General features: G+C 42.0%; 2 protein-coding genes across 4 annotated transcripts; both read left to right on the plus strand.

Moving 5' to 3' along the window:
- The first annotated feature begins 72,778 nt into the window (after positions 1-72,778).
- Abcc4 (ATP binding cassette subfamily C member 4 (PEL blood group)) lies at positions 72,779-302,956 on the plus strand. 2 transcript variants are annotated; one of them, XM_026399756.2, is made up of 31 exons: positions 72,779-72,972; positions 110,619-110,729; positions 111,263-111,383; positions 123,065-123,289; positions 149,360-149,449; positions 150,508-150,671; positions 151,976-152,101; positions 153,340-153,589; positions 156,305-156,406; positions 161,032-161,121; positions 162,338-162,529; positions 169,890-169,984; positions 170,170-170,256; positions 175,150-175,246; positions 178,676-178,885; positions 180,493-180,633; positions 181,024-181,061; positions 181,436-181,530; positions 183,392-183,538; positions 222,942-223,021; positions 249,132-249,282; positions 254,490-254,609; positions 255,670-255,780; positions 256,658-256,758; positions 257,674-257,865; positions 265,133-265,288; positions 274,811-274,900; positions 281,431-281,603; positions 282,388-282,493; positions 292,869-293,003; positions 301,223-302,956. In XM_026399756.2, the coding sequence occupies exons 1-31, from the start codon at positions 72,899-72,901 to the stop codon at positions 301,328-301,330; spliced, it is 3,978 nt and encodes a 1,325-aa protein (XP_026255541.2). In that variant the 5' UTR covers positions 72,779-72,898; the 3' UTR covers positions 301,331-302,956. The 2 variants fall into 2 exon arrangements, with proteins under 2 accessions (XP_026255541.2, XP_026255551.2); XM_026399766.2 differs by lacking the exon at positions 123,065-123,289.
- Positions 302,957-554,183: 251,227 nt separating this feature from the next.
- On the plus strand, positions 554,184-555,014 carry Sox21 (SRY-box transcription factor 21). 2 transcript variants are annotated; one of them, XM_026400414.2, is made up of 2 exons: positions 554,184-554,620; positions 554,687-555,014. In XM_026400414.2, the coding sequence occupies exons 1-2, from the start codon at positions 554,184-554,186 to the stop codon at positions 555,012-555,014; spliced, it is 765 nt and encodes a 254-aa protein (XP_026256199.1). The 2 variants fall into 2 exon arrangements, with proteins under 2 accessions (XP_026256199.1, XP_077648295.1); XM_077792169.1 differs by having other exon boundaries at positions 554,184-555,014.
- The last annotated feature ends 1,530 nt before the right edge of the window (positions 555,015-556,544 follow it).

Below are 556,544 nucleotides of genomic sequence, written 5' to 3' on the forward strand. Positions count from 1 at the left end.
ATCAAAGAGTAGGGACTGGGCAGGAAGAAGCCAGAGACATCCCCACCCAGTCCTTGGGCTCACACAACACACACACACACACACACACACACACACACCAGAGGGGACTAGAAACAGCACATTACTATTGTGCGTGGATAACATGCTTACCAAGATGCCCAGCTGTCCGCATTCAGGGGCTACTTTAACTTCATTACTGGCCTTTCCGTTTGGATTTGTGTGCGTTTCTCTCCCTATTTCATGTCTGTGATCTTTTTGAACCATTTTATTGGATTATGATTTATGTGGAAAAAACTGTATACATTTCAGGTAGACTACTGCATTTGAGGATAAGTATATTCTCATGAAACCATCCCACCGTCACCTCTTCTTATTACTATTATTATTTCTCTCTCTGCGTGAAAACTACACTTAACACCGACCCTAACTTCCCTTGAGAAACGTTCTGTCCTCTTTAGAAGGAATAAATTTCATTCAAAACAAATGTAAATGCTAGTTCAATTATCTGTACCACTTGACAGCGCCTCCCAAAATGATTCCCCAGCTCCAAGATTGCTTATCAAAATCTCAGCCTCTCTCCACTTCTTTCTGATTGAGTATGGATTTCAGTTAGGTCTAGACAGGATTTCAGGTGATGATTTCATATCTATTATTATTCGGTGCGGTGGCCACCTTTTCCTGATCAGTTCACAGCGGTTCCAAGCTCAGCCCCGCATTTGAAAACACAGTTCTACTTTATAAGGAGATGAGTGGCCCTTCGACCCTGGTCCCATGGTCAAGCCACCAACAACCATAGAGGAGTGAGAGGTGCAGGAGCCCTCAGTGTCTCCGTGAAGAGGAGGTGACAGATACAGCCTGTCACCCTCTGCTTCTATTAAGGGGGCCTAAAATGGAAGCGAACTTGAAGGAGCAGGGTGTGGTAGTGATGAGGAAGGGACAAGGACTTTGGGGACAGGTAGGGACTAACCTGCATGTCTGATCCACAGCACGTGTACTTACGTTTAGCATTTAAGAAAATTATAGTGAAATATGCATAATAAAATCTGCCCTGTCAACCCCCTCCTTCCCCTATACAGGAATCAGGAAAGCTCTGCCACTGAGCTATATCCCCAGTCCTTCTTTCTTTTCTTTCTTTCTTTTTTTTTTTTTTTTGTACTAGAGATTGAACTCAGGGACACTCAACCACTGAGCCACATGCCCAGCCCTATTTTGTATTTTATTTAGAAACAGGGTCTCACTGATTTGCTTAGGGCCTCACTTTTGCTGAGGCTGGCTTTGAACTCTTGATCCTCCTGCCTCAGCCTCTTGAGCCACTGAGATTACAGGCATGTGCCACCACGCCCAACTACCAGCCCTTCTTACTTTGAGGCAGGGTCTAGAACTTGCAACCCTCCTGCCCCAGATTCCTGAGTGGCTGGGATTATAGGTATGTGTCACCATGCCCACTTAACCAAGTGCACTATTCTGTGATATTAAGTACATTCACATTACTGTGCAACCAGCTCCACCACCCAACTGCCAGATCTTTTTTATCTTCCCAAACAGACACTCGTTGCCTATTACACAAGAACATCCTGCCTCTCCTCCTGGCCGCCATCATTTCACTGTCTTTATACATTTGACCATTCTTGGCCCCTTATGTAAGTAGAGTCCTGTGTTTTCCCATTAGTGACTCCTCATTTCCTAGCACACAACCCTCACACTTCACCCATGTTGTCGCAGGTCAGAAATCCCTTCCTTTGTAAGGATGAAGAATAATCCATGGTGTAGACACCACACTGTGTTCATCTGCCAAGGGACATTGGGGCCACTTCCACCTCTTGGCTACCGTGAGTAATGCTCCTGTGAACATGAGTGTACAAAATAGCTCTTCATTCTTTGAGATAAACCCAGATGTGGAATTGCTGGACAACAGAAATTCCAGGTTTGATTTTTTGAAAGTATTTTTATCTTTTTACATGAAAGCCTAAGACACCATTAGAAAGTGGAAACAAGCCTGCTGTTGGCTGAGTGTCCACAAACTGAACACACCCTGTAACCAGAACATGACGGGCACATCATAAGCACAGCCACACGCTCTTCTGGTTGCTACCTCACAAGGGAATCAACACTCTTCCAGTTTTCAACAGCATAGATTAGTCAGAGGTGCTACCAGGAAACAGATGAGTGCTGAGCAATCAGCCTCCCACAGAGAAATGTCCAATATCACCTCCGAGCTGGGCCCCCATGAGCAGGCTCCAAGTGCCCTGGTGTGTGCCAGCACTTCTCCTGGGCTTGGAAGGGGTCAGTACTGCTACCTTTGAGTGTTCTCTCTCCATTAAATATAGTAGAACAGCTTTCTAGTGCCTTGGATTTCTCCCAGCTGAAGGCTGATCCCAGGAGCACTGGATTTAAAGCTGGTGTGGATCTGCGTGAATTTGCAGAGAAATCCGGTTCGCCTCTGTGAGTGTAGCACAGTCTGTCCTGGCTGGTTTTGTAGTCCAGGATGAATGCTTTGGACATGACCATTGATGAACTTGGGGAGTGTGATATGCAGCAGGGACACCAGAAGTGATGTCCATGTCTCTTAGGGATGAGAAACATTTCTTGCTAGCCTTGGAGTTCATTGCATTGAGCTCATTCATCAAAAGATAAAAAATCAACAAATAAATTACCTAACGTTATACCTCAAAGCCCTAGAAGAAGAAGAACAAATCAATACCAAAAGCAGTAGAAGACAGGACATAATTAAAATCAGAGCTGAAATCAATGAAATTGAAACAAAAGAAATAATTTTAAAAATTGGAAAAAGTTGGTTCTTTCAAAAAGTAAATAAAATTGATAAACCCCTAGCCATGCTAACAAAGAAAAGGAGAGAGAAAACTCAAGTTACTAAAATTCATGATGAAAAAGCACTATTGAGGGGCTGGGGATGTGGCTCAAGAGGTAGCGCGCTCGCCTGGCATGCGTGCGGCCTGGGTTCGATCCTCAGCACCACATACCAACAAAGATGTTGTGTCCGCCAACTAAAAAATAAATATTAAAAATTCTCTCTCTCTCTCCTCTCTCACTCTCTCTTTAAAAAAAAAAGAAAGAAAGAAAAAGCACTATTGAACTATTTTTTTTTAAAGAAAGAGGGAGAGAGAGAGAGAATTTTAATATTTATTTTTTAGTATTTGGTGGACACAACATCTTTGTTTGTATGTGGTGCTGAGGATCGAACCCGGGCCGCACGCATGCTAGGCGAGCGCGCTACCTCTTGAGCCACATCCCCAGCCCCACTATTGAACTACTGATGAACAACAGACACTATTAAGTACAGAAGATAGCTAGAAATTATTTTTGAAAATTTATACTCCAATAAAAAAAAAGAAAATCTCAATGACATCAACAAATTTCTAGAAACATATGATCTACCCCAACTGAATCAGGAGGACATACAAATTTAAACAGAGCAATTTCAAGCAAGGAAATAGAAGATGCCATCAGAAGCCTACCAATCAAGAATAGCCCAGGACCAGACAGATTCTCAGCAGAATTCTACAAGACCTTTCAAGGAGAACTAATACCAATACTCCTCAAATTATTCCATGAAATAGAAAAGGAGGGAATCCTTCCAAACTCCTTCTATCACCCTGATACCCAAACCCAACAAAGACACATCAAGGAAAGAAAAGGTCAGACTAATATCCCTGATAAACAAAGACACAAAAATTCTCAATAAAATCCTGGCCAATTACATACAAAAACATTAAAAAGATAGTTCACCACAATCAAGTGGTGTTCATCCCAGGGATGCAAGTAAAGTTCAACATACAGAAATCAATCAATGTAATACGTCACATCAATAGACTTAAAGACAAGAATCGTGATTATCTCAATAGATGCTGAAAAAAAGCATTCAATAAAATATACACTTCTTCATGTTCAAAACACTAGAAAAACTAGGAATAGAAAGATCATACCTCAACATTGTAAAAGCTGTCTATGCAAAGCTCGAGGCCAACATCATTCTAAATAGAGAAAAATTGGAAGCATTCCCTCTAAAAACTGGAATAAGACAGGGATGCCCTTCTTCACCACTTCTATTCAACAGAGTCCTTGAAGTTCTAGCCAGAGCAATCAGACAAAAGAAGTTAAAGGGATACGCATAGGAAAAGAAGAACTCAAATTATCTCTATTTGCCTATGACATGATTCTATATTTAGAATATCCAAAATTCCACCAGAAAACTCCTAGAACTAATAAATGAATTCAGCAATGTAGCGGATATAAAATCAATACTGATAAATCAAATGCATTTCTATACATAAGTGATGAATCCACTACAAGACGATTTTTCATGGACTACTACCCCATTCAAAATATCCTCAAAAAATATAAAATACTTGGGAATCAATCTAACAAAAGGGGTAAAAGACCTCTACTATGAAAACTACAGGACACTAAAGAAAGAAATTGCAGAAGACCTTAGAAGATGGAAAGATTTCCCATGCTCTTGGAGAGGCAGAGTTAATATTGTCAAAATGGCCATACTACCAAAACTGTTATACAGACTTAATGCAATTCCTATTAAAATCCTGATGTCAGTCTTCACAGAACTCAAAAAAACAATCTTGAAATTCATCTGGAAAAATAAGAGACCCAGAATAGCTAAAGCAATCCTTAGCGAGAAAAGGGAAGCAGGAGGCATCACAACACCAGGCCTTAAACTATACTACAGAGCAATAGTAACAAAAACAGCATGCTATGGCACCAGAATAAGACATGTAGACCAATGGTACAGAATAAAAGACACAGAGACCTATCCACATCAATACAGTTATCTCATACTAGACAAAGGTGCCAAAAACATACGCTGGAGAAAAGACAGCCTCTTCAACAAATGGTGCTGGGAAAACTGGAAATCCAAATGTAGCAAAATCAAATTAAACCTCCATCTCTCATCATGTACAAAACTCAACTCAAAGTGAATCAAGGACCTAGGAATTAGATCAGAGACCCTGCGCCCAAAAGAGGAAAAAGTAGGCTCAAGTCTTTATCGTATCAGATTAGGCCCTAACCTTAACAAGAGTCCTAAAGCACAAGAAATAAAATCAAGAATTAATAAATGGGATGGATTTGAACTAAAAAGCTTCTTCTCAGCAAAAGAGACAATGATTGAGGTGAAGAGAAAACCTACAGTATGGGAGCAAATTTTTACCATACACACATCAGATAGAGCATTGATCTCCAGGATATATAATAACTCAAAAAAACTTAACACCAAAAAAATAAACAACTCAATCAATAAATGGGCTAAGGAAATGAACAGACACTCTCACAAGAAGATACACAAGCGATCAACAAATATATGAAGAAGTGTTCAACATATTTAGTAATTAGAGAAATGCAAATCAAAACTACTCCAAGATTTTGTCTCACCCCAGTCAGAATGGCAGTTATGAAGACTACAAGCTTGGGCTTCAATAGGGCTGGGGCTGGGGCTCAGTGGCAGAGCGCTTGCCTCAAATGTGTGAGGCACTGGGTTTGATCCTCAGCACCATATAAAAATAAACAAAAAAAATAAAGACTATATATATATATATATATAATGTATATATATACATACATACACACACAAGCAATAATAAGTGTTGGAGAGGATGTGGGGAAAAAGATACACTCATACATGGGACTACAAATTGGTCCAACCACTTTGGAAAGCAAATTGGAAAAGTGGAAAGTGTGGGAAGTCCTCAGAAAACTTGGAATGGAACCACCATTTGACCCAGCTATCCTACTCCTTGGTCTATATCCAAAGGGCTATAGTGTGCTGATCAGCACACTATAGTGACATAGCCACACCAATATTTATAGCAGCTGAATTCAGAATAGCTAAACTGTGAAACCAACCTAGATACCCATCAATGGATGAATGGATAAAGAATTTGTGGTATATATACATAATGGAATATTATTCAGCATTAAAAGAATAAAATCATGGCATTTGCAGGTAAATGGACAGAGTTGGAGAATATTATGCTAAGTGAACTAAGTCAATCCCAAAAAACTAAAGGTCGAATGTTTTCTCAGATTAGTGGATGCTGATCTCTAATGGGGGTGGGGGGCATGGGAAGAATGGAGGAACTTTGGATTGGGCAGAGGGGAGGGTCAGGAGGGGTCATGAGGGTAGGAAAGATGGTGCAATGAGATGGACATCATTACCCTGGGTACATGCATGATGGCACGAATGGTGTGTCTCTACACATGTACAACCAGAGAATTGAAATGGTGCACTCCATTTGTGTATGATGAATTGAAATGCATTCTGTCATGTACTACTAAGTAGAACAAAAAAAAAATTTTTTTAAAAGAATATATTATTGAGTGTATCTCAGGTATATTAAATGCATTCCTTTTTTTTCAATTTGAAAATCTAGCCTAGTTCTTTCCTGCCCCCCACCAATCAATTATACATGAAAAAATGCTGATTTTTAAGCTGCTGGTTGGGAAACCAAGAAATTTATTCTTCTATAAAATTTGCCTGCTACTTAGCAGGACCCACATGAGCCCAGGTGGTGATTTGGGTAGGAGATTCTTTGCCCATTCTCAAACCGACTGTGGCCATGGTTTCCTCAGGCTTCCCTTCCTCTCCAGAGGTTTCCTCCTCCATCATCAGTCTCCTCATTCTGGTCCCCTTTGTCCCCCAACAAGCTGCTCTTAGGAGGGGATCTGCTATCATACATGTGTCCTGCCTCCCAGGGGTGAATGTTTTTAGCTCAGTGAAGGATGTTTAAAGTCGCTCCCTCCTACCTCCTTCTCTCTAAATGAAAAACATGTTTGCTGGGTGGAGTGGACTAAATTGTATCCCCCTAAAAACCACGTGGGAGCCCTAGTCCCCATGCTGGGGTGTTTGGAGGTGGGCCCTTAGAGGTGACTAATTTAGATGAAACACAGGTGGAGCCCGCGGAACGGGATCACTGCCATTTAAGAGACTGAGAACTGCCTCCCTCTTCCTCTCCACCACACACACACACACACACACACACACACACACACACACAGAGGCCATGAGGCACAGGAGATGGTGGCTGGCTGGCTGTAATCTAAGGAAGGGGCCCTCCCCAGAGAGCAACCCTGCCGGTACCTTGATCTTGGACTTCCAGTCTCCAGAACTGAGAAAATAAATTCCTCCAGTATAAGCCCTTGATTTGTGGTATTCTGTTAAGGTAGCCCAAGCTGACTCATACACAAAGCAAATGCACTTCAAAATGGTCCCTTTTTCCAACCAAATCGATGTTCCCAAGCCCCTACAGCCCAGGTGCCCTGCTAGCTTAACCCATGCTCCAAAGGAACTTACCCAGATGCAAGTGTAGCTCTTGAGCACCACTGAGACAGAGAGGCTCACAGTCCTGAAGGCTTTCAAGCCTAGGAGGGGGCAGGGGGACAGAAGGACCACAGTGCCTGAGTCCAAGTGACACAAAACTCCCATGTCCTACCCTCTCTGCTGCCTCATGGCAACTGTAATGCAAGGACCAATGTTGAAGTTCAGGCCAGCGGGCCAGGAGATGGCAGCGCCTGGAGCCAGTACACCAGCTGCTGCCTCAGAGACACAGGCATGCACACCTGGGCACAACTGGAGCTGTGCTTAGACCCACAGAGCAGCTCTGGGTTTGTCTCCTTTTCCTTGGGCTGGGTACACATGGGCCAGAACAGGATACATTGGCTGTCACCAATATAAGACTGACATACGCATGGCATGATGTAGTTGTAGCTCAGGGGGAACATGGAAACTTGATCTTTCCATCTCTTCTCCATGAGGAACGTTGTTGTTGGCTACTTTATTCTATGTATCTTAATATGGTTGACAGATAATATATTAGTAACTATACAAAATATATCCTCTTATTTTTGCTTATATTTCATAATGTGCTTACTTACAGGAAGAAAAAAGTACCTTGATGCTGTCAAGAAATCATCCAGATGGGGAAGCCAACTATAATTTCACAAAGCGAGGCTTGCAAACATACCTGGGTTTGGATATTACTGACTACATTGGACATTTATTGCAATGGGGAATGGGTGCATAGGGAGGTCTGTTTCCAGAATGCTATGCATTTCTGAAAAGAGCTACCTTTCAGGAATAGTGCCTCCTGCATGATTGTTCTGCTGTATCTGACTGATGCCAGAAAGCAAGATGTCAGTCCTTGTATCTCTTGCAACCCATCCTTGCTCCTGCAAGTCCCTGTTTTTCTATTTAAATTGGCATGAGAACTTCCTGTTACTCTCACATGAGTCTGTTAAAAATAAGAACAAGAATTTCTTTTAGCAGTTGTGAATTAATATTGTTTCTCCCACAAACCACCCTTGTGCTGCAGATGTCACCTCCACTTCTGCAGTTACCCGACTTTGCCACAAGGTGGCAGTCACGCACCAGCAAGACACTGGCTGCTGCACAGCAGGCTGCCCTTCTGGGCTGGGCCTGCCTCAGAGGGGTCCGAAGGAGGGGCGGTCACCCTGAGAAGGAAGAGGAACAGAAGGATACACCAGAGGAGGTGAATGAAGGCTGAGAGCATGGAGGCAGTGTAGAGGTTGGAGCTGACTTTGGGATCAAGTAGCTTGCCTTCCAGTACCAGCTCTGACTCCCTAGTCCCCTGGCCTTAGCCACTGTAGTTTTTACTTTCCTCCTGAAAAAGAGTGACCTCCTGGCTCAGGGTGGTCGTATGGTGAGAAATAACTGGAAGGATCCTGGAGAGCAGTAGACTTAGCACCCGCACACTCTAAGCACACAGAGCTTCAGAGGCCTGGAATCAAAGCAACTCAAGAGTAAGACTCTGTCCACACAGATGATCTCTTAGTTCAGTTCTCTGTATTTCTCGTTTTGTAGAAAAGGGACATGAAGCTCTATCAATCCATTTAACTGACTTGTGCACAGCCAGTTCATAAAACCCCTGAAATTTGTCTTTTGCTCTTTCTTTCCTCCTCTTTCCTCCTCCTCCTTCTCTTTTTCTTCTTGCTCTTTCCCTCCCCCACCCTCTCGTCCCCCTCTCTCCTCTTTTCCTCTCCTCCTTCTCTTCCTCCTCTTTCCTCTTCCTCTCCCCTTCTCTGTCAGCAGCTGACCTGCTGCCAGGACAAGGTCAGTTCCACCAGAACAGCCCCTGGCCCCTGCAGGCTGGGCCTCTGCTCCCCTCCCCCAACCAGCGTGTCACTGATGAGAGTTTCATTAAAGGGAACAGGGAGTGGCTGGAGGGCAGATGCCTGATTTGTCTTGGTTCTGGGGCTGGTCATCAGCCTAATAACTAGATGATTGTGAAGAAGAGGGAGGGAAAGGAGGAAAGTTCCGGAGCCCCGCCCAGTCTCACCCCGGGCCTTTGCTTTCTTTCAGATGTGAAGCAGTTGGCGTCACAGCAGGGTCATTTAGAGATCACTTTTTACATCTTAAAATACTTCAGGTTCCTGTTAACAACAGTGGTAACATGATGAGAACAGTTGTCATGTTGTGTTTTAAATGTGCTGTGTCCCCCAAAAGCTCACGTGTGAGACCATGCAAGAAAGCTTAGAGGTGAAGCACAGGGTTAGCAGAGTCTTAACCTACCCTATTAACCCTGGTAGGGACTAACTGGGTGGTAACTGGGCAGGTAGGTTGTGGCGGGAGCAGGTGGGTCACTGGGCGACTGCCTTTGGGGTTATGTATTTTGTCCTTCTCTGCTTCCTGATGGCCCTGTCCTGAGCCTCTTTCTTCCCCATACCCTTCTGCCATCATGTTCTGCCTCACCCCTGGCCCAGAGCCGTGGACTGAGCCCTCTGAATGGACCCGAACCGTGAACACCTAATAAGTTTCTTTTTCCTCTAAAATTGTTCTTGTTGGGTCTTTTGGTCACAGTGAAAAACAAAGTGAAAACAAAGCTGTTTAAAAAAAGTGATAAACAGAGACCCATCAGGAAAACTAAACTCACGATAATCGACTGACATGCTCAGATGCCATTCATTCTGAGTAAAAGCTGGGGTTTAGGAAAGACTTGAACACTCCAAAATCAATAGGTAACCACTCTTGTATTTCCAGATGCTTCGTTACTCAACGGTAGACACTGCAGGGCCTGCTCACACTCTCTTGTCTGTCTGGGGGGTGACAGAAAAGTGGCATTAAATTATAATAACTTGGGAAGGAAAGAAAAGAAAATCCCTCACCCCACACATACCTCAACACCACTGAGGGATCCCTGGGCTTTGCTGGAGATTACTCAGCTGCTGGGGAACAGGTGGATGAGGGGCACTCTGTGCTGTCCTGCCCAGGGCCTGGGGGCTTCCCAAGGTCCCTGCTAGGATGGGGCAGGGCTCCCAAAGAACTGCTTCCTCCTGTGTTCAAACTCCAGCCACCCAGAACTCCCTCAGAAAGACTTGGTTCCAAGGAAAGCAATTCCTGTGGTAGATACATGTATGCAGGTTCAAAATACATTTTTAAAGGCGCTAAAACTTAATTAGCAATTACTGAACAAAGCACAACTTTATTTAACCTTTCCTTTCTTCCTTCGGGATCATATATCCCAAATAGTAATATTGTTATAGGCTCTTCACGTTCTGGCAAAAACAAATCTTTAGGGGTTTTCAAAATCTGCTTTCATGAATGACTAAACAGGTCTTTCCCCCGAGGCTGCGGTGGTTCTGTGGGCAGAAGAAGGTGACAGCCTGGGTTCTGTGGTGACAGGAGAGGGAGACACGGAGTCAGGAAGAGTGTGTGGGTAGAAATTTCTGGACTGGGAAACGGGCAAGAGAGAAGAATGTGTCAGCTTTTGGAACCTCCTGATGTCGGGGCGAGGGTGGGAGGAGACCCAGGATCATATCTGGACTCCAGAGACTGAGGTGCCCGTGGTCCCTCCTAGGGGACATGTCAAATGATCTGCTTCGTGTAAGTGCCCGAGCTCAGGAAAGAGTCCACGACTTCTAAAGAGAGTGACCAGACACACAAGAGAAAACTAGGAGGGGCTTGTCAAGGACGCTGGAGAAGAGAGCTTTTCCTGGGAGACTGTAGGCGAAAGGCATCGCTCAGCCCCAGGGTGCATCTGGGAGAGGCGCTGTTAGGCAACGTCACCATGCAAACAACACAGCATGCACTTACACAGACCAAGGTGGAGCCTGCCACACACCTGAGCTCTAGGGTACCGCCTGCTGCTCCACCCCTGCAAACCGTACAGCACAGGACTGTGCTGAACACCGCAGGAGACTGTAACACAGTTGCAAGTATTTGTGCTTCTAAACATTCCTAAATGTAAAATGGGACAGTAAGAATACTAGGCAAGCTGGACTCAGTGGCCCACACCTGTAATCCCAGCCGCTCAGGAGGCTGAGGCAGAAGGATCGCAAGTTCAAAGCCATCCTTAGCAATTTATCAAGCCCCTGAGCAACTTAGCTAGACCCTGTCTTAAAAAAAAAAAAAATGGGCTGGGGATGTGGCTCAGTGGTTAAGCACCTCTAGGTTCAATCCCCAGTACCCCACCACCCCCCTACAAAAAAAAAAAAAAAAGAGCAAGTGGACATAATTCCTTTGAACAGTCTTTCTGGGAAAAGAAACAGACAAGAGGCAGTGATCCCGGGGATTGTGAACTTAAACGAATTTCTGTCTGTTTTTAATATGAGAAAATCTTCTGGTTGTTTCTGGGCTAATGGGAACCATTCAGAAAAAGGAAGAATTTGATGACGAAGAAGAGAGATTGGGGGAAAAGGAAAAAGTCAAGCTTTGAAAAGACTCAAGAGATGGGGTTCATTGGGGAGCATTTGCACAGGGAACAGGCCTTTCTCTGGGGTCCTGGGCAAGGTTACAGCAAACAGATCTGAGCTGGTTTGATGGCGACAACACAGGGTCAGGGATTCCCACGAGGTCAGGGTCAGCCAGGGGCCCAGCACAGCCTCACTAAAACGTTCGCGTGAGGCCAAGCCTCAGCTCTAGGCATTTATTAGAAACTGAAAGAGGCAAGGCTGCTCCCCTCAGAGGGACTGTGGCCCTGATGACACCTTGATTTCAGACTTCCAGCCACCAGAACCATTAGAGAATGACTTTCTGTTGTGTGAAGCCATCCAAGTCTTTGGTACTGGTTATGGCAGCAGAAGAAATGAGTGCAGCTTTGACTCACCTGCAGAGAGATGGGTCTCTTCCTTCCACAGCTCTCCTAAGCCTTTTTTTAGGGGGACAGGGGTACTGGGGATTTAATTCAGGGGCACTCGGCCACTGAGCCACTTCCCCGGCCCGATTTTTGGATTTCATTTAGAGACTGAGTTGCTTAGCGCCTTGCTTTTGCTGAGGCTGGCTTGGAATTCAGGATCCTCCTGCCTCAGCCCCCCAAGCTGCTGGGATCACAGTGTGCAACACAGCGCCCAGCTCTCCTAAGAGATCAGTAGGAAGGCCATACAGAGGGACACAAGGAGAGAGGGAGGGAGAGAGCCTCAGGAACACCCAGGAATGAAATTTCTCCTGGTCACAGGTGGATCTGTGTGAAGGTAAGAGCTCACATCAGTGAGTTTGTCATGATGACTCCCCCAGGGCTTTGGGGACCCAAGGCTGCCCCAGCTCCCAGCAGACCCTCTGAGTGTGTACCTGTCCCTCTCTCTGCCACACCCACAGGGCTCTTCAGGCACACCACAGGGCTGGGCCCTTGAAACCGTGCATGTGACTAACCAAGCTTGGAATGAAGCTTAAACTCTAGGAAATGCATCAGAACACATGAATGATATGGAAGTTTTAAAAGTGAGGGCGGACGGGGTGGAGGCATGTGTGGAGGCTGGAGGAGAAAGAACAGGCTTGGAGAGTTAGCTTAGTGAGTGGGAGAGTGAACTGAACCACACATGAATGGTACCGTTTCCACATCAAGTTGTGATCATGTCTCTGAATGCGATCAGCCTGCCTGGGGTGGCTGGATTCTTCTGCAAAGCAGAAGACAACTGGTGTGGCTGAGACGGAGGACTGAGTTCCTTCCAGACGACAGAGAGGAAGTGAAGAGTGTTTTCCAGGAGTGATGATGATCCTGGGCTGGGCAATCCCAGCTGGACACTGCAGGCACAGTCTGCTGGGGGTGATGGACAGGGTCTCAGTGAGACCTGAGAGCTGCTCAGAGGGATGAGAGTGAAGGAACAGCATCTGAATTTGAGGTTTTAGAGGTGGCACCTGATGACAAGAAGATCCAGGGTTTGTCCATGGATCGGGTGGCTGAGATGGACAGGAGGGGGCAAGATTACTGAAGAGATGGTTAAGGAGAGGACAGGTCGGAACGTAAGAGCCGTGAACTGGGGTGGGGTCAGGAGAGCACTCTTGAGGGACTGGGGATAGCAAGGACGTTGCTTGCTACAGAAGGCGACAGAGAGAGCGTGGTGTGGTCTGAGGGCCAAGCAGCAGGCAGCTGCCGTCATTTTGCAAGAAGAGGAGGAGAAAGGCCTGGAAGCCAGAACCTCTTGGAACCCTCATGGGGCATCGCTCAGGGAAAGGAGGCGGAGTCTGTGGGAGGAAGGTGGGAGCCTTCCAATTCACCAGAGTCAGCCAGGGCTTCGGGGAACTCCGTGGGGAATGGGATCCTGTCAGAGGATGTCCCGAGCAGTTTGGGGATGGCACCTTCATGACTTGAGAGACCCAGGATGTGAGTCCTGACTTATTTCTAAAATAAGTCAGTTGTTCAAAAGACTTTTTGAGAATTGTGAAAACATCGAGGGGACCAGACTGGGCCACAAAATGAGACTCAGGTGCATACCTGTGATCCCGAGGCTCGGGAGGCTGAGGCAGGAGGATTGAGAGTTCAAACTCAGCCTCAACAACAGCGAGGCACTAAGCAACTTAGAGAGACCCTGTCTCTAAATAAAATACAAAATAGAGCTGGGGATGTGGATGAGTGGCCCAGTGTCTCTGAGTTCAATCCCTGGTAACCACACCCCTCCTCAAGAAAAGAAAAAAAAAAAAGAAAACAGTCAATTTTGGTTTAGTTTCAGAGGTTTTAGTCCAAGGTCGCTTGGCCCTGTTGCTTTGAGGATTCTGCTCTTTAGGATACTCACAAAGGTCGGTGATGAGGAAGACTTCTGCTCAGGATTTTCTGGGGGACATGTGGCAGGGTCCCTTTCTGTCACCCCCAATTCTACTGCTTTGCTGATGGAGAGGGAACTCCATCTCACTTGATACTTTCAAATCTTTCCTATCTGCCTTCTTTTTCCAGCTCCTTTCTCAAATATGACTTTTTATCTTCAATTCTTCCTCTACCGCCCCCGACTGATAAAAACAAGTACATTATTTTTCATTAACAGATTCACCTGTTCTTTGCATGGACGTATGAAAGTGGGGGAAAGTGAGAAGCTCAGAAAAACTCTGAGGGATGACATAAAAACCCTTGGAGGATTGAGAAATGGCCAACAAGCACATGAAGAGATGCTCAACCTCACTAATCACCAGGGAAATGCAAATCAAAACCAGATATCATCTCATACCCATTACAACAGCCACTTCCCAAAGGACAGAAGATGCCAAGTGTCGGCAAGATGTGGAAAAACTGGAACCTGAGCTCACTGTTGGTGGGACTATGAAAAAATGCAGCTGCTTAGAACTGTACGGAGGTTCCTGAGAAATACGCGCCATCACATGATCCAGCCATCCACTCGGGGATATGTACCAAAGACCATTGAAAACAGGATCTCAAAAGACACTGTGTCAGTCAGTTTCTAAAACTCTGACAAACACATTAGGTGATCAGACGTAGTCAGGTGCAGGGATATCAGCTGCAATTCTAGGTTGCTATCAGGAGGCTGAGGTGGAGGATAGCTTGAGCCCAGGAGTTTGAGACCAGCCTGGGTAATGGTGCAAACCCCATTTCAAAACCAGGAGGGGAGGTTTATTTTTTATTTTTTATTTATTTTTAAGAGAGAGGTGTGAGAGAGAGAGAGAGAAAGAGAAAGAGAGAATTTTTGATATTTATTTTTCAGTTTTTGGTGGACACAACATCTTTGTATGTGGTGCTGAGAATCGAACCCGGGCTGCACGCATGCCAGGTGAGCGCGCTACCGCTTGAGCCACATCCCCAGCCCCGGGGAGGTTTATTTTGGCACATGGTTTCAGTCCCTGGTTGCCTGGTCCTGTGCCTGGGGCTGTGGAGAGGCAGAAGATTATGGTGGGGAATGAGTGGTGGAGCCAATGGCTTACCTTGGGGTGGCTCAGAAGAAAAGGGAGAGAAGGGGCTGGGCCCCAATATCCCCTTCAAGAGCACCCCCCACCAATGACCTCCCTCCCTCCCACTAGGTTCCATCTCTTAAAGATTCCACCACCTCCCATGGTGACCAACCCCTCAGAACATGGGCCTTTGGAGACACTCATCCAAACCACAACAACTGTGTCCACAATACCCGGGGGCAAGGGCAACTCAAATATCCATTGACAGATTAGAGGACAAAAAAAAAAGTGTATTTATACCATGGTATCTAATTTAACCTTTTAAATGGAAGGAAATCCTTCCATATGACAACATTGACATGCCTTAAGGACTTTAAATAAAATAAGCCAATCACAAAAAGATAAATGTGGGGCTGGGAGTGGCAGTGCAGGGCTGTTATCCCAGCCACTTGGGAGGTTAAGGCAGGAGGACTGCAAGGACCTGTCTCTAAATAAAAAATAAAAAGGGCTGGGGATGTGGCTCAGTGGTAGAGCAGCTCTGGGTTTAAGTCCCAGTACTGAAAACAAACAAAAACAAAAACAAAAAAAACAACGGTGGGGGAAAAAAAAAAAAAAAACAACAGTGGGGAGAGAAGATAAATGCTACAGGATTCCACCAAATGAGATAATGAGATAGGCAGGAGTCACCCAGAAACAGGAAGTTAGACAGTGGTTCTGGGCCCAGAAAGAGGAGGATATGGGGAAGCTGTTCTGTGGATATAGTTTCAGTCACTCAAGATGAAGATGTTCTAGAGCTCTGTTGAACAACAATGTGCATAAAGTTAACCTACTATATTCTACACTTAGAATTGTGAAAAGGGTAAATTTATATTCTGTCTTTTCATTATAATTTTTAAAATCTGTGGAGGCCACTCTACAACATGGGTAGACCTTAAAGATATTGTTCTAAGTGAAATCAGCAAGGCTCAAGAGAGAGCACATGCTGCATGATCCTACCTAGAGGAGGTGCCTACAGGAAGCAAATTCACAGCCACAGAAAGTGGCGACCAGGGACTTGGGGGAGGCAGAGGGGAAGTTAATGGGCACAGGGCTTGGAAAGATGGATGAGTTCTGGGCATGGATGGAGCTGGTGGCACAGAACTGTCAATGCCCTGCATTCCACCAACACTTGCATTTGACAATGGCTAAAATGGAAGGTTTAGGAAAAGAAAAAAATAAATAAAATCTACAGAAGTTCTCTAGGAAGCTGAGTCAGCTGATTTACACATGGCAGAGAAAATAACAAATGTCAGGAAGAAAATGTTGAGATGTAGGTCCTGCCTTCTGTCCATCTAAATCACATCATCTCCTGGTGCTGAGGATCGAACTCAGTACCTCACATGGGCTAGGTCCATATCTTCAGTTTAGCAGTTCAAAGTTAGGAGATTGGATTCCAGGTCCAAGAAGAAGACCAGCGTTAAAAATCAAAACTATATCAAAGGAACTATTAAGAGCACTAGATTTTTTTTTTTTTCTCTGCAAGCAATGACATCAGTTTTTCTTTTTTTCCTTCAGGGAAGCTTGCCAAGAAATAAAATAAAAAGCAGGTAATTAAGAACTGGTGTTGTTAACAAGCCTTTTCTGTTTTCATTCATAATAACAGAGCACCCAGTTTCCATATGGAAAAAAAAGGCCTTTATTTCAATGATTAGTGCAAAACATGAAGAGGATGGAATTAATTGACGATCCCCTTTGGCCTTTGCCCAAGTTGGCTCCAAGAGAGTTTGGCAGGATATAGGGAACGGTTCTTGGAGAAATCAGATTAGACAAAAAAATTCTCATAGCAGAGCTCTCCAGAGAGGGGGAGCAAAAGGATCAATAATTTGACCTGGGGTGTGGGAAGCCATTTCGGACACGTGATTGGGTGGCTCCCGTTAAGGGTCTGGGGCGCTCTGGCTGTGTCGGAGCTTTCCCGGCCCTTTCCTGATGAGAGAACCCATCTGTGTGGGGGTGTGCCTGACCACTGACCCCGGGGGCCCAATCACTGACCCTGACCTTGGAGTGCAGCCCCCCCTCAACCTTCATTGGATGGAATTCTCCCCTGAATCTCTGGTTCCCTAATAAAAGGCTACACCCCGGCGTGCTCGCTCTCTCTCTCCTGCTAGCCCTGAGTAATCCTTGCTGCCCTGCTGGGCGGTTAGAGGTGGGAACCAGAGAGGGGAGCCATCTCGGACCTGGCAATAGAAATAAGGTAACTGAGTCTGTGTGTTTTATTTCGATCTCTTCTAACTAACTTTTATGCCAAGAACCTCATTAATGAAACCATTTTGCTGGCCGCATGGTGGACTGGGGGTCACAAGGGAACCTGTGAAAGACATTGCTGGTAGGTGCAGTACAATGGCCCCCTGGAGCCAGAATGGAGAAAAGAGGCTCTCCCCACAGCTCGCCCAGGGCCATGCCCACCTTCAGGGATGTGCCTCTATGCAGGCATGTGGACTACCCTTCTTTCAGAGATAACAGCTGTTTCTCAGAACACTCAGCAAGAAAAGGCTCCTGTGCCACCTTGACCAGTCCCCTGATGTTTGTGTGGGTTCATGCCTGAAAGGTGGAGAAGATGATGAACCTTCTGAATAAGAGTTCTTGGGCCTCCCAGCACCATCTGAACCACCGCCCCAGCCCTGCCCACCCTCACCTTAGCCCTCTCTCCCATCTGCCATTAGACTTCCCCTTCACATGCATTCTCCAGAGTTCTACCTCAGGGTCAGAGAACTTACAGGTTGTTCAAAGGCTTGTCCTGTCATATGTGAGCAGCTTACCCATGAGAGCACGTGAAGGAGGGGAGAGGACAGAAATGATGAGGGCCAGGGGGAGGAACTTTCTACTTCTTTCTGCCTTTAAGTTGAGGTACAGGGCACGGAACAGAGACAAACACCATGGTCTTTCCACCTGCACTGCCCCCACCCTGTGACAGGTAGGAAAAGTTGTCTTAGGTGGCCTACCGCCACTTTGGAGCCCATCCTACCGCTGTAGGTGGTCAGTTCTTCAGACTCCCTTTAATCACAAGTCCATTAAAAAAAAAAAAAATCTCTTATTTATTTATTTACTTACTTATTTTTTATGTGGTGCTGAGGATCGAACCCAGTGCCTCACATGTGCTAGGCAAGCGCTCTACCACTGAGCCCCAACCCCAGCCCCAACATATGTCTTATTGCTTGATTTCAAACGTGAGATGGAAGATATTAGGTTAAATTATTGCCTAATAATGACAAAGGAAAAGGAATAAAATCAAGATAAGACTGAGGTTTGTTTATCCAGTGTTTAAAAGAGCAGAAAATAATTTTTCCAGAAAGTCATGTAAAATTCCAAAGCACAGCCAGCACAGTGGCGTCGGTGCGTGATCCCAGGAACTAGGGAGGCTGAGGCAGGAGAAAAGCAAGTTCAAGGCCAGCCTGGGCAACTTAAGGAGACCCTGTCTCAAAAAAAGTAATCAAAAGGAACTGAGGTTGGGCTGGGGATGTGGCTCAAGTGGTAGCGTGCTCGCCTGGCATGTGTGCGGCCCGGGTTCGATCCTCAGCACCACATACAAACAAAGATGCTGTGTCCACCGAAAACTAAAAAATAAATATTAAAATTCTCTCTCTTTCTCTCTCTCTCTTTAAAAAAAAAAAAAAGGAACTGAGGTTGTAGCTTAGTAGTAGAGCACCCCTGAATTCAATCCCCAGCACTGAAGAAAAAAAAAAAAAAAAGAAAAATCCAAAGTGCATTATTGAACTAATGGTGTGGGAAGATTTATAAAAGGAAGCAGAGATCATTGATACAAGATCTTAGGTTCAACGAAAAAATAAATGTGATTCCAAATTAATTGTACTGCTTAAAAAGGTTGATGGGCCATAGTTGTGAAATTCTATATTAAGATTTTAGCAGGTAGCTGACAAAAGTGAGTACTGAATAGAAATAGACATAGTACTGATCTCTTCTGATAGCTTCAGGATGACTGGATGACGTTAAGGTGACTTAAATGCAATGTTATGGCTTGAAAATGAGGTGTCCTCCAGAGCTTCTGTGTTAATGCGGGAACGTTCAGTTCAGAGGTGAAATGGTTGGACTGGGAAAGCTGTAACCTAATCAATTCATCATAGTGTGAATGAACTGACTGGGTGGTGACCATAGGTAGGTGGCATGATTGGAGAGAGAGGTCACTGGGCATGCCCTGGAAGAGTTCATCTTCTCTGTGACCACCTTCCCCTTTCTCTCTGTGCTTCCTGACCTTCATGAATGGACCAGCTTTTGTGTGCCATGATGTTCTGCCTCATTTTGGACCCAGAGCAATGGAGTTGGCCCACCACAGTCTAAACTTCTGACACTATGAGCCCTAAAACAACTTTTCCTCCTATAAGTTATTCCTCTCAGGTATTTTGGTCATAGTGACAAAAATCTAACTAATATATGTTTTGTTCTCAAATTTTATTTCTTAGATATGCACATTGGAGTATCTACAAGTGAAATTATTATATCTATCTATCTATCTGTATAGATAGTTAGATATATAATATGTATGTATCTGGAATTTGTGTTAAAGCACTGGAGTCAATACCAGCAAAAGCAGAATGTCTAATAAAACACATGTTAATGATTGTTGAAGCTTGTACCGTGGAAGATTACTATATTATTATCTCTACTTTTGGTTATGTTTGAAAATTTCCATAATAAATAATTAAAAGGTCCTTCCCAACATTGGACACGAACAAGTATTTGTTGAATAAAAATGAATAACCAAAATAATTTTCCTAAGCTTTAAAATTATATCATGACTTTGTCCCCACCCAAATTTCCAAAATTGCTAATTTTCGAATTGAACACTTTTATTTATCATTGTTGCTTCTAGGATCCTGTTTTCCTTTTAGATCCTTCATTATTTATTTATTTAGATATGTTTTTTTCTTTGATTCCAGCACTGCAAAAAAAAAAAAAAAAAAAGAGAGAAAAGTATATTTGTAAGTATATCCAGGAAATGATAAGCCTTCTCTAAATAAGAATTTAACAAACCTTGTACTGTTCCCAAAAAAGAGAGAAATATTCAATAAGAGTGGGAATTATGGGTATCCTCATCTGGTTCTTGATTTTGATTTCTAATCAGAAAATGTAATGTTTGACGTGATTTTATCACAGGTTCCCTTTAAAAGGTCAAGGGATTTCTCTTCTAATTGTAGTTTCCGTTTTTGGATGGATGAGGAGACCTAAGTATGGATTTTGTACTGAATGTAATCAAATGACTTTACAATCTATTAATGGAACCATGTAGATTTTTCTCTTTATATCTGTTATATGATAAATGACATTATTTTCTGCAGTTGAAGGACAAGATCACAACTATTTACTTTAGTTTGGATCTTAATTGGTCTTATTTTGATTCTAGAACCAGGCAACACTTGATTTCATAAAATAGAGTCAGTATTCAGTGAGCCGAGAAGAGGCCGTGTTAGAGACAGAGAAGGCTAAAGAAAGGAGAAACAAGACATGGGAAGGGGACTGGCCATTCAGGTGCTCTGCCTTAAGGTGAGCTAGGAAGGCAGAACAATGGAAAATCACTGGTTGCTAACTTCAGGTTACCTTTTGGGTGTGTGTAAGGATTGAGGCAGAGGGAATTTTCATTATCTAGCCAATGGAAACTGGCCTGACTGGGGAAATTAGCCTGTTATCTCTCTAATCCTGATTTCTCAGAAGGTCAGAATAAGGAGAGTGACTACATTTTGATCATTTTGATATTTTTTCTTTTTTCTTTTTTTCTTTTTCTTTTTTTTTTTTTTTGTGTGTGTGGCAGGGATTACAAATAAACCTGGTCTGTTGGTACCCAGTGCAGGAGCTGAGTTCAACACAATGGCCTCCTGTGATTTACTTATTTTTGGTGCTGAGGTTTATAACTGGCACATGCTAAGGCAGTTCTCTACCCTCAGTCACAGGATCTTGTCATTTTTATATAACAGTGGTGTTAAGTCATCTTTGAATTGTTGAAGTAAACTCGAATATTATTAAAATATATTGCTGGATTTCATTTGCATTAAATTATTTTATAGTATTCTATTATGACTTTTAAAAATCCCTTTTTAATCTTAAATTTTAAAATTTTGCCCTTTCTCTCTGTTTTCTTTCTTTCTTTTTTTTTAAATTTTAATTAATCTTACCAGAGAGAATCAACTTTCATTTCCCGATATATGTCTTTGGGTTTATTCTTTTGCAACTTATTTATTTATTTATTTGTAAGATGGACAAATAAAAATTGGATATACCCACGATATACATGATGATTTGGTATATGTATACATTTTGATCATTACCACAAATTGATTAGTGTATCCACCACGACACTTGGTGCAGATGATGTTTTATTTTTAAACTTTGCATTATGACCAGTATAAGTTCTCCATAAGACATCAATTCTTTTCATTATTTTGTGCCCTCAGAAATTCATCAAAATGTCTCATCCGCACTTAATAATTCTCCATTTACCAGACACACAATTCTCTGTAGCTATTAGATCAAGATTGCTTAGTTTTATGTCTATATTTTGTATTTGATCTAGAGTTCCTAAGGGGAAAATATGTTAAAAATCTCTTGTTATAATTATAGATTTATCAAAGATTTTCCATACTTTTGACTTGTACTATGCTAAATCATTAGATACATGCAGATTCAATATTGTTTTAACTTTCTGTGATTTAATCCTTCAGGGTTGATCCTCTTTATCCCAAATGCTTACCATTTCTCTCTTCTCTACTCCCTCCTTCCCTTCCTTCCATGTTTGGCCACAAAGTCCCTCTTATTCATTACTGGTGTGTGTGTTAGTTCAGCCTGCCATGACAAAGTACCCCAGACCTGGTGGCTGAAACAACAGGAATCTATTTTCTCACAACTCTGGAGGTGGCTGTTCGGGATCAGTGTGCCAGTGTGGTTGGCTCCTGGTGAGGCATTTCTTCCTGGCACAGCTGTTTCTCACAGTGTCCTCACATGCCCTTTCCTGTGTACTTGGAAAGAAAAAGAGCTCTGATTTCTCTTCTTCTTACAAGTACACAAATCCTCTCCAATCAGGGCCCAACTCTGATGACCTCATTTTAATTTCTTCTATAAGGACATCCTCTCAAATACAATCACACTGGAGATTAGGGCTTTAGTTTAAGAATTTTGGGGGAGGGAAGTGCACCAACATTCAGCCTATAGTGGTTGGAGGGGTTCATTTTGTTGGAGGGGTGGCCGTGCTGGAGATTGAACCCAGGGCCTCATGCCTGCCAGGCAAGTGCCTTACCACCCTCAGTCTATAGTGTTTAATACCGTGAGCCCAACTTTATGTTCAAAAATATTTTCTTGGAATATCAGTTTCCTTCACTTTAAACCACTTCTAATTTTCCTTCACTTTAAACCACTTTTAATATTTTATGTGGGTTTCTTACATATTTAGGTGCTATTTTCATATTCAATTTGAAAATTTCTCTGAAAAACAATGATAAGTGCTGGGGCTGCAGCTCAGTGGCAGAGCGCTTGCCTACCACAGGTGAGGCACTGGGTCAATCCTCAGGACCACATAAATAAATAAATAAATAAATAAATAAATAAATAAATAAAGTAAATGTATTGTGTTCATTTACAACTAAAAAAAATTAAAAAAGAACAATGATAATACATATATAAATATATATGTAGAAAATACCATATGTAGTGTTTCAAATTTATCATATTTAAAAAAAAAACATTAAGCCTATATCTATATAGTATTTGTTTATAGTAAATTATTGTCATTTTGAAATCCTGTTTGAGATGTGGGCATCAGTTCTATAAAAGACTCAATTTCTCTTTACAATTGACCATTCTACCTATTCCCCTTTATTTTTCCTCCAGGTTCATACATTCTGTCCTTCATTTCTTTTAATCAGTCTTTCTTATTTTCCATCTCTCCATTTCTCTGTGCTATAAGCTGACTAGTTTCAGATATCTTTTCTAATTCACAAATTCACTTTTTAGCTATGACTAAACTTCTATTAATCTCATAATTCAGAGTCTAAAAATTGTGGTGGCCTTTCTCTTTGAGAGTCTGTTCAGTATTGGGGATTGTCAAAGGTGACTTATCAAGTTATTTTAAGAAAATCCCCTCAAACTTTCATAACTTAGGTCTGAGGTTGTAGCTCAGGGATAGAGTGCTTGCCTAGCATGGGTAAGGTGCTGGGTTTGATTTTCAGCACCACATAAAAAAACAAATAAATAAAAAATATATAGGTTAAATTCTTAAAAAAAAACTTTATGATTTATAAGTGGTAAAATCTGAATTCAGATCTAGATGGAGTCCTGGTGCCAAGTCCTAGGCTGTCAATCACTATACCATTGCCTTTCAACAAGCCAGCCCTTCCACTCTGTCACTCTTTGATCCTGGCTGACATGAGGTTGAGCAGCTGCCACTACCATGTGATCCAACCAGGATGGGTTGACTTGCCACAGGCCCAAAGTCAATGGGGCCAACAAACCATGCTCTGATTCAAAGTAGCCCTTTCTCCTTGTACGTTGTTTATCTCAGTTTTTTTTTTTTTTTGTTACAGTGACAGAAAATTAACACCATTGTATAACAAGCAAAGTAGAAAACATTCCTAACTGCTAATAGTCCTCATTTCTGTAACTGATGAGCAAGCTGTAGTTGATATTTTAAATGTTTTTTCTACTATCCATTCCATCTCTCCTTGAATCCACAGCCAGGAAACTTAGATGAGTGGGATTGTCTATTTGGTGGTGTGACCTAAATTTTCATTCAAGAAGGATCAGGATAGTGTATATAATGGATAAATGAGTCCTAATTTTGCAACATCTAGTCTCTAGCTGTTAAAGAGGTTGCCAGTGTATGACCAAGTAGTTAGCAAAATTAAAACATTTTTTAATTGAAATTCATAGGAAAGTTTGTCCTCTGTAAATGACTTTTGTTCAACTATCTCTAAGTGTTTCATACATCTGTACTTGTCCTCTTGACTAAAAAGTAGAGAGAAGGAGGTGAGGAGGGAAAGGTTCAAGAACAAAGTGGTCATATTAGAAGATACCTCAGATTATAACCATTGCTACGTGTGCAATTTTATTTACCAGGGCTGGGTGCATCGTGGACAGGTTCTTATGTGGAATATCTAGTCTTTTTATATATTTAGAAGTGCTTGATATATTTAAAAGTAGAAGTAGTAGAATTGAAACTTTTTGTAAATAGCTTTTAAAAACGGATGGGAAATACTGTATTTGGAATTGCTAAACCACCTCTTAACAGAATACTGTCCATACTTGTTCATTGGGTTGAGGGAGGCGGGAGGGAAGAAGTTGCAAAAGGTGTTTTGTTCGAGTATGCTGGAAATTTTCAGCTTACCCGTTGCCCTGTAATGTGTATTTCATTTAACTTTGCTGTACTGTATATATTGTGTGTATATATATATATATATATATATATATATATATATATATATTGGGCAAAGGAGTCCTAATTTTATAATCTAGTCTCTAGATATTAAAGAGGTTGCCAAGGTATACATAAAAAAAATCAGAATCCTCAGTCTCACCCTTAATCGGGTTAACCCAGCCATTCTTTTAACTACTAGTACTGGATTTAGAGGTCTGAAGTGGCATTCTGAAGACTCCAAGTCCTTTCATTTTTTACTCGATCTTCCCTGTCGGAGGGCGTAGTGACAACACTGTATCTTCTTAGAGTTGGAATTGACTACTCCAGTCAGAAACAGGCCTCCTTCTTGCATATCAGTTCCAAGGCATGAGAAGCCCCAAACAGTGAGTTCACTTGGAAGCATTGTTAGGTCCCCCAGTGGGAGCCTTCCTTTCTTGGAAGTAAAGATAGACCTCTAAATTGGTAGACATTAAAAATACAGGATCAGGGGCTGGGGACGTGGCTCAAGCGGTAGCACACTCGCCTGGCATGCGTGCGGCCCAGGTTCGATCCTCAGCACCACATACCAACAAAGATGTTGTGTCCGCCGAGAACTAAAAAATAAATATTAAAAGAAAAGAAAAAAAAATACAGGATCAGGAAGCAAATTTCAGGAAAACAGTATTGTAGTGAGAGGAGTTATTCTCATTTTCAACACTTGGTCTCTGATCTAGTGTTTCTGATGGTGGAGAATATGATTTTGGTTGGGGGACAAAGCAAATACCTCATCCTATGAACATCATTCCAATCTAACAAAGTGTTTTCAACCAGGCAAAAGTGTCTAATCTGCTCAGATATGGGAGAGAGAGTGGTTCTACTCACAATGGGCATTTAGGGGCCTTTGGTGTTTTGAGATTGTTAGATTTGTCTGCGTCTATACAAATAAATGTCCCTTTTTCAACACTCAGGATTCCAGTTCTTCTCAAGTCCTGCCCACACTGAAAAATGGATAAGCTTCTAAATCAGTTTATCTTGTAATTCTGCAACTCAAACCACCAGAATGTGGGTTTCTCTCAGTCCCGTGGCTACAAGAAACCAGAGATTTTTTTTTCAGAGCACCTGGAGAATTTTCAGGTTCTCTGGTTGCCCTGGGTTTATCATTTTCTTACTGTCAGGCTCTTTGGAGCAGTCAGAGGGAGCCATCCAACCTCAGGGTCATTGTACCATTATTCTCCCAAAATATTGAATGAAGCAGCTACTCAGAGTCCCAGAGCTTTCCCTTCAATAAACATTTCTGTTAGGTCTTGGCAGCTACTTGGTGGCGACTTAGTGGCAACTTAGAACAAAGCAGCCCGCGCTGCTTTGAACATCCATCAGATGCCGGCAGAAACGCCTGTCAATCAGCCAGATCTCCTGACTAACACCTGTCAATCAATAGGACCCCCTGGCCAATCCTGGAGTTCAGCCAACTCCCCTGACCAACTCCAAGGGAGCAAGGGACTCTAAGAACACCTTTTCCTGTCCCAAGCCCTTCCCTTCCTGCTGTAAGCCCCATAAAAGTCCAGTCCGGTCAAGCTTCCACGAGGTTTCTCCTCAGACCCTTCTCCTGTCCCCTCTGTGGGGGTCTGATCGAGTTCCCCCGGGAGTGATATCTCAATAAAGCCTGTTCAGCGGCCCTTTTAAATCTGTCTCCTTTGGCTGCTGCCTGCCTTGTCTGATCTGACAGTTTCATCCTAGACAACCAAGGGCATTATTTAAATACAAGTTTTACCACTGCCTTCCACAGACTGCCTGAGCCCTATTTTTCATTAGCTAAGAGGTCATCACTGTATTGCAGCCTAATCAGTTTGATAATCAATTTCAGATTTCCATTTTTTGCTTTTTGGTTTCTTTGAAACCATTCTGGTACTGAATTGCATTGGTTAGTAGCCAGTCCAGGAAATCCTGACTCTCTATTTTGAAATTATTCTTCTAGACACAGTGGTGCACACCAGTAATCCCAGCTACTCTAGAGGCTGAGGCAGGAGGCTCAAAAGTTTGAAGAGTAAGACCATGGGTTTCTTGCACACTGCAGCACAGGGTGGGGAGAGTCTATGTGAAGAAGTTCCAAGGAGAGGGAGTAGATGGGTTCTCAAGTATTTTATTGGAAAAATGAAGGTGGTATGTCTGTGTATGCACTTAGACCTAAGGAAGCTCACATGGCTGGCCTTAAAGGCTCTCTCTACTACACTAGGGGGCACACTGATGAGTCTTTCAGGCAAATGACCCTGCTCTCCTCCAGTCTTTGGCACTTAGGCACATTTGACCTGTGTTGGTTTATCTTTCTGTGAACTTCTCCTGCCCTGCCCCCTGGGAGATTTCAGGCTCTGAAGACAAGAATCATGAATTATTTTCCTATCTGGACTTTTAAATTTAAAGGATTGTGGTGTGAGTAGATAAGGAAAAAAGTGTCTTCATTTACCCCATGAGTTTCCCTTTGAGGTCAGAAAACTGAAATTATAGATTTAAAATAACACAGTTCACATGGTAGTAACCAATGATCAGCAAAGAGCAAGTCTAAAGTGAATTATTATTAAAGTCAAAGTGCCAGGTTTTTGTTTGTTCCGTAGCCCCAGGGGATGACCATCTGGGCTCCAGGGAGAAAGGGCTCAGGGGTGGGGCTTGTTTGGGGTTTTCATAGGACTCACAGCTTACAGAGCCTTGAGCCTCAGAGGACACTTTGGACTTGGACTTTTGAGTGATGCTTGAGATGTTGAAACTTTGGGGACTCTTGACAACTAAACAAATTTTGCATTATGAGATGGATATGAGCCCTGGTTGAATGTTATGGTTTGGGTCCGAAAGATCCCCAAAGCTTGACCTCTGAAATAGCAGCATTCAGAGGTGGGGCCTTTGGAGGTGATTGGATCTCAAGGCTCCACCTCAAAAGTGGATTAATCCACTGATGAACTCGTAGCTTAATGGCCTAAAGGGAAGTAGTGAGAACCTGAGGAGATGGAGCCTGGTTGGAGAATGGGGCCTCGTAGGTCAGTGGGGTTAGAAGGATATATGCATGGACCCTTCCTCTCGGTCTTTCCTATCAGCCATCATTAGGTGAACAGCTTTCTCCATCAAGTGCTCCCCATCCCCACCATGATGTCGTGCCTCACACAGGCCCAGAAATAACAAAGTCAAAGGACTATGGATTGAAACCACTGAAAGTGTAGACAAGATAAACCCTCCCTCTCTTTTAAGTTGTTTCAGTTATTTTGTCATAGCAGTGGAAAACTAACACACTGCCGAAGTTTCTTCTCACCAATAAGAGTTAGTGTGATGTTACCTGGCTTTAACAGAACTTTGACAGATGAATTCAGTCACATACACTTTCTGGGAATGTTGGATGGGAGTGAGTAGAGCTTTCTACTTCTGGAACTCTTGGAGGGAAAGAATGAGCATACAAGAGCAATCACTTTTCTTTTTATATTTTTCATTGCGGGAAGTTGAACATGCTAGGCAAGTGGTCTACCAATGAGCTATATCCCCAGCCTAAACAATCTTATTTCAATAAGGAAAGACTCCCTAAATGATAAATAAATAAAAATATATGTACAGAACATCCTTATATGTCAAGTAGCATATCACTTAAAAGTGTATAGTGATAAGTTAAACATCTATGCCATCAATCCAATAATCCAACAATGCACATAAACGGGAATTATTTTTAAAACACTCAGTACAAAACTAGGGAAGGATGTGGGGTACGGGTCAGGCGTGGAGTGCTCACCAGGCAAGTGTGTGGTCTTGAGTTCAACTCCCAGCACTGCACAAAGGAAAAAAAAAAGGAAACAGAAGAAAAAAATTATAAGATGATAATCTCTTTGGGCTAGTGTGAAGATCAGTGGTAGAATATTCTTAGCACTTGTGAGGCCTTTGGTTCAAATCCAGCAGACAAACACCAAAAAAATAACAACCTCAAATCTAACCAAATCAGTAGCCACATTAAATGTGAATGGTCTAGACATCATTAGTTAAAAGCCAGAGATTAGAGAAAGTTACATGTTACCTATAAGAAAGAAAATGCATTTTAAATATAACGACACAAACAGATTGTTATGGTTTGGGTTTGAAGTAGTCTCCAAAAGCTGCTGCGTTCATGCAGGAATGTTCAGAGGGGAAGTGATTGGATTGCGAGAGCTGTAATCTAATCAGTCCATCCTACTTGGAGTGGACTGGCTGGGTGGTAACTGTAGGCAGGGGGAAGGTGGCTGGAGGAGGTGGGTCACTGGGGTTGTGCCTTTGAAGGCTTTATCTGCTTGAGGACTCTCCCACTCACTTTGCTTCCTGGCTGCTCTATGAGAGCAGTGCTCCTCCACCATGCCCACCATTATGTTCATCTCACCTTGGGCCTAGAGCAATGGACTTGGCTGATCGTCAACTAAACCTCTGGAACCATGAGCCAAAAATAAAAATTTCTTTCTCTAGATTGTTCTTGTAGGTTATTTTGGTCACAGCAATGAAAAGCTGACTAACACACAGGTCAAAAGAAAAAGGATTAAAAAAAAAAGATAAACCATGCTAATACTAGTCAAAGGAAAGCTGGAATGGCGATATTAATGTTAGGTAACTTAGGTTTAAAAGTAAAGACTATTAGCAGGGATGAAGACCAGAGGGACAGCTAATCTAGAGGACATAATAGTCCTTAACATTTTTGTGCCTGATGTTAAAACCAATGTATGCAGCAAGAAATGATAGAACTGCAGAGAGAAACAAATAAATTAACAAAGTTATCAGAGATTTCAAATCTCACTCTCAATAATTCATACAGCAAGTGGAAGGAAGATCAGCAAAGATATGGTAGACTTGAACAATATCAGCCAATTTGACTTAATTGACCTTTGTAGGCTCTCAGAGAATGTTTAACAAGATAAACCATGTTTTACATCATAAAACAAGTCCAGTAAATTCAAAGGGATCTAAGTCATATCAAATATGTTATCTAATTACAATGGAATTAAATTAGATATCAGTAACAGGAAGGTATTTGGAAAACCCTACTATTTGGAAACTAAACAACAAACTTCTAAATGACCCATCAATCAAAAGAAGAAATCAAAAGGAAAACTAGAAATTATTTTGACTAAATGAAAATGAAAACAGGACATAGAATTTATGGGATGACACCAAAACAGTCTTTAGGGAAAAGTTTTTAGCAATAAATATTCATATTGGAAAAGAAAAGAAAAGATCTCAAATCAATGGAAGATCTCAAATCAATGGGCTTCGTTTTTCCCTTAAGGAACTAGAAAAGAGCAGTGGGCTGTAACTTAGTGGTGGAGCACTTGCCTCGCACATGCAAAGCCCTGGGTTTTATCTCTAGTACCACAAACAAAACCTGGAAAAGTTCCAGCAATTGAAGGGGTGAAGGAAAGGTCCCATCTGCCCTCTGAAAGTTCACTGAAATGAACTGAAGTTAAGCACAGACAAAGGCAAAGGTATCTACCTGCGAAGGAAGAAAATCAAGCGCGGGAGTCATATACAGAGTATAACCTCTGAGAAAGGCCAGATGGTTGAGGCTTAAATGGCATTTTGAGTTACTGAAAGAAATAGGGGCTTGGGAATTCTGTGGCAAGTTAGTGATACTGATCAATCAAAATTAGAAACTCCAAAAGTAGGGGCTGGGCTTGTAGCTCCATGGTAGAGCACTTGCCTAGCATGTGTGAGGCACCAGGTTCGATCCTCAGCACCATATATAAATAAGCAAAATAAAGGTCCATTGACAACTAAAAAAATGTCTTTAAAAAATAAACTACAAAAGTAAAAGGGACTTTATCAGGAGATGGGGTCCATCCTCCATTCTTTGCCCTGTGCATTTCTTCCGTCTGATTGTTCCTGAGTCATATCCTTTTATAATAAATTGGTAAGTGTAAGTATCTCCCTGAGTTTTGTGAGTCATTCAAGAAACTTGTCAAACATGGGGAAGGGATCATGGAACCCCAAATTTGCAGACAAATGAAAAGTACCAGAGGCCTGGATTTGTGATTGGCATCTGGAATCGGGTTGGCCTTGTGGGACTGGTTCTTTAGCTTGTGGGGTCTGACTCCAGGTAGGGTGCATCAGAATCGAGTTGCAGGACACCCAGATGGTGTGGAGAGTGGGTTGGTGTGGGAGTAAACCCCCACTTGGTGTTGGTGCTGAGTGAGTATAGAGAAACTGACAGTTTGGGCTTTGTTTTGTTTTCGTTTTGAAATTTGAATCTGAGCCAGTCTCGATGCTAGCCAGAGGAAGGACCTGGTCCTGGAACAAGTTCCCACCACCACCAGCAGGGCCAGCTGAAAAATGTCCACTGGACCAGAGCTAAGAGTGTTTTAATAAACTTTGGGGGAGGAAAGCACTGTCACCTGACTGTCTAGAGATCAGAGGGGTGGGAGTCACGGAGGGGGGCTGCTTTGGGACAGGACTATAGCCATAAGGACAAAACGGCTGGGGTGGAGCTCTGGGTACAGCCCATGCCTAGGACACATGAGGCCCTGGGTTCAGTCGCCTGCCCCCAGATAAATACATAAGAAGTACTTGATGCTTCTGGATTGCTGGGAGGTAATAGCGAAAAGTCTGTTTAGACAGGACAAAGTAAATATACCTTGCCTGGGAAACAAAGATGGTCTTCGTTCCTTGATGCTTTAGGTCTGGGGTCAACGATGGTGTCTCCCATCAGCTGTCTGCCCTCCTTTGAGGCCCTTCAGCCCCTGCCCAGCTTCCTTCCCATCGCCTCAGAGGGGAGGAGAAAATGGCTTCCTTCCATCCTCCTGAGTTCCTGGACTCAGCTACAAATCAAGTTGGCATGTTAGCATGAGAAACCCCATTTAATTACATGCTCACACATGGAAATCCCATAAAAATATGAGACTCAAGAAGAGCCAGATGACTGCAGCCTCCACAGCATTCTGAACTCTGGGAAGGAGGAGCCGAGGCTTCTGGGTTGTGGGAGAAGGGAGAGAAGAACTGTGTGGTTAGTTCATGGTGCTTGTTAAGCAGATCAAAGGCTGTCGGGAGACAATGGTCCAAAGCAGCTTTCTCCTGGCATAGGTACCAGTACTCTTGAAAATGTCCTTTATAGATGGGAATTTTTTTTTTTTTTTTTTTTTTTTTGCAAAAAGGCAGCTTTTCAGAACAACTCTTTGCCCGCAGTTTCTTAAAATAACCAGCTAAGAATCAATCTGCTTGAGAGAAATATTTTGTAGTGACATGTCCTGAGCCCCAGCAACCCCATTCCCCCGCCACCCCGCCAACCACACACACATCTGAATGTCCCAGGATGTGCTCAGCTCTCTCTGGGACCCTTGTTACAACCATTAACTACACAAGCCTTCGAGCATTGCCCAGGTGAGACATGGGCCACCTCCCTCCTCTCTGCATCCTCCCTAAAACGCCTTAGGTAACTTCTTGGCACTTTTAGGCCTGCTCTTGATTTCACCAGAACAAAAACAGGAGTTGTGTGGCACAAAGGCCAACACTTGACGAGACTAGGTGGGCAGGTCTGTGAACCTCCTGAAGGAGGGCCCTGACACTTAGGGCCCCTTCCTATCTACAGGAGGAATCAGGTTCTGCTCACTGGCTCTCAGGAGGGTGTTCAGTCCTCAGCCCAAGGTGAACCACAGCCTCAAGGAACTCTCATTGGCCAATTAAGAAACATGGGTTTTGGTTTTATTTTTAAGTGTCGGCCCAGTTGTATTTAAGGTTTGAAGACTTCACAGTTCATGGAAACTTCAAGACAGTTTCCCTTCACTTTTTTTCCTGTGCTAGGGATCAAATCCAGGGTCTCATGCATGCTAGGCAAGTGCTCTACCACTGAGCTCTATCCCAGACTAGTTCTGTCCACATCTTAGCAAAGAGGTTTCTACATTATATTATTATCTATATTTTTGAAATCAGGCTTCATCTCTGTTTGAAATTGTCTTCTTTGAGTGATGTTAGCTTTCTGATCTGAATCAGTAAATGAACTATAAATCAATAGCTCCTGGTGACTGTTACGGAACCAAAAAAAAGTTTTCTTTCACCAGAATGTTTTTGCTAAGTCATCCTTATCTCAGACTTTTGAAAGGAAAACACAGTGCCAATTTTGCTGGAGTAACCCCCTTTTGAACTTTTGACTCTATTTGGTTTCAAATTCCAAGTGCGGTGAGCTCAGAGCAAATAAGTTATAGAGTCAGAAGTTAGTATAGTCAAGAGTGAGGGCATGGTCCAGGCTATAGCAGGACCTTTTGGATCCCAATATGCAACCCCAGGTCACTCACCATGTCTTTAAACCTGTGCCCCTCCTGGTGGTGCTTTTAGTAATACAGTTTAAAGTCAGGGTCTTTTGTGTGCTCAATTCAATGTGAAATGCAAGATAATGAATGTGTCATGATAAACAAACTCTCTAAGTATGGAATATAGCTGAGTTGTTAGATATTCCAAGATAAGTACTGACTTGAAGGTTCTCTATCACTCTTTTTTTTTTTTTTAAGAGAGAGGAGAGAGAAAGAGAGAGAGAGAGAGAGAGAGAGAGAGAGAGAATTTTTAATATTTATTTTTTTTTAGTTCTCGGCGGACACAACATCTTTGTTGGTATGTGGTGCTGAGGATCGAACCCGGGCCGCACACATGCCAGGCGAGCGCGCTACCGCTTGAGCCACATCCCCAGCCCACTCTTTTTTTTTTTTTTAATGTCCAAATGATCTAGTGAGAAGAGGGCACTCATCTTGGGAAGAGTTCTTGAGACCCCTGCTGAGCTCAGGAGGACTTTAACAGCACCAGCACCTAAAGCCAAGGAGGAGCCCGGAGGCCACATCTGGAGGGACACTAAAGTAAATAGAGCCTGTGGAGGTCCTCTGAGCCACCAGAATGCAGCCTCAGTGACTCGCCAGGCCCTGGCTTTCAATGTTTCCATGATGTTAAAAACTGAACGAGGCAATTTGTTTGTGTATATTAGATTCCTCCTGGTAGATTCTGTAGCTGTCAAAAGTTAAGGGAATCAAGTACTCCCCGACAGTCTTATTACTGGATTATGGGGAGAGCTGATTTCAGTTGGAGTGCTACCACACACAGAGGCTCTTATTAGGAGAGCACTGTGGGTGAGCAGGTATAAAAACAGTTCTCATAACCTGGTCTATAAACTCCAAGAACCCCAGCTGTCTGTACTTGCCGGGGCTTTGACCGCCTCTCAATTGTGAGGTCAACTTGAGGCGAAAGCAGCAATTTAAAGGCAAGATTTAGTCAAAATTCCCTAAAACCATGAATGGGCACACAGGACCATTTCAGAACCATGTCTTGGGGTCCATTCCAAAAAGAGGAGGAAATTCTTTCAAAGTCTTACTTAAACCCTGTTTATATAAGGTGTGGTCCATGTGACTGTAGCTAAAATATTTCAGTCTGTGCATATCTTGAATACTAATAACTCCCCAAAGAGGTCCATTTCTAGCATCCCATGTGCCGACCAGAAGACATTCATATGTACTGTGAAAACACATTAGTTCATACTAGGTTTGTCTGCTTAGGAGCACTATTTAAACTTGGTTTCTGAGCTATAGTAGTACTGTATGGCATGGCTTATCATTTGGGTCTTAGTTTCCCTACTCTCATACCTCCTAGTCCCAATCTGTTGTGGGTTGAATTGCATTCTTAAAGAGAAGTTGAACTTCTAATTCCCTATCCCCAACCCCATACCTATGATTATGATGTTTTTTTTTTTTTTTTTTTTTTTTAAATATTGTCTTTGCAGGTATGATTGAGTTGATTAGGGCGGCCCTAAATCCAAATGCCTGGTTTCCTTATAAGGAGAGATGAAGAGACATAGACTCACAGGTAAGATGAAGGAGGAGATGGACAGGGAAGGAATTCCAATGATTACTGGCAGAAGTTAGGGAGAGGCAAGGAAGAATTCTTGCCTAAAGCCTCGATTTTGGATTTCTAGCCTCCAGAATTGTGAGGGAATGCATTTCTGTTGTTCTAAGCCACCCACTCTGAGCTACTTGGTTATGACAGTGCATTATTTTGTTTGCTATCAATGAATTTCTTGATCAGAATAGATTTTGGAATAGAACGTGTGATCTGGATAGGCATTAGCAAGCACCATAAATGGTGGGGCTGGCAGAAATAAAGGTGCCCAAGGAAGTCAAATCCCAATGCCGAAGGTATTTATTCCACTGAGTGTGAACACCTACCACCAGGTCGCCAGCTGGTGCCCCGAGGTATGGTACCACAGCCAGGTGTCAGGGCTGGTTGTCGCTAGGCAAGATGGACACTCAGTAGAGACAGAAGCCAGGTCGGCTGCTGCGAGGGAGTCTGTGCTACGGACCCCATGTCTGGCTCCCCTCTCCCGCACCCTTGTCCCTTTGCCCATGACCTCACTGTGTGTGCCTGAAAGTGGCTGAGCAGAGTTATGCTGCAGCAGAGAGGGACTTCCACGGGCATTCACAGGGGACAAAAGCAGAATCTCACTGTGTCATCCATCTCTTCTCTGTAATTTGTTATAAATCTTTCGACCATTAGTTTCTACCATCTGGCTCAGATTTTAACCATGACAGACAGGTGAAATGAAAGAAAAAGAGAGAGGGAAAGAAGGAAAAGAGTGAGGGTGGGGAGAAGGCGGTCAGCAGATAGGCTGGCTGTACAGAAGGAAAAGGGAAACCAGGAGAGAAGGCGGAGAGGGAAGGAAGGGGCGAGACCCTGACCTCGGCCTTGCTTTCCAGGCAAAGTGGGTAAGTGACCTGCTCCATCACTCAACGTTTGCCCCCAAAGTAGATTTCCCATCAGTTCATTCAGCTCTTTTCTAAATGTGGCTGTGAATACTGAAGCCACTCACTTCTCCCTGAGAGAAGCTTCACGCACCACCTGTTTCTGCCTCTTCTGCAGCTGCCGCAGGGTGAGGGTCGCATTGTAGTAGTCCAGACTGATGCTTGGATGGTAGTGAGTTGACAAAAGTCCTCTGCAGACGAAATCCTGGCCCAGAACTGGGAAATTTGACTCCCCATATCATGATTACAAAGGGAGGCTGCGTTCTGGTCCGATAGGAGCCTACTGTCTTTCCTGTTCTGTTTATTAGGTGAGAGGAAAGACGCTCCGTAGCCATGTGTGAGGTGCCAGAGGCTGTGCTGGTCTCCGGCAGGAAAGAGTCATATGTCGAACAGCAGCCTTAATTAGAGTGATCATCTGATTAAGCTTACAGTAATCCTCTGTTTGTAGTCTCAGCCCACCTGACTTCTGTACTCACTACACTAGGATGTAAGAAGAATTACCTCTTACAGGACAGTTGGTGGAGTATTTTCCAATGTCTGAGCTTCTCTTTTTCCATAATAATAGAAACTTTGTTTGCAGCTTGGCATGTGGTCACCTTCCCTTTTGGCTAAGAGTACCCATGTGGATTGTGAGTAGAAGACAGGTGTGCTCAAACTGAACAGTGTGTGTGTGTGTGTGGATTGTGAGTAGAAGACAGGTGTGCTCAAACTGAACAGTGTGTGTGTGTGTGTGTGTGTGTGTGTGTGTGTGTGTGTGTGTGTGGTGCTTCCCCTTTTCAATTCCTACTAACTGGAAGGAGAATGTAGATCATTGGCATTCCTGCAGCCAAAAAGCCACACGAGCAGATAAGTTCCTTTAGGGGATTGGTACAGATGATGAAGAGAAAAGTTCTCTTTGGAAAGAAATTAGAGTTTTCTTAGAAAGAAATTAGAACAGTTGCCTGAGAAGAAACATCTCCTAAGGTTGAAGGAGAATGTGCCTGGGAGAACCAGAAAGAACAAGTGAGCTAAGAATAGATGCTTAGCAACACTGCATAATGCTGGCAGGTTGCATGGAACCCAGATGGAGGGTCAACTATTGAACTGGGTGACATGCAAGTCATTAGTGACTGTCTAGCAATTTCCCATGATTCAATTTCAGGTTATGCATTTTGGGCAAGAATGCACTGAAATGATGCTGTGTCCTTATGAGGAGATACATAATATAGATGTGCTTTAATGTGGGTAATATTAACTCCATGAGTTTCTTCACTGGAAACTTAATATTTACCCTTTGAACTTAGCAAGGGTCTTCTGGGATTCACTTTGAGTCTATGATTCTATCGGGTTTGTCATCTTGGTTTTGCCTAATTTTAGCATTTATTCCTGCCTGCAGCTACCGTGACTGTGATGTTTGCTGTTAGTGTTTTTAAGATTTGTTATCATTTAATCACTAATTGGAATTTTCTGTGAAGAAGTTGCCTGTTTACTATGAGTGATAAGGGGCAAGGCCACCCAGGTTGTTTGTGATGTTTCCGGGCTCTGTGGAAAGGCCTTCTGACTTTGAAGAAAAGGATCCGACCTTCAGTTTTTCACATTGTTCTCAAAATCTGATGTGCTTACATTACCATGAACTTAAAGGCAATACTTTTACAGCAAGATAGACCCTAACATGGCCGACCACCTTCTGGGTGACCGTAGCTATGAAGTCAGAAGAAAAAGAGCGAGGGCAGGGTAGAAACGAAAGGACAATTTAGTATTCGATTCCTGTGGCATGTTCGAGGCAGAGAAAGGACACGCTTCTCCAACTGGGCCTGGATGAAATGATAACCTTTATGAACTCTGGTCCCCATGGACAATCAGTCAAAGCCTTTTCATCGGACTTGGCAGGGGACTCAGGAGGTGCTTTTGACTCAAGAACAAAACTTTGATTTGAAAGGGGCTGTGGTTTTTATTTTTCTTCCAAGGAGCAGACAACATAACCTTTCCTTTCTTATAGAAAACTGCACGCTCTAAGTAGAGAAATAAAGGCAGGATCTTTCACAGGATGCATTCCAAGTGTTTTAGGGTTGGGAACTCACGGTCCCTCACAACACTTGCTGGGACAGGAAATTATTATTCTTTGTGTGAAACCCAGAGAGAAGGGGCATTATCAAAATGAGAGAGAATAAGCAGCTTTTGCAGATGGGAGGGCAGCTGGCTAGAACGTCCCAAGAGTGCAGCCCTCTGAGGCACAGTTTGTTGTCAATGATTAAATAACTTCATTCCAGCGCGTTCTCTCTCCAAGGCTATCATTTCTCAAGGTCTGTTCTCCAAATCTCTGGACTTCCCTCATTTAAAGGCTTGGGCACCCACTGCCTGGCTGATCTTCAACCCATTCCTTGGTCAGACTGACCCACAAGTGCTGCATCTGTGAGCTGCAGAGTGTAAATGAACTCTGAATTCCTCGTGCTACCTTTATTTATTTTTTGTTTGGCCTTCTGACGTGAGTATTTCCTAACACAAATAAGACCAGATTCTTTTTTTCCAGAGCAGGTAGAAGGATGCTCTGTGATTACTCTGTCCACATGGATACTGTTCCATTTCTCATTTTCACGAAACTGCTACCTGCTTACACCCACCTCCACTGCAATCACTCAAGTCCAAGTGATCGTTATTTCTCTCCTTAATAGTGACCAGAGAATCCAGCACCCTCTCTAGCCCTGTGGTGCTCAACCAGGGGTGAGGTAACATTTAGCAATGTCTGGACACATTTTTCATTATCACAACCAAAGCGGGTACTGCTGCCATCTAGTGAGTAGAGGCTGGGGAAGCTGCTGGACACCCTGCAATGCACAGGACAGCCCCACACGAAAGACTCATCTGATCCCCAATGTCAGTAGTGCCAAAGTTGAGAAGCCCTGTGTCTGGTTTGCAAAACCATATATACATACTGATGATTGATCTTGAAAGAACAAATGGGATCATGTCACTCTTGCTTAAAGCTTTTCAATTGTTTCTTCTTATTATTTTTCTTATTATTATTGGCACCAAGGATTGAGCCCAGGGGTGCATAATTACTAAACCACAACCCCAGCCCTTTTTGTTTTTGAAACAGGGTCTGGCTAAGTTGCTGAGGCTGATTTTGAACTCGTGATCCTCCTGCCTCAGCCTCCTGTGTCTCAGGGATTCAAGCATGTGCTACCATACCCAGCGGTTTCTCATTATTCTTACAAAGATTTTTTTTTTTAAGTCCATAGCTCCTTGAATATGGAGGATCCCTTTCTTCTTGTATCCTGTGTAGTAGCCAAACTGATTTTATTCTCCCCCCGACCACCTCAGAAACCATCAAGCCTCCTATGTCACAGGGTCTTGCCACGTTACTCCCTCTGGAACATCACTTCCCTCTTTTACCAGACTCCTCCCTTTTGACCTACTCACTACACCTTCCAATCCTTCCAGGACCTCAGCTCAAAGGTGACTGCATCAGGAAGCCTTTCCTGACAGCACTTTGAGACGTAGCCTGAGATAAAATGTGGAGAGAGGTCTTCCATCCACCCTACCCCGTGCCTGATCCTGAGAGTGAGACCGACCAGGACACCCAGCCCCATGAGCCGCCAGCTGTGTGCAGCTGTGGGAGCGAGCTCAGATGAGGCCAGCTCTGTCCCATCAACCTTCACAATTGTGCTAAATAAGCAAATAAATCATTGGTGTTTAGGCCCCCGGTGTCTTGGGGGGGGCTTGCTATGTAGTGACAGACAACTGACTCATTCTCCCTGGGAGGCTTGGACTGTGCTCTTCTGAGAGCTCCTTGATGTTATGTGGAATTTTCCTTTCGCCTCTCTTGGGCTGTTGGCCATGCCCTGAATTCCTGAGTCATAGTTCACTAGAAAGGATCAAGTCATCTTTGCATAAGGCCAGCGAGTTGGTGGGGGCCTTTCCATTCCCTCACTCTGTTCCATCAGCCCCACTAAAGTGGCACCACCAGACTGGGGATCAGCTCACAGGGCACATCACTGCAGGAGGGGGATGGCTACAGTTTTGATGACCTTTCTGTTCCCAAATTCTGAAAGGGGAATCACTTTAAAAAAATGAGCCTTTTGCCAAAAAAAAAAAAAAACCTTTTGTGGGAACTCTCAGGTGCCAACATTCTCCCCTGGCCCTCACCTCCTTACTCAGGGACCCCCTTCCACCCTTCCCGAGAATCCCTGTCCATACCCTTTGGCAATTTGACTCACGAGGGAAGCCTCGTGGGTTGAGTGTGGTCTGTCCCCCCTGAAACTCGCGTTGAACCTTGCCATTGTGGTGGTGATGAGAGGTGGGGCCTGTAAGAGGTCATCGGGTCCTTAAAAGGATCGATGTCTTCTCAAGGGACAGGAGGAGGTAATGAGCGCTGGTTGTTAGGATGAGACTTCCTTGGGTTTTGCTTCTTCTGCTCTCATCTTTCTCTGTTTCCAACTTCTACAGCACAAGGCTTTCCATAGATGCAGCTACCTGGTATTGGGCTTCCCAGCCTCTGGAAACTGTGAGCCAAAATAAACCTCTTTTCTTTATAAATTATTATATATCTCAGATATTCTGTTATAGAAACAGAAAATGGACTAAGACAATCATGTAAGGGAGAAATCTGAAAGAGAAAATGCTCTGGTACTGTTGGATTTTTTGGATGATGGATTTCTTCTAAGAATCCCATGCTAAGAGGTTCATGGGTATCTGATAGAACAAGCAGGCCTACAAATTTCATCTGACTTCTTTCAGCAGGCAAGGTACATGTTCCCAGGGGTAGTCATCACTTTTCCGAGAACAAGGTCTACTCCACCCATATTTAAAGAAGAGATAATGCCCTTCACTAGCCCAGTTCTTCTACCTGGCCAGGGTTTCTAGGAGATATCACACCCCATCATTGGGCACAAAGGGACTTGATTTTTTTCCTGTTCTGTCACATCACTAGCTATTTATTTTACGCACTACTAGCATATTAAAGGGACGCCCTTACCACTAATGACTGTTTCCTTTGTTACTGTTGGAGATAACACTGATAGACAGAAGGAGACCAAGTTATTCCATTTATGCCTGTGAGTCCCAGACTGGAAACATCTTGTTATAATGGACTTTTTTTTTTTTTTTTTTTTTAAGCCTCATAAAGTGACTCCCTTTTGTAAGGGGCTTGATGTTTCTCCTGAAATGGAAAGTAATCCCAGGGTCCTTCACTTGAAGAACAGGATTGGACGTTAGGCACATAGGGAAAGACTAGCCATCAAGGGTCATGGAGAACCAGGTCTGGGCTCCTGCTGATGCACTGAGACAGAATCATGAACATATAGCATCGCATCTCTTTTTGCTGTTGTGGGCCACAGGCTGAAGAATACTGGCTCTAAATCTGACCTGATTATAAATCACATTATCCAGATTTGAGATGAGCTCTCATTTATCTTCCTATTGTTATATCTTTAACTTTAGCAAAATCAGTTTTTGTGGGAAGGTGCATTTTAAAATTTATTTCATGTAGAAAAAATCAACTCTATTATGGGATTTAACAGAAGAACATAACTGGCCCCAACTGGACAGCACATGCCATACCTTCTATGGCATTCCTATTTGGGCTGAGATTCCTATCTGCCTGCTGCTTCCCTCTGAAATTTCCAGAAGCCACATGGGAAACCTGGGCTTTTCCACTCTATTTGGGAGTCTCTCTACAAAGCTTTCAACACACCTGGCCTCCATCAGGAAGGAAGGAGTAGCCATACTTGAAGGGAGTTCAACTGTTTCCACCCCCGGCTGCTCCACCCTCAGCCAGATCTGGGGTGGTGACATTCAGGCAAGGGCTTCCCAGTTGCATTCAGCTCTCTTTCCTTCCCAAATCTGAGCTCTTTTCCAGTTTGGGAAGGTCTTAATCTCTCTGCTATGGAGGAAAGCTTGGTTGACTGCATATTCTTGCAAACTCTGCCTTTCAAAGGAAAACCCCAGCAACTCCATTCTTTTGTTCCTTTTGGCACACTGTGTGGCCTCTTGTGTCTTCCATGCCAAGTGGTAAAGGAGAAAGGGCCACAGGGAAGCCAAGGAATTATAGGGATGGGAAGATGACATCACACTATTCTGTAGGGAAGGAAAGGTCCCAACACCAGAGCAGGGTCACTCTTGTGCAAGCGGACAGGGTATGCAGGGAGCATGTGACACACAGGACCAGAGGGCAGGCCTGAGAACTTCAGAAGCTGCACTAGGAGGCAGAAGATCCCATCAGAAACTGATGATGGGGAAAAAGGATCCGGGAGACTCCCACACCCACTCAACAGGGAGGCCTTCAGAAGCTGCCAAACGGAATTTAACCCACAAAGGCCTCGAGTGGCCACCTGGGTGCTCTGTGAGCATGTCAACACAAGGTGCACATCAGCTGTGTCCTGCCAGGCTAGAAGTGGAGGAACTGAACAGAAACAGAGTCAGCTGCTAAGTTTATTTATTCTGGAGTTTTCCTAGGCTACCTAGCATTGAGTGCCAGAGCTGTCAAATTACCATGGAGACCTGAATCAGCTTTAGAGATGCTGGACACCACCCTGATTTTTGGACATCAAACAAACAGTCTCTCTTTCTTTATCATGGAGCATAAAACCACCATATTACTATGCTAAAAGTGCTATTATTTAGAAAACTGATGACTACATAATAAAATACATAGTACACCATAGTAACAAAATAAGACCTCCCAGTAGCAAAAGGACAGCATTAGGCAGTGCGTGGTGGCAGGCGCCTATAATCCCAGCAGCTTGGGAGGCTAAGACAGGAGGATCCTGAGTTCAAAGCCAGCCTCAGCAATGGCAAGATGCTAGTAACTCAGTGCAACCCTGTCTCTAATAAAATACAAAAATTGGGCTGGAGATGTGGCTCATTGGTTGAGTACCCCTGAGCTCAATCCCTGGTACCAAAAAACAACAACAACAACAAAAACCCCACCATTAATAGCCGCTATTTTAATTTTTTAGAGGGCTTTAAAGAATTTGATTAAAGTAATGATTAAAGGTAGGTAAAATGTCCTTAATGTTTCTTCTGAAATGAAAGGTAATCCCAGTGTTCTTCACTTGAGGAATAGGATTGGATGTTAGGCACATGGGAAAAAGATAGACATTAAGGGGCATGGAAAACCAGGTCTGGGCTCCTGGTGATGAATTGAAAAGGTCTCATGAACATAACAGCATAGCAGCCCCTCTGTGCCACACCAGAATCCCTGGGAGAGTGTAAGAAATGCAAATTCTCAGGGCCCAGCCCGGCCCTACTGAATCACAATCAGCAGTGTGGAAGGTATCCAGGGCATTTGAGTGAGTGTGAGACTGTGAACCACTGATCTATGCAACTTTAATATTATAATAAATAATAAAGACACACATTTATTTGTGGTAGCAGACTAAGGTCTTTGAAACAATACAGTTGATATATTAAGATAATAATTGTTTCATATAAGATACAGATTGCTATTATAATTATTGCAAAATTATTCTCCTTGTTTTTCCAGATAAACATTTACTTTTAGTTAGAATCATTTATGTATCAGTAGCTAATAAACAAATTCAGCAAAGTTATAAAATCAACATACAAAAGTCAATAGCTTTCCAAAAAAAAAAAAATCAATAGCTTTCCTATGTATTAGGAAAATTGGCAAAGGCTAATCACTGTTGATTCTCACATTTTCAATTTGAAGAAAAATTAAAGTGTTGCTTTTTGTGTACTTGACGTTAATATCAGGATTGTAAGGGTCTGGAAAAGCTGTAACTCTAACAGTGACTCAAGGATAAGGGTGGATAAAGGTTGTCAACTAGGCTTTGAGCTTGCGTTTGGTAGAAAAGAATTGTGATATTGTGAAGAAGTTAGGCTTACTCTATCTGAGAGCCATGTATATGGTACATTCCTACAAAACAAGTACCTTCTGGGCTGGGAGGTAGCTCAGTGGTGAAGTGCTCACTTAGCAAAAGGCCCTGGGTTCAATCCCTCTACACCACAAAAAAAAACTATCCCCCCCCGCCGCAATCCAAATGTGGCTTAGTGGTAGGTTGCACCTCTTACTTTAAATGTCATTGTTCATAGGAGGGCTGTGTTTCAGCACATAAGTGGTACCATAAATTGACCAAGTGAGACTGAGTCCAAGCCACTAGGTCCTAGATGGTCCATAGACACTGAGTCATAGATGGTCTGTAGATGCCTCACTGTTATTTTATACAGCTGTCTTATTTTATAAGCTGTCTTAGATGCACAACCAATAGCAGGGGGCAAGACATGGCCAAATGGTACACCCCTGAATGCTTCTAGTAGAAGTTATATCCAGTAGGTGATATAGAAAGCACTGTGACAGCCCTGTCTAAACATTAGGTGTGTGTTAGTCAGATTTTCATCACTGGGACAAAATACCTGAGAAAAATCAACTTAAAGGAGGAAAGACTAGTTTTGTCTCAGTTTCAGAGGTTTTAGCCTATGGCTCCATTGCTGTGGGCCTATGGTGAGCAAAGTATCATGGCATAGAGGACATAGTGGGGCAGAAATGCTCAAACTTGTGGCAGCCAAGAAGGAGAGAGGGAGAAAGAGAGGGAGGGGAGGGAGGGAGGGAGGGAGGGGGAGAGAGAGAGCGAGCTGGGGACCTACTCCCTTCAACTAGGTTCTACCTGCTCTAGTTTTTACCATCTCCCAAAAATACATTCAGCTTTGAATCTCCCAATAGATTTATCTATTGTTGAGTTCAGGGTCCCTGTGATCCAATTACTTCCCTAAATCCCCGCCTCTGATCACTGTTGCACTGGGGACCAAGCCTTCAACACCTGAGTCTTGAGAGGGGCATCTCATATCCAAACCAAAACAAGGTGGAAAATCTATTTTTAGTCTGGACCTAATTCAGGAAACATTTTTCTTATGAATTGATTGGATTCTGAACCCAATTCCATTGTCACAGTGGCGCAGAAAGGCGGAAGGCTGGTGAGCGCAATGGCTCAGGGCCAAGAGCATGTGCTCCCCAGTCATGTATAAGAGCAGACTCTGAGCAGAGTATCGGAGGGAAGCAAACCCTACCTAAATTCCATTGAGGAAATTCTGTTCTTTGTGGGAGCATTGAGGAGTTGCACGTAGAAACCAAGAAATCTTTCTGCTTTCACTAAGAAGACTCTGATAGAAGGAAACAAATGCTCAAAGGAACAGCACATGATCCATAGAGTAGAATCCGCTTTCCTGAATGCAACACCAAACAGAGAAATGTTTTACCAGCCTCTTGGCTCTATCTGCCAAAGGAGGCCCTCGTTGGAGAACAGGAAGTTAATATCAGAGTCTGACCACACATATTATAGTTTGTTATATATAAATAGGTTAAGTAAACTATGAAGCAGCAACTCTCAGGACTCCTCAGGTTCGAGAAACTCTTCAGGGGGTCTGTAAATTTTTCCCTTTCCAACTGCATATCAGCTGAGGCCCAGATTTTCCTCAAATCCTTCAACCAAGACAGCATGTAATGATGGGCAGAATGGAAAAGCAGATGTGAGAATCCAGCTGTTATCTATAAATCTAGTGAGTAAAGAGAGTAAGTAAATATGTAAAATGAAATCACCGTCCTCACTGACATTTTTCTTAGAAAGCATAGTGACTTTTAAATAAAAACATTTATGTCAACCTGAATGGGTTCCTTATTATTTTCAAGGGACTCAATATCTTCAATATTCGTCGGTGTTAATCTCTATTATGGTAAGTATCCATAGACTGAACCATATAAACAAAATCTCTTGGGGAATTCGTAATGATATTTAAGAGAATAAAGGGGCCCCCCAAATCAAAAACTTTGAGAACCACAGTTCTCTAGTTTCTCATTTTATAGTTTGAATCCCTGTTTTCTCAGATTGTATGTTGTTCCCTTGACAGATGTGAAAGTCCACCAGCTGTGGCAAGGTGCTCCCATTGTGACTTGGGTGCCTGCCTTGCCTGGACACATTACAGCCCCCTTCAGTCTTTCTGCCTTCTGCCTTTAAGTCTCCCTGCCACCCAATTCTCCCCATCACATTATGGCAATTAATTGCCAGATAATCCACAGGTGGTAACTACGATGTGTTTGCATCAGTTTTAAGAAGGCCTTTATCTGGGCCTTCTTATGGTTGCCATGAGAGTGGCCTTCAGGGACTTTCAGCCTGTGCTTGCCCTCTAGGTCTTCACCATCGTCACCAAGTCATTACAAGGCATCTTCTCATGGCCAGAACTTTCTTTTGGTTGGTGTCTCCATTGCTTTTATCTCTTTTTTGTTTCATAGCAAGATGTATTACTGGCAATAAAGATGAACCAACACAGAAATATGTGCTGATCTTTGGAGTGTTTTCTTGGTATCCAAGAAATGTTTGGTTTGCTTATTTTAAAAAAGCCAATGAGTGGGGTTTTTTTTTGTGTGTGTGTGTGGTGCTGGGGATTGAACCCATGGCCTTGTGCATGTGAGGCAAGCAAGCACTCTACCAACTGAGCTATATCCCCAGCCCCTAATAGTATAAATCCCCACCTGAGTCCAAAGGCCTGAGAACGAGAGCCAAGGTCTGGAGACCATAGAATATGAACATCCCAGAACAGAGAAAGGGATTCACCTAACTCTGTCTTTTTGTTCTATTTCAGACAACAAAGGATTGATGTTGTGTACCTACATAGATGAAGGCAGATCTTCTTTACTCAATCTGTGATTCAAATGCTAATCTCTTCAGAAAACACCCTCTTCCACACACGCAGAAATAACGTTTTACCAGCTGTCTGGACATCATTTAGTCTGGTTAATTTAACATACAAAATTAACCATCATGGCAAATTACCCCCAAAGGCAATTGTTTGGAATAGCATTTATTATCTCATGGGTTTCGTTTGTTTGTTTGGTGCTGGAGATTGAGATTCAGGGCCTCTTGTGTGCTATGCAGATGCTCTACCACTAAGCTACACCCCCAGCCCAAAACAATTTTTTTTTTCCTTTTCTTCTCTCATAGTTTTTGTGGGCCAGGACAGGCATGGCTTAGCTGGACCTTGTGTTTTGGGGTCTCTTGCGGGACACAGTCACTTGTTTAGCTAGAGCTGCAGTCTTGTCTCCAAGCTCAGTTGGGGAAGGAGCCACTTCCAAGCTAATCCAAGTGTCTGTTGGAAGGATTTGGTTCCTCACGTACTATTGGCTGAAAGCCACCCACAGCCCTTCCAGGTCTACCTCTCCCACACTGGGACCTGCTTCATCTAAATGTAAGACGTGAGAAGACAATAAAAAAGTCATTATAGAAATCATGTTGTTCTGCAACCTAATCATGGAAGTGACATAATATCATTTAAAAAAATTAATTGTCAATGGATCTCTTATTTTTTTGCTTATTTGTTTATTTGTTTATTTATATATGGTGCTGAAGATTGAACCCAGTGCCTCACACATGCCAGGTAAGGACTCTACTACTGAGCCACAACCCCAGCCCTATTTTGTATTTATTAAGAGACAGGGTCTCACTGAGTTGCTTAGCACCTCACTGCTGCTGAGGCTGGCTTTGAACTTGTGATCCTCCTGCCTCAGTCTCTCAAGCTGCCGGGATTACAGGTATGCACCACCATGCCTGGCTGTATCCTATCACTTTTGCCTATTCCCTTTGTCAAAACAAATCACTATCCCAGCCCACTTTCAGTTACCTTCGTGAAGCATTTTCTGTGTATTCATCCTCATGAGATGCATGCTTTTTAAGTGAATAATCTCACTGGCTTTCACAGCAGTCCTCTAAGGTCAATGAGAAGACACTGCTGGATGTTACCTTCCTCCCTGGTGGTCCAGCCCTAATTTTGTTCAGGTGTCAGCCCTTGTTGTAGGAGAGGTGACTCCATCACCTCACAAGGTGAGTCTAAGCCTCTGTTTTATTAAAATCTGATAGTGCAAGGCCCTAGATTCAATCCCCAGACCAAAAACAAACCAAGAAAACCCAGTGGTAGGCAGCACCTGCACCTTCCTCCACATTCAGTGACACATGGGTTCACATTATTTTCGAATGCTTTTCAAATGTTTATCTTGGTCCTCAACCAGAAAACAAGCTCTTTAAAGGCAGATCCAAAGCTCCTTTGACCCATCATAGCGTGGGGTTCACCTTCACTGCCGAATTTAGATAAGAAAAATTGATGTGTGACCAAGTATGGATTGTACTGACGGATTAATCTAATTTTACAGAGATAATATAAGTAATTCAAACTCTCCACAGAGCTTTGTTTCCTCCTTTTATGGGAGGCTGCCACAAAATTCATGTTGGGTGATTAATAATAATAAAAATTTTGACAATAGTAGAAACTTCCATTTTAGTGCTCATGGGCCAAAATTTATGTGCTTTTTGTTTGTTTGTTGTTGTTGTTATTGTTGTTTTTGTGTGGTGTTGGGGATTAAACCCAGGGCCTTGTGCATGTAAGCCAAACATTCTACCAGCTGAGCTATTGCCCCAGCCCCAAACTTTATGTGTTTGTTTGTGTGCATGTATTAATATACACATGTGTGTATATATACTTAATTCTCATAGCAGTTACAAGGTACATATTAATACTTCCATTTTATAAGTAAGGAACATTCTGAGACAGTGACCTGATCATGGCTATCAAATGTGGTGGGCAAGGGCTGGGGATGTGGCTCAAGCGGTAGCAGGCTCGCCTCGAATGCGTGTGGCCCGGGTTCGATCCTTAGCACCACATACAAACAAAGATGTTGTATCCGCCGAAAGCTTAAAAAAATAAATTTAAAAAAATTCTCTTAAAAACAAACAAACAAACAAAAAAACAAATGTAGTGGGCAAGTTCAAATTTAAAAACATTCTCTGGGCTCCAAGGCCAGGCTCTTCCTTCTGCCATATTGTCTCCTTCTCTGGTGCCTCTATCTGTTTAGGAGCCAAAGAAGAGGGTGGTATGTTAGTCAGCTTTCCTTTGCTGTGACAAAATACCTGAGATAGAAAATTGCAATGAAGAAAGATTTATTTTGGCTCATGGTTTCAATCCAATGGCCATTCATTCCTGTTGTTTTGGGATCTCCCATCATGATGGAGGAAACCTTTTTACCTCGTAGCAACCAGGAAACAGAGAGAGAAAAAGGAAGAGGCCAGGGTCCTCATGGCCCACATGAGGGCATGCACCCAATGACTTAAGAGGTCTGCTAGGCCTCATCTCTTAGAGGTTTCACCACCCCCAGAATAGTGCCACAGCTAGCCACCAAGACTTCAGTCTATGTGTGGTGGCACCCCCTTTCTCCACAGAAAAGTCTTACCTGGGCTTCTCCAGAAATCTTCACCATGGCTGATTTTAGGACTGTCAGCAAAAGAGTCTCTACCAAAGAGTCTAACGTAGATCAACTCCCAATTTTCATGTTGCCCTGTTTTACTTGGCCACTGGCCGGGAAGAAATCAGCACTCCAGCTGCGGACACCCCCTTACTAATTTTTCACAAACATGTACCCATGTATCCAGTAGAGTAGTTTGTAGAAATGTGTAAACAAGGCCTCTGGCCTTGAGCTGGGCCTTCACAGAGAAGTCTCCATTTCTAAGATAAGAGAAGTTATCAATTAGGCTCCATGGTAACAGCTGGCAGGGGGAGGAAAGAAAGGAGAGAAGAAGCTCTCCCCTCCCCAGGTATTGTCCTTGAAGGGTTAACTTGCCCAGAACAGCAAAAGAAAAAGCTGCCTTTATGTGAACTTCTGTATGCTGGGTATAAAATTCTGAAATTACCTGTACTCGTGGTTCAGGGAATTGATTGATTATAGCAAAAGCTGTGCCCTCTGAACCTGGCTGCAGCCAAATAAAACTGTTTCCTGCTATCTTCAGTGCCTTGCCTTGTCTGTCCCTCAACATATGAACCTTTCGTGGACTTTCAAGATCCAAACCATAAAAAAGTGGCATTATATGACAAGTCCTTATTTCTCAGACCAGTTCAGGTTGAGATTCTAGCAGAACCAACCTATGAGAAGCAGAACACCACATGAACAAAGCTAAGCTATCCCTGTGTGCCTATGAGGTACTTTAGCACATCTTATTTAAATCCTTTACATTGTAAAATGAGCTGGGCATAGTGGTGCCTCTCTGTAATCCCATCAACTCAGGAAGGTAAGGCAGGAGGATTTCAAGTCCAAGTCAGCCTTAGCATTTTAGTGAGATCCTCAACAACTTATCCAGACCCAATCTCTAAATAAAAATTAGCTCGGTGATAAAATGCCCCCAGACTCAATCCCTAATACTGAAAAAAAAATTATAAAATGATTTCAGTCCTTCCTAACTTCCTACCACAACATAAAGCAAAATTTTCTATACCTAGAGCTTTTCCTAGATACTAAGATACTCAGTCCTGATTTTGGTAACCAAAAGAAACAAGGCCCTAAATCCTTTATGTACCAAACAGAGCTTGGCTGTCTGGTGTGTTGTGTAGATGACATTCATTCTGTGTGGATGTGTAGGGGAGTAGGTATAGATGGGATTGGCCTGCTCTTGGGAGGGGACATACCAGAATGGGAACACCTAGCACTATCTTCAACCCATTAAGTGCTACAGTCATAGTACATGGAGTCTGTGAGTGTTTCATATTTTCTATGAAAATATCTGAGGCAGGGGATGTACAGGTTTAAAGTGCTTACCAGCAAGTACAAGGCCCTGAGTTGGATCCCCAACACCAAAAAAAAAAAAAAAAAAAAAAGTTTTGTTACCTTTGAAAGTGATTTGAAAGTTCTGATTTTCTCACTGCCCAAGAATTCCCAAACATACACAGTAGACTATTTATAGAGCTCCCAGAGCCACTTCACAGAATAAATGAGTCATTTGTGGCCATGTAATTTCAAAATCAAAATCTTTTAAAAAATGATCCCAACAAAAATGTATTTTATGTGGTCTGTAAATGCCTTTTGACATGTGATATAATGTGGGGTTGGACCCACCAAAAGTGTCTGGAGCTGAGGCCAACTTTGTGGACACATGACCTGTGCACTTGATGCAGGCCCAATGTTTAAAAGGTCCTCGAAGCTGGCTTAATGCTCTGCTGCTGACAGCTCAGAGGTCTCAGTGAGTTTTTAGCTATGAGTCCCACATTTTCATTTTGTATTAGACCCTAGAAATTATGTAGCTGGATCTGTCTAAAACCTGTGAAGACTGAAAACAGCCCTGGCTGGTGGCATGTACCATTCTAAAACAGGAAGGCTGTATTACTTCCCTTTGCTCTGGCTTGTTTTTAAGTCCTGTGTACTATTTACCTGAAAAGGTGAGATTTTTTTTTTTTTCCTGTTTCTGGTAAGGTAGCTGCTGTAGTTTGAATGTTTGTCCTCCAGAATTAATGGGTAGAAAACTTAATCCTCAAAGTCATAGGTTGGTAGCATTTGGAGTTGGGACATTGAGCAGGTGACTGAGTGAAGGAAGGCTTTGTATTCGTGCATGGGTTAATCCATCCATGCACTAATGGATTAATGGGTTATGGAGGGATGGAGGGTATTATCGGGAGATTGGGTGTGTTGTAAAAGCCAGTTTGGTTGTCTCTCATGAGACCCAATGCCATGTGATGCCAAGACTCGTCAAAGCGTCTCTCCTAGCAAGGTCCTCATCAGATGTGGCTCCCTTGACCACAGACTTCCCAACCTCCAGAACTGTGAGAAAAAAATTTCTTTTCTTTTTAAATTTCTTACTCTCAGGTAGTCAGTTTTAGCAACAGAAAATGAACTAAGACAGTATCCCAGATATTAAAAATTGGCAAAGTGTTGTGCTAAATATAAGACACATTTCCCATAAACCAAAGACTCAGACCAGCATCAGAAAGTGTTACACAGGGTGCCAAGAATTCATGAAAAATAAAAAACATTCTTCAAAATTAAATCCAGGCTAAGCACTTCAAAAAGAATTGGAGGCCAAATTGTTTGCTAGGAACCAGAAGTCAGCAAACATTACCTCCACAAATTCAATTTTAGGTAGCTGGGGGACATTTTCATCTAGACAAAGTATTAAAATGGTCCTAGCCACAATCCATCAAAGTACTGTCTAGACAAAGGACGGCATTTTCTGTTGTGGGAAACCAGGGGAGGAAAAACACAGGGCCGCATCCTGTTGATATCCTAGGAGGCTCAAAGGCAGGATAAGCCCTGAGTGTTCAGGTCAGGCAGGCCACCAAGCACTTAACCCTCTCCTTCCCTCCCACGCCCGAGTCACCAGGGCCAGGTAAGGACACTGCCATTTGTTGGACCTAAAGGAGAGTTCAGTCTCGGGATTGCTGAGAGTCACACCTCCCCTGGAGGAAGTCCCAGCAGCTCCTGGGACAGCAGGAAAGGAAGGGTGGACAGAGGAAAAGGCACCGGTTCCTCATCATCCTCCTCATCAGTTTTATTACCTGAATGAAGTGTATATTAACCTTCTGCTTCCCCCTTTTTTATTATAACAGTACCTGCTCATCTTGGAAAATCTGTAGCATAGAAAAAAAAAATGGAGAGAAGAAGAAATCATTCATAATTCCACTTTAAAATACTGCTGTATCATTAATACTTGGATGTGTTTCTTTCTGGTCTCTTTTTCACAGTATTGTTTATTTATTTATTTATTTGTTTATGTATTTATTTATAGTTGGACATAAAACCTTTAATTAATTGATTGATTTTTATGTAGTGCTGAGGATGGAACCCAGCACCTTGCACATGCTAGGCGAATGCTCTACCACTCAGCCACAAACCCGGCCCACAATATTGTTTATTTTTATATAAATGTGTGAAATAGAGAGCTCATATTTTATATTTATAATTTTGTTTCATTTTTTTCCTTAAATGGCAGTCCACATGGCTAGGGTGTTTGCAGCATCCCACTCTCAGTGGAGAGAACTATTTGATGTGACAAGCACACCAAAAATTAATTGAAAAAGAGCTTATTGAAGCAATATAATCGGCCAGGTGTGGTGGCACATGCCTGTGATCCCAGCGGCTCTGGAGGTTGAGGCAGGAGGATCACAAATTTAAGGTCAGCCTCAGCAATGTATCCAGGCCCTAAACAACTTAGTGAGATCCTATCTCAAAAAATAAAAAGGGCTGGGAATGTGGCTCAGTGGTAAAGTGCTCCTGGGTTCAATTCTCAGTGAATTCTGCCCTGGAATTAAAAGCTAGAATCTAAGATATTGAGACTGAACAATAACATTGAAAATGAAGATAATACAATAGATGTGATTTTAAAAAAATTATGGAGAGGCTTATTGAGAAACAGAGAGAAAGCCAGATTAAGACCAGGAATTAAAGTGCACATAATTACAGAGAAAGCTATTCACAAAAAAAGACTACCAAGGACTATTTTATGCAAATAAATTTTAAATTTTAGGTGAAACACAGAAGTTTCTACAAAAATGATAACTAGAAAGTCATTTCCCAATTCATTCAATGGAGAGAATATGACTTTGATATAAAAAAAACAAACAAAAACAATATATAAAAGGAAAATAAGAGGCCAGTTTCAGTCATAAACATAGACTTAAAATCATCTCCAAAATGTTGCCAGATTAAATTCACTAATGTTTAAAACAAAATTTTTTTAAAAAATCAGATGTGGGGCTGGGGATGTGGCTCAAGCGGTAGCGCGCTCGCCTGGCATGCTTGCAGCCCCGGGTTCGATCCTCAGCACCACATACAAACAAAGATGTTGTGTCCGCCAAAAACTAAAAAATAAATATTAAAATTCTCTCTCTCTCTCTCTCTCTTTAAAAAAAAAAATTAAAAATCAGATGTGATTTTGCAGATATGTCTGAAAATATATTTGAATTTTATCCTATCTACTAATCAAAGTCCATATGATATGTGATCAAAAAAAGAAATACCCTGTGATCATTTCAATAGACACCAGAAATCACTCGGTAAAATGCAATGCTCATTCAGGCTGGAGTTGTAGCTCAGTGGTAAAGTACTTGCCTTCCATGCATGAGGCCTTGGGTTTGATCTCAGCACCACATAAAAATAAATAAATAAAAATAAAGATATTGTGTCCATCTACAACTAAAAAATATTTATATGTTTTAAAAAATGCAATATTCATTCTAGGTTTTTTAGAGGGGGGGCACCAGGGATTGAACTCAGGGGTACTCAGCCACTGAGCCACATCCCCATCCCTATTTTGTATTTATTTTATTTAGAGAGAGGGTCTCACTGAGTTGCTTAGTGGCCTCGTTTTTGCTGAGGTTGGTTTTGAACTCACAGTCCTCCTGCCTTAGCCTCCTGAGCCAGTGAGATTAGAGGTGTGCACCACCGAGCCTGGGTAGATGTTTTAAAAATGATTAACATGTCAGACATCAAAGACAATTTCTTTAATCTGATTATATATCCGAAATTCTTGGTAAGCATCTTATTTGCTAAGAATCTGAAAAATTCCTTGTAAAATTGGGAATGAAACAATAATGGCAACTAGTTGTTTCCCAAACACTGTACAGACTTAGACTAGTAAGACAAAAAAGAAAAAAATTACAAAGTTTTAAGAACCTTGAAAGGAAGAGAAAAGTCTACTTAATTGTAAGTATCCAAATAGAAAATCCAAAGAAATCTTCCAAACTAACTTTATTAAACTGTACTAACAACAGTTTAATAAAGTTGCTGGATAGAAGAGCAATATATAAAAACTTCATATACAATGCTAACAAACTATTAAAAATCACAAAGTCACAGAAGTATTTTCTTTAGTAATAAAAACTATTATTTCTAGGAATAAATTAAACCAAAGACATGTAAGATCTTCAAAGAGAAAATTATAAAACTATGGAGAAGTTTTATATTGATATTAATATTTTTTTGATATTTTATATTGATATTGACCTAAATTGTTGTTGGAGTGCTAGTAATTTTAATGAATAGAAAATTTAATACTGCAAAATAGTGATTTATCTGTATTTTCATGGTAATTACAACATAAACCTAAAGAAACATAAATGTTTTTGAAAACTGATTTAAAATTCATACAGTGGTGCTAGGGATATAGCTCAGTGGTAGAGCACTTGCCTAGCATGTGGTAGGCCTGGGTTCCACCCCAGTTACCTTGTCCCTTCCCCCACATGAAGAGTTATGAGAGGTAATGTAGATTGAAATAATTTTGTCCTGACTTATCATTTATATTTTGATTTTTCTTTCCCTCCCCCGCCTCTTTCTTTTCAGTACCAGGGGTTGAACCCAGGGGTGCTCTACCACTGAGCTATATCCCCAGATTGATTTTGATTTTTCTTGATGCCAGTTTTGCCCTGAAGCAAAACTTTCTGAGAATCCTTTCTTATGATCCTTGTTCTCCACAGTGTCTGGGACAGTACTTTGTTTGGAGAGTCCTCTCTGGGCTGAGGTGGGGTTGGGTGGTTGAGAGCTTACCTAGGATGTGCTAGGCCCTGGGTCTGACCCCAGCGCTGACACACACACACACACACACACACACACACACACACACACACACACACATTCACAAAATGTCTTCTCTAATCCAATGTTACGAGATAAAAATCAGCGGGGTTTTTTTCTTCCAGGACTTTTATAGATTCATTTTTCAAAACACTTGAATCTTTGATCCACATTTTCTTGGTATAAGGTATCACCTGTTCTATCTTTTCCAAGTGGCTAGCCTGTTACCTTAACACCATTTATTGAATAATGTATCCACTCTTCAATAATTTGAATGAGAAATTCAAATTATTTTTTTTAATTTTTATTTTTTTTGTGATCCAGAAATTAGTATTTTATTTTATTTTATTTTTTTCTTTTTTTAATTTTTATTGGTTGTTCACAACATTATCAAATTATTTTTTATCATACATGAAATTAATTCCTTGAATTGTTGTCTAAAATTAGAGTCCATTGTGTTTCACTGCTCTAGGGTGCCAAACTATTTCAATAATTTTAACTTTAAAATCGGTTTTTGCATTTTTTCTCTAAGTTGTTAACCACTGTTTTTTTTTTTTTTTTTTTGCTGGGGATTGAACCCAGGTCTATAAGCATGCTAGGCACATGCTCTACCACCAAACTATGTCCCCAACCCCAGCTTATTTTTAGTCTCTATTAAGTCTAATTTTTAAACATTTTTATTTTTTAAACTTTGAAACTCTTCAAGCCATACTTGACTTAATAGGGATCAGGATTTATCCCAAGTTTCCCTCTTCTGTGACTGACACAGGGCCTTGGCCCCTCAGTGTGAGTGCATCACCTGGGTGAATTGGCAGGCCCCATCATTTTAGGAGAAAGATTCTTTTTTTATTTTATTTTATTTTATTTTATTTATTCTCTCTCTTTTTTTTCTTTTTCTTTTCTTTTTTTTTTTTTTTTTTTTGAGAGAGAGAGAGAGAGAGAGAATTTATTTATTTAGTTTTTGGCGGACACAACATCTTTGTTTGTATGTGGTGCTGAGGATGGAACCCGGGCCGCACGCATGCCAGGGGAGCGCGCTACCGCTTGAGCCACATCCCCAGCCCGGAGAAAGATTCTTTACATTATAAATTCTCCTTTGTTCAGCAAGCAGCCGTGGACCAGGGTTCAATTATATCAGGACATGGCAGGTATCCCCACTTGTAAAGGGATTTACCTTCAGGGAAGCTTCGTCCTGAGTTTAGCTGGAGCCACAGAAGTAGTTATTTGGGATGACCGGACCCATGTTTCAGGGAGTAACTTTTAACAGGACTGTTGCTCTTTTGAGCGGTTTCTTGTCTCTGTGGAGGAGAAAAGGGGGAAGTTGGGTTGGGTCAGAGAGACAACAGATTCTAGAACATTCCAGATCCAGAGCTTCAGAGGCAGGCCAGTATTATGGAAAGTGGTTGGGTTTGTGAGGTAAAATAGTGGATGCCTGTGGCTTTTCTGCTGAGCTGTGTGTTTGGGCCTATTTGTTGTGAAGCCAACTTGACTTGGAGGAAAGTGTGAATTCAAACTCTGTAATATGGCTCCATGCAGCAGAACACAGCTACGGAGGCAAACCGTTTGGGCTTCCTTTGTTGAGAGCCACAGCCGAGTTGGGATGGCACCTGGCATTTTGCCAGAAGGAATGGTTGAGAGGTGACACCAGCGAGCCCTTAAGATGATGATAATTAAGTTAAACTGTGTATGATTGCTGTAACTGGATGATGCTGGATTGAAACAGGCTGTGTATTCAGTTGTAGATAGACCCCTGCTGTCTGGCAATAGGGCGGCTCCTGATACCTCGGGAGCCCGCTACTTTTGAGGTCTCATGGAGCCCCGTTGAGAGCAGAGAGAGTAACCGGGAGTGCGAGTGGAGTGCTGGTGGAGTTGGGGCAATAAAGTAGTTCCTGTTTGAACCTACAAGTGCCTCGTGGCGGCTCGGTTATTTTGTGCCCAGCCAGACTGCAGCATTCCTTCATCACTCTCAGAGCAGAATCTGTTCCAGGATATTCTGTGGTACTGGATCCATAGAGTCAAATTCTCCAGTATTTTCTACCGTATAGATAGTCTTGTTAGTACCAGCTTTCCCTCAGCAGACAAAGAACCACTTGGCCAAGCTGCCTGGGCCACCCCAGCTGCCAGGAATGGCCCCTTCTCCTGGGGACCTCACACAGATGCTTTACTGGAGAGTCTTGGTAGAAAGGGAGGGGGTGGAGGCAGGGGTGAGCTTGCACTCTCCCCTTGCAGCATCTGGGGATGACTTGGGCACATTATACCCCTACCACCCCATTCACACTGAAGAGCCAGGGCACCTGAGGCTCTGAGAAACAGATGGAGGTATTCTGCATTTCTTCTTGAATTCAGGAGTAACATTTTTAACAACCGCAGTATAATATACCTAGTATTAGCCAGGTGTGGTGGCCCATGGCAGCAACCCCAGTAGCTTGGGAGGCTGAAGCAGGAGGATCACAAGCTCAAAGCCAGTCTCAGCAATTTAGCGTGGCCTTAAACAATTTAGTGAGACCCTAATCAACTTAGCAAGACCATGTCTCAAAATAAACAAACAACAAAACCAAAAAACAAATGGGATGGGGATGTGGCTCAGTAGTTAAGTGTCCTTAGATGGAACACCTGGTACCAAAACCAAAACCAAAACCTAACACCTAACAGGTGTTAGGCATACAGTTCTGTAGTATTAAGGACATTCATATTGTAGGTGACCATCACTGCCATCCTCCTCCAGAACTTTTTCATCTGCTCAAACTGGAACTCTGTCCCAATTAAACACTAATTCCTCAATCCCCTTCCCTGGCCCCAGCCCCGACTCTTCCACTTTCTGTCTATACCAATTTGACTACTCTATGGAGTAGTAGAATTGTTACAGTGTTTGCCCATTTGGTTCAGACTTATTTCACTTCGTATGATGTCCTCAAGTTTTAACCGTGTTTTTCCCTCCTTTTTATGGTTGACAAATATTCCACTGTAGGTGGATACCACATTTTTTTGTATCCACTTCAGAAATAATACTTTTGCATTTCCTTTTCTCTCTTTCTCTCTCTCTCTCTCTCTCTCTCTCTCTTTAGTACTGAAGATTGAAGTGGAGGGGGGGGTGGTTAACTGCCAAATGCCAAGTGCCAATGTCTCGGCTTGGCACAGAATCACGAGCCACCACACAGCTTTGTAGGTTCAAACAGCAATTCTTTATTCCCGATCTCACACCAGCCTCCACACGCGTTCAGGGGCAATTCCAAAAAATCCAATCCCAAATCCTACTCCAGGAGGCTTTTTCCAAATCCCATTTTAATCTCACGAGAACTCAACAAGCCGCAGGAACACCCTAATCCCAGCAGCAATAATCTTCAACCTCAACTTCCCTAAAACCCATATTCTTAAACCGGGAAACGCCTTAAACCCAAGGACCGGGATACTTCCTCAAACCTGCAGGATACTTCCTCAAACCTGGATCCACCCTCAATCACCTTGAGCAGGGTCATCTTTCTCAAACACACAAGCAAGGTCGCAGCAAATTTCCAAGGCAAGTCCATTTAACATCGGGTACACTGGCAAGGATTACGATGCGTCATACCTACTTGGTAATGGCCCTCAGCAGTTAACCACTGAGCCACATCCCCAGCCCTTTTTTACATTGCTTAGGACCTTGCTAAATTGCTGAGGCTGACTTTAAACTTGCAATCCTCTGGCCTCAGCATCCCAAGTCACTGGGATTACAGGTGTGCGCCACTGTGCCCAGCTCCTTCTTTCTTTCTTTTTTTTTTTTTTAATATTTATTTTTTAGTTCTCGGCGGACACAACATCTTTGTTGGTATGTGGTGCTGAGGATCGAACCCGGGCCGCACGCATGCCAGGCGAGCGCGCTACCGCTTGAGCCACATCCCCAGCCCTCCTTCTTTCTTTTTAAAAATAATTTTAATCTCAGATGGACACAATACCTTTATTTATTTATTTTTATTTTTTTGTGATGCTGAGGATTGAACCCATTGTCTCACACATGCTAGGCAAGCGCTCACCACAAAGCCGCAACCCCGGGCCCCTTGTGCATTTCTTTTTCTTTTTTTTTTTTTTTAGTATTTATTTTTTTAGTTTTCAGCAGACACTACATCTTTGTTGGTATGTGGTGCTGAGGATGGAACCCGGGCCGCACGCATGCCAGGCGAGCGCGCTACCGCTTGAGCCACATCCCTAGCCCCTTGTGTATTTATTTTCTTCAAATCTCTACATATACCCAGATGGGTTTCATGTATGGGAAAAAGGTCTGCAGTTATTTATATTCCTGCTGGACTGATATTCTCTCTTTCTCTTTAAGACAATAAATTCAACCAATAGGAGCAAGATTCTTTTCCCTTCATCTCCTGCAGATTCGCTTACATTTCCTATGCAAATTGAGTTGTTGGAAAACAAGCACCTTCTCATGTGAAGTGTGAACAAAGAATCTAATTCTGACCAAAATTTATTCTGCAATAGGTATATAGGTGATCTGTGTCATTTTTGGTCCTTTAAAGGTGAGTTGTAGGACTGGGGTTGTGGCTCAGCGGTAGAGCACTCGCCTAGCACGTGTGCGACCCTGTGTTCAATCCTCAGCACCACATAAAAATAAATAAATAAAATTAAGGCATTGCATCCAACTACAACTAAAAAATAAATACCTAAAAAAAGAAAAAAAAGGTCAGTTGTACTTTAAAATTGCACTTAATGTAGACTGGAAGCTTCTTGTGTGGTATTCCTTACTGGGGCACCCTGGGCCTTGCACATGCTAGGCACACACTCTGCCAATGAACTATGCCCCAGCACAGCCTGGGCAATTGAAAAAAAAATTAATGTGTCTGATTCCTGGGCAGGTTGATTTTTCGGTCCTTGTGATTTCTTTTTTTAATATTTTAAGTTGAAGGTGGGCAGGATACTTTTATTTTATTTATTTATTTTTATGTGGTGCTGAGGATGGAACTCAGGGCCGCACACACGTGTTGGTGAGCACTCTACTGCTGAGCCACAACCCCAGCCCTGTCCTTCTAATTTCACTGTCTAGGTTGGAGGTGGTGAAGGACCACAGGACTCCTGCCAGTCGTTTGACCAACTTGGCTCTGTTGACCCCTTTTCCGCCTGCACTGAGGCAACCATTGGCTGCTGCAATCTGTCTTTATTTGAGTCTAGTGGTGCTCCATTACATCCAGCACATCAGAACAGCTGACTCACTGACTGTGTTCCTTGACTTTCTGGGGGTGAAGCTAGCATAATATTGGAAGAGGAAGAGATTGCCAGCTCAAAGTGAAGTGGCCCAAGGTTCACTGGCTTGGGCAAATCTGGTTTTTTTCCACTGTGGGTTTCACTTTTCTCTAAACTTCTTTAGATATAAAGGATAATGATATAATATCATTATTAATAATACCACTCAGAGTAGTATTACGAGATCTTAGTGAAGTGGAAAAAGGTATAGTTGCCCATTTAATGCAGGATAGCTATTGTTCTTGAATGAGAAAAAAATAATGTTTTGTCCAATGATCACCTTATGTGACTTAATATTTTATCTGAAGCATAATTCTAGACTGATTCTAATTCCCTGGAAAGCTGGATTTTACATGTGAATATTGGAACTGCATTTGCTATGTTGCTAAGAAAGTCAACATTCAGTGACTTTTTTTTAGTAACAACTTTTTTCTTTGTAGATTTCTGAAATTCACAAACCTCTGGTAATCTATGTAATATAATTCAGTGCTTTATTATTTCTTTACTTATTTTTGTGTTGGGGGTTGAATGTAGGGGCACTTTATCATTAAGCTATATCCTTAGTCCTTTTTTTTTTATTTTGAGAAAGTATCTCACTAAATTGCCTTGAACTTGAAATCCTCTTGCCTCAGCCTCCTAGGTCACTTAGATTACAGGTATGTTAGTTCTTCTTTTCCTCCTTCTCCTCCTCTTCCTCTCACTCCCTCTCCTCCTCCTCCTCCTCCCCCCTCCCCACTTTCTTCTTCTTTTTCACACTGGGGATTGAACCAAGGGGCACTCAACCACTGAGCCGCATGCCCAGGCCTTTTCCTTTTTTGAGACAGGGTCTCGCTGAGTTGCTTAGGGCTTCACTAGTTGCTGAGGCTGGCTTTGAACTTGCTATCCTCCTGCCTCAGCCTCAGAGTCTCCAGGATTACAGGTGTTTGCACCACATCTCCCAGCTGTCTCCACATCTTCATGTACCATTCTCTCCTCAACACATTTTATAAAAAATATTGTTTTAGATGTTGATGGACCTTGACTTCATTCATTTACTCCTATGCTGTGCTGAGAATTGAACCCAGTGCCTCACACATGCTAGGCAAGTGCTCTACCACTGAGCCACACCCCCAGCCCCTCAACACATTTTAATAGGGGTTCTGTTTCCTTCTCTTTAAAACACAGCCTTGGTTAACTCAACACAGGTCCTCACCATTTGAATCCAGTGGCTGCTGTTCTGTCCCTCTCCTGAACCCCTCAGAAGCCGAGGCTCCAGTTTCTCTTCTTTAAACATTCGCTGCACTTCTGTTACTCTGTGTCTTCCTACTTCAGTCTCTTTTGATGGACTCTCCAGGTGGAGATGTTGGAGGGGATCAGGGCTCCATCTCAGGACTCCTCTCTTCTTTTAATCGACACTATCTCCCTAAAGTGTCATATCCATGCTCATTTTCTCCCCCAGTTAACCAAAGGGGGCTCTTAATAAATATTGCCAAACTGTTTTCAGAAACGTCTACTTTAATTTACACTTTATGGTTAGTATATTACAGAGCCTACTATGTTACCGCTGTTGACCGGTGACGAGTCCTTGCTTCCCCAATGTTGAAGAATAACACCAGAGAAGCACGCCGGGGCAAGGTCAGGGTAGAAATTAGAAGTTTATTAAAGGACAGCAGAAAAGACTTCTCCCAGAGGAAGAAGGGGACCCAAGAGGTGGAATCCGTGGAAGGGCGAATGTGTTCCCCTTTTTATAGTTTTTGGTGATGGAATGTAGGTGGGAAGGGTTGGGGCACAGGTGGGCCAAGGAAGTAATCTGGGCATTTCCGAGTCAAGTTTGCTGTTCATTAACATTTCTTTGCGATGGGCTATCTCCAAATCGGTTGGGGGCTGTTTCCTGGGCTTCATTAACATTTCTTTGGGATGGGTTGTCTTCAAGTCTGTTGGGGCTGTTTCCTGTGTTTCCAGAATTCATTCTCAGCATGACTTCCATTTTAGATTTCACTGGATATTAGAACCCATTTACCTAACTACACTGACTACCTAATTTTAAATCTGGCTTCACTACCATACTTTGCCTTCATTAGCATTGGATATTCTTTTTCTAAAAAAAGTTATTGATTTGTTCAATTTATACTTGTATATTTGAATTTATTTTATTATTTGTATTATTATGCTGTAATTTCCTTTTTGCTGTTCTTTTATATGTTGTAAGCCTACTGGAAGGAGAGACTTCATTTTTTTTTTTTTAGGTATATCCTTTTCTTTTTCTTTCTTTTTTTTTTAAAGAAAGAGAGAGACAGAGAGAGAGAATTTTTTAAAATATTTATTTTATTTATTTTTTAAAAATTTATTTTTTTTTAGAAAGAGTGAGAGAGAAAGAGAGAGAATTTTTTTAAAAATTTTTTTAAGAGAGAATGAGAGAGGGGAGAGAGAGAGAGAATTTTTAATATTTATTTTTTAGTTTTCGGCGGACACAACATCCTTGTCTGTATGTGGTGCTTAGGATCCAACCTGGGCCGCACGTGTGCCAGGCGAGCGCTCCACCGCCTGAGCCACATTCCCAGCCCAGGTATATCCTTTTCTAAGGATATTTTCATGAACTTTAAGCAGTTTCTAGACAATTCATTCCCATGATGGGCTCATCTCTCAGAAGAACGAAAGCAAAGTATTCCAATATTATTGTCATATTTTAAGGATAACCGAATAAAATTTATTGAACTAAACTAGACATTGTGAGCAGTTTTGCTTAATTTGTTACACCGGTGGATCTGCACAGTAGTGTCATAACACAGATACGACTCTGGTCAAATGGGAAGCGTGACCCAAGCAATTTGTTACTAATAACACGGTTCTGAAATCTGAGGATATTTGTATAATAACATCATTGCCGAAAGCTTAGTCCTCATCCCCAATGCCAATCCAATAATGAGGGTGAGGTTTTGAAAAAAAGGAAAAAAATAAAAAGTTTATTGCTTTGCTAGCAGCAAAGGAGAAATACGAGGGGCTCCTATCCCATAGTCTGTGATTCTGTCCATCAGCAGGAACAGGGGGCTTTCAAACAGGGATTCAAAAGCTACATTCCACGTGTTCTCTGTTGAAGTTGTAATTCACTTGTTAATTTGGGAGATAGCCATTTCTGAGATCTTCTGTGCCTTCTCCAAAGTCTGGATTACTTCATTCCTATGGTGGGTGTGGACTCAGGGACAGATAACTCTGCCTGGGGGATGGGGAAGAAAGTGAAACCCATGTCCCCTGAGATGAGGGAGGGGGAAATTAGGGAGGAGGGAAAGAGGAAGACTTCAGTTGCAATGAAGGCTGGGGAGATAGCTCAGTTGGTAGAGTACTTGTCTCATATGCACAAGGCCCTGGGTTCAAGAGGAAAAATCACTTGCAATGGCAGAACAGTAAGGGTTATATTGAAAGCATAAAATGGACCACTGTTATAGTATGACTTTTATTCACTTTCTGTTTTTTAAATTTTTTTTGTAGTTGTAGAATGCCTTTATTTTATTTTATTTGTTTATTTTTTTTAAGTGGTGCTGAGGATCAAACCCAGTGCCTCACGCATGCTAAGCAGGCGATCTGCCGCTGAGCTACAGCCTCAGCCCTCGCTTGCTTTCTTGAGTGTGTGAAAAATTAATGTTATTAGAACACATCCAGTACTGTCTATAGAAATCAAAATGAATCATATATGTAATTTTAAATTTTAGTATATATATATATATATTTTAAAATTTCAGTTGTAGTTGAACAGATGAACATAATACCTTACTTATTTTATTTATTTATGTGGTGCTGAGGATTGAACCATTGAGTGCCCCAGGCATGCGAGGCAAACGCTGTACCACTGAGCCACAACCCTAGCCCAAATTTTAGTATTTTTGAGCCAATGTATCCAACATTATCATTTTAACATGTAGTCAGTGTGAACAATTATTAATGAAACATTGAATTTTTTTGGCATTGTCTTTAAAATCATTTTATATTTTATTCTTACTGCATATCTCACCTGGGATCAGCTGCTTTTCAAGTCCTCTAAATTCTTATGTGGTTAGTGCTACCATATTGGACAGCCCAGAGTTTATGGTTAGAGTACTTTAATGGGTGCAGGGAAATATACATTTCAGTTACTGGAAAAATATTTTTGGTAGATGTGTTAGTTTGTGCTCCCATAGTAGTAGACCCTGAGACAAGGATTGGACTGCAGGTAGAGGCTATGGACATGGAGTCTAATTGCCAGAAAATGCAGTGAGAGCAATCCTCACCACATTGGGAGCTGTGGATGAAGGATATGGACAATAGGCCCCAAAGAAACTTACATTCCTGTTCCCCTATCTATTCTCCTGACCCGCCCTAAATGATCCCACCACCAAAACTCCTCCTGGCCCTGCCCACAGCCCAAAGGGCCCACCAAAGTCACTAACTCCTCCCAAGACCTGGTTCTGCTATAAAACCCAAATCCTTGTGGTGGCCGGCTGCCATTTTGCCCTCAAAGATGTGCCCCTTCAGTGCTGAATAAAACCTCACTGGTCTGCGAGGTCTGCCTCCATTTTTCCGTTTGTATTCTCTTCCATGTGCTTTCAGTGGATACCCGAGGGAGTTATTCAAATTGTGAATGCCATTTCTCTCATTAATATTATAGGAAAGGCTTGAGAACCTGTGCATCTTAGGTGGCCCGTGTTAGTACTGCATCATTTGCTCTTACACTTAGTACAGAAGTGAAACTTGATGCTTTGACAATTTGAGAGTGACACTGTAGACCATTTAGTGTTAAATAACACAGGAGGTCATCATTTTGGACCAAGCTCCTGCATAGGGTCCCAATGAGCCAGACCAAAAATAAAAATGGAGTCAGCCACACTAGAGCCAAAGCTGCCTTGTTACTAGGACTGGAGAGATGACAGCCAAATTTCCCAGATAGACCAGGCTTAATTGACATGATAATGAAGTTCCCTTGGTCTTAATTCTTACATGAGAAAATGAAGTAACTGAAATTAACTGTAACCCGATGTTAGTTATTTCTCATTGTTCTTCCTATTGTCACCTTAAAAGGACAGCAACGGAGGAGATATGATCCTTTTATGTTCTTTGTTTCTGCCTTTTGCAGTCCTTCTCTGTCTATAAAACTGACTTTTTCTGCTCAGACCATGGGAACACTTACTCTATTTTATGGAAAAATCAAGTCAATTGGGATGTTTAAACTAAGTTGTTGTGATTGTGTCCTTTGACACTAGTAATTTAAAGTTTTCAAAAGTCGGCCTCACCGGCCCCCAGGGTCACCTTGAGAATGAGTCATCAGACAAGGCTGAATTCTTCCTAGACAGTCTCTCTCCTACCCCACTACTTCATGGAGACCTAACAATGTAGTTAGCCAAACTACCTTTTGGGTTTCTGAATGGGGTACTTTGCTAGGGGAACATTCTCAACCCTCCCTCACCCAGGAGTTTAGAAGAAAGAATAGGGATGCCTCATTGTACCTCTTTTTTTTTTTTTTTTTTTGGTACCAGGAATTGAATTCAGGGGCACTTCACCACTGAGCCACATCCCCAGCCCTATTTTGTATTTTATTTAGAGACAGGGTCTCACCGAGTTGCTTAGTGCCTCACTTTTGCTGAGGCTGGCTTTGAACTTGTGATCCTCCTGCGTCAGCCTCCTGAGCTGCAGGGATTACAGGTGTGAGCTGCCATGCTCAGCTCAATGTATCTCTTTTATTCCTCTTTTCAAAATCTACCTGTTTGCAGAGAAGGCACATCTGGATCTGCTCAGCGTGCATCACTTCTGGGGGAGGCCTAAGGTGGTGTGCCTCTGCCATTGACCAGATGGCTGCAGTTGGTAGTGGGATTGAATTCTAACAAGCTCCTTGATCCTCAAAAAACAGTCAGGCTTCAATTTAAGGTTGACATCGTCATTCCTTTGATCCTGTGCTTTCCCCTCCCAACTAATACTGAATTCAGGTAGTGGGGAAAGTTGTCCATTACTGAACAACCTCAAATGTCCCCCCAAAGAAAGTTAACTGTTAATGCTGGCTATGGGGAGTAGAGCTATTTAAACAGAATTCTGGTTGTTGGCCAGAGAGTGGAAAATACGAAGGAGAACTTCTTTCATTTTTTTTATTCTATTATTAACTGTTCTGGGGAAAAAATTACTTTAGAGTGGCATTCATGAGTTTGAGTCTCAAACGTCTCCACACATAATTACAATGCCAGAATATTACAATACAAAAAATTGAATTTTTAAAGAGCCACATTTATTAATTAACATGACTTAATAAGTTGTTTATTTACTCCTTCTTTGTAATGACACTGCTTTTTCCCCCCATTACGTTACTCAAACTAAGAATTCCAGAATTATTATTGATATCTCCATCTTCTCACCTTGACTTTCTTTTCTTTTTTTTTTTTAATTGGATACAATTCCTTTATTTATTTATTTTATGCGGTGCTGAGGATCAAACCCAGCACCTCACATGTGCTAGGTGAGTGCTTTACCACTGAGCCACAACCCCAGCCCCTTGACTTTCAATATTTGTTGAATAAATACTCAATGAGTAACTACTAAGTGCTGGGCTCTGTGGTCCTTATAGCTATGATATAATTCTGTGACTCCTCTTCCAGAAATGTCTTGGGTTGATGTCCTCGACTTTGGGTCCCTCCTACTTGGCTCCAGTCCAGTTCCTTATGGCTCTGTCACTTTACCCCTTCCTCACACCTACATTCTTTCTCCTAAATCTATCTTTCACACTAATGTTAGTTTTCAGAAACAGAGACCTTTCATTGAAAGCACAGTTCCATCTCCCTTGTGTGGCTCACAAAGCCTTTGCTAATCCAACCCATGAGCCATGCTTTTAGGATCAACTCCAATACCTTGCTTTTAAGCATCATATTCTAAATAGACAAGCTAGGGTCCTTATTTAGAGTCTTGTTTGTGTCTTTCCTTTGATATGGAACTATTTCCCTGTCCTTCTTGAACTTTGACTACCTGGTGGTGTTGTGACTCTTGTAGCTCTACGTTAGATGATATTTCACATCCCACAACCTGGACTGCTCATCCCCCCTTTAGGTGGAATGCTTCCTTATTAGTGTTTTTAGCATTTTCTGCATCATCATCATCATCATCATCATCGTATCATTATCATCATCATGTGCAGTGCAGGACTCAAACACAGGGCCCATGCATGCTAGGAAAGTGTTGTACTGAGCTACACTCACAGTCCGGCATTCACTTATTGTATACGTCTCTATGAAGCTCATTGTGCACACATAATCTCTCCATTTCCTTCTCAACCTTGGCTGCTATTTGATATCACTTAAAAGCCTTAATTAAAAAAAAAAAAAATACCCAGGGGCTGGGATGTAGCTTAGAGGCAAAGTCTGCTTTGTATTCACAAAGTCCTGGGTTCAACCCCCAATTCTAAAAAAAGAAAAAAAGACAGAGACATCCCCACCCCCCCCAAAAAAAAAAACCATAAACAACAACAACAACAAAACAAACCAAGGCCCACACCTCACTGCAAACCAAATGAATCAGAATTTCTATACTGGGTGCAACTCACAGTTAGAAATGATGTTTAGTAACCTGTATATTTCAGATGACATATAATAGGTATAATATAAATATCTACAATTTACTGAACCTTGAAAAAATTGTAACAGTTTTAGGGATATAATTCATATGCCATACAAGATGCTTATTTCTTTTTTTGCAGAGACAGAACGGAAGCTAGGGCCTGGTATAGACTAGGCAAGCATTCTCTCAGAGCTCCACCCTTGAGCCCTTCACTTATTCTTAGTTTTTGCAGGATATTCACAGGGTTGTAGAATAACACGACCTAAAATTAGTCATCATAACCCAATATTATAACCTGATTTTAGAACATTTCCATTGTCACCAAGGGAAACCCTGCACTCCCTCGCCATTTTTCTCTATTCACCCCAATTCCTCCACTGGGCGAACAGGAATCTACTTTCTATGTCTGTAGATTTGTCTATTCTGCACATTTCATATAGATGGGATCATATAGCATGTGGTAGTTTGTGACTGGTTTGGATGGTAAATGTCCCCCAGAGTCCCATATGCTAAAGGCTTGGCTGCCAGTCTGTGTGTGATAGTGGGGTGGCAGATCTATAAGAGGTGGGGCTTAGTTAAAGGATGTCAGGTCATTGGGCACACTCTTGAAGGGGAAGAGGAGAACCTGGCCCTTCCTCTGTTTTCTGACCACTAAGAGTAGGACAGTCTTCCCCCACCACTCTCTCCACTGCTGTGCTATACTGGGTCACCACAGGCCCAAGGCAACCAGACCAAGCGAGCATGGCGTGCGACCTCTGTAACTAGCAGAGAAAACCACTCTTCCCATTCAGTTGACTTTCTCAGGTGTTTTGTCAAAGATGGAAAAATGACTAGCACACACTTAGCATATTTCCAATGTTCATCCACATATCATTCCATTGATATGTGATGTTTTATTTATTCCTTCATCAGCTGATCCACACTTATTATTTCTGTTTCCTTTATGACTTTAATGACTAATGCCGTTATGACATTTGTGCCCATGTGGATGTGTTTTCATTTCTTTTCTGTGTATCCAGGAGTGCACATGATAAAAACTCTGCACCTTTAAAAAAAATTGTTCTAATTAATTATACATGGCAGCAGAATGCATTTTGACACATCACACTTAAACAGAGTATAACATCTCATTTGTCTGGTTGTACACGATGTAGAGTTACACAGGTCATGTAATCCTATTTGTATGTAAGGTAATAATGTCCAGTTCATTCTATCCCCGTATCCCCACCCCTCCCATCAGTCTAGTACAAAATACCTCTATTCTCTCCCCCTTATTGTGAATTAGCATCTACATATCAGAGAAAACATTCGGCCTTTGGGTCTTTGGGCTTGGCTTATTTTGCTTAGCATAATATTCTCCACTTCCATCCATTTACTGGCAAATGCTATAATTCCATTCTTTTTAAAGGCTGAGTAATATTCCAGTGTGTGTGTGTGTGTGTGTGTATTTCTTTATCCATTTTTCTGTTGAAGGGCACCTAGTTTGGTTCCATAACAGCTATTGTAAATTAAGCTGCTATAAACATTGATATGGCTGCATCACTGCAGCATGCTAATTTTAAGTTCTTTGGGTATAAACCTAGGAATGGGATGACTGGGTCAAATGATGGTTCCATTCCAAGTTTTCTTAGGAATCTCCATACTGCTTTCCATAGTGGTTGCACCAATTTTCAGTCCCACCAGCAATGTATGAGTATACCTTTTTCACCACAACCTCACCAACATTTATTGTTGCTTGTATTCTTGATGATTGCCATTCTGACTGGGGTGAGCTGGAATCTCAGTATAGGTTTTGATTTGCATTTCTCTAATGCTAGAGATGTTCAACATTTTTTTGTATACTTGTTGATCGATTGCATTTCTTCCTCTGTGAAGAATCTGTTTAGTTTCTTTGCCCATTTGTTGATTGGGTTATTTGTTTTTCTGCTGTTAAGTTCTTTGGATAACTGTAACTTTTTGAAGAACTGGCAGGTTTTGCCCAGTGGCTGTGCGATTTTCCGTCATAATCAATGATGTGTGGGTGCTCCAATTTCCTCTTCTCCAACACTTATTACTGTATTTTTGGTTACATTATTGAGTTATTTAAGGTCTTTAAGCAAGTGCAGATGGAAGTCTTTTTTAAGACATCTCCCATCATTGCCTGGCCCAGCTGTCAAGTACCCCAAAGGCATATAGTGCTGAAGATTAAACCTAGGGCCTTGGACATGCTAAGCAAGTGCTCTACTGAGTTACATCCCAAGCCCCAAAATTTGTAGAAAAAATGGAAAAGTCCCCTTTCATTTGTATATTGTCCTCAGAAGGCATTTTGAAGTGATGAAGTTCACAATAACCCTGTAGAGAGGAGTGGGAATCTGATTCCCATTGCAGACCTGAGGAAAATAAGGTGAGAAAGGTCAGGTGACAATGAAATGTGTAGAGTTCTATGTCTAGTCCTCTCTCTACAATCAGACACCAGTCCTCAGTATTGCTTCTAAATACCACATTAGTTAATGTTCAGAAAAGAATGTCAAGAAGCTTCAAAAGAGCTTGGTATATTAAAAAACAAAACAAAACAAAAACACAAACCAGTAACAGAACAACTCAGCAGAAGCTGAGGAACCTAAGTGCTTTGGCAGTTTGGAGACTGCTAATTATGGTTCTGGCACCATTGTGGGGGATAGAGAGCGCACTTCTAACTTTAGCAGACAAATTCTTCACCTTTCAAGTAGAACTGGTAGCTGAGCATTTCCTGGGCTAGGAAGTTAGGGAGTTTTAAAGAGCACTGTATATCAGGTGAGGAAGACCTATTGTGGTTTACAGACCACGTTAATGGAGAACCAGCTAATCCAGAAAGGAAGGTAATTGATCATAATTTTCTTACCATATTCAAATTAAAACTTTAAAGTGGTGTTACCCTTGCTTCCCCAATGTTGAAGAATAACACCAAAGAAGCACGCCGAGGCGAGGCAAGGTCCGAGTAGAAATTAGAAGTTTATTAAAGGACAGTAGAAAATACTTCTCTCGGAGGAAGAAGGGGACCCAAGAGGTGGAATCCGCCGAAGTGTGGTTGTTTCCCCTTTTTATAGTTTTGGTGATGGAATGTAGGTTGGAAGGATTAGGACACAGGTGGGCCAAATGGGCAGGAAGGACTTTTGGGATGGGCTTATCACTTCTCTGGGATGGGCTATCTCCAAATGCGTTGGGGGCTGTTTCCTGGGCTCCATTAACATTTCTTTGATGTGGACTTTGGCCGAGGGCCTTTTTGGGACTTCATTAACATTCCATGAGTTGTCCTGTGTTTTCCCTGAGTCATTCTCAGCATGGCCTCCATTTTAGATTTCACTCGGTATTAGACCGGATTTACCTAACTTCACTGACTACCTAATTTTAAATCTGGCTTCAGTGGTATGGGCTATTGAACCCAGGGGCATTCTACCACTGACCCACATCCCCAGAGCCCACTTAATTTTTTTTTTTTTTTAAAGAGAGTGAAAGGGGGGGGAGAGAGAGAGAGAGAGAGAGAGAGAGAGAGAGAGAGAGAGAGAGAGAATTTTTTAATATTTAGTTTTTAGTTCTCGGCAGACACAACATCTTTGTTGGTATGTGGTGCTGAGGATCGAACCCGGGCCGCACGCATGCCAGGCGAGCGCGCTACCGCTTGAGCCACATCCCCAGCCCCCCACTTAATTTTTGAGACAGGGTCTCACTAAGTTGCTGAGGCTGGTTTTGAACTTGCAATCCTCCTGCCTCAGTCTTCTGAGTTGCTGGGATTACAGGTGTTCCACCATGTCTGGGTATCCCTAACCCTTTTTAAAAAAATTTTATTTTTGAGACAGGGTCTTCCTAACTAGCCCAGGCTGGTCTGAGACTTGAGATCCTCCTACTTCAGTCTCCCCAATCCCTGGGATTACTTGTACCACCAGGACTGGCTTTTATTTTTTAGAGATGGGGTGTAGCTATGCTTTCCAGGTTGGCCTTGGACTCTGAGCTCAAGGAAATCTTCCTGCCTCAGGCTCCAGAATAGCTGAGAGCCGCTGCCCCTGGCTGCATTGATTTTTAAATAAATGTTTGAATACAGTAATGTTTTCTTTCTTTCTTCTTCCTTTTCTTTTTTAGTACTAGAGATTGAACCCAGGGGCATTTTACCCCTGAGCTACAATGCCAGCCCTTTTTATTTTGAGACAGAGTCTTACTAAATTGCTGAGGCTGGCTTTAAATTAGCAATCCTCCTACTGCAGCCTCCCAAGTTGCTCATCGGATACAGTGAAGCTTTCTTTAAATTAATAATCAGATCATTTTAGTGAATGCATATGAGAAATGATCAGAGTAGGATAAAACGATCTTGTTACTAGCACCATGAACTTGTAACCTTTGATCTTTCTTCATTTAGGTTTGCAGGGATGAGAAGCTGCTGAGTTGGCAACACACGTGATTGAAGGACATAAGAGTGGAAGGTCCAAAAGCTAGGAAAAAGATTTTGTTCATTCATTTCTACATTCATTCATTCAGTCAGAACACCCTGGCACTTTTTAAACACACTATCTCCCAACGAGCCAGACCATGACTACACTCAGACTTGCGCACGAATCAGGTTTCATCATTACTGACCTAAGACCTTGGACCAGCTGCCTTTGAATCTGTTTCTTCTGAAAAATAAAGATAACCTTATTGAACAAGGCACGGTCGAAAGCGAGGTAAGACACCGGAGAAATGTATGTAATCTGTATCCTTTGTCATTTTTGCCACCGTTATTCTGCTAGGCTTTCAGGGCGCCAATAAAAAGATCATACAGCAGGAGTGTCTCTCCGAATATTTCCTTCTTCCAACCTAGGCGGGCAGCGAAAAGCTCAGAGGTTCCAAAGCTCAGGGTGCCAAAAGCCCTCCCAGTGACAGCATTCCTTTATCTTCCCAAACCATTTAAATTCTAATCTCACGTTCCCTGCCCGTCTTTCGGTCTCGCTGCTCTACAAAGATAATCTACGCTAAACCCTGCTGCGGTCCAAGGTCAAATGCTTGGCCCGCAGGTTGGAGAACCTCCCAAGGCGCCCGGTTTGGTCCAGAGGAGGGCAACGCGCCAGGGGGCGGGCTGCCCAAGCCGCCCAGCAGCTTTCTCCAGGTCTTCGGAAACCCTCAGCCGAGGGGGCGGTTCTGAGCAGGAGGGGCGGGCGGATCCAGCACCGCCCTCGCCACCTTCAGGGTGGGTTCCTTGGCGCTGATCTCGAACTTCTGTAAAGTCTGCTGCTGGGTCCTGGTTCCAGCACGTGGGTGCCTCCGCGCCGGGTGCTGTGCTGCGTGGCCCCTGTGTTCAGGCGTCTCCGCGGCCCTCGCCCGGCACCTGTGCACGGCCCTCGGCTCCCTGAGCGGACGGCCTCAGGGCCCTTGCGTGCTCTCGCGCGGGGCTCGCCGCTTCTGGGCTCCCGGCAGCGGCTGCGGCGGCGGCGGCGCGTAGCGGGCTCCCCGAGGCGGCCCGGGAGGCGGGGACGGGGCGTGCCGCCGGCGCCCGGTTCCCGGAAGCGGCTGATTGTCTGGCTCCCGCCGAGCGGACCGGCGCGACTGCCCGAGCTGCAGCATCCCAGGAGCAGGAGCTCGCGAGCCACCGCCGCCCGATCCGCGAGCCCCAGCCCGGAGGCAAGATGCTGCCCGTGCACCCGGAGGTGAAGCCCAACCCGCTGCAGGACGCCAACCTCTGCTCGCGCGTGTTCTTTTGGTGAGTACCTCCCGCCGCCGCCGCCCGGCTCGCGCCCGATGCCGCGTCGCCGTCCCCGGGAGCGGGCGCGTTCCTGTGCGCGGCCGGTGCGCGGCGTGTGCGCTGGGGAGGGGGACTCGGGGACCTGGTGGCGGGCGCAGGTGGAGGCCGCTCCAGCCGACGATGCCCAGCGGGAGGTGCGGAGGCAGTGAAAGAGTCTGCCCCGAGGCGGAATCTTGCCCAGCGGAAGCATCCCCGGGACCCCCGGGACCCCACACGCCCACCTACCGCCCGGGATTCGCAGCTCTTCCGCATTAAAATGCACATTTTTTTTCCAGTTCCAATAAGCAGCTGTAAGAGCTGCCCTTTTCGCAGCCTGATTAACGTCCTGGAACCACTACTGCCATCTCCCAATGGTGTCCCCTACCCCTCTGATTCTCCCTACTGCACGACTCATTCCTGCTGCACCTGCTCCGCCTGTGTGTGCCCGAGTGTCTGTGACTGAGTGTCTGGATCCCTGGTCTCTATGACCCTGGCTTTCTGTCGGTGTGTTGTGTCGTGGTACCTAGTTATGACAGGTTTCATGTAAAATAAGGCTATTACTATTTTAAATGGATGAATGGAGACATTATACTTGAACAGAAACTGCCTCCACGTTTTGCTTTTGGCGGGGACACTCATAGCCACTCTGGAGTATGTCTTTGACCAGACCCTTTCCCTTTTTGGTGGAATCTTCATTTCTGTCTTTCAGGACTACTCTGGGTGTGGGCTGTCTAGTCTTGGGAGAGGTGATCTATGGGCTTGATGCAAACTCTTTTCTTAAAACCCTGGTGGTCCAGAGCTGGGAGGTCCCCAACCTTACCCGGCTTGCTGGAGGAAATAGGTGATAAAGATCTTAGATAAAGGGGCCTATTAACTAAAGATTTGCATCTAGCCGCCTGGTTACTACTGTGGACCCGAGCCTTTGAGATTTAATCACACTTGGTTGATTAGAATAGCTTTTGTTTCTTGACCTCGTTCCTTCTTCTTTCCTACATATTCTGGTATTTCCTTTTTAATGGAAAACCTAGGGAATCCCAAGAAAACTATTCATCTATTCTTGTTTTAATTGTGGTGTATTCAGAGGTTTAAGGACCTGCTCTTGGCAGATTGGAGGCCCTTAGGGAGAAGAGGGGTGTGGTGGAGGAAGGAGTATGGGTGTGGTTAACATAAAACAGAACTCAAAGTAGGCAAACTGTCTCCTTCAGGCAGGTCACAGAACTCTCCATTCACATTCCATTTGTGGGTTTTCAGAATGTAGGCACAGGGAAAGCCAGGCCTGGTGGTGAATCTCTGTAGTCCAGCTACTTGGGACACTGAGGCAGGAGGATAACTTGAACCCAGAAGTTTGAGACCAGTGTGGGCAACAAAGTGACATCCTGTCATTTTAAAATATGAAGATAGTTTCAGGGAAATGGGAAGGTAACGAGTTGATGACTGGGTGGGCACCATTTTTGTTTCCCTGTTGGAGGGGAAGAAACCCTTATCTCTATTTACATTTGAACTCAAGCTGAGATATTTTGGTTAAGTTGCCTAGGATCACACTGCTACTAAGGTTTGGAACACAGTCCCCACCTGGATAGTCCTAACTGCTGTACTGAGTGGCTTCATTGGGGAGTTTGCTCCTGAGTGTACTGAGGGGGCTGGAGTTTCTCAGGGGAAGTTCTTAACATTCCTGTTTCTTTTGGGGTGGGGTGGGGGTACCAGTGATGTAACCCATAAGTCCTTACCCACTGAACCACATTCCTAGCTCTTTTTATTTTTTATTTTGAGACAGGGTTTCCTTCAGTTAGTTAGGGCCTCACTGAGTTGCTGAGGCTGACTTTGAACTTGCAATCTTCCTGCCTCAGTCTTCTGCCTGGCTAACATTCCTATTTTTTGGAGATGATGACCATGAAACATCTTTTGGGGCAGTTCTCAAAGTGGGGCATTCAGATTTTCAGCTACCTTCTGTAGTTTGAGAAATTGTAAAGTCTGAGGCCACTTAGTGCTATCCTTGTGTATCCCACCTTGCAGCCTCCTGGAGACAATGCCCACCTTAGAGAAAAACGGATTCTTTATCTTCTTATTGGGTGTTTGATTTTCTTCTCAAATTTCATCTGCTTTCTGAACTTGTAGCTGCCTACCCAAATGATGCCAGTAACTAGCTTACTGACTTTAATACAAAACGTGCCACTGGAATTTTGGTGGATTCATAACGCAGTTTGGATTTGGGCCATACATTATGGCTATTAATAATGGTTGTGGATTTTTGAAAACAATATTTTGTTTTCTATTTCTGCAAGAAATTTAAAACTTGAAACAGGAAAGGAATAAGGATGATTTCTGTCATCTGGGTACAGTAGCTGTTTCAGTTGGTCTTTGCCCTAAACTTTTTTTTTGCCCCAAACATCTTCACACATCAGCACACATACTCATACACTCGTACTTTTTATAAAACTGTAAATAGTTTTAAATCTTGATTTCTTTTTTTTTTTTTGAGAGGGAGAGAAGTTTTAATAATTATTTTTAGTTTTTAATATTTATTTTAGCAGACACAACATTTTTGTTGAGCCCGGGCCGAACGCATGCCAGGCGAGCGCGCTACCGCTTGAGCCACATCCCCAGCCCTTGATTTCTTCTTAATTTTTGATGGTTATCATTCATAGTACTAAATATTGTACACATGATAATGACTAAAATTTGTTCAGTATTTCATTATTGTTGAACGTCGTTTATTTCTAATGATGACACATGTTTATTTTTGCCCATATTTTGGTGCAATTTTGCCACAGTCTGGCTGGGCACAAAAACCGAGCCGCCACAAAGCTTGTAGTTCAAAAAGCAACTCTTTATTCCCGAACTCACACCGGCACTCTACACACACTTCCTGGGAACATACTCCCTCCACTGGGCTCCAATCGCCAATTCTCCCAGAACCCCATGAGAACTCAACAGGAACTCCAAAGGGAACTCCAGAGTAGCTGGTGCCTGAGGCAGCAGGATCCGCCCTGTTCCCCCCCCAGGATCCGCCCTAATCCCAGTGCCGCCCTAATCCATGAGAAGGGTCACCTTTCAACCATTCCCTCTAGCAAAATGCCAGGCGTCATTCCCACTAAACTGTGGCTCTCAGCACAATTTGTGTGTGTGTGTGTGTGTGTGTATATGCGCGCACGCGCTCACGCATTGGGGCTTTGAGGTGAACGCCTTGGGTGGGCTAAACATGCATCCTACTACTGAGCTACACGCCCAGCCCTATTAATATATCTGATTAAGTTTCCAGGATCACCTGTATCTATGCATTTTCTGTTAGCTATTTTCTTATTGCATTCCTAAAAAAAAATGAAGGCAGTTAGAATTTCTTTTTGTGTTTGATATAAGGTAGGCCCATTTTTTTCTAAAATGGCACATTTTCTCATCACTGTTGAATTTTTTTCTCCTCTGTAACTGAAAACAGGTGGTATGATTTTTGAACCCTGTCCAGCTGAGCATGAGATTGATAGTCCAAGCCCTTGAGACTCCCAGGAATCATTCCACTCCCTGCTGTGCAACAAGCCTCTTGGGTGTGCTCTGCCCTCTCTGCCTGGCCTCTGGTGAGGAGCTCTTGGGTTAGCAGCAGGTGGAAGGTTAACAGTGAAGCTTTTCCCTAAAGGGGGTTATTGAGTGGATCCTGGAGCCAGATGCATTTGGTCTGCAGAGAATGGTTAAGTCCTTGCTCCGAGTTGCTGGCTTTGTCTGAGTTGGTGACATGTCATCTTGCAAAGCCCGAACTGTTGTAGAAACTGCCACTGGTGACAATATAGACTCTCTGGAGACTCATCTTAGAGAAAGCTGATGACATAAGGGTAGAAATGTAAATGGCTTCGAGAGCTTGGCGTCCTGAGGCCCTCAGTTAGTGCATAGAAGTGGAATTTTAATATTTGGTACCATTTTTGGAATATCTCCTACATGCATCTCTTTCTTATTATTCTTCATTAATAGTCAGAAGTCCAAATATTGTAGACGGAGGCTGAGTTAGCTTTCCAGGGCTCTTTGACCTGATTTCATTTCTTCTCCCTTAAGCATGGTTTGACTTTTGGCAATTTTATATAATAATTATAGCTTCAAACAAGACAGGGTACACCCCCAAAGGTGTATTAAAATTTGCTGCTAATTCTTTATAGTGTAACATATTTTAGAATTTGAATCTCCTTTATTTTTCTTTCCTTTTCCTTTGTCCTGGTAGCCCTGCATGAGAGGTGTCAACTAGTGTCCCTTGCAATGTGTCAGGTGGATAGTTTGTTTTTTGAGTCCCCTTGAGGCCCTGATTATGTTGATTGTCCTGCCTCCTTGAGGTGTACTTCCTGGTCCAGTGCTCTGCTGTTGCTGGGTTGTGGAGCCTGGGTACCAGGGACGTGGTGAGCTTCATCCTAAGTCATCCTTACAGCTTTTCCATGGGGCCAAGGAACCCCATCCGTCACCATCACCAGGAGCTGCCTCCTTGCCTGTCCTCTATGAGTTGTGAGCCCCTGCAGGCATTTCTTTGAGTCAGTGTGTGTGACTGGTGAAGAGGTGAAAGCCCAGAGCACTGGGAGGAAGTCTAGGATTTGAAATTGAACTCACTCAGTCCTGACATTGACCTTGACCTTGACAATTCAGGGTGGCTGTGTGTGAGTGAATCTTCTGGGAGAGGATGGTTAATGCCTCTCAACCTGTCAGAGTTAAGGACTCAGGAGAGCCCAGGAAGTTCTGGGGGCTGGTGGATGCCTGAAGCCTGGTTCTAGCCTTGGTCAGCCTTTCATAATTAGCAGTTATTTCCTTATTTATAATAGTCCCAAAGAGGGCCATATTTTTGAGGAGAGAAAAGGTTCCTGCCCTCCAGAAGGAGGAAGATAAGTTTTCCATCCATTAAAGATTAGTCCTTTTGGGGCTGGGGATGTGGCTCAAGCGGTAGCGCGCTTGCCTAGCATGCGTGCAGCCTGGGTTCGATCCTCAGCACCACATACAAACCAAGATGTTGTGTCCACCAAATACTAAAAAATAAATATTAAAAAATTCAACCTCTCTCCCTCTCTAAAAAAAAAATAAAGATTAGTCCTTTTGTTATCTTTTTATTTTGAGTATTCCTAAAGATAACTGAAAATGAAAGTCAGCAGAGGGTTAACATGGGATTTTCTCTAGATGTTAAAGGTTGTACTTATCTGCATCAGCAGTGTTTTCCAGCTGCTGTTAAATATGCAGCTGCAGGGAGCCTGGTGTGGTGATGCACTGGGTATAATCCCAGTGACTCAGGAGGTTGAAGCAGGAGGACCACAAGTTCAAGTTAAACAGCCTCAACAATTTATCAAGGCCCTAAGCAACTTAGCAAGACTATCTCAAAATAAAATATAAAAAAGGTCTGGGAATGTGGCTCAGCAGTAAAGGACCCCTGGGTTCAATCCCTGACACCCCCCCCCCCCAAAAAAGGCAGATGCCAGGCTCTCCTACCCCACCCCCCAGGTAATTATGATTCTGTTAAGTCTGTCCTGGGAATCTGCATTTTAATAGTTAATTCACCTAATATCCTCAGGCCACACATTGAGAGGCATGGATCAGATGGATTCATTTTGCTAATAATACTCTGGATCACGAATGCCTATAGAATGCTGCCTCTGAACTTGACTCAGTTTAGCATATAACTCTCATGCAGTTTAGGTCTCAATATGACAGGATATCATGCTTCTCAGTGAGCATGGGGAGGTCCAGAGAGGTTGGGTACCACAGTCCAATCATTTCACTTCTGCATTAACATAGGAGCTTTTGGGAGACTCCTCATACCCAAACCACGACAGGGTTGTTCGCCTATCAAACTTATGTAAAATTCCAAAATCCAAAGAACTGAAATCTGCAGTAATCTGGCCCCATGCATTTTTGATAAGGGATACTTAACCTGTACTAGATCAAAGGGAGAGCTCTTCTTCCAGGCCACACTCAGTACAGCAATCCTTTGAGGACTGGACAGTGGGGAAATTACTTGTTGGACTCTCAAGGCCCCAGATCAGGATGCCAGGATTAGAGTGTGGGAGCCATGGTTTTCTTTCTGGGTAGTTTCTATGCTGTTTTACTCCTTTGTCTGTTGTCTACACTTAAGTCAATTTGATTTACCTTCCTTCACATGCTGGCCTTTCTGGTATTCTGGCAGCTCTCATGGTCCTCATTAAACCTTGTCTTGAAGAGCAGTGTTTCCAGTTCCCATGCTGCCTTTGGATGCAGGGTTTCCATACCCTCATCCATATGGTTAAACAAAATGATCTGCAGTTTAGCAATGTCTTTATGTTAATGTGACATAATATTCTACCTATGATCTGACCAAGGGTAGTGTTTTACCTAACTTCTTCAATGTTTATACAGTTTTTTTTTTTGGGGGGGGGTTACAGGGGATTGAACCCAGGAGTGCTTTATCACTGAGCTACATCCCCAGCCCTTTTTATTTTTTATTTTAAGAGGGTCTTTCTAAATTGCTGAGGTTGCCCTTGAAGTTACAGTCCTCCTGCCTCAGCCTCCCAAGCTGCTTAGATTACAGGCATGTGTTGCTGCACCTGGCTATCTTGAAGGCTGGCTGTGTTCTAGATAATGTTCTAACCAAAGCTTGGCAGACCAGACCTGCAGTCCAATCCAGCCTACTGCCTGTTTTTATAAATAACATTTCCCGGCCATGCTCTTTTATTTATAGGGTCTGTTATCTGTTTTGCCCACTGCTCTATCAGATGTCCAGAACACAGGTCAGCAAACATTTTCTGGAAAAAGCTAGGTAGTAAATATTCAGGGTTTGCAATCCTCTTGCCTCAGCCTCCTGAGTTGCTGGGGTTACAGGTGTGTGCGCAGTGCCTGGCAGCATCGGTATTTTTAAAAGTTTTCCTTGGAGGTTTTGATGGACACTGATAACCCCGGACCACTGACTTAGCAGCTTCCCAAAGGTCAAAAACATTTCAGTATGTATTTCCATTTTTCTGGATGAGGGTTCCCAACTGCCCTCACCCCTAACTCATTTTAGATTTCTTTCTTGTTGATCTCAAACCATGAAAACCATGATCACAATGGAACATGGTCATCCATGTGGGTGCCCAGCAGGTGGCAGTGGGGCAAGGGGGGTTGGTTGTTTGCCAGGGATCTTAGAGATATTGAATCCTTTGATCTTTATAGTCACCTCTTGTTGAAGTTGACTCTGTCCTCATGTTACAGGTGAAAGAAACTGAGGCTAGAGAGTCAGGTAACGTGCAGAGGGTCAGCCAGGTAGGAAGGAGCTGTGAATAGAGTCAGGTCCATCAAATTCCAGAACACAAGAGTTTGGCTTCCTTATCCCTGTGTTTATTTCTTCACCCTGCACCAGATATTGATTGAGCTCACAAGGTGAATAGAATAGGAATTTCACACTTGTGAGTGTAAGATTACTCCTATAATAAATCAGATTTATCTGCAGATCTTTACTGGTGTATCTTATTTGTCAGGATGTGAATGAGATATGTACTGGACATAATTGATTACTCTGTTCCTGTCACCTGTTGGAATGATCTCTCAACAGCTCGACAGGTGTTTGACCTGTTCTAGAGCATATGGGTGACCACAATGGCTTAACATGGTAGCCTGGGCTTAAAGGGGTCTCTGTATTGCAGAACCCAAAGGTGGCACTTATGTGAATTCTGAGTGTTCATTAAACACCATAGTTTGTTCACTGTAAAGTAGATAAGGCATTCTTTGTGTGTGTGTGTGTGTGTGTGTGTGTGTGTGTGTGTGTGTGTCTGTCCTGTGTAACACTGGGGATCAAGCCCAGGACCTCATGCGTGCAAAAGCTTGTGCTCTATCAGTGATATTCCCAACCCCAGGTAATGTATTCTTTTTTTTTTTTAAAGTATTTTTTTTAGTTGTAGATGGACACAGTACCTTTACTTATTTATCTTTATGTGGTGTTGAGGATCGAACCCAGGGCGCTCTACCACTGAGCTACAGCCTCAGCCCTTTCAAGATTATATTTTAAGGACAATACGATAAAGTTTCTTTACTTATTTTTCTTGCCTCTCTCCAGTCAAGCAGGGCAAGTCGGCAGGGAAATAATATGGAAGTAGTGCAGCGTGTAATATCCATCTGTGGTGAGTAACCCGTTTGTTGACTGCCCACTAGAAATGAAGCTGTCTTTTAAAAAAATGCAGCAGAGGGGACTTTAATTCATGCCCAGACCTGGATCACTCTCTGTGGAAATATATTGAAAATTATAAGTAGGTGTTGCTCCATCCTTAAAGAAAGCTTCTGGAAGCCTGAGGCTGTAGCTCAGTGGCAGAGTGCTTGCCTAGCACACGTGAGGCCCTGGGTTCGATCCTCGGCACCACATAAAGATGAACAAATAAAATAAAGGAATGTTGCCTGTCTAGAGCTATTAAAAAAAAAAAGCTTCTGGAAAGTAGTTCCACAGATGAGCAACATGGTGGAAACGGCCCCACTCAGCTCTGCTGGCTGGCATCCCCTTTTCCAAGAATGGCACTGCCTCACCTGGTTACCAGGTTTGCACTTTGTAGTAGTCTGAATGTGGGGAAGTGTCTGGTCGGGGACAGGGAGTTTGGTCCATGCAGTGTCTTGACTAGAGGCCTCAGGGATTCCTGATTCCAGCCCCACACACTGCGGGCTTCCTCTCTGCAGAGCCCAGCTTTGTGCTCTGGAGCTACCAAGGTGTCTTGTTTGGTGTTTGATGCTCTCTTGGCATGGACCCAGCTAGGCTTTCTTCCTTTGCAATTACCCACATTCCCCGGGCACTCAGTGAGCTGTTCCTTCCCTGCTGCATCCATTGCCTGCTGTTCCCCTGCTTTAGCCCATGCTCCTCCTGTGCAGTACCCTGTTGCTGAACACCTGCCCATCAACCAACTTTTAGTCCATTATTCCAAGAATGTGGACCTGCTGTATGTCAGGTGCTTTTTATTTTTTAAAAGTGTTGAGCAGCACTTACTGTAGGCGGAGAACTATTTCCGGTACCTTACAAAGACTAGTTTATTTAATCTTCATAACAAACCTGCTAGGTTCTGTGATTTCCCAAGGTCACAGCCTGGGAGTGGCAGAGCTGAGCTGCACAGCCAGGTCTGTGGCCTAGCTCAGAGTCCTTGCTCTCTGATGCTACGTGATGCCACCTCTGGGTCCTAGGTGCTGGGGTCAGAGTGGAGAGTGAGCCCAGGCCCCTTCCTGCGGGGGGGGGGGGGGCTCCATAAGTACTTGTGAGCCTCTGCTGGATGCCACACTGGGGGTGTCTGCTGGGAAGGTTGGGTTAGCCAGGGCCTCAGTGACTGCTCCGTGCACCTCAGGTCCTGCCTGTGCGCTAGTCACTGTGTGTCCCCAGTGCCTGTGTGGGCCCTGACACATGGCACTTGGATACCATGCTTGAGCAAACAACTAGGACAACTTTGCTGACACTTGCAACTTATTGTGATCGGACCATCTGCTTTCCCTCTAGTGGAAGAGATGCTAATTACAGGGATAAAAGAAATCCCAGCTTGCTCCCTCCCTTTGCGTAGGTCTAGAGCCGGTTGGTCCATCATTGTAGAAAGTTCTGTTGATCGCACAGCTCTAGTCTGGAGGGTTAGATCCCTAGACAATGAAAATTATTTTAAAAAACTTGGTCAAAGCCAGAGGCACCCGTGGTTAGCAGGGTCCAGGGCTGGAGCTGAGGGTCAGGGATTGGAAGTGTGAGTGGCTGCCCCTTGGCAAAGTGGGACCTGGGACAGCTTCAGCGATGATGGATGGTGTCATCATCAACAGCAAACACCTGTGCAGTTCCTGCTATGTGCTTTATGCATGTTAACTCATTTAATCCTCCCAACAATTCTGAGGTGCCGCTTTATCATGTCCTGTTTAAAAGTGAATAAATTGAGTTATGGAGAGGTTAAGACACTTTTCTGAGGTCACACAGCTAGTGACTGGCAAAACCAGGATTTGAATCCAAGCTGTTCAGATTTAGAGTCTCCAGGCTTCATCTTTTCGGTCTTCTGCCTTTCAGCATGAGATACCCAGCAGAAAAAATGATCATGCTGTCTGTAGCAGAGGAAAGCGAAGAGTCCAGTTTTTAAAAAATGTTTTCATCCTGTTCTACAAATTTATATGATGACCCAAGACACCTGTATTCTTTTTTTCTCACATTTAATGTATGTGTATTTTAACAGAAACAAGTTTCAAAAAACAATTCTTATGAATTAGTCACTATAAGACACTGGTATTCTTTTTTTTTTTTAATTTTTAATATTTATTTCTTAGTTCTCGGCGGACACAACATTTTTGTTGGTATGTGGTGCTGAGGATCGAACCCGGGCCGCACGCATGCCAGACGAGCGCGCTACCGCCTGAGCCACATTCCCAGCCCGACACTGGTATTCTTAAAAAAAATTTTTTTTGTAGTTGTAGATGGACAGCATCTATGAAACCCTTTATTTTTATGTGATGCTAAGGATCAAACCCAGTGCCTTGAACATGCTAGGCAAGTGGTCCGCCACCGAGCCCCAGCCCCAGCCCCAGCCCCAGCCCCAGCCCCAGCCCCAGCCCCAGCCCCAGCCCCAGCCCCAGCCCCAGCCCTAAGGGGATATTTTCTATTTGATTTCATTAAACAAAATAAAGTGCTGATCATGGTCAGAGCCACTGAACTGATTTCGGGACCTATCATAAACCACAGCTGAAGAGCCTCCTCTTGAGCAAACCAAGAAGGCCACTGTGCTTTCAGGATGACCCAAGCCCTCGAGGCCCACCCTGGGTCTTTTCTGTGTCTGTTTCACATGGGCTCCAGGGAGACCCTGGTTCTCCAGCAGAGCTAGACTTGTCTTTTCCAGCACTTGAGTCGTCGTCATGGTGGAATTGTGGCCTTCAAAAATGCGTGTGTTGAAAGCCCCACCTCTAGTATTTTAGAATGGGGTTGTATTTAGGCACAAGCGTCTTTAAGGGGGCAATGGAGAGTAAATTAGAGTGGATCCTGATCCAGTCCGACGGATATTCTTGTAAGAAGAGGAAATTTGGACACCAACGTACAGAGGCAAGAGGATATGAAGATGCAGAGAGAAGACAGCCATCTCTAATCCCAGGGCAGAGGCCTCCGAAGAAAACAACCCCGTTGCCACCTTGACCTTGCACTTCTAGCCATCGGGATTGTGAAAGAGTGTAAGCTGCTCAGGCTGTCTGACTTTTTTACGGCAGCCTGAGAAGACTAATGGAACCCGGTGCCTGCAGAGGCCTTGGCTGCACTGGTCCCACCGGCTGTCAGGAATAAGAGCTTCTTGGTAGAGTGCTGATTTTTCTGAGGAGACTAAGGTCACCAAGGACTCTGACCCTGTGCTCGGCCTGCTCATTTAGGTATGATTCCTAAAACTCTTCAGGTGTGCAGCCTATCCTATAAACCCTTCGCAGTGCTATCTTATGGATCCACACAGAGGAGGAGAGCATGTTCTGAGCCTGGACAAGCAGTTCCCCTGTTCCAAGTCTAATTATTGCACTTGAAGTAAGATCACTGTTTTTGTTGGTGAGTTCCCCAAGGCCAGGTGGGGGAGCGTCCCTGGCAGAAGGCTGTCCAGTGTAAGTGGTTGTGCTCTCTGAGAAGGTGGGATGACTCAGGCTTTTGCTCTGAACTTTGTCCTTTCCAGCTGTATGCAAATTTCCAAACTTTTGCTTTTTGGAAAACCCCATATAGGTCCTTAGGGTGTCCATGGTTAATAATTGAGAAAAGAGAGGTTGTTCTCTTGGGCAAACCCCAAACCCTCTTTCCTTTCCCCCTTTAGAATATCATGTGGTACTGCTGCTGCGGCTGTTTCTTCTTCTTCTTCTTCTTTTCTTAAATTTTTAAACAAAATTAGGCCTGGGGTTGTGGCTCAGTGTTAGAGCGCTTGCCTGGCACGTGCGAGGCCCTGGGTTTGATCCTCAGCACCACATAAAAATAATACCTAAAATAAAAGTATTGTGTCCCTCTACAAATAATAAATAAAAAAAGAAAAAAGAAAATTAGCTCCTTTGAGTAATCCAAAATAGGATCTCTCTTCCTCTCCATCCCCTTGCCTCTCTCAGGGACTTTGGTTCTTTCTGTGAGGGGCTGCCTTGAAGTCTCTTCAAGGAAAATTCCACAAAGCTGCCTCATCTCCACAGATCCCCGAGAGGATCCCTTTCCTGTAAAGAGGAGGAAGTATATGGTGCAACCGGAAGGGATCCCACAGAGCAGCCAGCTCAGGGTCATGGAGAGGGAATTGATTGTCTTTGATTTCCGGGAACTGGCCTTTTTACTGAAGGGCAGAGTGAGGCAGGAGAGTGGTAGCCATGATGGGACGCGTCAGGGGGTGGCACAGGTAGCCCCGAGGGTTTCGTTGGTTAGCTTGAACTCTTGACTGGGACACTTGAGATGATCCCGAAGCCATTTTGATTTCCTGTCTCAGAAGCTGCCACTCTTGGGGGAGTTTTATTTTGAGAAGTTGGTGACAGGTGAAAAGCAGGGGTCCCCGTCAGTGGAAGGAACCCCCTCAGGGTCTCACAGGAAAAGCCCAGGTGCTGTTTCCTTTCTCACCTGTTTAGATCTCAAGGACAGAAGAGGTGAACTTGGCCATGAACGTGTGAGGACCACGGTGGCAGGCGTGTGGAGGTGTCTTCATGAGTGGGACTGGGTGTCCTCAGGGGGGTCGTCCTGGGGATCTGGGCGGGAACAGGCCACTCCCCGCCGTCTGGCCCTGTGGGTCCTCTGGTTCTGGGGAGCTGGTGAGCCAGCGGGGTGGGAAGTCTGAGCAGCACTTCCTCCCTGAGTGCTCACTTCCGGCCTCATCTGCCTCCCTTTGTTCTCCTGATCCTGTGTTTCCTTCCTGGGCTCAGCAGATCACCCCCATTTACCTGTTTCCATGAAAATCCCTGTGTCCCAGAGGGGCTGGGACATTTTCCTCTCCCTGAAGTCAGCCCGGCAGTCCTCACCGCTGCAGGACCCACCCAGAAGTTCCGAAGGTTTCCTGTCTTTCCAGGCAGCTTCCCCTGAGTCAAGAGCGCGGCCCTTGACTGCGTTACCATGGGCGGCCACTTTCTCTGCCTCCAGCTAAGGAAACCGAGGTGCAGAGGGGGTTAATTTTCTTGCCAAAAGCAACAAAGTGAGTAAGAGGAGGGGGCTGGGCTGTCTGATTCAGCATTTTCAGATGCCCAGGGTCACACGCAGAGCAGCCTTGGCAGGTAGAGGACTGGGAGTCACGTTCCCGAGTGTGTTTCCATGAGGAGCCGGTGTGATCCAGGACAGGCTTCATGGAGCACGTGGTGCTTACGATGACACTGTATTTTACTGTGTCCAGAAATGCTCTTTCCGGCCCATAAGTTCCCTAAGAAGTGCCCCTCCCAGAGTACACCACAGACAGAAATGGATTTCCTCTCCTGGGTTTAAGCAATCTGCAGTTGATGTTCAGCCCAAATCTTAATTTCTGAAGTGTCACCCAGGTCCTGCTGGGTCTTGGCATTCTGGGAGATTGTAGAGAAAAGGATTGTGTTCTCTGTATTGGGGTCTTGGTCCAGGCCATGTTCCTGTGTATAAATACCTGTATTATTTTGGAAGGAAGAGATTGCTGTGACAGCCCTTCTTCTCCCAAAAGGCTAAAGAGACTCACCCCTTGGTTTTCTTGGAAAGTAGAGTCATAGAATTTCTAATCACCCGAGGTCCTGGAGCTGTGGTCAGCCTCTCTTTTAAATTCTCCTTTTCACCTGTACCAGGTGGTCCAGGTGGACCTAAAGGGACTCTTGTCACATTATTATTAGTGACTATCCCTTTCTCTCCTAAGGGTATCCCAGGTTGGCTGGTAATTTATGCCTTAACCCAACTGAAGTTTGTACCTGCCTCCTCTCCCTGGAGCATCTGCGCTGAACTGTGGACAGGGTGATGTAAATATTTGCTAAACTTTACCCAGACTAACAATTAGTGGAATCATTTGTTCTCCACACTTGAGTGGGTGCCTGAGAAATGACCTATAACCTTTGCTTTTTCTGAAAGAATAATGGCTAAAGGGGAATGTGAAGTCCATTCTCTGCTCTGTATTGAGGTGACCCTTGGCCTGGCCTTGGAGTGGGTCAGATCCACCTGCTGTGGTGCCTGGCCAGATAGTAGGCATCTGGGTTGCAGTCCTGAGGGTCAGGGGAACTGGGGGGGATGATGACAGGCACCAAGGACAGTGCAGGGTCCAGTTTGTGGGGCCCATAAGAGTGTCCTAGAGTGGGGGTGAGCCAGCCAGTGAAGGTGGTTGTAAATTAGCAGCTGGTTCCCAAGACATGAGGCAGAGTAAGCACACTGGTTAGCTAGAGCCAGGGGGCCTGGTGGGCTGTCCAGCACCCGCAGACATCCTTGGTGAGGGCCTCTGTGGTCACACAGACCTCCACCTCTTTGCCTTAGACTTTCAGCCTGGTTCTGTCTTGGTGGGCTGGGCTGGGAGAAGCACTGGGCCCCACAGCTGGGAGATTCCTCTCTTTGGCATCTCCTGAAGCAGCCTAGGCTGGGGAAGCAGGTTCCTGGACCCTGATGTGGGAGGCACGACCCATGTCGGGGAGGCTGGGGCCCAGGTGGGGCCCACTTCGTGGTGACTGTCCTGGCTGTTGAATAGCATGGCATCTTGGTCCTTGCTCCAGTGTGAGCTAGTTGTTTCATCCGCCCTTGAAGTGTACTGTTAACCCTGCAGTGCAGAGGAAGATAATGGTAGCCCAGCTTGATGCCCCTGGTAGCGCCCAGCTCCCCACTGTCTCCCTTCTGTAGGACTCTCTTCGTGATCCCTGCCCAGTTAGAGGTGGCATACTGTGTGCTTAAGGACTTCTGGAGTGCTTTAGGCCTTAGGCTTTCCTGGGGGCTGTTCTCTGTGCTTGCAACATGCTCACCCTGTGCTTGGTCACTGGGGAGTTCTCTCTCTCTCTCTCTCTCTCTCTCCCCCCCCCTCCACCCCCCACCCTCTAGTGGCTCCCTGTTGAGCTTTCTGTCACTGTTACTCTGAACCTACATCTTTACTGTGGTTGTGTTCCCCTTTTCCCCTTCTCCCCCAACTCTCTCTCTTTTTTTTAAAAAAGAGAGTGAGAGAGGGAGAGAGGGAGAATTTTTTTAATATTTATTTTTTAGTTCTCGGCGGACACAACATCTTTGTTTGTATGTGGTGCTGAGGATCGAACCCGGGCCACACGCATGCCAGGCGAGCGCGCCACCGCTTGAGCCACATCCCCAGCCCCACCCCCAGCTCTCAGTGTGAGCTCCCTAAGACCCTGTCTGTGGTCCAGGACCTAGAAAGTGCCTTTGAGGCAGTGTCTGTCGGAGTCAGTAAGTGAATGAGTGTTACTGTTCCTGTTTCCTGCAGCTGTGTCCTTGTTGTTAGAAAGGTGTCATCCATGTCCCATGCTGTGAGAAGGCCAAGGGCTCCTTGGGGATGAGGGATGAGGGAGAGTCCATCCGGTTCCGACCTCTTTGGAGGTAGGCAGAGGGGTGGCATGGTCTCTGCTCCTGGCTCTGCACCTGGGGGCTGGGCTGCTCTCACTGTTCCTGACCCTGGGGAGTCTGCAGGTGTGCAGTGCTCTGTCCCTCGGACCCCTTTTGATGAGGCACAGGTGGCCTTTGTGGAGGGGTGATGGAGGCAACTGGATGAGCTTGGAAGAGCTGGCATTCAGAAAGCTGGGGTTGGGTATAGGACTTGTGGGGACAGACCAGGCCAGCTCGGGAGCGGCGGGCCATGTGTGAGTGAAGGTTCTCCTTCACCGCATTGCCCCCACTTCTTCAGGTGGAGACCAAGGTTAGCACAAAAGCTGTGCCCTCTTCAGAGCCGCTGTGGAGTTTCCCTCTCCTCATTTATTTCCTACCAAGTAAGCCTTTAATAGACCATGTCAGGAGGCTTTTCAAAGAAACTTTTTGTTCTTTCTGAATATGCAGCTATTCATGCTGAGGGCTGGTAAGTTCATAATTGACCTAATGCTTCAAAGAATGAACTGGTTCAGCTGGAATTTTCCTAAAATCTGTCCCACTGACATAGCATTGCCCAGTTAGAAAAGCACATAATTAGCTTTTCCCCTTAACTCTAAATAGTAGGCAGAAATGTTATTACATTTTAAATCGATGTTACCTTGGACAGGTGTTGTTACCTACCTACTTTCTCTGTAATGTGCATAATATACCTGACCTATATTTTGACAGTTGTTTCTGCTTGTTGGTGCTTGGCTGAGAAATCCATTCGGGGTCTGGAGTCATTGCCAAGAGCTCCGTCCAGTGCCCAGGAGATGGTACGGGCAATCACAGAGAAGCAGGACTGGTTTTCATTGAAAACTGATTCTGTGCTCTAAGCCAATGCCAGCGAGCATTGTGGTTTTGGATGACACCTTAAGTTCTGCCTCAGAGTCATGAGGGTCTTGTGTGTTTCGTTTAGGGAGCTTAAGCAGCCTCAATTACCAGCAGCTCACGGATAAGTACCAGAAAGGTGAGCTTAAATTGGTGCATATTTATTTAACCCTCTAGCCTTTCCTAAAACTACAGGGTGGTGACATTATACAAATTAAATGGAAACCAAGGCTCAGTTACTTGAATAGCAAGTCTTTTTTCCTGATCGTGAAATCACAGTATTCTCCTTCCTCTTCCTCTGTGTGCTTTATATCATTTGCCAAAACATAATTTCAGATTGTAGGGAAGCCAAGGCTGGGGCTGAAGCCTCTATGTCAGAATGTTCCCGTGGGACCTTAAATATTAGAAATTTAAAGGGAAGTCTGGGGGCTGAGGATGTGGCTCGGTTATGAGTGCTCACCCAGCTTGTGCCAGGCCCTGGGCTCCATCCAGAGCTGGGAGGTTGTGTTCTTTCCTGTGCTTGTCATCCAGGTGTAGGCCAGAGACTCAGGAGAGGCTTGGGAAGCAAAGTCGGCCCCCTACAGGTCCAGAGACAGGAGGCACGGCATGTCTTCACTCAGGGCCATCAGGAGACAGAGGGGCAGTAGTGATGGGAGTCTGGGCCACCCAGGGCAGGGCTGTTGAGCAGGTTAGTTAAGTAATTTCTGGCAGGCTCTGAGCTCTCTGTGTGGTCCCTGGACATGGTACTTGGCAGAGGATCATTGCTGCCTGGGCTGGACAGGCCAGAGAGAAGGCCTGGCCCTGCAGGCAGGGGTGACTGATCTCTGTCAGAGGCCTGGCACAGCTGGGTCCTCACTGTCTCTAAGGACTATCTAGCTCCATCGGGGGCAGTCTCTCCCCAGCCAAAAATTTTTCAGATGTCAAAACATTTATTTTTATGTATAAAATAAAAAATATAGACAGTTTGAAGTCCCTGTAGAGGGTTACCTTGCCAAATGCTGATCTAGAGGGCAGTCTGGTGGCCTAGCCAGAGGAGAAATTTGCTTCAGCAGAAAAAGGAGCCCTAACAGCCTCGTTAGGGGTAAGCCTGGGGCCAGCAGGAAGAGGCCGGGAGAGTCCACCATGCTCAGAGTCTTAGCTCAGACTCTGTCCATGCAGCAGAAGGAAATGTACCCAATGTTATCTCAGGGCTCATGCTTCCTTTCTTTTGAACTTTTCTGTATTTATCAATGACCTGCTCCTCCAGGTGATACAACATGAATCTCTCAGGTGGACCTGACGTCCTGGTCAGAAGGGACCAGGAACAGAATAAAGCAAAGACTGAGAGAGTTGCTCAGGGGTCCACCCCTGATCCAAGCTAATCGAGCTCCAGAAGGATGGCAAGATGGACTTGTACTCTGGAGCTCACTCCTGGATTGCCGCAGGCCCCTTGCACAAGCTGAAAGAGACCTCAGGAAAAGAAAATGCCTGAGTTAATTGTAACTCAAGTGCTGTCGGTTTGCAGGCTCAGGGAACATGTTTGGTTTGGGGAAGATTCCAAGTAAATGTGGACCTTGTTCTATATAAATTACTTTTTGAATTAGGAGAAAAAACAAAAATCAGCCTTCTTTTGTGAGAAGGAGCTTCTTGGATGGAGTTCAACCTGTTTTCCAGGCTGTTGGCAAAGCCTCCTGGGAGGCTGTGGGAATCCTGCTCACTTCTTCCACTATGTCACACAGCGTACTCTTTCTATTAGGACCCATGTCTGCTTTGTAAATAGAAAAGGAGCATAAAGTCAAGCAACCAAGAAGGTTCCCCTGCAACCCAGAGCTTCTCACAGTATCCTTGAGATTATGCAAGTTCTCATCTGCTTCCCGATAATTTTGGACAAACAGGGTAACATAGACGCTGGACTGCTAGGATGTTGAGGGCTGAGGTGTTGCAAATATTTCCCCAGGTTTTATAGACTCATAAGCTCTTAATCATAGCTGCGGTCTCCGAGAATAAACAACTTCCGTGTCCGCCTCCGTGTGATCTGCTCGGCTGATGGGGGCCTATGTGACATGAAGGGCTGCCCAGCGTGTGTCTTCTTGTCCTCTGTTCCTAGGCCAATGTTGCCGTGCTGTGGCTGTGATTGCCTCTGGAGATCTGTGTTTACAGCCCTTGCCTGAGTCAGGGTGGTGGATATATTTTTGATAGAAGCCGGCCAACTCCGATCACATTGCACGCGAACGTGATCTGGCTGCAGCTGTCTCCGGATTCATTTGCTTGCTGCACTTTTAACACTGAGGTTAATCATAGGCCCAAGTTAAACTTTGTTATGAGTCAAGAAAGAAAGGCCAGCTGGCCTTTTCTGGTTGGGTCTTTTATTATTATAATTATTATTATTATTTTGGGTGTATTTTCCACTGTCTATCATTTTGCCTCCATCTTTGAGGCAGCAGAAACAGAGAAACCCTGGTGGTGGCTCTGCCTAGAGTCTTGCTACTTAAAGTGTGGACTGCACACCAGCTGCTCAAAGTGTGCTCCATACACCAGCAGCATGGCCGTCACCTGGGGCTTGGGAGAAATACAGTCTCAGGCCCCACCTTAGACACAGTGGGTCAGAATCTGTATTTTAACAAGATCTCCCGGGTATTGATGTGCAGGGACCTAGGCCAGGCCCCCATTGTCTGCTTGGTTGGAGCTTGGTTGCTGCTTTGTGCAGGGTAGGAAGAGGGAAGGGTAGAGGGTTGGTCATGGCTCACCTGTCTTCTCCTTTCCTGCCTCAGCTACAAGGGAGCTGAGGAAATAGAGTCACACTGCAGGGAAGGAGTAAACAGGGCAGGGGCAACTAGGCGGTAAGGTGAGCTCCACCCAGGTATATATGGTTCAGTGGTCAGTGTTATTTCCTTTTTCCTTTCCTAATTTACTTATGTTGAATCACTATATTAAGTAAAAGATGAAAAAAGTACAGTCATTGTTGATTGGACAAAAACATACCGATATCATTTCTAACCACAGACAGCACTAGTATTAATAGTTGGGTGATCTCCTAGAGAAAACTCAATGCTTATCTAATACCCAGAGCAGAAGACCTGTGCTAATGGGGATTTTTCTCCCATTCTCCCTCCTTCCTTTCTCTCTTCCATCAATGATGGAATGTGACCAGCATGTACAAAAGCAGAGGGAACAGTAGATGAACCCTGATTATTTATCTGGGGGTGTCGGCAATGGTCAGCCCCTGGCCAATCTAGTCTTGTCTCTTTCCTGCTCATTTCCTGCCCTGGATGGCAAGTCTGAGGAGTGACATTCATTGCTTTTCATTTTTATCAAGAGGCGAAACAGAACCTCACTTTATTAGTCACCATACATTTGTTTTGTAATTTGCATAAGAAAGCCAGGGAATAGTCACTATATGATTATATATAAACTGTTAAATTATCCATTAAAATCACATTGAGCATCTTCTCATTTTACCTTTTGTTTTTGGTATTGGGGATTGGCATTCTGCCACTGAGCTACATTGCCAGGCTTTATTTTATTTTTTGTTTTGAGACAGGAAGTTGCTTAGGGCCTCACTAAGTTGCTGAGGCTGGCCTTGAACTTGTCATCCTCCTGCATCAGCTTCCCAAGTCACTGGGATTACATGCGTGTGCCATCATGCCGGCGCATTTCACATTTTTTGAACCTTCATGTTAGAGACAGAGTGTGATACAGACAAATGCAACTTGGGGCTGGGGATACAGCTTAGTTGGTAGAGTGCTTGCCTTGCACACACAAGGACCTGGGTTCAATCTCAAGCGTGAGTGCATGCGCGCACACACACACACACACACACACAATTTAAAGAATTATAAGGTTACACACACACACACATACAAAAGCAACTTAAAGAATTATAAGGTTAACACGCTGGTAACCACCACCCAGATAAAGAAAGGATTTTTGTTCTAAATGTCCCCTCTCCCCTGTCCTCAAAAAGAATTAGAAATCCTGGGTTATATCTTTTACTTCTTCATTGATGTACCTGTACTGTTACTCTTTCATCTAAAGTAGTCTCTGTATTCATACTGAGAGGGGTTCATGTTTTGGCCTCTTTTACAATGCAGCATTGCTTCATATGAATGCCACTGTTTGGTATCCTGGGTGCCCCAGAAGTAGGCTGGTGGTTTCCCAGCACAATTTGGGTTTTCTGAGCATATTGACACTCTCTCTCCATCTGCCTCTTAACCAGGGGGGTCCAAGTTCTCCTTCCTGGGTGACCCTCCTTGCATCCTATCTTCTCTGCCCTGTGTGGCCCACTGGGGCTCATGTTCCCTCCGTTATCCTTGACAACCCATTTTGACTTTGTCCCTATTGCCGCCGCCCTCATTTCTCATAGCTGTCTGGAGCCTGAGCCACTTTAGGACTGGTGGACCTGAGGGGACACAGGGCTGGGGTCCCGTGTGTTCCCATTCAGTCTGGGTTGCAAGGTGCTATCCTGAATCCCCACTTCCCAGCCCCTCTCTCTGGCTTCTTCTCCAGGTGGGTGGGGGAGGGAGAGTTCACCTATTCTTTCTGAGTTTCCTTGGGCCGCGCGACCCATCGCCTGGGTTTTTGGGCCTAGTTTAATTGATCATGAGCTTTCAGGCGAGTTTTTCTCTGGGGCTCATGGACCCTCCTGGAGTTTCTGAGGTATGTTCCTGCTCTGACCCATTTTGATTGGGTTGTCATTTACCAGCCAGCCTCAGTGTGAGGCATGGCCCTCCATGTCCTCAGCCTCCACGTTAGGTCTGTGGAGTCAGCCCTCACAGGTGGCATCTGGGTTATGTTTCATGAGCTTCTCCGGTGGTTTCCTTGCAGATTGACATTGGAGAACTTTGTTCCTCAGTTAGAGTAGGGTGAGAGGAGGGAGCTTTCCCAGAATCTTTAGTCTTTGGGTTTCAGTGCCTGCAGTAGAAATACGCATGGGGACAGTGATGGGGAGGTAGGTGCCAGGTAGAGGGCTGCAGTCCTGTGTTAGCTGAGGTGGGGACAAGGAGATACTGGGAAACAGGGTGGTCAGACAGGAAGTTGAAGGAGCTGACCTTTTGGCTAGCAGAAGCTAAGGAAGCGGGTGTCCTGAGATGTGAGCCCCTGCTCGCGGTGACGTCAGATGCCAGCTCCCCCCCCCTAGTGGGTCTGAACTTTGCAGGGAAGGGCTCCGTCTACCTTGTGCCTGCCCTCCCTTCAGACACCTGGTGCAGGCTCAGGGGTCCCCAGGCCATCCTTACTTCTGACCAACTGGTTATAAATTTGGGGCTTCCTGTGACCCCTTAGGTTCAGTAAGAATGACAGGACTCAGGAAAGTGCTGTAGTCAGAATCAAAGTTTTACTCTAGCGGACAAATGCCAGTTTGAACCAGTCAAAGGGAGAGTAACACAGGGCCAGGGCTGGGAGAGTCTTCCTTGTCTCATCCTGTGGTGTCGGGACGTGTCACTTGACTGGCACATCAGTGTGCCACAATAGTCAGAGTATTGTCAACTAAGAAAGCTCATCTGGGGTTACCTTCTGTAGGCATGACTGATGGGCACCTAGTCCATGGACTGAAACTCAGTCTCTAGCACCCTGGAGGTTGGGCCCATAGCACGTGCCCGAATGCCCACGCCTCTCAACACAGGGTTGGTCTTTTTGGGGCAGCCCCCATCCTTAGTCACTGTTAACATTAACTGTGAGTCACCTTGTTAGCATAAACTGTCAGGTCCTATTCCTGTGACTTGGGAAATTCCAAAAACTTAAGAGGAACAAAATCCAGCCAAATTCTTTATTGCACAAGCTCCTTCTCTCCCACTTCCCACCCTGTTTCTCCAGTCCCTTTGCTTTGACCTCCCAACCCCTCTTCACTGACTTGGATGGCTTTGCAGAGAGTAAGGAAGAAAGGACAGAGCCCACGAGGAAATGCCCACTGTGCACCCTGGCCAAAGGGACAGTGCTCCACCTACTAGTGGGGGAAGGGGAAGGCACAAGCTGGTCCCTTGGGGCCTGTACTTGCTGTGTAAGAACCCGATCTGTCACTCTCTAAATTAGAATCTCAGCTGTATCACACCAGAGCGGTATGGCTACTTTATCTGCTCTGGGCCAGTTTCCTCATCCATTGGGAATAGTAGTGATGGGACTGGATCGGTTTCCGAGGCACCTCACTTTGAAACAGCAGAAGTGAATTCTCTTAGAGTCCTGGAGGCCAGGAGCCTAAGCCCCAGCTGCAGGCGGGGCCTTACTCGCTCTGGGGGAGAATATTCCTGGCCACTTCTGGTGCTGGCAGCCCTTAGCTTGTGTGCATCACCTCAGTCTCGTCTGTCTCCACATCTTGTGTGTGACTGGGATCTCCTTCTGCCTCCCTCTGCCTGGGAATTGAACCCAGGGCTCCATGCATGCTAGGCCAGTGCTCTACCACTGCGCTATACCCCCAGCTCTACCTCTTATAAGATCACTTGTCATTGGATTTAGGGCCTGTTTAGATATCCCAGGGTGAATCTTGGCTACTAATGTTCCCCCCATTTTAGTCTTTTCTCCTTCACAGTTAATCTATTTAGGCTTTGGGTAAATACTTTGAGTTTTCATGTTAAGCCATTTCTCCCCATTTGTACAGCAGCTGTGCATGCGCTTCACCTTCAAAGCTGGGGTTTTGTCCCATTTCATGGGCAGCTCCATCTTTTGCATGTATGTGTTGGACTCTTTTTTTGCTGCCTTCTGTGAGGCGTGTGCCCAGGAGCATGCTCTTCTCTGAGGGCCCGGCTCTCTTTTCACTCCGCAGCACTTTGTGATGTTGGCCAATTGCCTCTGACACAGTTGCTAATCTTCTGTTTCCGTATTTTGGCGCTTTGCCTCATTATCTTTTTATTTTTTTCCTTTGCATTTGTTTCTGGATTTCAGTTGCTTGAGTTCCTAGGATAAATTCATAATAGGATGATGAATTTTAAGTTCTGATTTTGGTTCACTTGGTTTGGATTCCAGAGTTAGGACCAAGAAAAGGGAGGTAGGATTTGTGGTGTTCAAGGGGAGGGAGGGTGGATGTGGTGTGCTTGAGTGAGGGCCTGTGGCCATTTGAACTTGTTATACGTTCTTACTGTTTCTTTAAATCCAGTTCCTGATGGGCTTCTTGGCCTCCACCGTTGTCCATCACTTTCAAAGCAACTTAAGAACTTACTGTTTCCCTGGTACCTTCAGGATCAAGTCCACATTCCTGAGTCGGGGAGGCACCCTCCTCTGTGCCCCTGCTGTCTCCAGGCAGGGTCTCCTTGCATGTGTCTGCTCCGTGTTTCTGGAGAGCTTGTTCTCCTTCTCCTCTGTGAGCACCACATTCTTCTCCTGGTTTGCTCAAGTTTCGTGTCTTTTTTAGAAAAGCCCGCTTGCCTCTTCTCTATTTTATACAAATAGTTCCTAGACTTGGTGGATGACCAGGATCTGCTGGGGGTGGGGAGTGGTGGGGATAGAAAGACCAACAGTTGGGGCCCATCTTGTTTTACTCTGATTCAGGCACTTGGGACAAGGCCTTGGAAACCTATGGGTTTCTGTTTTTAAATTGCCCAGGCTGAGGTCGAGATTTTGATAACGAGCTGGGGTTGGACTGTTGGCGTATATGCCCGATGAATGCTCTCCACTTGCCATGTCACAGCACACTGGACAACAGTTTCTCAAACTCCAGTTTGCTTCTGACTCACCTGGAGGACTTGATAGGAAACAGATTGCTGGTCCCCACTTCAGAGTCTCTGATTGAGATCTGAAGTGGGGCCTGAGGATTTGCCTTTCTACAGTAGATTTTGTTTATTTATTTTGCTGTGGTGTTGGGGATCAAACTAGGGCCTCACACCTGTTGGGCAAATGCTCTACTGTTGGGCTCCATACCCCTGCCCAAAGGAATTTGCAATTCTAACATGTTAGGGAATGGTGCTGTGACGACTGTGGGGACCACACTTTGAGATGGGTCTCTGGTGAGCTAGAATGCTGATCCCTTAGCTGTGAGACTTGAACGGAAGCCAAGAGGCAGGTTCTGTACATTGCTCAGGACCACACCTGCCCCATCTTATTGTAATTCTTTGTGGACATGGACAGACTATATTCATGGACGGTGAACTCCTAGAGGAGAACTGAACCAGTGAGTGTGGTGATGGTTTTTTTTTTTTTTTTTGGGTGGCTGAGGGACTTGCTGCCAGAAAGTTCCAGAGAGGCTTCAGAACAGGGGTTCTCACCTACGTGATTTTGTCACCCAAGAAACATCTGGAAATGTTTTTGGTTGTTGCCACTTGGAGTGGGGAGATTCCACTGACTTCCTGAGTGGAGAGGCCTGGGGTGCTGTTAATCATGCTATCAGGCGCAGGACAGCCCTCCACAACAGAGAGTTATCCAGCCTGAAATGTCAGTGGTGCAGAGGCTTAGAGGCCCTGTCTTAGGGGAGGGGGGCCCACTAGCAGGCTGGTTCTCGCTGGGAGAACCAGTTCCTGCCTCCCGCCCCCATGCTCTCACACTGAGTCCCCCCCTTCTGCCCACCCCTGCCTTGATGGAGCCCCAGGCTGGGCCAGAGGAATCTCTAGCAGCCTTCATTGGCACTCTTCAAGAAAAATTCACCAACAGTTAACTATTTGCCACAGTTAAAAGGACTTTAAAATGCATCATTCCTTCAAGAACATTATCTTAGGGTGGATCTGGGGGGGCATCTGTTGAATGATTTACTGACCTTGGCTGACCTGCACATTCCCCTTCTTTTCCAGGAAGTAGTTGCTGCAAGAGACTTGCTGTGGCCCAGGGGTCAGACTGGTCTCACTCCTGCTTCTCAGCTGGGGAGAGTCATTCATGGATTAAGGCTTGCTGTGGTGCATCTGTGCCTGGCTTCTGCCTCAGGGAGATTTTATTGTAGAGGAGAGAGCCACAAATGAATATGGATTATTATTTTTTTCTCATCAAATGGTCTATAGTAAGTGGGTAAAGAAAAGAGGAAGAGAGACCGGGAGGCCCTGTTTGTTTTCTTAGGCACAGCAGTGAGACCTCTCTGGGGAGGTGACGATTAGGTTGAGAGATGGAGGGGACAGGGTCCAGTCCTGGGTCAAGATAGGGAAGAGCAGTTGCTCCCAACCAAGGGGACATGCAGACAGGAGCTTGGGAAGTCTTTAGAACAGCGTCAGGTGAGTGAGGCTGGAAGACAACTTCTTGCATTCCTGTCTCAATGTCTGATATCTGTAACACTCAAGTCACACATCGTGTTTCACACAATGATTGATATATATCACAACAAAACTAAGACAGGGTCAAGACAGTCTCAGGGTTACAGGATGCTCTATGTATGCCAAGGGCACAGGCAGAGAGAGAGAGAGAGAGAGAGAGAGAGAGAGAGAGAGAGAGAGAGATATGAATGCAGAATCAAAGGGTCACTGCAGGCTGCAGGTGGTCAGATAAGGATTTTTTTTTTGTACCAGGGATTGAACTCAGGGGCACTAGACCACTGAGCCACATCCTCAGCCTTATTTTGTACTTTATTTAAGTCAGGGTCTCACTGAGTTGCTTAGGGCTTCACTTTTGCTAAGGCTCACTTTGAACTCTGATCCCCTGCCTCAGCCTCCCGAGCTGCTGGGATTACAGCGCCACCGTGCCTGGTCAGATAAAGATTTTAGTGAACCAGTTCTGCAGTTGTCAAAGCAGAGGGACCTGGTAGACAGACTGCAGTTTCAGTTTCAGGACGTCAGCGCAGGTGTGGTCATCCTGGGTGGGAGAAACTGCACTCTACTGAAGCCTGATGGGACAGGAAATTGGAGGTTTGTCAGGTGGCGATTTCTTGGCCAATGCTCTTGATAGGTGACCAGGTGATGGTGTCGGGGTGCCATCCAGTCTAGTGTCAGAGGGCTCCTTCTTTTATGGGTCTTAGGTGAGGGAGTTCTGTCTGGTGAAGTTGATAAGCTCCCAGGTTTGGTGTCCTGATATGATTTGGGAAATTCCTTGGTTTAGTTTGATAGGTTGGCATGTGTAAGTTTTTTATCAGTTTATATCTGTGGTCGGGCCAGGCAAATGGTGGTTGTTCATTTGTACAAAGTATGGAGCCCATCTACCTTAGCACGTGTACTAAATGGGGCTGTTCATGGCAGAATGGACTGACTCAGGTTTAGGCTATTCCACACACCGTGGAGTAACTCTGATCCACACACCTGTTGACATTTAGGTGGTGTTTCAAGGCAGGGGTGGACAGGGAGGTGGACTCTGGGGAAGGCAGGAGGCTCCGCTCAGCGAGTGGACTGCAGGGACCAGGAAGTCAAGGCAGGAATAGAATGGCGGTGGGGAAGCCCATCTTTCATATACTCACATTCCACGGAAGGCGGAGAGGGGGAAGATTCCAGAAGACATGAGAACAAGAAAGTGGGCAGCTTGGGGTTTTGGGTGCCCTTGGTCCTGGATGTTGGTAGCTGGGGTGAAGGGGAGCCTGTTTCCATAGCTGCAGAGGTGATGGATGCTGAAGCAGAGAGCTTGGGTGACTGGAGGCTCCTAGAGCTGGGAAGTGGAGAGACTGAAGGACAGCCCAGGGGCTAGATGGCAGCGTGAGAGGGAGCCATGTCCCCGGGTAAACAAGGAGCCGAGAGCAGAGGGGCCTTTGCAGATCATGAAGGCAGCTTGAGCATTTCATTCTAGGGTTGGAGCTGGGGTCAAGTGTGGATGGTTATGCAGGGGGGTCATCTGATGGGGAGGAGGGGACATGAGAGACAAGAGGGATGAACTTCATAGAGATGTGGGTGATGCTGCAGTCTTCAAGGTGGCTGGTCTAGTTGCTTCTTGGCAAATGTCCCCTTGGGCTGCAGCATGTGGCTGTATGAGGTGAAGCTTAGAGACGGGGTCCTGATCACCGTGGCCAGGCAGCTAGGCCTGCTGAGTGCGCAGAAAGCCGAAGTGGAGAACGCTACCCCTTCGGTCTGCTCCCAGAGCTCCTGTGGGAAGGTGGTGAAGAGCCCGCACAGTGGGACGTGTTCAGTGAACTGACGTTTCTTTGTGATTTTCTTTTTTCCTGGTTCCTTAGCACTGATTTTTTTCTTTTCTTTTTTTTTTTTTAAATATTTATTTTTCAGTTCTCGGCGGACACAACATCTTTGTTGGTATGTGGTGTTGAGGATCGAGCCCGGGCCGCACGCATGCCAGGCGAGCGCGCCTCCCCAGCCCCCTGATTTTTTTTCCACTTCACAATTTACTGGAACTTTCAGGAAGGCATGCCGAGTGTCTCTGTGCCTTTGTGTACTCCTGGGCAGCTCTGGAACACTGCTTGGGGTATTGGCCCCTGGAACAACGTGGCCCTGGACCTCAAGTGAGGGAGGGAGTTGTCCTGTTGTCCTTTTGCATTCACTTCCTCCTTGCTTTGTGGGAAAGAAGAGGCCACCCAGGAGTGGCCCCAAGTGCGTGCGGCACAGGAGGAAGCTCTGAGTGGAAGGAGCCTCAGTCCCACCTCAGTGTGATCTGTCCACGTGTTCCATGTCCACAGGGCACGTGTGCTCACCTGTCCTGGGATCTGTGCTGGGCACAGAGTGTGGGCAGATGACAGAGAGGCCATTCCTGCCTCCAGGGTCCCTGCACCTGGAGGGGGACCAGAGTGCTAAGGGCAGTGTACACACAGTGGGGAGCATCTGTGCCAGTGTTTTCCCATACGAAGTCTTAACCCCTCAGTGTGTCAGGAGGTCAATTTAGTAGATTTCAGTTGGCACCATTTCTGTGAATTAAAACATGGTAAATACACGTGAGGTGGAATTTACCATTTTATGTGTTTTGTGTTTTAATTACATTCACATTACTGAACGCAGCCATCCCTCCAGCCACCTGGCAGTGAGCCTGGGTGTGCGGCTTCTGGCACTTCTTTGGGAATGAGAGTGGGAGAATAGAAAATTGCCGTGTGGTGTGCGGCAGAGTGGACAGCGTCAGCAGGCCTGGCTTTTAGGAATCTGGATTTTTATAGGAAATTTCCTTCTTTAACTTACATTTAAAAAGCATAATGTGTGCCATACTAACCGTATTGCTGCGGGGATCTCGTCTGTGGGCCTTCAGGGGTGGGCTCTGCTGTGAGGTTTTGTGCCAGGGATTTTTTGTGAGTGCCGGTGGATCTAGGCAGGAAGGTTTGCTGGAGAGAGGTGGGAGGGGCTCCATGGAGGAGCTGGCACCTGAGGCTGGACTTGATTACATCAGATGAAACAGGAGGAGTCCAGGAGTTCTCCTTCATTGCTGGTGGGAATGCAGAATGGCCCGGCTGCTTGGGAAGAGGGTTTAACAGTTAGACTAAGCTTTCTCTCACATGACCAGTGTGTTCCTTGGTCTTTACCTGAGTGCGTTTAAAGTGTATGTCCCGACAAAACCCTGCACACCCTGTTTATAGCAGCTTTCTTTCTTTCTTTCTTTTTTTTTTTTATTGTTGGTTGTTCAAAACATTACATAGTTCTTGATATATCATACTTAACATTTTGATTCAAGCGGGTTATGAACTCCCATTTTACCCCGTATACAGCTTGCAGAATCACATCAGTTACACTTCCATTGATTTACATATTGATATACTCATGTCTGTTGTATTCTGCTGCCTTTCCTATGCTCTACTATCCCCCCTCCCCTCCCCTCCCCTCCCCTCTTCTCTCTCTACCCCCACTACTGTAGTTCATTCCTCCCCCTTGTATTATTTTTCCCTTTCCCCTCACTTCCTCTTGCATGTAATTTTGTATAACCCTGAGGGTCTCCTTCCATTTCCATGCAATTTCCCTTCTCTCTCCCTTTCCCTCCCACCTCTCCTCCTTGTTTAATGTTGGTCTTCTTCTCGTGCTCTTCTTCCCTAGTCTGTTCTTAGTTACTCTCCTTATATCAAAGAAGACATTTGGCATTTGTTTTTTAGGGATTGGCCAGCTTCACTTAGCATAATCTGTTCTAATGCCACCCATTTCCCACCAAATTCTATGATTTTGTCATTTTTAAATGCAGAGTAATACTCCATTGTGTATAAATGCCACATTTTTTTTATCCATTCGTCTACTGAAGGGCATCTAGGTTGCTTCCACAGTCTTGCTATTGTGAATTGTGCTGCTATGAACATCGATGTAGCAGTGTCCCTGTAGCATGCTCTTTTTAGGTCTTTAGGGAATAGACCGAGAAGGGGAATAGCTGGGTCAAATGGTGGTTCCATTCCCAGCTTTCCAAGAAATCTCCATACTGCTTTCCAAATTGGCTGCACCAATTTGCAGTCCCACCAACAATGTACAAGTGTACCCTTTTCTCCACATCCTCGCCAGCACTTGTTGTTGTTTGACTTCCTAATGGCTGCCAATCTTACTGGAGTGAGATGGTATCTTAGGGTGGTTTTGATTTGCATTTCTCTGACTGCTAGAGATGGTGAGCATTTTTTCATGTACTTGTTGATTGATTGTATGTCCTCCTCTGAGAAGTGTCTGTTCAAGTCCTTGGCCCATTTGTTGATTGGGTTATTTGTTATTTTATTGTCTAATTTTCTGAGTTCTTTATATACTCTGGATATTAGGGCTCTATCTGAAGTGTGAGGAGTAAAGATTTGTTCCCATGATGTAGGCTCCCTATTTACCTCTCTTATTGTTTCTTTTGCTGAGAAAAAACTTTTTAGTTTGAGTAAGTCCCATTTGTTGATTCTAGATGTTAACTCTTGTATAGCAGCTTTATTTCTAATGGCCAAATCTGGAAGAATCCAGATGTCATTTAATTGGTGAGCAAGTGAATAAGTTGAACAGTGGGTGAGTAAATAAATTCTGGTGGATCCAGAGAGTGGAACATGACTCAGCGATTAAACAGAAGCAAATCGTCAAACCAGAAGACACGGAGGAATGTTGAACATATATTCCTGAAGGAGGACAGCCAATCTGAAAAGGCTACGTCTTGTATGATTCTGACTCCATGATGTTTTGGAAAAAACTCTGGGGACACTAAGAAGATGAGTGTTTATCAGCACAGAGGAAATTAGGCAGTGAAAGTAACTATGATACCATGACGGTGGGTGCACATTTGTTCAGACCCTTAGACTGGACAACACCAAGAGTGAATCCAGATGTCAGCGGAGGACCTTGAGTGCCTCTGTGTCAAGGTGGGTTGTCAGTCGATGTGTATGTTGGTAGCGGAGGAGACTGTGCCCAGTGTGGTGGCTGGGCAGATGGGAACTGTACTTTCTGCTCAGTTCTGTTGCAGACCTCAGTGCTCTGAAAAGTAAAGCGTGTTAAAACACACACAAAGGAGGAAGGAGGCCTACTGGGTAGGGATGGAGGTAAGGGCATCAGGGTGTGCTCGGGGGCTGAGCAGGCCACCAGCAAGCTGTGAGGAGAGGTTCTTGAGACTGGAAAAGCAGGTTCAGGCCCCAGCAAATATGCAGTCGCCTGTACAGATCCTGTGGACACCAGGCTCGAGTTTGCAATCTGCACGAGATGGTGCGTCTCCTGTATTAACTTAAATGCAATGTTTATTTCCTCTGGGCTGATAAACTTTGAGCAGTGTTTAGCCTGCAGTAAAGATCTTTTTAATTAAAAAACAAAGTGAATTGCATGTTCACAATCATATGATTCAGGTTTTGGAATGACTCTTGAACTCAAACAAAGTATATCCTTTTCTGTGCCTCTTGGTACACAAATCCTAACGCAGTGCTTGCTCTGCTAAGCAGTCTTAACCTTTGGTCTGGCAAGGGGCTCCATAGCCTGGAGGAAGAGTTGTGCCATCCCTGGTGGAGGATGAGGTTTAATCATTTGGAAGAAAGCGTTTGATTTGAACAGGCACTAGTGGCCAGATTTTCACAGTCAGCATAACATGCTCATGAGCTCAGAAGGGATGTTGGTGACAGTTCCTGTACTTGGGTGGCCCTTGGGTGTGCTGATTAGATGAAGCCGTCACCTGCCCATTGTAAGGTCCTTTACCTGACAGTTGCAAGAAGGACAGTGTTTTTACTCCCACATGATGTGGGCAGGCAGCAGAAATGGCATCTTAGGTGTGATTCCTCGTTTTATTCTGTTACGTGTATATTTTTATTTTTTAAATGGAGAGGAGGAGGACGTTTATCCATTCACAGCAGTTGTAGATTCTTGGGGCTGGTCGTAAGTCGTGTGGGGAAAAGAGTGGTAAAGGTGTGATGGTTAGAGGAAGGAGGCTGGGAAGGGCAGGGAGTGGAGCAGCCTTGGGAGCAAAGGAGGACGGGGACGAACCAGAGAAGGCCGCAGCCTGGGCTAGGACCTCTCCAACTTTTGCCCATGGACTTGTCCTTTTCCTTTCTACTTTCTCTCTCCCCAGCATGTTCCCACCATGCTGTGCTGCCTTACCACAGAGCTGAGTAACCATGGCCTGGAACCCCTGAACGGCCTGGAAGGGCCCATGTAGGACCCAGGGCAGAGGGACTGCAGGAGGTGAACAGGGGACTTGATAAGAGGGCAGCTCTGGTGAACCCAGGCAGTCGGTTTGCTCTTCCTTTTGTTCACTGTGAGCAGCGTGGGCCTGAGCTGGATTGCTGGGGTGCTGGGGAGAAGCTGCTGCTGGTGATGGGCTGCCCTGGCCCTGCCCTCCCAGCCCCCCCCCCCTCTGTCACTGACTGATTAGAAAGTCACATCTGCATCCATTTACCTCGCTTCATCATCTCCTGAATCCCATTTGCAGACTCCAGGCTGAGAGCCAGTGCCCTTGGGGAACGTTAGTAATAGATTCAGTTCTTTTTTTTTTTTTAATATTTATTTATTTCAGTTTTCGGCGGCCCACACAGAAGATCCCCGTCCTGTGGAGCTCATGTGCTTTAGGGGAGAACACTTCAAAAAAAAGAGAGAGGTGAACTACAGTAGCCTTTTACCTGGTAACAGGTGCTAAGTGGAAAACTTAAGCATCGATAAAGGCAAAGGGTGATAGGAGGGTAGTGTGGTTGTTCCTGGATTATACCTTGAAGGTCAAAATAATAAAGCTTGCTGATGGTGTTCCTATGTGACGTTGGAGAAAAAGCGGGCATGAGCCGGGGATTTTTAAAGTCAGCAATGGGAAGATGTGATTGCTCTTGTCAGGAGGGAAGAAGAGACTGGGAGGAACAGGAGTTTTGAGGAAGACAAGGTGTTCTGTTTAGTTTAGGTGGCTGTGAGACACCAAGAGGAGATACCGAACAAGCCGTGGATTACACGAGATGGGACACTTTATATAGCCATAGGCACTAGGCGTTGGTTTTTAGCCAAATTATGTCCATTCGAAAAATTACTTTATATAAAGATGTTGAAGCCTGAATAAGGTGATTTAAAATATATAACACTCCTTGAGAAATCCTGTTTGCAGTGCCATGAAGAAAGTAAAGTCTGTTAATTCTGTTTATAAAATCTCATTTCAACCAACATTCACACTCGGGTTTTACCCACCTCTGGAAGGAAACTGGAACCCTCAGTTAGTATATTTATATGGAGACTGGTCTCTGAAGATGCAGAATGGGAACTTCCAGGAGCACTGTTTCTTCCCTGGAGCCCTTTCAGAGAAGGGTGGGGAGAGTGTGTGTGGGGGGCTGTGGCCGACCTTCCTGTCTACGAAGGTGCCGAGGGTGATGAAGGCTTCCACACACTGCTGCTTAGAAGCTCAGGGGTGCTTTGATGAGGATGCAGAGACCACCCCGTTGCAGGAGGACTTAAGGATGCCAAGGTTAGGCATCAGGGTCGGGCGGTGCTGGCTTCCCATTACTGCGACACGCCTGTGGTCATCAGCACATGAAGATGACAGGTGGCTTTGGCTCACAGTTTTGGGGTTTTCATGCCTTGACCCTGTGTCCCCATTGCTTTGGGCCTGTGGTGTCACAGCACAGCTCACCAACAGCAAGCACATGACAAGGGCTTGTTCACCTCATGGTGAGGAGGAGAGGAGGAAGATGAAGGAGTCCTGGTCCTAGTGCCGCCCCCATAAGGGCACGCCCAGTGACTTCACTTCTCCCACTAGGCCCCACCTCTTTCTTTCTTTTTTTTGGGTGCCAGAGATTGAACTCAGGGGCGCTCCACCACTGAGCCACATCCCCAGCCCTATTTTGTATTTTATTTAGAGACAGGTCTCCCTGAGTTTCTTAGTACCTTCCTTTTTCTGAGGCTGGCTTTGAACTTGTGATCCTCCTGCCTCAGCCTCCTGAGCTGCTGGGATTACAGGCGTGTGCCAGCAGAGACCCCACCTCTTCAGGGTGGTAGCATCTCCCATTGGCACCACAGAGTGTGAAGCAGACCTTTAACACATGGGGGCTAAGGGGACATTTAAGATCCAGGCTGTAGCAAGAGAGGTGCGTGAGCCAGTGGAGAGTGTTCAAAGAAACACGGATGACAACTGACCTTTTCTCCTTTGTGACTTCCAAATAGGAAATGTACAAGCATTACCGCATCTACTCCATTTCTGCCCCTGTATCAGGAACTTCTTTATCGTTTTTTAGATGTGTAACCCAGGAAACATGAGCATACTTTTTGTGGGCTGCAGTGGGGGCCTGAGGCCACTGTGCCCCCTGCCCTCTGCTGTCTGCACTCTGACCTTGGCCTGTGGCTTTGTCATCTTTCTGGGTCTGGAGAGCAGAGAAAACTTTTCTTTTCATGTGTTTACTTCCAGTGAAATTGTGGTGTGGTTTTTTTTTTTGGGTAGAATATAATTTTAGGGTCATGTAAGTGAATAAACACTTAAAAGGGTGTATTCGACGACTTCTGGGAGGAACTTGTTCATTACAAAAAAAGAGAACAAGCTTGATTCAATGAATATCAAGAAATGAAATAATATTTTAGTTCCAGCCTGGCCAACGAGGGAGGCAGGGCCTTGCAGCACATGGAGTCTTTGCTTTCATTTCCTCTGTACTTGTATCTGGGGAACACGAAGTTCATGCAAATGGAGAACTTGGGTCAAGATCACAGGGAGCCCGGCCAGGATGGTCCTGCAGGGCACTGGACTCCTGATCTGGTGTCCTTACTTTCCTTTCACATCCAGGAAACATTTTTCAGGACTTATTAAATTCTTGGGACCCCCCCACCCATAACAATAAACAAAACTCCTGCCACCTGGGAATGAGGCTGTGGGCTCTGATGCTAGGGTGCAGGATATCTCCCCTGGGCACCTCCTTATTTCCCTGGAGCTGATGGCTCCCTGTGTTTGGAAAGGTTGAGTTACACTCTGGGTCACTGCTCAAGGTGACCAGCCATCTGTCTTTCATTTTCATTCCGTAGCTGTTCATTGTGCACGCATCCCATGTAAGGCTGTGTTTGGTCATGAGGGTGCCGGGTAGTTAGGGCGCAGTCACTGCTTGGAAGGAGTCACTGTTCATGTCAGTCATGAGAGAAACGGTGCCCTTGTATATTAAGGATTGAGGAGGGTGAAGGGACTAACCCTGGAGAGAAGGACTGGGGCAGGGGGAAGAGGTGGAATTTTAGCGGTGGCCTGGAATCATTACTGAACCCCTCAGGGGCAAATTGAAAGGCAGGTGCCAAGTGACAGGGGACTCCACGTACAGTCGTCCATTGCTTGAATGAGGACGAGTCCTGAGAAATCATGACTAGGCGGTTTTGTCCTCCTGCAAACACAGTAGGGTGCTTACACAAATGAAGACAGTTACAGTGTCACTAGACCATCTAGGCCTGGGGACCCCCATCACATTCATAGTCTGCTGTTGACTGAAATGGCATTATGTGATGCACTACTGTATATAATTCCTTATGCAGATGGTCAAATTCCTTATACAGTTTAATCTTCTGTCACAGTAGCTTGCCATCAAGTGGAAATTAAACCATGTGTCTCAGCCTAGTTTTTTTGTGATTTGGGTGGTGAGAGGAGGGACTGGGAGGTTCGAGTACTAGATGATTTGTGGCCATCTTCTTTTAGAATCTGAGTTTGTGCTCCTTTCAGATACTTTAATTCAATTTTGACACCTTACTTTTTAACTGCTCACTTAGTGGAGCACAGTTATCCCTCTCTCCCTCCCTCCCTCCCTCCCTCCATCCCTCTCTCTCTCCCCCCTCCCTCCTTCCCTTCTTCCCTCTGAAATGTCCTTATCCCTCCCTTTCTTTCTTTTTAAATTTTTTTTTAGTTATTGATGGATCTTTATTCATTTATTTGCTTATATGTGGTGTTGAGAATCCAACCCAGTGCTGCACACATGCTAAGCAAGTGCTCTGCCACTGAACCACGACCCCAGCCCCTCCATCCTTCCTTTCTTTCTTGTGCAGGAGAGGGGACCCAGAGCCTTGTGCCAGCTAAGCATGTGCTTGTACCTCTGAGCTACACCCTCAGTCCCTTCCTTAACTTTTCAACTCTCTTCTCCAAGCCAGTTTTGCACCCTGATTGAAAAAGCTCTTTAGTCTGAGAAGACACCAACGAATTCCAAAATGTAGAAGTACTTGCTGGAAAATCCTGGGTAATGTTCTACTGGAAGGAAAGGTCCCAGGTGTGCAGAAGTCACCTCAGACATGTCTAGGAAACACACCTGGGCAGGTTAGGGTAAAATTTTCTGGAAACTTCTTGGGGAAGGTAGGGAGAAAGAAGTGAGCCAATTGGCTTCCTTTTCCCTCAGGATGGATTGGAGTTACTAGGGTGGGTTGTGAGGGGCTGGATCCTGAGTTATCTTGGATACTCCTGAAATGCCTGCTCCAAACTTGGGAACTGCAACTCCTGGGTCAAACCTTGTGCCTTTAGAAAGCTCTCGAAGTCCCTGATTCTGAGGTGGAGCTGGATGGAAGCTGACTCTGACACCAGCTTGCTTGAAGTGTCTGAATGCTCACCATTCAGCAGAAATCTCTGAGCAGCAGGTTCTCCGTGGGGAGGGCTTCCAAGTAGATAGATGTCACCATGTAAAACATGCCTGCTAAGATGCCATGCAGACAGAGAGCCAAGATGAAAGGAATTTGAGTGATTTCATCTTTCAAATCTACTAGAGGCTTTCTAATGGTTCGGGTCTGTGTCAGGGTGATGGCTGATATTAATCTGCTGGAACTTTGTATTTTTGTTCGAAGCTATTCCAGTTGACCCTCTTACCTCCAGATGTCTTCCTGATAAGCCCAAGGCCCACACTCAGGGAGAATGAGGGCTAGTTACACAGCCTGATTCTTAAAAGTCTAGACTCAACCCCAGAGGATTTCTGAGACACACACAATATAGGAGTTTTAAAGGGGGCTTCTCGGTGTATCATCCATGCCAGTTCCAGTGCCAAGGACCTGAGCTTAGAATAACTATAGGATAAATGGCCCAGCAGGTTTTCAAATCTGTTTGGTGGTAAAGCTCACAGATGTATACACATACACACGTGTGTGTGCGCGGGTGTGTGCATACATTTTTTGGAAGGAAATTGAGACTTCTGGAAGTGGGAGTGGGGAATGACAGGCTGTGGGAACCCTGAGTCTTCAGTACTGGGCTGGTTTGAGAATCCCATCTGCCAGCTCCTGGACCAAGTTCCCAAGGTTAGCAAAGTCTGAATGCGATCCATTTCTGAGATCACATCCCCATTGATTCATACATTCATATTCAACATATGTTTCGGGAGCCCCTCCTTTTGGCCGAGCTGTTTGAGGGATACACCCATCAATGAGACTAGTTATTATCTGGCCTTGGAAATGTCCTCATCCTGGCAAAATTGGTAAATCAGTGTTTATCTTTGGGTTGTACATTTTTATTTAAATATTTCCTAATGAATACTGAATATGTGTGTGTGTGTGTGTGTGTGTGTGTATTTATTATTTATTTTTGGTAAAAAGAATCCCATAATAGTTGAATAGATTTCTTTTTTGGTTCCTATACCAAGTTGCTCTTTTCCTTTCATAACAAGTAATTTGTAGGAAGATAATTGGAGGTTATGTAGATATTCTGCTTCTCATCAAACTTCGACTCTGGTTTCAGCTTTCATAGATGATTTTCTGACTCCGTCATTCCTGCTGTGCAGGACCGTCTGCTTTCTTCCCTGTTAGGCCTCAGCAGGGATGTGGATTCTCTTGTTATTTGGTGGGTTATGATTTGCTGCTATCATTATTAATTTGGTTGCTCAGACTATCCCAAATTTGTCCTCTGGGACCTCTTGAGGTTGGCTCCTCTGTCCTTGGGACCCATTCTCGGGATTCCTTGAATGTTTCCTTATTTCATGGTGCTAGAAGATGTTCCTGGCCCGTCTTGAACCTTCTCTGCCCCAGCTGTGGGATCAGCCATTTCTTCCAGGAGCCCTGCTTCCTTTTAGGGGACAAGGGTAGTAAGAAACCAAGATCTGGGTGCTGGAACGCTCTCTGTTACTGGGGCGTCAATGCCTCTAGAGCCTTTCAGTGGATAGAGCTAGGGTATATGTGTGCGTATGTGTCAGCACACATTTATTTTTTTCCCTATAGCTATGTGTGTTTAAATAGAGTTTTGCAAAACTCACAGGGGTAGGAATCTCCTTAGACACACATGTGCTTTGTGGGGTGTCTATCATTCTCCTTTTTCTTTTTACCAGGTGGCTAAACCCCTTGTTTAAAATTGGTCATAAACGCAGACTAGAGGAAGATGATATGTATTCAGTGCTCCCACAAGATCGCTCCAAGCACCTTGGAGAGGAACTGCAAGGGTAAGCGGGAGGCAGAAAAGAGAAGGGTAAGGAAGACCGAGTGTGTGGCTAATTGGGGTGGGTGTGGCCTTCCACTGGGCTTTTCTGGAGCCTAGTTCCCTGGATACTGCATACCTCCCCTCAGGCTGTTCCTGGTCTTGGCCCACCTTGGTGGTGAGGGAAACCTGTGTTTCCCGCATCTCTGTAGTAGAACAGGGAGCAGTGCCAAAGGCCCTGGTGGAAGCGTGAGGTCTGTCCCCAGAGGTGGGATTACCAAACCTGGTGTCTGACTGTCTGTACTGTCTGTCTTCTCCTGTTTTTGAGGGTTTTGTAAATCCAGCAAAACTTGTTAGTAATCATTGTCCCAAGACTTTTCCCCTCAAGGCTTCTATTTTTGGTGCTCCAGTTTGTGCCACATATCTCAGGACCAGCCTGTGTTTGTTGATAGTTTCAGAAAGCCCTGCAGTCACCGTGTCCCTGTCCCTCTGCCATCTCCCCCATTTTGCCCCATGGCAGTGAGTGCTTTTCTTAACCCAGCTTGTGTTTCTTTGTAGGTACTGGGATAAAGAAGTGTTGAGAGCGGAGAAGGATGCACAGAAGCCTTCTTTAACAAAAGCAATCATAAAGTGTTACTGGAAGTCTTATGTGCTTTTGGGAATTTTTACATTAATTGAGGTAAATTGAATATTTTTATACCCAGCTAAAAGTTATTTTGGTATACACAGAGTGGACATGCTGCAAAGGATCAGTAATGAAAAGAATGGGAACCATGGGAGAGAAGTGGCCAAATGGGTTTTAGAAGTATGTTGACGTCTGAGTATAAAAACCATGTGTAGAAGCATGATGCAGTTGCATTCATCATTGGAAGGGGTAACGACTTAAGCAACTGAAGCTCAAGGGCGTTATTGTATTTTCTTTTAAACCAGTTAAAATCGTGCATCACAGAAGGAAAGCACTGTTTCATACCATGCTGGAATAGTGTTGGTGCTTAGTAAATGTTCTAAATGCTAAGAGTTATCCTTGATCAAAAGAGGATCGATCGTATGGCCTCAAGGAGATGCATCCTGAGGTTTGGAGTGAGTAAATTTGGATTAGAGCCCAGCATAACAGAAGACATTTTACTGGTGTCCAAAAAACAATTGTCAACTCAATCATGCCAAATCTGATAAATGCTTTTCCAGTAAGGTATTGTCACCTCTCTCATCCTAAGTGAACAGAATTTGGGGCCCTGTACCTGGATTGGCTATGGCACTGCAGAGGCCAGAGCTGGCCAGAGCTCCTGACAGCTGACCTGCTCCTAGTGGGCCCTCAGGCTCAGAGCCACACCTTGCCTGTGGAGGAGGTGCAGCTTCTCTTTGAATTCCTGTGAATTCATCAGCTCCCATCCTGGTCTCTTGTTGTTGGATGGATTGCTGGTTGAAGGTGGAGCTTTGGTAGCTGGGCATTGCAGAGAATGTAGAAATAGCTACTTAGTGGAAGACCAAGGACCTGTAAAGTCATGTGGATGGTGACCTTTTGTACCTCATAGGTTTTCCTTTGGGGTTCTCCAGTAAGGCAGTGTGCTTCCTGGGGCTCAGTGGCAGGTAGCCTGCCCGTTTCTGGTCTGTGGTGTGCTGGAGGGGATGCTGAAAGTCTGGCTGGGTGACTCATGCCTATTGTGGCATTTTACTGCTGCCTTAGGGACATTGTAGGTCCTGAATGCATGAGAGTAGCAGGGGTGGAAGTTACAGTTCTAGAGAAGGGTGTTTTTTGATGCAGGAGGGTGGATAGTTGTCACATGTCTATTTGGTGGGGGTAACGTGGGTGGGTCAGTTAATTTGACATGCATAGGGAGGTGTGGTTTCCACTAACATGCTCTGTGGATGTTGAAAGACACTGAGGCAGGAACAGGTGGGTGCTGGGCTCTGCTCTTCACCACTGGAGAAAACTGGGGGATCTGTCAAGTGATGGGTACAGGGATGGGCCTGGGAGATTGAAGTTCTCACTGGCAATAAAAGTGTCTTGGCCAGTGTTCCAGAAGGTGAATGCCACCTTTGAAAGGGCACCTGCCACCGCCTGGAGGCTGTCTTGGCCTCATGGAAGGTGGGGCAGTGGGACTGACATGGGGGTGGGATATGGTGCAGAAGCCCCTCAGGTTTCCCTAGTCCATCTGCGACCTGTTCCAGGCAGCCTGGTGATGGTGCTACTACATGGTCATAAAGAGTCTCAGTTTGAAAAGAGTAACAAGCTGGAGTTGTCGTGGCCTGCATGTGTGGTTTCTTGGCTAAGTGTGGCCATGTAGCCTCAGAGAGTGGTGTCTTTGGGAATCTCAGATCTGGGAGCCCGGGAGCCTTGGTATGTGCCCGAGGCCTACTACAGGTGTCTGGTGAGGTGTGGCAGGAAAGGGTGGCGTCAGAGTGGCTGCACACAGGTGTGAAGTCATCTCTTGGACCAGACCTTGCTCAGCTACCTTGCTCTCTGGTTTTCATTTATTAGCAGATACTTAAGAAATTGAGAACTGGTGATTTTGAAGGGGAGCCCATGGGGCTGGGTTTGAGTCCAGCCTTTGGATGTCCTTTCTATCGCAGGACACCTGTCCTTGGGTGGGGTCTCTAGGTTCCAGATGGTGACCAGGTCTCATTTCAGAATGAGCTTCAGTCTTGCTGGGCAGGCTTTTTGGAGATGTGGGAACAGAGGTCAAGGCTGCAGAAGCTAGGTGAGAGGGATCAGCCTCACTGTGGTCTGGGAGCAGTGATGTCAGACTTGTCAAGCTGCAGGTGTGTGTGGATGCAGGAAGGCTAGGACTGGGTGTAATTGGTAGAATGTTGGGCTCTCCTTTAATAAGAGTTTGATTATTGTACATTCATGGCAGAAAAGTGGGAAACAGAACATGGCACACATGGGGTTCATGCTGAGGGGTACTAGTGCAGGACTCAGCAGCAACAATAGTACTTGAGTACTGTTAGTAGTAGCAGCATATTCAGTAGTAATGCCATAGTAGTACTAGTGGTTTTAGTCATGATAATAGTACTTGAAAAATATTATGTACTGTGAACTGCTGTAGCACTTTATTTATCAAATGACTTTTTATTCCTTTGGCTGACTCAGTGAGATGTGGTATTCTTATTATCTCCACTTTCAAGAGGAGGACTTTGAATGCTAAGTTGTCACCTAGTGTGCCCAGGGCCATAGGAAACATCAATGACAGAGCCAAGCTTGGGCCCCAGCTATTCTGATGTAAGAAGTCTCACCACCTCTGGACGGACTGATAGCCCATCTGGGGTCATGACTTGCAAACTTTACCTGCAGGGTCTCAGTGCCTGTTTCTTGAACCTGAGTTCAAGAGATAAGGAATCTGACTGGAACTGCTGCCTGGAGCAGTGGAGCATGGGGGGAGGAAGTCAGATTAGAGGTTGTCAATTAGGGTAGAGTGCAGGTTACCATGTCCCCTGGGTGCTAGAAAGTGGTGGAGCGTTGGTGGGGTCAGACCGTGACTGTACATTCAGGTGGACCAGCTTTTCCCTTTGGAAAGCTGTCTTCCACCCACCACTGCCCCCCACGGCCGAGGCATGTCAGCCCTCAGTTCTCAAACATCCATGCTGCAGAGACACCATTCTGGCTCAGCAATTTGGGTGGATGGGGTGGGGGGAGAATCTGGTCTTGGATGGCAACTTCACTGGGACTGAAGTCTGAGCGGGGCACAGTTCTCTGTTTTACTGAACCTTCAGTCTGCGTCCTGAAGTGTGTTGTGCATTTGATCAGCAAGGAGGAGGACAAACGGGTGGGTCACTGGTGGGGGCACCTCTTGTGTTCTGCTGTCTGAGATGCTCCGCTGTTCACGTGGTGGACGCCGGTCCTTTCTTGGTGTGGTACAGGGCACTCCCTCTGTCACTGAGCTCCACCTCCTGCCCCCTGCACAGACTAATATCTTGTTGGTTTGTGGTGTAAAATTAGACAGTGGCTGGCTGTTCCCTAGATGGGCACGGTGATTGGCTTTTAATGCTCATTTTAACTTTGTGTATTTAGTATAATAATTGGCAGAACTTTTAGTTCCAATGCAGTGAGGTTCAGGGAACTAAGGGTCATCAGAGCTCAACTAGGTAAACTTTTTTCCTGCTGTCAACCAAAAGAACCCTGAATTCCAGTATAAATACTCTTATTTTGGTTGGCTTGCCTGTTAACACCACTGTTCTGGACAAGTCAGAGAGAAGTAATTTCTTATGGGGAAGCTGGTGAGGATCTTGTTAGCATTTCAAAAATCCTTTCAGGTGCTGTTTTGGTTTTCGGTTGCTACAGCTCCTTACTGAGTCACACAGAGGAGAGGTTGTTGAAGCGGGCATGTCTCCTCGACCTCTTGTGCCTTCTTACTTCCTCTGGTGGGCACAGCATTTATCCAGCATCTCTGTGGCTCCTAAGCTGTATACTGTTACCCAGCCAAATCATGAGCAAATCCTGCCCTAGGTACTGAGGGACCATCAGCAGGAAGAGCCAGGGTCATGGCCAGTCCTTTGAGTCTTTGAGGTTGGGATTTCAAAGCAGTGCGCGTCTGGTCTTGTAAGAATTGAGCAGCAGTCGCAGTGTTCAGATAAGTGGGTGCAGAGGTGATGGTGAGTGTGAGCTCTCGCAGGCCAGGGCCAGCTGGAGCAGAGCAGGCTGAGAGTTCCCAGCAGGACTGTCCCCTGTGTGCACCTCCAGGGGAGTGTATGGGGACCGAAGCAAGTCTTCACCTGCCCAGAGCCCTCCCTGTGAAGAGGAGGAATGTGGGGAGACTGTGCTTCGAGACGTGAGGCGTCTTGCCTGCTGGAGTGTAAAGTTGGGGGACACCGCCCACTCCTACCTCTGAAAGGCAAAGGTGGCAGGGCTGGGGTCTTACTCCCTTGAGCCTTAGCAAGTGGATCTAGCTGGCTGCCGGCTTGGTCCAGGGACTTGGCCTTCCCCTAAGGCTTTGTGATGCTTTGTGGTCTAGGTGGAGGCTGCGGGAGTCCGTGGAGGCTGATGTCGGAGTAAATCCTCACTTTGGAACTCCGCTGATAGGCAGGAAGTCAGCAGTCCTGGAGGTCCACAGTGATCCTGTGTCTTCATTCAGGGTTGGCTTCCTGATAGCCATGTCAGGCCTTTGCATCCCCTGCCCTTTCTTCGCAGTGCCCCTCACCTTCTGCCCAATCCAGGAGGCCAAGGAGTAGTCTCGAAGATACCCTGGGCTCCTGAAGACGACACAGTGAGGGAGAGGTGGGAAGCATTGGGAAGGGCAGATCTGGTACACCCCGCAGGCTCCTGGCACCTTGCACTCACTTAATAGTCATCACAGTGACAACCCTGAGTCATAAAGGGCACGGAATCCATTGTCTAATTCATCTTCTTTTTCTTCTTCTTTTTTTAATACATTACATATGTTACACAAACCAGGACACTAACAATTTTTTTAATCAATTTGTCATCTGATGAAGAGTCCATGAAGCAATCTTAGAAGAAAAAAAGCCATAGGTTTAAATGCCAGGTCTGCCATCAACTAACTCTTTGACTTAAAGCAGATAAAAAAATAAAAAGTCATTAAAGCAGCTGACTCATTTGAAAAAGATTGTATTCATTATGGGAAGAAAAGAAAACAATAGGAACAAAAAAAGACTCAGCTTTTTTGAAAGCTGGCGTCTATTACTGAGCTGTAGCCCCAGCCCTTTTTATTTATAAAATGAGTCTTTTCCTAGGACCTTTTTTCGTTTGGCTTCTTGCAATGCTGAGGGTTAATCCAGGGCCTGCCGCACACTGGGCACTCCCTCTGCCCCTGAGCTCCACCTCCTGCTTCCCAGGACTTTGATATAATAAAAATAACCAACTCAGCGGGATCCTGTCTCTAAATAAGATACAAAATAGGACTGGGGATGTGGCTCAGTGGTCAAGTACCCCTGAGTTCTGTCCCCAGTACCAAAAAAAAAAAGTGACCGAGACCATGCTCATTTCTTCAAGATGCCGCCGGGCACACTTTCAGCTGCCTGGGCTCTTCCGAGGTGGAGAGGGCAGATTCCCATGCCAGAGCCTTCAGGCCTGGGAGGGATGGGGGTGCACTTAGGGTCCTGTGGCCTGCCAGTAGCAGGCTTGACTGCTAAAGCTCAGTGTCCTCATTTTTAGACCCTCACCCCTGCATATCTCCCCTCTGCAAGCTCCTCACAAGGGTCAAGCTCCGTGTGCCGTTATCTTTCCTAGGTTTTAAAGACCATTTCAAAAAACAAAAATAGCATAGGATCATAAGCCCCTCTCTCCTAAGCCCCTCTCTACTCCTAAGCCAGTTTCTGTAGTTATCAAACCATGACCATGTGTGTGAGTCACCTGAAGCCTGCTTACTCTGTTTTGAAGATGTTCCCAGACAGAGCATCATTTTATCTACAAATGTTTTTGGTATTTTTAAAAGATAGTACGTTTCCCCTAGAAAACTACAATGCGGTTGTTTTGCATACCCATTAATACTTTAATATCGATATCTAGCCAGTGTTCATCTCTCTTTCTCTCTCAGCCTACATTTTATTTATTTACCTACTGATCTACCTATTTATTTATTTATTTATTTCTGTGGTGCTGGAGATTGAACCCAGGGCTTTGTGCCTGCGAGGCAAACACTCTACCAACTGAGCTGAATCCCCAGCCCTATTCATTTATTTTTAAGAAATGAGGATTTGCTCTGTTGCCCAGACTGGTCTCAGATTCCTGGGGCTTGAGCAGTTCTTCCTCGGTACCCTGAGTGACTGGAAGAACTACAGTGCTTACCGCTGCACCAGGCATGTCCATGTTCATTCATTCATTAATTCATTTTTTAACTTTTTTAAAGAGAGAGAGTTTTTTTAGTATTTTTCAGTTTTCGGTGGACACAACATTTTTATTTTATTTGTATGTTGTGCTGAGGATCGAACCCAGTGCCCTGCGCATGCCAGGTGAGCACGTTACCGCTTAAGCCATATCCCCAGCCCCATTTTTTAACTTTTAAAAATTTAATTAAAAAATTTTTTTTGGATGGGCTGGGGTTGTGGCTCAGTGGTAGAGTGCTTGCTATCATCTGTGAGGCACTGGGTTTGATTCTCAGCACCACATATAAAAATATAGATAAAGGTCCATCAATAACAAATAAAATATTAAAAAATTGCGGGTACCAGAGATTGAACCCATAGGTGCTCTATTACTGAGCTACATCCTCAGCCCCTTTTATTTATTTATTTTTTTTGTGACAGGGTCTCACTAAGTTGCTTAGAGCCTAGCTAAGTTTCTCAGGCTGGCTTTGAACTTGCAGTTCTCCTGCCTCAGCTTCCCAAGTTGCTGTGATTATAGGCGTGTATACAGATTGAATTGATATTATAATGGGTTTCTGATTGATATAGGTTGTATTGGTTCTCTCTTTCTCCTTCTTTCTTTACTATTTTTTTTCCCCGTTAATTGAAGAAACTGGTTTGTTTGTCTTGCAGAGATTCATTCCTACAGTCTGGGTTAGGTGGATTGCGTCTCCCTTCCCATCATTTGACACGTTCCTTTGGTGCCAGGAGTTGGTAGTTAGATCTAGAAGCTTGCTCTGACTGGCGTTGAGTTTGTTTCTTTGCGTTTGGCAGGTCTGTTACTTCATCGCGGGGCTGTGTGCCACCACTACCAGGTATCTACGGTGTGGTTGTCTTTTTTTGTGTGTGTAGTCAACTGTTTGTGATCATTGGTTAAGACACATCAATTCATTAGGGATTTTAGAATGGTGATATTCCAATTACTTCTTCATTTATTAGCTGGAATATTTCCATAAAGAAAAATTAGATTATTATCAACTTTTTGATTAACTTGAGATACAGTATGTATAGGAAAATCAGGAGGAACTCTTTAATTTTCTTACTTTCTATTTTTTTCCTTTAAAATAACAAGTGGTTCTCTAGCATTCTCCTGGGGCTGATGAGGTTCTGTTGTTTGTTTTGAAGAGCATCCTTATGGGTTTATGGATTGAAACATTTCTGATGTGCTTCAGTCCATTGTAGTTACCATCTGTCTGCTGTACTTTGGTCATTTCTGACCTTTGAGAGCTGGAGGTGAGGTCCAGGGCTTTTTGCACCTACTCCAGCAGACCTTGCTAGTTTCCTCTTTCTGACGAGGTGTTCCAGCACATTCTGAAGAGTTTTTGCCCCAGCTGTGGAAACAGCCATTTCTTCAAACTGTCACAACAGCTTTTAGGGGAAGCAGTATTTGGAGACTGTATTTGGAGACTTAGCACTGCTAGTACTCATCGCTGCTGGGTTGCTTGTTTCTTGTAGAAAAAAATATATATTTAGAGACAGTCATATCATAGGTTTATGTGAGTATTTCTCAATCATTCAGGACACTAGTATTTTTATGTGATCTCTTTATTTTTCATCTATTTCTTTTTTCTCCTCTTCTGTTTTCTCCTATGCCTAATGCAGTTCTCAATATCAATATAATCATTTGTTTTAATCTTATAGTATCAATATTTCAATACTGTCATCTAGTAATAGGATTTCTGAAAGATAGGTATAGACATGTGTCGTTTGTATTGTACTTGGGTAGGTATATTCTGCAGGGAATGTTTTTCATTTTATTTTTTTTTTAAAGAGAGAAAGGGGGGAGGGGGAGGGGGATGGGGAGGGAGGGAGGAAGGGAGAGAATTTTTAAAAAATATTTATTTTTTAGTTATCGGCGGGCACAACATCTTTGTTTGTATGTGGTGCTGAGAATCGAAACCGGGCCGCACACATGCTAGGCGAGCGCGCTACCGCTTGAGCCACATCCCTAGCCCAGGGAATGTATTTTCAAATCATTTTGTTTAAAATCACTATCAATAGTACTTTTTTATTTAACCAACAACTGAATGGGTATACATTTGCTTTATTTTACTCTACAGTTTAAGAAATGGCCTTTTGAAAGTTTATATTTTGTAATTCTGTATAATATTTTCATGGTTCCAAACTCAAGTATACCAAAGAGGTTATTTTTTAAAATATTTTTTTTTTTAGTTGTAGATGGACAGAATATCTTTATTTTTATTTATTTTTATGTGGTGTTGAGGATGGAACCCAGGGCCTCACGCGTCTCAGCACTTCACCACTGAGCTACAACCCCAGTCTCCAAAGGTTGTTTTTAAAGAAGGCTGCTGTCCTTGTCCCTGGTTCCACTCTGTTCCCTCTGTCCTTTTAGACCTAACTTTAGAAGCAAATTATGATTCATTGTTTAATTTTGCAAATACGGTCTTTTTTGAACATTGAATTCTCCCTACTGCGAAAATGAAGGGTCTTTGTTTCAAAGTTGAAACCTCAGGACTATGGGTTCCTGTGGATTTTTGTGAGGGCATGGATGATGTGTGCCAGCAGCCCCGATTAAAACCCTCTGTGGTTTTTAAGTTCTGCGCATCTCTAGACTCAGATGTGGGGATGGGGTGGGACAGGAGGATAGCAGTGCTTATCGGAGGTTGGTTTTTGTACTCCAGAACCTTCCAGGGAGGGGGAACGCAGGTCCTGCTCCATCAGCGGAATCTAAATCTGGGCCTTAGTGGGTTCTGGGCTTCAGTGGGTTCCGCCCGTCTTAAACCTCCCTGGTGATTCTCACTTGTAATCAGGCTCAAGATCCAGATTTAAAGATGACTTCAGCTATCTCTGGGATCTTGGTGTTGTAAGATCCCCAGGTTCACTGTATTCCTTTTTCATTCTGGATCTTTCTCTACTCTTCCTGTTACCTATTCGCTTGTGTCTAAGTTAACAGCCTATTCGTTTTCCCCATAAAGCTCACCCTTTTCTTCTGTTTTTTACTCAAATGTGATTTTCTTTGATAGCTTGTTTCTGTTTTCTGTTTCCTTCTCACGGATCAGGGATGGTGGAATTGGGCAAGGAATGTCTCAAGTCCTTGGGGAACATGGGGGAGCCCCTTATCCACTGGGGATGTGTCCTGTCAAGCCTATGATAAGTGACTCTACAAAGCCAGGCACATGACCCAAAGGACAGAGTTTTAAGGAGACCCAGTGCCAGATATTCCTTTGAGAAATGCCTGCCTTTGAATATGTGGAGAGTGCGCAGAACCTTGAGCGATTGGGGCCTCGAGGGATTGTGTTGGATTCTAAAAGTCTCATGTGAATTTCACATTTGAGAAATTCTTGTGTAGAAATAAAGACTATGTTCTCTGTTGGGTTGTGGGGAGATTCTTCTATAGGGCACAGATTCTTGTCCAAGATAAAGGATTTGTATGAATTTTGATCTGATAGCCAGAAAGTTTCAATTTGCTATATTGCAAGGATGAGAAAGAGTATTTTCCCAGTTGTTTATTTCTTAGCAGTTGAGGGTTAGGATCAGGGATGGACAGGTCCGAGGGAGAGGGGGCAGGTGTGGGCCACAAATAAGACTCACTTATTAATGAGCCTGTTTGTTCAACTTGATGGTTACATGCTCTCTCTCAGTAGGAAAATTTAGATAGATGGGTAATAGTGACCTACTTTCTTTTGTACCCTTTTCTGCTTTATTCATTATTTTGTCTGCTGGGGGACATTGCTCTTATTTTCTGTTTGAATCACACCTGCATCAGAACTGTGCAACAGTGAGTTGTGGATTGCCTGAGAGGTTTCAGGCAAGTTTGGGATGGCAGAAGTTTCTGCTTCTGGTGGATGGCTCAGGTGTAAATGCTGCTGGCCTAGCCTGCCCTCAACCACTCCTGTGTGTGTACAGCTTGGCCTCTTTGCCTCTCTGTGTGTATCTGTGAAGTTTTGTCCCTATACTATGATAGTCTTTGTGCCCCACCATGTGAGGGCTCTCAGTCCCTCTAGAGTTGAAAGATGGGCCTCTGCCATCTGAATATCTGGTCCTCTCACTCCTCATTCTTCAAGGAGCTTTTCCTTACTTGGTGCTTCCTAGACGGAAACCTCTATGACTCATGGAAGACAGCAGGGCTGGTGAAGTCAGCGTTCGTGCGTGCGTGTGTGTACACAGCAGGATGGGAGTGTGGGGTTTAATGTCATGGCCTTTTGGAGGGACAGAGATGTCTTCTGTAAATGTCGTGACCCGGCACTGGTTGGTTGGGAGGAAAATGCGTGTTAGAGTTGTTCCTTTTTGTTTTGATTCTCCCTCCCTTTTCTGCGTGGGTTCTTCACTTCAGATAGACAGAAAAACAGCTGTGAAAAGCAAACCCGACAGTTGTCTGCCATGTCTGTGTTAATAAGGACGGGTTGCATGAAAGGAAGTGCTTGTTTCCTAGTCAAGTTCTTGGAAGATTTCCAAACTTGTGGCATTTTGTCTTTTGAGAAGCCAGGAGGAAATGATGTGGAGGCCTGCGTGTTTACTTTAGGTGACTTGGATTTGCAGAGAGCGTTTGGTTTTTCTATGATGGGGGTCCCTTAAAGGTGTTTGGTGGGGGGGAGTAGATTGTGGGGTGCACTGGCCATCGGGCTGGGAGAGGCGCAATAAGCAGGTCAAGGAAAACTCTTGGGCCTCCGTGCATCGGGCTCAACATGGCTTTGCTGTTTCTCTGCTTTTAGAAATTTATTTCTCTCTCTCTGTCTGGGAGGTGCAGGAGCTCAGTGGGGTAGGATTTTACTTTTTTGCCTTGGAGAGGACATGATAATATTTCTTTAAAACTGGCACCTACAATATAAGGCTGACAGTATCCTTTACCTTGACTTGTGCTGGGTTTAACTGAGTGGAGGTGGCAGTACCTCTGGGCACACTCGGGTTTCCAGTGGGTAGAGCCATATGGAAGCTGCACCCCCTGGGGTCCAAGAGCTGGGAGCCTGGAAAGCCTGGCTCCTTTCTATATTTCCAAGAAAAGTTGGACCCTTTTCTCTTGGATCTCCTGACACATGGCATTTGGGCTGAGCAAGATGGGAGGCTTCATCCGGGTTCGTGCCAGTTTGTGAGTTGATGCAGGCAGGGCAGGAGAGTTGAGCAGGAGATGGCATGGGTGTGTGCCTGGGAATAAGCCACTGGCCTTGCCCATGGGCTGGCTGCTGGGGGTTCAGCAGGAGCGGCAGGCACACCAGGAGCTGGGCTGTCCATTGCTAGGCAGGTCCCTTTCCCTTTTCCTTTTTGGCCACCTTAACCCCCTTTTCATCGTAAGCCAAGACCTTTTTTTTGATACTTTGCCAAATGTGTTTTAAATCACTGGTTATAATATTTATGAGCATCCACAGTGTACTGAGCTTGGTGTACCAGAGCTTGATTGTCTTTGAACTTGTAATTTTGACTTCAGGTTAAACTGTCAGCTGCTGTCTTAGAGAAGAAAGCCGTTCTGTGTTCCTTTTAGGTTAGGGATGAATGTTGCACTTTGTCAAAACACTTTTTTAACATGCTAAGAAAAGTAAAGCTTGTGTGGAGAAAGATTGGTGTGGTTTGTGTTTCTAATGAAGGCTTTTTTTTTTTTTCTTATAGGAAGGCACCAAAGTAATTCAGCCCTTATTTTTGGGGAAAGTTATTAATTATTTTGAAAATTATGATCCCACCGACTCCGTGGCCTTGTACACAGCTTATGGCTACGCCACGGTGCTCACGGTCTGCACGCTCTTTCTGGCCATCTTGCATCACTTGTATTTTTATCATGTCCAGTGCGCCGGCATGAGGTTGAGAGTAGCCATGTGCCACATGATTTATCGGAAGGTAAGTGACATTCAGTGTTGAAACATGTACTTCACCTGAGGCATTGGAAGCATTTTGGGAAGGTTTTATGAAAATTAAAAATTTACATAAGTAGAATCATTTAAGAAAAACGGAAGTTTTCTATTGCTGTTAGGTCATGGCTGCTTGTAATACCAGCTGATACAGAATACAGAACTTATAATGAAATCTAGGCAAAAAGTAAATATCCAATGAACAACTTTGTCTTTTCCTAGCTAAATCTCATAGTTGTATTTATGGAAATCTCATTCAAATTTTCATTCGCCTCAAAATTAATTTTCTTTAAAAGTGAACTTCAGGAAATGTGGATCTCTGATCTTAAATCTAGGAGGAAAGAATGTCTTTGAGAGAGGGAATTATATTTTTTAAAATGAACCATGTGATTACATCCAATATAATTTTGTCAACTAAAGAAAATATAAAAGTGAGAGCTAATTATGGCTGTTTTATGGTATTTAAGGAAACTGGTCGGAAGAGCACTTTCAATATTAAGAGTCTTTTAGTCATTTTGAAGAGAACTTTTATAGTTTTTCCTGTCACTGGCCATTCAGATTGTTTGTTTTCCTTTTACTGCAGTTTTAATGATAAGGCCTTATTTGATGTGCGTGGTGCTTTTTGTATTGAGAAGTCCCATAAAATCCCACAGTTTGCCATGGCCATGGTTGCTTTAAAGATTTCAGGTGTCTTTATAAAGGAGTCACCACTAAGGAGCTGAAGACCTTTATAAACTCCAGCCTGGGTATCTCTTTGCCCTGGTCCATTTGCTTTTGTGTTTTTATTTTTTTTAATCCTCATTTAAAGATGAAAACAGCAATTTAAATTAGAGCTTCTTGTACCTCTGTTTGACTCACCTAGAGCTTCTGGGTGTTGTGAATTTTTTTCTTAGAGGAATGCACAGTCCTCTCCACGTCTGCCCTGGGTAGGAGTCTTTTTAGTCTTGGAGTTGTGTGAGTGCTGGTGGCTGGGCATCTTATGCCTGATGGTGGGATCAAAGAATATACCCAGTATCCATGTTGGTGCCGTGGAAATGGGAACAGCGTGCAGATGCTCCAAACGAGGGGCCTTCATTGTATCTTTTTTTTTTTTTTTGGTATTGGAGATTGAACCCAGGGGTGCTTGACTACTGAGCCACATCCCTAGCCCTTTATTATTTTGAGAGAGATTCTCACTAAGTTACTTAGGGCCTTGCTATGTTGCTAAGGCTGGCCTTGAACTTGATCCTCCTACCTCAGCCTCTTGAGCTGCTGGGATTATAAGTGTTTACCAATGAGCTTGACTTCTTCATTGTCCTGTGGTCTTCACTGTCATTGTCATTGACAGTCTGTTCCACTCCCTCCTGCCATTCAGAATACTCAGTTCTCTCTATCAGCTCATGCTTAGTTCCAGTAAATACTTGGGAATTGAGTGGGCACCTACTGTGGACACTCTAGTCGCTGGAGTCAGGTGTGAGGTACCAGTTTAGCCAAACAGAGCTCTTGCACAGGTGGGTATTACTGTTCACCTGTTTTTCTTCCTCTTTCCACTGAGGCTTTGGAAGTAGCCTTTGGGAAATCTGATCCTGAAGGTAAGCAGCTCCCAGAGGTATTCATTTGCTAGCTAGATTATCCTAGAAGAATAGTCTCTTTACCAAGTCAAGAATTACTCATGGTTAAGCCCTATACTTAACCTGAAATTCTAGAAACGTGAGAAAGGAGGGTTCCCTCTTGCTTGCCTTGGGTCTGGAGACCTGCGGTGCAAGAGGGCTGCTTCCTTGGGCGGGGGTGGTGCTGCAGAGCAGCTGGGAAAGGCCCTTCTGCACTTGCTTGCAGCTTAAGCACAGTCCCCACCCTCTAATCCCTGGTCCTGGGAGAAATCTGGCTGAGTGTTACAGATGGGATGACTGCTGAGATCACTGTCCTGGTTCCTTGTATTGAATGATCTTCTGGGATGTATCACATGAAAAATGACTTGCCATTTATTTACCTTTCCACAGTTTTGGTAAAACTACTTTTGGCATTTGATCCCTTTTTTATTATGGTAAAATATGCATGACATCAGATTTACCATTTTAGTTTTTTAAGTGTACACATAGTTCATTGACGTGAATCATGGTTCTTGCTGTGCAGCCATCGCTACCATCCACCTCCAGAACCTTGTCATCTTCCCAACTGAAACCATACCCAGTAACTGCGCGTCCTCCTCCTCCCCAGCCGTCCCTGTTCTGCTCTGTGCCTGTTGGACTGCTGTAGACTGCTCTTGTTAATGGAGCACTTCAAGTAGTGAGATATCTTCCAGATTTACCCATATTGTAGCATATGTCACAAATTTAATTCCTGGAATTATTATTAGAGAGAGAGAGAGAGAGAGAGAGAGAGAGAGAGAGAGAGAGAGAGAGAGAATTTTTAATATTTATTTTTTAGTTCTCGGCGGATACAACATCTTTGTTTGTATGTGGTCCTGAGGATCGAACCCGGGCCGCACGCATGCCAGGCGAGCGCGCTACTGCTTGAGCCACATCCCCAGCCCTAATTCCTGGAATTATATTGAATACAGTGCAGATGTGCCATGTTGTGTTCATTCATTCATCTGGTGACATTGGGGTTGTTTCCATCTTTGGGCTGTTGTGAACAGTGCTGTTGTGAACATAGGTGTACCCATAGGTCTCTCTTTAAGTTCCTGAATTCGTTTCTTTTGGATCTATACTCAGAAGTGGCATTGCTGGATCATGTGATAGGCCTATTTTTGATTTTTTGAGGAACTGCCCCATCAGCCATACCATTTTATATTCCTGCTTGATCTCTGATTTTTTTTTTTTTTTTCTGTTTAACTTGAGGATTCCATGAAGAGAAGATTTCTTTTATTTGGGTCAGTGGCTCCAGGGGTGGGTTCTTAAAACAGCCCATAGACATCTGTGGAGGGTCCTCAGGTCTCTGGGTTGAGTCTCAGAATTTTTACCAAATAAAGGGAGCATGTAACACAGGCTGTTTTCCAACAGAATGGTGGTAAGGACCCTGGCTTCTCATGGCAGTAGTGTTTTAACATTGTACTCCCTCATTTTAGAAAGTCTCTAATCAGTCACTAGTCACATTTCCAGCAGGTTTGCTGTCCCTTTTACTTGGCGGTGGCCTGCTTCCCAGCTTTACTTCGTCACTGGGACACAGAAGAGGGGGCTTGTCCATCCCCAGGCCTCAAAGGGTTGCTTACCTGGCTCGAGCACAGAAGCGGGCCAGACTGGGTGAGAGGTGGCTGTGATGGAGGAAGAACAGCTGGGGTCTTCTGCCAGCCCCGACCTTGGCTTAGGCTGGGGTAGAACTGAGGCTGAATACTGAAGGTCTGCACACCTGGGAGGCAGGGTGATGTGACGGTCTCAGCACTCAGGATGGTCAGGATGGCACAGAGATCCTCCCACCCCCAAGGCTATTGCTTAATCGGCTGTGAATTCCCTGACTCTGGGTCCAGGTTAGAGAACGATGATGGTTTCTGTGTTGGACCGGCTTCTGAGGAGTGGATTTTGATGATGGTTTGGCTTGTTCTGAACGCCAGGTAAAGCCAAAGTAGTCACGGAGCCTGCTGGCGCTGCTTTCGGATGCTCCTTTAGTGGTGCGGACATCATGCCCAGTGGAGTCAGCTTGGCTAGACTTCTTGTTCTGGATAAAACTGCCAGTCTTCACTTTCTTTAGAGTTAGTCCAAAGGAAGGTTTGTGGGAGAGGATTTGTCTTCCTCTGATTTGACTTCCAAGGTGAGCTGGCTCCCTGCACACATTCTGCCTCCCCTCCGTCACTTATTGTGGATCTCCCCCAGTAACGTGCCCAGTGTTTTGTCATCATAAATATAGGATTTACTCGGTGATTGTGGAAAGGCAGTTGGTAGAAGGTTCTGGCAGTGTCTGGGCCATATGTTATCATGTTTGTAGTTCTTAGAGAGGCTTAGTTTTATTTTTGTTTATAGATTTAGTTCATTATAGATTCTATATTGCTTTTTATTTAGGCAGGACAGTAAGAAATTGCAAATATTCAACTGACTTGGTCTTCCAAAACCAGCAATTATTGCCTATTAGTCTCTGCTTAGATTTCCTTTCTGAAAATGTCTAGGGAGGATCATGAGAGTAGTGTCAAAGTGGAACTCTGTGGTATTTATGAAAATGAGAGTATCTTCTTTGGACTTTCTTTTCTAATGGTGTTTTCTTTTTTTAAAAAAAAATTATCATTTTTTACTTTTAGGTGGACACACTCTCTTTATTTTATATTTATGTGGTGCTGAGGATCGAACCCAGTGCCTCATGCATGCTAGGCGAGTGCTCTACCACTGAGCCACCACCCCAGTCCCTCTAATGGTGTTTTCTAATATTCTGACAAAATTAGAATAACCTAGTAGTGTTTCCTACATTGTTTATAATACTTTATTTTTCTTCTAGAGAGTTTGTTTCTGTTTTGCTTCTGATACCAACATGAATTAGAGCCGGGTTTTGTGAAACGTTAATCTCATCAAAGGGCAATTTGTCAATCTAATTTGCTAGGGAAGATCTAAGAGGAGCTGTTTGGATTTTCCATGGTTAGGAGTTGGAGCTAACAAAGCAAGTGGCTGTTTGGTTGAGCTTTTTCAGAGGAAAGCGTCTGCTGCTGCAGAGTTGGGTCAGTTGCACCCTAAAGTTCCTAAGATAACCTTTTCTGCTCTGTGGGGATGTGGTGCAGACTGTAGGAGCTCAGTGGCTCCCAAACTGTGCTGTATATTGGATTCCCTTGAGGAAATCTTTAAAGCCACACTGATGTCTGGCTTTTAAGCTTAGATATTGCAGTTTAATTGGTGGTGAGTTTTAAAAACTCCCAGGTGATCCTAATAGCCCTCACATATATGCTCATCTTAACTTTATCACATGCCTTGTGACCAAGACTTTCCAGGTCATGGGGGTAGCATGTGGATAGCATGGGGTTATAGGTTTCGCCCTTCTCCAGGTGAATAACTAACGCTGTTGAATTGCAGGGTAAGACTCAGTGATGGTAGTTGTTCCTCAGCCCCCAGGGTCTTAGAGTCTGGACTGAACCTCATCTGGAGGAGTGCCCAGGTGTTGAATCAGGTGCTGGGCACGTCGTGGAAGACACTGGAAGGTTGTTTGGGGATGAGATTGTAAGTGTGGACTCTGAGCAGTCAGACCTGAATTTCAGTTCCAGTTTTGCCCTTTGTCCAACTGTAAAATCTTAGAGAAGCCCATTCATTTTTCAGAGCCTCAGTTTTCTGATCTTTAAAATGGGGATAAAGGTACCCGCTTCATGGGTTGGTTGTGAGCCCCTGAATAAGATAATTTCTCTAAAGCACAAAGCGCAGAAGAAGCCCATCACTTAGGAGGTGGGGCACTGTCAGCGTAGAGCTGAGGCTCTGGAGTGGGGACGTTTTTTACGTGCAGTGCAGTTTTCCTCTTCCTCTTTGCCTCAGGCCGGCTGCTCTGAGCAGCCTTGTTCTCATTTGTGCTGGGAAGGTAACAGTGCTCAAATCACAATTGTGGTGAGGACTCACCGAGTCCCTCTGTACAGAGCAGTTAGCATGATGCCTGGTGTTCAGCGTGTGTTCCAACCTTCCTGTTGTCTTATTATTGTCAGTCAGGGCTCAGCTCCTGCCAATACCCATAACTAGACAGAATGGCAGCCAGGGTGCTGAGCGGTGTATAGTCATGTTGTTTAAGGGTTTAGGGAAGGATTCTGTAAAGGATTCTGTAACCGTGCAGGGGCGGCCTCTTAGGCAGAAGGGGCCTCGAGCGGGGGTGATGGAAAAGAGGAGAGGGTAGCACCACGTGTGTAAGGATTTAGGAGAGCACAGGAGGTCAGTCTAGAAGGGATCACTGGGCCCAGGTGGTGGAGGACCTTGGTCTTGAGCTTATGGCAGTTGGGGTTACTTGGTCCATAGGGGCAGCCACTGGCAGCTTTTGAGTAAGGAAGTCAATGACCACCAGGCTTGTGACTTAGGGAAAGCATCTGCTGGTGCCTTGCTGCCTGTGGCTGCTTCTGAAGGGGTAAGGAGTCCACATGGCCTTAATGACCTTGGGATCAGATCTGGGCGTTACAGTCTGAGGTTCTCATGGTCCAGCCATTCATTGGTTCATATTTACCATCTTGTTCATTTGGTGAAGCTTTACTCTCATGAATTGGCTCTAGACATATAGGAGATTAGAGTTGTGGGGCACGGTAAGGACATATTGTCATTTAGTAATATGCAGAAATAAATGTTTAATGTATTAACCCATAAAGTTAATAAACCTAAATATAGTGCTTGTAAGTTTGGGATATATGAAATACTGCTTATATTGAGAGTTGATTGTTTTCATGTAACTTGAAATTCCTTTGAGTCAACTCTGGAGGGTAGTTTACATACATGTGTTAGTCAGCTTTTTGTGGCTGTGACCCAAATACCTGACAAGAACAACTTAGAGAAGAAAAGTTTATTTTTGGCTTGCTGTTTCGGAGGTTCAGTCCGTCGTGGGCTGACTCCATTGGCCTGGACCTTAGATGAGGTAGAACATCGGGGTGGAAGGACATCGCAGAGGAGCTTTGCTCCATTATCGCAGCCGGGAAACAGAGAGAGGGGAGAGGGAACAGGGAACGGGGCCACAGGGAAGATGCACCCTTCCAGGGCACTTCCCAGTGACCAGCCTCCTCCAGCCCTGGCCCACCTGCCTATAGTCACCACTTAGTCAGCCCATTCCGACCAGGGTGGACTGATTAGGTTCCAGCTCTTATCATCCAGTCACTTCATCCTGAATATTCCTGCATTAATGGGAGTTTTGGGGCACACCTTATATCAAACCATAACTACACAGTAAATGAGCACATGTTCAGTCTTGACCATGCCTGTGCGGTACGCGGATACTGCTCTGCCATCAAGATCTGATCTTTTCTTCAGTCCAGAATGTTCCTTTCTGCCTCTTTCCAGTCTTACCCCCTACCTCAGCTCCAGATGACCATTGATCAGATTTCTGTCATCATAGATTAATTTCTAAAAACTCACAAATGAAAGAGAAGGGCTTTTGAGATTATTTTGATTACTTTTATTATTTTTAGACTGAGGATTGACCCCAGGGGTACTTTACCACTGAGCCACATCCCAAGCCCCCCCCCCAATATATATATTTAAATATTTATTTTTTAGTTGTAGTTGGACACAATACCTTTATTTTATTTATTTTTGTGTGATGCTGAGGATTGAACCCAGGGCCTTGCATGTGCTACCACTGAGCTACAACCCCAGCCCACCCTTTTAATATTTTATTTAGAGACAGGGTCTTGCCAAGTTGCTTAGGGCCCCGCTAAGTTGTTGAGGCTAGCTTTGAACTTGTGATCCTCCTGTCTTAGCCTCCTGAGCTGCTGGGGTCAGAGGTGGCGCAACCATGCTCGGCATATTTGGATTATTTTGAGATTATTTCCTGCTATCACCTATGTCAGTGTTATTTATTTTTTTATTTAGTTTATTTTTTATTGCTGACTCTGGAACACCCTTGCGGATTCAGTCGCATGTTAATGCTCTTCTGGCCTGTTTCTGAGAATTGGCTGTTAGAAGTAAAGCTGCTGTGGACACGGGTTTTTATTTCTTGGAGGTTGATACCTTGGAGTAGAATTGCTGGGTAAAATCCTGTGTCTTTTTGAGCTGCTTTGCTGTTCACATCTCTTCTTTGTGAAGCACAAAAGCCATAGTTTTTCATTTACCCATGAATTATAGTTGTTGGTGCTCTTCATTCCTTTCTGTAGCTCACAGTTTCCATTTGAAATTGTGTCTTTCCAGCCCGAAAGACATCCTTTGCATTTCTTGTCATATGGTCTGCTGGAGAGGAAGTCTTTGTTCTTTGAAGGCTATGTGTGATGGATGTTGAATTCTGGGTCAGTAGTCTCTGGGCCCCCAGCCCACACTTGGAAGATGTGTCCCATTTCCCTGGCTGCCTTGTTTCTGATAAGAAGTCATTCGTAATGTGTATCTTTGTTTTCCTGTATGTAATGTTTCTGTTTTCTCTGGAGAATGTTTTAACATGTTTTCTCTTTTTTTTTACCATTTTTTCAGGAGGATGATAATGATCCTGGGTGTGATTTACTTTGTATTTTTATTTTTGGGGGTTTGATGAGCCTCTTGGATCTTTCATTTGATGATCTTAAGATTTGGGAAATATTGGATCATTCTATCTATTGAAATTTTCTTTTCTGGCTCATTCTTAATGCTTTTCTCTTTCTTGGGCTCCTGTTACATGTGTAAATTCTAGTTCCCCAGCTCTGCTGGACCTTTAGTCTCTCTGTTTCCCTTGTGATCCTCCATAGCCCCAGCTCTCTGTTGAGTCCTGGGTGGGTGGGTGCCTTGGTAGCCCACCCCTTACTGAAGGACTTGTTGCAAATCTCCCCAACCCCGAATCCTGGGACTCTTCCTGTCTGACACCTCTTCACTGTCAGTGAGTGCCCTGCCTACAGATGCCCGCTGCTGCAGCTGACCCCATCTGACCTGTGCTGCTCAGCTCAGCAGGGCTGCCGTGCCCTTGAGTTCTCCCTGCCCTACCTGGAAAGTGGTCCCTTGGCTGAGAGCCAGGGGAGTGGGGCTGTTCACCTCTTGAGTATCTCTTATCTTAGGGATCCGTCTTGTATACTGCCCGTTACCTGGTGCCTGAAAACATCTGCCTCATAATTTTGTCCCCTTCTGGGTGGTTTATGGGAACATGGGAAGTGTGGGCTGGTCCGGTATCAGTTACTCAGCCCTGGTCAGATCAGTCATCCCTCCATTAGTTTAATAGCCTGGATGTGTCCCGGCCACAGAGCTGTGTGTACAGGGCAGGGCGTGGTCCCGGGAGCCCTAGGGCGGGCCCTCTTGACTTCCTTGCTGAGCAGATAAAGGATGAGTGCATATGCCAGGAGAGAGTCCCCTGTCCTATCTCCAGGCCCAGGTGGGATTAGTGAGAGCCCAGGTCCTGGGCCCATGCCAGATCTGCTCCATCAGAATATCCAAGGAAAGGTTCCAGAAACCTGTATGTTTTAATTTGTGTCTCAGGGAAAGTTTGGGGTATGCTGTTGTAGAGGATAGTGACAGGGACAGTGGATTGGAAAGAGGGATGGGGTGGCTGTGGCCCCCTTAGCAAGTGAAAAGGCAACAAGAATCTCTGTTTTCCTTTTTCTGAGATACATGCTGAAGATGACGCCTACGATTGATTGATTGATTGATTGATTTTTAAAATTCTCGGCGGACACAACATCTTTGTTTGTATGTGGTGCTGAGGATCAAACCCGGGCCGCATGCATGCCAGGAGAGCGTGCTACCGCTTGAGCCACATCCCCAGCTCTATGATTTATTTTTTACTTTAATTATTTATTTATTTATTTATTTATATATGACAGTGGAATGTATTACAATTCTTATTACACACATAGAGCACAATTTTTCACATCTCTGGTTGTATACAAAGTAAATTCACACCAATTCGTGTCTTCATACATATACTTTGGATTATAATGACCATCACATTCCACCGTCATTTCTAACCCCATGCCCTCTCCCTTCCCCTCCCATCCCTTTGCCCTATCTAGAGTTGGTCTGTTCCTCCCATGCTCTCCCTCCCTATCCCACTATGAGTCATTCACCTTATATAAGAGAAAATATTCGGCATTTGTTTTTTTGGGATTGGCTAACTTCACATAGCATTATTTTCTCCAACTTCATCCATTTATTTATATATGATAGTGAAATGCATTACACTGCAAATGCCATGATTTTATTCTCTTTTATTGCTGAATAATATTCCATTGTGGATATATGCCACATTTTTTTTAATCTATCTATTGAAGGGATATCTTGGTTGGTTCCACAGTTTAGCTATTGTGACTTGTGCTGCTATAAATATTGATGTGGCTGTGTCCTTGTAGTGTGCTGTCTTTAAGTCCTTTGGGTATAGACTGAGGAGAGGGACAGCTGGGTCAAATGGTGGTTCCATTCCCAATTTTCCAAGGAATCTCCATACTGCTTTTCATATTGGCTGCACCAATTTGCAGTCCCAGCAGCAATGTATGAGTGTGCCTTTTCCCCAACATCCTTGCCAACACTTATTGTTGTTTGTCTTCATAATAGCTGCCATTCTGACTGGAGTGAGATTTTTTTTAGATTTGCATTTCTCTAATTGCTAGAGATGGTGAATTTTTTTTCATATACTTGTTGATTGATTGTATATCATCTTCTGCGTAGTGTCTGTTTAGATCCTTGGCCCATTTATTGATTGGGTTATTTGTTTTTTTGGTGCTTAGCTTTTTGAGTTCTTTATACCTTAGAGATTAGTGCTCTATCTGATGTATGAGAGGTAAACACTGGCCAGAGCAATTGGACAGACGAAAGGAATTAAGGGGATACAAATAGGAAAAGAAGAACTCAAATTGGCACTATTTGCTGTTGATATGATCCTATACCTAGAAGACTTAAAAATTCCACCAGAAAACTTCTAGAACTAGTAAATGAATTTAGCAAAGTAGCAGGATATAAAATCAACACCCATAAATCAAATGCATTTCTGTATATCAGTGACATCTTTAGAAATGGAAACAGGAAAACTACCCTGTTTACAATAGCCTCAAAAAAACAAAAACAAAAACAAAAACAAAACAAAACCCCAAAACCAACAACAACAACAAAAACCTTGGGAATCAACCTAATGAAAGAGGTGAAAGATCTATATTATAAAAAACAGCCTTAGAAGATGGAAAGATCTACCTTGCTCTTGGATTGGCAGAATTAATATGATCAAAATGACTGTACTTCCAAAAGCACTATACAGATTTAATGGAATTCTGATCAAAATCCCAATGACATTCCTCATAGAAATAGGAAAAGCAGTCATGAAATTCATCTGGGAAAATAAAGAGACCCAGAATAGCTATAGCAATCCTTAGCAGGAAGAGTGAAGCAGGTGGCATTACTCTACCAGAGGAATAGTAACAGAAACAGCATGGTATTGGCACCAAAACAGATATAGACCAATGATACAGAATAGAGGACACAGAGACTAACCCACAAAATTGTAATTATCTTATATTAGACACCAAAAACATGCACTGGAGAAAAGATAGCCTCTTCAACAAATGGTGCTGGGAAAACTGGAAATCCATGTGTAACAAAATGAAATTAAACCCCTATCTCTCACCATGCACAAAACTCAACTCAAAATGGATGAAGGACCTAAGAATCAAACCAGAGACACTGCATCTAATAGAAGAAAAAGTAGGCCCTAATCTCCATCATGTGGGATTAGGCCCCAACTTCCTTAATCAGACTCTTATGGTGTAAGAATTAAAATCAAGAATCAATAAATGGGATGATTCAAACTAAAACATTTCTTCTCATCAAAAGAAACAATCTGTGAGGTGAATAGAGAGCCTATGCTTTATTTTCACTTTAACTTGACTTTTATTTTAACTTTAATTTGACTTTTTTTATGACTTTTTTTTGTGTGTGTGTCTTTATTCTGTTAAGATATTTTTCTAGGTTTAGAATTGCTGGTTGATGGCTATTTCCTTTCACTTCAAAGGTAGTTGATTTTGTTTTTAAAATTTTTAAATTTAAAAATTGTGAAAAAATTTAAAATGTGGTAAAAATACATATAGCATTATAATTTATCATTTAAAATAATGTTTTAGTATATTTATTAGCATTAATTACATCCATCTCAAACTCTTTCCTTTTTGAAAACTGGATTTCTGGACCCATCAATCGCTAACTCCCTGCTCCCCCAGCCCCTGGCAACCACTGCTTCTGTTTCCACGAATTTGACTTTGCTTGGTACCTCATTTAAGTGGAATTAGCTTTTGTCCTTTTATAACTGGCTTACCTAACTAAGCATAATGTCCTCAAGGTTAATTTTTAAATAGGTTTAGGTCATACCTTGACCCTGTATCCTGCTCCTCATCTGTAGAGGTGGCCTCAGCTAACTGCAGAGGGAATGGGGGGATTTCAGGTTCTGTGCCTGCCTGCTCCCTGCTCTGAGCCAGCACCTCTGCAGGTCCTGGCTGTTTTGAAGTTCTCCTGCTTCCTATCCCCGGGGAACCCATTAGCTGCATGAACAGGGTCATTTTCCGGCTGCTGCTCTCTGCCAGGTAACAGCTGTTGGCCCACAGCTGCTCTTTGATACGCTTATCTTTCTACACCAATGAGCCGGGAAATGTGGCGCTGAGAAAGGGGTGCCCAGGCAGAGTCTGCCCTGGGTGCTATGCAGCTTCCTCCTTTGTATCTACTGGTGAAAGAAGTTAACGTCATGGCTGCTTATGATCAAGTTTGTAGCATGTCCTTGCCTTGGTCACTGTTTTTCATTTCTGCTGCATAGACCTCCTTATCTTTTTTTCTTTTTTTTTAATTTAATTTTTTTAATTAGCTACACATGACATGACAATGATCTTGGTAATTCATACATTTGAATCATTGGGGTATAGTTTCTCATTTTTCTAATTATTCCCTCCCTTTTAACACTTCAAAGGTGATGTTGGTAAACAAGGGACAGAGCTAATTCTGTGGTATTACAGGTGTGCACTGATGCCTTAGGAGGTCCTAATAGCCAACTGCTCAAGGTCAGTGCTTTGATAAATATACATTAGGAAAAAAGGAAGATTACATTTTCTCATTTCAACTGATTTTTAGGAAAATTACGTACCATGGTGAGTCTGCGTTGGGAGTCTTATTTTCTATGACTACTCTCTTGTACAAGAGTTGGCTGGGTGTGATGGCCACACGTGTCATCCCAGCGGCTCTGGAGTCTAAGGCAGGGGGATTGCAATTTTGAGGCCAGTCTTAGCAACTTGGTGAGACTGTGTTTTAAAATAGAAAACAAAAAGGACCGAGGGTGTAGCTTTGTGGTAAAGTGCCCCTGAGGTCAGTGTCCAATACCATTCCCCCCCAAAAAAGTTGGCATTGGCTCCATATATAAGTTTTTTGGTACTAAACATGCCATTTTTGAGAAAATAGATTTATTAACACCTTTTTGGGGGTTGTATTTTGTACTTTTAGAAACAGAAAGCAGAAAATATCCCAGTAATTTTTAGACGGATGGGAGAGGCTTGCCCTTTGCCCTTCTCGAGGTGTACCCTTCACTCCTGCTCTGAGGTTGCCTTCTCTCGCTTTCTCATGGGCTTCTCAGTTTCCGCTTTCCTCCTGCGGCCCTCACCATGACCATCTCGTCCTGCTCATCTGCTCATCTCCTGTCCCCTCTCTTGCTTGGTTTACCAATCAACTGCAGCTGCTCTTTCCAACACAGAAATTGGTGATGGTCGTGTCGGGGCGTGAGAGGTCTTGCAGAAGGCCTGGGGTGGGACTCCTTCTGAACAGGCCACCATCAGATTGTGCCACCTCTTTTCTCCATGGATGTCAGATGAGCTTATGAATTAAAGTGCAGTTTCTGTGACAATATATGTTGACCACCCTTTACTCCACAAAATACCTATTTTAGTTCTGTAACTAGGATTTCTCAAAGGTTCCCAAGTATGGTGACATTCTGGTCCCCTATGGGGAGTAGTGCTTTCATCTTTACCAGCAAACTGTTGGGGACCCTGTGTAGAAGCTGTCAGTGGGGGCCTGGCCATGCTCTGCTTTCCCCCAATCCTGACAGGGTTGCAGAGCCCCTGGGACCCGAGGGCATTGGAGAGGCCTGGGTCAGGGCCTCATGCAGCCTTGAAGGAGTCCTTTCTCTGGCCTTTCTCTGGCGGGGGATGAGGTGAGGGGAGGTGGAGCAGCTCCTCCTGCTGAATTCATCTCTCCACAGCCCAACCTCAGAACAGGTATCACAGGGCCACTCCATAGGTGGAGTGGCTCTTGGGTCTGGGTTGTGGCCCTCGCGTGTGGAGGCTTACTTATCCAAGGCCAGGTCTGGCTGGTCAGCCCTGTGAGTGGATTTCTGACCTCTTAACTCCAGTAGGTCATAGTGATGTCATGCAAAAAGCTAGCAGCAGGGTGAAACTGGGGGTGCCCCCGGGATGTAAATGTCACATCCTTCAAACCTTGCAGGGGACTTCTCTACAGGTTTGCCGGCTTGTGTGCCAGCCACGAAAACCGGCAAAACCAACACAAACCCCAGCGTCCAGCAGGGCTGTCAGATTATAGGGCACAGCAGGTTGTTGATTTGGTGCAGGCTTTGCTTTTCATTTCCTTGACTCATTTTTTTCTTCTACAGAACCACAGCAGACTAAGTTTGTGGATGGAGGATATTGGGCAGTTCCTGGGTCCGCTCCTCAAAGCAATGAATGTCTTTAGATTGTGCAATCAGGAACAGGTGTGGCGGCATGACCAGGCAGCTCTGGCCGACCATATTGGAAAAATATAGGCAATTTTTCTGTTCAGCGAGCTGAACATACTCTTTTTGGATGCCTGTTGCAGTGATGCCCAGTTTACCTGCATTATCTGACAAATTCAGCTGGGGTAGGGCCATCTACCAGGAATTGAGCCCAAATACAAGAAATTCTTGGGTGCTAACCTATTCTATTTGGAGCCTTCTTATTCTGACTTGACTTAAAATACTCCTGAGCCCTCCAAAAACAGTAGTAAGAAATGGGAAAGAGTCTGACAAGAATTTGAAGGAACAGCACTTTGTAAGGGACAAGGTGTAAAATGACAAACTATGCAGATCCAAAGAGCATGGCCAGTGGAGTGCTTTGGGAGGAGCACCCACAGGCCTGGGTGAGTGACACCTGGCGGGAGTGAGTTGGTAGTGAGGATTCTATACCGCGTAGATGAGCAGTGGAGCCTCTTTTACGAGGACTTTTAGAGAAGCATTTTTAGAAGTTTTCTATTAAGACAAAGATTGAATTTCTAGAGGGAGAATATATTCCATCAGCTTGGGACCCCTCCCCCATTCCTTGGATGGTCATATTTATGTGTGCACACTTGGGTTTTCTGTTTCATATTTACTGATTAAAATAATTAAGAAAGAGGAATCAGGTTTCCCCCCACCCCTAAATGAATGAGATGCTACTTTTTTTTTTTGTGGGGGTGGTCAATACTGGGGATTGAACTCACGGCACTCAACCACTGAGCCACATCCCCTGTCCTATTTTATATTTTATTTAGATACAGGGTCTCACTGAGTTGCTTAGCAACTCACTTTTTGCTGATGCTGGCTTTGAACTCAGGATCTTCCTGCCTCAGCTTCCCAAGCCACTGGGATGACAGGCATGTGCCACTGTGCCCTGCTTGATTTATGTTTTTTAATATTTATTTTTTAGTTGTAGTTGGACCTTTATTTCACTTGTTTATTTTTGTATGTCGTGTTGAGGATAGAACTCAGGGTCTCACACATGCGAGGCGAGCGCTCTACTGCTGAGCCACAACCCCAGCCCTGATTTATGTTTTTAAAAGTTGATAAAATCAATGTTTGATTTAGAAGACAGAGATATCTGATAGCCCCCAGGGTATCGTGAGGCCTGCTCTCAGCAGGAGCCCATGATGGCCATCTCTTCTTTGATAGCAAGTTCATGGCATTGTTCTTCACGGCCTCATGGATTCTAGTATGACCCATAATTAAACATTTAGACTGTTTTCTAGTGTTTTCTGTATTATAAACTGTAGCATAGTGAATGGGATTAAAGCTAAAGCTCTGAACACATCCCTGATTTCTCACGTTGCACACAATTTAAGGCTTTTGACAGACCGGTTTGCTCCCAAAGAGTTTTTAACTATATATATTCTCCCCTGTGGTATGAGATGACCCCATGTCCTTGCTCAGATTGGATGTTAGATTTTGAAAAAAAATCGTTGTGATTTCACCAGTTTCATATTTTTTAAAAAAATACTGCTTAGTTGCTTTATTTATATAGCATTGAATAATAATTTGAGTATTCGCATATATTCATTAGCAATTTGCATTTTTTGTGAAGTTCTTGCAGTATTTTTTCCTCTTTGCTTCCTCCCTTTCTTTACAGTCTGGGAATTGAGCCCAGGGCCTTGTGAGTGCTGGGCAGGCACTCTACCACTGAGCTACACCCTACCTTTGTCAAGTTTTTTAAAATTATTAGATTAATAATTTTTATTTCTATTTAGGTGCTCTTAACTTATTAAAAGATACACACTAACCCTCTTTCTGGCTTTTATAATGCAGGTGTTGATTCCAGTTTGTTTTGTCTGCCTTTTATTGTTCTCATGACAGAACAGTTTTGCTCTCAGAAGAAAAATAAATAAAAAACCTTTTATGCAATTTAAGAAGTGTTGAACCATCATTATTGAATGATTGTGCATTGATTTGCATTTATTTTCTTTACGTTGTTTGGACATGAATTGTCTTGAAATATACCATATACATTTTATTAGCATCAAACTTGAAGTTCCTATATTAATGCGAAACAGTGGTAACTTTACTTTATTAAAAAAAAAGACCATTTTAGTCTTAAAGGGAGAGTGCACCTTTTCATCGGCAGGGAAGGAAGAGGGGAAAAAGGGAATAGAAGCTGAAAATAGTAAAACCCTGGGCTCTTTCACTGCCAAAAGAAAAGAAAAGAAAAAAAAAAAAAGGAAAGAAGGCAAAATTGAGTGCCCTTCCTTTGTCAGGCAGGACTTTCAGAGTGTTTTCTTGTTTGTGAATTAGAAATAGTTCTTACCCTGTGAGGCCGTTTTCCTGTCTGGTTGTCTGGTGTGTCACAGGGGCTCATGGGAAGACCGCTTTTCTCTTTGTCTGTTTATTTCTCTGGTCCTGGTCCTGGTCTTAGGTAGCACCTTAGACCATCAATTTTATGTCTTCATCTTCAATGTAAAATATTTAAAGCCAGAAGTCTCCTCTGAATGACTTGTTTTAATTGTGTCCCACAAATTATAATAAAGTATATTTTCATTATCATTTCTTTAAAAAATTCTTACTTCACTGCTTTAACAAAAATTTTGGTTTCCCTTAAGATGTCTTCTTTGACTCATGGTTATTTAGAAAAATGTTAATTTCCAAATACTTAAGCTTTTAAATATCTTACTGGTTTTTAAAATTTTATCATCAGAGAACATTCTGCATCTCATTTTTGTGTTTAGAAATTTATTGAGATTTATTTTATGCACTAGCAGAATGGAGGAATTTCCCATGTACTTGAAAAAATTGTTGAGTAGTTGTTGGCTGTGGGGTCCATAAATGTCATCTTAAGATGGTCACAGTGTTGTTCAAGTCTTCTGTATCTTTTTCTTTTGTAATTTTTTTTAGTTGTAGATAAACACACTATCTTTTATTTATTTATTTTTTATGTGGTGCTGAGGATTGAACCCAGGGCCTCACATATGCAAGGCAAGTGCTCTACCACTGAGCTACAAGTCCAGCCCAAGTCTTTTTTCCCCCATTTTTATCAATTACTGAGAGATGGATGTTGGAGTCTCTAGCTATTATTGTAGAGTTGTATCATTTTCCCCTTTTGCTCTGCTTTGTTTGTTTGTTTCCTATGTTGAAACTCTTGTAGTTTGGTCCTGGCACACGTAGGAGGGGTTAGCTGCCTCCTTTGTGTTGATGAAGCGTCCTCTTAGTCTGGTAATATTGCTTGGCCTGCAGTTAACACCGCCTATCAATGCAGCCCACCAGGTTTCTTTTCCCATCCCTGTACTGTTAACCCACTATAACAGTTAAACAGTCTCTTGTCTATGGTATATAGTGGATTTTGCTTTTTTGTTAATCCAGTCTGACAGTATCTATCTTTTTAATGGAATGATTGGCGTATTTATATGTAGCGTGACTGTCATCTGGTTAGATTTAAACCTTTGTCTGTCCTTGCTATTTATTTATTTTTAAATATGTTTTCTTGGTCCCCCGCCCCCATACTTGTCTTTTAGGTTACCCAAATAACTTTTAGTATTCCATTTTGATTTGTGAGAAGCATAGAGTGGTAAAATTGTCACTTTTTTTTTTTTGAATAGTTTTGAGACAGGGTCTTGCTCTTTGCAGAAACTGGCCTATTATTCCTGAGCTCAAGTGATCTTCCCGCCTCAGCCTCTGCGACTACAGGCATTGTCACTGCTCCCAACTACCTTGCCCTGCCCTTTGTATTCTTGTTATTATGTGTTTTAAGTCTACATTCACAACGCAGTGTTACCATTTTCGCTTTAAAAAGTCAGTTGTCTTTTAAAAACAATTAAAAGGGAGACGGGGTGGTGGCTCAGCGGTAAAGCGCTTGCCTCCCACCTGTGAGACCCTGGTTCAATCCCCCGCACCACATAAAAATAAAGAAAGAAAATAAAGGTATTGCCTTCATCTACAATTAAGGGAAAAAAAAAACAATTAAAAGGAAAAAAGTCGCTCTTTTATATCTAACCATGTATTGTCCTTTGAGTTTCTCTTTGTGCCCTTCTGGGTGTCCATCTTGTATCTTTTCCTTCTGTTTGGACAACGCTGTTGTGTTGTTTCTGTAGCTCAGTGGGGTTGGTACCGAATTCTCTTCGCCTTTTTAGATCTTCATATTTGGAAGGATGTTGTTGTTGGGTATAGAATTCTAGGTTGGATTCTTGTCTCCAGGGCTAGGGACTGTCTTGTCTCCATTGTATCTGGAAGGCCAGCTGCCACTTGTTCCCTGGGTGCAGCCCATTATTTTTCTCAGGTGGCTTTCAACATTTCTGTTACTTTCTGGTTTCAGTGGTTTGGCCATGAGGTGCCTGGGCAGAGGTCTTTCTGGTGGTTTTATTAGGAGGTGGGTGGGTGGTGGTGCTGGGCATGGAACTCGGGTACTCAACCACCAAGCCCTATTTTGGATGGAACTCAGGCACTCATCATCCCCAGCCCTGTTTTGTATTTTATTTAGAGACAGGGTCTGGCTGAGTTGCTCAGTACCTCAACTTTGCTGTTGCTGGCTTTGAACTTGCAATCCTCCTGCCTCAGTCTTCCAAACCACTGAGATTATAGGTATGCACCACCCTACCCCACGCACCTTCAGTCTTCCTGTTTTTAACCTTCTAGGCATTTGATAGGATTAAGTATGCACTTTAACAAAACTAGGAGGTGGTGGGGGCAGGGGGTACGTTTGCAGCGGGAGGGATCCAACCCAGGGCCTTGCATGTGTCAGGCGAGTGCCTTCCACTGAACCACACACACCCTTAGCCATCCAGCCATGTTTTTGGCAGACATTTTTTCTTTCCCATTTTATCCTCTCCTCCTAGGATTCCAATTACACGCGGATCTCAGTGCTCATATTCTCCCACAGAACTCACCCGCTTTCTTCTTTCCTTCACCCATTTCCCTGAGTTTTCTTCAGATTGTAAATTACAGAGTAAGAGTTGGTGACTCTGGGAAAAGATCAATGAAACTTCATCTTCTATTAATGTTAACTAATCAACTTTTTCACTTCAGATATTTTACTTTTCAGTTCTACAATTTCCATTTGGTTTCTTTTTGATCGTGTCCATCTCTTTCCTGAAATCACCTGTTCACTTGTAACCGTATTTTCTTTAATGCCTTGAAAGCTTTTTAAATGGTGGTTTTCATCGTTCTCATCTGCTAGTTCCCCACCTGGGTCCACCCCAGTGTCTATTTCTGTTGACTTTCCCCCCTCTGTTGTCAGGTACGTCTTTCTGTTTCTTTGCCTGTGCGATAATTCTTTCTCTGTTGGAGCGTCCTGAGTCTGACATTATAGAGAATGTGGATCGCAGGGTATTGGGTTTGTTTTTGGCACGTTGATCCTGTGAGCCTCGCTTCTGTCCGTGTGTCTCATGTGTTACCATTTGAATTCGGTCCAAGGAGGACTCTGACTCTAGAGTGACTTTATTTCTAATGCGTGGCCTCCCTGGCATCCTGAGAAGACCCTCATGAGGAGCTTTTCTCCCTAGTTGGGCAGAACCTGGCACCTCCTACCACTGCATGACCTCCAGAATCTCCCTTTGGTCCTGGGCTGCTTGGGCCTTGCTCTGTCCATGGACAGTCCAGCCCTTGGCAAATTATCTTTGGTAAATCCCCACAGAGACTCCTGGGGCCTCCTCTCTGCAGCTCTGGCCTACAAATCCCAGACGCTTCTGGAACTTGGAACAACCATCTCTTTTTCCTTGACTTGGGGAAACTACAATTCTGTGTGGGCAGAAAATGCTCCAGGCAGAAAGCCAGGCCTGTTTGGGGCCACCTCCCATATTTCCTTCTGCCAGGGCTCAGGCCCCGGGTGCCTGTGGTTCAGTACCTGTTGGGTCCAAGTGTGTGAATTTGCAGTGGAAGGGGAAACCAGACCCGTTGACCAGACGGTCTGGTGGTTGGAAGCCCAGGTGTGGCGTTCTGCGTCTCCTTGGATGTTTTTTTCTTATCCCATCAGGAGTGTGACAGATTGAATTTCTGGGTTGACTGCAGGACCCTCATTACCTTCCTTAACTTCTGTTGCAGCCTGAGTGATGTGCCTGGTGGCAAGCAGCCACCGCCACCCAGAGGAGCTGTGTCTTTGGCACAGATTGTCACCAGTCAGTGCCCTCTTACCCCTAGTAAGCAGCAGCGATAGTGTGTAAACAGCAGTTCAAGTTGGACAGTTGCCTTTGAAGTTTTTTAATATGATCAGTTTAAGATCAAGTTTGGTGGCCATTTGGTCTTATTTTATCGATTACAATTAGCTGTCAAATATCTAGTCCTTTAAAACCTGCGGTGTATTTTCTGCATGCAGCTGACGTGTGTTTGTGTGTGACATTGGTCTCAAAAATATTTTCAGATAGATTTCAGTAATTAAGACACAGTGAGTTTTTCCTGGAATGTCTGTGTATGTATACGCACACGCACACACGGACACATACATGCACACACGTGCACACACAAAGCACAGACACAGATATATTTTGTAGGTGATTCACTTTGTTTGCTTGAAGTGTTTTAAGGGCACCTGGCCCCTCCCTTCCATCCACACAGTGCTGTCCTCTTGCCTGGGCTACTACTGTGGCAGCCCCCCATGCGCCTCCTCTCCAGGCATCCCCTGGTCAGTCACCTCTGCCTGTCACTGTCACGTAAAAACCACACCCTCACCCTTCCTCATTTTCCCAGACTCTGGCTTCCTTTCTCTGTACAGTTTCTTCTCCTTGGCACCCAGGGCCCCTCCTGCTCACAGTGCCCCTCAGTGGGCACCTTCTTCCCAGTTCACTGGGCCAGCGTGCTGACCGTCACCTTCACTCTGAATCACAGGTGTTTGTGTGCATGTCTGGTGCTATCTCTGGAGATTAGAAGACGTGACTCATCAGTTGTCCTGTCTGTGGGGAACCCCTGGTGTCCTCCTCTTAGCAGATAATCAGTAATGACTGGTCATTTCTCTTGTTGGGATTTTGTGATCCAGGCAGGGTGAGGATCTAGAATTTCCATTCACAGGGAAACAAGACTCAGGGTGTTTAAATGACACCACACTGAGAGTTACTGATAGATAGTTACTGACAGATTTTTTGTTTTTGTTTTTTACTTTTGAAAGTTAATTAATTAATTTTTAATTAGTTCTAATTAGTTATACATGACAGCAGAATGCCTTTTGACATTGTACACAAATGGGGCACAACTTCTCGTTCCTCTGGCTGTACATGGTGCAGAGTTACTCCAGTAGTGGAGTCATACATGATGTAGGATAATGATGTCTGTCTCTTTCTACCTTCCTTTCCCATCCCCACCGCCCATCCCTTCCCTCCCCTCCACACAAACCAAAGTTTCTATATTCTTCCCTTACCACTATTCCCCCCTCCCCATAGGTGGTTTTCCTAATTTCTCTTGCAGTGGATTCATCACTTAGGTATAGAAATGCATTTGATTTAATGGTATTGATTTTATATCCTGCTACTTTGCTGAATTCATTTATGAGTTCTAGAAGTTTTCTGGTGGAATTTTTTGGATCCTCTAGGTATAGAATGATGTCATCAGCAAATAGTCATAGTTTGAGTTTTTCTTTTCCTATGTGTATCGCTTTAATTTCTTTCATCTGTTTGATTGCTCTAGCTAGAGTGTCAAGGACTGTGTTGAATAGAAGTGGTGAAAGAGGGCATTCCTGTCTTGTTCCAGAGGGAATGCCTTCAATTTTTCTCCATTTAAATGATGTTGGCCTGGGGCTTAGCATAGATGGCTTTTACAATGTTGAGGTATGTTCCTACTATTTTACAATGTTGAGGTATGTTCCTACTATTCCTAGTGTTTCTAGTGTTGAATATGAAGAGGTGCTGTATTTTGTTAAATGCTTTCTCCGCATAATCATATGATTCTTGTCTTAAGTCTATTCATGGTGATGTATTATGTCGAGCCAACCTTGCATCCCTGGGATGAACCCCATTCCATCATGGTGTGCTGTTTTTTTTTTTTTTTTTAATGTTCTTTGCCAGAATTTCATTGAGAATTTTTGTGTGTATGATCATCAGGGATATTGGTCTAAAGTTTTCTTTCCTTGATATCTTTGTCTGGTTTGGGTATCAGGGTGATACTAGCTTCATAGCATGAGTTTGGAAGGGTCCTCTCCTTTTCTTTTCATGGAATAATTTGAGGAGTATTGGTGTTAGTTTTTCTTGGAACTTCTTGTAGAACTAGAATGAGAACCTCTCTGGTCCTGGGGCTTTTCTTGGTTTGTAGGCTTTTGATGGCGTCTTCTGTTTCCTTGCATGAAATGGATCTGTTTAAATTTTGTATATCCTCCTGCTTCAGTTTGAACAGTTTTTATGCCTCTAGAAATTTGGAGGTGTCTTCGAGAGTTTCCATTTTACTGGAGTATAAATTTTTAAAATAGTTTCTAATTATCTTCTGTATTTCAAGTGTCTGTTATTTCCTTTTTCATCACGGATAATAGTAATTTGAATTTTCTCTCTCCTTTTTGTTAGGGTGTCTAAAGGTTTATCAATTTTATTTATTTTTTTCAAAGAACTAGCTTTTTTTCGATTGTTTCTGTTGTTTCAATTTCATTGATTTCAGTCCTGATTTTAATGATTTCCTATCTTCTACTACTTTTGGTGTTGATTTGCTCTTCTTTTTTAGGGCTTTGCGATGTAATGTCAGTCATTTATTTGTTGACTTCTTATTCTTCTAATGAATGGACTCAATGCAATGAACTTTCCTCTTAGCACTGCTTTCACAGTGTCCCAGGGATTTTGGTAGTGTCGTATCAGAATTCTTATTTACCTCTAAGAATTTTTTTTTTATATCTCCTCCTTGATGTCTTCTGGTATCTATGCATCATCATTCAATAGCATTGTTTAGTCTGCAGGTGTTGGAGTAGCTTCTATTTTTTATTTTATCATTGATTTTTAATTTAATTCCATTATGCTCTGATAGAATGTATCTCTGTTTTTTTTGTGTGTTAAGACTTGCTTTATGGCATAACACATGGTCTGTTTTAGAGAAGGATCCCTGTCCTGCTGAGAAAAAAACTGTATTCACTTGTTGATGCATGAAATATTCTATCTATGTCTGGTAAGTCTAAATTATTGATTGTATTATTGAGTTGTATAGTTTCATTGTTTAGTTTTTTATTTGGAAGATGTATCCAGTGATGAGAGAGTTGTATTGAAGTCACCCAGTTTTATTGTGTTGTGGTCTATTTGATTCTTGAAATTTCAAAGGGTTTATTTGATATACGTAGATGCTTCATTGTTTGGAGCATAGGTATTTATGATTGTTATGTCTTGTTGGTGTAGGATTCCCCTAAGCAGTATAAAATGACCTTCTTTATCCCTTCAGACTGACTTTGGTTTGAAATTCACTTGATCTAATATGAGGGTTTGTTTATGTGATCCATGTTTTTTTCCCATCCTTCCAGCTTCAGTCTGTGGATGTCTTTTCCTCATTTCATGAATCTCTTGAAGGCAGCATATTGTTGGGTTTTTTTAAATCCAATCTGCCAGTCTATGTCTTTTAATTGATGAGTTTAGGCTATTAAAATTCAGGGTTATTATTGAAATATGGTTTGTATTCCCAGTCATTTGGTTTATTTTTGGTTTTTAACTTGACTTGATTTCTCCTTTGATTGGCTTTTCCTTTTCCTCCCTTTGCTATCCTCATTGGATATTTTGCAGAGAATGTTCTTTAGTGCAGACTTTCTCATTGTTAATTCTTTTAAATTTTGTTTGTCATGGAAGGTTTTGAATTTCATCATCAAATCTGAAGCTTAATTTTGCTGGACTCCTGGTTGGCACCCGTTTTCTTCTAGAGCTTGGTGTATGTTGTTCCAGGATCTCGTGGCTTTGAGGCTCTGGGTTGAGAAATCTGCTGAGATACGAGTTGGTCTTCCCCTATATGTGATCTGAAACTTTTCTCTTGCAGTTTTTAAGATTCTATCCTTATTCTGTGTGCTAGGCATTTTCATTATAATGTGCCTTGGTGTGGATCTGTTGTAATTTTGTACATTTGGTGTCCTGTAATTGATTTTCCAATTCATTGTTCGTGGTTGGGAAATTTTGAAGAAATTGTACATTCCTTTGGTTTGTATATCTGTGCCTTCCTCTATCCTGATAATTCTTACTTTTGTTCTTTTCATGTTCTCCTATATTTCTTAGAGGTTTTTAGAGGTTATGTTCGTGGTTTCTTATCATCTTCACTATGTGGTCAACTTTATCTTCAAGATTATATATTTTGTCTTCACTGCCTGAGGTACTGTCTACCATGTGACCTAGTCTGTTGGTGATGCTTTCTACTAATTTTTTATTTCGTTTATTGTTTCCTTCATTTCAAGGATTTCTGTTTTTTTTTTTCCTTTCCCAGAATCTCTTTCTTGAAGTAATCTTTTACCACCTATATCTATCTTATGTCTTTGTTGGAGTGATCAATTGTTGCTTATGTTTGTGTAAGAGCATTTTTGCTTTGCAGATCATTTTAATTATGCACATTCTGAACAACTTCTTTGACATTTCATCTACTGTGCTGTCAATGAATTCTATTAATGTGCATCTTGGTTTGTTTGGGGCACCTTCTTCCCTGGTTTTTTTCATGTTATCTATGTGTCTTCCTCTAGCAATGCAGATCCTCGAGGTGTTACAGTTTCTACCCTATAATCTTATAGTTTCCCTGCAGATTACCAATGCCTCGCCTCTGGGGGAGAGATCAATATTTACAGCACCCAGTGTGAACAACATGCAGCCTTAAACCAAATAGCTCCTGTTTAGACAGTTTCGTCACGATGAAGAGAAATGATGTGTTAGATTAATCCTACAATATAAATAGTAGGTTTGCATAAGGGCCTACAGTTTCTAGTAGTGGACAGTGAGCGAGCAGGGGTGGTGTGGTGTGTCGGATGTGGGGTTTATGAAGTAGGAGGTGAGAATATAGAGGTATTAGATCACAGGAAGAGTGAAAGAGGAATCGAGATGTAGGCTAGCAGGGATACCTCTGCTGGAACCAAGCCTGCGGGGACCTTGGTGATGGTCTTACAGATTCTGGCTGTTGTCTCTAGATGGAAGTAGGCATGTCCCTAGTTGGTGGCGTAGACAGCTTCATATCTGTGGGTACCTTGATGTTAGGCTTCTAGGCCCAACGGGTATCTTAAGATAGAAGTTTTTCTAACAAAAGATGGTGGTGTGGTGGCAGCAGGGGGAACCCACATGGAGGCAATTGCTTTCAGAAATGTGGCTGAGAGGGCAGGCCATGTGGGGGCATTGGGCAGCCTGTTTGGAGACCCAGCACTGTGGTGTGCAGTGCTGTGGTAGGCTGCTGCCTCTGGGCCCTGTCTGTTGTCCCAAGGTGGAGGCTAGCATGTGTGTGTGTATGGGGGTGACTGCAGTGCCCTAGATGAAAGCGGCTGGGAGAGCCACATGTTGGTTGAGGGGACCCACAGTGCAGTGCATGCACATTGCTTTCCTCCTCTGTGGATGCACAGTTACTCATTCCATATATATAATCCAAGTCCTATAATTTGTTTTCTTTGGCTACTTCCCTGCTTCCTGTCTCACTTGGCTCAGAATTATTTGGTAGGTGGTTCAGTGTGAGTGTACGCGCTTTTCTATATTGGATGCAATCACATTCATTAAAAAGCGAGGTGCGATCTTTCCCACTTCCTTCTCCTTTCTTTGATGTCCTTGGAGGCCACAGCTGCTTGGAGCCCTTCTTAAAGCTGCTGTCACGAGTCACCTTGGCCTTTACAATGCACAAGTCCCCAGGAAAATGTGCTGTTTTCTACGTGCCATGCAGCATCACCTAGCAATATGATTCTCCCCCTCCTCTTTTCCTCCAGGCACTTCGTCTTAGTAACATGGCCATGGGGAAGACGACCACAGGCCAGATAGTCAACCTGCTGTCCAATGATGTGAACAAGTTTGACCAGGTAAATCCAGGGGCTCCTTTTTCCATGCGTGCCTCTTTTTTAGTTTAACCTATTGTGATGCCAGGTTTTTGGTGTAGACCAGTATTCTTTTGAGGATGTAAGACAGAGGCTTTTTTTAAATGTACATCTCGATTCTCCTGGTATCATTTAGATGCAGGAATACATTGTTATCCTTTAGATTCAGGTTTGGATTTTTTGCAGGTCCCATACACCATCTTTGAATAATATGTATGCAGACCACAGTGATCCTGCCTAGCTGGCTTGACTACCTAGCTGTCCTCCATTGTCCCTTCTTAACTCTTAGCATGTGACAGTGGGACAGCATGCTGAATTGTCTTTCTTTTTTTCTAGAGGTAAACTCCTGGGGGGCAGGTGGGCTGAATCTTTTCCCCCCGTGGCCTGTTGGAATCCTTTGTTACTTAATGCCAAATGGGTGGTCCCTAGTTAGAATAAGCAACTTTCCTCTATTGAGCCACTTACTTTTTACACTTACCTAATAGTTGTAACACAAAATATGGGACATTTTAGCTTCTGGTCAGATCTGTCTTGCACAGGGGCCATTTCTTTTTCAATTATTCATCAAATATAAACTAAGTTTCCTCCTTCCCTGCTTAATGTCAGGGGTGAAGATTTTAGATTGTGATTAAAGAAGCTTGAAACCTCCTGTCCAGGAGTTATGTATTTATATAGCTCAGCAGTGGCTGGAGAAGGTAGCAGGTACCATGGTATAGCACCCCCTAAAGTAGTAGGGAACCCCAGAGGAGATGGGACCTAATTATGCCACACAGAGAGTTCTGGGATGTTCTGAGGTCCTCTGTGAGTTAGACTAGTTTGGAGTCTTCCTTCTGCTTCCAGTCCTGTGCTCCTGAAGGGCCTGAAGGCCGCTGGGGCCCCACAGGGCTTCACCTGCAAGAGACACTTGAATTTCCACCTCACAGGTTTGAAGTCCGCTATGGTCATTTTTGGAGTAGAGCGTTTCTGTGCCGTGTTCTTACTGGATTTTTTTTTTTTAATCTTTTTAATCTAGTCCCAAGAACATGTTGTCTTTTCCTTTGAAGGTGACAATCTTTTTACACTTTCTGTGGGCGGGGCCGCTGCAGGCCATTGCCGTGACTGCCCTGCTCTGGATGGAAATAGGAATATCGTGTCTTGCGGGGATGGCGGTTCTGGTTATCCTCCTGCCTCTGCAAAGCTGCATTGGGAAGCTGTTTTCCTCCCTGCGGTAAGAGAAGTACTAATTTGGTAACAATGTCACTGTGTGGTAACAGCCATCACCTGCCCGATGCTTCTGTTGAGACACAAAGTAAATGCCTCTGATTAAAAATAAATGCCTCTCTTCTTTGCATGTGTCACAAAATCTTCAGGCTTAGCCGAAGGCCAGTGGGGGAAGGTAAAGGCCCTCACTGCTACCAGCTGCCTTTTCACGCATTGCGGTCTCACCAAGTAGGTGAGCTGAAGTTGGATATGTAGAAGTTATTTAAATGTATCTTAAGGAATAATAAATTAAAATATTTCATAGGCCCACTTCTAATTGCATATATTTTTATCATGTATGTTTTGGCACTATTTTTTTTGTATGCATTATTTTTTATTTTGGGGGGTACCGGGATTGGTCTCAGGGGTACTCAACCACTGAGCCACATCCCCAGCCCTATTTTATATTTTATTTAGAGACAGGGTCTCACCAAGTTGCTTAGTGTCTCTCTTTTGCTGAGGCTGGCTTTGAACTCACGGTCCTCCTGCCTCCGGAGAAACTGGGGTTACAGGCGCGTGCCATGGCTTGTGGGCTGTTTTTAATTTGATGTTTCCATTAAATTAGAAACTCCCCAAGGGCTGGGTCAGTCTTAATGACATAAAGTCTCACAGTCCCAGCAGCATGTATGTTAGAAAAATGGCTGTCAGCAAAGACCTCGATGATGGTAGAAGTGACTTAGACTTGAAGCAGGTGCCAGAGAGTTGGAAGTGGGTCATTGCGAGGGTGGCAGGTGGTGGAGATGCCCTGCTGTTTGATGTACCTGAACACTTTCTTCTGTGTCTTTGCTTGTGGTGTTTGCTCTACCTGAGAATTTCCTCTTCCTTCTTTGCTTTTCCTTGAAGGCCCTGTGCCAGGGTCCCGGTGTGTTGGAGCCTTGTTGTGTTCTCCTTTCCCCGTGGAACAACCAACAGCCCTCTCACCTCCTGCTCTGCAGCGCTTTATTCCTGCTTCATTCCACCCCTGCCAACCATGCCACTGTCAGAGCCGGAGGCCTTGCTGCCTCCCCCACCTGGGTGCCCCTCGAGGGGATGGATTGATTCTATCTGGCCCACTTTCCCCTCTTCCTCAGAGGGTGTTGCAAATGCTCCAAACACTCATGGAGCCTGGTGCGTTGTCAGCTTCCTCACTGTGCCTTTGTCCACTTGTCCTGTGAGAAGGACCTGCTTGTGTCATCAGCAGATCTGGAGGAAAGCTTTTGGTCCCTGGTCTGGGCCTGTGTCCCCTGCTGATAAGGAAAGGTGTGGCTCATCCCTCTTGTTTGTCCCCCTTAGGAGTAAAACTGCAGCCTACACCGATGCGAGGATCAGGACCATGAATGAAGTTATAACTGGAATAAGAATAATAAAGATGTATGCTTGGGAGAAGTCATTTGCAGACCTCATTACCAACTTGAGAAAGTAAGTTTTTGTGTTCATTGTACCATATTTTTGTGCTTTTCTATCTTCTGTTTTTTATTGAAGGAGTTTAGAAGTCATTGTGTGCTTACACATGAGGGTGAACCTAGGTATGACCCGCGCCAGCCGTGCACGTGGCAGAGGGTCAAGCAGAATGGCACCAGACGGCATGCTCACCTGGGCCTCCAGTCTCTGTTCTCCTACAGCAAAAGTCATGAAGCTTCTTTGTGATACAAAACTGAAATTCTACATGTTTCTGAACATTCCAAACCCCCATAAGCAAGGATTTCCAGATGCAAGAGTTTGAGACTTTTGCATTTAAAATAAAACTATGTTTTATGCTAATGTAACCAGAGGGCAGATGATAGAGATTGGGTATATCTGTATTATGCCAAACTATATAAATGGGTGTTATTCATTACAAACAGCTATAGAAATACTGGTGTTTTTTTTTTTTTTCCTTCTTTTTTTGGTTCCAGGGGCATGTAACCACGCAGCCACATTCCCAGCATAATCCTTTTTCTTTTCTTTTCTTTTTTTTTTTTAATTTAGAGACAGAGTCTCACTGAGTTGCCTAGGGCCTCACTAAATAGCTGAGGCTGGCTTTGAACTCCCAATCCTCCTGCCTCAGCCTTCCCAGCTGTGGCGTGTTCTTTATGTGCGCCTACGAGGGACTTACGAGTTTCTGGTAGCCCCTGGCCACCTCTCACTTTTGCACCCTTGTAGGTACTCCCGGTGTTCAGATGTGCTCTTTGCTTCATTCTTCTCTGGCTTCCTCCAGACTTGCAGCCCTCTCTGACTCCACCATAGCTTCTCTTGCCTCTCCTGTGTCTCTGTGAGGTTTCCTGCTAGCTACTCTCTCCAGTGTTTTGGGGTCTCACAGCTTTGGGGTTGCTTATTCTCTTTTTCCATGAGTTCATGAGCTCCTACGGGGGACAGGCCGTGTCTTGCTTATTTTACTGACGTCAGTGGGATGCCTGGCCCAGGACTTATAGCTACGAATACTGATTGAATGAATTTGATAGGGTGATTCTTCAAATGTGATCTCATTGACTCATGGTGACTTCAGCATCATTCAGATGGAAAAGCAGCATGGCCACCTAGTGCTCTGTGTGGTCCAGGGCCTGTGCTGCAGATGTTTCCATAATGTAACAAAGGGGCCACATTCACAGGGCACTCTGTTTCATGACTTTTGATGATGCTTCTTGGAAAAAACAAATGCATTTGACTCTCTTTTCCAGGAAGGAAATTTCCAAGGTCCTGAGAAGCTCCTACCTCAGAGGGATGAATTTGGCCTCATTTTTCGTTGCAAATAAAATCATCCTGTTTGTGACCTTCACCACCTACGTGCTGCTCGGCAACGTGATCACAGCCAGTCGTGTATTTGTGGCAATGACACTGTACGGGGCTGTGCGGTTGACGGTCACCCTGTTCTTCCCCTCAGCCATCGAGAGAGTGTCTGAAGCAGTCGTCAGCATTCGAAGAATCAAGGTGTGGGGACAAATAATGTTAAAGTTGTAGGTGGCTGTTGGGTCCCCAGCGGTGCTTTCTTTTTACTTAGTGTCACTGTTCCAGTTAGGGAAGTTTAACTCTTTCAGCACCAGCACACACAGTCAGTCCAAAATGTGGTATGTTTCTTAGGTAGAGTGTAGCGAACATGGCACAAGAATTGTTGCTCACTTAGGGGCAGCAGCCGAGGGTCCTGGATGTAGGAATGAGGACTGCAGGAGCGAGGAGCGTGTCCAGAAGCAGGAGAAGCAAATACATTTCCTCCCGAGGCCAGCTGGAGTGTGTAGGCAGGGCTGTGTGCAGGGCTGAGTCGAGTGGAAGCTACTTTGGGCTGGAAGGAAAGAACTTGCTAGAAACTCCCTGCAGCATGGACAGGAAGGATGGCCTGCACTTCACAAGGTCATCCCTGCTGAAGGATGGGTTCTCTTCTCCGCAGATGGTTTGCTTGTTGATTTCTGGGTGTACCTTTTGGATCCTGCCCTTTTCCTCCCTGTCCTCTCTTCACTTTTTCTTAATTTCAAGGAGCCCGTCTCTAGAAGGCTTCTTCCTATGCAAGTTAGTGATTTTCACAGTGCTGCTGTTGCTTTTCATAAAGAGCGGTCCCTAAATCGCTAGCGGCGTAGTCACGATAAGGGCCTGTCTCCTCACGGGTCTCAAGTATCTGTGTGTCGATGAGCCTGTCTAAGATGAGGATTAATTGGCTCTGTGAGAGGGCCTGGGAAGGACTTCGGGATCGAAGCTTTAAAATACTTGTTTTGCTCCTGGTTCCCAGTAGTGCTGGATGTCCAATAACAGACCTCCAGTGAACTCACATAACCCTGTGTGGGATTTTTTTGGGGGGCGTTGGGGGATTGGGGATTTTCATAAAAGACAAGATTTTTTTTAAGTGATAAAATTAAAAAAAATTTTTTTTTTTTTATAACTCGGGGCTGGGACTATGACTCAGTGGTACAGCACTTACCTAGCACGTGTGAATAAAGGTCCATCAACATCTAATTTTTTTTAACATGTAATTACTCATAGAGTCCTAAGCTTCTCATTTTTTTTCTGTCATGATCAAGGAACACTTGTAAGGGATGATCCATGCAGCTCAATATTTTTTTTTTCTTCTTGTGATGGTGCACACCTATTGTCCCAGAGACTCAGATGCTGAGGTAGGAGGATCCAAGTTAGAGGCCAGCCTGGACATCTTAGTGGGATCCTTTAAAAAAAAGAAAAGAAAAGAAAAGAAAAGAAAAATTTATATAGCTTTTGCATCTTGAAAGAAAACGCTGAAGAATTCACTTCAGCCACAGCGCACTTCTAAGTATACATACCTTGTAACTTCTCCCGATGCTGCTTCTCATGTGTTGAGCTGTTGTCCTCTTGCTGTTGCTCCTTCTGGCCTTGCTGCCTGGGGCTTGGGTGTCTTATGTGCTGCCCAGTGTTCCATCCTGACAACAGTCCCAGGAGACAAGCATTCAGTGTTCCTGCTGTGCAGAGAAGGAAACAGCTTCCTAATGGCAGCAGAAGCATGCTGTCACATGGGTGCACCTGGCTTCCCAGGAGACTGGGAAGAGTGGACCTTTTTCTTGACAGCCACGTACCAGCTAAACACGAAAAGTCTTGTTACCTCAGAAGATGGAGAACAGATTTTGAGGACAGCCAGCAGTTTCTGCCATATAAGCAAAATTTGGGGAGGGGGAGGAGGTGCTAGGGGACATCCAGGTTTTTTATTTAATTTCTGTGCCACTGTGCCTTTTCTAATTGGATTCTGTCTGGCATGTGAGAAGCAAGAGGGTGTTTGCCGATTATTATTATGTTAGGTTTTAATAATAAGTAGGAATTTATTTAGTTAAATTGCATCAAATAGCTGCTAACTAGTATAGAAAATAGCAGGTAGTGGAAGAGAGGACATTTACCAAGGTGAAGACACAGTGATTATGAAGACAAGCTTATAAAATATATTTTAGGAGGTGGGAACCTAACTGAATAAGAACTTTTTTTTATAAAATGATGAATTATTAGTGATATGTTGTGATATATTGATTTGATATGTATGAGGGAGGAGAAAAACAGAGTGAATTTGAGTCCAGCCAGAAGGTAGTTGGATAGAGCCTGGGCCTGCCTTCCATATCTGCCACTGGTCATGTGTCCCTGCCTTTGCTTCTGTCCTGACTTGACTCCTGAAGGCTTAGGAATGGCCTTCAGGTTTGCACTCCTGGCCTCTAGCATGATGTTTGGCACATTTGAGGATTTAATAAATATCAAATCATTTTCTGCTATCGCAACTCCCCACCCCATGTTTACTGTTAGTAATGTAGAAGTTAAAAAAAAAGTTTAGGTTCTACCTGTGTTCAACTTTGGAGCAGGATTTTTGCTTTAGAAAGGAACCCATGTACTTGTTGAGAATGTTAAACAGACAGTTCATTCATGGCTGTTAATTTGTAAATTTCCTGTGTGTGTGTGTGTGTAAAATCTTTTAATATCTAGCATGTTCTGATGTGAATCAACACTTTATTTATTGCGGTGCTGGGGAAGGAACGCACTAGGCAAGCAGTTCTCCCACTGAGCAACGTTCCCAGCCCTAGAGTCAACACTTAAAATACAACCAATAAAATGCTGTGTAGTCTGTATAGAGTTCTATATTGCAAGTTATACGGAAGCAGTGATTTTTGGTTCTGCATTTCAAACAATCTGTTTTTCCTTCTTTTTTAGAACTTCCTGCTACTTGATGAGATATCACCGCACGACCCCCAACTGCCACAAGAGGGTAAAATGATAGTGCATGTGCAGGATTTTACTGCTTTCTGGGATAAGGTAACACATCCTCTATCAGAAGGTCATGACTTCCAGAAGACAACTAGTGCCTCGGATTTCATAGAAATCTTGAGATTTTATATATTGCATGATATGTATTACGAATGTAATTTTACATATTTGCACAAAATGGTGCAATTTACTGATAGAATGTTATATAAATTCTAAAAATCACGAGGAAGGTTTGTCATCAGTAGGAAGTAAATACCAAATCAGCCTAAATTGTTTGACAAGTTGTTCTTGATCACAATTTCAAGAGAGCTTTCATTGCTGCCTTAGTTTGGACTTGATATACTTGAGTTTAGACACTGATACGGTTAGAATCTATAGAAGAGGGTAGTCTTGGTGTGGCATGGAGTGTGTTAACCACATTTCAGATGGTTTTAGAGACTGGAGGGAGTCAGTTTTTTACCTTCATGTGTTCAGGTCATCTTACTACATTCTGAGAAAGCCCATGAATTGGATTTTTGCTGGCATTGAGGAGGGGTGGGACTCCCTTATTTGTGCCTCTGGAGGGTACTGGCTGTTTTGGTGGCACCCCATGCAGGGAAGAGGCAGCGGGGCAGCATAGTAAACCGGATTCCTAACTGCAGGGTTTTGTCTTATACTAAACAGACAGTGAAACAGGTGAGGCCACCAGGATTTTGCCACATTTGGTTTCCTGAGTTCATTTAGGCAGATGGGAAAAACAACAGGAATACCTTCAAGAAGTGCTCAGACTTGCGGACTCTCCATTGTGCCCCCTTTACCCTCCTCTCCAAGGCCCTCCACCTGGGCTACTGGTCTTCTGTGCAGGACTCCGTCTCTCAGTCTGGGCCAGTCTGGGAAACAGAAGTCACAGCACAGGAGAGGGAATTTCCTTCGGGGAATTTGTTACTTAGGAGATGAAAGCAGAAGAGGTCGTGGGTGGGTAAGGCCAGCAGGTGGGTGGAACTGGAAGGACCAGCCTCAGACCAGGCGCTCTCCACTGCTGAACTTGAGCTGGAGGGAGTCTGGAATCTCAATTTGTAGGAGTGTGGGGACAGACTGGCAGCCAGAGGGGTTGAGCAGCGCTGATTCCCAGCTCCTCTCTGCTCCCCACTTCTGTGGTGCTCTTACCTCTAAGTAATTGCTTTCTTCATCCTTTTCACCTAATTCGGATGTAATGCCCCCATCTCTACCAGTTCAACTGTAATCTGTCCCAGCCACAGCACTACACCTTTTGCACATGGGAGCTTGTACAGGCTGCTCTGACCTGGGGTTTCTCCTCGCCTACTTGGTACATCCTAGCCTAATATGCTCTGTGGGTCAATGAGAAGCACACTAAAATCCCACAATAAAGAAGCTCTCCCGTAAATGCTACTGGATTAGGTAAAGCACCAAGGCTCCCGGTACACATCTTGTAGGACCCATTGCCAAATTGCTTTTGAATCAAACTCTGCAGTGTTGGGAAATGGGCTGTTCTGTTCTCCCGAGAACAACCATGTTCTTAGCCTGTTTTGCAGCTGCCCTTGCAGAGCACTTCATCTGCTCTGGCCTTGTCTGGGGGATCCTGGGTCATGTGAGGTCCTGGGTCAGGGTCCTTGGATGGGGCAGGGACACAGAGATGGGGGTAGTTGGAAACTGAGGTGGAATGAGGAGTGTGCTGGGCTTGGAGTTGAAATATCCGCACTCCATTTGCAGCCCCCTGGGGTCAGACCCTTATTTGGGGGAAGGTCTCACCAAGCTAGCTCTCATTTATAATCTGTATGACTCCTCTGTAGTTTATGGTCCTGTGGGATCTTCAGATCTCCCTGGGGGCTTGTTCTCTGCTATGTTCCCAGGGCTTAGTGTGGCCCAGAGTTGGAGCTCCTCAGTGTGAGGGGAGCCTAGATGACCAGGAGCCCCCTTAGCCAGCAAATGCTGCCCCCTTCTGGTTATAGTAGAGCAGTACACAGCCTGACTCACCTGCAAGGGGCAGAAACCTCCCTGCCCTAACAAGAACCTGAGGGGCATGAAGGGAGATGGGTACGCCCTGTCTGAGGGGGTCCTGCCCTTCAGGGATTTGAGGTTCAATTTTTAAAAAATACCTTCATTTTATTTATTTATAATGTGGCACCAAGGATCAAATCCAGTGCTTCATATGTGTGAGGCGAGCACTCTACCACTGAGCTACAGCCTCAGCCCCCCCAGTTTCAATTTTTTTTTTGGGGGGAGGGGGTACTGGGGATTGAACTCAAAGGTGCTCCACCACTGAGCCACATCCTCAGCCCTATTTTGTAATTTTATTTAGAGCCGGTCCTCACTGATTTGCTTAGCACCTCACTGTTGCTGAGGCTGGCTTTGAACTTGCAATCCTCCTGCCTCAGCCTCCTGAGCCACTGGGATTACAGGCATGAGCCACTGCTAGAGTTGAAAAGGCCACATTGCCTTCGATTCACTCTTGGTTGTTCTTTTATATAATAGAACATATCCCCTCTTAAGAGATCCTCACACAGGGATTGGGGCTCAAAATTTGCTAGATCTTCAGCCATGGGGTGCACATGGTCAAGAGTCTTCAGATCCACCCTGTGGGAAATGCAGATAGGGATCCTAGCTGTGGGATTAAAGCCCCCGGGTGACTCTTCAGAATCAGGTCTTCTTACTCCACTTTTCAATAGTTATGTCAGCTTCTTTCTGATAGTGATGATGTCTGGGATTGGACAAAAGTTCTTCAAGTTGGTGATTCTACTCTTGAGGTTCTGTACTCAATTTAAAACCATTTCTTTCCTCTTTTATACTATCTGACTTTTTCTTGAAGAATAGATAATTCAAAGTACTGATTGTCATTGAATGAGAAAAGGGAGCCTCATTTTGGTTTATTATGCTGTGCTGAACTCCTGTTCCCATCCACACACTTTGATCTGCCAGTTGATTTTGTAATATTTGGAAGTTCTGTGCAGAAGGAATGAATCTGGTGTGGCTTTCTAAAGAATAAATTGAACTGAGAAACTATAAAACAACATTTTAAAAAAAATTTTTTTGGTGGTGCTGGGGATTAGAACCCAGGGCCTTGTGTATGTGAGGCAAGCACTCTATTGACTGAGCTATATCCCCAGCCCAAGATTTTTTTTTTTTAAACTTGAGCGATTATTAAGAATTTTCTTGAAATTTAGTAGAGGTTAAATATTCCTTATCTAAGTGCATGGGACGAGAAGTATTTGAGATTTCAGATATTTTTAGATTTTGGAATATTTACATGTCCATAAAAAGTTATCTTGGAGTTAGGACTGAAGTCTAAGTGTGAAATTCATTTATGTTTCAGATATACATGGCCTAAAGGTAGTTTTATACAAGAAGGTTAGATGTGTAATTTTCTACTTGGGATATCCAGAAGGTTCAGATTTTGGGTTTTGGACTTTTGGGTCAGGGATGTTCAAACTCTACATGATACATATAGTTTTAAGTCTCCTTTTAAATTTTATTAGTCATTTTTAGATACACGTGACAGAGTATTTGCTGACGTATTTATACAAACATGACATATCTTACTCTAATTAGGATTCTAGTTAGATCTTAGAATTTATGCACTGTTCAGGAATGTGATTCTTGGGAGTGTTGAAGTACTTTACTCCTACCCCTGCTGTCCTGGACTGCACATTGTGGGGAGTCTTCCTGATGTTTGTAGTAGAAGCTCCATGTTGATCCTGCCTGGCAGGAAGGTAACAGGCCACAGGTGTAGGAACAGACTTTTCACTTTGATCCACTGCCCTTCATCTATTCCCCAGTTTTGTTGTTAAAGTGGAGCTTTGGTTATAGCCCTGAGCATCATTTGTAAACATTCGCTTGCAGAGAGTGACTGGATGATGTAAGCGAGCATTACTCACACTCTTTCCTTTTCAATTGAAGATGCAGGGATGAGTGGGGATTTTAAATTGTTTCTTAGGGACTGGGAATGCTGTGAACTCGTGCTGCCACCTTGTGGAGGTTGGTGAAACAGAAGATGAAAACCAAGCGAAAACTCAAATCAATGAAAAATTGAATATTAAGGATATTATTTTAGGCCGGGCACGGTACACCCACCTGTAATACCAGCAACTTGGGAGGCTGAGGCAAGAGGATTGCAAGTTTGAGGCCAGCCTCAGCAACTCAGTGAGACCCTGTCTCAAAATAAAAAATAGGCTGGTAAAGTGCCCCTGGGTTGAATCCTTGATACCCCCCCCTCAAAAAAACAAACAAACAAACAAACAAACAAACAAACAAACAAAAAAACCCAAAAGGCAAAGCAACAACAAACACCCCAAAATAAAAAAGAATATTATTTTACTAAAAATGAAAAGGAATATTATTTTAGTAAGTTAGTGTGAAATGAAGAGTTTTCATTTCAGAAGGGTCGCCTTGTCATTTCTGCTACTTTAATGCTATCTATGAATGTCTAGTGCTGAATTCATGTGGAAATGTGGTTCAAGGGCTTTTTCCTTATATCGTAAAGTTGCTGGAACTGCTGTCAACCCCACCAAGAAGTGTGGCTGGAGGAAAAGAAGGCTAGGACATGTCCTATTAAAATAGGAAGAAGAAAGATATGGGGTACATTCGTGTGTGACTCTTGCTGTATTTTCTTCACCTTTTGGAGTGATTTATATTACTTTATTAAAATAGACACATTTTTTGTAAACTTTAATTTGTAGGCATCAGAAACCCCAACCCTACAAGGCCTGTCCTTTACTGTCCGACCTGGTGAACTGCTGGCTGTGGTTGGCCCCGTGGGAGCAGGCAAGGTAAGTTGTGAGGCCTGTGGCAGCTCAGGCACTACTACATTCCCTGTGATGTTCTAGAGTGGAGCCCAGAGCAGTGCACAATGTGATTTTGAATTGACTGTCCCTGGAATGGTCTTTCTCAGCGTATTCTATGGAACGATGGTTTTGCAAGAAGCTTATGTGATCTTCTGAAAAAGTCTGCCTTTTGTGTATTGTATTTGCTTTGGTGCTTCAGGTTTTACAGTTGGGAACTCCTTGTCTAGAAGTTGGACATGTCAGGGAACAAAGTTATTTATGTGGCTGCTGTTCAGGATGCAGTGACTGACAAAGTGGGGGACTTCCTTTGGTCAGAGCACACCCTAGATGCTATGAGACATCTGGAGATTGTCCATCTTTACACATGTCTTCCCATGTCACTCATAATGTCATGTCATTGCACATGTTGTAAAAGTACGTCCACGGCTGGTGCTATGCTTAGAGCAGAAGGTGCACATATAAGTTAGACCCAGTCGCTTGTGCCTTCAACGAGCTCCCAGGTTCTGGGGCCAGACATTGAGAAACAGACGTTTTTAGTTCAGTGCTATAAGCACTCTAACAGTGGCCACCCACAGGCATGTCACATCTCTATGTTGTGAAAGATTAGAAGGAAACCTGCATGCACATTGAGTCTTGTGTGTTCTAAAGCAACAGAGCAATCTAGCATGAACAGGTGGTAGGGTGATCGCTTCCTTTTATGATGGATTTTTGCTCTCTAAAGGTCCTCTAAAAAAAAAAAAATCTTCCCTAGTGCATTAGGTGTATTAGTTCTTGATACCTTCTCCAGAACAAGTATTTGGATAAGTAAAGTATGGGCTATGGGTAACAGCTGCACTCAGTATATGATATATGCAGTATATATCACTGCAAGGCTACAGTGTCACTTCAACTCTCAGCTGCACCCAGCATTTCCTGTAGTATTACTAATGACCTATAGTAATTGTATATAGCATTTCATTGGGAGAAACCGGTTTGGGCAGAGTAGATAGTTATGCTCTATTTTATGAATATTCTTTACAAAATGTTATTTTACTTTGACTCATAGTGGTATTTCTAATATTTCGTTGAAATGCCTAGTGCTGCCTCTGATCTTGTTTTAAATGAAAGCCTGGAGGTCCATCCCCAGGGCTGGGCAGGGCCGGGTGCAGGGTGGTCCTGCTGTCCCCAGTGCTGACTGCCCACGTGTTTTTCACCCTTCCAGTCCTCGCTGTTGAGTGCCGTGCTGGGGGAGCTGCCCCCGAGGCAGGGGCTGGTGAATGTGCATGGAAGGATCGCCTATGTTTCTCAGCAGCCCTGGGTGTTTTCAGGAACCGTGAGGAGTAACATTTTATTTGGGAAGAAATATGAAAAAGAACGATATGAAAAAGTAATAAAGGCTTGTGCTTTAAAAAAGGTGAGTGACGACTTGATCTGCAGCCCTTGAATTACTAGTTCTGTCTCGTTAGTGTGAACTACAAGATTTTCGTGAAGTTTATTTTGACCGACTTTTGGATGTTATCTAACATTTTAAGCTACTCTGCTGGACAAACACATGCCCTCTCTCACAGCTCTACTAGCTTAATCATGGTGTAATAGTGACATTCACAGGCCCCATTTTGGGGGGATTTGGTTTGGTTTCTTGAAGTTCTGACTTTTTTTTTTAAGTTGGAAAATTATAAATGTTGCAAAAGTGAGGAGAACTGCATATTGAGCCTTCCCATGCCTGCCTATTGCCCAGCTTCAAATATGGTCAGCTAGTGGCCAACCTTGTGTCATTTCCACCCCTGCCCCCTGCAGACACATCCCCTCCCCCAGTTATTCTCAAGCAGACCCTAGATTTCACATATGTCATCTGTAAATTTTTTCATTATTTCTCTTTAAAAGGTAAGACTCCTTTGGAAAAAAACCATCAGAACATTATACCTAAAGAATGACAGAATTCCTTGCTATGGTTGACTTTCTAGGTGGCATGTGTAGTTCTTTAATTATCTCATTAAGAAGCCTTGTTTACCTGCTAGTTTGAATCAGACTCCAGTAAGAACTGCACTTCTCACTTGGTGGATGGACCTGTCTGACCGTAGATTCCCTGCTCCACTTTGTTTTCTTTCTTTTCTGGGTACTGGGAACAGAACTGAGGGGTTCAGTACTGAGCTGTACCCTCAACTTTTAAAATTTTTTTTTTCCATTTTAAGATAGGGTCTTACTAAGTTGGTTAGGGCCTAGTTCATTTTTGAGGCTGCCTTTGAACTTGAAATCCTCCGGCCTCAGCCTCCCAAGTTGCTGGGATTATAGGTATGCACCACTACATTCATTCCACTTGGTTTTTTACTTGTACTTTTTTAAAGTAAATAAAATGTTTTAAAATGTATTTTTAATACTGCATCATTTCCCCGTTAGAGATTATTTTCAGGATGACGTTGAGTTTCACAAAAATGGCAAGATGAAAGGTTTTATTGAGCACTGGCAGATGATTGAACATAGTTATCTGAATATAAGTTGGAAAAGGACAAAATGTATATTACTGATAAACACTGTGTACCCTCTCTGGGTTAAAAATTGGCGAATGATGGCTCCAAAGGGCTCTCTGCGGGGTCTGTTCAGTGTGGCCTGCACGTCCAGCTGTTCTTTTGTACTTTGAAGGAAAGGCCCAGGCAGATTTTCACAGGGGTGGTATTGAAGGTGCCCAGCCAGCTTTGTGAGGAAAGCATAATTTCGCTAGAATACTGGCTTGAATATCATAGATTGTGTTGGTAAGCAGCATTTTAGGATGGTGTGGACAGGGAAATAATCGTTTAATGAACTTTCATTGCCTTGTCCTGAGAGACTATGTGTTTTCAAAAATGACAGCAAGCAATGATGAGCTGGATTTTTGTTTTTAATGAAATAATTTGCAATACTAGGGTTGAACCGTGGGCTGTTTTATAGCTGAGCTCCATCCCTAGGCTTTTCCATTTTTCATTTTGAGACAGGGTCTTGCTAAGCTGCCAAGGCTAGCCTCAAACTTTGTGGTCTTCCGGCCTCAGCCTCCTAAGTTGTTGGCATGACAGGCCTTAGAGTTTTAATTCAATAGTATACAGACTGTAGGTGCCAAGGAGGGGGAGCAAACGCAGAAGAGTGAGCATAATAGATCCCATCAACTGAGCGTCCACTCGGTGTCAGTCACCTGGCTCTAGTTCTTTGGATCACATATGTGTGCTCTCTCTGCCTGTCATAGACACGTGTGTGTACACAGGTACCTGAGTTTTCGGTCTTTTTCTTCAATGCTACTCTCCTTATTGGGCCATTGGGGTCTGGAGATACAGAGCGACTCACCTGAATGCTCGCAGATCAGGGTCAGGTGTAGCTGCAGGACTCCAGATTCCAATTCTGCCAGTGCCCTGGCACCTCTCAATTATGCTGTTTCTAGGACAGAACTATTTGAGAGACTGGGTGACTTATGAGGGTGAGCATGGAAAAAAAAGAATCTCAAGCCTTGCCTTCTTCCTTTAATCAGGTTCAACTCCTGATGCCCGTGTGCGGCTTCCCACTCCCTGGTCAAGCCAGCCCTGCCTTCTTCCTCCACATGGTGGAACATCTGTGATGGCAAGTGGGACAAGGGCCCCCACAGGCACGTGGGAGGCCTGGACCAGTCACAGGGGCCGTGTCTGGGGTTTTGGCCTACTTTTGACTTTTCATAAGCTGTTGATGCACATGGATGGTGATCCTGCTCTGCTGAAGGGCACCATTTCCGTCCTCTGCGTGAAGGCAGCCCAGGGTAATGAAATAGAACCGAGCAGGAATCCTGGCCCGGCCTTGTCCTTTGCTTGTTGTTACTTTGAAGACAGCATCCTGTTACCTTGTGGTGGCCTCTGGTGTCAGATGCAAAATGAGAGCACGGGCTGAGATGTTTTGCAGTTACGGAAGTGCCAGCGAGTGACCCTACTTAGCAGGACGTCAGCAAGATCGTTAAGAAACCAGGGAACCACTTAATGCCTTGGGAGAGCCTCAGACATCTCCTTGGTGAATCCTGGGTCAGGGGTGGCTGTGAGGGGGCCACGGATCAGAGTGTCCTGCAGTATGCAGACTGCGATGTAGTGGAAGAGGCTTTGTCATGGGAGGGCCACTGTCCTGGGTAGCTCTGGGCTTTTGCCTCAGTTTTGTTTCTTACTAATTGGGGGAGATATGGGTTGGTCTTACGGTACCTGTGAAGTGCAAACATGTCAGGTTTTGATAAGTGGTAGCTGTTGGCACAATGTAGCCCTTTTATCTAAATCAGTCAGTGATGAGTGAAATAAAGATTTCTTCTCACAGTTTCCTCTTACCCTCTTTCCAAAAAGCCCTGGAGGTGGGGAAAAAAAACCCAGAATGGCCGGATCTCTCATTTGATATATTGATAACAACTAAATGCTTTGTACTAGATCTAATTGAAGTAAATTTGGAAGTTCATGGAGATGAAAACATTTCTTCCGTGATCAAATAGTGAGATGAAGGGATAATTCCCATGTAGGAGCATCCCTCTGGCTGATTATATATTCCAAGGGGCCTTGTGAAGAGTCACTGAACTTGACCCAGGAAGCCACCTCATCATCTTATCACGGTGGTTAAAATCCCAGGCCCTGTGGTCCAACAGCTCTGTGAAGAGTCTCAGTTCTTCTTAACTGGGTGTGTGTTTGGCTGATTGTCTGAACCTTACAAGCCTCATCTTCTCCGTCTGTCAACCTTATAAGGCTTGTGGGGGTGAAATGCGATCATCAGTTTAAAACACCAGATCCCTTAGCACAGGAGAGGCTTTATATTAATGTTAGCCCTTTGTTATATCCCAAATTTTGGGTAAAATCACCTAGAATGTAACATTGGGAATAAAGTATCTGACTGTACAACTTCTATTATTTAATTTGACATTTGTGTAGGGTCTTCATAGTGTACTTAAAAAAAAAACCAGCAATACAAGTATGGTTGCCACAATAATAAATGCAGTATAATTATTAAGTGACATCTGTCTGTACATTATCCTTTTATCCTTGGGTATTTTTTAGAACTTTTAAGTAATATACAAAGGTGTGGGTGATAAATTCAAGTGTGATGTTTTTCCACATAGACCATCCCTCTGGGATACCCACAGGTTTATAATTTTTTTCCTCCTATTTTTCACATTCCTGTTAACTTAGACATTTTCTTTCCAGTTTGACCTGACAATTATGAAATAATTATTATGTCTTTTTTTTCTTAATTCCTTAATTGGGATAAACAGATGGGCTCCTGTGGCTTAGGATAATAAATAAGAAATAAATAAAAAATTAAATTAGAAATTTAATAAAATTTAATAATTAAATAAGAAATAACAAATAATTAAATAAGAAATGCTGAGTCTCAAGAGCTGCAAGAGGGGGATCCAAATATGGAGGCTTGAGTTGATTGTGCAGTGTGCGAATGGGGAGAGAGGTTTTCCGTTGCTTTGGTATTGTTTGTATTTTAAATATATCTTTCAGCAACCACTTGGGGCAATGTGAACTGAAACAGTAAAAATGCTCAGTTCAGAGATGAGCTTGGTTCAGATTCCAGTCTTCTTTGTGATCTCTGAGAGTCCCTGGGCCACTTACGCTTGATCTCCACTTCCTCATCTGTCCACGGGGCCAGTACTTAATGCAGGTTGGAGCGAGGGTTAGATGAGATCATTCCTCCAGACCGGCGCTGGGTGCCTGGTTCCTGCCATCCAGGAGCTGACCAGTGGGGAAATGAGCTGAGTAAAATGTATTCACAGTAAACCGTGAAGCAGAATAAGGCGAGTCCTTCATGAGACAAGTTTTAGGAACCCACCAGAAAGAGAGGTGATCTCTACCTGGGAAAACGGGAACGGTTTCATAGAAGAGATTGGAGCTGGGCCTGGAAGGTGGGGAGGTCACTGACAGGCCACAAGAGGAGTGACAGTTCTATGTGGAAGAAGAACTGAGCAGAGGCAGGAGAGCTCTGCCCTTTGACTTCGCCAAGGCCTCAGGGCCAACAGCCTCAGTGGGGCATCCGCACGTAGTGTGTTTCTGGCCTTTTGGCATTCAACCAGCATAGCCATTCCCTGGTTTTCTTCTGGTTACGTCAAACAGTCGTAAATGGAATAATGGGTTAAGTTTTACAGAGAGACAACGAAGGTGAGTGTGAATGAGCACCTTCCTCTCCTGGGACACTTGAAACATGTGCTCGGGTCATGCTTTCCCTTTGCCCAGACCAGAAAAGCACGATTGGGAAATTGGCCTGGCTTAGACTTCACTTAAGATCATTTTCCCTATCAGAAGCTTGTGGGTAAGTTTGCAGAACCACAGCATTGGTGGTTGTAGTACTCAGTGTTCTTCTGCCAAACTAGAGCCTCTCTTGTTCCCTAATTATGCTAAATGAAGCCACTCCTTTCCCCCTAATTGTGCTAAATGAAAAGAGTGGATTTGAAGTGTCTTCTCTGAAAATGGCTAAGATTGCTGTGTTACCCCCTGGTGCTACATTGAGAGGAAACAACACACAATCAAGGCATAGAAATAATGAGAACACCTTACAGGGATGGTCAGCAATGAACCAGGGGCCACATCAGCAGTGTGTGGGGTGGAGACTGGGGTCCTATATCTTAAACCGGCTCATTGTTTTCCATGAAAATTGAAAGCAAGACATGACGACCACTTCTGAGCGCGGCAAAGAAGCAAAATAAAGTATACCACCTCATACAAGGGTGATTGTTGTTTTTCCCTGGAAAGTAGTCCAGCTCAGCTTTGAGTCCGTTGGGAACTCTGTGTCTAGGTGTCATTTTGGACTCAGGTTGGAGGGGGGTGGGATTAGCTGAAAATAGTGTCTTTCTTTTGGGGATGTGCTGTGCTTAGCACAGTGGCTGGGGTCCCACTGCTGGTTGGCTTAGGAATTACGTCTCCAGGCACCAAGTGCAATTTGCAGTGCATTCTTGTTCTTTACCTCCGTGTCGAGGGTGTTCCTCCTCATATTCCTTTGGGTTCTCACAGCCTCCTGGGAGTTGGGTCATTCCTGTTTCTCCAGGAAGAGGACCCAGGGAGGTCTAAGACTTCACTTTTCATGGGGAGCCCAATGTGCCATTTGCTTTGTCCTCAAATAGAGACCAAGAAATGAGGATTGATCTCTAAAGGGCTGATGCTATAGAGTCTGTGGTTGGTAATTGTGAAAGTTCGTCCGTACCCACATACTTGGCCTAAGCCAGGCCCTGTCTAGTGATGATTATAGTGACGATTAATTAAGTAGAGATTTGTAGATGGAATATTGTTTATTAGACCTGATTGTTATCCTATTTTTTGGAAAATGTTCTTACCTTCTTTCTTTTTTAAGGTTCTGGGCTTTGTCGATTTAAAAATGATCCAATGTAACCGAATAGATCCCTAGATCTTCAAGTGGAACCCCCTTATCTTAGCTCTCCTTTTTCTCCTGGCTTGTGTGGAGCAGCGGTCTCAGTCCACCCCACCTGTCCAGTATCCCTCCAGTTCCATTTCCTTGGGTTTTCCCTGCTGTTGTTTCCTGTGTAGATTTTGAATGTTGCTCTGTCACGATCCTCCAGTGTCACTGTGCAGGCGTGGGAAACCGTGCAGGTGGTGGGAAGTAAGGCAGAGGTGAGCAGATGGCTCGTGAAGGCACCTGTCTGTTGCTGGGGAAAATAAGCCCCATGGCTTTAGAGGCCACCCGCTTGCTGAAGCCTGCACAGTGCTCTTCGGCCTCTGTCTGCAGACTTGTGTGTCCAGCAGCAGTGGGCATCCCAGTCTGGCCATACCTGAACTCTGGCTCTATCCCCTCCACCTGCGTCCCCTGCCTCCCAGCTCTGTCAATGGCGCCCTTGCTGTCCCCTTTCCTATGCTGAAAGCACTGTGGTCTCTCTGCCTTGCAGCCCACTTGCATCCCATCACCACGACTTAAAGGCTCTGCCTTTGAAGTTGCCCAGAGTGTGGCCCCTTCTGACCATTCCCCTTGCTCCCCCTAGGGCCCACCACGGACATTTCTCACCTTGTGGCTGCAGCCCCCAACTTGTGTCATGCGTACGCCCTGCCCTTTCACCGGCTTCCATAAAGAGGCAGCAGTGCTTCCTACAAGCCAGATCATTTTGTTCTTATTTCAGTGACAGTAGAACCACTGAGCCTCTGGTCTCTTCTGCCTCATCTCCCAGTACTGCTCCCTCTGCCCAGAACTGCTGGACAGCAGTTGCTATCCTTTGAATACCTTGCACATGCATCTGCCCCGGGGGCCTTTGCCTTCCTCTTTGTGGTATGCTTTGTGGTATGCCTTGCTCCTTCCTCTTTGTGGTATGCTCTTTGTCCATATCTGTGCTGGCCCATCTTGCCCTCTGTCTCAGCTTTGGTTGGAGCCATTGCTGGCCACCCTGTAGAAGTTGGACTTCTGGAATTCTCTATGCCCCTAAACCAACTTCCTTTGATTTTTTTAAAAATGTATATCACCATGTACATTCATGTTAATTTTTTATGTCAAGTCTTCCAGCAAGGAAACTACAAGGACTTTGCTTCCGTCCCTGCTGAAGTCACTGTCCCCAGAACAATGTCTGGCCTATTGCTGGTGCTCAGTACATACCCAGTAAAATACTTGAGTGCATAAAATACTCTGGAATACTACAGCATTAAAATGCCCCAAAAGTTTTCTTGAAAGGTTCAAGGTTCCAGTCTAGTCCCTGTGAATAGATCCACTGCTGCTGATCAGATATGCTTGTGTTTCTGAGGCACTGCAAAGCTTAGGTTGGTAACAGGAGAGCAGTGTTGAGTCTTTTCAACCTTTTCCTGTATTTCTCCATGCAGGACTTACAGCTTTTGGAGGACGGGGACCTGACTGTGATCGGAGATCGGGGAACCACACTGAGCGGAGGGCAGAAGGCGCGGGTGAACCTTGCAAGGTGAATGTCCTTCTCCATTCTGCAGCTTCCGGTGGGAGGACACACAGAACCTGCTCGCCAAGGCTTGGGTCCGGGGGAAGCACTGATTTGGGGTTATTTCAGTGGCAGTTGGTGGAATGGGATGGTTCCCAGGAGGGAGCTGGTGAGCGGGAGCGGCCTGCCTGACCCCTTTTCCCGTCTTCTAGAGCAGTCTATCAGGACGCCGACATCTACCTCCTGGACGACCCGCTCAGCGCCGTGGATGCAGAAGTCAGCAAGCACCTGTTCCAGCTGTGAGTCTGCTTGGTCTTACCACCTCTGCATCAGGGGCCCTTTCCAGGAGGCCCAGGAGAGGCCTTTAGCTTCAGAAGGCTCAGCTCCTCCGGCTTTGTGCCCCTCTGCCCCTCTCACCTGCCTCCCGGAAGATCCATTTTAGAGAAAAGTTTGCACTTGTATAAAGTCGAGGTAGGAAATTGCAGTAGCTGCCCGCCAGTTGAAGTGTGAGGAGCCGACGTCCCAGGGAGTTACGGAATGGGGGTTTGGGGGGATTCAGACCCCCAGAAGAGGAAGGGTGACGTGCAGGTCTGACATTGAAGGACGCGACTCTGGCAGACTGGTGCCGGCTGTCGGTTCTTTTCCTCCGTCGTCTGTTCCTGGCACATGAGGGAGCAGTTTTCAGTACAGTGCAGGGCTTTTGTGGAAAGACCTTGTTGGTTTATGCTATTTTCATCTGTAGGTTTAGAACGAGTTACTAGTCCAGCATTCAGGAACGGTTTGCTCCATAGCAGCGTATGGCTGCAGGAGTTTGATGCTTCTTCACGGATCCTCAATACAAGGAACACTGCGGACTCTCTGCAGTGAAGGGTCAGCTGACGTGTGCAGCTGGGCCTCTGCAGTCCAGTGTTCCTCCTTGCTTGCGTGTGGTTTTTCTGCAGTTTGTCTTCTTTCGTTCTTGCTTAGCCACTGAGCCAGTGAGGTAGAAGACTGGAGGCTTTTCTCTGCGTGTGTGTGTGTGACCTATGCAGACAGTCACACCCTGTGTATTCTAGACTGGTCTTTTCAAAGCTTGTGGACTTGGTCCTGCTAAAGCAGTATCTGATCACCCCCCACCCTCCTTAACTTTCTGCTTGTCATTCACCTTGCTAAGGGCAGCGAGCCCCTTCACCTATGTAGGTGGGAGGAGCCCTCTGTGTGTGCTGAGATAAATTCTCTGACAGATGTTACAGCATGACATATCTTAGTTTGCCAAGGAGGGGGGACAGTAAGCCACAAAGAAGTTAATGACCCATAGTGGGCAGAGTATGGGAGACACAAGTTTTGATCTCATTCTTGCCCTTAAGGAATTTGTTTCCATATGGAAAAGTTCAGCATACCCAAGGCTGAAAGAGGGTTCAGTGTCTAAGAGCATGTGGTAAGCTGCAGCAGTAGGCAGCCGCGGGCATTCTGCCGAGAGCCAGAAGCTCACCATGGGCTGGCTATCTTGCGAAGTAGCTTGGGGTTTTGCCACTTGGGGGGATTTGGAGAGGCTGAGAATGAGGTATTCAATTCCTTTTGGCAATAGGAAGAGTAAAAACAGAGATGTAGAGATAGGAACAAGCAAGGCACAAGAAGAGGACCCCAAGCAGGCAAATCTCTTGAAACGGCAAGGATGTCGATTATATAGAAAGACATTGGGAAATGCTCACTGTAAGGTCCTGAGTCACTCATCTTGGGCTATTATAACAAAATGCCACAGACTGGGTGGCCTTAAAAGCCAAAATTTGTTCTCTAATGGTTTTGGAGGCAGGAAGTCTGAGATTGGGTTGGAGGCTGGTTTGGCTCCTCCGTTCAGCTTGAGGGTAGCTGCCTGTCCCTGAGTATTTCCCCCTAGGTATCTGTGCCCAGAGCTCCTCTTCTTAGAAGGACACCTGTCAAGCTGGATGAAGGCCCACCCTCACAGCCTCATTTTAACTGATTATCTTAAAGGTTCTTCCTCCAAATTGTCAGGTGCTGGGGTTGGGCTTCCATATACAAGACTGGGAGTGGGGCAAGTTCAGTCCACTGTCAGTCCTAAATATGAGACAGATGCAAGCAGAGTGAGATGATCGCATCACCAGGCTCTGGACGCCACAGAGCCTGGACATGGGGTCCTCCACTCTGCGCGGGACTCTGGAGTGGAGGGAGGTTCACTAACATTTCTCCACCAGAGTGGGGATATAGATGTGTCTGGTGCTGGGGTGACAAAAATAATTTGGGAGTGGATGGTGGTGAAGGTTCCACACCCAGGGCCACTTCACACCACTGCACTGTGCCCTTAAAAGTGGTTACAACACTCCGTTTGGGTGTGTTTATTTAAACCACAATCAAAAAATGTGCCTGGTAGCATTGAGTCTTTTCAGAAAGCAGAAAGTGGACGTGGCTGGCACTTGGCTTTAGCCCCAGCTCTTGGATCTGACCTTCCTCTCCTGCCCACTCCTGACTGTGACTCAATGGCTTTTCCTCTGGGTGGAGAAGAGCCTTTGTCTCTTGTACGATTCTTGTCCACTCAGTTCCTCATCACTTGAAGAGCAACTCCCTGTGGGACCCTGCAGTAGAGTCCCTCGGGAGGAGAGAGGAAGGCATTCTAATTGCTGAGTGTCAGTGTGCATATTGCAAGAGCTCCCCCAAGTTTTCCTGAGAACACGAAGGTGTTTATAAAGTCCTCTCGCACCTTTAGGGTTTAATGACTTTGGATATACACTTGATAGAAGCAAGCTTGTTAAAATTGTTGTTTGCTAATCAGAACCACATTCTTTGGGGAAACTTAGAGCAGGGAGCACGAATGCAATTTAGGAAATCACTCAGCAGCAACTGGAGAATGTTCTCAACGAGTTAGAAAATTGGATTGAACAATATGCTATGAAAGATGGCGGTTGTGTTGAAGCTTAGAAATGTGAAGTGTTTTGTATTAAAAATGAATGAATTACACTTCTGTTTGCCATTAACAGTTTTACTTCAATCATGAATATACATCCAAGGTATTAAGGTTTGTGAGTTTTACAACTATATGTTGTAAATACATTTCACATGCAGAAGGTCAGGGGCCCTTAGGTTAACTGATGCCCATCCGATCTGTTGCTAGGTATAAATCTGGTCTGTGAGTGGGTGAAGGTTCCCTAGAGCCAACCTGCTGACCTTCCCTTCCCCCAGATATTCTTATGGCTTCTGTGTTACTTCCTCATAGACAAGTCTTTCACGACCACTCCCTCTAAAATAGCAACCTTCACCATGCTCACATCATGACCCAATAATGCATATTCTGTTTTGTTTCTCCTCTGTATGGTGCGTGGTGTTGTCTGTTTGACTAGTGGGTGTGTCCACAGCCTGACACTATGTAGCTCCTCAGCCAATGTGTGTTGATGGAAAGAATCAAAGCTGTGACTCTGTCTTTCCTATTTGTGTTGCCTGCATCACAGTATGGGTCAACCCTTAACAGTTCTTTGTATAGAACAACAGTCCTTGTGTAGACTCATTGCTGAACAACAGTCCTTGTGTAGACTCATTGCTGAACATGCCATTGTTTTTATGGCATGGCCAGTCGCAGTGGCACACACCTGCAACTCAGGCTGAGACAGGAGGATCTTGACCCCAGGAGTTCAGAGCCAGCATGGGCAACATAGCAAGATTTTATGTCTTTGAAATTTCAAAGTCCACAAAGTATTTTTCTTGAGGTTTTGAAAAACTCCTAGTTTAGGAAAACAATAATAATATTATTTTGATTATTTACATTAGTTTTTCCGTGATGAAACATGTTAGAAAGAAAGCATTTTAAAACCTTGGACTTGAGACTCTGGGACACAGCAACACATCATATTTGATTGTTAACATCTCCCTACAGATTTATTTATATAAAGGGACGTTTGGCTGGTAGTTTTGCGTTAAGGAGATTTTACAGATTAAACAGTTTTATGGAAAACTTGAATATTATACAGGAAGAAAGGTTTAGTAGGTTGAGAAACTTAGGTATGAAATAAGACAAAGTAGAATGAAGTGATAATTTTTGTGTATAGTTTGAGATCTTGATTCTGATCATGGACCCCAAACCCCAAATCATCTTTTATTTACAGTTTGTCAATCCCGAATTTAAAGCCCAGGGCTGGTTGGTTGGAGAAAGGTTAGCAGATGGAGATAACATTTACTGAGCACAGTTAGGTTCCAGGCCTTTCCCAGGGGTTGGTGTTTTAATTTCTGAGAACATGCCTATGAGTCTTGTTGTGAGATAGGAAGAAACCAAGGTTCTAAGAGGTCTAGTGGCTCACCCAGCTTTGTTAGGCTGGTGAGAGGGAGCAGAGATCCGAGGAGCTCAGATTTGGTGCTCTCCAGCACATGGTGGTGTAGCCCACATTCCTGGCATTTGCTTTGTGCAAGGACCTGGAACCCACAGTGTCTACCAGGAGCCCTGCCTGTGGTCCCGGGTCCCACTCTGCTTACCTGAAGATGGGGACTGTTTTGAGCTTCCAGGGTCTGCAATTAAAATGTGGGGGCACTTTTTAGGGTTATTTGAGTCATTAGATGATCTCTACTGTGATTTAGACCATTCAGATTTTAGATTTTCACTTTCATATTCAGTCCTAATAAAAGAAAATTGGCTTCTGCCACAGGGCTGGGAGTGTTGTGGGGACCGACTGTGGCCTCAGTTCAGTCATTTTTCTATCTAGGGTCTAGAATATGCACTCTGGCAAGGCTTACTGAATATCCAAGACTTCTTGTGTTTTGCTTAGTCTCATACGTCATCACTTAGGAAACAGTCTAAGGAAAAGAGCCACGTATTTATTAAATGACATCAGCCTATTTCTTCCTCATTTCTGCATAGCAATACAATAATAAGTATTTTAGTTAAGTTTTTAGAATCTGGGTATCATTCCATTTTTTTTTTACATGAAATGTTAACTGTTAAACTGAGTTTTAGGGAAAAAAAAAATCTAACAGCTGTTTAGAATTTCCTAGCAGCTTAAGCTCAGATGGGCTGCTAGTGAGTTTGAGTGCCCAGGTGGCTCCCTTGATTTATATTTCCATTTGTATTTAGTTCATATTTACATCTGTACTAAAGCTATGCACCTTTGACTGCACTGTTGTCTTTGTCTCATTTTGGCTTGAAATGATTTTATTTTTTCCATTTGGAGCAACTCCAATGTGTTTTTCATATATTGTACCTTTTACATTTATAGGTGTATTTGTCAAGCCTTGCACGAGAAGATCACAATTTTAGTGACTCATCAGTTGCAGTACCTAAAAGCCGCAAGCCATATTCTGATATTGAAAGACGTAAGTAATTTCTAGAGATCTGGACTTGCAAATACTCTCTTGTGTGCCCAGAGGTGTCTTCAGCAGGTTACCCTCCTTGGGCTTCATTGGAAACTTTTTTCCTCAATTTCAAGTCCTTTTCTTAGAGCTGCATCCGTATCTTTGCAGATAAATTCAAAGGCTTTATAGAAATGTCACTATTACATTTTAAATCAATTTTATCCTAAAGTACATAAAATTGCTACCTTACATTTATCAAATTACAATGGTTCTAGTGAAATTGTTAATGATAATAATGGTGTTGTCTCCTTTTCTGTGACTTAAATAAAGGAGATTATTTGGAAATTACAGATGTTAAGACACCTTTGCACCCATTTGGTTGTCACCCACAGTTTCCATAAAGAGCAGCCTGCATTCATAGCAACTCACAGGCAGAATAGCTTGGCTTCCTACCTGCAGCTCCCACCTTCCTGGCACAGCGCTTGCTAGTCTTAGTGCACAGGTGCTTCCAAGTGCCCAGTTTGTGTGGATCCTGTGTGGTGATGTGTAAGGCAAACCCTTGCCGTGGTGGGACTTCCGTTCTTCCTAGGGAGGATATGGTGGCTGAGATAGAGCACTGGGTATTGCCTACAGACTGGTACAGAAGAAGGAGGTCATCTGGCATGCGTGGAGGAACTTCAGGGAGGCCCCATGCTATAGGACATGGCCCAGAGCGTTGGGCAGTAGCCTGGAATTGGCATGGAGCTATTGTGTGGTCCAGAGCAGGGGAAGGACATGATCTGATTCATGGTTTTTGTTTTTGTTTTTGTAAAAAGAACCCTCTTGGCACTGGAGGGGCTATAGCAGAAGCAGTTAGAAGTCTTTGTAGTTCAGAAGTGTGTCAGTTTGCTAGGGCTGTCAGCACAAGTACCACAAACAGGTGGTTGAAAATAGCAGGAAATTATGGTCTCCATTCTGATCTCAGATCCCGAGAGTCTGAAGTCAAGGTATGAGTGGGAACATTCTCTCTCTGAAGGCTCTACGGGAGAGCCCTTCCTGCCTCTTCTACCTTGGGGTCCTTGGCTGGCAGTCCTTGGCACTCTTGGGTTTGTAGCTGGGGTACTTCAGTCTCTGCCTCTCTTGTTATGTGGCATGCTTTGTGTGTGTCTGGGTTTTTCTGAGGACATCTGTCATCTTGGACTTAGGACACACCCTACTCCAGATGACCTCATTTTAACTTGATTACACCTGCAAAGAAACAGTCCTATCAGAAACGGTTCCCTTCGTACCCTTCAAAAATGTTTTAATACCTTTTGTCTGTATTCACTTTGCATTTCTTTTTTTTTTAAGAGAGAGAGAGAGAGAGAGAGAGGGAGAGAATTTTTAAATATTTATTTTTAGTTTTTGGCGGACACAACATCTTTATTTGTATGTGGTGCTGAGGATCGAACCCAGTGCCATGCACATGCCAGGTGAGCACGCTACCACTTGAGCCACATCCCCAGCCCCTCACTTTGCATTTCTACAACAAAATGCATGAGGAAGCTAATTTGTAAAGAGAAACAAGTTATTTAGTATATAATTTTTAAGGTGAAAGGGCTGGGTGCCTGCATTGGCTCAGTTCTGGCGAAGGCCCTTCTAGTTGTAGTCATGTCATGGAGGAGGTGTGGGTGGGGAAGAGCTTACCTGGCCAAACAGGAAGGCAGAGAGAGACTCGGGTCCCATAGCCCCTCCTGAGGGCTTATCTTCATGACCAAAGGGCCCCCCAAAGGTTTCTTCCCAAGAGTACTATTCTGAGGACCAAGTCTTCAAACACGTGGGGCAGTGGGAAACACTGTTAAACCGTCAGTGAACCATAGCACCCTCCCACAGTTTCTTGGTAAAATTATAGGAATATCACAGTGAATATTAGCCACGGTTCACAAAATCTGTGTGCATCATTCTCAAAAACAGAAAAATTTCACATTATTGCAATAAGCAGGATATATAATGATGGCAGAGTTCTTGCAAAAGTCTTTAAGTGCCTCCTTGATGCTCAATGTGCCTAATAAAGCACAGTGAGGAACCTGTCAGTCAAAGCTCTGTCAAATGAATCCCCCCCACCCCCAGGAGGATTATAAAAATGCAGAGTAGATACCTCGTCAGGAGCAGTTCTGTGTGTCAGTTCTTTCCTCTTCCTCCAGGAATAGGGAGCCTGGATTCCTCAAACTTGAAAACAATTAATTTCATGTGCACAGGGCTGAAACTAGTATGGTAAAATCCAAATGCCAGTAATACGATGAACACAGAGTCAGTGGGGGTTAGATTAGCCTTGTCACCAGTCCTCAGATGGGGACTGCTTCTGGGGTCCTACTTCCTGCTGGTTTTGAGTATACCTCCCAGTTCTAGTCCACTGTAGGGTACCTTGGATGGGCTGGGGTCCATTCCGACTGGCCCCTTTCTAACAGCAGAGGGTATCGCTGCCTACTTTAGCCTCTGAATTCTCAGTACTGGTCTTCTCAGGAGAATTGTCCTCTTTATACCAGTAGTCGTCTCTATGTGTCTCATTGACACTGAGTAAAAAGGGGTAATTTCATTGAAGAAACTTGCGAATTTTACTTCTGAAGTGGGCCAAGACACCTGGGGTGGTACCTAATGACTGAAGTCGCAGGTGGGCTTCTGGCCACATTTCCCCACCTGACCTGTCCTTAAATCCAGGGCTATTCTCCTTTGATTTGTTTTGTATCCCAGGATTTTGTCTAATATTTTATTTGTGGCTCTGAGTAAATCAAATCAGTCTCATTTCATGGGGTGAAAAAATGGTAGAGATGTCTGCACATTATTTTCCTTAAGTCTGTAAGGGGGAGCTGTGAGATGAAGTGTCACATGGTATGTTGATTCTTTAGTTGGAATTTTCTTCAATTTGGGGGGCAGATTTAGAGTTAAGACTATGAGGATGCAGTTCCTGGGGTCAATGTCCAGGGTTAGTTTGTACATCTTGTCTCAGTGGGGACAGGTAGCCAGCTGTCGCTCATTGAGTGATTTCTGCCTGTGTACATATACTTATGTCTGCCTCCCTGTCAATCAAGTGTCTTTCCTAGAATCCCTTTCCCTATTCTCTGTTTGTTCTGCACGAGGCTTATCTCATTTTCCATGTTCTCTTAAAAGACTATACTGACCACCCCCCCCAATATCTATAGTTTTTGCTTATTAAATGCTGGTAGTGTTTATGTCAATGCCCTCCATTCTTAATGTACAGCCACATAATTTTAAAAAAAGATATATATCCATCCCCCAGCACCTAACATAGGATTTAGCAGAAAACAGAATTCTTAGGTATGTGTCAAATTAAATTATACCAGATTTGTCAAGCAGGATTCCAGACCTCAGTACATTCCTAGTTTAAGACCAGTTAATCTTTGATGAGGATTTGATTGGATTAGATTAATATTATCCTATGCAAATGTATTTCTGTGAAATTCTTTATTTTAGGGTGAAATGGTGCAGAAGGGAACTTACACTGAATTTCTGAAATCTGGAGTCGACTTTGCTTCTCTTTTAAAGAAGGAAAATGAGGAAGCCGAACAGTCTCCTGTTCCAGGGACTCCTACACTGAGGAATCGCACCTTCTCTGAGTCCTCGGTTTGGTCTCAACAGTCTTCTAGACCGTCTTTGAAAGACGGTGTTGCAGAGGGCCAAGATGTGAGTTCCTCTCTCGTCACAACATGTCCTGGTTCTGTTGGCTCTTAGGGGCCTCGTAAATTTTTGGTCTACTGTGTGCATAGCATCTTCTTTTGTCCCACAGTAGATTCTGTGGTTCCAAGGTCTTATTCAGCAGAGTTGGTAGAATTAAAACAGACCAAAGGAGAGTAAGCCTGGTTGGGGGCTTTCCTTTGGTTTTGGGCTGGAGAATCTCCTAGGTATCAGTAGGTGGATATGCTGCTAGACATTCCAGAGGGATATGTGGCCGACATTGACCTCAGAATTCTTGACTTTATTATAGGTCACCCCTACTTGCTCTTTTGGTTCCTAGCTCCCCTTTTACATCCACAGGCTTGATTTGAAGAACCCCTTAGGCTGTTTCTGCCTTGGCCTGTGTTAAATCAATTACTTTTTCTAATTGTTGTAAGATTCTGACGTTGTATGTGACCGATGGGGTTCGTTTTCCCATGGTTCGTGTTAGACCAGAAATTGTGTATGCATGTGAGATAGACCCTTTAAAGTTAATTCCTATATTTTCTTTGTATTCTTTAAGCCACATCTTAGTCATCTTTGAATGTCCAGTGGCCAGCATAGAGCCAAGTACATCCTTAGCTCATGTGAATCTATAATGTATTTTTAAGTCCTTCAGGTAGAAATGCACTAAAGCTCCCTTAAAAATAGTTATCCCTTGGTATTGGGAGGAGATCATTTCTGGAACTGCTGAGGATATCAGAACCTGGAGATGTTCAACTCACTTATATAAAATGGCATAGTATTTGCAAATAACTTATGCACATCCTCCTGAATACTTCAAATACGTCTAGATTCCTCATAATATCTAATACAATTCATTGCTCCGTCAGTAGTAGTTATGCTATATTTCTTAGGGAATAACAGCAAGGGAAAGTATGTATATGTTCAGTACAGGTGCAGTATTTTCCCCCCAGGCATTTTTAATTTGTGGTTGTGGAACCCATGGTTGCAGAGGTCCAACTGAATAGTACAGGTATTCTTTTGTTATCCAAACCCTCACTGTCCAAATCTAGGAGCCTGGATGATTCTGACAAGCAGCTTGAGATAACATGCTATTCCTTCTATCCAAACTCTCATTGCCCAAACTCTTTGAACTCAGTTACTGTATTGGGCTAACATTTTGAGCTTCTGCTTTATTTGTGGTTATTGTTGGTGATGGGGATATAGGCTACTATATTTCCATGGTTGATTGACACAAATAATCTAGAGTGGCCATTATTTCCACATTATTAACTTTTGATTTTGGTACAAGTTTTTCAACATTTACACTCGAACTTGGGTATGTCCGGCATGTGCTGAAAATCATGTTACGCTTCAAGCAAAGCCCCGCCATTCTCTTATTTCTGTGAGACTCCTAGAAGTGAGATTAATAGATGGAGGGTGAATGCTTTTATAGATCGCCTAGCTATTTGCACACCCTTCTGCATGGAAGATGTACCATTCTGGACTCCCCCAGCAGCATGTGCCTATTTTCCCACCCCTCTGCCAGCAGGGGGCACTGTCAACTTCTGAACCGTACAGGTGTGCAGGCTTGTGCACTACTTTGTCTCTTAATTGCCCTTTTTCCTTCATAGACAGAGGACGCACAGGCAGTGCAACCAGAGGAAAGCCGTTCTGAGGGAAAGATTGGCTTTAAGGCCTATAAGAATTACTTCACAGCTGGGGCATCCTGGTTCATCATCATCTTCCTCATTCTGCTGAACATGGCATCTCAGGTACTGAACGGCAGTTGTTTTGGCCCTCAGAGTGATCTCGACAATCTCGATGGATCTACGTTTGCACTGGGATTGCTTCTCCTTGTAGTTCCCTTGGGGTTTGCATGGAAGTGCTGCCTTTGGGGACCAAGAGGAGTGGTGCTAACTGGGGTTGTGTGTCCATTACACAGAGCTTCTAGAGGAAAAGAGCATCTTCTAAAGACTCTAAATGACATGTGCATTGGCTTGTCCTGCTGTTGTCTAGGAAGTAGGGCTCGCTCGGCACAGACCTGGGCCAGAAGAACCATTTCTGTCCTCTGGAACCTTCCTTTAGATTATGCTTTGTGGGGATTTAAAGTTTCGAGTTGGTAAGTCATGCCAAAACTGTTTTTTTATTTTTTTCTCCTCCAGGTTTCTTATGTCCTTCAGGACTGGTGGCTTTCCTACTGGTAAGTTATTTCTGGTCTCATGTGAAGGGCTATAAAATCAATACCAAGTCTCACTTCTCCAGAGTTCAGGGAGAGGTGGAGTTTGTAGAGCCTTGTCTCCTAATCCTCGCATAGTTACCTGAAGAAAAATTAAAGTTCTTGCTGGTGGAGTGTGACCCATAATGATCTCTACCCACGTCTGATTCTCAGCAGCATGTTGAGAACTAAAAGTCATGATTCAAATTGAATTTTTATAAGGTGGATATACAAAGCACTGTGTGAGACAGGGAACATTTTCTAGCATAAAACATTCCTTCCAAATTGAAGTCCATTTTTTGATGTTTATCTAATTTCCATCTGTAGCTTAATATTTCCTTTTCTCCCCTGTTCCATAGGGCAAATGAACAAAGTATGCTGAATGTCACTGTCAATGGGGAAGGAAATGTAACCGAGAAGCTAGATCTTGACTGGTACTTAGGAATTTATGCAGGTAAAGTTTAATCATTTGGTCTATTATATGAGAGCCGGAGATGCTTACAATGAGCCAGTGTGGGTAACTAGGGCTTCTAGGAGTAATTCAGTAGTGTCTTAACAGATTAGGAGTCTGAGTCGCATTTACTCTCTGAATTAATTAGAATAATTATTTTTAAAATCTACCAGAAGAAAGAGGCTGAATGAAGACTCTTAATTTGCTCTGTACTGGATTTTGAAAGTTAAACTAGGATTGAGCATTCAGAAAACCAGCCACTGGAAATATGTGGCTATTGTCTATTCTAATAGGTTGCTTTAGCTAAATCTTATATCATTATATGGATGGGCAAGGGGATTAGAAACGGATCCCCACCCTGTGGTTCGGATTGTTCCAATTCTGTCTGAATAAACCCTGGCTTTTATTGAACTTGGATGAAATCCTCTGGCAGCAAGGACCCCCAAATAAAAGCATTATTCCCTCACAGGTATGCAAAGCTTCCTCCACAGTACTGCTCATCTCTCGGGCTTCACTAATTACTTAAGAGGGAAGCTAAGCAGGGAGAGACCCAGTGTCTGGGAATTAGGGATCCTTCTCTTTCTTACCTCGCGATCACAATGTTATCGCGTCCCCGACTGTGTGATTAATTTAACATTTGGCTTGCCAGACTAATATTAACGCCTTGCGCTGTTTTCACAAGAGTGCTTAGAATATATGTAGCCTTGCATGCTTTTTAAAGGAAATCCTCATCTAAAATTTTAAATATTTCTACAGAAAATGCTTGTACAAGCTTTCCTCAGAGTTGAGTTTATCTCTGTAAGAAGCTGCTCCCTGAAATTTGGTACTCCTTTTGTTGATCTCTTGCTAAGAAATCTGAAGCCATTAGCTGTTTACCATCTGGGAGACCTGGAGGAGAAAGGAGACTGGTTCCATTATTTATTCAAGTAGGATGTGTGGCAAAGGCAAATAAATGCCTGGTGGTGAAGTTTGGGCATTGGCGCAGCTTTTGGTTGTTCTATAATGTGAGGTGTCGTTTGAAGGGAAAATATTTATTACAGAAGTTATCTCTCCTGTATGCAGTAGCATTGTACATTAAGCCGGGGAATAGGGCTTGATGCTCAGGCGCCATGTTTACCTAGCATTCCTGAGGCCCTGGGTTCGAAACCCAGCAGGGCAAAGAAAAGCAGGTGGAGGGAGGTATTAGGAAAACTCTATGCGACTACAGGCATACTAGATCTTCATGCATGTCTTATTGTTAATGTTCATTTACACATATTTTGTATTTATATGAAACACTGGGGGATTAGCTGCTTATTTAGATTAATTATCTTTTGCTAAAATATAATTTATATTTTATTGCACTTCAGTTACTTAAGGGTTTTTCCATGTGCAACTTAATGTGCTATTTTCAAACTCTTTAAAGCTACTTGGGCATTTTCTACAAGGAAAAGGTAAATCATTTCTCCTGTTCCCTGTTAATATCATATGTTGGTATCAAAACATACCACAACATTAGACTATGGGATGTGTGGTAGAGAGTACTATTTGGGATAAGGAGAAGGCAAGGTTGCCTACTTTTTAAGATTATTTTTGTTAACTCTCAGTTTCTAACAGAACATGTAATTGAATTAGATAAGCCTAGAGTGAAATTATAGTTTGCACTTCTCTTTTTCTCCATGTAGTTTCCATTCAATAAGAAGAAAATGAACCCCTTCAATTCTTTTTTGTCAGTGCATCTTGTAAATACATTATATTTCTGTAAAGTCCAGATGCTTTTTGGAATGAATTACGTACTATCCTTATAGATCACCCGATCTGGTTTAGCATTATGGAAGAAAATGCAAGGGTCCTGTGTTCTCTGAGTGATGTTTCTTTATTTCAGGTTTAACTGTATCCACCGTCCTTTTTGGCATAGCAAGATCTCTGTTGGTATTCTACGTCCTCGTTAATTCTTCGCAAACTTTGCACAACAAAATGTTTGAGTCAATCCTGAAAGCTCCGGTATTGTTCTTTGATAGAAATCCAATAGGTAAGTCAGACACCACATTGCTCAGTGAATACGTCCTGTTAACACATTGATGATCTGGTGACATTTCAGTCCCTGAAAGTGGAGGCAATCCTGGAAGAAAATCACTGTGCCTGTTGATTCCTTTTCAGCCTCACTGATATTTTTCTCCCACCACAGAAAATAATATCGGGAGCATACAGTCTTATTTTAAGTTGTGTGTGTGTAACAATGAATGAATGTTTACGTTGCAGAATGTTTTAGGAATAAGTTTGTCATGTGGCATACGTGCAATGTGTTTAAATGGAGTTGGACAGTTGCTAAAACTGTGGACACACCTTGGCCTCGCCCCCCCCTTGGGGAGGATTGTCTCTGGAGGAACACTCTGAATGCGAGACTGCGTGCCTCTTCCTCAGGAGGCTTGTCCATTTCTGGAACCCCTGGGCTCTATAGACCCTGAGGATGAGGTTTACCCAAAGTAGTAATGAGTTAACTAAAACCCAAGATTGCTGGGTGTGGTGGTACACTCCTGTCATCCCAGCAGCTAGGGAGGCTGAGGCAGAAGGATCATCAGTTCAAAGCCAGCCTCAGCAAGGTCTTAAGCAACTTAGGGAGACCCTGTCTCAAAATAAAAAATAAAAAAGGCCTTGGGATGTGGCTCAGTACTTAAGTGCCCTTGGGTTTGATTCCCAGTAATAAAAGAAAAACAAAAACACCCCAAGATTGGTAAAATGTAAACAGCCCTCGGTCAAAGCTTTTAATTCTGTATGTTAAAAAAAAAAAAAAAACCCAAAACCTTCCTTTCCTTTGTTAGATGTTGCTGTTGCCGTCACCTGTAACTGTTTGTGGTTTTGAAATCACTTTGGTTGCACAATGGGGATTTGTGGTACCTGCCATGGAGATCCTCAGTAGTTAGTTTTTCCACATTAGTGTACCTGGTAGTTTCCAAGTGGTAAATGTCTCTGCCCTGTGACCCTGTCATGCTCCGACCCGGGGGCCTTGCTTCTGAAGTAGCCTCCTTGACCCAGGTTTCTGGGTTAGTCATGGCCATAGATCCGCACACTGGCTAGTTGGGTGCATTTGTGGTGAGGCCCACAATGGCTTTGTTTATGCAGATGACAGTTGCCAGGGAGTAGGTCTGGAAGGAGCACGGGAGAAGCTTTGGCATGGCCATTGACAGCTGAGTGACTAAGACCAAGTCCCATAGTTCCTGTTGTACAGAAAATCTCAAAGCAGGGTGTAGTGGGTGACAGTGTGGCCCCTGGAGCCAACTGTCTGGGTTCAATCTTGGTACTAGTTTCTAATCCTAATAGCTGGTTATAGTTACATTGACACTCACAAGCTAGTTACTCAGTCTCTCTGCATGTCTTGTGTTCCCATCTGTGAAACTGGGATAGTATGCATACCAACCTTACTGAAGTCCTGTGAGAATTCAGCAGGCTAATCCTTCCCTGGTGCTTGAAGCCAAACTGCACCCCATGGTGGCCAGTGAAGGCTGGCAACAGTGACAGTGTCCTGGACTTCAGGTTCCTTTCCTGTGGGATGGAGATGCCAGTTCCTGCCCTTTCTGTCTTATGCCGTCTTGTAAGAATGAAAAGCATCTTGTGTAGATTTATTCAGAAAATATCGTTTCATCCAGGCACTGTGTGAAGTGCAAAGAATTGTGAACTGCAGAGACCACACAAATAACTTGGTGCAGTTGTGGCTGTAATTAGGAAGTGACTGGCGGCTTCTGTACCGTAGGCCCTTAAGGGTGCTCCCTGTTCCCACTTAACTTGAGAACTGCAGACTTAGCACCTTCAGGGCCACCACCTGTCGTTTTCATGGGCCTCTGAATACACCTGAATGCAGTTAAGGAGGCCCTTCATTTTCAAGACCCACAGACTTCTCCTCGTGATGGTTTCTTCATTAATCAGGGATTTGGGGCCTAGCTGACCAGCTGAGTGACTGAATCTTGGAGGTCACCAATCTTACAATAGCAGCTCATAAGCATTCATCTTCTCCGCCCTCATACCCATGAGCAGGATTTTATCCCTTCAGTGAAATCAGGAGCCCAGATAAATACTCTGAAGACACGCCTGGTTTGCCCAAAATGTTTGGAAGTCATATATTATTTACTTTTCAAGTGGTGGATTTAAAACAAAAATTTAAAGACTTGTTTAGATTTAAATTTTTATTTAGATAATTTTTTGCACTTTTTACAATGGTGAAAGATATACCACAGCTATCCATTATGCCCCATAGTTTATGTTGCCTATTTATGAACTGTAATGGTTATCTAACAATATACTTAAGTAATTGCTCTGTAAGGTAGCAAGGCAAGCATGCCCTCTTCTTCAGTGCTATTCAGTGTATATGCTAAATGTACAGACTCCTTCCCCCAAACCCACCCATAATGTCATTCCTCCTGAATTACAGGAGTGTGTTTTCTGAGAAGGTGAGGAAGGAAGTATACTTTTTTTTGTATGTTTGGTTCTGGGGATGGAACCCAGCACCTTGTGTATGCAAGGCAAGCACTCTACCAACTGAGATATATCCCCAGCCCAGAAGCATACCTTTTTACTTCCTGATGTTTAGTTCTTTAGAGCATGCTCAGTAAGAGTATGAGCTCCGAGCAGCAAGGACTTTTGCCAGCAGGTAATGGCCAGTAAGCTAGACAGAGGAGGAGACTGGGGAAGAAACTCCATCCTGGGGTTGCTCCATCCCAGCGTGCACCTGAGGTCTGGCCAGAGTCTCCTTTCATTTCCATCTGTAGTTCCCACCCAGGGACCCTGCTCTGGCAGGTACAAGTGTCTTCTTCATTGGTTCACGAGTGCTCCAGCCTCGATGTGCTGTTTCTCTTAGCATACTGCCTTCCCAGACCCTCATCCCTGTTGCTAGTCATCAGGGGACTCAAGTCTTTATACTTAATACCCACCTTCACGGAAGCTGCTAGAAATACTGACTGCCAGGCCAACATCCCAAGTCCACTTACTTGGGTTTGTGGAGAAGAGCAAGGCAAACCTGGACGCACATGTTTCTTTTTCATCATGAAGTTCTGACCACACTTCCCCATTCCAGATGGTCGGCTACCAACCAGGGCGCCCGTCTCCAGTCTTCAGACTTTAGGTTACTGCTCTCTGTTTTTAACCCAGGCATGGGTGCATGATGATTTATCAGGTCCTAATTTGTGTAATATGGTTCCTTACTGTCTTACTCATCTTTGATAACCTGATAAATCTTAAGCCCTTGGGGTAAAATTTGAACCAAAGCAGTGTATAACCTTCAAATGGTCAGAGCCAGATTTTTCCCCTCCACTTCTCTTCTGTTTCCTGTCTTCCTTCTCACTCATCTCGATTTTTATCTGCTCTTCCTGGATGTATCTTGGCATTGGTATCATGTCTGTTAAAGACCCTCACATTTTCTGCCTTGCCCAGGCTTCCTCAGCATTTCAGTGGTGACTTGAATTGAATAGTGCATTTGCAGATGTCATCTGCCTCCGCTGCCACTCCCCCCTTGAAATTTGTCTTCAATCCTAGCTCCAGTCTATTTTCATCAGATTGTACTAACCGTTTAATTGGCCAATCCACGCCAATCAAACAGTAAGTCTTTCAGAAATTAAGAGCCCATTTCTCTTTTAAATGTAAATCAGGTTTTCCTTGCTGGGACAGAATCTATGCAGCTTTTGACATCTGGCACAAGAGGGCAGCATGATCTGCAGGATTTCAGATAGAGCATGTAAAAGCAGACATAGCAAAACACGGTTTGATTTTAAAGCTATCTTGGAAATTCCATTTTTGTAGCTTAGGTCTTTGGTACCTTGATATGTATTGACAGGGAATTTTAAAAGTATCTTCAGTGTATATTTGGAACATTAAAGAAATATAAACAACATTGTCCAGAAATACCTACCATTTCAAATGAAAGATGCAGATTTCCTAATTAACCCTCTCTGGACCAGAAATTGGAATAGACAGCCACTGACTTTTCATCTGGATATATTTGAATTCCTAAAGGGTACATACTGGTGCTCACACAACCTGCTTCTTTCTTCTTCTGAAACTTAAGTTTAGGGAGAAAATTAAACAGTTTCTTGAGTTTTCCCTGAGTCACGTGAAACGTTTCCTTCTGATGGGCCCCTCCAATCTCTCCCTTATTTTGGAAACCAGATGAGTGGCTAACTGTCCTCTTGTCCCTTTCCTGATTATGGTGACATAGTGTGTGGCTGAGTGCATTGATTCTAGTAGATTCCAGATAAATATTTATTTGCTTTCAATTTGTTATTTTGGCTTTAGGAAACTGAGCTACTGATGTTGGTAGATGTATTAGTTTATTCTCTCAAGGGAAGTACAAAGTTAATCCTGGATTACAGCCGGTGTGTTCATCACACAGTGGATTTTTCTGCAGTGTTGTGTGTGTGTGTGTGCTCCCTTATGCATTTTACAGGGTTAAAAATATATATATTTTTCTCTTTATGGATGAAGTTAAAACTAAAACCTTAGAAAAAGAAACACGCTGACATCTCTGCTGGTCTTTTATTCTCCTGGTGGAAGGTGCTTGTGGTCATGGAGGTGTGGGGCCTGCATGGTACTCTGGATTTGAAGACCCTCTTCTATCCTCCCTAATCAAAAATCTAGAGTTGCGCCATTGTTTAAGATTTCCAGCTTGATCAGCTGGGAAGTGAGGCTCCGTAGACGACTCCACAAACATATCAGATGTCCTGAATGAGGATGTGTGTTTCAGAGGGGCTGGGGCAGGAGGGTGGAAGCGGTGGGAATGTGGCTGTTTCCCCAACCTGGAAGGGGACCCCTCACTTCCACTGCAGGCTGCTGGATAGCTCTTGGAGAAGTGAAGAGTGAACGAAAGCAACAGGACGAGCTTTTTGTACTCTCAGAAGGGCTGTGTTGCTGTACTGCTTCTAAAATCAATTGTCAACCTAGGGCTTCCTTGCCAGGAGGAAAAAAAGAGTCATCAATAGGGAAGGGACATAATTGCGGGGATGCCTGTCTGTCTGTTTATTCAGTTCAAATGACCACTGGAGTTAGTGCTAAATGCATATTTTAACACGTATAATATTTCAGCACTGTCAAAATTACCCTGACAATAACAGGCCTGTTAAATTATAGCTCTATAAGTTCGGAGGGAAAATGGCAGTGCTTAGCCTGCGTTAATCTGTGCCTGTTCACACAAGCGCGGCTGCGGAGCAGGTAGCGTGTTTAAACAAGAAATACTGGTCTTAAAACCTCTGATTTATGGTAGGTGTTGTTTTGACACAGCATCATCCAGACGATTTACAAGGCAGGGCTTCGTGTTAGAATCTCTCCCGTGTCGTCATTCTTCACGACATAAATATTCAGCAGTGATGCCGTGAAAATTGGTAATATGCCCATTCATGCCAAATCACTCGCCGTGTTTCCTTTCAAGTGAGATCTGTTGTGGATATGGTGAAAAGAAACTATGTTTTTTTTTTTTTTTCCTTTCCCCTTCCTTGAGAGCAGATGAGCTGTAAGAAATTGAGAATAAGAATAACAACTGTCCTGACAGCCTGTGTGTTTTATTCTGGCCCCAGTCCTACTGGCTTCCCCCCCACCCCCCTGGCTTGGTGCTCTTTGTAAAGTGCATATTTATATGTACATTAGTTGGTTTAAGAGGCTCTTTCTGTTCAAAGGAAGAAGTTAGTCATCATCAGAAAAGCTTTGTGGCAGAACAAAAACACACATTTCCCCTTTCATTTTTCCTTGTTAATAATAACAAATGCGAGTCACTATAAAGGGAGCTACACAAAAGATTGCATCAATCATAATGGTTCTCAATAGCCACATAAATATTATTTTTTCAGGTTTGAATGAAACAGCTAATGGTTTGAAGTAGGTGTGGTAATTAAATCCTGTCTAGTTGTCACACATTAAAAATAATGTTTTTTCACATAACAATGGTTATATGTACTTAAACTCTTATCTGGGGTGATATTAAGTGATATTTTATGGGAGTTCCTCATTTACTGCTAATAGTATGATAAAAAGCCTTTGTTACAAGTTTAAATAGTTACATAGTTACATGTATTTGATTGCTATTGTTATTTTGTCAATAATCTCTATAAATGTGATTATTATTGCACTTGTTGGCAGCTGGTGAATACTGCACTGTTTTAGTGTACATTTTAAAGCTTCTAGAATGTTCTGATCTCTCTTTAATCATGTTTCTTCTCTGTAATATATTGTACATGGAAATACTGGCAACTTAGTAACAGGAAGCACTGAGTTTGTGTTTGTCCCATTAAAAATATTAAAATGGTAAGAGTTAGCAAACTGGCATCTCCTTCAAGATGGGGATCATGTAATATTTCATGAAATTTTAAGGTCCACATTTTGCTTTATGGTTTTGCTTTATTTTCTAATAGTTCATAGAATATATTAAATGATTCATCTAAGATTTCATTCCCACACCCTTTATTACAAATATTATTTATTTTGCCATAAGAACCTGGAAAGAAAAACAACATTGAGACAGTGACATTGTATTTCATATTTAGTTTAAAATATTTTATCAAACTTTGATAGTACTTAACAAAATCATAGTAAAATGTTTCTCAAAATTTTGGTTACATTACCATGTTAGGTAGTAGGTGTGTCCTGCCTGAATCTTGTACTAACTGCCCTCTCAATCTAAGTCCTCCACTTCACTCTAACATTGCAGCTGTGACGTTGCCGCTGACTAGATCTGAGGTTCTGTTGGTTGGTGTTGGCTTGTCGTGGATGTTAGCTAAATTAGGCCTTAGAGTCCCTGTGTCTGGCTGAGGACCTGGGTATTAACGCTATGAGATGAGTGATGGATAGCGATTAGGTGTTCTCATTTCGAAGGTTTCCCCCTACCCCTAGTTCATAATTTCTACTCTTGGTGACCCTCAGAAATGCTCTAGGGTAACTTTATGAAATAGTGCTTTTGTGCAATCATTTCAAGAGAAAATGAAGCCTTTTTCTGGACCCCCTTCAACATGTATAAATTTTATTGATAAGTATACCACTGAGAATGTGATAGGACTAAGCATAGTGTTCTCATGGGATGTGGAAGTTGGTGGGGATTTGCTGGATTTAAATTCCATTGTTTTGCTATAAGGGTTAAGTGATTGACCTTGAAGCTCTGACATCATGTGACATCATGGATGGAGCTTTAACTTTCATTTGTAACTGGAGTTTTCATATCCTAATGTTTCATCCTTGTCCCCTTTATTATAAACATTTATTTTGCCGTAAAGACAATGGGGAAAAGAAATCTGAGTATTTATGACTTTGAGTCTGTGACATTTTGTTTCACATAAACTTTACAATTTTTGTTCTGATCCCAGTAGGCTATCAGAATTACAGTTGTACCATGATGCCGGTAAGTATGTATGTGCTGTTGGTGGCTTCACTGGCCTCGTGCCCCCTGCAGTCTTGGAGCTTGTCTGTATTGCTGAGTCTCTGGGACCCAGGATTGGACATATCTTAGCTGATGAGCAAACATTGTTGGTGGAATGGAACTAGGAAGTTTCCAAGGTATATTTGCATCTCTCCCAGCCACACCCACAAAGAACAATAAAACTTTCCAGTCTTTAAATAAAATTCAAGCCTTGTTGTCTTGCAGTTGGTGTTTATGTTAGATCGAATTCTTCTCTATCATTGCTTTTCAAAAGTACGATTTATAATCGAGTATTTCTGGTAGTTTCCAGTATGTGATGGCACAGAACCTATGTGGGTTCTTGGGAAGCTGTACTTCACCAGAGTAGACACCACATGGATGTGGTTTCTCCTGTTCTTTATCAGTCAAGGAGATGAGCCTGACAAATGCCCAATAAATTTCCCTGGGCTTCTGATGTTCACTGGAGAGGACCTTCAGCACTGCTGTGAGTTAACAGATTCGGGTATCATAGTTTCGCCATATAAACGGTGTGTTCCTGAGGAGTAGAGAGGCGCAATTCTCCATTTTGAAGCTGTGATTGGCGGGGAGTTGGAGGCAGGTTGAGCTGTCAAGCTGTTCCAGTTCTCATAGGGACATAGCTCTGTGATTGTTAAGCCAGCTGTTCTGTGGTTTCTCACAGGTGGACTTTTGTGTGTGTGTGTGTGTGTGTGTGTGTGTGTGTGTGTTAGGAGGCATTTGTTGGTCATCCAGTTGTCCTCTGTGATCTGAGACTTGTCACAGAAAGTCCTGTCTGCAAAGGCATTTGCAAACTTAATGCACAGGCAACAGATTATTTCCAACACATTACCCTGTTCCATTGTTCTGTGACTGCATACGGAAAAGGCATTGGTTAAAACTTCAGTGCAGCAGGAGACATCTGTGTACGTGGAACACACACACTTACAAACGCAGTCCAGTGGTATGTGTCCTAATCCATCACATCAGTGATTGACCTTGATTTCATAAAAATTTCCAAAAACCATTCTCCTGGTACTTCAAGGCAAATTTGTTTTCAAACTGAAATCGCACCAGTGGGAGTGCGAGAGGAGTTTAAGGAAAACAGAAGTCAGTGATTCTTCAGACCACAGTCTCTAAGCTTACAGAAAACCCAGCACAGTATTCAACCAGATTCTTCAGTGCATCCAGATGCTTTCATTGGGGAACATCTGGATGCTGCAGCTCACCTCAGGAATCTCGGCAGGAGCTTCCATCTTCACCTTTTCTTTTATTTTTTAATGATTTAAAAATATTTTTCTTTTTGGTTCTAGGGCTTGAACCTAGAGGCACGTTACTACTGAGGTACATCCTCATCCCTTTTTTTTTATTATGAGATAAGTCTTGCGGAGCTGTAGAGGCTGGCCTCAAACTTGGTATCCTCCATCCTCAGCCTCCCAGGTCACTGGGATTACAGTCATGCACCACTACACCCAGCCCAGTGTCACGTTTTCTGAGGACCTACATGCACTTTGGGCTTCTAGAAGTCTTGAATGGCTATAGAACATAAGCAACAATGTTTTCTCTATAAATAATGTTATGGTAACATTGACCAGGTTCCATTGCGTATTCTCATTCTTGGTAACTAGGATTAATTTTGAGAGATTTACTCATCATTTAAGTAAAAGCCCTTCAATATTTGGAATAAGCTTCAAAGTACATTTTGAGTGGAAGTTTATCAAAATATTGTGGTAGTATGTTTTAGGTATCACAAAATCAAGTTCTCTGTTATGAAAATACTTTCCTTTCATTTCTTTTCCCTATTTGCATTCTAATAGATTGTATCACTTGGTGACTGTTTCAACCTCTTGAACACCTGGAAAGTTTGTTTTAAACTTGTTCTGGTGTTTAGAAATCTTTAGCCAGACATTATTCCAAATGCAATCACACTCATCACTGTCGGGAAATCCTGCCTGCTGGTCTGCTATTGGTAAAGTGGTGCCTGGTGTAGCTTGTTGTGAGCACAGCCTTGGAAATCCGTATATCTGCCCTGGTGGATTTGCAGCCCGAGTGCTTGATTTTGGGATGTTAAGTCCATAGTTAGTAAATGACTTCTCTCTGAACTTCAAGTGCAAGCTTATAGAAGAGTTCTTTTGATTCAGTGATTGGTCTCCTTTCCCATGGGGTTTGGTTGAAGCATACAATACAGTATAGATTTTGAGGGTGTGGTAAGAACCACAGTGTACCCAGTTCTTTTTGTTCTACACAAAGATATTTGCAAATATACCACAGTGTAAGCTGATTCGTCCTTAGATCTATTTCTCACACATATATAATTCCACAAACAGGGATTAGGAGCAGTGCTTTATAACATAGTTAGCACCATGGATTAATTTTGTTGTTGTTGCCTTTCAATACTCTAAGAAGGAAATAGTTGCTATCTCATAAGTAGTCATTGTTTTAAAATTAAAAATTTTTTTTTCTCACCTATAGGCATCAGAATGGCCTGGGTTCATAAAATTTATTCCCTTTGAAGGAACTATAAAGTTATCTTCTTTTTCTCTTTGGAGAATCAAATGATAGTGATAGCTTAAAAATTTATCTCATGCTAACATAAATCTTCTCTATGTTCTCTTTATTACTTAGCATAAAAGTGAAAGGTAGAAGTGTTCTTTATTATTGTTGTGAATTTTGGCTTTTTTTGTACTGGAGATTGAACCCAAGGGCGCTTTAGCACTGAGCCACATCCTCATCTCCACCTTTTATATATATATTTAAAGTTTGTCTATGGATCTTTATTTTATTTATTTTTATGTGGTGCTGAGAATCGAACCCAGCGCCTCACACATGCTAGGCAAGTGCTCTACCACTGAGCTACAATCCCAGCCCCCTAGCCCTTTATTGTTCTGAGGCAGGATCTTACTAAGTTGCTGAGGGCCTGGCTAAACTGTCAAGGCTGTCCTGGAACTTGTGATTCTCCTGCCTCAGCCTCCTGAGCTGCTGGGATCACAGGTGTGCCCCACCATGTGCGGCTGGTACCAACTTTTAAAAGTTGGTCTGAACACAGTCCTGTAAATGAAGGGAAAATTCACACATATTTCAGGATGATGAAAATTTACTGGAGAATTGTTCTTCCTTGACTTCGAGATTAGCTAAATAGTTGTTGATGTAAAGAGCCAGAGTAATAAAAGGCAACACCTGTGTGATCCAGTCAGAAGCAGGTTATTTTGCAATCATGAGCTGCTGCTCATTAAGGAATTGTCTTTATACCACGTGAGGGACTTAGCTCATGATCTAGAGAATTTCAAAAATTGTGTGGATACCACATTTTCTAACCATTCCTCCTTCACACACCATGGTAGAGTTTAAAGCTGAACTGACTTTGCCTTTCCCCTCCTCTTTATCATGGTGACTGAGCATTCTAGATGAGATCAGGGTTTGAAATTTTACATTGCAAAAGGAGTACCTTGTAATTTTTGGATTAACTTTGGATTATTTTTTTTCCCTAATGTTTGATTGGATGTTAGATGAGAGAGAGCCTTGGTTGTCATTTGTGATCTTGATTGAAACAATTATCTGAAGAAGTGTTGATGTGTGTGTGTGTGTGTGTGTGTGTGTGTGTGTGTGTGCGCGTGTGTGTATATGAGAGAGAGAGAGAGAGAGAGACAGAGAGAGACAGAGAGAGACAGAGACAGACTGACTGACTTCTTTTTAGAGTGTCAAACCACACAATATGTTTTGTATTATTGCTTTCCATCAAAGAAGTGTGGAATTTAAAGTTTGTAAATTAGCCAGCAATAAGGTGACCTTTGACTTCACCCACCAGCAGATGGGATGGTTTTTCTTTATTTCCTAATGGTGGTTTTGAACCACCCTGTAGTTTGGGATCCTTGGTACTTTGTGGTGAAGAACATGACTTTGGAATTGGCCTGCCTCATTGTGAATCCCTGGCAGCCTGCACAGCCTTGCCAAGTTGCTTTCAACCTTATCTGTGCCATGAGATGAGAATTAAGAGAACTTACATACACACTCGGTTTAAGACAATGCAAGGCACATACTTAACATTGATATCTCATGTTTAACGTGATGAAATTTTAGGTTCATATAAATTTATAAATTCCAAATTAATATGCTAGTTTTGATAAGAGTTGGGGAGGGGTGTGTGTGTGTGTGTGTGTGTGTGTTTTCCTAGTCTTCAGGAAAAATAGAGAAATGACCAAAACTTACAAGCCACCAAATAAAATCTATAGTATATTTTTTTTGTTGTTGTTGTTGTTTGTTTTTCTTTGCTTGTTTTGTTTTTGTTTTCAATGGGGCTTAACTTCATTCCAGAGTTCATTTTAAATTTAATTTGGTTTTACAATGAGAGCTCAATTTTGCATGTAAGTACCAAACATCTGGTTTACTTTTTGTTTGAAAATGATACGGCTGAAGTTCAGTACAGAAGTCTATTGTGTAATTAAGGAAAGACAGTTTGAAATTTTATAAATTAAGTTCTATTTAAACGGAATGTTGGAGTCATTCCAGGGAAACGAACATCCTTCCCGGGAGGAGGAGAAATTTACTATTTTTTAAAGAATCCGACAACGGGTCAGCTGCAGAGACATCACGTGTTCACCTTTTTCAAAAAGCGTGAAAAATGGCAAATTTCACGAGTGAAAGTGAAAGTTGACCTCAGGCAGTATTAGATTGTTGAGCCTTCAAATTTTATTCATGGGATGTTTTTAGAGACATTCTGTGGTGTGTTCACTCCACAATTCTGGGCAGTCCCTCTGCATTTCTCAGATGGCCATCCTGATACTTCATGTGCAAAAATATGGCTCAAGTGGCCAGGGAGGAAGATGAGATTTCTGATTGGTTCTTAGAAACTGTAGATTACCCTTTTCAAACATTTAAAGGAATAATAAATCAAACAGGATGAATGAAACTCTTCCAGGTGTATTATCCTATTAGCCTCAATAAACCAACAATTTAGATGCTGTAAATTACTGACTGGTTATCATAGCCTGGGGATATGTCAAGGACTATAGTTTTGGGTGGAGAGACCTCAGTGAAGAGACTGCTTGCTGATTTACCAGCAGTCTTTACTACGTAGGGAGCCCCTAACTCGTCCTGAATCTTGGGATTCAACTTCGGTAATGTCAGAGGGGCCTTCTACTCGGAAACTTAATGATTCTGTCATTTTGTGGAGCTTATTTAGAAATAGTTTAATAAAAGCCTAAGAAACCCAAAAGTAGGCTGTTTGAAAGAATGTCAGGATGTTGATATTTGTTTCCCCACCCTCTCTAATGTTTTGGGGGTCTGTTCTGTGACAGAGATTTCGTCTCTTGGCAGTTTATAATCTAGTTCTCCATCACATGGAAGCTCAGCCAGAAGCATGATGGATTTGGACGGTTTCCCTGTGTCTTGACACTCTGGAGCAACCACATTAATTTATTTGACAATTTAAACTTACCCGAATTCTGTCAATTCATTGTCTCATTTCATCTGTAGTAGCAACAAAGCAGCAAGCATCCTGCCCTCATCTCTGTGCCTCTGAGCACCGTGGAGCCCTGCTCTTCTCTGTCTTCTTTAGGTCCTCTGGCTGTTGTCCGGGTAGGTTTGAGTGAGATACAATGCCTGTAATTGAAAATTAAAAGAACAAGATTGCTGAAAATCATCAAGTCAGAGTGCAGATTATAACTCAGCATTTATTAAGCATCTCCATATGCCAGTGTGCTGGGAATCTTGCATAAGGCAACCAGATACTGTATTCCGAATTCTCTACGGTCATTTCCTGAAGACATGCCATGCATTCTTACGCTGTTGTGATATTTTGCACTAAATAACACTTCACCTCTTCAGGTAAAGCTTAAATTTGTTTAGTGTAGTGTTTTTTTTTTTTTTTTTTTTAAATGATGGTAGATATCACATTAATCAGAAGTATTTTCAAGAATTTAGAAAACTTCTATGACCTCGACAATTTACACGTTCAAAGGTTTTGTAGTGTGGTCCTAATGGTTGTGTATCTGTGTGTGTGAGAGTGTGTGTGTTTTTTAAAGAGAGAGGGAGAGAGGGGGAGAGAGAGAGAATTTTAATATTTATTTACTTTTTTAGTTCTCGGCGGACACAACATCTTTGTTGGTATGTGGTGCTGAGGATCCAACCCGGGCCACACGCGTGCCAGGCTAGCATGCTACCGCTTGAGCCACATCCCCAGCCCTGTGTGTTTTGAAGTACAAATTCTAACTTGAATTACAATGTGGAAGTGAGGAAAAATGTTTTCATTTTTCTGGTCTACGCTTTCCTCATTCTGTTCATTCAGGTTTTACATGAAATTTCTTGTTTTATCAATTTTCAGAAGGATTCAGTATTTGAAAATGAGTTGGTTCCAAAGTGGGAGAAAAAAACCCACATCTTTGTAGGAAAGCCTTCCGTTTCTGAAAGCCGATGATCACTTGGCCTCTTCTCTTGGCCCTCTGCTGTCTAGAGACTTTTGTGAGCGCATTGTCATGACTTATTAAAGTTTTTGTGATTTTTATGACTGATAATTTATTAGGAAAATGTTGGCTCTGAAATTTATAGTATTTAATATTACTGGAGATGATGTTGAATAGTGAGCTCTAGTCATTCACGTCCTTCCTGGGAGTGAAGATAATGCAGCACTTGGAATGAACTGTGTGTGTGTGTGTGTGTGTGTGTGTGTGTGTGTGTGTGTGTGAGAGTGCAGTGCTGTTAACTCTTCCAAGATGTCTGTTGACATAGTCCTGAACTCTGCATATACCATCCTTTCCTATACACATGCCTATGATAAGTTTAATTTACATATTAGGTACAATAAGAGATTAACAACAACTCATAATGAAATAAGACAATGAAAACATCCTGTAATAAAAAGGTATTTAAATCTTTTTAATTATATTGATTATCCTCAAAAATTTTTTTTATTTAATTATAAATTCATCTAGAACTTATTATGCAGGCTATTTTGGAAAGTCAGTTTTTTTTTCTTTCTTCTTTTTTTTAGTAGGATTCATTGCTGTGAGACTTTGAGAGAATGCTACAGTCAGAGAGCTTAGAAATGGAAGTCATCAGTTTGGAGACCTCAAAAGGATCCTGTTGGCTGAACCACAGCCTGGAGGCTTCTATCATTGTAGGAATCCCATCCAGCTGCTCTCTAGGTCTAAGAAATTCAGAGACTGGTTGAACTTCTCCTGTTAGTCTAGTCGAGAAAATCCTTGTTACGAGTGTTGGTAGTTCAGTGTCAAACGTGCCTGGACCTAGAGCCTATGGATGGCAGCCTAGAGTCACAGTGTAATAATACAGAGAAGTCCCACTGAAAACTCCTCTTCACTGTTTTCTATGTATTTAGTAGGCTTTGGTTCCGTTTCCAGCTGCTTGTCCTCTTCTAGTTACAGGAAAGACAGAGATTCTTTCATCATCTATCTTACTGCTTGTACCTTAATTGTTTTGCAATGCAGTTGCCCGTTTTTAGACCTAGGGCATATGTCTAAGACCTCAGTAAATTCCTGGAACTGCACATACACATACTGTTTTTTTCCTATATATATATATATATCTACAATAATGTTTAGTTTGCATTTTAGGTAGAGTTAGAGATTAACAACAATAACTAAGAAGAAATAGAATAGTGATGACAACATGTTGTAATAAAAACTTTTGAATTCTTTATTTCCAGAGTTTTCCATTCATATTTTGAGTCCCTGATTGACTGTTAGTAATTGAAATTACAGAAATAGGAGATGACCGTAATTCACAGTTTTTCATTCTTATTGGTTTGACCTCTGTAGACGTTAAAGGGTATTTGGAAGTTTGCAGGAAAACAGGAAATCTTCTTCGGTCTGCACAAAGCTCAATATTTTATAATAAGGTACTTTGATTTTGTCATATACATTCATAAGCAGCCTAAGGACGCAATCCTAACTTTAGCCATGTTTTTGTTGTGTTAGAAAACTTAGATATAGAATTTAGCTGTATCATTATTTCCTTTGTTTCCAGTTTCCCTTATGTCTTGATGGTCATTTTAAGAAGTTAGAAGTGTGGAAATAAGTTTGCTGAATTAGCCTGCCATTTGCCATGGCAGAGTGAGTGGCCCTTGAGTAACTGGACCAGCTTCTCTCTTTGGCTGAGGATTTCCACTGCTTCCCTTTGGCCTTACTGCTAGGTTTCTGTTCAGATATGGACTAGAATAAGTTGCCATATTAAATGTCATCGATATCCTCCCTCCCTGTGTAATCTGCAATGCAGTGAGAGATTGTATGTAGAGCTCTAGACTTATGCTATATCTTGTGCACTATTTTTTTCTTAAATTCTGTGTCATGTTTATTTTCTTTGCTAAGTTTGAGGACACATGCTAGACCAAAACAACTGAATGATAATACGTCTGAATGAAACCTTAGAGAAATAAGGTGAGACTCTGATGGAGAGTGAATTGACCTAAAAAGCCCGAGAATACAGAAGAGTGTGTTTTGAATTGAGCACAGAAAAAATATTGTGTTGGACAACTTTCTCCACTAACATCTTGATCACATCTTATGGCACTTAATATCTTGACCCATTCATCCTGAGCTGGCTTGTTGCCTTTGCCTCCAGGTTGTAATACCTTGGTGAATTATAGCTCTTTGACTCTTTTCTGATGAAAATATTAGCAATTTCAGATTTGTGACTAGTGGGTCAATTCAGCTTTAAGAGAACCTTTCAGTGATGAGCAACACGACATTTCATCCAAGGGACACAGAGTCCATGACAGCCTGAGAGATTGGGATCCTGTCGTGATTTTCTTTCATTATGAGCCTACACTGGTATTATTTAATGCAACCAAGTTTTGAATGCTGGTAGAGAACACAGTTAAGGTCATGGTCTGAAAGGACTTTGATGTCCTGCAGAAGCCTGATTTTCCCCTAATATGCATGAAAAGCCTGTGCAGTATGGCTCTTAGGAGATGAATATTTGTTCCTGTGGGTTATAATAGCAGACATAACCTGTGAGTGATGGGAAATGTCGGGCGGAATATGGATTTGGAGGAAAAAGGGGAAGAACTAGTATGAAAAAATTAGCCATGGAAATCCACAAATACGAGGCCAAGAATGTTACTGCAGACGTGTCAGCTGGGTTTACCAGGAATGACGGACACGTTTGCAGAGCCTGCAAGTGGAGATTTGCTGATTTTTTTTTTTTTTTTAAGAGTTCAACCAAATGGCTTTCCTATAGAGTTCAAACCCCCCCCCCTTTTCTTACATAGAAATTTCTTCTCCTTCCTTAGTTCTCATATTTTTGTGTTGAGAATGCACAAATGGCCGTTTTTCTGTGGATGTCTTTTTAGCTCTCCATAAAGAAATGCATACTGATTCTGCTCCTGCCCTGGTGTGGTCTTTGGTAGCTTACATTAATCAGATTATTTGCTGTTGATTTGTTAATTTGTGCAAGGAGAAAACTTTTAATTCCATGTCAGGTTTTAACGCACCTGAAAATTCCTTGGCAGCCTGCATCTGGCTATTGGAATATAGGTTGCCTCCTTGTAAAGGTGGTGGAGGGTCCGTGGACTGCCCTCCTTTTGACGGGAGTACAGAGAGTGGAGTCCCCTCCTGCCCACCATTGAGGGAATGAAGGGCCCCCGGCAGTGTCGGTCATGCCAGATGGTGGTAGCCCACTGGGCTTGGTGGACGCATGGAGTGTCCGTGATTGACATCATGGGTGAGGAGAGCCTCGTAGAGAAGCAGAACCAGAGGCAGGACTGAGGAACTGGAACTGTCCCAAGGGTAGGGAGAGAGGGGCATGGAAACTGTCAAGGCAACCCAGGATCCACCTTAGGTGGTGGATCGTAGAACAGATCAGTGTGAGAGCGGGCGATCAAGAGATCAGCATGGAATCGACCAGAAGTTTCCATCTGTTCTGTTGCCAGCTTCATGCCAAGGGACGCCATGGCAATTGTGCATGTACATATGGGTATAGATGTGATTAACCACCCAGATACTCAGCAATGAATTTTTTTCTCATGGGGCACCTAGCAGTTTAGGGCATCCTCTGGAGAGTGTGAACTGAGTGGGCAAGAGCGATTGGCTCTGACACGAGGGTGGTTTACTATCGTGAAGCTGCAGAGCAGGAACACAGAGGGAAGAGCAAGACGAATTCTTTCATTTGTTCCGTTTTATCCTGCCTTCCTTGAGGTAGAGGCAAACTAGAACCATATAAGTGTGCATGCTGTTTCTGAGCCCTCGCGGCCCCATTGGGCACGGGCTGTGGAGGTGCCGAGGCAGGGGGCTCCTGGGGCTGGGGGTATTTATTTTCACTACCCCCCACACAGCTTGCCCCCATGCTTTTGTAGCAGGGCCAAGTTTCTGGGCTGCAGCTGCCACAGGAACAAGCTGGAACGTTCTTTTTGTTTTGACCCGGACCACTGGTTATTCCCGCACCTTTATTGGCATCAAGCTTTAGTGATTCCTTTATTCCTGCCCTGGGTGGTCAGTGTCCACTAGTCACAGCATTGGTCTCCGTGCTAATCATGAAGTGCCCACAGTGTCTCTTTTCTAAATAGGGCAAATACGGAAAATGCCAGTTTCTAAACACATTCACCCAATTCTGCATTCTTATGGAGTCTGGCATTGAGTTGGTATTGAGTCTTTTTTTTTTAAAGAGAGATGGAGGGGGGCGGAATTTTTTAATATTTATTTTTTTTAGTTCTCGGCAGACACAACATCTTAGTATGTGGTGCTGAGGATTGAACCTGGGCCACACACATGCCAGGCGAGTGCCCTTTCGCTTGAGCCACATCCACAGCCCGGTATTGAGTCTTGACCTAGGCCAAGAAGTCCTGCCCTTGCTGCTCGAGGGCAAGATGGGCATAAGACCATGTGGAGCAAGTACCGTAGAACCGTGATGGGTGCTGTGGGAGTAGGGCTGGGGGGCCCAGGAGGTACGGAGAGTGGCTCACAGGGACTCCAGGACGGGGCATTGAAGGGTCTCCGGCGGATCTGACCTGGGAGTGTGTGCTTGGCCTGACATTGCAAGATTTCAGGGAGGAACAGGACACCCAGGCCAGGTGGGATCACACAGGGGCCAATAAAACCATTTTTACATTATCCCCAGAGCAGCAGGAAGCCTTTCTGTTTATTAAGACTCCTGCTAACTTGACCTTCCTGTGCTCATCAAATCCCCGTCTTATTGGGGAGCCCCATAAAGGGTAGAACAGGGACTCATCTGGGATTCTGTTTTGGTTTGTTTTCAACATGAAGGTATTCTAACATGTCACAAGTTTTGTAACTGTGCGACTCCCTGATTCACACTTAACCATATGGTCTGTAGCTGTCTTCATTCTTTAATTTAATTGCACTGGGAATAATTAGGACAAATTCTACCTTCTCTCTGTTTATGGCTGTTCCAAGCACCTCGCATAGAGGAGCAAACCAACATATTTTATTATATCTGTAGCCCACAGAATTAATGAGTTAAAACCTATACACATGCACACTTAACTTGAAGCCCTAGTAGAAATGAATATATTTCCTGGATTTATTTTTGTTTCAAATAATGACCAATGTTTCATAAATATTCATTTACCTCATGCTATTTAAAAAGTGAATTTTGGTGAGCATCAATTCTAATAAAGTTTAAGTTGCTTGTTTGTGGGGAGGTGGCTAAAAAACATTAGTGCTCCACTTTCCATGTGACTTCCAAACTTGAGCTTTCTAAAGGCTTTATTAGTATCAGAGGGGCTTTATCATAAGGAAAGAATAGGACATTTTTCCATAAAAGTAAAAATGCTGTTCAGTGCTTTTCTCCCAACCCCTTTTACCCCCCCAAATAATAAAACTTTGGTGCTTAATCAGGGTTCCAGATGTTTGTATGTATTTATTTATTCGGATATTTATAGTGTCTCTGTCAAGCAGTTTGCCTCCCTGGGTGCATTCCAGAAATTTTAAAAACATACATGGCAAAGCCACAAAGATCAAAGACCTGTGTCTTATGAACTCTCTGCAGCACGTTGGGCCAGTCCCTAAAATGATTTACATTAAAAGAACAAAATAAAAGCTCTCACAGTCCAAGTCTTTGTTTGAGGAATGTTCCGGATGGGAACCAAAGGATCTCAAGGAACTTTGCCAGAAAAACCCGTTGGTGAGTGAGGGACACTCATCGGAAACCTTCCTGCCACACGGGGCTTCAGTGAACTCACTGGCTCCTCATAAATGTGTTACCACATTTTATTGTTGATGTCTGTGTTAGTTTTTCCTTTAAAATATGGAAATTAATTATTTCTCCATCTTCTTGAATATTCTACCACATATAATTTTAGATTGCTTGTGAAAAGTATGGGTTTCCATTTTCTACATTATTTTAAGAATATGTAATAACCTCCCCTATAAATGGGAAACTTTATGTCGTGACAGTGCTACCGAGAGTCTGATATCCCTGAAGGAGGAAGTGCCCGCTGAGACCTTCCAGAATCAGCCTTCCTTGTTCTGAATCAGAGTCTCAAGTCGAGACGCCTTCTTGGATGAAGTTGTTCATGAATGTTTTAAGGCCGGTTGATTTGGCTTATTACATCATTGGTAATTGTTATGAAAGCCATCAGTGGATATTTTGTTGTTTTCTTACATATTTGGTCTCTTCTCACTGGGAGTCGAGGTGGGGGACAGGCAGGGAGTTGCATGAAGTGACAACCTTGAAGAGAATCTGGCTCATGAAGGAAAACATGGACTGTGCATCTTCTCATTTCTGGCCCAACTCTGGGTCTCAGGGAGTAGGAGGGTCTTCCCGTTGAGCACAGGGACCTCTTGGCCATAGTAACTCATGCTTTTAGTGGTGGACGGAGTTAACAGGGTGTGGTGGTGGCAGGCTGGGTGTGAGACAAGTGTGCTCTTGGGCACTCCCCTGACTCATAATACTGTAAGGGGTTTGCTTCTCCACCCCCTTGCTTTCTCCCCAGCTTGTTCACCAAGTTGGGTGAAATTCACTCCCAGGGCGGTGCACTCTGCCTTCTCCAAGTTAGCCTACCTGCAGAGGAACCTTTCAGTGTCCATGTGAAACCTTGAGTACCAGCTCAGAGGAACCCACACTTGATCATTAGTAGCTTGAGAACATAGCTTGGCCAGGCTCCCTCTGCACGGTCATACTGGGAATATCCTCAGGAATACCCGCAGGAAAGGTACGTCTGCCTATCCCAGAATTAGCATGGTTTTTTTTTTTTTTTTTTTTTTTTTGTGCTGGTGGTTGAACTCAGGGGCACTTAACCACTGAGACACATCCCTAGGGCGCCCCCCCCCCCCTTAATTTTATTTAGAGACAGGGTCTCAGTTGCTTCGTGCCTCACTAAGTTGCTGAGGCTGGTTTGAATTTACAATCCTCCTGTCTCAGCCTCCTGAGCCTCTGAGATTATAGGCTTGCTCCACAGTGCCTGGTGTGCACGCTCTCTCTCTCTCTCTCTTTTGGAAATCTCTAAATAAATAATTTCACTAATTTTTTTACATGAAATTATGTGATCAATAAAATTATTCACTTTTCCACTTACCAAATTTTATATTTTGTATGAAGCATCAAGACCTAATGATATTTAAAACACTGTGTTTTGATTTTACTAAAGGTCTATTATAACACAGACTGAAGTCTAGTCACAGAGAGAAGTTGGGCATTTTTTTTTTTTTAAGAGAGAGTGAGAGAGGAGAGAGAGAGAGAGAAAGAATTTTTAATATTTATTTTTTAGTTCTCGGCGGACACAACATCTTTGTTGGTATGTGGTGCTTAGGATCGAACCCGGGTCGCACGCATACCAGGCGAGTGCGCTACCGCTTGAGCCACATCCCCAGCCCAAGTTGGGCATTCTTTATGATCGAATATTTGGCATTCTTTCAGTTCTGAAGATGAACCGAGATTTTTAAAAATACATTTTCTTTATTTTATATCTATAAGCAGTAGCTTTTTGACTGGTTATTTACAGCATGTTTCCTGCAGTTGCATAAACTATGTATAGTTAGTTTTTATGCCTAATAATTGAAATTATCAAATAAATGAAAAGCCAAAGTGAATGTAATTATCAGAATTTTTTTTCTTTTTAACATGGGTTTTTTTTTTTTAATTTTCATTTTTTTGTAGTGCTGGTGATCAAATCTAAGACCTAATGTGTTCAGGGCAGGCTCTTTACTATGAAGCTGTATCCCCTGCCCTGTTTAGAATACAAGGATATTATGGTATTTTTACCTGATCCTGACATTGTAGGGTTCAGAGAAAGAAACTTGATTTGACTTTGAGAAATTATAATTTTTACATTCTTTGTTAACTTCTGAAAAATTTTAACAACGTTATTACCTTTTTCTCTGGGTCTTTTAGCTAAGTGTCTGCATTAAATATGAGGAAAATCAGTTCAGTAGGGTGGCATGGTCAGGCCCACCCAGGTGTCCAGAGGACAGTGGACTGGTGGGCAGGGGGTGAATCACAAACCTCGCCAGCCTGGTCTCTGCTAACCAACATGGGGTCAACTCATGTTCAAACAGCCTCTGCAGTCAGGAGAGAGAATATTTCGCTAATTACTTTGCTTATTGCCTTTTAAAATTTTTATTTTATTTTTATTTTTTGGTACTAGGGATTTAACCAGAGGTGCTTTGACAGGGCCTGGCTAAGTTGCTGAGACTGGTCTCGAACCTGTGATCCTTCTGCCTCAGCCTTCCAAGGCTCTGGGATTATAGGAACCACCACACCTGGCTATTTATTGCCTTGTAAATATAAAATTTAGGAAAGATGTTTGCTGTTTCCCAGGACGTGATTTCTGCAGGCCAGCGGAGTGCCTGCATTGGTGCTCCCCTTCTCTCCTCACCTCCCTGCCCCACCCTTGTCCAGAGCAGCCTTTCCTTGTCTTGCCCTCATTTTCCTCAGTGCATGATTCTAAGTCCCTTTTCTAGAATAATCTGTCATAGCATTACCTTCTTCAAGCTTCAACCCAGCTCTTGGAAACCTCCCTTGATCCAGTCGTATATTTATCTTTGCTTCCATTGCAAGAAGCACATCCCCTGGAAGTGCAGAGGAGGCTGGGACATCGCTGTCTTGCACCATTTAGACACCGCCCACTTTTTATATTTTAAATTTTGGAATCTCTCCATCTTTTGTTTACTTTTCTGTACTTTTTAAAGAGAGAGTGAGAGAGGAGAGAGAGAGAATTTTAATATTTATTTTTTAGTTCTCGGCGGACACAACATCTTTGTTGGTATGTGGTGCTGAGGATCGAACCCAGGCTGCATGCATGCCAGGCGAGCGCGCTACTGCTTGAGCCACATTCCCAGCCCATTTTTCTGTACTTTTTTACTCACAGATGGTAGGTGCCTCTTAAGAATTTTAATCATGCCTTTGGATGTTGATGACCAATTTAAATACTGGTTTTGGGGTTCTTGATGGGGCGCTTGAGGTTCAAATAGACAGGAAAGGCTTTCAGGACCCCCTGGTTGTGTTGATTTGGCCATGTCACCTAGCAGGGTGGAATTCCATTACGTCTGTTTTTGCCATCTTAACTCAAAAGTGTTTCCAAGGCGTCGGGGAGTGGGCCAGAAGTGGGGGATCGTGGATTATAATGTAAAATATTTGGGGGGAGGTGAATGGCCACGGTGTTTGTTCAGAGGTCAGCTCTGCTTTGCACATTTAAATGTCCAACACCTGTTCCCTCTCCTTTTCTTCCTCTGTGCAGGGGGACGCTGTGTTCCTTCCTTCCACAGCCCTCTTTGCCTGCCCTGAGGCTCCTCTCTCACTTGTCCCTCCCCTTGGATGCTGCCCTCCTTATCTCCCACCCAGGGGGGGACAGAGAGAGAGAGAGAGAGAGAGAGAGAGAGAGAGAGAGAGAGAGAGAGAGAGAGAGAGAAAGCACTCGCGAGCAAGAACTCTTTAGTGGGGTGCTGTCGGGCCTCTGGGACCCCCTTGTCCCACGAGTGCTGTTACTCTCTCCTCTCCTCACCAGGTGGTGACAGAGGGGCTGCCACAGCTCAAGCCTCCTCTTTGGCCCAGGCCCCTTGGTGTCAGGAGTGCCTGTGGAGCTTAATGCTCTAAGCATGGCCAGGAATCGGTCGGTACGAGGGAAATCAGGGTTGCTGGGAGAAGCATAGCTATAAAGTTCGAATACTTTGTTTCCATTTTGTTCAAAAGGGTGGCAAAACAGTAAAGTTTACCATCCTAAGCATTTTTAACTATATAGTTCAATGGCATTGAACAAAGGAGCACTGTGAGCAACCATTGCCTGCAGCCATCTCCAGAACTTTCCCATGGTTCCCAACTGAAAGTCTGTATCCACCATGCTGCTTTTTGTTTCATTCTGTTCAACTACTCTAGGTTCCTCACATGGGTGGAATCATATAACATTCTTCCTTTCGTGACTGGCTTATTTCACCTGGCATGGTGTCTTCACTAGGTATCATGTATTTTGTCCCGGATGTCAGAATTTCCTTTTAAAGGCTGAGTAGTATTCCACTGTATCTTTGCATGCCGCATCTCGTTTTTATCCATTCATTTGTTGTTGGACACTCTATAGTGTTGCTTCTACCTTTTGGCTACTGAAAATACTGCTGCTGTGATCGTGGGTCTACAAATATCTGAGTCTCTGCTTTCAGTTCTTCTGGGTGTATGCCCAGAAGCAGAGTCTTTGCTGGATCATGCAATAATTCTGCATTTCATATTTTGAGGACCTGGCCTGCATTATTTACCATCCCACAGCAGTATACCAGGGTGCCAGTTTCCCCACTGCCCACCAACCCTTGTTATTCTGGTTTTTTTGTTTTTTGTTTTTTGTTTTTTTTTGATAGCAGTCATCCTGCTGGGTCTGAGTGGTCCTTTATTTTCTCAACTTGATAAATCTCTCGAGGCGGCTTTGAGCCTCAGGTCTGGGGAGTGCTGGGTCCCTGGCACAGCTGGGCAGCACTCTCTGTAGCGGGCGGTGGTGCGATCCTGGGCTCCCGGGCTCCCAGGGCAGCCTCCTTTGTGGCTCTTCTCCTGTTGGCACCATCCCTTGGCACGCTTCCTCTTTTTTAATCCTACTCTTGAAAATTAGATCAAATGCGAACCATGTTTAGATTTATTTACAGTTTGACTCCTTTCCTGTCTTCTTCTGACAGGCTTGGCAGAAGAAGTCTTTTTCAAGTAGTAAATTAATTTAGGTGGCAGGCACCCCACCTGAATTTTGTTGCATGCTAGCAGTTTAGATAAATGGATATTATAATCTCAGCACATTTTGGCCCAATACCAATGTGTCGACTTGCAAGCGTCTACAAAAGTGATAATATTCTGTCAGTTTGGGGCCTCGAAGAAGGAAGAGGAGAAAAACCCAGGGCGTATTTTCTTATTTGTATTTATAAGATGCCTGTGGGGAAGCTGGAAATGCCGCGTGGCAGTTTACATGGCTAAATACGCGCCGAGGGAGATAAGGCACCCAGGGATGTTCCTTTGCAGGCACACGGAGGAGCGGCGGCCACTTCGGCTAATTGTCAGCTGTGTCTGGCGACATATCCTCCATCACAACCATCACCCCCCCAAACTCACCATTTCCTTGAAGCGCGCAGTCTATTTTTAATGACTGTATTGATTTGACAATTGGGTTACAACGCACTTTATTGACTGCAGAAACGTTTCTTTCGTGTCAGCACTTTAATGCGAATAAATCTACTTTTTGGCACCATTTTGATAGACTGTAAAACTGCTTATATTTGCAGGAAAATTTGTTTTGCCACGGTATGTTGATGTTAGCCTCAGTGTGGCTTCTCCCCACCCCCTCGAAATCATTTTATGTCATAGTTTAGCTGAGAAGTAGACACACACAGGGCTCTTATCATTGTGGGCTGGGGGAGCACAGTAAAATGGGTTTACAAAATGGGTTTACAACTGAGGCAGCCCCCAGATAGGTTTCATAGTCACACTGTCAGTTCTTCTTGCTTTATTTTTTTGCTATTGTGTTAAGAGTTTGCAGTGTTTGATTCATAGGTTTTTAAATATTTTTGACCTAGTAAATGTTCACTATATCCTACATTTACTTTTATAGGCATACAAATTCCACATTTTATATCCAGAAAGACACTTAAAAGTAGGACTTTCTTTTCTTTCTTTCTTTTTTTTGTTTAAATATTTATTTATTTATTTTTAGTTCTCGGCAGACAGAACATCTTTGTTTGTATGTGGTGCTGAGGATCGAACCCGGGCCGCACCAATGCCAGGCGAGCGCGCTACCGCTTGAGCCACATCCCCATCCCAGGACTTTATTTTCTACTGCCCAATGTGCCAGCAGAGTTAAAATACATTTTACCTATAATAAATTCAATTTTGAGTCATAGGAACACACACTTATAAAATATATAAAATATACACACACACACACACACATATATATAATCATATTTAAAAAACTTTTTATCCCTTCCAAAAATGTTACCTCCTTCATATTTTCTTGGCAATGAAGACAACAATTAATTTTATTTATTTACTTTTCAATTTTTAATTTCAATTTTTAATTTTTATTTTGAAATCCTGGTCTCAAACCTAGGGTCTCATGCATGCTTGGCAAGTGTTCTACCACTGTGCTACCCTCTCAACTAAAATCATATTTTTAAATGCATCAAAAAATGAGTAACAACCCAGCATTTAACTAAAACTGGGTTAGGTAACCCTTCTCTAAAGAGAGGCAAATACCATCCCAAAGCATCTGCAGTGTAACATCATAGAGCTGTTTTTTAGCCACCTCTCTGATCTTGGATTCAGATTCATATCAGCAATGAAGTGCAAAAATCATACTTTTAAGAAAGAGTAACATTAGTGAAACTCTGGAGGTGCTTCTCCTGCTAGGGTAGGCAAACCCCAGCAAATACAGAGGTATGTTGTTTTTCTTCGATTCTTGCTCCATATGAAGAAATGAACTTGCAGAAAGGTGTAGTATCCCAAGAAACCTGATGACAAGCCTTTGGGAATTAATTACCAGCTGAACTTGAAGCGGATCCCTGGGTTTTCATGGGGAGTTGTGTTATAAGGGCCATTTTATTTTAAAGAACCAAAAATGTCACTTGGGTTTTTGGTGGATGGACAAGTTGTGTGGACCCAGGGTTTTTGTGACGGGGGATCTTGTTCTCCTGGGGCTGAAGGTGGTTCAGAGTCCCGGGTGCCTTTCCCTGCTTGAAGTGAATCAACAGTTTAAGTTGGTGTGGTCATGTGTCCAGCTCTTCACTAGTGCAGTTGGGAAGGAAAGAGTCACTTAGCTACAGTGCTCAGCGCCAAGGAGGACTTGCAGACGCCCGTGGGCATAGGAGCAGCTGAACACATGAATCATGCAGCTGAGCAGTCTGCTAAGTGAGAGAGAAAAGAATATCACGCACAGAGGTTTGATGTCTTTTTATGGGAGAACAAAAGAGTTTCGATTCTTTCACGTTGAGTTTAGCCTAGCCATTGTGTGGCAGAGGAGGTTTAATGAATCATTGTTTAACTAAAATCCTGCCAAGTGTTTGACCATTAAATAGTCTCCAGTGTGTATCGAGTTCTTCTCTGACACGCACTTATTTGACTGTGATTAATTGGCATTGGATTGTTATTTAATTACCTCTGTAGAAATCTAAGAACCGTTTGTGTTCTGATTAAGTTATTTGATGTAATAACATGCATCGGGGCTGGGGAGGTCAGCTCAGGCCTTCTGATACCTTGCCACCATCAAGGTCAACTCCTATGGTGGCTCCAAGCTCATGGAAGATCCTAAATATCAAAAGCTCAGAATCTGGATTTATATCTTTTTCTTAATATATGGAAATGTTTGGGCAACTTATACCATAAGTCCATAAAGCTTTTTAAATGTCGAAGTTCATTTGAAGTTAATTATTGGATGGTATCAAATCTCCTAAGTCATCAAGGTTGTCGTCAGTTCAGTTAAAACATCTTATACCTTCACACACGTCTGCAGCTCTCCAGAAGAAGAGAGATTCACCAGCTGGGTGCATTGAAAGTTAAATGCAAGGGAGAAGAAAGTCAGTGGTTTCACATTCTGGTTGGGAGTTGCTGTCCTTGGAGAAGAGCTCACACTCGGGGTGATAAGACTACCATTGGCCAGAGGAATAGAGTTCATGGAGTCAAAAGCCTTGAGATATAAGGGAGGTCCTTGGATTTAAGGGATGGTCAGAGTAGTTTGAATGAAGAGAGACATATGTGAAAAGAAAAAAAAAATAATATCCCCAAAACGAGTGTATGTAAATATTTTAAAAAGAGGGTATTTAATCCAGGCACAGTGGTGTAGGCCTGTAATCTCAGTGGCTCAGGAGGCTGAGGCAGGAGGATCGCAAGTTCAAAGCCAGCCTCAGCAAAAGTGAGATGCTGAGCAACTCTGAGATCCTGTCTCTAAACAAAATACAAGAAAATAGAGAGGGTATTTAGTAGTGTCACATGGTACAGAAAAAGTCAACATGAAAGCAAACCTGCAAATAGTTTCTTCCCTGGGAGAAAAAGACAATCGTTTGATGAAGAGGTAGCATGCATCCTGAGACTTCCATAGCTAACAGGACAAATAGAATTCTAGTACTCACAGCACTATTTTCCAGGTCTTCCAAATTTTATGCTGATTTTTAAAAGAAGTGTTACAGTAGTTGAAATTGGTCTCCCCCCACCACTTCTTAATGCCATACCCCCCCCCCCCCAATCCCACATTTACATTAACACAACCCAGCCAGTTTGGTATAACATCTGTTGGCGGTTCCCAGATATTAAAATGATGCTCTAGAGATAGAACTGACTGATCAGATTTGGGTGTTGGTTGATCCCTTTCCAGCACTCCTCCTTTACATGGGGTGGGGAGTAGGAGGGCCCATTGTCTTCAAGTCTAGTCACGTTCTCACACCAAGTGTTTTGCTGTCCTATTTTTGAGCATTACCTATACTGGTATGTGTACTGGAGAGCGAGAGAGAGAGAGCTGATTCCACATGCCAGATGCCAATTTCCATTCACAGTAACCTCGGGGATTGAGCCTGGCGCTGGCCTTTGTGCAAATGGGGATCCTTCGTTTAGATGAAGGCGCTATGAGTGGGTATTGCTGCCGCCATCCCTTGGGGTACATTCTGGTGGCAGGGGAGGTCATGTCATGGCAGTTTCCTGTTCTCTTAGCATCAGAAAAGTCTTGGCTGGGGCTCTGAGGCCTGGCTGCTTCCTGTGGCCGATGGTGAGGAATGTCCTGGAATCCTACACCCCGTCTGGGCCTTCTGCAGTGGGAAGGCTCAGGAGCTTTCCATCTGGGAAAGTCTTCTAGGCACTGCTCCCCAGAGGCCTGTACTCCCCTGGCCATACCAGGGGTCCAGGCCAGACTCACTCCTGGTGGTATATCCACGAGATCCTGGGTAAAAGAAATGGCCTGGTCTTTCTTCCTCCCTTTTTTTCTCTTTTTAATGCTTAGAAAGTATAAAGTACTGACTATTTGCTGTAGCAAACTATTCATTGGCTGCTGTAGTAGCAAAAATGACGTCCTGAGGCCGTTTTGCCAGGTGTATTCGCCCCTTATAGTATGACCCTGGGCCCACAACCGGGTGAGGCCTGGTATGAGTTGGCCTCCGGGCCCCTGGACTTTGCTAATCTGTTATGCCTTTTGATAGCGCCTCTGCCCTCATTCATTCATTTGTTCCCTTGTTAATAGATGCTTTCAGCCTACAATAATTTATGTAATTTAATTCCGAGGTGGAGTTATTTTAAATATTTTACTTTAATTATGGTTAGCCAAGAGAGGATTCCTGAACCTCCTCTAACCAGGAGTGACAGCCAGAGGGCTTAGCAGCCAGCGCTGCAGGTAGCAGCCACTCAGAAGGGGCCTGGGCCATCCAGTGCTGGGTTGGTCATCACCATTATGCCAGCTCACTGCCAGCCCGGCCTGAAACTTTATGGGTGCATCCTTATTAATAGGTATTTAATAGAGTTTGCAGATGTGTTCAGTAAAGTAGCTTGGTGTCACCAGTATGTTGACACTGACGTGCCTTCCTGAATCTCTGCAGTGCTGGGTATGAATCCCAGCCTGGCTGTTTCACACCTGGGTCTCTGCCAGTTAATTTCTTACTGTCTGGAAGCCTGAGCCGCCTTGTACTTTGAGACAGTAGCTGTGCCCTATTTTGGAGGTGATGTGTACACCGGGCTTTACAGGGCTTCTGACACTTAGTGCTCATCATCTGGTGGTTTTAGAAACTGTGAATGAACCCAAAGACCAGGAGAGTGAGTCGTGGGCACCCTTTGCGGTGGCGAGGACACCATGTGAGTTGGCTCGGGTGGGCCTGTCACACAGAAGCAGGGGTTGGGTTGATCTCCGTGGCCGTCTTCTGTAGAAGCCATCCGGCAGATGTGTAGAATGTCCCCCTGGTCCTCCTTCCACTTGTTCTCACTGCTTTGAAGACAGAAATCAGACCCGTTTCCACCCAGGGGCCTTTCCCAGAGGCCCCTCATTCATGGGTCCTTTTCCTCTCCCACTCTGCACCCGCTTCCTTTCTCGATTCAGCACACCCTAGGTCATGCTCCTCCCGTCCACCAGGTGAATGTTGTTGGCCCTCTTCCCTTTCTGTCTTACTACTGACAGATGTCACTCCTCCCACCTGGACAACCCATTCTCTGCTGCTTTTCCAAATTAGGAGGCCCTCTTCCCATCACCAAGGCATGTTAGGCCAGCCCTGCCCGAGCCCTGGACCCACCCTGCTGGCAGTGGCCCCCTGTTGTTGTGGTCTCCTCCACCTGGTGGGTGGCCCGAGCTTTCTTGTTTCTGCCTCTGGGGTGTGTGCTCATGCCATGTGGTGTCCCTGTGTGTACTGGCTGCACGGATGTCCAACGGCCTCCCCTCACCTGAGGCTTCCCTTCCGCAGTTTCGGTTACCCATGGACCATTGCAGTCTGAAAATACTAACATTCGTCTTGATTCTTGAGAGGGGGAGAGAGACCATGCTCGAGTTTTTTGTTGCATGTTGTTATAATTGTTCTGTTCTATTATTGGTGCTCTTACTGTGCCTAATTTTTAAATTAGATTTTATCATAGTTATGTATGTGTAGGAAAGTACACAGCCTTTGGTACTCTCCATGGTTTCAGTCATCCATGAGGGTTCTTGGAATAGCTCCCCTGCAGAGGGGGAGGGGGCCGCTGTATCCCATTAAACCTACCAAATGCCCAGATGACACCCGACAAGAAGACAGATGTCGTTGTAATTTGAAATAGCAGGTTTTGATGAGAGGCCAAGGTGTGCTCCCTCATTGGTGAGCAGGTGGGAAGAGTGCAAGGTAAGAGAATTTTGTGACTTAGAAAGAGCGGAAGGTGGACGGATAGGGCAGACTCTGAGGCTGCCCTGGGTCTTGAAGAAGCTGGGATTTTTATAGGTCTTCTTGTTTGGACAGTCCCACCTGGGATCTTCCAGGTGGGAGACAAAACGAGAAAGCTCTCATGAGAAAAGGAAAAGAGTACACACACGCTTTTGAAACTCATTGCTCCAATCTGTCATGTCACATAATGGAACCTTGAAATGAATATTTTGAATGTCTTAATTATGTGAAAAGGCAAGAGACTACTAGACTTTAAAACACAGTGCAGTTGTTCTAGAAAGACATTCTTTCACATCACCCTAGGAGGGTCTGAATCCCTGCCATCCCAGTTCTAGCTGAACTCCCAGGAGACACAGACATCCCAGGTGTCCGCCTGTCCCTGTGTCACTGGGACCACTTGCACAGTGTCTGCCTTGGTCTGCCTGTGGCTCCCTCATCCCATGGCTGCCAAAAGGCAAGCAGGAGGCATGTCTGAGACTTGCCACCGGAACCCAGTTTTGGATTTCTCTGGATAAGGAGGTAGGGCAGGAAGAAGGAGGACACACAACTCTTTGCCCATATTTGCTGTGTCAGGAAGATGGGGTCTTAGAAGCGCTATAAGTGGAGGTCAGGAGGCCTTTCCTCAGCACCATCCTGGGCCTGTGTGCCAAATTTAGTACCTTAAGAATGTCGTTTGGGTGAGCATGTGCCCATTTAAGGCTGCTGCTTAAATTAGATGCCGTTTGTTACCTGACTTTATTTTAAATTCAGGGAAAAGTTCCAGGCTTATCTGTAAGGCTTGGTGACACCTCTGATACTCTCCAGATTTGTTGGGCTGGTGAGCTTTGATTCTATTTTGATCTGTGCCTGCCTCTCTCTTGTCTGTCCTTCCATCCTTTGTGTCCACTCATTGGCCCTTGCAGGGTCTGCATCTGGTGCATGCCCCTTCCACCCTCCTTCTCTGACAGCTGCCCCCACCCCACTGCACCTGGAGCCCACTGTCCTTCTCTCTGGATCTTCTATGGCTTTCTAGAGAACTTCTGTGTCATCATGGCAGTATCTTTAGCTGTACCCAAGCTCATTCTGCAGCTGGAAATCTTAAAATCCCTTTGGTGGAGCTCAGACAGATAAAGAGTAGGACAGGGAAAGTGACCAGGATGATAAACCCCACACTTGCTGTGGTACCAGATGTCCCCCAGTCGGAAAACACTGTTGAAGAAGGTGGTGTGAAACAGCATTGGAAGGAGAGACTTGAAATTTGAAAAAAGAAAAACCATTTGCTCTTGATAGCAGAAGGGCTGGCTTCATAAATTTTCCAGATTTTTTCCTGTTACTTATGTTGGAAATGCAGAATCTCAGGCCCTACCCAGAGCTCTGGAGATGACTGTGCAGATTAGAGTCCTTATGATTATTTCTGAGTAAAGCCGCTGTGGATGGATATGGTGGTGCATGCCTATAATCCCAGCAGCTCAGGAAACTGAGGCAGAAGGATCACAAGTTCTAGGCCAGCCTCAGCAACATAGTGAGGCAAGACCCTGTCTTAAAATAAAAAATAAAAGACTGAAGATGTAACTCAGTGGTTAAGCACCTGTGAGTTCAATCCTTGGTACCAAAATAAACAAATAAACAATAAAGCCACTCTGATGCCCATGAACCTTCAATGTCCTGATAAGTTCCCTGATGTGTTTACAGACTGAGGAAGATAAGGGAGCATTGTTTGCAGAATTCATCTTCCCAGTTTTGTTCCCTGAAGGTCATACAGAAAGATGCTCATGGAGCAAGTCTCGGGTCTCATAGTCTCTTTTCAGTCTCTTTTCTTAAGTTTATGGATTTGTTTATGTTTTTGTATAAGAGTGCCTCTACTCAGAAAATTTTCCATATTTTAAAAAGATTTGGAACATTCCTTAAGGGTTTATAGCCTGTTATTATCAATATCTCTCTCTCACACGCATACACACACACACACACACACACTTTGTTATTGATCTCATGTGAAATATAGTCTGTGTTTATAGAGGTGTATAAGTCTAGATGTATATGCAAACAATAACACACTTGAACAGTTAACTCACTGCACAGATTATGCTGTGTGTATTCTGAGAATGTGTCCAGACCTCAGGGATATCAGGAAGCAAGCAAGAACAGTGTCTCACCAAGTACAGTCTCACAGCACTGTGCCTTTATGGGGACACTGCTTCTGTTTCTGAGTTTCAGGCCCTGTTTTCACCACTTATTGTAAGATCTCCTCCATTGTCAACACTAAATCAAAATAGAGGTGACATGCAGGCCCAGGACCATGACAAAATGTGTCTCCTGAGAGCCCAGTAACACAGAGCCAAAGTCCTTGGTGAGGGGCTTCATCCAAGTGATCTAGGTGCTTCCTAGGACATTGCCACCTTTAAAAAACAATTACGCTGTTGAGCCTCTGTGTTGTCCAGAGATGTGTGCATTTAAGTTATCAGAAGTCTGTATTCCACTTGAAAAAGTTTCTGCCAGAGTAATTAAAAATTTTTAAGCTTTATTACTTAAAAGAGTAATTGATAATTTGGAAATTTAAGTCTCACAGGATTCATCATTTCCCCAAGAAATTTTAGTCAGTGAGTTGTCAGGTAAGTGATAATGTCGTGGCCAAGGCTTTTGGGTTGCTAGGGCCAGAATCTCCCTGCGTTAGTCAGATGAGGAGGGGTGGACAGAAAGGAGGCTGGGGCAGCTCAAGCGGCTGGAGCAAGGGTAACCACCCGGGAACTGGGCTGGTCCTTATGGAAGCAAAGGGCCCCTGTCCAGGGCTCAGGGGGCCCTTTGCCTCTCCTCTCTGCTATGAATGGTGCTTCCACTGCTTTTCCCGCTTCTCTCATGGACTCACATTTGCTGAGGGGGCTTCTGAATGATTTGATAGCCAGTTCCTGGATTAGGTCCCCTGTCACCTTGGGTGAGTTAACTGTGGCTAGTGTTTTAGAGGGTTCCTGAGGAGGGCAATGCCATTATCCAGAGCGATCCAATAAAGGGAAAGAAGTTCAAGTTTGTACATGGAGCTGAGTGGGGTTCAGGACCTTCCTGATAGATGAACAGAGAAGCTCCCCAGTGAGAACATGGATACAGTCAGGAGGAATGGAAGGGACTCCTGTCAATCTCGTCTCCTCCCTGTTCCTAAAAACTTGATAGAATTGATCTGATAGATAAAAAGAAATAAAGATGCAAGTGAGGTTTTTTTAAATGGAAAATTAAGACATGCTGGTTATGATGTGAGATAAAGATAAGTCATAAGCGACTTAAGTGTTCTGCTCAGTGTTTGGGCATTGGCCTAAGAGCTTGAGAAGTTGGGCAAGGGTCCTTGTGGATCAGTTTCAAAGGCTTCTGTTTAGTGTAGTCGTGTGGAGCTTAGATGCTTTGTAGGATAGTCAGGTGATTAAGCCCTGGGAGATGGGGAGTGGAGATAAGATTGGGAGTGCATCAGTAAACAGGAAATGACAGTAATAAAAGACAGAAGTTCAGGAAGAGAACCAGGAAAAAAAAATCAGTCCATGGCTCTATCCTCATGAAAATGGAAGAGCCAGCAGAGGACTGTGCTCTGAAGAATGAGGTTTGCCAAGCTTTTCTCCCTGCAGGCTGGAAATCCCCAGCAGGCTGGGCAGACAGCATCCACCCCCTTATGAAACACGAGTCTCCCTGAGCACCTTGGTTGGTCTTTGTCTCCTCAGCTCTAACAGCAAGAGCGAGGTCCACAAAGAGCGGCAGACATTTTTCTTTCCTGCAGAGTCCTTCTTCAGGGGCGAGCTCCTTGTGAACCTGGGGAGGGGACAAGCAGCCATGGGAGAAAGGCGGGTATCTAGAGTTGGGTGAGGCCAGTCTCTACCTCCTGGACATTCTTCAAGGTGGAATCTCAGCATCTTCAGAGGAGAGTTTGGAAATCATTGGCTCTGGAGATCATTCATGCCTCTTCCAAATCTGAAATCTTACAGTAATGACATAAGTTCTGAATTTAGATGAGGCCTTCCCAAGCACCATTTCTTATCCTGCAAATCTTTGACTCTGTGAAGTAGTTGGAGGAAATTTATCATCTCCTCATCCTTAAGATAAGGAATTTGAGTCTCACCAAAATTTGAATAAATTGTCTGACCCACAGACAGGTATAGCTCCTATTTTGTTCTCACGTTGGTCTGGCTGAATGAGTCGAATGAATCTTGTGTAGAATGATGCTGGCACACTCCTTGAATGGCATCCTCATCTTCCAGGCCCACAGCATCATGCACACAGTGACCCTTTCCAGCCTAGAGACTCAGCAGGGTTCCCACTCAGTGCCCTTTACTTTGGACCAGTCTTTGTTCTGCCATCTTGTTCTGCCTGGAGTGTACAAGTCCACTCTCCTTGTCCCATTGGGTAAACTGTATGCTCATTTGTTTAGGCTGCCTGTATTTAGATTCCACTTCTCCCCAGGTTCTTGTGCTTATTGTCCCTGCCCACTTTGTCTACCATTGGCTACAGTGTCCACATGTGCAGTGCCCAACTCAAACTCAGCACCTCTCGCTTCCAGCTCTGCCAGATATCAGCCCAAAGGCCAGTTGCTCTTTTTCTTCCTCCTTCCCGTCTTCCGTTCCTTCAGCTTGAACCCAGGGCCTCAGTCATGCTAGGCAAGCAATTTACCCCTGAGCTACCATCCCAGGGTCCAGTTCTTATCAAAAGAATTAAGTTACAGAACCAGTAATGAGTTCTTGGTATGAATCTTTATGCTTATCTTAATGTGGATACATAGAAGTTTATCATGGCAAAGAGTTCACTGAACACATCCACTTTTACCTCCCCCCTCGTGAGGGCCCGGTTTGCTGGTTCCTAAGACAGTTTCTATGGCAAAGAGTAAGGCTTAAAAGAGGAACTACTTACTGGTCCATGCTGTGTCATGGATGGAATCTCAGGCATATTAGTTTAAGAAGCCAGAAATGAGAAGCTACATAATGATCCCACCCGTATGACAGGTACTGATTAGGCACATCTGTAGAGGTAGAAAGTGGATTTGTGGTTACCTGAACCTGGGCATCAATATAAGTAGCATGAGGGAATTTTTTGTTTTTGTTTGTTTGTTTGCACGCACCAGGGATTGAACCCACTGAACCTCATCCTTAACCCTTTTTAAAATTTTATTTCAAGACAGGGTCTCATTAAGTTGCTGAGGCTGGCTTTGATCTCATGATGCCAGGAGAGATCTTATGGGGGCTGTAAAAATGTCTTCAGCTTATTTTAGGTGATGATTTCTACACAGTAAAATTACTAAAATCCATTGAATTGTGTAACTAAAATGTATAAATTGAAGAGATATGAAATATACCTCAATAAAAATATATCACAATATTTTTATCTATAAATATAAATATAAATTTTCAAAAATGGGGTTCAAACTAGACATGGGAAGTTCCATGTGTTAAGTGAAGTTTTGTTGAGAAAGAAGCTGAGGATCTTGGCTCTGGGTGAGGAGTCAGAATTCTACAGGTGATGCCAACTCCAGGTTAAATTCTAGGATCCGTTCTTCAGATACCTCTCTTATTGATTTGTATTTTGAGAAGAAAGTTCTAGAACTTCTTTCGAAACATTTTTTTTCTCATGGACAAGACAGAAAAATGTGAACCAGACCAGTTAAGTAGACCATGAATGTGATGGATGAAAGTCAGTCTTCCCAACAACCTTCCTTGTCTCTTTTCTTTCTCTTTTCCTCATCCACTTCACACTTTTACACAAATAATACTGAGTCACCAAAAATTAAAAAATAAAACAAAACATAAAAATTAAAATTACCCATAACACATTAGACCATTTTTTGGGACATTTAGATTGATTCCCACTTCTGACTTGCTCAATAATGTCACCTTGAGTATCTTTGCACTGTGGGATATTTCCTAAAAATGGAATTTATAGGTCAGAAGGGATGAACTCTCCAATTTGTTCATGTCACCACTGTTGTTCCGGAAAATCTGCCTGTGTGAGGCAGGATTGCGTTGGTGTGAATTCTCAGTCAGTGGAAGTCCAGGTATGCGCTGGTTGCCAGAATCTACTGTGCCGAGGTGTTTCCTGGCTGGGTATGTCTTGTGCAGAAAGGGGGAAATGGGCTTCCCACTTGAGGTATGCAGACAGTTCCTGGGGTATGGATTTTAATCACGGGCTCCTGGCATGAAGTGAGACTGGCCATGTGAGCATGCAGAGAGGCCACGGCCAGGCCAGGACGCTGTCTTTTGAGCGACAATTGAGGGCAAGTTGCTCTTGAGAAGTCTGGAAAGGCTGTGATTAACTCTCTCCAAGTATATGAAGAGCTGTCATTCATGAGAAGTTTGAGTCACTCCACGTGGCAATGAGGACTGAATAAGTAGCAGTACAAGAAGGAAAGGTTCGCCATCACTCTCTACCAGAACAGGCTAAAAATGGACTGGGTTCCCCTCAGGAAATCGTGGCTCCTCTTCCCTTGCGTCTCCTGGCACCTTTCAGCAAAGGCCAACCAAAGGGATGAATTGGCATGCAGGATTTGGGGACCTCTGAGAAAATGACTTCTGGGCCATGAACTTGACACCACAGCTCCGATTCCAATAGTCTGCCACAAAGCCAGGTGGAAGTATTCTCCGGATACCGTTCCTTTTCTTCATTGTTTCTTAGAGCAAGGAAATCATGGAACCTTATGATGTCACATTTTCTTCATTCAGCTCATTGGTGAATAAGTATATAAGTTTTGGACTATCTTTGGCATTCAGTTATCGTAGTAGCTGTGTGAGGAGATGACTTTTCTCAGTGGTTTGTGTTTCTCTTGTTGAATTCTATGCTGTTTGCAAACCTTGGGTTTCTCAGACCTTAAGATTCTTATTTTTAGTAAAAGGTAAAGGACTGGTTTTCATGTACTGCTCATCTCTATGTAGCCTTTTCATCTTAAAAAATTTTTTAAAAATTTGCTCTTGACATTTTTAAAGCTGAATCATATTTTGTGTGTCTGAAACTTGCCTGTGTTAAAAAGTTGTAGCATTTTCCTTTGAGGAAGCAGCAAGTGTTATAATCATGTCTTTAATATTTTTTAAGGTGTATTTTTCTGTCTTTCATTATTGATACTTTGAAAAGTTAAAAAATAACTAGATAGGGGCTGGGGTTGTGGCTCAGCGGTAGAGCGCTTGCCTAGCACGTGTGAGACATTGGGTTCAATCCTCAGCACCACATAAAAATAAATAAAATAAAGGTATTGTGTCCAACTACAACTAAAGAAAACATTTTAAAAAATAACTAGATAGGCTACAAAATCTAAAAGAATATGTGGCAAAAAAATGAACTGTCTGATTATAGTGTTCTTCAAGCGTGTCCGATTAATACTTTTCCTAACCTCTTGCTCCTCCGAGCTCATCAGGGAGATAGCGGAAGGGGGCATCTGGAGTTCTTTAGACATGGACTCTCAAGCTCCTTCTGAGCTACTGAGTCAGAATCTGCATTTTAGCACAGTAAACTTCCTCCTAGGTGCACACTGCAGAATCTGCTAATACCCAGGGTCCCACCTCTGTGTCTCTTTACTTTGAGCACCTCTAAAAAAGTGCTTGACATTGTGATTAGCTTCTTTCACATGCATGGACCCATTTAATCCTTGGGACAACCCTGTAAAGCTGATGTTATTAAAGGCTAAGGAAAGTTATCACAGGGCCTGCCAAAGATGTCACTAGAAGATATTTTCTGGCGTCTGTCTGTCTTACGGCTGAGACAGGAAAATCAAGGCCCAACTCATATCTGACTTGAACACCCTGTGCTTCCTGGTGGAACACAGGTGTTCTAGGAAGGACCTCGGGGGCTGTGGCAGTCTGACTGCTGATGGTCCTGCTGTTTTGTGGTATGCAGGCTCTGGAGAAAGGAAGGCCCCTGCCAATGCTGGGAAGAGCACAGACGCCACAGGTCTGTAGCTTGGCTTCCCAAAGCAGCAGCTTGGGCCCTGGGGGCACTCTACAAACCTGCAAAACAGTAGACCAGCATGTGTGTACCTTCACACCTCCCATCCCCACTGCCTGCCCCCTCTAGTCATTCAGAAGAATAGATGCTGATTAGTTCAACCTTCCATTTCTGAAGTTTTTATGGTATAGCATTTCCTTGGATTCTACTAATGAATGATAGGAAGGGATCTTTAATCAATCCGCGAGTGTTATTTTCATTTCTTCTTGGATATTCAATTCTTTATTGGTCACACTTGGCACTCGTCTGGAAATAACGATTCCTGCTCCATTAGTACACCCACCACTTGGAAGGATTTCAAGTTTTCCCAAAATGTGAGGGGTCAGGAACCCTCCTGGGGGGGGGTATATGTGTGTGTGTGTGTGTGTGTGTGTGTGTGTGTGTGTGTGTGTGTGTGGTGGGGGGGGGGAATACAAAGGTTACAGTTACATTTATTAAAAAATGTTCCACTTAGCAAAATTAATTCTGATAGGTAACCGGATATTAGTATTACAATTAGGATTGACTGATGTACCTAAGTAGCACTTATTGATGTACCTACGTAGCACTTGAATTCAAGTCCTAGATGGGGGTCTCAAAAATAAGGGGACTTTCTAAAATCCACTAGTCCTTCCTGATACTGTTACAAGACTCCCCTGCCCCACCACCACTTTTTTTTTTTGATTTTTAAAATCAGGGTCACATGGTAATTCCCTGCCCAGTACCATTTAATGGTATTTTTAAATTTCTCTTTAGGTATCATACAGGGACATCGGCTTATTTCATATGAATGCATAATATATTGAATACATATGCATTGAAAATATTGTTTTGATTTGTTTGTGAATTGTTTCTCTTAAAGGGTCTATCTGGGGAAATGAGTAATTTCTCATATCCTGTTTTTGCAGGAAGAATTTTAAATCGTTTCTCCAAAGACATTGGACATATGGATGACTTGCTTCCCCTGACATTTCTAGATTTCATCCAGGTAATGTAACAGGAACGAGAGTTCTCCAATGGAAAGCTGAAATTCCTATTTTCTCAAGGCTTTTCACAGGGGTTGGGGTGGGAGTAGGGCCCTGGGCCTGGCAATGTGCAGTGCTACCTTAATAAAAACCATGTTTGTAGAAGAAAGGTGTGGTTATGATCAGGAGGCTGAGTTAGCATGAGTAATACCTGGTGTGTAGGAGTGGCCATGCCGTCCTGTCAGGGTTGGTTCGTGGCAGCTACATGCTGGGTAAGTGGCCCTCAGCCTGCCTCCCAGGTATCTGGCGTGGTTTTTTGCTTTACTGTGAACTCATTTCATAATATAGGAACAATCAGCTCTCACGGAAAGATAGCCCAGATTAACTAAATTATGCATTGTATTACCACAAAGGCCAAATATTTACTGCACCGTTTTGTGTGTGTGTGTGTGTTTGGAGGGGATAAAACCAGGTGTGGTTACTTACAAAGAAAAGATTAGTAATAATAAGGTGAAAATAATACTTTGTTAACAAGTGGAATAGAGAGTAGTTATTGCAAATACAAAGCCTTTAAAGGCAAGCATGTTTAAGCCAATGATTTGAGCATAGGATCAAAGTCATCTCAGAAAATGTCTTCTTTGTTTTTCTAGGCAGCTTTCCTTTTCACAAGTTGATTGCTCTGTCTTAAAGTGCCTTAAAAAAAAACAAGCCCCTAGAAGTATCTTCTATAAAGCATTTCTTTTTGTCTGTGAACTCGAGGTCCTCAAGAACAATGTTGGGTCATTTCATCTCATGCGGTGTTTTTTTTTTCTTTCTTGTTTTATTCTGCCTATTTTGCAGTGATTTGGTGATTTTTTTTTTAAGTGTTTATTTTGGAAGTGAAATTCATCTATCAAAAGCTGCACATATTCTAAAATCCCAGCTTCTGTTGCTAATGCTTTCACTTCCCCTCAGGGCCAGTTGACAGTTCTAACCGTGAGCCAGGTTAAAGGGTAAAGGGGAGGAGAGGGGGGATAGTAGAGAATAGGACAGACAGCAGAATACATCAGACACTAGAAAGGCAATATGTAAATCAATGGAAGGGTAACTGATGTGATTCAGCAATCTGTATACGGGGTAAAATTGGGAGTTCATAACCCACTTGAATCAAACTGTGAAATATGAAGAACTGTGTAATGTTTTGATCGACCAACTATAAAAAAAGAAAAGAAAACCAAAAAAAAAAAAAAAGAAGAAGAAGTGCTATGAAGTGCATTTACTGTTTGGGCCTAGTGGTCCTTCTCCCTTTTCTTTAGTGCTCAGAAGTTCTCTGAGTCCAAGGTTAGGACAACCTCTGGAGTCACTGTTTTTTTTTTTTTTTTTTTTTAAAAGGAGCCCAAATTAGTTAATTTGGAAAATTAGACGTGTCAGAAAAATCAGTAATAGTCCTGATAGAAATACTGAAATTCCTATTAGTCACACAGAAAGGAGGCAATAAATATATCTAACTGCAAACAGCGTAGCCCTTGGGCGACGGCATCCACTATTTACCAAGGGGAAGTAAACCGAGACTTACCTGGGACTCACGGGTGGAGTCCTCTTACTGCAAACAAGCACCTCTGATTTTGTTTTTTTCCCTACTTCAAACTTATTTGGTAAATATGTCCTGCTGGATTTAGCTAAGTTATTCATCCCCAGGAGCAGTCTTCCACTCAAGCAGTTTCATTTTTTTTCACAGAATACAGATGACTGGAAGTACACATTTTGACAGTGATTGTTAATTACTTTGAGAAGATTTTGTGAAAGGTTGCTTTCCTTCGCAACTTCAACTTAGGCAAAGGCTGGGTTCCCAGCGCCGGCTGGCCCACTGTGTGCTTAGCAGAGTGAGCCCTGCTAATTAGACTCCCTCATGTGTTTTTCTGATCACATGTGGAGGGAAAGGATGCTACTTAATTTCAATATAGACACTCTCAGCAGTGTGAGAGAACATTCTAGTCTCGTTGTACTTCTTGTTTAAACAGATAGACAAGGGCCTTTTTTATAAAAAAAAAAAAATCCGCTCACATAATCTTGGTAAACATATCATTGTTGAATACTCTTGGTCCCAATCAGCTGATTTCTTGAGTCAACTGGCAAAGGTAAATCTTGATGGTATTGTCTCCAAGAAAGGAGTTTTATAGAGAGGATAACTCAGTTATCAATTATGATAAAGATCTATTGTCACTTGTTTTGTTTGCAGGTGTCTTTAATAAGGCTTCCCATAATCCCTTCAGGAAGAAATATTTTCTCCTTTAAAAATAGTATTAGCTCAATATAAAAGCGCTGATCCCTGCCATTGTTGTTGATTCTTTGAGGGACATTTCCCAACATTCATTGTTTAAATGGTTGTCAGGAGGAATCAAATGAAACTCCATAAACAATGCCCTCACTGGCTCATCTGACTTGTGTGCAGAGCCTTTCTTGCGAGGATTTGCATTCGATGAGTGGGCTTTTGACTGAGCTATCGCCCGGATCATTTTGAAGTATTTGGGGCCTGTTGCTATATTAGCCAGCAAAGGTTTTTATTAAAGCCACAAAAATGAATTTAACTTGCCCTCAAATAAAGGCCAACAAAAGTCTTAAGTGTAAATTAATTTAGTTTTTTTTTTTTTTTCTTTATAAGTTGGATAGGACTGTGTAAGGATAAAAACAACCAGTGGTGTTCTGGGACTCTTAATGGAATCATGTAAACTTAAAATAAACACTATTATGGTAAGCACATAGAATGAAAACTAATTTTCCAAATCAAATACATTATATTCAATTCATTTTCCCCAATCAACCAAATGTTTAAAACCTGTTAGTTATAACAGCAATCTTCTGGAAATTAATTAGAAGCCTATTAGCTCTGCTAGCTGAGCCGAATGAAGGGGTTGCTCCTTACATTTCTAAATAGTCTCCTGAATTAAAGTGAAGCAAGGTCAAAATGACAATCAGCTCCACTCACCTTTTGGCTCTTCGTAGTTGATCTTTAGGGTGGTGTTGGTGGGAGGGTTGTTTGGTTTTTCAGTGGAAATTTTGTCAACTCTAACTCAACCTTTTCATACATTTTTAAACATTTAAGTACTCATCAGGTAGACCCTACAGGTAGCATGAATATTATCTGTCTCAGCAGCCTCTCAATGGCATGGGTGTCTGAAAGGGAAATGACTTTTCAAGCCTCTTGTCTGCTCATCAATTCTTCTAAAGGGTTCATTAGCCCCTTTCAAAATTGAGATAGTAGAAAATTTCCTGTCTGCCTTTGTTCTTAATGTCATTAGCAGAACCCTCTGTTGACATCAGCAGGCCCAGGGTTTCAATGTCTCTCATCAGATTCTGTGGGTATTTACAGCACAACCTGCTTCCCCCTGGGTGCAGAGAAACTCTCAAAGCACGAGGCCTTCTAACCTTGGCTGCTGAGTCTGACTGAGACAATGGAGTTTAGCAAGGACTGGGCTGTTTTATCAGGAAGTACCCTTGGTGATGTCTAGCAGGAGGTAGGGTGCTTGCTGATACCCAGGAAAGCTGCACATCATCTGATATTCTTGAGCCAGAAAGAACTTGGCAGGATATAATAACAAACAGAATAAAAATCAAAATTCAAAGCTTAGAAACCTGGCTGGGGTTATAGCCCAGGTTTAGAGTACTTGCCTACCTTGTGCAGGGTTCTGGGTTCAATCCCCAGCATCGAAAAAACAAAACTTAGTATCTTTATCAATAGGGAGTTAAGCTTTCCACTTATCAGGATATTTTGCTGGTTTATATTTTTTTTCTGCCTAAAGATATGCATATGCTCATGCTTTTTGAGAGTTAAAATCGAATATAGAAATAATATGATTCCTTTTATCCCTGTGGAGTTTCATATCCCAAGCATGCATTTTTGATTTTTCTATAAGATAATGATTAGTTTTGTTGTTTTATAAATAAGAGTTCAGAACAGTGGCTCACTGGGATAGAACTTGGGTTTGCAGTTGAGTCTGATGCTGAGGAATCATTGAGGGACCAGAACACATTCCTTCTGCTTCTGTCATGATGTCCAGAGTCACTGTGCTCTGTAGAAGCCAGGCAGAAACCAGGGACAGAGTTACTCTGATGAAATGACTGAGATAAGGAAATCCTATTAAAAGGTGAGCAAATTCTTTCACTGGAAAGGGGTTATTTGCCTGTGTCCCTGGTACAAATACAAAAGATTTGTATTTGTATGAACATCGAGGGGTTTTTATATTGTTAGTCACTGCAGAATGCTCATGAAAAACAGTGTCCTATCGAGTTTGGAAAATATTTGCTATTTGCAGCTGTCCTACATTAGTGCAGGAAGTTCAGAAGGGGTGGAGGGCAGAGGGGACAGGTCGAGGAACAGTAGTGATCCAAAGGTGAGTTTTTGACAGGGTAGAAGGGTAGATCAAAATGGAAGGATGTTTCAAATGTATCATAAGACATAAATATATCATTGCAAATATTATGTATAGAATATGAGGTAACCACCTGCAGGTTCTGGGAGGGTTGCCCTGGGTTGATCAGGCAAGTTAGCTAGGGACTGTCACTGCACATCTGGCTTAGGAGTGTTGTTCAAATGTTGTTTCTTTGCTGTTTGAACAATTGTAACTTCTGTGAATATTAACAAGATTTCGAAAACTAAGTTATCTGTCAACTTAAAAGTTGGGATTTCTTTGAAAACAGGAATCAAATACACATATTTGAAGATATTAATCTAGATCTCAGGTAAGAGAAATCAGTGAGGGGGAGACTGTTTGAACAGGAATTTGGCCCTTAAAAGATGATGTATTTGGGTAAAAAGAAAAAGAAAAAAGAAAAAAAAAAAGAAAGCATAGATCACTGAAATTCACATTTTTAAGTATGTGATGAGTAACAATACAGAAGCATGATTGTAAAACTTCATTTTCTTAAAATAATGATTGAGTTGTTAATAGATGCCATATTTGTAATCTTTTAATAGCATTTTGGTAATTTTTTATATAAATCTAATAATGCAATCATTTGTGATATTTGGTGGCCAGATATGTTTTATGACACAGTTTGCAGTTAAATGTATTATGAAAAATCTTGAAATTCCCCCAACAGGAAAACATTATTTCTATTATAAATGTATGAATTTTGAAAAGAATTGCTAATGCTTATCCCTATACCAAGCCCCACCCCACTGATCTTTTATTGAGCTGCTTTTATTGTCTGTTGGATGTACAGAGATGAAAAAGAGCCTTTATCTTCATTTCCTAACAAGCTTTTATGGAGTGTCTCATGTGTGCAGTCCCCATGTTGGGCTTGGGGATATAGAACTTGAGTGGAATGGGATTCTGTCTTCTGAGGCATGATGCTGGGAGGGACCCATAGACAGCCACCAGTGGGATGCTGGGTGACAAAGTTACAAAAGAGGGAGCACTGTAGGAGAATGGTTAAGACTTTTGCAGGAGACATGTTTCTAATCCCAGGTGTGTGCTTTCAGTTGCTTATCTTGGGGAGCTCATGAGACTTGCAGAGGTGGGTGTGCTGTGGGTAGCTGGAAGCAGCAGTGCTTCCGAAAGAGCTGGTACCAGGGCATAGCCTGCGTCTTCTTCCCTCAGGAGGTAGTCAGTGACCCTGTGGCAGTGGATAGTAGTTGACCCTGGGCAGTGGTTGCCCAGAGACAGGGAAGCCCTTTGAAGGGCCATGAGTTCCTGAGGTTTAAAGGGAAAGCAGAGAAACAGAAGAGCTGCAGAGTGAGCAGAAAGGAGAAGAGGAAGACTGGTGTTGGGGAAGCCAAAGGAAGATGGTGTGATAAACAGGAGAAGGTGAGAGACAAGGCATCAGGCCAGCTGGGTGAGGGGGGTCCCTAGTGACCACCAGCAGAACAAGTCTAAGAAAGGAGGCCAGTTATGCCAGCTGTGGGACGGTAAGAGCAGAGTGGAGTCCTGTTTGGAATGCAGGGTATGGGGAGGTGTGGATGGATCCTGGAGTTTTTAGTTCTTGTGGGGTGCAATGGGGGGGCCATTGCATGTGTCAAGGGACTGGATTCAGAGATGGCTACAGACTTCCTCTCTCCCTTCAGGGAAGGGGGTTAGCGTGGGATGCCCTGAGACCGGGGAGGACAAGGCAGGAAGCTCTCTCCTCCATAGCCCTCCTCAAGGACCCTGGCATCCATAGTGAGTGTGAATGTTCACTTTCTGAGTGCCACCTAGGAAGTCCTGGAGAGAGAAAGGAAGTGGCTACAGCTTTCTGTTCCGTTGGTTTATGTTTTTTAAGTTATTTTAGGTGCCAGGTGTGTTCCCACTCAGGTTTTGATGAATCTGTTCATCTTTGGCATATTCAATAACCTCCATCACTTTAACTATATTACTTCTGAAGACTTTATTCATAAATCTTTTCTCAACCAATTTTATCTCTTGCTTTTAAATGCAATCTCGGGTCATTTATTTAACATTTTGGAATTAGGAGGAAGACTGGCCTGGTTCTCTCTCAGCTCCTTCTGTCTTTGCCTTCTCTGCACTGTAGAGATTATTAGCCTGTCCCAATCCTCTGAAATCAGCAGATACCTTTGTTCTTTGCTTGAAAATACCAGTATCATTGCTGGTTTCAATGCTTTAACTAGATCTTCTCCACTGAATCAGAGACCTGACTATGTCCTAGAAGGGTGAGTCTCCTCAGCGGATAATCAGATTACGGCTTCCTCTGGGCCCCCCTGGGGAGCACCTGTAACTAGAACAGGGACTTAAACCATTTTCTCACTGATTAGCACCCTCTTAGAATCCGTTATCTAAATAGATCTGTTTTGCTTCACTTGCCTAAGTTTTGGGTTATAACGGGCAAGCAGAGAATAAAATTCAGATTCCCTAGCCCTCGTTTCTCTCCAACTCATAGAAAGAAGGCACATGCCAGCTAGACTGAGTGTGGTGTGTGTGTGTCTAGGTGTGTGTGTTTGAGTGGTACATTTGCACACTTTTAGCCCATTTTCATAAGTATCTTCTTTATTCTTTGAGGATCAGCAAAAGCTTCCCTTCCATGGTTGGGACACTTTCTTTCTTTACTTTTCTCTAGTTCATCACAAAGCCATGTCTGTGTCCTGCGAAAGAGAAGGGGTCTATCACTGAGCATGGTTCCCTTGGCTCTCTCATTTAAGCCTTCGTCATCACCAGTGAGTTACTATTCCTGGAGCGCTTCCTGTGAGCTGGGCACTTTTCTACAATTAAAGTTTAGAGCAGTGAACCAGGGGGGTTCAGCTCCTGGGAATTGTCATCTTGATGCAGGAGACAGAAAATGGACAAGCCAGTAAAGCCCATCAGCTGGGTCCCCTGTGCTGCTGGTGCCTGCAGGAAGGGCACATCTTCAGGGGTGATCGTAGGAAACACATGGTCCAGGTGATGCTGAGTTTGAACAATAAGAAGGAGAGAGTCATGCAGAGGTCAGGGGCAGGGTGGGTGAGAAACAGTTGCCAAGACTCCAGGTGGCTTGTCCCCAGGAAGAGTCACATGTTGGTCTGAGGAAGAGAAGACATGAGAGATAGGAGAGTGGGACCACCGTGGCCTCCAGTCCCAGTGGAAGAGGCTTGGCCTGTGCCCTGGATGCAAGGGAAAATGACAGGGACAACTTAAACAAAGGAGGGACATGTTCACTTTGTGTGTTGAAAGGAGATGTCATGTCTTTTGTCACCAATTTGGAATAAATAGTCTCTTATAGGAGAGGCTCTGGGCTTGCATTCTGCAAATCCCCCGAGGCCACACAAACTGCTGAGTGCATCCACCATGCAGAGATGGCTCCCTGTTCAGGACGGGAGCTTCCTCCTTCAGCAAGCCTCCCTAATTTTAGGGCAAACACCTGAGTGCCAAGGTCAGGATGATGTCAGGCTTTTGCTGTTGTTTTCCATGAGGCTGGACTGATTCAGTTTCTGTTTGGTTATCTTGATTTTTCTAAGCAGAGTGGAGTTGTTGTTAACCAAGAATTCTTAAGTCAGCACATAAGGTGGAAGTCTTTTGTACATTTGTTTGAGTGGTGCTGTGCACAGCTCTGGGATAACACTGTGTGAATAAGAAGGAAACATTGGCTGTGACAGAGCAAATACACATTGCTCAGGTTGGAGCTTAACTGAACAACAGGTGATTCTATATCATACTTGTACTATTGGCTGAAAGGGTGATCTTTATAGATAAGTACCTATAGGTATGATAAAGTTAAATTAATTTTCCCCTATATTTTTTATTGGTGCATTATGATTATACATAATGGTGGGATTTGTAGTATGTTCACACATGAAGGAATAGTGTGATTTGGCCAGGATCAATCATTCCTCAGTATTTCTCCTTTCTCTTCCTCCCTTCCCCTGGTCCCTTTCCTCAACTCTACTGATCTCCTTCAATTTTTCTTGGGATTTCCCTCACAAACCTAAAGTTAAATTTAAATACTATGTATAATATATTAAACTACATAGAAAAAATATCATTTTTATTTAACTAAAAACTGTCACTTTATTAAATTGAATGTTTAAGTAATTTAAAATTTCAGTATTCTTAAAAACAATCAAGAATCTAAGCCATCTCTTTCTGATGTTATTTTTTTAAAGTGATATCTTTCTGGAAAGATAGGATTGATACATTTCAGACAACACAGGCTGCCAGTACACACACACACACACACACACACACACACACACACACACACACAAAGACACACACCCTCCTCAAGGAGAAATTAAGTCATCAATATGTGATCCTTTAAAATCAAATACTGATTTGATTTTAAAATGTAAATTGAGGAAAATAATGTTCATGGCTGGAATGTATGGTGTGCATTGAGCTCTCGTTGAACCAGGGTTGGCATTTTAGCCAGCTTTGAAAACCTTTTTGAAGACTTTATACTTGAACCTGGAGACAGCTGGACCCAGACAAGGATGTCGAGCAGGCCAGGCTGCCCCTCTCCTGCCTGGTGATATCCTACAGCGTCAGGATGCGTGCCGTGTCCGCGTGTGTGCCTGTGTCCTCTGAAGATGTTATCATTCCCAGTTGGCAGGCTTCACTGAAGATGAGGCCACAAATGTGGTTCGTGCACACATGGTGCCTGTTCTCTGAATTGTGTTCTTGTTCTCCAATTTCTCTCTCTGGCTTATGGTCTCCTGGAAGAGTCTTTGTGGACTCCTCCTGTTCCCTCAATGCTTGGTCCCTGCATCTGGGCTCGGACTGCTGCATGTGGCCTCCTTCCATGCTGTGCCACAGTGGGCCTCCTGTCTTTGGCTTTTGTTGGACCCCTCACCCCATTTCTATTTGGTGTTGGGCAGTGCCACGGTACCACGTGCCCAGTGGTGAATAAACCCTGATGGTGTTTCATGATTGGATTCTTTTCTGAGGCTTTCTGTTTTCAGGGGAAACACAGGGGAAGTCACTAAAGATGGCCACTTCAGTCTTGCTCTTGAAGCCCCGGGGTGAACGTTAGCCCTGACCTGTTAACTCCATTGTCAGTCAGTGCTCTAGACAGAATGAAGAAGTTGTTTTATCTATTCATTCATTTTCTCCTCCTGGGTTAGGTGGCGGTGCTGGCGTTTCCTCTGCAGAATGCTAGTGAGTGGGCTGCCTCTCAGGCCCATGCTCTGCCCCAGAGTCACTCGCAGTTCTTCCTAAACTTGTTCATGCTACTTGTCCTTGACACACTGACCATCTGAACCGATGAATAGAAGTGGTAAATAGCAGAGTGGTTTGACAAGTTGAAGGCTTTGAAAAGATTTAATAAAGACTTCACTAGTAAGTGTTTTTCCCCCCTCTGTAATTTAAATGTGGATGAAAATCAATGAGGGTCAGCGAGCAATGGGAGGACTAGAAGAGGACCCTGTATTCAGGAGTTTCCCAGGAGTCTCCAAAACTGTAGATAGTGCATTATAGGTGTGTTTATATAAAGAAGATCATGAGAAACTCCATTATCAGATCAGACTCTATACATGTTTTTTGAAATATATCCATATATATATATTGGTACTAGGGATTAAACTAAGGGGCACTCAATCACTGAACCCATCCCCAACCCTGTTTTGTATTTTATTTAGAGACAGGGAGGGTCTCACTGAATTGCTCAGTGCCTTGCTTTTGCCAAGACTGGTTTTGAACTCTAGTTTCTCCTGCCTCCGCCTCCAGAGCTGCTGGGAAATATATTTTTTTTTATTTGTTCTTTGTAGATATACATGACAGTAGTTGGTGGTACATGATGTGGATTTACACTGATTGGGTATTCATATGTGATCCTAGGGAGGTCACGTCTGACTCATTCTACTGTCTTTCCTGTTCCATTCTTTCTCCCTTCCTATCCATGTTTTTAAGTTAAAACAGAGTTTTAAAGTTTTGCATTACTTCAGAGATGCCTTCTATGTGTTCAGATCACAGCAGGTAAGCAGGCTTCTTCTGTAACTTGCCTGGGGAATTTGGGGAAGGCATTTAGATGTTTCCTTAACCACATGTAGAGGAGGAGGACGTACATGGCAGGAAGCCCAGAGCATGGAATGTTCACAGGGAACCACAGGGTAGGTCAGTCATGTCAATAAGCTAGAGACAGGCATTGGAGGAGATAAAGGTAGGTGGCCCCAAAGGGGTCAGACCTCAGGGAAACTTGTGTTTCAAGTCAAGATTTAGTTTTGCTGGGCACAGTGGCACAAGCCTATAGTCCCAGTGGCTCAGGAGGCTGAGGCAGGAGGATCTAGTTCAAAGCCAGCCACAGCAGAAGTGAGGTTCTATTCAGTGAGACCCTGTCTTTAAATAAAATACAAATAGGAAAATGGGCCTGGGGATGTGGCTCAGTGGTTGAGTGCCCCTGAGTTCAATTCCAGTACCACTCCCCACCCCCCACCCCAAATAAGTTTAGATTTGGAGTGTTAGGTAGAAACTGGGAGGAACCAGAGATGACCAGAAGGATGGAGTTACAGTAACACAGGGAGGACAGGAAAGGACACTGTTTGAATGTCATTCCCTTGGGACATCCAAGTAAGAACACCAAAGTGTGGGCAATGCAAGCCCTCCATTCTGCATAGTGGGTCAACATTGCAGGATAGCCCCTCTCCCAGGGCACATGTCAGCCACAAGCCCTTTTCCCAACAGCACCAGCATGCATACCACCAAGCTAGAGTAACCTTTAGCTCTAGGTGTGTTGCTCTCTAGTCAGATTGTAGTTGCTGGGAGAATTGGAGCTGTTAGCAGTTCCAGAGGAAGAAGGAAGGCAGCATAGGAGCCTAATGATGCAGTCTGTTTAGTGTGCTTTACCTGGGGATTTAAGAATCCTGAAATTGCTTCAGCCAGTGCTGTTGGCTTCCCAGGCTCATGTGTTATTGGTATGAGGGTTGAGCGTGCTGCACAGGCATGGATGTGCATCACTGGGTGGCACTTGCAGCATAAGTGAGGTTGGGCCTCAGATCCCACTTTGTCATTTCAAGGCCAGCTGTATCCTTAGTCTTTCTTCTTTTCCAAAGCCTCACACTCTGTACCTGTAAAACCCCTATATGCCATTGGGGTTGCTGTGAGGCTAAAATGGCATTTTTTTCATTAAAATTATTTTTTGTGTTTTGTTTTGTTTTGGGACCTTGCTATGTTGTCCAGGCTGGCCTCAAGCTCCTGGGCTCCAGTGGTCCTCCTGCCCCACCCCCCAAGTAGTTAGTACTATAGGTGTGTGCTACCATGACTGGTTTTTTATATATATATATATATATGAGAGAGAGAGAGAGAGAGAGAGATTTCTTCTTCCTCTGGGGATGCTGGGCATTGAACCCAGGGCTTTGCATATGCTGACAGGTACGCTACCACTGAGTCACACCCCAGCACCATTTCAGCAAAACTTTTAGTGTATTGTCCAAGCACATGACATGCATACATAAGGGGTAGTTATATTGAAACTACATTCTTTTTTTTTTTTTTTTTTTTTTTTGAGAATTTCAACATTTTTTTTATTTTTCAGTTATTGGCGGACACAACATCTTTTTTGTATGTGGTGCTGAGGATCGAACCCGGGCCGCACGCATGCCAGACGAGCGCGCTACCGCTTGAGCCACATCCCCAGCCCCGCTACATTCATTTTTAAATGGGACAAATAGTCTCTAGCAGCATTGGTCACATCATGTTGCATTATAGTAACAATGTCAGGTGGATACCAGCCCAATAATATCACTACATGTGTTTGTACCCCAGATTCTAGGGGTGTACATACACATCTGTGAACCCTGAAGATTTAAATGGCTGTTTCCCATTTAGAGTTACAGTATCAGAATCAGTTGTCCTCAGAAGAGACCACAGAATGTGACATTTCGTATTCACGTCATTTTTGTAGTGCTTGTGAAGCTTCCTTGGTCCCCAATAACAGTGAGTAGAGTCTCAATGATCTGGAATTCTTGTCGTTACCATCATCACTTCTGAGAGGTCTTCCTGCGGGACAAATGTGAAAATGAACCTACCTTGCAGAGGTTGGACTTGGGCATGTCAGTTTCCCTCTTTAACGATTCGGGGTTGCTCTGAGCGTGGAAACCCATGCACAGCTGCCCTCTGCAAAATGCCGAAATTTATTGAGGAGAACTGAATTGCAGACCTTTCTTCCCCACACACCCTCATCCAAAAAGAAAAAGAAAAGAAAAAAAGCAGCTTGACTGAGCTTAAATAACTGACTTTTCATATCCTTTCATGGGACACAAAGGGCTAATCCTGAGGCTACTTGAGCCACCAATGCAGGCGGTGGGGACCACCACAGAATGTGTCATTGCCTCCTCCCCCCCCACAAAACACATTGACTGCGGCTTTATGAAGTGAAAATGCCCAAGCAAAAGAAAATGTGAAGGAGGTGTCCTCAGTCATGTCTTCCTGGGGGAGGAGTGAGAAAAAGCTTCTGCATCTGGGCATTGAGAACAAAGCCAGCCTAAGACTTGGGGATAATGGGTCGGGTCACTGGCTTTTATGGAAGCATAAGGGTGGGACTGCCTTGGCTTGTCTCCGTACCACTGACCCTTGCATTTCATTGTGTAGAGATGTCAGGGAAAGTGTGTAGAAAGCCCACGAACAATGACTTTGTCATTTGTTCTCCCCTGCTCCCCATTCCCACCCTCAAATCCCTCTCGCACAAAAGAGATTGTTAGTGAGGTTGCTTTGCCCTCGTTTCAAAGATCTCTGTCTAACTCTTTAAGAGTAAAATCATCCATTTTAACTGAATCACAGTGTTTTCATGCTTTCAACAGCAACAAAAGAGGTTTAGTCCACGAGTTTGCAAGGAGGGAATAGTCCATGGAAATGCCAGCCCCGGAGATGATGATTCCTGCCAGCTTCCAGGTTAAAGTGGGTTTCCTGCCACGCACAGGGGAGTTGATGACATGGTTCTTGACCAGACTTGACCCGTGGGCTTCAGTGATCAGGGTGATAGGGTTCACCCAGGCCCACTCCTATGAGTCCCTTACCTTTCTTTTTCTTTACTTTTCATTCTTTCTTTCTTTTCTTTTTTTAATGACAATGAGATGGTTGGGTCCTTTCCAGTGAGAAAGCACACATAGAAAGCAGCACTGTCAACATCAACATGGTGACAGTTAATCACCAGGGACCCTCCCAGGCTTCCAGGCTGGCAACCAGTGTTGCAATTTGTCCCAGCATGTGCGCTCCAATGATAATGGTCGTCGTTTAACAAGACGCTAATTAAGACCTAAAGAAAAAAAATGAAGGGTCTTTATCCAGCCTGGTGGTATTCTGCAGAGCATAGAACTTTGCATCCTGGCATTATTGGATGATGTCCATGGCAAAACAATCGTGGCCATTCACAGAGTGGTCTCTTGTCGCCTCGCATCCTGCGTCACGATAAAATGGGCAGTTATTACTCAGGAGAGGAAAATGGCCACACGTTTAGTCTTCGAGGACCCTCAGTGTCTCCATATGCGATTCTTGATTGCATTCATTTTAGTTTAGGTACCTAATGGGTTTTCTTGATAAGATGAACAAGAAAGTGTGAGGCTGGCGAACTTGCCTCCCTTTTATTAACACCTCGCATTTGCTGATCCGCATGTGGACGTGTCTCTTCACTGTGATGTGGGACACAGTCCATTAGAGTCTGCTGTCTCGTGATGGTCTCCTGCTTGTGAGTTTCCTGACTCATTGGTGTCCTGCAGCCTTTGTCTAGGTTACTGGGCATTCTCTGATTGTCCTCTGCATTCAGTCCTGAAGCAGGAAGCCCAGAGTGCGCTCACAGCAAGGGGCCAGCACCCCATGAGGCAGTTGTCACCCGTGGCCCTGTTTGTTCTGATGCACATTGGACCTCATGTGAGTCCCTTTGTCCCCACTATCAGTGCCCAGAAGGCTGTCACCTCCAGGCATTGTGACTGTTCTGTATACATTGCCCAATATTTGAACATGGAATTCTGGTGGCATAATTTTTTTACCCTATCTTTATTTTTAATTGGGATGTAGTTTACATACAATAAAATACACTTTGTCCTTTAGTTTGCTGGATTTTGATAATTGTGCACATCTCTGTGACTGCCACTCTGAAATGAGATGTAGGACATTTCTCTTGCCCTCAGAATGTCTCCTGTGCCATACTGCAATTTCCACACCCCAGCCTCGCCCACATTGCCTTCAACATAGATTCGCTTTCCTGTTTCTGGCCTTACATATACAAGAAATCAATACAGAATATATTTTTTTCTGTGGCTGGATTATCTTGCTCATCCTAATGTTTTTTCCTTCCAGGCATGTTTTGAGGGTTTCTTTTTAAATTTTTTTCCTTAATAGTAAGTATCCCATTGTAGGAAGATACCCGATTTTATCATTTCTGCACATGACATTTGGTTTGTTGCTTTTTTTCCTTTTTAAGCAGTTGACCATTTTATTCAAGTGTTTATGGGCACATATGTTTTCATTCCTCCTGGATAAAATACCTAAGAGTGAAATTGAGGATTATGTGTACTTTAAAAAAAATAAAACAGAGCACATGAACAGAAAGTCTTTTGAAATGCTTGTACCACTTTACACACTCACCAACAATTTATGGGCAGTCCAGTTGCTCTGAGTGCTTATTAACATTTAGTCTTATTAGTCATTTTGATTTTCGTCTTCCTCCTGGGTATAGCTTATGTGGTTGGTGTTTTAGTTTGTATTTCCCTGATGATTAATGGTATCATGCTCTTTTCATACATGCTTATTGGGTATTTAGATATTTTTGGTAAAATATTGGTTCAGATCTCTTGCTGATTTTTTAAAACTATTTTTGAAAATCTTGTCACTGATGTACTATGTACATTTTATGTATTTTAAATATTAGTGCTTTGTGAATGCTTTCTCCTGCTTGGTGTCTTGCTTTTTTAATTTTTTAGTTCTGGTTGGACACAATGCCTTCATTTTATTTGTTTTTATGTGGTGCTGAGGATCGAACCCAGGGCCTCACACATGCTAGGCGCTAGCACTCTACCGCTGAGCCACAACCCCAGCCCGGTGTCATGCTCTCTGACCTTTAGTTCTCTCTTTCTCTTGCTGTGCTGGGGATGGAACATAGGACTTTAGGCATACACCAGTGTGCTTTTTAATATTCTTTTTGGTAAATTTTTAGTTGGTTTTAATTCTGATGAAGCTCAGAGTATTTGATATTCTTCTATTCTGTTGATGGGATTGTTTTAAGTATTCTCTGTTTGTTGCTAGTGTTTAATGTTCTTTTTAAATCTTCCCTTGTATAGTACGTGTTTTTGTGTCCTCAGAAACCTTGGTGCTGTCCTGGACTGTGAAGATTCTTTCCTATTGTTCTTCCTTTTTAAGAATCGATGAGTCTTGTGTTGGTTTTTATTGTTGTTTTTATTTTCAACCCCTGGTTATTCCAGCCACATTGGTTAAAAAGACTGGTATTCATTGAATTGTCTTAATCGGACCTGCCTGTGAGCAGGTCCTGTTTGTGCACTTGATTTTGTTACACTGATCTGTGTGTCCTTGGGTCTGTGCCACAGTGTCTTGGTTATTGTTCATTTTAGTAAAGCATGAGACCCAAGTCCTCCAATTTTGTATGTCTTTTGTCAAGATTGTTTTGTGCATTGTGGTCCTTTAAATTTTAGAATCAACTTGTCAATTTTTTTTTTTTTTTAAAGTCTTGCTAGTGGGTTTGATCCTAATACCATTCAGTGGTGGTAGGGATGGGGAAGCCATGCTGGGAGATTGACAGGAATCTTCAGCCATAGATCAGTATGGGGCCTGGGCAGGGGATGTCTGTAAATCTTAACAATGTTCAGTATCTGATTTATCATCCTGGTATATCTTTCCACTTATTTAATTCTTCTTTAATTTTTCTCAGAAATATTTTGTAGTTTTCCATATTGCCTTTCTTTAGTAGCATTTATTCTTGAGTATTTGATACTCTCCTGTTCTGTAGAGGATACTGTTTTAAATATCATCCTTTTGTTGCTAGTGTTTAGTGCAGTTGATTTATGTATGCTGACCCTGTCATTGAACTTGTTGAATTCACATTGCATTTCTTGGAATTGTTTTATTGTTTTTTAACTCTGAAGAATTTTCTGCATATACAGTCATGTCAGTGGCAAATAGTAAGTTTTACTTCTCTCTTTCCCATATTTATGATTTTTATTTCCTTTTCTTGATTTATTGGTGTGGCTTTTGCTGCCAGTACAATGGAGAGTAGTAGTGATAATGCTTACTTATACATTTGGGGAGAAAAATGTCAGTATTTTCCCATAAAGAAGGAGGTTAATTACAATTGTGTGTGTGTGTTTGTGTGTGTGTATTTTCCAGTGGAAATTGACCTGGGTAATTTGACCTTTTTTTCTGTTAGCCCATTGAATAATTTCCAGTATTCTGATAGTTAAAAATGTTTTTAATCAAAAAGAAGTTTGAATTTTGACAACTATTTCCCCCTCGCCTATTCAGATAATCATATAATTATTTCCCCTTTCTGTTTTTTTTTTTTTTTTTTTTGGTGTGTGTGTGTGTGTGTGTGTGTGTTTGTTTGTGTTCTGGGAGTTGAACACAGTTTTTCATGCATACTAGGCAAGGACTCTACCACTGAGCTATACTCCAGCCATCTCCTTTACTCTTGTAATATGGCAAATTATACTCGTTGATATTTGTGGGTTAAATTAACCTTGTATTTCTGGGATAAACTCCACTGGTCATGGTATCGTTGTATTCAGTTGTTGATATTTTGTCATGAATTCTGTAGCTATCATTCCTGAAGAATGTGGGTCTGTAGTTTGCTCTTCTTGTAATCTTTTGTCAGTTTTTGGTATTCAAGATAAACATTGTTTTTATGAAAAGAATTGACAAGGGATTTTTCCTTGTGATGTTCAATTCCATGAGTTTCATGTGTCACCTGGGTTAGGCTTCACTACCCAGTTATTTAGTCAGGTGGTAATTAGGTGTTCCTGTGATGGTATTTTGTAAATGTGATTAAAGTTCATAATCAGGTGATTTCCAGTGAGGATCATTATTTCAGTTAATCTGGATGAGCCTGATTCAGTCAGTGAAAAGGCCCAAGAGCTGCGGATTCCCTAAAGAAGACTTAAGGCTGTGTGGATTCTGGACCTGCCTGGCCGCCCCCTGATTTCTTGCCACCAGTTCCCTGATATTTATCTTGGTTCTGTTTTTCTAGTGGAAATCTGTCTGCTACTTGCTCCTCTGTTTTCTGAAAGAGAATGAAGGGTTTCTCCCTAATTGTTTCATGGAATTCACCAGTGAAAGTCTATAGGCCAGGAATTTTCTTAGTGGGTATTTTGATTATGCTTCTCATTTCTTTCCAACTCTAAGTTGACATGGTATTATTCAAATTTCTATTCCTTCTCATGTTGCTCTTTGTCCATTATTTTTCAAGAAATGTGCCCTGTGGGTCAAAATGTGAAATCAATGGGTGCAGTGTTTATCCTATTTTCGTGCCTGAGCTCCCTTTGTGTTACCCTCCTATAATCACCATCATGGTAATCCCACCCACCCTGTTTTCCCTTGCTTAGTTTTAGTGTGACAGCTTATTTATTTCATTATTGTTTTCCAAGAACCCACCTTTCAGTTCACTGATTCTTCTCCTTGGGTGTTATTCTTCTATTTTATTAGTATCTACTTTTTTTCTAATTTATATTCTTCTTATACTTTAATATGCTATTTTATACTTTTAAGGTAGATTTTTTAGGCTCTGGACTTTTAGCCTTTTGGGTTTATTGTTGTTGTTTTTTAAGATAAGGTTTCACTAAGTTGCTGAGGCTGGCCTTGAACTTTATTTCTTTTCTTTCTTTCCTTCCTTTCTTTCTTTTTTTTTGGTACCAGGGATTGAGTCCAGGGGTGCTTACACTGAGTCACATCCCTGGCCCTTTTTATTTTTTATTTTGAGACAGGGTTTCACTGAGTCCTTATGGCTTTCCAAGTAGGTGGGATTACGGGTATGCACCACCATACTTAGCTAGCCTTTCTGTTTTTAAAAGATTTACTTTAGAGCTATAAATTTACCTCTAAACACAGCATTGGTTGCATACTTCAAATTTTAGTATTATTAGATCTTCATTTTATTTTTTCAAAATTCTTTCTAATTTTATGTTTATTTCCTTTTACTGGGTGTTTTATTGAAGTGTATTGCAGAATTTACAGTTAGTGATTTTCTGATTGTTATTGAGTCCTTGTTAAATGCACTTAAGTCGAATATATTCTGAATAATTTTTGTCCCTTGAAGTCTGTTGGTATTTGCTCTGTGGCATAGTACATATGCACTTGAAAAGAATGTAGAAAATAGCCTTTAGTTTGTTTATCATGTTTTCACATCTTCTATGATTTGTATATCCTTGTTCTATCAGTTGTTGAGTTAAGTGGGCCAGAATTTCCCACTGTGACTGAAGTTGTTTCTCCTGGGTTCTGTCAGATTTTGCTTTATGCATTCTGGAACTATATTTTCAGATTCATATAAATTGATATATTTTTCCCCCCTTTTGTGTGGTGCTGGGGATCTCATGCCAGGCAAGCACTCTACCACTGAGTCACACTCTAGCCCTTAACATGTGCCTTTTAAAAGAAGTCTCAGGACCTGGAGTTGTGGCTCAGTGGTGGAGCGCCTGCCTGGCATGTGTGACGCACTGAGTTCAGTTCTCAGCACCATATAAATAAATAAAATAAAGGTCCATCGACAACTAAAAAAAAAATGTTAAAAAAATTAAAAAGTAGTCTTCAGACTCCTTCCTTGGGTTTTATAGTGAGTTTATTGACACTGAAGGCAGATTTTGATCAGATGTGCTGAACCAAAGGCAGGAATGGTTGCAGTGTTCCCTCCTGCCTTCTCTCCTGTGTTGATGAACAGGGTGTAACCCACCAGCCATTCTCTCTTCAGTGCAGCTGGCCTTGACTCAAGATGCAGAGCTAACTGAAGGATGACATAGGTCCCGGGACTGCTCTGCATATGAAAAGATCACCAGCCAAATGAAGGATAAAGGAGTCGTTACTATATCCAAATTCAGAAAGGCTTAATCTTAAGAACATGTGTGTGGATCTCCTCATACAATCAGACTTAACAGAGGTAATTGAGTTGGCAGAGGTCAAAAGAACCAGGTGACAGAAGAGCGACCTCCCAAGGAGGGTCCAGTAACAATAGACCTGGGAACCAGAGTTGACCTCTGAACTGCCCAAGGGCAGGTGCCACACTGACACAGGAGTCACACCTGTGAATTTTATGCTGATGTTGTCAGTGTTAAGGCTTAGGAGCTTACCTTTAAGGCCTTCCATATTTTCCCCTTTGCTTGGACTCATCCTGTAATTGCAAGGTAGTGTATAATTTGATAGGACTTACATTTTTATTTCTTAATACTCTTGGAGATTTGTTCAGCCTGCTCTGAATTTTAGTGCTTCCACAGGAATCCTGGTTAGCCAGCAACACAATCTGTTATGATAGTCATTTCATCCAGAGGTAATTTTTTTTATCTCATGTGTTTTCAGAATAAATAGATGGAAGTGGGTCTGTTTGACACCCACATGAGTAAACAGCTTACTGATCAAAAAACTAGGCATCCGGGTATTTGTTTTTGTTTTCTTTTTTTCTAAATCAGGGAAAATCTTGCCATGCTTTCTTGCCAAGAAGTGACTTCTGCTTTATTTATTGCACTGAAGTCATATCTTCTGCAAAATCAATAATAGTTCGAGGCAATCTGGATGATTTGCACTTATCAGAATCTGGAATGGAATTCTAGAGGCTGACTGACAGCAGTATTAAAAGCTTTCCAGTTCCACTGAGGTGTTAGCAATCTTGATGGTGCTGATCTTATTTTTTTTTTAATGCTGTAAACAAGTAATAGGAGTACTATGTACTGATTAAGTGGCCTTATGAGTAAATATAAAATTTTCACTTAGTGCCTAATAACAGGTATGAGACAGAGTTCAAATAAGGAGTGAGGCAGAAGGATGAATGGCATGAATTTGCATAAAATAAGAAGAATATATTTTTACTGCTGTCTATAGGAAACAAGTTATTTGGCACAAGCTTCCTACACTTGTTGGAACAGAATCCTATGGAATTAAGTGTAAAGTAAATTGCAGGTAGATACCTAGACGTTCCTACAGAACTATAAGCTATTTGGTAGACAGATGCGAAACAGGCAGACGAGTACTTGTAATGGAAATTTGCCCGTGAAAATACATTAAAACCTGTTATATTACAGTATGATATTAATTCTAGAGTATCTGCTTGGGGCAAAATTTGTATTTTTACCACCATTCAAATACAGCTTTTGTGCATGCAAAGTTGTCAACTGTTGCTTTGTGTTCTTAGATTTTGTGTCTTTACTAAATAATTAAATTTGATTCTTCCCCTCTTTTCTTAAGTCATTTTGATTTTGAGGCTTACAAATTCATTTTTCTTATGAAACTTTCTTCTTCTTTTTTTTTTTTTTTTTTTTTTAGCTTGAAACAATAGTCCTAAAATCAACATGTCTCATTGTGTTCTGTTAGCAAGCAATTTAAGATCTTCTTGGGAACTCATTACCTAATTAGCTGAGAATCTAGGTCTAATCTCATGAGAGAGGCCAGATACAACCGCAGGAAACCCAACAAAATTCTTAAATGTATGTAAAAGAGGAATATATTCAGGCATTTTTTCAAATATGAACCTTAACATGGGGTGCGCTATCATGCAGAGATTAAGAGAACAGACTTGGGATTAAAGTGACTGTATTATCTGACTTAACCCCTGAGCCTGTTTTCTCCTTTGTAAATGGCGGTGATAAGCCCTGCTACTTAGATCAGATATGAGAATGAAGTTAGATAATGCAGGTGAAATACTTAAGAGGTTGCACACAAGGCAAGCATCAGGAAGTGTTATCTTTTTTTTTTTTCCTGGTATTTCAAAGGGCAAGGCAATTGTACTTTCCTTTGGTTGTCAACTAGATACAGAAAATTTCGTAATTTCTTCAATATTCTGAGGACATTTGCCATATGTACTAGCAAGGAAGTAACATTTTCCTGGTTGGGGGCAGTGTTTTAAACACCACAATTAACATTTTTCATAAGCATCATTTTTTTTCCTTTATTGCTTTTGCACGCCTCGTTAGCAGTTCATTTAGATGTAAGTGTGGTTAGTTGGAAACAGCTGCTCACAGGCAGCTCTGTCTGAGGATGAAGTGCTCTGAATATCCTTTCCATGAGTGGTAAATAAGGTCCTTCACCTTTGTCGTCCTGACACCCAGGTCAGGATGCTTGCTTACTACCAAGGAGGCTGACCTGGAATGGACACAGTTTAATTTCTTGGGATTCACTAATGTACAATATCTAGCTTTTGTGTTTCTCTTGATAATGACACAACAGTTCATGATGCATTGGAAATGAAATACCAAATTTATCTTTTTTTGGATGCTGGGCATGGTGGCACATGCCTGTAATCACAGCAACTTAGGAGGCTAAGGCCGGAGGATAGCAAGGTCAAGGCCGGCCTCAGCAACTTAGCAAGACCCTGTATCAAAAAACAAACAAACAAAAAAGGCTGGGTATGTGGCTCAGTGGTTAAGCACATCTGGATTCAAACCCTGATGGTAATAATAATAATAATAATTATTATTGTTGTTGTTATTATTATTATTTTGTTTTTTTAAATACCAAATATGGTAAGTAGGTATTTGAGTTTGGTACCTTTTCTCTTAGTATCCCTGAAATGCTCAGCAATTTCAGAACAGTAATTCTTCACTGAAAAGAAGCAAAGACTTGAAACAAACAAACGAAAAAGGTTATAGAATAAAACAAGCATATTAAAAAATATTGAGTTACCTCCAGTTCTCTAAGTTATCAGTGCTGAGAATTAGAAAAAATATTTGGAAAGGACAGTAAAAGGCATGAAGTTTATTGTCAAGAACGCACATTTAAGCAAGATAGACCTTAAACATGGTTGGCGAAAGTCAATATCATTTTGGTACATGAGAAATTTAGGAAACAAAGTGCTTGCTTCCTTGTGTCCTTGGTCGGAATCAAGCTGCCCAGTGGTCAGAGTGGGATATCTCACATGCTCCAATTTCATGATATTCCTCGAAGTCTTTGTGTGTGAGAGTGTGTTGGAGTGGGTGGGGGGATTGCCAGAGATTGAACTCAGGGGCACTTGACCACTGAGCCACATGCCCATCTCTATTTTGTATTTTAGTTAGAGACAGGGTCTCTCTGAGTTGCTTAGCACGTCGCCATTGCTGAGGCTGGCTTTGAACTCTCCATCCTTTTGCATCAGCCTTGCACGCCACTGGAATTACATGTGCACACCTCTGAGCCCGGCTGGGACTGTCGATCTTTGGATATGCTGTTCCTCCTCTTCTGGTCTTGGCTGCAAAAGCAGCCCACTTGGGAGTAATGATAAGGAAAGCCGAGCTATTTCTTGTGAAGCAAGAACTGCCAATACTTTTCTCCCTGGATCCCTACCACCAGCCTTTGGGTTTGTTTGCATAGCCTGGTTTTTACTACATTCAGAAAGTCGGGAAGTCTCACCCTTCCTGTTTCATATTGAAGAGGATTGGCCCTAAATCCATCCTAGCACTCCACACCAGACTTAAGGAATTTACCCTCGGGGTCTAAGTTGTCATTTCTAAAAGCTACATACCTACTACAAGTTATGAAATCTCAAGTGAAAGCTTTTATCCAAGACTTGTTTGTATTTGTTCATGCAGAATTATAAAACTTGGGGTAGAATTCCCAGCTATTATACACAAAGGTGACAGGTGTGTCAGAATGACACCTCCCCTCACCTTTCAGGGAGGGTATCCGGGCTTGGGTCAGTCCCTTCTCCAGGCTGTACACACATCCTTGTTCTCTGTGCCTTGGCATGGCAGCAGGCTGGTGGGTACCATGGGTTCAGCTTCTGGGAATCCCTGGGAATCTGCAAGGAAGAGATGAGATTGATTTCTTGGGAGGAATGTTCATCACATATTGGAATCTCTTTTTCCCCCTTCAGACTGTAGCTTTTTGCTTAGGTATTTTTGTTCTGTGCCAATTTTCATCAAGAGTTTAAGAAAACTTATGGTAAAAAATTTATATGTATATACAAATAAACATACGATTATATATTATACGTGTTTATATGTGCATGGGACCTATATGTGTGATATATGTGTATAGATTGTGTTTGTGCACACACACACACATGCATGAAAAAAAGAGGAGAATGTGACTTTCCCTTCACTGGGAGGCTGTTTATAGCAAGACCCGCAAGTGGAACTAGAACTTACCAGAAAGCTTCCATGAATTGCTTACAAATTTGGGCCCATAAGATCTGAAAGACGGAAACTAACTTGGGAGCTTCTGAGAGCAGTTACTTGTCTTCAGTGGACCCTGAGAAAAGAGCAAAACGCCCGCCCTTTGGTTCCAGCCTAACTCTGCTTCCTGTGGCAGGCCAGATTAGCCCTAGATGTCCTTCATCTTAGAGAGAGCCAGATAATTGAACTGATGAGTATCACCCAATTAAATTATGTAAGTTTGCTCTAAACATTTTAATTGTGTATTTTTTCTCATAATTACCTGGGTGATTTTTTTTTTTCCCCCTGAAAACTAATGATGGTGAACCTAAGACCAGGCCTGGAAGGCACTAAAAAGTCCCTCTTCTGAGCGTACAGAAAACCTTTTGACTTCTGAGTAGTGTATGATCCAGTTCATCTGTAGACAGAAAAGGCAAGGGGTCGAACAGCTGGAATTCCCACACTCAGGATTTGTTCCTCTGAAACTCCATTCTGCTTCCCTCTGGTTTGTGTACTGCTGTTGCTATAGAGACCAGGAAGGTGCATGTGTCTGTACCCACCTTGACTCCAGGAGTTCCTGCCATCAGATCATGGCTCTGGAAGTTTCCTCTTTCCTCCCGCTCCTCGGGGCTTAGCACTTCCCTGCATTGGGTCCTGCAGGCCGCTAAGGCCTTGGGCTCCCAGAATACCAACCACTCTTAGCCTTCTCCATGACACTGACTTCATGGGAAGTAGGCCAAGTTCGGAACCTCTTAGGAACCAGTTTTCTTATTACACAAATGCCAGTGACAGTCCTCTTCTCATTACTATATGGTTGCCATGATCCTCCCAAAAAAGTGACTTGAGGAGCTCTGCACACTAACAGGTTTCTGGGGTGTCACCCACTCACCCTTTCCTTGGGGAGCCACCCAGTGAGGAAGGCACAGAACTGATGAGCACGGAGCACAAGTGCTTGGAAAGTGCCTGCTGGCTATACCAAAGGCCCTGGAATCTTGCACACCGAGAATTAAAACCACAGGCAGGCACCTGTGACAGCCGCACGCACGCGCTGTCACGTGTATCTGTGAAGCCAGCTTCTGATCCTCAAAGCTCTCACGCGGGGCATGTCTACGACTCTCTGTATTTCCGCAGCACTCGGTGCCTTCTGCCAAGTGATATGTTTTTGTGTACAATTGTCAACTTGAGAGCCTGGGACCAGGGCCCTTCTGCCCTCCCCAGGGAGTTAGTGTGTGCTTGTCTTGAGGGGGACACTGAGTGTTCAATCGCAGCCCATCATCTTAAGTCACAGGCCACAATTTCATTCTTGTCTTGATAAAGCTGAATACTTAAATCAGCATCACCCAGTGGCTTGGGTTTTTTCTGTTTGCTGTCTTTTTTAGACTAAGATAGTTTCCCTAAATAAAATCAGCTCACAGGGGACTTGATAATTAAGTGAATATTAGCACAGAGTCCTGCACCCTTAGATGCCTGATAAGTGGCATCTGGTCTTGCGATTATCATGTGCCTTTGAAATAGACATTTCAAATGCTTATCCTAATGGCAGAAAAGCAAATATATATCCAGGAGATAAGAATTAAAAAAAAAAAAAACAACAAAAAAACCTTTCTAGACATTGAAGATTGTTTACTTACTATCAAAACTCTTCCACGGATTTCTATGAAATGTTCAAATATTTGTCACATTTGTCTTGTCTGTTCTTTATTGGGCCTGTTGACAAACTCTGGAATTCCTCAAGTAAGGGTGTTTAGAGGAAAAATTAAAGACAAATGATGAGGTCCACATAAAAACTTTTTCCTCAACAATAAAAAGTTGGCTATATACTGAGGGCACATGTGGTGGGTAAGTGTGAGCCCCCCAGTTCTGTGCCTGATGCTGTGTAAATTTGATCAAGTTGCTTCTCCTCTCCCTGTGCCTCAATGACTCTGTTTGAGATGATACTACTACTTCCTAGGGGTACTGTAAGCCTCAAAGTAGTTGATTCATCTGACGGGTTTAACATAGAGCCAGATACACAGTCAGCACTCAGTGAATATTAACAGAGGGTAGAGGATCAAGAGGGAGCCTCCCCACTTCCAAAGAGAAAGATTGAAATTAGTTTCCTCCTTTTCTGAGCCCTGAATTTGCCCCTAGCCACCCATGCTTAACTGAGGTCCCGGGAGCCTCATCTGTGACACCGGCTTGCCAGTTTCCCAGTAGCATCTACTTGATTTGTGGTAGTTTGGGATGCAGCCTTTCTCTGGATCCCAGCTTTCTACTCACTAAATATGGAAAATAATAATGCCTGTCTCTGAGGGATGTTGACTGTACCAAAAGAATGGATGCCTAGGACCTTCTTTGCATGGTGCTTGGAGCCCAGCAGTGATGGGTGACCTCTCTGTCACTTGTGCCTTTATTTCCTGGTTCGGGAAAGTTTTTCCTCTTCCAACAAGAATCCTTGCCAAAGTACCCATTAGTGCTCTGGGTAAGGAGGCCCTGTCTCTCTGCTGTTCCAGACTTTGCTGGTGGTGATCAGTGTGGTGTCTGTGGCCGTGGCAGTGATTCCTTGGATCGCGATTCCGCTGGTTCCCCTGGCCATCATTTTCTTGTTTCTCCGACGATACTTCCTGGAAACATCGAGGGATGTCAAGCGCCTGGAATCTACAAGTGAGTACGGAGGGTCTCGGGTGGGTATGGCAGTGCGACTCAGCTTCCATTTGTGCGGTGATTAAGGAGCTCTCTGAAATTCTGCACACTCTATCTTTCAGAATGTCTCACTTCGTTAACATCAGGTAATTGAACACAGTATTATGGTCAGCGTGAGTCAGTGTGGCCCTTAGGGCAGGTGGAACTGGTGGCCTGCTGGGAGCAATTTTACAATTTAACTGGAAAAAGGAATGAAGGACAAGGTAGAAAAATACTCCCCTGGAATAATCCATGAGGACTGCGGACCCTCCTCTGCCACTCTTGCCCATGACATGCTTCCGGTGCACAGAGCAGCACTTCAGAGGCATTTTTCTGATAAACGAAATGTTTCCTCATGTGTTAGAACTAATTGAGAAGGAAAATAATCAGGGAATTTTTCTTTTTTGAAGATACCAGAAGTGGCAAGGGAAGGAAATATTAGAGAAAGGAAAGGAGGAAGTATCAGAACTATATCCATAAGTATCAGAAATAATATATTTGAAAAATAAATTTTTTTTTTCCTACTGGAAATAAGTTGCAGTTAAGTGATTTGAAAGTATAAGCATTGTGATTTCTGGTTGTGCTCCTTACTATCAGTGGTACTTGGTGCAATGACATGCTGAGGTTTCCCCCCTTAGGCTGGTAATGTGTGGATGCTGAAAATAATCTCTTTTTGAGACCACGAGGAGGGGAATCAGTTTAGAGTGCTTTTAGTCTATTGCTCTCTTCAACTTCCTAGCTTTCGGATAACAGAGGAAACCGTTTTATGATTAATCACTGTTTTCTGCAGGTAATTGCGGAGGATGAAATAATCCAGAGCTCATCTCCTGAATGCACAAACTAATGCATTCCATTCTTATTAAAATTTAAAGCTATAAGGGTAATAGAATTGTTATATATTTTTTAAAGTACAAGGATACCAGCCAAAAAATTTTAAAAAAGGAAGATATGGTGTCAGAAAACCTCTGTGATGGATAATGCAATTGAAGGCCAAATCACCTTTTTGAAAGCCACATTAGGACCAGGAATATTGAGTCCTGTAATTCCCCATGGAATAAGTATCTGTTTGTTGTGACAATGGAGGGTGGGTTGTTTGTTGTGACAATGGAGGGTGGGTTGTTTGTTTGGTTTTTGGTGGCTTCTGGTGGCTGCATGGAACCCTGTAGGTTCAGAAAAGCTGTAGAAGAAAATTCTCAGACATCAGGGGAATGAGCCAAATTGCTTTGAGGTTCCATTGCTGAGAATTCAGCGGGAAGCAGAAACCTGCAGTCTGTGTGCCAAGCGTGTGCGTAGCACTCTGCTCGTATCAATTGCTGCAGGGCATTGGGAATTGGCATTGCTGGAGACCCTCCTTTGTGCGTTTCTTTGGCCCTAGTCTGTCTATTTCAGAGAAACAAGGCTTTTGACATTTTATGAGTGGCGCTGCTCATGAAATGGAGTTACTCACCATCCTGTTGCAAAGAAGCTTTGGGTATATTCAAGGTAGGGTTGTTTGTTCCAGAAGGAATCCCTGGGAAGACTGTGCACTGTTCAAGAGCCACTTCCCATCCATGTGCAAGTGAGGAGAGAGGACCCAAGGAAGGCTTTTGCAAGAAGTACACAGAATTTTCTCTCCAGGCAATATCTACCCAAAACTTTGAGATAATTTTGATCTGGAAATTCTACAACTTTGTCATGGCCCTGTGGAATGTGGGTTTCCTGTCCCTAGTTGACTGCAGCTAGCTAAATACGGATGTTCCCTTTTACCCCCAGATAACCAGATGAAACAGGCAAAGCCTACTTCATTCTTATTCTTCGAGGCCATCTAGAGCCCCGAAGTTTATTTTCAAATCATACTGCCCTGGCTGCTTCTAAAATCTTAGGCTGATATTTAAGCAGTCTTGAAGACAGTGGTTTATTTTTGAAAAAAAATGAATGTAGCAACAATTAGTCATAGAAAAGGGCATAAAACCAGGATGGCACTTGATTATGTTTCTCTACTGAACTCTCTTTATTCGACAGTGGCTGGCTTGTGACCCCATATCCAAGTGCCTGATTGTGAGGGTGCCATGATCCATTAGCTATGTCTGCCGTGCGCATTGGCTAGCTGAGTGTTAATGCAAATGCCACATGCGTTCAGACCATACATCCTTGAATCTGCTATTGTAAGGAATTCCCATCCAGATTTCCAGGGATATTGTTCAACTCAAGGTGCTTAATAAGAGGTACAGTAATGGGGAAGCCTGTTGAATATTAGCTAAGTAAGAGTTAGGAGTTTTTTGGGGGGGCTGGAGCAGTGGCTCATTAGCAGAGTGCCTGCCTATCATGTGCAAGGCACTGGGTTCAATTCTCAGCCCCACAACTAAAAATTATTAAAAAAAAAAAAAAAAAGACTATGGGCTGCAGAGCCTAGACAGAAACGTATCCAGTGATGCATGAGAATCTTGAACTCCAGCTCTTCTCCCTTTAGGATACTGTGGCTCCAATGAAAAGCACAGCCTTGGCAATAAGGCAGGTTCACTCTGGCTCCTATCTATATTACTCTGGTTAATTTATTTAATCTTGGGCCTTAATGGGCCTGAAGTCTGTTTTCCTTTTGTTTAGACAATAAAAACACCTGCCCTTTGGGGTTTTTCTGAGAATTCCCTGCCCTTTCTGGTTTTTCTGAGAATTCCCTGAGACAGTGCTTGGAAAGTGCTTGCTGGCTATACCAAAGGCCCTGGAATCTTGCACACAGAGGACTAAAACCACAGTAATAACCAGAAGGCCTCCCATAGCATTAATGATACCTGTGGCAACACTGGCAGGCCAGGGTCTCTGCCTGCATCTCTCTGCCCTGCTCTTCCCCTGGGTCCGTCTTCAGGCCGTGAGGGGTGCTCTCAGTTCTGGTGAATTGCATTGCAGTCCTTCAGCTCACCCCACAGGCATCCCCCACAGCCCTGAGTCGAGTGTGGAAGAAACAGGATTATCTTTCAACGGTACAGATTTCTGCGGGACCTCAATGACTCTTGGGGTAAGGTGAAGTACCCCAGTTGGCCTTGGGTTTCCTGGTGTTCGAGGCTGGGGTGACACCCGATTTCTAAAGTCAATCCTGCTCTCAAACCCAGCCAGAAGAGAACCAGTGGTGACTTTGACTTTCTGGTACGGTTTGCACCTGAGAATGGCCAGGCTGAAGAACCATTTTAAGAACCTGCCTGGGTGGCCACCATATCTGCCTCAGCTTCGTGCCTTTGATGAAACAGGGTTAAGACCCTGCCTTGTTCTAGAAATGAGAGCTCAGTAGAGTAAGTCCTCAGACTTTCTGAAGGCAGACCCTTAGCATGCTCTTGGTAGGGTAACAGGGGGCCTAGAACCCTCCTGAGCTGGTCATCTCTCAGAATACTCTGTGTGCAGGGTGACCAACCTCTGCGGGGCTAGCAGGGCCATCTGTTGATGTCTGCAGAAAGACCATGCAGGGCTCCCAGCCTTATTTATTTGAATCATGAGCTTAGTTACCATCTTAAAAGTGCAAGATTAAAGGAAGCTAAAATGAATAGCAATTCACTGTTCAGAGAGAGAGAGAGAGAGAGAGAGAGAGAGAGAGAGAGAAAGCATGGATGTCAGAGTTGAGAACACACACATGTAGCTGGACAGTCAGAACCACCGCATTCGCCCAGGGCTCTGCCGGAAAGACTTGCATTAGTAGATCATGTGTTGGTAGGTAAATCCATGTTCAGGAAAGCTTTTCTTTCTGAAAGCAGTATCTCAGGAGAGGGTTGGGAAAGCCCCAGGGAGGAGCCGGCAGTCAACAGACCCCATGGTCCAGGCTGTGCCACCAGTGACCACAGTGGCTCTTAGTTGGCCGTCTGCTTCTTCCTTGCTCATGCAACTGTGGAGTCTGACTGCTGGCTCAGTTCCTTTCCTTGGCACATGTGTACCCAGTACCTCCTGATCACGTGCTGTACCCGTGTGCACAGTGAGCACCTCCATGTAGAACTGCGTAGCCACATAGGCCATTGGATGCCCCAGAGAATAAGTTGGAGTTTTTCTCTTGCATTTTCTATTCCTAGTAATTTTATAAAATATATGCAGCCTTCTTATAAGATGAAATTACCTTTGCTTTTCCCAAACACTCCATGTTTTGCCAGCAGGTCTTCTCCAGACTATGGACAGGTGACAGGGATTTGTCAGTATTTTCCATCATTCCAGATGATGGTAGAGGTCGTGTGCGGGGGTCATGTGTTCCTGATGCATCCCGGTCCCAGTACAGCGTCCTGCCCAATGCAGAGTGAAGACTGTCAGGGAACCATTGCTGCCTGGTGACAGGCAACCCACACATCCCCCCATGTGCAGGGCTGGGCTCTGGTGGTCATGAGACAGGAAGCTCAAAACACATGACCCATCATGGACATTGTGCTCTAAATCAAATCAGATATACAGAAAGGAGAATTCAAATTTTAAAATTCTGTTAAGATGATGAAGCCACTGGACTACAGACAGATTCCAGAAAGGCAAGGGCAATGGCCCAGGTCACAGTGACCATCACACACCAGGATGAATTTCTATCCCTCAGGCTTCTGGGGCTTAAGCCAAGGCCAGTCAATGATATCTTGACTGGGCAGGTCCTGTGGGCAAGTGCAGTGTGGCATCCAGATACGTAGTGGCCACACAGGACTCATCTTGCACCAATAGGCACAGAAAGATCTCCTCAGGATGCAGGGAGGTGCCACTCTGTTCAGCCTATTCACTGGGTTCCTGTCCTGTGCCAGGTGCCATTCTAGTTACTGAGATACAGTGGCTATATCCTGGCTCTTTAAAATCTAAGGCGGGATAGTAGAGTGAGAGCTATAACAATTTTTTAAAATGTTAATGTCTCAAAAACGAGTGAAAAAATAATTCCTGACCAGAGAGATACCCAGGAAGAATATGGAAGAAAGGACCTTGAAGGATGGGTTTGCAAAGTAACAATAACCAGATTTGAATTTGGTCAAAGGTGGGTCAAACAGAGAGACCCTTATTTTCCCACCAATATAGTGATGCATGATTTGACCAGGGGGTTGAGGGTAAATGGGTAGGGTCCTCTCCAGGGTGCTGGGAACATTTCTTCTGGAAACTCAAAGCCCTGATATGCTGCTTGGCGGACACATGATCATAGAACAGAGAAGGCATCTGGTTTGCCTGTGTCCAGTCTCTGAGTTCGCTCTGTTTTGTGTCTCTCTCTCTTTCTGCAGCACGGAGTCCAGTATTTTCCCACTTGTCATCTTCCCTCCAGGGGCTCTGGACCATCCGGGCACACAGAGCTGAAGAGAGGTGTCAGGAGCTGTTCGATGCTCACCAGGACTTGCATTCAGGTCTGTACGCTTCTGGAAGTGGTTTCCAGGGCTGGGACCCACTGCTTCCTTGGGCTTGTTGGCCAGCACCTCTGCCTGCCTCTGGGTATAACCTCATATCCTATCTTCCTCTCCTTTGCCCCTAGACTTTGGCTCCTCTCAAAATCTTTCTGGGCTTCCCTGCTTTCCCTCTGATAGCTTGCATGGTACTCCCTCTCTGGGCCCTTGGTCTCTGTCCCTTTGGGACAGGAGTCATCAAGCATTTTTGCAAAATGCCATCTAGTAGTAGCCTGGGCTCTGGGTGCCCTTTGTCCCTACTGCAGTTGCCCACCTTTGCTGCTGCAGCAGGAAATCAAGCAGATAGCAGATCAGCAAGTGGCCATGGCTGTGTTCCAATAAAACTTTCACCAGATCTTCTGGAGAGCACTTCTCAGCCCATGGGGCAGCAGAATTGACTGCAGAAATCCATCTTCTGATGATCAGATCTGCTACCCACTTGACCCGTACTATTCTTTGTATCAGTGAAATTTTTTTTATCCATTTAAAAACTTCAGGATTTCCTGTAAATCTATAAAATTCTGGCCCATCTTTCCGACCTTGATTGTATTTTGTTGATTAAATGGCACATATAAAACCACACGCAGGACCTTTGGCAAACTGGTCATTCAGAGATAGCCCCTAAGCAATGTGCCCTGTGGGCAGGGCCCTCTACTAAGTATGGAAGGTGCCAGATACAAAGTGAGAGGTGTACTCTGGAGAACTGGAAACTATCAACCACATGAGCTGGTGAACTTCACGTCATGGTTCGGCGTTGGGAAAAGGGCACCCGAGAGCATTTTTGCGTGTCCTTTACTCTAATGGCACCGTTTCTCTGGGTTGCAGTGTTAGTGCCTCTTCCCGCACAGCTCCGTGTGTTGCGTGTGCATCCCTTCCAAGGCCCAGCTTTCTGAAATCCTCAGGTTTCTTGCGTGTGCATCTGTGGGGTCCCACCTGGCACATGCAACTTCGTGCCCCTCGCATTCACTGTGGCTGATGTGGCTTTGTACTTGTTCATCTTGCTTGTCACGGTTCGCGCATCCAGAGGCTTGGTTCTTGTTTCTGACGACATCACGATGGTTCGCCGTGCGCCTGGACGCCATCTGTGCCGTCTTTGTCATCGTTGTTGCCTTTGGGTCCCTGATTCTGGCAAAAAGTAAGTGCAGATGTGAATAACTATTTATGGTATGATTACAATTTATAGCTGTGTTTACAGTTATTAAATTAAACTCTTGCCACCTTGTCCAATGCCATATTCTCTTGGTTCTAATGAAGTGTATGAAGGCTTTACAGCATGTCAGGATGGTTATGATTCTGCAGTGTGACCCATGGGGTCTTGACGGGTCCCTTTTACCTTTTTTGAATGGGTTGAGGGCTGTGCAAATGTCATTCTGCACATTCCCCGTCCTGTCTGTAGTTGCAAGGAGTGACACAAGTTGGCTCTGAAGCATTTTGTCCAGCTTATGGCTTTAGGTCTTGCTTTTGGATGATCGGTGTAGTTGCCCATGCTCTAGGTCGACAAAGATTCTCAGTAAGAAAGAGCATCCTTGTCTCTGCCAGATGGGTACCAGATGAGCAGGTGTTGGCGTGTCTGGCATGAATTCGCCACCCCTGACTTACCCATAGTAACACTGCTGAATTTCAGTATTTAATAATAGAACCAGGAGAGCAGTAGTTTACTTTAAAAAAAAAATTGTCCCCAGCTGTGGTCACATTGGACGTAGAAAGCACTATGACATAATGGGCTTTGAAACCTCGGTGATGAGTATGTGAATAATGACGCTAGTCCTAACGCATATCACGTTTTTCAAATGTATATTGATCCTGTTGGGATTAATAAACTCATTTAATAATCTTTATAAAATTCCTCATGGGTTTTTAAAGGTGTATTATGATCTCGACCAACAGCTGGTAAAAGCATCATGGTTACTATCATTATCTGCAACTTGTTGGGTTCTGTTGGTAACCTGGCAGAAGGAGCCAGGTGTGATTATAGATGAGACTGATGTTATTCCCTGCTTCCTCTCACGTAGCTTTGGATGCAGGGCAGGTTGGCCTGGCCTTGTCCTATGCCCTGACGCTCATGGGGATGTTCCAGTGGTCTGTTAGACAAAGCGCCGAAGTGGAGAATATGGTAATGTTTATCTGAACGTTCTTGGCCTTTTCAAGTCTTCTTGCCATTAAATAGCATAAAAGCCATTCTTATGTAAAATATTAAAACTGTTATTTTTACATCGGAGCTAACAGAGTTTTTTCAGATCCTTCCTCCATCTGTTTAAAGTTAATGTAAAATAAAATATATACATCTTTTTCTCAGTCTCATGTATGCTATGTCAGCAGGTTTTATATTCATCACAAGCTGTCCTCAAATGCAATAAATGTCTCTGTAGGAGGGAAGTTCTGAAATCCTAGAGAGGATATAAGCTAATTTCTTAGGGGCCTGTTTATTTTTGTTTCTTAATGGGTGATTTCTCATTCTCTGTAAAAGAAAAAATTTGGTATTTTGAGGTTGTTTATTTAATTAATAGGTCTCCCCACTCCCCACACCCAGTCCTAGCATTTCTTCTCCTAGGCGATGAGCAGAAGGCAGGAGGCCTTGGGGCCGCTGATATTCCTTCCTGGTAGGGAACCAGGGTGGGGTTGTTTAGGAGGGCTCATTCCACCTGTAAGTGACTTCCTTTTCTACACAGTTCTACCTTCTCCAGTGAACATGGAATATTTCAATTTTGCTTGATTATTATGATGAGTTTTGATGACTATCTGATTTAACTCATCTACAGCCAGTGGCTGTTCTATAGCAAAAGACTAGGGTCCCTAACAGCGTTTTTAAAAATGCCTTTTATTTCGTCTGTGTTGAGGGAAGCAGCTTAAGGGAAGGAAGGGGCCATCGTGGGGACGAAGACTGTGGATCCTCGTCAGTCTTGATGGGTGTTGAGACCCACATTCTCCTTGACCTGCGCGTGGAAATCGCAAGCATTCCCTCACCACCCCTTAGCACCCATCAATGAACCCCTGCACCTAACCCGTGTGGACGCCATGTCTCTTTCAGATGATCTCAGTGGAGCGGGTGATTGAATACACGGATCTAGAAAAAGAAGCGCCTTGGGAATACCAGAAGCGCCCACCACCCACCTGGCCCCAGGAAGGCGTGATTGTCTTCGACAACCTCAACTTCACCTACAGTCTAGATGGGCCTCTGGTGTTAAAGCACCTGACGGCTCTCATTAAGTCGAGAGAAAAGGTCCGTTTAAACCATCTTTGTTAGCAAATCAGCTAAAGATTTAGTTCCGTGTCTGCTTGTTGTCTTGCTCTAGGACTGTGGAGGACATTTGGTTCCTCTTGGAAAAAATTAGATCAGTGACAATAGATAAGTCTTCCCTGGAAACCAGCATTTCCTTCTTCCTGCGGTGAGCTGCCTCCTGGCGGTGTTGGGCCCTGAGCGCCAGGCCTGGGACCTAACCGGACTTGGGATACTGTATTTGACACCTGGAAACTCAACCTTGGCTCTTTGTCTCCAGGGCTTCCGTGTCTACTTCCCATCACTTCCTGGTGCTTTCCTCTCTGTCACCGCAGCAGCCTCCGTCCAGCCCTTCCTGTGTTGTCCTTTGTCCCTTTTCTTTTCCTTCCTTTCCTTCATCCAACCTGTGCTTTCCTTTGCTCCCTGGCCTCCCACCACATGGGCTCCCGGCCTGGAGGGCTCCTTTAACCCTCACAGGCCCCAGACCCAGGCCTGCTCCCACTGGAGCTGTGTGGCTACTTCTCAGCCACCAGAGAAACACCCAGAAGCCACAACCCTGGGGCTCAGAAACCAGAGCCTCATGCTCTAGGCAGTAAAGGGCCCAGAGACTCACTCAGAGTCAAGAAAGGGAAGTCCTGGAGGGACTGGGGAGACTGCAGGGAGGTGTGTGGATTGGTTCTACCCGCAACTACACCTGCCACCAATGTCCTTTCATTCCCTTGGCAGAACTAGGGCAGGCTCCTGCAAGGACTAGACCAGAGCAAAACAGGCAGTAGGAGCTCTTTCCCCACCTGACCCTCCTGCCTTGACCCCTAGCATGCACACACCCCCATACTCTGGGTGTCCCCTGTTCTCCCAAAGGACCTGTCCTTCCATCTCCCAGCATACCAGCTGCTGTCTGGCTGCAGAAAGTCTCCTCATTTTCAGAGTCAGCTAAAACCTCTGCCTCTGTGAGTCTGTTCTTTCACATCATGTTCTAGATACTTGAAGATGGCACTTGTGGTCCACCCATGTTCACAGCAGCTTTATTCACAAAAAGGGTGAGAGTGTCCATCAACTGGTGAATGGGTATGCAAAATATGATGTATGTGCACAGGGGAATGTCTTCTTAAGATTAGGGAATATTCCTGTGTCCCATTAAATGGCATTCTGCAGGGCATGTGGTGGGTGCTGAGGACAGCTGTCTGGGAGCATAATGTGCAGGTAGGACGGACCCCTGGGACAAAACCCACTCACAAGGCAACCCTGTGAACAGCCCATTCCCTAGATGGGATCGTTTAGTACATTTCCCCTATTACAATACTAGGGCTTGAGCCCAGGGCTTTGCACATGCTAGGCAAGCACTCTACCACCGAGCTGCACCCCAGCCCCTGGAGTGTTAAATACTTTAGGAGCTGCCCCTTCTAAACTCTTTCCACCACAGGCCCATTTAATGGCCTAATCACAGGTTTGATTTTAATGAGTGATGCCCTTGTGACATGAAAGAATAAATGTACAACTTAGTAGTGCCCAAAGGGTACCCAGGGAACAGCTTCAGTAAGTCAATTGGCAAAAGCAGGCTCCTAATTATTTCCACGGCTTCCTTGTAAGTCCAAAGGCAGTGAGGACAGCTGTGTAGGGAACATGAGCTACAGCTATGATGAAAGCCAGTCTCTCAATCCGTTCCTGGCAAGACTGTAAGGATGTTTGCTTACTCGCACACGGTGCGTTTATCAGATCTGAATGTTGCAAACGTAATTTTCATTGTTTGCATACATCTTAAATGTCCCTCGAAGCCACAAAATTGGAATTACTGAAGAACCTCTGCTTTACAAGTTAGAAAACAATGCATATCCCCAGATTTGTATTCCTTGATCTTGAGCCCCCAAATGATAGGATCACCTGAGATGCTAAAATGTTTGAGGGTAAATTAAATTTGAAGACCGCATTGTGGTATCAACAATAACTTTCGGCATGTGCCTTGGTCCACCCAGTGTCATCTTAGCTCCATCTGTGTCTTTAGAGATTGCAGGCAGACAGTGTCATCAGGGAATGCTTTTACTCTGCCTGTGTCCAGCTAGGTTTCAACTCTGCCACACCTGTGCCCAGCCCCTGGGCCCCTGGGATGGCAGGCCACCCCCTTGGTGTTGGACTTGATTGACAGAGTCACCGTTTCAGGCGAGGACATGGGACCATGCTAACACAGCAGAAATGGTGCTTTATTCCCTTTCAGTGGTCTCCTCTTCCGAGATTCCTGGAAGTTCTAGTAAATGGGAAAACATAATCGATACTAAGCAGGTTTTTAATTCATGGAAGAAATAGCAAGTAAAAATAAAGAACAAAAATGAGGTAAACACCACCTTAGGCTTCCTGGTTCGATTCTAAACACTGGCTGCATTTTTCATTTAGGTGATTTTGTGGTTGATTTGATCATTTGAGAGTACTGGGCCATTTTAAAGCATTTTCCAGCTCTAGAGGTAGATTGAATTGGGTTTGTTATTTTTTTCTTGCTCAGAGCTATTACTTGGATAATACATTTTTACAGATGTGTACTAGACCTTGCTATAATGTGCAAAAATATGAGTTTCCTACATTTTCTCCTTTTTTACATAATGTTTTCTCAGAGAGCCCGCCTCCCGGGAGCCCTGGGCTGCATTTCCCCTCTGCTCTCTGGCCCTGGCTGCTCCAGCAGCACCTGCATCTTCTGGGAACTTGTTAGCAACATAATCACAAAGGTGACCCAGCTCTGTCAGAGTTGCCTTTGCAGGAGACTCTCCGGTGAAGTCCTCTGTCCCCCACAGCGATTTTTTTTTGTGACCAATAACCCACGATTTCCAGGAAACTTCATCAGCATGAAGTTGAGCTCCTGGATTGCCCCTTGGGACTAAACATGTGACTCTGGAGGGCTCTGGTCCCTCTTAATACCTTACAGGGGTTTTTTTGTTTGCTTGTTTTTGTTTTTAACTTTTCTATAATATAAACCATGAGTTTACCTTATAGTTAATACTGTGTGGTCCTAAGTTTATGTGTTTATTTGCATCTTTCCAGTAGAACCTGTCTTCTGTTGCAGACTATTTTCATCTGCTGTTTAGCCATCCCTACATAGCTGTCTCTGTCTCTGCACCAGCTCAGGCATTTAAGTTCCTTTCATAACCTGATGTTATGAAAAAAGTCTCTCTGTCCCGTAGAACACTAGATCTAATCTGTCCTTTTTCTTGGGTGACCCATGCCTGTCCCTCACTTGCAGGTTTCTTCTGTCACCAACTGTGATCTGCTCAGAGTGAACAAAATTCTTGTACAACCCCTGCATTACGCACTGGCATCTGCAGCATGCTCTCCATGCCTAGCCACAGGGTCTCTATGTGGCCACACCTTCCCCACGGTCTCCTAAGTGACAGGGAGGCCCTCAGCACAACGGGCAAGAGGCAAACAGAACTGGGTTCTAGTCCTGCTCCACCACTTACAGGTTCAATTATTTCAGACAGATTCTTTAACTTTCCATTTTCTCTTTTGCAAAATGCAAATAATAGGAGCTCACCTCAGGAAAATACCTGGCCCAGAGAGCCATGTGGTCAGTACTTGATCAGAGGTAGCCGTCATTCTCCTGGGGTATAAGGTGAACTTAACCACTTACAATGCATGACTTGTCTTCCTGTGAAAGCAAGGGGCTGGCCATTTGCCATCCTGTTTATAGGGCTCATTGGCTGTGTCCATCTTCTCTGAGCAGCTGATCATTTACCTGAACAATATGGTGATGATTGCCTACATTTCTCAAGCCTGAGTTAATCTCTCAGCTCTGTGGGATTGCTACTTTTTGCAGGCCATCACAGGTAAACAAATGTATGAAGGTAAATCCAATATCGATTCTGTCCTCAGCACATACAGTCCAGTGGAAGAGGCAGAGTCCTGTATGAATGAGGGCTCCATGAGATGGGAGGAGTCACAGAGTTTAGGAAAGGGTAATATGACATCTTTTGTTGTGGGACATGTCCACAGAGGGGACAGGTAGAATTTTTATGGAATGAGCCATTTGAAATAAACTGGGGTGCCCGTGGCTAGGATTTGAGCAGGTGGAAATGCTTGAGAAAGAATTTAGGTGGGGGCACCACCATGAGCTGAGCACAAGGCTGTGGTTCCACACAAATTATGAATGAGGCACCTGCAGGGTACACAGTGGAGGGAACTACTGGGTGTATAGCGCACATTTTCAGGTTCAGGCCTCAAGCACCCGGTTCCCCTAGGGAAGCTGTCACATCGCTGAGATGGGAAGGTTGGTTGGGAATGTTTGTAGAGGAAGTTTCCAGTGTGAAGTAAGGAACAAGAGCTGTGCTTCAGAGGCTGAGGCTGAGAATTGAGTGCCCAGGATCCCAGCGAGAAGACCCCGGCAGGAGACTGGAAGCCAGCAGCTGTCCTGTGCTCCTAGCAAGATGTTAATGGGGAAAATGATGCCACTCAGGGAATCGAACTAAGGTCCATTAAAACAGAGTTACAACACCCAGGCTGGTGAGTGAGCAGGGAGCCAGAGACGGTACAGATTAGGATCCTGTTGCTGGAGGGTAGCTTGGCAGTGCTAAACAGCCTCCTTTGAAAGTGTTCGTACCTGTTGCTCAGAAGTTCCACGTCTAAGGAATTCATCTTCAGGAAATAATTAGTTATTTTCAAAGATTTAGCTTCAAGAATATTTAACATGAGGTTATTTATAATAGCAAAACATTGGATACAGCCTGAACATCTAGAAAGAGTAGATTTATTAAATAAATGATCACATATGCTTTAATATTATGTGACTCTTAAATAGGGATCAACAACATGTTTATATTAATCTCACTTGGTTTAAACGTGATTTTGTAACTTTAAGAACACACACACAGTTGGACTCACACATGAAGAATGCTTCTGTCAGAGTCCTGGGCTCTGGCTAGTACTTTTCATGTTCATTTGCACTGACTATAATTAGGAAAAGTTTGTTTTAATATTTAAAAGGTAATGCAGGGCTGAGGGGTAGCTTAGTAGTAGAGCACTTGCCTGATATGGGAGAGGCCCTGGGTTCCATCCCCAGCACTGTGTGTCGGTGGGTGGAGGGATTCTAGCCGCATTCCTGAGTGTAGGCAATGGCTAAGGGACTTTAACTGAAGGGTCAAATCAAGGCACAGATCTTAACTCTTCAGGGCTTGATGCCAGGCTGTCTTTGGAGGAAGTTGGAAGTAAGGTGGATACCTGGGAGAGAAGTCAGGAGATTGCAGAAGGGAGACTAGAAACAGCGGCTCTTTTAAGTGAGGCACTGGGTATTGATCATGCTGAGTTTGATGTATGCAGAAAAGTCCAAATACAGACATTTCATATGTTGATGCAGTTGACAGAGACCAACCCTGGCCTGGCTGAGAAAGCACAACCGGGCAGTTACAAAGCAATTAAAGCAAAAGCATCTCAACATGTTCATTTAGTGGGATGAACACCAACTTACTGATGCTAGGGACATTCTCCTAGCATCCAGTCAGACCCAGAGGTTTCCTGTGAAAATCTTTCAGACTATACTTTCGATGACTTTGAATGGCAGAGAGAAATAGCTAGAGCCAAGTTTTCTTTGAGTTTACAGAGATGGGTCCGTTTCCCAGGGAGCTGATGGCTTCTGGGTGTCCACAGAGCTCTCCAATGTGATATCTGTCTGTGTCCTCATGTGGGCTGATTTATACGAGAGGACACCCTGAGAAGACAGAAGCAAACACAAACCACGTGTGTATACCCTGGGGCATACATACATGCGTGCAGAAAGCAGCTGAGAAGTTAGTTCATCCATAAAATATAAATTAGGATTTCACCAGCTGAAGTAGTTCCTGTTATCCTAGTGACTTAGGAGGCTAAGGTAAGTTTGAGGCCAGTCTGGGCATTGTAGGGAGACAGTGTCTCAAAGTAAATAAGAGCTGGGATCGTAACTCAGTGGTGTCGCTGGGTTCAATCCCCAGCACCCCTGCCCGCCAGTGCCAAAATTAGGATTTCCCATAAAGTAGGTAATGGCCCTCCAAAGCTTATTTTAATTAGATGAAGCCACTTTTCTGACATTTAATCTTGATGCCTTTATCAATTTTATAGAATAAGTTTTATTTGAATGAATTAAAATAAGATGATGCGTAAAGTCCCCAGCACGTAGTCAGTGTGCAGGAAAGTTTAATTCCTCTCTGTTTGAAGCAGTATATTTTAAATGTAATTAACTTACTTATTTTAAATGAATTAATTTACCAGTGATTGAAGACATGTCTTATTTTCTTCATTGATTCCAAATTTTTAAATAAGGATGATATCATTTTTTAGAAGCTCTCACCAAGGAATTTGCAGTTGAGCAATCTCATTGGTAAAAAGGCCATTTTTTTTGTTTACAGGTTCAAGCTAGTTGTTACCTTATAGTTTGATTCCTGACCAGCTTTTTGCCTGTAGTATATTGATTCTTTGATCTTATTGTCCATGCACTTCATTTCTCTCTACTTTGGCTTTAATAAGAGGAATGATCACTTGAGAGGACTCTTTTTCAAGGGGCAGTTATGAGTATTAATTGATTTGTAAAATGCTTTCTGAAATTGCCCAGATGAAAGGCCCCATGTAAATAGCAAATATTATTGATGGTGTGGGTGTTGATCTCATTGTTGCTTGTTTTGGCTACTGGTTACGTTCTCTTAAAACCCAAGACTGACGAATATTTTAAGACATTTTAAACAAGTGTAACCAGATATTTAGCATCTGCATTGATTTATGTTCTCCGCCAAAGAATAATCTGTCTTAAACGATAGGACTCTGGGAAAACTAATACTTGTTTATATATAATGCTTCTGACTTAAGTTGTTAACATCTCTGTGAAGTTATCCAAGAAATTCTCAAGATTCAAAATCTCTAGACCTAGGAATCAAAGCGTTCAAGAGCTGACTTTTCTACATGCCTTGGGTCTTCCCAGACAGCAGACGGATGGCTGATTTTAACTCTTATGTAGACCAATGGATCCTGACAAGGGGCAGTTGGGCCCCCAGGGGACATTTGTCAATGTGTGACGTTTTTGGGTCTTACAATTCGGTGCTGCTGCTGGTATCCAGTAGGTTCAGACTAGGGGTACTGATAAGCATCCAGGGGTACTGTGTCCACCATGAAGATTTATCAATCCCAAAATGTGGACCGTGCCGAGGTCGAGAAGCTTTCGGACGATGTTCTGTATAGAACTCTCTAATTCACCTTCGGCAACCAGAGTGTTCTTCCAGGTGAGCTGCCTATTATTAAATGTCCTCCCCCTTCCTGGATCTTTCTGTAGGTTGGAATTGTGGGAAGAACAGGAGCTGGGAAGAGTTCCCTCATCTCGGCCCTTTTTAGATTGTCAGAACCTGAAGGAAAAATTTGGATCGATAAGATCTTGACAACTGAAATTGGACTTCATGATTTAAGGAAGAAGATGTCCATCATACCTCAGGTATGCAAGTCAGAGCATTCTCACGCGTGCCTTCCAGAAGGGCGCCTGAGCTTAATTGCTTTTAATTTCATTGCTTTTTAAGAAATGGGATGAAAAGACTGATTCTTTCCCTCAGTAGAGCATATTTTGAATAGGTATTTTCTTTTTGTGGTGGTGGTGTTGGGGATTGAGCCCAGGGCCTTGTGTGTCCTAGGCAAGTACTCTAGCAACTGAGCTATAATCCCAGCCCTGAATAAGAATTTTCATCAGATATCAGAGTTGATCTGATCTTGTTGTTGTTTTCTTGTGTGTGTGTGTGTGCATGCATATAGGGGTGGTGGGGGGAGGGAGGAAGAGGGGGAAAAACTGATTCAATAATACCTTACTCAGATTCTGGATTCAGCTTCCCTGGGTGCTAGTTTTATCCACTGATAACTACATAGTTCTGAGAACAGAATAGCAAATGGTCTGTTCAGCTCTCGAGAGGTTCCTATATGGAAACATGGACTGTAAGTGTCTTAATGAGGGGATTTGCTGTAGGGAGTAAAGCTACCCTTTCAGGGGTGATTATCTCCATGGAGGACCCTGGTTAAACTCTGGAGCCGTGAGAGTCACATCTTTCAGACATTTTTAGAATCTAGGCATTCATAAGTGGTTTTGTTTGGGGAGGCCGTACAGAATCAGGAGGAAGGCTGGGCAAAGGAATTGTGCCGCAGTCTGGCTGGGCACAATTCAGGAGCTACTTGTCAAAAGAAACAAACTTTATTTTTAAAACTACAAACGCCAAACAAAACAGCTCCTCAGGAAAAACCCTCAGAGCCCAACTGCCACCACTGGCTTCCACAAGCCTCTCCACACACCAACCACCACCTCCCACAATCCTTCTGCTCTTGAGGCCGATTGGCAAGGTCACGTGGGCGGAGCCAAAGAAGTCCCCCAATGAGCAGTTCCGTAGTCTGAAGGGCAGGGAAACAGCCCAATGAACATGACCGCAGAGGAGCCAATCAGCTAGATGTTGCTGGGGCCACTGTGAGCCAATCATCAGCTGGCAGTCTGAAGGGCAGGGAAACAGCCCAATGAACATGACCGCAGAGGAGCCAATCAGCTAGATGTTGCTGGGGCCACTGTGAGCCAATCATCAGCCGGCAGCTTGAAGGGCAGGGAAACAGCCCAATGAACATCACCGCAGAGGAGCCAATCAGCTAGATGTTGCTGGGGCCACTGTGAGCCAATCATCAGCCAGCAGCTGGAAGTTTGCTGGCAGCTGGAAGTTTGCTGGGGCCCCTTTGGCTGTGGCTCTCAACAGAATTGCATCCCTCTGCACCTTTGTTTCCTTACCAGGCAGCTACTGGCAGCACCTCTAAGAGCAGTCATGAGGGCATTCATCGTGTATAGTGTGCCTCAGGCCAACCCAGGGCCTCATCGCCATGATGGCAGAGGGTTGAATTGCCATGTCTTCCTGGGCTCTGATTTTGTTTTATTTTCTTCTGCTTCTTAGTGGAAAACTTTCAGGGAGTGTTCTAGGGGTTCTAATTTGGGTTTTTTTTTTTCTGCAAGCATACTGTTGTCAAGGGGAGCTGAGGTACCCACACACATGCACACTTGCTCCTGAGATAAGAAATACAGAGACAAAAGAAAAAGGGCCCGGCAAATATGCTTTCTGGATGTGTAGATAAAGAGTACTTGTTGATTAGGAAACAGAGAACCTGGGTCCCCAAGGGAGGGAGAATGTGGACTTAGATCTTATGACAGACCACACTTATAACCTACCATCCACTTCTGAAATAATTAGAAATTACTTCCAGTAATTTGGAGATCAAGGTGTCCACCTCAGAACCACGATGTGATACCACCTCACAGTGACCACTCTAAAATCCACATATATCCATCACCATGTGTTGGTGAGGATATAGAGAAATGGGAACACTGGGCGCTAGGGTGGGAATGTAAAACGCTATAACCCCTGTGGAAAACAGCCCAAGTCTCCTCCCAGAATTGCAAGTAGAGTCACCAGATGGTCTAAGAATTGAAAGCAGGGTCTTCAGATGTTGTTGGTATGGCTGTTTTCAGAGCAGCCTACACTGGAAAAAACCCCAAGTGTCTGTCTACAGATAAATGGATTAAAAATGATTTATATGAACAATGGAAAATTGTTCGGCATTAAAAAAAATTAGGCCACTTTGACTCATGCTCCAACACGGATATGTTTTGAAGACATTGTGCTGAGTGGGATGAGCCAGTCACAGAGTTCTGGATGGGTCTAGAGTACAAGGCACTATGAGCAGCTGGGTTCATGGAAACAGAGTGGAGTGGCAGTTGTTAGGGCTGAGGGAAGACAGGACATGGAATTACAGGGCTTAGTTTTGTGAGATGGAAAAAGGCCCATGAATGGATGGTGGTGACGACTGTATAATTACACAAAACTATATACTTTTTTTAAAGTATATAGTTATTTTTTTTTAAAGTATAAAGTATACAGTTAAGGTGTGTTTCATGTTTTGTGTCATTTCATGTTTTGTGTGTTTTCCCCGGATTTTTTTGAAAATAAGATAACCCTTTTGAAAAAAAAAAGATAATCCTTTCAGAAAAAAAATGGAGGAGATTTTCTGGCACACAAGATTCCATCTAGAGATTTTAATCATGACTTCATGGTTACAGTAGAAATGAAAATTTAAATTCCCAAGTTATGTCTTTTGTTTGTACCCATCTCAGAAATGGGCCAAAGGAAATTTATTTAGCAGAGATGAGGGGTGTGTCTGCCAAGTCCTTTCATATCCTTGGATGAAAGGATCTAGAAACGTGCCCTACATTACTTTTAATGCTTCTTAATAAGAAATGGTTGTATGCTTGTGTACATAAAAGAACTCTAAATAAAGAAATAGCGTTAGATGATTCTTGGCTCTGCTGGGAATGTTTTGGAAGCACATCTGAGCAAAGACTAAATACACCTTGACATCACCAGGTCTTGGTTCTATTCCATGAGTTCCCACCCTCCTTTTGTGCAAATGTTCTGTGTGTCTATTCCAGAGAGAATACTTACAAAACAGTGCTACGCTTTGTATCCATGTAGATCATGATCACCAAGCATTGTAAACACAGATCCTTTATATTTTACCTTTATCTTACTTTGTCTCCAAGGTGCAATGTTGGTTGATAGAAGAAACATAGTTGTAGTGAGTATGGCGTCCCAGGAAGCCAATCAGAGGGCAGCAAGGATCCACTGCTTCAGAGTGTGGACAAGGATCTATAGGACCCACATTTTTATCCCTCTCTGCCTCCTACAATGTGGGACCTGGATGAAGTCACTCAGCCTTAGTGTCCTTGTCCTTAAGCTGTGTCTAGTAGTGACTGCCTAACAGATTCATCATGAAGATTTGACTGCATGCAAAAATGTAGGTGGCCCAGGGAACAACACTGGCCATTTAGGGATGATCACTACTTAATTAAAACTGGTAGAATATTCTGGAATGAGTTGGCTCCCTAATTTCTGTTTATGTTTTTATAATCCTTGGTGATTTTCTTTAAACCAAATTATTTAACTGTAAATAGCAAAGCAGCAGAAAAACTTAGACAAGCACGGAAAGAGAAAGTGTATATGTTAGATGGCCCTGGGATTAAGCCCGAGAGGGAAATCTATTGTTTTTCTCAAGAAGAACAAACGGTGAAGCCATCTCTTTGTTTTGTTTTCTGGCTTCTGATCCCTGCTTTGTACCCCAGTCACCCTTTGCAAACCACCCCGCACCCCCAGGCTATGGCCCACATTCCTTGCTGTTTTCTCCTTCTGAGGACAGAGGCTGCTTCTCCTGTTTCCTGGGCTCCGGTGCTTGTCGCCACCCCAGACAAGTTACTCAGGACTAATAATTCCTCACCTTTGTGAAATCCTTCACTTGTTTTAACTTCTTTCCCCACCACCTCTCACTTAATCCTCCCAACAATTCTATTGTCACCCTCATGTGACAGATTTGAAAACTGAGTCACAGAGAGCTTAACTTGCTCAACCAGGAAGTGGCAGCGCCAGGATTCCAGGCGAACTCCAGGAGCTCCTCAGCATCTGAGCCTCTCCCACACTGCTGAAAAGCTACGGAGACCCGGGTCCCCTGGAGGAATCTCCCTGCATCCTGATCCCAGTGCAGGCCCGTGTTTAAACTCCTGCACACACACGTGCCCGGGAACAAAAATCTCATAAAACATTATCACTCTGTGCCCTGCGCTCTGATATTTTCTATTATATCCGTTCTATTCTAGTTTGTATAAAAGACAAAATGATGATCACGAGGCACAAAATTGATTTCATGATCCATTGGTCGCACCTGCAGTTTTAAAAAGCTGTGCCCCTCTCTTCTGCCCTGCTTGGCCAGGCTCTTGCTGCCCCTTGTGAGAAGCCTCCTATAGGCTACCACGTCTCAGGGCAGCCCCACAGGGTAGGCGGGGCAAGCCCCATGTCCCAGGAAGAAAAACCAAGGCTTGGAGAGGTTCAGTATTTACCATGAGGCCAATGACTTATAAAGAGTAGAATCAAAACTCAGGTCTATCAGACTCTAGAAAATTTTTTTTTTCAATAAGTGTTTGTTGAACTGAATGACATCTCACCAGATATTCTACCAACTGCATGGCTTTTCACCACTGAAAGGGATTTCCCCAGACCTTAGTCAAAGTGAATCAACATGGAGCAAAGCTGAAGGTGGGGTGGGGACATAGTGGAATGAGACGGACATTATTTCCCTATGTACGGTTATGATTGCACAAATGGTGTGCTCTGTTTATGTAAAAAATTGAATTAAATTTTTTTAAAAGGCAATAAGGAGAATAAAAATGTTTGACACTCTGAGAAAACCTGTTGTCAAGGTGACTTGAAGGCCACTGGGTTTTGCAGTGCAGAGATCATATGGCCCTCTTCCCCGCAAACAAGCTCAAGGTGGGGTTGCTAGTGTTGCAACACCCCTGGTGAGGAACTTAGAAGTTTGGAGGGGACACAGTTAAAGGGCACAGTGTTGCCTCTTGTTGCCACCCATCCCCACCCCAACCCCAGAGCAGCAAACTCCCAGCTCCCAGTTGTCTCTCTCTTGTGCATTTCCCTTTCGCTGTTGGTTCAGGGTCCTCCTTTCTCCTTTTGGACCCAGCCATGAGCAATTCTGAATTAGGGGTTCAGGACCTGGGTAGGGGCACAGGAATGGTGATGTATGGTGGCCCATACAGAGCCAGGGGCCAACCTAGAGTCACTTAAAAAAACCAACACTGTGTCTTTATGAAGGGACTCCTCCATGTGTGTTCAAAATTGCAGAAATAAGCAAACCACCCATGGAAACATCCCCTAGAGTAGGTTGCGGAAGAGTAGCGTTAGTGCTATGGATTCGAAATGGTTAATGCACTCCCCAAAGAGAACCCCAAGGTGGGGCTGTTTTCCGGGAATAGACTGCTTATCAGAAAGCATCTGGAAGAATGGATTTCAAAACCTAGAGCCCCTATCCTGTGGGCACAAAGAAAAAATGTTTTCAATTGCAGAATAATTCCATGCAAATTCAGCGTTTATGATCACACCCTGAGGGTTGGCGCACATCAACAGCTATCATCTGTATCATGATCAGACAGATTTTCTCTTTTACATTGAATAGATTTTTTTTATTTGTTTCAGAACAATAGCCAGGTATTTTTGAAGCAGTCCACTCTGCTATTTTGGTAGTTCTTTTCTCCCAGTTTTCTTTAGTAGGTGGAACAGGGTAAGCAGAGCAATGTCTCTTTAAGACTTCTTTTGGATTACCTGGCTTTCTTTTTCTTTCTTTCTTCTCTCCCCCACCCGCTTTTTCTTTCTGAGAACAAAACTCAAAGAGAAAAGGTATGCTGTTCCTAGTAAAGAAATACAATTGGATCCCAGCCTAATGCAGTCGACCTTTGTTTTCTGCACAGTGAAGTCTTCATTAGAGCCAGTGGAACTGCTCCCTGGAGCTGGTGACCTTTTTGTATTTAAAGAAGACTTTACAGGACTTAAATTCTTCTTCCTTTGTTGACTAACAATGTTCTTTTCTTCTGAAAATGGATGATGATCACTTCATTCTGAGGCTACAGGATTAAAAAAAAAAAGTCAGGGGAGGGAACTAAGACTTAAAGTGACTTCAGGTGACTCCTTGGTTTTTGAGACCAGGAGAGGTGCAGCCCTCAACAAAGGTCCTCCGGATTCTAACATGAAACAGTTGCAGCTGTGAGGACACTGGCGAAGCAGCAGTCATAGATGAATTTGCCTAGTTGGTGACCCAAAGAGATCAGGGTAAAGTTGTGCTTCACCTTGCTAGTTTGTAGCAGTTTTTGTCTTGGTCTCAGGTCTTCTTAAGTGTCTGAAGGTGAGTGGGGAGAGTTTCTTGGGATAAGTGAGGCCCGTCTCCCAGTCAATACATAGGATAGGTCTGGTGAGAGTTCTGTCAAGGGGTTATCAGTTACTGCCCTAAAAGTTTTGATGCAGAGTGGCCACTTCTGGGACACTTATCCATTATGATTTGTGTTATGTTAGTAATAGAGGGAAAATTAACTACTGAATGTGGCTCAAAGCACAAATAAAATGTGTGAACTTTCAAAACGGTTATGAAAAACAGGTTTGATGCTGGTCCTCCATTTAAATTATTACATTGAACAACAGCAATTGTTTTCCTAACTGAACCACACCAGCTAACTGTAGGGGTTAAAGTAAAACTCTTGTTAAATGAGGTTTACATATGTACCATCACAAAAAATATGCTTAGGCTAATAAATTGTGTGTCCTCCCATAAATCCCCACGCTGAATGTTCTGCCTGCAAACGTTTTTACAACACTTATTTATAAGATTAGTTTATTAATTTTATTGCACAAAGGTAGACATGTTAAATAATAATATCTATCAGAAGTGATAATTAATTCGACCCTTATCTACTCTTGCAATATGTGTCTGCTATGAGCACTTTATTACCTTTGGAAGATAATATAATGGTTTCTTCTTTGGCAGGTGGATGAAAGTAGAATGAGCAGAAACCAACACCATACATAAAACACGCTGGTGTAGTAAAATAGACACTGAACAAATTGCCTGCTGGTTTTAAAGAAAAATACAGCTTCAATCACTTAATGTTTTAGTAAATCATTCTTCTCATTCAACAAGTTTTGATTGAAACTTTACTTAGTGAAAAGTATTTGGCATGTCATAATGAAAAATGTTCTTATTTGCTCAACTATTTTCTCCTGCCTAAATGAACGTGAGTGATAAATTTTCCATTTCAATTGACAGTATAGATTTAAGTGGGGACCCCTGTCTCAGTGGGAAGATTTTGAATGTCACTTCTGTGGTTTTATGCCAGTCAGCAGTGACTTGATGAGGAGAGCAAACCTCCCTGGGGCCGGTGTGCCTAAGGTCGGAGTTCAGAACACAGCATAGGGCACTGATGGTCAGGGGCTCGGAGTGAACAACTCCTGGAGCTGGAAGGACTTCGTGTTAGTCCCTGATCTTTGGAGGGACTCATCCAATTCAAGGGGATTCCTAAAGGGGAGAAGGTGAGGGAGGGGATGTGCACAGGGCCCTGATGAAGGAATAGGGGCTTGGACTTCACTGATGTATTCGTGTGCATTTCTCCTGAGCCACCAAACCACTATTCCTAGATCGCTAATACTAGGCCCCTTCCCATCCTTTTAACAAAGAAAGGAAAGTCAGACTACATAAAGCAAAGCAGTTTTTTCATACATCAGCTTAGATATCATCTCTCAAAAGGGTTCTTTGTAAAAAGCCACGAGGATCAAACCATGGACGTGTTGGTGGATGTGACTTTGCTCTATGGGAGGGACCTGAAGGAAAACATTATCCAGGTCATTGATAAAGCAGAGACCTCCTCCCTCTTCTCTGCGCGGCTCGCACTGCTTCTGAACCTATGTTCTTCCAGCCCCTCTGTCTACCCATCCTGAGAGCCTCTCAGTATACGGTCCTGATTGGGATGTCATTGTCAGTGTGGACCCTTGTGGGGAAGTGGGAGGAGAGAGAGGAAGGGGAGATAGCTGCCCCCTTGCCCCTGGCCACTTTGTTTCTGTGAACCTTGTGTGAACAATTGGATGGAGTTCTGCGTGTTGGAATCTCTCTAAGTTGGTATTGACCAAGGTTTGTTTTGTTTTGTTTTGTTCATCATCTGAAGTCAATAGAATTATGCTTATACCCCTGACAAGAGATTCCCATTCCTGTGTAGATGGTTATTCAGTCTTAAGTCTTAAATTTGTTGGTTTTAGGCAAAACCTTAAACAAAGCACCTGGGACTTTTCTGTTCAATTCAGTAGTCATTTTGCAACATGGTTTTGACCTGTGGTTTTTCAGTGCTTTGGGGGGATATTAGTCACTTAATCAACTTTGTGCGAATAAAACGCCTATTTTAATGTCTTCAATTTTCGTATTTTGTCTAGGGATGCCTGTTTTTAGGTGGCAAACCATTGACCTTCTGTGTCCACTTCTCCCTCTTAGAACTGAGATGGTGAATGACACTTCTCATGTGTTAGAGGTCCAGCCCCCAGGCTGGGACACACTTGAGTCTGTGGTTTCCTGGAGCAGTTCTCTGGCACCTGTGGAAGAGCCAGGGCTTCTCTGCTTCCCACATCTGCACACCTCGTGGTTCTGCCATCTTTGCTGAAAGTAGCCAGTTGGGCTCTTTGCTGTTCATGTCCTTGTGTCCTGAGTGGCTTGAGCCAGAAGGAAACATTTACAGTCTATAGAAGCTTAGGGACAAGATTCTTTCTTGAAACTCAGAAGGAGGCATGTATTTTAAGAGCAGTTTAATTGTGGGTCCTCCTAAAGCAGATGAATAGAAGAACTATTTAAATTAAAATAATGTTATGACGTGATGTGATTCACAGTGGGTTTCAGGTCACCTTACCCTTGTCATTAATAATGAGGTTCTGAGAGACAGAACCTGATACGTAGACATTAGCTAATGCCACATCAGAGATGATCTCTTCATGAGCAGAGGTGCCACTGGCCTCATTAGTTCATGTCCCCTTTGGACCAAGGACAGAATATCCCATTTGGACACACAGAGAGATCCCTGATACAGAAGACTATTTTACTAATGGAGAAAATGCCAGTTTTTCTTTGAAGCATAAACTTCAGTTAATCATGTGGTTGGTTGGTATTTTCCAGCATCATCCAGAATTGATAATTTCAGTAGTTCCATTGATGTAACGTTCCTCAAATACGTATGTCCTTATATTTCCGGTTTCTACAGATATTACCCAGGAACCTTTTGTAAAAACCAGACTTCCCTTTTGCTTCTTCCTTTTCTTAAGAGGGCACCCTGCAATTGTTGCTTTTGTTAGTGTTCCGTGGTCTGGAAGACATGTGGAGCCCGGTGTGTTCAATGGGAAATTTGTAGAGGTGTTGTTTTATAAACAGGCATTTGCAACCTTAATCAATGATTCTAGTGAATATTGGTTTTTTGGTTTTGTTTTGCTTTGCTTTGTTTTCATAGTTTAATTCTAGACTGAAAGTGAACACTGGAATAAAGTGAGAAGAGACAACAGTAATGATATTCACTCTTTTGGACATTTAGGAGCCTGTTTTGTTCACGGGAACAATGAGGAAAAACCTGGATCCCTTTAATGAGCACACAGATGAGGAACTGTGGAATGCCTTAGAGGAGGTAATTTATAAAGTGCAATTATCTTTTATTGGTTAGCATGAGTGTATGTATGTGTGTGTGTGTGTGTGTGTGTGTGTGTGTGTAAAATAATGTTGCAGATAACTGAGGGCTGCTGATCAGTTTAACTGGGTTCATCACTTGGAAACATTCATGACATGGATACACTTTAAAAGGTATGAATGGAAGATGATAAAAACCAAAAATAAAGCATTTTATGTTCTCATTTTAACTTTCTGTCTATAACCAGTACATACATTATCTTATTTGTTCTTGTTCAGGTATCTAAGTTAGAAATTGTGTGTCCCATTTCTAGTTACTCAGTGCCCTGCAACTTTGATTTTACTGCTGCGTTCCTAGGGAACATTTGGAAATAGAGACAAGCAATAGGTTTTCAGTATTACCTGAAAGATAGATGAGATCATACTTAGGAAATTGTTTGAAGTTTTTGAGGAAAGTGTTTATAAAGGTAAGTTATACACATAGAATGTGATAATAATAATTTATTGGCCAACATGTCATTTTAATACTGAAGAGTGACTTCAATTGACAGAACCCTGAAGCCTTTGCTAAGGTTTTATACTGATGCCTTCGTTTCTAGTGGGTTTTCTATTATTTGATTAGGGGCTCACTGTAAACTACTTGCTTAAATTTCCTTGCCTTCACGGGGAAAGGATTCGAACTGTTAAGGGTGTTGTTGGTTTGTGTATTTTAACAGTAATTACTTTGCATGTTCACCCTAGTTCTACAAATTAATTCTAAGCTACTTAATGGCAGAAACCATATCTTTGACTTCTAATCCCTCCTAGGACCTAGCTTAGTGTTCATCTAAATAAATGCTTAGTTTTCAAAATTAAGCATTTAATTAATATGTATTGAATGGTTGATCTTCATTTCAGAGAAGTATGGTTTAATAAAAAAAACATAATTTCAGCGATAATTTCCTCTTTGTTGTTATTGTTTTGGTTGGTGTGTTTGTCCTTGTCACCCTTCTGGGGTTAGCTCTGAAATCTTTAATTTAAAGATAGGTTCTGCCGAAGAGCAAGCAGACTTAGAGGCCTGACAACTTCCTGCCAGTAATTCTTGCTCCTGAAGACATGTCAGTGCCAAGCCTTTACACATCCATCCTGCTTTCCATCAACCATGGGGATTTTATTGTCCTAAATTGGGTTGATTACTTCATCATCTCCTACTTGAGAAACAGTTGGCCTGTGGTTTCATTTAAGTGTGTGAGTGTTTCTGTAGTGAAATTGTAGGAGAGAAGAGCGAGGAGGACATTACCCATTACCCATCAGAGATGGTAGAGAAACATAAGACAATCACCTGCTCTTGAATTCCCAGGACACACTTAACAGTGATATTGTGACATACCCTAAGAGAACAGGAATTACTAATTATTTTTCTGTTTACTTCACAGTTTGATATTGCTCTTTACAGATTCTCAGATAGCAAAATTACTTTAGAAACACATTGTTACATGGACAGTGAAGAAATGCTACCTGGGAGACATCTCAATCCAAAGCCATCTGTGAACTTGACTGTAACTTACACTTATTTCATTAAAATACAATTTAGTAGCCTCTCAGAATTCTGACAATGAAAAGAGGCAGATAATACTGAGGTCTACCTTTATTTAAACTGCATTTAGAGCTTCCTATAAATGGGAATAACATGGGCATATTGACATGCACCTTGACAGACCTGCCTTCCAAGTGGATCTGTGTATTCTTTCTGGAATTGACCTCATGCTTTAGTGAAATCTTAAGAAATAAGAAATCACTCATCATTGTCTTTCTCTAAGAATTCCTTGTCACAGTGTATACTATTTTTTAAATCAAAGATTTGGTAGATTTTCAAAAAATTACAACATAGTATTATATCTGCAGTTTGGTTCCACCTATTCTTAATCATGCATGTAATCTGAAACCTGCACCTTAGAAATGTTGTCACCAAGCTAATCACATTGCTTATTTAGGATTATTTTTAAAATGAGTGATTTAAATTTTTTTTCTGCATTTTCCAGTTTTTTCTAGTGTACTTTCATCATCTGGTTGGGGTAAAAGGTCTAGATCTGATAGCAGGTGAAGCCCTGTGAATTTTTCATGGAATTAATTAGAGTTTCATGACCACAAGCTTATCGAGGTTGGGGTCATTCTGATAAGTCAGAGCTTCTTACCCTGTTATCCTTATAATCTCAGGGTCTTCTGACAATGGATTCACAGCTGTACCCCCTTGGATCATGTAAACATGATGGTACATGTGTGTTTGGGAAAATTTCATGCAGAGGATTTCACACCATGATTCCAGTGTCTTGGAAGTTCCTCTGGATTTTTGTATCATACTCTGTGTATCTCCACAGCTTTCTTCTTCCCACTATGTCCAAACCAGAGCAGCAAGACCCAGCCTGCTCTTCAGCAGGTAGGAGGCCTGGTCCCATTGGTAGCTCCCATTCAAGTGGACTAAGAGCCTGGCTGAGGTGTGGCTCAGTGGTAGAGCTGCTGAGCATGTGTAGGCGCTGAGCTCAATCCCCAGCACCAAAAAGCAAAACAAACAGGAAGCTTGGACTGAAAACCCTGATCAGTCAGTTTATGAGTGATACCAGCTGGAAATGGAAACCCAAACCCACAGTGTAGGCAAATGAGAATGCTTAAGCGAACACTTCAGTTGTTACCTCTCTAATAACTTAAAGTAAAAAAGAAAAGATGAAACAGAGAAAAAGATTTCTCTTATTTCTTGCTCCCCTTCTCCCTTGGAGAGTGAAGTAACAGAGGTAGGAGAGTCCTTGGAACATTGCTCATTTCTTCTTGGTTATTTTTCTAAATATACTGAAAGTTGCCTTAAATACTAAAAAAATAGCTGTGAACTGAAGATATCTTATTGGAATTCGTGCCAACATGGGCATCTAAGAAGCAGCAGAAGCTGCATAAATAGAAATTAAAACCAGAGATGGAAGCAGTGTATTAAAAATGGTCAAGGGATCCCAGCAGATAAACTCCGAAAATGAATGAGAAGCATGTTACCTCTGTTATAAAACAACTTTAATATTGGGGTGGATCATTAAGAGGGTTTGTCTTGTCAGAATGGCAGAGAAATCATCTAGTTATGTTAAACATTGATGGTATCTCTATTAGGATAAAAGTACATCTCGTTAGACAGGAAACCGAGATACAGAAACCTGAACATCAGCCATGCACACACCTAGGAGCCAACCTTCCTCCACACTCTGCAGTCCCTGGGCCAGGGACTTCAGTCAAGGGCTCCCCTCACCCCATTTCCCACTGCTTGATTTCTAGTCAAAAGCTCATCTCCATCTGTTGATCAAATTTTAGTCCCTCTTCTCTTCCCATCCCGTATCAGCTTTTCTTGTATGACGTTAAAAAAGTCCCAGGAACAGACCCTGACATCCACATCAATCTCCTTTGAGGGTCACTAGTGCCCAGGAGATACAGTGCACACAGTGGGTGACAGCATGCGTGACAATGGTTCTGGGGGTGTCTTATAAGTTCAGTGTATTTTCAGTGGGTTTTTTTTGGTGCTATTTTTCCAAGCTTAAAAGTATTCGAACTGTTATATATCCATAGTTTAGAATACCATGTTATTTGATCAGTTTTCCAGAAATAAATAATTTTTTAAAAATGTTTTGCACATTTTATATACTACTATGATATCCTGGGGCCAGCTAATTTTTATAAGAAATAAATTTCCTTTACAACAATATCTAATAATAACGTGACATTTCATATAATAAAGTACATGTCTATGTGGATTTATTTTCTAATTAATAGGAATGGACATGTCTTGAGATGTGCTTGTGGCTTCATTCATACATTCAACAGATATTGGTTGAGAGCACATTCCATGTGGATCTTGAAGCTTCTGTACTAGTCATGAAGGCAAAGAACCTCCCCCCTCCCAACTACCCCTGGAGCTTAAATTCTTGTGAATGTAGAAAATAAGCCAGTGCATGTATGATACAAAGTTAGCTACTTATAGATGCAGTGAAGCAAAATAAAACAGAATATCAGGAGAGATGGCTGGCACGATGTCTATTGACCTTTCACCTCATGTCAGGCACAAGGCACTTACACATACGAAGTCATGTTATACTTCACAGTGTTGGGAGACCTACATGTTGATTCTAGTAATGTCATGTCTCATTTGCAGGTTATGAAGATAAGAGCCAGGCAGGACTCAAGCCGAGGCTGTCTGCCTTCAAAGGCTCGTTTTTTTATTTAGAATTTTCACTCACAGAAAGGTTGGTGGAAGAGTATGAGGAGCACACATACCCTTTGCGTAGATTCCCCAGATGTTAGTATTTTACTACATCTGCTTCCTATCTGGTACTGTCTGTCTTTATCTGGCTGAACCATTCAAAGATAAATTGCAGATATATTCGTTAAGTTGCGATTTCCCCCTTGAATTTGTAACCCCATTCTCCTACATAACTTGACACTCATCTCACTCAAGAAATTCATTACTGATGTAATTCCATTGTCAGATACATTTTCTGCCTCCATGGTTCTTCCCTCTCTTCTAATACCTAATCATAACTTGAACATACAGTAGCACTGCAGAGTACCTTCATATTCACATCATTTTTTCCCCACTGTCCCTGATCCATTGATGACAACCGTCCCAGAAGACATTGTTTTCTGGAAGACACATTCATTGTCCTTCACCTCAAAACCCTTATTCCTCTTCAGGTTGACATTGAAACCTTTAGGAAAGTAAAAATTCAGTAAGTGACCAGATGTCACCTTAGTCAGGGAAGGCGAAGAGATTATTTCTCCCAAGTCTGGCTGTTGGTCTTGAGAAGAATGCATGTACCAGGGTTCCTAAAGGCCACTTAAAAGGGACAGCGGCCACCAGTAACCTTTGATCAGTGGCAGTATGGAGTGCAGATCTAGGAATCTCCCATGAGAACCACGTCTGGTAGCTTCTCTTCCTTGTAATGGAGGGGACTTATCCTAGCTGGCACCTTCTGCTCTCATTTTCAGTATAGGGCCTTGCACCACAGTCCAAATCTTACACTTGAGATTTTCTGTGTTTCCCTGTCTCTCACGCTGGTAACAAGAACCAGTACTATATTTAATCTTAACTCAGAATTCCCATTTTTTGCGTCTAGCTGTCCATCATGAACACAACTCGAGCACATTCATAAAAGTGCTTCAGCATTTTGAGAAGCGTTGCCTTTGGTGTTTTCGTTTTTGACAATGTCATCGTACCTGCTCCATGGCCATCACTCACCAACCTGCTGATTTCTTCAAGTGAAGTGTATTGACCCTTTGTCTCTCAGTATCTCTTAAGTATAGCCTTGAGTTGGGCTTTCCTTCTATAAAGTTTCATTAAAAAATATTCAGTGAACACAACTCCCACCCATCATCGTCTCACATCACCTTACAATTACAGTTTTGCAAAGATGATTGGTACGAACACTCCATAGTCTGGGGGTAAGAAGGTGTCATGCTGTGTTCTGTCGTTTGTGGGTTTGCCTTCTCTGCAGTGCCTCTGTAAGACCAAAGCCGATGCATGAAACAGGTTTAGCTATTCAGGATTTAAACTTATTAATGAACCATCTCCAGAATAGCCTCTCCTGACTCTGACCTGCAGTGTCCTAGTCTTTGATTTTTAAAAAAAAAATTTCCAGGTGATTAAAATATTCCACAATAGTGAAGTACCTAAGGAGTATTCTTCAGAGAACCATAGTTCCTGCAGTGACTTTGTATTTCTAGTTTCCTTTTTGTGTACTGAGTCCTATGCCTAGACTCCACTGTAAGATCTGTTTTACTTATTCTAGAGAGACATTCTGTATGTTGGGAGAAAGAACTTGATTTATGAGAATCCCTAGGCTTCCTGGGAGGTCTCCATGAATGTCGCGTGGCAGGAGGAGATTCAGGTGATGGGGGCCCAGAGATCGTTTCTTTGCACCAGTTTCATTGAGGTGTAATTTACATACCAGAACATGCTCCCTTTATTAGCATGATTCAGTGGTTTTGGTAAATTTTTAGAGCTCTGCAACCATCATAGAATTTCAGTTTTGGAACGTTTCTGTCACCCCAAAAGTTCCCTTGTGTGTTCGTTTGTAGTCAGCCCTCCAGCCCTTAGCCAACCGTTATTCTGTTTTTGTCCATAAAAGATAAGGAGCACTTACCTTTAAGCTAAAATCTAAGGAGGGACATTTTCATTGTGCTACATTTTACCTGGAGAATAATTTTATTTAGCACATAGTACATTTTTAAAGTGAAGTTTGCACCAGCAGGTGACCCAGCGCAAATAGTGCTTATCCATGGTGACCGAGAAGCAAGTGGTTCCCCTTAGGTTTGTTCTCTGTAAGTTAGACAGGTTCTGTTCTGAGTTGACTCAGCCATCTTTCTAATGAATGCCGACTGGATACACCTCTCACCATCCCAAGGCTATACACTTAAGACATGCCTTCTGAGAAAAGGAGCTTCAAAGCTCTAATGTCCGAGAGGCTCGCCTGCTTCAGTGGTAATTTGTTTAGGAAAATGTCATTCTTCTGTCTGTATCTACAGGTACAGCTTAAAGAAACCATTGAAGATCTTCCTGGTAAAATGGATACTGAATTGGCCGAATCAGGATCCAATTTTAGTGTTGGACAGAGACAGTTGGTGTGCCTTGCCAGGGCAATTTTGAAGAAAAATCGGATATTGATTATTGATGAAGCCACCGCAAATGTGGACCCACGGTATGGAGTTCAAGTCGACGTAATAGCAAATATGAATTTCTTTCTTTCAACTGATGGGTGAAGGATGTGAACAGTGATGAATATGGATTTTAAATGTGGTAAATGAGAAGCGTGCGATGATGCTGAGAAATGTTTCTAAGTTCTCTGTGTACCTCCCAAAATGAATCTTGATAATGTTTATTCTGGAAAACAGGAAGAAAGGATGTGTTTTACAGTGCAGATGATGTTACAGGTGGAGCATTCTAATTTAAAAAAAAAAAATCTGAAATGCTTCAACATCCAAAACTTTCTGAGTGCTGATGTGACAAACACAAGTGAAAAGTTTCACACCTGAGCTCATGTGACAGGTCGTACTCAAATCAGGCACATAATACATGGTTTATTCATTGTGCCTGGGGGGGCGGGGTAGACCCTTTCACTGTAATACATAAACTTTATTTCATGCCAGAGTTATTAAAAATATTGTACAAAGTTACCTTTTAGGCTATGTATCTCATTTTATATATGCACATGTTCCAAAAATCCAGAATCCCTGATGCTTTGGGTTCTAAGCATTTCAGATAAGGGGTCCTCAACATGGATCAGGTACCTTGTGCAAACTCATTCCTGAATTTCACTTTTGATAGTTTCAAACAGTTTAGAAGGGAACGTGTTTTCCATTGTTTTATGAATGTCTTACAATGTTGATTGTTTAAACATTATTAAAAATACTGTATGATCTTTTTAAGTCATAAGTCTACTTTTCCCATCTGGACTGAATCAAATTTACCTTCTTTCATTCCAGAACTGATGAGTTAATACAGAAAAAAATCCGGGAGAAGTTTGCACAGTGTACAGTGCTCACCATTGCGCACAGGCTGAACACCATTATTGACAGTGACAGGATAATGGTGAGTCCTTCCCCTGTGGAATTCCAGAAGCTTCTATGTATGTTAATTTTTTTCAATTTATCCCTTATGTTAAAAGTTGACAGAAGTCCCCCAATAAGTTACTCTGATAATCTTTCCTCTCACTCTTGACAATAGCTCAAGTATCTAATTACACATTCATTGCTATTAAGGAATATTGCCAGTACATCTCTTTGCCTATTTTTATATTAAAAATTTATTTGAGTTGCCATTTTTCTTTTAGATGGCCAACTAATGAAAATACTCCAAATGTAAGAGATGGCTGATGATGCTAAAGTTCATACTAGAGTTACTAGAGTGGGGTGGGATAGTATCGTTTTTCTCTGTGTCACGGTTGTTTAGCTTTTCAAAAAAGAAAAAAAAAAATCAACCTTTCATTTATAATGCTGGGAAGTTGTTGGCTAAGGTTCCAGTTTCTCAACTGTTTGGACATTCATAAGGTGGTCTGTCAGAAATGGGTGTGTGAGACGATCTAGAGAAGAACATTTTCAGCAAAACATTTTGTACACTCTTGGTGGGAATGTAAATTAGCACAGCCATCATGGAAAACAGTAAGTTGGTTTCTCCGTAGGATCGAACGATTTCACTTCTGGGTGTATGTCCAAAGGAAATAAAATCAGTATTTCTAAGGTGTATTTACCTGCCCAGGTTCAGTGTAGCCTGATTCACAGTAGCCAAGGTATAGAGCCACCTATGTCTCCATCAGTGGATAAGTGAGTAAGGAAACTGATATTTATACTCAGTGGAATACTATTCAGCCTTAAAATGGAAGATTATGTCTTTGGAGAAAAGCCAATATTCCTAGATGACATTATGCTGAGTGAAAGAAGCCAGGCACAGAAAGACAAATACTACCATGATCTCCCTCATCTGTAGAATCTTAGAAGGTTGGACTTTACCAGAGACGGGGCGTGGGGAGTACGAAGTTTCCCACAAAGTACAAAATTTTGAGCAGGATAACTATGATCAATCCTAACATGTTGTACACTTCAAAATAACTAAGAGTAAATTAATTTCAAGTGTCTCACCACTGAGATGATGGTTGTGCTAACTAGTTTGATTCAGTCGTTCCACATCACGTGTGTATGTTATCACTGTGTGTATGTTATCACTGTGTGTATTACGTACAAGTAAAACAAATATGATTTGCCAATTAAAAAATAATATTTTAAAACAGCCTAATCAGAAAAGCAGTTTCCACAGAGGATTTAATATAGGAAACTTGTTACCTAGGAATCAGAGGACTGGGAGCATGAAGAGAAACACTGGGGAGGTATACTTAGGAGGTAGCTTGGACAGATCTCAGTCCCAGGAGATCAGAGGAGGGCTGCTCAACTGTTGGTGCTCAGTTCTCTGAGGAGGGCCCACTGTCCAGCTGGGGGCGCTGTTTGTGAGGAAGCACCATGAGGCTGATTCCAGATGTGCTAAAGTACGTGGAGGCTGGAGGCCAGGGTGGTGCTAGCAGGAGCTGGAGCAGCCGGAGGTTAATACCTATGTCCCACCTTGGTCTCCCTGTAGTGCCCCTACTGGCAGGACCTAGCAGAGGCATTGGGCCAAAGAGCCTATGAATGGGGTGTGCCCCAGCATCACAGGTCAGGGTGAAGAACGGCAGATCTGGGGCTCAGGGATTGTAGGGGGTAGCCAGCGAGTCTCCCCATGGCGGCCCCGGGGGCTGCACACATGGCAGTCTCCCAGCTGGGTCTCTAGCATCTTCTCTCAGGTTTGATTAGCTCTTCCTGATTCAATCTCTCCTTCCATATTCCCTCCCTTTTCCTTCTCTCTCTCTCTTTCCTGTCTTCTCTTTGTCCTTTCCTGTTGCTGCCTATTCCTTATAAGTCTTATGACGTGACTCATAAAGTGAGGAGGAAAGCAGCCCTCAAAGGAAATGCCTGTGGCTTCCAGTAAGCCCAAAGGAAAGCCAGGTGTTTGTTTGTTTAGGGTACCAGGGGCACATCTCCATCCCTATTCTGTATTTAGTTTAGAGACAGGGTCTCAATGAGTTGCTTAGCATCTCTCTTTTGCTGAGGCTAGTTTTGAACTTACGATCCTCCTGCCTCTGCCTCCTGAGCTGCTGGGATTACAGGTGATTACAGGCGTGTACCAACATACCTGGCCAGGAAAGCAAGTTTTAGTTTTTTCAGAGCAGCTCCTGGCCATTTTCCAGGCCAGCTCCCAGCCCATGATTTTCGTTATCTGTGGACCCTACCCGTCACCTCCATCTAGAATCCAGTGATGCTCTGATGGATTCAAGAAGCCCACATGGGGTATATGCGAAGTCCCAGATTGAGTTTACACTGTGATTGGGTGATCCAGACTAAAATTTGTTAACCATTGGCGATATTCAAGCTCCTCTATTCCAATAATAATGGAGCTGGCTCTTTAGATGTCTTGGGAAGTTTGGGGATATCCCCCCCACCCTACCTCACACGAATTGTCAGAGGGGATCACTAGTGGGGACAATTAATAAAATACTCAGTTGTCAGCATTGAAACAGGCTACTCCCCAGAGCAGGACATGTTCAGAAGTGAGCTCTGCTCAGCTGTCCAACAAGAGTGGGGCAGCCCCAAACTAGAGGATGTTTTAGACTTAAGCAGTGGGGCTCGTTTTCTTGACTGCAGATTGGCAGTAGGACTTGGGCTGCTCCAGCAGACTTCTGGGGGTGATTGTGTGCCATTCTAAGATGCTCATTGATTCCAGAAACACTGTTTGGCATTGTCTTTCTTTTTGCCTTCCTGGAATTGTGGTCTAAAAAGGTAAATAGGAAAATAACCTTTCTGTGAAGCATGTCCACTAATCCCAAGGAAGGACTCCCACCGCACAGAGGAGAGCAGAGATCATCACCATGCCAACCACCAGGCACAGGAATCCAAACACTTCCAGGTACATCCTGGGCTGCAGTATTACCTATGCTAACATCCAGGGAGACAGAACACACTCAGGGGCAACAAGTTAAGTGAAGTGAGTTTGCTACTCAGAGATTGGCCTCAAGGGATAAAAGAAACCTAGAATCCACTTTAACCTGGTTTCTACAGGCTCAAGAAAGCTGCCTGAGGCAGATGGCATCCTGACTGGTTAGGGAATAGCAAGGAAGGACAGAATCTGACCGAATTGTCAGCTGATCTTCCTAAATCTTGTCAAGGCATTTGACCACAGGGTTGAAGGTCTGGTTGATGCATTTCCTTTAACTAGTAGCTTTGTTGACAGTATAAAAAGGTATCCATGTGTTGAACAGTTTACTTGCTACTGTCTCCTGGTAAGAACCTCATGTCTCTCTTTACTTGGTACTGTCTCCTGGTAAGAACCTCATGTCTCTCTAAATCCTTAACGTGATTATGAAGCAATGTGTGGTCTGGCCCCTCCCTCCCTTTCCAGCGCCCTCCCACTCTGCCCACCTTCTTTCCATAATAGGTGTAGCCACACTGCTTGTGTGTCAGTTTCTCAGATGAGTGTTCTCCCTCATCTGTCAGTTGTGCCCTCTCTTCCCCTCTGGATGTGGGTGATTTTGACTAAGGTATTAGCAGTGGAGATGGTGAAATGAATGGATATGGGGTAAATAGCAAAATAGGGCTGTGATGGGTTGAATGTGGCAGAGAGAGGAGTCAGTGCTGGTTTCTATGATGGGGAAGACCCTGGGACAGGTCAGCTTAGACATGGGTTCTCTTTGAGCATGTGCAACCCACTGAGATGACCCTACATTTTTCACCATGAGCTGATTAACAGCTTTGTTTTGTGACCCAAGATAGCTTTGTTTATGTGTAGGCCTCCGTCTTCTAGCGCCAGTGTTGAGAAGATCACAATTTAGGGTTCCCTTGCCACCAGATCATCAGCAGTGTCACCTGAGGTCCTACCAGGAAATGTCAATGTGGTCAGTTAAACTGGTTGCTATTGGTGGCTTTTTTACAGGGAATGGAAGGATTTGACCTAAGGGAACCTAACAGACATTCATTCCGTACTTTTACAGATGGAGAGTTGGCCTTTGTGCTCCATGCACCTCAGAGTGAAACCTTCTGTTATATTCCAGAGCTTGTTTATCAGTTGGCTTTCAGTTGAACAGAACACCAGTATGCCAGTCAGGTTTCTATCACCATGAGATAATCAGCTTATAAAGAGAAAAGGTTTATTTTGGCTTATAGTTTTGGAGGTTTCAGTCTATGATCATTTGGGCCTGTGGTAAGGCAGCACGCCATGGTGGGAATGTGTGATGGAACAGGAGTGCTCACCACATGACCAGCAAAAGAGCAAGGCAGTGGCTGGAGTCTCACAGACCTTTTAAAGGCACACCCCCAATCATCTAAAGGCCTCCCATTAGGCCCCACCTGTTAAAGGTTCCACCACCTCCCAATAACACCCACCCTGGGTACCAAACCTTCAACACCTGTACTTTGGGAGGACATTCAAGATTGAAACTACGGCAGCCAATAATTTTAAACCTTTGATTTTCAAAGAAATTTTTCTTGCTTGCTTTAGAAATACCTATTCCCTTTCTAGAAAACAATCAACCTCTGTTCTGTTATTCTGAATGCATCAAGGACATAAAGACAAGTCAATCAGCCGCAAAACCTAATGCTCCAGAGGCCAGCGGCCAGACTTGGGGAGCAGCTAGGGAAGTGATGGATGCTAATAAAGGGCATAACCAACAGCATTGTCATCGTAAAGTCGTGTAATTGCAAGTGCTTAAGGTGTAATAATTACATTTTGTTGCACTGGTGAATACTTCTCCACAAAGACGGATGGATATGGTTTTGTTTACTATAAGTAAATCAAACAAAAGGCTGGTTGGGAAACAACTGTGACCTAATTAATAGCTTTGTTTATGTGTTGGCTCTCCAAAGGGATTTACCCAGTTTTGGTTCATTAAGCGCCATTAATGGGTTAGGCTTAGAATTCTATTTTATAAAGATGTTCTCTCAATTTTAACTTTATTAAACATGGCTTAGTCGTTATGGCAGCTAATTTAATCTTCCTCGTTCGCTCAGTTGCCACAAAACAGTGGAGCAAGACAGGCAAATTAGCAAGCTTCTTTCTCCTAAATACTCCACACTGTCTCTTCGCCAAAGACGGCGTCCTCCCTGGAGTGTTCAGGATTCGCAGGTTACTGGTAATCTGTTTTCTTTCCAGCCAATAGCAAGGCTTTTCCTCCAGGCCCTGCGCATCCCAGTCCTTACCCCTCTGGATTCTCCTGGTAGATGAGCAAAGGTGAAGAGAATTTGCAGCTACTGCTGTTGCCTCTGTTCCATGTTATCACTGTCAGCAGTGAGGGAATTCTTGGGGAATGGATTATGGAGAACCCAAACCATGGCTCACAAACTTGGATTGCAGCTTTTCTGCTTACAGGGCCCTCTCAGGGCTTGGCCATCTTTCCAAACTTAAATCTTTCTTTCATTTCTTTTCTTGGAGAAAACAAAACCAGTAACTTCAGTAATGGATCCACCTGGAAAAGCACAAGTTGCCGCTCACTTGAATGTTATTTAAATTCTGTTTTTCACCTTCACAGAACTTTGTTTGATAAGCTTACGTGACCACGGTTAGAACATTTCAGAATTTTTTAAAACATGTTCTTTCAAACATGTGCTGAACGATTTGATTCAGGTTTCCAGGGGGGAGAAATTACCTCAAAGGTAGAAGCAAAAACTCTGGGAGAACAAATAGGAGAGAGGGATTTCAGGGGACAGTAGGAGCTTTGGGGAGTGGCAGGTAGGTCACCTCGGTTTAGCCTCCACCTTCCCTAAGTGAGGCGAGTGCCACGTAAAAAAGAAGTCACAGGTACCTTTTTGCCAGTGAAGCTAATTTCTAAGTCAATGACTGCCCAGATGCCCCTTTATCCCCTGGAATCCCAAAGCTGAGCTCTACAGGGCTGAACTCCCCTCTCTCTGTTGGTCCCCAAGTGGGGTCCCTTTTATTTTCTCTTGCCATATTTAAAGCTTCTCAGGGCTTTTCTTTTCCTTGGTCAGCCTTTACCTGGACCCTGTCCTGCCCCTCACCACTCCCTGAGCACACCCCACTGTCATGACGGCATCCTGCCCATTAAAGTGGATTAAATTATTTTGCAATGAGTCCATCTAGTTTTTGTATCTAGGACAGCTACCTGGACTATCTGCAGATCTGTAGGCCTGATAACCACATTTTCATTGAGCTTATGTAACTGACTGACGCATCTGATTTACCTACTAGAGAGCAGCAAGCAATTTGAGGTTGGCATTCCTGGAGACATCCTGGAGCTGAGGGTAGCTGCCACATCAATGTTAATGCATAGTTTTGTTTAGTTTACTTGAACAGGAAGGATGGGGACCCAGCATGAGATTTCAGGAGCCTTTTCTTGTAGATAAAAAAAAAAAATGTTAAGGTAAAAACTGAGAAGTCTGCTGTTTCTATGCAGAAAGAAAATTCAGAGTTGCTTTATGCTTACTTGTTCTGAAAGATCTAGAATCTTTGATCAAATCAGTAAATATAAAGGCTAAGAGGCTAAATTTTTAGCCCTGGTATTTTTTTTTCCCATGTGCATTCCAAGTTGACTCTTTCAGCGATTGACTATCCCTTCTTTTCTGTCTTCTAATATTTAACATAAATGGAGTCTCAACCCTCTGCCCTCATCCCTGTTCTGTCTCATCCCTACTTCTCTCTTGCCCAGGGCCATCAACTTGAAGTGTGTGGTTCTCCACGTCCTTGTCTCTAACCCTATAATCCCCATGCCCCCTGCCTATCCTGCTCCCAATGACAGCTAGACTCCTTCCCTCCTTGTTCTCACCCTGCAGCCTCCCCAACTCCATACCATGGATGGTCAGGTACCATGGACGGTGTGTTTTGCTTCCTTTGTATTTATCCTTCAGCGCATGTGCAGTGGGTGCCCGGTGCTTGTCAAGGGCAATGCCACATCCTGGGGATGCAGTTGTGACCAAGGGGAGCCATGTCTGTCAGCCCCTTGCCTTGTAGGAGGTGACTTTCCCACCTCCAGACTTCCGGGGCCATGATGTTTTTAATATCTGGCAATGATCACTGTCCTTCCACCCCAGTGTCTGTGTGTCCACGTGTTTATTATCCAGCCCCGTGTGCTGCCTTCTCCTCCCTGTGGCTTTTCTGTAGAGCCTCTGGCCCTAGGGACCTTTTCTGCTGCTTCATCTCCTGCTTGTCTCCTCGCAGTAGAGTCTCTTGAGTATTTTTTTGCTGCTCATCAGCATAGGCTCCCTAAAGGCAGGGCTGGGACTTTCCTGTCTTTCCACACCATCCAGTATAATGACACAAGTGCAGTAAGTGTGCTATAGATGTGAACCAAATAAATTCAGGAATTAATGAAAGGTCACTTACATTTTCCTCCAAAGTGTTTTGGCTATGAGTGACTTCTTCTTTATTTGTCCTGAAAGTTAAATAAAATTGGTTTTATCCTTCTGTGAGTGTGTATCAAGCACACAGTAAGGGATTTGATAAATCTAATAAAATTGTGGTGGAAAGTGGACAGAGGACACATTTGTGTTTACAGACGTATTTTCTTAAATTATGTGATATATTGTTCAAATGGAAGAGTATCTTCCAAAATTAAATGTTTAAGATTATTTTACTTGACAGTAAGTAGACTAGTGGTGTCTTTCTCTGGGAATTCACATGGAGGGGAAAGCAGGCTGACACCTGGCCTTGGGCCCCAGCTATGCCACCTGCTGATTGTGCTGCCTGGGCAAGCTATTTAGCTTCTCTGCAGCTCAGTCTTCAGCTGCAGCTGCAAGGAGGTTACAGACTAGGCCTTGCTTGCTTGGGAATCCATTTCTAAAACAGCACTTTGGTAATAGGTACTTACTTGATTTTGGATGGATGGATGGAAGGGAGGAAGGGAGGAAGGGAGGGAGGAAATTAATTACCTAACTTATTTATCTTACCTATTTTGAGAGTTAACAGTGTTGGCTTTAAATTCAGTGAATGTACACCCCCATAGCCATTTTTATTTTCCTTTTCAAGTTCAAAAACTGCTCTTTTTATTAGGCGATTTCATTGATCTTATGAGGACCATATTCTTTGCCAGATTGTATTTACGTATCAGGGCATGTCAACATGCCATCTCTCAAAAACTAGTTTATTCATCTGTTTGGGGCTATAATAATTCAGTCGTGTGAGGATACTGTGCTTTCTGTTTTGTGTTTGGGATTAAACCCAGAACTAAGCTACACCCCCAGCCTTGTATTTTATTTTAGTGCATATTAAAGAGTATTTTACATTCTCAAACTGTTATCTTACTAAAGTTAAAATTCAAGTTCTGGGACTTGGGTGTGGTGCAAGAGTGTGCTTAGCATGTATGTGGCCCTGGGTTTAGTCCCTGGCATATATGTGCTCTCGTGCATGTATGCATATTCATTCTCTCTCTCTCTCTCTCTCTCTCTGTCTCTCTCTCTCTCTCTCTCTCTCTCTCTCTCTCTCTCTCTTAGTAAATTGTCAAGCATTATAACAAGGCATTACAGTTTTGTTATACCCCAAATTTAAAATCGTCCCAACAAATATGGACATTAAACTGTTGATGCTCACAAGGCATCAAATATTTTGACCAAAATAGTCTTCCTGACATTAATCCTCTTGGTTTTTTGTTTGTTTTGTTTGAGAGCTTGGTTTTTTGTTTTTTGGCTGGGGATATCTCATTTTAGATTATGGTCAATTCTGAGAATTGTTTTGTAAGAAGCATTCATATGTTTTCAGCATCTGAGAGAAGATGGAAAGGATACTATTATCTCAAACCTGAATAAATTTTGTCGGAAGATGATTAGGAACAAGAAGTATAGACTTCTTTCCATTAAAAAATGTGTGCTGTCTTCATCGTGAAGAGCTCACTCTCCCCACTTCTGAATTAGCACTTTATAAAAGTTTGCTTATTGCTTTTGCAGAATTGAAAAGTTGACTATTTTGTAAAGTAACTAGATTCACTCGTTTACTTAGTCTTTGGCATGGGAGAGATCTGTATTTTAAAATTGCATTTTTTTTTCTTCCACGTCAGGAAGAGTGAATATGCCCTGTAATGCTATGCTTAAGTAAAATTACACATTCGGGGCATCTAAATTGGCATGCCAAATTATAGGACATTTTAATTATTATGTGGATGTGACAGATTCAATTATTTTTGAACTCTTTTGAGAAAGCTGCCCTTAGCAGTGATTCACGGTAGTAAACAAAAGATTAACAGGAAAATGCCTTTTGTGAGACTTAATAAATGTTTCCGATTAAATGCCAGAATTAACTGCAATATCTAGATGTGGAAAAACAACCTGTGCCTGCATAGAATTTCTGCCTATTCTCTTTAGATGAATTTACTCTATAAACACGGCCTAACCGAAGAACTAAGTACCACTTAACATCAGAATGGTTTTGCTAGGTGCGTCATTTGGGCCAATTGTCTCAGACTCTCTCTTCTCTCTGAAGCCATTAACCAAAGCCACTAATAAGAAGAAATGCACAGCTAAGCGCCCCCTCCTCTCCCTTTCAGCCCCCTCCTCTCCCTTTCAATTTCCAGTGGACATATTAATGAGCAATAAGATGGCTAAAAGGCAGGCAGCTGAAGAAAGAGAGAGACAGAAGCAAGGAAAGATAATTGTGAAAACAGATCTCCAGGCCCTCAGCAATTCAGATTGGGCTGTCCCCGTGTGCTGCGTGGCCGTGATCACTGGAATTTCGAGCTCAATTTCTTAATTGCTTCTTTAGTCTTATCCAAAGAGAAAATTGGATTTCTAGAGATTTCTTCAGTGCAGAGCAATTATGCTAAAGCTGCTTAGGTAGCAGCTCTTTTAGCCAGTCTTTTGCTCTCAGAATAATAAACTACACCCAGAGGTGACTTCAGAATGCACCTTAACCTCACCAACAGGGGTGTAGCCCCCCTTCTCAGCAGACAACAGTGTTGGCCCCTAAGGAAATTCCACAAGCGTTTACTTCCCTTCCAGCTGTTGCTCAGATTGTATCACACCAGCTCAGCAGCTTATTTGCCGTCAGGTCACTGCCGTCTGGTTTTCTGACATTACTTTGTGTTTTAGAGAAATTGAGTTTGATTTTCTTCAATCAAGAAGTTACCCAGTTTTAAAAGCACTAACTAATAATAACAACCCCAGATGCCCTTGGCAGAATATAAAATGCACAGGACTGCTGATTGCCTATAATCATAGTCTAGAACTTTCATTTTCTTCCTTTTCTATAACATTATAATAATAAAAGGTCAGGTTAGGCCTTTGTTTGCTTCGTAAAACAGGGTAATCAAACCGTTTAAACACCCTCCAGGCCTACCACCCAAATAGATTCTCTATATTCTCCTCCTGCCCCTTTCCGAAATATTGTCTGAGTTATAATATGTTGCTGCAAAACATTGTGTTTCAATGGACTTCTTTCTGCTGATTACCAGGTTTTGGATTCAGGAAGACTGAAAGAATATGATGAGCCGTACGTTTTGCTGCAAAATAAAGAGAGCCTATTTTACAAGATGGTGCAGCAGCTGGGCAAGGCAGAAGCCGCTGCCCTCACTGAAACAGCAAAACAGGTGAGTGTGTGCCAAGGAGCTGTAATTAAAGTTTGTCTCACTACTTCGTTCCTCACAATTTGGCACCATGGGTCTGATAACAAGCACTGTGTGCCCCCTTTCAATTACAAACCTCCAGAGACAAAGCTTCAACATGTCCCAGGTTGAAGTCCGGCATGGGAGACTTGACAGGAGCATTGGGGGCTGTGGGATGTACATACACGTGCAAGCAGGTGTGCCTGATGGGGACAGTTTTAGACTGGACCTTTTCCCCATGTAGACTGAGGGTTCTGAATCTCACAGAACACAATACTCATTTTGCAGACCCATTGAATTTCATTCATGTGTGTGCTGAGGACATTGGAGGTACATGCAAATACTGTCAAGGTACATCTAGGAGATTTGGGAGTGTGAAGGGAAATGTGGAATATTGTTCATTTGTTCTAGAAAGATCTACCAGGGAAACAAGTAGATATAAAACAAGATTCTTTGTTTTATAATTTGTCAAGAAAACTCCTACTGTCACTTTCTCCCTGGGTTTCTCCTAATTCTTTGTCAAGATTGGGTCCAAAGACCACTTTGTACTTCTACCTTCTAGAAGATAACGTTGTTGTCAGGACAAATCAAAAATCCATCAAAGCTACAGTCTGAATAGTGCTTGAAGGTTTACAGAGTACTAAAGACATTTGGGTTACATGGTGTCTGAAAACAACAGCCATGCAGTCCTAGCTCCTTCTACAGATGGGATGTTGCACTTTGGTTTAAGAACTTAGCCAATGTCACACAGTGGCTCATAATTCTTTGAATAATTCTGTAAGGTGGTTTTGTGTTGGTGGGAGGAGGAAGGTGGGGAGAATGTCCACTTTCCTTGCCACTTGTTGGGCAAGGGCTTCCAGTGGTACCCGATGAGGCTCCCTGTCGTAACTGTTCACCTCTTAGCATCATAGAACGTGGATAAGCTTTTCCATCTTTATTCTTTTCTGTATCTCCTAAGCTTTCAACACCATTGGCTGAATAACATTGCTGGGTTTTATATATCATGTTAAATATCTTTTAAACACAACAGAATAATACTGTTCCAGTATCTAACTTTCCTTTTGTATGAGTGATTTGTCTAAAATGTAGCAAAGGTTTCCTTCTGTCACTGTTTCTTATTCTTGTTTAGGAATGAGGATCTATGACTTCCAATATTTCTTTGAATCTTGCATCTGTGTTTAAAACTGTGACATATATGCCTACATATTCAAAATATTATGCTTGGTACTCACAACATGTTAGGCATGCCCCTAGTCATGGCAATATAAACCAAAGAATAGAGAAGAACAGAGGTGTTTGGTGCATGTGTTGAACTGTTGATGATGAGGGTGATATTTTGACACACTGTGCTAGGATAGACCCCCTTCTATCATTACGACTGTTTAAGAGGACAGGGCTCAGTGAGGGAATGGAACTCACCAGGATCACATAGCTAGCTGAATAGTTGGCCAGGTTGGGGTTCAAGGCATAGGCTCAGGGAAGATGGTGTTGTCTGTGTACTGAGCTTTTCATAAAGACTTACACTGCTAACACCCGAGGTGAGAAGCTGCACTTGAAGCACTAGACTTTTCTAAAGTCCCAAATCATCCAGAGGACTTTCATCTTTTAGAGTGTCTGCTGGTCCAAGTTTCCCTCATAAGATCTAACCAATCCTTTGGGATTCCCTGTGTAATCTAGTCACAAAGCAGCCAGGAAACTCAAACCTCTTGTTTTTTGACTCCTCAAGCATTTCACATCATAGAGATGAAACCCCCCCCCCCATGTACACGTCAAAATCCTCTTTTTAAAAATGTATTATTATGAAGGCATTGAGTAATGAGAGGTGGATCATGAAATTTGGGGAGTAAATCTAGATCATGAGATAACACAGTTTATCATCCTTATTTTGAAGATGAGGAAACAAGGCCCCAAGATAATAGAGTGACCAGTGTTACCCTCGTTTATAGTAGAAACCAAATGAGAAATGTTTTCCTTCAACCCTCCTTTTAATTCAAGTGTAACATGTATACAGAGGTCACAAAATTAGAAAACTCTTGATTCGCTTTCATCTGCTTCAACAATACTACTGGTCAGTTACCTTCATGTAGTTCCTATAATTTATCTTACCTAGTTTTCAGAGTTCCCTTGTAAATGATTTCTCTGGCTCTTCACAGCAGTTCTTTCCTATGGTACTTGGTTGGCAAGGATGTGGGTTTAAGGGCCCTCGTGAGGGCACTGATGGGTTGGTCAGCAGAAGGCACGTTGCTGGGTGAGGCCAATGCCCTGTTCTAGCCGCTATATTCTGCATCGAGTCTAAAACACTCCTTCTTATTTCACTGGGTGTGCAAGGTGGGCCCAGTCACCCAGGCTCCCCCGGAGGCAGAACATCCCTCTTGGATCTCAGGCCTGCCCGTCACTAGCACAGGTCACTTCTACAGAAAGATAAAGGAAATACAGATCTTGATTCCTAGCCCCATTGAATATCTTCTTGACGTTATTTCTGCACACACTTGGTCCTCTTGGGAGAACAAGCTGTCAGAGTGTCAGCTTTTTAAATGTACAAGATCAAATATCAACGCTTCCTTCAGAACTCTTAACACCGTGGGGATTAGTCTAAATCAACAAGCTTTTCACTCTCACAGATTAGAATTCATTGGTTTGAAAAGAAAATGCAGCATCTGGGTAAAGGTACTTCCAAGTCACGTATCCTTGACCACATAGTTGCTTTTCTGAAAACGTTGGTGCAGGCCAGCTGAATCACTCTTTGATTGGCCTTTAGAGACATGATCCATGAAAAACTAGAGAAAAGTACTTTGTAGACCTATAAAGCTGGAGGGTGTGTTAGTCTGCTGGGCTACCCTAACAAAGTCCTGTGGGCTAGCTGGCTTTAAGCATGGGGACTTCTTTTCTCAAAGTTCTGGAGGCTGGAAATCCAGGGTCAAAGCCATCATCAGCAGGATGACTTTCTTCTGAGGCCTCTCTCCTTGGCTTGTCGATGGCTGTCTTCTCATGGTCTTTCCTCTTCCTGTAGTCTCTTGGATCACCCTAAGTACCTCAATGAACTCGCCTCTTTAAGGACCCTGTCTTCAATTGCAGTCACATTCTGAGGTAGTGGGGTTAGTGCTTCAGCACTGGGAGGAGGGGTCACCACACCATTCACCATGTAACAGGGGCTCAGTGCCCATTATCCTCTTCTTGGGTGCAGCAAACCTAGCTGAAGCTTTCAGAGTTCCTTTGTTCTCCCTGTGGGATGGATGTGCCATTTTATCTATTCGTGAAATCACCAGATAGAACATCCTAGCATCCTGGATCCTAGGAGCCTGGACCTGATTAAATAGGTTAAATAGATAAAGAGGCCCTTAGCAGGCAGTGGCCTTGGATACAAGTCTGCAGTGCAGGGATGACAGTACTGTCCAGGCCCCTTCACCCTTCGGGGATCAGATGAGATGGTATGTATTTACATGCTTCCAAGAACATAAGCATTTTACAGATATAAAGAAATGTCATCTAGTAATAACAAAAATTTGTTTGCTTTTCAGAAGGCTAGAGGCCAAACCCTTACCTCCTGGTTATAACAAAAGAAATGCTGGTTATAACAAAAGAAATGTCCAAAGCATTCTGAATAGCTTTAGAAATTCTGAATATTTAGAAATTATTTTAATTATCAGCTTAATAATAAATGCTAATGCTGTAAAATTTTAGGGTTTTTTTTAACTACAAAACTTTAGTTGTTTAAATAGTTTTAAAATATATTTAGACCTGTGTATTTCACTTCTCTGTTTTAATTGATGCTACTTTCCCCAACTCTTAGCTGGCTGGCTAGGGTTTGTGCTCTTGTATAGTCTTTTTTTTTTTATAAACCTTTTTACCCAGTGCTGGGATTGAACCCAGGCCCTTGCACCTACTGGGCAAGGCTGTGCTATACCACTGAGTTGCACCCCCAGCCCTAGTGTAGCCCTTTTTAGATTCTAGTAACCCACTAGTGGGTTTGGCACTTGATTAGTCCATCACAATCAGTGCCTTTTAAGGAATGAATTAGAGAATAGTGAAATGGAAGGAAAATAACTATATTAGATATTTCATGGATCTCCTTGAAATCTATAGGGATGTACTTATAGATCAGGAATGTGTACTGAACCCCATGTAAAGTGAGACATTTATTACGGGTAGCAGTAAAAATAAGTAATAAGCTATAAAACAGTGTTCTATAGGAGGGTTCATTGGAGCTAGAATATGTGACTTATCACATGTCTGAAATAGTTGGTTGCTGTCTAATTTAAACTTGCTAGTTATAAAATTTGAACACTTTGTTTGACTTAATATGTTGTAATCTCTGGTCTGAGGTCTTCTAAAATTGTTTATTCGTGTGAAGGAGTCTGAAGCCACACAGACATAATTTGGTCTTTCCCCTTGGTGCTCAAAGGATTCTTTCTTTATTTTGGAGGTCATTTGTTTTTCCTGGGATATCACTATGTTTCCCTTGGGCTTTTGTTTCTGGAAACAAAAACAAAAAAATTTTTTAAATTTTAAAAATTTGATTATATTGTCCTCTTTACAAGTCTCTGTCCTGTTTATGCTATGTGTCCTTTGTCTGTTTTATAAACTGTTTCTCCCAGTCCTTTGTAATTATTAATTTCCAGTTGTTTTACTGAGTACTCAATCCTGTTCCCATGTCTCATGCAGTGTTTTTCCATCCCTGGCTAACCATCTCCACGCTCCCTTCAGTTCTTCATTCATTTCATTGATATTTTCATTTTTCTCTTCACTCCGCCGTTGACCTCTGTCAATTCAGGTCTCATCATCTTTTTTGCTTTGCATTTTCACCCTAGTCACTTGTACCACTGTTGTGCATTGGTTGGTTGTTCTGCAGCTTTTGCCTTTGCATGTATTGCATTATGGTGGGTTTGGTTTTTTTGTTTGTTTTGTTTTGCCATTTTCACCTGATCAGTAGTATTCATTTATCATGTGTCCATCGTTTTCCTTTTCTCACTTTTTATTTGTATATTTGACAGATCTTATACTTCTTTTTATTATTATTTTTCCTAGTTTTCACCTTTGAATAAAATGAGTTTTTCCTAGACCATAGAGCTGTGGGATAGTTGTGGCTAGGGCATGGTTTCAAAGCAAATTCGCCCTGTTTATCATAAAATCTCCTTATGACAGAGAGAGAGAGAGAGAGAGAGAGAGAGAGAGAGAGAGAAATGGGTATTTATAATGCAGCTCACATCTCAGAACCTCTCTCCCCCTGGGCCTCACCAATGTATATTCTTCATCAAAGCTGTTTCTGTATGATTCTTGTTGATGCCAGATGGTTGCAGGACTGCACTCTCCCTGATGGCTGAGATCTGCTCCCACTGGTGTCCACTGTCTCTCTTTCCACAACCTCATTGAATCCAGTGGCACATGGCAACCCTTCCGCCTATTTTCCCAGTCAGGGTTTCCCATGACAACTGATGCCATCAAAGGCTGAGCTGATTCTTTTTTTCTTTGATGTTTAAGGTGATTTCTAAAAGGACTGGAGAGAGAAAAATTCATTATTACATTTTCTTAAGAGCAGGAGCTCTAACCCTCCATTTCTCTGACAGTAGTACATACACACCAGTGATGCACACTGCTTTAATGAGGAAGGAACCTGAGGCCTTGAGATACCGTGAGTTTCGCAGATCAGGGAGAAGGAACTGATGGTCTTGAGCCAGAATTCAATACTTTGGGCTGATGTAAAATAAAAGCCCCGGTTATTGTCCATGAAGGGGAGTGGTATTGCTTTCTTGCTTTTAGTAAGATCTAATTCCGTTATGGTGGCTTTATGATGAGCCTGAGTTTAAATATGAAGTTTCAGACTACATCAAAGGGACTCTTTGAACCAGACCCCAGAGAACCAGAAGAAGAGGAGCAAGACGCCCAGCATCCACTGGACATAAAGTCTGCTGGCCCCAGACTTGAGATTGTATGGCACTGTCTCCAATACACTCTTCACAGACATTCTTATGTAACAAGGTTATCCCTTTTTGACACATGAAGAAGTTGAGACAGAGGAGGCTAATAATGTCCCAGAGTTCCCAACTGGCAAGTGCTGGTCCTCCAGCTTTAGCACCCTCTCAGTTGTACTTTCTCCTCCCGGCTTGCCACCTTCACTCAGTGAACAGTCTCAACCATGACTCTGGGTTCTGTAATGATAAAAATCAAGATCCACAAACGGGACTCCTGGTGTGATGTTTTCGTGTCTCATGCCGGGTAATGCTGCTGCTTTCCGTGTACTAAGGGGCCATTTCTCAGAGCAGCATTCCCAAACACACCCAGCACTTAACTCGGTGTGTTTTCCACCTGCAGTGTGCAGCCATTAATTAGTCCCTATGAGGTAAGTCATTGTTATCTCATTTTACAGACAGTATGGAGGGAGGGTAGAATAGTTTTTCCAGGATCAGCAGTAAGTCCCAGGAGGGAGCATGGAGACTGGGCCTCTACACCCCAGGATGAGCCGGCCCCCTGAGGACCCTGCCGGAGAGGGGCAGTCATCCACTCCCCTCACTGCATAAGAGATGCTCTATCCAACTAGGCCTTTGTCCAGAATGTTTTATAACACGTGGCATCGGATTCGAGAAAGATAGGCCAGATGAAGGATTTTATACAAAAGGAAGTCGTTCTCAACCAAGCCTTTCAGACCAGGAACTAAGACCATTTAGTGAAGAATTACAAGTAGCATCATTTTCTTTATAAAAAAAGACATTGAGAAGGGTCATGGGGACAAAACCAACATATCTGAGGAGGACTGTGGAGCAGAATTTCAGTTGTATTTCCATTTGTTCCATTGTTGGTTGTTTTTGGTTTCAACAAGAAATATCCCTTTAACATGTAAATCTATAACCACTGAAAATATAGCTACCTCAAAAAGAGCAGAACCTCCACACACAAGTATCATGTTTTTGAAAACTTGTCCCAAATTTCACCCAGTGGGAATTAGTAGAGAATTTACTTTTCTTCTTATGTGACATTTTAATATATCGAATTTTATGTTTAAGTGATTTGTTTTTTTAGTAACAAGTATGCAAGCAATGAAAGAAAGAAAGTGGGCTTAACACATAGGTGGGTGTCTCAGCACTCCTCATTTTGTATTTGAAGTCCATTATGTCCAATGATAACTTTGTTGACAGCACCCACAAATATATTTGGAGCCAGGGTTCATAAAATAGATCCAGAATCGAATGACTAAGAGACCCAGCTTATGACACACGTCAGCCTCAGATAGATGGTACATTTTCTGTTTTAAAGACTGGAACAAAACTTTTCACATTCTTCTTTGGGGATAAAAAAAAAATTACATTCGAAGTCCTTTTTCACCCAAACACATTTGGAGATAAGAGCTCACAAGTCTTGACATTATTTCATTTTGTTACACGCATCTGTCAAGGAACCAAGATACGATACAGCTACTAAAAACGGATGATTGTGGAACAGAGAAACTTGACAGCATTTCATTTCCTTTATGTTCTGATTATACATTTATCAGGAAACCTGTATCTCTTCTAGTTCAGCTAGAAATTGGTAGAATTCAGGAACTCAAAGGCTTGGCAAAGGACTGTCCTATTATTTGGTATCATCTTACATTTTAGAGAAGTTGCTTGGTTGGGTCATTGTTCAAGCTTTTCCCCTGCTTTTCATTATTGTGACCCACTATCCACAGATCACATTTCTATGGTCCCTGTGACTGCTTTGCCGCACAAATTAAACGCTGGGATATTTCATACACAGAAGCCAGAGTTTGAATGCTTGTCAGTCAGAGTTTCTAAAATATAGGGATTACAACCTGATATTAACATCCAAATCTATTGTGCTCATTTTATGTGCGAAAATGAGAAACCCTCGTGCAGACGCTAGATTTCCCAGCCTCTTTGTCACCCTGTTTTTAATTTATCTCCAGGTTTTGAGTCAGTAAAATGATTTTGCTTATCAATTTAATGGAGTGATAAAACATATCTGGGAATCAGAATGATCTGAACCAAAGTGGATCTACAGGTGGTTTGGCATTCAGCCCAGCCCAGCGGAGGGTTTTAGGGGGCTAATTCCTCTGCAGCATATGTACATCCCTGGTTTGTAATTGTGCCTCAGTAAATGACATGATTTGCTTCACACGAAGAAGTGGACCCAGAGATGCAATGCCTTAGAGAAGAGGACTTTGAAACTTCTAAAGATGTTTTTTTTTAATGCTTGTTATTTTTTTTTTATAGGTTTACTTCAAAAGAAATTATCCAGATATTGCTCACACTGGTCCTGTGGATATGAACACTTCCAATGGACAGCCTTCAGCCTTAACCATTTTTGAGACAGCACTATGATTCTACCAGGATGTCAATCAATTCCAAAGGCATTTTTCTATAGTTTTTGCACTGTGTAAACTACATTGTAGTTTGTTTTTTTCCTTAACTCTAGCAACAGATATTTACACATACAAGATGTTAGTTTTCTTGGATTTTCTCCCTTTTCAAATTCAAATGTTATAGCTGTTCTTTTAAAATCTAAATAATGAGAGGTGCAGACCACCAATAAAAGGTGTCTACCAGGTTTTGTGCCTTAACAGACCCCAGAGCCAAAGCCCATTTTGTAAGGAATAGAATACAGTGATGACAGGGGTTTTTTGTTATCAGTTTTGGGATATTTATGTTTTGTTTTGATTTTTGTTGTTGTTGTTGTTTGTTTTTTCCTCTGTTCCCCAAAATAAGACACTAACCTCCAGTGATATCAGGGATGCTACTTACTTGAAGTCTGTGTGAAGTTGCCATTTTGTCTCACCACTCTCAACTAGGACTCCTGACTTTCCCCCAAAGGCCTCTGGTTAGGATACTACAGGTAAAACTAACAGGAAAAAAACAAAACAACAACAAAAATGTACTTCAAGTAACATCGTAGGAGGGAGAATCTACCCTGCCCCGGCTCCAAAAAGATATGTGACTAAAGTATAGGAGGACAATATTTTATTATAGGTTCTAAAAAAGAAAATGCTTTCTTAAGATGAGAGCCTTTATACGTGCTTCCATAATGAAGGACACACATGTGAACGTCCCTCATCTGTAGATTTGCCTGGCTCAGACATGGAACTTCTGACTCAGCATGGTGACAACTTTCCAAAAAGGCCAAACCCCCAAGGATAATTCCTAACATATGGAGTATTATTCTTATTTGGATTTCTGGTTTACAGGAGGTTAATCCTCTTGTTGACTAGAAATCTTTTGGTTTAGCCTTTCCTAAGATCCTTTCAGAATTGCATACATAGGCTCTCCGACTTGGTGATTAAAACTGAAAATTGTTGCAAACATTGGCTGTAATTATGTACTATGTTCTCAGGATGCTTCCAGAAGCTTTCATGAGCCTGTTCAGATTAGTTTCCTTCTGACCACTAACAGCAGTTTCTTTGGGTCTTTCTGAATAGGCAGTCAACAAACCACAATACTTCTAGGACGTGTTGTACTTCATTTGAACCAGTCCAGTTCTTCTTGATGTGGTAGCTATGTACATTGAGTTCAGGTTAATAGGATATCATCACCCTCAGGTTGCATACATCAGTTTGTGTGTGTGTGTGTGTGTGTGTGTGTGTGTGTGTTTCTATACACACACATAAATGCCCATATATAGTAGGCTTTTCGATTCATTAACAGAGAGAAACGAATGTTTTGTAGAATGAAGAATTTAAAAAAGCACACACAGCAAACCACCAAGATACATGGGGCCACAGAGGCCGTCTGACTTTGTATTAAGTCTACGACTAATGTTTAGTACAACAATCACGCACAAAGTTGTTTTTTAAGAGTCATGTTTAGTATTTCAGGAAACTGAAATGACAATGATGTCTGTTTAAATATGAGAAACATTTTAAATATATATGTGTTCATTTGGCCTTTAGAGGTTACACGGTCATATAAACATGTTTCTATTTCATTTCTGTTTTGATGTCATAGGATTTTTAATGAAACAAAACTCAACTGAAATAAATGACGGTTTTCCTCTTCATTCAGAGGTCTGTATTTTTGTTCTTAGAAGGATTACTGACTCATATCTTTGCTGAAGAAAGTCAGAGTTTTCTTGAGATCAAAAGAATGTCTTCCTTTATCAGTGGGTTCTGTTGACTGCTGAGGTGAACCAAGTCTTCTAAGAAGATACGTGGGCTGTGGATAGACAGAAACAGTGGCTGTGGGGGCCTAGTTGCTCCCCTTCCGGCACGAGAATATTAGCTTATGCCCAGCCTTGAGCAAATATTAAATAGTCAAGGTTTTTGTTGTATCTTAGAACGTGATGGAATATTAGTTATCAAGAGTGGTCCCTGGGCTAGCAGCATCGCCTGGAAATTTGTTAAAAATGCAGATTCTGTCACCTTCCCCAGATCTGCTCAATTGGAAACCCAGGTGGTAGGGACCAGTAATCTGTTTTAACAAGCCCAGGCTAAAATTTGAGAAACTGTGCCATCAAATGTACCTCTTAAAGCTCCTTAAGAAAGACACAGAAAGTTCAATTAGGGAAATGGACAGGAGACCTGAATTGAAAATTCATCTTACAAAAGAGAATATCCAAGAGGCCAACAATTGGAAAAGGCTCCATGGAGCAACAGGAATATGCACGTACTGCTGCAGGTATGAATGTTTTTATTGGAAAAAGCTATTTTAGAAAAAAGTTCATAGCAGTTTCATAAGATGCACACCCTGTTGACTGGCCAGATGTGTACACATATGCACCAAGAGTGGTATTCAAGGGTGTTCCTACAAACGATTCCTAATAGCTCAGGCTGGAAATAACTGACTTGCTCACCAACAGGAGAAGGAAAATGAGGTAGCAGAACACACAACGTTGAAAGCAATTAAACTACATGAACAACACAAATGAATTTCACAAACACAACACTGCTCCAAAGAAGTCTAACCCAAAAGAATATTTATGATTCCATTTAAACAAGTTCCATTCAAGCAACATGCATACAGCCCTAAGTTTGAGCAATTCTTAACTTTGGGAGATGGAAGGTGTTGGTATTTTGGAGAGATACAAAATGGGAGGGCATCAAAATGTTCTAGTGTTTTGGTTTTAGTTTGTGTATGTTTGGGCTGATCAGTATCTACTGGGCTTTTCATATGTTTTCTGCACTTCTATTTAAAATACCTTACAACTGAGTTGACAAAATTGTTCTCAATATTATTTTTCTTTTAGAATCCTAAATTCAATTCCTTAATTTTCTGGGTGGCATGGAGGTGGGGAACATATCTTTTCATATGTCTTCTACAAATGAATCATCTGCATCTGGGAAATTATTTCTACTTAGTTTATGTTTTAATACAAGGCTCTTCTAGGGTTGTATTGTGGCCCACAGCAAATGACACATTTGAAGTCCTTGGCACATGAAAGATCAAGGCCTATATTTTCTTTAACCAATTACATGAATCTCACTTCCTCTCCAATTTTAGTAAGATATGAAATAAAGTGAGAGTTTTGGGGATTTTATTTTTTAAATGTCTTGAGGTATAACTGACATGCAAAAAGTTGTACATATTTAATGTGTATACTTCGTACATCTATCTGTGAATCCATTCTCACAATGGATGTCCTAAACATATTTATTACCTCCAAGAGTTTCCACCTGCTGTCTTTGTTTTATTCTTCATTATTAGGAATGAATTATAAGTCAATGTAATGCTAAGTCCTTTTGATAACACCATAAATAATTGATGTCTTAACTTGAGAAGAAGAATCAACTTTTCAATTCAATGAGGCAGTGAATTAGATTATTATTTAGCATTGTGACAATTTGGTGAGTTAATTTATCACCTGACTAACTTGTCAATTGTAAACCATTGAAAGTCCATGTTTGTAGAGGTGTTAGAAGCCCCTCTTCTCAAATCTGAGTATTTTTTTCAAATCTAATTCTGAAAGATTAATAATGTTCAGAATCTTGTGCTCTGAAGTGTGTTCCATTTAATGTGTATTAAGTCACTTCCCACAGTCAATTCTGTTTGGGAATGTCTTCAAGATTCACCTTTACCTAGAAGACTGTGACATTCTGGAGACCACATCAAAAAACTAATTTGTACTTCCTCTAATGTGCCACAACTACTAAGGGCGGACTTATAATTTAAAAGGAAAGAGAAAAATCTTCCACCTGGAATGAAGAAAATTGAGAAAGTTCAATAAATAACGGTCCAACCTGAAAGCCATGTTTATTGCCACCTGGTTTCTTCTCCAATGATATAATTTTCAAATGTTCATTGAAAATTGAGTGTGTCAATAAGGGAAATTACATCCTACTCCATAATTAGTAGTTATGGGTTACATTATTCCTCATACAGATTGAAAAATAGAAATAGGTTTCCTCTAGAATTTTGATAACGTCATGACTCCATTTCTACAAAATATGGCTTGTGCATTTTAATGGGCATGCTGATCTGAATCGAATTCTGGCTTTTAACACCGAGGGTAACCACATTCATACAACCCTTGTTTCTACCGTTTTACCTTTGGGAGGCTTAGAAATAAATAATATGAGTATGCATATAACCAGTAATTTTCAAATAAAAGTCCTCCTTGAATACTGGGTACTGTTTTGTCCATGTTGCAGTTTGGTTCTGTGGAATGAGATGCTGTCGTGACCATGTTCAAGTTTAGTGTTCTTGATGTTGTTGGCAGTAGCCTTGGGATCAACACCTTTAGAATCTAGAGGAAAGAAGTAAGATTGGTGGAGGAAGAAACAGCTCTAATGTTGCCCAGACAACCTTAGCCCACCCCACAAGAAGCTGTGAGCTAAAATGGTGCAGGGGCCAGGCCTTTGTACCTCCACCTTGGTCAGTCATTGCATACCAGCTGCCCCCAGAAGGCTGACAGATTACCCACTGGCAGCAATTCCTCCAGCTGGGGCAACACGCCTTGAAGGGGGATCAGGGTAACACATCTGCATGTCCACCGCATGTGTCACGGCCCAAGTATTGGGGATGCACAATGACTCTACAGGCAAATATCCAATCTGTATTCCCTAAGGTCAGCCCAGTTTTCATCTCTTCCAGGAAGCTATCTTAGGCTCACTCTTGGGATTGGGCAACTCCTATGTATTTCCATAATGCACTGAGCACGCCTCGTTGATTGTAATGAGCACAGACAGGGCTCTTTCTTGGAAGGGCCCAGCACTTGGCTGAATGCCTTGTTGATGCCATCTTGAAATTCTCAATTTTTAAAGGCCCTGTGTTTTCATTACATTGGGTCCTATAAATTAGGTAGCCTATCCTAAATATAAGTGTTTCTGGGTCTGTTTCCTCATTAAACCAAGTTTCTGAGGACTTGAACCACCTTTTCATTTCTCAGCTTACATCTGCTAGTGCAATTTCTGTCACATTGTGACAATAAATGTTTGCTGAATGACTGAGAATACTCCCTCTGGACTTATAATTACAAATTTTAGTTAATAGCCTGGAGTAACAAACCCCTGGTTGGGAGCCTGTCATATAGATAGTCAATTCCATCTCTGCCACTCATTGGCAACCTAGGGTGACAAAGAATTTACTGTCCAAAGTAGGACACTTGAAAGTGAAATGGAAGTGCCACTTGCCCCAAACAAGGTGCTAGGACAATAAACTGTCATCATCCTTGACAAACTGGGATATGGTCGCGCCACAACCATGCAGCCTTAGTTACATGTTTGGGCAAGTTTCTACCTTAATAAACCTCAGCTTCTGTATCTGTAAAAGGGATCTTGTCCCTGTCCTTGCACACTTATTGATGGATCAGAAGCATACAGGGAAAATAAGAAGAATGGAACCAAGAGATACAGGCTCTGACCATGGACAGGAAGAAGGTCCCTTTCCACCAATAGAGGTGAATCAGTGAGGTGTGTATGAAGGCTGTTTGTAAATTGTAGGAGGTATATTTGAGGAGATCTTTGTCTGATGATCCAAGCTGAACTATTCTTATTTTTTTTAATTTTTTTAGAGAATTTTAATATTTTATTTTTCGGCGGACACAACACCTTTGTATGTGGTGCTGAGGATCGAACCCGGGCCGCACGCATGGCAGGCGAGCGCGCTATCACTTGAGCTACATCCCCAGCCCCGAACTATTCTTATTTGACAAGAAGTGTAGGCTCTGGATCTAACCCACCTGGGTCCAAACACTAGTTTCTCTATGCACTGGCTGCTTGCACTGTTCTACTCCCTGCTAACTATATGCCCTTGAAATGGGGAAACAAACTATCCCTCCTTTTTTTTTCTCTGTAATATTAGGATAATACTGGGATAGCAATTTTTCTTGGGGGACACTTTCATTGATGAAATATGTAGTACTTTATGGCAGTGCCACTCAAAGCATGGCCTTTGGGTTAGTAGTGCCAGTCCATGAAGAGCTTATAGCTAGTCACAATAAGCACAAGATATTCAAGAAAATGTTCAGAAACTTTTATAGCCTTTTGACATTACCACCACTCTAAACTCATGATCAGTGAACTCTTCTTGCTAAGCAGACCAGACACCAGATCGAGTGTTGAACTTGAACTGTGAGGCTCATGTGGCCCCAGCTACACCCTAGCCAGCCCTGTGTGGTAGAACTATTCATTTGCAATAGATTTAAAATCATTTAAGTAAAAATGTTTCTTAACTCTAGATCGTTGAGAAGCACTGCTTTAGAACAAAGCCTGGTAATGTGGTTAGATCTCAGTAAACACTAGATCTTTATAAATCAGGAGAAAATTATACCATGATCTTTACATTTAAAATTAGACCACATAGGCTTTCAAGGTGTTCTTCAAGACAGTAGCAATATTTTTAAATAGCATTAAAATGCTGTTCAATGTTAGATAGGGAATTTTTAGGTCTAAAAAACTATAATACTATGCCTATGTGTATACCAATTAGATACTTGAATCACAAGCATGATCTTGATGAGGAAAGTAGCTTTTAAAAGGGGTTTATGTTCAGGCCATTGATTTTCCTTTAAAGAATGTGAATTAACACCTTTTGCTTTTTAAATCTAAAGTTTTAAGGTAAACAACCTCATGTTTTCAGTTAACCAATAGTTATGCTGAAGACCACAAGAAATGTGTTTATTTATTTATTTTAAATTTTTTAAAAATTGTAGATGGACATAATACCTTTATGTGGTGCTGAGGATTGAACCCAGTGCCTTACATGTGCAAAGCGCATGCTCTACCTCTGAGCTACAACTCCAGGGTGATATCTGGTTAGGGTGATATCTGCCAGATATTACAATGGGTAAGATATAATCATCCTCTTATTATATATTATTATATTATTTATTATAATATTACTTATTATACCTGAAATGTGCTTATTTTAATTTAGAACTTAAAAATAACATTAATAAAAGGAATGACGTGGGCTGGGGATGTGGCTCAAGCGGTAGCGCGCTCGCCTGGCATGCGTGCGGCCCGGGTTCGATCCTCAGCACCACATACCAACAAGGATGTGTGTCTGCCGAGAACTAAAAAATAAATATTAAAAATTCTCTCTCTCTCTCTCCTCTCTCACTCTCTCTTTAAAAAAAAAAAAAAAAAGGAATGACGTGTCCTGGTCATTGATGCTGCAAGCCCTAACTTGCCTAAGTGGTCAACATATGGGTTTATATGCCTTTTCAAGACAGGCCAGGGCTGGGGATGTGGCTCAAGCGGTAGCGTGCTCGCCTGGCATGCGTGCGGCCCAGGTTTGATCCTCAGCACCACATACAAACAAAGATGTTGTGAACGCCGAAAACTAAAAAATAAATAAATAGATATAAAAAAAAAAGACAGGCCAAAATCAAGACTGAGATGCACTAAGAATATTGTCAGAAAGCTTACTTTGGAAAATTCTGACTAAATCTGTCTTTCCCTTAGTAACCATTTTCATAAAACTAGCCAAATCACAATTATGCATCACAATAGATGGAAGACTGGTATTGCAAAACACTGTTGGTCTTGGGCTGGGGATGTGGCTCAAGGGGTAGCACGCTCGCCTGGCATGTGTGCAGCCTGGGTTTGATCCTCAGCACCACATACAAACAAAGATGTTGTGTCTGCCAAAAACTAAAAATAAATATTAAAATTCTTTCTCTCTCATTAAAAAAAACACTGTTGGTCCAAAAGTTAATAATAATTAATTTTAGAGGGCATTAGAAAAACATTTTTAAAATTAAATTTTACAGATTACATAAATCAACATGAACCTCTAAGGAGTATTTTAAGTAAAAAAAGGAATAACAGATAGGATTAAAGATCTTAAAACTTTCCAGTTTATAACATAATCGTGAATTTAAAATGATCAATGAGTCCATACTGATTCTAATAAGATCTAGAGAGGCAACACACATAGGTAGATACATAAAAAAATGGACAGATGGAAGGATGGATGGACCAGTGGGAAGGAAAAATCTCTTTGCAACAGAATGCCAACTAATAAATGTAGAAGGATTGGCTGAAAAAGTACCCATTGAAGCCATCATTACCATAAATAATTCCAACAAAATCAATATTGATTGCTAAATAATACAGTGAACATTTGGAAGGGAATGATACATATGCATAGATGGAAAGTATCTTCCCATATTAATAAGAGGACGATTATATCTTACCCATTGTAATATCTGGCAGATATCACCCTAACCAAGTGACCAGAATTAACATCACCAATAATGGGACCAACTAACACACTCTTGCTGTGTGAGGCAGTGACAATGACAGGTCACGTCTGTGATATTTCTGCCCCCGCCCCCAAAAAATCACAACCTGGATGAAATTGACAATTAGATTGCTCCAAACTTAGAGGACATTCTGCAAAACAACTGGTCAGTACTCTAAAGTGTTAGTGACCATTAAAGTTTGAGGAACTGTTTCAGATTAAGTGAAAACTTAAGATAATGAAATGCATTGTAGGATCCTAGATTTGTTTAAAAAAAAAAATACAACAAGGGCAGTAGTGAGACAATTGGAGAATTTTAATTTAAAAAATATATAATTGATAGGAGAGTTTTATCAATGCTATGTTTCCTGGTTTATTCATTATACCATGCAATGTAAGAAAATATTTTTATTCTTAAGAAATACACATTGATGTTGTTATGGTTTAGATGTGGTATCCTCCAAAAGCTCATGTGTGAAACAATACAAGAAGGTTTGGAGGAAAAATGATTGGGGCATAGCCTTAACCTAATCAGTGAATTGATCCCTGATGGGATTAACTGGATGGTGACTGGAGACAGGTGGGGTATGGCTGGAGGAAGTGTTTCATTGGGGTATATATTTTTATCTGAAGAGTGAAGACTTCTCTCTCTCTCTCTCTGCTTCCTGATCACCATGTGAGCTGCTTCCCTCTGCCACACACTCTGCCATGATGTTCAGCCTCATCTCAACCCCCAAGAATGGAGCCTGCTGTCTATGAAACCATGAGTCCCTGAATAAACCTTTTCTCCTCTACAATTGTGCTGGTTGGGTCTTCTAGTTACAGCAGCAAAAAAAAAAAAAAAAAAAAAAGCTAACTAAAACAGATGTCTTTAGATATGAAGGACCATTATGTCTGCAACTTACTCTCAAATGTTTCAGCACAAGTGTATATACACGTTATTTATATACATAACATGATTCTGAATCAAAAGATTATCAAGACAGAAAACAATGTAGGAAACAGTGTTATGTGAGTGAACCTAGATGAAGGATACATAGGAGTTTATGGTGTTATTATTGCAACTTTTCTATTGACTTAAAATTTCTTTCAACATAAAGTTAAAAACAATATTTTCCACAGCTCCACCACTGTGTGAAGACTCCACATCTAGATAAACAAGAGCTGATGACTATATGCTTCTACAGAAATCATCAGACGAGTTTAATTTTGTGAGTATGGTTTGTACAGCTCCTTCTAAACTGAAGCACTCAAATTTAGCTTAAGGCAAAGGCACAGAAATATGCATACCTGTGTGGCATATGCATGTGGAGTCAAGTGCCTGTGCAGCACCTAGACCTAGGATGCAGGCAGGTCCACATGCGGCCACTCCCTCCAACAGTGGGTGACTGCTGCAGTCCTAGAAATCTGGCTCATCAGCAATTCTGCATTTGGCATTACTATACCTCGAAAAATCACATACTGTATCTCTCCTGTGTGAAATAATTTTGTTAGCAGAGGGCACCTGGATGATGCTGTTCTTGTGATGACAGCTGAGTTAGGGGTGGATGCCTTGCCTCTCTGCCAAAAGTTAAGCACAAAGCACTGCTAGCTGCTCAGCTAAAGCCATGCAGATGATTCCAACTCTGCTCCAGTTGAAATTCATTTTATTCCAACCTCTCTGTTTCCCCACCATACATGGCTATTTCTACCTGGAGTTGTGCCAATCGAGTTTATTCCAGTAAGAACTTTCTTAATATGCTAATAAACTTTTTCATACTTTTTCTTAAAGACCTGGTTTAACCCAGTTGCAGCTGCTGCTAGTGGGTTTTATAAGAAAGCACCATCACTGTTGTGTTGCTACTTTTGAATGCAGTAACCATGCCAGTGTGCAAGCAAACTGGAGAGAGATACTGATCCTAGGTGTCCTCCCCTCCAACAGGAACCACTTCCAAGAAAGTTCACTTTGGCAACTGAAACAGTATTGAGAAATGGGGATGGATGTCTGATTTAACAAAGCAGAGGTTAACATCTCTGGTCACTTTGGAGTTCTACTGAAATTTGAGTTTTGTTTTGCTAAACTCCTTCCTTCCTCCCTTCCTCCCTTCCTCCCTTCCCTCCCCTCCCCTCCCCTTCCCTTCCCATCCTTCCCTTCCCTTCCTTCCTTCCCTTCCTTCCTTCATCTTTTTAGCTGTAGGTGGACATAATACCTTTATTTATTTATTTTTATAGTGTGCTGAGGATCAAATCCAGTGCTTCACATGTGCTAGGCAAGCACTCTATCACTGAGCCATAACTGCAGCCCCTCTTTGTTGCTTTCTTAGTAAATACAGTGAAAATGAGGGAACTGTCCAGTTTCCAAGGGTTAAATAGAAAACACTATTGGGAAAAACACAGAAAAATTAGCAGCATCAAACATGCTGGTTAAAATGTGAATGATGCAAACTGTTCCTGCTTTTTGGCTCAAAAAATTCTCTTCTAGGGATCAACTCTAGGGATACAATTATAAATACCAATGAGGGGAAATATACATTGAGATATTTTTGCAATGTTATAATATCCAAAATGGAAAGAAACTGAATTCCAAAGAGTCAAAAATTGGTATGCTCATGCAATCAGGAATTAAACAGTGAATAAAATCATCTTTGCAAAGATAATTTAGTGATTGAGATACTCATAATATTAAGTGACAAAAGTTACCTTTAAGTATTTAACATTTTATAAACATTGATCATTGTCTCTTACATTTATTTTCTCTTGATAAATGTATAAAGCACATTTGCATCCTTAAAATTCTGAAATTAAACAATCAAAATGATAAAAATCGTTATTTCTGAGCAGTATGAGCATTGCTGATTTTAATTTTTGTAGGCTTTTGAATTCTCCAAATTATCTACAATGAGCATGGGTTAATTATAAGGTCCAGGAAAATATGTAAAGAGAAGTTACAGTGCCTCTTTCAGTTAGGACAAACTTGTAGATCTTTATTTAAGAATAGTGTCTCATCTGCCTGTAGAAAGCTTCAGACACACCCTTGAATACTGAATTCTATGGCCAGTAGAAGTTTTTTTTATCAAGTTTTATCTTTCTAGTGTTGCTGTTCTAAATCACTGTGTTCCCATTAAAAAGACAGACCACATGAACCCTGGGCTTGGTGAAGTGCTCTACAAAACAAAAAAACAAAAAAAAAAAAAAAAAGAAAAGAAAAGGTTTTTGCATGGCACTTTTAGGAGAGATAAATATTCACTTATTTCTACAAATTTGGAATCCTTTTTATGAATACATAAATATCACTGACAAAGAGTGCTTGGTGAACATAGCCTACTTTATGTCCTGTCCAGCTTAACTTCCAAGTAGCCACAGGAGTGGTCTGCTCCACATCAGGATCTAGTCATTGTGGAAACCGTGGCTCCTCAATTGCACAATGGGCCCAGATTTGTTGCCACATGTCTTTTGGGGAGGCACCTGAAATCAGTTATCAGACAGAGAGAAATGGTTAGGCAAATTTTCCTGAGAAACTTGGTGTTTCCCCAGATAGTAATAAAGTTAAAGCTTCTGATCTACATGTGTGGGGGCAGAAATGCAGATGACGATTAGGAACATGAAACAATAACTCATTTTGGTGGAATTTGGACTTTCAAGTCTTTCTCAAGCAGCTGTGCTGAGAGGTGAGGACTGTATCAACAAGCCAGCCCAGCCTCCAGGCTGCCAGCCACGGAGGAGGACGAGACAGCTGTCTGTAGGTAGATTTTTTATGGGATGATTATTTATTTATTGTATGAAGACTTTTTTATTTTTTAATTGTAGATACTTATAGGGTACAGTGTGACAATTCCTTCCATGGATATAATATGTAATGACAAAATCCGGGTAATTAACATTTCCATCTCTAGCTATTGGTTCCCTATTTTTTTTTTCTTTTTTGGTAAACAAATGTATGTTTATAAATTAGACTGGGTTTAGATAATCCTAATTTTGTTGGCAACATCCAAAACATCATAATCAGGAGCTGGCTGAACACACACTTCTTTCCATTGGGCTGATGAGGATGCTGATTTTAGCCACGTCATGAGCTTCTTCTTCACTGCCTGTTTGACCTGGTACTTGCTGGCCTTGACGTCCACAATGAGTGTGTCATTGTCCTCTGTCTTCTTCATGGCAGACTTCGTGGTCAGAGGGAACTTAACAATAGCATAGTGGTCAAGCCTGTTTCTCCTGGGGGAGCTCTTCCAAGGATATTCGGGCTGCCTTGGGAGAGCAGTATCTTGGACTGCCAGAAGGTGGGTGACATGGACATCTCCTTTCCTATGGCTGTGGACACCTTTCAACACTGCCTCTTTGGCCTTCAGAGCTTTCAAAGCTCGGGCTTTGAAAGGGGTAGGAACTTCCTTCTCGACTCCGGTGCCATCTTAGTGAAAAGGCTGGTTCCCTTGTCTTCTCAGGTTTGTTCCCTCTTCCCCTAATGAGTACAGGACTCCAGCTTAATGGATTTCCTGGCTACTGGTCATTGGAATGGAGATGGCACTTTTAAATTGGTGCATTATAATTACACATAATAGCGGGATTCACTGTACCCTATTTATACCTGTACCTCACAGTTTGATCAATCTCATTCCCCAGCACCTTCCCTTTTCCTCTTCTCCCCCGATCTACTTGTTCTAATCTACTGATGAAGACGGCATTTTTGAGAACAAGTTCTATATCAGGGTCAGCCTTGCCTGATAAACATCACTATGTTCATTTCACCGGGGCTGAGAGCCTCTTCTTCTCCATGAGTTTTTGAGTCAGTAGACCAGGTCAGCTGGCATGTGTTGTGATTTAAGAAGCATTGGGGAAAATATGTTCCCCACTAATGCTGGAGCAGCCACCATTGGTCATTTTTTCATGTCAATACTTGTGCTTTTGAATTTTTTTTAGAAATAAGAGACTGGATATGAACTGTAAAACATGATGTGACCAGTACTTCACCATGAGTTTAGCAAGGGCTTTCTCCCCAGCAGAAGCAGCAATGAATGCGACACCTGGTTTTAGGGAGTGGGTGTTTTTGATCCATCAGGAAGGAAGAACGCATCCTTGATAAACAGGACAGAAACTTTACCAGTGAAGATGTTTCAACAACCAGATTTCATTAATAATATCAAGTCACAATAAGGAAATGACCAATATCCTAAAAAAGATTTAATACATAAGCAATTGAATTTGCCTTTACTTTGTGCTGTCAAATATACAAATTTAAGCACTATCCACCTGCCTGTCTTGCCTTTAAAGCCAAGTTATCCCTCAGGTCCACTCCAGGTAAGAGTTGATTGGAGGATCTTGGAGCATTTGACTTGGAGTTCATCATTTTAGGGAGAAGGAAGTTTGAAGAAGCAGACCTGCTTCGTAAAGAGAGGTTTAACCTGCTTAAGTGGTCAAGGGAATTTTTGAGGGCAGCCAGGTCTCATTCATCAGAGCCTAGCTAAACATGGTGTCTGGGCCATAATGGAAGAATAATCAGTGTCGGTTGAAAAAATGAATGGCTTTCATACTGAGTGTTAGTTGAACAAGTTGAATTCTGTTTGTTCTTGAAGTTAATCCTCCTTTAAGGCAAACAACTGTCACGGACATCTCAACATTTAAAAAAAATTCAAATGCAGATTAAACTCTTAAACAACTGCTTAGAGACTATGCATTTACATGCTAAGAAGTGCATGTTACACTGACTCTTTCTTTCTGAGTTCCCTCTTTTTAATGTAGGAAACGTCTATGACCTATAGGGCCCAGCCCTAATATCTTCTGGCCCAGGGCAAGAACATGATTGGAGGTCCACAAATCACAGGTCTAAATAGGTAAAGCTACAAACCAAGTTAATGAAGTATTGAATACAATATGTGTTAGCCTCCCACTTTAATAACCCATTTTAACTATCTGGAAGGTGTGATTAAAATTTAGAATCTTGGACTCTCTGAGTTTTGTGCTGAAAAGTGGAAGTATGAGGGGAGCTGTCTCACACATAGCCCATACCAGGTAAGACATCCCAGATGGCACAAGCATGTTTGGTCTTCTCCTCCCTAGCTCCCAGAAGGACCCACTCAGACCCAGGACTACTCACACCGGCAGTGTTGCCAGCTGCTTTCATCCTTGTGAGGATAACATGTTCTGAAGCCGCCATCTTGAACAGGCCATTCTTGGATCCTCTCTACCCTGAGTGGTCAAGATCACTGCTCCTGGATCTATAATGTGCCTACACATGAGGATCTTATTAAAAAGCTGGGGGTCTGGGGTAGAACTGAGAGCCTGTGTTTCCAACCAGCTCCCAGGTAATGGCTTAGGAACCCACTCTGTTACCAAGCACCAAGAAGGAATGGGCGCTAGATGGGTGTGCCCTCTAGGCTCTTAGTCATTTCACCCTACAGGGACAACCAGGACCAAGGAGAGCTAGAAGGGGGTTCTCTAAATGGTAGGGCTCAGGGAAGAGGTCCCTTGCTCTAGTCTCAGGGTGGTTCTGGACCCTTCTTGCCACCTTCTCCATTGCATCAATGGGCTCTGTTCCCACACTGCTGGGCTCTGGTCCTCTCCCACCTTCGACACCCTTTGATCTCCCACCCACTCTCCCTAGTCAAGTTTTTCTTGGCTCCTTTCTCCTTCCCACTCCCTCCCCCGCTCCTCTCTTACGCCACAAAACAAATGTAAAATAACATCTCAAAAATATTAAGAATTAATGCTGATGAAATCATGGTTTTGTTTTCTTGGAGTAGAAGCAGGCAGTAACAACAATCTTAGACACAGACTCCAGGGCTGGGCTATTTGTTTGTGGAATTGAAAAAAAAAAAAATCCTATCTGTTCACCCATGACCTGAAATCAGGATTTTCAAATACAATGCTTGCTGGATTCAGGCACTCTAAGGTTTTTTCCCCCCATATTTTTATTTTGCCAAGGCTAAAAAAGCTGCAATCTCATCTAATGGAATCAGATAGGCTGCTAAAAATAACCCATGCAAGTTCTTATTACAAGTGGGGTATACCACCCGACCCCACTGCTGCCGGTACTGCGATGAAGCTTAATCCTTCAACTCACCCGGGTTCAAGTATTTGCACTGGTTTTGAGTTCTTTTCTTCTATCCAAGGCCGTTTTCCCACTATTTGCCCCAGTTATTTGAACAGGTGGCTATGCACACCCTATGCTAATGTGAGGCTTTTGTCTGATTTCAGATTGCTCAGGGACCTATTTAAAAGAGAAATGTTTTCTTGCTAAACTATTCACACCTGCTTTGAAAAACATCCCGAGTTGAACTAAAATACCAAGCCAGAGAGGTCTTCCTCTCCAACTGGGCACGCGTTCACTGTCCTTCCTCCGCACAGACAAGCAACCCCAAGGTCCGCGATCTGTGCCTTAGGCTGTTTCCCCTCCGCGGTTCCGTCTAGAAGCAAGCCGGCATTAGGAAGGTTTGGGGGGGTGCCTCGCTGGATCCTCGCTGGATCTGGTGAATGGCGGGGTGCAGGTGGGTGCGCGAGGTCTCGGGGGGCACTCACCAGACCACAGCCTTGGCCTGAGCCAAGCGCTCCACTGACCCTTTGTCCCCGGCACTTTCCGGGGGAGCTTGGTGCGGCGAGTCGGCGGGGGCGGAAAAGCGAGAGCGCGGGCGCGGGGCCGCGCTTGGCGCGCGATCATAGGCGGGCAACCCGGGACGCTCGGCGCGCGCGCGTCCTGGACGCAGATCACAGGCGCCCGCCCTCCGCCACGGCCGGAGCGGGAGCCCGCCTGCTGCCTGGAACGCGATCACAGCCGGTGACTCCGCGCCCTGAAGCCAGGGAGGGGGCGCGCCAGGCCCCTGGGGAGAGCGATCGCTGGCCTGTTCCCACGGGGAGGCCCAGGGCTTCTCCCAGCTCTCCCGCAAGTGCGTCCTCCACAGGTGGGAAGGTGGCACAGAGAAGTGAGAGAAATCGGGAGGCATTGCGAAGGGACCTGGGAGGGGGTGTGTAGACACATTCCAGTACCTGCCATTTGGTAGCCACCTGACTATGGATTCCCAGGGATGTACTGAGGATGGGCTTTTCTAGATTTCCTTTTAGTTTATTTGTTGTTAACCATCTGAACCCTTTTAGTTCACCGTCCTCAAGAAAAGAAAGAAGGAAGTGCACATGGAATAGGCCAGGCCAGCTTGGATATAGTTTAAAGGATCCCACCATACCCACAAAAATGGGTATGATGATGCCCAGTTCTCTCCTGGCCTGTCATACCCCACTTGTGCGCTGTAGGTGGACTCCTGAGCTGCCTTCCTCGCTTTAGCTGTAGGCACTCTGGACGGCCGCACTGTGTGCCCGCACACATGCAGAACCCTCCATGCACCCTTTATGATGGTCCTGTCGCTTATCATCTCTATAGGAGGTTGTGGAAGGCAGCAGCTGTTTCCAAGCCAGTGGGCAAAAGCCCAGAGAACCATTGGAAGGGATCCCCTGGGTACACACACTCACCAAGCATGACCAGTAGTTTAAGCCAAACTGAATGGCTAGAAAATCGTATGTTGTTTTTCAAATTTATGTGAGGCATGGGATTAAGAAAATATTATTTCATTGTAAAACATTAATTTAGAGTTCAGGGTAATTCTTCTTAAGAGGCATTTACCCTTTTGTCAGACCACAGTAATGGTGCTGATAGAGGGAGGGCGTTCTAGTTGCTTCCCAACCCATCCACACTTCCCACTATGAGTGGCAACCACTTGGAGTTGAATTGGTGAAGGTCAGTGGTTCACAAGCCTGACTGCACATTAGAATCATCTGAGAAGTTTTTTTTTTTTTTTTTTTTTGTACTGAGGAGGATTGAACTCGGGGATACTCGGCCACTGAGCCACATCCCCAACCCTGTTTTTTATTTTATTTAGAGACAGGGTCTTGCTGAGTTGCTTAGGACCTTGCTAAGTTGCTGAGGCTGGCTTTGAACTTGCAATCCTTCTGCCTCAGCCTGCCAAACAACTGGTATTACAAGTGTGCACTCAGTGATTTTTTTTTTTTTTGAAAGGTAATGTTGGTGTTTCACTATGGAGAATGAATCTAAATGGAGAGCGATAAGGGCCAGAAACTAATTAGGACAGGGATGCAGTGTGTTTAGGGACCAAATTTTGTGGGCCTGGAAAGTTAGAGGAAATTCCAGAAACTTAAAGGGCTGCCATGTCAATTAAACAAATGTGGTCTTGGAGAGAATTCTTACTTTAGCCTCTTCATTGTAACTGGTAACATATTCTAAAGAGGAGAGACAAAAGAAGAGAAGAAAATAAATTAAAAATTTAAAGATGATGTTTCATGCATTTTTCCAAACCTTTTTTAAACCACAGAACTATGAACATTTTTAACATATTGACACATTACCAGGAACTCATAATAATATGAATTTTGATTAAAGTAAAGACCAAATAGTGGTCTCAGATTAAATGCACAAAATTATTAAAATTTGTTATGCTTGTTTCAAAGTGGGCTTATTAAGGCATGCATTATATCAAATAAAATTCACCTATTTTGTTTTATTTATTTATTTATTTTTGAGAAGAAGTCTTGCTATGTTGTCTAGATCAGTCTCAAACTCCTGGTCTTAAAGGATCCTCCTGCCTCAGCCTCCTAAGTAGCTGAAGCCATAGGAGTGTACCACTGTGCTCAGCTCTAAAATTCATCAATTTCAAATGTGTTCAGGTTGATAAATTTTAAAATGTATACAGTCATGTGACTATCACTGTAATCAAAATAGGTGATATTTCCATCATCACCAAAAGTTCCCTTGTGGGGAAAAAAAGAGTTCCCTTTTGCTCCTATGAAGTTAATCTACTTCTTATGTCTCATGCCCTTGGCAACCACTGATCAGTTATCTATCTTTACAGTGTTGCTTTTCCCAGAATTTATATAAAGGAGTCAATTTGTAGCTTTTTGAATCAGACTTCTTTCACTTAAAATACTTTTGAAATGCAATCATGTTGTTGCATTTATCAATACTTAGTTCCTTTTTGTGAATGAGTAGAGTCTTCTGTGTGGATATATCACAAATGATTTATCCAGTCACCAGCTGATGGACATTTGGGATGTGCAGTAACTGAAGACAGCCGTTCTAATCCCTGGAGACTGTGAATATTTCCTTACATGGCAAAAGGTGTAACTGTTAAGGATCTTTAGAGAGGGAGAGCTTATCCTGGCTTTTCTGGGTGAATCCCAAATGCCATCACCTATGTCTTTATTACAGAGAGGCAGGGAGAGATTAGGCACAGGCATAGGGAGGAGAAGTGATATCAAGATGGAGCGGAGAGAGACCCAGACAGAAGACAGGGATGCCAACAGCCCCTGGAAGCTGGAGGAAGTTAAGGAAGCACTCTCCCCTATAGCCTCCAGAGAGGAAGGCCCTGCCTACACCTTGATTTTGAACTTTGGCCTTCCAGAACTGAGTACGTTTTTGTTGTTTTACACAATTAAAGAGAACACTGGTTTCTTCACATCTCACTAGCTCTTGCTGTTGTCAATCTTTTTAATTTTAGCCATTCTACTGGGCATGTGGTGGTATCTCATTTGGTTTTAATATGCATTTCCCTTATGGCTAGTGATATCGAACAGCTTTGCATGTGCTTATTTGCTGTGTAGATTTTCTTTTGTGAAAGGTCTGTTCAAAGGTTTTGTTTAATTTATATTGAATGGTATTTTTATCATTGATACTTTATATGATACTTTTATTGATACTTTTTATTATCACTGACAATAACATAACTTAAATTTTATTTTAGTGAGAATGAACAAAGAATATAAGAACAAAATAAAGCATCTTTTGGTTTATATATTTCATTATCAAACACAACATACCCAATAGCTTTTTAGTGAACTCTATCTTACATCTCTATCGCATATTAACATTTGGAACAATGGGGCTGAGTCAGAACTTCTTATCAGTGGCAACATCAAGTCTATTCATTTCTTTTGTTTTTGTTGGAGCACAAAGCGTGTTGTAGCAAAGAACACAAACTGTATGTTTTGTAATATTTGGGTACTCTTGCGATAGGTTGCTCCAAAAATCATTAATTATTTCATCTTGGAGAGCTTGCATTCCAGTTTTTCAGGATCTGGAGGCTGAAATTATTCAATTATTTATCTTTATTCTGAATTGTTCAACTTTGGGCTTGTTCAGAGCCACAAAATTGATTTTCTATTTTAAACATCCCTCTTTAAGAAACCTATATGTGGAAAGCTGAGTAAAATAAATGTTTTAATATATATTGAACATGGAGTAGTATTACAACTAGATGCTGAGATTATAAGATTCACAGCAGCTGAGAGCTGCCTAATAGCACTGCAAAATGAGTTGAACAAGTGTTGTCTGGTATATTCATGGCACCAAATATTAACATATCAGACGACCATGTATTTGTTACATCTTGGTCTCCCCTGATGGATTGTACCATTTTAAGAAGTGATATTTCCATCTTTTTATAATAACCTCTATATAAATATGTTTAGCATTAGTCTGTCTTACAAATATGTTTTAAAATACATTTTATAAGAAGATATATCCTTGCATAATTTTCTTTAAATATTTGCCTTTTAAGGTTATGGAACAGTTTTAAGGTTATGGACAGGTCCCAAGCAGATTCACATTCATGGGAAACATTAAAATATCTACTGTTAATAAAAAGTTTAGAAAATCTCCAGACTATATAATTTTAGAGGTATTTCCATTTTACAATTTGGCTTTACCACAACTTAAAACTCCATAGCATTTGGGGTTGTTAGGGGAGAACTAAGAGAAAAGAAAAAGAAATATGGACGTAGAGATAAGATAAAGCAAATGGAGAAATACAAACAAAATGATGTTGCTTCATGATTTTTCTGTTCCTCTCTTTCTCTTTCTCTTTCTCTTTCTCTTTCTCTTTCTGTGTCTCTACCTCCTCCTTCTGTGATAGGCAGAATTCCAAGATGTTCCTCAAATTCTGGGCCCTGGTGTATACATACCCCTTTCCCTAGTTATTCAATAAAACACTAATCTAGGTGCTACTCTGAAGGGATTTTGCAGATGTATTGAAGGTCCTAAGACAACTGACCTTAAGATTAACCATGGGCCTGACCTTGTCAGAAACAAGGAAGCTGGAGAAATTTGAAGCATGATAAGGACTGGATGTCATGGAAGTGACAAAAGTCATGTGACATGAAATATAGGTAGCTTCTAGGAGCTGAGAGCAGCCTCGCTGACAGCCAGCAAGAAAATGGGGACCCCAGACCCACACTAGCAAGGAAATATATCCTGCAACAATCTGAAAGAACTTGGAAGTGTGTTCTTCTAGAGTCTATCTCCCCAAAACACAGAACCCCAGTATACCCATGAGGAAAACATCAGACAGAGCAACATTGAGGACCAGTCCACAAAATATCTGACCAATGTTTCTCAAAACTGTCAAAAGTCATCAAAAAGAAGGAAAATCTAAAAAACAGTTGTAGACCAGAGGAGGCCAGAGAAACATAACTAAATGTGATGTGGTATCCTGGATGGATTCTGCAATAGAAAAAATTAAGAACCGGTAAAGACATACTGAAATCCAAATAATCAATGGCATTTTATCATAGTGTACAAATATGGGTCCCTTAGTTGTGATAAATGTACTATTGTAAGATATTAACAATGGAGCAAACTGAGTATATACAACTTTTCAATAAATCTAAAAATATTCTAAAATAAAATATTTATTTTTAGATTTTATGAAAATAGTATGTTTATTCTATAGAGCTTGAAGCTTTAAAAAATTACTGCTGCCATGAAAAAAATTAGGCAATGGCTAAGTAAATTATAGATACAATTAAATACAAAATAAAGATGATTTTTATTGGTGTTTTATTATTAAAAACATCACCTTTTTGAAAAACACAATGCTGGGCTGGGGTTGTGGTTCAATGGTAGAGTGCTTGCCTAGTTGCCTAGCATGTGTGAGGTAATGGGTTCAATCCCCAGCATCACATTAAAAAATCAACAAAATAAAGGTGTTGTATCCATCTACAACTAAAAATTTTTTTAAAATAAAAATACTATGCTATTATTTATTTTATAGAAGTTATTAAATTTGTCAATAGTATTTACCATCTTTTACAAATATATATTATCTAATTTCTGAGTTAATTATAGTTTCTCATCTCACTTGTTTATCCTGGATGCATATTTCTTTTTATAAAGAACTTACATAGACTTATTGACGATACAGGAACAATGTTGTGGCTGAATGTTTGTCTACCCCTCAAAATTAATATGTTGAAGACCTAAGTCCCAATATGATAGTATTAGGAGGTAGGGCCTTTAGGAATTAATTAAATTTGGACAGGGTCATGAGGGTGAGATCTTCATGGTAGGATAAGTACCCTTGTAAGAGACCAGAGGACTTGTTCTTCCTTGAGCTCGCTCTCTCTCTCTCTCTCTCTCTCTCTCTCTCTCTCTCACTCACACACACACACACACACACACACACACACACACACCCCTCCTCCAACAGTGTGGACACACAACAAGAAGATGACTACCTGCAAACCAGGAAGAGGGCCCCACTAGGGCAAAATCAATTAGCATCTTGCTCTTGGACTTTATAGTCTCCAGAAACATGAGAAATAAATGTCTGTAGTTCAAGCCATCCAGTCAGTATTTTGATACAACAGTACAAGCAAAATAAGACAAATAGTAAACTTCCTGAATTGTATAGCTGGAGATCAAAATGCTTTTGCCTCTTCCCCTACTACTCCAACAGTACCACCAACCACAACCATCATTAGGGATAGTTTAGCTGGGTATAGAATTCCTTATGGCAGTTATTTTCCTTCATCATTTAGAAGATAATGCTTTATTGTCTCCTGGCATCTATTCTTCTTGATGAAAAGTCCAAATTAACTTTCATTATTTTTACTTTGTAGATATTCTATCTTATCTTCATAACTTTAATAATTCTTATCTTTGATGATATACTATTATGTTAGTTTGTGATATTTTAAGATATGGATACATTTTTATTTGACACTTCCTGTCATTATGCTTCCTAACTCTGGAAAGTCATATCTTTCATCAATGCTGGAAAATTTTCAACCATTGTTCTTTTAAAAATTGTTGTTCTGCCCTTCTGGAGAGCTTTCCCTACTTCATTCACTCCCATTGGGCCTAGATTGAAGTATCTCAATCTGTCTTGCATATGCATCTTCAATGCCCTTTTATAGCTCTCATCTCTTTATCTCTGTGCTAAATTCTGTTTTAATTCTTCTCCTAATTAGTTAACTTAATTCAGTCTAACATTGACTCTTTTATTCCCCACATGTCTTTTTCATACACTCTTTATTTTACTTCTTGCCTGCCTTTGCATCTTGATTTTGTTTTTTTGTTTTGTTTTGTTTTTTAAAGTGCCGGGGATCAGACACAGGGCATTATGCATGTTTGACAAGTGCTCTAACCCTGAACCACACCCCAAGCCTGATTTCTTGTTCTTCTTAATGAATAATATTCCTTTTTAAAAATCTCCTTGATAAGTTTAAGTTATATTTAGATAGCTTTGAACTTTTCTTTTTGCCTGGGGTGAATTCCTCTCCCCACTGCTGAGGCACTTGGCTGATTTTCGGAGCCTTAGTTTGCCTCATGTACTGCAGGATGAGATTGTAAAAGGTTATCTGCACTGGAATTCCTCTCCTCTATCTTAATTGGGATTAGGTAGTGGTTTGGTGATCATTTTACTCACAAGACTTCCCACCTCCTATCCATAAGCAGGTTTTATATTGGTAGTTTGGAGAACTCATCTTGTGATGTTGGGGTCTTAAAAAACATACGTGGAGCTAAGGTGGGAGAGGAGGAAGGGTTGGTCCAGATTCTGGTTGTGAAAATGTATTGATTTTTACAATTTGGGGAAGTTACTAAGCTTTATATAAGGCACAAAGCCAGGTAGCAATTATAGCGTTTCAGCTTGCCCCTTCCTTTTCAGGGAAACTCCTGACCCAGTCCTAGTTTTGAACCTGAGCTTGGTCCCATCGCTTTTCTCATGTGGGGTCCAAATCCTGGCCATTTGGGCCCACTTTTGAACCTCCTAGACATGCCACACAAGTCACATGAAGTTAAGTCACAGTAAGCAGTCTTCTTCAAAATGAGCTAAGCACATGTTAAAATCTGAAAATGGTCTCACATGGGTGGTAAATATCCTCCACTTGACCCTTCTGTCCTGTCTAGTCTCTGGATGGGGGGCTTTGAGGGCTGGCTCCCAGCTGGTTTGAGTAAGGGGAGGCTTCAGCAGCAGCTCGATGCACCAGGAAAGCAGAAGGTGGAGCGACGACTTCCTTCTCCTTCTGAGCTCCAGGGAAGCATGTCTGACAGTAAGTGACCCCTCTGTATCCCCCCAGGACAACAGCTCTTCCCCCTCACTCCAGCTCTCACTGGGCACCAAACACTGTCTCCTCCCCTTGTCCCACCCAGTGGTTGAAACAGTTTTCCACTGGTGACAGTCTGTACATCTCCCCGTCATGGGATCATCCCGTACTTGAGCATCTCTATGGAGCCTGTCCTTTTTGTGTGATGGAAATGTGGGTAGGTTGATAGATCTATTTTCCCCACTCCTCAGAGCTCTAGGAACCTCATCTATTTTTGTTCACTCATTCATATTTATAACACTGGGTAAGGCACTGCTTGACCACCCTGTGGAAGACTCAAAACCTGTCAAACATAGGCCCACACATCATTCCAGTCTCTATCTGGTCATTCCCTTTATTACATCCACCATCCAGATAAAATCATGGTGTCCACTGCTTTCTTACAAAATTCCATACTTTACTCTCCTGATACTTTATTACCTAACACTCCTTGTCTTAATTGCCCCTCTGCCTCCTCCATTATCTATTCCATCTTTATCTTTCAAATTTCATTAAAGCACTTTCCACCAGGAAGCCACCTCTAGTTCTGTGACCTGATTGACATTTCTCTTTTCTGCAATTATTCTCAGAGCATTTGGCACAGAATATACCAGATACAATGCTAAGCATTTTACACAGATTTTTCAAATAATCCTCACAACAGCTGTATGAGGGAGGTACTATTATATCCCCTATCACAGATTAGAAAGCTAAATCTCAGTGTGTTTAAGTGCAGTTCAAGTTCAGTAAGTGATGGAACTAGGATCTTATCTGGATTATGTGACCATCATGCAAATCACCCTTTGCATTTACAACACTAACAATTTTGTTGTAATTCTTGTTGTCATTTTGTTTTGTTTTGGTACCTATTTACACCATGCAGTTATAATCCAAGGGCATTGTGTTGCTCACTTCACACTTCTCTATTGACTGCCACAATGTTAGAGAGGAATGAAGTCACTGCCAATCTCAAAAGCAACAGAAAGACCAATTCCACATTCTCAGGTGCTTATACTTGCTATGGAAATTCACAGCTAGTTGAGGGTGGGAGTGGCTTATCTTCCAAAATCAACTTTTAAAAATGTTACATATTAATCTTAATGTCTTCCAAAATATGCTCAAAGAATTTTGACTTTTCTAGAAAAAAAAATTTCCTTTGAATTTTTACAGCAAAACTTAGGGCTGTAATCAAAATGATGTAAGGAAATATCAGTGTTTATATCATTAATTTTGTGTCTTATCCTTCTCAGAATCATGTAAATATATTGATTGAACATGTAAGTGTTCCATTAATATTTGATGAATAGTAATCATGGTAACCGAGTAAGCGATGGGAAGATGGAAGTTTGGGATTCTGAGCATCTTTGTGAGTTCTGTCTTACTAATAAAAGTCATGCTGAAAGAATTGAGGACACACTGGTTTTCAGGGAAACTTTTTTCTTATTCAAGGGTAAGACCTAGGTATACAAGGATGCTTGTAATAAATGGAGGATCTCTGGATGAGTGGAATATTTGGTAGAGAATAGACTTTAGATGAAGATAAATCTGGCTTTGAAGTTCAGTTCCACAGTTTACTAATATGGTCTTGAGCAAGTTAATAAAAATCTGTGAGATACAGTTTCCACATTTGTAAACTAGAGGTAATTCCTGTTTCTCTGGCATCAAGCAAGCTGGTATGCATGAGTATGGCTCTGCCAGCTATTAGAAAATGCTGAATTACTCCTGACAAAGTGAATAGAGCCCTACTACCTCAGGCTTCCCAAGTTTTTGCTGCCAACCAGCTGCTCTGGCCTCTCCCACAAGAATCTCTTTCCCCTGGGAGTGTTCATGAGGCAGAAAATAAGGGGTTAATGCCTGGTGCAGTGTAGACCTCCAGGATTCCATGCCAGTTCCACAGGGACCCTTCCACATTTGTTCTGATTCATAGGTGAGTATGTTAATATTTTGTATATCATTCTACTTTTATGGGGTTGGTGGGCACATAAAATGGTTTACTATTTATACAATTTTTTTTGCACAGTTCCTAATACATACTAAATAGACAAGGCATGATATTTGTAGTGGAAATATTTATTTTCTGTTCTGACCTTGGATCCATCAGCCTATTCTGGCCATAGATCATATTTCCCATGCATAACTAACTTGGGGATGGGGGTGGGTAGTATGTGATTGATTCTGACCAATTAAAATAGTTAACCTTTCCTGTCAGGTGATTGGTGCAGGAATGGGTACATGACCCAAAGTTGGTCCAATGAGCCATGCTTGGCTTATGCTTTTAAGAGGGAGCACATGAAGAGGAATATGGAGTAGCTGCCAAATAATCTCCAAAGTCTTTTTCGACTCTTAACACTGTTACAGAGCACCCAACATATGCTGATAAAAGTCATATTCAACTGCAAGAGATGGCAGCAACTGAGTGTATAACTTGAGCATGCATATCCAGCCAAACCCGAATGATTTTCTTGAACATTAAATAATTTTCCACCCCACTTTCTATTTAAATTTGAATGGGGGTTTTGACACAGCGAGTCATACTACAGTGGCTCGATATTATGATCGTTTGGCAAACATGTAGTGAATACTTACATGTGCTATTGTTCTGCCTCCTGTTTTTATCCTCTGTGAGACTCTGATCCCTTTCTCCACCCATGACATTCAACAATGTCCCTGAGGCTGAAATCACTGAGCCTTGCTTTCCATTTGCTTCCTTTTAGGACTCTCAAGGAAATATCTTTCCACTCTGTAGTTTATTTGAACTCCATCAGTAAGGTAACAGTGTGTCCATTCTGGAGACTATGAAATTCTCTATGCCAAAAGTGACATTTTACAACTATCTATTACTCCCTGGAAGAAATGAACATCTATTTTGCCAAAACATATGGTCAACAAGTGCAGGCTGACACTCTCCAAAATAAAAAGGGTGGAGAAATATTCATAGTTTGTGATCAACTAAGGCTATAACTATACTAATATGCTTAGTTTGATCAGCAACTTCTGGGTATTATAAAGTTGGATGCCCAAAAACATTTAACAGGGATATAATTCATTCATGAACATAGGCAAAGTCACTGGTCTCTGAAATGTTAGTGACCTCCCCTTGCTATTGACCTTCATAACAAAATCAGGTCAAGCATGTATCATTCAGTCAGTTCTGCAATGGCCATACAGCCCCAATCAACCAACTGTGGGAACTATACTTCAAGTGATGACTGAATGGAAAATTGTTATGTGCAGGGTTTTTCCAGGCCACACCCTCTACCTATTGGGCATTTGAGGACAGAGTTACAATGCAGAATCTCTTGGCAAGCCTCTGTTCAAAGTTTCTGGGACTCATTTTCCCAACCACTCAGATAGGAGAGAACTGCCTTCTTTCAAGCACATCCAGAGGAGAAAGTTTTAAAATTTCCCTGCTGAGTCCTTTCTGGAAAATATGAGGTTGCACAATTTTTACAGATTAAAATTCCCCAAGGAGCCCTTGATTTTTAGAAGCTCACATTCTTTGGAATTACACTAGGGAATGAGCCTCTATGATACCATACAGCATCTCTCAGTCCATTTTGCTGTAGAGTCAGGCAGAGGACAGATCCATGACACATTCTTAACTCGAAGGCTTTTCATATTCTGCAGAACAGCTCTCACAGGAGCTCTTTCTTCCATTTGGAAGTGCCCAAACTGAGGCATTCAAGTTGATTATGACTTAACTACTTTCAGTTTTGAGTATTCTGCAAAAGAGACTTCTGACTTGGAATGATCTTAGATATGACTTGGCAATTACTCCAAACTTCTTTTCCTGTGTCTTCCCAAAGGGTATAGATTCATAAATTAAAAAGTGACTGCTGATGAATACCCCCTGATCTCTCTCATATGTGGAAGCTAAAAGAGCTAATCTCAAAATAAAAAAGTAGAATAGTGACTACTAGAGGCTAGGAATGGTAGAGGACAGAGATTGAATAATGAGACCTTCATTACATGAGACAGGAGTGATAAGTTCTAATGTTCTACAGCACTACTGCAACTATTCACAAAAATTTCTTAATGTATTTGAAAAGAACTAGAAGAGTGGGGCTTGAAAGCTCCACACATAAAGAAATGTACTACCCTGATTTGATCATGACACCACGTATACATGTATTAAAACATCACACTGTGTCCCACAAAAATGTACAATTATTACATGGTAATTTTTAAAAAAGTGGAAAGCCAAGAATGGCCTTGATTAGCCCCTAGTTCTCTATGGAAAATATGCAAACAGACTCTAACATAATACCAAAAAAAAAGCGCAAAATAATAAACATTGCACTTAGTATGTTTTTCACAGATAAACCTGAAAAGGAATACTTTCTCAGTTGAATTGTGTCAGATAAGAGAAATCACAATAAAATACCAAGTACAAGGAATCCCAGTAGCACATGGTTTGTGGAAGATGTACCAGCAAATGTGTAAACCTACTTAAGATATTCCACATGAACATTTGAAATATATCAACATAGGTATCTCAGTTCCTTAATTACTATGTTTAAAGAAGCAAATATCAAGGCACCATAATTGTCTCTCAAATCTTTATTTTGGGGAAGAAATCTTTCCCTGTTTGCTTTTAACCCTTGGGCAATTTTTAGAGAAAGAAAATCAGATCAATCCATCCACCCACTTCTAATTATGCAGAGGAAGAAATAATATGCCTTTCTTAATACAAAGAGGGAAAATTACAATTGACTTCAGATTCCTTTGATAGAAATGAAGGCTTTCAGTTTGTCTCTGGGTGTGAAGCTTTTGGAGTTATATTTTTGAATATGTGACTTTCTATAGATGAGGGTCTGAGGGTCTGAAAGAGCTCTTTCTTCAGGAAACACTGATTGACAAAAAGAACTAGAGAAAGTGGGCAGAGCTGTAAAGTAAGTTCATTTATTCACACCTATAGAATTTAAATTACTGAACAATTTAATTAGACATCTTGTAGTTTCCAGAGACTTGGGTAAGTCTAAACTGAGGTTTGGCATAAAGAAGAATGAAATTGTGGCATTTGCCAGTACATAGATGGAACTGGAGAATACCACGCTAAGTGAAATAAGCCAGTCCCATAAAACCAAAGGCAGAATGTTCTCTCTGATAGGTGGATGTTAACCCACAACAAGGGGGGTGGGTAGGGAGGGGAATCATAGAAGTCCATTGGATTAGACAAAGGGGAATGAAGGAAGGGAGTGGGGAGGGGAATATGAAAGATAGTCGAATGAATCAGACATAACTTTCCTATGCTCATATGAATACACGACCAGTATAACTCCACATCATGTTCAACTACAAAAATGGGATACTAATTAGAATAAGTTATACTCCATGTAGATATAATGTTTCAAATTACACTCTCCTGTCATGTATATAAAAAACAAATTTTTAAAAAATATGAAGATAAAATGAGGCTTAGGTTTTGACCATAGAAGGTATTGAGGGTCATTTCTGATCATTGAATGGAGTTAACCTACCTCAGAGGACTTCCAAGGCCATGGGTTTGGCAGAGAATCCCAGGGCCCCTCAATCCTTCTTTGCACAAAGAGTTACTTGGATAGCTTCTTGAAAAGGCTAGATCCCTGAGATATCACTTCTGGTGATGAAACTGGATATTCATCATTTTTGAAAGTTCTTCAGGTGAGTCTGATGTGAAGCCAGGATTGGGAATCACTGATACAAAGACTATCTTAGGACTTTGAATGAAGCTAAATTGTGGATCTAAGAATCCACCGAGCACACATACATTTCAGGAAAAATTTTCAGCATTCTGGAGGTTTTAACATCTCTGTGACACAGTAGCCAAAAATACTATGGAAGCCAGGGAAAAAAATGGATTTAATTACTGACCCTATTTCTAGCCAGCACTGAAAGTAGACAAGATAATTATCGAAGTCTAGATTATCTCCAAAATGGGAATAATACTGTGCAGGAAAACAGGCAATGTCACGTGTCCAGGAGGGTGCCCAGTTCTCAACAATGTGGTAGGTTGAAAAATGACCTTCCAAATGATAGCCAGGGCAAATTCCTGGAATCTGTGAATGTTATCTGGTCTGGAAAAGGGATCTTTGCAGATATGATTGAGGATTTTGAGACAAACAGATAATCCTGGATCCTCGTGGTAAGTCCTAAATCCACTGACAAGTATCTTTTTAACACAGGAGAGGGAGGGAGGGAGGGAGGGGGAGACAGAGAAAGGAAAGGAAGAGCGGGATTTAGGACAGACACACAGAGAAGACACACACGGAGGAAAAGTCGATGTGAAGTCAGAGGCAGGATTGGAGTGATGTGGCCACAAGTCAAGGAACATAGAAGACTGCCACAGCCCACCAGAAGCTAAAGAGGGCACGAATGGATTCTCCCCAAGACAAGGACGCCACCCTGCCTCACCTCGACTTCCAACTTCTAAACTGCAGAACCCAGAGAGAGTGAGAGTAAATTTCTGTGGTTTTCAGCCACCAAATAAGATGGAGCCTTAAGAATCTCCTAGAATTAATGACTGCTTGTTGGCTTCAGTTTCATGACAGAATAAGAAGCTCCAGCAAGGACAAATTAGGCATCATCTTGAGGCAGAAACAAAGCCCCTTTGCAGTGGATCTAAAGATGTTTCTGGAGTAGAACAGACATTCGAAGAAGGAGAGCAAACATCCACTGGAGAAGTTGGAATGGGGTGCCAGCTATGGGGAGACCAGGATGGGATGCAGGTGTGATTCACAGTGAAATATCCAAATGTACCCATCAGAGTGGCAAAACCAAAGGCTGCATAGACCAAGTGATGTCGAGGATTTGGAGCAGTTAGAATGCTCAGGTGCTGCAGTGGGCAAGGAAAATGGAAAACATTGCAGTATTTTCTTAAAAAGGCAAATGTCTCATAACATGCAACCTCGCCATTCTACTTTGAAGTATTTACCCAAGACAAAGGAAAATGTTCATCTATACAAAGGAGTACTGAATTGTCACAGCAGCTTAATTTGTAATACCCTTGAAAAGAAAAACAACTCCAATGTCCCTCAACAGAAAAGTAAACTGTTATAGTTTTATGCAACAGAATACTGATTGTAAATAAGAAGAAGCCATCCACTGATACCTTTAACCATTAGAATGAACATGAAAGCTGTTATTCTGAGTTAAAGAAAGCACACAAAAAAAGTAATTCCATTTGTGTACATTTTTAGAAAATGAAAACTAATCCATAGTGACAAAAAGCAGATGAATGGCTGCCTGGGGTATGGGGAGGGGCTTGGAGGGAGCTTGGAGAGAGGAGCACAAGGAATCTTCTGGAGTGATGAAAATGTTAGTATCTTATTAGTGGTTGTGGTTTCATGGGTGTAGAAATCTGTCAAAACTGCTCAAAATGCATTTTTTAAAGCTATGCAGTGTATTTCATATAAAGTAGCTCCAATGAAGTTTTTAAAAAGAAATTTCAGCACTCACCTCTAGGAGACCAAATGGAACAATCAAAAGGCCAGTGGGAACCCACGGAACTGACGGAGTAAACTGAAAGGGGTGACCCAGGCAAGGTATTCTGAAAATTAGAGTCTGTAGAGGGTAGTGAATGTTGATAGATGTTTCATAATAAATGATTTAAGTGAGAGGTGCAGGAATCACAAGGTCCCCCCATTTTAATTAGGCTCTCTGATGTCTTAGGGTCATGATTCCTGTGTTGCGCACACTCAGACAGAGCTTGTCACTCAAGTCTGCTTGCTGTAGCTGGAGAGGATTCTGGTTAGGGCTTGGTTTTATCAAGGAGATTCCTTCCACCACGTCTTTTAATCGCTCCTCTCTTCATGGTTCTGGCTGGTGCTGGTGGGGAGAGCTCCCTGTCTCCCTGGACCCAAGGCACACATCCCATCCTGGTCTCCCTGAGAAACAGCTCTGAGGAGCAGGACTGGCGCCCTCACTCCAGCTCCTCCACTGGATGGTTTTCTCGTCTTTGCGTTTGAGTATGTGTTCTGCTCCAGAAACATCCTCAGACCACTGTAAAAGGGCTTTGCTCCAAGTGTCTTTGCACATTTGTTCAAGAACAGTTGTTTTCACTTTTCTACTTTAAAATAGTCTGTCCTTATAAAGAAAGTTTGAATTAAAAATTAGGAAAGTAAGAATAAGGAATTTTTTTTTTTTTGCTATTCCTACCATGAAATATAAGTTCAAGTAACTTTCTATTTTTTTTTCCATTTTCTTTTTCTATTAAAAGGCTTAAATATTGTCATTATGTTTTACACACACCTTTATTTCTTGCTTCCTCCTTTATCATTACCCCCTGTCACAAGCCCGTGTTATTCCGTCTTCATGAATATTGTCTTGACTGGCTACATAAGATCCCATTGAATGAATGTGTCAGTATTAACCACGGGCCCGTTAGCAGAGAGTCTGAGACACAGCTAGAGGGTAACTTCACCCTGGACAGATTTTACTCAGGTCATATAAGGAGGAGGTCTGATGTGCAGAAAGTTCCCTGGATTTGGAGTAGGCCTGAGACTTTGTCCAAGCTGAGATACCAGCTGCTGAACTTGAGCACATGTTCCCACTTCATTGTGGCTTCTTCTTGCTCATCTACAAACCAAAGATCCATTTAGCATCTTAAGGTTCCTTCTAGCTTTAATACTCTTGGATCCTATGATCTACCTCACTAAACAAAAATGCCTTCTCTTGACCATCCAAGCTCCTTTCATAAAACAACTGAAAAACAATAGGTGCCCAGTTTATATTGATTTGAATTGAAGTAATTTGAGTTCAATGGAACCCATTTCAGAAGACCTCTTAGGAGGAAAAACAATTTATTTTAACTCCCTTGTGGATAGAAACAAGTGTTTTGAAAGATCTGACTTGCTTTCTGCATATTCACTCAGGATGGTTATGACATTCCATGTCACAGCATCAAAAAAGAACAAAATCAACACAACAATGTTAATTTCAAGAGTGACACAAAAATCATGCAACATAAAAAGATCAGGTGAATAACAACATAGGCGAAAATACACATCTGATTAACATCTGCAATTAAAATCACTCTTCAGGCTTCGAAAAACTCCTGTGGATTACATGGAAACCACTGGATTCATTCCATACTTCACGTTAAATTCCCAAGATTGTACATCTCCAAAAATAATAGGAGAGACTACGGCCCGGCTGTCTGGAGCCCGATAAACAACTCCATTAATTAAAAGGTGCAGGTCATTAGCATACACTGCTACTATTACTCTGTATTATCTTCAGTGTGCCTTATATTTGCTTCATCATGCCAGATTAAACTCTCAGCTTCATCTGAGCCTTTATTTATTTTTTAAATAGCCGTTTCTATTTGATATTTTGTGAACAGTATTATTAGACAGAAAGAATAATCTCTTTATTTCTATATGAGAGAAAATCCAACCTTAATAATATAATCACTGCTTATGGAAGTTTAAGATGCAGAGTCAATAATGCTTCAAAGGAGAAACATTAGAGCTTAGAAATATAAATCAATATGCACAAATGGCTATTTCATCAATACCCCATGGGGTATTATTATCTGGTGGTTAAAATCTTCACATTGTGGCTAGATCACCAGCAACAATATATATGAGAATGTAACAGAGGCAAAACAATGGCGTGTCCTCAGGGGTCTTCAACAGAACAAAACGAAGAGGAGAGAAATAAGTAAAATACCTTTCCTTCAATTGCTTTATAATTTTTAATGAAATATTTTAGCAAAATGAAATTAAATTTAGTATAAAAATATAATAACCTCATTTTCTTTTAATCTTCAGTTTGCTCTTTATCAAAGATAGGCCCTTGGGAAAATTAAATTCATTAAATTACTATCAAAGTCTATGTACTTTTTGTGAATCCTGGAGAAAACTTCTTGTTAACAGAATGGTAAGAAGACCATCATTCATATTTTAGTTCACTAAAATTTAAACAAGATCCTTCATAATTTTGCCAAATAAATTCAATATTTTAAAGAGAATTACACTTGAGTTGGTTTAAGTGACCAGAAACAATATAAGTATATTGATTTCTCAAGATGTTAAAAAGAAAAAAAAATCCAATATTCCTGCTCCTCTGTGGACTTGGGAATGACTCTATCTGCCACAATAATGTGTGACATGTCTCCTCATTCAATTACTGAGGGTACCTCAGGGTAAGAATTCATTCACTCAGGAGAGCTATTGACCAACAAGAAAGTGAGGAAACCCACTCACTGAGTTCATATTCATTCAAAATATTTATGGAGTACTTCCTATGTGCCAGGCACACAAGAGGAAAATATTTAATTATGAATCGTTACGGCCTAATTGAATACTCCTGAAAAACCACCATGAAGCATTTCTTGACCTCCCCGCTATTAATATTAGTTCTCCGAAATAATTCCAGAAGTTAAATTTCTTTCATACATTGAACATACCCCTCCAAATACATCATCAGTAATTGCCTACAGAAAGCCTCTTGAAGTGGTGGAAGAGTCACAGGTAAGTATCAAGTCCAGACCATTGAAGAGCTTGCCACCTGGTGGGAGAGGGACACCATGTACTCTAACAAGAATAGTGACGGGGTTAGTGTGTAAGAGGAACTGCCAAAACTCAGGGCAGGAAGATAGGCCTTCTGCATGGGGCTGGATTAAAATTCCTTATTCTTGTTTCCCTGCCATGGTGCAAAATCTGTGAAGCCAGGGCATGGGCCTGTCTTCATTGGATCCTCAAGAATGAGTACATACTCTCTGCATACCTTCTGCACATATTAGATATGCCAAAATATTGATGAATCAGTGAATGAATAAGCTGGCATTTTACCTGGGTCCTAAAAGATTACAACTCAGTAGAATGGACAGGTGAAGGGCATTCCCCACGAGGACCATGTGGACTGGAAAGGAAGCACAGTGCATAGTCGCCCAGCTCCACATTTCCAGGTGGAATTAGGCAAGGTAATCAAAACCAGGTGCTGCAAAGGACAAATCCTCACATCTTAAATGCTCACTTAATACAACAATAATGACCTATGTGAGTCAGCAGCCCTTCTCCCTAGTTTTAGATATATTGTCTGCAATAGATGGTCCCCAAGGCTGTCACAGAGGGGAAGAGAGGAACGGAAAAGCCATCCTGGAGCTTAGTTGCTTTGCCCTTGGCACATAGTCAATTAGAACAAATGATGTGGCCAATTTAACATCAAGGAAGCCTGGGAGTGTGGGAAGGACATGGAACAGTTGGCAAGCACTAACTTTCTGCCATTCAAGTCTATGTGTCTATGTTTATTTGTTATCAGTTGTGCACATGTATATTTTATACATCATGGTGTGTGTGTGTGTGTGTGTGTGTGTGTGTGTGTATCTCTAATATCATTTTCCCCTATTTCCTATAAAATAGATCACAGGCCAAAACTCTTGTTTCCTTTGTCATTCCCACAAACTAAAGGTAAGTGCTTTGTTCTTTCTAGCTGCTTAATACACACTGGTAAAAAGTCATGATTACATCACATCACAAACCATGCACAAGTATAATCTGAACTTTTACATCAACATGAGATACAGAACTGCTACTATAATTTAACAGATATATACATGAATATGAGTTGGAAATATTGAAAGAGAAAATCTGGCTAATGTTTATGCCCAATTAACCTTTCAATGCCTCATCTGAGAAATGGGATTATGGATTTCATTGTTAAGATATTTTGTTTCTTCAAATAACCCTAGGGCTCTGATCTGGGCTGAACCATCTAATGACTACTTCAATTTTATACATTACACTTAAGCATGAAAAACAGCCAGCAGGATGATGTGAAATTCCATGGAAGACCCTAGATAAATATATCTGATAGCTATATTGTGCGGTATAGAGTATGCATGTGGTCTGTGATATCTTCCTGTCATTGTTTTTCCTTTTAAGTTGATTTTTAAAAAATTTCTTCTGAAGATGGAAAATAAGTTAGATTAGTCACAGAAGTAATGAGTGAATGTTTACTTGAAAAGGAAAAAAAAAGGATGGTTGGGTAATGATTTCTCTGGGATATGTTTAAATTCAGGAAAAGGGAATTGGACAATATAAATTCACCATAAATTTTAATTAGGTATGATTAACTGAGTAACAAGAAAAACATGTACAAATGAACAAAATCTCATATATATAATTATTATTTTTTAATTCCAGAGCCTTAATTTTTAGGCACAGGGTTAGTTTGCTGTTAAAAAAAAAAAATCTTGGTGACAACATACCCCCTTAAAAAAAAGAATTCAAAGGAGGCCTAACCAAAGAATACTTTTGCTTCTAGCCAATTTACAGGGCAGTATTTCTCTAAGCCACTATTTCTCCAGCTTCAGAAAGAGTCAGACTCATGTAGAGGCTGTGGATCCCCAAACTCAGAGATTCTGATTCTGTAGGTCCAGGTGGGACATGAGAGTTGTCACTTCTAACATATGCTGCTGCTGTGTGAGAACCACATTTTGAGAACCACTGTTTTAAATCCTTCTTTGCAAAAAGGACTTAATGAAGGTAATAACGAGAAATTGTGCACTAGATAAATGTTTCTGGACTTTACACTCAGGTAGCGTCTGTTCCTGGGCACCCATTGGCTTCAGTGGGTTCACTCAGCAGGTCTTGCTAATTTACTTTCTGCAAAGGTAATGGGATTGAAAGGACAGTGGCAATTTGATTATTGTAAATAGAGTCAAATGAGGAAATAACTCTGTGTTCCAGGTATTCACAGAATGTGGAATCTGAGATGGATTTTGAAAGGTTTTTGGTGGAGCACCAGGCTTTGGGAGTGATACACATTGAGAAGACAGCGGAGGCTCAATGTAATCCACTTGGCTTCTCAGTGTGGTTGGAGGTGTGCCACTGGGCCTCCATGCCGGTGGGGTCCGTGTTACTACATTCAACCAACTCTGGATGGAAATTACTGGGGGAAAACTACATCTTACTGAAGGTGTGATTACATGGACAGACTTTTTTTTTTTTTTTTTGTCATTATTCCCTAAACTGTACAGGGTAACAACTATTTACATAGTATCTACATCGTATTAGGTAGTATAAGTAATATAGATATAATTTAAAATATATGGGAGGGTATTCATAGGTTATACACAAATACTACACTATTTTATCTAAGGGGCTTGAGCAACCACAGATTTTGGTCTTCAGGGAAGGAGGACCTGGAACCAATCCCCCCTGGATATTGAGGGATAGCTGTAATTGCAATATGGTCTTCATGGTCAACAGTCTGTAGGACAATGATTTTCAGATATAGCTTGATAGAGGTTTTATAAACTCACATAGAGATTCATGTTCAAATCAAAAATAGGGGGGGGAACAGATTAATAATTGAGATAATTTTTCCAGTGAATTTGGCAGAAATCAGTCACTGAGATAGTTAAATAAGGAAAACTAACCTCCAAATTGCTAATTAGCTCATTATGTATAGTGGAATCTTCCATCGTCTTATGAGCCAATCCCCTTTTACCATAAACAAATAGCACTACTTAGTAATTTTTATTAATAGAGTTTCTGTATATACAATACCACTTTCAAGTTTGATATCATATTACTCAAGTGCCTTGTAAAGTATGTAATAAACACCCAAATTATAAGGAATGTAGGAATGCTACAGTAGCCTGGCAAATCAGTATGAAAATAAATCAGGCCACAGAAAATTGTAATCACTCTGCCACCCACCAGGAGGTTCACATGGGATAAAATAATAAAAACAATATTGTTTTCAACTTGCTTACTCTCCAAGTTCTTACTCTCCAAGGGCTCAGTGGGCATATGTTCAAAAAGTGGACAAAAGTATCTGGGGCCACAAATTATTTTTTAGGGAGAAAATAAAGAAATGAGCACTTCTCCGGGTACAGTGGCACGCTCCTGGGATCCCAGCAGCTTGGGAGACTGAGGCAGAGGATCTCAAGTTCAAAGCCAGCCTTAGCAAAACAAGGCACTCAGCAACTCAGTGAGACCCTGTCTCTAAATAAAATACAAAATAGGCCTGGGGATGTGGCGCAGTGGTTGAGTGCCAAGTTCAATCCCTGGTACCCTTCCTCCCTCCAAAAAAAAAGAAATGAGCACGTCTCACTTTTCACCCAGAGCCATTTGGGATACAAACTGGCCTAACAACCATGCCTATAAATTATTTTTCTAGGCTCTAAGAGAAACTCACTGACAAGGAGGATTGGGTCCTGAAAAATATTCAGGACAAGACCGCAAACTTCATATATGGGTTAGGCTTCTTAAAGTCCTGCTCATTGGTGAAGGTTCCTAAGAACCTGGGACCTTCTGATGCTGCTCTGATTGTCCATGTGTAATCTGAGGAACCACAGACAGAAACACACACAGTCCTTCAACCTGTTCTGTGTTTGGGTTAGGAAAAAAGTCTTTATTGACTTTTAGTTTAGGGAATCACAGTCCTTAATTAAAGCAAGGGTTTCTTTCACAGAAATTCTATGGGATTCTTGACGCCTGGCCCCTTTAACAACACTTTCGGTCCACCAGCTTCCTTCCTTAGATCTTCCTTTAGCATCCAAGGACTCTAACAGTCCTGTGTGTTTGTCTTGCACTGCTGAGTCCTGCCACACCTTGCTTTTAACCCCATAACCCTGTAATTCCTATAAAAGTTCCGCAGTCATGCCCCACTTCTCAGTGAGATTTAATAACAGTGATCTCCAGTAAAGTCTCACACTAGGTCATCATTATTTGGATAATATATGCTATTAAGAATTTTCACAAATAATTGAAACTCAACTACACTTGTAAAAATAAAGGCACAGAGTACAGAAGGTAGTGTGTCTGTTTAGGAGGATTCTCCCAGACACAGGGGTGAAGGAGGCAAGTGAAGAATGTTCAAGAGAAACCCTCAGCCAAGCAGTTTCACTTGCCTGGTACGATGAGTGGTTTGGGCTTGTTGAACTTTGGCTTTTATGTGCTGCTACTTAAATATGACATGGTGACATTTTTAATAGATGTCATTTTAATCATCTATACCCAAGAATGCATAACATTCTTGCTAGTAGACATTATCCAATTTCCTGAGAATAACAGAATTAAATTTTCTGATAGAGGTGCAAAAAATGCCAGTATGAATGGTCATGAAAAAAGGAAACAGAGTACTGAACTAGAAACCCCAGAGCATTAGAACACTGCTGTGGGACCTAACCTTAGTCATGGCCACCATTCATTTAGCACTATGCAAGGCTTTTGGGGTTTGTCATATAGTAAGTGTTGGGGCTGTGATTTGAGTGATCTCAGATAGGCTGAATGGAACCTCCATGTCACCCACAGCACTGTGCACCCTCTCCCCCCAGGAGAAGATGAAAAATCAGTCTTTGAAAGGTTTGGGGCTCTGAGTGGCAGGAAGGGAGCTGCCTCTCTTTTACCTTTGCTCCAGGTCTCAAGCCAGTGGCCTGGCCCTCCATGGCAAACAATAGTACACACAGTTACTCAAAATTCTGTCCCCCCAAATTGAAATTTGGGAGGTTTTCCCCCAGTTTTTATTTTTCCTGGAGTACCCCCTTCTGTTGCCATGCCAATTTGAGGGCAGTGTTCTCCTACCACCCCTTTGTTAGGGAGAGTCCTTGATGGAGGATTAGAGAAAGGAGCGAGATACTACTTGGGGCCACCACTGCCTGTCAGACAGGCCTGGCACCCTGCAGGAGCTCCAGGTGAGACAGGTCAACGCTCTGGTGCCATTTCAAGGCCCAGGACAGGAATTCACAGAAGTGACAACTTACCTTCATCAGCCAAAGAAAAAATAGCAAGCAGTTTCGGCTTGACTCCAAAGTCATTATTTCAAAAGCATATTCCTGGGGTACTAGAACCAGTCCTGCCAAGAGACTGGGAGAGGGGTCCAAGGCCTGATCAAACCAGATTCTCTGTGGAGGATCTGGAGGAGAAGATGGAATGGAAATCACCTTATGTGCACCCTCCAGCTCGCCCTGTTGGCTGCTCATCGGGGAGATTGAAATCCCAGAGCAGATCCCCATGTCAGGCTCACTAGGAGAGCTGAGGCAGGAGGAGCTGTCACGGTAACATGGACGTTTCCTCTCCTTTTGCACCAATATAGAAGGTTTGGTAAGTAGCTAAATACTCTCTCACGAGTGGTTTTGGTCCTTTCTAACATTACCTAGTCATGAGACCACAATTCACTCTGGCTGAGGCAGAAATGAGGAATAAGGGTCAGTGTCCCCCAAGATTGGTTTTAGGAAGACCACCCAACATTCATTGGGGGAGAAGATGAAAAATCTGAGGTAACCCAACTCAGGGGGTAGTCTTTGTATTTTTCTACAAAATCCTCAGCATTTCCCAAGCATTCAGTCTCCATTAGGGGTAACATGGTCTTTGCACAAATTGCCAGTGAAGTCAGAAGGGTGATCCTTTCTCCTTTCATGAATCCACTCATCCTTCTCTAGGCCCATCTGTCCCCAAGTGCCTTGTACTGGTTGCCAGTCTTCTGCCATCACTTTTACCTAAACATGACTTCTGTGGCATTCTGCCCCAAAAGGACATAACCTAAATTTATTCAAAGCAATACCAGAGATAAATCCAAATCAAGGGCCTCACACAGGCCAGGCAAGTGCCTGACCACTGAGCCACATCCCCAGCACCCTGAGATGCTGATCTTTGAGTATCCCTTTAGGTATCTTTCTGCCTTCTCAGAAACTGTTAAAGGCTTTTATTTTCTTTCTCAGTGAGTGATGCTTCTGGTCACAGGCCTGGCGTCTGTCCATTGCTTCACTCAACGACCTGGTCATTATCTCTCACACAGCCTGGGATCTCCTTTTTTCTGTGAGTTACTGGCTCTCAATCTGCCTCTGTGAAATCCCATTCTTTATTTTAAAAACTCTTCAATAAATAATTATAGCCTAATTTTGATTAATCCACGTAGGAGGAATGATGGAAATAGAAAATTACCATTTGGCAAACACCACAGTAATAATTGTAGGCAAGAGTCATGGGTGGATGATAAAATTAGTGGGCAAAAGGATAATGAGGAACAAGATATTTGCACAACCTCAAAGTACAATCCCATAAGAAACTTATTAATTACAGGGGAAAACACTAACCTTTAGTGGAGAAACCTCTCCGATACTACTGTAACCAGATGATCCGAGTTAATATCACCCATAACAAAGCATAGCGACACCTTGTACCTCCTGATACCATGTACTGAGAAAAGCAAAGCATCGCTTCTTTGGCATTCTGCCCAAGAAAGACATAATCTAAATTTATTCAAGGGGATGCCAGAGATAAATCCAAATCAAGGGCCATTCTACAAAATGGCTAGTCCTTTCCAAAAGTACCAAGGTCAAGGGCAATTCAAGATTGCTTAGATTGGAAATGGCCAAGGAAACACTGTAACTGAATGCTATGTGCAATCCTGGATTAGGTCCTAGATCCCCAAACAGCCATTAGTGGGGAAAGTTGAATAAGGGGTGCAGCTGAGCTAATAGTACTATAACAACATTAATTTTCTGGCTTTGAGAATAGCTCTAAGGTTATGTAAGGTGTTAATATTTGAAAATGAGTGAAGGATCCATAAGAATTCTATGACCGTATTTGAATGTTTTTTGAAAGTTAGAAATTATTTGAAAATTATAGGCTAAAATAATTTTTTTAACTTACTCTAAAAACCAATCCAAATCTTATCTTCCTAAAACCTGCCTATATAAACTCAGGCAGTCAAATCACACATACAAACACTCTGTCAGAGGGTAACTTCAGGCATGGTAGTGAGTGAATAAGTTCTTCTTCTTTTTTTTTTTTTTTTCCTGCACTGGGGATTGAATCCAGGAGTGCTTTACCATTGAGCTACATCCCCAGCCCTTTTTATTTTTTATTTTGAGAATTGCTTAGGCTGGCTTTGAACTTGTGATCTTCCTACAGCCACTGGGATTATAGGCATGTAGCACAGTGCCTGGCTGAATAACTATCATTTTGACAAATATTTATTGAGTATCTATTATGCCCCTATAATTATGCTAGAAACTGAGACTTCATAGTTGGGTGCTATGTACATATTCACTTCTGCTAATATGCCTTATGTTTTCATTTACATGGAAATCTCCTACAGGACCATCTCAATATTTCTTGGCACTTTTCCATTGGATGTCTGAGACAATGTCACTTACAATAGCATTCCCTTGGTAAAAAAAATATATTGGATATGTGAATGAATTCCATCTGTTATTTCCTTTTTGCAAATAAGCATGGTTGGGGACTAGTCAGTCCCATTGCCCACTGAAAGGCAGTCCTATGGGTCTTCTTTCTTCTGGTATCAAGCTGGTTCACCCATCTCTTCCTCCTGCCCTCTCCTTGGGCTCATAGTGCTGTGGGAACACATCATTGTTCCTGCAATTCCAGGCACCATAGAAACAATCTGATGAAAAGATAATACTCTGTCCATGACCTTGGGCAAATCACTTGACCTCTTTGTGCCTCTTTAGCTGTGCCACTAAAATGGGAATACTGATAAAGAGTTGTCAGGGCTTTGACATGCCTCTTTCCCAAGTTTAAGTGCGAATTATCAGTAATTAAGAGTAAGGATAAATGGAGCTCCTTGCGGGAATCTGCTGCTGGGGAATGGCAAGTCTGTTTCCACAGTTTAGTTAGGGAAAGCTTTTTTTTTTCTTAAAATGTCTTCAGTCATACTTTTTCCTGGGTAAATCATAGCGGGGGGAAAAGGCTCATTTGTTCCTAAGGAACTTTATCTAGAAAGTTAGCAAAATTATATCTTGGATCCCTATCTTTTCAACTGCTGTCTTTCAAAGGAGCATCACCATCTGGATTAACAGAGTAGGCTCTGCATGGACCTTTAACCGTTTTACAGAGCTCCGAAAAGCATAACTAGGAAGAAAGAACAGATATTTTAAACAATACTGGAATAAGTTTGTAATCTTACGGATTTAATTGAGAAGAAAAGATGTGCTGGGCAATTCTGGGGGTCTTTGACACTTTTGCTCTTCCTTCCTTATTCTGAGTTTGCCCCTGGGCTGAGATGGGCTGTTTACAGGAAAGCCAGTCTGTTCATTGCACACCTGCAACATCTAAGCCATCTTTCTCAATGGCTCCTCTGTTATTGTCTAGGGTGAGAGGTTCAGTGTTCAAATACAAATCTGCTACTTTGTATAGAATGGTTTACAGGACTGTCCGAATTTTGGCTGCTTAGGACTAATTCCTAGTGCCATAACCAAGAAATTGGTGCAAAAACACACAGCCGAAACAAACAGACCAAGATTTGGATTGAAGGAGGCTGCATATTTCAGAACAGCTTGTGAGCCGCTGTGCTTATAGAAACTGCAGCAAGAGATGCAGCGGGACTGAACACAGCCAGAAGACACAAGGCAAGCATGCATAAAATAATCGCATTGTCGTGTGCCAGAATTCAAAGCAGGCAGGGACATGTTACTGTTGTGGGAAAGCTTGCTGTAGCCATTCGGAATAGACATTCCAAGATGAGTATTTCAGGAGATATTACAGAAGAGAAAAAATCCAGAGATTTTGTTACTCGAGGAAGGGCACAGAGAGAGGATTCCCTAAGGACGGCAAACTAAATAAACATATGCATGCTGTGGCTGACGATAATAGAGACTCAGGCTGTGAGAGTGGGCTAGCCAGTTTAGAGATACAGTATTCAGCATATTCAGTGTGGGCGAGAGTGATAGAAAAATAATCTGGTTAACACCCCAGGTGGAAGCTGAGATGCTACAGATGCAGCTGGGTAGAGGATCAGCAGTGTCCATCACTGGATGGCAGGGATGTGGAATATCCCTCAAAAGTATTAAATTGACAGAGACAGACCAGCTAGAGATGAATATTTAAGGGAAGAAAAAAGAGTCTAAGTAACTGTAAAAAAAAAATTTAGCACCCAATATCAGATACATATGCCCAGTAGAATAAAGTATCCAAATGTTCTGTTCCTATGAACAACTCCTTAAAAATCAGCTAAGCTTGCACTATTTTAGTATAATTCACTCACCTCCACTGACCAATAAACCAATAACTGGGCATCTGAGCAGCTTTTGAACATGAGAGTAAAAGCAGGAGTGTAAGCTGGTTGAAAATAAACCTGGTTCTACCAGGCAGAGATTGTATATTATGCCATCTGGCCAGGAATAAAAGATGGCTGGAAGAACCAAAGGTCATGTTAAAAGGTCTCAAGGGAAAATGGAGGGTTGAACTTTCCTCTTTCAGTTCATAAAGCTTGATGACGCCATCACTGTATATGTTTGAGCAAATCCTGGAAGTTTTAAATGGGAACTCTGACAGCTCAGCGTGGAACCTCCACAGGTTTCCTTGCAGAGCTAGGGTGGCTAGTGGCATTAGAAAGAGAGGTACTGGCTCCAGCACTATTTGGCTGTCTTGCCTTGGAATAGTCCTGGCGTCTCTCTGAATCTTAGGTGCTTTTGATCTCCATTTGCAAACTGAAGAAAACACCAGCAGTCGTTCCAACTTCTAAGTAGCATCAGGAGAACGAAAACATGAGAACATTTGTGAAAGTGTTTTGTAAATTTCAGAACCCATTCTACAAAGAACATACTGCTAGGGTGACTGAAAATGAATACAGTAGATTTGGAAGCAGAGTGACCTGCTAGAGTAAGGCTCAACTACAGGGGGAAAACCAACCTGCAAACCTTTGCTATGGACCCAACTTTACACAGCAAGCCCAGGAGGAGGAAATGCAATGGACAAGACAACTTTAGATAAGAGAAAAAGTAACTTTTAAATTTACATGTCTTCAGTGTTTTATAAACTTTTGTGAATCATTCAAGATTGCGTCTGCCTTCCTTTCAAATTCCCTGATACCTGATTCTCTTTAACAAACTACACCTACTACACAATTGAAAAGCCCCACAGTAGATTCTTTCAGTTTGGCTGACCCCAGCCTCTTCAGAAGGCAAGGAGCGCTGGACTTACTCTTGTAAGGCTGTGACGTCATTGCATGCTCCACCAATCAATGCCCAGTGAACAAACTTGCTGCCTCTGTAGCACTTGCCTCAGATTCATTTGTATTTTTCTGGAGTTTTGTAATTAAATTGCTAAGATCCCTTTTGTCCCCAGGTTGCTCTTTGACATGCAGGTAGTGCTTAACTATTCTGAGAGTTACAGAAAGTGATTATAAAGAAAATTTAGTTTGTAAATTTTTGTGGGGTTTATAAAAGGTGCAATCTGTAAGTAGCTGGAAATGATTCAGATGATGTTCTCATTCTAATTGAGTTCTTTTTGGAGGAGTGCCTAATTAGAAGAAACCCAATCTTTAACATGGCAGAATAACACACAGCCTGGATCAGAGTGTTAGCTCGAGAATCCAAATTCTTCCCATAGGCTGGGAAGCTGGGACAGGAACCACACCATGAAAGATATCCATAGGTAGATAAATTATTATCAAACAATTTCTATAACTTCAATTCAAGTGAAAAATAGAACATAGAGGAGGGTGCTTAGGAATTATTTCACTAACAATATTGAAATGTTAATCATGTCTCATTTTTTCATCATAAAAATTGATATTTTAAAATAACCTTCGTGTTAATGGTTAATGAGCATGACTTACGTTTATAGAACACCCTTACTTTATAAGGGTTAGCTTGATGGATTCTTGTGGTGAAAGAGAACAGACTTGGGAAAACTGACTTACACTCAAAATCTATTTCTTCTACTAAGTAGCTCAATGTGGTAAGAAATCTAACATCTGTGAGCCTGTTTCCTCATCTGTAAAGGGGTGACGATACTAGCCACTGGATGCCATTTTTTTTAATTAAATGGGGTGTTTCCCATACTCTCAGCCTGTGAGTAGGTGCTTGAAAATATTAATTTTCCTTTCCCTTGATGAAAGTGGATGCACATGGAGACCTTTAGGGGACTGAATTTGAATGGATTAATGGGCAAGACACCATTTAGAATCTCTTTGATTACACTGGCCAGGAGGACACTGCAGTCATAAAGATGCATAGAATTAACACCTGGAAATAAATTATGTTACTTTTTTTCTTCTTTAGCAGTAGCAACTAATGACAGGCATTAATTTTAACGAATATAATGAGAGCCTCATGTGGGGTCTGCATCCCCAAGGCTTGATTAGTGCCTGCAGCTAGAAGGTGCTCAATTAACATTTGCTGAACAAATGCATGAGAATAATGACTACCCAACACATGTCTTTTCTTTGCCCTACCTTTTCCATCCAGCATTTCTATGATTTACACTGAGACCTTTAAAGTATTTTTTTCCCCCATGTACTTCTCCTGGGTTTCCCTACTTCCTTGCAAAGGTCGAGAGAACTCTCTCTCACGTAGACTAACAATGAGCAGGTCTCATTTAATTTTCTGTAGGTGTTCCCAACACAGAATCACTGCTCTCCACACATGAGCATTCGGCAAGCTGCTTGGTCCTCTGCCCTTAGGAGCTAATATGAATGGGATTCCCTCTGCAGAGTTTCTGGCATGCTCCTCATCGCCTCCATATGGACCCCTCCATATGGACTCCCCTCTTTCTTTTCCAGTCAGTGCAATAACAAACTCCTGCCCTGATGGAGACTCTACCTGGTTCCTGGTCCAGGTAGTTGATGGTCAAGGCCAGTTTTTGATTCAAAGATGTTTCATCGGGAGAATCATTTGGGCTTCTTTCTAAATCAACTCTAACAGTTACACTGGAAGTGACAGCAACTCCAATGCCATTTTCCATTTCCCAGTGTTAGATTTTTAAATCAAGGTAAAGTGGTTCTTGTGTGTTACATGTACTCAGGTGCATGGTTATTTTAAAAATGTATCCAAGGGACTGAGAGAAGAAAACACACACTACTAAAGGAATTAAGCTTTATGTTAAGACTAACATTCTCTTTATTGATTATTTTAGTATTTCTAATAACCTGCTCCCTAATTCCTTCCACCCAGGATACAAACTAAAGAAATGACCATTTAAACAACAAAACATATGCATATTTTAAATCAAGAAAATATAGGGTGATATTAGGAAGTCTGCTTCATTTTTTCAATGTTATTAGTGCATCTTGAGTGTTACTACAGTTCAATAGAATTCAGTGGACATTAGGGATACAAGGGAGATGAACATAAACCTGCAGTTCGATCACATTATATGACACGTCCGACTACTGGTTTCTATTTTAAAGGGGCTTTGAATTTATTAATATTCCATTTACATATGCTGTCATAGGTCTGCATTTACAAATGTGCTGTTTTGCATGCATTTTCAGACTGAGAAAATGCAAACCTAATGGGCTCAGCTTCTTGACATTCCACGTACTTTTCTGGGTGAAAGGGTTACATTAAAAATCAACAGCTAAAAAAATAAATTGGCTCAGTCATTTTTAAAGCAAAGATCAGAACGTTGCTGTTTCTTTTCTTTTCCCTTTTGAGGTTTGCAATATAATTCAATATTTTATAATTGAAAAATGTGCTGCCTCATGGACCACACTGAGATGGTAGTCTTTGGAATTTTTGAAAAAAAGCAAGTAAAAGAAAAACTTGTTTTTAAAAAAAATGTAGGCATGCATTACAGGAATGAATGTGTAGTCAAAATATGTTCTACGTGAAAACTCACCAGAATTTCCAGGATTATGACCTATTAAGGGTTATAGTTTTAAATATGTGTAAAAGGTCAGAACTGCAAGTACAGATCATCTTCTAGGCAGTACCTAGTGGTCAATAATTTGTAGGATTCATAGTCTTGAAACAGGATGGTTCAGATGAGTTCTAAGGAAGCTTTTATAGCCAGTTGGACAGGTAATGCATGTACTTAAAATACATTAAGTATTGTTATGCAGCCACTCATTGCTTCCAACAAAATAAAATGCTTTTTCAAACTGCCTGAACCGTGACCGGTTCTGCCTAGCACGGTATCTGGTGCTCAATACATATTTAATGAATGAAATGTCTTTGCTAATGTTGGTTAAAAAAATAATAATAAAACCAAAGCTACAGAGTTCTTACACCTCTGAGTAAGTGGAAGGCCATAGAGCACATGAAAGCGTTTTGATTTGGGCCCTGACCATCCTGTAGGCTAAAACGAGTTGTCCTCAAGGCTGAAGAGTGCAAGGATCCAGGAAGAATTCGCGGAAGCCCACCCCTTCGCCCCTCAGCTCCCGGTGCCTGCCCAGAACTGTTGCTAACCTGAAATAACACTCGCAGCTCAAGTTAAAAATTCAGAACCAGGGCTGGGTGTAGGGTAGAATTTCAACCTCGTTTTTGGCCGGGCACAGCTGACTTTTGTACGTTCCACCCCGAGACTCCTCCCCGGGACCAAGCTTTGTGTAGATTCTTCTCGAGTTACCAGGAGTTTTAGCAAAAGGGTAGCTCTAACTCAGCTGCACGGACTTCTTTTTGCTTAGGCGCTAATTTCTCCCTCCCTCCCTTCTTCCCCCGGGGACGTAAATGGTGACATGGAAATGCTGGGGGGTGAAGATCTGGGGCCGGTGATTGCAGGCAAACCCAGCAGAGCCGAGGTTGGAACGTCGCCTGTCTGCGGGCAGCGGAGTGGGCGCTCTCGGGCAGGGACGCTAAGAGACATCTTTAGCTGGTTTGCAGATTCGCCCCTCGGGCGCAAGGCGGCCGCCTGGAGCTGGGTGCAGAGAAAGGGCGGCCGGGTGGGACGCACAAGGGAAATTACCGAAGCCCCCGCCTGCTGCGTTAAAAATCACAGCGAGCAGCGCCCTCCTGCACCTCCCCCGCTCCATTCCCGCGCGCCCTGGCGTTGCGGGACCTGGCACGGGGTTTTCTGGGGAGGGGGCAAACGCGAGTCTTCAACTCTCTGCCAGGTCCTCGCTTCCCTCTGCTTTCCAAAGGCGGTCCCCTCTATGGACTTCCTTGTCTGCCCCAAAGCGCCTGGGGAGCCCCCACAAACTCCCCGATAAGGGGCCCCGCGATGCTGGGGCGAGGACAGAAGGGGGAGCCAGGGACTGTGCCCTGATCGTGCAGAGGAACCGAGGGCGGAGGTGAGGATGGGGCAAGTGGGGCCTGAGAGTCGCCTCTGCCCCCAGTGAAACTTGGAAACGCCAAAAGGAGAGAAGGAAATACTTTTCTGCCTTCGCCCCCAAACTTTGGGGCTGGCGAGACTTGCAGCTGCGATCGCTTGCGGGGAGTCCGAGCGTGAAAGGCGCTCGGGCCGCGACCTTGGGGAAGAAGGGGTTGGGTGGGGCGGTGGAGCAGGAGACCCCGGCCAGCTCGCTGCCCTGGGGGGCCACCCTCGGCGACCACGGACGGGTAATTAGGAGCCTCGCCAAGTCGGCCCTGCAGCCCTACACTTTGTGGGGCTCGACCTGGGGAAGCGCAGTGTCATCAGTCTGCAGGGAGCGGCCAAATGACAGAGAGCTGTACCGTCCAGGCGCTCGAGTCTCGCTGCGCAGTCCCGCCGGGCGCCCGCGGAGGAGGCCGAGCTGCGGCCACAGGCGGGCGTTTGCCCGGAGCCCGCTACTCCTCTGCTGCACCCGGCCGCGAGGGCTGGGCGAGCCGGAGGCCGAGCGGTCCCACCGACTGCTGGTAGGGAGCCCTCCAGTCTAGGACCTTCAGGGCCAGAGACCTGTTGAAAACTCTTAAGGCCGACTTGAAGGACAATCAAATCGCCCGAGCAAAACCCTCTCTCCAGCCTGATATTTTCAAATCTGCCGAATGCTGCATTGCAGTAAGATTGCTGTTCCCTTAAATGGGCCAATAATTTCCAGCTCTCTCCCACAAATTCCTTCAACCGGGGATTTCAATGTAAAGCAATTCAAATAAGTAAAAACCACTTTATTGCTGTTGGAAAATTCGCATGCATTTATTCTGCTTAAAATTTGATATAGGGCATTTTTTTTTGTATTCCCATTTATCGCTTGCCAAGAAATAATTAAGAATAGGAGCTCGAAGATTAATTTTAAATAAAAAAATCTTCTCAAATGAAAATGTCAGGTCATAAAAATTCCTTTTAAATCATAACAGCATATAAATCTTTGAAATTAACCATGTAATTACAATGTCTATCAACTTTTACCTTGAGCTTTGAGCCTCTCTTTTTAATCTTCCATTCTTTTTTAATGAATAGCTATTTTGAAATTAAAAAGTACTGTTCATTACACATGCCCCACTATAATAGGGTTTTTATCATATTTGCTCTATGTAAAAATACTTGCTACTTTGTAATTATTCACACGCCGATCCTTTCCTATATTGAGTGGAAAATAAAAAATGAAATAGAAGTCAAAGGTGCTTTAGAGCTGAATGATTTACACAATTCATTAAGGACGGTGATTTTTCAGTTAGCATCAGATTAAATGGTTACTTACTCTCAAATAGCCCTTGGGGAGTTGAATTGCTGGGTAGCAAACAGATTAAAGTTTGCATTGAAAGAAAAATTGAATTCAGAGGTAATCAATAGCATAATAGGGGCAGTGAGTGGTGCCTGCTGCCTGAAATGAAATTACCATATTTTTAATCTTAATTTTCCACTCTGTTTATCTGACAGTGTGGATGTGCAATCCAAACAGATAATGAGAGAGTGGGATATTGACACCGCTGTCCTCTGGAGTGCTTGTTTTCAGTGATTAAATGCTGTGATCTGTGATTACTTTGTGCAGGGATGTCGGGGCTGCTGGCCAGAACCAAGGGAGGGGCATCACCCGGCAGCTGTAGCTCCCGACTCTCCCAGGTCCTAATGTCTGAAATTCATTTCCACTGGCAATATTGAAAAATAAAGATTCCCTATTTATGTGTATACTTCGGCTGCACAAATTACAATAATTAATCCCATTGTTATTGTTGTCCTGACTCAAAAACATTTTAATTAGATCAATATGTAGTGAACCCTCTAAGTTCTGTATTAATGAGCCAACAAACTTGCTTCTTATCAGGAGATGTGAGTTATAGAAAGAAACATGTTAGGAAACTTTGAAGGGAAAGTGTGTTGCCATTCGAGAAGCAGTGGGGAAAAAACTAGGGAGCAGTAGAGAAAAGAAATCCAACTCTAGTGATTGCAATTATATAACAAGCTGTGTTCATTTTAAAAATGCAAATCACCTTCTTTGGGTTTTGGGAGAAAGTGTACATTTAATCAAGTTCATAGGTCTAGCCAAATAAATACCTATCACAAAATTTTAAAGTCATATAAATCCTATGTTCTCAAAGGTCAGTATCTTTTGATCTCATTGCACTATGGTGGTTAGTATAGTTTAATGAATATCCTATCTCAAAGGCTTTGTTATGTTTTGCAATGAGAAAATTTACAGTGTTTTACCTTAGACAATATCTTGTAGATGCATCATTTGAATTTGAATTCACTAAATCTGCTGTGGGAATAGGTTTACAACAGGCGATGGCTATCTAGCATCTATACCAGCAACCTTCGATGTACAGTCTCCACACTGTGTAAAGTCCGAATGTGTTTAGAGAATTTGGTGATTATGCATAGTTAATTAATTTATCCTCCCTCGATACGGATGGTGACTCAAACAAAAAGACACGAGGAGAAAGGGTGATGGGCAGTGGTGGCTATCTGATAATAGATTATTACGCAGCATTTATTTAGCCATACTGGAGAGTTACAGCAAGCAAGTGATCTGTCAAGCCTCATCCGATTGTTCCTTAACCTTTGCTAGACATATTGTCTTCAGTTCCTAATTCACAATAATAACTTTCATTTTCTCTCAATTATTTCCAATATGCACAACTCTCTGGCATGGGGAGGAGAACTCTGGGCAAATAACTCAGAAATGAAAAATGGAAAATAACTTTTGTGCAAAAGGTAGTGAACTGCCTGACTGGGTGTGAATTCAAGTTTATTAACTTCCTGATTGGCAGTGTCCCTCACCGACGTCCATCTTCTCCAAAAGGCCAAATGGGTGAAACTAGAAACCTTTAATAAGTTAATATTTTAACCCTTGAGTGGTCATAGGCAACTCTTCTAGTGTTGTACATATTAACTCAGTAAAGAAATTGGGACAGCAAAGTTCCAATGAATCTCTATAGTAGTGCTGGAATGAGCTTAAAATTTTTGCTTAGAGTCTTTAAAACACCACAAAAAGATGTATCAGGTAGATTAACAGAGTTTGAACTAACTCTTTCACATGAAATTTTAGTACCAGTTTGACAATGTATTCAGTATTCAGAAAAATCCATAAACTTGAATATAAACTACATACAGTCCTGTCTTCGTTACAACAAACTCATCCAGTTTCTTGATAACTTGTATTGTGTTCTCTAAAAAAATTTTTTATCAATACTTAAACATGCTGATTCTTATAGCAATGGAATATGGCTGATACATATCCATTGACATGGAAAGTAGTCACAGTGCTATTTGAACTTTTTTCCCTCTATCTCCTGACTACCTCTATAATCCAACTGAAACCTAGGTTTTGTAAGGACACAAAAGCTTTCTTCTGCCCCTCTACCTGCAGTCACCATTCGAAGTTTATTGAGCTTTAGAGCACACAAAGAGAGGGAGAAAATCCAAACCAATCTCTTTCCTTTCACTTTCTAAATCCTGACATGGTCCATCACCTTTTGAAAATAGTGAGCTGGCCTTCCCCAAAAAGGAGAAAGGGAACAAAATCTCAGGAAAACAATGGAAGAGGGATAATCTAATCTTCAAATAAGGAGACATGTTTCTGAAGGCTTAAGAAGGGAGTTTCACACTGATGTCACCTTCTCCTGAAAAAAAGAGTGAGCCCCCAGGAGGTAGAGAGGACACAGCACAATGCCCTCACTCCATTGTTCTAGAATTCTCCTTAAATAGGTGGGTGCTGAGGGAAGACTCTAGGTCCTGGAAAATGAACAGCTCTGACTGCTACTGACTGGTGTTTTGTCTGTGAAGTCATCAACCACCAGCCCCTGGACAGACCTCAATGTTCCAGTGAATCCACGAAGCAGCTCCTACTTCCTCCAGGTGAGCCGAGCTCTCCCTCCTGGCTGGTCAGGCTCTCATGGCCCAGGGAAGAAAGAACATATCATCACCACAGACTCTGGAGAGGACAGCTTCTTCCTGGGCTCTGCTAGGTTGAATCATGTCTCAAGGACGCTTTGTGTTAAGAAAACAAACCCCCAAAGGCTCTCTGGAAGAAGAGATTGCATGCCAGCACCAAATACTTTTGTGATTTTTTTTTTTCACCTTTAGAAACCAGAGGCGTTTAATTAACCCTTGAAGTCTGGGCTTCCCTGTAGCACTGGGGACCATCGTGGCAGCAAGAACTTCAAAATAAGCTACCAACGAGGCAAAAAGAGAAGTGACCATTTCTGTAGAGTGAAGGTGAGGAGAGGATGGCCAGTGTCACAAAGTGGGCTTGGGGACACATCTGAGTTATTTATTGCTCTATCACCAGCACCTGGCACAGTGCCTGGCCCATGGTAGATGGTTACTCGCTTAATGTATGAATGAATAAACAGGTGACAGCAAAAGCTTGAAAACAGATTATTTTTGGTTTTAAGTATCATTAATACTTAATTAAAATATTTAAGTGCTAGCGAGAAGTCAGCATTCTCAGGGCCTGCAGTATTTCCTGGCTGTACTCTAAAAGTAAACAACTTAAAAGATATCAACAGTAGCCTCGTAATTTACTCTCTGCTTGCTCAGATACTCCATGAAGCACAAATGACCATACTCCAGACACTGTCAGTCCCAAAGGCTACCCACAGATGTGTGGGCTCCACTTGCCCAGTGGTCTGACACTCCACTTCATGAGCTCCCAGGAGACCCACACCAAGTCCTATCTTATGTCCCCTTCCTTGGAACAGAAGACACCTCTCTAAGTGTTGAATGAATTAAAATATAAGGCTTGTACTGGCAGATTCTCATCCTGAGCTGTCTCCGAGTAAACCATAACTATAAATATTGTCCATTTGGGAGTTTCATTGCAAACTCTGCCACATCTCAGGGTTCTCACGGGAAGGCAGTTACCCATCAGTATCTTCTTTCTTCATCTGGAAAATGAAGGCATGGCTCTTTGTAGCTGCCAGTTCTACAATTCTATGATCAAAGATGTTTTTCTGGACTATTTATCACCTGGCTAGATTTGCTCACAAACTCAACATTTCGGGGGGTACTGCAGTAACTATGGGTAGAAATAGAGTTTCCCAAATCATCTTTTCTTTCATTTCATGTAGAAAAGCCAACGGATGAAAGTAGATTTTTCCAAATTAACAGTTTCTTTCATCCATGTGGAAAAGTTACAGGAAAAATCTGCTTTCTCTATAGAAATGTAACTAAACATGTATCGACTAAATGACTGCACATTTAAATGTCTGCATAAATCTTTCCATTCAATTTTGCTCTAAAACTCTCCCCTAAACCATGATCCTGACTGCCTTCTCACAGCCAGAGAAAACCCACAGCACCATGTCAATCTTCAACTAGAGAAGAGGCCCATTCTGCTGTTAAATCACCAAGCATGTTGGGCCAGCCAGATCTCAAGATGGCTCACAATAATCCCACATCCCAAGTCTCAAGTTTTTGTCCTATGTTGTTCCCTTCCATGTTGGCTCCATGTCTGTGTGATCAATAGAATACATAGAAGTGGTGGCATGTCACATCCTACGTTAGCTTAGGTAGGACTGTGGCTTCAGGGTCATATTCTCCCTTCCCCACTTTCTTCCTCCTTTCTCTTCATGTGCTAGCGGGGAAGCCAGTTGCCATGTTGTAAACTGCCTATGGAGAGCTCACAAGCCAAGAAACAGAAGCCCTCAGGCCATAGCCCACAAGAAACCCCAGAAGCCTGCTGCCGTGTCATGAAGATATTTCAGCCTCCTGTGGAGAAGCCCACAATGCAGAAAATGAAATCCCTCCTCATAGCCAGTGAGAGCCCAAGACCTACCCACAACCACATGGATGAGTTTGGAAGCAGAAATCCCAGCCAAGCCTTCAGATGAGACTGCAGCCCTCCCTGCTCAAAGGTTGAACTTGACCTCAACGGAGCCCTTGAGTCAGAACCACCCACCCAGTCTGCTCCCAGGTTTCTGCCCACAGAAGCTGTGAGATAATTAATATATGTTTTTTTTTTGTTTTAAGCTGATAAATGTTAGTGTAGTTTGTTGCATGGCAAGAACAGGTATCACAATATAGGCATCAATATATTTATTTCAGTATCTTGTGATTACCAATTGTACATCCTCAGGAATCCTTTTACTTGTTAATGAACCTTTTTTTTCCTGCCTTAGTAGATGTGGAGTCTAAGTATTCTAAGATGTGGAGTCAGCTTAGCAGCAACCTAAGATGTGAAATTGGCTCAATCAAGATATTTGTGTTTATAGTTTGTGGCAAAATGCCTTCTTGTCTTATGATTCCAATATTTAAGTCTGATGTCTGCTTTGCTGTGACCTAGATTTGTAAGTTTTACAGAATCAGGACTTGAATCACTAACTTTTTCAATGATCAATTAAAAGTGATACATGCATCGAATAGACTCACAATAAATAAATAAGAACAAGATAAATTACAAGATATTTGTGGTCACCAGTTTACTACCTTTGTGCCACATTTTGAAAATCATATGGAACTAGAGGAGGCACTGAAGCAAGACATGGCATAAGTGGAATCTTTGATATTACTTAAAACACTATTTTTCCTTTTAGATTCTCCAAAATGACAACATTGACAAATATTTACAAACAAAGATGTAATTTGTTGCATGTAATTTAAAATATGTAATTGATTGGGTTTTTTGGGAGAGAGGGAATACCAGGAATTGAACTCAGGGGCATTCAACCACTGAGCCACATCCCCAGCCCTATTTTGTATTTTATTTAGAGACAGGGTTTCACTGAGTTGCTTAGCGCCTTGCTTTTCTGAGGCTGGCTTTGAACTCTCAGTCTACCTGCCTCAGCCTCCTGAACTGCTGGGATTATAGGTGTGCACCGCTACACCCGGCTGACTGGGGGTTTTGATAGAATGAATATAGAGTATAAAATAGAATACAGAACAAGAAACCATTCTAGTTTGAATATAAGATATTTTCCTTATCACCTTAACCTGGATATTAAACAATAGCTACAGATTTGTGATACTGCCAATAGTGACTATTCACCGAGTACTTGTGTGATTTATATGTACATTTTTATATCAAGTTAAACCTCCTTTTGAATTGAATTTGAAGATAGGTATTACTGTTCCATTTCATGGATACAAAATTAAGGCTGAGAGAATTTACATAATTTGCACACAGCTAGAAATAGTGGACCCAGGATTTTGAAGTCAAGCCTTTCTGAGTTCAAGGTTCATGTTCTCAGCTATATTGCCATCTGATATTTTATTACTTATATTAATTTTATTAGCAATAATGTATTAGCAATTGTTGAGGTCATTAGTACAGATTTATAGCAAATCCATAGCCATGACTAACAACACAAAGCCTCCTGTTGAAAAGATTTTATATCAAAGTCATGGTGGTAAAATGAGCATCCACCTAGAGTGAAGATTCTCAGCAAAGAGCAGAGAAAGGATGTTGGTGCTGAGCTCCAGAGCTCTCCAAGCCCATCTGGGGAGGATGATGCTGTCAGCCTTTTATGGATACACTTTCAACACATGCCTGCATTTTGTAACTGTCACCATCTCCTGAGTTTCAGAGCTGGCCTTTTGTCTCAGAATACCATTTCCCTTTCAATTTTCCTATTGAAGGTAAATATGATTTTAATATTTTTCTGAGTATTCAGTGCCAACCTTTAAAAAAATCTATACACATATAATTAGATTTTTTTTTTCCAGGGGAGAAGGCCATTTATGTTATTCATCTTCCCTTGGAGTCTGAGTGGGAGTCTTTTGGTTTTTCTTGTTAGGATTCAAAGCAGGCAGATTCTTCAGAGAGTTTCTGGGCAGCAGTCACATTGGCGCTGGGTAATGTTTGTTACTCAGACTTTCAGGGTGATGGGTGAAAAGGGGGATGGCCAAGCTCACTCCCACTCTTCAGAATAGTGCTTTGTCTGCTGCCCCCACAATGAATCACCCCAACTTCTGCAGGGGTCAAAGGGGAATGGAGAGAGAAGCAATCACTCATAGCATCACACACACACACAGGAAGTTGCTGTTTATTTATTAAAATAAATATGAAGTAGGGGCAATTTTCACCTCTTATTTATCAATTCCAATGATAACAGCCTGTCTTCAAAACGTGAATGTATAAATGAGTCCATGACATTAATGAAGTACGGTGAAATTCCATCCTGTGATCTATGATTAAGCAAATGGAAATCAGAGTGTGTATTTATCTGAGGCTAGTGTTAAGACAGAGGGAAGAGGAGAAATAAGAGCGGTCAGGTATCTAATCTGCTTCTATGAGAAAGAGGCTCCAGCTTGTTCAATGTCCTTCCAGAAAGGACATTCAGGACCCAGCAGAAGGAAAGCTTTTCCCAGGAAAGGACATTTAATTTATGATTTATTTACAACATAGGCGGCCCTCCTGCAGATCACCGTGCCTTCTGATACAACCAATCCCTTACCTACATAGGGATTAGCACGATGGGGATTGTGTAGATGGATTCTTACACAGGATGGAGGCTGGAGCAAATAATCTCTAGCATTCGTTTTAATTCTTAAGTCTTGTAATAATACAATAATCAAAGAACCCAGAAGATGACTAACTTGAAACTTTCTTGCCACAAAAATGTATTGACTCTGTCCTAGAAACACAAAAAGCAATCCAACTTCAACTGGGCAAAATTGAGAGTGTGTTAGCTAGTTTCCCATTACTACAATAAACACTTGAGGTTAAAAAAAAAAACTTATAAAGAGAAAAGGTTGGTTTGGGTTCACATATTGGGAAGTTCCATCCACGATCGATTGCTTTTGTGCCTGCGGTAGGTAAGAGTGTGTGGCAGAGCAAAGAAAGCAAAAGAGAAGAGGAAAGGACCAGAATGTTATAATACCCATTGAGAGCACATCTCCAGTGACCTCCCACTAGGTCCCATCTCAGTGACTTCCCTATAATGCCACCACTTTCCAACCGTGCCACTCTGGGGGCCAAGCCTTTAACATGTGGACCTTTGGGGAATATCCAACATCTCGCCTATAGAAGGGAGCAAAGGTAGGTGTAAAATGGGGACAAAATTTGCAACATCAATCCTGAGATGTTGTACTAAGAGGGTTTGTGAAGATTCTCCTGTCAGAGATCTTCCCAGAAGGAATAAACAATTAGCCATCTGGGAAGGTCTGAGCATAAAATCAAGGGTCAGCTGACCTCACAGAATCCCTCCAGCTCTGTGGTTCTATGGCTCATCATGACTACTTGCTATCTTAATTAGCTAAAATACCAGCCCCTGCTCCCGAAAAAGAAAAGAAAAGAAAAGAAAAGAAAACTTCCAGTAAAGAACGGAGGAGAGCGTGTCATTTTAAGGCTTCTTTGATTTGCTTCTTTCGGTTACAAGGAATTTTCTCTGAGTCAGTGGGCAGGATCAGGCTAATAATGTATTATCTTTTAAAAATGTGATATTACATCACATCATTCATCACAGATCCAGAACCAGAAGCTGTGTGCGGGTTTCTGATCTGTGCAATATCTTACAAAAATAAATGCCCAGAAAAACCTAGATGAGACGAGAGTTCTGTCACTTGTAAGCGGGAGAGGCGGAGAACGCCGAGATCCTTCTCTCTGGGTGATAAAAAGGGCAACATATCCACTGAATGGTTCTCCTTATTGAGGGCTTCTGGGAGCAGAAATCAATGCTGTTGCTTATGGGGCAGGTGCACAGCAAATAAAGCCCCTCAGTGCTGTCCCTGAGCTCAAAGAGCAATGAGATCACACAGTTCACACAAGCCACAAGCAAGCTGCCAGCTCGGCCCATCTGGAGGCTGCTGTCAAGATGAACTCCCCAAAGGAGCCGGTGCCCAGCCTCTCTGCCTCTTTTGCTGAGCTCACGACTTCCTCCCTCAGCACAGGAAGGGAAAAGCAAACATCCTCTGTTGCAGGGCATGTCCAGTGAGTTTTGCCTCTTGCTGTTATAAAATGCAGATAAAGGAGGAAGTGACAGTTCTACCAACCAGACAGTCAGTATCAGCGGCATGATGCTGTGATGGTTGGTAACCAAGTCTGGGTAATTTGGCCACAAAATGAAAGCCCGTATGTCCACTGCATCCCAATGAAGAAGGTTAGCTCCACCAAGACTCTACTCAATAGTAATTTAAATACCAGGACCAAGCCAAGTAAGGGTTCAAAACTTAAGATTCATTAAAGTGTTGCTGAGAATAGTTTTTTAATCTTCATTAATTAGCTAAGGCCGGCAAATATTACTCACGTTTGTGCATGTATCTGTTTTCCAATTATATTTTTAAAAAATCCCTTATATTGTGTATATAATTATATTAAGTTCATTGAGTTGATCTCAAAGATTAAGAGCTTAGGAGAATTTCTGATACTCTCATACTACAGTGAGAACAAAAATATAGAAAATAATACTCAATTCTATTGTCTGCCATTATTTCTAACTTTGAGAATTATTAGGATTCTGGATATAATAGTATGTTTTAAAGTCTAAGTGAGCTTTACTAGATTTAACCCAATAATTGAGAAACTGTAATGATTTAAGCAAGAACTGAGTAGTTTATCTTTGTGTAGTCTATAAAAATATTTTTGGCAAACCAAATGAATCCTGCAGGGGGTCCAGAGTTGGTCAAGTAGGGTAGAGTTTAGTTATGCAAACTAAACTCCTGAAAGAAGGATATAAACCCCAGCAATAGCCAGGTTCATGCCTATGATTCCAGCAGCTCAGGAGGCTAAGGGAGGAGGATCATGGGTTCAAAGCCAGCCTCAGCAACTTAGTGAGGCCCTAAGCAATTCAGTGAGACCCTATCTCTAAATAGAATATAAAAAAGGTTGGGGATGTAGCTTAGTAGTTAGCACCCCTAGGTTCAATCCCTGGTACCAAAATAAACTTTAGTGATGAAGTTATAGCTTCAGCTGTCAGGTGCAATCTTGTCCATACACTCAACCGTTTAGGCTTCTTGGGAAAGCCCACTGAGTGCTAATTCTTTTGTTTTTGCTCTCTAAGCGTGAGCTTATATTCAATTTCTGAGGATATCTTATTTTAGATAGTACGACTCTTAAGAGGGAATCTCCAAGTATGAATATTATGCAGAAGTAAAATGATCACAGGAATAGTCATTTTAAAGAAAAAGGTTTTATTACACCATTGTAAAACACACCTCTACTAAGTGTATGATTCAGTGATTTTTGGTAAATCAGAATTGTGTAAACATCCCCACAATCCACTTGTAGAACATTTCCATCACTCCAAAAAGATACACTAGGTCTGCCTGCAGTCAGTTCCTGCTTCTATCCCCAAATCCCAATCAACCACTCATCTGCCATTTGTCTCTTGGGATTTTCCCTTTGAGGACATTTCATAGAAATGTAATAGAAATTGTATGTATTTGGTATTTTGCACTTAGTTTCTTTCACTTAGCATAACGTTTTTGAGATTCATCAGTGTTGTAGCATGTCTCAGGACTTCTTTCCTTTTTATTGCTAAATAATATTCCATTGCATGACTGTACCACATTTTGTCTATACATTCCTCAGTAACAGCTCCCTGTTTTTGACTATCACAAACAAGCTGCTTAAGAATATTCCTGTATAAATCGTTGTGTGAACACATATTTTCATTTCTCTTGGGTAGATAATTAGACATAGAATTGTTGGGTCATAAGATTATTTTAAAAGTTCGAAATTCTCAAACTTTTTTTCTAAAGCGGCTGTACTATCTTACATTCCCACAAGTAATGTACGGAGGCTCCCATTTCTCCTCAACCTTGCCAGAACTTGGAATTGACTGCCTTTTTTGATTTAGTGATTCTATGTCTAAGAGTCACTTCCTGCACATTTAACACGGGAGTTAATTGGTGCCCTGAGCATCGTGCCCAGGGCTACACAGGTGCAAAAGGCGAAGTCATTGCTCAATCTACTCCAGTGCACTTCTCAGCCAGTCACTGGTAGGATCTACCGGTGGAGATAAGAGGGCTCTGCCACAGTCCCCTCTTCCACTCTGAACCTGGCCATGCAGCTACATCTGTGTAGCTACACCTTGCCCCCTGTTGTCTCCCTCCCTGCCCCTCTTCTGACCCTGAACACCTCTCTCCCCTGGAATCCGCGGTTGAACTCTCCTCTGATCCACTTCTCTCTCACGATGGAAAATTGCCTTCTGATCCTCAGTGGATTCCCCGGGAGTCAATGCTGCTTCTGGGCAGTACCTTTGTCCCGGGGTCGTTCATTCTCTGTGCTGTTGACATTTTAGCCAAGGCAGTTCTTAGCCATGGGGGCCATCCTGCCAGCTGCCGCCCCTTCTCCCCGAGTTTGACAACTGAAAATGTCTCTGACCATTGACAAATATCCCCTGGGTGGGGTCTCAGAGTTGCCCTGGAGGAGGACCACGGCTTCATTATCAGTCCATGGGTGGTCATTGCGGAATTCACTGCGCTGTGTTAACATGAGTGGTCCAGCGCCGTGTCTGACTCAGAGTGAGAGCACGAATTCACACGTGGAGAGGCTCAGGCTGTGTCGTTAGAATCGGACAGGGTTTTGATCTCTTCCCTAACACCCACAGTATGATGCTGGAAAATTATCAGATTCCTAACTTGTGGGTCTTTATTGTAAAGTGGGGTAGTGGTGCCCTGAGGGTTTTGGTGCTGATTAAGTGACGTCATTATTTGTTAAGGTCTAATGTCTGCTTTGGGGCAGAGGGAAAATATTAACGAATGGCGTTATAAAGAGTCTTCTCTGCCTGTTGGATAAAGAAGCTGGAGCTCATTCCTTTCTGGTTTAAGGACTGCACAGGACAGTGGCTCAGTACATTTCTGGGATAGGACTGAAGTGACCTCGTGAAGATGTATGCCAGAGCCCTCAGGATGTGCGGAGCAGTCCAGGCAGCAGGAGTAGGGGGGCTGGAGTGGACAGCAGAAGGCCTTTCCCTATCATCTGACCCTGATGAACAAACTAGAATTCAGCAGCTGAGCTAGGTGCAGAACAACCTGGTTGTATAAGAAAGCTTTTAATCAAAGACGAGTGCGCCTAAGTTTTACTTTCTCTACTAGACGACAAACTGCCTGCGGGTTGGAGGTATTGTGGCTTGTTCCATTTAACTCTCTCTTTTCCAGAACTAAAGTTCTTGACCTAGGTGTGAGCAGGTCAGGCCTGACACTCATCACCTGCTGTCCACGGAGCGCGTGTCTCATGCAGTCTTCCTGTGTGGGATGGTCTTGAGGGGACCTTGAGGGTTCTCTGTCACATACCCATTGTGCTCACAAGGGCAAGATGCTGACTGGCGTGAGAGGCAGAATGTGGGCTTTGAGAGGGCTGGATGGGCTCAGCCTCAGCAGAACTTGCTTTTGCTTATTAATTCTTACTGGTCTGAAAGAATCCTTTGGTTCATTAGCTTCACTGCTAGTGAACCACACTAGCCTTAACTAGTGACCGGAAGACAAATAGGAAAATCAAGTGGAGATGCACGGTCTTGAGATAGCCTGCCCAAGAACCACCTGGAGAGAAGTTTTTATTTTATTTTATTTTTGTATCAGGGATTGAACCCAAGGGCACTTAACCACTGAGCTCCAATCCCCAACCCTTTTTATCGCATCTTTTTTTTTTTTTGAGACAGGGTTTTGCTCAGTTGCTTAGGGCCTTTCTAAGTTGCTGAGGCTGGCCTCAAACTTGTGATCAAGGGTAGACAGCTCAATAAACAGCCAAAGTTTATTTTTTCATCAAAAGTAACTATTTTTTTTAAAGTACTTACTTTTATACTAAAATATTAAAATATTCCTACATTTAAAATAGCAGAAAGGGCATGGAGAGGGAGTTAGGAGGCTGAGGCTAACCTGAACTACTATTACTAGTCTCACGACTGTGACTGGTCAGTTAATTCCCTGGTTCTCGTTCTTCTTCCTCAGCAGAATGACGTTCCAGAATATTCTAGGGTTCTTTCTAACTCACGCAATCTCCTTGTGCCCTCCTTACTCATCTTCCTTGGTCTATTTTGGACATTCATGATGCCTTTAAGGAAATGCTCTGTTCACATGGAAGAATAATGATCATGAAAGATCTGCTTCACAATTTTCTTTAAATTCCTACTTAAAACACGACCAATACAAATTGGTCTCTAATAGACAAGGGGATAAATACTCTAAAAATAGGCATCCTATTTCCAAGGGTCTGTTTAATTTTCTTTTTATTACGGCACCTGATTAAAAAAAAAGGGGTGTCCTGCCACACTCCCCAGAAGGCGCTGCCAGCCATGTGCCACAGCTTGACGGATCCAGCTGAAGTTAGCGCTTCCTGTTTTTAAAGGAGGCGAAGGCTTCTACCACTATTCATTTTGCTGTGAAAATGTCCTCTGTTTCTGTAGATGAGCTTTCCCAATGGGTGACAGAGAATCCTATAAGCAAGCACACCCCAAATGTTTCCTTTTCATAATGATCTGAAGCACTGGGGAGTCTTGAAAAGACAATTGTATAGCTTCTTGTGTTGCTTCATGGGCCTTAAGTGCCCACAAAGAGGATTCCTTATGCTTTAATTTCTCTTTATTTTTCTGACTGTAAAGACCCTTGGGGTAAATGCCAGCCCCACAATCCCGCCGTTATATGGTTACTGTCAGCCTGCTCATACGATGCTTCCTGTTCATTAGGCCTCTTTTCATCCGACTACAATGTCCCAGCTTTGCTGCGATTCTTCGTCAACGCCCATCTCTTCAATAGCCTGTGAATAGTATTAAATGGTGTTTATGCTAGCTATTGTCGCCTTTTGTGCGGTTTGTCTAATTCACAGAGAAAAGTCCGCTTTTGTGGTGCAAGACCAACTACGTCATGGCACACCAAGTGCTTTCTGATGGGACCGGGTCCCTGCTGTGTGATAACATTACAGGCCTGCGCTTCTTTGCAACACAATCCTGTATTCTTAGGACAGTCCATACTCTCACAGGCGGACTGGTTTTCTCCTTTTATTAAGAGGTAGGGGAAGATAAAGCACAAACAAATACCAGGCCCTGAAAACAAAGCCGAAGAGAAGGGTAAGTTCAACTGATTTGCAGCTTACTCGGCCAGGCAAGAAGTGAGAAAGCAAGTGAAAAGAAAATCACAGATTTATTCTGTCAGCCACCAGCCCGGTCGTGCCAGGTGTATCCACCACCGCAGCAAATACTTCACATTTCAGGAGTAAGATTGCATTATGGTTTCGAGGTATTGTTTAAAATGACACTTAATACCACAGTGGCTCCTCAGCCAGGCTTTCTCTAAAGTGCTCACAAAAGAGAAAGGATATTGTATTGATGATTACATTATCCTCTGGTTGGAGAGAGTCTTTGCAGGGCAGGTATGTCGCTCTGTTTTGAAAGGGCTTTTGATGTAAGAAGATCATTATGGGCTCAGTGGTAACTGATCCCCAGCAGCTCTGGCTTTTGGTGCTGTGAGTTATTTCATCCTGTTGCCCTGTGTAATCCGTTTCCCAGCTATCTACAATCTTTCTTATGCCCCTAATGGTGGCTTATATTTTAGTGTATTTATTTTTCTCCTTTGAGAAGAGCAGGGCTTCCATGACAGTTGGGAGCGGATAGGGGGACAGACTACTGTGAGCTGGTGGTGCACGTCCTTCAGGATCAAACACGTGCTTCTGAAGGATGGCCCGGCAGGCTTTCCTCTCTGACATAGAAAACAATCCCACCGTTTACCTGAGCCCAGGAAGGAGCAGGAAAAAGAAACCAGGAACTGTGGCTAAAAGTTGTCACTGCGTCCCATGATTGCATTGGAAAATACTGACCAAGAGGGATGATTTTAATTTCTGTTTCAGATTCTACAAATTTAGTTCTTTAATGAGCGTGTTCAAGTGGAAAGGGTCAAATCCCCCATTTTGCTTCCAGTCCAAGCAACGCACAATGACTGCTTTTGCAAAGGCTCTGGAAGTCGTTTTTCTAAGACGAGTCACATCAACCCATGAAAAGACACCTGCTCCAACTTGGCTGACCAATATTTATTATGCTTGTGTGTCTCCAACATGGAGCAGGTTGCTGTGGTAGGTTTCAGAGACGTGCAGTTTGCAATGTCCCGGGGGAAAGGAACAGGGTAAAGAAATCAGGGCTCACGAGGGACTAGTGGGCAAGTCGGGAAGAAGCTGGAGTTTAGAGGCAGGAAAGGCAGCGTGAGCTGGGACTACAGGAGAACAGACTGTGTCTCCTTTGTACCTGTGTCATCAGACCTGAGCACTGGATTGGCATGTGACAGGGTGCTAGGTAAGTGTTGGCTGCATTTTGATGGGTCACTTGCTGAAGGGATAAAACAATATTTAAGATAAGGATCTTTACAAGCCAGCGAGGAACAAAAGTCATTGCCTGGAGATAAGAATGAATTGTGGGGGATGGGAGTGTACCCTGAATAGCAGTTCTTCTCTGGACAGCAGAGCCAAGAGCAACATGGGTGGCGGACAAGCTGAGAGATGGCTAATCTTGGACAAGTGGGTCAAGCCTGGCACCAGTGTAGAGGGTCCTGCCTGACCAGACTGCACAGAGGAGGCAGGATATTGTACCAACTTCATGAAGTAGGTCAAGTCAGCTGTTTGGTAAAAGAGAGGTGAGATACCTGTTGCCAGCTATACTCAGAAAAGCCCTCTGCACTTGATGAAATTGGCTTTCGTTCATTAACTTATACACTTGTTCATTTATCTGATACGCATTTTGTGCTTACCAACTTATTTATTCAGCAAAACACAGTGCCAGGGACTCTTGTGGATATCAGGAAGATTTGAGAATCCTTACAAGGGCGTGCCTGGTGCTCTATTCCAGAAGTATTTCCATCTCCACCATTGGGTTACTCGGTTCCCACGAGGGCTCACTCCTCACCGTGGCTGACTGAAGTAAGAGGGCACCTCCATCCCCAGCATCTGCTCTTGGACTCATTCACTCTTTCACTTATTCACTTTGCCAAACAACTGTGGAGTCACAACTTGTAACTGGCACAGCTTAAACTGTGGAGACCGGAAAATCAACAGAATTAGTTCATTTCAAGGGGTGCGTGGTCGGTGGTAGAGTTGGACATATGAAGCACAATTATAGGAATACAGTCCTTATCTAGAGGGTGCCGTTGGAATACAGAGGACAGAATGCCCACCTCTGCCTGGAGAGGCCTGGGCAGGCATCGCAGAAGAGCTGGTGTCCTGAGCAAGGCTGGTCCACCCTCACAGGCAAGGATGGAGTGGTTCCAGGTAGAGAGAAGAGCATGTACAAAGAGCGATCCACATGTTTAAGGAACTGCAAGCAGTTGGGTGGTGATGGGGAGGGAGGGGGCTGGTGTTAGGAAAGGAAGGCTGGGTGAAGACCAGGAGGGGTCTTGGCTTGACTGGACTCTACTCGCCAAAGTTATCCTCTTGCTCTCTTCCATGTGGTCGAGCTCCACTTTTATCCCACCTGGCTCTGTTTATTAACCCAGCCCCCACCTTCCCCTCTTGAGAGCTTGCTGTGGCTAAGCCACTCTTCCCTTGCTGTGCCAGCTTCTCCTTCCCTAAACCTCTGCCAGGTGTCTGCAAGCAACTTCTCCCATTTTCCCAGATGAGAGATTTAGGTTCTCAGATGCTCAAGGAAAAATTAAGATCATTGAGCAATGGTTTCTCATGCCTCCCTGCCCCCCCCGCATTAAGAGACATGCTAGATGAACTTTTCCTGCAAGAAGCACGGGCAGGAGTGCACTCATCTCCTCGACAGCAGCCAATAAGATAGGCTGAAACTAGCTCCTCTTTCCAACCCAAATGATGCTTCATGAAATGCCAGTAATGAAAATGCGTTATTGCTGGACTAAGGTGAAAGCTGCAAATCTTAGCCCTTCTTAAATCATATGTACCAAATTCCCTGGGACTGATCTTACATCTGAGCTCAACCATTGCTTGACTCTACTTACAACACCCTTGAACTTCAGCTTGACTATTCCCGATGATGGAAATCTCACTCTCTCATAAGATAATCATTCAGTTTTTGAACAGCTCCAAATGTTAGCGATTCTTTTGAGCAGAAATTTCCCTTTCTCTGACTTCAGTTCATTTGTCCCAGTTCTATCTTCTGTCACTACATAGAATATAATCATGCTTCCACTCATGGTCACTTAAATACCTAAAGATGATCACTCCCATAATAATTTTCTTTTTCTAGTTTAAATATCACAATGATCTGGTTTTCATTCTTGGGGAAACTCCATTTTGTCAATATATCTCATGAAATATGACACTCAGGACTAAGCCAGGACTGTGGACTGTCACTTGTGGGCATGCCAGCCAGGCATACATCTGGGACTATTCCTGTTTTTATACTGGATGAAATATTTCTATTAATGTAATTCAAGATCTCATTAGTTCTTCTGGTAATTCTGTCTATTGACCAGAATTACAATTTTCATTAAATTAAACCCCCGAAACTATTTTATTTGAATTACCAATGGCTCAGGTGTCCCTCATCATTCAGGCATTTATTTTTAACCTCATTGCAGAAGTTTACATTTACCTCTATTAAATTACATCTTATTAGCTTTGCTGATTGTTCCAAATTGTCAACATCAATTCGGATATCGATCTGACACCTAGTATATTAAATATCCTTCCAATTTTGTGCCATTTTCTAAAACTGGTAAGAGTGTCTGCTTTATCCTAATCTAAATATTGAACAGATGGAACTAAATGCGGAGACTAGTGGTCTTCCACTGGAGACCTTCTTCTCCTTCTAAGTTGCATTGCTCCTAATTAACATTAGTAGAATAAAATATGGTGGGCAGACAAGGAAAAACCAACTCTAAGTCCACCAAACCCATCCTATTTAGACTTAAGATATTCATAATGATATGCATGTCCTTTGAAATAAACATGCAACTAATTTGGAATAGAATTCTTTTGGAAAAGGAGATTAGGATGGCCATTTTAGTTCAACACAACCTCACGTAGGGAAAAGAAGGTCTTTAAAGTTCTTATTAATTGGGAAGAACAGAAACTATAAAATAAAAACATGACCAATGTATTCAATGTTCACATGGTAAAAAGGTCTGGAAAGCAAAAGACAAATAAAAAAAAAAAAACTCGGGAATCCATCTGGAACATGTATAAGAAAGTGCCGATCTCACTAATATATAAAGAGCTCAGGTGAATTCACTAAAACAAATCAAAAAGGTAAACACCCCAAAAGAAAACCAGTAAAGGACATGAACAGGCAGTTCCTAGGCACAAAAGAAATGTTCAGCCTCACTCACAATTAAAGAGAGGGAGATCCAAACACAGAAGAGACACCATTCTGCACCTGTCAGCCTGGCAGAGATGCAAGGAATGCAAGGTTGTCAAGGGGCACGTGCAGAAAAGCCCTCCTTGGTGATTCACTGTAACCTGGCAGCACTTCTGTGGAGGGCAACTTGAAATTATCAAAGTCTAAAATAGACATAGCCTTTGATTCCACCCTTTTGCTACTAGGATTTTATCCCACAAGATTTAAAGGAAGAGGGAAGTTACAGAGGGTGGACCTGATCTGTCACTTGTCAGCTGTGACTTTTGGTGAATGACTTCACTCCACTATGAATCAGTGTTCTCATCTGAATATTTGGGATAATAATAGTCTCTGTGTAGTGAGATGTTGTGAGAAATGAATGAATTCTTTAGAACAGTGTCGAATATACAGCAAGTGCTACGTGCAAGTTCACTTTGATTTTTTACTACTATTACTTAGAAAGTCTATTTTAACCTTTAAAAATGTCAATCAATAAGGGGCAGACTAATTAAATCATGGATACTAGGTGAATCATGCATACCTTATAGTGTCATACAACCATTACAAATAACTAGATAGTTCTATAAATCTTGAATTAATGTCTAAGTTATATATATATTTATATATATATGCTTAAGAGAAAAAATAGCAAGGCAAAACAATATTGTAATATGATCATGACTGTATAAAAAGGAGGATATGCTGTACATGTGTTGTAAGTGAAGAACAGATTGACAGTGATTATAGATGGAATGTGAAGCTGAGGTGAGAAAAAGGGCCACTTTTCACTTTCTGTCCTTGGGTACTGATGAATGTTTCAAAAATCACATACATATAGTATTTTTATTTTTAAAAAATGACACACTGAACCTAATTCTTGCAACTTCTTCAAGACAATTTTTCTCATGGAAGAGGGAGATGCTCTGATGATGACGCGCAGACAAGGGAAAACCAAGCAGGAAGACTTTTCTGGGTGTCTGTGACATTCTCTGAGATGGACCTGGCATTACTGCATTGGGAGCAGAGAATGGCTGCGCCCCATCCACCTCTGAGTCCTGTTGCCTGTTTCCCAACAACATCCTGAATCCAGCAACTTCTCACCGGTCCTCTGCCAGCATGTGCAGGGAGCGGCTGTCCTCTCTAGTTCTGGTCACTGCACAGTGCTTCAAACTCCTGTCAAAGGCCTATTCTCAGCAGAGCAGCCAGTGGGATCCTTTCCGTGGAAGACAGTGCCATGCTCTGTTCAGAAGCCTCGGAGGCCTTCCACTGCATTCAGAGCCAGGCCTGGGTCTGCCTGGTGGCTGGAAGATCGGACCTTGCACAGTGCCTCTGACCTTGGTCCCTCACACTCTCCCTTCTCTGCCCAGCCTCAAGCTCCTCGCTTGTTCCCTAGCAAGTTTCTTGGGCCTGAACACCTCCCCAGACACTCACAAGACCAGTTCCCACACCTCCCTCCAGTCTACCCCAGTTCCCCCTCCCTCACTGACCATGGCTCCTGGCATGCGCCTGCCCCCACCTGCAGCCCTGGCTCTTCCCTCCCCACACCAGCGCATACCACTCTAACAACTGTTCCCGACGACTGGCAGGGCCAGGTCCCCAAAGCCAGGTGGCTGAAAACAACAGCAATTTATTCTTTTGCAGTTTTGGAGGCCCCTAGTCTGAAGACAAGGTGTCAGCAGAGCCAGCTTCCTCTGACACACTGGGTGGAATCCTTCCTGGCCTCCTCCCAGCTTCTGGTGGTGGCCACTGACCCCTGACATTCCTGGGCTTGCAGCTACCATCTCTTCAATTGGCTTCTGTCATCCTGGGGGTGGGGGCTACTGCACTGCTCTGCCCATCGTAATGGTCACACTCCAGGCTGACCTCATCCTAACTTAACCGATTACATCTACCAAGACTATTTCCAAATAAGCTCATGTTCCAAAGTACCGGAGCAGGGGACTCCAACACATCTTTCCTGGGGGATACAACTCAACCCATACTGCATACTGTGTAATTTACGTATTTTATCAGAGGTACTGTTTTTATTGTCTGTCTCTCCCCATGAGATATAAACTCCACAAGGAATTTCTTTTTGTCATCTTTTTTTCTTTTTCTTTCTTTCTTTCTCATGAAACCCAAGGCCCTGGAGCAGTCCCTGACAATTCATAGACGTGCAATAAACATCTTCTGGCTGATGCTGGCTATCGTCGCATGGATACCCTGTTCAGAAAGATCCTTCAACTCTGTGTGCTTGTAACTATCCAACCACTAAGCATTCTTTGCTTTCTTTCTTAAGAAAATAGGAGCAGCTGTTGAAATAGTTACCTAGTGGTTATATTTCTCATTGAAAACTTATTCTGAAAGTTCAGCCTCCAGCAATTCATCACAATTACCATTTGCGCGTGTCTGCCAGTTAGGGCTCTCACAGCTTCTCTCCAGCAAAACAGAGAGAAAACCTGCTCTGCCAGACTCAGGATTGCCACAAAAGTGCCCATCAGCCTACAGCTTTCTGTGATGCCAGGGACAGAAACAGCGATTCTGCAACAGCTGGATTCAGCCTGCTTTTTTTTTTTTTTTTTTTTTTTTTGATGGTGTTGGGATTGAACCCAGGGCCTTGTCCATGCTAGGCAAGCACTCTTCCAACTGAGCTATACGCCCAGGCCCTCAGCCTCCTTTTATGGGGTCAATTCTTGACTCAATTCTTGACTCAGTTCTTGACTCAATTCTTGACTCAAGCAATGAGCCTGGTGACAACCCCCACCCCTACCCCCGCATAATAGCCCTGGAGATTCCCCTTACTCTCCAGGAGTCAGATTCACTGCTCCCTACTTCTGGACTTGGAGCTCAAGAATCCTGTATTATTATTATTATTATTATTATTATTATTATTAGTAGTAGTAGTAGTAGTAGTAGTATTTTTTGTGGTACTGGGGATTGAATACAGGGGCTCATAATCACTGAGTTACATGCTCAGCCCTTTTTATTTTTTGAGTCAGGGTCTATAAATTGCCCACACTGGCCTCAAACTTGGTGATCCTCCTGCCTCAGCCTCCCAGGTAATTGAGACTTCAGGCATGCACCAGTGTGCCCAGCAACAAACCTGTGTTTTCAGCATAGCTCACAGTTTTATATTCTGTCCCATTTTTGATACACTAAAATACCTATTTTGAATTTGAAGCCAGATTGTGTTTGCATTTCCTCCTTCTATATTTTATTTATATTTATATTTATATTATTTATATATTTGTATTTTTACTGTTACTACAGGTTGAACATCACTAATCTGAAAATCCAAAATCAGAAATGCTCCCAAATCATAAGCTTTTTGAGTGCTAATGTGACACTGATAGTTTAATGCATGCAAACTTTCTTCCATGCATAAAATTATTAAGAATATTGCTTAAAATCACCTCCAGGCTATGTGTATAAGGTGTGTATGAAACATAAATGAACTTCATGTTTAGACCTGTGTCCCATCTCCAAGATATCCCATTATGTCTATGAAAATATTTCAAAATCCAAAAGAAGTCTGAAACCTGAAACATTTCTGGTCCTAAGCACTTTAGATAAGGAATACTTAACCGTGTACCTTTACAACAGAGAGAATGAATCATGCCCTCCCTAGGCCATCTGCAGCAGTTCTCAATTCTTGCAATCAAGGTGTATTACACAATATAATAAAATATGCTAAGTGAAGAAAGAAAAATGGGTAGGCAGATTTCCAAGAGGATATCTTAAATCTCTAATAATGAAAGAAAATATGTTAAGTCTATTTAATTATGAAAAGAGTTTTTGAGAAATATTTGCCCTAAAATGTTAAAACTTATCTGTACAATGATTCCAGAGGCCTGCCTGCTCATTAGAAATTCATAAAGCTGTTAAAAAAGAAAAGAAAATTTATTTTGGCTTCTGACTCTCATGACTTTGGTCCATGTAGTAAACCCTGGGTAAACGGATACAAACCACATTCCTGAAAATGCAAAGCTGGGGTCCTGACCTTGAACCTATACTCCTTTGGGGACCTACATGAGAAAAAGGGCAAAGGAGTCAAAGAGAAGTAGACAGTTGGCCATGGAGTCACTGTGGAGTATTAGGAAAGGAAGGACAGGCCTGTGGTTGGGCAAAGACAAGGAGAAGCCTGCAAAGAGAAAAAAACCTTATTTCATGATAACAGGTAAAATCAAATGGCCCTGAAAAGGGACCAAGTTAATACAAAAGTTGGAGAGTGAGCCCCATACAAAAGCTGTAGATCAGGCATCTTATAAGATGAAATTAGCTTTAAAGAGAAGAGGAAGCTAAGAAGGAAGACCTTGTCTTGAATGAGCTGACATGGGTGGTTAGCCTCATAATTCAGGCTGCCGCTGCTGGTGTCTGATTTTCCATATAATTTTTCCAATTGCCCCTGAGCTGGTGGCAACCTTGCAGTATTATGAAGGCATTTATGCCCAGGCTTTGTCCAAAAGGAGTAATGACAGCTAACTAGTGGTTTCATTTCATGTTCTTCTCAGGTAGCTCAAAGTTCAGAGACCCCCTCCATAGCGGTGCAGACCAATCCGTGCCATCCCAGAGGCAGCTCTGAGATGCCCCCGCGGCTCTGAGTCACAGAGGACACATCTTCTCCCACACCACCAGCTACCATCTGGCTGGGCATCTCTGATCTTCCAAGAACTCAGAGAGGAGAAAGTTAGGGCAGGACCATGTGGGGTCTTCAACTCTGAGTTCACTATTGTGTATAATGGGGTTGGATGGAATCAGAATTTTCTTGAAAAAAGTTATTCTTGATTTTCAGAATATTTGGACAGTCACAAAAAGCTATGGTCAGCAATAATTTTAGGTTGTGTTGGGGTTTTATGACATGAAAATTAGGGTCCCCCCGCCTGCATACAAAAGGTGATTTCCAATGGTTGCAATTCACACAATAAAGAAAACCTTTGCTTTCGATTCTACTGATAAAAGAGACAATATATGCTATATCTTCATTGACTCTTCTGTTTTTTTCAGATTCACTTTCTTGAGAGAATCATTAAACATAACAGAAAATGATTTGTTCCCATTGATTAGATGTCTCGCCCATCTGACAGTCATAGTTTTTATATTAAAACTATTAACTATGTCATTAATGTAATTTGCCAGAATCAAGAACAAGTCACTCAGGATCTGACTGATGGTTGCTTATATATTTTTTAAATAAATAAAAGCATTTTTAGAAGAAATAAATCTTGTGGTTACAATAATAGATGAAAAGGCTCACCTTATAAATCACCACAAGTTCAGGGAAACTTTCTCTGATGGCTTCAGTGGTAAGTGCTGAAAACCTGGGTTTCTCAAAACATCCCTCTTATTGTGAAATCCTTAGGATCATTGTTAATTGCAAGCACTTAGAAAAGATGGTTCACATTGTTCACTGAAATTCCCTTCTCATTCTCAGCCGTGGCATTACTTAAGGGTGATACCGAGGTGGGAAAGGCAGGCTTGCTCTGGGTCTTCCTGAAGCCTCCCCTGACTGGGCACACTCTATGCTTATCTATTTCTCAGTTACTTTTCTCTCTGGGCAATGTTTGCCAAAAAATTACTTATCAAGAAGGCAGGTAGCTCTACTTGGTAGCCCAGCTCTGGCTGACTGCAAAACTCCAGCCCAGAAGGGACTGTCTGGGTTTTGGAACTAAGCAATCACTTGTCATTTTCTAGAAACAATTCGGTTTCAGCGTGTGGACTTCCTGTCCCTATTAGATTCTAAGGGCCTTACCTCCCACTCCGATCAGTTCTTGGGTATTTGACAGGTACCCAAAATATAAATGGAGGTTTTCTTCTTACCATGTGGAATAAGTAGGCGCTAGGCTGCCTTCATGCACCTCTGAGCTGTGCATTCACACAGGGCTCTCTATTCAGAAGATTGGGCGTGTGGTTTAATGCTCTGTTTTGCTGTCTTGAAATTTTAGTAATTTTTGAATCAAAGGCCCAGTATTTTCATATTGCTCTGGGCCCCACAAATTATGTAGTCTGTCATGAATAGGGGTTGAGTGTGTAATATGTTCACACGTCAAAGTGACATGAGCACAACCCATTTACACGAATCAATGTATAGAATGACCACTCCTTCATGTGGATTTCTTCTGGGTCTTTTCCTTTCTGTTTGCAATAATGAGAAAATGCTCATGATAGCAATTTCTGTGTCTTTGAAGAGTAATGAGAGATTAAATACTGAAGATTAATTTTGTAGATACTGGATAGGAAATTCCTAGATAAAGGCAGGCTCTCTGTTCTAGGACGATGAATAGGAATTTTTGAAGTTTTCTGTTAAGCAGTACATGCAGATTTGTTGTGTTGTCGTTAAGCAGTTAGCCAGTATTATAAAGTAAAATTGCTTTTTTTGAATTTGGGTCGATTGAGAAGACATACCAAGAGAATCTTTGTTTTTAGTATCCGGGATTGAACTCAGGGGCACTCGACCACTGAACCACATCCTAGCCCTATTTTGTATTTTATTTAGAGACAGGGTCTCACTGAATTGCTTAGCACCTCACTTTTGCTGAGGCTGGCTTTGAACTCGTAATCCTCCTGCCTCAGCCTCCCAATCCACTGGGATTACAGGTTTGTGCCACTGTGCCCAGCAAATCAATGTGGTACCTACCCATTATGTGGGTAAGAAAACGGTACTTCATTAGTGTCTTCCCATGTATCTGCTTTCCCACAGCTTCCTGCCACTGGGAGTACAGGTCTGCTTGCCTTTGTCTTGCCACTCCCCTAAATGGTATTGTTCTCTGTTATACATACTGTATAAGCCAGACACCTAAACCCTGGCCTCACTAAGGTTTTACCAAGATTTCTCCCTCAGAGGTGCATTGCACATGTTCATAAACTTGCTTGATTTTCTCTTGTTAGTCTAACTTTTGTTATAGGATTCTCGTCTGAACTACAAACTTCAGAGGGTTGAGAGATAACTGTTTTTTCTCCTCTTCACAGGCAATTTGTCTAGATTACTTTAGTCATGTTGGTCTAGGCATTAATTGGTTTAGATTTACTTTATCCAGAACATAGGAGTCCAGGTAGTTACATCCATAAAGGGCAGGGACTGCAGGTTAGTTGCCCTTACTGGTCACGCAGCAACTGCCTGGTACACCTTTCTGCAGGTGGATACAATATGGGTCTTTTTCTTTTAAGTAATTTCAGGTGTTTATACTTATCTTTGACTTACTTCTAGTGGAGGTGACGAATTTCTTGCTCTTCTCTATGTCAAGTTGCATGCAAGGAAAAATCTTCATGACCAGGACATGCCTACAGTTGTTGAGCTTGGCCAGCCTAGATCAGCCAACAGCTGAAAGTAGAAATACAGGGAAAGTGTGATAGTTGTTCTTGAGTATCCAAACCAGTATGTAGCATCATGATCTAACAGAGAACTTGGCATGATTCCTTCCCAATAGAGAACTTGAGAAGGAATTGATAAATGTGAGTGGGCAGAGGGGAACATTTACTCTCCTGCTTTATTTGCTACTTAGGACAACTCAATTTTGGTCTGTACAATCCAAAGTACCCTGGACCCTCACAGATATTTTCTAAAACATGTTGTTTCCTTTCTATGATGGTTGAAGGACTGGTTGTTGAAAACGTCTTGAAAAATTATCAAAAATTAGACCCAAATTTGGTATAATTCAGCTTTAAATTTTTCTTTGCTGAACAAATTAATCATATATAGAGATGATGCAAAGTAATACTCTGACTGTTATTTGATAATGAGCATTTAATATATTTAAAAGAACAAAAGGTTTTGTTTATTCCAGTTTCCCAAACTGGCGAAGTTATCTATCCCTAACATTTGGTGCCTTTGAGGCAATATTGAATGAATTCTTAATATTAAAATATGATTTGTGTCTGAAAAATAGTTAACTTCATTCAAAAAAATTTAAAATTTTTTTAAAACTAGTCTTGTTTTATTTTCAGCAAGTGCAGTTTAGTGATGTTTTATTCCTGGGATGGGTGGGGGGGAATGTAGTTATTGAATTCTTTTGTTTATTTTGGTAGAGGTTTTAAAACTTTTTATTTTTTAGAATTTTGTTTGAAAATCTCAAAATTCCCAGAAAACCCTATTCTGTCTCAAACCACCACCTGGTAGGAATATTACTGAAGTGATCTTGGTAGATTACTTCCTCCCATTCAAAACTGGGTAGCTACAGAAACTGATTTCTGTGGAGTTTGAAAACATCATATGAAGTCATCGATTTGCCACTTGGTCCCCTCCCAACTTATCATTTCTCATCCTCCTAGTCAGGAAGAGGCTACCCTGTGGATTCTGGAGCTGCAGAATATCCTGACAAGAAAGAATCACTTGATAAAGCCTAAACCCCCTTCCCACAGGCCCTTGCTGGAGGAGGCTGTGGACAGATGTCCCTAACGTGGACATTTCTATACCTGCACCTGAACTAGACGGCTGAATCTGGGATCCTAATTTCTGATTTGACCCACTCAGAGCCTCTGTGGACTTTCTGGTGACTTTTGCTTAGTCTCCATGACAGCTCCATGATGACCTCAGGCAAGGACTTTTCCTTTAAAGAGACAAGTAATACGTATTTTATGCTTAGAGAGCCATAAGATCTCTGCTGTAATCCCTCAGTTCTGCATTATAGCAAGAAAGCAGCCCCAGAGGATATGTAGATGCATAAGTGAGGTTTGTATTTCAATAAAACTTCCTGGATATTTGGTAAAACTTAAATGCTATATAATTTTTATATGTCACAAAGTAGTAAACTTCTTTTATTTTGATTTTTTTGTTGTTGTTTATTCATTCAGTTTTGTTCCTTTTTTTTGGAGGGGGGGGGTACTGGGGATTATATCTAGGGCCTGGGCCATGCTAAGCATGTACTCAACTGCTGAGTTATTCTCCCAGCTTCTTGATTATTATTATTATTTTGTTTACAATTTTAAAATGTAAAATTTTCTCTAGACTCACAGGTCATATAAAAACAGGCAGCCGGCTAGATTTGGTCTGTGTACCATGATTTGTCAAGCCCTGGGTTGCCTTCTCTAGTTGGTTTAGCATTACAAACAGTAGATTACCTTGCACAGGAAGCCCATGATGTGAGAAGCTGCTTTAAATTATTATTATATTTACTCTCCTGCTTTATTTACTATTTAGAACAACTCAATTTTGGTCTGTACAATCCAAAGTACCCTGGACCTTCGTAGATATTTTCTAAAACATGTTGTTTCCTTTCTATGATGGTTGAAGGACTGGTTGTTGAAAAATTATCAAAAATTAGACCCGAATTTGGTATAATTCAGCTTTAAATTTTTCTTTTTGAACAAATTAGAGAGAAAAATATGATCAGTTCTATGAACTATGCTAAATCAACATGATATGGTAACAATTATGTTTTCAATAAAAGAACCCTAAATCTTAAGCCTTAAATGCAGCTACTTAGGTTACCTAATGTCAAGTGGCAAAATTCTTTGAATAATGAATTGGTGATGATTGAAAAAGTAATATCACAGCTGACTGTATACTCAACAACTTATGATTTACCCATGGATAAACTTATACCCATATGTTTTCTCAGTGCATAAATATTTTAATCCAAAACAACAAACCAACAGAAATCATCCCCTCCATTCAAAACAAGGCAGCCCAAGACTCCTTAAATTTCTCATGTTCATAATTCAAGCGCTAATAATTTTATTACAGTATTTACTTAAGGAGAAACATACCCCAAAGACCTGTAGTCATGGTGCAAACTCAGCACAAGAGAAAGAAAGAGCAGGGATGGAGTTTTAGGAGCCTGATTTAAAACTTAGGTTCTTAGGTTTCACGGTGTCTGAATAGGTAGTTTAACATCCTGAACAGTCAGAAGATTGGTCTTCTGTTAGATGTTTTCTGAATGTCAAAGTCCTAGATTATGAGAGGAGATTTTATTAGTGCGGGCACTAATTCTGGGTCTTATTAAACTCTACTATTACCTATAACGTTGTTCAGGATGAGGAAAAAAAACGTTAAAAAGAGAATTATAGCAATCACATAGCTCCTTGAAAAGACTGACTGTAGCATGCTGGTAATTGAGGAAAAATTATTTTGTCTTTTCTAAATTGTGAGGGTAACTACTTTAATTATCTACCCCGGGGTGTCAGAGTGGCGTCTGTCCTGGGGTGACTGTAAATTGTGGGTCTTAGGCAATGCAACTGCAGGGGACTGGCCTGAGGGGTGGAAGAGGAAGAAATTAGGGGCAGAACTGGTGGAAAGGGTGACTGACTTCATCCTTGACTTTCTGGCCCAGGGGGTTGGGGGGACAGACATGACTAAAGTCTACAACTTCCTATGGGAGGGAAACCTTGAGATTGCTCTAGGGCAGTTAACTCCATGTGTCTTCCAACGGAAAGTGGAAAGAAGTGTCTCACCTTCGATTGTACCTCCACCTTGAACTTGGAACACAGGCAGCATTGTGCTGCTCTACGCCGTTTGTCAAATCTACACGTCAGGAACTATTTATTACGGATGGGCCAGGCACTGGAGCAGACGTGTGAAATCCCTGGTTTGACTGACTCGTGGATTAATTTTCTTGACCCACCTGAACTTGTTTTGGGTTTGCTCAGCTGGCACCGTGTGGGCACAGCTCTCTGTCGCCAGGTCATGGGAGAGGAGGAGCCCTGGCCACAGGTGAGGACCAGCTCCGCTGGCCTCCCTCAAAACACTTGAGCTGCTGCCTTTGCCACTCCATCCATCTTTTCCAGCAGGGAACTGCAAAGCTCACACAAAAGAGAAGCAGAGACAGCCCGGTCCCTGTCATCTCTGTTGACTTTTCACTTAGTAGACTTCTTTATGGATTAAAAAACTTTTTTTCTGCTTCTTGTAAAGCAGTGTTCATTGGAGCTTGGCCAATAGATGGTATCACCCCTTTCCAAGTCTATGCTATGGGTGGCCTATGGAAGCATATCTGTTCAGGGCATTCAAGCAAATTATTACTTATTGCCCTATATGCTCATAAATTAATAGCTTCTCTGTGGATGAAAAACAGAAATTAGACAACCATTAAGGTTGAACAATGTTTAAAGAATATTAAATATTAATATATGAAATGAAAAAATATTGCAAGCGATATCAGCAGATATGCCAAAAGCATAACAAGCCAAATGTAAGAATGCAAATAATGAGGACATGTTTTCAGCTAGATATTCTGGATGGTTTAGTATTCAAATTAAAGTCATTTTTTTTTTCTCTTTCAGTAAAGACAAAACAAAGTATTTACTGCCGTTGTCATATTGTGTGAGGATTTATTTTCATCCTCAGAACAAAAACAAATTTAAGGTGAGTAAACTAATCAGGTCCGGGTTACTTTGGTCACTATTCTTGAGAGAAGAATTTTCTTTGCAACATTGAAAAAGTTTACTGTGGATATTTAGGAAAAAAAGCAGTGATTTTTTTTTTTTGAACTCCAGCATGTTCATAAATAATTGTCAAGTTGGCAAGTGCAGCCCGATGACTTTCTCTGCCAGACAGTATAAACTTGGAACAGAAATAGGCCCAGGACTCTTCTGGGTGAGAAACTGGAGTAAACCTGATCCTCAGGTGAGTACACATGGTCACCAGCATTTGTCATTAGGATGCTTAGGAGAAAAGTTTCATGACTAGATGCCCACCCTAAAAAGTCCACCGTGCCTGCCCAAGTGATGAATCCAAAAGGGCCCAGCTGTGACCCTGAGCCCACTTTGAAGTAGCTGTGAGGTCTTCTGCAAGGGACCCCTCTTGGCCCATTCCTTTTTTTATTCCATGGGGCGAATACAAACCCGGGAGGCTTCACAGAGGTACTAGATTTGGTTGATCTAATGAGACAAACTGCAGCTAGCATGACAATACATTTAATTATTCAAAATTTTACTTACTGAGCATTAACTTTATGCAAGCACTCTGCTTGCTGTGGAGGAAGCTCTGGTTTGGATATGAGGTGCCTTCCCCCAAAAGCTCCTGAGTTAATGCAGGAGTATGCAGAGGTGAAATGATAGGATTGTGAGAGCTGTGACCTAATCAGTCCATCCTAGTGTGAATGAACTGACTGGTGGGAACTGCAGGCAGGTGGGCGCGGATGGAGGAGGTGGGTCACTGGGGACTGCCCTGGAGGGGTGCATATGCCCACAGCCCCTTGTCCCCCTTTCTCTCTGCTTTTCAGCCTCCATGAGATGAGCTGCTTTCCTTCACTCTGCCCTTTGACCTTGTTGTTCTGCCTCACTTTGGGCCCAGAGCAAGAGACTTAGCCCTCTATGGGATCTCTGAAACTGTGAGCCCCAAATATGCTTTCCAGCCTGTAAATTGTGCTTGTCAAGTATTTTGGTCACAGTGATGTAAAGCTGACTAACACAGAGGGGGTGAACTTGAAATAATCAAAAATGATAGCAAAAGTATATCTCATATATATACCAACCCATTGCATTCTCACAGTGACCTTATGAAGTAGGTACTTCAGATTATCCCTCTTCACTGCCAATGAAACTGAGGCACAGAAAAGTTAAGAAACTTATCCAAGGTCACACACAGCTAGTAGCAGGACTGAGACATGAGCCCAGGCAGCTGGCTCCGCAGTCCATAGGCACCACAGTACCAGGCTGACTCTAGACTCTATTATTTTTCCCTCATGTCAGAGGCGGATCCTTGCAAAACAATATGGAACGCAGTTAAGAGAGCTGGGTCCCCACCACCAGTATGTGAACCCTGAGAAGCGTACGTACCTAACCAGCTTGGCGTGTGTGTGCTCTGCTGATTAGGTGGAGACAAGCCAGGGACAGCTTCCTGAAATAAGTGGCCCTCCACTGCACTCGGAAGCATGGGCAGGAGGAGTAGGAAGGGCAGGCTGGGCTGGGATTATCAGAGCAGGGGCACCCAGGCCAGTGTCAACCTGGAATGTGCAGGGTCATGCGGCTGTGTCAAGCTAGGATGGGTGGGCCCAGATACAGGGGTCCCTGCAGGCCAGGCTCAGGAGACACAGTGGGACAGTAATGATGGAGACGGAATGATTCAGGCTGTGAAAAGTTATGCAAAACGTAGTGCAGAAGAACACAGATGGCTGGGTGGGAAGGATGTGGAGGGCTGGGGGCTGGGAGGTGCTCTGTGATACAGGCACTTGAGGGAGGGACAGAGGCTTCTCCATTGGTAGGAGTGACTTCTAAGGAAGAACTTCCTAGATACCATTGCTTTTCAATCTGTAATATGCATGAGGCTCACCAGGGGCACTTGTTCACAAGCAGATTCTGATTCAGCTGTCTGGGAATGGCCTTGTGGTTTCTAACAGTCTCCCAGGTGAGGCCTATGCTGCAGGTCCTGGCCACCAGGTTGGGGAGCAAGGCCATATGGAGCATATAGAGGGGAGAAAGAGCTCTTTGTTCTCTAGGAAACTTCAGAGGTAACCCCAGGGAACAGGTGTGAGCTGGTGTGTCTTAAGGTGGCTGCATCTGATTGCAAAGTGTCTTAAGGTGGCTGCATCCGATTGCAAAGTGTCTCCTGTGTCACAGACTAATTTGAGCAAGGCTGCTGACTCCACATTCCTGAAAAACCATGCATGGTTCCCTCTTAGGCATTTGGCTTCCCCTCCTCCAAGACCTGTTCTAGCCTCTTCCTCCATTTTCTAGGAAAGGGGGGTTAAGAAGGAAGGAAAGCTGATTCCTGGGATTCCAGATCCCTTTGAAATTTGGTATTTGATTGGTCCCATCTTCCCCAAATTGCTGTATTTCACATAACATATGCATTCATGAAAATTCAAGAGTATTAAAATCATCTTAGCTTTGCAAAGCTTTAGGTAAATTGAGGCACGCCCAGAGGAGGGCTTCGCTGAGCTCCCGTGTCTTTGCAAAGACTTTCAGGAGAAATAACTTTGCATTTCTCACATACCCCGGGAGCATTATGCTGCCATAAGGGCTTTGGGAGTCACAGCACTGGGTGCCTGCTATGGAAACTCGATATCCTGGATAACAGAGTTCCCTGAAAGAGGGATCTATAGGACTTGCAGATGTGGGGACATCTGCAAGATATCCTCTCTTCCCCCATTATCCAGAAAACTGTGGGTGTGACTGAAATTAGTTCTAGTAATTCCTCAGAACAAAGAGCAAGGCTGAAACCAAAGAAGACACAGGGGAAACCTCAAACCAGATCCATATAAATAAAATTTCATAAAAGGTGGCGTGTGGTAGCAGTTAGAATGTGACAGGTGACATCCTAGATATGCCATGAAGTCCTTGGTTCTCAGATTTAGCTCTGAGGACCACTGCACTTCCACAGTGGTGCTGAGCCTTGCTCTGCTTCCCATGAGAGTGACTCCATGTCGTTCTGGACACTGGGGAGGCTCCCGAAGGCTGAGTTCTGGTCATTCTTCACTGATTTATTTTTTCATCATCCTCCCTCGATTGAAAGCAAAAAGTTTATGTTGTACATATGTTTTTCCATTGAGCAAGGACCAAATAGGCATTCTAGAAATTTTGGAAGAAAATATTCAAGCAAAAGAGTACCAACTTTAAAATTTTATTTTTATTTCTGGAACTTTTTCTAGTCTAAGTTTGCTGGGATTATGAGGATGTGTAAAATTGCAAGGGGTTAAAAAAAAAAACTGTTTCCTAAATGCAGCAGAGCTGATCTGGGGCGATTCACTTGGTGGTCTCTCCTGCCAGGAATTTATAGGGTGCTCCTCTTGTCCATGTGCTTCCTAGGCAATGAAGAACAGGAGGTTAAAGAGGAAAGAGAGAGAAAAGAGATGCAGGAAATCGTCTCAGGACACTGAGACTGTGAATAAAATGAAGCAAAAAAGTATTATCAATTAAAAGTCCATAAAAATTAATACAAAATAAAACAGAGGAGTAGGTCAACTTCATCCACTCAATGATTCAGTGAAAACACACAATACAGATTGTGTCCTTTTTTTTTTTTTTTTTTTGGTACCAAGCATTGAACTTGGGGGCACTTAACACCACTAAGCCACATTCCCAGCCCCCCTTTTTTTTTTTTTTTGCATTTTTGAGTCAGGGTCTCACTGAGTTGCTTAGCACCTCGCTAAGTTGCTGAGACTGGCTTTGAACTCGGTGATCCTCCTGCCTCAGTCTAACGAGCTGCTGGGATTATGGGCATGTGACACCACCTCCGGCTTCTTCTGTTTCCAAGTTTCTGTGTTTATATTATCTTTCCCCAGGTAATGTTCAACTTTATCACAATTCTTTTGCTTTGTGTATTTAGAGAAAACTTCAGAAAACAAGAATTACATCACTTACTTGAATTAGATATGGCCTAGGTAGTACACACTCAAGGTCAGTAGGCAGAGAGCACAGCCCAAATGTTTGTCTGCGAATTTACTAATTACTCTGCCAAACTCCAGATTAATTCTACTCTAATGAAAATCTGGTAACACCAGATTGGATCTCTTCACTCTGAAAACCCCCCATTTCTTTCTGCATTTATTTCAGTCAGTGAGGCATGGAGTTCCTACAGCTCCCAACTAATTTTCTATAGGTTCTGGAAAGATGAAAGGCTCATGGGCATGGCTCAGATCATTGGGGCTTAGAATCCCCTCAGTCTGTCCCCCATACAACCATTAAAAACTAACTAATTTACTTTTTCTTATAAACTCCCTTAATTCTTCTATTAAACAAGAACTCATCACAAATATTGACCACTAGATAGCACCCACAAGACACTAAATATTATAGTGGTTAGAATCTTGCAACACAACTTAAGCCCAAAGGGAAGCAAAGAAGAGAAAAAGAAACAGAAAATTCACTCAAAGAAAACAAAACGCGAAGCTTTCTTAGATTGGGCTCCCTGGGAAGACTTTGAGATGGAGTATTGTTTGCCAAGCTTTGCTGGGAGATACACCTGTAAGAAGCAAGAAAGGGAGGGTTAGACTCAAGGAGCTGTCCCGCAAGGCAGTTGCAAACAAGTCCTTAGCCCATCCTTCAGAAAGCTCTGGAGCTGAGACGGCACTTTTAGAGCATCCAACATTGAGAAACAGGCTCAGCCTTTATACAAGCCATAGCCACTCATTGGCCATGAACTACCCCAGGGAAAGAGGCATATTCCAGTTCTGATTTGCTATGCAACAAAATTCTCCAAAACTCAAAGGCATTCTATTATATCTTATAAATCTATGGGTCAGGAATTCACACAGGGTTCAACTGGTTGATACTTCAGATTTAAACATCATTGGCAGGGTCATTTGACCTGGAGAATGAGGCTGGTCTGGAGGGTCCAAGATGGCTTCTCTCACATGGCTGCCCCAGGCTCTTCTGAGACTCTCAGTTGCATTGTCTGCATGTGGCTTCTCCAGCGTGGTGGTCTCCGAATACCTGGGCTTCTTTTATAGTAGCTTAGGGTTCCCAGAAAATCTTCCAAATCAAACAGAGTAGACTTTGCTAGTCACTCATGTTTTGTGCTCAGAAATTGAAACAGCATGACTTCTGCTGAATTCTATCGATCAAAGCAATCATAGAATTCAAGGTGTGGGGTGGAAGATTCAACTCCACCTCTATGGGAGGAGTAATAAAGAATTTGATGTCATCTTTAATTCTGCCACAGGGCATAAACCTAGGCAATTTCCTGTGGCACGGAGAAATCCCTGTTGAAGAATGCAGTCCTAAGATATCAGCAGCTGATCTTTCCAACAGGTAAGGGCTGTGTGTGTTATTTCTAAAGAGAGAAACTGATGAGGCTTCAAAGCATCTATTATAAGAGCACTGATATATAGTTTCTAGAATATTCCCCAGTGGGCTGTTAACACTGGATTGTATCTTGGGGAGGAGAGAAAATTGGTTCCCTCAAGCAATTTCTCTTGAAGAAGGATGAAGAGAAGTTAGCAGAATTTCCAAGAAAACCATGAGATCAGCCCCCAAGTCTGCTGATTCTGTGATGGGCAGATTTCTGTGGCATAAACCCCAAAAGAAGTTGTGTTACCTCTGATCTGTAAGATTCACTTGCAAAAGATGAAAAGAAAGGAGTTTGGAGACATTTACTTAGAAAGGTTTATTCCACCTTTATAACCATAGACTCTTTTTTTTTTTTTATTGGTCGTTCATAACATTACATAGTTCTTAATACATCATATTACACGGTTTGATTCAAGTGGATTATGAACTCCCGCTTTTACCCCGTATACAAATTGCTGTATCACATCAGTTTCCCTTCCATTGATTGACACATTGCCTTTCTAGTGTCTGATGTATTCTGCTGTCTGTCCTATTCTCTACTATCCCCCCTCCCCTCCCCTCCCCTCCCCTCCCCTTTTCTCTCTCTACCCCTTCTACTGTAAATCATTTCTTCCATTTGTATTATCTTGTCTTACCCCTCCTTTCCTCTTATATGACATTTTGTATAACCCTGAGGATCGCCTTCCATTTCCATGCAATTTCCCTTCTCACTCCCTTTCCCTCCCACCTCTCATCCCTGTTTAATGTAAATATTCTTCTCAAGCTCTTCGTCCCTACCCTGTCCTTGTTAACTCCCCTTATATCAAAGGAGTCATTTGGTATTTGTTTTTTAAAGATTGACTAGCTTCACTTAGCATAATCTGCTCTAATGCCATCCATTTCCCTCCAAATTCTATGATTTTGTCATTTTTTAATGCAGAATAATACTCCATTGTATATAAATGCCACATTTTTTTTATCCATTCATCTATTGAAGGGCATCTAGGCTGGTTCCACAGTCTTGCTATCGTGAATTGAGCTGCTATGAACATCGATGTAGCAGTGTCCCTGTAGCATGCTCTTGTTAGGGCTTTAGGGAATAGACCAAGAAGGGGAATAGCTGGGTCAAATGGTGGTTCCATTCCCAGCTTTCCGAGAAATCTCCATACTGCTTTCCAAATTGGCTGCACCAATTTGCAGTCCCACCAGCAATGAACAAGAGTGCCCTTTTCCCCGCATCCTCTCCAGCACTTATTGTTGTTTGACTTCCTAATGGCTGCCAGTCTTACTGGAGTGAGATGGTATCTTAGGGTAGTTTTGATTTGCATTTCTCTGACTGCTAGCGATGGTGAGCATTTTTTCATGTACTTGTTGATTGATTGTATGTCCTCCTCTGAGAAGTGTCTGTTCAGGTCCTTGGCCCATTTATTGATTGGGTTATTTGTTATCTTATTGTCTAATTTTTTGAGTTCTTTGTATATTCTGGTTATTAGGGCTCTATCTGAAGTGTGTGGAGTAAAGATTTGTTCCCAGGATGTAGGCTCCCTGTTTATCTCTCTTATGTTATTCACCACATCAATAGACTTAAAAATAAGAACCATATGATCATCTCAATAGATGCAGAAAAAGCATTCGACAAAGTACAGCATCCCTTTATGTTCAAAACGCTAGAAAAATTAGGGATAACAGGATCATACCTCAACATTGTAAAAGCAATCTATGATAAGCCACAGGCCAGCATCATTCTGAATGGAGAAAAATTGAAGGCATTCCCTCTAAGATCTGGTACAAGACAGGGATGCCCTCTCTCACCACTTCTGTTCAACATAGTCCTCGAAACACTGGCTAGAGCAATTAGACAGACAAAAGAAATTAAAGGCATAAAAATAGGAAAAGAAGAACTTAAATTATCACTATTTGCAGATGATATGATTCTATACCTAGCAGACCCAAAAGGGTCTACAAAGAAGCTATTAGAGCTAATAAATGAATTCAGCAAAGTGGCAGGATATAAGATCAACACGCATAAATCAAAGGCATTCCTGTATATCAGCGACAAATCCTCTGAAACGGAAATGAGGACAACTACTCCATTCACAATATCCCCCCAAAAAATAAAATACTTGGGAATCAACCTAACAAAAGAGGTGAAAGATTTATACAATGAAAATTACAGAACCCTAAAGAAAGACATTGAAGAAGACCTTAGAAGATGGAAAAATATACCCTGCTCATGGATAGGCAGAACTAACATCATCAAAATGGCGATATTACCAAAAGTTCTCTATAAGTTCAATGCAATGCCAATCAAAATCCCAACAGCATATCTTGTAGAAATAGATAAAAGAATCATGAAATTCATATGGAATAATAAAAGACCCAGAATAGCAAAAACAATACTAAGCAGGAAGTGTGAATCAGGCGGTATAGCGATACCAGACTTCAAACTATACTACAGAGCAATAGTAACAAAAACAGCATGGTACTGGTACCAAAACAGGCGGGTGGACCAATGGTACAGAATAGAGGACACAGTAACCAATCCACAAAACTACAACTATCTTATATTTGATAAAGGGGCTAAAAGCATGCAATGGAGGAAGGATAGCATCTTCAACAAATGGTGCTGGGAAAACTGGAAATCCATTTGCACCAAAATGAATCTGAATCCCTATCTCTCGCCGTGCACAAAAGTTAACTCAAAATGGATCAAGGAGCTTGATATTAAATCAGAGACACGGCATCTGATAGAAGAAAAAGTTGGTTATGATCTACACGCTGTGGGATCGGGCTCCAAATTCCTCAATAGGACACCCATAGCGCTAGAGTTAACAAATAGAATCAACAAATGGGACTTACTCAAACTAAAAAGTTTTTTCTCAGCAAAAGAAACCATAGACTCTTAAAACTGAAAGACACCAATGACCATGTGGCCCTGTTTCTTTGGACAGAAGAGATAATCTGGAGAGTGAAACACCTTGTCTGAGATCACCCAGCTTGCTAATGGCAGGGCAGAGTAGAATCCAGATTGCCTGTCCTCCATCCCAATTCTCTTCCTTCCTTTTGAAGTGGAATTCTTCTGGCTGGTATTGGTGTGGTCTTCAAGGTTCCTTAGGAACCTAGTGTGGGGTTGGCCCAAGATATAGGATTTCTGACATGCAGCTTTTGGTAGAGGAATCAATATTTTTATAAGATCTCTACTATTTAAAAAGAAATTCGAAAATGATTCCTTTAGAGAAGAATGCAAATTTTTTCCACATTATTTTATTTATTGGTAATCATAGTTACACAATGGTGGAGGGATTCTTTGTTACACATTTGTACACACACACAACATAACAATATTATTTGGAGAATGAAAAAATTTTTTTGTTTTTGTTTCTCTCTTTTCTTTGATGTCTGTCTATCCAAAGAAGAGCATCTAATGAAAACATTTGAAATTCTTTTCTTTTTGTTTGGATTCAGTCCAGTCTAACAGACTCTTTGGGCCTCTGAAGTCCAATCTACTTTGCCATTTATGATTAAAAAACTGAGCAAGCTGTGAAGTCCCCATCCTTACAAACTGTTTTATTCAGCTTTTTCGCTGCTATGACTAAAAGACCTGACAAGAAAATTTTAGGGGAGTAAAAGTTTATCTGGGGGCTCACAGTTTCAGAGGTCTCAGTCCACAAGCAGGAGGCTCGATTCCTTGGGGCTCCAGAAGAGGCAGAACATCAGGTGGAGGAGTGTGGTGGAGGGAAGCAGCTCACATGGTAATCAGAGAGGAGAGAGAGAGAGAGAGAGAGAGAGAGAGAGAGAGAGAGAGAGAGAGAGACACTCCCCTCACCAGCTATAAAATAAATAACCCAAAGGCACGCCCCAATGACCCACCTCCCCCAGCCACACCTTACCTGCCTTCAGCTACCCCAGTTAATCCCATCAGCAGATTAATTCACTGATTGGGTTAAATCTCTCATAACCCAATCATGGCTTCTGTAAACTTTCTTGCATTGTCTCACAGGCGAACTTTTGGGGGACACCTCACATCCAAGCCATAATACAAATTTACCCTTAATTGCATAGTTACATGAAAGCAGCTCTGCAGAGGTTCTTGAAACTCATTTAAAACTGCAGAGACTAGGGAGCCACCGAAGACTTTAGACCACGGGAGTAGTACTGTGGTCTTTCTAGGAAAATATTAAGAAGCTGTTTCCGTGGTCCAGATTGGGCTAACTCTTGGGAGCAGGAGGCAGGTTTATTAGGATGTCAAAGCTTTCCTAGGGAGATCCCCAGCTGTAGATTTAGTTTAATCACATAGCAGGACTTGCAGAGCTGACTAATTTATAAGCAGGACCAGGGAGGGCAATGCTGCAGGAGGCGAGTCACGTGACTCTTGCTGTCTCTAAGATCCCACCTTAGGTTAAGTAAAGTGGTCTCTGTTGTCTAGCAGATGTCTAATAAACACACGCACTTTTCAGTGACAAATGAAAACACAGATACAAATTAATGGGCAGAGAAGGGGCCCTATTTGTCTGTTTGTGTTGCTTTACAAACGCTCCGCAAAAGCATCCCAGAGAGCTTCAATCATCCCATTTCCCCTTTTTCTTTGCTCTCATTACAGTCATTATTGGTCACAAAAGGCTGCTCACAAAACAGCCAGTGATTATAATTTAATGCATCCTTTCTGAAACCTGCAGGGAAATTAAAGCTGGAGCTACCTGGGGGACTGGGGCAGGGGACTGGGGCTGAGCACGGAGGAGGCCATAGCTTTAAGGGCTAATTGTCCACCCTCTCCCAGGGTCCCACAGGGCTGACCCCAGCCTGTTCAGGAAAGCAAACAGAGTGGAATCGTGGTGGAATCTGAAGAAGGGGATCCCAGCTAGAGTTGCCTCCCAATCCGAGGAGACTAGTGAACTCTGACTGAACCCCAGAAATGTCTGCAGAAGACATGGGCATCCACAGCCATTAGGGGCAGGGCAAGTGTGTGTGTCTTTTGGCTTCGGTTCTCAGGACGGCTGGCGACCTTGAGCTCCAACCTTCCCTGCTGGCATTGCTATGCAGGGTCACAAAGAGCTGAATGAATTCTCTCTTTCCAGCGCTCTCTGCTATTCCTCCATCGCTGTCCTCCCAGCTCACTCGAGGTCAGATCCAAGTGATCTGGTAATAAAAACCAAAATTAGTGAAACGAGGGGGAAAGATATTCATTTAGCATCTGAAATACTCTTCAGATAAGATATCTGATGACCGTTTTCAGTCTGAGAATAGTTTTTTGATTTTTGCAAAAGCCCTAAATCTGTGCTTTTAATTATGGTAGTCACTAGCAGTATGTGTCCATTTACATATACATTAATTAAAGCTTAATTTAAAATTCACTTCTGTCACAGTAGCCAGTTTCAAGTGCTCAGTGGTTCTATGTGGCTACCAGTTATCATGTAGGACAGTGCAAATCTCAGTATATACATAATAGTGAAATGCAGCAGAATAGTTAGGAACTGATGAGTTTTGAGTATTTTGAGTTTGTACAATGTAAGTTTACACAGTTTAAATAATGACAGTGCTTAACTTACAAAATTCTTTAATATGTAACAATCAGGTCCAATGAACCAGCAAAAATAGTTTCAACACACCACTGGAACATTTCCATCACTGGATAAAGTTCCATTAGATAATGTTGACCCAAATGATGCCCCAACTTACTAGCATGACAATAGAAATGTCCAGAATGAGGCAGCAGCAAAGACAAGAGATTTTAAAGATCCTAATCTCTCCATAAGTCCTCCCCTTCTTCAACCAAATTTCTTGTTATTTCTTTGCAGGAGAAAATGCACACTTAATTGTTTTAAGAGTGCACCACTATCAGCTGCTTAGACACTTTGCAACAAATTCCGTCCTCCATCCTCTGGCGCACTCCATAAACCTCTTCTTCCTTCATTTCCTCTCTTCTTCTGACTGTAAATCTTTTTTTTCTCTAACTTCATCATCACAGTGAGGCCCGAGGCCCATGATTATCCAAGTCACCTTCCAATTCACCAGCATCCCTGGTGTTTTGCATAGAATTCAGGACAATGCTGCAGGCTGAAACCTCACCAGAAATTTATACAGCAACATAATGTTCTTCTGCTTCCCCAGGCATTCTTCCCTTGATTGGAGTCTGGGATCCATTTGCTTTCTCCAGATACCAGAGCTTTTTTTCCTGGGTCAGAGAATTCATAGTAAGGTTTGTTTCAGAATAGAATAAGCACACAGGAGAGTCTTTCTTGTCAGCAAACCCAAGACAGAAGCTTCTTTTCTTTCCTTCAAGAATATGCTCAAGAGAATATCCGTAGGAGGTGATGCCAGTGATTTTTGTTTTTATTTTGGTCCAAACTGGCGAATGACATTTTGGTACTGAAGATGAGTGTTTCCAGGGACTAGGGCCAGAGAAGGACATGTTGTTCTAGAAAGAACCTTCTCAATAGAAAATACCATGGAGCTTTTGCAAAACGAAGAAGCCCCAGGCCCACTGTTGTAGTCTAATATGTATGATGCTTGCATCAGTGTGTGTGTATGTGTGTGTGTGTGTGTGTGTGTGTGTATCTGAGAGATATGTGTGTGTGTATATACACACATTATGTATGTATATATCTAATTTTTATTTATATATCTAATTGTGGAGAAATACACATAGCATAAACTTTACCATCTTAACCATTTTAAGTATACAGTTCAGCTGCATTAATTATATTCACATAGTTGTGTGACCTTACCACCACCATTATTCATATCCAGAACTCTTTATCTTGCAAAACTACATCTCTGTATCCATTAAAAAATATTTCCCCATCTCCTGCTCCCCTCAGCCCTTGACAACCACATTCTACCTTCAGTCTGTGAATACGACTACTTTTCCTCATATAACTGAAATCCTCGAGTGTTTGTCCGTTTGTGACAGGTGTATTTCATTTAGCATAATGCCCTCAAGGCTCATCTATGTTGTAACATATGTCAGAATTTCCTTCCTTTTCAATACTGAATAAGGTTCCATTGTGTGGATAGATGACATTTTATTTATCCATTCATCCATCTCTGGATACTTGGGTTGTTCTACCTTTTGGATATGGTGAATAATGCTATATGAAAACAGGTATACAAATATCATATATCAGTCCCAGTTTAAAATCTTTTTTTGTGTGTTTATATACCCATAAGTAACATTGCTGGACCATATGTACATTCTGTTTCATGTTTTGAGAAACCACTGTACTGATTTCCACAGCAGGGGTACCATTTTCCATTCCTACCAACCAGTATACAAAGGTTGCAAGTTCTCTACATCCTCACCTATGCTTGTTATTTTCTATGTTTTCTTTTTTTTTTCTTTAAATATAGTAGCCATCCTACTGGGTGTCAAATGGTATCTCACTGTGGTTTTTAGGCATCATTATTTTTTGTTTTTGTTTTTGAGACAGTGTCTCACTAGTTGCCTAAGTTGGCCTCAAACTCATGATTCTCCTGCCTTAGTCTTCTTAGTAGCTGTGATTACAGGCCCAGCTAAGGTGATGATATATTTAAAGACTCTGTTGATGATTTGAATGTGCAAATGGGTTGGGAACCATGGCCAGAAAGAAGCCACTTGTGTTTCAGGTAAGGACATCTGGTCTGCATGGTTGGCTAATTTCCCCAGAGAAACCAGAGGAACCTTGTCTTTAGCATCAGATCATTCTACATGAACTTTGGGTGAATTAGCTGGCTGCCCATACTGGTTTCCCTATGACAAAGCCTCCTCTGATAGTTGTTGTAATTATTACCTTGCACTCAACTGTCATGGGGAATTGTAATGTTTAAAGATGCAGAACGTCTCACCTCATCCCTCTGAACTGAGAGATGAAGAAAACTGATTGAATGTAAGTAAAAGGAATTTTCCTGAAAATTTCACTTGAAGTGTCAGTACCTAAAATAAAATTCAGGTTTGGAGATACTGTTCCTGCCACCCTCTCCTGCTTATTTGTGATTTCCCAGAGGAAAGAGAAAGTGCAACACATCACGTTTCTATAGACTCGTAAATGACTAAGCATAGGTTAAGAATGACTGACCATCTGCTCAAGATGATGCTTTAAGTTAGATGGAAAAGCATTAAAGAAAAGAAATTACACCCCAATAATGGACTGTCTCCATTCAGCAGGTAAAAGTAGGGGAAAAAACCAAAGGGTAATAGTCCTTGCCATTGATCATTATGTCCACCTGATTTTTGTCTTCTTTCTCTCTTCCATAGCCCTTTCTTGAGTGTGATCTCATTGGTTCCTCATGCCATCCTTGTGAAGTAGATGCAGCAGGTAAAATTCACTCTGTTCTGTGGATGATAGACACTTGGGAAAGGGGATGGCCCCTTTCAGTGTGCATGTGAAGAGATCTTACTGCACCTCTCTCGGGTGAGCAATTTCCTGTCTTACTGAGAGGCCCAAAGCTGGAGTAGGATTCTTTCTTTTTAAACAACTTTTTAATCTGCTTAGTTATGTGTTTCAAAACCAAACTTTTATTTTTCTACCTCATACAGAGTTATATTTTAATCCTGGTCAAGTTTACCCCTCCTCCCATGAAATGGGAGAGGCTGATCTAAAAGACAAATGCTTATTTATAAAGTAACAATAATGTATTGCGTGCTTATAGCATAAGGATCAGTGAATGAATGACAATAGCATCCCAAGGGGTGTGAAGAGGGAAGAACAGGGGACACTGTTTAAGGTGGTTATGCTACATGTGCAGTAGTATGGTATAGGTTTATTTGAAGAAGGACTCAGCCAGGGGGTCAAGGTCAACACCAACAATGATAAGCCACCGTGATAGCAGGTAACCATGAGAAGGTGTAAGAAAATGGCACATTACCTACATGGTCTTCCTCCCCAAATACATATCCCCAGACTAACTGTGACAAAAACATCAGACAAATCCCAACTGAGGAGCCTTCTACAAACTACCTGAACAATATTCCTCGAAACTGTCAAGGTCATCCAAAACAAGGACAGTCTGAGAAACTCTCCTAGTCAAGAGCAGCGTAAGGAGACATGATGACTAAATGTGTCGTGGAATCTGGGACAGAATTCTATAGCAGAAAATGGACATGAAGGGAAAACTAAGACTGTTGGAATAAAGTGTGAACTTTAGTCAGTTTGTCACTATTGGTTCAGTAGAGGTGACAAACATCCCATAGGAACGTACCATGTCAATCACAGAGAAAGCTTGGTACGGGGGACATATGGGAACTCTCTCTGTCATCTTTGCAGTATTTCTCCAAATCTAATACTGTCCTAAAATTCAAAGTTTATTAAAAAATATAAAAATCCAGAAGCACAAGGCATAGAATACAGAAACTATGGCCACTAATAGAGAATCATAGAATTAATATAAAAATGGAATCCAGAAACATTACTTAAAAGAGATATAGCTAAAGCAACAACAAAATATCAAAAGGTTGAAAGGTTGAAAATAAAGGAATAAAAAGTTAATAAGAAGAAAGCTGCTGTAGTAATAAAATACAATTTAAGATAGGAAGTGTTAATTATGATAAACAAGGATAGAATGAAAAATTCTCTAAGATATTATAACAATGATAAGTTCCTACGAACCTAGCAAGACATAAAGAGCAAAAAATGAACAAAGATTAGAAAAATTCATAACTACAGTGGGAGATTTTTATATGCTCTCCTAGAAACTTACAGACAAGTCATTAGCAAATTAGAAATAGCTAATAAATTTGAACCCCATAGTTAACAATATAGATAAAGAAATGGAGCCAGGGGTGATGGCGTATGCCTGAAATCCCAATAGCTCAGGAGGCTGAGGCAGGAGGATAGCAAGTTGAAAACTAGCCTCAGCAGTTAAGTGAGGTCATAAGCAACTTAGCAAGACCTATCTCAAAATAAAATAAAATAAAATAAAATAATAAGACAAAGGGTTGTTATGTGGCTCAGTGGTTAAGCTCCCCTGGGCTCAATTCCTGGTACCAAAAAAAGAGAAAGAAATAGAGAATTTTCATGTTTTGGCAAGCATACACATAGCATTCAGCAAAGCTGACCAGATGCCATGTTTCAGAGGAAGTACTTATATCTTTTTAAAAAAATCATCTTAAAGTTCACTTTCCCTGACTACAAGTTATTAAAATACAAAGCAATAAAAATACCATAGAATGAAAACCCTTATGTTTTAAAAAGAGATTATTAAAAAATTAATAGCTAAAGAGGAAATTATAATTTAAATCATAAAATAAATAGAACTAAGTGACAACAAAAATCCCATATTTCCAAACTTGTGGAATTCAGCTGAGTTGGTACCTACAGGGAAATTTACAATCTTAACACACTAAAAGTATGACATTAAAAATGCATAAGAATTCAGTTAAAAATATAGAAAACAGTAACTCAAAAGGGAAATGACAAAGATGTATGCAGAAATTAATTAAGTAGAAAATAGAAAGAGATGTTATCCAGAAAAAAAGAAGATGTTTCTTCAAAAAGACCTGTGGGGGAGGGAACCATTAGCCAAATTAACCAAGACAACAAAATAAAAAAGAAAAAAAGAAAGAAGAGAGAGAGGAAGGGAGTGTGGGAAGGAGGGAAGGCGGAGGGGAGGGGGGAGAAAAGACAAGAACAAACAAACATTCTAGGAACCAAAGAAACGGCCCATAACTACAGAAAGTTGAGGTTTGGAAAATTATAAAAGAATATTAAAAATTGTTTCATACCAGTAAAATTGAAGACGTAGTTGAAATGGGAAAATGTCTAGGAAAAAAATCGACTGAAAATAAAGGAAAAGGGTACAAAACACCATCCATTTTAAAAGAGAAATTAGTCTGTGGTTTGAAAATAACACTGTGACACTGTCTTGTGAAAGACCCCCAGACTAGAAAACTCTGCAGAAGAAAATAACCAATATTTTAAGGAAAGGCGCTCCTTACCTTAAACAAAAAGAGAACATAGGTAATAGAATGTCATCTTATGAGGTTTTCATAACCTAGAACCAAAGCCAAAGGATTGTACAATATTAAAATCTATACACGAGTTTTGCTTATGACTAAATATATAGTATTTCTAAATAAGTAGTGAGCTATATAGAAGTTCAAGTATAAACAGGCTAAGTACAATGAGCAGTCATTCATTGTGATCAAGTAGGATTCACTGCCAAAAGGCAAATGGGTTCAACATCAGAAAAGAGCAATGTCATTCCCACATATATATTAAAATAGTCATTTTTCACAAAGCATAAAGAACATATGAAGCAATGTAATATTTATAAAGATAAAAGCATTGGCAAACTAGGAAAAGAAAGGAATCTCCTTAAGACGATGCTTTCCAGGCCAAACATGGCAAATACTGAAATCTTGAGTGGTTCCATTGAAGTTAGGATTCAGCAATGCTGTCCCACAATAAGCATTGCTGTCTGTCATTGTTCTAAAACCCTAGTCAATGCCAGAGGAAAAGAAAAAAAAAGTTGTAAAGTTTGGAAAAGAAGACACAAAAAGTTATTTGTAGAATACGTGACTAGCCACATAGAAAATAAAAGGAAACTGGCAGAAAAAGATTATTAGGATTAGTTCAAGTTTAAAAACATGTTGGATACAAAGTCATTGCACAAAAATCAAATGTTTTCTTACAACAGCAATGACCAATTGTAAAATGTAATAAAACATTGCTATTTCCCACAATAACTGAAACTATTGGGTATATGCTGAAAAATTTAACTAGATATAAGAAACTATTATGGAGAAAATATCATTGAAAGGCATCAAAATCTGAATAAATAAAGAGATTCATCATTCCTATTCACTCTGATTCATTTGTGCTCATGAATAGGAAGTCTCAAGAGCATAAAGATGGTGATTCTTCTCATATTAATTATTTAATTCAATGCAATTTGTATCACAGTACTAATAGGATTTTAGTGAAAATTGACAATAATTGTAACATTCATATATAAATACTTAAGGTGTATAAACCCAGGCATTAGTCTGTGTTTTATTCACTGATTTACTTCCAAGCCCATGGAGAAAAAGTGCATGACTTATACCAGTTGCTCAATAAATATTTATTAAACAAATGAATGTCCAGGGTGCGAAGGCGATATGGATGTAGAGTGAGACAGAGGCCACTGGTTACTGTCTTATATGAAGCGGAACAAATTAAAAGGGCACAGTATGAATGCAGGGATAGATCACTAAAGCAGTGGAGAGAATGGAGAATCTACAAACAGAGAGAGGTAAATGTAGGACTTGACACTTGGAATGCTTGGGACCATTAGTTTTCCATTTTAGAAACAATAGGAAACTGGATTTCTACTTCACATCTACATGATCAGCCTCATATGTCAATGACCTAAATCTGAAGAAAAATTAAATATTAAATTAGAAAAAAATAATTTTGTAATCTCAAGAAAGAGAATGATTTAGTAATAAAGATATTTTAAATAAACTATGGGTCATGACAAAACTACAAATCCGACAAAACTGACTACTTGAAAGTTCAAATCTTGTGAATGACAAAATAAGAAATGGAGGTGAATGATTTTCAACATATATGTAAGGCAAAAAATTAGTATTCTGAATATAGAGAATTTGCAAGAATTATTAGCAAGAAGACAAACTACTCAAAATTTTAAAGAGGGCAAAGATAAGATTAGTCATTTTACTGACATGAGACCCTGAATGTCCACCTGATGTATATTTCTTTTTTTATATTATTATTTTTTTTTTTTTTTTGGTACCAGGGATTGAACCCAGAGGTGTTTAACTGCTGACCCGAATCCCGAGTCCTTTTTTAATTTTTTTATTCTGAGACAGGGTTTTGCTTAAGTTGCTTAGGGCCTCACTAAGTTGCGGAGTCTGGCCTTGAATTTGTGATCCTTCTACCTCAGCCTCCCAAGTTGATGCAATTACAAGTGTGCGCCACTGTGCCTCCAGAACACCCAGTTGAAGTGCATTTCTTAAGACCCAAATATCTCAGGATTTCATAGTTGACATCTTGTGAGTTTTAATGATGCTGTTGTGACCCTAATGTAATTTCAATTATTTGAAATTCTGTAAGTTTTGTTTTATAGCTCAGCATAAATGTTTTATAGCTCAGGATATTTCACATTATAGTTGCTTAGTGAATATTTGTTGGAAAAAATTAATGCAAAGTCTTAAAAAAAATGAATGCTTCTCTTATTTTCTATGGCAGAAATGAATATTCTCATGAACCACAGCTAATGCTTCCTCCATCCATCATTGAGGAATCCAGAGTTAGCAGCAAAGGTAAACTATGACCAAGAATGCCTAGATTCTCATTCTCCGTGGGAAGTGTCCTTGCTATATAAGGAACTTACTGATTTGCTGATGACCACAGGAAACATCAAAAGGGGTAGAAAATGTGCTTGTAGAATTCACATTTATAACCAATAATATTGTGGCTACTTGAGTAGCAGTTCCAATGACTTGATACATTAAGTGAGCAGCGATATCTGAAAGGCACTGGCTCATGGAACTAGGGACAGTCAGGTGTGCATCAGTGTTGCTAAGTGATAAAAGTGCTAAGTCATGCAGGTTCAGAAGTCTCTTCTTTCTGGAGCACAGTGCCAAACACAATAGAAAAATGTTCAGGATGTTCCAAAAGTGGTTGCTTCTCATTTGCAGAGAGTATTTCATTTAAAAAATAATAATATTACTAAAAAGTATAAGGGATGGAGATATAGCTCAGTGGTAGAGCATGTGCTCCGCACGCTTGAGGTTCTAGGTTCAACTCTCAGCACCAAAAATTTTAAAATTATTTTTCACCAAAGACTTTGAAATAATGAAACATTCGAACAGTGATCTCCTTACCCCTAAGGAAATTTTGGATAATATTATTTAGGCCCCCTTTAAAGGTGCTAAAAGGTAGAAAAGGTGAATTTAAAAAAAAGGGCTACTTTCCTAATTAGCTGCATTTCTCAGAGGAATTTTGAAGTAAGAAATTTTAGTATTGTGAGTAATCTCTCACATTCCCTCACGGAAGGCTTTCGTGGGAGTCCAGAACTCTCTTTGTGGAGCATGGCGGAGGCTAGTTTACTCAGTCTCCTTTTTCTGATTTGGAGCAATAATAAAACTTAGTAAGCAAAAATGCTGGTAGAATTCAAGTTTCTTTACTGTCTTAAGGCATGCAGCATGCCAGTCATCATTGTGGAAAGTGTGAAGCCATTCTAGGTGTGCATCCATTTTTTTTTTTTTTTAAGATTTCTTTCTTAGTTGTAATTGGAACACAATACCTTTATTCTGTCTGTTTATTTTTTATGTGACGCTGAGGATGTCACACACATGCTAGGGGAGCACTCTACTACTGAGCCACCACCCCAATCTTATCATCCATTTTTATATAAGCTAATCATATAAATTCACAGTCACAAAGCCTTTTTCAACTCACAGATGACTTGATTGGGTAAAAATATGGTCACAATGAAATGAACAGGATTGGCCCCGAAGAAGATTTAGAGATGACCACACAGCAGGATCCCTAGAATTCCTGCATAATGGGCACCCAGCAGGTACCCACCACTAAACCTGCCCCAGAGCATTGCATCACATAGTTCTCTTTATCTGATTCTTTCCCAAACTTTTGATAGCTCGAAGTATGACATGAGAGGAAGAGTAGTGGAGAGGGAGAAAAAAGGAAAGGAATCTGTAATACTTCCTCTTTCCCAGAAGAAGTAACATATCTAGTAAGAAAATTGGTCCTGATGCTAAACGTGATGTGAGTTCCTCATAAGAAGGGTACAGGGTTCCTCAGACACTGGAGAAATGTGTGCCCATTCTCTCTGCACACATCTAATACTAATCCAGGTGTGCAACAGTCCATTCCATTGGTGGGAGAGTAATACATTCTTTCACTGATAAAAAGCTAACTAAGGTCATTAGGTGCTATGAACTGAATGTTTGTGTCCCTGCCCAACTCAGAAGTTGAAATCCTTCATCCCAATGTAAGGGTATCCAGAGGTGGATGGAGCCTTTGAGAAGTAATCAGTATGTGGGTGGAATCCTTGTTAATGGGATTAGTGCCCTTCTAACAATAACCTCAAAATCAACTCCCTTGGCTTCTTTCTTCCACACGAGATATGAGAATTTGGCAGGATGTTGCATGAAGAAGGCCACCACCAGAACCTGACCAGACTGGCACTCTGGTGTTGGATTTCCAGTTTCAAGAACTGTGAGAAATAACCATTTGTTGTTTATAAGCCATTCAATCTAGGGTACTTGTTATAGTAACCTGAGTAGATGAAGACACATGATGCAGTAGAACTGCTTTGTGGTCACTTGCAATGCTGTTGACAAGCTGAAGTGTATATGTTTTTCTTTTTGTTTTCAGTACATAGCATTCTGGCTTTAGTTGATTAGAAATAAAGAGGGTGTCCTGCAATATTACTTTGCAAAGACAGAAGAGCTTTATACTTCAAAAGTCATGAGCATTAATGTGCTCAAATATCTATGGAATTTTAACTGCCCTTATTGTCATGGAAGTCCAGGGCTTAGTAAGTATGCACACATTTATCCTATAGCACTATTAGGGTTTTATGAAAACCCCTGCAAAATTGAATTCTATTTTGGTAACTAATCAAGTTATATTGATTTTAAAATGTGTTAGTTTAGAGTAAGCATCAGATTTTTTTTTTTTTCACAAAAGACTATAAGTATTTGGGGCTTTGTGGGCCCTATGGTCTCTGCTGGAAATACTCACTTTGACTTTCTGTAGTGTGAAAGTTGCAATAGGCAATATGCTTTTTAAATAAACATAGCTGCATTGCAATAAAACTTTATTTAAAAAAGCAGATGAGTGAGCTATATGTGGTCTGTAAGTCTTAATTTGCCAACTCCTGTCCTGTAATATGAGCTGTAATTGAAACTGTTTGTATCAACTCAGGAGACTCCACATGGCCTTGGCCAGTGCAATGCGTGAGAGCTGAGCTGAGGCTTTGCCACTCCACACGCTGGCTCATGAATGTGTCTCCGGTTTAGCCTCAGGTATGTTCCTCAGAGAGTAGGAGAAAGATGCTCTTTGTGCCTTTTCTCTGTCTTTGATCAGTTGATCAGAATCCCCTGGGATGACAATCTATGAGTGCCAGAGTATGAATGTTGGTACCCCTACCCCCATTTCATATGTTGGAACCTGATGTCCACTGTGATAGTTTTAAGAGGTGGGGCATTTGAGGAAGTGATTAGGGTCCTTGTAAAAGAGGCTGAGAGAGATGCTTTGCTTGTTTTGCCCCTGTGAGGATGCAGCCAGGCACCACCCATGAAGCACAGGGGAGCCCTTACCAGACACAGAATCTGCTGAGGTCTCCATCGGAGACATCCCAGCCTTCAGAACTGTGAGCAATAAATTCTGTTGTTTATAAACGGCCGACTCCGAGGCATTTGGTTATAGCAGCCTGAACAGAATGGAACCCTGAGGTATAGAGGGGACACTGAGAATCTGGCTTCAGTTTGAATTTTGGCTCAGCAACTTAAGAAGCAGCATAAACCAAATGAATTTATTTCTCCAAGATTGCCTTCTATTCTTCAAAAATATTTACAGAAATATTTCTTGGGGGATTGTGGTTAGAATTAGAACTAAAATATCCAAAAAGGCTAAACACATTGTGAGAACAACAATTGAAACAATTTCACAAAGTTCACCCAGATGTCTTAAATATATGTAAATTGGTAGTTCACTTGCATGTTCCTGGGGCCTTCTAGATCACTGATGCAATGACTCAACTTTGAGAATAAAATATGCAAATCTGAGCATGCTTGTAAGTAGCAACCCTGAATAAGGAAAAAAAAAATGCCCGCAATTGTGGGTCCCTGAGAGATGCTTCTTTCTTGCAGTATTAATTCTAGAAAAATACCATGTAAGGGCTGGGGTTGTGGCTCAGCGGTAGAGTGCTCGCCTAGCACAGGCGATGCCCTGGGTTCCATTCTCAGCACCACAGAAATGAATAAATAAAGATATTGTATCCAACTACAACTAAAAAATAAATATTAAAAAAAAGAAAAATACCGTGTAAAACTGCAAGGGACATGGACACAAACACATGTGGACACATACACACATCTCTAAAGCAGAGTACTTGTGCACTTGAACTAGAGATTGCTACCGAAGACATCCAATAGAGATTTCCCGAATGAAAAGCAAATAAAATGATCAGTGCTCAAAAAGTCAAAATCCATTTACAAGACTCTTGGGCAAATAAATAGCAGAATTTGGCTAGCAATTCTTTGGGAATGTAAGTCAGCGAACATATAAATCCTTGGCAGTTTGCAGGTCTCCTCCAAGCTGAGTCACCCTGAATTTTATAAGTCAACTGGTTCAGCTGCCAGCTGGCAAGCCGGTGACTGCCGAACGCACTGGCAGCGAATCACGCGTGTTAGGGAGCATGGGGAGGGGCGGGTTGGATAAAGGACGATGCTTCATGACAAGCTTTTCACAATTAGAAAGGAAGTAGTTCCTGGGGATAAAAGGAAGCAATTCAAAGACTCCCTCTTTTGAAATGTTTGTTTCTAACTTTTAAATTTAAAAAAAAATATATAAAACATTGGGCTCAAGAGGCTTGCAGGTAATTAGGAAAAGTTATTTGTACAAATTCCCATCTCCTATCCAAAAAAAAAAAAAAAAAAAGATGTCTTCTTTATTTTAAAGACTTTTTGCTTTTTATTAACTCATGTTTAGGGGTTTGCAGAACTCCATCATTATTTCTCTAACAGTGAATTAAAAAGAAAGAACTAGGCTGTTGCTATCTGGGATTAGGCTCTCCCAGAGAGGGTTGCCCCAGCTGCTATCTGTCCCTGACATTTCCTTCAGTGTCATTGGAAGTGATGGGATGTGAAACAGTGTTCCTCCATCTGGGGTCCTCAGATGTTTAAGGTATATTCTTGGAGGTCTGGGAGTACTCTATAACAGTTTTATAGCTTTGCGTTTTCATTTTGATGACCGTCACATAATCACTACAGAATTAAAAAAATATTTAAAAAGAGAAGAGTAGTCGAAGAACTGAATGATCACACAGCACATGTATGCCTTACAGGCCAGACTTCATAAGTCTGTGTTGTGGCCAATCGGCTTGTTTTTATATTACAAGTTTGCAATAATGTTTCAGCAAAATAACATCATAATTTAATGGTGTTAATTGGAATTTTTATGATACTTGATTTATCTCAAAACCATAAATATTATGAGGTATTATAGGTTGGATCTGGAATAAAGCCAAAGCTTCATGTATTCAAAATTTAGTTTCTAGATGGTGGTGATATTGGGAGGTGGTAGAAACTTAGAAGGTGGGGCCTAGTTGGGGAAAGTTGGTCACTGGGGGTGTGCCCTTCAAGGGTATATTCGACCCTGGCTCCTTCTTGTGCTCTCTCTGCTTCCCCTCTTCCATGATGTGAGCAGTTTTGCTCCACCATGCGCTCTCCTCCATGATGTCTGCCTCATCCCAAGCCCACAATGATGGGGCCAACAACTGAAACTTCTGAAATTGTGAGCCAGACTAAATCTTTCCTCCTTTAAAGTTGTTTTGCTCAGGTATTTTGTTACAGCAACAGAAAATTAATGCAGGAACTTGTGCCCAGCTTTCTGTTACATACCTTAAGTAACATTAATAATGAAAATCATGTGTCAACCCTTAATGATCCAATTTTCCCCTTAAAAGAAGTCTCTGTGTACTTAAACTTGCAAAGTTCTAACAAACTGATATATGATCTTTTGAAATGTACAATGACAAAGTTAGTCAAGAAAATGTGGTCCCCGCGCAATGGAAAACAGTATGTGTGTTCCTGAAAAACTTAAAAAATAGAACTACCATATGATCTGGGAATCCCATTTCTGGATATATTCCCCAAAGAATTGAAAAGAGAATGTTGAAGAGATATCTGAACTGTCATCTTCATTTCAGCAGTACTCAGGATAGCCAAGATATGGGAAGACCTTAGATATATATTGATGGGTTAATGAATTGAAAATATAGTATATGTATGCAATGGGATATCATTCAACCTTTAGAAAGAAGGAAATCCTGCCATTTGTGACAACATGGAGGGCATTCTAAGTAAAATCAGCTAGATACAGAAGGACAAATACGACATAATAACACTTATGTGAGAAATCTAGGATATTTGAATTTAGAGTGGCAAAGAATAGAATGGTGGTCACCAGGGGTGAGGGAAAGGGAGAAACTGGGAGGTATTAGTCAGAAGGCACAAGACAAGTGGTCCTAGAGGTCTGCTGTACAGCAAAGTAACTATGGTGGACAGTGCTGCGTTATGTGCCTAAAATTTGTTAAAAGGGTAAATCTTATGTTAAGTATTCTTATCACACACACAAAAAAAATAAGAAAAACTAAATAGGGCAGGAGAAAATTTTGGAGATAATGGATATATTTGTGGCATAGATTTGGTGATGGTTTCACAGGTATATATTTGTCTTCAAATTCAAAGTGTATACATCAAACATGTACAGCTTTTTGTATATCAGTTATATCTCAATGAAGTGGTTTAAAAAAAAAAAGAAAGTAGGGCTGCCTGGATTCTAGGAAGGGGCTGTGGGCTGGCTGACTTGGTCCCCCAATGCTTTAGTGCTGTGAGGGGACATGTGTGTTGGGACCTTCATTCCTTGGGGACCTCAGGATTAAAGAGGTCAAATAACCTATTGTCAGCTGATTATAGGGTCCTCCCAGGCCGTTTCCTGCAGGCAGCCTCTCTGTGGCTTTGGGTCTATACTAACTGGTGGTCTTTCCCAGCTCAGTAGTTTCTGAGTGTTTTTTTTTTTTTTTTTTGATACCTGGTCCTTTTTTCAAGGTAAATATATCAGGCCCCCATTCCAAAGATAATTGTCCTTTTACTGGAGAAAATATGTCATAAATTCAGTAATGCTATTAAATGCGCATTAGAATTTTGATCTTTGTAACACATGCATGTATATTTTAAAAATAATCTTTATATGCACGAATATTGCTGATTCGATCTCCTGAGAAGGTTTGCTATGTATAGGGATGGGAAGATCCCTTGAAATAACTCATGGCCCACCAAGGGTTGGAAGCCCACAAGTTGAACCCACTGCTAGCTCTTACAACTTTAAATCACCTGAGTTAAGCTTCTGTATTTGTGTACCTGAATTGTATCATATACATATTTATTATATATATATATATCATATATATAGTATCATATATATGCGTTAATTTGATAGAGGTAAGTGTACACAAATATTCGTGTGTGTGTGCGTGTGTGCACACACACGCACATAAAATTCTATCATTTGCTTGCAGACCTGAGGTGGAGAAATTTTTTGGCAAGACTTCGGCACATTTCTTTATTTATGCAACAAACGCAACCAGGAGGACTTCAGGAAGCAGAAAACACATTATTTATTTTTAAAGGAACTTTTTCCCTTCCTAGAGTGACTAGTCAGCAATGGACAACAAACAAAAAGTCATAAGAGTGACCTGGTTTCCTGGAAAACACTTCTCCTGCTAGACTTGAGTAAGTAAGTGGCTGAATTCCAGAGTGCTGACTCTTGTCAACTGAAGGAGTCGAAATGTTCCCACCTGTTTAAGCACCGCTGACTGATGGATATTCAAAAGCAAATCCAAACAGTCGCGCCCACTCTTCAAGCTTCAGGGAAACCAGATGAGACCAGTGTCTCCAAGATATGGTATCAATGGAGGGGATTTTCTTTCTTTTTTTTTTTCCCAGCAGAGTAGGCGCAGGAAGGAAGCATTGCATTAAAATGTAATGTTTATCAATGGCTGTGATTAAAAAGAGAAGGAGAAGGAGGAGGAGGAGGAGGAGGAGGAGGAGGAGGGAGGAGGAGGGAAGGGGAGGAGGAGGAGGAGGAGGAGGAGGAGGAGGGAAGAGGAGGGAAAGGGGAGGAGGAGGAGAAGAGAGGAGGAAGAGGAGGAAGGAGAAAAACTTCCAGCCGGTTTTGAGCAGGTGGGCAGCTATCTGAATACATTGGGAATTCGAGGGCTGATTAGTCTGGGAGGCTGCCTACAGGTTAGCAGGCCTCATTTCCAATCTCTGACAGCAATATGTGTCGTTTCATGCTTCATCCTCATTCCCATGTTCAACACAAACCGGGGTCACTCTATATATGGAAATCACTGTCTTCAGGGCAAAAAAATTAAAAAAGGTGAGATTGCCGCTTTAACCTCACTGGCCTCAGAAAATATGTTTTAGTCTGATACATTATACTAGTAGGAATTATTTATCAAGAAGATACAAGCTTGATATTTCAGAAATAATGAGATGTTCTGGTTTTGCAGCTGAAATTTTATGGTCCACAGAGCATCGGCTATGAATCCAGGGGAATGAAGTAAACTTGCAATGAATGATATACACCATGCAGCCACAGAAAGGTGGCTGTGGGAAGGGTAATATGAAAGTTAGAACACGAGCAAGGCTTTTCGGAAGCTGAAGTTTCTTTGTTGCTAAGAGAGAAAATGTGTTTTAAGTCATAATGCAAAAAAAAAAAAAAAATCCACACATAAAAATCTCTTAGTTGTTCCCATTTCTTCCTGGTATTTTATTTGGCAAATGACCTGCAGGATGAGGAAACTGTAATAAACATGACAGTCTATGCTTTGCATGAACTATTTAAAAATTCATAGCAAAATCATCTGACAAGTCTCATGACCTGACATGGTTGTAAAGTTCTGCAATGTAACGGAGAAGCTGAAATATGAAGAAATGAATAAACATGCATGATGGTGCTTTTTGGAAATGTTGATCTTGCTTATATATTTCTTGGCTAAATTGTCTTAGTGAGGATAGGCCGTTTGTCTTATCATAATTCCAGGACTTTAGAAGGACTCCCAGGCATTGACCAAATTATGCTGTTATATTGTGTGCACGTACAGACATATCACCATGAATTTCACTGTTATGTTTAATTATAATGCACCAATAAAAATGAAATGAAATGAAATGAAATAAAATAATAAAAGGAGTCCCAGGAAAATATTGGCATAGAAAAGATGTTGGTTGCCTTCAATCAGCCTCTCTGGTGTATATAGTTCTTAGTGAATCCTTCCCTACCCCATAACCAAATTCTAATCTTTCCCTGTTCTAGAGTCACCTCTGAGGATCTCTGAGATCCATCACAGTTGTACAGTACCAAAGCCAGGACGAGCTATACCCTAAGGCCCAGCAATTTGAAATCATCCACCAGTGATTCCAGGCCCCTGTGGGATATTTAGCCAACAAGCCTCATCACGAGGGCTCTTCATTCAAGCACACAGCTTTGAAATGCATGCTTCCCAGCACCGAATCTTAGAAAATAAACATCAATAATTTAAAACCCCTTGCAAACGTAATTACCTGAAGTAGTAGGCTTCTGTGAGCCTCACACACATCTGTGTATTTTCATTGTCAGTCAAGGTCACCTAAGAGCATTAATTAAATACTTCAGGGCAAGAGGTGCTGTGTGAGGCTATGTTCTGGGTATCAAACAGAATAAGCTCTGTGTGCCTAATTTTCTCAGCTGAAAAATAGAGATAGCAACACCTACTTCTCGGGGTTATTATAAGAATTAAATAAGTTAATACATGCAGAGCTCTTAGGACAGAGCCTGGCACAGTGTGTACAATAAGACAGAAAGATGTATTAAGTGTTGTCAGCTGCCTTTTGTGAGAAAGATGGCTATTTGACCCAAATATCGATTTTTTCCCCCTAGTTGCAGAACACTTGGTTTTAACTTGCCACAGAGCCCCATGGAATCAAGGTGGTTTTCCCCAACTTCCTTTGCAGTTAGGTGTGGCCAATGTCTTGTAGGAAGTGTCATGTGCAGCTTCCAGGAAGTATTCTTAGGGTCCTTTACTCTTTTCTGTTTACAGATGCAACTGAATGGCTGGAGCTCCAGCCACCATTTTGAACCTTTTATGGGAAGTTGTGTACTGAGTGGAACCTGAAGCAGCCTGAAACGGAGACCACTTCATGAAATTGCTTTAGTGGATCTGGGTTTCTTACCCACGTGGTTCTGTCATATGGGAGAAATCCATTTTTATTTTGTCTAAGCCACTGTTACTTTGGGTTTGCACTATTTGTAGCAAAAGCCAATCCTAAATGATACATCCCTTCTGATATTAAATATCTTTTAAAAAAATTTTAAGTGGAGCTTGCTGGAGAGGGCATTGGAATCCCAGACATATCTACTGTGGAAGATGTCTCAAGGAGATAAGTCCATGGCTGATATACATTAGTAAATAAAAAATAATTTATACATTAGTACCTAAAAATATTTAACGTGCTAGACATTTGTAATTAAAATAACAAGCTCTGGGTTTCATTTTAATTTGCTTTCTTTTTTAAAAAAAAATGTCCATGGCCATTCTGCATATACCTGTGATGGTCTTGACCTTGGAAATAATGAGTGTCAAACAGGAAGGGGTAGCAGCCTTCAAGAAAATTGAGATGGTTTCTCCCATGGAAAATACTGTTTTGGAGTGGCTGAGCATCCAGCAGTCTATGGTCTGTAAATGGCTTTTATGCAATTTGATCAAAACTCAGATGCATTTTAATCAAAAATTTTCATAGTGTACTTTGGGTTACCAGATGGTTTCAACAAATACATCAAAAAAAAAAACTTCATTTTAAATGTTTCTTATTGTATCATCTATGATTTATATGCTACCATTGGGATTTTATTGGTATTTACCTTACATATTATATTTTACATTTGGTGATATAGTTGTTTTTCAAATTTTTGTTTTTAAAAAGAATCTTATTTTGCTGCAGACTCTCTTGACTGCTTACTCAATATCCATTTCCTTTTCTTCCTTGCTAATTCCAATTTTGTTCAGAACAACAATATGCCTAAATAAGTACCATATTCAGTTTCCCAGATGCCAGGAAGAGAGGAGAGTCATGTGACAAAGCTTTGCCCAGTTAGAAGTGAGCTGTGGCTGCCCAGGACGGGTGGAGAATCTGTCCCTTCTCTGATAAAGGCAGACAGTGAGACGTGAGACTCATGCTGTGGGTTTCATCCTGCCTCTGATGAGGCAGAACATGGTGCCTGGAGCCGCAGGAGCCATTTACCTGGGCTGACAAGTAGAGGGACAAAAGCCAACGTCCTGCAGAGGGTGATGGGAGAGAGCCTCCGTTTCCTAATAACAACACTGAGGAGATGAACGCACATTCTCCATTACCTCCAAGCTGCTTCTTGCAGACAGGAGTAATAGCCCTTCACTCTTTAAACCAATCTTACTGGGCTTCTGTTACTTGTGGCCAGAGTCATCCCTGACTAACATACTTTCGAGCAAATAAGACAACAAGAACCCCAAAGTCCTTTCTCAATATCCCATACCCAATATTTGCATAGGTGAAAAATTTTGATAATTTTAATAGAAGATTTCGAACTGAACATGTATTTCTGCTGATGACCTCAAGATCCATTAAGGAAAATAAAGAAGGGAAGCTAGTGTGATCCTATGCAATGCAGAGAGACTGAGAGCTTGACAAGTGGATGAAGAAATTGGAAAATTCTCTGAATGAAAGAGTAAGAAGAGAAAAGTGTTGACCAAGAGCAGGAAGCACAAAGCCAGCCATATGCATGACCTCCCAGCTGACAAGTGCTGCCTGTCTAAACTAAGTACCCAGCCAGGCTTCAGGGGCCTCCTCAATAATGGTCAGCCAAGAATCACCAGATATTTTGATGCATCCACCAGGTAGCCCCACCAAAGAGACCTTCCCTATGATTATGACATATAAGCTTCTCCAGGGACCCATAATTCTTCTCCAGCATAATTAAGCTTCCTGTCACTAAGACTTTACAAAGTGTGTCCACAGGATTTCACAGGACTTCTGCAGAGAGCTCAGTGTGGTTTGAAGCTGAGTCTTTCTTGTAAATGCCAGATTTGCAGACAAATGCTGTGATAGACTCTGTCTCAAGAGAGCTTCCTGAACAACAGTTACTGTTTCTTCTTTCTTGAAAAAACTTGGGAAACCTCTGTCTGGCCTAAAATATGGGACAAAGAGTAACTGTTATATTAAGCCAGGTGTGGTGGCACACAACTTGTAATCCCAATGGCTCGGAAGGCTGAGACAGGAGGATCATGAGTTCAAAGCCAGCCTCAGCAAAAGTGAGGCGCTGAGCAACTCAGGGAGACCCTGTCTCTAAATAAAATACAAAATAGGGCTGGGACTAGAGCAGATTATGCTTAGTGAAGCTAGCCAATCCCTAAAAAATGTCTTCTTTGATATAATGAGAGCAACTATGAACAGAGCAGGGAGGAAGAGCAGGAAGAAAAGATTAACATTAAACAGAGACATGAGATGGGAGGGAAAGGGAGAGAAAAGGGAAATTGCATGGAAATGAAGGGAGACCCTCATTGCTATACAAAATTACATATAAGAGGTTGTGAAGGGAATGGGAAAATAAACAAGGAGAGAAATGAATTACAGTAGATGGGGTAGAGAGAGAAGATGGGAGGGGAGGGGAGGGGGGATAGTAGGGGATAGGAAAGGTAGCAGAGTACAACAATTACTAATTGGGCATTATGTAAAATTATGTAACCGACGTAATTCTGCAATCTGCATTTGGGGTTAAAATTGGGAGTTCATAACCCACTTCAATCTAATGTATGAAATATGATATGTCAAGAGCTTTATAATGTTGTGAACAACCAATAAAAAAAAATAGGGCTGGGGATGTGGCTCAGTGGTCCAGTGCCCCTGAGTTCAATCCTGATACCCTTACCTCCCCCCGCCAAAAAAAAAATCAACTAAGCAAGCAAGCACTAAAAAACAAAACAAAACTCTTTAAAACAAATCCTCCAGTATGAATTTTAGAAAAACAAGATAATAGGTCCAGAAAATAGAAGTAATAGATGATGAAGAGGAATAATGAGAAAACTTTCAAAATTAAACACCTAGTTGTTGAAATCAAAACACCAATAGAATGTCTGAAGAACATCTGCAGAATAAAAACCTGAAGGAAGAAAAGCAGACCACTCATTTCAAGACAAGAAATATGAGAGAAAGAAGAAGGACACAGAGAATGTTCTAGTAAGCCAGTGCACAGTTAAGAGTTCCAAAGACGAAGGCGGGAAGAATTGAAGATGGGGAACAATGGCAAAACAAGAGTAACCACAAAACATGAGTATCGTCCAGAACTGATGGAGGTGCAAATCTTCAAACATATGGGGCCTATAACTTAATAGTAGGTTGCACCTGGACAGTTGTTAAATTGCAGAATGACAAAAAGATTAGGATATGTTTAAAACATTTACTGAGAAAAAAATAGATCACTTACAAAAGACCAAAGATTAAACCGTCATTAGGCTTCTCATCAGACATTCAGAATGTTAAGAGGCAATGATCAGTGCCTTCAAAGATCTGAAGGAGAAGGCATTTTAATGAATTTCTATAGCCAGTTAGAGAGTTCATCAGTTATAAAGGCAGAATAAATAAATATACTTTCAGATTCATGAAAGGCCATAAAGTTTCCTTTTTATACACCCTTCTTTGGAAAGACAAGGATGTGCTCCAGCAAAATGTGGGAGTAAACCCAGAGAAGGAAGATCTGAGATTTAAGAAACTGTAGATTCAATCAAGAAGAACAAAGAAGAGAGGTTCCAGGAAGACAGATGTGCAAGGGCCGAAAAAATAACCAATTCAGATTTTTACAAGTGGATAGAAGGCTCCCTGGAGGGATTCCACCAGATGGGTAGAAAAATTAAGATGTTGGAAGAACTTGATGGTTTATAAAAGGTACAGAATGTACAAGATAATAATGAGGATTAAAAAAAAAGCAATACAAGAAAATGAGGATCCAAGTTAATGAAGAAATTGGTCCTAACTGGCACAGAAAGTCAAAAATTTTCATGAAAAAAAGATGAAATTGATTCCAGAAAAAGAGTCAATCAGAATCTCCTGGAAAAACCGAAAAGTTGTGCAAAGTGTGATGTGACCACAAAGCAAGCAAAATGTGACAAACTCTTCAATAAATGTGTCTGATATAGAGGATCCCAGTGTTGCAGTACTCATTGAGTGGAATTAGGCACATCCATTTAGAGCTATGGTGAAGGAAATATAACCCTACTTGTGATGCTTGAATCTGCAGTGGGTAAGTCCCTGTTAACTTTTATTTCTATTAACTCTGTACCGCCAACAGAAAGAGAGAGGTTCACATCAGAGGGAAGAACTGGAGAAAAGAATGGGGGAGCTAAGGTCCTCACCTTGCAAAGCTGGGGATCAAGGTGTACGGTCTCCAGTTGAGAAGTTTAAGCATATGTGCTAAGTTGCAAAGGTGAACCAATAGAAATACAGCCGGGGTCAATTTAAATAGGGAGATGAAGGTTATCAATGAAGAAAGTGAAGAAAGGGGGGCAAAGCACATCATTCAGACAGTTTCAGCAACCACCGACGGTACTAAAGGAGGCAGTGTTTAAAGCAGCTATCTCTAGGGAGGGGGCTGCCAGCAGGGAGGGTGGGGAGGACCCAGTCTTTTTATTACAGGCTCTTTGTACTGTTTGATTTTTTTAGTCATATGCATACATTACTTTTATTTTAATTAAAATTCTTTCCACATAGAAATTTGCCACAGGAATTGAAACAGATTATCAAATCAATTTAAATGAACTTAAAGCAATAGATTATTTGCTGTAAAAATATTTTCATTTATTGAGAGTGTTTCCCCAAGGGAAGTGAATATTATATCAAAGAAATCAACTTCTTCATAAAGAATATTTCCCAATAGTAACAATATCCAACTTTTAATTACTTTATTTTTTTTTAAAGGGGATTTCTACTGGTTAGTTGAATTCAAAGCACTCTAAGTACAACAGCAGAATTTTCAAAAGGTTCTCCAGATATTTAAGTCTTATGCTCATCATGTTTTAGACGCGAATTTAGTGACCAAAGGAATTGGTTTCTTAAAAATATAAATATGCATTTAGGTAACACAGAACTAAATTAAATTTAAGTGATTCTTATTTTAAAGCCATTAGCTCTGCGGGAGTTTAGAACTTCCAAGGGTTCTTTGCTATACAAGAGCGTGGCAAGAGATGAACCTCTCCTTAGAATTCTCCCCCAGCATCTCTCCAGCTCAGCCTGTGGCCAGCCCCAGTCATGATTAAGACTTGGCTCACGTAGGTTCCTGATGTCACTACCCTTTGTGTTCTGCTGTGTACTTCTGTGTCTCCCTATGTAGACAACAGGCACCTGTGAGACTCCTTGTGTCCAGGTTTGCACCAACTCATTCTAGCACAAAACCTCTCACCCAATAGCAGCCTTGGTAATGGTTTTTGGATGGTTCTGTCCACAACTGTCTTTGATTTTTTTGCATATGCATTTGGTTCATTTAAGAAAATAATACTTGCAATAATTTGGTTCATTTGAAAAAGCGTTAGTATAAAAGGATATAGACAAGGATATCTGTTTTTTTTAAAGTGAGAAGAAAAATGCTTAGTTGTCAACTAGTCAAATCCCAATTCCTCCCTCTGTTGTGTTCTCACCTTACATCTCTCTCATTTCCACCTAATTAAGAGGAAAGGTTTTGAAATGATGCACAATAAGACAAAATGTGTTTGCTTATTTTACAAATATTTATAGATCACCTATGTGCCAGGTGATGGGCTTGGGTGGTAAGGATGTGACCCTGCTCACATGGAGATTAAGCCCTTGAAGGACGGAGTCGTTTCTCTGATTGAACAGAAAATTTGCTTCTGAGACTTCAAAATACAAAGAAAGAGAAACACATTATAGTAAGTTGCTTTTATTTTGTGTGATAAAACGTTTTGGAAAGACTACATTCCCCTTAGACATGTACATTGAGAAGATAAAGTGAGAGAATGCATATGATAAAAGCACAAATATTTATTACAGTCATTCATTCAATTATTGCATAAAGAACATTAAATGACATTTCAATAGTGACTTTGCTGAGAAAACTTAAATGCACATCATGCCTGGGCACAATATAATCCTACCAAAGCCTTCTGTTATGTCCATATTCCATGGGAGGAGTAGAAACTTAATTTCAGTTGACTGGAATCTCCCTGTTCCCTTTCCCCAGAGTTTAAAATAGAAGTCAAGTTCATAATAAAATAAGAGGTGTTGCATTCCAGAGTTTGTGGACTGAGTCATCCTGATGCACTCGAGGGCTCATCTAAGATTGCTGGCATCTTCGTGCAGTATGTAGCCACCTTACACCATGGACAGACTATAAACCCGAGGATTAGAGCCATGGTATTTAAGCAATGACCTTCAGTGAAGAAGTGCAGAGCAGAGATGATGTGGATGCTTGGAACTCACTGCTGACAACGGTTTTGAGACCGAGTTTGCAAGAATACTGACTAAGTGTTCAACTCTGGTTAGACACGGAGTGGTCAGTAGATGAAAGGAGAACTAAGTGTTAAACCTTGCTGGAGATTGGAGATGACACTAAATGCTTTGATGTCAAGGAGTGCATCCAGAAAGAAACACCAACAAGGTAACAGAGCTTACTCTCTCTTTTGTTTGATTGCTTTTGAACCTCACTCTTTTTTCCTCTCTGCCTTACATTCTAGGGAAGGTGGTAAGAAAGCTGTCTCTCTGTGGTGCTGGGGAGAAGTACAAACCAAGCGTGGAATCCTCGACCCAGTCCCACCTCCCACCAAAAAACTCCAAGTCTGTCTCTTCCCTGTCCTTCCAGGAACTCCCAAACCACCATTAGGGCTGGAAGAAAGACTCAAACAACAAAACAACCCAATTCACTGAAAAAATGAATAGTGGGAAAGGAGAAAAGAGAAGAGCAAGAAAATATACTTTAAAAAGACCACAAATATGATGGCACAAATACATCAGAAATCACAATTAGAATGAAGTCATTAAGTTTCTCTTTTAACTGAAAGGAGATTTCAGAGTGAGTTTAAAAACATATTTCCTACTACTTATAGTAAATATGTAACTTTAAAAATATAAAAAATACAAAATCATAAAAATGGGAAGAAAAATAAAATGATGGCAGTGATGTCATCAGGCAAAATTTAATTGAGCGTGAAAATATTGAATGGAGCAAGGAGGAATACTTTGTATGGCCTAAGTACAATAAGCCAAAGGTTGGAATGACCTTCAGCCTTTGATATTCCAAATATGATAGCTACAAAACATAAAGGAAAAACTGGTAGAAATAAGAAGGAGAAAAAGACAATTTGATAACCATTATGGGATTTTCCTGAGAAAATTCATTTATGACCTGCATATGAGATCTGGCCTTCTATGGGGTTTTGGGGAAAATGAAGATGTTAAGAGATTGGCAGATTTTTCCCAAAGTGGGAGTGTTCAGAATTGCTTCCTATTATCTGTAGAATTGCAGATAGATACTCCAGGGAGACTGTTGCTGGTTAGTTGGTATAAAATGTGTCCATTAGAATGAAGATGTTGTTGATTGACTGGCTTTCAGAAGCCTCTTTATTGATACAAAATTGTCACCAACCAACCTGTAAGGACACATATAAACCAGTTCTGGTGATTATTGAAGCTCTGGGCAAAGAACAATTGTTGCTTTTGCACAAGAAAAGTTTCCTTCTCAGGATCCCACCTTCAAGGAGTCTAGTCTACAGTAGTGGGGCTGAGATGAGTACACAGATACTCCAAATGAAGCAGAGCAGTGTTCTATCATGAAGGCTAGGATTGAGTACCAGGATCTGGGTTTGAAGTACAGATATGTGAGGTGGTAAGTCGATTAACATTTCCTGATTTAAGTTTCTAAAAACCGCCTTCAGGTTATGGAAGCTCTAAATACTAAGCCCTGCTTAATTCATGGTGATGGATGAACATATAATAAATTATAGCCTGTAAATTGGTATCAGTTAAAAATAAGACATTATCATTATGTGCTATAAGAAGAAACAATAGAAAACCTTTAAGGTGAAAACCAAGAGAATCATTTCAGTCATAAAATTGGAAGAGAGAAAGTGAGTCTCATAGAAGAGATGGCAAGGTAAGAGCCAGAAGAATGGCTTTATGTTAGGAAGGACCCAACACATAGAGGACTAAGGTCAGGACCTTCGTGGCAAAAGCAAAGGCATAGGTGTGGAAAGCAGAAAGAATTGACTCTTGAAATGTGGGAAAATATAACAAAAATAGTAGGAAAGAAAGAGAGACTATTATATCCAGAAAGCTAGACTATAGGCTTCGCCTTTCTTCGGTAGAAAGGTAGGGTTCTGAAGAGCCTTGAACCAGGTTTACCTAGATATGTGTCTTGGGAAGACCAAATTGACCTGGTTAATGATCACAGAATGAATTGGGGGGCCAAGGTGGTGGACCTAGGGTGGGGAAGCAGAAGGGAGCTGTCACAATTTAAGGAAGACAAGAAATTCTTGAGACCTTAGTGAAGGTGACATTGTGAGAATGGAAGGGGAGAGCAACAAAGGGAACACAGCTAAAGCAGAATCAGCAAGGTGCAACTAGGTCTGAGAGCAAAGGTCAAAGAAGACTTGAAGACTTCAAGCACAAGTGACCAGCAAAGAGCTGTGGGAAGTCAGAAAGAGGACAGGAGGACAGGTTCTGTGGGAACAGGAAAAGCTTGGGAGACACACTCTGGGCCATGTAACTGGGACTTTCAGTCTAGAGCTTAAGACTCTATGTACTGTGTGTGTGTGTGTGTGTGTGTGTGTGTGTGTGTGTGTTTTAGGAGTCACTCAAGCTAACTTGACAGGTAAGTAACAGGAGGAAATGGTGTGTGAGTAGAGAGTTTAAGCCAGAATCTTGGGGACTCATGTTTAGGGAGGGAAGAAGGAAAATGGAGTTATGAAAACATTTGGAGGAACTTAGGAAAGTAAGAGGAGACCCAGGAACGTGCACTCCAGGTAAAGCTTGGAAATGATATAGTTTCAGGAAAGAGTAAGAGGTGAGTAATAGCAAAGTCTTCAGTGAGGCAGAATAATGCAAAGTCTTACAAGTCAATGGTTTGAAAAGCACACCATCTTTACAATAGATTCGAGGGCCCAACTGAATGTGCCGAGTAGCAAGAAATGAAAGCAAGTGTAGGACACCTTTCAAAGACACTTAGCAGTGAGAGTAGAATTGAAATGGGATGCAAAGGTCAGGGGAAAGATTTTTAGATTCATTAGGCAGAGAGGAAAGAACCAGGGAAAAAAGGAGAGATTGAAGATGCTGGGGAAAAGAATAAAATATAGATGAAGCAAATTTCTAGAGAGAGCAGATGTGTCACATCCTTAGGGAAGAAGGGCACTTCTTATCAGCATAATGAGGATGACCATTGTGATCAGGGCTGCAGAGAAGATGAGGGAAGTCAAGGAAGTAGGAATTGAGTGGTCCTGATTTCCTCTAAAAGAGGTCAAGTCATGTGGAATGGTCCTTTGGTGGGGCATTGTGGTAAGTTCAGGGAGGAAAAGGCTAAGTAGGAATGCAATTAGAACTAACTAAGAGAGAGCAGGGGTTATCAGCTACCAAACGAGGTCAAAGTTAGTATTTTGTTAGCTCAAAATCAGTAAATTATAAGATAGCCGAAGTATTAGTAATAGATGACATTAAGCCAATTGGATTGTTTTATCTAAAAACCTCAGCATCCTTGCCTGGGAGCAGGGAAAGTGATGTCACCAGGCTGGAAATCAGCAAGGTGACCCAGAAGAAGGTCAAAGGAGAAGGAGGCTTTGGGGGATGGGAAGGGCTCCCTTCACAACTTATCACAAGGTCAGGGAAGGGGTTGGGGTGAAACTAAGGAAGAAGATGAGGAAGAGCAGGAAAGGACTGAAGAGCTGTGAAATTCCCAGGGACAAGATGGAGGAACTGGGCTTGGACATCAAGGGGGAGCTCTGAGTTCAGAGTCCTGGAGGTGAAGCAAAACTGCATCAATGAAGGTTCCCTGTTGGGTAATTCCTTGAGAATTGGAAACTCTTTGGACTTGAGGTCTCCGTGGGTTAAATGGTAAAACAGACATGGTACCACTGTCCTGGCACCCCCTCCTTCACAGAAAATCTTAACTAAGCTTCTCCAGACTCTTCACCATGATTGATTGTAGGACTATCAGCAAAAGAGACTCTACAAAAGAGTTCAATGTAGTTAAACTTCTGATTTTCCTGTTGCTCTATTTTACTCGGGCCACTGGCTTGGAAGAGATCAACACTCCAGGTGCTGATTGCCCCTGTGTTTGCAAATGCTAATTGTGATTAAAAAAAAGATCCTTTGCCAAGGTTTCTGGCCTTGAGCTGGAACTTCACAGAAATGTCTACATTTCTAAGATAAGAGAAGTTACCAATTGGGCTCCACAGTAATAGCTGGCAGGGGGAGGGTAAGTAGGGGAGAAGAAGCTCTCCCCTTCTCAGGTACCGTCCTTGAAGGGTTAACTTACCCAGAGCAGTAAAAGGAAAAGCTGTTTTTATGTGAACTTTTGCAGACTGTAAACGTCTGAGCCCCTCCTCTTACATGCTGGGTATAAAGTTCTGAAACTGCCTGAATTCAGGGTTCAGGGGGATTGATCGATTGATTACAGTGAAAGCTTTGCCCTCTGTACTTGGCTATAGCCAAATAAACCTGCTTCCTGTTCCTATTTGGTGTCTGTCCCTGGCAACACTAGTATATGAGAAACACACTGTTCTTGGTAAAGAGGTTGTCACTAATCATAAGGAAAGTATGAGACAAAAGGTCAGGACAAAGTGCAGAGGTCATCAAGGAGGATGAGAGCTGGCCTACACGATCAGTAGCATCAGTAGCGCTGGGTTTGGTGGCCAAGGTCTGCAGCCCTGTCGACTGGGCAGGAAGTTTTCAAGTTTGAGGCCAGCATCATCAACTTAGTGAAACCCTGTCTCCGAATAAAAAAGGGCTGGGGATGTAGCTCAGCAGTGAAGTGCTCCTGAGTTAAAGCTCCAGTACCAAACCAAACCAAACCAAACAAAAAAATCAGTAGTGACTAAGGAATCAGAGATAACACAGCTGATTAAAATAACTACAATTGGGCTGGGGTTGTGGCTCAGCAGTATAGCCCTCGCCTCGCACGTGAGAGGCCCTGGGTTCAATCCTCAGCATCACATAAATAAATAAAACACTGTGTTCAGTTACAACTAAAAAGTAAATATTAAAAAAAGAGTCATAATATTAATAATAAAAAAACACACGATAACATGGTAGAACAACCTCTGGTCAGAAGGGGGAGTCCTGCAGGGCTGTTACAGAGGAATCCTATGTGTCTTATGTGGAGGGTTCTACTCTGTTAATGAGGGAGTAGGGAAAATAGAGATGAGCAAAGTGAGGAAATGACTTGTGAGACTTCTCCAAGATTAGACGTTGAAGAGTGCCTCCTCCATGTGGCTTCCTGATGCGTGATGTTACTCATGAAGTTTCACTTGTTTTAAGCCAACACAGAGGCTTCTGCCTTTGCTGAAAGAACAGTGCAAGGGAGGCTGCATATAAGCATTCCCATGGACATGGGGGTGGATCCTTGACAACATACAACGGAGATAGAGAACACTGCATCCAAGAATGGAGGGTGGAAATGCTCCCAAGGAGGAAAAAGATCAGAAGGGGATGGCCAAAGGTGTAAGAGCCAGCTCATCTGCCCAGGAAGAACAGTCGGCAGGCCTTAGAAAGAAGGGGTACCATATAGAGGAGAGTGCAAGGATGCTTGGGATTTGACTTTCATTTGGAGAACTTGATATCTTCTTTGAGAACCAGAGGCAGTCTCCTTCTGGTTATGATACTGGCTTAGATTGCCACCATTGTGGGTAGACACAGATGACTAATAGATTCAACTGTATATGTAACAGTGCTGTTCAGTAGGAAGTATAATGAAAGTCACAAATGCCATTTTAAATTTTCTAGTAGATATGTTTCTAAAAGTCAAATGAAACTGAAGGAAACTAATTTTAATGACAAATTATTTAAATCAATAAAACCAAGACATTCAACATATAATCAAATTTTTTAAATTATTGAGATACTTTCTCTCTCTCTCTCTCTCTCTCTCTCTCTCTTTTTCTGGGATGAGTCTTCAAAATCCTGTACATATTTTATCCACATAGCATGACTCAATTTTATCTAGTCATATTTCAAGTGCTCTATAGCTACTTGTGGCAGTGGCCACCATATTGGACAGCACAGGTATATAGTTTAATGCACACCTGTATCAAAAGTGCAATACAGATAATGTGCGCCAGGGGAAATTAGGAAGGGGCAGAGATTAAGAAAGTCAGAAGTTGTCAGGTTGAGGAATTCTTCATGGAATTTAGGATGGAGTTTAAAATTGGGATGAGAGGAAGAGAGATGGGAATAGACCATCCAAGGGGCAGAAAAAAAAAAAAAAAACACCTTCAGAACACTGAGAGAGGAGAAAAGGAGGGAAAGAAAATGCAATTGTCCAACAGCAAAGGGAGCAGAGTCAGGAGTCCATCTAAGTGGCTAATTTGCTGAAAGCAGCACAATTATTCCTGTCCATCTTTATGATTCTTGTTTATTTGGGCGTGGTGCCCATGCCCAAGCTTACACGTGGTTCCAAGTCCCCCCAGTGAGTGTAAGCAGCCAGGCTTGGCTGAGCCAGGTTGCACTGATAAAATGTTGTTTATAACTGGGCTTTTAATTTTCAGATTTGTTTTTTCCTCCACAGCTTTCGATCCTGCATCCAGCAGCATTTTATGAGCAACTTGGGGCGGGGGTGGGGGTCAGAAATAAAAGGAAAGAAAATGTTCTCACCAAACAAAAACAGTATTTTCAGAATTCACTCTGCTGCTTTCAGACTATTTCCATCAAACCTCTTATTCATTTTGATTTATTTTCATCCATAAGCAGACTAACGCTTCTCTATGCTTTTATTGTTCTTCAAGAATAGGCCTTCTATTGGAGGAAAATAATGTCCCTACGACCACCACTTTGCTCAATGCAGATCTTCATTAATCTGCAGCCACAGAGCAGGCTTTTAGCAGCGAGCACTTTTGATGGGAATTGAATTTGATATTGCATTATGGTTGTAGGGCGTCTCACAATAGACTGTGTTCTTTTCTGTGACTGAGCACAATCAGAGAGACCCAATTAAATAATTTGGTGCAATAATGGAGAACAAAAGAGTATGAGGGCTTAAAGTGAGGGCTTCAGCATTTGTATTCTCCCTTTTCTGTATCATGTTAATTAATTTGCCTCAAAACCAAAAGAAAGAACACAATGCGGAACAGCGGAGCTCATCTGCGACTTGTAGCCACTTTACATGCAGATTCCACACCGAATGGACTCTCAAGAAAAGGGCAGTGTATTAGTTTCCTGGAGCTGCCATAACAAAGTGCCCCAAGCTGGGTAGCTTAAGAAAAAAGAATTGTGTTCTCTGACAGTTCTGTAGGCTAGAAGTTCAAAGTCAAGGTGTCAGAGCCATCCTCCCCCTGAGACTCTGGGTACAATCCTTCCTTGCCTCTTTCTGGATTCTGGTAGTGGTGGCCCTCAATTCTTGGCATTCCCTGCCTCCATCTGGTCCCTCCAGTCTCTGCTGCTGTCCTCACCTGTCTCCAGGTCTTCATCTTCCCCTGGGTTCCTTCTCTTTTAAGGATAGCAGAGCTATTGGAGTAGGGCTCTTCCTAGTGACCTAGCTTAGCTTGGTCACATCGGCAAAGTCCCTATTTTCTTTTTGTATTTTAAAAATGTTTTTATTAGTGTATTTTAATTAGTAAATTACATTATTTTCATTTCTATTACATTGATATGTTAAAATAAGCTTCATTAGATTGATTAATTTGGTGAAAAATACTTATAGAAATGGATGAAATGATAATGATAGTGATTCCAAAGAAATAAAACCTAAAAGAGTCTGTGCCACTTCTATTTGGAATTATGATCTCTCATACACTAAGTTCAATTTGATTCCTTCATCAACAGCATATCATCTACATCATCTAGTGAGTTTGTGTGAGACTATGACGTTGAAATAATATAGATATATCTAAGTTCTAATCAGATTGAAGGGTATGCAATGTTCATATTACATATGTTCAATTAAATACGGAAATAAGCCAACAGACTCAGAAATAAAAAAAGAATGAAAGCAGATGTCTACAAAGTCTGCAAATTCATAGTCTAAAGAACAGTGTTTATTGATTGCAGATATAATATATAGCTTAAAATAAACAAAATGTGTACAGATCATAGCTTTGAATATGAATAAAGAAATAAATGTAAATATAAAACTTATCCTAACATAGCATCATTCTGATTTTTCCAAAGAGGCATAATTTCTTAGTTTTATCATGTCAATTTCTTTCTTTCTTTCTTTTTTTTATTTATATATGACAGTGGGGTGCATTACAATTCTTGTCCTATTTTTAAATAAGATCACATTCCAGGTGCCAGTTGTGAGGACTTCAGTGTATCCCTGGGGGGTGGACGGGAGCACAATTTAATCAGTAACGACCAATCTACTCATTTTCATATAAGGATGAAAGTTGTTATCTGTGCTAGCTCTGAATGATTCCTCACCTGGTCCAGAAGACACTTGCAGTCACTACTGCCTGAGCAGCTGAAGAGCACTGGAATTCCACGAAAGCATCTCATAGCAAATAATGTGACTTTACAATATAAGTGAGGAGGGGAAATGAACAGAATAAACCTTCTAAGAGGGCTGGGGATGTGGCTCAAGCGATAGCGCGCTCGCCTGGCATGCGTGTGGCCCGGGTTCGATCCTCAGCACCACATACCAACAAAGATGTTGTGTCCGCAGAGAACTAAAAAATAAATATTAAAAAAAAATTCTCTCTCTCTCTCTCTCCTCTCTCACTCTCTCTTTAAAAAAAAAAATAAAAAAAAAATAAAAAGTGCATGCTCTTTAAAAACAAACAAACAAACAAACAAAAAAAAACCTTCTAAGAGATAATGACCTGGTTCTTATAGACCAGGTCACTATAGAGACAATGAACACACCAGGAACCTTGACCCTCAATGCTTCATCTGAGGCACATTAGAATGATCCTTGCAGCCATCCATGGTGGCTCAGGCCTGAAATACCAGCTACTTGGGAGGCTGAGGCAGGAGGATCACAAGTTCAAGGCCAGCCTCAATATGTAGTGAAGCCCTAAGCAACTTAGAGAGACCCCGTCTTCAAATAAAAAATAAAAAAAGATGGGCTGGGGATGTAGCTCGGTGTCAAGAGTACCCCTGTGCTCAACCCTTAGTACTGCAAAAGAATGATCCTGGTTCCTGCAATGGGTGCTTCTGGGCCCAGAACGTGGGTAGGGTCTTTGACCTTGATGCACTTGCTCATCATCTCCTATCCTGTCCCATTACTACAATGTATCCCTTTTCAAGGCTTGTCCCAGGTTTCTGCAGAACCCAATAAAAGGATGGTGCTAATGGATGCAGATGTGGAGTTGCTTGTGTCTGTCAATCTGTACCAAGCAATCCATTAGACGAACTTCCCTTTTACCTGGGACCTAAACAAGTGGCATCTCTTTGTATAGTCTGCCCCAGGAGTGTATATTTCTAAAACTTAGCTAAATTGATGGCCATTATATATGTTGGCAGTGAGGAATGAATGATAATTTATGCTGGAGCTACATCAGTATTCTCATGATTCAGCCTAGCCATAAACAGAACCAAATGGGATTTACCAGGTTGAGTGTGGTTTAGGGCGCCTGGGAGCTGAGAACACTTCCTGGTAGTGAAGGTAGACTTTACCCAAACAGTAGTCCCTGATATTTTGACACCACGACACATATAGAAATGTTAATAGTTGCACATTTACCCTGGAGTAAATGATACTGCTCACAGACCACTTAAGTCCCACCTAACTAGACCAAGGGCTAGACCAGTATCTTAACACTGCATGGTGGTGGTTGTTATCTCCACAGCTCATTAAAATTGCTTTGGCCCCAACATAGGGATATTTAAAAAACATCCCAGGGGATTCTTATGTGTTGCAGGGTGAGACCACTGCAGTTCCTGCAGGAAGGAGAGGTCTTGAGAACTTGGGCAAGCCACTCTTCTGTAGAAGTTAAACTATTCAGATTCAACCAACATAAATGGAACAACAATCCCAGAGGTTTTTTTTTTAAATCTATTTAGCATTTTTGGTTAACAATTTTATTGTGTTAAAATATACATAGGATTTTCCATTTTAACCTTTTTTGAGGGGTACTGGGGGTTGAACCTGGGGTGCTTAACCACCGAGCCACATACCCTAAATAACTTGCTGAGGCTGGCTTTGAACTTGCAATCCTCCTGCCTCAGCCTCCCTAGTCACTCAGATTACAGGTTTGCACCACCTACCGTTTTAACCATTTTTTAAAAAACATTTTTTTTTTAGTTGTCAGTGGACCTTTGTTTTATTTGTTTATATATGGTGCTGAGAATTAAACCCAGTGTTTCACACATGTTAGGTAAGTGCTCTTCCACTGAGCTATAACCCCAGCCCACATTTTAAACATTTTAAGTGTGGCCTAAGTATGTTCATAGTTTTGTGTAACTATCACCACCATCCATTTCCAGAACATTCCATCATCCTAAAGAGAAACTCTGTATCTATTAAACAGTTCCTCCCCATACCTTCTTCCCCTCAGCCCCTGGAAACCTCCACTCTACTTTCTGTCTCTCTCAAAATCTTAAGTACCTCATCATCTTGGTTCAGGTTGTCATAAACTATCACTGTAGTGGGGTGGCTTCAACACAGGCATTTATTTTCCATAGTCATGGAGGCTGAAGTCAAAGATGGGCCAGGGTCATGTGTTGGTAAGGGCCCTCTTCAGGGCTGAAGATGGCCAGCATCTCGTGGTGTCCTCACAGGGCAGTAAAAGGTTGAGAGCTCTCAAAGTTCCCGCCTCCTAAAGCCCTCACTTTGGACATTAAGGTGAATGTGACTGGAGGGGTGGGAGACACATTCAGTCCAGAACACCCACCAAAATGGAATTATACGTATTTCCCCTTTTATATCTGACTTAGTTCACTTAGCAAAATGCTATCATTTCACCAATTGTTGTAGCATGTATCCGAACCTCATTCCCTTTTAAGACAAAATAATATTCCTTGTGCATACACAGCACATTTTGTTCATCTGCTTGTCTGTTCCTGGACATTCAGGTTGTCTCTGCCTTTTGGCTTTTGTGAATGATGCTGCTATGGAGGCAGCAAACATTCTGTTTGGTTTCCTGCTTTCTGTTCTTTTGAGTATTTGCTTAGGAGTGAATTGTCGTATGGTACGGTAATTCTACATTTAATTTTTTGAAGAATTGTCAACCTGTTTTCAATAGTGGCTGCACCATTTTACATCCCCATTAGAAATGCACAGGGGTTTCAATTTATCCACATCCTCACCAACACTTGTTATTTTCTGCTTTTCCTCTTTTAATATAGCTACCCTAATGGCACAAAGTGGTGTGTCTCACTGTTGTTTTGGTGTGTGTCTGTTTAGTTGGATTGTTCACAATAATGCTGGAGCAGAGTATTATTCCCCTGACTTTCGTGACAGGAAACTGAGTCTGGGAATCTGTCCAAGGGAATAGACAGTGGTGTGGCAGGACAGGATGTGAAGCCATGATGCCTGTAAGTATATGTGGAAGTGTCCTTTGGCCCTAATTTGCTTACATTGAGGTTAAATTGCTTAGTACCAGACGGGGGGGGGGGGGGGGCGGTGAGGTGGAGGTTGGTGGGTGGAGGGTGCTGACATTTCTGCAGCTTTTCTCAAAATACGGCAGCATCATGTTCCCATCAGAGTTCCAGATTTTTTCCCCCCATGTCACCCAAAATTTTGATCATATCACCAAGGGCCTTAGCAATAGCTCCTAAAAGAGAGGAGTCATAAATCTCATGAAAAACTGTGGTGTATATGTGCATCAAGAATTGTAATGCAAAAAAACAGTACATGTTTAATGGCATAATTTTGGCATGAACATACTTTATATAGAGAGTTACGAAAAATTGAGCTGTAAATGGGTAATAATGAGTGTAAGGCATTCCATTATTGTCATGTATGTAAAAAATAAATAAATGAATTTTTAAAAAAGAAAAAAAATCTCTTGGTTAGGCTTCTGGGGACACGCTTGTGGGGGTCGCTTTCTAACATGAACTGCCCTTTGCCCCTGGGACACAAACTCGATTCTCCCAGCCCATAGAAGGTAAGGCAACAACAGGTGGCCCTACAATTATTAAGACTACAAGCAACCATAAATGTTGGTGAAGATGTGGGGGAAAAGGTACACTCATACATTGCTGGTGGGACGGCAAATTGGTGCAGACAATATGGAAAGCAGTATGGCGATTCCTTGGAATTGTGGGAATGGAATCACCATTTGACCCAGCTGTCCTACTCCTCAGTTTATACCCAAAGGCCTTAAAATCAGCATACTACAGTGATACAGCCACATCAATGTTTATAGCAGCTCAATTCACATAGTTGAACTATGGAACCAACCTAGGTGCCCTTCAACAGATGAACAGATAAAGAAAATGTGGTTTGTATATACACAATAGAATATTGTTCAGCCACAATGAAGAATGAAATTATAGCATTTGCAGATAAGTGGATGGAACTGGAGAATATCATGTTAAGTGAAATAAGCCAGCTTCCCCAAACCAAAGGCAGAGCATTCTTTCTAACATGTGGATGCTAACCCATAACAGGAGAGGGGAAGATTAGAATTTCACTGGACTAGACAAAGGGAAAGAAGGGAAGGGAGGGAGATGGAAATAGGAAAGACAGTAGAATGATTGAACACAATTGTCCGATCTTTATATATGAATACACAACCAATGTAACTCCACATCATATACGGCAATAATAATGGGATCCTAATTGGAACAAATTAAACTTATTCTATGTGTGCATAATATGTCAAAGTACACCCTACTCTCATGTATATCTAGAAAGAACAACAACAAAAATCCAACAGGTGGTCCTAGGTGGCCAACCCCTCAGCAATGAACAGTCATCTTACCTTCCAGGGCAAGGGCAGGCAGGGGGCAGAGTTTGGAGAGAGGGAAGGCTGGGCTGCACCAAGCCTCCGAAGTTCCCGAAGAGGCACTCCCTGGAGCACGGTGGGTGTTCTCCTTCCTCTTCTGGAGAGAGAATGGAAACATTGATGGAGATATTCTATGTAGCTAAAAGCATCAGATAATGAAATACCTATATACTTTGTATTTTCACATTTTGAAAAATATACGAACACAATCAAAGTTCCTTTGAAACCCATTAACAAAAGAAGATTTAATAATGAAGTCGATGGCTGTGGGAACCTGCCTGTGTGGTGGTAGAAGAGGAGTTTCTCCCATTCCCTAGTTACACCGGTCTTTGAGTGAAGAGAGAAACTCCTGCTCCCCAGTTAGCCTAGGCAATTGCCCTGGAGATTGGAAGGGGTGACCTAGAATAGAATACCAGGCATCTAATGGGAAGTTAGAGAGCTTCATCTAATGGGAAGTTAGAGAGCTTTGGTTCTGAGATTCACAGAATGGGAAAGAAGAAGAAGAAGAAGAACTTTAAAAGCTATGTGCATGAGATTGGAAGGCAGGTATATGGAGGTTGGTGGGAGGAGGAAGCCGGGAGTGGACCAGTGTGGTTTAGATCCTTGTGCTTTCCCGAGAAGGCCAGGTTGTCTTTCTGTCTCATTTTACAAGCTAAACTGGAGGGAATAATCAAGTCTCCCATTTAGAAAGATTTCTCTGTGCCACCAACACTCCCTGACGACTGGGTACCAAGAGTATCAACTTCTGTGAACATTTACCTTAGAGTTGCTGTCCTTGAACTTTAAGGTGAAATGATTATCTAAAACCATGGTTATCTCTATGCTCTGGTCACTTTGCATAAAGGATAGTTTCAATATCTCACTTCCATTTCACATGAGTTATAGGACATGAGCCCTTCCTCATCCATACCCAGTCATTTCCTAAGGTGCTCAAAACTTGATCATGACCTTGCTTATCTCAATGAGCTCCCTGGGATCACACTTTTGACACCATGCCTCTGTGACAGCGTGGTGAGACAGTAACTGAGGTCGAGCCAGAGGCTACCCTTGGGGTCCCCTGGCCAAGTTACTTTACTTGATTCCATTAGTTGTTATGATGGGAAGCCACAGAGGAGATAAGCCTTTGTTACTGCACCAGCTCATTTGGAAGGATTTGTACATTGCCATTATTGGTGCTTACCATTCTGATGGCTCTCCGGGCCATATTGAAATAAACCAGGCATACTTGTGTGACATTGCATTTCTGATTCCTTCATAAGAGGAGGGAGACAGGTGAACACAGAATAAAAAGAGTTTGCTTGGGTCTTCTTAAATGCCTACAGTAAGTTGGTGGAGTGGTGGTGCTGGTGGGGTAGGCAGAAAAGAGAGGGGAGGGGGAAGAAATGGAGGTACGCTCTGCATCTCCCCATATTCTCAATTAATTCAGGCTAAAAGCATCACTCTTATTCAGCAGCAGTTAAAATAGGCTGTGATGAGTGCATGACAATTTCCAGCTAAACTAGAGGATAATTAGAAATGCCCTGTAGCAGGCAAGTCAGTGCTTCAATTTATTTGCTGTTTATTACCAAGTCCCTGCCCCTTGGGTGTAATGACTGTAAAACCGCGCCGGCAGCTTCCCTGGGTTTGATTTAGTGCCGTAAATGGTGCTCAGAGAGTAGATTAAGCTGGAATGTGATCAAACCTTATTTGCAATCCGATTATACAAACTGCCTCTTGCACTGACCAGATTGAAGTAATTTCCCTATAGAAACGTTACCCTCACTTTGGTGTAAAAATGATTAACATTTCCTGACTGTAGGTCAGCCTTTCACTTCCACCGTAATCCTTTATCAGGCAATATGCCCATCTTTCTCTTAGGTTTGTCTTGTTCGCGTCTTGCGTGGTATTTAACCAAGGCATGGCATCTCAACCCAATTTTTTAAAAAAATTTAAGTCACTTCTCGGGCTCTCAATGATGAATGATGATGATAAACACACACTCTGGAAGAAGGGGATTAATAGCGTTATTTTCTTCCGGTTTGATTGTTCAACATTATTGACTTGCTTAATGATCTAATGGAGAACTCTTACAGACCTCAGAAGAAATTCCCCTCTCTGCTTGGCAAGAGCGGTGGAGGTACTTAGAGACGCGCATCTTTAACCTCATATGGGTTGATTTATGGGGACCCATATCAATCACGGTGCCACCCTTCAAAAAGTATTTAAATACCAAGGGCTACTACTAATCCTTCCTCTTTTAAATAATCGTCCTCATAGGGCGTCTGGGTTCCAGCAACTTTCCCCTCCCTCTCCCATATCAGGATTCCTGGCTGTGAAAGCAGTTTTCATACAATTAGCCCCTGGTAATGAAACGCCACCAACTCCATGCTAAACACTGAAAGCAAACCCTTGGCTCCTAACATATTTTTGTGACAATCAAAGAAAATATTTGAGTCTGAAATTCATTATCATAGCCTAACTTCAATACCCGCAATAACATGTTTTGTTGTACAACATATTTAAGCTGATTTTCTTCAGACATTTTTGGCCTTAACTCTTTAGAAACCATATGTGCTCTGTAAATGTTCCCAGGCTTCGGCTACAGGGTTGACAAATGTAGACCAGCAGAGGCTCATTATCTCAGTGAGTATTCCTAAGTGATTTAAAGATGTAGATGGCCTGGATCCGAAAGGGACACATTTAGATAATTCTTTGTGTGTGTGTGTGTGTGTGTGTGTGTGTGTGTGTATTTATTTATTTATTTAGTTGTTGTTGTTGTTTTTGAAATGTACATGATAGATCAATTGCATCTAAAGTCTGCGCAGATTGGAGGAGGAGACTATTTTTTTGTATTTTCTTCACGCCAGAACAGACTCTGTATTTCTTAAGGTCAGGAAGCTTCTGGGTAAAAACAAAACAAAACAACAACAATGTAATTTTTAGCCGCGTTACTGATTTTATTTGGAATTTCGGCCCATGGAGTGTATAGGAAATGACCTCAGACATTTGGATCCAAAGCTCCAGGAACAGGGCCATACATTCTTTTCTTTCCAGGAATCAGGGAACACTTTGGAGCCAAGATGTACAATACATTAGGGCTGCATTTGACCCTTTCCAAAGGATATGAGGATTTACACAGTGGCCAGAGGTTACCAATTAGAAGTCAGAAAAGGGGTAACCAAAAAAAAATCTCGTTGTTTGATCATCTCCTTTTATAGCAATTATCTATTCAGAAAGATATCAGGTCTATGAAAGCCATAAAATGTATTCTTCATGGATTTTTGTTGTAACAAAAGCAAAACTCTTTTTTTTTTATAAAGATTGAGAAAACCGCAATGAAATTAAAATAAGAATCTTGAACATATTAATGCTCCACCAAAAAGTTCTACCTAGAGCTTTTAGAAACAACAACAACAACAAATAAACAAACAACCCTAAAATCAAACAAATCTCAATGCTGCCTCCTCTGTCCATTTGCTTTTGGGTTTGACCACAGAACACAGAGATGAGAGCAGGACCCACCTGCTTCTGCTGCATGGCGCCTGCTCGTCCAACCCTCAGAGCCTTCAAATTTGTTCAGCTGAACAAAGATGAATTGTCTCTCTACCAGTCGATCTCCTGGTAAGAGGCACAGGAGAGCCACAGAGGTGGGAGGCTCTGGGTGCCCTCTGTGCCCAGAGACAAATTGCTAGTCTGGGGACAAGGAGGAAGCAGAGTCTGCCCTGATAAGCCTGCATTGCAGCCCTGCCTGGGGCTTGCCTCTCATTTGGTCCTGTCCTGAGCCCTGGAGGGATGAGGCTATGGAGTGGCCATCCCACCTAACCAAGCAGGTGTGGTTTCTGGAGAACCTGGGGGCAAGCAAGCGTTAGTACAGAGCCCATCACCAACACACGAGAACAGGAGCCAGGCCTGTTCTCCTTACCTTGGCCTTTCTTGGCCTAGCCTGGTCTCCCTAGGAGTCTTCGCAAGAGCAGTCTTTGAATAGCCAGATTTTCTTTTTGTGACATTCAGTATCTGCAACTTTTGCTAATGTGAAATTTTCAAATAAAGGGGATGCTAATTTGTAAGAGCAGGAAAAGAAAATGAATGCATGGCAAGGAGAATCCAGGGGACAGAACGGTTAACAACTCATTTCAGAGGCGCTCGGAATATGTAGAATGTTTTCCGTGCATTTATTCTTAAATTATCCCACCTTCAGGGAAAAATGCAAGGTTGGGACAAGATGTGAAATTTATCTCCAATGTGACAGCTCTGAAACTGTCTTATGAGCAATGCTTTGTAGGCACAAATAAAATATTTTCACATTGAATATAAAGGACAGGGTCTGTTTCCACTTGTGCCCCAGGTCCCCAAGGTCTTCCTGTTTCATGTTATGCATTTTTACAAAGTGTGCTGACTGGCTAATTTTGTAGTGCCATGTATAAAATAAGTAGCATATGTATTATTTCAAACCTATAAACTCTTGTATTCAAATATCATAAAAATCACTGATTTGGGAAATATGCATATTAATGGTGTTTATTTTCTATTTTTCATGCTTTCCAACTAAGAAAATGGACTGGAGCTTGTGATCCACAGAAGTGACTTACCTATTGCTTTAGGAAGATGGCACCTTTTAGTTAAAACTTAAAAAAATAATTATTGAATTAGAAAGTGAATTATTTTGAAAATACACTTTTCAAAATACAACCCCCGTTGGCCTGCCCTTGAACTTGACAGTGCAACTGTATGCACGAAACACCAACTTTCACAAATTTCCTTACAAGCTCCAAGGACAGAACTCACAGCCAGCCTGGTACCTGAGATGCATTTATCTGTGACTTTGTGGATAACTCTGGTTTCTCAATAGTTGCTGCTGACACCAGAACAAGTAGATTTTTTTTTTTTTAGTAGTTTTCTCTGGTATAAAAAAGTTTAGTTTTGGGCTGGGGTTGTGGCTCAGCGGTAGAGCACTCGTCTATCACATTCGAGGCCCTCGGTTCGATTCTCAGCACCACATAAAAATAAATAAATAAAATGAAGGTACTATGTCCAACAACAACTAATATATATATATATATATATAAGTTTAGTTTTCATTCCTAGTAGTTTGAAAGTTCATGGTGCAGATTCATTACTGAATAGAGTAGGGGTGGCCTTACTACAAAACCCAGCAGGAACTATTCCCTGTTCCCTCCTCTTTTTCCTTCTTTCCTCCATCCTTTTCTGCTCTTCTTCCCTATCTGGATGGATCTGAATACGTTAATCTGCTATGCATAAAACTAATTAGACCCATCTATTTGTAAAACAGCAGACAAAAGGAACAAAGAGAAATAGTGAGATTTAGACACAAGTTTTTAGAGTCCAAGACTTAGGAATTAAAAAGAAAAGCAAAGGCAGGACTCCAGGTGCTGCTTGTGCAATGCTTATTGCACACACATTATTGCAATGGTGTGGACGATGTGGATAGACAGCAGAAGGCCAATTCTTAACAGTACAGAAATTCAAACCCACATTTTCCCACTCCCATTGTACATTACAGTCATGCATTGAATAAAGTTGGTTTGGTCAGTGGAGGACCACGTACCTGGCAGTGGCTATGCTGTAGAGCCTAGGTGTGTAGTAGGCGTGCTTTAAGACCCAGGTTTGTGCAAGTGCAATTGTGATGCTCGCATGATGACAAAATCACCTAATGACACATTTCTCAGAACTTGCCCCGTGGTTAAACAGTGCAGGACTGGCCTTGTGGTGATGGCCATTCAAGCCAGTACCTGGTGTTTTTTTAAAAAACAGCAGAGGCTATTTACATGGAAGGTTGTCTAATTGTCACTAAATGTAGGGTTCACAGGAGCACTGGAATTATGCTCATCTTTTTTAAAACAGAAGGCTTTTGCAGGTGTGACCTCCCCAACCCTGCCTCACATCTCACAGGGTTGTGTGATGCTTCCTGGAACCTGAGGATTTCCATGTGGCTTTTCTTTTGCTGCCTCTTTTCAATTTCTCAAACCACACACTATGGTTTGTATGTGCGTATGATAGATATATGTGTGCATTTGGCTCCAATTCTGTGGCTCTTTTTGATATTTCTGCAGCTGTCACATTTTAATCATGCTGAAGAACCTTTGTAATGGCTCTGAATGACTGCATTGCTCAATCTCACTCTTGTCTGAAAACCTGGTTCCTTTGTGGTGAGGATGCTGCTGATACGACTGGAGAATGGCTGCTTCGTGGCAGTTTCTGCCTGGGTTTGGGGGATCTTTCCTCATTATTTTACCAATGGGGAAATTGAGGTGGTGAAACCCATGCCAGGAACCAAATCCAAACATCATCCTGATTTGTTCTGTTTGTTTAATGTACCTCTTTAACAACCAGGAAATTTTAAGGCTTCCTGATATTGTGACTAATGGGTTCATTTGGCAAGCTGGGACAAAATTCAATTTTTGAAGTAAAGTGATAGGCACCAGATGATGTGGCACATGCAGCATCCCACTTAAAATTTAGGGGCCAAATTCATAATAAGCAGGGTGCCATCCATTTGGGTTAATGCCTTGCATATAGCTTTATGGGGCACTTATCAGGTAGGGGCACAATAATGGCAAACTATGCCTTTTATTTTAAATTAGATTGGTGTGATTTGGCAGTATGGGAGAAAGAGAACTGGCCTCATTCTGGTATAGCCCGTTCTGAGGGATAGCCTGGCCCACAAACAAGGACATGTAGAGGAGACAAGATTCAGTGTGGGGGGACGCATGCATCTCCCATTGGAATAGCCCAGTCATTCCAGGGCTGCAAGAGGTGCTGTGGATGGGCCCCCAGAGTTCTGCAGCTGCAGTTGCAGGTGCACAGCCTCGTCTTGTCCTGCATAATGATAGCCAGTAAAGCTGGCCCACTGCTATCCAGCAATGCAGAGCTGCAGAAGGCCTGAGAGCAGCCGGCATCACTGACGTTCCCACACAGTGCTGACCTGACTCCTGTTTGCCAGCTGCTTCCTCAGGACGTGGCAGCAGCCCCTCTTCCCTGGACGGCCCAGCCAAGATAGCACACGTGCCTCCACTCAAGGGTCCTAGCTGCATCCACCAACCCAAATCCTGAAAATGCATCCAAATACTACAGAATAAAGTCCCTATATACGAATGGTCCAGCTTGACTTGCTTTCCTGCAGTCACAGCCCTGAGAAGGCTTCTTCAGGTCATGCAAGCTAGCACTCTCACTTTGAAGAGGGGAAAACTGGACCCTGTTCACTGGCTGATCAGAAGTCATAATATTGGTTTGTGGCAGAATCAGGTTTGGCATCCACATCTTCTGGTCCTTTTGATCTCTTTATTGCTTGCCGGGTTTCCTGAGGTAAGCTTGGAACATTAATTCAAAGCATATTTCTTCTCCTTTAAATGCTAAATCTATAGAGAACCACATCTTCTATCTCTTTGTCCCTAGCACTGAGCACAGAGTTAATTACACTTGATTGTTTATTCAGAAACAATTTATTGAGCCCCCTATGTGTGTGTGTGTGTGTGTGTGTGTGTGTGTATTTTTTTTTTTTTTTGAGACAGTGTCTCCCTATGTTGCCCAGGTTGGTCTCCAACTCCTGGGATCATGTGATTTTCCTGCCTCTACCTCCCAAGTAGCTGGAATGACAGGCATGCACCAAAGCACCTGGCTAATAATCAATTTTTAAATGAATAAAATGATATAGATCACTTTTTTTTTTTTTACCTGCCCAAAGTATAGGCAAACCACCCAGAGCACCAGGTATTGACTGGCAGATTGGCAAAATAAAAATAAAACTTGAAGTCAAAAATATTTAACTCTACTAATAGAGTCTATCCTTGGTTCTTTCTAGAAATTGATGTTGATGGGCCACCAAACAAATGACACAAGACTGTTTTGTCATATAACTGACTTTCTAGTGCTTAACTTTGAAATAGAATGTTTTAGGTTTACACCATTTTTCAGCTCATCTGGCATCCTCTGTAATGATATTGGTTAGGAAGGGAGTCGGCGATAACTCAGAAGCTTGCTGACTGTTGGATAAAGGCAACCTGGAATAAAAATGATGTGGGTGGCCTGGGGAAATGGATGAAGTTTGTTACATTTGGTAATTGTTCTGAATTGAGTTCTTTCTGATAATAGTTATGTCCTGGGCATATGGGGTTCCTAAATGGATCACTAGCAACAGCCCAAAGTCCCTTGATCTTCCATTGTGTAGCTGGTCTCTCTTCTCAACCAAGAGCAGGAACTGGGCTGGTAGGAGACTCAGTCTGATGGGCTCTGGGTGGAATGGGCAGTGGGACTGGGCCATGTGTGCAGGTTAATGTGATACTGTAGAGGTGCACTTAACAGGGGGTATGCGGTCTCCACTAGATGGTGGTGGGAAAACCAAACGGAAAGTGGAACCATCCAAGAATCCTACGAACTCACCAGGGACCCAGTGCTTGATCAGATTCCAAATACTTCTAGATATTTTGTTTGTATTAAACATGGAAGGTACCAAAACTGCGTTTTCTTTTAAAAACCTGTTTTAGGGCTATTTCTTATTAGCTTAATGGACTTTAAAAGAATATCTAGAATGGGCCTAGGAAAAAAAATTAAGAAATTAGTCCTACAAAGCTTTGTTCCTGGTGCTCCAGGCACCCCGTAGGGTCTCCCCAGCCCCAGTAAGGATCATACATGCTTCCTTCTGAGGAGTGGCAGCATGTACAAGGTGGCGACTGAGGATGCAGCTCCTCTTCTGGCTAGCTCCTGTGTCCCTTCAGGAGACTCTCTGAGGCCCCACCCACGGGAAGACATTACCTAAGGGGGTTACTTACAGTCGTGGGGCTTGGCGAACTCCTCAGAGCACACCCCAGAGATCACAGCGAGCTAATATACAGAGACACCCCCCATGCAGTAGATTGTTCACTCCAATGATGGATGACGACACCCATGTGAACGTGTCTGTCCAACAATGGGCATGTACACACATGTGTTTCTTGGGACAATACAACTGAGATGGTTTTGACGTGAAATATCCTGAATGTGAAGCAATCCTAATCTCCAAGGCATTGTTGAGATGGCTGCTCCTTTGTGGGCTGGGGAGAGAACTTTTGGGTCCCTCTGCATTTACGCATGTAAGATAGCCTGCTTCTATACTGCATTCCTGCTGTGGGCCAGGTGGTTGAGAGGGGAGCCTCTGGTAAATGGCTATTTCTTCCCCATAGGCTGGAACTTGCTTCCTGCTCCAACCCATTCCTTTGCTTACCACCCAGAATCAGGGCTCTTTAGGAGCTTTGAACACGGGATCCAGCCGGAAGACACACTGAGCTGCCCGGCCCTGGGGTATGTGGTGAGAGAGGCAGCTATCTTCCCCCTGCCCACCCCGGGCACTTGGGCCACTTCTAACCATCGGCCAGGCTGTTATGGCCTCCAATGCCTTGCGCCCTTTTCATAAAACTGAATCCACTGGCCAGCCAGTCCCAGGGAAATGATTCTAAAAAGTAGGTTGCAAGCTTTTCCATTAGGAGTACATTATATGGGTAAGTTACTTAGAAAACTGCCAAACTCCATTTTGGCCTTGTTTTGTAAATTTCTGAGAAGAAAAGGCCATCTATATTCTCTCTGCTTGAAACTCAAAAGCAGTTTTATGAAGGGAACAGTCTGTGGACAAGGAAATTGCACACAACAATTTGGGGCAGCATTTTCTTATATTTCTGCTAGTTCTCTGATAAATTGCACAGCCCTGAAATTATTGGGAAATAGAAAATAACAGGAATCAACTTTTCCCTGTAAGGTGAATTTTAAAATATCCACCCCAATGTAAGCAAACCAGACCAAAATCTCCATTGGTATAGTTAAGAGACTCATTGTAAACTCATCTAAAAGATGCTGAAGGTCATTGTCCAGGCATAAAGAATAAGTTTTAGTAAATAATTAAAGTTGTCTTGACTTTTTCTGGAATTATAAATGTTGGACACATTTGAGTTTCTTCTTCCATTTTATCCTGTTGAGTTTTCAATTCTGATTAAAATATTCCTAGGGGGCTGGGGTTGTGGACCAGTGGTAGAGCACTTGCCTGCATGCGTGAGGCTCTGGGTTCAATCCTCGGTACCACATACAAATAAAAATAAAGATATTGTGTTCACCTAAAACTAGAGAATATTTTTAAAAAATTCTTTATGAGAACTATCCTAAAATAATATTCAATCATTTTCTTAAACATCTAAAAAGTTTCTTAAAATGTTTGCTCTAGCTCATAAATTTTTAAATTAAAATGTTATACTATTATTTGAGGGACCTAATAAGCTAAGATTTAAAATGTTAACACTCAGTATAAATGTTGTGAAATGAAAACACAGATGTATGAATGTTGTTTTGTAAATTTCTGAGAAGAAAAGGCTATCTATATTCTCTCTGCCTGAAACTCAAAAGGTTTTTTTATGTAAATTTTTAAATGTATATATAACAGCAGAATGCATTACAATTCTCATTACATATGTAGAGCACAATTTTTCATATCTCTGGTTGTATACATAGTATATTCACACCAATTCGTGTCTTCATACATGTACTTTGGATAATAATGATCATCACATTTCACCATCATTAATTACCCCATGCCCCCTCCCTTCCCCTCCCACCCCTCAGCCCTATCTAAAGTTCATCTACTCCTCCCATGGTACAGCATTTGCCTAGTACATGTGACACACTGGGCTCAATTCTCAGCACTGCATATAAATAAATAAAATAAAGTCCATTGACAACTAAAAATATATATATATATATATACATATATATATATAAATATATATAAATAATAAATATATATATATATATATATATATTAATTACTGATACTTTTTCCACTCTAAGGATGGTATCTTTGGGTGAACTCTAGTTCTTAAATTTCAAATGAAGTCCTAATTATTGTTTTCCTTTATGTTCTATTTAATAAATTGATGATTCTCCAAAATTAAGACTTTCTTCTGTGATCTTCCAACAGTTTTTAATTTTCCCACTTACCTCTAACATCAGCTGGCATTGAATCCTGCATATGGAATGAGGTGGGTATTAAGAATCCACTTGTCCATGCAGACATTTGGTCATTGACTCGGATTCTGCTCACTCTTGACTGTTTGCCTTGTGGCTTTTATTTGCTGCCATTTCTGCTTCTCAGTCACTCTCCTTTTTGTCAATTTTGAATTCTTCCCTCTCTGCCTTGGGTCTATTAGTCACTGCCCCTGTATAAAATATCTCTTTTGGACAGACTTTTGTTAGCAGGTGGGGAGTCTTGCCATAGTTGAGACAGATGAGCACAGGAATGTCAGATGTAGGGGCAGCTGGCTGAGGGCTGGCTGGGAACTCTGCACTACCTCTGCAACATTCCTATAAACCTAGAACTGTTCTAAAATAAAAAGTCCACTCCAAAATAAAATAAAATTAGACTAAAAAAAGAATCCAGCTAACATCCAAGTACAAAAGTGTCCTCCATTAGAAGGCTTGAATGCAAAGGTGAATACACATCTATTTTTAAGGGTTTTTTCCTTCCCCAATGAAAAGCCTTACAGTGTAATGGTAAGTATTTGATTCTACATCACAGTGTCCATAAAGCTTATTTATGGTCACACTTACACCATGGGACACTCAGAATCACTTGTTCAGGACAAAGTTCCTGCCTCATGGCATCATCAGCATGTCTGTAGCCAGCAGCCCCATGGGGTTGAGAATGATCACACAGAGCCAACAAGCATGGGCCCTTCCAGTAGCCATCCTGAGCATGAGATTTGCTTCAATCATATCATGACCTGCAGCTTCCTTACTGAAGTACATTGTTATCCAGATAGTTCTTGTAATGCTCAGGTTTCCAACACCACCACTTTCTCCAATAATTAATGAAGATTTAATTCTTGCAACCTAGTAGTAATTAAATTCTTCCATTAGGGTAGGCCCTGGACAAGGCATGAAGTATCCAGTCACAGAGCATGTCCAGGAGGCCAAGTACAAGCACTCTCAAGATAAGCACATTGCAATATCATTTTGTTTCTTAAGTACCAAGAACTCACTTTGTCTTACAAATATTTGGTGGTGGTGGTGGCATCTGAGATGCAGGTTGGCTGTACCATGCAACAGGAAAAGAAGAGGCTTTGGAGTTAGACAGATGTGGGTTTTAATTCCAGCTCCTGCATTACCTGGCCCTGGGCAAGTTACTTAGTTTCACTTGCCTTATCTGGAAATGAAGGTGCTACGTTGCCCTGAAGTACTTCTGCCGTCAGTGAGAACAGATGTGAAGTGCTTTCTTAAGTTTATTTCCCCATGCACCAAGCACATGGAGGTTTACATGGATGCCTAAGCCATAAAAACAAAACAAACAAACAGTATTCTCTTTAGGAACTCTCAATTTACAAGGCAAAGATGGTCATGCAAAAAGAGTAATGTCAACCAACCCAGTATACTCAGTGGAGGAAGAAACCATCTCTGAGTGACTTCTCAATGCCACCTTGATTCAAGTCACTGACATTGCAATAAATATGGCCAAGAGGAAAAACATAGTAACATATTGTGATCCATTCACTAACAATTGAACACGGTGGCCGAGGATGTAGCTCAGTGGTAGAGTGCACAGCATGTGCAAAACCCTGGGTTTAATTCCCAGTGCTGCCAAAATAATAAAATAAAATAAATTGAACATGGAGTTAGGTGTTTGAGCAAAGAACTGACATAATGGACTCATGGCTCTGAGATAATGGTCCAAAATGGAAATCCAGTCCAAAGACACATCCTAAAAGATGCATCCCAAAGAGAACATTGCCCCCTTGCTGCTTTCTCTCAGCCACTGAATGAGAGGAATTTGGAGGGGAAGGGCACGTGTTTGATGTCTGTTCTTCCACTTGCTCAATAAATATGTATCCGGAACCTTCCATGGGCCCGACTGAGTTAGACAAGGGGTATTCATCCATAATCAACAAACTAGTCAGGTAGACAATACCCTTGCCTTCATAGTGCCTACGCTAATCAGTAGACCAATGGTAAATAAGAAGGGCTAAGAAAATTGCCTAAGATAAACCATGTCTGGCTTAAAGACTTTCTAGTATCTAATTCCCACAGCACAACTGAGAGGATCCTGAGTAAATATTGACTGAATCTCTCCCACCCACGAATCTAGAATGAATGTGCTTGGATAATAGCGTCTACTGGATAGATAGGTTGAATCCTCTGAATGAATGAGCCTTCTCCAAGGCTGTGGAATTTGATGGAAACCGCCATGGACCTAGAGTCCAAAAGGATATTTAACGTGCTGCCCATTTGCCATATTAGCGCCAGATTTCCAAAGCTAAAGCACCATGAATGGGCGAATAAATCACTCGGATTGCTTCACCCTCCCTTAGTACTCCGCTCTGCTCTCTCGTGCCCTCTCTCCTCCTGATCCAAATCACTTTTGCTTAAATTGCGTAGAAAGATTACCTAACTTTTCCTCTTCCTCTGAACTACAGAAATGTGGTCCATCAGACCTAACCAGTTTCCAAAACGATTTCTTCTGTCTGCCTGCTCGTAAGTGGGTTAGACTATTCTCTAGCATACATCAGCATTTGGACAACCAAACTCTGGGCAGAAAACTGAGGTCATAATCAACATTTAAGTTAGTAATTTTTTAAGTATGGAGAAGAAGTACCTGTCTGTAAAAGTTATTATTAGCTACTAGTTAGACTGAGCCACCAAAAATCTTATTTTCACACACACACATTAAAAATGCAGAAGCAATACATTTTTTCCCATATTGTTGCTTGATATATTACCTTAGTCCACTAAAATATCAATAAAATCTTTCCATAGCTATTTTACAGATTTTCTTAAATATTTGATAAGCCACAGTTGAGAGCTCTGGATATACACAATTGTTACAGATAAAAGATGTGGTTTCTGGTATACAACCAGAGATACGAAAAATTGTGCTCTATATGTGTAAAAAGAATTATAATGTATTTTGCTGTCATATATAAAAATAATAGTTTAACCAAAATTACTTTTCAACAACAACAATAACGAAAGATGTGGTTTCTTGTTTTCAAGCAAACCTAACCTTAGTTTCCACATCATTATTGCTAAGGCCCCTTATAACCATAAAATTCTATTATTAATACATGGTGATCTGATGAAAGCTAAGTTGAGCTAAACAGAATAAAATTTAATAGAGTTTTTTCAAACAAAGCCATAGGAAAAATAATAAAATTATAGTAAAACAAATAAGTTTTAAAAGTCTGACATAGCTCAAAAATTCCAAAAATGTATATTTTCACATATATTTATATATATTCATATATTTTTTCTTAAAATCTGTATATATATTTTTATGTGTTTTTTCCTTGAATATATTGTTCTATTTTGTGTTAATTATGAAGGCTAAAATTGCATAGAGCTTTTCAGTAAAGCCAGGTTATGTTTATGCTGGGAATAATTATTTTGAACTATTAATTTGCCAAGATGCAACACAGACTATTTAAAAGGAGTGAAGAACTTTAATAAGAAGAAACTCTAGGCAGTGAGATATTGTGCACATAAAAACTAAGATCAATTGTTTTCCCATTACATAATATTACACTGGTTTCAGGTCAAATACCTGATGTTATTATGAGTCACCAATGCAAATATCACTTTACTGCAATATGTGCATAATAACACTTTAATTATCTTCATTCCAGCAACTTTCAAGTTGTTGTTTTCCTCTAAGTAAAACGTGTGTGAGTGTATGATTGTTTATTCTGGGGTCAGAGGGAATGTAAGAATATCTAAAACCTATAGATTCATCAGATATTTCAAATCACTATATGCTTGTAAGTATATTTACAATATCATGTGCTAAGCAAAAACTTTTCCCTCAAAGAACTCCAAGATACAATAGCTCTTGTTAAAAATTCGTGTGGCCATATTCTAAGAGCTCTTAGAATAGAGTAGAGGAATAGAGTAGAGGAAAATGAGTAACTCCATTTAACTCCAGAATAGAATAGAGGAATAGAGGAAAATGAGTAATTCCATTTCTAATCACCATAAAATAGGAAAATGTGCATTTAGGATTTAGATTTGAAATAATGAGAGTGTCAGAAATTAGTTAACTCATTTTTTTTTCAGAGTAGAAATTAGAAGTTTATTAAAGGACAGCAGAAAAGACTTCTCCTGGAGGAAGAAGGGGACCCAAGAGGTGGAATCCGTGGAAGTGCGGTTGTCTTAAGTAGCCGTCGGGTGCCCACCTTACCCTCCAGAAAGAAAGAGAGAGAAAGATGCACCTCAAACAGACATGGGGTGCGTGCACTTACCTCTGTGTAGAATCTCGGTGGGACCTCCAATATGTTACCGCTGTTGACCGGTGACGAGTCCTTGCTTTCCCATTGTTGAAGAATAACACCAGAGAAGCACGCCGAGGCAAGGTCAGAGTAGAAATTAGAAGTTTATTAAAGGACAGCAGAAAAGACTTCTCCCGGAGGAAGAAGGGGACCCAAGAGGTGGAATCCCTAGTTAACTCATTTTTGATGTAGTGGAAAGAACAAGGTCCCATATGGATGATATGTTGGATAGTAACTCTGTTTTGTACTTGAAGAGGGAGGAATTTGGAACATAGAGCAGGGAAGGGGGCATATGCATGAAAGTATGTATGGGAAGAATATTCTGGAGAATATGCACCTGAGGCTACAAGGTGCATTTCTCATTTGCCAACAAGCCTGTGTTTCAGTTGTTTGTCCTTCTCAGATTACTACAGGGGTGTGCCATGAGTCCTCAGAATATCAGGCCTATATTGGATGCTCCTCCCTAGCAGTCTGGGGAGTGGGCACCTGGACAGGTGGGCTCTGGATTTCCAAGTGGCTGCCACACCATGTCCTGTCTGTGGGCTCAATATGAAGGTGGTGGCATAGGCTGCAGGAGGAAGATGAGTCTTATTCACCTGAACTGACCTGGCACAGAGGCAAGGAGTACAAGAGTCTATTTGCCTGAGCTCTCTTGCAAGTTCCAAAGACATGTCATGATTTAAAAATTTCATCTAAAAAATGAAACCAGGTCCTGATTTATTTCCACTTCAACTAATTGCACCCATCCCTGCTCCCCAGCCTGGCTTCCTTCACTGATTCCAAAGTTCTTGTTCGTAGCTGCGTTCCATAGCAATGCAACCGGTAGAGAGATGTTTCCCTACTCCACTTGAGGATGAGGTAGGTCTTCCTGTTGTTATCAGCAACTTATGAAATATTCTCTGTGTGTTTGTATGTGTACGCATGTACACATACACCTATAAAATGAAGTTACTGAGACTGCAAATGTAAATTTTTCTTATTTGGATTAGTAGTGATGATGATGATGATATTAATATGTATTAATTATTTTCTATGAACCAGATATTGGGGTGAGTGTTAGATAAATGTTATCTCATTTTCTCAACCCTGTAACGTAGGGTGCTGGTATGTTTCTATTTTATAAATGACAGTGAAGTTAGTAGAGATCAGGATTCCCCAACATCATGCTCATAGGAGGTGGAAGAGCCTTGATTCAGGTCAGGAACAGTGATGGGCAAGTGGAGCTCCCCTCAGTCCCTCTCTGATATCATCAGGCTAATGGCTTCCTCAGAAGGTGAAGTAAAAATGCACCTCCAGAGGGCATTCTAGAACACACACTAGAGAGGGGAGGGGAGACTCTGAGATGGGACTCCTGGGCTCCCCAGGAACTCTTCTGACCATTGGTATGTTTTCATGGGTGCATATGTTCTGCATTTGTGTCTCATCTTGTTTCCAAAGACGTACTAGACAACTTAAGGAGATTCCCCGGACACTACAAAATAGAAGAAAATGTGTTCAGATGAGAAATGGAAAAAAAAAAAAAAGGAGGTAGGAATGAGACCAGCATAAGAATATTTAAAGTGCTGTGCATTTACTACTGTAGGCCCTAAATTTAGCTTAAATCTTTACGTTTCAATACAAAAAGGGGTCCCGGACTAGTTATGTGATTTGTTATTCATAGTAAAAGCCAACAGACTATTTCTAATATTAAGACTGGAGGAAAATTCTACCCAGGAAAATGGTTCTCTGTGTATTGTAATGGATACTCCCGCCATCAGTACTCTGACAATAGACACAGCAATGAGTCTATTCAAGATCTTTCTTTTATTCAGAGACTGAATGAAAGACCATTTTCTACTGTTCACAACTGGGCCAAGACAGGGCCTGCTGGCAGCACCATAATTCTTGTTAGAAAACTAACAAATCCAAAATAAATAAATCTGCTTTAATGGCCCCCAAATGAACAACTGGGCCTCAAACTTCTGCTCCCTATAGCCCGATCCCATACATGACCTTACCCAGACAGCTGGGTCACTGAGGCCATGGGTTTTCCGCATTGCTTCCTCTCCAGTCCTGCACAAGGCTTTCCGGCCTGAAATATGCCCCTGCCTTTCCCAGCAGTGCTCCTGCAGTGGGGGGTGGGCTGCTGTCCCAAGAGGAGCACAGTGTTCCCTGATTCCATCTTCTTGTTGCCCTGTGATAACCAAGAGATCCAGGAGCCAAGCCGTTTAATAGAAAAACACACCAGTGTCCCCACAGAGAAGCCTGCAAGACCTCAATTTATTTTGCTTTGCTATCTTCATGCTGATAGCGTGTGCTATTTTGTTGTGTGTTCTGTTGGAACGTGGTTTATATTTCTTCTCTATCTTCTGTTCCCAAATTCATTTGCTCAAGCTTTTGAATGGTGCACGGCAGGCTTAGAACTAGATGACTGGGGCTTGCATCTTGCACACCAGGTGAATTGACCCTCCATGAGATATGGTGGCCTTACCTCCTCTTTCCCAGAGGGACTGTGTGCATTTAATGATATGACGAACTTAGTACAGCCAGCACAGCCCTGGGCACAGAGCAGGTGCTCGATACATATATGTAAAAAACCAGTATCAAGAATTCATCTTTCTTCTCTCATCCTTTCACGGTTGCAGGCACCCAACTTACTATACATATAGGATTGATGTCATTGCATTGGGCTATTTCCCAAAAATTTCAGGCTAGTCACATCCCTGATGAGAGCTCTAAGTAGAAAAGGCAAAGAAAGTAAGAATTATTTTTCATAAAATAGTATCGTAAAAAAAAAAAATCTCTGAATACACTTATCCTTCTTTGTGGCTTGATTTTTCAAACCTGAACTCCATTGAATTGTGATGTCAAGAGGAAGAACAGTTTCACAATTAAAATTATAGCTCAGGTTACTACTATTAAGTTATTAACTTTTATATTTTAAAATTATAGAATAAATATAGCCTTGAAACTAGCTAAACCACAGCACTGTACTTCAAAGGCCAATCTATGGGAAAAGCCACACTGAGGATCATTTTCATTAGTTTTATATGCCCCAAACATTTATAAACATTTTTAATAATATAACTTATAAGCCGAAACCAAACGACTAAGTACACTATAAAAGTAGCCCTCCTGGAGACCAATCCAGCATTGGGAATGTGTAAGAATAAGTTTCATTTTAAAAAATAAGTGTAATTGACTAATCCCTCAACTTGACATTTTTCACTTACCTATAATTACAAATACATTGAAATTTGATTTTTTTAAAAAAATTTTCTTAGATGGCAATTGGCTCAGTTTTACCTTTTAAAAACTTCATGCATTAATGTAATAAATATAAACTATATTAAGCTGAAATTTTAAACTATTTTATTAGAAACTTTGTTAACTAAAAAAGTAGCACTGCCACTACCTTGCTATTAAAGCAAATATTTTTAATAATTTTCTGATGGTAAAGATTATATGTATTCTTCATTAAAAATTCAGAAAACATGGAAAGGTAGAAATTTCCAAGAATAACTCATAAACTCAGATGGTGCAAAAAATAATAGTCTTCTAAAATTCACAAGTTTTGTTTTCATTTATATCCCTGACTTAGTGTAAATATCTGGCTACCAATGTTTTTTATTTTTTATGTTTCAATCATTTCTCTAAGTTGATCTATGTACTTCTCTTGAGTAATTTTATTTTCCATGCCTTAAAATAACATTGCATGTATTTTCATGTTCTTAATCAAACTAACATTTCTTTCATCAAGGGATATTTTATAGATAGTTCTTTCTTGCTTTTTCTCTGAATTTTTCAGTGCTCCACAAAAGTATGCACATATAATTTTGGTTGTCATGTAAGCCTAGTTGTGGTGATAGGCTATGTACTAACATTTAATGAGCATTCCCTGGACATCTTGCTGTATTTCCATGTTATTTAATCTTTGCAACAATTCTTTGTACGTGGGTGTAACACTAGGACTTCAATATTGCAGAGGGGAAAACTGAAGCCCCAAGAAATTCAATAATTTACTTATATGTTTTCAGATATATTCCGAATATAGACTCAATAGAACTCCTTGATGAATTTGAAGTGGGTTGTGAAAATAAGAGGGGGTTAATAAAGACCCTGAACTACTGAAAAGATGCAGTTGCTGTTCTCTGAATGGATGACTGAGTGGTATCCAAATGGGAAGAAGGATATTCAATTGGAGCCCTACCTAAGTCTTAAAAACTTGAGACAATAGTCTCCTTGTGTATGAATTAAATTAATAAAATCTAAACATCTTGTCTTGAGTGTTTTGGAAACGTATAAGACAGACTGAATTGTGCAACAAAAGCCATTGTTTGAAGCAAATCCTGTAAATTGTGGGAGTTTTGTTTATTGGAAATACTACCACGTGGCTTGTAGCATTTCCTTTCAGTGGAAGGGCAGCAAGATTTGTCGGTGTTTTGTGCATTCAGACACATTTTATAACAGTAGTATCCTTCATCTTGGTTTAGAGAGATAAAAGTAATTGACAATTAAAATTCCACGAAAGAATGAAAACACATTTTTACTTGTGGTTAAAATGAAGAGAACAGATAACTACAGTGGTGACAGCCACCACCAGGATTCCAAGATGGAGGACTTCCCAAGGAGGCAGGTATCCTATGCTCCGGTAGAGAAGCCTCACTAACCCATTTTTCCAGCCAACTGATTAATCAAGTGACTTGTATTTGATAGCCCACTGTCTCCCTTGCATTTCTGTGTAATTATGTTTCTTTAATGTTTTATGTTGCAGAACCTTACCTTGTAAATAGTTCTATAATAAATGCTATAATTAATTTAATAGCACTTTGACTACATTACATTTAAGGGTGAGCCCTCTCCGAGCATATTTTGGAGCCAGGCCAGAGAAGCCTCTGTGTAGGGGTAAACTTGCTATTTTCTCCCAAAAAAGATAAGTTGGAGGATGAGAGAGGGAAGAAGGGGCAGAACCTTGTAATATGACTCAAAACACTTACAAACCCAGTATTTCTCTCCAGAGTCTACCACCAACAGTCTTAATGGTCTGCTGAAAGGCAAACCAAGGGGGGTCCCTGGCAAGACAAGGCCTATAATTGCCATATTCCAATTGACCTAAAGAAGGGGGCCTCTAGAAAATCTGAATATCCCACAAACAAAACCCCAGGACATTCTGTGTCCCCTCCAACTGAGTAAAAAGGGATTCCCGGTTCTGTCCTGGCCTTGAGGGTCTCTGGGATACATAGTTCCTATTTGCATCAATAGCAGAAGAGGTTAATGGTACAGCTGCTGGGGAGATTGGTAGGTGGCGGTGCAGGGGTTGGAGCTCAAGAGTTGAGCTTATTTTAGTGCTGCTCTCTTAAAAACTTCAGGGCAAAGCTGCAGAGGTTGGCAGATAGCACATGAGTAGAGCATTTTCCCCCTGGGAGGCGTGTTCTAGAAGGAATTGCTGGAAGGAAATTCCCATGAATGTCCAAATTCAATAGGTCTGCCAGCCATCTCTCAGGTTTATCTCTCCCGCCAGTCATCCCATCGTTATCACTGAATCTGCCCCTTGATAATATCTGTTTGGTAGGTGATATGTTTTCACCTAAGGAGATATTCTGATTTAAATACACATCTTCCTGTAAATCACAGTATCTTCATTTTTATGGATTCCATGGTGCCTATTTACAGTCTACACTTTGAAATAAATTCACACACTTAAGAATGGACTGTCTAGTGTATGAAATCTATTTGGCATAAATGCCACTCATGAAGGAGGGGAGGCTGTCCCTGTGGCTTCATTTTGTTCAAACTGGAAAATAAGTCTTCTAGGCTCCGTCTTTGCCTTTGGAGGCCTTGAACTTTAAAGATTCTACTTGGATGATCTTGTGGTTGGGATAGGAGGGGTGGCTTGGGCTTCCACACAGGGAACCAGATAGTGACTTTGAAAATGGAGGTCTATCTAATTACCCATTAATTCACATATCCTTGCATTCAATCAACAAATATTTATTGAGTGTCCATGGTACCCATGCTGGAGGAATTGGCCAAACATCCCCTAGCCCAGCTCTTGCCCTCAGAGGACTTCCGGTGTAGCCAAGTGGAGAGTCATGTGGCCTTATCAACTTTTGACACCTATAAAATCAAAATCATGTTTACTTTGTAACAAGCAAGAAACATTTTTAAGTGAACAAAGTGTGTTGTTGCTTCCTGCAGCTTCTGAACTCTTCAATGCCAAACTTTCTGGTCTTTTTCTGGCCTAAGGTAGGTCCCGATATCTTTTGGAAGTATGGTCATTAAATCAAATCAGCCAAAGTCACAGCTTCGGTCACAAATGTGGCATTAATAAGAACATTACCATATGATTATTAAAACAAGAACCATAAAAGCTAGCCCTCTGGCATTCAATTTTGTTCATACACATCACAGCTTGAAATAAATTGTTAAAAGTTAACAACGTTGAAAAATTAGTCATGTTGCACTTTAAATACGATTCTTTAAAAATCTTATATTCAATGTCCTTGGGTGATAGCACCTGAAAAGAACAGTGTACACCTTGAGAGCCCTGATAGGATGTAATAATGCAATAAGCTCTATTGGCAAAACTAATCAATTAAAATTGCAAAATATGCCGACAGGAAGTGAGGCCCAGTATTCTCTGAGAATCTGTCCTTCACAAAAATGGATGTAGTTAGTGGTGAAGTTGAAGTTCAGAGTCCCTGAGGCAAAATTCAAATCGGCGGCCCATAGCCTTCTTGTTTGTGCACCGATGCCCTTTACAGTAGAGTGTGGCTACGCTCTGAAAAGCCCCTGACCATGGGGAGGCTGATACTTAATATTTTAATAAGATATTTTAATACAAAGATAATCAATGCTATTGTAAAAAATATTATTGAGGAAGGTAAAAGATGAAAGAAAAAAAAAGCAAAAATTTCCTACCCTTCCCCGCACCCGTCTCACCCCACAGCCCTCTCTTGGACTCACCAGAATAAGGACTGCTGGCATTTTGTGTCTTTCCAGATCTTGTTCGATGCAAGAAACATATAACAATGAAACTTAAAACAGCCGAGGATATTAATTAAAAAGCCACACATTCCAACCCCTTTGTATGTTGGTCCCACTTGCCAAAGGGAACCACTTTGATCCACTTCTTTCTTTTGTTTCATCTAGTGGTGATCTCCACCTAGCCACATGTTTTGCCTGAACCTTGGTTTTGACTTGTCAGCTTTAAACTGCAGCCGTTACCAGAGAACTGAGAGCCCCTTACCACCTCCTCCCGATTCCACATGTTCATTTTTTAGTTCTAGTGGTGAATTTTATGAATTAAAATAAGATACATGGTCCTCTACCTTTTGGAATGGCCTAAGCTAAGGAAGTGAGAGCCCCTGCCATGTGCCTGTGCCCCTCGGCCTCTCTACCCACAGCTTCCGTGTCTTGCTAGTCTTTCACTATCATCAAGTCTCAACTTTTCTGTGTTTATTTTTAAATTGAAAGCCACACCAACTTCATCATCTACCCTTGTAGTGAATTTTAAAATTTCAGTTGTCATACCTCATGACTCTTCTTTGTCCTTTGGGCTCTATTTCATAGCAGCCTTTTTTTTTTTTTTTTAATGGATGCAATATCTATTCAAGAGTCTTGGTAGAAGTGTTGAAGCTTCTCCTAAGTTCACTGAGCAAGCTCTGAGGCTGTTGTTCTCTCTTCCGCCTTCTTTCTGGGTCATTGTTTAGTATTGACTGATGGATTTTCATCGCATCTGTGCAGAGGCTGCAGCCTGTCCATCCGTTCTTCTCCTGGTCCATGGCTAGACTTTAATTTCCCAGACATACTTGAAGCTCAGTGTTCTTCCCAAGGGAGGGACCCCTTTCAAGAAGATGCTGTTAAGACTGTGAGCAGGACTCCTCCGAGATTTCTTTCCTTCTTCCTGCAACCTGAAGTGACCATGAACAACACAGGCTAACGGTGGCTGAGCTGCTTCCCAGAACAGTTGCATGGGAAGAGCTATCTGCTGACTGGATGGATGCTGCGTAGTGAAATGAATTTTTATATTCTTAATCCAGAAATAATTATTAGGTATCTTGTTGCAGCATCTTGGTCTACCTTCCTCATACAAATTCCTAGCCAAGAAGCTGTGTTGATGTCTTCTAGATGTAGGTAGTCCTGCTTTAGGTCTTTCCCTTAAAAGAAAACGGACTCTAAGAAATGTATAAGTCATCCCTTGGCAGGGAAATGGCTAATATCTTTTTTTATTATTCTAAAACAAAGAGAGGTCTTAGTTCTGAGTACCCTTACCACTCTCAGTTTCCTAGATAACCTCAAGCACTCATTTCTTTAGAGAGCCATATGCAATTTTAATCTGAGACCTGCCTACATGGGCAGGAAGGGGGATGGTGCAATTAGGATGGAAGAGGAAGGCCATATGTATTCTAGAAACCATTCTTCAAAAAACAACTTTTACTCCTGTCCATTTTCCACTTCCTCCTGTTCTCCATTACCATTCCTGGGCTTGGAACATTTCTCTGGCTCACCCACCAGAAGACCTCCTACCCTCACTGTTCCTTCAGGACCCAGCTGAGCTGCCCCTCTCTAAGATGTTATTTGATACAATTCCTTCTGCTTCCTGTTTTCCAGAAATGCATCTGCCTTTCTTACCTTGCTCCTTCTTCTCCGTCTTCTCAAGTTCCCTTGTTCCCTTTTGTTCTTTGCTCTTGTCACAATGGCATTTGGGGAGAAAGGAGAGTAAACCTTGGTGTGTAGTCTACCATCTTGTCTTAGCCGGAAATATGGACAGTTTGTGGGGGAAAAGGAATCAAAACTTCACTGCTCTTGCTGGGGTCATGGGAGTTGGTTTTCAGGAGCAAGTTGTTTTGTAACCATGCCCTTTAGGAAGGAATAGTAAGCAGTGACCCCAATGCTTCATGCTCTACTGTCCTGTTCATACAAACACAGTCATCTCAGCAAGAATGTCCAAGTTCCCACAGCTTGAATCCTTAAACTGCATCTGCAGGAAACCCAAGTCCTTGGGGATTGTCTTTCTCCAAACATTTCTGCTAATTCGTAAGGGGTATTTTACATGCTTTCTTGAATCAGTATATTTGTTTTTGGCCAACCCAGGGCTCTGACCAAAGAGCACCACTGCTACCTTGGGGCTATTAAAACTGGAATGGAGCACTTCTGTCTGAGCCACTGTGGTCTAGTGCCAGCTCAGCTAGCATTCCACCTTATCTTCAGAGGGGACACCTGCCAACTAGCGCTGGCGCTTGACCATGTTGCAAAGATGAAAGCAAACCCTTCTTCCTTCTCAGTGTTCTCAATTACAAAGGCTCGCACAGTAGGACTGCTTTAGCCCCAACATTTTGAAGTATTTACCAGAACAGTTATTTTCTCAAATGCAAAATAATATGGTACTTCCACATTCACAGGAGTCGCCATCTTGGTGTAGATTCCCTTTAAAAGATTGACCAAGAGACTGATGATTTTTTGGCCTTCTCCATGTTGGATGTGTTGGTGAACTTTTAGGAAAGAAGAGGCAGACACTGCTTCTCCATTAATCTCTGCTGGCAGAAAAGAGGGAGGATGAGCCAGGGCTTGGGGCCGGTGAGGATCTCATAATAAATAACTTGAGCCCAACACACTAAAGGGTTTAGTGAAGCAACTCTTCCAATTTGTCGGAACAGTTCATCTGTGGCCACAACAGCCCACAGGGAGCTGTAACTCCATCCAGGCTCTGTTGCTGGGTCTGGCTCACTCTGTCCCTCTCTTTCCCTTTGCATGAAACTGGCTTCTGTCCCTCACCCTCCCCTAGTTCTCTGATATCACTGTCTGACCACCAACTCTAGGTGGGATTCAGGTATCTCCATTTCTGAAGCAACGTTCTTAGCCTCAGGTAAATCGGTACGTGGAAACAGATTCTGAAAGGAGGCAGAGTGTTAAATTAGGTCACGTGGGCTCAGAGGGGCTTCTCTTTTCCAGACATCACTTATGGTTCCTTTTTTCTTTTTATCGTCTGGATATTGTCAATTGTCCCTGACTCTGTAGGATAATTGAACCAAAAAGCAACTCTCAACTATCAGAAGAACCCACTAGTAGCTGGATAGAAAGAACCTTATTATATAAAGTGCTCCTATCTGGGCCATGAGCAGGGACATGTCCAGAATCCAAGCCTGTACATGAATAAAATTTCATCTCAGGGCCACTATTCTCTTTATGTGTGTTTGAAAGAAGGTGCTGGGTGAGTCCCTATCTCTGCCTCCGAAGTCCCATACCTGGCTCCTTTTTCTCTACTCAAGACCCTTTCCAGCGGACCACTCGGCTTCAAGGTCAGCCATGCTTCTAGGGATCCTTCCCTTCCAGGGAGCACTTACTCATTTTTGAACAAGGACGAGCAGTAAGGTACAGCAGAGTAGAAGTGACTTCTAATCCTGACTTTGCCAAGCTCATTCACAACCTGAAGAATTTCATCGGCCTTTCTGGACTTCCGTGTTCTTCAGAAAAATGATGAATTTAGATTGCATGTTCAAGATTCAAACCCCTTTCTTCAAACAAGATAGTATGGAGGTGTCCAAGTACAAAGTACATTGCTCAGGGTGAAGTAGGAATGGGGGTCCTAGGGAATCACTGGCTCTCCCCCTTCCTAACACTGCATATGCTTCTGAGGCACCCCAAGGAGCCCTCAAAGCTCTGTGTAACAGAGCTGCCTTAGAATATCTTTAAGGTTACTTAGAGCTCCGACAGTCCATGAGCCCAAAGCAAAGCTGGGAAATCTTCTTAAAGCGTCTCACGGAATGTTTGGCCAAAGTGCCAAGCTCCAACTTCACCACCTGTTCCTTCTGTGTATCTGTGAGTGACAGCTGCTGCAGGAGAGCACCACAGATGAATGGCTTGAACAATGGGGATGTTTGGTCTCACAGGTCGAGGCCTGAAGCTCAGGGGTCAGCAGGTTGGCTGAGGGCCTGCTCCAGACCTGGCTTCTGGTGGTTTGCGGACAACGTTGGCATTCACTGGCTTGTAGGAGCACCACCTCATGTTTGTCTTCAGCTTCCCGTGGGCTTCTCTGCACGTGTGTCTGTATGTCTGTGTGTGTCCATATGCTTGTCCACATTTCACCTTTTTATAAGAAGGCCAATCATATTGGGTTATGGGTCCACTCTGCTCCAGGATGACTTCATATTAACTAACTCCATTTTCAATTACCTGATTTCCAGATGAAGTCACATCCTGGAGTTCTGGGGGTTAGAACTTGAACATATGGATTTGGGGTCATTCTGTTACCTTACACCAATTATCTCACCTCTCTGGGCCTTAGTTTCTAATACCTCTGACTTAGAATTACTATGAAATAACAAGGAAAGAGCAGAGTAAGAATTCGGTACCTGTTAGCTCATGGGATGAACATGTACTTTCTCTTGTTTCATGTTCAGTCCTTTTCAAAAAGAGGCCCATTTGGTATTGTTTTAGTGCAGCCATAGACAGGGTTTATTTTCCTGGGGGACCATTTATGGAGACTTCCTAAATCCTCAGATGATGTCTTAGATAATTATCACCATTTAGTTGAATGAGAACTACTGTTCTGCTGTCTCCTTCTCCGGATGCATCAAAGGTTACTTGTATTCTTCCTCCAATTGAGCTTTGAATGACTAGCTGAGTAAAAATAGTAACTAAAGCATGACTTGGTCCTGAGCTAAAACCCACTCAGAAAGCAAGTGGAAAGTCCAGTTCCCTCTCCCACTCAGCCTTTTGAATTTTTTTTTTAATTCCTGAGCTCATCTGACTGTTGTGATCTGTTTGTTTTGTTCTTTTTCTAAATTGATCCCCCATATTTGCAGGCAGGAAGTCTGTCATCCAGGTGTGTGCTCTGAACGTTTGGGATCCTTTGTGCTGCCTTTGATGGACAGTGAATGTGTGTGACAGCCTCACCCTGCGATTTTTCACCCACTGCTCTTTTCAAAGGATAAACCTATGTCAACACCCATCGAGAGTTCTGATACCTAACGTAAAGCAAAGCATCCCAGTTGTTTTTATAAGCCTAATCCAGGACGTTGTCCCTGCTGCCGGGGAGGAAGAGTTGTAAGTCGACATGGCTGTTTGACAAATAGGTTTCCAATCCCCAAACACACATCTACAGGTTTTTATAAATCAGTCTGACGGGGGTTCTGTCTGCCTGTGTACGTATTTATCATTTTTTGCCAGAGGATCAAAGATGAGTCAAGCAGGCATAATTTTCTGTGGATTTGCAGAGCACTGCATGGACCCTTTAAAAAGTAACCTAACATCAAACTTTCTTGCTCTGGGTTTTGGCTGCAAATGTATCATACAGGCTAACAGCTATTTTTGAAGAGCAAGATTATAAATAAAATGACAAAATTGAGATGACAATAATACATGGTGGAGCCAGTTCTCCTAAGACACAAAGAGGCTCTGTCAAATTTGTATTTTCTCAGAAAAAAATATTCAGAGATTTTTGACTTAGTTTTGTGCCTATGTCTTTGGACAAAAATTAAATGTGATTTCTTTCTTGCTGAATAAATCATGCATTATTAAAATAAGTGTAAAGGAACAAGAGTTCAAGTGGAAAGGAGAGGCAGTGACAGTAGAGATTCCCCTGGGGGTTCATTTATTACATACAATATAGACGCAGGTTAAAAGGTAATGAACCCCAAGAAGAGAAGATTTTACTTTAAAATTCTTTCAGGGGACAGAATGGAAAGAACCAAACCAACTGTAATATAGTTTGTAAAAACTATACCCCTCATGCAGAATCTGCAAATTCTTATTCCAATGGTAAAAGAGATTTAAGGGAATTATGGCAAACCTCCAAATGCTGCCTCTCCAAATTTTTACACTCACCAGTCAATATGGAAGATACAATGAGCAATTTAACACCCTCAGAAAACTACAGAAGGTCATTGCTTCAGGAAAAAAAAGACTGTCCTTTTTCATATATGCCTCAAGAGAAAAGACAGGCAAGGTGTGAGTTCTGTGGTGGCTGAGTTATACAACCTCAAGCCACAAGCATGGACAGAATTGATAGTCCATCCCAACATGTGTAGAAGAGCTAGTTTTGCTCTTTCACATCAGTTTAACAGCCTTTGTAATTTGCGAAGGTCAATATCAAATTGAACGGCAGGCATTACAAGACTGCACAATCTAGGTGTATGACAACATACGGTGTGTCTCACACACACAAAAAGATCTGTGGCTGAACTTCCAGAATTTGGAAACCCTCCCACCTTGTGCATGTGGCATCTCCCCATGCCAGCCAGCCGCTGAGGATGACTCCAAACTGCAGCCACACGTCACGTGGTTTCACCAGACGTTGACTCCACATTCACTGTTGCCACTACAGATAATGAGCTTTCCTCCGTTCGAAAACTTTTATTTAAAAAACACACAATATCCTCCGTAACCTTCAACCACGCCGTGCTTACTGAACTAAAGCCTTCTATTTCCTTCTGAATAGAAACGCCTCCCGCCCAGACCTTGTGCAGCTAGGGATTTGAGTGCAATAGACAATTTCAAAGACTACTCTTTCTACTTAACAATTGGTGCATTAGGCTAAAATGTTCACACAAATGCAGTAGCAACAGAAGGGGTTTGCAATGTGGTGACAAGGTCCTTCTTTTACCTGGATGTGGAGAATGATGAATGAGCATTAGCAGAATATTCTCTGGCCCTTAGGTTTACCTTGATCTTCTCCCAGAATGCAAATTGACATCATACCCACATTTCTAGGTATTTATTACCATGGTCATGATGTGAGGGCTTTTTTAATATGAATAGTGTAAAAGGGGAAACATATTACTGCAAAGAGACATTATTGTGCGAGGAATGTATAAACAGAGGAGAAGAATGGAAGGACATGCTCATAATAGAAACTGAAAGCTCCTCATTTTGTCCCGATTGTCTACCCTTCTCTTTTAAACAACCTTCCTTTTTTCTAGCTATCAATACAAAGTTCTTTTTGGTAAAATGAAGTGCATTCATGCTGCCTGAAAGCAGCTTTTAAAGTTGATCTGTGCCCACACAAAAGAGAGGCAGCACTGGGTCTGACCAGTTGGGGAAGCAAACTTGGTCAATGTTCATTACTCATGGCTTGACACTCTGGCCTCCATATCATTTTGTAAAGAATCAGATAAACCTTCCCCATGATAAACAACTGAAATAATTTTTCTTCGCTGTCAGCTTCTTTTCTCCCTTCCCCAGCCTGTTCTCACACTCTTCCCCGCTCCTGAAAGCAACGGAGCGCAGCTCTTTGGTCTGATAAATGGGCTCCTTTCAACGGGTGGCAGGCTTCGGGAAAAAGAGATAATCCTGGATAATGTGGACACAGTTTTCATTTCATGTCACCCAATTAAACTGCAATTATCCGGAGTGCAACAGCAGAAAAACTGGAAAGAATGGCCGCAGAATGAGGCACGGAGGCTCCCTGGGATTCTTTATACCACGCACATTAGCCCAGATTTGTTCTGTTCTGATAATAAAGTGCGGCCTCAGCGCTCACACACACAAAGCCAAGGCCCCGCCAGCTGCAACCTGTAGCTGCACATGAGATGCTCAGACCAACGCCATGGGAAGCAGCAGGTCCAGACACAGCAACTTTTTTCTTAGGTGATTTGCATCTGAAGTCAAGGTCAGTGAGGCAGTGGACCCCCACCCTGAGACCTCTTTGGCGATGAAGCAGCCTTGCCTTTTCACAGACAGGACCAGGTGACAATGTGTTATCAGAGAAGAAAAAAAAAAAAAACCAAAACCCAGACAACAATACTTCCTCTGCCATGACAGACTTGGCACCACATGAAATACCATCCCAAGAACCAATCACTGAGTAGGAAGAGTGGAGAGAATGATGATGACTCTGTTATTACAAACATATTTAATAAATCATGCAGAGACGTAGGAGTCTGAGGCCTAAATAGATATAAAAATTTCAGTGAACAGCTGGTTCATCAACTGGGAGGTTTTCCTCTCGCTTAAATGCAATGATATTCAGCCCCGTAAAGAGCTACAACTACGCGATGAGAAGGAGATAAAGAGCCCCATCATCTCACATTTCTAAATTATGCCGTTTTCAGATGCTCCAGGAGTAGAAAACAGTGGGCTTGCAGTAGAGAAAATGAGGGGAAACTCGAAACCTGAAGGGTGAGGCTCCTCTAGAAATAATTACCGCCACATGTGTAAACGCAGTTGAGAGAAGATTAATAATAGAGAATTTATTGGTGGGGAGAAAACCCAATACAATGGAATGAATGAACATGACCCTTCAGGATGACATGGTCAGAATACAGTGAGATAAAAACGAGGCAGGTCCCAAATTCACAAACTCCAAAATAACATTTTCATCATCAATAACATAAATCTCTGGATTTATGAATACCGCCTAAAATAAACTGTGCAACTTTACCAGCTGGTATATTTAGTGATGAATCAACTACTTTAATCTCATAAAATTATTCTCTGGTGTGCTGTTTGGCTCTATATCTCTTCTTCTTTCCTCTTTTGGAGATGGATCCCATCTTAATCTTTTTGAGAATAGCCATTTATGGCTCTTTAAGGTGGCAAATGAGACAGAAGAGTCACTCAAAGTTGGCTTTAGCCAGAATAATTTACCTGGTGTGGCTGTCAGTGAGACTGCGGGCCTGCAGGCTCCACCAGGCTCCTGGAGATCAGCGATGCTAAGGGGCCCTTCCTGTCTCCTTTTTGCCCCCAAGTGATATCAGAAGGCCAGGTGCTATCTTACCCCAGGACTTCCAACAATGTAGAAGAGCACACCATTGCAGTCACACAGGAAACATTAGAAACAAAACAAAACTGGAGAGATGTTGAGATGAATTTGAAAATTGGTTCATTCTTCAATAATCATAAATGCAACAATAATCATAGTAATGATGCTAACAACACTTGACAACCTGAACCTGCCTTTCATCTAAGCTCAAAGCACTAGACAAATAATGGTCTGGGCTAGGATCCCATCCTATGTAGCTTTATGGGAGAATCCACACAATTACAATACCATCATGATGCTATGATAACAATAATAATACCTTATGTTTACATAATGCCTATCTCTGGGAAACCTAAGCAGTTTAGAGATGCTAATCTAATTAAACTCCAGGTCCCAGTCAGACAGGTAGATGGCAGGTATTTTTAATTTAAATGCTATTTAGGAAATGATGGGAATACTAACATCTCCCACCTCCCTTCCTCCTAGGTATTTGTGTGCATAAAGAAAAAGAGATTGCTCAGATTTAAATCTTCTAACTACATGGAAGAACAATGATAACAGTAGAATATAATAATACTGCTCAGATCACTTTTCATCTGATATACTTGTCTTTCAAATGATGGGTTGAATGCATATCCTATCTTCTGGCATGGGAGATTTTCACACAGCTCTGACCTGTGGAAGAAAAGGCAGGGATGCTGGTGAGTGCAGGAGCCCTCCCCTGGGGCCTGATTTCAACTTCCCTTGGGAGCTCACACAGGGTGAGCTCCTATAACCATAAGTCATTTGAAAGATTTTTTATACCTACCCTTAGCTTTTGGAGATTTTGAGATCAAAATATTAAAAACAAACGAACAAATAAACAATCGTAATGAGACTAATTGGGGCTCAGATCAAATAAAATGTCGAGGTGGAAAGGGATTCCCTTAAAATACCACATATTATATAGATGAATCATGGTAGGGAGAATTTATGAAGGGCTCTTTCTCTCCCACTGATACTTTAAAAAGACTTCATTTTAAAGCAATTTCAAATATTTGATAGGAGCCATAACATTTGTCTCTGTCTATAATCATGTTGTTTATTTATTCACCTCATTATCCGCCTCCCAATGACCAGGTCTGTCTTGTTCACTATTATATCCCATAGTAACATTAACTTAGTATATAGTAGACATTAAATAAACATTTCTTATTGAATGGATAAATGAAGAAAGTAGCTCCCACATAGTAAATGTTTAATATCTGGACTTTGCAGATTTAGGTTTCAATCAGAACTCCAGTGCTTACTAGGTTTACAGGCTTGGAAAAAAAAATCACTTAAACTCTCTGAGTCTCAATTTTTTCATCTATATAACGGGAATTGTGTCTTTTAGGAAGAACTTTATGATCTTCTAAAAGGATTTAATTGAATGTGTTAGCCTAAACACTAGATTGGTATTCCAAAAGAGAACACTAGTTGGCTCAATTTAATGTGCAGCTTCCCCTTCCTCCCTGTTGTCCTTACCACTGGAAAAGTATCACCTATCAGCTTCCTTTCCTGGCCCTGCAGCCCAGGGCCTGGGTTTAAGGTCAGAGAATCAGCCTTAGTGACCACTCTCCTGTCCACATTCATGGGTCCTGGGCAGTTTCTTCCCTCTATCCAGGTCTTGTCACCTTTTAACCCCTGAGAGCATGGGGACTCTGGAGGGACTCTGGGGCTGACAGTTTCTGATGTCTGACTCAGAGACATCCAGGCCATCCTAACGAGCAAAGGAAGGAGCTGCCAATCACCCACCCCTACTTCCTGCTTCATACTACCTCCAAACTTGGCTTTTTCTCGCAGAATGGCCAGTGCAGACCCTCATTTTAAGGTTGAGACAATGAGGAAAAAACCACTGTGTGCCCCCAACTGTAGGAGAGAAAGGTTGACTGGGCTCTCTCCCTCCTGAGCTTCTCCCTTCCCCCAAATCAAATGCTTCTGGGTAAACACATTAGCTTGAAGCATTGAAGGCAATCCTGGGAGACTCAGAGAGAATGCAGATGAGGCGGGGTCTCTGCTTTGCCAGTATGGGGACATCCTGGGCAGCTTTCCAAACCGTGTGCAGCTGTTCCGTAAATCCGTTCCCAGTTGAGGGCTGTATGCTGGTTAGGAGAGGTGGGGAGACTGGTCTCCATGAGTCTGCAGAAGAATGTGAGCTGGTGCCAGAGAGGCAGTGGGGGGTCGGTGGGGATGGCCTCAGTGTCCTCTGCTCCTCCACATGGCCCTGAGTCAGGAGGAGGAACCAGGCCAAGTGCCCGAGAATACAGTGGTGATGCCAGGCCTCTTGCTCTCCTGCCTGGCACTTGGCGTGTTATTTCACCTCTTCACAACCTGGTTTCCTCACCTGCAAAGGAGAGATAATAACCCTTTCACATAAGGTTGCTAAAAGAATGAAATGGGGCAATACAGGGTCAAATGCAAGGCACGGGGCACTCGAGCACAGGAGAGATGCTGGCATGGCTTTTCCTGCGGGCCGTTTTTAGTAGCAAAAGAAAAAATGAAAAAGAAAAAAGAAACTCAGGGTCTCACTGAGTTGCAGATGTCCTCTGACGAGGGACAATGGGAAATCCACACCATAATGCCTGAGCATCACGTAGCTATAGAATAAAATAAAGAGCACTTCCATATACTGCTACAGAGTAAATCAGGATACAAAAGAAAGGTGGAGACCGTTGTGCTGCTTATCAGAAAAGAAAGGCTTTGATTTTACATTCATATATATGCTTTTATATAGCAATGGAAAGACAAGACAAGATGGACAGAAGGAAAAAGACAAGACAAGACAACATGAAGTCAGAAGGAAAAAGAACTCTATGCTCACGCTTTGGATTCTTATTAATAGAGTCTTCAGTTCTTTCTAATTTGTGTTTTTGCTGGCATCATCTTCTCCACCATCCTCAGAAGAAGAAACTTCAATTTATAACCTTAGAGACTTTACTACTTTGCAGGGAGGTGGCGTTCATACACCCAAAGTTCAATGTTACTGCCTATATCCTCAAGAGAGAATGCCAGGTCAGCGATTATGGGTCCTCTGTGTGAGGCCCAGACTCTGTATTAATTATTTCAATCTGGCTCCTAACGCACTCCCCCCTGTGCACTGGGACACATTTCCTACTATCCAGCAGGGAGATGCCTTTGACAACTTCTAACTAGAGACAGGGATCGGGAAACAGTAGATAAAAGGCTAAATCCAGTCATCATCTATTTTTATACAACCTCCAGCCTGAGAATAGTTTCTACATTTTAAAATTGTTTCTTAAAAAAGAAAAGGAAGAAAAAAAAGGAGATGAATGAACTAGAGAGTATCAGGCTAAGCAAAATAAGCCAGACACAAAAAGTCAAGGGTCAAATGTTCTCTCTCCTATGCAGAAACTAGACCAAAGTAAGGGGGGAAAAAAGGTGTGTGTGGGGGGGCAGAATTCTATGAAAATCGAAGAGAGATAGGAAGTAAAGGAAGGGGATTGAGGGGGTGGAGGAAGGATAGGAAAGAGGAAGAAGAGTGGAATCAATCTGAGCAAACTTTGCGATGTACATATATTAACATGCCACAGTGAATCCCTTCTTTGTGTATATCTGAAAGGCACTGATTTTTAAAAATCTATAAATAAATAGAATAAAGATCAGCAGAGTAGAAGAAAGGGAATGGGGGAGGGTAAGATAAGGGGAAGTACTGGGGACTGAATTAGAGCACATTATATTCCATGCTTGTATAATTATGTCCAAATGAATCCCAGTAGTATGTATATCTATAGTGAACTAATACAGGGAAAAAAGAACATTTCATGACATATGGATATTACACTGATGTCTCTTTTTAGTTATAGATGACAGTAGAATGCATTTTGACATATTATACATAAATGGAATCTGACTGATTTTTTTTTTTTGTACTGAGGATTGAACCCAGGGGTGCTTAACCACTGAGCCACATCCCCAGCTCTTTTATAAAATATATTATTTAGGGACAGAGTCTCACTGAGTTGCTAAGTGCCTACTAAGTTGCTGAGGCTGGGTTTGAACTTGCAGTCCTCCTGCCTCAGCCTCCCAGTTGCTGGGATTACAGGCATGTGCCACTGCACCCACCCTGATTTTTTATTTCACTGTCCATCAATAAAGTTTTATTGGAATGCAATCTTGCCTTTCTGTTTCTCTATTGTCTGTGGTTGCTTCCACATTACAAGCCAAGCAGTTGGGGATAACCTGCAAACCTCAAAATATTGATTCTGTTTCTGCACAGAAAGTGTTTGCCCATCCCTGGTCTAGCCCATTAGAGGACATTTGAGTTTCAAATACGTCTAGTGCTTTCTGGATCCTTCTTTGTATATCAAAAGCTTGCAGAGGGTCCCTGCTATTTTAGTCTCTTTTCCATTGTCGTGCCAATAGGGTCCTGCTGAGGTGCAAGGCAAGACACCACAGGGGACAGGGGAACGTGTGTCTCTGGTCTCTCTCCCTCTTCTTGTGAACCCACGAGGATTCAATTGTGGGGCTCCGACAAATGGCCTTATCCAAACCTAATCACCTCTCTCCTATGCAGAAGGCCCCCACCTCTACACCTTAGTAACATTGTTTCCCTATTAACATCTCCAAGTGGAATTCAGTGTCAACACGTGAAACCAACAGGGACCTCACTCAAACCACATCCACACCACAGCCTCTGTGTGAATTGGCCTTGAGCAGCTTTGTTCCCAGTTCATCCATTCTTGCTTCTATTGATGAAGAAAACTGAGTTCATTGTCAAAGCCTACAGAACCGTAGACATCTGTGGTTTTGTTTTTCAACTTCCACTTAAGCCTCAGGTCCTACAAATACATTTCTAGCCAACTGTGGAGGGCCAGGGACAGTAACTCTCATCACTTATAGGTGACCTCCTCCTGTTTTTATCTTTACAGAGACACTTGATCTTCTCTTGATTGTTGAGGGATAATCTTTGCCGTTTCTATCACACTCTGGCCTACAACCTGCACAAAGGGTGGACCGTGGGGTGGAAGTGGTCCTCATGTCAGCTCATGTTAGAACTTCCCTGATCATGACCATCCACTGTACATTAGTGGTTCTCAAACTTAATTATCTCTAAGGGTCACCCAGAAGGTTTGTAGAAGTAGATTCTACCTGCATCCACAGGGAGCCCCAGGTTCTGGTTCAGCAGGTCTGGAGGAGGTGGGCCGGTGGATTTGCACCTGTCATAATTTCCCAGGTGGTGCTAATGCCACTGGACAGGGAGCACACTGACTAGCAATGCCATTGGTTACCAGGTCCATCAGATTCAAACTTTTCCACGAGCTAACTCCCAGAGCAGAGGGGGGGTGTGTGTGTGTAAATTTTTCCATTTGCCTATGCTGCTGAGTCTTGAGTAATCTCCCCACCCATATTTCTAAAATAATTAATTATTTGAACACTTATTATGTGCAAAAAAAAAAAGTACAACTTTAAAGAACTTAACATCTTAGTTGAGGAACCATGACCTATGCTCACAAAGAAAAGTAAAAATACTATCAACTGAGAAAGTCTCAATTAAACAGTTTCCAGCTATTTTTTAAATCTAAAGGAGGATTCAGTTATATACCTTCTTGGTCATGTAAATATAAGCAGGTAGGTACTTACTGCCTTGGGAGAGAGATTATAGGGTCTTTCTTTCTTTTCTTTTCTTTTTTTTTTTTATGTTGACAAAGCATACCTCTTTCAATATTTCCTTGTCAGGAAGACAGAAGAGGGGTGAGTACCTTTGCCAGGACCCCAATTGCTTTGTGGGGAGGCTTGTTCTAACCTAGTAGAAGACTGTCTAACCAAGCACCCCCAGCACATCTTTTGGCACCAATAGCTGAAAGAGTGGGTGTAAATGAAGGAGTTTTAGCTTTAAAGCTAGATGAAAGGTAGCTTTGGGCCGGGCCCTAAAGTGTCAGAGAGTAACTACAGGTAAGCATCCCTGGTGGGAAAGGCTCCTGAGGAGCTGGGGCTGCCAGGAGTGAGTCATCACAGAGGGCGGGGAGCACTTGTTCTCAACTGGTGTCACCCGTGACTTGACAACACTATGGTACCAGGATGTAAGGGTCCACCTTGCTTGAGCTACAGCGGACAGATGGCTTGCTAATCACCATGTGAGCACAAAATGGAGAGATGGATGGATAGACAGATAGATAGAGGGAATGAATAAGAGTTTGGGGGATGGAAAAATTGGAAGTTACTCCCAGCTTAAATGTTTTCACTGATGATATTTCAACAAAGCATTTTGATTTCTTGGAAATATCAAAATTCATGGATGATGATTTAAGTCAACAGGTTGGGTAACCAATGTGACTAATTCTTTTATTATTATTGGGAGGGGGAAAAAAGGAAAGCAAGTATAAAGTAAGACAGATGATTTTAGGTCTTAGAATTGAACTCTGATGACAACTCTAAGCAGTTTTAGTCACTGAAGGATCTATTTGAAGTAAAATGTGATTTACTTTTAAAGCTATTTATTCAAGGTTTGTTATGTCATAGTTTTGAGATTTGATAAAATACGTGGAAGGGATCAAATATTTATCTTGAAACAGTAGTGTGCATCTCTGAAAAATGTAACAGAAAAGCTGACACAAAGAAAATAGGAAATGCCAATTGTCCTGTTATTATTAACGAAGATGAATTAGTAACTTGAGTTTTCTCCCCACACAGCAACCATCAAGCTCAGATAATTTTTTAAGATGAGTTTCCACAGATTTCCAAGAAACAGGTCATTTCAATTTTGAAACTTCTTCCAGGAAGAAGCAGAGAGAGACTATTGCCCAACTTACCTGATTGATACTTGATAAGGTCAACATTAAAAGGAAAACCACTCTCCTATCTCCCATACACAATGCAAAGACATCATGAACAACTCAAGTTTCTCTCCCAGATATATGAGTGATTTAACATAGAAATTTCATTTTTGAAATTATTCCCATAACAGCTTTGTTTATTCATGCCTAGAGGGGAGAATCCTCTGGAAATCAGTATGGATGTTCCTCAAAAGACCAGGCACGAAGCCACGATATGACCCAGCTATACCACTCCTCAGTATTTATCCTAAAGAATTAGTCAGCTTACTATAGCAATACAAGTTCACCCATTTTTATAGCAGCACAATTCACAATAGCCAAATTATGAAACCAGCCTAGAATCCATCAATGGATGAATGTATTTAAAAATGTGGTATATTTATACAGTGGAGTTTCATTCAGTCATAAGAAGAATGAAATTGTGTTATTTGCAGGAAAATGGATGAAACTCGAGAGCCTTATGTTAAGTGAAATAAGCCAAATCCAGAAACTCAAGGGTATATGTTTTCTCTTATATATAAAAGTTGGAAAAGAAAGGTGGAGGGTGGGCAGAATCTTGAAGGAAGACCAGAAGAGTAGAGGAAAGAGAACAGGGGCAGGGAGGACAGGAGAGAAAGAGAAAATAGTGGGGAACGATATTGACCAGATTATATTGTTATATCTATGAATATGTAAAAATGAGTCCTACCAATATGTATCATTGTAGTACACCAATAAAGATATGGGGAAAAGGAAGTTTAAAAAAGGAAAGGAAAAAAACCTCAGTAAAACATGAACATAAGAGAACATTTTTTTATCTTGGAAACAATTTTATAATGGCAAGATATTTCAAACAACTTTAAATTAGAAATGAGACAAGTAAGCTAATGATTACTGCTTCGACTCAACATTCAACACTGACCAGAGTTCCTAAGCAGAGTTATAAGATCAAGGAAATAAAAGTTAAATCATGAAAGTGGGACTTTGTGTGTAGCTTAGTCTTAGAGTGTAGGTGGAGCAGCCAGAGGCCCAGGGTTCAATCTCCAGCATCAAAACAAACACTCCCCACCCCACCCCCATGGAAGAAATCAGACCCTCATTTGCTCCTTTGCTGATATTATTCTATACATTGAAAATCCTACAAATTGTTAGAACTAATAAGATCCTTTACAAAGCGGCTGGATATAAGATAAAATATTTAAGTGCCTTTTTAGAGCTTAGTAACACTAACTAGAAAGCCTACTTTTAAAAATGCAACACGATTTACAATAGAAAAAATAAATAAATCCATTAAAAGATGTAAAAGACTTAAAACAAAATAAATGTGAAATATAATATCCATGGATAAAGATTGTAAAGATATCAACTCTTCTAACGTTGTTCTAAAAATTCAAAGCTACTTCATCTTAAAATTTTTAGAGTTACAAAGGACCAAGAAGGGCCAAAGAACTCCTGAAGGAGAACATGGAGGGAATTTTCCTATCAGATATCAAGGCTCATGATGAAGTTGCAGCAATTAAGACAACACCGAATAGGACAAGGGCAGAAGAAGGTGCATAATGCAGCTGAACAGAGAGCCAGATTCAGCTTCACTTCTACAGAAAACTGGGTCTTTTTTTAATCAAAGATCAGTTGGATGGGCTGAGGGTGTGGTTCGTGGTAGAGCACTCGCCTCGCACGTGGGAGGCACTGGGTTTGATCCTCAGCACCACATACCAATAAATAAATAAAATAAAGGTATTTTAAAAAAAACAGTTGGAGAATGAAGGAAATATTCAATAAGTAGTCTTTTTTTTTTTTTTCAATAAGTAGTCTTGTTCAATTAGTTTGTCACTGGGAAATTGGATCTCTATTTTATGCTATATACAAAAAAATTCAAATGGATTAATAATTTAAATATAAAAGTCAAAATATCCATGCTTGTGGAATGAAAATATATATTATTTTATAAAATTTGGAGAACAGAAAGAATCGTTTTGAAATGAAGAAAAAGCACTAATTATACAAATTAGGAAAATATTTCCAAATTGGGCTACCCTAAAATTAAGACATCATATTTATTAAATTGTAAAAAAATGAAAGCACAAGGCGCTGAAAAGGTAGGGGAAACCACCGGCAGCATATTTTTTTTTTAAATGAGAATTACAAAAAACAAAACAAGAATTAGTATCTAGAATATATAAAGAATTTTCAAAAATCAATAATATAACAAAGAGCCAACTAGAAAAATGGGCAAAAGATAGCAATAAGGATTTTGTTAAATACACTAGGAAAAAGACTAGGAAATTAGAAGACATCAACACACAACATCTGGATGGCACAAGAAAAAAGAAGGAAAGAAGAAAGCAGGCCAGAATAAGCACCCAAAAGTCTGTTCTTCCTATTTTGTAATGGAGCAAATCCAATTACCAACAAGAGTGCTTGCCTAACACGTGTGAGGCCCTGGTTTGATTCCCAGTAGAGCAAAGAGAAAAAGCGGGGGAAAGAAAGTAGCAGAAGAGAGCATAAAATTTGATACTACTTATAAATCTTAAAAGCAACTAAGACAGCCTGATGTGGTGGCACACACCTGTAATCCCCGTGGCTTGGGAGGCTGAGGCAGGAGGATCCCAAGTTCAAAGCCAACCTTAGCAGCTAGCAAGGCCCTAAGCAACTTAGTGAGACCCTGTCTGGAAATTTAAAAATTAGAAAAAGATCTGGGATGGGAGAGCTGGGATACATGGTGGTTCCATTCCAGGTTTTCCAAGGAATCTCCATACCGCTTTCTGTAAGGGTTTCACCAATTTACAGTCCGACCAGCCATGCAGATGAATGGATAAAGAAAATGTGGTATATACACACAATGGAATATCACTCAGCCTTAAAAAAAAGAATGAAATTATGGCACTGTCGGTAAATGGGTGGAACTGGAAAATATCACGCCAAGCAAAGTCAGCCAATCCCAAACAAGCAAAGGTTGCATGTTTTCTCTGCCATGTGGATGCTGACTCACAATAAGGGAAGGGGGCACTAGGGAAGAACAGGGATACTTTGGGTTAGGTAGAGGGGAATGAAGGGAGGGAAGGGGCACAGGAATTAGTACCACAGTCTGGCTGGGCACAAATAACCGGGAGGTCACGAGCCACTTGTAGATTCAAGCAGGAACGAACTTTATTTCTGAACCCACCGAACGCCACCCACCCGAACTCTCCAGGAACTCCTCGGGAGCCAATGGGAACTCAACGGGAACTCCTCAAGAACTCAACCAGCACCATCCTAATGGCTCCCTGGCGCCACCTCTCAACCACTCCCCCTGGCAAAACGCCAGGGGCCATCCCTACTCAGCTGTGGCCTCTCAACGGATTAGAAGGATAGTAAAATGAATCTGACATTATTACCCTAGGTACACATATGACTACACGACCCGTGTGATTCTATATCATGTACCACCAGAAGAATGAGAAGATACACTCCATTTATGTATGATGTGCCAATGAGCATTCTACTGTCATGTATAACTAATTAGAACAAGCTAAAAAAAGGGGGGGGGGTGTTGCTGGGGATGTGGCTCAGTGGTTGAGTGCCCCTGGGTTTAATTCCTTGTATGAAAAAAAAAGGCAACCAAGACTAAAAAATGAATTTCAAGGACCCATGTCAATGTAAAAAAGCAAGAGAATAACAGACACAAAGCTCATAACTATGGTTGCCTCTGGGTGGGGAAACGTGAGCAGAACTCTCTTGGTTTGGGTAGTACATTTCATGGGTGTTGGTTTTATTGATACGCTCTGTAGCATGGATTTGCATTCTATGTATTCTTTTCAATATAATGAATACTGCATATTTTAAATGTTATTTTTTTAAAAGCTAAAGGACAAGAGATTGTATCAGAGAAAAATGTGAGAGGTTTTGGATGGAAAAAAAAAGAGTCATATTTTTAAGCCTGTGATCCCAGTGGCTTGGGTGGCTGAGGCAGGGGGATTGCAAGTTCAAAGTCAGCCTCAGCAATTTAGCAAGGTCCTAATCGACTCAGTGAGACCCTGTCTTAGATAAGTGGTTCTGAGTTCAATCCCCAATACCAAAAAAATAATAAGAATAAGAATTCTACTTTTCATTTTATACAATTTTACCCAACTTGAAGCAGTAGAGTCAAAATCTTGGGAATTTCTCTATGGTGCAATACTCTGGGGAAAAATAAAAACCCAAGAGTAGTGAGGACATGATCCCTGCTCTCCTGGTCAGGGCTGGGACAGTGTGGATGCCATTGGGTACAAGTGGCGGCAGGGTCCGTCTAAGCTAACAGGTCCTCCCCCCACTCCTGGGAAGCTGTGGGATAGTATCCCCAGGTGTTCTGTGTCCTGGAGGGTCTCACTGAGGCTGCGGGGGAGCTACAGACTGCCAGGGTCTTACAGCTGTGCCGAGGGGACACCATTGACAAATAGAGTGAACTTCATAAGCCAGAATCTAGGACAGATCCATGGCCTTCCATAGTAGATTTGGGCATTGCCAAAGAAAACTGAAGACATTGACCCCAGCAAGATACAGACAAATGATATTAATGAGCACCTCTTCCCCAAAACCATGATGCTGGCCAGCCCCTGGGATTCAGATGTCACTCTGGGGAAGAGGGGGAGCAGAAGCAGAAGCTGACTTTTAAATCCTGAATTGGATGCATCTACCCAGAAGTAACCAGAAAATTATTTTTTTCTGTTATGCACCATGGGCAAAATGGAAGTTTGAGTTAGAACTTAAAAATCCTGACATAGTTACATTTTTGCTTGCTGGATTTCAGGCCTGCCCCCTAACATCTGTGGGATTAGACAGACCTGCAGTCAAGGATTCAGGTGCTGAGTTTGTGTGATATGAGTTTTGCCCCCATCATACATGTAATAAGGTTTGGAGAAGAGCTCGTAATTAGTAGATGCTTACTAAGCAGTAACTACTATTGTTGACATCCTGAACCTTAGATCAATGATTATCAATATTACAGCAGCACATAGCAGAAAGTCAGGATATAGAAACGAAATATTTGGCAAATACTTCTCACTGATGGAGATGTGCTGTCTTCTATCACAATTGAAATTGTTAGACATGTGGCCTAAGAAACCCTGTCAAATATACAGAATGGCAATACTCTGTATATTTGGTACACGATTCACAGAAAATGTATAAATAAAATTACTATGCTATAAAAAATAAAGTTTATCTTAAAGTTAAGGAAAATAACTTCACCAAGAAAATCTCAAGGGATCTTGGTGCATTTGAGAATGTCTAGTGCTAAACTGATGCAGGATGCTGGTGGATGTTTGCACATAGTATTCTTCAGCCTCCATGATTAACGGGTTTTAAGATCTTTGTACCAGAGGCAATGGTCTTTGGAGAATGGAATGAGGTAAGGGTAGAGTCATGTTTCCAAGTCACAATAGACCTCAGGAACTCCAAAGTTAGTGAGCAAAGATGGAATCTCAAGGAAAATGAATTTATTTGTATTAATTAGCATTCACATGATGAAAAAGGGATTTTTTTTTTAAAAAAATGTGCGTATAAAGCAAAGTGTCAAAAGAACAAGGGCTTGTATGTGAAAGTCAAACTTCATTGCTAGTCCCCCATGTTCCCCCAGAAAAATTCAAAGAGCTTGACTTGAACAAAAAACTAACTCCTTTTGTCTCTTTTAAAAAGATCAAAGTTTGTTTCAGAAATATTGCTACATCTGAATCAGGCAATATTAGCAGGTTTGCACAAAAAGCATTGACCTTGACATTTATAAGAAGAGAAATTACACAATCGCTGGATAATTCACATCCTTTTATGATGGTTAAAAAGATACTTATCTAAAATGGTGTTGTTTCAAATCTCTAAAATGCTTCAAATTCACCACTCTTCACTTCCACCCACTGTGTATTTTGTTAAAAAGCTTTCCTTTCATCCTCAATTATGCAGAATCTTCAGGGTGACTGCGTTTCAGCAATACCTAAGCATTCTACAAAATAGCTGATTACTAACTTTTCTTGCAACCTCAACTGATGAAAATACACTCAACAAAGATGGTGGAGCCCTGATGAGAGAACATGGAAGGGAAGTTAGGAAATAAAAGGTCTTAATAAATGAGATGACCAAATTAGACCTGACCACACTCAGTTTGAAGTCAGACACTTGTTTCCCAATACACTTGTCTTTTGAAGAAAATACTAAGGAAAGACTTTTGGAAAAATAGTGAAGGCAGGATACTGATTTTCCCACTGGCGTCATTTTTGCCCAACCAGCATCTTCCTGGACTGTTTTATGTTCTAATTTCACCCCTTGGTGGGGATCTTTGCAAATTATCAGTGGAAATTTGATTGGATCTCATCATGGACTTACTACCTTTTATGCAGGAAGCCAAAAAAGTCCTTACACAAGAAAAAAAGAGAACATGAATAAATCACTAGCTAACCTGATTAAAAGAAAAAGAAGACGAGAATTGCCAATATTAGGAATGAGGATGGGTAAATGACTTCAAGAGGCTGAGAAAGTTAAAGGAAAATTATGAGAAAATACTTTGAAGAAATCCATGATAAAGATTTTAAAGAATTTTTTTCAACTATCAATTTCTAGGAAAATAGAAATGAATAAAATGAGATTCGAACCTTAATAAAGAGACCAATGAACACTGAAATAATAGAAGATATTGTCAAAGAATTTCCCCTCCATCTTTGACAACTGGAAACCCTTTCCTGGCTGTGGCAAGGGAAGATGTAAAGAGGGAGAAAAGGAAAAGAGGAAAGGGGAGGAGAGGGAGGGAGGGAGAGACGGAGGAGGGACTAAGAAGGGGGAGGGCAGGGGAAGGGATACACTAATGTGATTGGGGGGGCGGGGAGGAGCTCAGTGGTTGCCTAGCATGTGCAAGGCCCTGGGTTTCCTCCCCAGCAAAACACACACACACACACACACACACACACACACACACACACACACACACACAATAGTATTGCTGGCTTTGAGGGAAAGAGCGACAAGCCAAGAAATTCAGGCAAGGGAATAGACAGGGAATGCTTCTCACCATGTCTCCAGAAAACAAAACAAAACAAAACAAAACAAAACAAAACAAAACAAAACAAAACAAAACAAAACCGCAGCTCCACCAACCCTTGGATTTTAGCTCAGTGAGACTCAAGGCAGACTTCCAACTACAAAACGATAAGATAACAAAATTGTGATCTTTTAGCCACTCACCTTGTGCAATTTATTACAACTACAACAAGAAACTAATGCACTTGCTTTTTAGTGTTTGAGTTTACACAGACTTTATCTTATATCTGTCTGGATATTTTTGAAGAAATGGAAATCTTTAAGTGGAAATAATTTCAAAATAATGGAGAATGAGAAGCGGACAGTCTCCAGCATCCAATGTTTGGCTGGTTAATTCGTGCACAAGCAAAAGCTAAAGATTTCTAAATGTATCTGAGAGGAAGCAAAAGAAACAAAAACAAATCCAGAGAACATCAGAGAACATTAGCCTCTGATAAATGGCCGCTCCCTACGATTGTCATATAAACATCTTGGGATGTTTTAAAGCTCACAATGGATTGTTTTATAAGGTTGCATTACACAGAAACATTGGCTCCAAAACCTGTTTTAGACCAGACCAGTGGTCCATGTCATGTATCCTCAAATAGTGCTTTCTCTCTTCTTGTTGATAATTAACAGCTTGCAGACTTTCCTTAAGGTAAGTCTCCCCCAATTTGGCAGCAGGATGGTAATTCACCCCCATTTTCTGCTTCCTGATGAACTCTAAAGACAAGCACAGGGTCTTATTTTATTTGTAGGATTTTCCCTTTAACTGTCACTGTGGCACAAAAGACGGAACGACAAGGGAAGGGGCGTCCAGTCCGTAGCTCCTAACTGATTAAAATCATAATTGCCGGGAAGAAACACAGCTGACGGGTCCCAACACACACAAATATGAAATTAAATTTATATAATTATGTACAATCCTAAGTGACCCCGATGGCTGTGCACCAGTAGCCACTCTGTGGGCACGTACGTAAGTCCAGACTTGACTTTTTTTCTCTTTTCTCCGTGGAGGAATTATAAAATTACACAGTGGCAGTCCTGGAAGAAGCCATAGAGGTCATTGAGTTCAACCCCCACATTTTGCCAAGGAAAGATCGAAAGCCAGACAGACGGAGACTTGTCTGTCCTTTGACTTATTTTTCTTTGCTTTTCAGTCTTTTCCCATCAGCGGCATATCAACCAATGATCGGGTGAGATTGTTCAGGCGGGGGTCATTCTGTTCCTTATTCTTATTGACCATGACAATCTCTGGCTTTAATGCCTTTCCTTCCTATCTAATCTTTAACACTATTAATCCGTTTCTTTCATGATTAGCCTCTGCCCGATTTGTCTTTTATAGATAAACTGAGTCATCAGCAGGCATTTTGCTGGCAGTCAGCCCTGTTCTGTGTTCAGCCCATAAAAGTCTGTGACTTTCTATCTTATCCTATCTCCTGGATCACAGGTTTTTGTTGATCTAACTTTCTTATCGTGTCAAGTGTTAATCTTCTTTTAGTGATTGCCAAACTAAAGTACTTTGGAAAAATGAATGCACTGACCTGTCATTTCAAAGTCCTCACGGAACCAAAGTCCTACTTGTCCTGTGGACACATTTCTACAGAAAATGCAAAGGCTGTGTACAAAGCATCCAGAGTCACAGAAGTTCGGCAATACTCTGAAAGAACTTTCTGGAAAAATGGTAGGCCAGACTATTTCCTTTGGAGCTTTACAGGTAATCAATCCAAACGATGTAAAAACCTATGATAGCTAATATTTGTCAAGAACTTAAAAATGTGTTCAGTGTTATCCTTAGCATTTTATATAATTTATCTAATTTAATCCTATGAATTAAGTGAAATTATTGTCCCATTCATATACGGTAAAACGTAGGCATACGGCAGTTAAACCACTGCCCCAAACCTAGAGGGAGTACCCGGTAGAACCAGGATTTAGTGAGCTGCTGGGATTATAGGCGTGCACCACTGCACGCCGCTGTAGGCCTAATTTAGATGGGCCACATATTTCTGGCTCAGCTCTTGCACTTCCCTGGCTCTGTTAAAATCTAGAGTCATTCTTTGCAGAGATTCACAATTGGAACTGGAACACCTGTATGAGCTTGTGTGGGCTCCCCACACAGCTGGTAAAACCAAATATTCGTGAAATAAAGCTGCAAAACAACCTGTTTCTCTCCACAGGAAGTTATTTCCCAAAGGAATCAGCATTAAGAGTTCAGGTTCTTGCAAACTACCCAAAGGATGGCCGCTTTGACGGATTGGTCTGCCATGTTGGAATGTTCATTAATCAAAGTGGGAGCTCTGTACATTTCTACTTTTTTAATACCACCTCTGTAGGAATGATTCCCAACCTAGTTCTCCAGCATTTACCTGTCTTACTAGCATGTGATCCATATTTCAACATATTTTCTTCCTTATTTAATAAAAGTCACCACCATCTGCGAAGTTATAGAAGCCAGAAAAATTGGAATTGACCAATGCCTTATAGACTTAATGTCAAAACTAATCCTATCAATAAATTCTGAAAATTTTACTGATCTGGGTCTTGAATCCATTTCCTGTCCTCCAATTTCACTAGTCTTATACCAGTTCCAGCATTGACAGTGTCTCTGCTAGACGTGTTTGTAAGCTCTTATTTGCTATCTCCTTATCTTCTCTGTTCAGTTCATCTTCATCATGGCCTCCAACCACTTTCCTTGATTAACACTTAAACCACATCATTTCTGTGCTTATTTACTTGTGTGTCTTCCTACAAAGGCACAAAATTCAAAATTTTATGTAGCATATAACTTCTGTCCCTATCTGGTTTGACCTATGTTTGGGCTCATCTCCCACCACCACACTATGCTCTTCTTCCTATAGTCTCCCAGGAGACATTAATGATTTCAGTCATTAGATTCTTTTTTTCATCATTCACTGATAGCATTTATCACATTACATTGTTTTGGGTACCTTCTTCTCTCATTTATAAAGCATGAGAAAGGCTTCAATTGTTCAACATAACATTTCCAAATACCAAAGCATGGGACCCAGCTTTAGGAAGCACCCAATTAGTATTTGCTCAATCAATGAGCCCAGAACTAGTGGCATGCAATTTATGTTGAACATCAGGGAAAACATTTATGTGTATATATAAATATATATATATATATATATCCCACATATTGATTAATTGATAATTATTGGGTAGAGACAGTAGGTAAAATGTTCACAAGTTTAAGAGTCAGATACTTGGCTTAAAATCCCAGCATTGAAACTTATCATCAATCATGGGAAAGTCAGTTAAACTGTCTGGTGCGTTTTTTTCATCTACAAAATGAGTATAATACTTTGCAAAGTGAGGTGGGGGGTTGACAAATTAGTGCAAGGGGCATGAGTATGTCAATCTACCAAAGCGACATGGTTGTTTTCTAATAAATGGTAGTGTGACAGAATAACTTGCTGGACTCACTTGGATAATTTACAGGCTTCAATATCCTTTTAAAATCCTACTCTTAAAGTTTAACTGAATAAGCACCATGTAGACAGACTCTTAAGAAAGCTAGCTCTTCTATTAGTTAAACGGACAACAAAGATTAAAATGACTGCAATGAACTAGTTCCCCATCTACCTATACCTGGTTCTAGGGTCAAAAGTTGCCAAGGACCCAGATGTTTCCACTGGAACAGAAATATATTATGATGGACCTGATAATAAAGGATCCTTTAGGGCACATTCCTGTATTTTCTGTGTAAACAATAGTCAAAAAAAAAAAAAAAAGAAAAAAGCAACTTGAACTATAGAACCAGACTACCTGGCTTTGAGTTGTGTAATCATGGGCGAGTTTCTTAAATTCAGCCTCATTATTTATCTCCTATAAAATGGGTCTAACAGGAGTCCTTATCTCATGAAGTTTGTGTCAATCAACTTCTTGTTGCTGGGACCAAAATATCCAACATGAACAACTCAGTGGAGGCAAGTTTTATTGTGGCTGATAATTTCAGAGATTTCAACCCATGGTTGGCTGCCTCCGTTGCCTCAGACCTGAGGCAAGGAAAAAACATCATGGCACAGGGTGTGCAGAGGAAAGCTCCCAGCTCTGGCAGCCAGAAAGGAGCCAGAGACCAGATATAGTCCTCAAGAACACACCTCCAAGAACCCACTGCCTTCTGCGAGGTCCCACCTCTTACACTTTTCACCACCTCCATCCCTCAATGGTGTAAGCCACTGGTGAGGTCAGAGCCTTATGATCCAATTACTTCCGGACAGCCAGCCTCTGACACTGCTGCATTGGGAACCAAGGCTTCAACACGTGAACCCTTTAGTTACATTCCAGATCCAAATCATAGCAAAGTTGTTGTGACGACAAAACAAATAACAGATGTTTGGTATACAATAAGTGCTCAATAAATGTTATCTATGAATGTAGTGATTATATAATTTACCATCACATTGGGCTGGCTTTGAGAGTAAAAAAGTGTACTTTTACTAACTATAGCAGCACATTGGGATGAAACTGAGATTTTTTTGTGATCAAAACCAGATGCATGGTCACACTAGCTGTGATGATGTGATAATGATGATGGTGACATTGTCCTCCAGTGCCAGCCAGAGGTACTTCTCTCACAGCACATCAACTGTCACACTAGCTCCAGCTGAAGTTTAGAATTCAGACACAACTCTTCTTGTCCCCATTAATCTCCACCAAAATCTCCATCAAGCCGAAGAGAAATGCAATACCTGTCTTTTTCCTCCTAAGACCCAAGCAGAAAAGATGAGGTTTAGTTTTAAATGTATTGAATCAACTACTTCATTTTATTTGAAGAACCCAGTTTTATAAATCACAAGAGCATGGCTGAGACCTGCTGATCAGTCTCAGCTAAATAAATTTACCCTTTTGCTCATAAGGCATATTTGTTATTTAGATTTCTGAACTTAGAATAACTTTGGGACTTTCTTTTTCCTCTTTGTTGACTCCTCCCCTCCCCCCCCACACACCTTACAGTATGCAGGAAATCAAATGTGGAGGAGAAATTCCCAACCACAGACTGAAACTTGCTTTAACCAAACTTATCCAACTCATAGCATCAGATAATCACATCAAGAAAATCAGCAGCTCCTGTCTTTTATTATTATTTAGTAAGCATCTACGATATGCCCAGAACTGTGCTAGGAAATATTCAAAACAGGGAATTTTCCATCTGGTTCAAAATGCAAAAGGAACATTTGTGAAGTAACAAATAAAGCCATATACAACAGGGACAAATCTGGGATGCAGATAAGCTCAGCGAGAGAACACAGTCAGGACTGAAGCTAATAGCAGAAGCCTCTGGAAGCAGGCAGACTTTCAGCTGAGGCCTAAGGGTGGGTGCTGGAATCTGGATAGGTGGAAAAGAAATAGGAGACCCTACCAGATAAGGAGATGGCACAAGATAAGACAGGGCTGGGAGTCAGGACTGAGAAAGAACTTGACACTGCAGAATCAAATAAACCTCTTTTTACAGACCGTAGCTCTCACTCAACTAAAGGGGTTGGGCAACAAGGAAATATCCTGCTGATTCTAAGGGTCTACTCCAGGTTTACCCAATGCTGAGCAAATCTTTCCAATTGTACAAACTTTCAAACATTTAAAAATAGGCAACATGAGTTGAGATTGTTGGAATTATTCCTTTATTAGTCACCTCTCTTGTTCAGGACAGGCAGTGGGTAGAATGTCTTTTCAAAAGTAAGGGTAAATTCTAGGCAAGCCAGCACAAGTCAAATACGTGAGATCACGCATTTTGAAATGTGGCTTGATGAACTTAAAACATAACAGTATAAAAATTACAGATATATTGGCTTCCCAACAAGGGAGAGAAGTTTCTTAGAAGAACAACCCTCAAATCTGGCAAAGAACTCCAATAAGTTTCTGCAGTGCCCTCCCCTGGCAGTCATTCATAGACATTTACAACTTGGCCTCCTGATTCAACCACATGTTATTGCTTAATTAAAAGTGCTTCTTTTAATAGATCAATAGACTTGCTTTTAGGAGCCGCCATAGTAACACCTCTACTTTTATTCAGAGTGGTAAAAGGGAGTCAGGAGGGATGATACATACTGGCTCAATAAAGTTTGAGCTCGAAGATGCATGATACGACATGCCACGTTGTGTCCTGGTACACAGAACACAAATTGCTGCTCTCTGAAACAGAATGAAAACTCCCAGCCAATTCAAACCCATGTCCTGGTTCTTGTTTCTGAAGTGGCTGCAGGGTTACATCAAACCTTTTCATGCTGTCCCTGAACAGTAGGAACACCCAAGTTTGGACCCTTCCTGAGCCACGGCCAGGGAGCTTGGCAAAGGCCAGTCCAGGGGACTAGAAAGGGACTCAAAAGAGGAATAAGATTGCAGGTGCCTTTCATCTCTGAAACCTCAGTGCCAGTCTGTATTCCAGTCTACATGCACTATTCTTTCACCTTTCATATTTTCTATTCTCTTTCCTGGAAGTTTTGTCTCTGAAAAGTGTTTCTTCACCTTTTAATGCAAACCCCCTTGAATATCTGATCCAAATTATGGACTCTTCCAGAAAAAAAAACAAAATGAGCATGAACTCAAAGCTTTGTAGGAATTTTTAGAAGATTGCTAAATCCTCCAAAACCCTTGTAGGCTCCAAATGAAGAGCCCCTCTAAATTTTTCTTCAATGACAATGAGTGAGGAGTAAAAGGTGACATTCAAAGTTACTCTACAATCATATTAAATTTGCAAAGCACTCTGCTTGTGATCCACAGCTTACGCAGAATACTGAGTGCAGAACTATTTGGCCAGTGAGTGCCAATCAGTGCTTCTAAATTTATACTGGCCCTGAAGGAAGTCAGGCCTATTGGAGAAGTTTTTCACCCTCCTCTTTGGGCAGTGGCCATGAAGAAGCTTCTTCTAAGGCAGGCCTTTTACTGCCCTCTCCCTGAGAGCCATCCAGGGAGGTAAAGAAGAGAAAGCTCGTCATTCTAGATGGGAGTCTGTTTACTGACTAAATGCAGATCTTCTGGAGGAAGCTCCAGATTTTTGTTTTCTCTTTTCCTTATCTTTCTTTTCAATGTAATCTTTTCTGGTTGAATCGTAAATCAAAAGGGAAATTCAGGTTCGTATTTCTAACGTCCTGTGTTCCTGGCTTCATAATGTATAAAAGCCAGCCACCCCTTCTCGGTATCAATATGCAACAAAGTTCTTTGCTTCACAGGAAAAATGGGCCATCGGTGTGTTCTCACCTGCCAGAGGCACAACCCTGCGTGACTTCATCACATCATAGAATGAACTGGCTTCTGTGACTCAGCTTGAGTAAGACAGCCCCGGCTATACAGTAAAATAAGCTGTGCTGCAGGAAAACCAGCCTCACCCGTGAGACCACACCATGATGATGAGCAGCGATGCTCTGGCCAGCAGCTTCAAGGCCCATGGGTTCCTTCCCATTCATCCCTGGCCACCATTCCAGAGGCAGGTGACGACAGTGGAGAGGGATCTGTGCACCAGGGGCTCTCAGTCTTCACAATCCCTCTAAGGATGGTGGTATTATTCTGCCTATTGCACAGATGAGAAGACTGAGGAGGAGTGAGGTCAAGTAACATCTTCAAGGTGCTGCATCACGAAGTGAGACTGAATGACTCTGCTTGAGTTCACCATCCCGAGCTGGATCTGGGGCCACACTGCCAGTTCCTGGCTGGGGCTGCAATCACGGGAGATGAAACTTTCTGTGGCTCGCCAGAAGGCCAGCTGAGGGGCTGAGTGTGTGTCTTCACCTCTGTCCACGTCAGAACCACTGACAAAGGGTGTGGGCAATTCTTGTGGACAATACAAGTTCCAATTTGTAGTTATTTATGTATTAAACGTCCCATGGGCTGCTTTAGTTTGCTATTTCTGCTTTTTACGGGAAATATATTTCAAGTCCTGACAAATAAATACATGATCTTCCCATTGATAGAGCTAGTATTTGACAGAGAACTTATGATCGTAAGACTCTCCTGATCTGGAAATAAGCAGATGACACTGAAGACATATCCCAAATGAGTGACTTGCACAGAATCAAAAAGGAAGGTTTAAGATGCAAGAAAACGGGATTCAGTGAAATTCATCCAGGTTCTCTTTAAGCCCAACACTTGATCATTGTCTTGTTTTTATTAAAAAAACTTGTAGCAGCCAGGCGCAGTGGTGCACGCCTGTAATCCCAGCATCTCGGAAAGCTGAGGCAGGAGGATCTCAAGTTCAAAGGCAGCCTCAGCAAAAGCGAGGTGCTAAGGAATTCAGTGAGACCCTGAGTTCAATCCCCAGTGCCCCTGAGTTCAAATCCCAGTACCCCCCTAACCTCGATGTAGCTTCTTCTTTTCACAGAGCATCCACAATGATGGTCTGTAACTTTATTTCCTGATGACTATCATATCCATAATAAATAAATAATAAATAAGCAAATAAACAAATAAAAGATTTTTAGATAAGTCATGAAATGTCAGGTATCTGTATTAGTTTTTTTTTTTTTCCCCTCTTACTACGGTCACGCAACTTCTCTTCTGCCCATTCCTTTCAGAAGTATTCTGAGGACAGTTTTACAAAAGTGAAGGATGCACTTCTCTCCTGAAGTTGGAGGGAGACCAGGTGCAGGCATCGAAGCAGGAACGGTGGAAAGCAGCTACGTTGCCACCGGGGTGCATGTGCTTGCAGTGCTGATAGGGAGGGGCAGCTGTAAGGAATGGCTTTTTGTTGTTTTACATAGATCATTCCATAAAGTAAATTAATCAAGCCAGATAAAATATTCACGAAGGATGTAATTTTCAAACCACATCTGTAAAACCACATTTAAGCCTCACACTTGGGAAATGCACACCGTTTGTTGTATTGCAGGCTACATCTCTCATTCACTAGATGTCCAACCACACACACAAAACCACTTTGTCCATGGTGAACAGGGCTGTCTTCAAAACTGACCAGGTGAAGGGGGACTTTTAAAGTTGTCATTTATTAAAATGACATTTATTAAAATGACATTTATTAAAATCTACTCACATGCAATTACCACTATTGAAATGAATGTAAATGATTTTTGCTCATTTCATGTTTTACTTCTAAACTTTTTTTTTTAGTTGTCAATGGACCTTTATTTTTATTTATATGTGGTATAAAGAATCGAACCCAGGGCCTCACACACGCTAGGCAAGTACTCTACCACTGCGCCACAACCTCAGCCCCTAAACTAAGATTCTTTAGTGTGAACTCTTTTCAATAGTTTCATTATTACCATTCTCAGGAAAAAAACCAAAAGTGTTATAAAAATCAGCCCTAGAATTTCTCTTCTTCTTAATGGGCCTTTTGCCAGAGTAAAAAGATATCCTTTTGAATTCATAGCAGGCTTAGATGAGGACAGTGGCCATCAGTTAAATGAATGATTGCATATGAAATAGAAATGTGCATATAATATAAGCATATCCCTCTAACTGCTCTAGACAGTAGCTATGTGTCACACATACACATACATACATGGATGCATGCACACATTTCACTTACTCATGAAACCTGCCCTTGGGCTATAGTCCTCTATGTTGAATAAAAGAAAAGCTCTTGTCTGCTAAAGAAGTGCTCATTTCATGTTGTTATGCTCTTTTAGATTCCACTTTTCTATGTTCCAGTTTTTACAATCATCAGAACAAAATGTGATGACGCCTAAGGTCTCGGTACATGGAACTTTTTCAGGGCCAAAAAACCTGTTCAAAGGAGTGTGCTGCTTTTGGTAGGTATACCTGACGAGAGGGATGCTCAAATTGAATGGCCCGTGTGTGCGTGCGTGCACACACAAACATGTGTGTGCACACATAGGCACCCTCAGTATTCTTGATACCAATTTCATTAAAATTTCATTTCTGTAGCCAGCTGTGACCCGATGCTTCCAAGAAGAAAAGGAAAAAATGGCTGATACAAAAGGGAGTTAAAGTAACCTTAGCGAAAAACTAAACTGGCAAGTGTATCTAATAATTGCCTGGGTTCAGCATTTTTCTGCGATAAATGAGTAAACTTTAAATGTATCTCTGAGATGTACTATCACAGGCATTGCCATGGGCAAGTTTTATCCAATGATGAAACAGCAAGGCCTAGTGAGATAAAGATGATAGAAGGGGTGCTATCAGGTGGCAGCTGGGTAATTACAACTCTCTATTTGGGCTCTGCAGTGATGCTGCATGTGATAAGTGGAGAATAATGAAGAAAAAGCAGCAGTGATAATACTGGAGCTAAATGGTAGAAAATAGCCTATCCCAGCCCACAGCCCTCCGAGCGCCTATGGGGACTTTGAACTATCTTCTTCCGTTTTTCATCCATAGAAAAAAATGCTCTCTCTTTCTTTCTTCTTCCACTGCTAAATTTATGTCTGGTGGGACAAAAGGAAAAACTGAAAGGAAATCAAGGGTATGTGAAGAGAATATGACCTTTGCAAATAACGCTGAAGGTCACTGTGTAATTATTCTAAAATAAACATATCCTGTAATCTTGCCCCTACTCACAAAAGATACAAGAGCATTTCTTAAATGTGATTCGGCACAATTTCGTCGGGGATCATGGCTTATAAAAGGTCAAGTAAAGAATTTCTAATTATAGCCTGTCAAGTGGGGCCTGGGCCATTTGTTGCTATTGAGTCGAACTCTGATTAAAGCAAAGACAGGCCGAGAGACAATCCATTACAGGGAAGGAAAAAGGCGGCTTCTGGCTGGTATTCCAGGTCGAGAGTTTTAAAACAGCATAACCCACGTAGAAGTTGAGGTGTTTTATCCTTGGTACTTTTGTTATCTGAAGGAGCACAAGTCTGGCCTTTCACATGAGCCTTGAGTTTAGATTGATTTTGTTTGTTCGAGTTTGTTTTACTTGGAAGCATCCTGAACCTCATGCTGATGATGGGTGTGATTAAGGGGGAAATGTGTGTGTGTGTGTGTGTGTGTGTGTGTGCACATATTTGCGTGTGCATGGGTGTGTGCACATGATGGCAAAAGTCATTTAAAACTTTTTATTTGTAGTAAAATACCTATAACATAAAATTCACCGTCTTGAGTGTTCGGTAGAGCCATGGTAAGAGCATTCACTCTCCTGTGCAATCGGTTTCTGGAACTCTTCACTTTGCCCAGCTGAAAGTGCACACCCATGGGTCACCAACGCCCCCTGGCTCTCCTCCAGCCCCTGGCAACCACCATTCTACTTTCTACCTTTGTGAATTTGACTACTCTAGGAACCTCAATCGCACAGTCTGTGTCTCTGTGACTGGCCCATTCCACCTCACGCCCTGTCCTCAGGGCTCCCCCCGAGATCTGGCGTAGGTCAGACCTTAGCTGGGGAATTCCTCCAGGAAAACAGTCTGGTGTAGGAGCTGGAGGCGATTTCTACCATAGGGCCCACCTTGATGAGCAGACCTAAGAGGGAGATTTAAACAGTTTATGTGCTAAAGGTGCCTTGACATTTAAGACCTTCAGGGTAGAATCATGGAGTCATTTAAACTATTTTTTTATTTAGATGTAATTCATATGCTATAAACTTCGCCACTATAGAATATATGATTCAGTAGTTTTTAGTTCATTCACAATGTGTGCCACCATGCCCATTGTTAAATTTCAGAACACTTCATCACTCCCAAAAGAAACCCCATTCATGTTAGCAAAACCCTCTAACCACTCTCACCCATGATGGTGCCTATTAGCAGTTACTCCTCACCACTCCCCATTCCTAGACCCTCCTAGATCCTAGCAGTCACTAATCTACCTTCTGTTTCTATGGATTTGCCTATTCTGACATTTCATATAAATGGAAAGATACAACACGTAGCCTTTCACATCTGGCTTGCTTCACTTAGCGTAATGTTTTCAAGGTTCACCCCTGTTGTTGTAGCATGTTTTAGTACTTCATTCCTTTTTTATAGCTGAATAATATTTTGTTGTATGGATATACCACATGTTGTTTACCCTTTCATCAGTTGATGGACATTTCGGGTTTTCACTTTTTGGCTATAATAAATAATGCTACTATGAAGATTTGTGTAAGTTTTTTTTACAGATATATGTTTTCAATTTTCTTGAATATACACCTGTAAGTGGAATTGCTAATCATATGGCAACTCTGCTTAACATTTAGGAACAGTTAAATTGTTTTTCAAAGGAACTACACTATTATATTCCCAATAGGAATGTACGAGAGCTCCTATTTCTTTGCATCTTCACCAACATTTGTTATTGCCCATTTAATCAACAGCCCTCAACCTCACCAGCTTGATTTGCATTTCCTTAATGGCTAATGATGTGGATCATTTTTTTCATGTACATTTTAGAGAAATGTATTTTCATGACCTTTGCCCGTTTTTACATTGGTCCATTTGTCTCTTTATTATTAAGCTGTGAAAGTTCTTTATGTATTCTGGACACTCGATCCTCATCAGATATGTGATAAGGCCCAACACCTTAAAATCTTTGACTAGAAAGACGCACGTGTCACACCCACTCCCGAGTCATTGGTGAGAAGTAGCACATGGTTGGGTGCAGCAGCAAAGGGAGCTGGGTGGGAGAGGCAATCCTGGTCAGCAGCCACTTTCCAACGCCTATTCCATGGAAAGGGGAGCATGAATTTGGGTATTCCCAGTTATCATCTCTGCCTTGTTTCTTTCAGATGTCAAGATCCAACTATCTCAGAACATAATCTACATCCATCTAAGCAAGGATGGGAGGCATTGCTTAAGTTAAAGAGGGAGGATGGAAACAGTTGGTTACAACCCTCTAACTGGTAATTTGATACCATAGGAATTTTCTAGGCCTGAATCTTAAAGGGACATTCTTCTTCCTAGCTGTAAATGTGACTATACTGTACACAGCTGTTGGTTAACAGTCTATACCTCTTTCTCCTATAGTTAGTTCTGCCATTTTTGTAAATGGAGCCTAATAGTCAATGCCTTGTTAGCCTAAATGGGCTGAAACCAACCAAACCTTCAGACCAACTCTGCATATCAATGCAGTTTGTTTTCTTGGTTTTTTTTGTTTGTTTTTTTTAACTGAATGAGCATTAGGCTACCTCCACACAATTGTTAGAAATTAATGGAAAGAATTGTATAAAATGCCAGAAGGCTAGGATTGAATCATTCCATTGAGTCTTCATTTCTGCCTTCGAAAGCTTGTATCATCTTCTCAATCCCTAAGACATTTTAAAAAAATACTCCATAACTCCAAAACTCAAAGTACAATCTATCTTTCTTGACCTAAATTTCTCTTTAAAAACACATTCTTTTATTCCTTCTCCATATCCCCAAATATTTTCCTGAGGAAATAAACCTTCCCACATGTCATAGTCATCTGCCTCTCCTTCACTGGTACTCTGCCAAATCTCTCTCTTTCAAATACACTTCAGACAGGAACAAGTTTTTCCCCATAAGTCTACGCTGTGCCCCCAGGATACTCATGTGCAACCCCACTTGATATCAGAGGGAGATACAGGCATCAGAGCACAAACAGTTAAGTCTTGACTCTTTGATAAAAATTGTATTGTGTTTTTCAAAATGAACTAAAAGATAAAACTATATTTGAAAGAAACATTGTTTAACCTTTTGACCTTTTAAAAAACTGTAGTTAATCATTAATAGTGAGGTCTAGATGCTCCTCATAAAAAAAAAAGTTTTGGTAATAATCATAGCCAGCGTTTGCATCCAACTTACATGCCAGTACAACTTCTGTATTTTTCTAAGCACTTTATATTAAATAATTCAATTTTCACAACAGTCCTATAAGATGATTACTTTTTTTTTTTCACTCTCCATTTTCCAGTTGAGCTTCTTCCCTACACAGGAAGCTAAATAGACCACCCAAGTCAGAAGGATAGGAAGTCGGGGAGCTGGGGTTTGAACTCAGGCTGTGTGTGTTAATTTCTATGGGCTCTTCTCTTGCACTTAAAAAGATGATACAAATTATTAGATATTGGATGTGGACGAACATGATTAAGACCACTATATATAAGACCGTATCCTTTATCACAAATCATACGTATTTGTCAATAACAGAACTTAAACTTGCAGCCTGAGTCTCCCATGGTTCTTCTTACAGCCTGCTGTGGTGTTTCCACAAACATCTAAAATACAGAAACTATATTTGAACCCATCATGGGTGGTTAAATGTTTATAGCATGTGAATTTCTCTATTGACCTAGAGAAACTTAATTTGGATGTTATTTTTCTTTCGTCTTTCCTCCCTTCCATCTGTCCTTCCCATAGTGTGTGTGTGTGTGTGTGTGTGTGTGTGTGTGTGTGTGTGTGTGTTAGTTATTGGAGGTTGAACTCTATCACTGAGCTAAAACACCCCCTCTTTTTAAAATTTTGAAGCAGGGTCTCATTAAGTTGTCAAGACTGGCCTCAAACTTGCTGTCCTGCTCAGCCTCCTAATCTTGTCTTTTCGTAATTCCAGGTTAGTGGTTATATTTCCTAGTGGTCAATGTCAATCTTAGGGATAGTGGCCCAACATCTACTCTACACTAAATGCTTATCTTTTAAGCAGAAAAGAAATCAAATGGCTGGTGGAATGTGATGGACATCATTACCCAAAGTACATGTCTGAAGACATGAATTGGTGTGAATATACTTGTATATAAGCAGAGATACAAAAAATTTGTGCTCTATATGTGTAATATGAATTGTAATGCATTCTGCTCTCATATATAAATTCAAAAAATTAATAAAAAAAAGAAATTGAATAGCCTTTGTTTCTGCTTAGCTTTGCCTACAGCTGCCTCCCCTTCCTCCCCTTCATCATCCTCACTGTGGTGGGCAAGGAAGTAGAACATGGAGATACTCGATACTGTATCACCTTGGCCCAATATCCAAAAAACAGGATTTATTATCTTCCCTGGAAAAAAACAACCCATGACCTATTTCAGTGAGTGGCACCATCATCCAGAGAAGCATCTATACCAACATTGGGTAGTTTTTTTTAGGTTCTCTTTCCCCCATGTCTTTCATATCCAATTCACCAACAAACTCCATGATTTAATGGAAGATCTCCATACACATCTCCCAATTTTTCTCCATTCCTACCCTCACTCTACTGTAGAAACGATCTTCCTCACCTGGTGTTCTCTAAATCTGCAGTTGAAATAATTTGATGCTTTTTATTCCCCATAGAATCAAACCCAAGTGCCTTACCATGGCATACGAGGCCATGCGTCCTGGCCTGTCTGGCTTGTCCAGTCTAACTTCCAAACATTTCTCCCAAGTCTCACTGTTATCCAGACACACAAAATTCCTTCAACTAGATCTTAAGATGCACCTTCCTTCCTTCCCTGATGAACTCTTCGTCCTTCTGTTCTGGGACCGTCTCCCTCCTGCATTTCCCTCTGCCCACTTCCTTGCACCAGGGGTCCTGCCCTGTGGTCTCGGCTCTTCTCCAGGGAGCCTACTGCAATGTTATGGGCATTTCCATGGCCGTACTTGTCACAAGGCATTTTATTTGCTGGCTTATTTGACTTCTCTCCAGTTCGACTGAGAAGTATTGAAAGTAGAAACTGTGTGTACATAAATTATTTGTCATTCTGTAGACTGAGTGATAAGCAATCTAGAAATACAGAAATACAAAAAAAAAAAGAGTTACTTTCCATAAAAAAAACCAACTCATCGAATTGGAGACACACATACCACAGAACCTAAATCCAAAACCTATAAACTGTCAACAGAGTAGATTAATATTAATTATCCTCCTTATAAGGTGGGGTTTCCATAGGGTACACATGTTCTGTCTTAGAATGGTGATAGAAGAGGCATCAATATATAAAGAATTTTTCACTTTCTTGAGTGAGCTTGCATCTTGTTTATAAAAGCTGAAACAATTTATCGTATAACTCTGCTGGAGCAGTTTTCAATAAGCCCTAATAATTCTTAATTGGCTTAAATCCTTAGCAGTTTAAACAAAACAATAGATAACTAGGACTGATAAAGAATCTAAGGATCTGTTCATAAGAAACTTCAAGATCATCAGCAAGACCATTAGAGATGTTCCAATAAAACGATAATAATAGCCAGCGATCGTAATAATAACAACTCATGATTAATAATCATAACACAGTACTTATCTCCTGCCTTTCATCCATGGATCTGAAAGCTCTTTTTACATTCATTAATTAGGACCAACATTCTTGTGAGGTGAATATTCTCAGTGTCCAAAAAATGGGCTGAACTATTGTCAAAGATTGTAGCACTCAAACCAGGTTTAAGATAGGATAGTACAAAAAGGATAAGGGATAAACCCTAGTCCTCCTGCCACATTCTTACTGTTGACTCGGATACCCATTATGTCAAATAACCTGTGACTGCCAATAGATGCTCAGTTGACAAGAACAATGGCAGGAAGGCCTATGGAATTCAGGAATTGTGTCAGGTGTGACTGATGAAGAAATCTTCATTGTGAGAGTTTCCATAAACAGACCTGCCAAGGAAATAAAATCTTTAGCCCATAGTAGCCCAAATTCTACCTGTAGGTCCCAACTTTCAACTCACCAAAAATTTGGCTTTAAAAAACAATTTGGGGCATTGTTTGAACTTCATGAAGTCTTGGGAATCTTTAATGGAGTTTTATGTGGATCATCAGAAGCTTAGCTTAAAGGGATGGGTTAGGGGTTGCCAGGGAAGGTGCAGAAAGTGGCCCAGGTAAACAATTTCTTATGATGCTGCTCCCAAATCTAAAATGCAAAAATAAATAAATAAATAAAATACATCAACAAAACAAAAATGAAGATCAACCAACAAACGGAAAATGGGCCAGAAAGGGAGACTGGTGTGATGCAGAAAATTTTTATTCATCTCCTCCATCTTTTTTAGGCATTTACCAAAAGCAAGGCATTTTGAAATTTCTATATGAAAGTATGTACGCATAGAATATTATAGAGCAATCCCATTTCCATTTACTCAGGGCATTGGTCTTATTCTATTCTATTTATTTTGGGAGAGCATTTGTCTGTTTGTTTAGGTTTTGGTACAAAATATTAATGCATTAATCTATTTTCTTAAGAATGTCATTGTTAACATTTCTGCCAGCTTCTTCTAATGTAAAATACCGAGGGGGCTATGATATTTCATTTGGACCTGCACATATAAAATGAATTTTTGATATCATCAGGTTAATTAGTGCAAGTCATTTGACTTTTGTACCTTGGCTTTCATAAGACCTCATCTTAAATAAATCATTACTTCTACTTACAATAAAGAGTACATTCACCCATGCACTCTAGCCGGACCTCTACCCTTGTCTTGGCACATCCTGTAGCAGTTTTATTACACTTGGTTTCTTCACTTAATTGGGTGAGGGGTATGTTTGAGTAGCAGTTATTTTATATATCATGTTGTCCAGTTTACGGAATAGAAAATAGATCTGTGTAGATTTGGTGTAGGAGTCTTAGCCAAGGTTACAAGTAGTTTTCATAGCTTTGCCAATTAAAGAGTATGATGAACCAATTAATGAAGAGTAACACAAGCAGAAATCAGTTTTTAAAAATCCCCTATACTCAATCTATGTTACTTGGATAAATTACATCAGCTTTGCTTTCAGTAATCCCTGTATTCAACCACAGAGAAAACATGCTGTTTACCTTCCATTTCTAGACTCATTAACCAAAAAAACCAGTCTTGGTAATATGTATTAATTAAGATTTTTTAAGTTAGGGCACATTTGGATACTTTCTTGTTTTGTTTTGTTTTCTATTTGTTTCTTGAGTATTCTTTCCCACGGCACTTTCTACTCCTCTGTTGAATAAACTGCTCTAAACTGAGTAAGTCTCACCTTCCTGGACCTAAGCTGGGCTCTGGACTGCCCCCTTCATTCCATTACTGACATACATATGCCTCTCCATTCCTCTATTGAGCCTTTCTCCTTTTGACTTTCAACTTCACTTCTTTAGAATCATCATGGCCATGTGGCTAACAGATGCATGCGTGCAGCGAAACTGTTCCACAAATTTCAACCTCTGTTACCCGTGTGGACAGCTCGGTTCAGAAGGTCTTTTCATCAGATTCAAACTCTAAGATGAAAAGCCCAGGGGGAGAGTTCACACGCAAACATAAAATGCAGGAGGGTTTCTGCATTGGCTCCCAAGGGTGGCCGCCCCACAAATGGGGTGGTGGGGTGGGGGTCCTAAAAACATCAGATTTATTGGCTCACAGTTCTGGATCCTGGAAGTCTGAAATCAGGCCATTGGCAAAGCCACCTCCTCTGCAGGTTCTGCCTCGTCCCTTTCTCATTTCTGGCAGGTGCTGGCCATCTTGGGGTTCCTCTGCTTCTAGATGCATCACTTCAACCTCCATCTCCAACCCCATGCGGCCTCTTCCCTCCATGTGTCTCTGCATTTCTGTACCCAAATTGCCCTCATTTCTCTTAAAATAACATCAGTCATTGGATTTGCATTCCACCCTGATCCACTATGACCTCATCTTTAACTTAACCAAGTGCATCTGCAAAGATCCTGTTTCCAAATAAGGTCACATTCTGAGGCTGAGGAAGCACAGGAATTGGGGGTACCCTCCTCAAGCCCATGTGATTTTCTCCTTTCATTCCATTGTACAGTTCTCCAGGGGCCTTTCAGATGCATAGAGTCCAACAAGGCCATATGAAACCTTTTCAGGAAAGGAGCCAGTCAATCTAGAAGGTGAGGCAACACAGAGCATAAAGAGGTCCATGTCATAGCTCCACCTGCTACCGGCTTTGCTATTTGGATTTGGCACAGATCACACAGTTTCACTAGGTCTCACTTGCTATATGTTCAAATTCTAGTAACATCTATATCATAGGGGTGCTGTGAGGATCAAATGAGATTGTAGAACCCCAAGTCCTACATTTGGTGTACGGTGGGTACACCGTACTAGGTACGGTGCCCAGTAACTTGTAACGCCCTACATTTATTCCAAAATTGTAGGAGGCAGAGACAAGAGCCCTTTCAGGTACCTCTAAAAATCACCCTAGCTGTGTTTAAGGCACGTTCTGGAAAGAGAAAGAGTGTACTCAGCATGCCTGGGAAACTTTACTGATGTTTGTCTTTTTTTAAAAAGGTAGTTAGAAAAAACAAACTGAGCTCCTGAAAGATGCTTATTATATTGCTACATTGTACTTAAATATGATATACAGTGCCTAACATCTGAGAACCTGAAAGCTTTTAATGAGCATTAACTCCTTGTTCCCCATGGGGTGGGTAGCAAGCAGTCATCAAGCCATCTTTATAGCTGAGGAAATTGAGGCACAGGGAGATTAAGTGACTGATTCAAGGTCAGTACTAAGCTAGTTGCTATAAGCAATGGCCACAGGTGGACTGAGAAGAGGGCCATGAGTGCAGTAATTTAGCTGTTATCTTTCTTTGTTCTCACCCCTTGGATTCAATAATAAAGGTAACATGCTCCCAGGAATAAAAATAGAGTATCCTAGAAGCCAAAATTAAAAACAAACTACAATAACAAATAGTGGCCTGTCTGTACAATGGAATATTATTCAACCACAGAATACTGATAATACGGGCTTTAATGTGGACGAACCGGGAAGACACTGTGTTAAGTGAGAGAAGCCACACACAGATGAACCTGTGCTGTGTGATTTTGTTTATATGACATCTAGAACAAATAAATCCACAGAAACTAAAAGCAGACTTGCAAATCCTAATGGCTGGAGTGGTAGGGGAGATGGGGGTGAGGAGCATTAGGTTACAGATTTCCTTCTGGAGTGATTAAAATGTTCTGGAACTAGGCAGAGGTTATAGTTGAACAACACTGTGAATGAACTAAATGCCATTTAATTGTACCCTTTAAAATGTTTAATTTTATGTGAATAAAATCCCTCTGTCTCTCTGAATCTCTCTCTCTCTCTCTCTCTCTCTTGCTCTTGCTCTCGCTCTCGCTCTTGTTCTCACTCTCTCATAAAGACATTAGTCATTGGAGAATAAAGTTTGCATAACATTAATAAAAAATAATAATGTGGGCTAGGGCTGTAGCTCAGTGGCAAAGTGCTAGCCTAGCATATGTGAGGCACTGGGTTCAATCCTCGGCACCACATAAAAATTAACAAATAAAATAAAGGCATTGTGTCCATGTACAACTACAAAAAATTTAAAAAAATAATGTGAGCATTTGAAAATTAACATTAGTCATGGCACCAGTTTCTGAGGACAGATGTGTGAAAAACCAATTAACTGAACTTGCAAAGGCCAATCTTCCACTTAGCCAGCAGTAACAGCATGACCTTGGACTGATTTCTGTGTCTCCATTTCCAAATTATAGAATGGAAGCTTGTGGTAAGTTAGAGTTTTTCAAACTGCAGCTTTTTAAAGATGCTAATTTTTAAAAAAGTAAAATCCTATATGGAATCCTGCTATAAAAAGAAATGAAAGCCAAGCTTCGTGAGGGATCAGTCTAATCAGGTCCTTACTTCCATTCCTGGTAGCCCCAAATTTACTCTCTGCACTGTGGTGCTCTTGAAGTTGAAAAATCCCAGAATAGAGAATTTCTAAACTTGTAAACCTATGCCCCCAAGGGAGGACCATTCCTCCTCCACCTCCCCCCTCAGTTAGGTGCAGAATATTGAGATGGGTTGTGACTATCAGTATCATGCATGTTTGTTGGCTGTTGATAACTATGTGCTTTAATGAAGACTTACCATGACAGATGGCCAGGAAACACAGCAACTGTGGATGTGTCTGGAGGTGTGAGGAGACCCCACTGCTTCCAACTAACTCACCCAGAGCCCAGTACAGACCCTCCTGACCTAAACCATGTGACCAAGAGCAAGGCATTGCCAGGTACTCAGAGGTTCAAGATGACTCTGGGCCACCAAGAGATAGAGCAGACTTTTCATGACAGGTGTGGACAAGGGAGACTGTGGCTGAATATGGGGAAAATACACATAATGATGAAAACCAGAGGAAAATCCAAGGCACAGGACATTGATCTGGTCACAATGGCTTCCCCAATCTCTTCTCTCCATGGCATGTGTAAAGGTCTATTCTAGAGTCAACACTTTCCATCAAGACATCAAAGCATCCATTTAGAGAACCCACATGAAGACTTTTAGAAACTGTTAGGTTATACAAAAGCCCTACTGTCTGGCTAGAATTTAACCACTCCTTCCATTTGCCCAAAGTCTTGCTGGATTTTACCAAGGAGATCTTCTCCTCCTTTCCTCCATAAAGACTGGAGATCTGCCAGAAAGAGAGAGGAGAAGGAGAGGGGCTGAAGATTTTAGCAGAGCGGAGCTGAGTTGTCACTTAATAGTGAATAAGGCATTGATCCAGCAATGAAGATGTTTTCCAAACACTCCTAGGTATGAAGGAGTCATACTAGTTCTCAGTGTTCATATTTTGAATTTCTGCAATGGATTAGAGGATTATCAAATAGATTTTTCTAGATGCTAGTCCACAGAGTCTTAGATGGAATTAAAAGAAAACTCAGAGAAAGTTAGAAATGGAAAAGTTCACATAATGATGAAGCATACTTCAGAGTTATGGGTGGATCAAAGTATCCTAGACCAGCGGCTGTCAAGTGTGATCCCAGGTGGGCATCTCTGGGGAAACTTGTGAGAAATACAAATTCTCAGCCTCACCCTAGACCTACAGACTATGAAATCTGGGAGTGGGTCCAGTCATATTGTCTTAACGAAATTTCTAGGCACTCCAATAAAAGTGATGGTTTAAGAACCACTTTGAAATCTTTCTCATTCCAATTAGTTTTCTAATTTTAGATGAGGAAACCAGGTCCAAAGTAAATAAATGGCTTTCCCACTATCTTTCAGCTGAATGTGTGAGCTAGAAAAAGAGAGAAAGGAAGAAAGAAAATTTAGTAGTTTTACAAGTTATGACTTTAAAAAGAAGCTAGATTTCCCTCCAAAGGCAAAAAGAGAATTGATGCTTCCATTTCAAAAATCAGCCTTTTGATCCATCAAACCTGAAGACACATGTGATTCTGAGTAAAACTGCCTCAGAATTCCCACCTTCTACTGTCTGGCAAATAATAGGCACACCCAGTTAAATATTTGTTCAAACACAAGCCAGGTTCATGCAAAGACCACTGGCAAGTCCTCTGTTCATTTCCTGTACAATTACTGGGACTCTGCCTGAGGTGTGAATATTTAGAGATCCCAACAAACCATATTCTTTTGCATGGAATAATTTTGACAAATAGTTCATTTTCTCTCCATCTCCACCCAAATGTTGCGAGAGGTAGAATGAAAGGGATAAATCCATGGAAAAAATTGAAGAATTGCTACCCATTTCAGAGAAATGGTCCCTAACATTGGATAAATATCCAATCAAAACATTTAGGCACTTCTGATTAATTTTAAACAGCTGAATTGTTGTTTTTGCTTTCCCAGGAAACATTGAAAAAGTATTCTCTACATCTGTAAAAACCTTTCATCTTACAAAAAGACTGAACTAAGGTGAAAGAGGATCCCAGGGCAAGAGGATTTCAGAAATAAAACTAATTTCTTTCTTTCTTTCTTTCTTTCTTTCTTTCTTTCTTTCTTTCTTTCTTTCTTTCTTTCGTGTGTGGTACTATTGTGAATAAAGATGCTATGAATACATGAAAAAAAACAAAAAAGAAATAGAACAAAGTTTTTCAAAAAAAGAACTCAAAACATTATAATACTTCTATAGAAAGAATGACTTCAAAATTAAGCAATTAAAAGGAACAGATTGAGGGCTGAGGTTGTGGCTCAGCGGTAGAGCACTCACCTAGCACATGTGAGGCCCTGGGTTGGAACCTCAGCACCACATAAAAATAAATAAATAAAATAAATGTATTGTGTCCAACTACAACTAAAAAATAAATATTAAGAAAAAGGAATAGGCTGAGTCCATTCTGATTAGCTTTCCTTTTTTTTTCTCTCCATCAATTCTTGACTACTTTGCTTGAAATGTTTCAGCTTGTACTTGGCCTTTCTCTAAATTATCTGTCCTACAATAAGAATGTTATTTTAAATAATTTCAATTTTATTTTATTTGTAATTTTTTTCTTAACGTTTTTTCTTATAAATATTTTTCTTAAAAGAAACAAAAGTAGGATCTGTACCAGGAGGCAATAGGGGCATGTTTTATTGGTGCAATAATAGTCACATGTAATGGTTAAAGCCCTTGGCATCACCAAGTACTCAAGGCTCATGGTACTATTAAAAGTCTTTATTGAAGAGCAACAGCAAGTAAATTATATAATGCAAAATCTTACAATTACACATAATAAAAAATACTATACAATTAAGCTATTTACCTAAGAACCACAGGAATATTTGTGATCAAATAATTTATTTCAAATTCTTTATATGGTATACTTCAATTACTGACAAATTCCAGACCACATAAACAATTTAGGAGCTCAAGAAAAATTATTTTTGTCTGTTTCTAATACCATATTTTGTACCTACCTCAGTTAACTGAATAAGGTGTTTGAAGATAGAAACACTGCAAGTTCACTTACTTTTTTAAGTGGTAGGTAAATGGTAACTGGACCACATTCAGAGGGAAAAGCAATGATGAAGGTAAATTTTCTCAAACATCAGTTTTTTCTTCCCAGAAACCAATCTCTCTCTCTCTCTCTCTCTCTCTTTCTCTCTCTCTCTCTCATACACACACACACAGACACACACACACACACACACACACACTCACACTGTGTGTGGTACTGGGGATTGAATCCAGGGACACTATGCCACTGAGCTACATCCCCAGCCCTTTTAATTTAATTTTACCTTATTTTGAGACGAGATCTTGCTAAGTTGCCAAGGCTGGTCTTCAATTGGCGATCGTCCTACCTCAGCCTCCTAAGTAGCTGGGATTACAGTAGTGAACCACCACCATACCTTGGCAATTGTATTCTTTTTGAGAACGAGAATTCTTCCAGCCTTAAAGGGCCAATGCCTTCTCTCATATGTCAATCAAAGCAAGCAATGTACATTGTGGGGAAAAAAAAAATTATCAACCATCGATCATCAGCAATACAGCAAAGTCTTCAGCCAGGCTGCAGATTAGGCTGTCCAACCCTCCAATGTCCCTGTCACTTCAGGATCTGGAGCAACCACTATTTGCAGGGCTGTGTTAATGAAACACTCTGCACTTTCATAGTAAAAATACAAAAGCAGGCCAAAGGTCCCACAAAGGCAAAAAATAAATAAATAAATAAAACAAGTAAAGGGAAAATGGCCTTAAGGAGAGAAAGTCAGATCTCACGAGTAGCCATGTTAAAACTGGCCTGTAACTCTTGAAGGTCTTAATTCCCACCTTCATAAACTGGGGCCAATAAACCTCCCTATAATTGGCTCAATTCTTCTCTGACCTGCATATTTTAATAGCACTTTTCTGAGCCTTGGGTGAAACACTCTCAGCCATCTTTGAATGCTCTGGTTTTGAGAGGAGCATGAAATGGGATATGCTATAAAAAGTGTAAATAGTATTATCATGGAGTTGCAAATATACTAGTTAGATACACAAAGAAAAAAAATCCTCTCTCCCCTCCCCCGTAATCATCTGCTTTTCATTGTTGACAATGTGAATCAACTCAGTCTGACCCACTAACTTGAACATGTGTTTAAGGGCACTTAGTCTCTGGATAAATGCTCATTTTTTTTAGTCTCTATTCCTCCTCTGCTCCTGTCTAAGATGGCAGCTCAGCATGTACATCAAGGTGACAAGGAAGAGTTGGGGGCTTGTCTTGACCCAATGTCCAATGTGGGCCCTGGAGTGGCAGTTGTCTTAGCTCGTGGTTCTGCCTCTGGAGGAGCCCTCCTCTGCTCTCCGGATGCCACAACAGTCTTGAGACATGGCCCTGATCCCTGGGGTCTCTCTTATAGGTGGTGCACCCAGGGGACCTCGAGGTCAGGGACCTGTTACTCCCAACACTGCAAACTCCTTCTATGCCAGGCAGCTCCATCAGTCAGACTGGGCCTTTCCACATGGTCCAGAGATTGGGGGATGCCTTCCTGTCCCCCCCACAATAGCTGACAGGGGAACACTCTACCAACCAAAGCCAAGCCTTCCTCTGTCACCCTCTGAGAGCAGAGTGGATGCCTCTTGCTGCCTACATTTTCTCCATCCAGCCAACTTCCCCTGCTGTGGGTCCTCCTCTTCCCTTGGCAGCACCCATCTTTGCCTCACTGGGGTTCCTGCAGCGGTGAAACCTGACTTGCTAGGAAAAGAAAAGACCTTGGTTGAACATTTCAGAAGTACTATCCTGATTACAGTATGAATGTCCCTTAATAAGGATCCAAAGTGTCCCTGGAAGTGTGCCTTCCTTTCCTCTCCTTCTGCTCCCCAACTTGCATGTTTCTCGTCTCCCAGGCCAGTGTTTTCCCTCTGATTCTATTTGATTATCAGCATCAATGAGGAGCCTTGTACAAACAGAGACTCCTCAGCTTACCCCTTCCTTAACAGTGTCTCAAGAAAAGCAAGGAAGTGATCTCATTCGCTCTTGGAATCTAAAGAAGTTTGATCTCAGATTAGAATAAAGACCACCAGAGCCTTTGGTGGAAAAGGGGAAAGTTGGCCAGCAAGTGTAGGGATGCATCCGGAGGAGTGAGCGCTGGTGTTCTGTAGGGTGGATACAGTGAGCTCTCTCAAGTCACCGGAACAAGATTTTGAATGTACTCGACCTGGAGGAGATGATAAAAATCTAAGGCAATGGATATGTTAATCAACCAGATTTGATAATTACACAATGTATACATGAATCAAAACATCACATTGTATTTCATAAATATGTACAATTATGTATCAATCAAGAAAATAAAAATTATAAAGACAAAAACAAAAACAAAACAAGGTGCAAATTAGGGACTATATGCTGCCTTTGGGCTAAAGAAGAGAGGAAATAGGGATTGGCATTCATGTTCACAGTTTGCACCCAAAGACTAGAAGGAAATATTGTTTTCTTAAATGGTAGGCAACCTCTTTATGTTAGTGAGAATATGCAAGAAATAGAGAAGAGTTCTCCTGTTACATGATTTTATTTTGTTTTGTTTTTCAATGCTTCCAATGCCTTAACTCTCTGTAAATAAACACAATTAAGGGTTTTTGCTTTTGTTTGTGTTTTTTTTTAATGGTTCTGATGATATGCCAGGTCAGGGAAGAAGCGGGACTACCAGAACTTTCTCAGCCCAGATCTGGTCTTATCCCACCACTAAAACCCTCCAAAGGTGCCCAGTCATGGTTGGGATAAATAGAATCCATTTAGCATGAACTGTGAGGCCATTTTTGATTGGCACCCTGTCCTGCTTCCCCATGCCTGAGGTATTCCAACTGCCCCTTCATGTCTTTGTGTTCTCTTCCTGCCTGTCCTGTCCTCCACCTCCTCACAACCTCTCACTATTTGAAGATGCATGCACTCAGACACCACTCTTTGTATACTCTGCCCTCCCCAGAATTTACCAGAATAAATAAGATTCTTCTCCTATGTCATGTTACATAATTTGGGGGGTTACTAATCTTTCTCCCCTCCCACCTGCTGGTCAAGGACAATGGCATTCCCAATGTTGTAGTGCTTGTTGAATTAATAAATAAACTTGAATTTCAGCTAATGAAAGTATTTTAAAAAAAACAAATAGGAGAAAGCTCATTAGATCACTTAAATCTGTACTCATAAAAAAAGATACATGTGTGTGTTTTAGTAAGCAAACAGCAAAATTATGGTCAGGATAATGGACCATAAGTGTTAAAGTGAGACTGCTAAGAATGTTAATAGAGAGATAAGAATCATTTGTAATTGGCTTGTTCTTTGGATGCCAACAATACCACTAACTGGTTTCTCAGGCCCTGGACAATGTTAGATCTCACTCCAGTAAAGAAAGTGTTTTCCTTGTTTACACAATGAATTTGTTTGCAGAGTTTTGTTTTTATAAGCAAAACATGGTGGTTTTAAGTCTTTCACACCTAATATTATGTCATCAGGTAGGAATGAAACTAAATATGAAATCCTACAGTTTATAAATATGAAAGAAATTCATTCATACCAGCTATAGTATAATTCCAGCAAATGCAGAAGGCTGAGGCAGGAGGATTGCAAGTTCAAGGCCAGCCTCAGCAACTTATTGAGGCTGTCATCAACTTAGTGAGACCCTCCCTGTCTTAAAATTGAAAATGAAAAGAACTGGGGATGCTGCTCAGTGGTAATGTGCCTCCTGGTTCAATTCCCAGTAACCTGCAACATACACACACACACACAAAAAAAAAAAAAAAAGGAAAAGAAAAAAGAAATTTATCTTATCTACAGAATAAGAAAATAGCTTATTCCTTTCTATATAAAAAAGAAGAGGTAAGATTTTGTCCTCCATCTTTTTCTGTCTTGTCTTTCAATTTTTTTTAAGCCACTTAAATTTAGGAGTGAGGGATTTCAACCTTTTTTAAAAGGAACACACAATTCTGCAGTGATTGAGGAAATTGGCTCTGTGAGGACTTTTTATTTTGTATTTTAAAAATAAAGTTGTGGTCATGATAATATGACGGTGTCTTCTGACATCTAAGGTCTTCTTCGTGTTGACAACCTAGGTATCTTCTGAAATCGACTTATCTAGATAATTCCCTGCTTCCTGCAGAAGAACTAACCAGTTATGTCTAAGCCCGGAAAATGCTAAATCTGATAGTAGATCAAAAAACAAATAAATAAGCCTGGAACAGGATAACTTAACGAGGCTTAAATTCTCCAAAGAACACCCGTTGTTTCGACCCAGTGATCAGCTGTTAAGGATCGTGCCCTCTGTGCTAACTCTCAGATACTGTGTCATCCACGGTGATCCATAAAAGAGTGAAAACACAGACACCGTGAGTAGGTTGAGCCTGCCGCCACCTACGAAAGGTGGCTCTAATGAGAGAATTATTATTTTTTTTTTTTGCAAGTGATGAATCCCTTGAAATTGGAATCCAGAAAATCATATGTGGGAGTCGCTTCTTCCTTTGCTAATGAAGTGGGTGGCATGGTCTTTGCCATCCAGCTGGTTTCTCAGAAACTGCAGTCAGCCTTCCATAGAAACATCATTTCATTTTATGGGAAGTGAGTTCTCCCACACCACATGCCTAAGCTTCTTTAGATGTAAGTGGCAGGGCCACAAAGACCTGTCTTCCTCCTGAAATGTGAAACCAGCCTTTCCAAATGGCTTCATATTTAACTATTAAGAGCAACAACGGCCTAAAATAAAAGTCCTTGGCATAATAAACCATTTTCACAAAACTAATTCCCTCAAATAGGCAGGTCCTAATGGACCAATAAAACCTGCCTTGTCGTGCCTGAGTGCGGTATTACCCCCACTTAGAGCTGGCTATAATTGGCAATCACTTTTCTTGGGGGGGAAAGTGGGAGGTGGGGAGGCTTTATATAATAATGCTTCATACTGCGCTTCCATGGGGCCTTTCATCTGAAGATCTCAAAGCACTTGACAAACACTAATTAATACTCATGACACCCCAGTGAGGGAGGTAAGTATTATTATCCCCATTTCACAGATGAGGAAACGGGGAGGTTAAGTTGGGTAACCCAGTGAGTCAGGGGCAGAAGGAACAGTTCCTAATTCCTAGTCTTGTGATCACACAGGCATTACAAGGGGCTGCCATTGGAGAGATAAAAGGAAACGCACCTCATTTTCAAATACCCCAAGGTGAAAACATCAATTATAAATGGGATTACAATTAAGCCATTTGATTTTAACAACAGTAATACCATTTTGTAATCTTCAAATTTTGTTATAAAAAATAGAAATATTATTAAATGTAGTTTCTTGGGCTCTGAAGTATAAATTAAGATGACTTTTTTTTTATCATGGCAGAGGCCATACAGAAATTTCTGTTGATTAATTTGATAAGGGGGCAAAAGTCTTAACTTCATTTTTTAGGGTGGTGGGTCAGATTCTTGCCACGACTCTAAACTCCCTGAGGGTGGAGACCCGTCATTTTAGAGTTTGTATCCCAGTGCAGAGGATTATCAAGCATGGTGCTCAATAAACGTTAGTTAAGCCCATGAAACCTACTAAGCACCAAGGTGCTAAGAGGACATGTGACAAGGAATAGGATAGAACCACAACCCAAGAGGTAAGATTAAATGAGAGACAAAAAAAACAAAAACCCAAGAAAGTAATTAAGAAATGAGGGCAGAGAAGATTGAATGAGCCAAGTGTTCAGTGTGGTGCCACCAAGTAGGTTCAAGGTTGTGAGGAATTCCCAGGTGATAAGACCATGGCATCCAGAAGCTGCATGGTAGCTTACAAACCATTACGTCGGTTTTCTTCAATGAGAGCCGATGGATCTCTAAGCACCATTGGGTTTTTTCTTTAACTCAGTAGTGCTGAATGTTGTAATGAATGCTGTTTGGTCTAAGAGAAGACTTGGAATCAGCTTTGAGATGAGCAGGGAGCCCGCCATATTGGCCTGAAGATCTGGGTTCTCCAAAGTCTCTGCTGGTAGGTGGTATTCCATCTACCCCCATCTTTCCCACCTTCTACCCCCATCTTCACCTAGCTAATTCACAATTATTCGTTAGATTTCTGCTCAGACACCATTTTCTGACTCTTTAGATTAGCTCTGTGGTTATACCTTTTATGAAGTCTTTGCCTTTTTTCTTCCTAATAGCTATCACATTTTGTAACTAAATATCTGGGGTTTTAAAAATTAATGTGTTTCCTTCTTTCTTCTATCAACTCTGGCTCTAATTTTAAGAAGGTCCATGTCTGTTTTGACTGTTATTATATCCTCAGCACCTAGAAGATTCTCCATAAACATTTGTCAAATGAATAAACACTCTCGTGCTGCCAATTGCTGAGAAACAGCGAACTAGTAGCATTTTAGAAATGAGAAATGAGAAAAGCAGCCCCAAACCAGAAAAATACCCAAACATCCCCTATTCTGGCTGATGAGTGATGGCTGCTGCTTCACCAATTACAGCATTAGCCTCGCTTGTTCTTCCCACCTAGCATGTAGCATGGAATAGTCCCTGCTCCCTGATGGCATCCTTGAACCCTCCCTAAAATCTCTTAAACCAGCCCATATTCTATAATAAGGTCTTTCTAACACACTGTTACTGAAATGCCTTGGGGTCTCTCATAATATGGAGTCTTCCTCAGTGCAATGAGCCAATCACCCCAACTTTGTTAATACACCAACTTTCTGTCCCTGGTGATCTTTGATGTGGGGATATGGAAGATACAAAGTCTATATGTAATAAGGCAGAACATTGATAGACAGCAGTTCAAATGTGTCTCTCTGCCCAAATGGTTTAGCAACTTGAAATATTTAGTTCCAGGCAGTCATTCAATCCTATTTTCAAGAAATTATTGAAACACTATGTTAACATAGATCATCCCAAATTATCAGACGATTAAAAAAAAAGATCTCTTCACACTGAATTTTGGAAAGCAAACTTTTAGGAATATGACATAATTTCTTTCTTAGTGCTTTCCCATATATTCTTCAGTGAAAATATTCCTTGGAATTGTCCACCCACTTCAGAGTGAGGCAGCCAGGAAGAAGAAGGAAGCAGGTATTTTTAAGTTGTCAAGATTGAGCTGCAGAGTGCACACGTCACACGTAGATAATTAGAGACGGATTGAAGTTCCTCTAAGAAACAGTGGTCAGGGGCTGGGGCTATAGCTCAGCAGTAGAGCGCTTGCCTTGCACCAGTGAGGTACTGGGTTCGATCCTCAACACCACATAAAAAATAAGTAAAATAAGTAAAAATACTGTGTCCATCTTTAAGAAAAAAGAAACAGTTGCCAAGTTTCTCTCAACAGCTTCCTGTGGATTGTTTCCTCAATAGGAAGCTCATCTGTGCTTTCTCTGTCTTTTGCCCCTGTCTATTCAGTTGCCTAAACACATAAATACATTTGGACATTTAATGTTTTTTGCTAACTTCTAAGTCCAGTTCCTTCCTTCCCATCAATCCTAACTCTGCTCCATCCCTCCATAAGAGCCACAGCACGTTCCTTCAAAACATTCCCAAAGCCCAGTACAGCTTCTAGGGGTGTGCTTCGTGGGGTTCCTCCTCCCTCATGTCCTGGTCTCCTTTGGAGTAACATAAAAATGTTCGATTCCACCAACTTCCACTTGCCCTGAGTCTCTTCTGCTGGTTCCATCTGCACACCCCCAATCCTCCTTACTGCACAATGGCTTTAAGTTCTGGTTCCCCTGAAGTCAGTACCTCATAACCCCCACCACACACACACACATACACACACACACACACACACACACACACACACTTAAATTAACTGCCCGTCTCTTTAGAATGGAGCTTTTGGTCAAACTTGGTATGATTCCTACATTTTCTACCTATTGTTTCCATTCCATTAAATTATTGCTGTTTCTTGTTGCCCTCTGGATCCACAAAGAATCTTTGCCAGGCAATCTATTCCATGCTTCCCCCTCAGTTCTGGTAGCGTCTCAAGTCTTGTCCTACATATTTCAGTTTTCTTGCCCATCTCCTCTTGCTACTCCTCTCTTTTGTTTGTCTGTTGCTGGACTTGTTGGAGACTAAACTTGTTATCCACCCTTTCCCAGCCCCAAACTAATTCCCCACACCCTGCCTCCTTAAATTCAGGTCTTTCTTGCTAATCCCCTTTCTGTTTTCCTTGCCTCTAGCATTGAATCAATTTTCAAGTCCTATCCTTCCTTCCTTCCTCTTATTTCTATTCCTTCTTTATTCCCTTGGACCATTCCCAAGTCCTCTCTCTCCCTCCTCGTCTTTCTTCTCTTCATTCTGTCTACAAGATCATCACCAGGTTAATCTCTGCCAAGACTTATTTCAATTATGTCATCCCCTATTCAAATATTTTTTTTTTAAATAATAAGGCTACATCTACCAAGTGTGGTTCAGGCTCTTTAGGGCTAAAGGGGGCACTGCTCCGACTCCCAGGAATAAGGGAAAGGAGAGGTTGCAGAGTCAGAAGCAGGCTCCGGATCTTCTAACCCTAATCATGAGGCTACCTTGCCTTCTTGCTAACCTCTATTCAAACATGTTTGTTTGTTTACATTTATATAGTACATGTACTCAAACATGTTTTTATATTTCTTCTGTACAACTGGACACACACAAAGTTCCACTGCAGTAGGTGTGGGGTGAGAACCCAGTATTCGAATTTCTGACCAGTTCCCAGGTGCTGATTCTAATGACTCCGGTCTAGGGGCCACACTTTAAGACCCCTGCGATCAGAGGAAACCTTCACCACGCGCTCAAAGATGCAGATAAATCGACTATTTAAATTTATGAGGATTAAAGGTCAGCCAGAAAATCCTAAATTGCCCCCCCCATGGAAATATTTCCAGAAAGTGTCAGTCCCCTCCCTACCTAATGAGTTGAAGTGCTCTGATCCTAATTAAGGATTTCCTTGTGAGTGTGAATCTTGCCTTGCCCTAGGGTGATCCTTCTAAACCACAAGATAATTCATTTCTGTTTTTTACTTTTATTTTTTTAGCTACCCTGTTTTTAGTAACTTGTTACACAATCACAAAGAACTAAAACAAGAGAGATGGGGGGGGAGATCCATGAATATTATTTGACTTATCATTCATGGGATGTGTGCCCCACCCTCCCCTCCCTATCAGGTACTCCCTGAGGACAAAGACTTCTGCCTGTTGGTTTCAATGCTGTGACCCCAGAGTTTAGAAAACTCCAGGTACATAGTAGGCAGTCAGTTAATATTTGCTAAACCAAGTAATAATGGAGAATGTGATTTGAGAGGGTTTGGCCCTAGGAGATAGGAAGGCTGAGATGAGGAGAGGACAATTATTGCAGTGGAAGAACAGATCTTGGTAAAGAGGCAGAAGGCAGGAGTCCTGGGCAGGGGCGGGAGGATCAAGATTCTGCCCTATTGTGGGTTTTGAGGGGTGGAAATGGCAGCCCTGGGAGGAAGCAGGGTGGGTGCTTTTGTTCCGACTCAGCCAGGGCAGGCTAATTCAGCAGGCAGCCCGATTGCTGAGGGGTTTTAGCAGCAGACAGACCCGGTAAGAACGGTAGTAAGCATTTCATTTGTGTTCCAGGGCCACTCATACTATTCTTCAGATCTTATATGTTGGTGAGTTCTTTTTTTTTTTTTTTAAGTTTCGCTGTATTTTGCTCTAATTGTTGAATATGATTAGCTCTTATGTAACCAGCCTAACTCCAAGGGAGGAACTCGTTTTTCAGTTCTTTTGATCTATCGTTTACTTTTACGACATTGTCATGCCAGCCACGGCTCCCTTGTATTTTGCCTCAGCTGCTCTCAATACCACCTTCTCCTCCACTTTCTTCCCCTGCAATTAATAAATACTCCTTTCTCCGATTCCCTTCATCCGATGCTGAATGGGTCGTTTTTTGCCTTTGTCAGTTCATTCAGTCCCGAAACACATGGCTTTGTCACGGTTGATAATAACTGACTAGCAATATTTATGTGACATTTCATCTCCAGGGCTTTTCACATTTCTTTAAGACCTCTTTTGTGGGTGTCCTTTTCCCCTTCTGCCTGCATCATATTCAAAGTATCCGTTTATTTTTCACTTCAAGCATTTTCGGTATCATTTTTTTTTCCTCTTAAATATATTTTATTAATTCTTCTCCAGTTCTAACTCTCCCCCTTCCCGTTGTGTTTCAGCTATTGTAGTTTCTCAGTGTCTTACAAGAACATTACTTCCCAGATGATCCAGGTTCTCTTGCCCTGTTTGTTCAGGAATCAGCTCAGGTCTTCCATGAGCATGAATATCCCTTCTCCTGACATTTCACCTTTGTGTCTATAGAATGGTTCAAGGTTCATGCTGCTGTTTAGCCTAGCCCTTCAGAGTTTCCTCCAAAGCTCTTATTTTTAAAAGGGAACCAAATGGAAAATCACAGTGGGCCAAATCCGTCAGTAGAAGGATGGAGAATGCCTGTTGATGTGAGAATATTTCATATTCTCAGAAAAGTTGGGTGATTTTATCTATTACCTTTATAAGAAGCAACAAAATACTCAAATAAATGTTTTGACAGCTTTTCAGGGCCATCAAGTTTTGAAATAGAGAACCACAAGAGTAATAAAACTAGACTCCTTCTAAAGACAGACAGCTCTTCTGAAAGAAATGCATGAACCCCACATTTTACATTTCATTGTGAAAGCATGTGGGATTTTAGAAAAGTATCCACCTTCAGCTAACACGCTGTTAAAGAAAAGGGGGTAACAGGATAGTTTCTGTATTATCGTTTTATTTGACTTCCAGTTTTGAAGATTTTTTTTCCCCTAAGCATGAAAACATTCAGACATATAAATCACTTTTTAAAACCTAGATTTCTGGCTTACTAAACCTGAGAGCAAGCTGAAAACATGCATTTCTCTTTGGAAACTAAGCCCTCAAATGCTATGATCAAAGCCACTGAATGAACGGTTTGAGAAGCACACTAAGCATGTTTTGCCATACAGGTACATTGGTAATTGTATAATTTCAAAAGGCAAGAATATAGAGGAAAACTGCCTGTGCAGCTCTGTAAAGAATATACTTTTCTAGAATGTAAGATTGGGTTCAAATTATAACTCTGCCACTAAGAAGGTATAACCAGCCATTCACCAACTTCCTTGTTGGGAGGAACAAAGGGCTTTCCATTCTGAACCTGGAAAGCATCGGCTACAAGCTCTCTTGAGGTAGTAGGGATTTTAATGCCCAAGGCCACCTTATTAGGAAGAGAAAATATTATCTCTTTGACTCACAAAATGGAAAGATATTTTTATATGAAAAGCTAATAATCAGAGAGATTGAAGATCTGGTTCTCTGTCATTCCAAAACTTTTGCTCTGGTCTACCAATATATTTGTACATTCTGGGATATCTGTATTGAATATTGCTTGAAGGGAGCCGTTGCCTGGGATTCCTTTTATATATATATATACACACACAGATTTTCCAGCGTGGTCTCTGTTGCCTGGGAACCAGCCCTCCATACAGTCAACATATCCACATACCCTGGGAAGATACAAATTGGGTGTAATATTGGTTATGTATTTTCTCCTCCATAAGAAGAGTTAGAAAATAATTTAAAATTTTTAAAAGACCATAAAGCTCCCTGCAAATAAAAAGTTAAGATACTTCATAGCATACACTGAAAATAAAGAGTGCTATAGTAATGCAAAATAATAATATTGTTAAGCCCCTATATTCTATAATAATAAGCACTGTTTAGATGGTAAGTAGAATAATATAGAAAATGTACTGATTTGAGTTGACTCATAAATGTATCATGCTTCTTATATTTCATTATATATAGGACTTGCTCCAAAAAAATGAAAAAAACCCAAATACCTAATATTTCTTTTATTCATTTTAGAGCTCTGCTAGACATTGTAATGCTATAAATCATGGCATATCGAGGAAGAGGTGGCCTTCACCCATTATCTATTACTGTGTGACAAACTACCCCAAGCCTTAATGTCCAAAGTCAGCAAGCATTTTATTACCTCTCATGATAATTCCTTGTGTTTCCTGGGCTCAGTTAGGCAATTCTGTTCCATATGTAACTGGGGCTCTAGTCATTTAGAGGGTCAATTGGGTTGCAATGCCCAAGACAATCTGCTTTGTGTGAATAGCAGTAGGTGCTAGTGATTGTCCAGTTGCTTAGTTAACTGAAGTGCCTCTGTGGCCTTTTACTGGCCTCACTGAGGGATTTATACTGCTCAGATCACAGTGGCTGGAAACATTCTTTTTTTTTTTCTTGTCAGCTTTAAAATTCCTTTACTTCTCACAATGATCAAATGGGGAAACAATTCAAAATCACAAATAATACAGCAATCGCTATAAGGCTGAATTGGTGTGGAGAGCAAAAATAAATAGACTCCATCCTAAAAGGAAGAAGGGATTCAGCGGTGAGAAGAACAGTGGCTGGAAACATTCTAAGCAGATCAGTTCCGAGGTGCATACATTTTTTTGAAGCTCTGCTTGTATTACATTTGCTAATGTCCCCATCAGCCAAAGCAAGTCATGAGAGCATGCCTAGATGTGGGGAGGAACTACCAGTCATGAATCCCTCAAGGTGTGGTTGAATGGAAGCCATTACTGGAATAGTCCACAGCGCCATAACTAACCTTGCAAATATCCTCACATCCCTGGGTGGCACAGAAGCAGATGGGAACTTGGCCACCAGCACCATGATAGCAATGATTGAAAATAGAAAACTGTGGGGTTTAACACAGTCATTAAGTGCAAGGAGCTTCAGTGAGAACCTGTGTGGAATGGTAGCAGAGACCAACCAGGAAGACTGGGACTTGTGTATAGGTCAGAACCATTATACCCCAGCACTCTATCACCCTCCTGTATCTCAAGAATGCATTGAGCTGCATAAAGACATCTTTGGTGACTTTAGCAACAGGCACTGAAATTTCTCATGTTATAAGAACTTCAAAAAACAGGTGATCATACAAACCGGTTCTCCAGTTCAATAACGTGTTTGCAATTTTTGGACTTTTCTGTGCGTTCATAAGATTGCCACCCCCGCACCTGAATTGCTTCTGACATCAAAGAGGAGGGGGAACCATCGTAGGCCAACTGGAAGCAAAAGCTTTTCTAGAAATTTCAACTGATTTCCCGTGTCTTGTCTACTAGAACTGATTACCCCAGTGGCAAAGGAGGCGGGACACTTTGCAATTCAACATATTTTTGGATTCCATAGTAAGGAAGTAGGGGTTGGGGAGGAGTTATATGGCTTTGTAACAATATCTGTCACAACCCTGAATCGGAATAACCTCAGAAGAATGGGAAACCTTAAAGTATCTGAGATCAAGCACCTATGACCCTGATAGAAAGGGATCTGGAAATTCAAATTAAGTTATTTTAAAGAAAAATAATGTTCCATATAGCTACGGTGATTGGGTAATATCTCTAAAGGGTGAGTCCCTGGCACATAGCAAGTGCTAGTAAATGTTAGCTGTTGTGGTAAAGATGATGTAATAGTGGTGGAGATGGAGATATTAATTATTATTACCACTGGCATAAGATAAATGAAGATTTACACATTCATCTAACAAACATTTATTGAGTGCATTTTTATACAAGAATCTTTACAATCTAAGCCCTAGGAAGCAAAGAGTTAATGGGTGATTCATATTATTGGGAAAAAATACAAGTATTTATTTTGGATACAGTATGAAGAGAGAAGTTGGGTGCTTTTGGAAGGTATTCCTAATGATTCAGAATGCAATGCACTCTCCTCCAGAACAAAACTGTGGATGTGGGAAACAGCCACACTAGTAAAAAGACTATGTTTACTCTGATAAACAAACCAACAAACACACAATGCCAAATTGACCATCTATAGCATGTGTAAGTACACAGTTCACTAATAGAAAGGTATTTTGTTGCATTAACAATTTCAGTAAACGTTTGATTAAAACAAGGAAATAGAGGTATAAAAATGCATTGAAGCAAGAGAGAATATCACTGTTAAGACCCATCAATTTTTGGTTGTTTTATGATTTTATTTGATTTGGTTTGACTTTTAGAGTCAGCAAAACATTAAAGCAACACACACACACACACACACACACACACACACACACACTCACTCACATTCCTCTGCAGACAGTTTCAGCTGTGGGATGTGTCTGCTCATTGTAATTAAAAAAAGACCCAGGTTACTGCTAAGCCCAGACAGGTCTGCTGGGCTGCCTCCAAGGTCCCAGGCTGAAAATGCTGAGGAAAGACCTAAGCAAGGAATCCATGTCCCAAACCTGCACAGAAGTTTCCTGGGTGTCAGAGGAGGCAGAGCAAAGTGTGATGGGGGTGGGGAGAAGAATGGCTGACAGAATTAGTGGGAAGGATTTCTTGAGGGGGCATCATGCTGGTTTGGCATGGCCAGGAAAACAGCAGAATGAGGGAAATAAACATTACTGAGAAAAATACAGAATGTGCTTCTTTAGAAGAAAAATATGGTCTGAAGCTCCTTCTCCTTCCCCCAAAAAGGAGGGAAAGGAAAAGGAAGGAAAGAAGGAAAAGGGGAGAAGAAGGAGAGAGAAAGGAAGGAAGACATCAATCAAGAGAAAGGCCAAAGAGGGCTGGAAGGTGGATCAGCGGTAGACTCCTTGTCCAGCACATGCCAGGCCCCGGGTTCCAGAGAAAGGAGGAACACTGGCCAGGCACAATGGTGCCTACCTGTAACCCCAGGGATTCTGGTGTCTGCAGCAGGAGGATTGCAAGTTTTGGGCCAACCTGGGCAACTTAGTGAGACCCTCACCAGCTCAATGAGACTCTGTCTCAGAAATTTTTTTTAAAGGGCTGAGGATGCAGCTCAGTGGTAAAGCAGCCCTAGGTTCAATCCCTAGTCCCAATCATCATCATCATCATCATCATCATCATCATCATCCAGGACATAGCACAAGGAGAGATAAGGAGAAGTGATACAATATCAGGCTACACTTAAGTAAAGGATGGAGACTTGGCCAGAAAATGAGGAGCAGAGAAGGAAAGAGGACACCTGCTATGGTTCTCTGGGCCTTGTAGAAAAGAGAGTCATTTCTTTGGCTACCCACATGGAAACGTACAAGAAAGGTGATACTGTAGACATCAGGATCATGGGTGCTTTCCCTAAAGGAATGAATGCCCACCAAAGGCACCAGGAAAGACCGGAAGAGTCCACGGTGCTCCCAGCATGCTTTGCTGCCAACAGGTTAAGGGCAGGATTCTCAGCAGGAGACTTAACATGCATGTCAGGCCCATAAAGCACTCTCAGAGCTGCTACGGCTTCCTGAACCACTTGAAGAAAATCATGAGAGGAAGGAAGGCAAAGTGGAGGCTCTTGGCTGCCCTGGAAGCACCAGGACAGCACACTTCATGAGAGCCCATGGCAAGGAGCCTGAGCCATGGGGCCTAGTAGGGAAGAAGAAATTCATGGCATAGTAGGGAAGAGAGAGACCTGGATTGTAAAAATAAACAAACAAACAAATAATAAATAAATAAAAGGCAAAAAAAATGTTTTTCAGAGCTCTTTGAATCCACAAAATATGGTTAAAAACCTTAAAGGAGAGAGTGCAGTGTGAATCACACTTTAACATTGATGTTAATATCATGTAAAAATTCTGTCTACATGCTAGAGATAAGTCTGAAGGACTCAAATGGAAGAGATATTGAAAATAAAGTAATGCAATTATTAAAAAAATAGTTCAAAATATGTAGGACCGGGGGTAGAAGATACTAAGAATTGAAGAAAAGAGTAAGATTACAAATTTACAGCTTTTAATTAAGCAACGACTATAATTCAGGTCTGTCTTAAGAGAAACACCACACACACATACAGTCACACAAATACACACACATGAGCACACACTTACACCCACACACATGGGATGGAGCTGTGAGTCTTGGAAAATGGGAACAGAGTTGGGTATAGCCTAAAAGTAAATTTTTAAATGTCAAATATTTAGAATTAACCTGAAAGGGAGTAGAGTTAAAGGATGCTTGGTTAGGTGTATGTTGTAGGAGTGGGGAACATGACTACAGAGAAGGAAAGTGGCCCCGTAGCAGGAGTAAAATTCACTGACAAATAATAATTAAGGTTGAAAAAGTGGAGCATGCAGGGGGCTAGCATTTCTAACCATGTTGTACCTTGATTACTTATTCTTTCAGCTAGCCAGTCATCAAATGCTTATCTAAAGTTTATTGCACCAAGCCCTGAGTTAGGTGTTAGAGACTGAAAGGCAGGAAACGTTCTCTGCGATGAGAAAGGAGAACCTAACACAAGGCAGGCAGGAGACTCAGATTTGGGGTGCTGTTTGTGACAAGAACCCTGCTGGTCCCTTCATGGTGACAGTTAAAGCCAATATCTTACAAGTTGGAAAAGTTGTTGGAAACCCGGAAAATTGCTCACTCTCACTTCACTGGTCAAAAATATTAATTTACTATCTTAAGAAATTATCAAAGGTCTTTATTTTTTAATGACAAGAAAATCTTTCAAGGGATCCAGTTTCTTAGCATGTAGAAGAAAAATAACAGTAAAGGGGAAAGAGGGAACAGTCCAATCATATGTAGTACATATATAAATGGCCAAAAACCAGACAGAAATGTTCAACTCTGCAAATAGCTAAGATGGAAATGTAACCTATGAAGGTAGTTGAAATACTTACAATTATATTATTGTTTAAAGAAATAGGAACATGGATATTCTGAATCAAAGGAGGCATAAGAATAAACTGGCATAATATTTTGGAAGTAATTTAGCAATATGTATAAATATGCTTAAGATAAACAAATATATCATTTGGCTTAGTAACTTTTTTATTTTTTTATGAATGCATTCTTTGATGTATTTATTTTTTGCAGTACTGGGAATTGAACCCAAGAATGTTCTACCATTGAGTCACATTCCCAGCCCTTTAAATTTTTTCTTTTTCTTTTCTTTTTTTTTTTCCTTACTAAGTTGCTAACTTGTGATCCTCCTGCCTCGACATCCCTGGTTGCTGGGATTAGAGTCATGAGCCAGCTTGATTTAGTAATTCTCTCAGCACTCAGTTCCAAGGATTTATTTATAAGCGCTTTCAAATTTTATATAAAATCTTATTCAACATGTTTTGATATAGCATTATTTTAATAGCAAAAAAATGGAAAACAACATGAACAAGCCACAAACTGGAAATTCTGACCCACCCATATGCAGATATTAGAAGTCATATTTTTAAAAAAAGAATATTTTGAAACATGGGGAATATATTTTCTCTAATATTTACTGGGAGAAAAAGATATACATCTTTTAATCAATATGATCCTAATTTTTATAAATTTCCAAACTCCAAGAGATTTGTTCTTAACTACCACTGATTCCTCCCCCCATGAGCCATAAAAGACATTCAATAATTTTTATTTTTATTTTTTAAAAATACTTATTTTTTAGTTGTACCCAATACCTTTATTTTTTATTTATTTATTTTTATGTGGTACTGAGGATCGAACCCAGGGCCTCACATGTGCTAGGCCGAGTGCTCTACCGCTGAGCCACAACCCCAGCTCTCAATAATTTTTATTGAATGAATAAAAATGAATGTGTGTGTGTGTGTGTATCCATATATAAAGAGACTAAAGTTAACCCACAACACCAACATTGGTTTATTACAGGTGGTAGCATTATACACAATTCTTATTTTCTTCTGCACAATGTATTTTCGAATTTTCTACAAAGTACTTTATGAGTAAAGAAAGTAACCTTATTAACTTGGGTAACTTGCGTTATAACAGAAGTTCACAGAACATTTTTGAGGGGGTAAGAGAAGGGTTTCATTGTGTGGGTTTTTAAGAGACAACACCAGGTTAGATAAACCAGAACATAATCTTTCGGATGATACAGAAAGACGACACTCTGGGGTGACGCGCTGTATCATGAGGGCAACAGAGGTACAGCTTCTGCTCCAGGAGTGGGTGGGAACTCAAAGAGACACAGGAAGGAGGCAAGCCTGCCCCTTAGGTCACAGACTGCTGAAAGTGGTCCATGACTCCATCGTGGGTCTTCATGTTCTCCTGGCTCTTGACAAAGAAACAGAATCCAAACACTGAGTGAGTGTAAAGTTGAGGTGGAGATAAGACCATGTGTCCTGTGAGCCCAGTTCTAGCTTATTTGGGCAATGGAAGGATGTGAAGGGGGCCTATTGCTTTGTATTATAAATGGTATAGAGGGACACTGGAGAAGGGAATCAAGAGGAAGGTGTGTTGGGCACACTGTGCACAGTATGTATTTCTCTAATCTGATTGACTTACAGTGCTCTGACACCCAGAGCAGAGAAGTTTGCCTCCCCCATGTCTGCATCCACCTTGACTCACAAGGACTGGTACAGAGTGAAAGAAGCCACCCACAAAAAGCACCTATTGTGTCATTCCATTTATGTGAAATGTCACTCACAGATAAGTCTCATCTGGATGAAAAGTCAATGAGTCAGGGGATAGAGGGGGTTGGGGGGGTGACAATGTTAGCAGGTACCATGTTTCTTTCTGGGGTGAAGAAAAATTCTGGAATATTTTCAGAGGACAATGTCTGCCCATTTTTGTAAATACACAAAACCACTGGATTGTGTGCTCTGAAACAGTGGGCTTATAGAGTGCGAGTTTATAGCTGTTTTTTTTTTTTTTTTTTACAGCATCTTTAATAGAGTGTAAAATGCCAGAAAGACCTATGTGGAAAAGGTTTTCATTGGACCAGGGAGAGATGGCCGGGGGAAGCAGCTCATGTGATGATCAGAAAGCAGAGAGAGATTCCACTTGCCAGATACAAAATATAGACCCCAAAGGTACGTCCCCAATGACCCAGCACATGCAGCCACACCCTACCTGCCTTCAGTTACCATTCAGTTAATCTCATCAGGGGATCAATTCACCGAGGAGACCAAGACTCATAATCCAATCATTTTTCCTCTGAGCCTTCTTGCATTTAGGGGACAACTCACATCCAAGCCGCAACAAACACCTTCTGGTATGCAGCACTCTAGATCACTTCCTCCTGCCCCACCTGGGTTGATCCTCTCCTGTGCGACAAACTTACGGTATTTAATCATTAAGTCTATATTTAAAGCATTATTTTCTATATATGAATAAGTATGTTACACCTTATTGATTATCAAATTTGTTTGCTCATACATCTTCCTAAAGAACAAAACGCCAGAAAAATGATAATTAACCTGTTCAGCAAAGCACACAATTAAAAACATCACTATGTGTCATCCTAAACATTTTAAGGCACAATTGTGTGGACTACAAAAAGAAAACAATGCATTTTATCCAGGTATTTTAGATGCAAATAAATATTAACGCAGGTAAATTCATACTTTATTAAAGGATAATGAAAACCAAAAAGTTGGCCAAACTGTGAGATAGTCATCCAACTGTCCAAAAAATCACATAGGGGGCTGGGGATGTGGCTCAAGCGGTAGCGCGCTCGCCTGGCATGCGTGCGGCCCGGGTTCCATCCTCAGCACCACATACCAACAAAGATGTTGTGTCCGCTGAAAACTAGAAAATAAATATTAAAAAATTCCCTGTCTCTCTCTTAAAAAAATAAAAATAAAGAATAAATCACATAGTTTTCCTCTTTCTTGATTCTTATTTCTTTTGCATATTAGTAACAGAGTACTCCAGTGATAGGAAAAGAATACATTACTATTTAAAAAAGTGGAAATTATGTGACAATTTTGTCATCTCCAGTGCTTGGTAAAGCTTTTAACTTGGTTACTTTATATTTCTGTTAACCATTTTTTTTTTCTTTTCCAGTGCTAGAGATTAAATCTCAAAGCTTTACCATTAAGTTAGTCCCCAGCCCTTTCTATTTTTAATTTTGAGCCAGGGTCTCACTAAATTACTGAAGCTGACCTAGAACTTGTGATTCCCCTGCATCTGTCTCCTGAGTCACTGGAATTACAGGCATGTGCCACCGTACTGGCTGTTTCTGTTAAAACTCAAATTCTGAAGCCAAGAAAGATAAATCAAGGTCACATAGATATGACTTTTAAAAGGATAAATTTCAGGAAAAAAAAAAAGTAGTATGGATAAAATTTAAACAACAATTTAAATAAGTAAAACAGATAACGGTCGTGTTTGACAACTGGTCCTATGAGGTTCCAGTTTATTGCAGAGTATATGGATGTGTATATATATATATATTTTCCTACATCAGGAATCATATATTCATCAAAACTATACAAAAGGACATCTCTTATGGTCCCTGGAGATTTCAGTGTCAAGCGACTTGCCGAGATGCTTCCAAAACGTTTTGACAAAGGGGATCCCTGCAGATGGTGCTGGATGCTCCCTGGGACCCAGTTCCCTAGGCGCTGCTGCATCCTGAAGTTCGTACCACTTTGTCATCTCCGAGGTTCATGAGACTTCATTCCTGACCTGAATCTCTCTGCTTATGTAACCCATCAGTGGACGGAAATTGGCAGGTCCTTTATTCCGTTTGGTCAACACGGGCTTGGCTGTCACCCTTCATTGTACTTCTTCAAAGAGCAGTTGCCACCTTATCTGGGAACAGCTCTCTTTAGGAGTGCTACTCGTGTGGAATAATCTTTCACCACGCAGGCCACTATTTCCTGGGCACAAGAGGAGACATTTATCTTGCAGCTAATGGATAATTAATTTTAAAAATGTATATTATGACACAATTAAAAAAAAAAAGAAGAAAAAGGCAAGCTGGACAATGGGACTAAATGTCCCTTCTTCAAATTGACTCCTATTTAGCTCTTCCAATGTCATCCCAAACACAGATAACTTTTCTTTTCATGAATTGTTCTCCTGAATGATTTATATGTGTCGTGTTATCTGAGGCTCTCTCGGTCCCCTGGTGGATTTAGCCAGCCATCGGCTGCATAATTGTTAATTTTAACACTATAAAGGGTTCTGATGCAGAAGAGATAGGGTGTTGGTGGAAGAATTAATTGAAATGTATCTCCCCATCACACCACTCTCCTATAGCTGGCTTCCCACACACCAGAATTATACTTTAAGGTTTAAGGTTAAAATGAATTTACATCTTTGCTACTCATAAGGCTTTGGGTGCCATAGTAAATGGAAATGTTAATTGTTCCTAATACCCATGAAGGTTTTGCACCCTGAGAACAATTCCCATGACTGTATAGGTCACAGTCCAATGCACATTTTCATAGGTAAACCCCTGCAGTCAAAGGCTGAAAAGAGATAGAGCAGGAAGGGAGGTTATGGGGAAGGAAATGAGGGAGAGGAGAAAAACCGGGAAGATCAGGTAGAAATAAAATAATATGGGTCATTTATTACTAAACCTGCAATCCTCCTTTTAGCTCTCTCAACACTAATTATAATGTTCCCAGACTTTCCATACAACCAAAGAAAAGAATGTAAAGTACCATAAGTATCATTTCCAAGAAAGTAAGTGCAAATGAGGAATGGCCTTAAGGCTTTTGGGTCAATTATATTTAGATATTTAAGGACCTCAAAAGCAAAAGCATGTTATATGTATCTTATAGGTCATTTTTGTTTTCCAATCTTGTTTCTCCTTTTAGCTAATCAAGCAACACATTTATGAGGATTCATGATGAACTCGGCACCTGGGAAAGGCTTGGTTCATGGAGTTTATGGACAGGAGTGAAAGAATGTTTTGAAAACATTCTTGGGCCAAGCCCATCATGTTTATTCATTCACTCATTCAGTTGTTTCATTCAACAAACATTTCATGAGCACCTACTAAGTATCTGGCCATAGGCCAACCACTATAACTGGGCTATAGAATGGGGTTCTTGCCTCTGAGAAGTTTGCAGAGTTGCAGAGGAGAGGGGCAAGGAGGAAAATAATCGCAAAAGAGTAAAGGCCCAGTGGAGGGATATCAGAAAACTTCCTTTTAAATTCTCACTTCTCATTGTTTGCAAATGAAAAATGTCAAGGGATTCTCCAAAAGGGCTGATTTCTAGGCACATTTTCCTACACACCCAAACCTTCCAAACCGCCCGTTTCTTGCCAACTTCATTTTCCAAGGGACATACAAACACATTTTAGCAGACTATGGCCAGAGCCTCAAAGTTGCAAGCAAAGCTTTCAAAACCCCCTTACCTTCGTCGGGATTTAACCAGTTCATCGAGTCTTTTTTCTCAAACATGAAAGCCAGAAACTGCTAAGTGGAGAAGGCTATTACTCCTTGGATGACATTTTATCCCTTAGTAAAAGACTAAACCTTCTGCTTTCATATTGCATATCAAGTCTTCAGTGAGCAAAAAGAGCATGCTCAACTTTTTTTTTTTTTTTCCTTTTTGACCACACAGCAGATTCAAGGATTATGTGCCTATATTTTAGGACACAAAGGCTCAGCTTCTTAAAGCCAAAAGAAACGCCAACTGAGCCGTGAGTATTCTTATATATTATGCATTGTATTAAGACATAAGAGTATCATCCAAGCCTTTCACAGGAGAGCTCCACGATGGCCTATCTAGGGTCAGGAGTGGGGAAAGTTTACTCATTACTATTGCTGGAATATAATTCCTTGTTCGTGGCAATCTGTGTCTTTAATTGCATTTCCTTTTTAAAGCTCAATGTAGGTAGGTAGATCCATAGGCAGAATTACAATGCAGCAACTGAGTGTCAATGATTTTCTAAGCCAGAGATATTAGGTATTTAATTTTGCTTTTTAAAACCATACTATAGTGGGCTCTTTATAAGCACAATAGAAAAGGAATTATATCCTAATCAGTTTATAAGATAGTATGGAGAAAATGCATAATGGACCAACCAGATGTGTAAACACAATAATACAAAGGAACCTAATCTACCGCAAAGCTATAATTTAATCCTTCTATAACACAAGGGTATTGAAAAGGGGCTTATGAATGCTTCAGAATACACTCCTGAACTTTACGGCCTCAGTTCAGTATAAAATGTTCAATTGTAACTTATAGTTTCTACAAATTATTATTTAATTTCTATATAAAGAAGAATTTGTGGATTATGCCTAAAGCAGAGAAGATTTGTAAATAATAACTAGTTTCAAAAAGTGCAAAACCAAGTTCTTCATGAGTGAAAATGATTTGCATGTGTCTTAGGATCTCTGTGCCTTGTATGTTTGTCTAACAAAGGGTAAAGATGTGTGAGCATAATGTGAAAAAGCACAAAGTCACTTTCGATATTTTGTTTTTATTGTTGGATGTGAATACAATAATAAAAGGTAGTCAAGATTACATTAATAAAATAATATCTATGAAATAAAATGACCTTGTAATCAATAAAGGTACTATTTGACCTTTTTTTTTTTTAATAGGATAAGGAAAAGCTGAACTAATGAACACAATGGGACTTTTAAACACAATGACTTTCTTATTATTTACCCATAGTCTCTTTTGAGCCTCCTCTTTGTTTGTTTTGCTTTTGTTTTTCTTAGCTCTCAGTCTTCATCCTTTTGTTGTTTATGCTACAACACCTAAGATTGGGTAAGTTATAAGAAAATAAGTTTATATGGGCTCATGGTTCTAGAGGCTGCAAAATCCAAGAAAATGGCACCCATGAGGGCCTCATGCCTCTTCAACCCATGGTGGAAAGCAGAAGGTCAAGAGAATGTGAGTAGAAGAGGAAACCTATCAGTGCAGCCTTTCTGGGTAACAACCCACTCTTGTAGGTTGTTACCAGTCCTGTGAAAGAGCAGGAGATCATCCAGAAAGGCAGTGCTCTCCCTTAATGTCTGTTTACCATGTGTAGGCTCCACCTCTAGCACCACAACAAGTGACAATCAAATTTCAGCATGAGCTTTGACAGGACAAACCACATCCAAGCTCCAGCACCCTCCCTGCTTACTCCCTTTCTCCTTTACCTTCCCCCACATGACTAAATGAGGTTGTAACAAACATTTTACCAGCTTTCAACAATATAGCCTTCCCTTAAATGCAAGCTAGACACCTTTGCCCAAACATACCAGAAATACACAAAGAGTAGATAAGGAGGAGATTGGCAAAGAGAAATGTGCTTCTTAATTGCATTTCTTTCCTCTCCCAATTCTCGACTCCCCGTAAGTAAGGAAGCTCAGGTATGTTTCCCAGGTGCATTCCAGGAAACACACATGTATTGTTCACATGATGGTCATTTGATCAATGATGTTTTACCTACTGAAGGCCAACTCTGTGAAAGTCAAACATCCCAGATCCTGCTGTTGGTTTAGTTACTTTGCTCGATTATGTCACTTCCTGTAATACAAGGAAAAGTTCATGGTCTGAAAACTTCTTGAGTGAAATGAAATCCTAAATACTACCTGCATTAGAAACAGATCCAAGCTATAAAAATGGGGTGGACATATATAGCACACATTAGAACCAAATGGTCGTATGTAGATGGCAAGGTGAAGGAGTCAGTAGAGAAGGATTCTGGAATCTGCAGATCATGGTCTTGTTCTGTGTCCAATATACAAGACTCCTGATGCCCTCTTAATTTCTCTATGTCAAACACAATTATGCTATTAGTTTAGTGGACATTCCAGTTGATGTCTTCATACTTGTATGTGTTTCAAAGATCGTTTGCTTTTGCACTCTTGTGTGCTTACAATATTTTTCTGAGTAAACTAAAAAGATAATTCAGTATCATCAGATTAGAATAGCAGTGACAATATTCCAAAATGTAACAAGTAACCTGATTGAATTGTATAATTTGTTTTTTAAAAATCCAAAGACCTACATATAAATTGAAAAAAAAGGATTATAAACTTGGCAATATATCCAAATAATTTTATGAAAACTTATTTATAGAATGTAAAATTTACCTCATGAGTACCTATTTTGGATTTTTTAAAAAACTTTATTCTAATTTGTTATATATGACAGGAGAATGCATTACAGTTCATATTACACATATAGAACACAATTTTTCATATCTCTGGTTGTATACAGAGTATATTCACACCATTCATGTCTTCATACGTGTACTCAGGGTAATGATGTCCATCCCTTTGCCCTATCTAGAGTTCATCTAATCCTCCCTTGCTCCCCCTCCCAACCCCACTATGAATCAGCCTCCTTATATCAGAGAAAACATTTGGCATTTGTTTTTTGGAGGGTTGGCTAACTTAATTTAGCATTATCTTCTTCAACTCCATCCATTTACCTGCAAATGCCATGATTTTATTCTCTTTCATTGCTGAGTAATATTCCATTGTGTATATATACCACATTTTTTATCCATTCATCTACTGAAGGGCATCTTGATTGGCACCACAGTTTAGCTATTGTGAATTGTGCTGCAATAAACACTGATGTGGCTGTGTTCCTGTAGTATGCTGCTTTTAAGTCCTTTCAGTATAGACCGAGGAGAAGGATAGCTGGGTCAAATGGTAGTTCCATTCCCAATTTTCCAAGAAATCTCCATACTGCTTTCCATATTGGCTACACCAATTTGCATCCCACCAGCAGTGTATGAGTGTGCCTTTTCTTCCACATCCTCGCCAACACTTATTGTTGTTTGTATTCTTAATAGCTGCCATTCTGACTGGAGTGAGATGAAATCTTAGAGTAGTTTTGATTTGCATCTCTCTAATTGTTAGAGATGTTGAAAATTTTTTAATATATTTGTTGATTGATTGTTTATCACCCTCTGAGAAGTGTCTGTTCAGTTCCTTGGCCCAGTTATTGATTGGGTTATTTTGTTTTTGTTTTTGTTGTTTTTGTTTTTTTTTTTTTTTGGTGTTTAGCTTTGTGAGTTCATATCCTAGAGATTAGTCCTCTATCTGATGTGCAAGTGGTAAAAATTTGCTCCTAAGCTATAGGCTCTATATTCACCTCAAAGATTTTTTTTTTTTTTTGCTGAGAAGAGGCTTTTTAGTTTGAATCCATCTCATTTATTAATTCTTAATTTTATTTCTTGTGCTATGGGAGTCTTATTAAGGAAGTAAAGGGCCTAACCTGACATGATGGAGATTTGGGCTTACTTTTTCTTCTATTAGACACAGGGTCTCTGATTTAATTCCTAGGTCCTTGATCCACTTTGAATTTTGTGCATGGTGAGAGATAGAGGCTTAATTTCATTTTGCATTTGGATTTCCAGTTTTCCCAGCACCATTTGTTGAAGGGGCTATCTTTTCTCTAATGCATGTTTTTGTGCCTTGAAGACTGTAATTATGTGGGTTATTCTCTGTGTCCTCTATTCTGTACCATTGGTCTACCAGTCTATTTTGGTGCCAATACCATGCTATTTTTGTTACTGTTGCTCTGTAGAATAGTTTAAGCTCTGGTATTGGGATGCCACCTGCTTCACTCTTCTTACTAAGGATTGCTTCAGCTATTTTGGGTCTCTTATTTTTCCAGGAATTTCATGACTGCTTTTTCTATTACTATGAGGAATGTCATTTGGATTTTGATTGGAATTACATTAAATCTGTATAATGTTTTTGATAGTATGGTCATTTTGACAATATTAATTCTGCCTAGCCAAGAACAAGGTACATCTTTCCATCTTCTAAGGTCTTCTTTTATTTCTTTCTTTAGCGTTCTGTTGTTTTCATTGTAGAGATCTTTCACCTCTTTTATTAAGTTGATTCTCAAGTATTTTATTTGGTTTTTTGAGGCTATTGTAAATGGGGTAGTTTTCCTTGTTTCCCTTTCAGAGGATTTTTCACTGATATACAGAAATGCCTTTGATTTATGGATGTTGATTTTGTATCCTGCTACTTTGCTGAACTCATTTACTAGTTCTAGAAGTTTTCTGCTGGAATTTTTTGGGTCTTCAAGGTACAGACTCATATAGTTGGCAAATAGTGCTAATTTGAGTTTTTCTTTTCCTATGTGTATTCTTTTAATTTCTTTCATCTGTCTAATTGCTCTGGCCGTGTTTTAAGAACTATGTTAAATAGAAGTGGTGGAAGAGGGCATCCCTGTCTTGTTCCAGTTTTTAGAGGGAATGCCTTCAATTTTTCTCCATTTAGAATGATGTTGGCCTGGGGCTTAGCATAGATAGCCTTTATGATTTATTAAGAATTTTTGCGGGGCTGGGGATGTGGCTCAAGCGGTAGCGCGCTCGCCTGGCATGCATGCAGCCCGGGTTCGATCCTCAGTACCACATACCAACAAAGATGTTGTGTCCGCTGAGAACTAAAAAATAAATATTAAAAATTCTCTCTCTCTCTCTCCTCTCTCACTCTCTCTTTAAAAAAAAAAAAGCTTCATTAAAAAAAAAGAATTTTTGCATCCATGTTTATTAGAGATATTGGCCTGAAGTTTTCTTTCTTTGATGAGTCTTTGCCTGGTTTGGCATCAGAGTGATATTGGCCTCACAGAATGAGTTTGGAAGTGCTCCATCTTTTTCTATTTCCTGAAATAAGTTGAAGAGTATTGATATTAGTTCTTCTTTAAAGGTCTTATAGAACTCGGCTGTGTATCTATCTGGTCCTGGGCTTTTCTTGGTTGGTAAGCTTCTGATGGCATCTTCTATTTCATCGCTTGAAATTGATCTGTTTAAATTGTGTATATCATCCTGATTCAATTTTGGCAAATCATAAGACCCTAGAAATTTGTCAATGCCTTCAATATTTTCTATTTTATTGTAATACAAATTTTCAAAATAATTTCTAATTATCTTCTGTATTTCTGTAGTGTCTGTTGTGATATTCCTTTTTCATCATGTATATTAGTAATTTGAGTTTTCTCTCTCCTTCTCTTCGTTAATATGGCTAAGGGTTTGTCAATTTCACTGATTTTTTTTCAAAGAATCAACTTTTTGTTTTGTCAATTTTTTCAATCGTTTCTTTTGTTTGAATTTCATTGATTCAGCTCTGATTTTTCTACTACTTTGGGTGTTGATTTGTTCTTATTTTTTCTAGGGCTTTGAGATGTAGTGTTAGGTCATTTATTTGCTGACTTTTTCTTCTTTTAAGGAATGAACTCCATGCAATGAACTTTCCTCTTAGTGCGGCCTCCATAGTGTCCTAGAGATTTTGATACATTGTTATCTGTGTTCTCATTCACCTTTAAGAATTTCTATTGTTGGATTTCACAAACAATACAGGAGTATCAATTAAAGTCCAATTAAGGTGGCCACCCGTTGTCAAAGTGCATAATAATTAGACAAATAATTTATTTATCAGATATTAAGAGATAGAAAATAAATAATGAAAAAATAACTCAGTTATTTTAGCAAACTGCTTGGTTTTCATCTTCAGTCCCACTTCCTCTCCAAACAACCTACCCAAGAAATAAGCAACATGACAACAAAAAGACAAGCAGGAGCGGGAGGAAAAATGATTAGATTAAAAGACACTAACGAGAAGATGGCAATCGTATTCAATGTGTGGACCTTGTATGGATTCTGATTTAAATAGACCCACAGTTAAAAAAAAATTGAGAGAAAAATGAACATCAAGCAGGCATTAGATTATACTGAATTATTATTATTAATTTTCTTGGATGTGCCAAGAGATTGTGGTCCTAAGCAGGTGAGGGAGGAAGTCTATATCTGTTGGAGATTCATCCTGAAGTATTACTAGTGAACGTACATGACCTCCTGGCTTTGCTTTCAGATACTAAATGTGGGATACCCGGTGTGGGGTTGGGGGGATGCAGAACATTGGTAATTATTGAAGCTGAGTGGTGGTCTCTCAATGAACCCATCATCTTTGCTTGTGTTTAAAGACTTTCAAAGGGGCTGGGGAGGTGGCTCAAGCGGTAGCGTGCTCGCCTGGCATGCGTGCGGCCCGGGTTCGATCCTCCAGCACCACATACAAACAAAGATGTTGTGTCTGCCGAGAACTAAAAAATAAAATAAATATTAAAAAAAAATAAAAAAATAAAAAATAAAAATAAATAAATAAATAAAGACTTTCAAAATATAAGAATGAAAAAATAAATAAAAGCATAACCCAAATGCTTGACAGTCTTTCAGGACAGACAGAATCCAAGGTGTTGGCAGGAAAGGTGGGACAAGTAGCAATTTCTAGGTCAACCACTATGAGGACAGAAGCACAAGGGCCATCTGGATGCCACTCCTCAAGCCAGTGCTCAGCTTCTTTGCCCACAAGAGCATCATGGAATATATTTCTATCATGCTTCTAGCTCCAAGGCTATGCCCCTTAGCTTATAACGATCAGGATTTCCCCAGATAACTTGCTAATGATGGAGTCCAGGGTTGAACAAGGAGATGCACACTAGCTCTGAGGTTCAAGGGTCTGCATTAAGTGTTCAGACCTGAGCTCTCTTGTGTACCACCTCTAGGAATTCTGGTAGACCGGCCTTCAACCTTGTGGGTAGAACATGTGATAACTGTCTGATGCCTTCTAATCCTCAAGTTAGGCTTCCACAGTCTTCCTCACAGGTTTAATTTCTGGGCCATGTGCATAGTGTTTCTGGCTTTTAAAATGTGTCTCTTTGAGCATGGGAGGAATAGACGAAATCTAGGTAGGACAGAGGGGTCGGACAGGAAGAGAGGATGCATGGGGTTATTAATGATGATGGAATGCGATGATCATTATTATCCAAAGTACAGGTATGAAGACATGAATTAGTGTGAATATACTGTGTATACAACCAGAGATATGAAAAATTATGCTCTATATATGTAACAAGAATTGTAATGCATTCCACTGTCATATAAAAAAAAATGTCTCCCTTTATGTCTCCCTTTTGTCTCTCAGACTGGAAGTCTGACTGCCAGTCACTCCTGTCATGGTAGTCATGGGCTGCACTGAAAAAAGTTCTGTGTTTATCACCTTATGCTGAATATGCATGGCCATCTCTGCTCTCTGTGAGACCCTGTGTGCACTTACTATGAATAGAATGTCATAGGGTTTTATATCTAATGTCCAGTTTCACCTTCAGTGAGATGCCTAGGCATGCAAACACTCTGGTTTGTATTCTGACCGTCTGCTTGTCTTGGTTAACAGTTAAGTCAAAGAATTTTTAAAAAGAATGAAAACTATAGTGCATTATCTAATTGTTGAGGCTTTGCTGGATGGGTGAACTTAGAGCTCATGATACAATAAATAAGCAGCATGGACAATGTTAATGCTTATCTTGTAGCATTTTTACAACTCAGTCTATGTCTCCTTATGTGTAAAGTTAAAAATTAAAAAATGCAAAAGAGAAAAAGAATAATTGGAATACAATGGAATAGAATAGAATTAGAAAAGAATAATTCTGAGTATTTACTGAGCTCCTTAAATACAATGTTTAGCACATATCTCAACACAGAGCTGTCAAGAATATATCATAACAATACACATGCCCTAAAATTAGTAGAAATAAATTATAATGTCTGGTTGGTCATTAAAAAGTGAATTATATTCTTTTTACAAAAAAAAAAAAACAAACCACTCTTTATCTGAGTCAAAGTAGCAAAGCTGGTACAAGGGAAAATGTTGTTTTGATCTGTAGGAAAAGTTTTATAAAAAAATCCACAGATAGGGCTGGGGATGTGGCTCAAGCGGTAGCGCGCTCGCCTGGCATGCGTGCGGCCTGGGGTTCGATCCTCAGCACTACATACCAACAAAGATGTTGTGTCCGCCGAAAACTAAAAAATAAAAATATTTAAAAAAATTCTCTCTCTCTCTTAAAAAAAAAAAAAATCCACAGATAGCCATTGCTAGAAATCTGACAGTGGGCTATTTGTCATAGGAGGTTATTCTGGGGGAATCAACTTTAGGAAGCCCGCCTGAGTGTTTTTTTAAAATTCTCTCATCCTCAACCTGTCTTCCTTGCAATAAAAAGAAGCCCTTTGTGTAGATTACTCCAGTTAATCTATGATGAGTTCTCCTAAAGATCAATATATGTTGCTGTCTTAGCTTGGGCTTCTGTAATAAAACCCTACAGACTGGGGCTTGATCAACAGACTTTTAATTCTCACAGCTTTAGAGGCTGGGAAATAGAAGATCATGGTGCTGGTAGACTCAATATCTGGTAAAGGCCCTCTTCCTGGCTTGCAGATGGTGACCTTGATCTTGCTATATCTTCACAAGACAGAGCACAACTGAGCTTTGGCCTCTTCTTCTTAAAAGGCCTCTATTCTCATCAATAGGCTCCACCCAATCACAAGAGTTCCACCCTCATGACCTCAACTAACATTAGTCCCAGCAAATACAATCACACTGGTGTTAACACGCAATAAGGAGTGGGGGGGAGGAAGAATAGAAGTTCACTAGATTAGACAAAAGGGGAAAAAGGGAAGGGAGTTGAAATGAGAATAGGAAAGACAGTAGAATGAATTGGACATAAATTTCCTCTGTCCATATATGAATACACTACCAGTGAAACTCCACATTATGTACAACAAGAATAGGATCCTAACTAGGATAAGTTATATTCCATGTAGGTATGATATGCCAAAATACACTCCACTGTCATGTATATCTAAAGAGAACAACAACAACAAAAATATATATATAATCACACAGGGGATGGGGGCTTCAGCATGTGGATTGGGGTGAGGGGAGGGTACAGACTTTCAGTTCCTAACAGGTAGTAACTATGATTGTGTTATGCAAATGTTACTGAGAATCTTTAGTCAGAGAAGAACCCAAAGCAAAAAAAGCAGAATGGCCTTTCATACTTGCCTTCCCTGGGAATAAGTTCTTGCCCTAGAATTTGGAGCTGGCTAAATCTACTGGTAGGGGTTAAGGGACCTCCCTTCAAGTTAAAGGAATGGGAGCCTAAAGTGCCCTCCCAGGTACTAGAACAAGGAAAGAAAGAAAGAAAGAGAGAGAGAGAGGGAGGGAGGGAGGAAAAGAAAAAGAAAAATTTTTTTTTTTTGTTGTTGTTGTTTTTAGAAGAGACACATCTGGGGTTTTCGCCTAAACTTTTAGGTATTTAACATTCTGAGAAGCAGAAACTTACCCGTCTAGAAAATACAAGAAAGATAATTGGTTCAGATGTCACAATTATCATAACAAAACTTATTACATATGGCAACAGGATTTTTTTCATAATACTTTGCAGAGAAGCCAAAAGCTTTTAAGCCATTCTCATCGATAGCCAGATGTGTGATGACATTCTGTAATCAAGCACAGAACTATGCTCTTTCCATGCAGGGCAGAGAGTGAACGTTCTCTGCATCAGATGCCCTTCCTCTACGACGTCCCCATGGCAATCAATACTGGTGCCTGCTCCGTCCAGCCATGCAGCATGATGCTTGCCTATGAACTTCAGAAACATAGAGAACAGGCTTCTTTAAAATATTTCCCCCAAAATGAACACTCCTCAAATTGCTGGTCAGCAACAGTGCACCCACCTTTTTCTAATTTTCTATAGCTCACACTAACTGTACAATTTAGATGACAATGATAATCACATACATCAGATAAACCCCAAGTTTTGGTACTTTTTTCTCTCTGACTTCACTCAGGCCCCTTCAGCTAAACAGAGCCAGAATAACCTCAGAGCACTTTGTCCCCGTCCCTGGCTTAGTTCTAAAATACTGATCAAACCAACTCCATACCCCCAACCATGGCCACAATCCTAACACTAACTGATATAGGTTTCTGAGTCCTAAAGAATGGACCCGTGGATTTAAATGATGGAGTGATACTGCATAAAACCCAGAAAACTTGAAAAGACCCCAGAACAAGTAATGTTAAATGTGCTGCCAGCCGAGCTGGCCTTGAAGCCTAGATCAAGATCATTCATAGAAAATAAAGAGAAGCAGCATGTCTTACATACTTGAGAATACAAATTGAGATTAAAGTCAGCTATACTATTATTAGAAACCATCTCCACAAAGGAACACATTTTCTTGCTTTTCAGTTCTTGAGATAATCATAAATATACCCAAGTTTGTTATCTAGTCCCAAAAGAAGGATTTTAGAACTTTCATTTCAAGAACGAATCTTGCTCCTGACTCCTACATTTTAAATTCTTATTTTCCTTGCCCTCATTTTAGAAAGTATGTAAATATACTTTGTCCCACTAAATGGAAGGCACCTTTATAAGTTGCATTAAATCATTTTAAACACAAGGAAAAGTTGTAATTAATTTGCTATTTAATTAGCTTTTCCCATCCAATCTATTAGCAAGTATTTTCCACTTAATTTTCTATAAATCTTTCAAGCATCCTCTTCACACCATTCTTACACACACCATCTGGAGCACTTGGATGCTTCTTAGACCTCTATACATCTCTCTAAAGACAAATCTGATGGAGCTGAGATAACCTGCTACTTTCCTTAGGTGAAGAATCCACCACATTAAGAGGCTGACATAGGCTTTATGTGCCCTTACTTCCTCCCCTTCCAACCTCATTTCTACCTAATTTCTGCCTCGAATTTTGGCCACAGTGGACTTACCTGAGTCCTCAAACCCTTCAGGTTTCCTCTTGTCCCCAGGGCTTTGAACACTACTTTTTCTTTCTTTCTTTTTTTTTTTTTTTTAACATTTTCTAGAACTTTCGTCCCACACCATCCCTTATCAAATCCACTCATCCTTCAGGTTTCAGCATTGTTATGATTTAAATACCCGCGTCCTTTCAAATTCATATGTTGGAATTTAAATCTCAAGGAAATGGTAGTAAGAAGTGGGGGTCTGTGGAAGGTGGCTAGGCATTCAGGGCTCTACCATCATGGACAGGTTTAACGCTCTTATAAAAGAGACTGGAGAACATGATTATCCCTTTGGCCCTTCTAAACCTCCTACCATGTGGGGACACAGCCTTCTGGAGAATGTATCAACAAGGTGCCATCTTGGAAGAAAGAGTAAGCCCTTCCCAGATATGGAATCTGCTGGCATCTTAACCTAGACTTCTCAAGAAGAAATAACTTTTTGTTACCAGTCTTTTGTGTTTTGTTACAGCAGCAGGACCAAACTAAGAAAAGTATCAACTTTACTTCTTCAGAAAAATCTTCCTTTGCAATACTTGCTTTTCTACCAGAATTAGTTAGAAAATTCTGACTTATATCTCCATAGCACCCTAAGCTTCTCCTTTTGTGAAAGGAGTAAAACAAATGACTCTCTTTATTATTTATTTAAATATCTGCTACTCTCATGAAGGTGGGAGTTATGTTTAAGATATTTACTGTTTCTAACCCAGAGCTTTACACCTAATAATCAATAAATCTTTTTTTTAATTGATGAAAGAATAACCACTTCAACTATGTCATTTAGAACAGTAGAATTTTAGAGATGGAAAAAAAATATCCTTAGAAATTACCAAATCAATCCTTTTATTTTATGAATAAAGAAATTCAATAGTTTGTCTCCCCAAAAGTCACATAATGCCTTGCTGTGATAATGTGTTTTAAATATAACAAATAAGTGAATGAAGGAAGGAATAATAGAAAAGGTAAATCTAAAATATGGCTCTAATTTTGAAATATTATCCTTGAGGATTCCTTATAATTACATGGACATTGATAAATCACACCAGCTCCAAGAAAATAATTGCCTCAACTAATGATTTGGGTACTTTTAGCATTTATAAATTATGTGTCATCACTTCACAGACAAATATTCCTTCCTAAGTTAATTCTCAATACATTCAGTCACATTATTTTTCATTTTTAAGCAGAATTTCCTGTCTTATATAATAAGGTCTGTATTTCCTCTCTTCATTTTTCTATGCCATGGGAATTGTGCTCATTTTTATTTATTATTTATTTAATCTCCTCTGAACTGGCAGAAAATGTCTGAATCCTTTCCTGAGAGGTGACAGATTTACCACCACAGTCTCTTAGCCCCATCCCGACTGGCACACAACCTCAACATGTGTGCATGACAATGGAGCCACTACACCCTACTTAGAGAGGTCAAGTCCAGAACCTTGGTTTTATTGCTATTGTATTTGGATCAATAGAACTAACAAACCACAATGGGAACAAGCATGAGGGGCTACCCAGACCCTATTCCTCGTGAAATACCCATAACTAGAGAAAAATATATAAATCAAAACAATAATCCACAGTCTATAGAAGTTGTCTTAAGTGCACACAGCAAATAGAGGGGAAAAAACTATTTTTTAGAAAAAAATCTACCAAATCTTGGTAAGAATAGCAAGAATCAGTGGCACTGCAGTCATGACCTGCCCTCTCACTCCCCATTGCCAATACTGTGTGACACAGCCCCATTCCATGTGATTATGGGTAGGATTACAAAATTATCTTATCCCAGCCCTCCATCAAGGAAAATAGTGTCCCCCCAGGAAGGGCTGCGGACCAGCACTTCTCCTCTCCCCCACTCCTGCTCCCTGTTGAGGAGACTAGACTCTGAGTGAATGGAGCAAAGAGACTTTCCTCATCCACTAGCCTCCACCCCCAGGATGGAGGCTCCACCCCAATCCCAGCAGGCAGAGAATACTGGGACCCTGATTTCCCTGTGCCTAGCTCTAGGTGCCACACCGAGAGACACATGATGAGAACACCAGAGACTACCTCAGCCACCCAGTGCTCCAAACACAACAGCGAGTCACTCTGGGAGAAGTGGGCCACTATTGATACCAACGTAATGACAGTAGTGGATTACACAAGTTAAAAGGATTATAAGGAATACTGTAGACAACGATATGCCATCAAATTAGATAACTTGGCTGAAGTGGGGAAAGTTCTAGAAAGATACAAATCACCAAAGCAATTTAAGAAGAAATAGAAAATCTGAATAAAACCACAAAAAATAAAAGTGAATTTGTGCATTAATTAGGGTTCTTAATGAAACAGAGCCAATAGGATACACACACACAAAAAAAAACCACACACACACACAAACTCACACTCACATGCACACACACTGAGAGGAGGTTTGTTCAAAGGAATTGGCTTCCATGAGTATGGAGGCTGGTGAACTCCAAATCTGCAGAGTTGGCCCAGCAGGATGCAGGCTCAAGTAGCGCAGAAGTAGATGAAGTTTGAAGGCAAGAGAACTTTCCTTTTGCTCTCCTCAGGCTTTCTGCTGATGGAATGAGACCCACCCACCTATGAATGACAATCTGCTTTACCAAAGTTCAACAATTTAAATATCAATTTCATGCCCAAATCACCCCAAGTTAACACATAAAAAATAATTTTCACAATTAATAATTTAAAATACCCCACAAAGAAAAGCCAAGGTCAAGTAGCTTCACTGCTGAATTCTACTAAACATTCAAAGAAGCATTGTTTCAGTCCACTTTTTCTCTGTTGTAACTAAAAGCTGACCAGAATAATGTTAGGGGAGGAAAAGTTTATTTGGGGGCTCACAGTTTCAGAGGTCTCAATCCATAGATGGCAGGTTCCTTTCCTCAGGGCTCAATGTGAGGCTGAACATCATGGTAGAAGAGTGTAGTAGAGGGAAGTGGCTCATGTGATGATCAGGAAGCAGAGAGAGATACAAATATATACCCCAAAGTCACACCCCCAATGGCCCACCTCCTCCAACCTGCCTTCAATTAGCACTCAGTCAATCCTATAAGGTGATTAAGTCACTGATTGGGTTAACCCATTCATTCTTCTCTGCACCTTCTTACATTGTCTCACCCGTGAGCTTTTGAGGTATACCACATCCAAACCATAGCAAGCATTAATGCCAATTCTTTATAGACTCTTCCAAAAAAATAAAGAAAACTCATTTCCAACTCATTCTGTGACACCAATATGATGACTGTGTGCCAAAGCTAGAAAAAGCCATCACAGGAAAATAGAGATATATATTGTGTATGACTATAGACACTAAAGTCATCAACAACATTAGAAAACAATCCAGCAACTTATAAGGATTATGTCTCATGAATGTTGCATTGTAAGAATACAAAGTTGGGTCTGTGATCACTACTAACACAACATTTCAATAAAATAAGAGACAAAAGCTACATAACTCTCTCAATAGATGCAGGAAAAGCATTTGGTTGAGTTCAACATGACATCATGATTTCAAACACACACACACACACACACACACACACACACACTAGAAGTAGAAAATAACTTCTTCAACCTGACAAAAGTGATCTACAAAAAAACCAAAAGTGACACCACATTTAAAGTAGAAGACTAAAAATTCATCAATTCTGTTCAGCATTACAGTGAAGGTTCTGGTGAGAAAAAATTGTCTATACAAAGACAATCATCAATATTAGAAAGAATGAAGTGAAACATCTCTATAAAGCTGGCATGATTTTGTATATAGGAAGTTCTAAGAAATCCACTAAAAACGATTAGAGCTAAAAAATATGAGTTCGATAAGATTGAACAACAAACAACTAACATATAAAAATCAATCATGCTGGGCACAGTGGCATTTGCCTGATATCCAAGTGGCTCAGGAGGCTGAGGCAGGAGGATTGCAAATGGAAAGCCAGCCTCAGCAACTTAGTGAGGCTCTAAGCAAGTTAATGAGACCCTATCTCAAAATTTAAAAAAATAAAAAGGGGTGGGAGCATGGCTCAGTTGTTAAGCACCCCTAAAGGGAAAGTGAGAAATGAAAGACAGAGACCAGGCAGAGATACACAGGAGAGTTTGTGTGTCAGAGCTGACAAAAAAGGCCATCTCTCTATAGCAGAGAGAGGGGCAAAACAGGCTTGGGTTCCGGAACTTTTATGGGGGAAGCTCAGGAATCAGAGCCAGGCGGGTCCTAATGTGGGTGGTTAGAGGTTGGTATGGTTTCAGGGAATGATGAGCCTTTGAGTGGGAAAGCGAAACTTTTTCCTTAAAATGGTGGCTGTCACTTAAGATGGCCATCCAGATGCTAAGCAAGGACCTTATATTCCCCCCCTTTTTTATTTTTATTGGGCCCATAGGGAACAGGGATGTAGGTCAATCTTCTATAACTGCTTCCTGCTGGAGAGGGGCAGCGTTTGAATCCCACATTAGGGGCTCGGGATGTCATTGGAATGACAAAGGAGGTTGAGTGGTGGTGGAATGTTGTCCCTGGTGGCCCAATTTTGGTGAGGGATTGGTATTCCTGTAACAAAAGCTGGTTTACAGTTTGGTTAGAGATTTTTTGGATCTGGTCTTGAACAAATCTAATGTCACAGGGGGCAAGCATCAACAGAGGGCCTGTGACAAGGAGAGGGGTCAGGAGAGGAAGTGCCCACTGGGGAAGGGGGTTACTGAGCTGCCATCCTTCAGCAGAGGAGAGCTGTTGTTTTCCACGTTCCAGGTCCTGTTAGAGTTGTCTTATCTTGTCCTTTACTATACCAGGTTGATTGACATAAAAGTAGCATTCCTCCTGTAAAAGTCCGTCTTTTTAGGTCATAAGAAGATCAAGGACACTTCAGTTCTGCAGAACCACAGAATTGGTTAAATTGGTTAAAGCAGCTGAAGAATCAAGCTGGGGCTGTTGGTTAGTATGGTTTGAGCAAGTTGCTGTAAGTCTCCTAGGAGATGGAATGGTAATGCCTGGTAATGGTCCCCCTGGGAGGTGAGTACAGAATAAAGGAGGAGAGCAAAAATGAAAAAGGGAAGGGTGGTACTCATGGTTCTGCAGTGTCCTCATGGTCCTCAAAGACGGAAGGACGATTGGGGGTTCCTGCCTTGGAGAAACACAGCTCGAGAGGGTCTGTGGGTGTCACCGAATTAAAGGGCGGGGGAACTGTTTTAATAGGAGTTATGAACTATGGGATCCTTGAAGGCAGGCCGTCGAGGGAGTGGTAAGAATAACCAGACAGGGTCCAGTCCACTGTGTAGAGAGTTGAGAGGAGACGGGGGGCCTACTGGGGGGTTTAAAAAGTACCCGGTCACCAGGAGACAGAGTGGGAGAAGGGAGAGGCAGGACTAGGCTTTGTCAGAACAGCATCGCTGTATTGCAAAGAAGGTTCCTAACGTAGGCAAGAAGGGGCCAGGAAAGATGGGGAGAAGGGGTGAGTGGGGAAAGGAGAAAGCCTGCACAGAAGGAGTTTACTTCCATTGTCCTGAGCGCTCACAAAAGATATGAAGATTCCATAAAATACTGGGATCAAAGGTGCCGTTAGGTGGCCACTGTTCAAGTCATAGAAGGGCCATGCCTGAGTGGAAAGTTGAAGTAGTCAGGAGCCAAACAGAGCGGGGCTAAGTGGGCGAGGGGGCAGCCGAGAGGTGAGTCAGATGGGACTCTGGATTGGGAGTCCCCGAGGCGAGCTGGAGTGCTGGAGTGGCTAGAGGCAGGCGTCCCCAGCTCTAGGCCAAACCAGAGAGGGGGGACAGGGATGAAAAGGGGTCGTCAACACACAGTTCACTGGCCCCGCGGCTGAAGCCTTTCTGGGACTGAGAGAAGGGAGTCATCACCCACTGCTTCCCTAGTCCCAGCCGTGGTGAGTCTTGGTGGCCTGGCCAGGGCTTTCGTGAGGTCAGCTGAGGAGCTGAGAACCAAGACCTGAGAGTGAACTCGCCAAGGGGAAGGGAGGGGAAGGTCAGAATCTTGGTGCTGGACCAAGGTCTAAGTTAACTTTTGTCTCTGGTGAGGAGACTTGTGAGGAGGAGGGCAGGGGAAGGGCGGAGTCACTGACCCCAGTGAGGCCAGAGTGTGGATGAAGAAGAAGAGCTCTAGGTGAGTGGAAGAAGGTGTGGGGTCATTGTCCTGGGCCCTCAGGCCAGGATCCCAAAGCAGCTCAAATCCCCAGAAGGGAGAGCAAAGCTGATGGGAGAACGGGATCAAGTCACTGGCATCAGTGAAAGAAAAGTGGCCTGGACCAGTCACACACACACCTCAGGAGCCTGCTGAGGCTGCTCTGCAGGAAGAGAGGGACAGCAGCAGCCAGGAGGGAGAGCGGGTATTGTGATTGGGCCAGAAAATGGAGGGGTTTTGAGACGGATGTGAATGGGCTCATGGTGTGAGGATCCCAGACAGTAGGGTCCACCTCGGAAGGGGGTAACGGGAGGCACTGGCAGACGGAATAGGGGATGGTCCTAAGGTCAGGGTGAGGATCAGGGGAGCAGGGGGGAGTCTGGATGGAAGCCTATATGAGGGGAGAAGGAAAGCACAGCCCCCAACTTTGTGAGAATGTCCCTTCCCAAAAGGGGAACAGGGCACTGTGCAGTGACCAAAAAAGAGTGGGTAAAAATCAGAGCCAAAAGCGCCAACAAGGCTAGGTGTGTGGAAGGGTTGGTAAGGTTTACCCTCTACCCTGACAATAAGGGTCACACAGTGAGTAGTGGCCCCCCAATCCCTGGAGGACTGAATGTGTAGCCCTGGTGTCTAGGAGACAGGCCTACCTGAAATACGCAGAGTTACCCTGGGTTCCCGTGGAGTGATGATAGTGGTCGGGTGATGGGGACCTGGGCCTCCTCAGTCCTCTGCAGCCAGTCCTAAGAGCTGGAAAGGGGAACCAGAAGGGCCAGATGGCAGGGGACTGCTATGGGCTCAGGGACAGTCAACGGCCCAGTGTCCCTCCTGATGGCATTTAGGACAAGGGCACAGAGGCTTGTGAGGTTTGGGACATGTATGAGCCCAGTGACCCTCTGACCACATTGAAAACAGGGTCCCAGTGGTCCCCAGGGACCTTTCTGTGGGCCAGTGGAACCAGGGACAGATGCTGAGGCTGGATGGATGGCTTGAGTGAGCATCTGATGTTTCTGCTTCTGGGCCTTCTTAAAGGCCACTCCCAGAACCTCAGCTTGGGACTTAGGAGCCCCCTCTTGAGTCGCCTTAGTTTGGCCTTAATTTGGGGAAAACTCTGGGAGAAAAAGTAGGTCATTAGTAGTTGTCTCCCACCTGGAGTCTCGGGGTCCAGGTTAGTCTATTGTAATGCAGCCTTGGTCAGGAGGTCTAAACATGCTGAAGGTTTTCATTCTTATCTTGGAGGACCTCCTGGAGCTTTTCATAATTGATAGCCTTATGAGCTGCCTTTCAAAGTCCTGCCATGAGTCAGGTAATGAATTGGTTTCTTTTAGTTACTCCTCCTCTAGTCATAATCCCAATTGGGGTCCTGATCAGGGACTGACTCAGTGCCAATCAGATGGGCAGGGGAAGTTTGATGTACCTCATCAGAATAATTTCTAGCTTGCTCCCAAACTTACCTGTGCTCCTTGGGCAGGAGGGTGTTAGAAAAGATCACATGGACATCGCGGAAGGTCAAATCATATGATTGGGTCAGATACTGAAACTCTTTGATATATGTGGTGGGGCTTGAAGTATAGAACCAGGCTGCTTTTCTATCTGTGAAAGATCTGACAAAAAGAACCCGGATTACACCATCTACCCCAGCCACCTCACGTAGAGGGCACAGAGATGCAGGTTGGGCCACGGCAGCCCATAAGTGTGTAGCAGGAGAGAAGGGCAGGGTGTGGGGGGAGGCCGAGGGGACAGTTGCTACAGTGGCTTCATCAGAAAGGGAATTGTGGTATGGCGGGGTCTCATTCCCTGTGTCGGAGAAGGAGAATCCTGGGTAGGGTCCTCTGTTCCTTTGGAAGCAGGCGTAGGGGAGGTGAGAGCTACGAGGACTTGTGTGGGAGAGCAAGAGTTGCAGAGAGAGGGCTTAGAACATAGAGAGGATAAGCCTGAACGTATGATATTTCTTTCCATTTTCTCGAACTGCTCACAATAGTTAAAAAGATTCCTGATAACATTGAGATCTAGAGTGCCATTAAGCAGGCATTTAGAATCATTATCCAAAGGATATGGAGGCCAGATCTGATTGCACAAATGGATAAGTTTTGGGGGGTTTAGGTCTGGGGTGAGAGAGAGCTCAAAACCCAGGACCTAAACAAAAGACCACCTATAGACCCATTCAATAGTAGGGGTCAGCCGTAGCTGTGAAAGCTGTGGCTGGGGGTGGCCCCAACCATAAGGTAACCCTGGGAATGCTGGATGTTTCAATGGTCATTTCCCGAGACCCGACCCATAAGTTGTTTAGCTTGACCAGAGACAGGGGTCTTACCTGGAATGTCTGGAGGTGGGGGTGGAGAGGGCATTTGGCAGAATGGAGGGCTTGGTCTCCCTATGGAATTTGGATTGTGGCTGAGGGACACTCAGTGACCCTCAAAAAGGGGAGCAGGCACACCAGGGAAACTGACCTCGAGTTTTGGCACCAAAATGAAGGGAAAGCAAGGAATGATAGCTGGGTAAGCGAGAAATGAAAGATGGAGACCAGGCAGAGATACACATGAGAGTTTATTTGTCAGAGCTGACAAATAAAGGCCATCTCCCTATAGGAGAGAGGCAAAACTGTCTTGGGTTCTGGGACTTTTATGGGGCAGGCTCAGGAATCAGAGCTGGGTGCGTCCTAATGTGGGTGGTTAGGGGTTGGGTTGGTATGAGGGAGTGGTGAGCCTTTCTCAGAAAGGCCCTTGGGCAGGAAAGCAGAACTTTTTCCTTAAAATAGTGACTGTCACTTAAGATGGTCATCCAGATGCCAAGCAAGGACCTTATAACCACTGGGTTCAATTCCTAGTACCCCCCCAAAAAAAAGAAAAGGAAAGGAAAAGAAAGAAATAAAAAACAATCATATTCCCATACACCAGCAACAATTTGAAAATGTTTTCCAACTTGTGTTTATCCAAAAGATAAACACAGGAATAAACAAAAGAAATGTAAAATTGGTTCACTGAAAATTACAAAACATTAAAGAAATTGTAGAAGCCCTCAAAAAATAACAAGCCATTCCATGTTCATGCTTCAAAAGACATAATATTGTTAACATAGCAATAGTTTCCAAATTGATGGCCAGATTCAATGGATATACAGATTTTTATACATATCAATATCCCAAGTAGCTTCTTTAATTGGCATTACAAAGCTGATCTACAATTAATATGGAAATACAAGTGATTCCAAGTAGCCAAAACCATCTTGAAAACGAACAAAGTTGGAGGATTCATACTTACCTATTTCAAGAAGACTCTTACAACTCAACAATAAAAATGCAAATAGACCAATTAAAAATGAACAAAGAATCTGAATGGGTATCTCTCCAAAGAAAGCACAGTTTTAATGATCAAAAATACACAAGAAAAGCTTAACATCATTAGCTATCCATGTTAATGCAAATCAAAACCACAATGAGATCCCCTATCAAAGAAAGTAGAATAGTTACAGTAAGATACATATTAGCAAGTGAGAGTGTGATAGTTAATTTTATATGTCAACTTGACTGGACAAAGGGATGGCCAGTTATTTGGTAAAACATCTTTTCTAGGTGTGTATTTGAGGGTGTTTTTAGAAGAATTAGCATTTGAATCAATAGACTGAATACAGAAGAGTGTCTTCACCAAAATGGGCCCAAATGGAACAAAATGGAAGGAGGAATTTGCTTTTTCTGTCCAAGCTGGGACATCTGTCTTTTCCTGCTTTTAGATATGGGTACTCCTGGGTCTCAGGTCTTCAGACTTGTACTGTGACTTTCACTGTTACCCCACCCTGCCCTCTTGGGCCTTCAGATTCAACTGAATTACACCAGTGATTTTCCCAATTTTCCAACTTGCTACAGATCTTGGGAATTCTCAGCCTCCATAATCATTTAGTCAAATCTCATTAGGTCAGTTTCTCTGAAGATGTGGAAATATTGGAAATTCATACACTGCTAATAGGAATTCACAGTCATTTTGGAAAATAGCAAAACAGATTTGCTAAGACAGTTATTATTAGTAGTACTTTCTAGATGAGGAGTTCACTAAAATTTTAAACACAGAGGTACTCTATGACATAGCAATTCCACTCCTAGGTCCATACCCAAGAAAAATGAAAATTTACGGCAACATAAAAATTGCTCCACAAATGTTCATAGCAACACGCCACAGCCAAATTACAGAAGCAACCCAAATGTCCATCAACTGAAAAACGGATAAATAAAATGTGATATGGCCATACAATGAAATATTAGTCACCAATAAAACAGAATAAATCACTGCAACCTGAATGAACCTTGAAAACATTGTCCTAAGTGAAAGAAGCTTCTCACCAAATACCACACATCATCTGATTATGTTTATGTGAAAAATCCAGAACAGACAAATCTACAGAGACAAGAAGTAGATTTGAGATTGCCTAAGGCTGAGTGGAGAGGGTACCGCTGAAGAATAATGGAAAATAACTGCTGATGGGTATGGGTTTCCTTTTTTTAATAAAGCTGATTGTGGTGATGATTACACCATTTTGTGAATATACTAAGAAACACTGAATTATTACACCTTCACCGGACAAATTGTATGGTATGTAAATTATATCTTAATAAAGTTGCTATAAAAACAATACTCTTGCCAGACACAGTGGTGCATGCCTGTAATCCCAAAGGCTTGGGAGGCTGAGGCAGGAGGATCACGAGTTCAGAGCCAGCCTCAGGAAAGGAGGGGTGCTAAGCAACTCAGTGAGATCTTGTCTCTAGATAAAGTACAAAAATAGAGCAGGGGATGTGGCTCAGTGGTTGAGTGCCCCTGAGTTCAATCCCCAGTTAGAAAACAAACAAACAAACAAACAAAAAACCCTCTTTATATAACATGACAGTCCCCTTTGATAGTTAGCTAAGTTATAAGAGGGTGCTGAAGAGGGTGCTGAGATTCAAAGTGGATGTGGAGACATTCACAAAGTGGGCCTTAAAATAAAAGCAAACATTCCACGGAGGAAAAATAATGTTCACAATTCTAGCCAACTCAATTGAAAGAGGTTTCTCCTCCCTAGCCCTAATGTCCTGCCAACTTGCCCCTCTGCCCTGATGAACCAGGTACACCTCTGTCTTCACTCATGGTTTGCGCAGTTCATAGATGTCTCATCTGAAGAATGGTGTTTTACTATTGGCTTGCATTGCCGCGTTTCTTTCTGAACTTCCCAACCTCCACGTTAGGTAAGAGTGATATTACTGTTCCCATTTCACACCTGAGGACACTGAAGCTCCACAGAGTAAGCTGGCAACGGGTACGGAGCCAACACTGAACTCCACACCGCACGCTTGGTTCCCAGGTCAGAGTTCTCCCACTGTGTTGCTCCTACCCGTCTTTTTAACACATATTGCTTATTCTCTGAGGTAGCATCCTATTCAGTGTGTATAATTAAAAACATTAATTGCAATATGTATTTTAATTGATGAGCTCTGCTGATTTCAGAAACCACAAAACCATTGATTCATCAAGATTGAGTAGGAGTCCAGTCGGCAATGGAATTTATTAATCCATCTCAGTAGACGTTACTAATATTTTCCTTAAGCAACATATTCCTGGTGGAGATGAAAGCAGAAAGCCCATTGCTAAAGCAACGGGGATGGAACCCCACCAAACAAACATCATCGAAATGTATCTTGGCGTGTTAATTTTGAGGTGAAGCTTTTTGTCCTCTGGCCATGTCTTCTGTTCAACTCCTATTTTTTTTTTTAGAGTATTATTGTTAGATGCATAATTAGCCCTCATGTAAGGACAGACTATTTTCTTAGTCCAACGAAGAGAGTTTATTCACTTCAAAATCACAGTTTATAGAAGGAATTTATCCTTCAAAATCAGAAATTAGTTTAAAAGAAAAGAGATGTAATTCTAAACATAACCCCTAAAACCAGGACAACATTGAGTGTCTCCAGAATCCTCCCAACAGTAAGACAAGTATTACCAGAGAATATAAAATATTATAGTTTTTGGCATTTGTCTTTTTAATTGAGATAGTCTAATATTTTAGATTTCAACTGTATAGTTTTTTAAAGAATTTCCTTTGGGGCTGGGGATGTGGCTCAAGCGGTAGCGCGCTCGCGTGGCATGCGTGCGGCCCGGGTTCGATCCTCAGCACCACATACAAACAAAGATGTTGTGTCTGCTGATAATTAAAAAATAAATATTAAAAAATTCTCTCTCTCTCTCTCTCTCTCTCTCTCTCTCTCTCTCCCTCTCTCTTTAAAAAAAAAAAAGAATTTCCTTTGAGCTATGATCACACAACTGAAAAGTGACATATGTGATCAAGGGAGATTTGTCTCTCTCCTTGTGGAAAGTTAAACTGTGCACCTCCCAGAAAGCCTAGAAAGGAGAGTTTATTCCTTTTTACCTAAGTAACTAAGAAAAGGCTGTTTTTTCAGGATTCAAAATTAAGAGCTGTTTCTCTGAACCAGAATAAAAGATTACAACAGAGTGGTCCCATCCAGGCAGAGGGGCCTCTGACTAACCTCTCCCCCATCCTGCACAAGCTGTATAGAATTACAGAACTTCTGCAGCTTTTGAGTCATTTTCTTTGTGCTGGGGAAAAGTCTCTTGCATATTTCATAACCCTTGCATTTCCCTACTTTACATGTTATATTAACTCTTGCTCAACTGGGTTTAAAGCAACTAAGGAGTCTTTAATAGAATCCACTTGTAAACTAGTAGATTTATCTGGTTGTTAATTGTAACTCTAGACTTGACTATCTAGTTGAGAGTTGTTCTTATTATCCACTGCTGGAAAACAGTGGCTTAATACAACAAGTAATTTATTGAATGTCATGATTGTGTAAGTTAGGTATTCAGGCAGGGCTCAGCAGGTTGATTCTTCTGTCTCATGTGTCACAACAAATGTCATTGGATGGTATCTGCTGGTGGACTAGATGCCTTAATAGAACTCATATCTGGCACCTTGGCAGAGATGGCCAGAAGAATTAAATCAACCAGTACTGAATATCAGCACATCTCTCCAAACCAATAGTCTGAGTAGTTGAAAATTTCACATGGCAGCTCAGGGATCCCACAGACCAAGAACCCCAGCAAGCAAAGCTTTTGATGGCCTGACTCAGAGGTCCTGGAGCGACACTTTCACTGTGTCATATTGGTCAAGCAAGCCACTGAGGCCAACTCAGGTTCAAGGGGTGAGTTATCAGACTTCAATTATCAATGAAAGGCATGCCTCAGTAATCTACCAGATCTATCTTTAATCTACCAGAGTCTATAGCCATTAAGCACAGGCTTCTGGAAACAGTCAATTGAATTTCCATGGTAATATAAAATCAAAGATTCAGGGGTTGGGGTTGTGGCTCAGTGGTAGAGCACTTGCCTAGTACGTGTGAAGCCCTAGGTTCAATCCTCAGCACCACATAAAAATAAATTGACGGAGTCTGGCTGGGCACAAAATAATCGAGCCACCACACCTTGTAGATTCAAACAGCAACTCTTTATTCCCAAACTCTCACTGGCACTCTCCAAGCACGTTCTGGGAAAATCCACACCCTCCACCGGGCTCTGCGTACCAAATACCCTCTGAATCCCGTGAGAACTCAACAGGGAACTCAAGGAGTGGGCGCCTGAGGCAGCAGGGTACTCCCTATTCCCAGCAGGATCCACCCTAAACCTGGAGCCGCCCTAATCCCTGAGCAGGGTCACCTTTCAAACCAAAACTCTCAAACATTCATGCAATGTCACTGCAAATGACCTGGGTCCAAGGCAAGCCCATTTCCACAATGGAGAGTCCTCCCTCTAAGCAACATGGGGTAGGCTGACAAGGAAATTGCCATGCGTCATTCCTACTTGGCTATGGCTCTCAGCAATAAATAAATAAAATAAAGGTATTATGTCAACTGCAACTAAAAAATATTTTTAAAAAATCAAAGATTCACATGGCCAAGCATCAGCCTGTCATCCCAACTCCATGAAGAGGTAATCGTAATAATTCTTTAAAAGTAATGTCATGTGAATGCTTCCTTAACTTTCTTCATCCTCTCTACATACAAATTTGTCCTCTCGGATCATCACTGTGTTTTGTAGAGTTCCCCTACATAGCTCTGCCTCAGACTGCCAGAAACAACCCCTCAGTCCCAGCCTAATACCCTAGACCTCTGCTTTTCTAAGAAAAAGATCTTAAAAACCCACCAATTTTCAGTTTATGCTACTAAACTCTTCTGTACTTACAGAAGGAACTAGCATAATTTGAGAAGATGAAGGAAGTATTTGCTTCAGAATTAAAACTTTATTTTGGTTTGAGAAGCAACAAAGTTACTGGTGGATGGGAAACATATTTATTGTTTTTTTTGTGACAAAACCAAAAATAAATTTTGATGTAAAATATCAAACACTATAGAAGTTGTATTATCAGCCTGGGCTGCCATAACAACACACCAGACTGGGTGATGTAAACAAAAGACATTTTCTCACAGCTCAGAATACTGGAAAGCCCAAGATCAATATGTCAGCATGATTCAATTTCTGGTGAGGGAATCTCTTCTTGGCTTGCAGATGGCATCTTTGTACTTATACAGCCTCTCCTCTGAGCTCGGAAGGGGGGCAAGGTTGGGGGGAAGGAAAAAGACAGAGAGAAAGGGGAGGGGAAAATGAGACCCTATTCTCTATTCTTACAAGGACTTACCAGGGCACTAATGTTATTGGATCAGGGCCTCATTGTTATTAGCTTATTAGCCTACTTAACCTTGTTTTGTTTTTTTATTTTCCCATAGAGGCCCCATCTGCAAATACAGCCACATGGGGTATTAGGACTTCCAACATATTTGGGTGGAACAATAAGTCAGTCCACAGCATAAGTTCAAAACAAAATATTTGAGTCGTTCTTTACTTGCCCTCTTCCCAAGCTCATTTTTGGGAATCAAATATAACAGGGCTCGTCTTGGTACACCTTAGAGTTCTCCAAGTGTTCACTGCCCCAGGTCCAAAGAATTCTTACCACAAAAATTGCATCACTCACAGTTAAAGCATAGCAAGAAAAGATAATGTGATTTTTAGAATATATTCAATGAGAATGTACAATTGCCAGTCCTTTGAGTATTCATTTTGTAAAAATATAAAAATACATGACTTAATTTAATTATAAGATTTCACTTTATAGTCAAGGAATTTTTAAAAACCCCAAGGTTAAACAACTATTTTACAGTTGAAAATTCAGAACTGTCTTTGTTACAGACCTGTCCTCAATTGCAATTTAAAATTAAGGACTAATTTAGATAATGACTAAATTATTCAGGGGAAGAGCATGTGGAGTGGATCATACTTAAAATATCTTGATGATAGAAGGTAAGAATATGGGAGTTTTACTTGGGGTACATTATTTAACATTATTTAAGTCATCTCGTTTCCAGCACAACTTTAGACTTCATTAAGATTAATTAATTAATTAATTAAGATTAGCTTGATAATCCTGTATCTGAACCATGGGGTTAAATCTTGCACCTCTCCCTTCTTGGCTGTGCACATATGGACTTAAGAGCATGTGGCTGATTTGTTCATTCATCAACAATTTATTGAGCGCCTATGTGATGCCAAGAGCCTTGCTAGGTGCTGAGATGTAAAGATCAAAAAGATATGGTCCTTGCCCTTGGGTGTCTAAAGTTAAGTAAGGAAACACAAATGGGTTAATAGTTGTAACCAAGAGGTGCTGGCACCAGGATAATAGCCAATCCGTGGTATAGAGACGCATACATCAGGGAGTAGGCAATTCAACCTTCTGGAGTTGTGTTACAAAAGGTTCATAAAAAAGGTAACTCCAAACTATTATTAATAAATCCATCAAATAATATTTTTTTGTCATAGTTTCCAGCTTCTTAACTCACTCCCCATGTGTCTGAGCAATAAAGACAGAATTTTATTCAAAAGCAAGCCCTGTGATACCGTGAAAACTTCCTTTTGTCTCAAGTAAATAAACAAAGACAAATTTTATCAAAAACAGGACTTTGACAGCAATAGAGGTGCTTGCTAGCAGACAATGTGCATGCATAAATGTCAAATTCTGTTTTAAAAGCACATTGAAAAGCAGCATGGCAGGCCTGCCTGTGATTCTAGAGTCAAGCCACTCCTGACAACTGACTGGAATGCGAAATTGGAGGCTGATAATGAACAAAAGACACGTCAACTAGGAAGTTAGTGTATAGAAACACTTTAGTGCACAAACAAAGCGTTAAAATACAATGTGGCTTGACAAATATCAGAGGGTGAGAAGTCCACCGAGGTCATGAGTCATCTTTTCAGGCAGCTAGACTGATTAGGCACAGACTGCTATCAGACGAATCACTATTTTTTAATACTTCAGGATTCCTGACTTGGGGAGTGTCATTATATTCAAGAAAGAAAAATTAGAAGGAATGATGGCTTTGCTTGTTCATGGGTTATTTTGCTCCTGACTTTAGAGAAAGTAAACAAAGTTTGGGTATAGCAAATGCTCTCCTTTAGGTGTGGACCATGTGGAGGGCTTGGGGGGCTCTGGCTTGTCCTCCACCACACACTGAGGCCGGACCAAGTGGTTACACTCTCCAAAAGAGGGAACTGACCCAGCCACCCAGGCCCTGGAGTTTCTGCCTAACCACGCAGGCACGGTGGCGACAGGTCCTAATGTGAGATGCAATCACACGATGGTATAAGAACAAGCCACGGCAGCCTGAGATCATAACCAGCTAAGTGGTGAGCAACTTTACTTGGCAAAAACCTATGCCAGGAACAGGGAAGAATGCAGGAGGGAGCCACTTCTCCAACGCTCAGGTTTATGGACTCAATGAGTGGGATCCTTATTCTAAATACTGGATGGCTTAACTGGCCACCTGTCTGAACCAAGAAAAGCATAACCAAGAAGAATCCCAGCAAAATGTGTCAATGGGTGTGATTGGGTGGCAGTAGGACCAGGGTTGAATTATGCTTTTAAAATCCCCAAACTCTGGAAAGAGAATGGTGACACCCACTCCCCGCCCCCAGTAAGCCATACATGATCCAAAGACAAGGACACCTACCATCACAAATTCTATTCAACAATGACTTGCAGAGTCTAGACAACACAGCAAGGCAAGAAGAAGAGGTTAAAATATGCAAGAATTAGAAAGGAGGAACAAAACTCTCAATATGTACCTATTATGTGATTTTGAATGCAGAAAATCAAACAGAATTTTTAATTATTTCAATTGGAAATGATTTCACAAGGTTGCCACTTTCAAAGTCAACATATAAAAATCAATTGCATTTCTATATACCAACAAGGAACAAAAAAAAAAATTCTCGAAGAGATGCTATCTTTCTCAAAAGACAGCAACTTTAAAATATGCTACTTATAGTGGTATGAAATATATTTTAAAGACCTAGGAATAATAGAGTTATAAGAATTTTACCAAAAGAACTATTAGCTATTATTGAGACGAAGAACAACAATATTAATGGTGAGATTCTAGGTTCATGGATTAAAAGAGCTAACTTTATAAGGATATCAGTTCTCCTTAAATCAACCTAGGGGTTTATAGCAATCTTAATTAAAAGGCTTTTAAAAGATAATTGTTTTTTTAAAGAATATTTGGAACTGGACAATGTGTTCTAAAATTTTTATGGAAATATAAAGGCCAAGAGCAGCCAAGATACTTTTGAAAAAAGAAGATGAGAGGACTACCAGAATTAAGACAGCATAATATTGGTACAAAAATAACTGAAAAACATGAAGCACAATAAAGAACTCAGAAACCAACTCACATCAATTTCACTTAGGGTGAAGGTAGCCTTCGTGAGCAGTATTAAAAAAAAACGTATTTTCAATTAATAGTTCTAAAAAATTTGAGTATTCATCTACAAAGAAATCAAACCTCATACTGAACACCTTCCCAGCCCCAATCCATTTCAGATGTATTCTGGTACTGGAGAAATGGTTTCTATAGGACTAATCACCCCATAGATAATAAACGTGAGGCAAAATATTAAAAACAAAACAAAACAAAAAAAGCAATGATCTGAATGCCTGGGGAAAAAAAATCAAAGCAAAGAGAATCACAGATGGACCCAGTTGGAAAAAGGGCATGAAAGTGGGGCTGGGGTTGTGGCTCATCTAGCAACACCACATAAAAATAAATAAATAAAGATATTGTGTCCAACTACAACTAAAAAATAAATATTATAAAAGGAGGGGGGGCATGGAAGGAGGAGAGTTTCCCATTACTGCAACTTTCTGGCTGAATACACGCACACCAGTACACATGAGTTAGAATGCCTTCGCACGCAGCCAGTTCAGAATGGTTAAAAACTGGGCACAACCCTCATGCTCATGAGCAGAGATAGCAGTAAACTGTGGCATATTTATACAACTGAATTTTAGATAGCAGCTAACATGAGTAAACTACGGCAAGGTGCAATAAGACGGATATATCCAAACCATATTAAAAGAAAAAATCAATAAAGACTATGAAACTTTTTTAAGTTAAAGGCAAATTAAAATAAAAATATAGCCAGGTGTGTCGGCACAAGCCTATAATCCCAGCAACTCTGGAAGCTGAGGCAGGAGGATGAGGCAGGAGGATTGCAAGCTTGACACAAGCCTGGGCAATTAATTTTAGCAAGACCCTATCTCCAAATAAAAAATAAAAGAGCTGGGATGTAGTTCAGTGGTAAAGAGTTCCTGGGTTCAATCCCCAATACTGCCAAATAAACATAAAGAAATAAAACCATACGAATAATAAAATCAAAACATACTTTTAAAAAAGTAGATCAAAATCAAGAGAAGGAAAATAGTTGCCTGGGGTAGGGGAGGTGGCTAGCCTACTGCCGAGATCATTTGGTTAGATATAGATTTACCAGCAGATTTTATTTTAGGTAGTAGATTCATAGGTGCTTGTTAAATTATTAAAAGCTAAATAAATAAGAGTGGACCATTGATGGGCCAATTATAAGAATGTATTATGAATCAGAAACTATGAGTAAACCAAATTTGTGAGCCTGGGCTTCATAAAAGAAAAGTAGAAGGGGAGGGAGAAGGGAGGGAGGTTAGAAAGAAGGCCCCCACCTAGGGCTGGGGAAAATAAAGACAGAGATTAGATAACATTGTTATGGGAGTCCTTTTAGCAGCCTGTGGCTATCAGAGAAAGGGTAGAGGCTGGGTTGATTCAGTGCTGGCAATGGTTCAGTGTCTGCAGTGGGAAGCCCATGAGGAGGGATAGTGGATTGAAGATCAGGACCAAAGCAGTGCTGACCACATGAGCCAGGGGAGCCTGGCAGCAGAGTAGCCAAAATGGACTTTAAGGACTGTCGGCTTCTGACTGTGCTGTTGTGGCTTTGGAGCACCTTACTGGAGAGATTACCATTGGGCACTCCCTCCCTCCCTCATAGAGGGAGTGGGGCACTGGGTGAGTCACAAAAAGCTTGAGGAAGTAGGTGAAATTGAGAATCTGAGCCAGGAAGAGGCTGAGCCTTCCACTGGACTCAAAGTGGTGCTGGTTAAGGACTCCAGAGTGGTGTAAATTGCAGTTCTTCCACTTACTCTGTGTGACCTTGGACAAGTTACTTATCCACTCTAAGGCTCTGTTCCCTAAGCTGCAAGATGGAGATGGTATGTCTTACTTTACAGTGTTTTCCTAAATGCATACAAAGATATGGTATCTTAGGAATTCAATAACTTGTAGTTATAAAGCTAAAGCAAACTATTTAGCAAAGGAGATCTAAAGCAGGCTACCCCTAGACACAAAACTGAATCAGAGTCAGAGGACCACAAAGAACTCAGCAATCTGGGAGCTGGGAGGAAGGAAAGTCAGAGGGACTTCTGTAACACCAGGAGCAAGACCTATCTACCACCCTGCTGGGATACTTAAGGGGGACACTGCTCTCTGTTCTATAAATAAACCAGCCTATACTGGTGACAAAATTTACAAGTGACCCCACCCTACCAGAACCCTGTCTCTTTTGAACACTACAGAAGGTTGGAAGGATTTTTCATTACCCAGGCCACGCAACAACAGGCTGACTACCCACATCTCCTCATTCATTTCTGGTTTTAAGACTAGCTCTCTCCCACATAAAAAGCCCTTAGCCTAAAACAATTGAAGCATTCCATGCTTTTATAGGATTATTGAGATCTAAACTCAGAATTTTGTGGAGTTATCTGTCTTGGATTATTTGTATTATCTTTTATCATAATGGTTTGGGAGGGGCAAAAGAGGGCCGTTTTTTAAAATTTTGGTTTTCTTGCTGTCATCTAGGTAATGCCCCCTTTTTCAAAATGCCAGCTTGCTTGAGCACAGTAAAGAAGAAACAAGGAGACGTATTCTCCATAATTGATCTGTATATTCCTAGTTTCCACATATGGCAGGAACAGTATGAATAAAGGGACAGAAATCTCAAAAAGATGAAAATTTAGGAGCAAATGGTCAAGGGTTACTTTTGCAGCTAGTAGCTCCTGCCAGGATTATTGAACACAATCAGCTCTTCTTGTCTCTTGGGATTTATGTGGTCCTTGGGGTTTTTCCCTTTATAGGGACTGATAGTAGGACAGAGGGGCTGTGGCAAAAGTCTAAGGTTGGCGGTTGACCTTGTTCCCTCATTTCCTTCCTAACAGGATCAACAGGCTGTATTGCCTTTCCACCCAAGTATGAAAGCTCATGGATTCTTGCATTGCACTTGCTTTAGAACCTCAAGGTTCTCTGACTACAGCTGCAGCTCTTGGTGCTTCTGGTGCAATTATTTGCCTTCTTCATATTGATGGTATCACCTTTACTACCCATCCCTTCCATCTGGTCATCTCTCAGTACCCCATGGATTTCCTCTCTTTGCTGAGGTCTCACATCCATGGTTCTAGAAAAATGCAACAGTGAACTTATCTGGGTGAAAATCCAGTGAAAAAGGGGAGACTGAAAAAGATGGAAGGAAATGTCTTAGTTCGTTTTGAGACTTAGGTATTCTCCTCTTTTATAGAAGAGAAAGAAAAAGGGAGCTAGTCAGTCTGGTGTTGCCAGGGTATTTCCCCAACAACCTCATTGCTGCCTCCTAGTGAAAGTTTTAGAATTGAAAAGGAGACCATTTACTGGGAAGGGCTTGTAGTGAAAATTGGAAACAATTTAAACAGACCCATCAACTTTTTCCGAGAGTGTCTCTCAGTGTCCGATTAGATATATGTGTGATGGTGGGCATTGCTGTGGCCACTGGAAAATACAGACCCACAGAATTCCACTGATGGAGTTAATCTTTTCTCCAGGTGTTTACTTTCAAGAGTGGACAAGGCCCATCACACTTATAATTCTTCTTTCACTATTTCCTCACATAAGACTATTCCATTTCCTATATCCTAGTATTTTTCACCTTTTGGACAAAATGGCACAAGAACAAAAACATAACACCATTAATTCATATATAACATAGGAAAAAATTAAACATGAATTTACATTTTGGTACATATGAATGAAAATGGCTTGAAATTTTTGTTAAAAGTTCAACCAGGTAGATAGAGGTAGCTTACAGAAAGGCTCCTTCCTTGGTTGTGAAGGGCTTGGGCCAAGAATGTTGATCCCCTAAAATGCAAAATTGAAGTCCAATCTGTCCTATTTTGAAATGTGTGAAGTTTTATTTGGTGAATGGATGAACAAGTACACAGTTTTTTAAATGACATATTTGTTTTCTGTTGTTCAACACTTGCGGACTTGAGAAGTTTCAAATTCAGTTCAATCACTATCACTAAACAGGTCCTTCTGCACAGCTTATACTGGAAAAAGTATATCCAAAGAATTTTTTGAATTTTATTTTTATAAGATATAGCAAACATAGTACACATATCATTCAAGTACATAAATATTTCTTTTCAGTGTGGTAATAATTTGTTGCAGATTTTAAATTTTAAAGACTATAAAACAATCTAATTCACCAATATCAAATACATTGCTTCAATCTTCCTTTTCATATGTCAAGATAATTTTTATGATTAGACTCAACTTTATTCACAAAATTTAGTGAATAACAGTTTTTCATCTCTTGGGTTCCTAAACATATATTATTTGACAGTATATAATATTTTTTTGTCTCAAACTTATACAAGTTAGTAGTTTAAAAGCTCAGGGATGATAGCTTTGTAGTTTATTATCAGAAAACAGTATATTAATATTCTAGTCTATGTAATCATACCTGCTGGTGTTTTAACATTGTACCACCAATAATTTATGAATGACAGACTTTATAGAGCCTGTTAAAGGAATATGGTTCTTAAGAAATCGGTTCAATTATTTTAGCAATACAAAGGCATAATTGATACAAAGTGAACATTTGTAAATGTGTCATATTAAGAAAAAGACAAAAACCACATAACATGCTATTCCTGAGTCACATTTCTAGTTATCATACCTAAAATTAAAAAGAAAACAATCACTACTCTTTTATTAAAATGAGCAACAAAAGAAGTCAAACTTTAAAATAATATGATGGCCTAAAACAATTCTTCTTCAAGCTCATAATTACAATCAATGTTCTGTGTTTCTGTGTGGGTGTGAACTCAACATAAAATTGCAGGAAGGCTTCAAAAGTTAAGCCTTTATAGAAGTTCCTACTTGCACATAACACATAGCTAGGTCAAATTCAAATTGCCAAAGAAAGAAGGCAAGCAATTTCTCCCTGGAAGGCAGGCCACCTTGAGACTAAAACCCCCAGACAGACGCGCTACAGATCAAGAAGTGAGAAAAATATGCAAACAAAACTATGCTGTTTGATTTTTTTTTTGCATCCATCAATTTAAGAAAAAACTGTTCTACTAAGCAAGAAAATTGTACTCAAAAACATAAAAATATCCCAGTATAAAGTGTTGAATATGTTTCACTTCTTTCTTTGAAACAATTTATACTTCTTTTTATCAACATCTTCACCCTGTGCAGTTAAGTGAGATACTGTAAAGTTAACTGTACCTTAAAGAGATCAGCAATATGGATGGTTGTGGAGACCAGGATTTAAAGGAAAGAGAGAGAGAGAGAGAGAGAGAGAGAGAGAGAGAGAGAGAGAGAGAGAGAGGGAATTGTTAAAGAGCTGAAAACTTTAGGACGCATAATCTCAGCCTGGGCCAGCTCCTTTTCAAAAGGGTTGCTAAGAGGACGCTCAGTCCCTCCTGAGCTATTTTTCACTCCACTACTTCAGACTAGATGCACCAGCAGTGCAGGAAAATGCAGGAAGCATCTGTTGCAAGTTACATTTGGACCTCCAAGGAAAATGAGCGTTTCTTGCTAGGAACAGTCTCAAATATTTTCAAGGGTGCTTCCCCCCTTTCCCCAAGCTTAACCCTCTTCCTCCGTAGGTCGCAAGGCTCTCTCCTTCTTCTGCGTGCCTCCGACCTCTTCGGGCAGATGCTCCAGGAGCCGCGACCGAGGAACAGCGCTGGGCCCGCCAGGGCAGCCAGCAGTGACACCGGGGGATGCCAACGCAAAACAGTGCGCAGACTCCTCGGCGCGCTGCGGACTCTCCACTCGCCTAAACCTGCTCTCAAGTGAAAAGGAGTGGGAGGAGGAGTATTGGGAGGGGGCGGAGGGCGAGAGGGGGGATCCTGTTAATTCGCGGTCCTGGGGGGTGTGAGAGCGGGAGGAGGCTCCTCTGGTCCCTCCCCCCTCCTGGAGTCCAGGGCTCCACCTCCTCCGCAAGCCCCAAGATATACACACACAGCAGCGGCTGGACATGCACACCCAGCGCCGGCTCTGGGCGCGGACACACGCAGGTAGCGACACTCACCTGAGCGGGTTTAGAAGGCTCCAGCCGCCTTCGGATCGGTGGAGTGGCGACCTGGACCAGGAAGGGGCCCTTTGGGCTGCTGCAGTGGGGAAAGCCGGAGCAGCCCCAGCGCAGACCTGCGAAACTGAGGTGATGGCGCGTTTTCCTTAAACCCCTCTTTCAGCATCTTGGCCCCAGTGCCTGGTCGGCTGCAGCGGGTGAACCCCGAAGACAGGGGGGCCCCGGCGCCACGCAAGCTCGGAGGAGAGCGCGTCGAGAGGGGCGCGGCGGCGCCGGCGCAGGAAACTTGGGAGAAGTTAGTTACCAGTGCCGGGCGGCGGCCGAGAGGAGCGCCAAGGGGACGCGGCCGCGGCTGCAGCGCGGAGGAGGCTGCGCCGCCTTCCACGCCCGGCGCGCTCTGGTCGCTCGGCGCGCCTGGAGGGGCTTGGAGCGAGCGGGGTCAGCATGGCCGGGGGGACCGCCCGACATCGCGCCTGGGAGAGCCAGGAGAATTTCCTCTGAGGCCGGGCGACCCCAAGGTTGCTCAAGCCTCATTCAGCCTCCTTCCTCACCCCTCCAGCGCAAAGGCCAGAGAGGAAGACTTGAAAGGCAGGTGCTGGAGGGACAGTCCCCCCGAAAAAAACCCCAGCCGGTAGGGGCGTTCCCATCAGCACGCCCTGCCCGAAGCCAAGAAGACCGGCCGGTGCTGCCGTATTTGTATTTATATCCATTGCTGAGCTCTGCGTTCCCGTGGCGCGCCCGGACCCTCCTCCGCCTCCCCCCTCCTCTTCCTTCGGGGCCACCTCCTCTCCTCCCCCACCCCCATCTGCTTCTGTCAAATGAGAAAGTCACCCAGGAGAACCCAAACACTCCAGCCGCCGAGAGCCCCCTTTGGCACTTGGCAGCACGCGGCGGCGGGCTCCTCGGCTCAACTTGGTAGAGCCTCCGCGACGCAACTTTCGGGACTGCTTTGCATTTAGGAAAGAGAAAACGGAGGGGGGGAGCTCTGCCAGGCAGCCTCTACCTGCGGGGAGATCGAGAGCCGACTCAACCCGAGAGCACAAAAAGGAAGCGGAGGACAAACTGCCGCTGCGGTGTGGGAGCCCCGCGGAGAAGTTCCAGTGTCCCAGAAAGGATTTTCCCGAGCGCTCGGCGGGAGAACAGCCAGGCGGCCGGGAGTGCAGCGCCGCGGCCCTGGGCTGGGCCCCCAGCCCCCTCCTCCCGTGCGGGAGCGACGCCGGGGCTCTGGCCGGCCGGCCGAGCGGGTTCCCGCGGGCAGCCAACATTGATTTCCTGCGGGCGGAGGGCGAGGGCCCGGGCGGCGGCGGCGGGCTGCAGCCGCGGCACGGTGAAAGCATGTCCAAGCCGGTGGACCACGTCAAGCGGCCCATGAACGCCTTCATGGTGTGGTCGCGGGCTCAGCGGCGCAAGATGGCCCAGGAGAACCCCAAGATGCACAATTCGGAGATCAGCAAGCGGTTGGGCGCTGAGTGGAAGCTGCTCACGGAGTCGGAGAAGCGGCCGTTCATCGACGAGGCGAAGCGCCTGCGCGCCATGCACATGAAGGAGCACCCCGACTACAAGTACCGGCCGCGGCGCAAGCCCAAGACGTTGCTCAAGAAGGACAAGTTCGCCTTCCCCGTGCCCTACGGCCTGGGCGGCGTGACTGACGCCGAGCACCCGGCGCTCAAGGCGGGTGCCGGGCTTCACGCCGGGGCGGGCGGCGGCCTGGTGCCGGAGTCACTGCTCGCCAACCCTGAGAAGGCGGCCGCCGCTGCAGCCGCCGCCGCGGCGCGCGTCTTCTTCCCGCAGTCGGCCGCCGCCGCCGCCGCCGCTGCCGCCGCCGCCGCCGCCGGCAGCCCCTACTCACTGCTCGACCTGGGCTCCAAGATGGCAGAGATCTCGTCGTCGTCGTCCGGCCTCCCGTACGCGTCGTCTCTGGGCTACCCCACCGCGGGCGCTGGCGCCTTTCACGGCGCGGCGGCCGCGGCTGCAGCGGCGGCCGCGGCCGCCGGGGGGCACACGCACTCGCACCCCAGCCCGGGCAACCCGGGCTACATGATCCCGTGCAACTGCAGCGCGTGGCCCAGCCCTGGGCTGCAGCCGCCGCTCGCCTACATCCTGCTGCCCGGCATGGGCAAGTCTCAGCTGGACCCCTACCCCGCGGCCTACGCCGCTGCGCTATGACCCCGCGGGGCCGCCTCGCGAGGACCGGTGTGCACACGTGTACATATGTATAGGTACGAGTTCCGCGGCCTCCCGGTGCGCCCTCAGGCCACTGGGGGCCCGGTTTGTATATACATAGGATGTATAGGTGCCAGGCACTGGCAGAGATGCCAGTCGGGGCGCGAGTGGCAGAGCGCGCGAGGGCGCGGGCGAGTGTGCGTGTGAATTCACAGGATCATTTCCGACCCGCACTTCGGCAGCCAACTTTAAAAAGAGGGCGTTTGTATCCGGCAGCAGTTGGTGTTTGCTTTGCACTTCGGAACCTGTTGCGTTTTGACCCACATAGGTGGAGGAGTAACTTTTTGACATGTTGGGCTTTCCAGTTTTGTTGTTGGAAGTTTTATTGTCGATTTTGCTTTTGTTTCTCTTTACTTTCCTTTCCCCCTCCACCCCCTCCCCCGTCTGCGCTGCATGCACTCTGTTCAAATATTAGGTCTGAAATGGCTGGCACACGGGAAAAGCTGATCTGTGTCATTAGTTTCTCCGAGCGGGATAGCTCTGAACAGCCTTGCTCCCTGTTTGTACTATTTGAACTTTGTAGATCTCTGTTCTCCCATGCAGAATACCCAGACCGGATCCATTCTTGACCAGTGACCAGCTCGAATCTGGCCTTTTGTATGTGAGACGATCACGGTTTCTTTTGTTTATCACGCCACATGCAAATCAGAGCAAGAGCTCTTTTTCAAAAGAGCAAGAAATCTAAACAAGACACATGTGTGAGATGAAAGTTGTCAATTTTCTCCCCCTTAAGGAAAAAGAAAACAATCTACTAAGTCTCCCTGAGTCCACTGGTTTGGATTTTTGACATGGTTTACAAAAAGGGGAAAGAGCACGGTTGCTATTTTCCCTCTTATGACTGAAATCATCTTAAGATTGTAAATGTGTATATGTCAGTGAAAACATGGAGTCTTGGAAAATGTGTAATTTTCGTCCCCCTAAATTTGAGTCAGTTTTAGACTCAAAAACATTTGAGCAAATGTCAAAGTTAACTTTTAAATATTGCGGAACTGTTTCAGAATCGCAATTTTATCTAAGATTAAATCAGACTTTTTGTCTGAGTGGTAATTATATATTTATTATTTAGGAAAACTGAAAGAAGCACAGAATTGTTTTTGACAGATGCCTCTCATTTCCAGTTGTCATTTCTCTTCCAACTTGAACCTTTTAAATGTGTTTTGGAGTTCCCTCTTGGATTAGCTTATTTTTTAGATCTCCTGCAATTCATTTGCAAATTTTGATAAAACACATTTTAGAAAAAATAACCATTCTCAGTTATGGGGTTTTTTGTTGTTGTTGTTTTGTTTCCTTTTAAATGTATATATTTTGACTAATGTTTGTGAATGAAGTTGGCTAACATGTATTTAGTTTCATTTTTGGCTTTATGTAATATAAAGTTTTAAAAAGTTTAAATATTGGTTTTAACCTTTATGTGTAAATGGTTTTCTTGTGTGATCTTCTAATTTAATATTAGATGCGTCTAAGCTATATCTG

Source organism: Urocitellus parryii, chromosome 2, assembly GCF_045843805.1.
Source record: "Urocitellus parryii isolate mUroPar1 chromosome 2, mUroPar1.hap1, whole genome shotgun sequence".
Classification (NCBI taxonomy): domain Eukaryota; kingdom Metazoa; phylum Chordata; class Mammalia; order Rodentia; family Sciuridae; genus Urocitellus; species Urocitellus parryii.

Excerpts from the sequence above, each read along its gene's own strand:
- Sox21 (XM_077792169.1), top strand. The coding sequence starts at position 554,184 with ATGTCCAAGCCGGTGGACCACGTCAAGCGGCCCATGAACGCCTTCATG.
- Abcc4 (XM_026399756.2), top strand. The coding sequence starts at position 72,899 with ATGCTGCCCGTGCACCCGGAGGTGAAGCCCAACCCGCTGCAGGACGCC. Across the intron at positions 170,257-175,149 it reads AGCAAGCACCTGTTCCAGCT|GTGTATTTGTCAAGCCTTGC; the intron begins GTGAGTCTGCTT and ends TTACATTTATAG. Across the intron at positions 178,886-180,492 it reads GTGTTGCAGAGGGCCAAGAT|ACAGAGGACGCACAGGCAGT; the intron begins GTGAGTTCCTCT and ends TTTCCTTCATAG.